The 576716-nt window shown below is 42.0% G+C and overlaps 1 pseudogene; it reads right to left on the bottom strand.

The window, feature by feature from the left end:
- Positions 1–242284: 242284 nt before the first annotated feature.
- On the bottom strand, positions 242285–242438 carry LOC118078280 (U1 spliceosomal RNA; annotated as a pseudogene).
- Positions 242439–576716: the final 334278 nt, after the last annotated feature.

Below are 576716 nucleotides of genomic sequence, written 5' to 3'. Positions count from 1 at the left end.
GGCCTTCTTAAATGAGCAATGCAAAGAAATAGAGGAAAACAATAGAATGGGGAAAACCAGAGATCTGTTCAAGAAAATTGTAGGTATGAAAGGAACATTTCGTAGAAAGATTACCATAATAAAGGACAAAAGTGGTAAGGACCTAACAGAAGCAGAAGACATCAAGAAGAGGTGACAAGAATACACAGAGGAATTATACCAGAAAGATATGCACTGCCGTACACCTGAAAAATGCATGCATTGCTTCTGGCTTGGGAAAGAGCTAGGTTGACTCATTATACATATGTGAAGAGAAGATTGACCAATATATCCATCTCTAGTGATGAGCATAAGTGCATAGGTGAGTTTTGTACTTATAGTGAGTTAGACTATTGGCAATGTATTACAATGGCTCTCTGTGGGTTGAAGGAAGGGTCTTTCCTAGCCCTATCTGCAGATTCAGCTTGAGACTTTCTGCATGCAGGGAAAGTGCTCTACAACCCCAATGTTGAAAAGAGTGATATATGCCAGGTGACTAAGTGGTTTTTGCATCAACATATCCTTCTGGACTTCAGGCAGATTCAAACTTGCACTTGGGACAAAGCTGAAATCAGTCTCCCCTCCTCCTCCTCAATGTGGGATCAGTCAAAATAGTTACATCCCTTTGTCTCAACAGGGTGACTGTGACAAAATCTGAGAACTCCTTCTCTACTTATACCTAGCTGTCTAAGCTGCCAATTAAGTGAAGGGTAAAATAAATGAAGGAGGGGAAAAAAAGAGTTGTAGATATTTCTGAAGTGTTGGCGAAACGGCTTTCATTTGTTTGAGTTCACCAGAGGGTGCTAAGCATGATTCAATACCTCAGCTCAAATGCCCTGTAAAATGGCCTCGTCATTTCCCTCCATTACAGACTGTGAAATGGAGTCCTAGATTTTCCTAAGCTACTCTTAAAATTGTTCCAATCTTCTTTAGGACATATGTCAAATAGCATATTCAACCTCTGCCCAGAGCAGTGGGAGATTGAACTCATTACATACAGTATTGCTATATCCTCTGATCCTTTTAAGGTATTCATAGCCAAATAGATCAAAAACTGAATGCACATTCTCTCTCTCCTGGTCTGATTTGATCCTTGACAGCAAACTGACTGCCAACTAACCAGGATTTCTGCTCTGTAGTCTAACCAGCTGAAATAAATATTGTAATATTGAGTTGTGTGATGCAATCAGAATGTTTAATCAGAATGAGAGCAGGGGGTTCCCTTTCCTTTAATGAGACAGGATTCGAAGGGGGAAAAAACACCTTAAGCAATATTATTGTTGTTTTAATCAAGAAAAACATGGCTGTTCAAAGAAAGAAGTTCTATTATTTCTGCTTGGATAGCTCAGTTGGTTAGAGCATGATGCTGATAATGCCAAAGTTGCAGGTTTGATCCTTGTATGGGACAGCTGCATATTCTTGCATTGCAGGGGATTGGACTAAATGATCCTCGAGGTCCCTTTCAACTCTACAATTTTCCCAGGGCCTTTTAACTGGAGTTGCTGGGGACTGAAGCTGGGACCTTCTGTTTGCTAAGCAGATGCTCTTTCACTGAGCTATGGCCCCTTCCATAACCATGCCCCAAATTATTATTTTTTCATTACATTTACACCCTACCATTCAAGGTGGCATGAAGTGGGTTTATTCCATTTTATTCTCCAAACAACTCTATGTGTTAGATTGATAATGTGTGACTGAACCCAAGTCACTTAATGAACACCATGACTGAGCATATTCTAATCACTGTTGTTCTGGTGATAGTCTGACATTCCAACACAGCACATTGAGATAAATATTTTGTGCTCAGGGAATGCTATAGGCTTCTGGGAAACAGGATAGGGACACACTGACAATTCTTGAGTTACAGATATCCTGTTCTCCACAAGACTGGACCAACAAATATGGGCAATGTTCGTGCTAACTGACACTATCCGAATCCCCAAAACAATGAAAAACTGGCCTTTGGAATTGCAGCTGCAATTTAAATACTTTCTTGTTTACACCCATCAAGTTGTGTTTTTTAAGTTTTATGATGGCAGTAACACTCTTTCATGAAGTATTTCAAACCCTCTATTCATGGGGTTAGGTCCATCTCTCATTTTGTAATGTGACGGTTGGGACACATTGTAAATAAAATGATTCTGATTTGTGTGATTTACACAGTATAATCTGGATTTTGCAAATTTGTCTTTCCCAGTGTCGATATGAATCATATCACAAGGTGAGTGTGTGTACATTTACAGCATTACTACATTAAACTCACTGATACTGCAAGAAGATTCAGATGAATGAATGTGTTTGTCCCTGAGACATTCTGCTGATCAACTACTTCAGTTTAAAGCTCTCTAGCTGTCGGATTTGCTTCCTTGGTTTTCTGAAATCAAAAGACACTCTGCAAATAAACTTAAGGGGAAATAAACATTTAGGAAGAAAGAAAACAGTGAGATTTGACTGCATTTAATTATATATATGGAAGCTGCCAGATTAATAGAAATGGCACCTTCTTGTTGTAGGGGAAGGGGGCATAGCTAAGGGGTACAACATCTACCTTGCATGCAGATGGTCTCTAGTCCAATCCCTGGCACCTCCATGAGTGGGTAGAACAGAGCCCCTTCTCAAATCCTGGAGAACTGATACCAGTTGGTATAGATTATACTGAGCTAGGCAGATCAGTTGGTTTGACCAGTTCTAAGGTAGTGTTGGCAAAAAACAGCACTACCGATATGGGCTGCCATATATCCACATTTCCCCAGACATATCTGAAATACTGCATTCTGCAGCAGTATTCGGACATATCAGACAAATGTCCGGGAAAATCTAGACGTATGGCAGCCTATATCGGTAGTGCCGGTTTTTTTGCCAATCTCTCCCCCCCCCCCAAATAGCGCACAAATGGCAAAGATTTCTTTTGCAAAATTTGCTAGAAAAGCTCAACAGCTTTGGGCAAAAATAAAAGCTCAACAACTTTTCTGTCCAAATTTTAACTGTTTGAAATATGGCAACCCTATCTAAGGCAGTTTCATATGAAGCCCATAGGTGACATCCAACGATGTCCCTTTGCAGCAGAATGGACTTCTACTTCCTCTTCTCAATCTGAAGCCCTCTGTTCAATGGTTTAGTTAGGAAGTCATGAAGAACTGATGGTTTGGTTGATTAGGATTTCATACTCCTTCCTCTCTCTTTTCTCACTCTTCCCCTTCCTTGTATGCTTGCAATAAGGATAGGTAGGGATGGAGGAGGAGTGTGTTTTAAATGGATTTATATATGGAATGTGAAAGTTCTGACCTAATCTAGTTTGACTGTATAGGACTACCTCTTCCATTGTGTGCCTACTTAAGTCCAAACTGCTCATGCACCACTTTTTAAAAATGTCCAATTTTATGCAAAATTATAAACAAAAATGCATTTTGTACATATAATAAGTATGAAAAGTCAACCCTGCTTTATTTCTGCAGCATAATATTATAAATTTTAATGCATAAGTATTTTTTACAGAGTTGTTGTATGCATTGCTCTCTGCATCTGTTTATGTGAGGGTTACTGTAGGAAATTTGTATCTGTGCACAATATTATATGTATAATAATGCATATCAGAGGCAAGAATTCTTCCTATTTTAAGCAGATCCAGTTTTTTTAAAAAAACTGAACTAGTGTTTTAAGGTTAAGAAGTGAAATGGAAACAAGGAAAAAAACAACCTGTGCTACAAGCTTAACATTGAGATTTTGAGCAAGTTCCTTCCCCAAGCGTAATATATTTTATCTTACTCAGGCAGACTATGCTTACTGCAAATCATAACTTGTCTCCAAACCTGAATTGGTAACCCAGCCCAAACTGTGTTTCAAGATTGCTTAAGACTGTATAGTTGTAAAATAATGACAATAGTATGGTATAAAATACTTGGGAGCAAGATTGGTCATGCTTAGTAGTCTTTGATTTCTCTATATTAAAATTTAAAGAGTCAGTTTGGTGTAGTGCTTAGGGTGTTGAACTATGACCTGAAAGACCAGGGTTCAAATCCCCACTCAGCCATGAAGCTCAGTGGTTGACCTAAGGCCGGTCACTCCCTCTCAGTCTAACCTACCTCTCAGACTGCTGTGAGGATAAAATGGAGAGGAAGAAAACTACATATGCCTTCTTCAGCTTCTTGAAGGAAAGGTGGGATACAAATGCAATAAATCAAATCAAATGAATGTGAACATGAAAATTCCTATATACAGAAGACAATTCTGTGCATCCCAAAAATATAAATACCAACAAGGAAAACAAAGAATCAAGGGGATGTAAGGGACCTTGCAAGAAATTCAGCACGGGAGCATTCGCAACAGATGGCTGTCCAAAGGGGAACCTCCATTGAGGGGTAGCCTCCCCCAAGTATTGTATTTCAAGGATACAAATATCTTAACTAAAAACCATCTCAACCTGTTAAGTTCACTTGTTCAGTACAAATGTTCAATTGGTGATCACATCGAAAATGTTATAATTACTTAAGAAATTAATTACTGTCGCTGCAGTGTTCAGGGACTTTGAGTATTCCCCAAACTAGGTAATGTGAATGCAAAAGGGAATCCAATCTAATTGCAAAGTCAAAACTGTTAAGATGTCAGGGCAACCATTCTATATGCATCTGTTAATTTCCTATCTGCATTGCAAACATCAATTAATTAACACCAACCTTTGCTAGCATGCTCCAATTTTTGGCTTCAGTACTCAAACCACTTCCACTGAAGTAGGTCCACCAATTTCAGAGAATTCCATCTACAGCCAAAGAGTGTTAAAGGTTCAGTGTAAAAGCGAGTTAAGGCAAATATCGAACACTTAAGGTTGTAGCCCAAATCCCAAACCCACTGTTCTGGGTGGGGTGGAAGTCTCCTTCCACCAAGCCCAAGAAGCTCTGCCAATTCCCACTTGTAGAATCATCACCCACCCAGGGAGGAGTTTCTTGTTTCACCCGCTGAAAGTGCAGATGGGTGGAAGTACCACCAAGGAGATTCCAAATGGCAGTATCCTATGGAAAGCCCCCAAATGAGACATTCCTTGGCAGGTGCTGAGCTAGCTCAGGTTCCATTGGATCCCAGGCCTGACCCATTGCCATAGCTTGGTGGCACTGATCCTCATAGGGCCCTGATCACTCTGTCAGCTCCAGTACGGAACAGGCTTTTGCCTCCCTCCCTCCCTCCCCTTTTACGCCAGCTGGCATGAGTGGCACGGGTTCAGATGCAGTATTTGCTATGCCACACCTGCTGCTGCCCGACTAAGGTTATGTTTTCTGTGTTAGTCTGGTTTTTCCCAAAAGACCTATTGAGCCTATTATACAGTACTTCATATCACCAACATTTTTTGCACCAAAATCTGCCAGTAATTTTTCCCCTTAATGGTGGGTTCAAGGTTCATTTAAGTTAGTGGGGAAGAAGTGAAATTCCTATAATTATTAAATAATTTAATTTTGCTTCCTCAATTTACTTCCTTCTCGATGACTTGATTGCTCAAATTATCTTGTTATGTTGGAGTTTGCTAGCAATACTAGGAACAGAATTAAAATTTGGATGGTGGAAAAAAAATGTTGCTTTTGGGGGGCAACCAAGTTAACTTAAAAGCATAACCAAATATGTGAAGTAATTTGTCAATGAAACAAGGGGCTGGGGGATGTTTCCTGCTTTGAAGTTCATTCTTCATAGGGCAAAATTGTCCCAGAAACTCTAGTGAAGGATTTGCTTTATCAACTCTGCAACTTTTGCAGATCAATGATCATTTTATTAGATATATAGACTGCTTTCTTATAGAGAAGAATACCCCATGATATATCCTTTGTTCTTAATTGATTCTTGCCACACTGCAACCAAAAGCTAAACAGATAACTTTTACTACATCCCTTGTCTGCAGGAGAGAGGTTGGGTATTAGAGGAACATTATCTACTTGGTGTCTCAACGCTGCAGGAACCGTGTCCTCAGCAGCAATAGTAGTTTATGTTCCAAAAATAAATAACTGGCACCAGCAATGGTGCATTTTGGGCCAGAATGACAGTTTTACCCTCCTGGTGGCAATGGCAAGATTCCAAGGGTTTCAGGCACTCACACAGGGTCCATATTTCCTTTTGGAAATGCGGCACAGTGGAGACTGTGGTGTCTTTATGATATATGGTTTATGTGCACATATATACAACCTGAGCATACGATGGAGGGGTTCACAGTATCAGCACTCCAAGAGGGTGTTGCTTCCCCCATAGGCACAGCCTAGGATTCAAGCAGAGATCCAACCTTTCTAACCTAAGTTTTGCTTTACATGTAGAGAGAGGGCCCACTCATTTGCCGCCTCACACGAAGTGCCTTTGTTGTCCTAATAGCCTATGTTGTCCTAATGGCCCATTACCCCAGGCTATGAAACTAGCCTGGTTTAATTAGCTGTTAACACATGCTGATTCCAGAGGATTTAGAAGTGTCTAGTCTACAGCTTAATACACAGGATCTAGCTGTCATTTCACAGTGTCAGGGACTGGACTGAGGAGGAATGGTGGGGGTTGCCCCCCCTTCCTGAACCTTCCCGAGAAGAGGGGGACTGTATAGATTTACAACAGTGATTTGCAGAAGGTCATAGTTCCAAGGCTGCAGAGGGGAGAAGCTGGGAAGAAGAAGCAGATAGAAGATGCAGCAGGGGAGAGACAGCTGACAGACTCAGTGTCTTTAGAAAGCATTCCTGACACCCCCTCTCCCAGGACCTGGCATGCATGAGAGTAGTAGAACAGAAAGCTCAGAGGCAGAATGACTGCTCCACACATCAAATGGGGGGGGCGACCTTTCCGTGGTTGCGTGCAGCCCCCTGATCCCATAAGGCAACCACACTGGTATTTCGGGGCTGGCACTGCCTTCCCAGGCAGGATGCCAGGGGTCTCCGCCTACCCCAGCCAATAGTCCAATCCTGCGTTGACCATACCAAGAGGTGTCATTGCTTCCCCTTTCTAGCAGCGGCGAACGGGGGGCAGGCTCTCTCTGGTTGAACATATGTTCTCCAGAGCCAACCCCAACCCCCATACATTTGGATAACCCCGAAGCCTCCCAGAACCCCGGCTGAGGATTGGGGAGGATAACACCCATAGCACGTTGTCTTGCGTCATTATTCTGTTCAGGGGGTTGCCTGGGGTTTGGGGGACTCTGCCTGTCCACACAATGACCGCTCCACACATCAAATGGGGGGCAACCTTTGCATGGTCGCGTACAGCCCCCTGATCCCATAAGGCTGGTAGTTCGGGGCTGGCACTGCCTTCCCAGGAAGGATGTCAGGGGTCTCCGCCTACTCCAGCCAATTGTCCAATCCTGCCTGGGGAGGTGTTGCCAGGGGACTGGCCAGGTATGGGGAGGGTCTTTCCAGCTTACACAATAGAAGTTTAATCTTACCTGCAAGCACCAGTTGGGGGACTCCGCCTGTCCACGCAAAGCACAGATCATCCAATGCAGGGATGAGGTACAGTGGTACCTCGGGTTACAAACGCTTCAGGTTACAAACTCCGCTAACCCAGAAATAGTACCTCAGGTTAAGAACTTTGTTTCAGGATGAGAATTGAAATTGTGGTCCGGCGGTACAGCGGCAGCAGGAGGCCCCATTAGCTAAAGTGGTGCTTCAGGTTAAGAACACTTTCAGGTTAAGAATGGACCTCCAAAATGAATTAAGTTCTTAACCAGAGGTACTACTGTATAATAGGAGAGACGGAGGGGGTGGGACTTTGAGCAATGCCATTATCTAAGAGAGATGACGTTTCTACATTCACTCTCTGTGAATATTGAATAAAAGGCTTGGTAAGAAATCTTCTTGTTTATCTGCTTCTTGGCTGACACCATGGGAGGGACCAGATTCCTTGAAGCCCGACACACAGGAGGCTAGGCTAGTTTAGCTTTTTGACACCTCAAGCCTTAATTAAATTATAGCACCTACTGGACCAGGAATTTAAAGGAGTCTAGCACATGCACACTCCTAACAGTAGTACCGTACTGATGTTAACATCAATGTTTGTAGCAGAAAACAAAATCTGAGTCAAGTTCATCATTCAGTGGGAGCCAGGACATTGAGATATGCTCATCCTACACCATAACAGGTTGGGCCTGGACTATGGCTGAGTGGTATAACACCTTATTTGTATGTAAAGGAGCCCCAGTTTCAATCTGTGAATTTTCCAGTCTGTTTATTATGTCCTGCATTTACAGTCTGCCTGTCAGGGTTAGTCCTCTCAAGGTGGCTCCCAACATACAAAACCAATTTATAACATTACAAATCATAAAATAATAAACATTTCATCAAAAACAAGACAATACATCTACAAATCAAAATAGCAGGAGCTGAAAACCATACCATTAGACAAAAACTGATAGGAGGCATAAAAGCGGGCATCTAAAATAGCACATCCACAGATCCACCAGCAGAAAAGCACAAGCAGAAAAGCCAATTAAAAACACTTTGGAATACTACCGAAAGTCATTAGCGGAAGGGCTGATGTAGGGGGTGGGGAGTTCCACAGGCACAGGGTGTCAGGGTAAGTGCCAGGAGCAGGCCAGCAATAACTCACAATGTGTCAGTGAAGGTACTGTAACTTTATTCAAAGAAACAAAACAGCTCAGGCCTGCTGAGCACAGCAGCTCCTTCCAGCAAATTTTGCCCCAATGAAGGACTTGTGAGGACTGAAGGTCCTTCTCTCCTAGGTTCTTCCCAAGTAATCTGAGACGGCCGGGGTGGGGTGGGGTGGAGAGCTGATCACAGCAGGAGGTGGAGACCACCTGGCTTCTTCAGCAGCTTGCCTCATCTCTGCCTCTTAGTCTCACTCTGCTTCTGCCTCTGCCTCAGACTGCTCTCTGCCTCAGTCTGCTCCTATTCACTAAACTATGTTACCACTTCTGACACCTCCTCTTCCCAGTCTTCTGACACCTCTTCTTCCCAGTCTTCTCCCTCCCTCCCATTGTCATCCCACCACCAATCCTCTGGCTCTCAACCTTCTACCCCTGCATTCAGCCAGTCCATGACAGATGCTCAGTAAGGTGTGGTGCAGTGGTTAGGGTGTTGGAAGAGAACCTCACTCACCCATGAAATGGTCTGGGAGAACTTGGGATAATAACTAGGGTTGTATTCAACAAACCTTTACTCAGAGTAGCCTCATTGACATTAATGGTCCTTAGTTAGTCATGGTCATTAATTTCAATAGGTCTGCTCTGAGTAAACATCAATTGTATACAACTCACTGCCTCTTTTAGCTTCATCTAGAGATAAAATGGGGAAGATGAGAATCCTGTACACTACCTTGAGTTCCTTATAGGAAAGTTGGGATATACAGTAAATGTATTAATATTGACAGCTGCTCCCACCATGGGGAAATTAAGAGTTAAAATATAACTTTCTGTTGGATTTTGCTCATAAATAAAGCAATATAATAAACTGAAGAACTGATAAGTCTGAAAAGAGGGACATCCAAAGAGAACCACCATTACAGTTGCATTTTTTTAAAATCCAGCTTAGGTAATTGAATCTATTTTTTTAATGAATTCCCAGTGGCTCCTTTTATTGATTCCCCTGTATGAATAACTGAATAATAACATTTTTTCTGGTGCTTAAATTGCTGTAGAATTTGAATCCTATGCAGACACACCTAAACAGCAATTCCAATAATCACTTTTTTTTGCCAATGATCATACAATTTTCATATTTATGCTGAGTTTTAATAAATCAGGAAGAAAACAATTGGCAATTAATGTATAGATGGCACAGGAGTTTGTTTTTTTAAGAACAACATTCTATTCATATTTTGACAAAACCACATCCAAATATATAGTTATCTTTGTCCAAGTCCCAAAATTCACAAAAAGCAAATGCATGGGGTGCATTAGTAATTTGAACTTTGCTGTAACTGTATAGCAATTTAAAGTATCATAACAGGGATCTAAAGTGTTAAGCAAGGATAGCCAATGCGAGCACTTGAGATGATGTTGGACTACAACTCCCAGCATCCCCAATCAGGGATGACGGGTGTTGTAGGACAGTAGCATCTGGAGGGCACTGCATTGGCTACCCCTGCCAAAAAGCACTCAGGATTTTGTTGTGGTGATTAAGGCTCCAGTGGTGGCTGATGATTACTGGGGCTGCTGGGGTGGACCAGCAACTGGAGACAAAGCCAACAACAAGCAGAGCAAATTAGTTCTTCTCTTGTCCCTATCCCTTCCCAGTTCTACAAAGGCAACTCAGAGACTAAGGATGAGGAAGATGACAGACAGTGGCAACCTCTGGACAGGTTGTAAGTAAGAAGGCAGACAGGTAGGGACAGGCTGAGGTTGTTGGGGAGACAACTGTCAATGTCTCTAGCAATAACTGGATGAAGTGTTATGATATTATAAACGGGTTCCTTCACATTAAGAGAGGAACTGAAGCCAGTGTTGCCAGAACTACTTATTACAGCCATTTTGGACTGTCTCATATACTAGAAACGTAAAACATTTTTGGCTAGGGAAATTACTTACTTAAGAAATACTATGGGGAAGATGAATTGGATGAATTGGTCAATATCTGGTCCATGCCACTTTCCCATGTGTACATTCATAAATTTGTTCTGTTCTGTTCTTTTCCAGCATCAATCTGATTTTAAATAAATGCATAATTTTTTTTAAAAAAATCTGCATCAAAAGCATTTACATACATATTTTGGAGTGGGTTCCCCCACCCTTTTAAGTATGTTTGGATACTTATTTATTTATTGTACTAAGAACTGTGCCACAAGATCTGGAGCCGTATAAAATCTGACAGATAGCTATGTTTCAATGCTCACATTAGCCTAGCAGGCAGCGGATCAGGTCAGTTCATATCACGATTCGCAAATACTGAATTCCTCAAGCTTCCCTACTAAGAATTACAGGCCAACAGCACTCTATGTATTGTTAGAAGTGACATTTTACTCTGACACGAGCCCACTGTTATAATTACGACCTATTGCTGAATGGCTTGTTTTGCCTTGGATATGTCAATATGAGAGCAAGGAATAAAAGGGAATAAGATGAGTACACATTTTTTTTGCAGGGCTGGGCTGACATTGGGAGTGGGAGCTCTAGGAACCAGACTTCTCACCTGTCTCCCTTTTTTTGCTGCTGTTACCTGCAGTGACATCAGTGCTCATTGTGGTGTGCAGAGCCTCCATTTCTGCCTCTAGAATAATAATCTGTACATTGGGAGTTGCTTTATGCCAGGTCAAACCATTGGTCACTTTTGGCTCAGTATTGTCTACATTGGCTAGCACTGGCTGTGCCACTGCCAGCTCAATGGTCCATCTAGTTCAGTACTGTCTACACTGACTGACAGCATCTCTCTAGGATTTCAGGCAGGGAGTGCCTCCCATCTCTAACTGGAGACCCCGGGGATTGAACCTTCTAAGCAAAAAGCAGGTGCTCTGCCACAGAATCATAGCCCATCTGAGAGCTGCAGTTTGTTAAAAGTGCAGAGAGTTTGTTAAAAGTGCAGAAAGTGCAGAGACCCCTTTTCCTGTCCCAGAGTTGCAATTCCCCGAGTTCCCTGAGAATATGGATTAATTAATAAACCACTCATGCTTAATGAATGACAGCTCCCAGGATTCATTGAGGAACATCAAGACTGTTTAAACTGGTAACATAGTGCTTTAAACATATGGTGTGAATGTGGCCCAGGTGGTGCTGGGCAGAGAGATATTTGGTAAGAGAGCCCCTGCTTCAGGTTACAAATGCTTCAGGTTACAAACTCCACTAACCCAGAAGTAGTACCTCGGGTTGAGAACTTTGCCCCAGGATGAGAATGGAAATCCCACGGTGGCAGCAGGAGACCCCATTAGTAAAAGCGCGCCTCAGGTTAAGAACAGTTTCGGGTTAAGAACAGACTTCAGGAATGAATTAAGTTCGTAACCCGAGGTACCACTGTATAAACAATGCTGAATTTAGGATCAGTATAGGACCAATGATCTGACTCAGTGTCATCTGACTCTTGTGTTCTTAAATGTGACATTGATGGATGCACTTGTTTATTCATGTGTCTATCCCATTCACATGTAATGCCTAGCCAAGAAAGAGGGCAATCTTCTTCCCTGCAGAAAAAGAGAAGGGTGATTGGAACTGAACCCTTCACTTCCTCTAAACATGTCTTTCATCCCAGATAGAGAAGGATAAAGCTGTGCATAAATTCCTTTTTTCCTATTCCTGGATTGATAATGTTTCTATTTTTCTAAAAACCAAGAAAAAACAAAAAACCTGCCCAAAAACATAGAATCTTTGAGTTGGAATGGACCCCAACGGTCGTCTAGTCCAACCCCCTGCAATGCAGGAATCTCAGCTAAAGCATCTATGACAGATGACCATCCAACCTCTGCTTAGAAACCTCCAAGGAAGGAGAGTCCACCACCTCCTGTGGGAGTATGTTCCACTGCTCTTCCTGTTCCGCTGTTCCACAACTCTTATTCTTAGAAAGTTTTTCCGTATGTTTAGTCGGAATCTCCTTTCTTGCAACTTGAAGTCTTTTGTTCAAGTCCTGCCCTCCAGAGCAGGAGAAAACAAGCATGCTTCCTCCTCTATGTGACAGCCCTTAAGATATTTGAAGAAGACCATCATATCTCCTCTCAATCTCTTCTTTTCCAGGTGAAACATACCCAGCTCCTTCAACCACTCCTCATAAGGCTTGGTGTCCAGATCCGTGAACATCTTGGTTGCCCTCCTCTGCACAGGGTAGTGAGGGCCTGTTCTTCCTTCCTTTGTACTGTGTCTTTCAGGTTCTAAGTCAAATATTGTCACACATCTCTAACTTGGGGTGTTTTTATACCGACCTTCATCTGAAGATGAAGTAGTTTCTTAGGAGAGCTCAGGCAACAGAGCTTGAGACTCTTAATTCCAGGGTTGTGGGTTTGAGCCCCATGTTAAGCAAAATATTCCTGTATTACAAGGGGTTGGACTGGATGACTCGTGGCCCTTCCAACTCTGTGGTTCTATGATCATAGGGTGGTTTAATAATAATAATAATAATAATAATAATAATAATAATAATAATAATAAAAAACAAAAGAAAATAACACCCCTCCCACAGGAATATCATGCTAGTGGTGTGGGTTCCACGCTGGCTGCCTATTAGCTGTTGTTGTTTAGTTGTTTAGTCGTGTCCGACTCTTCGTGACCCCATGGACCAGAGCACGCCAGGCACTCCTGTCTTCTACTGCCTCCCGCAGTTTGGTCAAACTCATGTTGGTGGCTTCGAGAACACTGTCCAACCATCTCGTCCTCTGTCGTCCCCTTCTCCTAGTGCCCTCAATCTTTCCCAACATCAGGGTCTTTTCCAGGGAGTCTTCTCTTCTCATGAGGTGGCCAAAGTATTGGAGCCTCAGCTTCAGGATCTGTCCTTCCAGTGAGCACTCAGGGCTGATTTCCTTAAGAATGGATAGGTTTGATCTTCTTGCAGTCCACGGGACTCTCAAGAGTCTCCTCCAGCACCATAATTCAAAAGCATCAATTCTTCGGCTTCGGAAAGCATCAGCCTTCTTTATGGTCCAGCTCTCACTTCCGTACATCACTACTGGCCTATTAACTACTGACCCAGTTTTAAGGTCCTGCTACTTACATAGAAAGCCCAAAATGACTCTTGAGCAGGTTACCTGAAAAGCTGTCTTCTGCTATCTGGTAAGGCTACTACAATCAGCTAATGGAACCTAATTAGTTTGGCCAAGGTCTTATCATTATCAGCTTGTGGTAACATTGAGAAGGGATCTTTCACTGATGGCAGCTAGTCTCCCTACTGGAAAATGAGAGGCCCTATCTAAGTCGGCATTTGGCTGGCTCCTATAGACCTGTTTAGGCAAGAATTCTCCTGGACTTCTGGTTTTATTGTTTTTAACCTTCCCCCCCTATTGTTTAATTCTCATGGCTTTTAACTATCTGTTTTAATTAAGGATGTTTTATATGATCTCAGTGCTATAAAAAAGGGTGTCGAAACTCATAATGAACCTTTCCCTTGATCTCTTAGAATGGCAATAGCACCCACCTGAGAGGTGCCAGAACTGAGTTCTGGCTGAAAAAAAGCCCTGATTGATCTTATAGTTGTAAACTGCTTAGGAGCCATTTTGGCAGGTAATCAATATTTGAGGAGGATGATATGTGCAGCCCACAGCTGGCATCAGTGATGGACCCTGAAGCAGCACTGTGGCATCAACAGAGGACAAGGGATGCTGTGTGCTGCTGCTGGTGTGACAAATCCCAGGAGACTGCTGCCCACCTCTGTTTCAGCCATTTAACAGAGAACTTCAAGAGGAAAACCATTTTGGTGCTCATTTAGGAATAAATGAATAGTGTGAATCTCATGAGTATGTTGGGGGACTGCCAAGTCTGAATGTTATTTTGATGCCTGATATGAAAACCACCAACTCAGCCTAGCTTTGCATGCTTGAGTTCTAACTGAGATAGTAACCAAGGTGTTCAATGCCTTCATCAAGGCAGGGAGAGGGGGAGAGGGAAGGATTTGAAATATGAGACTGGAGGAAGCAACAGATGCACATCTGTTTGCTTACCTGCTTTGTTATTAAGAAGATCGGATTTTATCAGAGAAGGGAAATGAATGAATTAATTAAATCAGCATAACTATTGACTTTTGATCTATCCTTATATTTGACTTTTGATCCTGCTTGTTTTATACAAGAAAATGTTTTAAAATAAAAGGCTAAAGTAAAGAGAACAGCCCCCATTCTTCTTTTCCTGGGCAATGCTATTTATTTCTATTCTATTCACTTGAGATTATAGCTTCCCAACTAGGGAAACTGGTAGCTGTTAAAGCTGCATACTCCCCAACTTCCATAGCTGCCAAGTTCTCCCTTTTTTTAAGGGAAATTCCATTATGCTGAATAGGCTTCCTCGTGAGAAAAGGGGAAACTTGGCAGCTATGCAACTTCTAGGAAAAGGTTGTCACTCAGGTAGGAGGTCTTGGCCTTTCACACTGGCCCTGTGGATGTACAAATATGGTTGCCTCCATCATGTGTCATTTGGCCTTAGATCAACACAACATGATTAGATTAAATCAAGGGATCCAATTTTAAAATTAAATGTTCACTAGCTCAGATGTTCATCAGAGTTTTATGTCTTTGGTCTATCATTCAGTCTGTATCTATGTAGTCCATGTTCCTGCTCTTAAGCAAGCTTAGTTTAAAAGGAAGAACATTTGAGTTCTTAGGCACAGTTAGTTAAGGAAATTTTATTTTCCCATCTCTCTGTATCTTGATTCCAGGTCCAGTCAGGTGAAGCGGCAGAAACCTTCCTTTCCATTCCAATACCCATGCCTAATCTCTCCTCAGCAGGAATTTTAATTTTAAATTTTGTATAAGAACTGGTTCAAGATTAGGGAAAACTGTATATTCACTTAGGCTGAATGTTTAAAGTAAAATGGAATTTACAATGTGGTCTTACTTTTCCCTTAAGCACAATTATGAGACCAATGAACCAGCATTTTCATAGAAGGCTTCAACTGTGGGCTTATTGATTTATTTCAAGGATGTATATGCCACATTTTAAAACAAATGTTTTTTCAAGGCCTTTTATAGTCAGTATCATAAAAACCCTTTAAAATATCTGTAAATATTCTCCACTAGCTGAGGACTGAAGTTCAGTGGTAGAGCTTTGTGTGCAGAAAATCCCAGGTTCAATCCCCAACAGCTCCAGGTAGGGCTAGGAGAGGCACCTGTCTGAAACACTGGAGTTTCTGGCAATCAATGTAGGCAGGACTGAGCTAAATGGACCAATGGTCTGATGTGGTATAAGGCAGCTTCCAATGTTCCTATGCAACCATCTTTAAAGGAGTAGATTTAATAAACATCTCATGCAGTATGCTTCCTTGCAAGTCTTGGATCTCTATTGCCTGATTAATCTCTATTGGCATAGTGTTCCACAATACTAGCCTAATGAAATTTAAGGCTTTATTTCTTGGTGTTATCAAATGAGTCTTGCCAACTTGGGTAATACCAGTGGTGCTTCTGCAGACAATCTCAGTGATCGAGCTGGGATATAAGGGTTGAGGCAATCTCTGAGCTACCGTGGACCTAAGTTGTACAAGGCTTTGTAATTAATACAAGGATGTTGAGCCTGACTCAGTGGTAGATGGGAAGCCATTGCATCTGTTTTAACCATGGTGTCACATGTTGTCAGCCAGTCTGGCCACTGCATTCTGCTGCATCTTCCATAGAGAATTGCTCTTTTTCAGACCATCTCTGCCCATTGCCTTTGTTGTTTGGGGGAATACACTTCCTTTACATCTATTTTCTTTTATTGCAATAGTTCTTTGTGCTTCCAATTCTTGCTGTTATCTCATGAGATGTTATTCCACCCAGTTTTCTGTCCTATGTAGTTGATTATTGCCCTTTCCTCCGTGCACCTTGCTCTTGGCTTGCACTTCAGTTTTCTCTATTTCTACCTTCTTTCCTCACATCTGGACATTCCTTTACATGGGTACTGCACAATGCAACTAATTGGTTTTGACAACCATACCTGTAAGGTGAACAGCTATTCTTACCATTTGACAGATGAGTAAAACTAAGGAACAAAGATTATGCATCTTAACAAGACCACTGAGGAATTTGCTGCTGGTACCCAAACACAGTAGTTCTTAACACATTAGAGTTCCTCACTGGTATACCTCCCTTCATTAGTGTGGCTTAGCAAAGGAAAGTAGGGCTAACAAAGAATGCCAAATGCACTGTGCTGCTCACAACAGCTTCCTCCAATTTTCCAATGCTCTGAGCTGTTTTGAGACAGCTAATTAGGTCCCACCAACACCACACCAAATGGACAAAACTGCACCTTGAGAACACTCCAGGAATTCAACATGGAAATCAACAAGGAAAAAAAATAGCTAACTGGAAACATTTGCTTATTATTTTGAGGCAGAAAAACTAGTAGAAAATGTAAATTGATCTTGTTGCTCATAGAGGTTAAAGCTCAGCAATGGAAAAACCAAAGTATAGTCTTAATGAATTTAAAAACTGGTTGCATAAGGTCCAGTTTGATCTGTAAATATTTTTGCACTTCTGTATGAGGCTTATATTTCCCAGGAAATCCAGACTCTATGAGGAGGGGTGGGAGTTTCTTAGCTTTCCATTTTTAGAGAAACAAATTAATTTGAGATCAGCAGTGGAACAGGATTGGGATATCATAAAGCAGGGGCTGGTGAACCTTTCTAGCCCAGCAGACCAAATTATTATCTCCCTCCTGCTAAGGGCCAACTTTGGCAGGTGGACAGAGCCACTCACCTGTCAATCACGTTTATATTTTTATTTATTTATTAAAAACACATTTATTCAAAAGTTACACTTCAGCTTTGTCCATGGTTTGTCCATTCTCAAAGTTACACAGATTTTAAAAGCTTTTACCTTTTTTTCTTTGAACTTTTTTCATGTTCACCCTTCCAAAACCTCTCAATGCTCCCCATTGCATTTTGTACATTGCTGAAAACCACCCTGGGATCATGTTGACATGATGAAGGACGGTCTACAAATTTGGTGGTTTTGTTGTCAAGTTTTAACATTTTACCCTCCAAGACCCTGAAGGACAGATTAAGGGCTCATTGACACATCCTCTTGTCCTGTGCCTGGAATATTATGTTCTGCACAACATTATGTGCTGCACAATTAGACTCCCTCATCTCATGTAAAAATGAGAGTTCATCATCAGCTGGCCTGCATAGCTCAGTATCTTTTGTTGAAAGCTGAAATTGGAATGGAATGAAATCTAGCTTCATGTATGTGAAGAAAAAGGAGGCTGTAAATTTTAAGAGAGTTCTTAGTCTCTGGAGAGCGAACTGGAATTAATTATTCTAGCGCACTAATTTTTATTAAAGTTAAGATCTTTTTCTGTACCTTCTTCAATTCTGGAGAAGTGAAGGGCCCCATATGATAAGCCCACAATTTTCTCAGGGGTGTAATGCTCAGTTGATCCTTATGCCCTCGTTTCCAAAGACCCATTAAAAGGCCATTCGAGAAAGGGGTGGTGGTGGAATCATTTTTGTCCAGAGTTTAATGGAATACATTTTCCTCTGTTGTGAACAAACTGCTCTCTGGCACAAGAACCTCAAAAATATTTGGCAACAGCCCTTCTGAAACCCATCTGTTTTTGAAATTAATTTCTTGGTAATGGATACATTATATTTACATATTTGGTTTTTATTTCTCAGTATCTAATTTAGGGAGGGAATAGTCTCTTAGGTAATTCATATAAAGCTCTCGACAGAGCCTTATTTTTTTAAAAAAACAGGGCAATCTAGAAGTCTAGCTAGTCTGTGCTAGACCTTTAGCACTAGAAATCTTTCAACTGAAGGTCAACATTCAACCAACCAACCAACCAACCAACCAACCAACCAACTTCTGTTATCAAACACTGCTGGAGATCCTGGAAAGCTGTCACTGTCATTAAAGCCCTGCCACCATTTCAACCCTTTTTCTTTCTTTTTTGTAGTAGTTTGGGGGTTATGTTCACCTAGCACCAAACTATTTGTACTATTTCAATGGTGGGGAATCTTTAGGTCCAGGTACCACATGCATCTTCAACTCTTGTGACTCCCCAAAGAGAACACCTCTTCCACAGGCCTCACCTGTCCTGCTCAACACCCTACCTTTGGCCTTATACTGACTGAAATGTATCCTTGAACTGTGATAATTCCTATTCTGTACCTTCTTACACCCCTAATTCCGAGTAATGGAAAAGCCCTCATCCAATCCAACCCCACCCCAGTAGGAAAGGCTGTGCTTGAGAAGGCAGCACAGTTGCACAAACAGAATACATTTCATTGCCTCTTGCAATATTAATGAAGGAAGCGCGCACACACACCCTGCCTTTGAAGAAGCATAAATGTTTAGGAAAGTGACAAACAGGTATTGCCACAGTATCCAGTAGAACAGAAAAATACAAAACTGAACAGCAGTTAAGATGTCACCCAGTGCTTTTAGTGGACAAGTGCAAGGCAGCAGTTCTGGCAAAAGGAAGAAAATGAATTTTGTGCTCTTGAATGCAGTGATAGGTCTTGATATTTAATTCATTTTCTGGATGCTTTAGAGAAAGGCTCACACATCATTATGGACAGCTCAATGCCAACATCTCAGTTTTTATACTGATGGTCAAGCAAATGGAATATTCTGTCATGTAGGCTTCATAAGGAGAATGGCAATGAGTAGATTGCTCAGCTATTTGTTTGTTTCTTTGAGGTGGCTTATTGCAGTAGATGTATCATAGCCATGATCCAAGATGTGGGAACTTATAAAGTTGCCTTCTACTGAGGCAGACCATTTGTCTATCCTGCTAAGCATTGTCTCTACATACTGTCTATCAGTGGCTCTCCATGGTTTCAGATAGTGGCTCTCTATGGTTTCATACAGGGGTCTTTCTCAGTCCTACCTGGAGATGAGAAGAATGCAAAGCAGACACTGTAATGCTGAGCTATGTCCCCCATTGCATCCTCTATTCATTTTCTGTCAGGGGCTGTCCCCTTCAAGGGAGCTTTCAGTTGCTGATTTCCTCCCACAAATGAAGTTCTGGGAGTGGGAAGCTTGTGCATACCTGATGGTGTACTGTATGGTATTTGTGCTTTAGTGTGAGTGTATTATCTCCCATGAGGAGATAAGAAGAGGGTCCTTCCTGGATCAGAACCTGAACCAAGGCTAAAGGATAATACAGCATTCTCAGCCCCATCACCCTTCCATGTGCAGCTGGCAGCTGGTTGGCAATTGAATATTCAATTCTGACAACAGGACAGCATCATCCAGTGCAGATGTGAGCAGCAGTCTAGTTTAGGGGGTGCATGACACACCTCTGAAACACATTATTCTCAACTCTGGCAAAGAGGAATGTGCTGGGAAATTAGGGAGGGGGCTGCCCCACCACCCAACCCCAGCATCATAGCCAGCCCTCAGAACATAAATCCACCTAGACCAAAATCCCCATTTCTCCAGGTGACTAAGGCATGCTTCATACATATTTGAGCTTTTAAATCTGTGATATGGATTTATTGTTGTTGTTATTATTATTATTATTATTATTCACATTTGCAGTGAAAAGACCAGAGATAACATTACATGGATAACAGAGTGGCCAGAAGCACAGGTTGCACACAATACTAGTACTACTCAGAGTAGACTCATCAATGGGTCTGAGTAAGACTTACTTGGACCCCCATGCTTTTGAAATCCCACTGAGCTCAACAGGGGGTTCTCTTCAGAAAATGTGCATATGATTGCAAACTTAATGGGCAATCCTATGCATGATTACTCAGAAGAAATACACATTGCATTCAGTGAAGTTTGCTCTCTAGAAAGTAAGGCATGCAGACTTACCTGGGAATAATCAACACTGAACATGGTAGGGCTTACTTCTGTGTAAACATGCACTGTCAAGCTGTCATTATCCATCTGTTAAGTTTGTTTTTAGCTTATATTCATAAGCTCTAGTTATAGCAGTGGTGTGTGTGTTTTGAGCACCTATGCAAATGAACCATATTTATCCCATCCCAGCTCTTCTCTATGCACTCACTCTAGCACATATAATAAGGATAATAAATACTTGAATATGTCTATTTCTGCATTATTCATTCTTGCTCACTACAGTATCATCAAGGTATCTATGCTTGCACTTTTATCTCCCAATGTGACTGACAGTAATTTGATTTCTTTTGTTTCTGCTGTCCCCCCCTCCCCCCCGAATATGCTTTTCTTTGCTGTTGTCAAATCCTTTTCATATCTACCACTTCACTCTTTCCTTCCCCTTTCTTTCTGTTATGTTAGCTTTAGTCCTTGGCTACAGTTAGACCATCACTAAGAAAAACTCATGAAGGAGAGGTATACCTGAAGAGGTGTCTCCACCCCCATCATTCAGCCCGGACACTGAGGTCCAGCTCCAAGGGCCTTCTGGCGGCTCCCTCACTGCAAGAAGTGAGGTTGCAGGGAACCAGGCAGGGGGCCTTCTCGGTGGTGGCACCCGCCCTGTGGAACACCCTCCCGTCAGATGTCAAGGAAATAAACAACTATCTGACTTTTAGAAGACATCTTCTTCTTGTTGTTGTTGTTGTATCAGTGATTCTCAATCATGAAACCTCCATGAGCTAAAGGAGTCTATCTCTGAATACCAGTTGCAGTGCAGAGGCAACAGGGGGTAAGGACTAGTGCCTTCACATCTTGCATATGTGCTTCTTGGAAGCATCTGATTGTTGACAGCTGGAAAGAGAGCATGTAACTTGATGGACCTTTTGATCTTATCCAGCACAGGCAACGACCAATTAATGTGCACCCAAAAGATACAAAATTGCACACATGCACACAGTGCAGAACCCAGACGTGACTGAAAACATCACAAAACAAGTCATTAAAAGGTGGCGGAATGGGAGCATGGCACACTTATATGCACTCCACCAATGTGCATGGGGGGCAGGAACAGAACTCTCGCACGAAATGAACATCGACTGCAGCACAAGGCCACTAACTGGCTTCCTTCAGGAGAGCTATTTGGAGAATGGTTAAGCATCCCCTTCCCCACTCCAATTCCCAAATTTGGAAGTTGCTTTTTCCTAGGAAATGGGCATGTCTGGCTCTTGAGTCTCTTAAGCCAATATTTTGAGTCCAACTATTTTTTTGAAATCCATGGGCAGAGGGGTGAAAGGAAATAAATCTTGACATCTGTAGAGGGATGGGGGGGACGGGGACATTCAGAGCATTTTACAAGATTGGATGAATGGCTTTTCTTTAGTTTATTGGATAAGGTGGCCTTTTTTGTGGGGGGGGGAGTCTAGCTTTAAGCCCCATCTATAGTATACATTTAAAGCAGTATCATACCACTTTAAACAGTCATGACTTTCTCCCAGAGAAGTTCTTAGCTGGACCCTATTCATCTCACAGATCTACAATCTGCAGAGTGGTTTAACACTAGAAGATCATCTGAACCCTTATATATTTAGCTGATCACTATTCTTTGCAGGAGGGGGCCTCTAGCAGATACCATCTCATCAGGACTTCCACTCCATATTATGTAGGAATCAGGCCTTTAGCATAGTGGTCCCTCCCCAGCACCAGAGTATGGTGCTGATAACACCAAGGTTGCAGGTTTGATCCTCATATAGGACAGCTGCATATTGTTGCAATCGTTTTTATATATGAAATCGTTGTTTCTATTGTGAAATTGCTTTGAGATATTTTAAGTTGATTTTTAATAAGCTCTATCCACCTTATGGATGGAAGGATGTTTCAAATACAGTAGATATACTGTATAAACATTCCTGTGTGCACACAGAGGTGCAAATGGGCAATATGTGGCACATAAATCATGAATCCTTATTCCATTAATGTATTATAGATGAAAAGAATGCAATATGAACTTCTGAAGTGCAGCTTTCTCTTGTATAAACCTGCTGATTCCTTAAGATCTTCATGTAAGGCAGAGTGAGAAACCTTTGGCCCTCCAGATGTTTCTAGACAATAATTCCCAAGCAAGCATTGCCAGTGACCAAGGATGAGGGCACTACCAGTTCAGCAACATTTGTTGTTGTTGTTTAGTCATTTAGTCGTGTCCGACTCTTCGTGACCCCATGGACCAGAGCACGTCAGGCACTCCTGTCTTCCACTGCCTCCCGCAGTTTGGTCAAACACATGTTCGTAGCTTCAAGAACACTGTCCAACCATCTCGTCCTCTGTCGTCCCCTTCTCCTAGTGCCCTCAATCTTTCCCAACATCAGGGTCTTTTCCAGGGAGTCTTCTCTTCTCATGAGGTGGCCAAAGTATTGGAGCCTCAGCTTCACGATCTGTCCTTCCAGTGAGCACTCAGGGCTGATTTCCCTCAGAATGGATAGGTTTGATCTTCTTGCAGTCCATGGGACTCTCAAGAGTCTCCTCCAGCACCATAATTCAAAAGCATCAATTCTTCGGCGATCAGCCTTCTTTATGGTCCAGCTCTCACTTCCATACATCACTACTGGGAAAACCATAGTTTTAACTATACGGACCTTTGTCGGCAAGGTGATGTCTCTGCTTTTTAAGATGCTGTCTAGGTTTGTCATTGCTTTTCTCCCAAGAAGCAGGAGTCTTTTAATTTTGTGACTGCTGTTACCATCTGCAGTGATCAAGGAGCCCAAGAAAGTAAAATCTCTCACTGTCTCCATTTCTTCACCTTCTATTTGCCATGAGGTGATAGGACCAGTGGCCATGATCTTGGTTTTTTTGATGTTGAGCTTCAGACCATATTTTGCGCTCTCCTCTTTCACCCTCATTCAAAGGTTCTTTAATTCCTCCTCACTTTCTGCCATCAAGGTTGTATCATCAGCATATCTGAGGTTGTTGATATTTCTTCTGGCAATCTTAATTCCGGCCTGGGATTCATCTAGTCCAGCCTTTCACATGATGAATTCTGCATATAAATTAAATAAGCAGGGAGACAATATACAACCTTGTCGTACTCCTTTCCCAATTTTGAACCAATCAGTTGTTCCATATCCAGTTCTAACTGTAGCTTTTTGTCCCACATAGAGATTTCTCAGGAGACAGATGAGGTGACATATGGCAGGCCAAAGGTTCCCCATCCAAGTTTTTAGTCTGGAGACCCTACTTTCAGGAAGCTAGGCAAGTGGCTACTTTTATTCACAATTACATCCTTACATCCTATTCAGCAGCAAGCCCCAGCGAGTTCCATGGGGTGTTCCCATTCCATGTATATGTGTGCGCAACTGCAATCTTTGGTACTACCTCAAAAGAATCTTGAGAATTCAATAGGTATTTCTTCCTCTTCTTCTTTTTCATTTTAGCATCTTGCTGCTGTTGCTATTTCTCTTCCAGGATTATGGTACTTGGATAGATTTTAGTTTGGTTTCATTTGTATAATATCATGAATTGTTTTATTTTGGGTTCCCAAGCTGCCTTGAGGGACGCAGGTGGCACTGTGGGTTAAACCACACAGCCTAGGGCTTGCCAGTCAGAAGGTTGGTGGTTTGAATCCCCACGACATGGTGAGCTCCCGTTGCTTGGTCCCTGCTCCTGCCAACCTAGCAGTTCGAAAGCACATCAAAGTGCAAGTAGATAAATAGGAACCGCTCTGGCAGGAAGGTAAACGACATTTCCTTGTACTGCTCTAGTTTGTCAGAAGCGGCTTTGTCATGCTGGCCACATGACCTGAAAGCTGTACACCAGCTCCCTCGGCCAATAGAGCGAGATGAGCACCGCAAACCCAGAGTTGGTCACGACTGGACCTAATGGTCAGGGGTCCCTTTACCTTTACCTAAGCTACCTTGAAGGCTCAATAGAGGAGAGGACCTTATCCATCTGTGCAACTTCCACACATATTCACTCATAGGTTTGCTCCATCCCATTTCCACGTTGTTGTTTTTTAAAAAAGAAAACCTTTCACATAAATTTGCATTTAAATAGGGTTTTTTAATTAAATAGTTATTTTTACCATTCATTTTCTCTCAAGATATTTTAAATTCATCATGCTACTTGGGAGTGGAGCTGAAACCCTTTGTTAAGGGCAGGGCTGAAGCTGCTTTGAGGTTTTATTTACCATATGAAATAAACAAAATAAAATAAACCTGAAAGAGAACATTCAGGAAGTATGGAAGAATGGATCACTAAGCATTGTCTCCCATGTCATTCCAGGCTACATGCACACTGCAACTTATTCTGCTTTCCTGAAGCTTCCCTATTATTTTGCACATTAAATTTGAGTTTTCATACAGCGTAAAAGCAACTAGTGGAATGTAATGAATTACCGTGCAAGCTCATTTGGTGGTATTTGATTCAAGGAAAAATACCTTGAACCAACTGAAGCTCTTCAGGTTCCTCCCCAGTTTGTGGAACCTCATTCCCTGCTCTTCCATTGTCTCCTCTCTTCAACAGGTGATCCTGCAGCCCATGAGAGATTCTGCAGCTGGTTTCCTTAAAGAAAGTTGCTTGTGGCATTCCCTCCCTCCCCCACATCATCCACTCCAAATAACTGTTTGAAGATTATCATCCCCATTGTCAAATCCATCACTCAACTGGTGGGTCAATCCTGCTGTCGGTGGTAATGCTCCACAGGCAGATTTCCTAAAGGAATGCTGTTTGTGGGGCATGCCCACACTGTCCTCAGGACTGTCTGAATGGTTAAGTGGTTGATGGGTTGTGGTGAAGGTGGTGATGCTCCACAAGCAGGTTTATTTTATTTTATTTTTAGGAAAGCTATTTGCAGAGACTCACTCAGAACCTGCAGGATCACAGCTGCTACTGGGAGTGGGAAATGTGGGAGGAGAGATTCTCCTCGATCTCTCTGCTTATCAGCTGTTCAGCAGAGACTGGATTCTGATATTTAATCTTTCTTTCACACTGCAGCACCTACTGGTGTGAATGAAATTTTGTGCAACATGGAGGTATACAGAAACTGCAGTGTAAGAAGAACATTAGAAAATGCAGTAAACTCAGAGTACGCCCACTGGAATAAATGCACATGCATGACTTACGGTATATTCATTAATTTCATTGGGGCTACTCTGTGTAGGACTTAGTTGATTCCAGCATTCCTCTGGAGGTGCAGGTCAGCACAGCCTGGCAATCTTTGTATCAATACCAGAACTGTCAATTTAAAAATAAATAAATAAATCCTTCCAGTAGCACCTTAGAAACCAACTAAGTTCCAGTAGCACCTTTTTAAAATTTTGTTTCGACCGTGTCAGACCAACATGGCTACCTACCTGTAACTAGAACTGTCAATTGTTCAGATTTGGGGTGTGTTGACCGCTTCAAATGAATACAATCTAATGTATCTAATGTGAACTTAAAGCAATAAAGCTATCTCTCAACAGGCAAAACAAATATTGCACAGAGATACAAACGCTGTCTTAAGTATTCATATGTGTCTTGCAAAATATTTTCTGTATTTCTAAAAGCAAACATTCTCACAATATTTTTTGGGGGTGGGTGGGTGGGAGTGTTCAAAAGTCCCCTTAAAAAAAACCTATCCCTCCATAAAAATTGGTAAAGTCTGTTTTGAAGAATTTGGTCTTTCTCCCATCTGACTCACCACACAGGCTTGAGGGACCATAGATTTAGTAGTAGTATTTGAAGAATCACAATGTATGAACTCACCCAGTGCCCAGAGGGATTTGTTTTTGAATGAACCAGATGCTCCCCTTCCTGTGCTATCAGATACTATGAGCTTTGCAGGCCACGGTGCACAAAACTACACCAGATTCTGAATTGCTTTTAATTTTAGGAGGGCAGCCCTTATGGTTTTTTATAATCTCATGCTCCAAGGAAATCTATTTTGCAAAGATGTGTGTGTGTGTAAGTATACATGTATTGTCTATTCCTGTAGTGGAATGCCCTGTGGAACGCCCTCCCATCAGATGTCAAGGAAATAAACAACTGACTTTTAGAAGACATCTGAAGGCAGCCCTGTTTCGGAAAGTTTTTAATGTTTGGTGTTTTACTGTGCCTTTTAATATTCTGTTAGGAGCCACCTGGAGTGGCTGGGGAAACCCAGCAAGATTGGTGGGGTATGAATAAATTATTATTAATATCATCATCATCATCATCATTAGGCATAATGCACAACTGCATCTTCAAATGTATTCAGTAATCAAGATATTACTGGACAACACATGTACTAAATTTTAGTTCTCTAAGTCATGGATGGGGAATCTCAGGCAAATGCAGCCCTCTAGATCCCTCTATCTGAACTCTCTCCAAGCCACACCCGTCACTGGTCCTGCTTTGCACCCTTAGTGTCTTGCTGGAAAGTGCATTTAAACTCTGATAATGCTTCTTGCTTGCCTGCATGGAGGATGGAGAGGGGTACATGAATGTTGCTCCATCCACTGCTGTGTACTACCCACTGACATGTGACCCTCATGGGCAATTTCCACTCCTGTTTTTGTCAAACATCTCAGACATCTTTAGTTCTTCACTTCCTGATTCTTGGCTGACCACACATGTGGAGGGAACTGAGACAGTCTGCGTGAGTGTAGCATAAAACTGGCAGCTTCAGCCACTTATTGCAGAGAATGGATTGACTACCCCAGATGCTGACATTGGCACTTATTTATGGTCTATTATCCTGAGATGACAAAAGAGCTGAGGACGCAGCTTCCAGTCACTGCCTTTTAACTCACATCAGTACTGGATTTATGTCCTTGATTGTGAAGCTAAATCAGATCTTGACATGAAGACTTCTCCCTCCCACCCCCAGGATATTAATGTCAAAAGGCTCTTATTGGGTCCATAACATAAGTGATGTTAATTTTCAAAGGCAAAGAGGTAAAGATGCAAAACTGTGAGGCTAGAACAGCAATCAGAAAAGGTAACTAGCGATGCTTGACGCTTTTGTGTCAAAGTTGGGGGATGGGATGAAGACCACCTTATCACGAGCAACTCCACTTCAATCTCTAATCTCTATAAAACATTGCTCCCTTTTCCTGATTTTTGTTGCTGCTCTTCTCCTGAGTTGCACAATAAACATTGTCATTGACCTACAATCAGGGATGTAAAATGTTTTTTTTTATTAAGTTTGCATTTAAAGGTGAACCCACCTAATTCTCACTTTCTGAAACAATATGCGAACCAAAACAACTATCCTTCAAAATTCACACTCCAAATTTTGCAGTGCCCTTCTCCAGCCAAGTCATGTGTACTAAAATGCATAAACTAGGGTGACAAAGGCATACAAATGCAAATATTAGGGAGAAGAACATAAAGAAAGGCATTGTGGGGAAAGCAGGATTGCAAAAATTTTGTATATTAGGCGAAATGCATACATTTGGAGAAAATTGTGCTAAAATGTGGAGAACTTAACATAAGATTGGTGTGCCTACCCCTCTCTGGGATGGGGTTATGGCTGCTGGAAACCTCATTGTTGCATGAAATTGCAGGGGAGTGGCAGCAGTATTGTGCCTTTCCTTCATCCCTGCCCATCAGACCTACCAAGTTGAGTTGACTGCAAAATCTGGGCCTATAACCACAGGGTTTCATATGTGTATGAACCACTGAAATCTTACATCCCTGAATGGACAGCTGATGATGTCGCAGATTGGGAAGGCATGTTGGGCAGATAGAGGGCAAGTGTACATCTCACTCCTACATGAGTGATTGGCAACACTCGTGACATAATCAGCTGTCTATGTGGATATGGCAAGATACCGTTCAATCTGGCTGAATGGCATTCTAGGTATAAGGGAGCGGTGGAAACAAAACATGTGTCTGCATGTGGTTACAGGCTCTCAGTGGTGATTGGTGCTGTTTCTGGGCACATGCAGACTTCCTTTTGTACTGCACTTTCCAGGCACAGGACCATGCTGTAAAGCTCTGTGTTCAAGCAATGCTTTTTTCTTTGTCTCAGTGGTTTCCTCAGGAAAACCTGTGTCTTACTGCTGAATCAGAGCAAATGGCAATCAGAGGTAAAATGTGGGTTTTCCCAGGGAAAGCACCAGGACAAAAAACAAACTCACAACCACTCAGACATGGAGGTTTAAATTGCAGACCTATGCCTGGAAACACAGCAAAAAAGAAGTCTATGAGCCCTAAGACAGGTGCGGCAGAAATCAGGGAGGCCAGTGGTAGGTGGAGCTAGAGTCAGTGCTATTTTTCTAGAAAAAGAGGTGCCGGAACTAACCATGAACACAGCAACAGTGCCCACCTAAGAGCTGCCCTGGCTGGAGTCAATGATAGCCAGAGGTGGAGCCAGTGACAGAGTTAACTATTTCTGGTTTTGTTTCCATCCTACTTCCTGCTGAGTTCTATAAGGGCTAAACTGAGACTTTAAGGAGCAGGAAGCTGAGAGCCAGGAACACACACTGGACTAGTGGTAAGTAAGAACGCAGGCAGGCAGGGGCCGTCTCAAGGCAGGGACGAAACTAGACTTTATTTCACCTGGGCCAAACACCCAGTTTGGCATGCACACACACAGGCTGGGAGCCTCAGTGGTGCTTCTCTGGAGACAGGGACGGGTTTAGGTTTGGCCCTAAGCTGCTGAAGGTAATGGGGCCCTTTATATATATAGCAGGCTTACTTACACCACAGGAGCCTACACAACACAAAACACTGTTGCTGTATGTAGGTTTTCTTTTATTTGTTTTTTACCTTATATTTTGGAAATGTACACCCAGTTGTTTTAAAGCTATGGTTTTCCCAGTAGTGATGTATGGAAGTGAGAGCTGGACCATAAAGAAGGCTGATCGCCGAAGAATTGATGCTTTTGAATTGTGGTGCTGGAGGAGACTCCTGAGAGTCCCATGGACTGCAAGAAGATCAAACCTATCCATTCTTAAGGAAATCAGCCCTGAGTGCTCCCTGGAAGGACAGATCGTGAAGCTGAGGCTCCAATACTTTGGTCACCTCATGAGAAGAGAAGAATCCTTGGAAAAGACCCTGATGTTGGGAAAGATGGAGGGCACTAGGAGAAGGGGACGACAGAGGACAAGATGGTTGGACAGTGTTCTCGAAGCTACGAACATGAGTTTGACCAAACTGCAGGAGGCAGTGCAAGACAGGAGTGCCTGGCGTGCTATGGTCCATGGGGTCACGAAGAGTCGGACACGACTAAACGACTAAACAACAACAACAACAACAACAACAACAACACACCCAGTTGTTGTTTTTTCCTTTAATTTTTTTGGGCCCCCCCAAGAGAGTGGGGCCCTAAGCTTTAGTTTGTTTAGCTAATATGTATATCCAGCACTGTCTGGAGGCTTCACCCAGGGCAAAAACCAACCCCCCCCCATCTCCTTAGCTACAGCACTGCTCAAGGAAAACTGAAATTGGTGGGGCAGTACCCCTAACTGAGCAGTCTCCACTGCACACGCAACCATTGAATAAAGAATATTCAAGGTGGTTAATAATAATAAAAAAACTCCCATCATGGAAAATAACTAGTTCTCACAATGTATTAAGCAAAAACATAATAAAAATCTGATAAGAGCTGATTATAAGGGGTTTTTTTAAGCAAGCTGTTAAAAACATAATTAAATTAAAATACAGATTAAAACACAGGGCAGAAGAAAAGAGCAGTAGGCTAAATACCTATGTAAATTAAAAAAAGAGGATGCCTGCTGACAACAGCCATGGACAAGGAGAGAAACCTCCTTTATGGAGAGTTCCAAAGCCGCCTTCAGCTTGCAGAGAATAAATAGGGAGATTTATGAAAGCTTTGGAGATGATGTTGATGATAATGATGACTTTGCAACTCAGCAATGAACCATGTAGTTCATGGACAGGGGAACTGTGATCCTGGACTGCAGCCCCATTATCCCTGACAATTGGCCATGCTAGCTAGGGCAGTTGGGAACCCCAGGGACCCCTAGGACTCCATGCCTGATACAGTACACCAGACCAACACAGCCCACCAATAAAAAACCTCATAATCTTACTACACAGGCTTCCATCTAAGATATTTCCTTCTTTGCACAACAAAAACATAGCATAAGTTCCTCATCTTTTCCCATTAGCTTTTAATACATCTTGCTGCAATGGCCTCTTTGTTCCCCTCCCTGTTGATTTCATTTGAATAGCAAGGCAAATGAAACACATTCCTATTTGGAGTGGCTTAGAATGATGCCTCCTTTTCTATAAATTCACGAAGAAAATGATTATCATTTGTTGCCTGATGGCTTGCAAATGAAAGAAAAATAATAACGCTTAGCAAAATCCATTAGAATACTTTCACCATGAGTCATACTGCCCTTGAAGGTGCAGCTTAAAAAAGCAGAGAAATAGATTTGACACCACTTGGACTTGAAGCTCGGACATGCTGCATTAAACTGTTCAAAATTAATTTAATCTGAGCATGGAGAATAATAGCCTCTCAGTTCAAGACTTCAGATAGCAGCAATTTGCACCCGAAAGTACTTCCAAAGGGAAAGAATAAATGAAGGACGACTCTCCAAAACCGAGTGAGCAATGTATTCAACTCAATAAAAGCCACTTGATCACCCTGTAAAAAGATCAGCCGCTGAAGCATCTTTGGAGGGTTGGGCGGCTGTGTGACGCTGCATGAGCTGGGAAATTTTCTCCTTCAAAGTCTGAATCATTCCTGAGGCACATATATAACAGATCATTCAGGGAGTTTCTTTGAACATACCCTTTCAAAACCAACCTTTCCAACAGGCAGAGTGAGAAGGCTCCCGTAACCACCTAATTTGGGGTTTCATAAAATGGAAGCAAAATCACTGCATTTTTACTGTCAGGCGAGGGAGAGGCATTTGTGGGCTTTTCTGGACTTGACCATCCTTGGGGTGCCATGCAGTTTGACTTGGGAGGATGATACTGTCTGTTGTGGCCAGCTCTTAACAACAGGCAGAGTGAGACAGCCATCTTAGGCAACTGATATGCAGTGTCAATAAAATTTAATGGTATGGCTGCCCTTTATCACATACATAGCCCAACAAGACAATGACAAAAATCCACCAACAGCATACAAATCAATATGGCTAACCTGATCCAAAACACCCACCCACCCCACTCACACACGAAACAAAGACCACCACAGCTAACCATAAATGAACAACCATACCCTGGGCCAACCCCAACATCTCTCACTACCAAAGGAACACAAGCGAACAGCAGAGAACTTACACAAGCGACGCTGACAATAAACCCCACATATATTAAGCAAAATAGAAACATCATCACCCGACCCCCACCCATCTCTCCCCCATCTACCCCTTTCCCCCCTTTTCTTCCCAATGTCTCAACAAATGAAACTTATTTGTAAAAATGTTATGAGAGACATTGCACATATCTTTGTAAACCAAGAAAACCTTTAATAAAAAAATAAAAAATAAAAATTTAATTTGTTGTTGTAATTTTACTTCCAGGGGAAATAATATTTCTGTTTCCTCACCACCACCCCATCTCAGGTGTCAGAACAACTTGTGTCAGAAGCCCACTGTACTATGTTGATAGACTTAGACAGGTGGGTAAAGGGTGGGATACCATTTGCTATTGCACCTCAGGGAGCAAAATGACTTTGGCTACCACTGCACACACAGAAGCAGGGATGATGTGGGGCCTGACTTAACTGTGAGACTAGCCACCGGCAAAGCTCCTATGGGGGGGAGAGAGGGCACTCCCCCAGGGCGATTAGTTATGGAAGGGCTTGCTCCTAGGGAAGTGGCTGGATCAACTGGGGTTGTGGTTGGGCATGTGAGTTAACTTGGCTTCCGAACGAGAGTTGGAATGCTGATAAGCTGCATCTGTGGTGAAAGCATGAGTGTGACTGGTGAGTATTTCATGATTTAGAAATTGGTACTTGAGTTTTGATTTTTTCCTCTTCCTTCCTTGTCCCCTTTGCCTTGTGTGCCATATTTTTTAGATTGTATGTCTTCAGGTAGGGACTGTCTTATTTTGATTGTTATATAAGCTGCTCTGGGAGCCTTTTTTGGCTGAAGAGGGGGTTACAAATGCTCCAGATAAATAAATATTTGCCCAGGCTTTTGAGTGATTGAATTGCCATGCTGCATTTAATTTCAGTTTAAAAAATTATTTATATTTTCATTAATTTTCAGTAAAACACTGTTACAAATAATTTCACTTCTCATGATTTAAATCTCTAGAACCTGATGAGCTGCACTCAAGGGTGCTAAAGGAGTTAGCGGGTGTAATCTCAGAGCCTGTGTCTATAATCTTTCAGAATTCTTGGAGAACAGGTGAGGTCCCTGCAAACTGAAGGTGGGAAATGGCCTCATCTTCAACAAGGGGAAAAAAAGCAGACCCAGGTGACCACTGACTAGTCTGCTTGACCTCGATACTAGGAAGGGCCCTGCATCAGATAATTAAACAGTCTGCAAGCACTTAGAAAAGGATGATGTGATTACTCAGACTCAGCATGGGTTTCTCAAAAACAAGTCTTGCCAGACTTTTTTCTTTTATAGAGTTACAAGCTTGGTGGATTAGGGGATTGCTGTGGATATAAAGTATCTTGATTTCTGTTAGGCTTTTGACAAAATCTCCCTTGATATTCTTTCAGAGAAGCTGATAAAGTGTGGGCTGGATGAGACAAGTGTTAGTTGGATTTGTAGCTGGGTTGACTGACTGAACCCAAAGAGTGCTCACTAATGGTTCCTCACATAGGTGCCAAGTTCCGGATTGAAAAATCCGGGATCAGCAGCGCCGCGGCACCGGAAGTTGCTTCTACGCACTTCCGGACATGTGTAGAAGCGACTTCCGATGCCTCTGTGCCCATTTCCAAAATGAGAGCGACTTCTGGCGCTGCGGACATTTTGGAAATGGGCACAGTGGCATCGGAAGTCGCTTCTACGCATGTCCGGAAGTGCATAGAAGCGACTTCCGGTGCCAGTGCGGCACCAGAAGAACATGGCTGCCGGCAGGAGCTCCGTAATCCGGGGTATTTTGCCATTCGGGACACCTGCGGGAAACAGTAAGAAAATACGGGGGGTTCCCGGGGAAAACTGGGTACTTGGCAGTTATGGTTCCTCATCGTCAGTGGGATGCCAAAGGGTTCTGTCCTGGGCCATTGTTGTTCAATGTCTTTATAAACAACTTGCATGAAGGAACTTTAGTGGATGTTCACCCAATTTGCAGATGGCACCAAACTGGGATGTATGCTGAGGAGGTTGACAAATATGACCAAGGGTGCATGGGGGAGGGGGTTACTCGGTGCACAGTTTTATGGAACCCACAGTATTTTTCTATAGAAAATAAAAAGAATAAGATTATGCAAATAAGTATTCACCAGTATCTTGATGAAATAGAATGATAAAAAGAGCAAACAGCAGTTCTTTCTCCCCCTTTTACCTTTTCAGTGTATATGCAGAATGTTGATATATAGTTTTGGTATATTAATTGTGAAGGCTTTTCTTCTGTTCAGAGATATTATGATTCTGTGCAAAAGCACAGCAGAAGTTCCATCAAGTGGCAAAGGGCACATATCATATCCACATTAAAGTTTCATTTCTAGTCCCTCACTTGCCTTTTCCTTTTTGCAAATTTGCAAGAAGGAAATGCAAAAGGTCTTTTAAATTCTCAAACACCACATAATTTCTTCCGAATTGCCTGCCACTTGCTGTTTGTTCTATAATAATTCAAAGAAGACTGGTTATGCCAAGAACCTAAGAAAAAGTGACTTTGGAACATATTAGAAAGTTAAAGGAAATTGAAAGCCTTCATGATGTTAAATTGCACAACACAGCTGGGGCTGAAGCACACTGTCAATTACAAGTACTTGTAAAAGTACAGAAAGATTTAAAAGAAGAAGAAGAAGTATGATTGTGGTATTTCCTGCTAGGTCCAATCTAGAAGCTATATCCCTAACTCTGCTGGTGTCTTATTGCTTATATCGTAGCCATTTTCATAAGGAAATATCAGGTTCACCAAAAGCATTTTTGGGGGGGGGGAGAGAGAGAGAGCAGCACCACACTTGTTGCGCCCCCCTCCCCACAACCTCCAAGTGCATAAATTCTGTATGTGCTCTTGGGGACCTTGGGAGGCATTCAGCTATGTTTTACTCAGAGCAGACCCTTAAAAATAATAATTAATGTGACTAAGACTGCATTCAGACATTTAGTTTAGTGTGTTACAGTGCTTTTCTTCTGGGGGGGGGGTACTCAAGGGTATGAAGGACCAGCACACAGAAGACAGTGCTTCTGCCCCAATGTCTTATTGTTCCTTTTACACAGCAATGCTTTATGGAACTGTGGAACACCAGGTCACACCAAATTTTAAATGGCAAGAAGAACCGTATGCTGGGATTCTGCCCCAAAATTGATCCATGTGAAATTACAATGCTAAACTCCCATGCTCTTCTCAGTTAAAACAGTTTCCCTGCCCCCGGCAGCAAACAGGATAGCATGACACGACAAGACAACATGACATGCAACAGGGCCATAAGGAAAGCAATGCCCTAGAGCAGGGGTCCCCAGACTACGGCCCCCGGGCCGGATGCGGCCCAATTGGCCTCCCAATCCGGCCTGCGACGACCCCCGCCGCCCGCTGCCGCCGTCTGCTCTTACAGCGAGCGGCGCGGCGGCGATCTTCAAAATCGGGAAAAAATCACTTGTGTGCATGCGTATGGGCCTCCCCCGACCCGGAAGTGCACCGGAAATGACCTCTTCTGGGTCGGGAGAGGCCCATACGCATGCGCACAAAGGATTTTCGGCGATTTTTTTCCGACCGTGTGCGTGTGCGCATGTACACGGGCACGCACTCCCCCGCCCTCCGGCCCGCTGCACGCGCACTCCCCTGCCCTCCGGCCCGCCGCGTGGTCGGCGCGGCGGACACCGGCCCGAAGCCCGGTAAGTCTGGGGACCCCTGCCCTAGAGACTATTACACCTGTCTCTACACCTTTGAACCAATGGGAGGGTGAATGACCCAGCAAATCCTACACCCAATCTCTGAACACCCAGAGGTGGGAGATATGCTAACTCAAGACATGGAAGAAGCACTGTGTAGTTTAAGCCATTATTCACATTACACCAACAATGTGGTGGTTGGGAGTGGGTGCAGTCAGTGAAGTCTGGCCATTAGGGTGGGTAGGGTGGGTACGTCACAGTATAAGCCTGCCAATTTTCCAGCCCCCAACCATCTTCCCTCTTATGCTGGTTCAATGGGCAGGTTCACCTCATTGATCACAGAATAGAATATGGGACATGTTCTTCACAGATGTCCCCCCCACCCCACTGCACTGTTGCACGGAAAAACAGGACTTTATGTTTTCCCATAGACATGAATGGTAATCATTCTCCATGGTGTTCACTGTGGTGAGGACTTTATCTACTTGATGTTCCTGGTGACACAAGAGTCCTCCATACACTGTTATTTCCATCCCAGTTGACATCTGCCCAATCTCCTATCTGCTCTTCCATCCTCAACAGCTTTGAATGTTTTTATTCATATAAATCATGTGGATAATTCATAACTCATGAATTAGTTCTAACATTCAGTACCACAATGCATAGAATCATATTTGTTTTTATTATTTATTTATTTATTACATTTCTATGCTGCACTTCATCCGAGGATCACAGAGCGGTTTGCAATATAAAAACATTTTAAAAATACATATCATAGTAACAAACGAAAACAATACCCCACCCCAGTTTAAAAGGCCATGGATTGTTTAATTAGCCAAAGGCCTGGGAGAAGAGGAATGTTTTGTCTAGCGCCTAAAGATGTGTAATGAAGGTGCCAGGTGAGCCCCCCTGGGGACAGCATTCCACAAGCATGGAGCCACTGCAGAAAAGGCCCATTCTCATTTTTCTGTCCTCCAGATGACGAGGAAACATTTAGTTGCATAATAACAGGACTGAGCTCCTGACAGAACCTGAGACTATACATTTAGGCCTGTATAAGGTACTAAACTCACACACTGAAGTCCTGCATGCACTTCAGCTGACATTAAGGAGGATTTAAGCATCCGAGCCATATGCACAATGAACAGCCAAAGGCTTTAAAATAAAAGCACTGTGCAGTTCTAAAATACTGCAGCATAACACTCCGTATTCTATTCTGAAACGTGAAATTAGGAGCTACTTTTTTATAGGTTTGGAAACATTCTTCAGTCTTGGCTCTACCTTAAGTATTTATAGTTTAGAGAGGTAAAAATAGGTATGTTCCCACTGCTGGTCGTAACACCTTAATTTTGTTATACCATAAAATTTGATAGCCCTTGTACATTTAGAAACTAAATGCTGTAACACCAGTTGTCAGGGATTAAATGCTTTAAAGGGGTTTAGTCTAAACATCATAGCTCAGCGTTAAAAAGATAAGTGGGTGCAATTAACCCATTCAGTGACCTATGGCTCTAACATCTAAAAAAGGAACTCCCTCGTGGCTTCACACAACCATCCCTCATTCTATTCAGGTTACAGTGGCTACATTAAAGCAGGCTGAGACCCAGAGTTCATCTAATGTATGGGTGCTCAAGTAGTTAATAATGCAGGTTGCTGTAGAGATTTATTTCTCTTTGTGGTAGCTGGTGGGGGATGGTGTGTTTGGGGGGGTGGGGGTGGAATTTGTACTCTCAGGGGTTTATTCTGCAAAATCACCACATTTATACTCTCTGAGGAACAAGATCTTTTAACAAGTTGTTCCATGGACAGGGCTATTTCAAAAGGTCTGGTGTCCATGCTGCGAGTACATTTCTTCCTGTGCGCAAATAGTGTCAACCACTGGACAGTTCAGTTTACAATTGTTTCTTAGGGACAGGATATTAACATGAATGCGCTCCAGCAATTTCTTGTTGGTTATAGTCTGAGGCATCACACCTCACCCTGTACCCTGCCAGCCCCTCAGGTTCCTTCCCAGCACCTTCTGCCTTGTGTGCTTTGGTTCAATGGTGGACCCATCTGCACTATGCATTTAAAGCACTATCATGCCACTTCAAACTGCATCCCTCAAGCAACCCTCAAAGAATCCTGGGAAGTGTAGTTTGTTCAGACTGCTGATTTGTTAAGGTACCCCTGTTCCTCTCCCAGAGCTACCATTGTGATATTTCCCTGGGAAGAGATACACACTGTTAAACCACTCTGTCCATAGCTCCGTGAGAAGAATATCCTAACAAAGCCCTTTTTTTTGTCTCATGCTTTCACTTCCCGCTCGGTTACAAGAAACTCTGATGTCTCACTGTCCACAGCTGCATCTCTCCCCAGCTGTTTCTTACCTGCCTTATCAGGCCTCACTGCATGGAGGAGAAATAACATGGTTTCTCTAGCTGCAGGCTTGTCCGTATGTTTGGACATACGATTTATTAAACGATTTATGACAGCAGTAACACAAAAAGCTGTATTTGTCTCTGGTGGTGATCAAGGAGGAGAGATTACTTACTTGGATAGCAGTTTAGGGCCAAGCTTCATGTTATGCAGCTTGCCCATACCTCGATATCTTAATATAATGGGTGGAATTCAACATCTTGCTAACCTGATCATTCTGCATGCCTATGTAATATATGGAGAGGCTGTCTAAACCCACTCCCTGGTGGCCCATGCCCTCTCGTTATTCGCTGATTAGGCTAGCAGGTGGGACCAATTACCGAGGCAACAAGCTCAGCCCAGACACTTCCTTTCCTTGGGAAACAGTCTGCAGGACTTCCCACGTCGGATTCCAGTGTGTGTGTGTGTGTGTGGGGGTGCCAGTCTGCATTGGTGCCCACCAGAGAGGGTGAGAGGACTTACCAGATGGGAAAAAACAACAACCTCCCCTCTCCTCCTGCTGTCTCTCCAGAATGAATTTAGGGGAGGTGGGAGCAGGAGACGGAGAAACCCCCATTATATTTATGGGATTGCTTCCACTAACACACCACATTAGTTGAATCTGGCCCATTACAGTGGTCCCTCGACTTACGAACTTCATCCGTTCCGAATGCACATTCGTAGGTCGAAAAGTCTGGAAGTCGAAACACGGCTTCCCATAGGGAAAAAAAATCGGAAAAATTCATAAGTCGAAAAAACAGCATTTAAAGCCGCCAACGGTTTCCGTTCGGATGTAGAAAAATTCGTAAGCGTGCAGCCATTTGTCCCGTTCGTAAGTCGAAACCTACGGATGTCGAGCAATTCATAAGTCGAGGGACCACTGCATTTCTCTTCCTAAAATCAGTTGAGAGCACAGGTGCCATCTTGCAGGTGCCCACAATAAAGGGCTCCAACTTTGCCCGCTGACTTTAAGGAGGCCCAGCCCCAACAAAGATATTATTGTGGGTGTTGAATCACCCACAACCCCCTGGGGTTGACTCCAGTGGCTGAGGGAGGGGAGGGGAATTTAGGATTGCCACTTTCATGCCTCAGAAACAATAACCAGAACAAAGTAGATTTGCATAAACCTTGCATATGCTGATTTACATGTATAGATATAAATGTAGAAAGATATACAATAATGCTTATGGAGATGCAATATATCTCACCACATTGGGGAGCACTGTGACCAAATATGTCTACTCAGTTTGCTGTCCAGAGGCTCACTGTTGACGGGCAACATCAAGGCCCCTGAGGGCTCCATTCTCATCATCCATCATTTTATCCAGATTTACACTGGGCAGCTCTTCAAATAGAGGATATCTTCAAATGATGGACAGTCCTCCAACCACTCTTCAAATAAAGGATTGTCCTCTGTGAACTAGGGATGGGAGAAAAATCCCATTTGGCTGGCATTTTAATATGAACCCATGTAAATCTCATTGCCCGAAATAATACACAAACTGAAATGCAGCTAGCCTTTGAAATTCACATGATGCCAGTTCACCAACTAAAAATGGGTATGTGAATTATGGGGGGGGGAAGCTCATAAAAATCTATACATCGATGAAAACAAGCTACATAAATGCATTCTATTAGGAAAAATTGCACAGAAAAAATATGAATATATTAGGATAAATGTACACCAAGATGCTGATGAGTTCTCATGAAAGAAATATTAACAAACAGATGCAGGGATATGGAAAACTGAATATAAGAATAAGAGAAACAGTAATTGACAGCTTTGTTCATCCTTACTGTAATCTATGACACATAGCCACCCTGATCTTACATTTTGGATCAGGGCTGCAGCGTGAAAGGAGGGGATTTATTCTTTCTGCAATGCAAATCTCTCCTTTCCCTGAATCTGCTTTGAGCCACAACAGGAAAATACAGAGGTACAGTAATGGGTACAGAAAAGCAGAGAACACATCAGTGAGGGTTGGGGTGTTTTGTTTTTGTTTTAGGGTGGAGGGAGCTTGTGTATCTTCGAAAGCTTCATTCACACGCTTAGAGCCAGTAGGCAGAACCAGTTCTTAGATGGGATGGCTTGGCAATTGAGAAATACATGCCAGAGTGAGCTATGCAGTAATAAAGCAAAGGAGGATTTGCTTGCAATTTCTGGGTCACACAATGCAACCTCACAGCCAGCTGGGAGAAGTAGACTGATCACGCTCATCTTCCATTACCCACTTCCTCTGTGAGTCTAGAGCATGAAAGCAATTGCCATTATACTTTGACTTCAAGGCCTAGAAGTTAAATATTGACTGTGTTGTTGTATACAACTGTAAAGGACAGGAGTCCATTTTGAATCAACTAGCCACTCATCCAGTATCAACATGGTCTCAGAAACCAAGTCTACAGCTTATCAGAGCCTTACGATGCAATGTGGCATGTAGGTCAACCCATGAAACAAGAGAACATCTGGATAAGACCAAAGGCTTCTCTAGTCCAGCACCCTCTTTTCACCAGACACCTATGGGAAGCCCAGGAATCAAGAAAAGAGCACAACAGCACACTCCCTACTGTGTTCTCCAGTGACTCGTATTCAGAGGTTTACCACCTCCAACACTAAAGGTATAATACAGCTACCCTAGCTAGAAGGCATTGATAGCCTTATCTTCCATTGATTTGTCTAAAACTCTAAAGTCATCTAAGGGCTTATCCACACTTCCACTTGCCCCATGCCTAGAATGCATGAGTCCAAGGGGTTTTCCGCTTGACCAACACTTTCCAGACATGGGTTTGAGTGGTTTTCGCTTTGTTCTGCTCCTTTCTAAGGGAAAACCCACTCTTCAATCTGGAGAAAACCCAATTGACCTTTGCTAAAGATTGGGTTTCCACAGGGGGAAGCAGTGGGGCAAACAGCCCTTGGTTGGTGGCCATCACTACATCTTGTGGAAGTAAATTCCATAGTTTAACTATGTAATATGGGAAGAAGTGCTTACTTTTGATTTTCCTGAATCTTCCATTACTGAGCTTCATTGGATGTCCCTGGGTTCTAATATTATGAGAGAAAAAGACCTCTCTAACCACTTTCTCCACACCAGGGATAAACGTCTACACCTTTAACAAGTACCTGCTTACCTTTAAGAAAGCCCCAAATGTTGTAACCTTTCCTCATCTAGGAATTGTTCCAGCCCCTTGAAAATTTTGGTTTCCCTTTTCTGAGCCCTTTCCAGCTCTACAATATCCATTTGGAAATGCAGCAAGCAGACCTGAACACAATAGTCAAATGCAATTGCTCCAGAGATTTGAATAACTATGTTTAATTTAAATTGGGTTAATTGGGATGCAGAACCAAATAAACAATGACTCCTTCCCAGTCCCCATATAACTACGAAATCTAAACATTACTTAATCTGCACAGTTTGGATCTGCACAGTTTGGCTTGTCATGACCCTGCGATCAGATTCCCCTTCTTCAGGAAATTGCATCAGAAGAAGAATTGCACACAGGGCCACACCCAGAAGAACATCCACAAGATGAGTCGATAATACCAGTGCCCCTCTGTCCTTGCCATCCTCCAACTCAGAAGCTCTACTACAACCTGGGTCTCATGCACTGTGCTGATTAGCTGATCAGTGGTGCCTCAACCCTCCTTTTGCTCAGGCATTTCTCTGCCTGCTCCACATGTGGCATCAGGTGTAGGGCAGGTGGGCATGACCTGGCACAAATGGCCTTATGTGAAAAATAAGGAAGTTCCCCACTCTTGCCTTGGCCAAAAGTGGTCAGGGGCCACATACCGATGGCAATGGACAGGGTCAAAGCAAAAAATATATGAATGGGACACTCCTTCTCTCCCCGCCTCCCCTTCATTAATCATCCATGCAATCTTTTGTCTCTTTCACACATACAAATCTACATTCATACCAAGTAGAGGGCCTTTTTGGTAGTTCTGCCTGCAGATGTCATGCAGATAAATGGCTATGTGATTTTGTTAGAGACATCTGAAGTTTTTGGTGTGTGATGTTGTACTGTGCTATTACTATTTTTTTGTTGGGAGCTGCCCAAAGTGGCTGGGGCAACCCAGTCAGATGGGAGGCATTTAAATCATCATCTTCATCATACACACTTATTCATTCATCCAAATGAACCACACAATCATCCTCTCTCTTCAATCATTTACCCATCACCTATTCATTCTTTCTCGGCTAGTGGCGAGGGTGAGGAGTGCACCAAAGGAAGTGGAGGGTTGTGCATTTTTACTTTATAGGCTCCTGGGATGATGAAAAGCAAGGTATACTTTTTAAATGACTACAACTCACTTTTTTATGGAGTTGTGTAACATAGGGTGCATCTGGGCGAGTGTTCCTGCACTGATAGCCACTGTTATAACATGGTGTGATGCTTGATGTTATCTCTGATAGGGAAAAATCACAATGTAAGGCAGGAGATATCCAATAAACACCACAACAAAAACAACAACTTGCTTCTTGCTTGCATTAAACCTAGTTGCTATTTTTGCTAGGTATTAATTGTTTTATGATGGCTTTTCAAACTGCTAAAGAGCTGAAATGATGGGCATACTCTGTCTCAGACAAGAGGCTTAATTGTAAAATTGCACAGTGTTTATTGATTCTCCCTGACCATGCCATGTAATTATTTGTCTGGCAAAAGCTCTTGTCCTAGTAGGCATCTGAAGAGCCAGATCTCCTTGAATATTAATATGAGGTCATCTTTTCAAAAATAAAAATAAAGAATCCCACAGCAATAAACCTGTTTATGCACTGCCTGCAGAGAGCAAATATAACCACAGCTTCTCATAGCTTCTTGCTCAAAGCCTTTGGTCACAAAATGAGACCCTCTTGTGGGGGGTCACATGCCCAGGAAGTATATTTAGTGTGATTCTATCCATTACTTTGGAATACACCCCCCTTGGAAATTCAGGTAGGACATCCCCCCCCCCAACCAGGATTTTTCAGGGCAGCATTGTTAGATATGGTTCCTATAAGCTTTGCAAATGGATTTAATAATTTTTGTTTTAGCTCTTTAATTATTTCAGTCCTGTTGTTGTTGTTGTTGTTGTTGTTGTTGTACACTGCTACAATATTTTCAAATGGTGGGCATAGAGGTGGATTTAGGGCAGTGTAACTACCCCCCCCCCCGGCACAGAGGCCAACTGGCCGCCTTCGTGCTTCCTTCCCAAAGCCTAGTTAGCACGTGCTCTGCTTTGGGAAGGAAATAGAAGGGCTCTAGAACCCTGCTGGAGCCTCACACCTCTAAAGCCCAGAGCCTCTCTTACAGGCATCAAATTTTGGCCTCTCACAGGGCACCTGGTGGGAATCTTATAAACACTTTAATGGAAGGAAGGAAGAAAAGGCAAGAAATTTGATATTGTGTTAGTATAGCAATTCTCAAAACACTGGGGATGAGCTTATTAGTTGCCTCATTCTTAGGACTTATTCTTAACACTAGAACCCGGGGTTATCCAATGAAGCTCAATTTTTGAATATAAGCTCTGGAATTTATCACTGCAGGGTGTTCTGAGGGTCTTCAACTTGAATGACTTGAAGAGGATTAGACAAATGTGTTGATTCATGTATGGATGAAGAAATATCTACTCAGAAATAAATCACACTGAGGGTGATTGGTCAGTCTTACTCTTGCATAAGTGGATAGAGGATTGCAGCCCAAATCTGCTAGAGTTCTAATTGGAAACCACTGCTGGCTTGCATGAAAAATAGGGGAAGGAATGCCTAATTAGTCCTAATTAGTGAGATATTTGCCTAAAAGTCTCTAATTGGAAGCTTTCTGCAACAAGTGGTATAGTTGTTTACTTCCATGAAATACTCAGCAATCAACTGACAGTATGAAGAATAAAGCAGGTTTTTTGTTGTTGTTTGTGCACAGTTCTATCCATCACAAAACCTATGAAAATATTTTCAGAAGGAGAATTAGATCGTGTTGTAATTTCAAGAATAGCAGGGACCTTCTTGAACTTTTCTTACAGTAATTGGGCATGCATAGCACAAATTGGGGTCTGCACTTTAATTCCTCATTGGGCTCTTTCTTTTTGTTGATAAAATGACCGAATAAATTGGCAAAAAAAAAAAAAGATTTAGCATTCATATAGAAGGCACGCTACAGCATCCTGACTATATAAAATAACAATAAACATAGTATGCAAATGTGTTTCAGAATATAATGCATAATGCATGGATAGAGAATATCTAGAAAGTGGTAATATTAAGATAAATAACTTTAAATATCTGCTTTTTAGAAAGCAAACCAAACCTGAGTGATATAGTGGCCTTGCATATCAATCAATTTCTCAAAAGCCTATCAAAGATGGTGTTCATGATCTATTTCTGATCCCTGATTTCCCATTCTATGATTTCAAGAGAAAATTCTATTTCACCAGAGAAGGCACCCCTCCCCCCACTTCCTCAAGGACCTTTAACGTTAGAGAAGTGTTTGCTCTTCTCTTTTTCCCTCCTAGGGAAAAGCTTTGATGCCCACGACACTTATAAATATTTGCAAGAGGCTTCAAAGAACAAATTCAACCCATAAAGTACTGCATGGAAGCCCTGGGTTTTAATGACTTCTTGGTCAAGATTACAACCAGTCTGCAACCGAAGCTCTCTTTTGAACTGTGCTGACACAAGGTGAATGCAAACTACAAATAACCAATTTTAAGACCTCTGCAGAGATACATTCCTTTGACAATTGACAGAAAGGCTGCAAAATTAGCATTGTGGTAAAACCTTTATTTGTATAAGATGCCTCTTTGCCAAGGAGAGTGTCTGTACAAAAGGATTAACCTATTGACAATGACTTTCAAAATCCAAACTCATTGAATAACAAGTACTGAATATGTTTACCTTTCTAACACCCACAATTCACAATGAAGCAAGCTTTCTCTAAAAGGTCAGCTTCCCTGAAGAGCTGAATCTCAATAGAAAAACACATACACATCCAAAAATTCACCGCCAGGGAAAGCATTTTAATTCAAGAGACCCAACAGTGGGACTAAATGAATTGTAACTCTCCAGACAGATGGAACATTTTCAAAATTGCAAGAAAATAAAACCCCAGACTTTTCCCTCTTTTTTTATGCAACTGTGCTGGCAACACATTAGAAGGAAACAAAGACAAACACTTAAATCACCGAGGTCCACATTCTTGGTGACCTGGAGGGCTTGATTTACATTTGCATAAACTGCACTTTTTATTTCCCCATCATAAAAGTCATTTGCATAATATGTGTATGAATGTAGTAGAGTGCAGGTCAGTAGATTTAGTGGAGACCCACGATTTTCAAGGTATGAAACTGGCTTCCCTAAGGAGTCCTAGGCAATTGCTAGGGGAAGCAAAAACAAACAACAAACATATGACACTTTCAAAGCTGATGCATACTCATGGCATGCATACCCAAATATTATATATACACACACACTCCCTTTGAGGAATATATACCTAGACAGTGGTATGCATTTCATCAATCAGATGTTTATTACAGTTGACCCTATCATTAAACTGTACTAAATATAAAGTACTGTATATATATATATTACTGTACTATAGTACTGTACTAAATATAAAGTAGTAGAGAAGCAAAGCTGCAGTAAAAGCCATTATTAATTATTAAGACTGATAAGTTTAAGCACTAATAACCATAGCAGGTCTGGGAGATATTGCAACATTCAGATATATTCAGTAATAGATTTATTAGACCACCTCAAGGAAGATTCTCCAAAGGCTCTTTAAGGAGGTATGAATCTCTTTTAAAAAAAGAAAAAAGAAAAGACAAACAGAAGTGATGGTATAATTTCTTGTTCTGCTATGTGCTATAAAGATTCTACTTTAGGTTTCAGGGTTGTACCCAACCCCAGGTACCCAATACCACCAAAGTCTTCTCCTTTTGCAGTGGGACTACCTCTCCTTCCACTCCCCTGAAATCTGTTATGGGGGTTCTACAAATACTACAATACAAATTGGTGGGGATGTTGGGGTGAACAGGGAGAGGAGAGGAAGTCCTTGGAATATTGGGAAAATTCTATTGGATTCAACCCTCTGGGTGGTACTCACCTAAGTCCTACTCAGAGTAAACAAATTGAAATTAATGAACTCAAGTTGGTCATGTTTATTAACTTCAATGGGACTATCCTGAGTAGGACTAGCATTGAATACCATCCTCTGTTTCTAACTATTCTGATTTTCATTTCTTTTTGGGCCCCAACACCTGGTATTCAGAGATATCTTCTTATGCATGCGGAACTTCAAATTGGTTATCATCACTAATACCAATTTTGGCTGGACCTGACCTCCAGGAAAAAGCCTAAACCTGCCATGTCCCATCACCATCCAGGTACCACCAGCCCAGAGCTGCTTAAGATCTCAAAAGAAGCTATTGCCACCCTAAAAGGAGACTATAAGTGAAGAGAGGCTTCATGCTTTTGTAATGTCCTCATATGTGTGTACACTTATTTCTGAGGAAAGAAATGAGCATTGGTCAGGGTGTAACCTGCGAGCATTATACTACACCAGTGATGCTCTCTGTTGCCTAAATACCGGTAAACTCTTTCTCCACACTTAAGACTGACAATAAGTGTCTGTACGTTTTCACACAGCACATAATTAAACTATGGGATTTGCAATATGTAATGATGGCCACCAACTTGGATTGTTTTAAAAAGAGGTTACATTAGACAAATTCATGGAGGTTAGGGCTCTCATTGGCTACTAGCCATAGATGTGTTCTACCTCCACGGCTGGAGGCAGTATGCCTCATCATTTGCAGGGAATCACACATGAGCAGAGTGCTTTTGTACCCAATTCATGCTTATGGGTTTCTCACAGTGTGGTGAGCCAGTGTGGTGTAGTGGTTAAGAGCGGTAGACTCGTAATCTGGGCAACCGGGTTCACTTCCCCGCTCCTCCACATGCAGCTACTGGGTGACCTTGGGCTAGTCACACTTCTCTGAAGTCCCTCAGCCCCACTCACCTCACAGAGTGTTTGTTGTGGGAGAGGAAGGGAAAGGAGAATGTTAGCCACTTTGAGGCTCCTTAGGGTAGTGATAAAGCGGAATATCAAATCCAAACTCTTCTTCTTCTTCTTCTTCTTCTTCTTCTTCTTCTTCTTCTTCTTCTTCTTCGACCTCTGCTTGCTAACTGTGAGAACAGAAAGTTGGACTAAATGTGCCTTTGGTCTGATCCAGCAGGGCTAGTACATTCTTACGATAGCTACCAACTTGTGTAGCTAGAAACTTCGTATACTCAACACCGGGAATGATTACAAAAGGGAATTGAATATCAAAATAACAAGTAACATGGTGCCATTATAAGAATCTATAGAGAAATCACTTACAAAATTGCAGAACTGGAAAGCAATTTGCTGTGATTTGTACATAATGTGTCCTAAGATAATATTTTATTATTTGTGAGCCATTAAAGGTCCTATTAATTGGTTCTACCACATTGCTTGAACCGTTTGCTTAACTTTATCTTATAATTCTGCCCCTCCCCCCATCACTTCTAGGATTATATATTGCTACAGCCTGTTGACTACACAATAATATCATGATCACGAAAACTGGGAAGGGTACAGGAAAGAGCAAGTTGAATGATGGAGTACTTTCTCAAGTGATATAAGAATCAGAGACCCAAGGTGTATATTTTTTGATTTTAATAATGTTTCAGTGTTTCACTTATAATTGCATTGAAACTTTTAGATAGAATGCACAAAGGGAGAGGTTTGATTTCTGTATGAGGTCCTAGGTTTCTTGGTTATGGTCTAGGGAGTAAAAGGTTGTAAAATGCAGGCCCACATGAACCTCAGGAAGAAAGGCATAAGTGTTTGTGGCATTCTAGTTTAGGAGGTGTTTTTTTTTTAAGCAGCATAAGTAGAGATAGTGGGATGAGCAGTCATACCAAGCATACTAAAGAGCATGGAACAAAATGACATAATGCAACGAAAGCCAGAGAGTGGCATTACCATGTGGTTTTATTCAAGTAGCCATTGTATTTCATGCAGTGTAAGCAAGTTGCAGTCAAGTTCTTTTTTAATTGCTTAGGGTTCTTTTTAATGAAGCATGTGGTGTTGATTAAAAACCCATACATGCCCCAATTTCAAAGGATGTGTGTGAATATTTATATACACACTAAATTTGGCATCTCCAATCTGCCTTTAATCTGATGTTCAAAAATAGCTGGTGAGGGGGAATAATGCACATTCTCAGATTTTAATGGAAAATACACATTTAAAGCACATTTAAATACTCATTTGAAGCATAAAATTCATAGCACCCTCAACAAACTGCACTCCACAGGGTGCTTTGCAGGAAACCATGTGCTTTGAATGTATGGTGTGGATCTCCCCTTTCATCCAAAAGAGCTAAAGATTAGAGGAATTACACATTTATGGCAATCGTGTGGGTTAAACCACAGAACCTAGGGCTTGCTGATCAGAAGGTCGGCAGTTCGAATCCCTGTGACGGGTTCCCTGCTCCTGCCAACCTACAACTCTAATGAAAATCCGTATTTAAATTGTACACATTTTTGCATGCACGTTTTATAAAGTACATATTAATCAATGTATTTTCCTATAAAGTATGCATTCTGAGCACCTTTTTTAAAAACCTCATAAAATGCATACTTATGTGCACACTTTTTTGCACCAAAAAGATTGAGAGAAGTGCATAATCTAACTGTGTTCTGACCCGCAAACAAATCTGAAGCTATTGAATCAGGTTAGTCCACTGTGAAAAGCAAACCTAGGTTTGAGGGTCTTGTCACTTTAGTCCATGCGGAATTCTTACTTTACTTTACTGTTGTTAGCACTTAAGCAGGAGATGTTGCATGGATAGGAGCACATGAATGGCGTCCCCCCTCCAATATGTGACACAGCACTCCCCCTCCAAAGAGGGTCACCTGGCACCAGTTTTTGTAGAAAATGAGGTGTCAATATTCCTTCAATGGCAAAAGTGGCAGGGGAGGCAGCAGAAAATGGCTGCCATGAGCAGCAAAAAAACCCCTGAGGTTCCAGTATTGTGTTCTGGTGAGTAGTGTCACAAAAATAGCCCTGATTATTATTAGATAGTTGAATGCTTTTCAGCAGTAACAAAATATAGCAACCTCTGCAAATCACATTTGAATGTCATATGGAATGTACCTAAAAATAATCAAATACAAAAATACACAATTGGTTGATTGCTATTTAGATTTAGATTTCCCTGCATTCTGAATACTCTTGAGGGTATCAAAGCCAAACCCAGCCAAATGGAATAATAGTTCATCTAACTCAGTGAACTGTCGGCACTGTTTCCTAAGTAACCTATTCCCAATTCTAATGCCAAACGCCAGCTTTTAAGGTCTTAACAAAGCTCCCAAAAGGTGCTCAGGCTTGAATCTGCACTCTCTCTCTCTCTCTCTCTCTCTCTCTCTCTCTCTCTCTCTCTGTGTGTGTGTGTGTGTGTGTGTGTGTGTGTGTGTTATGGGAAGGAGGAAGGATGCAAGCAATCCACTAAATATAAATCTTTGTCCCGCTTGCTGATTAAGCCCTAAAGTGTGGATGGTATCATTAAAGCAATTTTAAAATACACCAGCTGAGTACAAAAAAGGAGGGTGGGAAACCAGTTTCATTCTACTGCGTGAGGGAAAGCTATTTTACATAAAAAGGCTTTCACATGTCAGATGATGCAGATGCTCTCAGCATATTATCTCATCAGTAAGAGCTGGGTTCTCACAAGGAACCAATTTCTTTATTACCTAGAGGCCTGCAAGGAATCAAACCTTGGTCAAGAGAAAAAAAACTTTTCTTGGTAGGGGTGGCTTTCAAATGGGCTTTCAAACAGCTCCACACTATTCCTTGAAACTCTGGTTTCCAAAGGTTTGAGCAGCAGCATTGGGAAGCAGAAGTGGCTTCCAATAAATGGAAACTGCTTCCTGCTTCTGGAAACTGCTTCCCTCCCCCAGCTGATGGGTGGTGGAAACAACCTTGCTCCATCAAAGGGGCAACTGGGAGCTCACTTTTTGCCATCAATGCTGCCCTTGAAGCCTCTTCCTTACCTGCCCAACCCCTGGTGCCATCTTTAGGGGATGGGTGTGGCTTGCCCATATGGTACCATGAGCCAAATGAGGAGGTCTGGTGGGCCATGTTTGGCCTGTGGGTTGGAGGATCCGCAACTGTGCCACATAAAAAGCTGAGTTAGGGTTACCAATGGTCTGACTTGCTATAAAGCAGCCTCCTGTATCCCTGTGTCAGTAAGGCCACTTTGTCATAGCTCCATTGTAACGACAGTTCCCTAAGCAAAGTATTCCTCATTGACTTGGGGTCATAACCCATAAAAGAAGCCATTCATGGGCCATTTCTGCTGCTACCAGATGACATGGCGCACGTGTGTGTGTGTGTGTGTGTGTGTGTGTGTGTGTGTACACACACACATACACACCACACATTTTTAAGCAAACATACTTGGTGACATAACTAGTAATTAAAGCATTTCACAGCTTGGGAGGAATTTATTCCTTAACAGATGGCTGGATATTGTATTGAGACCCTCCCTCCCAAAAAGCAAACAGCCCTAAAGCAATAACTATATGTCTTTCAAAGCAATTAAAGTCAACACATATTTATTATTGAAATTAAGCAGCTGGGTTATATTTTATTATTAAAACAGATTTGGATATTATTTATCTTAATGGTTCTTCTACTTTGTGTTGTATTCTTTCATCCTTTGTGAAGCGTCATTTTACTAAATATTGGATGACAGGGTGAAATCTAAAGTCACCTCAATGTCAACATGCGTCAGTGAGAATGATTGATGAATCTTAACTATCCAGTGCAGTAGCTAGAACTTGTGCTATGCAAAACTTATTTTGTGATTCTCCCCCCCCCCCAAAAAAATCCCCCTCACAAACGTTTTCCGGCATTTAAGTTCATATTTCCCCTAATATACTTTTCCACAATGTTTTATGTGTATATGTGTATTAACTGAAGTAAGTGTTTTAATGCAAACTTTCCCATAACACACTTTTTATTTTAAGTTGGAGAACAGCATCTGCAAAAATCAGAGAAATCCAAATCTTGAAGGATAGAAAGCTGCATTCCTTGCTTTTGGAGGTGAAATGTGGGCTCATATTTAAAGGTGAAATCAAGTATCTCCCGTACCTCTACCTCTGATCAGTGACCAACCACTTGACATTAGTAGATGAGCCACCATTTTTATACTATAGATTAAAAAGTGCTCTAATATAGAATACCCCTTATACAGTGCTTTTTTCTGGGGGGGATGCAGGGGTACGCATACCCCTAAACATTTTGTGAATCTTTGTACTGTTGTCCATTTACTGTATTTATTTTCCCCGATTTGAACTATAAAATGGTGATTTTCTTGAGACAAAATGAGAGTATCCCTAAACATTTTTTAAGAAAAAAAAACCCCACTGTCCTTATGTATCATAATAGAATAATCCTTCCACAAGAACATATGCAGCACTATCCAGTACAATGTTTTATTCTCAGGCACCTTCCCTATACAGAGCAATATGGGCAATATGAAAGCTAGAGTTCTCACTCTAGCTATCATTGGCATATTCTTCTCCTTGTTGCTCTCCTATGCCCTAAAGTCAACTGAAGACAGTGTGAGAAGGAGTGATGGAAGTTTGTTCACACCTAGACAAAAGTGTGGTAGGTCCTTTTCCAAGAGATGTTGTTTGCAGACGACGCAGCCTTGACATCACACACTGAGGAAGCTCATCAGCTGTTTTGCCCAAACCTGCTTGGAGCAGCGACAGCAGTGGAACTTACCGGAAGAATAAGAACTCAAGGCAACAAACTGTTTCAAAAGGATTGGAAGTGGTTTATCGAGTATTTACAAACGAACTATAAACAGATTAAGTCATTGGCAGGATTATTGTAAAAACCTGCAGTTTCATAAGAGTAAATAATTAAAGTAGATGAATAAAAGAATAAGTTAATTTAGAACACACAGGAAATGATAAATTGGGTCCTCCTCTCAGAGGGCACGTGTTGGGTGAGATGGACTGACCTCATTGTTGTGGGTGGGAGCGATTGGACAGCCACAACAACCTGATTGGAGATCCCTCGGTGGCAGATCTGGCCAATGGGAATTTTGTGAATTAACCGAGGGATCTTTATATTCTGCTGCATGTTGTGTTGAGCTTCCTCTTTTTTGCTTCATGCACCAGTTCACCTGCCCACCCAACCCTGTATTTAAGGCATTGCTTTGACCTTGCTATGCCGTTGTAGGTCGTCTGCTGTTGGGGCAGGAGCCCGGTATGAATTTTCCCATTTGGCTGATTGGCAGGTGCTACTTTGGTTTCGCCTGCAGCATAGCAAATCATCACAACTTGTAAGGTTTGGCGGTTAGGCATTGGTTAAATGGTGGTTTGGAGGAGTGGTTTATGAACCTGTAACCCCTCCAATGGCAAGAGGTATTCCATTAAAGGAATCCAGGGACTCGCCGTGCTTGTCGGCCCCTTTTCGGGGGGGGGGGGTTGGACCATGCAAGAGTCCCTGGGAGCATTATTGGGGTGAGGTTGAGTCATGGAGCCGTACAAACACTCCCTCATTGTGTTTACCTGCACTGACGATATTGGGGGGGGCAGTCGTCAGTGCTGCGTCCTGCTGACGTCAGGCGCAGCCTATTTGAACCAATGCCTAAACAAACCACTCACTTTCTGTAATCAATAAAGTTGTGGCCAAAATTATGCCAATAACCTAAAACTAAATTCATTGTCATGTGTGAATTTATTTATTATTGGGGTAGTTCCTGGGGGTCTTCACAGGCAAATATAAATTTAAGGAACCGCTGTAAAAGTAGGAAGTAAGTCGAGTTTTGAATTGTTAAAATGACTATTGAAATGTATATAACTGAAAATCACAAATATCTTTTTTTAAAACTAAACATTTGCAGAGGAACTGCTCCCCAATGAAGCAGTGCTTTTTGATGAGAATCACACGATGGTTATGCATGCGTATATATATCTGAGTGAACTATTGAAGAAAACCCCATCCTTAATTACATCTTTATAGAAAAGAAGATCAAAAAGAAGGCTCAGGTTGCAAGCCACAAACAAGTCAAAACATGATGCGTGATCTTAAATAAGCATACTCTCATTGGGACTAACCTACTTTAAAAACAAACACATAAGAGGAGTCTTGCACTCACCCTGCTACACCTGTGGTTTTCTATCCCTGTGTGCTTTTTTTTAAAAAAACTCCTTTCAGGAAGGTTAGTCTGCAGCATATAGATAGAGCATCAAAACAGTAGTCATGGTTGTAAAAAGTCCTGTTTTCTTCAATGGTGTCTAAGAAACAACACAAAGATCACTCTCTTCCTATATACTCAGGAAACAACATACAATTCACATGATTACAGACCTGAACACTCTACTTTTTCAGAGATATGACTGTCACAGAAGAAACCACAAATAATGTATCTATATATCTGTGGGTATGTGTGCATGTGTGCATACTTTTTTTAAATAAAAAAATGGATCTCCCCCTCACAAGAACCCTGTGAGGTACGTTAGGCTGAGATAGAGTCTATAATCAATCCTGAAGATAGAGTAAAAATTTTGATAGTTGATGCTAACCCACGGATTACCCATGTGGTAGCGGGTTTTGTGATGAAGGCCATGAAAGCCAGGGAAAGATTTCTGGATGAGAAAGTAAAGACCCCTTCATCGTCTGTTTAACTCGTTGCTTTTTTCCCTTTTCTTCCTGTTTTGTGGGATGAAGGTTTTGTTGGAATAGTATGCAATGAATTTTAATATTTTTAATTATTGTCATGTTGATATTTGTCTAAAGGCATGGTCCTCACAATAAATGGATTTGTTGTTGTTAGGCTGAGATACAAAAACCAAGGAGCTTGTTAAGCAAGGCAGAGAGTTCAAAGCTCTTTTTGTGGCAGGAAGACCTGCTAGGTGTGCAGGATGAGGAAAATAAATAAATGGAGAGTGAGGAATGGCTCCATTTATTTATCCTCCCCCTCCCCAGTATAAGATAGTGATCATGTAAATAAAGTGAGCACAAGTTGTGAGCCCACTGTACTTAAGACTTTCAAAAAGCTTTTGGCGAATCAGGAGCTCATTAAGAAACAGAAAGCAGAAAGAACGAATAAATGAACAGATCTTCCAATGAAAGGTTGGAAGAGGTGGAGACCTCCAAAAATTCTACATTGGGGCATCAGAAAAGGAATTGAAAATAAATTTGTTACTATCTTAATGCCTTACAGTGGTACCTCGGTTTAAGTACACAATTGGTTCCGGAAGTCTGTACTTAAACTGAAACGTACTTAACCTGAAGCGAACTTTCCCTTTGAAAGTAATGTAAAGTCGATTAATCTGTTCCAGACGGTCCGCGGAATACTCATCCTGAAGCGACGCGTACTTAACCCGAAGTATGAGTGTAATTGGTTCTGGAAGCCCATACTTAACCTGAAGCGTACTTAACCTGAAGCTAACTTTCCCATTGAAAGTAATGGAAAGTGGATTAATCCGTTCCAGACGGGTCCACAGGGTACTTAAATTGAAAGTACCCAAACCAAAGTGTATGTATACACGACTTAAGTCCAAGCTATCTAAAATACCACATTCCCTCATACGACCTGCCCTGGTTTTGAGATCTTCAGGGAAGGCTCATCTCTTGGTCCCACCACCCTCATAGGCACATTTGGTGGGGTCACAGGAGTGGGCCTTCTTGGTGGCTGCCCCCCAACTTTGGAACTCCCTCCCTAGAGAAGCTAGACTGGCTCCCTCCTTGCTGTTCTTCTGCTGGCAGGTGAAGACTTTCCTGTTCCAACAGGAACTTTGGTAACTGACTTCTTTTAATGAAAGTGCCATGCTGTTTTTTATTGTAATAACTGGTATGTTTTAAAGAGATTTTATAGATGTATATAGCGTTAACTCTATCAATGTTTAATTGTATTTTAATGATTGGTTTTTCTGATTTTTAGTTCTTATTTTTATCTGTACGGGGAAAAGGTGGGGTGTAAATAAGTATATAAATAATATTCAAATCTATGGTATGATCACACTTGGAATTCTGCATGCATTTCTGATTCAGAAAACGGCAACCAAAATGATTGAGGAGTTGGAGCAACTCCTCTATGAAAAAAGATTACAGCATTTGAGGCTTTTTAGTTTACAGAAAAGGCAAGCAAGAGGTATAAAATTGTGCATGGTGTGAGAGAAAGTGAATAGAGAAAAGTCCTCCCCACCCCCCGAAGCCCCTAACTCTAGGCACTGGGGCAGCCAGTTAAGCTGAATGTTGGAAGATTCAGAACAGACAAAAAGGTCTTCAGATACCTCATAGTTATACTATGGAAGTTGTTGCTACAAGATGCAATGAAGACCACCACCTTTAAAAGAGGATTAGACAAATTCATGGAGGATAAGGCTATCAATGGCTACTAGCCATAATTGTCATATTGTATATCCACTGCTGTAAACAGTATGCCTCAGAAAACCAGTTGCGGGAAATCACAAGTGGAGCGAGCCAGTGAGTACTGCTGCACTCAGACCCACCTTGGTGTCTTCCCTTCAGCCACTGTGAGAAAAGGATGCTGGACCAGATGGGCCATTGTCCCGGTTCAGCAGGCTCTTCTTCTGTTCTGTTCTGTTGGGTTTCTTAGAGAAACAAAATGTTCCAAGTAAGCAATGTAAATAAATCAGCTTTTTGTTAAATTTCAGCAAAATCTCAAGAGACTCCACTGTAGAAATGCCTCCAGGTATCAATAAAGGTTTAACAAAATATGGGAATTACTTACATCGGCGAAAATATTGCCCAGTCATAATGTTTATATTGTGACATTTTTTAAATGTGTATTATCAATTAAGTTGATCCCTGGCAATTCTGAAGAGAAAATATGTAAGTGAAAACTGGCGTTTGCATTTTAAACAAATGCTTAGGTGTAGCCCGTGGCCCTTTAATAAACCCACTGAAAGCAATGAATCTAATTTAGTCATGTCCGTTAATTGCAATGGTTCTACTCTGAGTAGGCCTAACATTGGTTACAACCCATTGCTAGTTTGTTTCTTGAAAAAACATTACATTGTTTATACTGTAATAGAAACAAAAACGCTGCCTAACAGTATAGGGAAATGGAACAGCTCCACATTTTGTAAAATGTTCAAATATTGACAAGCATGAAGTTCCAGGAATACGCTTCTTTGATTGCCCATCTTCATTGAATGCACATCAATAAAGTTATAAAACCTCATTCACTTCTCAGTTTGCAGCGGTTAAAATGAGTAAGAGGCAGTGAGAGGGAGAAGAGAAACTCATTACAAGTGGGAAACTGTACCTAGCAATGGCAACAGGGATGGCTGGAGGGACAGGCGATAACATGAGCTGGTCGGGGCTTTCAATTGTCAGAGAAGAAAACTGCCTGCACTGAAACCTTTATGATAGTATTGGCAGTGCTTGCCATTTCCTAGGTGAGGGAAAAAAGAAGCTACGGTAATATTTGAGTGTTTGATATAGGTGAACAAAGTCAAGCAATGTTATTTCCTCTCTTTTTATGCAGGAAAGAATTTGAGCTTTCATTTTAGAGTTGCCTTGTCTTCTAAGCATAGCTGTCAAGTTCTCCCTTTTTTAAAGGGAAATTCCCTTATGCTGAATAGGCTTCCTCGCGAGAAAAGGGAAAACTTGGCAGCTATGCTTCTAAGTGCCATGTGCCAGTGGTGAGCAAGGCCAGAAGCAAAAGTGGTTGCAGCAATCAAGGGAAACATTACCTTTGTACAGCAGACAAGTTTCTACACACATTCAAACACTGCTTTCCATCCTCCATATAGGACACATTCTAGCCAGGAAAGGATGAAGTGAACCAAGACTGGTGAGGAATGCATGCTACTAGTGCAGTACCATTTTCTAAACTGCATTGGAATATGCATTCAAGGTTTGTACCTCTGGAAATATAAAAGACAGGCTGTAAAAGGGAAACAAAGTGTAAATCATATGATTGTTTTTGGATTGCTTTACAAAAATCTTCCATCCATATATTAGCTTTATTGGGGGTGGGGGAAGACATTTCCCTTTCATTGCCTTAACTAAATCTTAGCTTTATGCAAATAAACATCTGCTCTTTAAAACAATGCTGGATAAATAATCCAGATTTCCTTTGAAACAATGGAGCATCCAAGGGTACTGCTACGTGAGTTTGGTATTTAAATTATTTTCTCTGAGCGGCATCAAAGGTCTAATGATGATTAATTTTATTGCTGTTCTCCTGACAATAAACATATTTCTTCAAAGGGTGAGAACCGTAATTAGAGTAAATGCATACGAAGGGCATGCTATGAGCACTGCGCGGAATCTAAATGCAGCAGATCTAGTGAGAATGAAGGGAGACATAGTTCGCGTGCAAGAGCTCCTAAGTTTCGCCTCTGGCTTCTCCATGTAGTCCTCTGAAATCCATGTAGGCCTTAGATCTTGGAAACCTTCTGGTCAGAAAGAACAGATGGATGTGCCTATTTCTGGTTCATCTCAGTTTTGAGTGTGTTCACATCTTGTTTGTGCATCATTCTGGATCTTGCATAAAACAACAACAAAGAAACACACAAAACTGTTTCCTCTCAAAATGTATTTTGCACAAAATACTCTTCTTTGCACAATTTTTATCCTAAAATATGTACTTTCCCATGCAACTTCAAACATTCCAGCACATCTGTAGAAGTGCTGATAACTGTCGCAACCTGCATTAGTCTGGGAAGTGTGAACGAAGCTGGTTCACTTCAAAGTGTGGACCAGGGGTCACCAACCTTTCTGGGCCTGTTGGGCACATTTGCAAACCACAGAAACTGTTGTGGGTACCACATGTGCACCACAACTGTCCCCTCCCAAGCTGTATTCTGCCCCAAAGAATCACTCTAACGCCACACTTAGGCTTCCAAAAAGAAAAAGAAGCCATTTGCTTAAAAAGGACTTCTTTTGGTGGAGGGAGAGGCAAGAGAATGCAACCTTGTGGGCATGAGGAAATGCCTTTTAAGGGCACATGGGCATCCATGGCTGCCACAATGGTGACACATGTCCAGAATAGCCCTACTATTCTGTGTTAACAATACTGGAATAGATGGACCATTTGATGGATGCATTTGAAAAAAGAATACATCAAGAAAGGGCTTCTATATACAAAAAACACAGCTTGGCTGCCCTTAGTTCAAGCAGTAGTTTGGGTGGGGGAAGTAAAAAAGGGGAAATATGAAAGAGGATTATGAAATGATGCAGTTTGTGTTCTTCCTCAATTGCTGAGGTCTTCTGTTGTGCACATGTGCACATGTTTGGAGGACCCACATGCCCCTAAAGTCTGGCCAGCCTTTCCCCTGGGTCTGAGCGTTTAGAGTGACAGGCCCTGTCCTGTGGAACTCCTTGCCCACAGAGATTCTGTAGGCGTCATCTCTACTTTTATTATAGGTTTTCTTTTTTAAAAAAAACAAAAACCCACCTATTATTTAGACAGGGCTTTCAAACCAGAGATTTTTTTGTCTACCATCTTGTACTAATGTGGCTCTCCCCCCCCATTATAATAAAATTTTAATTGAAAGTTTTCTAAAAAAAAAAAATATTTTTATTAATTTTCCAATTAAAACCAATTATATCACATTCAATATTTCAAATTATACACATATATATATCAATCAAACCGAATGTTATGCCAAATCATCTAAAGAATTTTTTATTTGGGTTCCCATGCTTCAAGAAATTGGGAATTCCTCGCAACTGTCCACTGCCGTCTTTTTTCTAAAGTTCAAATCGTCCTCCAAGTTCATAATAATCCAGATCTTCCCCTTACAGTCACATAGATGTTTTCCACTTTCATCCGATTGTTTCCCAGCCGCTGAGATAAATATCAAACAACGTTTCACAGATGTTCTTTCTCCTGTGTGAGTTAATCAGTCCAGCCTCCCCATAAATCTTCTTAATGGAGCTCCTTGTTGCGTCGAAGCAGCCCGAAGCAGTGCCATCTCAAAAAGCTCAAATCACTTTCGCTTTCTCTCATAGTCATGAAGATTCACGATCATTATAGAATTTACAGCTTTTTCAGGCAGGAGACCCAAACATCAAACCATAAACTCTTGGTAAATTAATGGATCTCCTTGCCCTATAGCTGAACTTAGCTTCAGGTCGCTGCTCCAATTTAAAGTGCGTCACAACTCATAAATCCTCCGAGCGCGTCCAGAACTCCTTCCGCCCAACTAGGGGGAGGCTTTTCTCATCGGCAACTCCACATCTTTAAAAAAAATATGCTCAGTAACAATAGTTATAAAGTTCAACTCACACAGTCTTTTGCTTCTCTTTCACTCCAAACAAGCCAGGACATCGCGTCCGGGAAGGTACGAGGCAACAATATGAAGGAAAAAAAAAATAAAAACTCGCTTCCCTTATCGCTCCGTCCCCATCAATCCTTCTTCCAGATGCAGTACAATCTTTGACTCCTCTCCTTTCAGCAGCATAAATTTCTCAGCAGTAAACAGCGCTTCTTCCCCTCCTTCTGAAGTATGTCCATAGATTTAAGCCTAATTATCTTCTTTAACCATGGAAATCCCCGCCATGCAGATTAGCGTCCGGGAGTCCTGGCCCTCGTAAGTGCTCAGCCCAAGCTCCCCCCACTCCAAAAACAGTCGGAGTGAGTCTGGGGGCATCGCGGGCCAGCGGCCCCTCTCCGTAACCCCCGGAGAGGGTAGGGGGTTGCCATTTACTCCCCTAGCAACCGCCAAATTCCTTACGAAGGTCAGAGAGATGGAAAACAGGTCCGCCATTCCTGCAGGCGGAAACCGGAACCTCTTTTTCAACACAGAATACAATAAAAGCCAAACCAATCTAAATAAAAACAAATAAGAGAGAAAAGGTAGGAAAAGAAGAAGATAAAAAGCCCTCTATCGAGGTTGTATCTTAACCCTTATTTCACACAAAGAAGAGTCAGGTTTTTATTGGGAGCCGCCCAGAGTGGCTGGGGAAACCCAGCTAGATGGGTGGGGTATAAATAATAATAAATTATTATTATTATTATTATTATTATTATTATTATTATTATTTGATTGTTTCTTAAATTTGATTGTTTCTTAAATTTGTATACCATCCTTTATACAAAGATCCCAGAAAAATACAAAAGGCGATGGGTTTGATCATGTTCTTGTAATAGTGTGTTTTTAGTCTGTTTACTGCCTTGTGATATTTTATTGGTATTTGATTGGTATTTAAAATGGAGAGATTTAAAATAAAAAAATGATAGAGGAAAAATTGATGTTTTAGGTACTCCACAGTGCCTTTATAGGGAGGATTTGGTTAGTTCAGATAGATTATTGGCAATGTAACACTGAACATGAACACTGAAGCATGTGGCAAGGGCATGTCTTGTGATGGTGTCTTATTTCTGGTCAGAAAGTATTGTTTGCATTAACTTTGTCTTTGAGGAATCCTAGATATTTGTGGATGTCACACACTCTGAAATTATATCATTGCAGTGTGGGGACTAACAGATGGACAACAAAAGTGAATCCTGTGAGCCTCTGTGGTAGCTAAGAAACTTCTGTTGTAAAAGCTGGACAGATGAACACCCAACAGTGGTCTGCAGATGTCACTGCCCTTTCTGTTTTCGAGCACATGGCTTATAATCACCAATCTTGTTTACATGCCTATTTGGAACTGCTTCTATTAATCTACACATTTAAATAAGGATTGTTGGAAAGTTTGGGTTGTTAATGTAGGCTGACAATGTTTTTGTTTTGTTTTTATTTTGTTCTGTTGTTCTGTTGCATATGCATTTTTTTTTTTTTAAAAATGAAATTTAAAATAAAATTAAAAGAGAGTTAAGGATCTCTGGGCCTAAAAAACTACAAGTTCCTTCAAATCTTTACAAATATTTTTTCATTACATTTATTAATGTACATTTATTTACATTTCATTTATATTTATTACATTTATTAGCACAACACGTTCAATCACAGCGTTTTAATTATTTATTTTTTTAAAAAATGGGGCTTTGTTTTAAAGTTTTGTATGCTCAAGATTAGGCAAAGTTATAGAACTCTTCTTGGAAAAAAAAATCAATGAGGTATTTATTATCATTTATATTAATCTATTTGTGATATAATGAGGAGAACGACTGACCTCATTGCCCAGCAATGCAGGATGTGTGTGAAGTGACAGACTAATTTGACTACTGGAAGTTTCACTGTAAGCTAATTACATGTGGTAATTTAGTCTGGAGGAAGACCAACTTGAAAGCGAATCCAATTTAACGGTGGGGAGATTGTTATAAGAAACATCTCATTGTGAACTCAGAAGGCCCTTAAAGTGCTAATTTTTCACTTCAATAACCAGATTGCTGCAGCTAGGATTTGAAAATTGCTTAATATTCACAGTGTATTACTGGCACTAAGAGGAAACAGAAAGTAAGAGAGTGGGGACTTTTTAAATTCCAATTTTATGTGGGCTATTAAAATGGCTGAGAGGAATTAGTAATATGCATTTTAGAAATTTCGCAAGGCTTGCATACCAAACTTAGTAGGATTAATGGTAATAGTAAATAAATTATATATAACATGTCATGATGGGCAGACTCCATCTATCATGTATAAATCTGAAAGAGTCCCATTAAACTGGATTAATTTGGAGAATGTCCACTGGACATTTGAAATCAATTCAATTTTATATACCTGTTATTTCATCAGAGAGGCTTCCAGGCTTTGGGGGATACCCATACAGTCATACCTCGGTTTAAATATGCTTCGGTTTGAGAACTTTCAGTTTAAGTACTCTGCGGACCTGTCTGGAACGGATTAATCCCATTTTCAATGGGAAAGTTGACTTCAGGTTAAGTACGCTTCAGTTTAAGTACTCTGCGGACCTGTCTGGAATGGATTAATCAACTTTCCATTACTTTCAATGGAAAAGTTCGCTTCAGGTTAAGTACAGACTTCCGGAACCAATTGTGTACTTAAACTGAGGTACCACTGTACTTAAAACCAAACCATTCCAGATTGACTCAGAGATCAAGGAGGGGTGTGGGGTAGCTCCAAAATTGTTCTGGCAAATAGATGCATGAAATCTTGCATCAGATTGACCTTCATTCACTAACAGAAGAGAGATAAGTCCTTCCAAATGTTGATTTGTCTGTTTCATCAAAGAGCAAATACACCTGTGATAGAATCATCTTAGGATTTAGAGGTGTTTAGTTCAGGTGTGGGAAACCTGTGGCCCTCCAGATGCTGTAGAACTACAACTTTGATCATCCCAAGCAAGCATAGCCAATGATCAGGGACAATGGAAGTTGTAGTTCAGCAACAGCTGGAAGGACAAAGGTTCCCTACACCTGATCTAGTTAGTCACCCTTTTAGCTCAGTGACAGGGCTTATGTGGTGTTGAGATGCAAAAGAGAACAGGGCTCCTTCACCTTTAATAGCTAAACAGAACAGGGAATTATAGCAAACATAGCAAACATAGTGTGAGGGGGAAAGAGTACAGAGAGCCCCCACCCATCTTGAGGAGCAGCTCTTCCACCAGCAGTAGCATCAGCGGGGAGGGGGAAGAGTCCAGTGAGGAAGGAGGAAGAAGGGGACGGTGCTCTGGCAGCATAGGAGAGCCCCTGCTGCACGTGGGACAGGAAGAGAGAGAGGGGGAAGAGGGGGAGAAGGAAAACACGGAAAGAAGACCCCTTTTCCCTCCGGTGCCGGAATTACGCAGGAGGAAGCGGGGGAGGCGATTTGGGGTGCCCCGACTCTTATGTTGGAAGAAAATGCGGGAAGCGCCATTCCAGGGTTCTGGGTCAGACTAAGAGGATGTATCCTGTATAGCTCTAGCACTGTAAATAGCCTGCACTCAATAAAAGCATGAAAAGTCAAAGGTCTGGAGAGTCGTTACGCTAGAGTAGTCACAACGCATCCTCTGTGACACATAGCTTGTCATGAAAACTAGACCTGTTGAAATTCCCTCTTCTGCACATCTATTACAGATGCAGGAGCCCTATCTTCTTTTGCATCTGGCCCCCTTTGCATTGTACCCAGATGGTCTCAGTTACAATCCCTGGCATCTCTTGTTAAAATAATTAGGGAGCAGATGGAAAATATCTTTGTCTGCTTGAGATCTTGTGGAGCTGCTGCCAGTCAGAGTAGGGGAAACTGGACTATGTTTTTAGAAGTTCTATTACAGACGTGTGCACTGCATTGGGCTCATATATATATATATATATATATATATATATATATATATATATATAGTTTTTTTAAAAAAAACAAACAACAAAAACATACCAAAATACAAAACATAAAAACACAAAATACAAAAACAAAAGTTCTAACTTTTAACCCTTGTTTCTAATCTAATGACTTCCTCATTCCACCTCCTTCTGCGTTCCTTTATAGATCATCCTTAGTAAACTCTAAATCTTATATAAACTCTAAATTTTACTTAATATTACCTTATTTCTCTATCTTTTATATTTTACCCCTTTAAACTCTATCTAAATCTTTCCTTTTAATTCAATTATAACTGACTTCTAACAATACTTATCTCTCACCATTGTATTATCTACAACCTCTGTGTATCTCCCTCACTTCCATTGATTCTAATCTATTATACGCTTATTATTTAAATGAATTTTAAATTTCTTCCAATCTTCTTCCACTGCTACTTCACTCTGATCCCGGAGTCTGCCAGTCAACAGTTCCATAAATTCTATCAACTTCTTCTGCCATTCATCCACTGTTGGTAATTCTTCGTTCTTCCAATTCTTTGTAAGTAAGATTCTTGCAGCTGTTGTGGCATACAGAAAAAAAGTAACATCCTTCCTAGGTATTTCATCTCCCATTATCCCAAGTAAGAAGGCTTCTAGTTTCTTAACAAAAGTGTTTTTCAACACTTTTTTTCAATTCATTATAAATCTTTTCCCAGAAGTCTCTCACTTGGGGACACGTCCACCACATGTGGAAGAAAGTTCCTTCTTGATTTTTGCATTTCCAACATTTATTATCTTGGTTACAGGTTATCTTGTTTATGATAAATCTTAGCTAACTTTACCAGAGTCAGATACCATCTATACATCATTTTCATCAAATTCTCTTTTAACACTGTACACGCGGTAAATTAATGGATTAAAATTAATTTATTAATGGATTAAAAGCAATTTATTCTCACTGCATTGGGCTCTTTTGGGAGGAAAGGCAGGAAAATAAATAGATAAATTCAGAAGTCTCCCCACTTATTCAGGGGTTACATTCTGGGGTACCATGCGTATACATGAAATCAAATAGAGTATAGCGGGGAACACTATCTAAAAAGCCAATCTCTGCCAAAAATCCACCACAATCGCTCCCTCAAAACCTCCTTTCTCAAATCCCAATTCTCCACAGGCCTCAAAGGTTGGTGCAAAGGCTCATGGGGTGGCAGTTGCAAGGGCACCTAGAACTGCTAGCTGTTTCACCACTCTTTTCAGTCCGTTTTTGTCCTTTTTGCAGTTTTAATCTATTTATTTTATTATTTCCCAGGACTGCATGTCTATGCATTTGCACACGAGTCAAACGTGTGCAAGTGGCGAGACCCCTGTAAATTCTTTACAGATAACACTCCTCTATTTGAAGGGCTGTTCAGTCCAAGTATGGTATAAATATAACCCTAAGAAGTGAGAACAGACTGGGCTGGGGTCTTGAGGTTGCCCATCAACAGGTAGGAGACTGAGCAGGCTCACAGATCACCTGCTCATAATATTTCCCACTCTGGTGAGATGCGTTTCTATTTAAATTGCAATACACATAAAGCATATGCACATTTAATGACAAAACATTTTTTGTTCTCTCCAGTGCTTTTTCTTTCTTTCTGGGGGCACTCAAGGATACATACCGGTAGTACCGGCACACACAAACATACCCCACTAGAAGAAAAGCACTGGTTAAAAATGTGCCACTTACTGAAATAACTTCATGGTTGAGTGCTGGCACCATTTTTCTCCCCCAGAAGAAAAGCACTGGTTTTCTCTTTCCCTTTCCCTAGTGATGCTTCAATGGCTACCTACTCTATACTAGACTGAACCAACTGATTAAATTTAATTAAATGAATTAATTATTAAATGAATAAAAGTTCAACCTGGTACAAGGCATCTTCTTATTTTTCTTTCATTTTTTTAAAAACAAAGAAACAAACACGCAAACAAGCCTCACTTGCCCTGAATTTCTTTAGAGCAGTCATGGGCATAGGCAGGAGGGCAGGAGGGGGCAATTGCCCCCCCTAGAAGCATGGCCGCTGGCCAGCCTGCCCCGCTGCCCGCCCGGTGCCGTCTCCCTTCTCCCTGGCTGGCTGTGGAGCGGACGGAGGGAAAGCCAGGCAAACGCTTTGCGCGGCTCTGGGACTTTCCCTCCACCTGCCCCGGTGATTGCAGAGGGGGAGGAGGGGATCGGAGCAGCCCAATTTCGGGCTGATCCTGGCTCCCCCTCGCCCCTGCCGATCACGGAGGAGGAGAAGGGAGTCGGAGCAGCCCGATTTCGGACTGATCCTGGCTCCACCTCACCCCTGCCGATCGCGGAGGGGGTGGAGGGAGTCGGAGCAGCCCGAAATCGGGCTGATCCTGGCTCCCCCTCGCGCCTGCCAATCGCGGAGGGGGAGGAGGGAGTCGGAGCAGCCCGAAATCGGGCTGATCCTGGCTCCCCCTCGCGCCTGCCGATCGCGATGGGGGGGGGAGGGAGTCGGAGCAGCCCGAAATCGGGCTGATCCTGGCTCCCCCTCGCGCCTGCCGATCGCGGAGGGGGAGGAGGGAGTCGGAGCAGCCCAAAATCGGGCTGATCCTGGCCCCCCCTCGCGCCTGCTGATCGTGATGGGGGAGGAGGGGATCGGAGCATCGCCGGGGCGGGAGGAGGGAAAGCTGGCAAGGGAAAAGGGAGCTTTCCTTGCCCCGCTGTGGCCCCTCCCCCACCCCTTGGCCCCGCCCCTTGGCCCGCCCCCCTGATTTTCATCCTGGCTATGCCACTGAGAGCAGTGCTTTTTAATTTCTAAAAAAAGTTTAGGGGTACTCTCATTTTGGCTCTAGAAAACCACCATTTTATAGTTCAAATCGGGGAAAATAAATACAAAAATGGACAAAAGTACAAGGATTAACAAAATGTTTAAATGTACCTCTGCATACCCCCAGAAAAAAGCACTGCTTTAGACTGAGTGTCATTCTTTGAAAACTTAGCCCCAACAGAAAAGTAGCTAGAAATTAAAGTTTTAGAACAGCATACCAGGCTACAACATCATGTCAGTATGTTGAGGCCACTATGAATGCTGCTATAAGTATGCAAGTACCCTCTCTCAGTGGGCTATTGCAAACATTCATTTTTTTCCTCTTGAGCAAATTCTTACTTCTGTGTGTTCCGTCTTTAACTTTCGTTTATGATCTCCAAGACATATTAAATTAATTTTAATAGCACAATATTTTCATTTGTACTCCCAGGCAACGCAGATTAAACTAATTTATTTAAAAGATACAGTTTAGTGTTTTTGTTATTAGATGCTAGCACAGGACAAATACAAAGTCATTTGTTCACACATAATGTTTTATCTTGATCGCTCCAACAAAAGGGCTTTGTATGTCTTGGTGCACAAGCCTATAGAGCAATAGCCGTGGCTGCACAAAGAATTCCTCCGGGGGGGGGGGCGCACACTCACAGTTTCTTAATTATGAATGTATATGGCACCTACAGAGTTACACAGGCAGAAATTAAATGTCTCTGCTCTCAGGGAACCTGCAATCTGAAATAGTTAACTGGGGAAAGCAATGTTTGAGGACATATGGAGCACTGCTGCACCAAGCTCAGCCTGGTCTCAGAGAACCCCCATCTGTCGCTTCCTTCCTTTCATGGGACATTGCATGTGATATTGGTTGTCAGCCTCCTCATCCATCTGCCATTGGCTCTGCCTCCTGTTGGTCTCCCTGCCTTCACACTGGGCACCAGTCTCCACTGGTGGAGAGGGAGAGGCCAAGGGACTAAGGCGGGGGGGGGCATGGGTAAGTGCAGTTACAGGTGCTTAACAACTGCTTACAGTTTGAAATGAGGATTGAGAATTTTAGGCTATACAGTATGGGCCACATTCAGAAATTCCATTAAACGTGTATGTATGGGGCAGGGCTGGTTCAATACATTTTGCCACCTGAGGCAAACCACAAGATGGTGCCTCCCAACCAAGGGAGAAGGTGTGAGTGAAGTTTTCCATCATTTAACAGGGAGGAATAAAGATATACATCAGGAACAAGGGTGGGACTCTTGCCCAGCAGCACCTTCTATTCACGAAGAGGCTGCTGTAGGGAAAACCTTAGGCGGGAAGCAGATCTCGCCTCCAAGGAGTGTGCCGCAACTCCAAGGAGTGTGCCGCAACAGCAGCAGCAGCGGGTGATATATTCCCTGGCAGCTGGATCTGCTGCCCCTGTGGATCTTGCTGCCTGAGGCAGTCACCTCACCCTACCTCATTGGGTGGGCCAGCCCCTGGCAGCAGAATGAATACACTAACCCCACTCTCGAAGTTGCATGCCCCACTGACCCCATTCCAAATGCCCATGCATAGAACAGAGTGTCTGCAAAGCCAAGGGGAACCAGTGCACCTGTAGAGGTTCATACATTAGATTAAACTGGGTGCTTCTCCACCAACCTCATTCTGCCCACTTGTCTGGCTTCTTACAGCCACTGTTAGGGGTGGCTTATTTGTCCTTAGTCTCAGTGTTACAATTTGTAGAACTCAACAGGAAGGAGGAAGGGGACATACTAGGATTATAGGCAGGCAAGCATCGATTTACGCATGCCCAATTGCTGTGCAACTGCAACCACACACATTGTGGTGACCTGGAAGTGGCCGGAAAACTCTAAGTGGTATACAAATGGTATATCATTCAAACCTAAAAAAAAAAACCTAATAAAAAACAGTAAAACAGCTGTATAAAAAGTCAGTGTGCTATAGGGGCAGCCATTCTCAACCTTGGGTCCCGGAGGTTGTTGGACTACAACTCTCGTCATCCCTAGCTAGCAGGACCAGTGGTTAGCATGTCTGATCAAGACTTTGACAAATCTCCACTCAGCCGTGAACCTCACCGGGCACTGCCACTTAGCCTAACCGACCTCATAGGGTTGTTGCAAGGATAAGATGAGGATGGGAGGGTGGGGGATGACAACAACAATTTGCCACCTTGAGTTCATTAGAGAAAAAGGTGAGATATAAATGGAATAAACAAGAAAATAAATAAATAAATAAATAACATGGGGAAAACATATAAAAGCAAGTTAAACAGAAATTCAGAGGAGTCAAATACAGTGGTACCTCGGGTAAAGAACTTAATTCGTTCTGGAGGTCTGTTCTTAACCTAAATAAAAATAAAAAAATCCCTCCAGTAGCACCTTAGAGACCAACTAAGTATTTCATATGACAAACTTAGTTGGTCTCTAAGGTGCTACTGGAAGGATTTTTTTATTTTTATTTTGACTGTGTCAGACCAACACGGCTACCTACCTGTAACCCATTCTTAACCTGAAACTGTTCTTAACCTGAGGTACCACTTTAGCTAATGGGGCCTCTTGCCGGTGCCACATGATTTCTGTTCTCATCCTGAAGCAAAGTTCTTAAGCCGAGGTACTATTTCTGGGTTAGTGGAGTCTGTAACCCGAAACGGCTGTAACCTGAAGCGTCTGTAACCCGAGGTACTACATAAAAACAGGGCATGAACATATGGGTTGGGGAAAGTCTGGGCAAAATGTGCAAGATTTCTGAAGCAACTGCAATGTATATGGGAGAGGGAAGGGAATTTGACAGTGCAAAGGGGTAATGGCAGAACATGTTGATTCTTTGGTCCCTGTGAGATTCTGCCAGGTGTGGTACCAGGAGTATTATAAACTACTTTGAGTTTTTTTGACAATCATTATAGGGGCAGGTGGTCTTCAGCTAACCTGGTCCTGAGTTTTTTCAGGGCTTTATATGTTACCAACATGGCTCAGTAGCTGGTAGCCTATGCTGTTGACTCTGGCTGCTTTGTCAAGGTTTCTGACAGAGGCCTTTCCCACCACTTATGCTAGTGTCACTCCACAGGTGCTGGTTGGCAGAAGCCAGCAGGACAGTGAAGAGAGATACCTTCACCCAACCCTACAGCAGCCTGCCCTCCCCACTGCGCAGAGAGGGTTTGGATTGTGCTTCAGAAATTAAAACATTTCCTCCTCCTCCTCTAGTTGTTATAAACAGCACTCTCCATTGGCTCCCATGAGATCAACATAAATGATGATCTGGATAAAATGAATACAGCGATCAAAAGCTATTATCTAGAAACACAAGAGAGATCTGTCACGACCAGGAATTGCAACCTCCACCCCAGGACAACCAGGGCTACCAATTGAGCTAGACTCTGATTCTTTCTTGGGAGCAGGTGCTGCAAGCTAAGATGTCACTGAGGATTTTGTCATGGAATTCGAATGGATTGAACTCGAAACAGAAAAGGAACCAAATATACCATATCCTAGCAAAACAAAGACTGGATATAATATGCCTTCAGGAAACACATGTCACAAGAGCCCACCAAAGACTTTTGCAAAATAAAAAAATTGGGCGAAGAGTTCATCTCTTCAGATGAAGTTAAGAAGCGGGGAGTGGTGCTCTATGTCAAAGACAAATTAAATCCGAAATTAATATTTAAAGATGAGGAAGGAAGATATGTTGCAGTGGAAATAACATCGCAAGGCGAAAAAAAATTAATTCTGGGAATTTATGCACCAAATGAAGGAAAATCGGACTTTTTTAAGAAATTGCATGAGAAGCTCTTGGATTATTTGGATTACAAATTATGTCTGATGGGAGATTTGAATGGAGTGGTCTCCACATTAATGGACAGATCTCAAAGACAGACCTGTACTAATGAAGGAAGATTGCCGAAGTCTTTCTTCGAATTGACGGAAAATTTTGATCTGATTGATACTTGGAGATTGAAAAATCCATTGGAAAAAGACCAAACTTTTTTTTTCAAATTCCAAATAATCGTGGAGTCGTCTCGACTACATTTGGATTACAAGAGAGCTAGGACCAAGGATAAATGATGTTGAAATTTGTCCAAGAACTTGTTCCGACCACAATGCCGTATTATTGGATCTAAAGATATCTCTACAGGGAACTTACAGATGGAGAATGAATGATGCTTTAGTAAGAAATGAGAAAATAGTGGAAAAGGCCCAAAAACATTAAAAGACTATTTTGATATAAATCTGAGGACAACAATTGAGAGAAAAACTGTTTGGGATGCCAGCAAAGCAGTGATGAGAGGATTCCTGATTCAACAGAATGCAATAAGGAAAAAAGAAAGCAATGCGAATAAAGAGAGGATCCTAAACCAGATGAAAGAAAAGGAAAAGAAATTGAGAGGAAATCCTAAGAATCAACAGGTTCAGAAAGAAATCAAGGCATTGCAGACCCAATTTTCTCAATTGATGAATCAAGAAATCGAATCAAAAATCAAATGGATGAAACAAAAATCATTTGAATCAGCAAATAAATTTGGAAAACTATTGGCATGGCAATTGAAAAAGAGGCAGAAGTTGAATACTATTACAAATATGGTGCAAGAAGGAAAACATCTGGAGCGCCCGACAGAGATTCAAAAATGCTTTCAGAAATATTTTAAACAATTGTATAAACAAGAAAAACAAAATAAAGAAGAGGTGGAACAGTTCTTGGATAAATATGGACTGCATGAAATTCCAGAGGAAAAAAAATCCCTACTTTCTCAATTGATTTCAACACAGGAATTGGAATATGCGATACAACAAATGCAGTTGGGTAAGACCCCAGGACCGGGCGGGCTTACTGCTTCATACTATAAGACAATGAAGGACTGGCTAGTCCAACCATTGAAAGATTTGTGCAATGAAATTCTGAACGGAGGAGAGGCCCCCGAGTCTTGGAAAGAGGCTTATATCATGCTGATACCGAAACCAGATACGGATAGAACACAAGTCAAGAATTATCGCCCAATCTCCTTACTTAATGTGGATTACAAAATATTTGCTAACATTTTAGCCTCCAGATTGAAGAAGGTTCTGAAAGATTTTATTCACCACGACCAAGCTGGTTTCCTTCCGGGGAGACATATGAAGGATAATATCAGGAACGTAGTGGATATTTTGGAGATGTTGGAGCAGAAAATAAACAAAAAAGCCATCTTGATGTTTATAGATGCAGAGAAGGCATTTGATAATATTTCTTGGCTGTTTCTAAAAAGGAATTTAGAAAAATAGGGGATGGGCAATTTTTTTTGAATGGAGTAAATGCAATCTATTCCGAGCAAAAAGCTAAGATAATTGTAAATAATATGGTGTCAGAAGAAATTAGAATTGAAAAAGGCACAAGACAAGGGTGTTCCCTCTCCCCCTTACTTTTTATATCGGTCCTGGAAGTCTTACTTGATAGGATAAGAAAGGACAATGAAATAAAAGGTGTGACTGTAGGGAAGAAACAATATAAACTTAAAGCCTTTGCAGATGACCTTGTACTGACTTTGCAAGACCCAGAGTCCAGTGCCCAGAGGGCACTGGAAGTAATTCAAGAGTTTGGAAGGGTAGCAGGTTTCAAATTGAACAATTCAAAAACCAAAGTTTTAGATAAAAATTTAAATATTGAGGAGAGGAAAAAATTGCAAGAAGCAACTGGTTTAGCTTTTGTTAAGAAAGTGAAGTACCTTGGTGTTAACATGACTTCTAAGAATTTGAATCTGTTTAAAGATAATTATGTGAAATTATGGAATGAAGTTAAGAAAGACCTAGAAGTCTGGACCAAATTGAATTTGTCTCTGTTGGGCCGTATAGCTACTGTTAAGATGAATGTATTGCCAAAGATGCTGTATATGTTTCAAGCATTACCAATAATTGAAAAGCTGGATTGTTTTAAGGAATGGCAAAAGGTGCTACCGAAATTTATATGGCAAGGGAAGATGCCAAGAATAAAATGTAAGATATTGACAGATGATAAACAAAGAGGAGGCTTCTCCCTACCTGATCTTAAAATCTATTACGAAGCAGCTGCCTTTTGCTGGTTGAAAGATTGGTTTACATTGGAGAATGCAGATATTCTGGATTTAGAAGGTTATGATAATGTTTATGGATGGCATGCATATGTATGGTATGGCAAAGTAAAGGCCCACAGAGGCTTTAAAACTCATATAATTAGAAATTCATTGTACAAGGTTTGGTCCAGATATAAAGATTTATTAGAAAGGAAAACGCCTAAATGGATTTCACCTTTGGAGGCCAAGGCTCATAAAAGGTTAAACATGGAGACCGGTTGGCTGAAATATAGAGACCTATTGATTGAAGATGGAGACCAATTTAAGTTAAAAACTTATGAGGAGTTGAAAGGTAAATTAGACAATTGGCTCCAATACCACCAGTTAAATGAAGTGTTTAAAATGGACAGATTAGTTGGTTTTCAAACAGAGAAGTCAAAGGTTGAAACAGAATTGTTAGAACCCAAGACGAAAATACTTTCCAGAATGTATAAATTGTTGCTAGAGTGGCATACGAAAGATGAACAAACAAAAAATGCTATGATTTTGTGGGCAAAAGATGTGGGTCATAATATTATGATTGAGGAATGGGAGAAACTGTGGCATGAGAATATTAAGTTTACTGCGTGTAGTTTAATAAAGGAAAATATTATGAAGATGATGTATAGATGGTATCTTACACCAGTAAAATTAGCAAAGATATACCACAACCATGATAACAAATGTTGGAGATGTAAGAAAGAAGTAGGCTCATTTTATCATATGTGGTGGACATGTCCACTAGTGAATGACTTCTGGAATAAGATCTATAATGAACTCAAGAAAGTGTTGAAAAACACATTTGTTAAGAAACCAGAAGCATTCCTAGTGGGCATTGTAGGAAAGGAGATTCCTAAGAAGAAGGTATCTTTTTTATGTATGCCACCACAGCAGCGAGGCTTCTGATAGCTAAACACTGGAAGCAACAAACATTACCAATGATCGATGAGTGGCAGATGAAGATGATGGAATTTATGGAACTGGCCGAGATGACCGGACGAATCCGCAACCAGGGAGAAGAAGCGATGGAAGAAGAATGGAAAGATTTTAAATTTTATTTTAAAAAGTATGCTAAAGTAATAATCTAGATTAGAAATTAAGCTGTAAATAAAACTGTGGAATATGCGAAGATGTTATTTAGAAGGGAAAAAATAGGTTTTTAAAAGGTGATTACTTTGATATAGAATTTGCTATTTGGAAATGTATATAAGAGCCACAGGGACGGGAACCCTAGGAGGTCCCAATTTACATTGTGAGGGAGATAAGATATAAGGTTTTATATGTTTTTGTTCCTTGTCCTTTTCTTTTGTATTTTTATATTCTGTATTCTTGCATTTCTATTTTTTTTGTTATCTTGCTTTTTTCTTATTGTTTTAAATGTTTTGTTAATCTTTTTTGGAAAATTAATAAATTTTTTTTAAAAAAAGCTATTATCTAATGGGGAAAGAAGAAAGAAAAGCCAGCTAAGATACCAGGGAGGTAGCAGTGTTAGTTTGCTGCAACAAAAACAGAGTCCTTTGTGACACCTTAAAATACTAGTAACTTTTAATACGGCATAAGCTTTCATGGGCTAGACTCCATTTCATACCATAATAAAATTTGTTAGCCTTTAAGGTGCCACAAGCCTCTTGATTGTTTCTGTTGCAACAGAAATACATAACCTTAATCTCTGAGTGTGGATTTTCTTTTCTGTGATATTCACCCAGCAGCTCCTGTGACCATGCAGTTAAAGAGAGATACCCCTTGGTAGCCAATTCACATCACGTTGGGAAAGCCACTCGCAAGGCTCCAATTCATTGCTTTCTAGTCTCCAGATCTATGCAATTTACTTGTGAGCACTGAACTATAACCACCTATCATCCATCCTGATTGTGTTATTGTGAATTCAATCATTGTATCACTTATATTTATCTTAGGGAAATTGTCACCTTCGAAAGCAGAGTGACTGGCAAGATCTATTACATTACACAAAACATCACCTGAAACTCCAAGCAATGTAATATATGTTATAGACTGCAAGTGCCCTGGGAAAAACATCTGTGGACTCCTCCCCAGCTTATTGGTAGGGCACATGCTTGGCATGCAGAATGTTCAGCATCCAGTTCCTGGTATCTCCACCTATAACATTCTCCTCTTCAGAGCAGCTGCCAGCCAGGGTAGGCAATACTGCACTCAATGAAACAATTCAGTTTAATAAAGCCATTTCAGAAATCAGGTCAGCAACTAAAATGTAGACGGTATATTGCAAGTTACTTTAATTTAGATGACCACAACCTGTTAGGTTTGGGGTAACTGTCTAATCCTGAGTTATCAGAAGGAGGAGAAACATTTTGGCTCATCCTAAGACAGGGGTCCCCAGACTTACCGGGCTTCGGGCCGGTGCCCGCCGCGCCGACCGCGTGGTGGGCCGGAGGGCAGGGGAGTGCGCGTGCAGCGGGCCGGAGGGCGGGGGAGTGCGTGCCCGTGCGCATGCGCACACGGTCGGAAAAAAATCGCCGAAAATCCTTTGTGCGCATGCGTATGGGCCTCTCCCGACCCAGAAGAGGTCATTTCCGGTGCACTTCCGGGTCGGGGGAGGCCCATACGCATGCACCCAAGCGATTTTTTTCCGATTTTGAAGATCGCCGCCGCGCTGCGCGCCGTAAGAGCGGGCGGCGGCAGCGGGCGGCGGGGGTCGTCGCGGGCCGGATTGGGAGGCCAATTGGGCCGCATCCGGCCCGGGGGCCGTAGTCTGGGGACCCTGTCCTAAGATATCATGGCCTTAATTTTAAACGTACACCTATGATTTCAATTATCGGCAAGCAGAAATAATGAGTTGAGACACCCTATATGTGAGCAGGGCCACAATTTAAATATGTGCAGGGTTGATATTATTTGCAAACTAACTGGTTTATGAATTCCCAGAATTCTTTGGGGGAAGCCATGGGTGTTTAAAGTGGTATCATAATGCTTCACATGTATGTTGTGAATGGAGCCTAGGACATGCCTCCTCTTGCCTTTGCCTGCAAATTTACTCACCAGACACTATACAGTAGGTTGGAGAGTGTATTAATGTTAATGATAGCCTCTCCTTTTTCAAGAATGAATCATATTTTGCATTCTATGCTTGTCTCAACTGTCTCCAAGTCACCGAAATTATGCTCTCATTTTGCATATGATCTCATATTTATTATGAAGTATCTGGAAAGATTAAAACACAATAACTTGCAGGGAAACATAAAACTGTGCTGGCATTAACTCCTGCATATGATTACAGTGGTATACAAATTATTGTTTCCTTTGACAAAAGAATCAATGAAATGGATGTTTATGTAGTCTTATTTCTTCAGCATAACAATGTGATACTATCTATATTTTGCTTGGCTATTGTATTCCTTATTAAATTTTCAAACAGTAACACACACACCCCCGGCACGCTAAAAAATGTTTAAAATCTGCAGGCGGTTGTAAATACAAAATAGCTGTAAGATGGAAATTCAAAGGATCACTAAATTATGCATTACTTACTATGGGTTGTCCACCCCCCCTCCTTTTGACCGGACTATTCAGTGCAGACTGTTAAGTGCAGTGCCACCTATAAATAAGTAAACTTGATGGTCCCATTTTATTCTATTTTCACTAGGAAAATAAATTCACATGCTGGAATTTAAAAATAATATCCATTGGCTCTGAGAAGGGATGAGGAACACTTCTGGCACTCCAGATGTCATTGGATGGCCAGTGATCATGGATGATGGGAACTGTAGCCCAACAACAAAGAGGAAGGGCTATTACAATGATGACAATAGGAATGAGGAGGAAATTAAATTCATTTCACATTTTAAAGGTGAATTTACCTAATTCATACATTACGAAAACAATATGCAAACCAAAACACAGAATCTCACATCCCCAAATTTTGCAATGCCGTTCTCCAGCCAAGTACATGCACTGTACTATGTTAAAGTGTGCATTGAAATTCATGCATAAGTGAAAATTACATATGAAAATACATTATACCAGGGAAAATATGCTTTACAAAAACGTGTATATTAGAAGAACTTCACTTTTCATGTTTTTTTAAGAAAATTTACAAACTTAAGTTGAAAATTATTATTATTATTATTATTAGAATTTATATACCACCCTATACCCAGAGGTCTCAGGCCCTCAACTCACACCTGCCTTTTTGTAAAGCATTTGAGGCAGACCTGTGTGTGTGTGTGTGTGTGTGTCAACTGATTTTATTCTTGTTTCATCACCAAAGTGTCTTTTCTCGCTACATTAGCTTGCTTTAATGGCTTTCTAAAATCATTTTGTTAGTTGTCTCTCTATTTTTAAAGACAGAAAAGCAGGATGTAAAATTGTCACATCCTCTCCCCCCCCCCCCAGTAGAATGTTGGGAAAGTCCAGAAATCAGTATTAGTTGCATGTCAGTGGTGGCAAAATGGTAAGTGGCCAACAGAGGGAGACAGTTAGGGCTATAGAGCCAGTCAAGGTCACTGGGCCAGACACAGCTGTCCTTACAACAGATACACACATGTCAAATGGAGAGAAAATTTTAATGTGTGAACACTCAGTAATGTGAAGAACTGAACTTAGGACTGGAAAGTTGAGAAACTGAGAGAAACTGCAGTGGATTCATGTTTTCAGAATGGAGAAAAATGTTCACTTCATATGCAGCTCCAGAGAAGAAAGTAAATGATCCGAGGATCATGATCTGAGGATATCCCAGGACCCCAATCTGTGTTCCGAAGCTTTCAAAACAACATAGGCAAATGTACGTTGGCTTGAGATAGTTAAATTGGTTTGAGCTTGAGGCTCTTAAACTCAGGGTTGTGGGTTCAAGCCCCACTTTGGGTAAAATATTTCTGCATTGCAGGAGGTTGGACTAGATTATCCTTGCTGTCCCTTCCAACTCTATGGTTCTATGATTAGATTATGATCAGTATTATCCTGAGCTACAGGAATAAATGTTTCTGCAGTTCTGTATCATGATATGTCATCTACAATTCTATGATTCTACGTGGAAGCTCTTTGTGGCAAAAATCCTTCAACATGTCTTATTATAGCATTGCTGGAGGGAGGGGATGTGTAAGAGGATAGGGGCAAGAGAGCATGAAGCTTGCTAAATAATCAAGCCAAACACATAGCAGGCTGGAAGGCGGAATTAAGGTCAAAAGTCTAAGAGGAATGGAACCACTGGCTGAAATGAAGAGTTCATCAAGTGTATTGTACCATATTTAGGCCCCATGATAGGGGAGGAGGAAAGAACTTCGATACAGGGGTCATGTGAGGGACACTTCACAGAAATATTGCATTAAGGTTGGGAAGTGGAGAAATATGTTCCTTTTAATGCATCACCCGCAGTAATGGGCAACCTGTACTCCCCCCCCCCAGTTCTTTCAGAGTCTGCTTTTCAGAGTGTAATATAATGGAGACTAAAATACATTTCTTTTTTTGGTCTCACACATCAGGATAACTGTGGTACCTTTTTGCTTCCCAATTCTCCGCCCCCACCCAACAGACACTAAGAAAATCAGTGCACAGAACACTTTGGCCTTTATCCAATGCTAGTCCTACTCAAATTGGACTTGCTGAAGTTAATGTACACGATCCACTTAGATCCATTAATTTCAGTGGGTCTACTATGAGTAGAGCTTTGTTATGAAGTGAAACTTATTAAGAATAAAGCCCAACAATGCTGTGCAAAATGTTGCTTAAAAGGGTTGCGTATGATATAGGTATCAGAAGCCTCAGACAGTGTGAACGTCAATCAATTTTGACACAAGTCACCATTACATGAGGCTTGACTTGCCACTCTGAGAGGAAAACTATTTTAAAAATCCACCCCATATGGTTGCAGACCTTGACAATTCAACTAAGAGTGTGTAAAACCTCCCCAATTATTTTTGCAGATAGTGAGACCCCTGGGCTCTCACTTGCGTGTGGAGGTCCCCAAACCACCCTTAAATAAATCACAACGTAGACAGGATTAAGTTTAATGGTTTTTGGCATGAATTTGGCCACAACTTTATTAAATCCAAAACAATGTGAGTGGTTGCGTAGGCATTGGTTCCCAACTGTCACCTAAGGACAGAAATGATAATAAAATAATAACTTGCCTTGTCAACACAGGGAAATCCCCACAGGGAGAGACGGGGACCGGGTGTACAGAACTCTCCCCTCTCCCTTCAGGCTCCCAGAGGCATCAATATGCCATCCTGGCCCCTACCTAGGGGTTACGGACACAGCATAGAGCCACTGTATTCCTGACCAGGATTTCCCCACCACTCAGGCATAAACTTGGGGCCAACTAATCAATAAGACCCTTAATACAACCAAAATAACCAATGCCTAACCGCCAACCTTACAAGTTGTGACTATTTGCTATGCAGTAGGCGAAAACCCAAATGGCACCAGCCAATCAGCCAGATGGGAAAAAAATTCCTACCGGCCCCTGAATACAGGCGACCAAGAAAAGTCATAGCAATGTCAACACAGAGGCCTAAAAACAGGGAGGGAGGGTGGGGATCAGAAACGCAGCCAAAGAGAAGGAAAAAATCAAGCATTAAGTTTATATAGCCTTGGGGCTTGGCTTACTAAATTGCTACATACAAATATGCCCAACAACAGCCCATAACCAATCAAATAGTGGCCACTCATGCCCCCACCTTTGCCACAGGGTGGTTTTTCAGCCCCCACCGCAAATCGTGCTCTCTCTAATGGAGAACCCGGCTTGTGGGGTGCTTCAGGGTTCTGTCCTCTCCCCCATGCTTTTTAATATCTACATGCCGCCACTGGGAGAGATCATCAGGGGGGTTGGGCTGGGTGTTCATCAGTATGCGGATGATACCCAGCTCTACCTCTCTTTTAAATCGGAACCAGTGAAGGCGGTGAAGGCCCTGCCTGGAGGCAGATGGAGGATGGATGGCGGCTAACAGATTGAGGTTGAATCCTGACAAGACAGAAGTACTGTTTGTGGGGGACAGGAGGCGGGCAGGTGTGGAGGACTCCCTGGTCCTGAATGGGGTAACTGTGCCCCTGAAGGACCAGGTGTGCAGCCTGGGAGTCATTTTGGACTCACAGCTGTCCATGGAGGCACAGGTTAATTCTGTGTTCAGGGCAGCTGTCTATCAGCTCCATCTGGTACGCAGGCTGAGACTCTACCTGCCTGCAGACTGTCTCGCCAGAGTGGTGCATGCTCTGGTTATCTCCCGCTTGGACTACTGCAATGTGCTCTACGTGGGGCTACCTTTGAAGGTGACCCAGAAACTGCAACTAATCCAGAATACAGCAGCTAGACTGGTGACTGGGAGCACCCGCTGGGACCACATAACCCCAGTCCTGAGAGATCTACATTGGCTCCCAGTACGTTTCCGAGCACAATTCAAAGTGTTGGTGTTGACCTTTAAAGCCCTAAACGGCCTCGGTCCTGTATACCTGAAGGAGCGTCTCCACCCCCACCGTTCAGCCCGGACACTGAGGTCCAGCACTGAGGGCCTTCTAGCGGTTCCCTCATTGCGAGAAGTGAGGTTACAGGGAACCAGAAAGAGGGCCTTCTCAGTAGCAGCACCCGCCCTGTGGAACGCCCTTCCATCAGATGTCAAGGAAATAAGCAGGTATCCTAATTTTAAAAGACATCTGAAGGCAGCCCTGTTTAGGGACGCTTTTAATATTTAATGCTGTATTCTTTTAATATTCAATTGGGAGCCACCCAGAGTGGCTGGGGAGACTCAGCCAGATGGGCGGGATATAAATAATTTATTATTATTATTATTATTATTATTATTATTATTATTATTATTATATTTTCTCCTTGCCTCAAAATAGGCATCTGTTTGGGGATCTTACCAAACAGGATATGTAGTTTTCACAGAAATAAGCCCCCCCCCCAAAAAATTGGTTATGCACTGTGGTCTTTTGGTTTTTTTTAGTCAGAATGCAATAAATGGCTTGCCATTTCAATTAGTGCTGGGCTATTGCTCCTTACCATTTCACCTTCCAATATCTGACAATTCTCCTCACCGTGCAATAAAATCTTCCACAACCATTAGTGGGTGCATGTATCCAGACTAACAGCTGAGCACATTATTTTCTATGAAAGCCTGACTTATACATAATGAAATAGATAAATCTGTAGCTCTATTTAAGACACATCCCTAAAACTAGACATATATGACTTTCACCCCCCTCCGCCTCCCAAATATTTTCTTACATATCTGTCAATGGATTGTCCAAAGCACATCAGCTTTGCAAAGGGAAATACCCACAAACAGAAATCTTATAATAATTTACATTTGAAAAATAAACGTGAGAGTAGGCTGTAACTACACTCTTTTTAATTTCTTGTGAAAGGGACTTTCTGCATTTCTGTTTTATAGTGGTATCTGTGGAGGTTTGGGGGCATGTTAGGGGATGCTGCCATATAATGTTGCCATCTTTCAGCTATTATAGAATAATGTGCTCATAAAACCACTTTTTCTTACAACATTTGTGAAATATACAGTATGCATCCTCAATATTTTCCATATGTGTGGAACATGTTTGTGCACATAGTCCCACTTTCTGTGTGGAGGGGTTAGCGGGCATTGCCCTACGAATTTTAATGTGTCAGGCACGGCATTGCACTGAGAAACTACTCAGGCAGATACACTGGTATTGTTTCAACATATTACCCATGGCAGCAATCACTGGCTGAAAGTAAAATGTAATCGTGATAAACTTTTCATGTGCTTGTTGCAGTATTCTGAATTGAATTCTACTGCTTGGAGAATTCCTGGACCCTATGAGGAGAGTTTTTTGATCAGGCGGTTTATACACTTTCTAAACAAATAAGTAAGAACAGAAGTATTGCTGTTCTGAGACACATGGATCCCTTTCACAGCTCAGCTGAGTTGCTCACATGATGTCTGTGGTTGTACCTCCCAGACCCACTTGCCAAATTCTGATTCCAAAGCAGATTCACCAAATCAACACCTCCTGAATTAATGTGCGGGTCAGACTTGAGTGCTGCTTCACAATTCATAGCCCCAGATAATGTCTTAAAAAGTGATGCAAGGGAAGGGCTATTTCCTCCCTGTTTATTTTGCCTCACATTGTGAAAATGCCCACTGGAAGTCATAGGATAGGATGAAGTCCTGTTGTTGGCAAAGACTACCATGTCTCAATAAGGATACTGCCCTCAAGGGACAGCCATATATTTCCTCCCCATACAGTGTTCCTGTGAGATTGTTTCAGGATGCACATGTTTGAATTCCCAGAGTTTCACAACACCCTGCATCTCACTGCATTTTCTCATATGGATTATACTTAAGGAGAGAGTATACCATTAATTCACTGCACCTGGATGCAACACAAACTGAAAGATGAAAGTGTATCCGAAGAAGTGTGCATGCACACGAAAGCTTATACCCAGAACAAACTTAGTTGGTCTCTAAGGTGCTACTGGACCATAGCTGCCAAGTCTCCCATTTTTCGCGGGAAACCCCTGGATTTTAATTCGTTTCCCGCTGTTATCCCGAATAGAAAAAAAATCCCGGAAATCCCCCGGATTTCCTATCTGCCAGGGAGGCTCCATTTCGGGTGCCGCTCTGCCCATGCCATGCCTGGGCACCAGAAATCGGGCAGAGCGGCACCGGAAGTTGCTTCTACGCATGTCCAAACATGAGTAGAAGCGACTTCCGGTGCTGCTCTGCCCATGTCTGGGCACCGGAAATCAGGCAGTGCCGGCAGCGGAAGTTGCTCCTACGCATGTCCAGATATGCGTAGAAGTGACTTCCGGTGCCGCGCCACTGCTGATCCCGCATTTTTCAGCGGGAGACTTGGCACCTATGTACTGGACAATGTTTATTTTGACTGCGTCAGACCAACACGGCTACCTACCTGAATCTTGAAAGATGAGATGATATTTTGTTGTTGTTGTTTAGTCGTTTGGTTGTGTCCGACTCTTCGTGACCCCATGGACCAGAGCACGCCACGCCAGGCAATCCTGTCTTGCACTGCCTCCCGCAGTTTGGTCAAACTCATGTCCGTAGCTTCGAGAACACTGTCCAACCATCTCGTCCTCTGTCATCCCCTTCTCCTAGTGCCCTCAATCTTTCCCAACATCAGGGTCTTTTCCAAGGATTCTTCTCTTCTCATGAGGTGGCCAAAGTATTGGAGCCTCAGCTTCAGGATCTGTCCTTCCAGTGAGCACTCAGGGCTGATTTCCTTAAGAATGGATAGGTTTGATCTTCTTGCAGTCCTTAGGACTCTCAAGAGTCTCCTCCAGCACCATAATTCAAAAGCATCAATTCTTCGGCGATCAGCCTTCTGTATGGTCCAGCTCTCACTTCCATACATCACTACAGTGGTACCTCGGTTTATGAACACAATTGGTTCCGGAAGTCTGTTCATAAACTGAAGCGTTCATAAACTGAAGCGAACTTTCCCATTGAAAGTAATGGAAAGTGGATTAATCTGTTCCAGACGGTCCGCGGAGTACTTAAACTGAAGCATTCATAAACTGAAGCGAACTTTCCCATTGAAAGTAATGGAAAGTGGGTTAATCCGTTCCAGACGGGTCCGCAGAGTACTCAACCTGAAGCGTACTTAACCCGAAGCATGGGTGTAATTGGTTCCGGAAGTCTGTTCATAAACTGAAGCGTTCATAAACTGAAGCGAACTTTCCCATTGAAAGTAATGGAAAGTGGATTAATCTGTTCCAGACGGTCCGCGGAGTACTTAAACTGAAGCGTTCATAAACTGAAGCGAACTTTCCCATTGAAAGTAATGGAAAGTGAATTAATCCGTTCCAGATGGGTCCGTGGCGTTCGTAAACCGAAAATTCGTAAACCGAGGTGTTCATAAACCAAGGTTCCACTGTACTGGGAAAACCATAGCTTTAACTATACGGACCTTTGTAGGCAAGGTGATGTCTCTGCTTTTTAAGATGCTGTCTAGGTTTGTCATTGCTTTTCTCCCAAGAAGCAGGTGTCTTTTAATTTCGTGACTGCTGTTACCATCTGCAGTGATCAAGGAGCCCAAGAAAGTAAAATCTCTCACTGCCTCCATTTCTTCCCCTTCTATTTGCCAGGAGGTGATGGGACCAGTGGCCATGATCTTGGGTTTTTTTGATGTTGAGCTTCAGACCATATTTTGCGCTCTCCTCTTTCACCCTCATTAAAAGGTTCTTTAATTCCTCCTCACTTTCTGCCATCAAGGTTGTGTCATCTGCATATCTGAGGTTGTTGATATTTCTTCCGGCAATCTTAATTCCGGTTTGGGATTCATCTAGTCCAGCCTTTCGCATGATGAATTCTGCATATAAGTTAAATAAGCAGGGAGACAATATACAACCTTGTCGTACACCTTTCCCAATTTTGAACCAATCAGTTGTTCCATATCCAGTTCTAACTGTAGCTTCTTGTCCCACATAGAGATTTCTCAGGAGACAGATGAGGTGATCAGTCACTCCCATTTCTTTAAGAACTTGCCATAGTTTGCTGTGGTCGACATAGTCAAAGGCTTTTGCATAGTCAATGAAGCAGAAGTAGACGTTTTTCTGGAACTCTCTAGCTTTCTCCATAATCCAGCGCATGTTTGCTATTTGGTCTCTGGTTCCTCTGCCCCTTCGAAATCCAGCTTGCACTTCTGGGGTTTCTCGGTCCACATACTGCCTAAGCCTGCCTTGTAGAATTTTAAGCATAACCTTGCTAGCATAACCCCCTTCATGGATCAATGCCTTGTCGTGGCGAAGGGGCTTGGATAACTCAGAGAAGCTATGAGCTATGCCATGCAGGGCCACCCAAGATGGATAGGTCATAGTGGAGAGTTTTGACTAAACGTGATCCACCTGGAGAAGGAACTGGCAAGCCACTCCAGTATCCCTGCTAAGAAAACTCCATGGACAAAGATATGTTATTTATTGTGTACCAATAGAAGCTTCTGCCTAAATCCCTCCAAACTCTTGTAAATTAATAAATATTTCTAGTTTATCAAAGAAGTGTATTAGGGGTGTTCTGCTCTTGTCTCAACACAATATAAAATTTCAAGTTGCACAATCATTCAGGTAGTGTGTGTGTGTGTGTGAAAAGGCTAAGAAGGAGTAGCATCAGTGATGTTAAGTTAACTGTGTATCATCTCTCTCCTCTCTCTCTTGCCTTAATAGCAGATTCTCTTGGGATTATAAACATATTAGGCTATTAAATTCTCAGCAGTTTACTATAAATAGCTCACATTACAGTGGATTCAAGACCCATAAATCCATTTCTACTGGGATCCATAATACACAGCACTAAATTGGTGTGTTTTTACTTCTACTGCGCAGTCTAATAGAGTCACATGTGTACTGAGAAAGTAGAACAAAAATAGTGCTCTATTACTAAAATTGGAGAAAATGTTCAAATCACACAGGAATTCGAACCCTCACTTTTTCACTTTTCAAAATTGCAGAAGCTTAAAACGGGAGCTGTTGGATACAATTTCCAAAATGGTACACATTTTTCCCCCTGGCAACAGAACAACATTGTAAACTTGGCTGCTGGGAAAGATAATTCCCCAGCTGTTGATGTTTTGAAGCATTGTCAGCCATTTCAGTTCACATTACATGGGAGACCAGGCATTTATAAACACATATGTACTGTATAAGGAAATGTAGTACTGTATACACACCAGGGCTAAATCAAATCCAGTGACCTCCTAGGCTGAACGCTGTCTACTTGCCATGTATTCTATAGTAGCCTGTCTTTTGCTTTGTTTTCACAGTCCCCAGGAGGAACCAAACAGGCCGTTTATTGAACCACCAGTGCCCTAACATGGATTGAGCTTGCCTTCCTGGGTCACAGCTGTCACTTCCTGCAGATTTGTGAAGTAGAGGGGAGGGCCAAAGATGCAGGTGAAAACACAGAATAGTAAAAATAAGAACCAAACAGCAGCAGGAGACAAACACAGAGCAAACTTTCTTCCTGAAAGACAGGAAGGAAGAAAAGAAAAGAAAGTGCCCTTGAGCACATGCAGAGGTCATTTTCACATGACTCATCCGGGAGCACGCCTTGAAAGATGCACACCCCAGTTGGTCTGAAAAAGGTCTGAAAAGGTCTGAAAAAGTTGGATGGTATGCAATTCTGGCAGCCTTCTCCAAAGCTTTTAAAGTGTGTGTGGAGGGTGCCCCCCCAGTTAAAAGGGTTTTGGGCAAGGGTACAGGCCTGTTGTGGGTGAGGGCAGGGGTAAAAATGGGCAGAGATAAACAAATGTAAGGCTAGTTTCTACACAAACATTCTCTCTATATTCTCCACTTAGACAACCAAGATGCAATATTAGAATTCAAGGAACATTCCAGCCAGGCAAAAACATTCAGGAAATGAAGCAAAGCTAGTGACAGACATCCTAATGAAAAGAGGGACATTCTGGGATCAAATCAGAAACTGGCACAGCTGCTGTAAATCCAGGACTGTCCCTGGAAAATAGGGACACTTGGAGGGTCTGTTAATGTTTTATTATGTTTTTATATATGTTTTATATATGTTAGAAGCTGCCCAGAGTCTCGGGGCAACCCAGTCAGATGGGTGGGTATAAATAATAAAATTATTATAATTATTATTATGGAGTAGGACACCACTATTTTTTTGCTGGAGAAATGTTGGAGGGTATGCAGTAATGCCTCTTGCTTGTCTGGCTAGAGGATGGAAATATGTGTGAGCTGTTGTGTATGAAGAATCTTCTGGTTTTTGCGCAGCTGGAATGTAGCCTGCTGAACAAAGGCAAGAGTCACATCTATCGCTTCACTGATTCACTAGAATGTGATCCCCAGAAAGCTCCCCTATAAAGGAATGGAGCCCTCAAACTGAAAATTCTTCCTTACCCAGGAGCTAAGGTGTGTACATGTGACATCCTATTGAAAGATTCATTTCATTCCTAGGGGCAGGCCTTTCTCTCAGCCCCACCACCCTCACAGGAATGTTTGGCAGGGATGTGGGAGAAGGCCTTCTCAGTGGTTGGTCCCAAACTTTGCAACTTTATTTCTAGAGGTGCTAGCCTGTTTCCCTTCTTGCTTGCTTTATGCCAGCATTTGAAGACCATTTTATTACAGCAGGCTTTTGGGAAATCGGCTCCTCCCTTAAAGAGGGCACGTGTTGTGGTGAGACCTGGAAACCCAACCCTTGTGTTGTGGGTGGGTATGATTGGATAGCCACAACACCCAATTGGTAGGTCCCTTGGTGCAGGGTTCAATCAGGTCAATGGAACGCAGGCTAATCAGATCAAGGGACCTACATATACCCATGCATGTGACCCAGAGCTTCATCTTTCGGCATTTTGCATCGGAACACACCCTGTGAGGGGGTTGTGCCTGTGCCTGAGTCCAGGGGGACATCTGGGTGGTGGGCATAGGCTGTTCCCGGCTTTCCGCCTATCCGGGTGTTCACCCTAGGCTGACCTATGCTAGTGCCCTGGGTCAGCGCTACCTGCAACAGTGCAGGGAGCTAGTCAATACAGTTGTGGCCTAAATTCTGCCAAAAAGCAAACCAAAATTTGAGTCTTGTCTGAATTTATTTAAGGGGGAGGTTTAAAGGTCTTAACATGCAACTCACTGCTTTAAAGGAAAGGGCTTTTAATAGGGCTTTTACTCTATCATCTATAAATCTATCTATCTATCTATCTATCATCTATCTATATCATCTGTCTATCTATCACCTATCATCTCTCTCTCTCTCATCTATATATCTATCACCTATCATCATCTATTTATCTGTCTATTTCAGTTATAGTTTAATTACTTTTTATCTATTATCTTTTATATGTTTTAGCTATTTGTGTTCATCTGTGTTTGTTTTAATGTTTGTGAGGCACCTTGTTCTGGGGAAAAAGGAGGGATATAAATAAATTAAATAGAATCAATAAATCAATAAAAAAACCTACTTATCTGGAAGGGACATTGAAATCAACGGGACTTACTTCTGTGTAGACATGTAAACTGTTATAATACATTTTGTCCATTAAATATTTATGAGGGCCAGTGATTATTTTCATTGTCAAGCCATTTTTAAATTGCAAATGCCTCTTTCCAAATCCCATGCATGCAAGCAAATTCCATACACATAAATCAGATGCATAGTCTCATAATGTCTGTCTATCCACACCACATTGATTTCAGTGATATGTGCATTTGGATGCTTATCTGAGCACATTTTCCCATCCTGGTTCTGATGTGATTCAGGAGGCATACTCAAATGAGCATAGCACTGAAATCGATGCAGCATCTGAACTCAAATACACATTCTTATGCATGCTATTTACATGATGGAAAAACTAGAAACACTGCACACTGTCTTTTTCTGGGTCAAGGTAGTATGGTTTTAATTGGGACATATTTGTCATTTAATATGTTAATTTGAACATTTGGAAAAGTGGCCCCTTAATTAGGAGTCAGCAAACTTTTTCAGCAGAGGGCTGGTCCACTGTCCCTCAGACGTTGTGGGGGGCTGAACTATATTGGGGGGGGGGATGCTGCAAGAGCACAGCAAGCCCTGGTGGCTGCTTACCTGTGTCCTGCGAGCAGCAGGGGCTGGCGGTGGTGGTGAAGGGACGATGAGTGGTGTGCGAAAGGGCTCCGGAGAGGGGCTGCTTAAAATGGCAGAAGCTCAAGTGCTGCTGCTGCTGGCACCAACAAAGCCCAGCCCCCTTCCTCCTCTAGACAGGGTGGGGAGAAGCCAGGAGGAGGGAGGAAGGAGGCACCAGCGCCGAGGGAGGGAGAGAGAAAGCGATCCATAAGCAGGATCCAGAAGGCAATTGGGCCTGATCTGGCCTGCTGGCCTTAGTTTGCCTACCCATGCCTTAAGTTATATGTATAAATAAAATGCTATGTAAAGACTTGGACTACGTTTCTTTCAACAGAAGAGCTGAGGGCTCATCCACCCATGCTTTCTAGTCACAGGTCCCTGCTTTAAAGTGCTGTGTCTGTGTGATTTTTTGTTGTTGTTGCCCTGGTGCTTTCCCCATGAAAACTGCTCTTTAACGCTGCATCAGAACAAACAGCAATTTGGGTTTTCTGCGGATTGCTATTTGCTCCGAATCAGAGCTAAAGAGTGGACTTCCTCAGGGAAAGCGCTGGGGGGAAAACAAATGCTCTGATGCAGAGGTTTAAAGCCTAGACCTGTGCCTAGAAACGCAGCACAAAAGGAAGTCTGGATCAGTGCAGAATCTCAAGCTGACTAAAGTCACTGCCTCCTTCCTTTGCTGAGCAAATATGATAAATTGACAAAATTAATCAGATTTATTATGAGAAAAATAATAATAATGGTACAGAAAATGTTCTTTTGCATAGTCACAGCTATCAGGATATATAAAGCACCAGACACCAGTAGATGTGCTGAAATAGATATGAAGCGGGTTTATGATATTTTCCTTCATTTTTGCACATTGTACATCCACTTCTGCAGGGAAATGGGACTACAAATAGCAATGATGTTTAAATGGAAGTGTCATGGATGCTGCTGTTATAGATGCTGGCCTCTCTAAGCCCTATCTTTTGTTAGGGATGCTGCATTTAATGGCTCTGAATCTCAATGGGAGCTAGTGGTCAAGAAGCACAGAGATCATCCCATGAATGCAAGAGCTCTTTTGGGAAGGTGACTCATCCTCCCTGGAGTCCCAGTGATGGGTCTTAAGGGCTTTGTGTAAAAGAAGCAGCAGTTTGGAGAGAGAGAGAATGAGACAGGAGCTGAAGGGGAGATAAGAAGTGAAGGTAGCTGGGAAAGCTGAATGGTGGGAGATTCATGATGGACAAAAGGAAGTACTTTTTTCACACACTGCAGAGTTAAACTACTGAATTTACTCAAAAGGGATTAAACAAATTCATTGAGGAAAACATTATCAATGGCTATGAGTCATGATGGCTAGAATGTTGTTATGAATTTTTGGGGGATGGGGTGGGGTGGGGTGGGGTGGGGCAGACTCACCATAATCATAAATTTAGTAAAGGGGTAGAATTTAGCTGATTTTTTGAGTATGAAGGGAAAATGCCAGGCCAGTGAAAAATACAGGTTGAAGCAGTTCTCCTGTTCAGAAGATCACTGATAGCGATGCCATTAAGAACACAAGATGTCATGGACTAGTTGAATGCAGAGGAATGGTGGGAGGAACCACCTGGGAAACCACCAAGGGCAGAGGGCTCAGCACCCAGAGAGTGGTGATGGGACAATGAAGAGTGGTCAGAGGGAGAAGAAGTAGAAGACTGGGAAGAGGAGGTGTCAGAAGCTGAAGAGGTAACAGTGCTTAGCAAGCTGGGAGAGTGTGTGGCACAGAAAAGTCCAGAATCAGAGGCAGAAGTTGAAGCAGGAGAGGAGGGAGGCTAAGAGGCAAAGATGAGCCAAACTGAAGAAGAGTCACGGGTGCTTCCCCTTTCTGCTGTGATAAGCTCCCCTCCCGTCTTGTTTCCCAGAAGTATACGAGAGAGAGAGAGGTAGTAGAAAATGATATTATTTCTATAAATTATCTTCATTAGTACTGCAGTTTCTACAAGGCTCTTAAAAGGAAAAAATCGAGAATATCAGCTATCCCAAAGAAAATCAGTAAAGCGGACATGACAGAAAAAAATTAGTTTCAGTGAGAACCAAAATCCCATTAGAAATGAAATCCTTAGTGGAAAAAGAAAGGAAGAAAAGTCTTCACACTGACATTTCTGCATTAAAAACCGGGCACATTATATTCCATCTCACTCTTACATTATGAGATGTAGATGTTTCTGCAGCAATATTTAAAAGACAGAAGGAAAGGGTTCTCTTGGTACTTCTACCAGTGTCAGAAATGTAGGGAATTATGGCCTTGAAGGGGGCTTTCTTTGTTGCAGACCTTGAATTGTGAAACTCTCTCCCCACAGAGCTCTGTCTAGCATCCTCATTATACAGTTTCTGTCATATGTTGAAGATGGACCTCTGTACCCTAGCCCTTAGCAAATAAAGTATTTTTGTGGAACCCATATGTCTTATCTTAGCTATCTTCTCTTATCATCTTTACTGTGCTTTTTTGCTTGGAATTGTTTTACTTGCTTATATAATTGTGTATAAACTACTTGTATGGTTATATTGCTGTAATCTGCTCTGGGACGTTGCACTGAAGGGCTGGTGAGAAATCACACTTGTAAACAAATAAATGTTATCATAAATGCACCCTCTAAGTAGTGCCCTCAGAAGTGAATGCCTTTATCCAGTATTTTGAAATTCTGAGACTAAGCTCTCATGTAATTCCAAGCCATAGTTTGGTAAACACTCCCTCCTACCACTGAGTGCTAAATTCAACAAGTTATTTCTTGTTTAACACAAACCATAATTTTCTGCTTGCCCTCCAAGCCAGATTGGAAAACCATGAATCAATAAATAAAATTGATACAGTTAAAACTATAGGATTTGCTGCAAGTGGTAGTGATGGCCATCAACTTGAATGGCTTTAAAAGGGAACAAGACAAATTCATGGAAGATATCATTATCAGTGGCTACTAAGCATGATGCTTATGTTCTTCCACCACTGTTGGAGATAGTATGCATCTCATCACTAAGTGGGATGATTGTAGATCCACCTAAAAAGAAGTGGGCTGCAATCCCACCACACTTTGACCACTAGAACAAACAGATGCTACAGAGATAATAGGCTGTATCTAAGTTATAGTTATTAAAATTAACGGCCCTAAATTAGTTGTGTCTCTTAACTTAAGTAAGTCTACTCCAGGGGTCAGCAAACATTTTCAGCAGGGGGCTGGTCCATTGTCCCTCAGACCTTATGGGGGGCCGGACTATATTTTGAAAAAAAAATATGAACGAATTCCTATGCCCTACAAATGACCCAGAGATGCATTTCAAATAAAAGGACACATTCTACTCATATAAAAACAGCAGACAGGCCCCACAAATAACCCAGAGATGCATTTTAAATAAAAGGACACATTCTACTCATGTAAAAACATGCTGATTCCCGGACCATCCACGGGCCGGATTTAGAAGGTGATTGGGCTGCATCTGGCCCCCGGGCCTTAGTCTGGGGACCCCTGGTCTACTCTGAGCACAAAAGTACAAATTGCATTGGCAACCAGCCAACAGCTGCAGAAAAAGAACCAGTGAAAGGTTATGGTAAAAAAAAAAAGTATGTTGTGAAATCTTCCATAAGTCATCCACCACACTTCAAGTTTACACAGTCCTTTCATCAACAAATGTTCAATACAATCAAAGGCAGATATGTGTCCTTGTCTTTTCTCAAGTTCCAGAAAGCTTCAAGGCTTATGGAAGATTTCATTATAGACATTTTTAGACTACATAAAAGAGGCTTCTTGTTTTCAGGCTATGGTACTACAAACATTTCTTGAAAAAGCATTGTGAACTGGTTACAAACAATGCTTTAAAAATAGGGACAAAGAATCTATGTATCTTTTTTTATTGAAATCCTGACATTTTCAAACTTTGACTTTACCATCAAAGCAACAAAGCTTCAAATGAAACCAAGGCTGTCTTGCTCTTAGCAATAATATTTTTCAACAAATAGACTTTTACAGCATGGCTAAACTTTGAGGGTTGCAGTTTGATACTATTCATCAGTCTTAGCCATAGAAATGAACCTTTCATCATACTTATGAGAAAGTACTTCTTTAGGAGGACGAAGAGGTTCCCTATTTCCTATAGATTGCAGCCCCCTTGTTTCTTCTCAGTCCTTCTGCAAACATGCCTTAGGAAGCAGGTCTAAGTAGAGATTTATGCTACTGAGAAAACCAGTCAACTACCATAGACAGAATAGTTTATAAGAACTATAAGAGCCAGAAAGAGGTTGTGAATGCTCAGCAGTTTGGAAGTACAGTAAACATTATGCTGGGGGGGGGGGGGGATTGCCATTTTAATTCAATCCTAAATTGAGGCAGGCTAAATCTGTCCATATTTGCTTTGCTAAGTGGGGCCCATGACTTAACATTACAGCCTTAACACAGACTGGATCCAGGCACTCTTGGAGGAAACTGATTTTGTATACCTTTTTCAATCAGGGTTTAGGCCTAGTTTTAGCAAAGAAACTGCTTTGGTCGCCCTGTATGGCAACCCCTGTTGGGAAAGAGACATGGGAAATGCATCCCTGTTAGTTCTCCTTGGGCTCTCAGCAGCTTTTGATACCATTAAGCATGGTATCCTCCTGGAGCAGCTGTCTGAGTTAGGGGTAGGTGGAACCACTTTGCAATGGTTCTGGTCCTACTTAGATGGTCATTGGAGCCTTTAATGTGGGGTTCTAGATAGGAACCTCAAATTCTTTGTTCCACTAATTTCTTAAATTAGTTGATGGTAAAGATCTATAACAAGTAATTGCAGACTTTTTTTTAGCTTCAAAGGATTTGACCAGTTGTTCTAATATCTCTGGTGTCTCAGAACCTTTAAAAGCTGCAGTTGTTACCAAGTGTTGCAGCTGAAAAGATTGCCATTGGGCTACATCTGAAGTAATAGTACCTCTCTGTTCTGCCTTCGTCAGACTCTACCTGGAGTACTGTGTCCAGTTCTGGGCACCACATTTAAGAAGGGTAAAGACAAGCTGGAACATGTTCTGGAGGGTAGGACCCAAACCAATGGATTCAAGTTACAGAAAAGAAAATTCTGACTAAGCATCAGGAAGAACTGATGTTCAACAGTGAAACAGACTCCCTTGGAAGGATGTAGACTCTCATTCCTTGGACATGTTTAAACAGAGGTAAGATGGCCATCTATTATGGATGTTTTAGTTGACATTCCTGCATTGTCGGAGGTTGGAGTAGATGACCCTCAGGGTCCCTTCCAACTCTACAATTCTATGATTCTAAACAAAAGCCCAAATCCTCTGGTATTAAAACCTGATGATTACAACATTCCAACACTCTCAAAGAGGCTGACACACTCCTTTTTTCCCTTTTATGCGCCTTCCTTGTACCTTCCTTGTGAACCCACAGTTAATAATAAAACTGATATTTTTGAAAACATAAGATATCATCAAAGCTTCCGCACAAGTCCTGTCATAGTACATCCAGGCTTTGTGCAAAATCAAAGAACTTCTGAATCTCACTCATCCACTGTGATTTGTCAGAAACAGCATAGGATTTTTAAAAAGACAAGGAGAAAATGTCAAGACTCACTTGAAGATTTCAACTGAGGGCTGTGCTTCTTATTCAGCTCCTGCTTTTGGTCAAAGTAGATGATACTGACTAGATGCGGAAATAGTTCTGCAGGGGGAGGAGAGAGAAAGCAGTGGGGGAAATCCAGGGATGCTTTTTCTCTCTCCTCTACCCCCTAAATTTCCACATACCCTCCAACAATTCACCAATGAAAATAGGGACGTCCTATTCATCATGTGAAAGGCTGGACTGGATGAATCCCAAGCCGGAATTAAGATTGCTGGAAGAAATATCAACAACTTCAGATATGCTGATGACACAACCTTGATGGCAGAAAGTGAGGAGGAATTAAAGAAACTTTTAATGAGGGTGAAAGAGGAGAGCGCAAAATATGGTCTGAAGCTCAACATCAAAAAAAAACCAAGATCATGGCCACTGGTCCCATCACCTCCTGGCAAATAGAAGGGGAAGAAATGGAGGCAGTGAGAGATTTTACTTTCTTGGGCCCCTTGATAACTGCAGATGGTGACAGCAGTCACGAAATTAAAAGACGCCTGCTTCTTGGGAGAAAAGCAATGACAAACCTAGACAACATCTTAAAAAGCAGAGACATCACCTTGCCGACAAAGGGCCGTATAGTTAAAGCTATGGTTTTCCCAGTAGTGATGTATGGAAGTGAGAGCTGGACCAAAAAGAAGGCTGATTGCCAAAGAATTGATGCTTTTGAATTATGGTGTTGGAGGAGACTCTTGAGAGTCCCATGGACTGCAAGAAGATCAAACCTATCCATTCTGAAGGAAATCAGCCCTGAGTGCTCACTGGAAGGACAGATCCTGAAGCTTAGGCTCCAATACTTTGGCCACCACATGAGAAGAGAAGAATCCTTGGAAAAGACCCTGATGTTGGGAAAGATTGAGGGCACTAGGAGAAGGGGATGACAGAGGACGAGATGCTTGGACAGTGTTCTCGAAGCTACGAATACGAGTTTGACCAAATTGTGGGAGGCAGTGGAAGACAGGAGTGCCTGGCGTGCTCTGGTCCATGGGGTCACGAAGAGTCGGACACGACTAAACGACTAAACAACAAATTCCATCATCATCACCATCTATTATTTACGCCCCACCTATCTGACTGAGTTGGCCCAGCCCCTCTGGGTGGCTTCCAACACATTTAAAAGTATAATAAAACATCAAACATTAAAAGTTTTCCTATACATGCCTTCTGATGTCTTCTAAAGGTCATATAGTTACTTATCTCCTTGGTTCAGGGGTCACATAACTCCATACCCTCCAACATTTCGTCCTAAAGTCAGACATTCTGGGATCAAATCAGAAACTGGGACAGCTTCTGTAAATCTGGGACTGTCTCTGGAAAACAAGGAAACTTGGAGGGCCTGTTTCCTTCTTCATTTCACACACATACACACCCTGGGCGTCACCATGCCATTTGACTTCCCTGTTTCACAGTGTCATACTTAATATACAGTGGTACCTCTACTTACGAATAACTCTACTTACGAATGTTTCTACTTACGAATGGAGCTCCGTCCGCCATCTTGGATGCGGTTTAGATAGGATTTTTTCTACTTACAAATTTTTAGATAGGGTTGCTTCTACTTATGAATTTTTTCTCCCAATGCATTTCTATGGGATTCGACTTACAATTTTTTTCGACTTACAAATGTGCGTTCAGAACGCATTAAATTCGTAAGTAGAGGTACCACTGTATTTCCAGTGTTAGAAAAATATATTAGTTAAAATGCTTTGCAAAATGTGTATATTAGGGGAAATGGCATACAAACATGTGTAATAAGGATACATAAAATGCTAATGGATTTTCATAAGGACATAACATTTTCAAAAGCTACATACTGATGCAGAAATGAGAAGAACCAAACTTAAGAGTAGAGCAATGAGAAACTGAAAGAAATCCAAATAAAAATGTTTTCTCATCCCTAGCAGATAATTAAACTATGGGACTCACTCCCAAAAGATACTGTTCATGATGGCCACCAACCTGGATGGCAAATTCGTAGAGGATAAGATTATCCATGACTATAGATCATGATATCTATGCATTACCTGTGGTATCAGAGGCAATACTCCTATGAATGCCACTTGTTAGGAATTACCAGTGAGATCTTATTTATTTGAATGTCTATATATGCAGTCTCAGAAAAATATATATCACAGCAATTTACAACTATATGAAAACATAAAATCAAACAATAAAGTCATAAAAAGAAATAAAAAACAAATGTCAATAGACCCATGTGGGGGATGTGTTCTTCTTAATATCCCACATAGACCTGGCAAATAGAAAGGTTTTCATCAGGCATTTAAAAGTTGGCACCGAAGGCTCCATCTCTCATTGTTGTCCAATGAGCCTCACCAACTCAGGGAAAGACCAAAGATGCTCCTGCATATGCTCTCAGTGAGTGGTTGACTTGGGATATAAGGGTTCAGGATAACCCCAAGATGTTCAGGGCTTTGTCAATCAATACATGAACCTTGAACCTGGCTCAGCAGCAGATAAGACAGGCAGAGCTTGCAGGTTTCCCATAGGCATCTGGTTGGCCAATGTGAGAGCAGGGTGTTGGTCCTCTCCTGCAGGGCTCTTCTGGTGTCCTCAATTAATTGTTAAGAAGGAAGCATTCTCATATGCCTCCATTAAAACCTGATTACACAGGCCCAGGAAGTGTTGATATTTCTGCCAACAAAGAAAACATTTCTCTTGAATAAGATAAATTTGACTAACCTACTCAACTAAATGAAAAATCCTTTGAGTCAGTGCTAAGAAAGCCCACTGGAGTTAAGGAAATTGATTTTTGTTGTTGTTGTTGTTGTTCCAAAGGGTAAAAACTATGCCTCTTTATTATTGAACTAGAACCAAAGTAGCAAAGTAGCAGTATTGCAACATTCCTATTTTAAGCAAAAACTAAGCCCCACTGTGGACATTTAACCAACAAATGAAAAATATTTATTGGTTTCCATAAGTTAACTACAACTCTACAAATTGCCCAGCTGTGTAATTAAATATTTTGAGTCTGTGGAGGGATGCTGCAGTGATAAAGAAGGGGAGAAAATGCTTCCATCAGACACCACTAGCAGTAACTACTGTACATGCATCCTCAGGTGCAATGAGACTTCCATGGTTTCCTTCTTCTGTTGCAATCTTTTTAAGGGTAAGGGGGAAATGTGGAAATATGTATCTCATAAAAATAGCTCTTTTGTTATTTTGAAGACAGATTGTTTGAAACATCCTGATGGCACATTCATAGGGCTGATCCATGAAGTATTGGGATAATTAATACCTTTGCAGTTTCTGTGGTTTGTCCCCCTCCCCCAAAGAATCTTCTGTAACAAAAAAGTTGCACGTTTTATGCCAATTATTATTTCCCTTCTAAGACTCAAACTTTCTGCTCTTTTGACAATAAATATATATCTTCAGTTTCAGTCTAAAAATGAGTGTTTGAAAAGAACTTTGTCAATTTACCTAAATTGAATACCACTTTACAAAATGGGGTGAAAATAGGCCTTAACTAAAAGCTATGCTCAATAGCTTGTCTTTATTGCATTTAACATGGCTGGCTCTCACTGTTATTCTTAGAGCACACAAACTGGGATGTCTGTTCCTGCCTGTCAATAACTCCCCCTTTTTCCATTCTGAAAACTGTTAAATTGTAGGGATCTCAGTGTTTTGGTCGAAGATGATCAGGGGTTTCTGAGCTTTTCCTATGAGTAGTCACAGAAACCAGAGTTTTGGTGAGTGAGCTGGGGGCAGGAACTGCTCAGAGAACCCCAGGGTGTCCATTTAACTAAATGGAGAAACTTAATGTTTCTATTGATTTCAGATTGTAGGAACATAGGAAGCTGTTCAGCACCAAGCCGGGTGATTGGCTGATCTAGATTAGGAGTGGGGAAATGTTTTTAATACAAGAAGCACATTTCCTTCTGGGCAGCACTCTGGACAAAAGTGGGTGGAGCAACAAATATGAATTTTACCATTCTACACACACACTCACACACCCTTCTGTATACTTCATCCAGGCAGGTAAGAGGCACTATCAGAGATTCCAGCCAGGTAAAAGTGCCCATGGAGTGTATATCCTCCAAGTGTCCCTATTTTACAGGGACAGTCCTGGATTTACAGAAGCTGTCCTGGTTTCTGACTAGATCCTGGAATGTCCCGCTTTTCCTTAGGACATCCCTATTTTCATTGGAGAAATGTTGGAGGGTATAGAGTTATGTGACCTCCGAGACAAGGAGATAAGTATACAACCTTTCGAAAATATCGGAAGGCAGCTTTGTATAGGGAAGTTTATAATGTTTAATGTTTTATTATGTTTTTTTATATACTGGAAGCCACCTAGAGTGGCACCTCTCAGGTGGGTGCCATTGCCATTACAAGAGAACAAGGAAGGCATTCATGGTGAGTTCTGGCATTTCTTTTTCTAGAAAAACAGCATGAGTATGGCTAGGGAGGGGCAGTGGTGTGGGGAGAGTCTCAGGGGTAAGAAAGAAAGGCTTGCGGTCTCACTTGGGACCCATGCCTGAGGTTCCCCTCCCCTGATCTAGTTCAATTTTTTCCAATGCTAACTGGCAGCAGGTCTGCAGCATTACATTCCTTCCTAACTTTCCTTGGATATGTTGGCAATTGAACCTGGGGCCTTTAAGACACAAACCATACGCTCTGCCACTGAGTTATAACCTCTTCCCCCATTGTGATTTGTTTTGAATGGCTGGTGAGGAGAAAAAGGTGACACATCCCTGAGGACCTCTGGGCCAAGAAGGTCCCCAGGGATAGATTGCTGCTTGCCCCATGCCACAAGTTTTCAGAGCTGCAGGCTTTGTAACTAAAGATCAGGGTAAGGACATCAATGCCAGCAGCTACTATGTGGAGCTGCAACAATCAGCCACCACAGAACTGTCAAAGGTAGGGTTACCAGATGCCCCTGGTTCCCGGAGACAGTCCCCAGATTTGCAAATCTGTCCCCGGACAAATTCCGTCCCCAGAATGTCCCCAGATTTGCAAATCTGTCCCCAGGAAACGTGGCAGCTGCAGCCTCAGCAGCCCAGAGCCAGCCTGGTAGCACAGTTGGCTCTGGCTAGCTTCAGGAGCTGCTCGCTGCCGTGACGCCCACCATTTTTCCTTGCTGGAAGTTCCCATATGATGTGTCTTGTGTGCAACACATCATATGGGGACTTCCGGAGAGGAAAAACAGCGGGCGCCATGGCAGTGGGCAATGAGCAGCTCCTGTAGCCAGCCAGAGCCAACCAGGCTGGCTCCAGGCTGTTGCCGCTGCCACTGCTGAAGGGGAACCAGGGACGTCCGAGGGTACAGATCTCCTGCCCCCTTCCCCCTTTGTTTTGACTGATTGGAGAGGCTCGGGAGTCGCAGGTGGGCAGCCATTGCCCAGTTATTTAAAAACTGTGCATTTATGTTTCACAGGGGGTGAAAGAAGGACTTTGCTCCTTTATATGCATGTGTGCTTGGGCCCAGGGTCTTTTGCCTCACCACCCCCACTACTGACTCCCTGTTGCTACTCAGCTAAAAAAAAAAAGGGGGGGGAAAGGAAAAAAGGTGTCCTCGGAATTATTGAAAAAAAAAATCTGGTAACCATAGTCTAAGAAAGAGGAAAAGAGGAATGGGGTACAAAAGAAGAAGAAGTTGGGGGAGGCACTCAAGGTGAACCGTGCTTACTTTGATCAGGGTTGGCTCAAAATATTTTGCTGCCTGGTACAAAGGACAAGATGCACCACCATAACTCTGTACAGAAGACAGCTGAAACATGTTTGAATTATTTCTTCACGACTGGGAAACCTCAGGCCGGGGGGCGGGGGGGATATTGGATAGTAAATGGTTAAAAAGTTGGTGTACACCAGGGGTCCCCAGACTTACCGGGCTTTGGGCCGGTGCCTGCCGTGCCGACCGCGCGGTGGGCCGGAGGGCAGGGGAGTGCGCGCACAGCGGGCCAGAGGGCGGGGGAGTGCGCGCCCGTGCGCATGCGCACACGCACACGGTCGGAAAAAAATCGCCGACAATCGCTTGTGCGCATGCGTATGGGCCTCCCCCGACCTGGAAGTGCACCGGAAATGACCTCTTCTGGGTCGGGAGAGGCCCATACGCATGCGCACAAAGGATTTACGGCGATTTTTTTCCGATTTTGAAGATCGCCGCCGCGCTGCGCGCCGTAAGAGCAGGCGGCGGCAGCGGGCGGCGGGGGGTGTCGCGGGCCGGATTGGGAGGCCAATTGGGTCGCATCCGGCCCGGGGGCCGTAGTCTGGGGACCCCTGGTGTACACCCTGTCAGGGATTAATGTGTGACTGACATCACACCAATGCATAGCTGGTCGGAAGTGGCTACATGTGGCACTAGTAAGGGCAAAAGAAGCAGTATAACATTTGCTCTCAATGTGTGAATGACTTCACATTGTTTTACTCAATGGGGGGGGCGTGTCACCCAAAATGCCCATTTCCCACCTAACCCAACTTGCTTTTGTGTTTCCTAAAACTGCTTCAGTGGTTTTTTCTAGAAACACAAACCAGTGACCACTGTGATACATTTCATTAAATACACATCCACTTCCATCTGAATAAATTATTATATGTTAGCATAAAAATAACCTGCTGGATGGGTTTTGTATCTCAAGGCAAAAGAAAGGAAAAAAAAGAAAAAGCAAAAAAAGCCAAGGTCTGTTATCAGTGCAGCTTAACTGACTCAAGTTAGAAAATACATTTTTAACAGTCTTATCCTTGTTCCCTCCAGGAATTGCTGTACAAGAAAAGATAAGGCTATATGCTTTTTAGGGGCTGCTAGCAATATTGGAAAGTGGTCATCTTTGTCATTAAAGGAGCCAAGCTTACCAGTTTATAACCATAGTAGAGGTGTGTAGAGGCTTAAAGATTTGCCTTGCATCTCTGTGTGTACAAGGTAAAGGGACCCCTGACCATTAGGTCTAGTCGTGACAGACTTTGGGGTTGCGGCGCTCATCTCACGTTATTGGCCGAGGGAGCTGGTGTACAGCTTCCAGGTCATGTGGCCAGCATACAGTTACAGTAATTCTCTTGCAAAGACAGACTTTAATGGGGTCAATAGGTGGGGTCAATTATTCCTTTTATGTGAGAACTTCTTGTGGGTATATGGTTAAGGGTAAACACAACTGCATAACAAACACACATAACTCAAGCAAAAGATCCTATATCTCTTGAACTACCAAAAGTGTGTGAATAAATGTGAGTGGTGGGCATGCCTGTGGGACATTCATTGGAACAACTCCTTCCCTTGCTGTTGCTTGGATTATGTTAAATTTTCTATGCATGGAATGGGCAGGAAAGATTCCAATGCTGCAGGGCTGACTAACCAGATTTTGAAATAAGAGAAATAATACATACTGTCATCCAATGCAGGTGTGGGGCTCCTTTGACCCTCCAGCTGTTGCTGAACTGCAAGTGCATCAGCCCTAGCAAACTTGACCAATGGTATTTTGCTAGAAAAAGAGGTGCCAGCACTCACCATGAACACCTCCATTGTTCTCTTACAATGACAATGGTGCCAACCTGAGTGGTGCGGGAACCGAGTCCTGGCGAGTTCCAGCTGAAGAAAAGGCCTTGCTACCAGCCACAATGACTATGTTCCATACTATTGTTAAAGGTAGTATGCCTCTAGATACAGGCACATCCAACTCCCAAGAGACTGCAATCTACTCCCAGTATATATATAAAAAAACTGGCAGTGATCTACCCAATGTCATTGGAGGGAAGAGGAGTGTGGGGTGGTGGTGGAAGGGGAGGACAGACCAGAGTTGTTGAGCTTTTTTTGTGAAGGGTAGAAAAGAGTTGCTGAGCTATTATTATTATTATTATTATTTAACGCCATACATCACTCAATGAAAATCCACAACTAACAAATGCACACACCAAAACAGGCAATCATTGTATCCACAATCGATATCAACAAATGCCAAACGACCGCCCACATGGCGTGACAGAGGAACTGAGAGAGGGCGGAGGGGGGCAGAGACATTCAATCCCCCCCTTTTTAATCCCACGATCAATAACAATCCTGCAATCAACCATGATCACCCGGGGATCTACCTGTCGATCACGGTCGACCAGTTGAACATGTCTGGACTAGATGATCCTCACAATCACTTCCAACTCTACAATTCTATGATTCTATGATTCATATTTGAATGAGAAAGAAAATAGCAAGACGATCAATCCTTTCTATACCAGATCACAAATCATTGTAGACTTTTGAGTTGCTTGTGTTTTTTAAAGTTTCTTCACATGGTACTTACTGAATTATTCAAACAGGTCTTCATTTTGAACCCATTTTTGTTAAGATGCCCACTGAGCTTAAATCTGCCACGAGTTGCTTTTTATATTATGCTTGGTTAGCATTAGCTATTCCACATTGCTTAAAATAGCAAAGAGACAATGGTGAGAAAAGTCTGTACTGACATTCTGGAATGTTTGATTTACATAAGTTCCTCATCTAAAGCACCACATTGTTTCATTTGTATGTTAGTGTTGCCATATTGGCTACAAGGATAAGATCTGGTGACATTCAGAGAACCCAAGCTTGCTCTTTCCTTTGCAAAGCTTATCTAAAACACACTTTTATACATTTTCCTACTATATGCAATTTTGCATGCATTGTAATCTAAAATACTCATATTGGTGTGCATTACTGAGCTGAGCCTCAGAAATTTCAGAGCAATGTGAAAACCAAATAATAACTGCATTCCAACTCTACCAGCTATTTGGAAAGTGTGAATCAGTTCGCCTAAGTTAAAATGATGCAGAACCTTCAAATACTCCATCGTATGAAGGTACGGTACTTTCCTCAAACCACTGCTGTTGTTTAAAACCACAATTTTCTTCTCAGTTCCCTCTCTCATCCTTGTTTTACTGAAGCATCTGCCATTGTTTTAAACCATCGCTTTCTTTGGGGGGTTGGACTAGATGAACCTTGGGCCACATTCCAACTCTACAATTCTCACTCCTAAGCCATGGTGCAACCTGCCTTCTGTTTTACTCAGCTACTCTTCCCTGACTTCATGCAAATCCAGATTGTGATGAAGCATTACAAATCCTCCAATAGGGGCTGCATTATGGCAGCCATACACTCTTATGTGGACATGCATGTGCAAACACACACACCTGCAACTCAGGCTAACATTTCATGTGTCAGTAGAAATCAACAACTGTGCCATAATAAATGTGGTTTTCTTAAAAATAAAAATGTCACAAACCCTCTGTTGTCTATAGTACTCAAATGTCACATATGATTCTTTTTAAAAAGATACTGCGTATTGCATTTACATATATTTAGCTCATAAAAAAATCTTTATACATATTATTGTACTGTTATTATCTTTGTGGTGTAACTGCCCCATTATCAGTCACCAGCTGTGAAAGAAATAACTGTTTCTGTCTTGTATATTTCCATTTTGTTTGTTTCATACCAAAGAGAAAAAACTGGTTAAAGGGAGAAGGACAGAGGTTGTATTGCAATGCATGCAGCAGGCACTGCATCTCAGCTGGAAACTGGATTTGACAGTGAGTACCTGTGATTGTCTATTTCCTGCAGAGGATATCGTGAGGCAATGGGCTAGCATTCAAAGCAGCAGTTTCTCTAACGTATTTCTCTGGCTTCATTTATCTGTTCAGTGAATAGGAAATCTGCTTAAGCCGCTCTGCCAAGATATGCTATTCCTTTGGCCTCAAATACATTTTTCACTTTGCCATATAGGGATGAAAAAAGTGCTATAAACAACACGAATGTCTTTTATCACAAGGAATGCTTAATTCGTGCAGCAAAGTTTCTCTTCACAGCATTTTAAGGAAGAACTTGAATACATCAAGCTTTTGGTTCTGGCAAAGCAGTTTCTCTGAATTATGTGGATTGTGGCCTTGCTAAATAAATTTGGTATCCTGTGAACATGGAAATTATCATATGCAAACAGAGCCTTCATTTGCTAACAATGCATATGGCTTTCATGTACTCTCCATTCATTTCCCCCATAACTTTTTCTACACAGTGAAAAATGATTGAAGCATACAGAATTGAATCTCATTCCTTGTGCACATCTCTTTTTAGAACTGCCTACTCTTTCTAGAACACCACCCAGAAATTATTGGCTATGAGGTTACATTGAAATACCATAAAACACACACACACACACACACACACACACACACAACTGTAAAAATAACAGAAATTTGGGCTGTTAGTGTAAATTTGTCTCTTTTATAAACTCAGAGCCAAAGGATACTCCATAATACAAAGGGACATCCAATGCCAATGGTTGTCAGGTGTACGTAACCTATAAGATCAGGGCATCTAGATGCATAAAACCTGAGTTGCTATTGCGGACCCATGCGTAGGAAGCATGCAGCATGGGCAAGGCCACTGAAGGGCAAAAATAAGATGCAGGGCATTAGTGCTGGGTTGGCATAAAGGTAAAGGTACCCCTGACCGTTAGGTCCAGTCATGGACAACTCTGGGCACAACTATCATTGATTGCAAATGTAAGTAGGCTTTGGTGAAGGCATTGGGTATGTATCAGGTATCAGGTATCCATCCTGCTGGTTGATGGATCAACCCTAGATTGAGGATCATATATTAAATTGGAGTGACCTGTCAGGGCTACCACCCAGAAGGGCACTATGGCCCATTGGTACCAGATGAGAAATACTCCTTTGTGGATCCCTTTAATAGGGTATGCAATAGGCTAACAATCCACCGCAATGCCTTATCCGCCAAAAGCTGTGACGATTGCTATGAGGTAGATGAAAACCTTCAGACTGGCCAAATTCCTCCCTGGCCCCTAATTCAGAGACCAAGGTCCATACACAAACTGCCCCATTCAACTTTGGGGAGGACACTCAGAACAGGGCAAGTGGATGGGAAGTCTAACAAAGGTCTGAGCCGGGAGGCCCAGGCACAGCTTAGATTTATAGAAAACTCACAAGCCTGAGCGAAGTCAGGTCCACTGTTGTGTCACACCTCCCAGCTCCTCCCGGATTAGGCAATTCAGTTTGGTGCTTCCCACAAAAATCACACAGCTGTAGGGGGAGGCTCTGGTACCCCCACCCCAACCACCATGGCTGTGCTGAACACTGCATAGCTTGGGGACCAGACCATGGCCATAGAAACCACACTCTCCTGGAGAACCAGGCAAGTGGCAATCTATTGGTGTTTTTTAATTTTAAGTATTTTAAACTTTTTATTATTTTATTGTTCAGTTTTGATTTTATATTGTTGCAAACTGTTATATCTTTATGATCCAGGTGTATATAAATATTTTTAAATAACTAAAAAAAAAGTATATATTAACTAGTGTCTCCTCACATTTTACAGTTTTGATGAGAAACTGAGACAACACAGGGCGTTTGGCAATTGTTTTTAACATTTTCAACAAAGTTTGTTAGCGGTGTCACCACAATGATCAAGGCCCTCAACGGCAATTTTAGGTTATATTTTAGTGACCCAGTTTTAATTTACATATTCTAAATGCTGTAATATATACACGTGTACCATCCCTGCCATGTAAATTTTAATGCTACACCATTGAGTTTTATGATTTTTGATTCTATATGTGAGCTGGTCTGTGACCGTAAATAAAATTGAATTGAATTGAACAAAGTTTGTTTAAAAAGGGGGGGGGAGGATAGATATGTCCCCCACTTTGTAAGTAACATTATTTTTACATTTTCATGTATGTTTCTTCTTTTTCTGTTTGCTTTTATAGGGTTGCTGCGACGTTCACACGCCACTATCGCCAAATATGCGACGTACCTCCCTTCTCTATTACTAGCAGTGTACAATAGGAATTAAGTTATTGTTTAAACAACCCACTATTTCTTCTTTCTCCCAAATAAACTCCCTGTTTTTATATGGGTTTGCTAGTACATAGAGTACAGTTCCAGCTTTCCAAATCACGTGGCTCAGTATCCTAAATAACTCCAGGCAAATGTTACAGGAATTTTATTGTGCCCTCAGTAAGGTTTCCCTTTCACCTCAGGTTCACCTCAGCAGCTGTTTGCCTCAGCACTCTACCTACTTTGTGGCACCCTTTCCCCTTCACTTGCCCCACTGTGCGTGACTTTGAGATGTAAACTAATCACCTACTCCTCAGGCTTAGTTTTACCTCCCCTCTTCAGTCACCACCCTTTTGAGTTTAGATACATTGCTGGAATAAGGAGGAACATCCGATTTAAAACAACATTGAAGAAAGCTTTATTTAACTGGAGGACATGTATAATTCTTTATGGTTTCATTTGTATAACCTCTTAGTTCATCATCTTCTTTACTTATAACGCAGACTAGTTAATACAGATTCAGTAAACCTCTCTAACACTCTACTCTCCACTACCACCCACACGCTCCCGCTCCCAAAACCCTCCTCAAATGAATTAACGGCTACCCATCCCCTTTAAACCAGTGGCTGTCCCGCCCCCATGGAATGGAATGCGTCAATCAACTAAGAGGCTGGGTTTAACACTTAACACCCTGGAGTTCTACCCATGCCAGCCCAATCCGTCACAGTTGCCATATTTTGAAGAGCAAAAAAGAGGACACATTTGCCAACTTTTACTTTTAACTATGGATCGCTATGACAACTCTACCCATGAAAAAGAAGGTGTGTCCTGGAAACAAAGGACATATGGCTACCCCAATAGAATCTATGTCATCTTTGTGTCTGTCTCTTTGTCTATTGAGGGTGGGAGTAATGCAGTGTAAAAGAAGTGTTGTAATGCAGGATAGAACCACTAGCATTATAATCAGGACAAGTAACACAATAATACTCACGAAAATGCTGCCAGGGCTGGACTTTGGTCTTTCAAATTTCAGTGGCACCCTGTGCAAGACCAAAATTTGGTGGCCCCCAGACTGTCATCTTCCATTTTGCTCAATTCACTAAGTTATAAGCTGTAACACCCTGCAGCAACCCTAGATTCGGTGCCCAGTGTGACAGAACCGGTTGCACTGCCCTAAATCCATCTGATTGTGCATTCAGAAGTTGGAATATTCTGTTACCATTTACAATTATAATGCTAGGGTTTCTGTCCCAGTTTTGAATGTTCTTTTTACATTGCATTGTGTTGTGGAATGGTGGCTTTTTGTCCTATGTGCAGCCATGTCTCACTAAATTTCATTCAGGCTAATGGGTGTGGTATGGCACAACAACGACATGGTGGGACAACGTCACTACTCCTTCACCCTTTCTGCACATATGTGCTTCTGCTTCTCTATGATTCCCCCATGAAAAAAGTGGAACTGGAAGAGTCCCAAATTTTGTCACTTTACTCCCCAATTTTCAGGGTTAAGAGGGCTGCAAAAAGCCCCCCCCCCAAGAACAAAGTAACACAGAAATGAGAGCTAAACATGCACTATGATCCTTTAGTTTTCCAGAAGTTGGTGCTTTATCATGTGAAAGCTCGAATGGAATGTGGAAATTAACAGTTAGGAAAACAGCGGGGAAATGAAATAAACTGCTTGTGAATGCAGCCCGAGTGTACTTGATGTCAGTTCTGCAGATATTTTGTGTTCTCCACCACCAGTGAGTTACAATCTGGAGACTCACTACCTCCTGAAGATTTACGCTATAACCATGGGGTTTGGAGGTTCAGGCTAAAAGTTATAATGGTCTTTTTAAAAAATAAAATAAAATAAAGACAGACTTCTTTTTTCCTTTTTAATAAACAACTTCTGGGCAAACAGTATTTTATTATGGAAGATAATAGATTTCTCAGAGGTATTTACTGATAACCTCCAACGCATGATTTACACCTTTATTATAAATATTCTTGCTTAGGTCAATGATGTGATGGAGGTCAACTTGTTCCTCATTTTCAAAAATCATGGGTTTGCTTCTTTGTACCTGACTTCACATGGCTGCCTACATACAAAACAAGTGTTCAGTGCATTATGGGCTGGCATCATAGATCGTTTATGTATTTTGACTGAAAGGTGGGGGAAATGAAAGCCCCCCCCCAATTATCTTATTGTGTATTCTCTACAATTAGGAACTGTTAGAGAGAGTTACTGTGGTAGTCATAGCAAACACAAAATGTGTGTTTCATTACTCATGCCCTGCACAAATCACAAAAACTTTATTTTATGGCATTCCAAGCTCTGGAAAGCAAAATGGGGAATAAAACCATTTAGCAGCTTGAACTGAATGAAGCTCCTTTCAATATTTCTTCAGAGGAATTCGACTTTCCACACTCCTTTCTTTTCTTTTGATAGAGTGCTGTTCTGGTGCAACTACTGGAGAATGCAAGAGGGAGAAAAGTAGAAATGATTCAACCTCTTCAGACATTACAGAGCGTTTCAGACAAAATGGGGAACACAAAATCATTACTTGGACCTTCAGCAGTGAATAAGGTTAACCAATAACACAATTTTCACGGGAGGCTTGCAAGGGAGAACTTTTACTGTGGTGTGTACATTTGTTTTTCAGTGGCTGCAGTCTAAATCCTGGGATGCTTCTCTTTGGGCTGGCTCTCCCTTCCCAGCCAAAGTATACTCTTTCCTGATCCTCTCCCTGGCAGCCATGCTTCTAAGTTATGCTGCCAGCTACATGCTTAAGTTCATTTGCATGGATTAGCTCACTATAAACAGTTTGCTCTGCAGTTAGCAAAAATCAAGGTCCCACAGAAAATCAATGGCACTTGGAAATAACTTAACCTTGGCTGTGTTCTGCCCTTGATTTACAGATGGGGTCTCTTAGTATGTGCTAATATGTACATTAGAGTATGAAGGGTCATTTCTGTGGTTATTAGAATCAACAAGTTAACTGTGGACATATGGAACCAGCTGAGGAACGCCTTTCCAGCCCTCTGAACCAGGGAGCGGAAGCATCCAGCCATGTTAGCAACAGAGCCACCAAAAGGAAGATACTGTACAATGAGGTACTGATCCACAAGGTAACTACTCCTTTCCTCCAATGACCTCAATGTGTCATACATTGTTCTTCTTTTCTTTTATCCTCACAACCAGGGCCGTCTCGTCGTAGACCCCCGGTGGTGCAGGGCACCATGGCGCCGGCCCGCCAGGAGGGCGACGCGAGCTGCGCCCGCCCGCTAGCTGGCCGGTCCGCCGGTCTGCTGTGCAGCTGTGCGCGGCGCCCACCTGCCCACTGCGCTGGGAAACGGGGCGGGAGGGCGGCGGAGAGATCGCGCTGTGCCTGCCCACCCGCCCGCCGCGCAGCAGCGCCGCGCCCGCCCGCCCACCGCGCCGGGAAACGGGACGGAAGGGCGTCGGAGAGATCCGGCGCACCATGGCGACAGGGGCGCTTAAGACGGCGCTGCTCACAACAACCCTGTTAGGTAGGTTAGGCCAAGAAACAGTGTTTGACCCTTATTTCCTATCATGTTTCTGCCTGTGCCCTCTGCTCTTCCAGCTCTAGCATTCTTCCGTTATCCTGCCCAATCTCTCCTTCTTCACCTCTGGATGTAATTTCCTCCTTGAACACGTATGTGGTAGCACCCCTCCTCTTCTCTCTCTCTCTCTCTCTTTCTCCTTCCTTTCTTTGTCTCCATTCAAAAACTATTTTTACTACACAATCTTCAGCTTATCCCTCATAATTTTCAAAGGTCTTGCCGAAACAATCTTAGGAATTAGTGCTGCATTTGATAATTGTGCTATTATGCTAAAATGCAGAAAGCATCGTTTATGTATGTAAGTGCAGGGCGGAGAACTAAAATTTCTGATTAGACAGGTGGTCAAAACTTACTAATTAAATCAAATTGAGGAAAGGAAGATAAAAATAAAACAGTTTTTTTCACAGCTGGATATCATATATTGAACATATGAAAAACCAAAGCATTCTTCAGTAGATCTTGCATGTATATTTAGCAGCGGTGTGCACCAGATTCATTTTGTATCCTGCTTTGGAAAAGAACAGATTCAGTCCAAAGCACTTTAGATGTTTCTGATTCAACATGAAGTCAGAATTGGAATCCCGAGTGAGAAAAACATGAAGTTTTGTGCCTTTCCATTCACTAGTTTGAGGGATTTTTTTAAAAAAGAAAGCTGTAACTTTTTCATGTTAGCATATGTGAATGTGAATGAAATCTGAAGGGACAATAACTCCACCAGAGAATAAACAAAGCCTTCCAAATTACAGACAATGAGCACTCACACTTTACATTGTGGGTGCCCTTTGCGGGATCGCGAGCGATGCTACAGTTCCCAGGGAACTTAATGGCAAACAGGGGCTGGCCTACCTCTCAGTGTTATTATTTGGAGGTTCACGTCCAGCCTCAGTAGTCAAGTTATACTGCTGGGAAGTGGGGCAAGTTCCATTAATATATAGGGGGTGGAGCCAACAGTAGCCAGGCAGTCTGCTCAGGAGATTCATGCACCCTTTGTTTAATGTTCTTTGTTTACAGGTTAACTTTTTTCTTCCTTTTTAGTGGGTGCTGCTAAGGTCTTTTGACTGGCTGCTGTTGAAGGACCGGGAAGAAATTTTTCCTGCATTGGCAGGTTTTGTCTTCCCCATAGCAATTCGTCACAACTTGGGCAGTTTATGGCCTTGGGTGGAATCCTTTAGTCTTTTCTTCCCTATAATGGTGTGTGTGTGTGTGTGTGTGTGTGTGTGTGTGTGTGTGTGTGTGTGTGAAGTGGTGACTCACCCCCCTGCGGCAGCAATTCCATGGTTCCCTCTTAAAAGGGGTTATATATATGGGTGTCACTGGCCATACACCGAAAGGTTGTCAGTGAACAACCCTGTGTGCGGGGATATGGGCTGGGCCACCTGCGTACACATACGTCACACAGTGTACCCCCATATCCCATTTACCCTGATGTGCCCCAGTTGTTCCCCCAGCTGGGGGCTGGGAGGGGTACACGCCCAAGGCCTAAGCCAAGGTCTTCCTACATTCAGAAGTTTAATAAAGTTGTGGCCTAATTTAATTCCATAACACATTGTCAGAGTCTTTATTCCTTTCCTAAGATCCCTGGGGGCTGGGGCTGTCGTGGCCTGGTTGCGCAAATAGATCCAGTTTGTCCATGTGTGCCCTGGACACCTTTAAAAAGAAATCCTCTAAAAGTAGCCATCTATTTTTCATTATTATTTTGGCAGAATTGCATGGTGTTTGTAGGCATGGCAGACCCTTCTGAGGGCATGAAACCTGTCAAATTTCAGAGTGCTAGTCAAAAATAATTTGTGGTAGTCAAAAATAATTCACTTAATCTCCTTTATTCATTATGGGCAATTTGTATGAAAACGGCATACTTCAGATAAGTACACAGTACAGAGTAAACCTGCCCAATTGCAGACAAATAGCTACAGGGGTTATTTATGCTAGGAGCAGTTTTTTGTTCGTAAAAAACAAATATGACTGACATTGTTTTTATGTTACTTTTGCCTGGGAACTTTTCATTCTAAAAAAAGAAAACTCTGTTTGGACACTTAAATCTGCATCACAGGAAACAGTGGGTGGAAGTGAGGGGAAAGCATACCAACAGCAAAAAGGAGTAGACTACTTGGGATACTGCTTGCCCCAGGTGCTTTCTGTGAATTTTTTTTTGTTCCTCAAAGAAAAAACAGTAACTTCCAAATAGTTGACTTTTGCAGCAATGGGGTGAGGATCAATTACTGCTGTGCCATTAGCAACACGCTAGAAAGACTGCATGCAGAATTACTCCTGTGTAAATTCTGCCATGAAATTCTGCAACCAACAAATGCACAAAGGGGCTTGGATAGTTACATGGGCTCTAAATTCATCCTTGTGTGCGCTTGGTGCCATTTTAGCAACATAAAGAAAACTGTGTATCAGGAATACAGTAAAAGGACTCTTAGCAGTGAGGATTCAGAAATACATGTCTGTTTGACCGCCCTGTCTGTTCGACCCAAGTTTTTCTTTCCTCCCAGCCAGCCATTAGCTTTATGCTATGAATGGAGTCAGTATCCCCCACCCCGTCACTTGGTTACCTTTGCAACAACCAACCGGCTGGATCCCAATGAAATTAATCATTCACCTCACAATGGAATTAATGGTTACTGTAGTTTAGCACACTCTCATACAGTAGTAGGCGGGAGGCTTGCCCAAAGTATGGTAACCATCAGTTCACCCGAGTCTCTCTAAAAATGACCTAATGACACAAGTATCCATCCATCTGGTGGCGGCAAAACTCGAAGAATTGCGGGTTCTAATCCCAGCCTTCTTGTTTCAGAAAGAATTCGTTTTAGAGATGTTAAAGATGCTTCTAAAGGATTTATGTAATGGATACTGCATTTGGGTAACACAGGAGTGGACAGCATTTATTTTTCCTGTTGAGGGCCACATTCCATTAGGGATAATATATTGAGGACTTCATATTTTCTCTCTTTTATGCAAGGAAGTACTAATGTGGTGTAGTGGTTAAGAGCGGTAGACTCGTAATCTGGGGAACCAGGTTCGCGTCTCTGCTCCTCCACGTGCAGCTGCTGGGTGACCTTGGGCTAGTCACACTTCTCTGAAGTCTCTCAGCCCCACCCACCTCACAGGGTGTCTGTTGTGGGGGAGGAGGGGAAAGGAGATTGTTAGCCGCTTTGAGACTCTTTCGGGTAGTGATAAAGCGGGATATCAAATCCAAACTCTTCTCCTTGAATGCACCCTCTAGAAAGTCACTATGATTTTCCAATACATACTTATTAAAAGCAGCCACCACTCACCAATTAAGCCTACCTTAATTATGAGTGAAAAGCAGCATGCTAAAAATTATTCCTTTTATATTCTAGGACTACTCTAAAGTATGGATAATATTTAACCTTAGACAAGTGGATTTTCTCATTAATGTTCCTGTGTGCTTATAAGAAATGTCAATTTTATTTATTTATTTAACCCTTTTTCTTTTTGCACTGCTCTTCAGTGAAGAGGCTCCCAGGACATCTTACAAATCAATAAGAAAATGAGATAGTCACTGATCTCAGATATACAATCGAAAGTACATGATGCAAAAGAGAGAGAAAAGGCTGAAGAACAAGGGGGAGGGCAGGGAATAAACTCAACCACCAGCTGTTATAACCACAAAGTTCTCAATAAAGATGAGCTGGTATGGAAACAATGCTGGAATAAAAGGAATCGAATTGAGCTGGCTCTCAACAGAGCTGATTTCAGTTTGCAAAAAGACAACATCAAGACAATTAATTTTCTAACCTATGTCTTCTGTACCATCCAGTCTAGTTCACAGTATGCACTATAATTTGATGGAAACATCATTGACTTGACATGGCAATCATGAATGCCTTTTAAAAAAGAAAGACTTGCAGTAAAATAAAAGAAAGGGCAGTATAAACCAGGGATGAGGGACCTTTGACCTTTCTGATGGTCTGGATTACAATTGGGGCTGCCTGAGAATTCTGAAGAAAACAAAAATTGGAGCAGAAACTGGCAGTGCTTGCTTATTCATTCCATGTCTGAAATAGAAATCATTTCAGTGAATATGATCAGTATTCACTGTTGCTGTTGTTGCTTTCAGTACACAAATAACATGTAACTGATTACATTCGCCCTCATTTGCATTGTTTTTCCTTAGCACTGAAATGAATGGGATTGCATAATGTAACAACTGCATGATTTTTAAATATAATTTAGCTACTTAATTACGTAAATTACATAAACTACACAATTTCACCACAGCAGAAGTCAAACTGCAGTGGAATAGAAACAGTGCTTCAGGAGACGAATACAGGGCAGAATAGAAAGTGATGCCTTCTTACATTTTGATACCATTCTCATAATCTCTGACCAGTGGCAATTACAGTTGAGGCTGATAGGAGTTGGATTCCAACAACATCTAGAAGGTCTTTGGCAGCAGCTGAGCAGGTGGTGCAGGTGGCATTGGCAGAAGCAGGTATGGTGGCACTGGTGTAACAGCAGGGTAGTGCCTCTACCTGTTTCATCTCAAGCGCCAAAACAGGATGCACCACCCCTAAACTAAGTCATACTCCTAGTAGAACCACTGAAATGAATAGATCCCTGTTAGTTATATCTATTAAGGTCAGTGGGTCTACTCTGAATAGGACATTGGATACAGTCCATTGCCTTAATATGTATATCTAAACACCTACATAGTGTCACCACAGGCTAAGTACATGTTATACCCAGACTCAAGTCAGACTGGTAAACTCAATTTCCAAATGGAACTGTGGCAAGCTGCAACCAAATGGTGTCATGAAAGTCTTTTTTTGTTTTTGTTGTTTAAAAACAACAACAAACCTCTATCAATTTGCAGTAAAAGTGCTATAATGTGACATCAAGGACAATACATAGCATGATTCAGACAGGGATGTATTGAAAAAAAAAGAAAGGGATAGAGTTTTATTTGCATGATTTAGAAACATCTGACAGGCACTGTAATTATTTGAGGTACTTATGACAAAGTAGCCTAATTTGTCAGTATTGCAAACATCCCTGCAATTGTGGTAGTCAAAATAATTGTGATTAAGCCACTTCTCCATTAGTGTTTGGAAGAAGATGTAACGAGAAAGACAAGCACTCCAGAGGCTGACATTTGGAGCTCTTGGAAATACTTGTTCAAAAGCCCTCCGGGATAATTTGTATATGGGAAATGTTTTCCCATTCTGATATTGAAAAGTTCTTTTCATACAGACAGTGTCATAATCTTACAGCAAAACCACATAAAACCATTTCCTGAAAACTGACAAAGAGGAAAGCAAGATGATAGCATCTACCTGGGAAGCCATTTTGTGGATTATTGGACTAAAATGTATGTTTCTTGCCTTGTACAAATTAATGAACTGATTGTATATTTTATTATAAACTCACATACTCTAATCCTGGAATGGATTTTGGAATGAATCCTTGAGGAGTAGAATTTAAGGTAAACTGAACCCATATATAGAACACTTCCCAACCTGGTGGCCTGTATATGTCTTAGACTACAATTCACATCATCCTTGATCATTGACAATGCTGGCTGGAACTGATGGGAGCTGTAGGACCAGATTTGGGAAAGCTACCATAGTACCAGTACATAGGCCGTGATGGCTTTAAAAGAGGATTGGGCAAATTCATGGTGGACAGGGCTATAAATGACCCCTAGCCATAATGGTTATGCCACTTCTATGGTTCAAGGTGCTATGCTTATGTATACCAGTTATTATTATTATTTGTTATTTATACCCCGCCCATCTGGCTGGGTTTCCCCGGCCACTCTGGGCAGCTTCCAACAAATAACAAAACACATTAAAATATCACAGATTAAAAACTTCCCTAAACAGGGCTGCCTTTAGGTGTTTTTAAATGTCAGCTAGTTGTTTATGTCCTTGACCTCTGATGGGAGGGCGTTCCACAGGGCGGGCGCCACTACTGAGAAGGCCCTCTGCCTGGTTCCCTGTAGCTTTGCTTCTCGCAGTGAGGGAACCGCCAGAAGGCCCTCGGCACTGGATCTCAGTGTCCAGGCAGAACAATTGGGGTGGAGACGCTCCTTCTGGTATACAGGACCGAGGCCGTTGCTTGAAACTGCAGGAGGGAGAGTGCTCTAGGGTTCAGAAATGGTTTCCTAATCTAGGGATAAACAGATATTCCTGGCTTGTTCTTTCCTCTATGGCACATTTCCCCAACTTGGTGCTACATCAGCCCCAGCCAGCATGGCCAAGAGTCAGGGAAGACTGAAATTATAGTTTACGACATCTACAGGGCACTAGATGGATGAATGCTGTTCTATTTGTGGTTTCCATCTGCCTTGCATTCTACTCTTCATGAATTCGTCTAACAAGGACAATTCCTAAAATTCATTCCAGAATTAAAACAGGTGCAGAGCTTCCCTCTCTTTGTGTGCAACCATTGTGTGTGTGTGCACATGAATAAAACACATATCAAAAAAGGAAATAGCAGTTCTAATGTCATTGTACCCAGTAGCCCCATTCATACTTTGGGGCCAATGTAAGCAGGCTTAAAGTGGGGGGGGGCAATGCCACAGCCCCACCCTAATGTTTCAGCATGTGCTAGCTCCACTGCAGGCCACTGTTCCCAGTTGCAAGGAGGTGTCTAAGCGCAGTCAGTTGAATGTACGAGCGATCCCCTTTCAGGTCATTGTGCACAAAACATGGAGGGTGGAAATGGAGTTGGTACTTGAGTGTGGGGTTGCAAGGACAGAGCTTATGCACATGTGTGTCCTCTCCCTCTGCCCCCTTGAAGTCCTCACTCATACATTTATCTGAGCATCTGCTTGCTTTACCGGTGCTTGTCCGTTTTTTAAAGAAAAAATAATGGGGTTTGATCTGCTTTCTTTATTATTGTTGTTGTTGTTGCTGCTGCTGCTGTTGCTGCTGCTGTTGTTGTTTGAGTCTTTGCTCATGTGCTGGAAGATTGGCCACCTGTCTGCCATAAAAGTGTCTCATATATTTTGCCTCCTTGACACACAAAAATTTTTCTTCAGTATTTCAGAAAGTGCTATATCCTAAATTACATTATACCATTTTGGTGCATTTTGCTGACATTAATAGTTAATTAATTAAAAGATTACTTAACAACCCTTGTTTGTCTCCACTTAATATACCCAACAACACTATTTTGGGAGTTTTATTGTGGTTTTTATTTTAAAATATTTAGGTAATGGATTTGCAACTTCATTACAAAACCCCAACATCTAATAAATAACAAAAACAACAACAATCCACATTTTAGAGCCACACACAATAATTAGAAAAGAACCTCTTAGGATCCAATATAAGCTAAAACTACTAATATATTGAGATCATATTACCAATAGCAGATCAAAAATACAGAAATGCAGAAGACAGAAGCAGACTCACCAAATATGCAAGCATGTGTTTATAGGCAACAGCAGCACTCTCACTTCACCTTCCATCTTCCCACCTTAAGCTCACATTTCAAGTTGGGGCAAAAAAAAACACTCCCCACCCTGGAGCTTCCCTGTTATCATGAGGGAACCCCACAATCATGCCTATCCACCACCTGCAACATTACACATTTCTCAGTGTTATCAACTTCTAAGCCATCCTGGAAATACCGTATATTCCCGCTTATTCCGGCTTATAAAACGACTGGGCGTATAAGATGACCCCCCAACTTTTCCAGTTAAAATATAGAGTTTGGGATATATTCATCGTATAAGAAATACGACCCAGCGTATAAGGCAACCCCCGACTTTTGAGAAGATTTTCCTGGGTTAAAAAGTAGTCTTATATGCAGGAATATACAGTAAATGTTTTACACAGAAGAGCAGGTTATAACTTGAATTGATATATATATACAGTATATATTCAATCAATGGAATTTGATATATAAAATATTACGCAAAAAGAATTGTTATAAAATTCTTTTATCATCACATCAAGATTGCTTTCGTCATGATGTTGGATAGTGGAAAAATGCTGTTTGATCTGCAGTACAGCTGAACATTGTTAAGATACACAAATCTGTATTCCAAAGCAGCTCCTCTCTGAAATGCTAAGCCTTTATTCTTGCAGAAACACTTTTCGATCATTGTGAAGTATATGACCAGATCATCTGTCCAACATCCTTTCATTTGCTTAGAAGCTTCTCTGTATCGGTAAATTCTCCATAATTTCCTGGAAATGTTCTATGTGCTTGTCTCCCATTTGGATCTGAAACCACTACCTCCTCCTCCTCCTTTCTGGGTGTCTTTTTGTTTTGGAATGGATGAAGCTGGGTTGTCTTTTTAAACAGTTCCCCATCATGGCTAACAGTGGAAGCTAGGCGAGTGGGATGCTGTCCCAACAACTTCAGTCTGCCTTCATCCCACAAGCTGCTTGTCTTCTTACTTACAACCAAATTGTGGGTAGTAGCACTGCCTGACAGCTTCCTCTTTCTTGATCTCAATATTGCCATTGTAGAACTCTGCAGATATTATGGAGGCAAAACTAGAATTAGCTGCCTATACCTATCATTGCCTCTGGTTCAATTTACTGTCAACCTCTCTGCCTTCCACCCTACTAGTCTTAATGGGCACCAGTCACCAATGATTCCCAGGGGGCAGATGTACATGTGTAGGGCCATCAGTGATCATGCACCAACAGTCTTTGCCAGAAGACAAGTCTTAATAAGCAGGTAAGTGTTGCTATTTATTCTGATTACTCACAATTATTCCAATCAAGCTGAGGATAGTTTGCCTACTGCTGTTGATTTATGTTATCTTGCTTTTCAGCCAAAATGGCTGCCAGAGCATCTTGCAAATATAAGTAATAAGAAAGTCTCTGCTCCAAGTCCTATAACTGTCATGAAAGAAAAATGGATTGAGAGGGAAGAAGAAATGATTGACCTCTAGTACCACTACTCTAATAACCATCTGGAGTGGACACAATCCAAGCAGAGGACAAGCCAAAAGCTGTTGGTTCCTCAGTTGTGATGGTGAAGTAGCCCTGCATTTCATAGCTACCCTTCTCTCTGCTGTAGCCTGATGAAAAATTATTAAATTAGGGCAGGGATCTCTAAGAATTCTGATGAAAACAGAAACAAAAACAGAATTTGTTGAAGTTAACTTATTCAGACCATGTTTGAATGGAAATCCATCCAGCAAGTATAATTAATATTTGCTGCTGTTGTTGCTTTCGTTCCACAAATGATAAGAAATACGACCCGGCGTATTTACTTGTTTACGTTCCCCGCTATGTTTTCTTTCCACTGAAATGAAAGGGGGATGAATGTAATGCCAATTTGCACAATTAATTATGTAAATTGCATAAGTTACATAATTTTGCCACAGCAGACAGAAAGTCGAATAATGTAGTTTCTGGTAGAAGATAACTTGTAGCTGAATGGAAGCAGTACTTGCTGCATGTGACAAATACAAGGTGGAACAGAAAACGATGGCTTCTTACATCCACAAATAAGGGTATCTCCAAATGTGGTGTCTCCAGTTGCTGGTGAAGTACACTTGACTATTGACCATGGGGATAACTGGCATTGGAACCCAACAACATCTAGAGGGCCTGGCTTAGATTTTGCCATAGGCCAGATATGGGGTAGCTATGGCATTTCAGATGTTGGTGGATTCCAGCTCCCATCAGTCTGGGTCAGTATGGCCAATAGTAATGGATGATGGGAGTTGCAGTTCACCAGCATCTAGAGCACTCTGTGCTGGCTGTCCCTGGACCAACATTGTTTTGAACATGGAAGCATTGGGAAAGGGGGCAGAACTCACTAGTGCTTTCTCTCTTTTTACTTTATTTAGTCTGCAGTAGAGTTTTTAACGTTCATTGCTGCCTCTCATTGTGAATGTTGGTGCTTTTGTTGTATCTGTATCTCATAGGAATGGTCTGATCCATGCTCATTGTTCACAACACCATGGGATCCATTTAGAGGAAAAGCAATATTTAAAATAAATAAATAAAGTTATGTCAAGCGCATGATGTCGCTCTCAGTCTACCACTAAAAAAGCGAACAGAGGTGCCCTGGCACTCAGTTCATAACTATGGCCATTTTCATGTCGCTTACAATTGTGTTCAGAAGACTACAAAGAATTTTTTAAGCCAAAGGTTTCTTAATGCGCTTGAAACAAACAAACAACATGCACTTAAAGTTAAAAGGTGTGCTTTTTATTTATTTATAACTTAGCTGGAAATATGAGAGACAGGTGTTCATGGAAAAGATATTGGCTGGTGGTTCATTTTAGAAGGTCACGCCATCGTTTCAGCTCCATCTAAAGCATATATACAAATAGCCTGGTGGAAAGTGCATGCTACATTATCCAATTCCTAATGGAACTGCTGTGCTCACAAATCCTCAAATTCTAAGGAGAGCAGCAGAAGTCAGAAATGCATGTGCCATTTTAGGAACAGATATCTAGGCTCTTCAGCTCTAAATACCAGGCGGAGATACTATGAAGCTGTGTCAAAGGACTATGAGAGAGAGAGCGAGAGAGCGAGCGAGCTGTAATCACTCAGCTTTACACTAAGCTCAGACATCTTGGGTGCCTGCAATTTTTCAATAACTACATTGCCAGCACACTTTCAGAGCAGAATCATATTCAGAAAGAGATAATAACAAAACCCCGATAACAGATATAATGCTAGTTATTGAAATCCATCTGACATGATCCTTTCTGGCTCTGCCAAGAGCCTCTCACTAAACTTCCCATGTATATAGACATCATTAGCTATGTAATTTAACAGACATTGCTGAAACACATTTAAAAAAACACCAAAACAACACTTTGGTGTGTTTGTTTATTTTATTAAATATATTTGAACACCTACAGCAGAAATGGGGAACCTCTGGCCATGGGCAAATGTGGCCCTCCATGCTCCTGCATCTGGACCTCAGGACTTTCCTTAGGACCACCTCCATCAGTGGATTTGCTTTGCACCAGAAGTGTTTTTGCTTGACTGGGGTGTGTCCATGAGCTGGGATGTTTCCATTCAATGGAAACCACTTCTCTTTCCCAGGGCTACTCTTTGAAGCCATCCCACATGGCTCCTTTCCACCTCCAACATTGAAGGGGATCATGCAGAGGTCCCCTCTTTGCTTCCCTCCCCATTTCCTTTGTACCTCCAATATCAGGGAAGGGGGTAGGTAGCATTGGTAAGCAATGCAAACCAGTACACAGCTTCGAGTTGTTATATATTATCCTTGTCATGGGTACTTGGCTATACCCTGGAGAATGTGAGGACGGAGGACGAGGCCAAACTGAGTGTCCCCTTCTCATTTGCACTTCCCTTCCTGTGACCTTTCCGTTGTCACCAGGTGGAAGTCTTTATTTAGGTCCCATCCAGCTTCCTCCACCAAACAGCCTAAGTTCCCTGGGTCACCCTGAGGCAGGGCCATCTTAAGCATATCCCTTGGCATGGTGCAAAGATCCCTCCGGTGCCCCCCCCAGCAACTCCAAAACAAGGGAGGGGGTGGTGGAAAATGTCCTTTGCCTCCCCTGATCCCCAGTGTGGTGGCAGCAATCAAGCAGGAAAACATGCTGGTGGACATGCTCTCCTGCGTCGGGGCGCCCGAGAAGGCAGCCCGGGGAGGCTGCGTGCCGCCTTTCGCCAGGAAGCAGGAGGAGGACAATGACCCCATATTTAGCAGATGTAGAGGCTTGGGAGGGAAGCTGCGTGCAACTTCCATCCTAAGCCTCTGCGGGGATTGCTCTCCTCCTGCAGAGGCTTGGGAAGGAAGCTGCACACCAGCCAGCCATATAGTTGCTGGGTGCAGCTGGCGGGTGTGCAGGGAAAGGGGAGGCTGCCGTCAAAGCCGCACAGCTCCCCCACTTGCTAGGGCACCCCTGAGAGGCCGGCACCCTGGTGCAATGAACCACTAACACCAATGGGAAAGACGGCTCTGCCCTGAGGTACCCTTTTTGTAGTGTGGGCTCTTAAATGTGGGTGGGTAAAATCACAGACAAGGAGACCACAACGGATTGTGAACCAAATTTAAGTTCACTTAATAAATAAATAAAAACTTAAAGAAATGGTTTTAACTTCTGAATGGTTACACATCACAACAAAACAATCCCAAAAGAGAAAAGGGTAATGAAAATAGACCAGGATAAACCCATCCGGCTAATCCTACTGGCTAAAATTCTGCCAAGCCAAATTCATTCAGTGAGAATTTTTGGGAACTTGAAGTCAATTAGAAGCCCTTTCTTTCTCCTCTGTGCTCTTTAGTTCCTTCCAAGATCCTCAGTCCTTTGTCTCCACAAGTAGCCTTCTTCCTCTATATTCCATGGGTCACCATTTTTGTTATGTCCCAATCCACAAACAAACCAAACATCAAACAAGTACCCTTTTGTTACTTTCATGCTGTTAAATTTTGCTTTGCAATGGTCTGATGACTAGATGCAAAGAATCCTGATCTCTCACCTCCAGCACAGAACTAACTAGAGCAACATTTTGTAAGTATGCTCTTTTCTTATAAGGTGCAGGCCACATTATTATTCCTAAGCAAAAAGGCATGTGAATTGGTGGGTTAATAAAGTCAATCTGCCGCCTCCCACGTGGCAAGGCATTCTTGCTGCTGGTGATTTAACAAGCACAGTTCAAAAGTGTAGCATATATTATTCATATTCAAATTCCTAGTTTGCAATCTGAATGTTCTTACACAAAAGTGAAGGGTGATTTAGGAGTCTGTTTGCTATAAAGGATATTCTGTGTTTTCTCTAACAACATTGCGACAAATAATAAGGGGGGGGGGGGAATGATAGCTTCAATTCCTTTAGAACAGGGTTCATTGTGTTACCTGTGAGATTACATTGTCAGGACATAAATAGACCACTGTTGCTTTTGTCTTTGGTGTGTGTATTTTAAATTGAGAAAAGCAAAGACTTTAAGCTCTATTTGATGTGTTATAATCACTATGAATGGGTTGTTACACAACATCCTGAACAGCTGTGATAGCAGAGGCTATGAGAAGATAGACAACCTGCACCATGAATGGGAAGGAAGACAACTTAATCATCAGGACACACCTCTTTCTTGCTAATTTCACAGCTACCACCAAGTCAATATCTTTATTATTCTCTGGTTGCCTCCACTAAACAGCATAGCTGCCAAGTTTTCCCTTTTCTCACGAGGAAGCCTATTCAGCATAATGGAAAATCCCTGAAAAAAAGGGATAACTTGGCAGCTATGCTAAACAGCTCTTCAGACTTCTGAACTTTAACTGGCTCAACCTGTTGGAAGCTGCCCAGAGTGGCTGGGGAAACCCAGCCAGATGGGCAGGGTACAAATAATAAATTATTATTATTATTGTTATTAATGTTATTATTACCTATTCCTAATACTGGGTAATGTGGTATAGCAAGGCAGCAGACAAGTTTAAGAAATGAAAACAGGGACATTCTAGGCCTGGGAGAACCAGTATTCTGCCCTCCAGATATTATAACTATAATTCACATCATCCTTGACCATTCAGCATGCTGACTGAAGCACATAAGAGTTGTAGTTAAAAGATATTTAGAGGGTGCCATATTGCCTAAACCTATTCCAGACTGAGTTGTATTATCACATCAAGAACTGTTTGGCCATCTCCTTTTGCCCCATTTACACGTCTAGACTTGTCCCTGCCCAGGTGACATTATATTATGCTACTATTAAATAACTTGCCTTCACTGTACCCATTCTTGTTCAGACAAGCCTGCCCAGATGATTAGAAGTTGGGGTAATTTAATCTGTTTAAGTATTTTAACTTTTGTATGCTTCAAAGTATGCTTTGTATGCTTTGGCCACCTCATGAGAAGAGAAGAATCCTTGGAAAAGACCCTGATGTTGGGAAAGATTGAGGGCACTAGGAGAAGGGGACGACAGAGGATGAGATGGTTGGACAGTGTTCTCGAAGCTACGAACATGAGTTTGACCAAACTGCGGGAGGCAGTGCAAGACAGGAGTGCCTGGCGTGCTATGGTCCATGGGGTCACGAAGAGTCGGACACGACTAAACGACTAAACAACAACAACATGCTTCAAAGTATAGTTGTGGGTTATTTTATTTTAAAGTTTTAACTTTTGTCAACCACTTTGAGGTTTTACAATCAATTGGTGTGTAAATTTTATGAATCATAAATTGTAGAGTAGGAAGGGACCCTGAGGGTCTTCTAGTCCAACTCTCTGCAATGCAGGAATATGTAGATGGCCCATATAGGGATTGAACCCAAGACCTTGGGGATCCTTCATTTTTCTACAAGTGATCATGGATGTGCAGATAAACGTCCACAAACTACATTGGACCTTTGGTCCAGGCATAACTGACTCTTTGCAGAATTTACAGATGAAATTTCATCACTGGGATGTGTTTTCTGGTATCTGTCATTTGAAGTCATAAATCTCATACAATTCCAGGTTTTGCATATTGGATAACATTGTAGAAGCACATTTTTGTTCTTGTATGCATATTGCTGTGGGGAAAGGAGGAGGGAAGGTTTCCAGACTAGCAGTAAAACATGGATTTTCCCAGGGAAAGCACTGAATATGGAGCTTTAAAGTCCAGACTGGTACTCAGAAACATGACACAAAATAAAAGTCTTGATGAACTCATACTTTCTGAACCCAGCTGGGGGTAAGGGCCAAAGCACATTGGTAAAGAACTTGCTTTGAACTAAAAAAAAAAAAAAGCTCTATCCATGGTGTCCCTTGTTATCAATCTGGGGCCTGCCAAATGGATCAAAATAGATGACACTATCTGGGTCGTCAGAATAAGACTGATAGGGCTGGGAAAGACGCTTACCTGAAACCCTGGAGAGATGCTGTCCATTAATGTGGACAGTTCTGAGCTAGGTAGACTTCAGTAGAAGACAGCTTCCTGTGCCAGCACCCCTTGTTATGTTGTAACTGTTAAAGGAGCCTCAGTATGCAGAGTCATTTTGTAAAATTATAGCGGCCAACAGGTATTATAATTAAAAAGAGAGCGCGAGAGATACAAGATTGAAGTCAACCCACCTCCTGGGCTAAAGATTGAGGAAAATTTCCATAGCATATTTGCAGGCCACGTACTAATGAATGCTTACAATTTGATGCCTTCCTCTGCTGTTTTTATAACATGTTGTGGATTTATACTGCAATCACATTAACAAAAGGAGCCCATCACCATATTTGCTTATTACACTCCATTACAGTACCTGTGCTCCCTTGTTAAGGTAATCATTAACCTTTTCTGAGCTCAATAAGAAATCTGAACTAATGGAGGTGATAAACTGCATTCTGAAAATGAGAACAGTTGTCATGTATAGAAAGTTTAATACACTTACTAAATTGGCCTATTTTTTTAAAAAATGGAACAAGGTGCACCCCTTTTTAATCAGTGCTAGCTGTAGAAAACATAGATGTTTTCTGCTCATAAAGAACAATGAATATTTCTGAAGTTAAATGCCACAGAACATATTAAATCTTTCTAATGAAAGGTTTCTCATTTATTATTTTTATGTCTCATTGTTTCCCCCCACCACCACATGAATTCAAACTTGATTATTGCTGAGTTCTAAGTATGTATACTTAGAATTAACAACTACTGCAATAGATAATGTATATCCATCTAATAATATAAAAAGGTAAAGGGACCCCTGACCATTAGGTCCAGTTGCGGATGACTCTGGGGTTGCAGCGCTCATCTTGCTTTACTGGCAGAGGGAGCTGGTGTACAGCTTCCAGGTCATGTGGCCAGCATGACAAACCCGCTTCTGGCGAACCAGAGCAGCGCACGGAAACGCCGTTCACCTTCCCGCTGGAGTGGTACCTATTTATCTACTTGCACTTTGATGTGCTTTCGAACTGCTAGGTTGGCAGGAGCAGGGACCGAGCAACGGGAGCTCACCCCGTTGCAGGGATTTGAACCACCGACCTTCTGATCTGTAAGCCCTAGGCTCTGTAGTTTAGACCACTGCACCACCCACATCCCATCTAATAATATGGACATTGTCAAAGGAAAAGGGAAGAGAGGAAGGAGATAGATCTTGCAATCAGAGTATGAAATTTTGCCAACCATATATGACATCAAGTGTTGCGCCATGTAGAAACATGGCTGCTTCCATAGTAGAGAATTCACATACAGAGTCGGTCTCTGCAACTGATGGGCAGTGAGTTCAAGCCTACTTGATTTGGCTGTGTGAACCACCTCCCCAAGAGGTAGTAATGTATGCAGCTGATCACTGCAGAAACCAGCCTTGAACTCTCTGCCTACCTGCTGATGGGCAGAGCATTTAAGCCTGATGATCAGGAACTACAAAGAACTGTGCAGGGCTTCTTGCAAGCCTCGAGTGGTCTTGAAAGTGAAGTCACAATCTTCCGCGCACTTCCATGGACCACCTTTAAGAGGTAGGTAGTTTGTCTGATGTCAGATGATTGACATGTGGGTGGTCTCACCCATCTGTCTAAGTTGACCTATGAAGAGAGACAAGTATCTGGCCCACTGGGATAAAAATAGCACCCACCCTTAATGTAGGAGGTACCAGATTCAATCTCCAGGTAGGACTTGGAAAGCCTTCTATCTAAAACCCTGGAGAGCAACTGCCGGCCTTTATAGGCCAGGTATGAGGGACCTTGGACAAATGCAGCCATCCAGGCCTCTTTCCAACTATTACTTTCTCCATAGCCACCAGGATGCATCCTCCATGAACTCTGATAGTGCCCTTTGCTTACTTGTAATGGAGGGTATAGAAGGGTGTGTAAATGCATGTAGAAACTGGCCAACTGTACTAAGGTAATATTTGCATTTGTTGCTCCACCCACATTTGCTCAGTTCAGCAAGATTATAATTCAGACCTCTTTGTGACCCAGGAGAGGATTTGCATAGGAATCTTGTTAAATGAAAGGCTTTCTAATTTCCCAGATCTCCTGTTTGAACCTCCCATTCACCTGTCAAAATTGGTCTGCTAGGGGATATTTAAAAAACCTCCCCCCCCCCTGCCGAAAAGCTTCCCCACCTCTACTCTAGACTCATCTCTATGACACATTTTCATGCATATTCTCACCATTTAGTGTGCATCCCACTATTAATAAAACCTTGATGGATATGTGAGAGGCCTACAAGATAGCAACTGGTTAACCATTGCTAATTATTCAACAGATAATCTCACATACATAATTACAGGTTTTTGGTCCACTGATTCTATGTAAAATATTGGCCAATAAAAGCCCCAGTTAATCTGACCTTGCTGTAAAAGGTATTATGAAGTGTCTAAAGCTATTAGCGAGGACCAGGATATGAAAGACAAGAACTACTTCTACGTTAAAATACTCCGATTATTTGATGACAGTGCATATGAAAGCAAGGTCAATTACTGGTTCCTGTTGGCAAATTCATTTTGAAACTCAGCTCCGGTTGAAAGATGCAGCAGAATGAGGAAGCAAGGACCTGAGGTGGTACAATGGACAGTTCCACCTTAAAGTGCAGGTGGGGATTATTATTTTTCTACTATCTTCCGTGGTCAAAGTTACTGTAGTTTTAACAACATGCACCAGCTTGTAATACAACAGGTAGGTTCTTGTTTAAGGCATTTCAGCCTATTCCACTATTGTAGGGGGTACAGAAGCTCCTTCCCCCCCCCCACTCCGAAGACCACATTCCCTTCTGAACAAACTTTCCAGGGCCACATGTCAGAGGTTGGCAGGGCCAGAGGTAAAAGTGGGCAAAGCAACAGTAGGCTAGCTTCTACACACACTCACACAGCCCTCTCTGTCCTCCATCCAGGCAAATAAGAGGACACATTCAAGATAAGCAACAACACTCAAGGAGGATGCAAATTGCAGCCAGTGAAGGACATGGCTTGGGGCAGGGTGCATGACTGAGGTGTGGACTGAGGAGTGGGTCTGGTCTGGGGAGAGTTCTGAGGGCCAGATGGAAAGGTATAGAGGGCCACATTCAGGCCTACATATCCTCATTCCTACCCTATTGTCTCCTACACACACACACCCTCCCTCTCTACTCCTTTGCTCTTCAGTTTCCTGGCTACTTTCCCCTTCATGCATGCAAATTTCTCAAAACAAGCCCTGGCTTGCCACAGACTCTGTTTCCACAATTGACCTTCCTGGGTGTCTGTCCCAGCACTATATCTGGCTCTGATCCTAAACTCACTCTTTTGCTCTCATTGGTCATTAGGCAGCTTTTGTATGTATGCTGAAACTTCCTCTCCATAGGAAGGCATTATGAGCATTAGTATAGTCACAGAGAGTGGAGTTTAATTCCGCTGTTCCATCCTCCATCATTCTTAGAGGGGATAATGGCCATGGACACTTTTTATGTCTGAAAAGGAGCTCCATTAAAACTTAAAAGCTTGCATTTCCTTGCCAATGGCTGGTCCAACAAAGATATTGCCTTCTGTAGGATACTGAGCCCTCTCAAAACATCCTTCCCTGATTTCTGTCCAACCCATGGAAGGATATCAATTCCTCCCCCCTCCTCCACCATATGTCTCACTGTGAGCAATAACCCACTGTGTCCAAATTGGCAGTATCATCAGAAAGACGAGACCTTCTTCTCTCTTTCCAGTGTTTCCTATCTGTGGCCAAAAGCTCTGCCTTACCGAAATTGTCAATTCCATCTGCCAGTAGCCTCTCCGACTTGCATTGCCATCTGTCAGCTATTGACCTATTATTCCTCCTGGTTTTGATACCATTCTGCCTTGTATCCATGGCATTTCAAAACATTCCCTGCTGCCTAATTCTCCTCCCAAAAATAAAGGCTGACTGACAATGCCATGTTATACTCAAAAACTAAATCACAACAGTGCACTGTTGCCTCTTTTGTATATGCAAAGCTCCCCCATGTATTCCAAGAGTCTCATGCAGCTGGTTTAATGAAACATCCAAATTGCGGGCTTTCTTATGTATTCTATTTCAGAACTCCAAAGACCCACAGAGAAGAATACGTGAATCACATTCACCCATGGCTCTTTTCCCTCCTTGGTTTATGAAGTAGGTGAAGGTGCTCTTGGGACAATTAGAGTGGCTAAGCCACAGGCAAACTCAGCCCTCCAGATGTTTTGGGACTACAACTCCCATCATCCCTGACCACTGGTCCTGTTAGCTTTGGGTGATGGGAGTTCTAATCCCAAAACATCTGGAGGGCCAAGTTTGCCTATGCCTGGGCTAAGCCATTCAGGAGAGTTAGGTGATATTCAAAGTCAGATGTACTGATGCTGGTTTTGGTTGCATTAAAGCAGGGATCACCAATACAACACCCATAGGCACCAGTGTGACCACCAGTATGCTGCCCCTGAAGTTCTCTGTTTGCCTCATCAGTCAAGAAGCAAATAAAGGACAAATGCATACGGGGGATGTGCAAGAATATCAGTTTGTGCTCGGAACAATTAGTCATACCTTGGGTTACATTCGCTGCGGGTTGCGTATTTTCGGCTTAAGAATGTGGCAGACCCGGAAGTGTTTATTTCAGGGATTTGACGCGTGAGCATGCGCAGAAGCGCTCTATTGACACTTTGCGCATGTGCTAAAGCACCGCTCGGGTTAAGTACTTTTCGGGGTGCGAACGGCATCCTGGAATGGATTCTGTACTCAACCCGAGGTACCACTGTAATGATGGAGGCAGCATATTAAGAGGGGTCTTTTTCTTAATCGGAATGTGTTAAAGTAGAAGAAAAATATTAACCCTTTCCCCCAGCACCATTTTCCCTCCCTGAATTGCAATGGTGCAAACAGCAGCTCTTGAGGGAGTGTCTGGGAAATGGCAATCACACACTGTGTTCCCAACCTGCATCAAAGACCTATGCCATTGCTTTGTCTGGAAAAGAAAGAGAGGAAATGTTTGCTTCTGTTTTAACATACACCAGCAGACGTCACAGAAGTGATGGTAACAATACAAAGAAGGCCTAGTCCAGGGGTCAGCAACCTTTTTCAGTCGTGGGCCAGTCCACCGTCCCTCAGACCTTGTGGGGGCCCGGACTATATATTTTTTGGTGTGTGTGTGTGTGTAAATGAACGAATTCCTATGCCCCACAAATAACCCAGAGACCCATTTTAAATAAAAGCACACATTCTACTCATGTAAAAACACCAGGCAGGCCCCACAAATAACCCAGAGATGTATTTTAAATAAAAGGACACATTCTACTCATGTAAAAACACGCTGATTCCCAGACTGTGGGCCAGATTTAGAAGACAATTGGGCGGCATCCGGCCCACGGGCCTTAGGTTGCCTACCCCTGGCCTAGCCATAGGAGCTTTGTGGAGATCACAAGAAATATAAGGGTAACTCATTCAGTAATAGCCAAATGAATATTAAAAAACTGTGTAGGTACCACTGAATTAGGAAGTGAAAGGGCACTTGTGCTACTCCCAAATCCAAAAAAGCAGATAGATTTTTGAAGCTGTCTTGTAATGGTCTTGATAAGAAGCTCACAGGGCACAGCAGGACAATATACTTCTAAGTAAATAACCTGCTGCAATGAAGTCTAACTTGAGTGAAATCTTTTATGCTTCCAGGGCCCCATCACCCTTTCTGGGCTTCACTCTGTCCTTGAAGGCCTATTCACTCTGGAATTGAAGGCCTTAAAGGCATTTGAACTGGAGTCTATCACTCCTGCTTTCCCCCAGACAATCCCCTCTAGGTGGGCTGGAAGATGCTTTGCCCAGTTGACACAGAGGGATAGGTCCCTGGCATGGTGGTTAGGGTGGGGTCAGTTCCTTGGGGAGGATGGGAGGCACTGGCTCCAAGGATATGAACTACATGGATCTCAATTTAGGGACACCTGGATCAAAATCCTCTGACCCAAAGGGCTCAAGCTGTGCCTTGGGTCTGAACCTTACACTGGGGCCTGGGTATGCAAACTCAGAGCCCAGGCTAATGATTAGGGAAATGGCAGCTCATACAAGTAGCTATCTTAGCACGGACTCCCAACCCATCTTTCCTTCAATATTAGCATTTATAGTATTAGAGCATCACACTGCCTTTACCCTACCTTGTTCTGATGTACTTTCTTTTGCACATAATCTAAGTAACCATCAGAGCATTTCCACCTTTTAAAAGCGCCTTTCCTTTGAGGCCTATTTCTGCGCTCTAGCTGAAACAATTACTCCTCCTGTTGCCGAGATGAGTGTTCAAACGACTTTATTGTTGCCATTGATGAAGCATCCTCCAGATTTCATTAAAAATTAAATAAAGACCCAAGGGGACACAGGGAAATGGATTTTCCATTTTTCTCCCTTTTGCTCTTGAGAGTGATTTGTGAAGTACAAGTGCGTTCATAAACTGAGCTACTACACCCCAGAGAAAACAAACTAGGAATTATTCAGTTGTTAGTGGTTCAGGTTATGAAGTGGCCTCCACCAAAGCTGCATTGGGTGTTGAAACCATTTTTATCTGTCTAAGAATATTTCAGTCCCTAAGAAAGTGGGTGGTCAGGAGTACTCCAGTCATCATTTCAAGAACAAACTTCTGCAGACCAATTGAATTTATATATTCATTTTGAATTCCTATAGTGCAGTCATGTATGTCTGCTTAGAGAGCCAACTGAATTCAGTGGAACTTACACCCAGGTAAATGAGTTTAAATTTATACCCACTTATTTGTTACTGAGCCCAATTGATCTCAAAGGGAGTTATATCTGGATAGACATGTATAAACATTGCACAGAGCAGATATTGTGCTGTTACACTTGAATTTGTATCTCCTATATAGTTCTTTGTGCATAAAAGATGGTGCTTTCTCTCTCATTTTTATTTTTGTAAAAGTCATATTCCTTTTTCGGAAACCAAATATCTACCTTACCCAATAAAGATTCAGATGCACAGAAGTGGTGTAAGAAAATCTGTTGCATCCCCTACACCAAAAATGTTTTTTTTCTTAAGACCCCAGGAAAACATTTTCCAGCTTGAGGGACAAATTACTTCAATGGCAACCTTCTGTGGACCACATGTGGGTGCAGCCAGAGGCAAAGGTGCATGGAGCAACATGCATATGCAATAGGCAAAAGCCATAGGTTGCTGTTGTGGTGGGTTTTTTTTTTAACGTATTTCCCATATTACACACACATCTCTCCATCCTCATCAATTATAAATAATTCTTATTTAAGGACACATTCCAGTCAGGCAAAAACACCCAAGGACAATGTGAAGCATGGCCTGGACTTGAGAGGTGTAGCTTGGTAAAAGTCCCAAGGGCCAGACAGAGCAGCCTGAAGGATTACATTTGGCCCCCAGGGGCCCCCACTCCTGCCCTGTAATCCGCAAGACACTGATTTCCCTTCCTAGCTTGTTCTCAAATCCAAAACCTTTTAAAGTGTGGACCAGAAGTGGAATTTTACAGAAGGAAGTCCTCATGTGCAAAGTACGAGGAAGCTTTCTTCCAACATAATAAAATGTTAAAAGGGCTCAGCTGTTTGAGGCTCCATGTTTGCCATCAGCAGATATGCTAAGAATATGGATACAAGGTCCTCCAGAAAACAGCTAACTGCTGTGAAGAATAGTTATAGCATAATGAACAGCAAGAAAAAGGCTAGGAAGCCTACCATTTAGATCATTCCATTGATCCAGGTATTGACCATTTTATGAGAGAGTTCTGCATTTTAATACCCCCTACTGCAATCCAAGTGAAATCACATTACCAGTTTCTTTCTCCATTCGCATTACAAGCTATCCATCAACAGCTGCCATTTCTCACTCTCCTCCTACAGCATTATGGAGATCATTATGGACACACGGCATTCACAGTGTGTTTATGGACATATATATTCCTTTAACCTTAATAAATATAAAAAAGATAAGGAAACGGTGAGCCATCAGTGGCATATATCCCACTCCTAGTATGCTAGTAAGTTCTTTCCAGTTAATTTTTTAATGCACTGTTCCGTGTACTACACTTAAGACGTATGCTTAAGATGCTTAAAATGGTTGTTGTTAAAAAAAAAGCTGCAATTAAAGCTACCAAATATCAGATGTGGTGCCAATTTTCACTTCCCCTACCCCCCCACATACCCTAGTACCTTTAATAGAAGAGTGAAGGGCAAATACCTGTACCAGCCTGACCCCGGGGTCAGGGAGGCAATGCTGGATAGATACTGCTAGTGACTGTTAGTTACAGAGGCAAGCAATAATAAGAGATATTTTAATCAATCATTTTTTTGCCACTTTCCCCTTTATAAATCTCCAAGAGATTCCCAAAATACATAAAGCCATTAAAAAGAACAACTAGCAACCATTTAAAAATCCAAGTAGACACACAACAGCCAGAACCACCACTCCACCACAAAGAATTCAGTATCAACAGCCTGGAAACAGTGGGGAAGATGGACAGGATTTTAGTGGTCTGCAAAAGCAGCCCATTGTCAGTGGTTGCTGATCATTTCACAAAATGGGTGCCACAACAGATGAGGCCCTCCTTCAAACTCAGAAAACTGGACTTTTATGTTGTGGTAACTGTCAGGAGAGTCCACCATAGATTATAGCGGAAATTAGACCCGTCAGTTGTGAACTTAATGTAAGATGAGCTCTGCTGGATCAAACAAAGTGTCTATCTAGTCCAGCAATTTGTTTTTGTAGTGACCAACCAGATGCTCATCCTGGGAAGCCCACTATCAGAACATGAGTGCAAGAGCACTCATCCACCTGTGATCTCCAGACTTGCACGCAGTTCAATGAACTGGTATTCAATGAACTTGGGTGTGCTACCACAATAATTGATGATAGAGCAAAAGGGGGTGCCCCCCTTTCCATGTGTACCCCACCCTATCCCCAAAACTGCTCTGGAGGACTTGGGGAAACCCATATGCTTTACAGTGAAAGGCAGAAGAGAACATTCTGTTGCACAAGGATAAATTTTTGCACTGATGGCCTTAGCACTACTTTCAATGCTACCTACTACCTCTGATGCTGTGGGTAATATAGTCATTCTCAATAAATAATGACTGAGGGGGGTGCAGTGAAATCCCAAGGTCATGGTCAGTAACTGACACTACAGGGATGGTTAGATGTGATTCCTGCATTGCAGGGGGTTGGACTAGAGCAGGGGTGGGTAATTCCCAAGAATCTACTCACAGAGTTAAAAACTGACAGTGATCTAACTGCAGAGGGAAATGTTGAACTTTTTTTAGGGAAGCCAAAGTTGTTGAGCTTCTTTGGGGGGAGCCAGTGACCTACCACAGACGTCCAGTGATCTACCAGTAGATCACAATCTACCTGTTGGACCTGCTTGGATTAGAGGATACTTTGGGTGTCTTCCAACTCTACAAGGATTATTAGTCCCAGTAAACAGAAGCCTCCCATGGCCTGTCGTCACCACATAATCTAAAATGGCCCAGATAGGCAGCAATTCATGCATGTTTCTTTGCAATGCACTGATTATTAGCATTGATTGATAGATGCATCTGTGGATGGGATTGTGGTCTTGTTGTGAGCTGCTTGCAAGAAAGAAAAAGGTCAGCTTTTGTCCTCTCTTCATGTTGTAGTTTAAAGTTATTGGGAAATATTAGGTGTATTTGTCCCAAGCGCTCACTGTTTTGTTCTTTTCTTCCTTTCAGGATTGTGATGCACTTTAATAGACCATTTGGGTCTTCGAATTATTTTGTTCATTAGCTTCTCTGAGGAACACATGATGTATGAACAAAGGCCGCCACAATTCTGACATTAGCATTTCTTGCTAAATGCCTAGTGCACTAACACCCCCTTGATAGGCATGTAAGCAGCACCTACTCACTGGGGTAATGGGGAAAGTTTGTGATTATGTATACCAAAGTGATGGAAAGAACAACTGCTCTAATGGAGGGAGAAAGCTTGATTAACAGCAAGTGCCATGGAGAGAACTGATTGTTTTATGGGGCGAATGAATCACACAGAAGGAAGATAGCAATTCAATATGTCTCTGCCCATTGGCAAAAGATGTAGGGAAGGAGAGAAAGAGAGGAAATAAAATGAAGCTCTTCTGCAGCTACTAACTCAGAGATCTCAAAATATTAAGGTCCCATTGTAAATTATTGAGACCGGCCAAGGAAAATATTGAAAATCCTTGCTGGCTGAACAGATTACGGAGGCCAAAAAGATTAGGTGCGATTATTGTGCACTGTAATTTGTGCAGATCTTATACATTTTTATTTTATTTATTTATTATTTATTATTTATTATTAAATTTTATACTTCCCATCATTTGAAGGTGACCGGGTGGTTCACCACATAAAAATACAATATGAGATCTCAAACATACAACAAAAAAGCAGGTAAATATCTCCCCACAAACACATTTAAAAGGCCATAAATTGTTTAATTACCCAAAGTCCTGGGACAAGAGGAATGGTGAGCCTCCCTGAAGAGAGCATTCTACAAGTAGGGAGCCACCACAGCAAAGGTCAATTCTCAGGTTGCCACCCACTCATGGAGGGGACATATGAAAAAGAGCCTCAGATGATGATGATTCGTTTCATTTCTCTCAAAGTGGTTTAAACAGGGAACGGAACCCCAAGTAAAATGCTTGTCCCTTGTAGATAAATCAATCAATTTGGTAAAGTCTTCAGGGCTTTTCAGACTGAGGGCCAATTTTCCTCCACATACCTCTGTTAAGTGGGGATATATGTGAAAGTGGGCAGAGTTATAGATGTGAATGTCACCTTTGTACAGAAAAGTACTTTCCAACCATGCAATAGCTAAAAGTTTCCACACATGCATACCTCTCCTTTTCCCTTCCAAGCAAGCAAGAAGCACTTTCACAGTTTAATGATACATTTAAGTCAGGCAAAAACGCTCAAGGATAGTATATTATTATTATTATTATTAAACATTTCTATACCACTTTATATTTTTAAGAAAAAAAGTCTCAGTTTTACAACCTCTTAAATCATCAAAGAAAACAACTCAGAATAAAAGATTACTGAATAAAGTCAGGTATACATTCAAAGCAACATGATTAAGAGGAAACTAAAATATTATCTTTAAAATTTCAAAATAAAACATTTATTATTATTATTATTATTATTATTATTATTATTATTATTATTAATACCCCACCCATCCGGCTGGGTTTCCCCAGCCACTCTGGGTGGCTTATAGCATATACCGGTATAAAAATTGTAACACATTGATCAGACATTAAAAATTAATAAAGGAAGGTGAATATAAAATGTACATTTAAAACAATATAATTTGCAGGAGACTGAAAGCATAGGACATATCTGCAGTTGTTGCTGCTAATCCAGCCAGTTGTGGTTCATGGCAGGCAACGGCTGTGGAAACTCATGCTCCATGACCTAGGTCTGTAGTAAGAGATAGCCCAAATGGTCTCTGGCCATTTCAATAGGTTCAGCTTCTGTAACTGTTGTCAACCAGGGCCCTGCTCTCCCAGGCCAGGTGGGAAGAAAAGGCCTAACACGATGACTTCAGGCTCTGGGTCAGTTCATATGGAGAGAACTAGTCCTTGAGGTATTGCAGTCCTGAACCGTTAAAAATGTTATAGGTAAAAATCAGCACTTTGAATTAGGCCCTGAAACTGGTTGGCAGCCCATTGCAGTCAGGCCAGGATCAGTGTAATATGATCAAACCATCCGGTCCCAGTGAACGACCTGGCTATTGAATTCTGCACTAGCTGAAGTTTCTGAACTGTATTCAGAGGCAGCCCCATGTATAACCCCACAATCTACATACCTGCTCCTTCAAAGAACAAACCACTTCCCATCCATCCGATCTAGGGAGCCACCTCAGTTTTACCTGGATTGAGCTTCATTTTGTTGGCTCTCATCAAGTCCATTACTGAGGCAAGGAATGGAATAATAGATCTATTCCAAATTCATTTTAAATATACTAATGCTCACCCTAATATTTCAGATTAAAAAACAAAAGAGCATTTTTTCAAAGAGCCACACACAATTATAATTGCCTTGTCTAATATTTTTGAAAGTTACCATTCATTACCACTTTTTTAAAAAAAAGTTAGTTCCATTGTTTTTCAATACCAGTTAAGTAATTTGTTTTTGTAATTACTGTATATTCCTGCGTATAAGACTACTTTTTAACCCAGGAAAATAGTAAAATGAATTTATTTTCTCTTTGTCCATCTCTTTCTCTGCCTTTTCTAGTTTCCTTTTCTTTCTCCCTTCCTTAGAACCCTTCTGCAGTTAAACATTCCATTGACATCATACATTAAAGTAGGGGTTGAAACAGTCTGTAACTGAAGTGTTTAAAACAGAGTAGAATTATAAAGTCACAGTGTCATGTGCAATCCCATTGTGTTCAGCATAAATTGAGAGCATAGCTGCCAAGTCTCCCGTATTCCCCGGGAAATCCCTGTTTTTCCAGCTGTTCCTAGCTGAAACAACGGATTTTTTTTTGTTTTTTCCCGGTTTATTCTGGAGCGGCGGCCATTTTGGAACTGGGCGGAGCATGCTCAGAAGCGACTTTTGATGCTGTTCTGCCCAGTTCCAAAATGGCTGCAGTGCGACTTCTGGTGCGGTGGCCATTTTGGAACTGGACAAAGCAGCATCAAAAGTCACTTCTGAGCATGCTCCTCTCAGTTCCAAAATGGCGGCAGCGCTACTTCCGGTCTGCTACCTCTGCCCGGTCCCTTATTTCTCTGACAGCAACTTGGCAGGTATGATTGAGAGGGGACATTTCATGAAACTTTTTCTTCTTAAACTACTGGGTCAACCCCCCCCCTTTTACTTTAATCACGGTTTCTTGCTTGCTCTAACTCAAGTTAAACTTATGTTTTAGTTCCTCCAGTATTGAGTCTAACCTGATAGGCCATTCATCAGAGAATTTCACTGAGGATCAACAGCATTCCTTATAAGAATGTAACCCGTTTATGAATTCATGAACTGCACTCATGATTTCTCTTGTGTTTACTGTATTCTTCCAGGTATGCCTGCTGTTAATAACGTCAAGATAACATTGTAGACTGGGATCTGCCACATTAACACATAACCTCTAAAACATTTTGTCATTTTAAATGAATACCCAGTTGTTAGGAAACAAATGTACTTCAGCAAACAACAGGGCCATAGAATAGACATAATTATGGAACAGCCTAGTCCTTTGAATGACTGAAATCTGCACCTCTAATTTTATGCCCATTATTCCCATATAATACGGAAATTCTCTCTCTCTCTCTCTCTCTCTCTCTCTCTCTCTCTCTCTCTCTCTCTCACACACACACACACACACACACACACCATTTTAATATATAAAAAGGAGGAATAGGAGAAACCAAAATAAAATCAAAGTATTAAAAAGTTTGCTTCATTCACTCCTTTCAGAAATATTCAGTCACATAGGTTAGGTAGATAATGCTTGGCCTGTGATGCTCTATGCAATTGTGACCTCAAATCTCTGCTTACCCCTCTGCTGATAAATATCATTTCTAGGATATCTGCACCATTGCTTCCATCAGGATTTCATTCAAAGCCCATTAACTGGCTCACTGAGAGTGATTGTGGTGAGTGTGTTGGACTTACTAAATCACACTGAGAGTGGACCCACTCTTAAATGGGTGAGATTTGGATTTAAAACCCTGCTCAGCTACAAAGCTTACTTGGGCTAGTAACTAGTTACTTATCTGGGCTAGTACATATCGACCCAACCAATCCATTTCATAGAATCATAGAATAATAGAGTTGGAAGAGACCACAAGGGCCATCCAGTCCAACCCCCTGCCAAGCAGGAAACACCATCAAAGCATTCCTGACAGATGGCTGTCAAGCCTCTGCTTAAAGACCTCCAAAGAAGGAGACTCCACCACACTCCTTGGCAAGGGCGTACCCACCACGGGGCAAGTTAGGGCAGCTGCCCTACTCTAGAAGCAGGGCTGGTGGGCAGAGGCGGAGCACAGCCCGGCGGAGCGCGAGTTCGCAATTCCCGCCGCGCCGCGCCGCACCCTCCCTCCAGCTCCCCGGCGATCCCTCAGGCAAGGCCAAGTGCGGCGGGGAACCAGGGAGCGAGGCGCGGTGGGCGGGAACGCCAAACTCGCGCTCCGCTGGGCTGGGCTCCGCCTCCGCCCACCAGCCCTGCTTCTAGGGAGGGGCACAGCCCGGCGGAGCGCGAGTTCGCCGTTCCCGCCCGCCGCGCTGCGCCCTCCCTCCAGCTCCCCGTCGCGCCCTCTGGCAAGGCCAAGCGCGGCGGGGAACCAGAGAGCGCGGCGCGGTGGGCGGGAACGCTGAACTCGCGCTCCGCTGGGCTGGGTTCCGCCTCCGCCCACCAGCCCTGCTTCTAGGGAGGGGCACAGCCCGGCGGAGCGCGAGTTTGCCGTTCCCGCCCACTTTGTGGCCCCTCCCCTTCCATGCCTTGGCCCCTCCCCTTGCCCCCCCTAGTTTTGATCCTGGGTACGCCCATGCTCCTTGGCAGCAAATTCCACTGCCGAACAGCTCTAACTGTCAGGAAGTTCTTCCTAATGTTTAGGTGGAATTTTCTTTCTTGTAGTTTGAATCAGTTGCTCCGTGTCCGCTTCTCTGGAGCAGCAGAAAACATTTGCTCTCTGGGAGAGGGCTTCTGCAAATACCACTTCATCAGAAGGTCTGATCCGTAAGATATAGGAATTGGGCTTTAAGTGTGGTAGCACCTACACTTTGCAACTATCTCCTGGTACATATCAGACAGCTGCCATTCTGTTGTGTTACTGGTACCTACTGAAGACTTTCCTTTTTCAACAAGGATTTTAAGCAAGGATTTTTATCCCAGTCTATCTGTATTGGAGATAAAATTGTTTTTTTTAACTGCCTTTATAGATGATGTGTTTAATTGTTTTTAAACCATTGTCATAACTGCTTTTATATAATAAGTTGTGTAATTATTTTTACTGCTGGTTTTAAAAATTGTGAAATCGCTTCAGGATATTAGATGGGAAGCAATTCATACGTGGAAACAAACAAACATTGCAGTTTGACTTAGCTCACAGGGTTGTTGTGTGTAAAAGCATATACATATGCCACCTTGAGCTCTTGTTAGGAAAGTTGGGAAAATGAAATAAATGAATAAATTGGTAGGAAACTTACCTGATGAGTGTCAGGGAAGTCTTCAGAATGAACACTGGGCCCAGGACACCTGAAAGATCATGTCTCCTGCCTGGGTGCTAAGATCTCCAGGTGAACACCTTCTCTCAGTCTCATCAGCACCAGAAACCTGGTTGGTGGTGAAGTGAGAGAGAGCCTTTTCTGTGGCTGCTCCCATGTTGTCCAATTACCTCCCAGGAGAGGTTAGATTGTCTCCTTCTTTGTTGTCTTACTGTTGGCAGGCGTAGACCTTCCTCTTTAGATAGGCCTTGGGAAACTAGGGTAGAGACAATGCTGATCGTAAGGCTGCTGTCAAGGCAAACTCCAGAGCTTCAAGGCTCTGTCTCAATGTATTTTAAATACCGCATTTAACTAGCTTAATTTCATCACTTTGCATTTTATAATGATGTTTTTTAAATCTTGTAAGCCGCCTTTAACACCAGCTGTTTTAATTTGTTATTTGTACTCTGCCCATCTGGCTGGGTTTCCTCAGCCACTCTGGGTGGCTTCCAACAAAGATTAAAAATACGTTAAAATGTCACACATTAAAAACTTCCCTAAACAGGGCTGCCTTCAGATGTCTTCTAAATGTCAGGTAGTTGTTTTTCTCTTTGACATCTGATGGGAGGGTGTTCCACAGGGCGGGTGTCACTACCGAGAAGGCCCTCTGCGTGGTTCTTTGTAGCTTTACTTCTCACAGTAAGGGAACCGCCAGAAGGCCCTCAGCACTGGACCTCAGTGTCCGGGCAGAGCAATGGGGGTGGAGACGCTCCTTCAGGTATACAGGACCAAGGCCGTTTAGGGCCTTAAAGGTCAGCAACAACACTTTGAATTGTGCTCAGAAACGTACTGGGAGCCAATGTAGGTATTTCAGGACCGTGTTATGTGGTCTCGGCAGCTGCTCCCAGTCACCAGTCTAGCTGCAGCATTCTGGATTAGTTGTAGTTTCCGGGTCAGTTTCAAAGGTAACACCACATAGAGCGCATTGCAGTAGTCCAAGCAGGAGATAACTAGAGCATGCACCACTCTGGCGAGACAGTCCATGGGCAAGTAGGGTCTCAGCATGCGTACCAGATGGAGCTGATAGACAGCTGCCCTGGATACAGAATTGACCTGTGCCTCTATGGACAGGTGTGAGTCCAAAATGACTCCCAGGCTGTGCACTGTGTCCTTCAGGGGCACAGTTACTCAATCAGGACCAGGGAGTCCTCCACACCTGCCCGCCTCCTGTCCCCCCAAAACAGTACTTCTGTCTTGTCATGATTCAACCTCAATCCATTAGCCTCCATCCATCCTCCAACTGCCTCCAAGCACTCACACAGGACCTTCACTCCCTTTGCTGGTTCCAATTTAAAAGAAAGGTAGAGCTGGGTATCATCTGCATATTGATGGACACCCAGCCCAAACCCCCTGATGATCTCTCCCAGCAGCTTCATGTAGATGTTAAGCATGGGGGGGGGCATGGTTCTCCCTGAGGCAACCCATCAGTGAGGGCCCAGGGGTCTGAACACTCATTCCCCACCACCACTTTCTGGACACAGGCAGGAGGAACACATTATCAACCCCCTTCTCTATATAGTACCTTAGATAAAAAAATCTTCCTCACTAAGCGCAGGTTGCTTGAGATTTTCTAGGCTTTGAGCCAGCTCCTATAATCTATATATGTTGCACACACACACACACACAGAATTTCTTACACAGCTTTCCTGCTAGAATCAGAATACATGATCGTGGCTCCTAAAACATTAACCACAGTGTCACACTATACAAAATCAATCCAAGTGTTTTATTTGTTGCTTGACCTTTTTCTTTTATTCAATAACATAGTATTGATAAAGGTATCACATACTGAATGTGCATTTTTCTCCAAAATCTTCACATCTGGAGAGCCATTCTAATCCTCCAAGCATTAACAATAAGAGGATATTGACCCTGGATTTATTGAGATTTGTTGCTTCAGAAGAACCTGGTTACAGCAGGTCAATACTGGAGTATGATAGCTACCAAAATCTACAGCAAGAACAAAATAAAAATGGAACTTACATATTCTTATTGCTCTTTGTTTCTATACTGAATACATTTTGATATTTAGTCTATTCATTTTGTATGAATTCTATTTTTTATATATTGAAATTCTTCTTCTCTGGCGATCATTCATAGCCAAGTAAGATTGTCTTCCATAAACACAGTTTTAACAATGAGTCTGTAAGTGACTGTGGAGGCCAATTCTGGACCCACACATCCTTCCACGCTAGGGACATTGGTTCCCGGGCGGGAGTTGATCACGGTGTGGGTTTGCCAAGCATGCCTTCCTCTTAGCACATTTCTCCCTTGTGTTTTGAGTTTGAGTGTCTTCAAAGTCCATGGCACCTTTGGTAAAGGCTGTTCTCCAACTGAAAATTGAAATTATTCACCCTCTCTTTGGGAAAAGAAATAGCTGGGACCATTTCAATACATTTCTCCATGTGGAAGGAAAAATTATTGCCGTTGAAGCTCGCCATTACCAGAGGCAAAGAGCTGAGAATCCAAGTGACCATACCAGACTTAGTAAAGAGTGAGCTATAGATGTATTAGATTTCTTACCATACTCATTGGCTAATGAAGTATATGAAAATGAACTAGGCTTGCCAGACTTCCAGGTCTGACCTGAATTCTCCCAAGTTTGCACGGTCTCCTCCAGGTAACAGGTAGAAGGTTTGAACCTCCAGACGGGTGAGAGTGCTAAACCTACCCCAGAGGAGCATGTGTTTGCATTCCTGACATTTTTGCAAAGTGATTTTTGGTTGTGAGCATGTCACTTTTCCTCTTTGAAAGCTTGGTGAGTGGACTATCGAAACTGCTGGGGCAACTTCATTGCTTCTGTCCAGTTCCGAATCATTCCTGAACTCTTGAATTGTGATTCCTAAACCCCATGTCTGCTGCCAAGCCTGTGCTTTTATTTGCCATAATAAAGATTTCTTTATTATTACATGTAAGAGCTTCTGTCTTTGTGCATTGGGACTCAGCAGAGTAGGAAGTTTCCCATGTTCTTAAATAAAATTATGGCCCTAGTAGCCTCATCTGATGCCTCATCTCATTGTTCCAGAGCATAGAAACAAATTAAAAATTTGTAGTAGGTGAGGAGAGGAAACGAGTTAGGCTGCTCTGGAAAAAGTCCAGTACCTTCTCTCCTGCTGCAGCCCACCCCATTTATGCAACAGAAGATCAATCTTGCAGACTACAAAGCCTGCAAAGGGCCTGTAATGGACCAGCGAGGTCAGCTTTTGTTTGAACTTCTATCTGTTGGGTACGTTCATCTGGATGTGATGTCCTCAACTTCCTGTGGGTTATTCTAAGCCGGAATAAAGGCTTTGTAGACCCCTGCCTATGCCGTGCCAACCTCTTCTCACATATAAAATAGAACAGGATTCACCCCCTTTCCTGTGATTGTTTAAAATAGCAATAGCACTTTTAGCTAGAGGAATAAAAAAGAAGCCTACAAAGGAAAACAAATTGCAAATGGGAAATAAAAGGAGATCATATACTGATTCCAGCATATTATTAATATATGACCTGCTCTGAACTCGTTTTGTGTTATTAAAAAATAATGAACTACACTGTTAAGTGGATGATATACAAGTCTCAGATGAAAAATGGTAAATCAGTATTTTCATTTCTTTTTCATCCCCCCTCCCACATTTTAAGGTGGGGGGCTATATAAGGCTGATTTCACATTCCACTTGCTTTGCTGCTTGACCTTTTATCTAGTTTCAAAAGCAAGCTCTCTTAATGTAGAAAGTATTCTATGTACTAATATAGAGGGTGCTCTGTGTGGGCACCCTCTGATAAGCAGTTGGGAGATTCAGCTAGTGCAATAATTCTGGAGCCTGCTTTGCTGATATAATTACCCAAGTCTTTGTTTCTTGTGTACCATCTACATGGAGGAAGAGCCATAGCTCAATGGCAGCATCCTTGCTTTGCATGAAGACTGTCCCAGGTTCAACCCCCAGCACCTTCAGAACTGTGCTGTGAAAGATTCCCTGCCTGAAATCTCAGAGAGCCACTGCCAGTGAAATGTTGATGATGTTGAGCTAGATGGAACACAAGAAGAACCTGCTGGATCTGCCCAGTGACCCACCTAGTCCAGCATCCTGTTCTTACTGTGGCTAACCAGATGCCTGTGGAAAACTTGCAAGCAGGACCCGAGCACAACAGCACTCTCCCCTCCTGTGGTTTCCAGCTACTGGTATTTGAAAGCATGAAGTGCTCACTCCTTCCCAGTGGCATGGTGTTGACTCTGCAGCCATCCTCTGTCCTGTGCTATGGTCTTAGGCTCCGGTTGGGAGAGGCTATAGCCTCTCATGTTAGCAACAGGATTCAAATTTGCCCACCTGAGATTTTAGACCAATTGTGGGCAGGCTTGGGGGTGCAGCCATGAGGGGTAGACCTGGGTCAGACTCCTGCAGTCTTCACTCAGGTCCACTCCCTGAGGATTTAAAGTCAAGCTGGCCCCAGCCCGGGACCACAGCCAGCTTCAAATCTTTCTCCCATAATGCATAATATATACCGTATTGGCCTGAATATAAGATGCACCAGCACATAACCCACACCTTTAAAATTGAGGGGGAGGGAAGAAAAAGAAAATAACTGGGCTGCTTCCTGGGGGGGGGGGAGCCGCACCACTTTGCCGGCGGTCTTCCTCCTTCCTTAGGCGGCTCAGGAGAGGCGGGTGGGCATCACACCGTGTAAGGTCAAGAATATAAGCTGCACTTATATTGTGCATGGGCGGAATTTGGAAGAAACAGTGCTGCTTATATTTGGGCCAATATGGTACTCTTCTGCTCTGTAACTGTGTTGTTCCTAGATCAACCTTGCTATGGTTCTTATGGTCATTGTATTTGGGGCCAGAAATGGATTTCCCCCATTGGATGAATTGGGCCTGTCTGAGGGTTTTGCCTACCTCATAGTAATTGTCACAACTTTGGGTGGATAGGGCACTGAGTCAGTTTCTAGTTGTTGGCGGTCATTGTCCAAGCCTAAATCAGGCTTGAACCCCAGCATCCCTACAGCAGGTGGGCTGGAGGAGTTGTTGGCTACCCAGTGCCAAGCCAAAACTCACTTACAACTGTGATCAATAAAGTTGTAGTCTGATTTTTAATCCAATAATGTTTCATGTGTCCTTGTTTACTGATATGGCCAATGGGGCAAGGCTCACAGTGCTTGGGCACAGCATGGCTAATAGTCATCAATAGCCCTCTTCTCCCTGAAATATAATATGGAGAAAAGTTGAGATAATTCCAAATGTTGTTCTCTTGTATTGGATGAATCTAAGTTTATTACAAAAAAAAAGATGTGAGCTCATACTGGCTCAAACAATTTGAGAACAAAAAAAAACATATTTTAATGAAAAGTGACAAGGTTAATGATGCTTGCTCTCATTTCTTAGGGATGTCTAATTAAACATCATTACATTTTACAAGGCTAACTTACTGATGGTGTAATAAAGAAACAGAAATACTAAATTGCATATCAAAGCAGCTGGAAACATTCAGCATTAAGATATTGAGGCAGAGTTTCTGTTTAGTGCCAAAGTAAAAAATGAAAACAGAACAAATAAAAATGGGAAAGAAAAAAAAGGTGGGGGAATCTCACCAGACTTGTTAGCCAAGGGACAGCTAGATGGGGGGGGGGGCAGAGCACTTAAAAGACCTAGTTTGCTTGTAGTGCATGCTGTCTCCCTCCTTACCCTGCTGTGCTTCAGATAGAAATCTAAATAAATGTCCAGTAATTAAATTAAGAGCTTAATCAGGCTGCTTGTTGTGCTCTGGGAGACTTCAAAGTGAATGTGGTACTCAGGACTTAGGTAGCATTGTGTAACATTTTCTGCACAAACTGACCACACTTTGATATAATATTGTGGGAGGGGGAAAGAATATCTGGTACACTATTGGGGAGGGAGGAATCCCATCAGCCCTATATGACACCAAGTGGCAGGAAGTGCTCCTGCAAGCTCATGGGCTCAAATTGATCACCATAAAACAGCAAGCAAGCACTGAAAAATAAGAGAGGCAGAGGAAGGGAGTGAGAGAGGCAAGCAGAGAAGTATCAATACAACAAATGCTTGGGTGTTTTGTTGGTTTTAAGACACGTTTCAAGCAGTTGCTGAAATACATTAGATTTGAGGTGAGGCACAACTCCCTTGGAAGGGGTACTTTTAGAAGTAACTGGAGAATAAATTGTCACCAGTTCAATTGTTTTTCTCATTTCCTCAAAGTAATATAGCTAGCTTTGCTCAGGGTAAGCATGTTGTCAGACCTTTAGCTACCACACAACATGCTTGGATAGGTTCTGGAACCCAGGTGCATCCAACCCTCTCTTCCCTTCGCAGAAGCCCACCTGAAGGAAAGCATGATAACAACCTTACAATTTTATTATACAATAAGAAAGCATTGCTGCACATTGCTTCATCTGCCATCTGATGCAATCGCTTCACCATCCTTCAGGGTGGACTGGCCCTGCTGGGAGATGGTGACTGACTATGAGCCCCACCTCCCAACACCACTTTGAGAAAAACCATTGCATTCCCTATCAACTGAAACTTCTGGGCCATCTTCAGAGACATTCACTTATGGAACATATCAAGCCTAGAAATTACAGAAGCATGGATCTGCATAGCAAGATATGCTGAAAACTCACCTATTTTTCCTTACTTTTGACGCTTATGGTATTTTGTTTCATGGTACCCTCCTCTTTTTCTGAATTTATACTGTTGCCCACAAAAGATCAAAGAGATCTCAATAATTGTAGCGTTGGAGGGGACCACAAGGGTCATCTAGTCCAACCCCCTCCAATACAGGAATCACTTTGCCCAATGTGGGGCTCGAACCCATGACCTTGAGAGTAAGAATCTCATGCTCTACCAACTGAGCTAGAATCCTGGGAACTGTAATTTGTTAAGGGTGCTGGGAATTGTACCTTTGTTCTGGCTGGAATGGATTATCTATCTATCTATATATAAATGTAAAAATCTTGAAAGTGTCGGCCACACTTTTCTCCATAACCGCTTGACCGATTGTCCTGAAATTTTGACACAACGATCCAGGCCACTTCCTGAGGGTTGTTGGGGACAAAAAACCCTCAAATTTCGCATCTGGGCAGGTAGAAACCTGGTTTTCCACCAAGTCAAACAGCGCCCTCAAGTGGCGATATACCCTCCTCTGCCCCTTCCCTTCCTGTGAAATCTAAGCCACACCCACAAACCAAATGACATCATCAACCAAGCAACTGAAACCACCAAGGCGGCCATTATCAGACCCCCTAGGCCCCTGCCAGGCTGCTAGGCCCCCACCAGGCCAGGGGGGGAGAGGGCGAGCGCCCGGATCGCAGGTCGCAGCATGGCCTTTGTTTTATGTAGGCCCCTGCCAGGCCCCCACTAGGCCGGGGGGGGATAACCCACAGCAATGCACTTGGGGTCACAACAAGGGGTTTTTACTTTACAATTTAGCACCACTAACCCCCCCCAAATCCCCCACCAAATAACCACAAGACAAAAATAAATACCATCCTTCAAAACGTCATGAGATACGACAGTCACCGGTGTGTGTGTGTGTGGCAAACAGAATAGATCATGGATTGGGACATGTGGGGGCAGTCACAGGGATTAGCCACAAAAACGTGCCACACCCACAAACCCCGCCTCTGCCACAAGATCCTGTAAAACAGGGGGACTCTGAGGCTCAGGGGGATCTGAAGGGGGTCTATTACCCTCCATTTGACAGACTAATGCACAGCAACCCACAAACCCCGCCTCCACCACGAGATCTGCCACTCACATCCATCCATCCGGCAGAGGTGTTGAAGACCAAACCAACTGAAAACAGGTAGGTAGCCGTGTTGGTCTGACGTAGTCAAAACAAAATAAAAAAATTCCTTCCAGCAGCTCCTTAGTTGGTCTTTAAGGTGCTGCTGGAAGGAATATTTTTATTTTGTTTCAACTGAAAACAGGCCTTTTCCAGCAACAAGGCCCAACATTGCCAAGTGGAGGTAGAGGCCTGCCTGGGGGGAATGGGGGCCGAATAGGGAGCAGGGATACGTAATGGGTCAGAACAGGGGGGGGGAGACACAGGGATGAAACCTGCCCTCTCCACAGTATCTCGCCTCGACTCAGGGGGATCTGAAGGGGGGCTATTACCCTCCATTTCACATATACTATGACTGAATGCAACCCTGTGCGTCTTTTTAAAAAACAACAAGCATGCACTTTCTCTCCCCAGTTTAAGTCCTCAGATATTTGCAGTGCCCACCCCCCCTTTTGATTTACAACCCCCTACCTTCCACTTGCCACTTCCTGGTTTTTTTACGGAACTGAACAATTCGGGTGCTTCAGAACGCTCCTTCTGTTGCCAGGCCCTTGCACGGCCAGACAGAGGCCCGGGCCAGGTAGATAATGTGGCCCTGTTTTAAACCCCTTTGTTACTTTTTTTCATTTTACTGATTGTGAATATGCTGACCGATGTCCCCTTTGGATTCAGAGGCCCATGCCAAGTGGCCCAAATGACCCCCCTCCTTCTGTCTGGCCCTTCTGTTACTACGGGGCTGTGGGGCTTCGCTATTTGACCCCCCCATCCTGATTTTTAAAGTAGTTCTCTGGGTGCCAGGGCGCATCATCACCCCCGATCCTTAATCTAAATATATAGAAATGTTCACGATGCGTGCACAGGGGCCAATGTATGGAGATACAGGGGGGAGGGGACAACAGAGGGCTCAGACAAAAGTAAATACTGGGAAATGGAACCCAGAAACTGACAGTTCCTTCTCCAAGGGTGGGGGCCAATGTAGGAAGATACCGGGGGTAGGAGCCAACACTCTGCAGGGACAACAGAGGGCTCAGACAAAAGTGCATGCTGGGAAATAGAACCTAGAAGCTGACAGTTTCTTTTCGAAGGGTGAGGGCCAAGGTATGGAGATACAGAGGGGAGGCGCCAACACTCCCCAGGGACAACAGAGGGAAGGGTATCCTACCGAAACACAGGGATGAACCGGGGTGGAGGGAGGAGGGGCAGGATACATCATGGATCGGGACAGGGTGGGGTGGGGATCACAGGAAAGAACCACAGCAACGCGTGGCCGGCTCAGCTAGTATAATTATATAATCTATTGTAAAGTAAAATCTTCTTCTTCTGCTGCTGCTGCTGTTGTTGTTGTTGTTACTGCTACTATATGACCTATCTTAAGTGGAGGGAATTCTCTTGTCAGTCGCAGATGAGAATTTTGGGTTATTCTCAGAGTAGAGGGACTGAAATTAATGGACCTAAGTTAGTTATCTCCATTGATTTAAATATGGTCTCTGAGTAGGACTAATACAGTCCCCTGTTTTATACAAGAAATCTGATTTGCTTCCCTGGGAGCAGAACTGGGTCCATGAGCCACTGTTAGAATGATGAACTTTACTTGATTCTGGCATAGCAACAAACCACTTGATACTTTCAAAAGACTAAAATACACAATTCCCAATTCTGCTCCCGAAGGTTGAGAGGAGAGAGAGGGGCAGTTCTATTGTATGAGCAGAACTCATTTCACTTGGATACATGGTACTTTGCATTCATGGCACTTGAAGATCAAACAAAAAAGCAACTAAAAGTATTTTAGCAGCAAAATTCTCCAAGCTAAGAGAAATTACTCTGCTGACAGCAAAGGTGTTCCAGAATGAACCTGGCTCAAATTAATCGCAATATCAGAGTATTGTATTAATCTTTTCAAAGTAGTTAATTTTTTCCAAAATATGATTGGATAGTCAATTTGCTGATCAGCTGCAGCACATTGCTCCCCACAGAGGCTTTGATGAAGTGAGAAAAGATTTAAACAAAGAACTGCTTCTTATAATTAAATAGAAAGACTCCAATAACTTTGTTCTTTGGGATGAAGATGGGGATAATTTTCACTCATACAGAGCCCTGTAAGCAGGTCCCATGTTCAAAATTCTAATTAAAGCTTAAATTAATGTCACTTGATAGGATTTCAAAGCAGAACTCGCTTTTTTGACATTTAAGAACTTTCAAAACTATATTTCATCTAATTGCATTTCAGGGTTTCGATTTTAATTGATCCATATCTATGGTTTTAAATGGCTAAATATATTTCTGTATCTTCGTCGTTTTGTTGAAATAATAACCTCCCCACCTTCAAAAGATATATGTTACTATAATCTTCCATCTTCAAGCCACCATTATTACTACAAGCCTCTGTAATTACTACTGCTTCAAGCCAGGAATGCTATAGAAATTCTTACACTGCTTAGGGGACCTTTAAAGAAAGTTTCCTACGATGTAGGCAAGGAGTGCACGATGGACTGATGCAGAAGTCACCACCGCCTGCTCCTGTAGGACTACCCTCCCCGCCACAGGGCTGCCACCAAGTGCCTTGTGGGAAGGAGAGGAGAGGAGAAAGATGATGGGCAGGCAAAGAAGATATCAGGAGTCTGTTCTTGTCGCTGCTGGATTCCCTCAGCAGTTTACCTGGTGGGAAGGATCCTGGTGACTTGCTGTGTCTCTCTCTGTGTGTGTGTGTTGCTGTTACATATTGTTACTGTTGTTGCTTAACAACCACCACCCTGTGTTGATATTACTTGTAAGCCACATTGGAAAGATATGTATCATGAGAAAGTGAGAAATAAATAAATAAATTTTAGTCAGAGAATTTTGCTACTAGGTGTCTAGAGCAAATGGTGGGGTACCTCTGGCCTGCAGGTCTAAATAGGCTCTGCAAGGATACTAATTTGGCTTGTTCAGATGGTTTACACAACACGTGCCTCCTTTCACATCTGCAATGGAACAATCAGGCTCCCAATTGTTCCCCAGAAAGCTGGGCTTCTAAAGGGCACCTTTCAAATTTGATGAAAACTGTATGGCCAATCCCAGTAGTATCTGCAGTAATCATTGATGTGGGGCCAAATGGATACCCTTTGGCATGAAGTTCCAGGGAATAGACACTACCCCTGAGAATCCCCTTTTCTAAAATCCTCATCAATCTTTCTGTGCTAGGGCCCCATCATTAATGAGTATCTGTGGTCAGAAAGATACATGGGGTGGGGTGGGGAGATAAATACTCTCTCAAGTTCTTTCTCTGTGTGTGTCTCTATACTGGATAAAGTCAATGAAAGTTGTCATGAATGAGCCAGCCCCCACGGGAAGTTTGCAGCCAGCTCTCAGTGAAGGAAGCAGCCAGGGAGAGAGGGGGTTAAATGCAAGACAGGAGGATTATAGCTGAGAGTCAACTTCCCTGCCCTTAGGAATGCCAACTGATAGCAGAGTTGAGGAGAGTCAGCTGACTGCTTGCCAGTGTGCCAGGGAAGGACAAAATGCAGGGGCTAGAAACAAAAGCAGCTCAGAGAGTGGGAAGGGTCACAGAAGTACATTCTCAGAGAATGAGGAAGGGATGGGAGCTGACCCCCTAAGTCCACGGTCTAGGCGTATGGGGGGGGGAGAGTATTCAAGACAGAATACGTCACAAGAGGAATTTCGGCTATTCCTGATGTTGCCGGAAACACCCTCCTTAGAAGGGACATCTTTGATTTATGGACAAATGGCTGTGATCGCAGCTCCGATTAACTCTGTTTTTGCAGTGATTCCTCTTTTTAATTAACTACGCTCGTTTGTTATCAAGACTCCCTGACAGAAGTGCTACATCAGCCCTTCCTTATGAGCAGTGCTCCCCCCCCAAAAAAAACAATGTTTAGGGGTACTCTCATTTTCCTACTCATATTGAAATACTGCCCCTCAATGAGGCCAAACTTAGATTCACAAAATGTTTAGGGGTATGCATATCCCTGCGTCCCCCCAGGAAAAAGCACTTCTTATGAGTATCATGTGACACGTTCTGCAGGTTGGGGTTGTATGCAGGGCATGGGAAGCATTTCAGGATCTACTGCTGTGGATGTGGGCTTGAGACAGTATTGCTCTTTTGTAGCTTCACCCCACTACTCTAGTCATGTCCCTCATCCCTGAAACTAGGAGGACATAACCTGGTCCCTCCAGTGCTTTCTCAGAAGCATCGGGTCCAGCCTCAGACTTGGGCCAAGTACCTTGCTATCCCAACTACAGTGATCATTTGGACCGGGGTAGCAAATGTGATGCTCTCCATATGTTGTTGGACTATCTTTGACCCTTGGAGGCACTGGCAATGGGATTTGTAGTCCAACATCTGGAGGGCAGCACAGTGGCCACCCATGAGTTAGACACACCTTAAAAATCAAGCACACCCATCCACAGTTTCCCAGAAGCTTAGACACACCTCACCTGGCATTCTGTTTTAGAACTAATTGAAGGCAAGAATCATCTTTACTTAATGCTTCCTCCCCTCCCCTCCGCCCCCCCCGAAAATAAAATAAAATAAAATACAGTGATGAAAACTAGTCACTACTGCAAACAACATAAGCATCAACAACTCCACAGAAGATGACAGATAATTAGCAGTAGCAACACATTAGCTGCTCTTAATAAGAAATATGCCACTTCCGTGCTGGTAAACCTTACTTATGAATGATTCAAATCTATGAGAGTCACCAAGTGATTCATCTTTTCTTATCAACAAGATTAATTCTTTGCTTTATTTTTTTTTAAAAAAAAACTTTCTATGCTCTGACTAACCTTCTTCAACAATACTTTTCCTTAACCTTCAACTGAGCTTCTTTAGATTTTCAACAGAAAGAGCTTATGTATGTTTTCTTTTAAGAACAATTTTCTCTTCAACCTAACATTTGCCTACTCCCTAATTTCACCTCATATGAAACTGTAGGCTTAAAAAAAATGTTGGAAAGTTTAGCTTGTTTTGTCAGTCACAAAATTAATCTATGCCCAAGTTAGGCTCATGAATCTTCAATTCTACTATTACCACCACCCTCTCAATTTTCCACATCCCAAATGCAACTTTATGTGCAATTTCCTACATGTCCAGTGCAGTTCACTACACAAGAACAGCAGCAAACAAACAAACAAAACAAAATGAACCATATGAATGCATCATTACAAGAAACAGTAAAATACAAATTCATTTCAAAGTGCAATATACCCATCTCAATACAGAATTCATTTTGATTATATTGACATTATAGCATTTGAATTCATTATAGAGGATGCAATATCAATTCTTAAATCACACACCAATATTATTTATCAATTGTTAAAACATATAAATATGAAAACACCTCTCAGTTCAGTCAGGTATTACTCAATAATATAACCAGCAGTCATCTGTTTATTTATAGCCCACTTTTCTACTGGGATACCTCAAGATGGTTTACAACAGAAGCTATAAAAAACACAGCAGGTGTGGTGTAGGTATGTGTGAAGATATGTTGCAAATATATAGTATAACATTAAGGCTTAAAACCTCAATAAAAAACAGCAAGAAAAAGCTAGATCAGACTACTAAAATAGCAGATATAAACTCACAGAAAGAGAGAAGGAGGGAGGGAGGAGGGGGTGATATAATTATGGCAGGGGGGAGATACATGGACCTGTGGTTGTCAGGAGTGGATGCCAGAAGCAGGTCAGCAATAACGTACCGGTACACAGCTTCAGTGAAGCTAACTCTTTATTCAAAGAAACAAGACAGCTCGGGATGCCAGGCCAGGAGAGCACAGCAACATTACCTGCCCTATCAGGCAGTTGTGGGGACTGAAGGTCCCCACCTTCCCACAGCTGCCTAAGTCTCCCCTTCAGCTTCCGACACTTCCTCCCCCCAGCGTGCTACCTCTTCTCACTCTCATCATCTTCCTACTCATCATTGTCCCACCACCAATCCCCTGGCTCTGAGCCTTCTTCCCTTTGGGATTCCCCAGCTGGTGCCCCTACCACTCCTCTGAATCCAGCCAGTGGTTCTCCAGAGCTTGTTGCCTGGCCAATGGTCAGAGATGATGGGAATTTCAGTCCAACAACATCTGGAGTGCCATAGGTTTCCCAACCCTGGCTTAGTATGATTCAAACGAGCTTTAGTTGAGATTTCTGCATTGCAGGGAGTTCCACAGGGGTCCCTTCTAACTCTAAAATTCTAGGATTCTATGATCTCCAGTCAAATATCTAATATGTTAACCACTTTTTTTCTGTTAGCAGCTGTTTGTTTGACCATGTCACATGGCTGAAAGGAGTCCTCAGTTTTTTATTTAACAATTTGGTTCAATAAAGCAATGTTTATCCTTATTTCTGGGGGAAGAATAACTCATAAATTAAGGGTATCTCGGGGTGCAGCTAAACCTATGGATTTTCCCTCCATTTGACAACTAATTGTTATTATTTATAACAAGTAAATCACAGGGATGGCAAATCTTGATGAAATATGGCATTGTTTGGTATTCATAACATTTTTATCAGGGCCAGCCCACGAATGAGGCAGGGTGAGGCAACCGCCTCAGGTGGCAGGATCCACAGGGGCAGCAGATCCTGATGTGAATATTTATTTCCATCCTTGTTGTTGATGTAGATTTTCACTTGCCCCTTCTTCCCTGGCAGTGAGGGGGCACCATTTTGGCATTTGCTTCAGAAGCCAAAATGTTTTGGGCTGGCCATTTTGTATTCTCTTTGTCCCAGGTTAGTTTTGTTGTAACATATGATTTATTGTGCTGTCTCTCAGGAATGTACTTCATTTAAGTGGTAACAGCTGTGAGCTCAAGTTTGTTTGTTTTTTGGTACTGTTTTTCATTTTTTTCTCCTTTTGTTATTTTATTTAAAGTTATATTTCTTGCTAGACTGTTATTTCAACTTCATAATGAAGCTTTGTTTTTGTTTTTAAATTTTTCTTGTGACCTCTCCCCCTCCAAATACTTTATGAAAACTTATATTCCTGTACATACATACATACACCACAGCTAATAACAGTAGACATCTGTAAATAATTTTCTTATTAAGGGATCCACAATAACTAGTCTTTGGTTTCCTGAAGAATTTGTAAAGGAAACAATGGTCCACCATTCTGCCACAAATATATCTTTGTTTTGCTTTTCCTGCCAGTCTTAATTTGTGAGTCAGTTTTTTTCTATAAGGGCAATACACCATGCTCTCTTGTACCAGACATTCAGGTTCACACCTTACAATATGTGACTATAGCCACATGTGCAGCCACTAAGAGAAGTCCAATTACTAGTTTATCCACCAAGTCCCAATTCTCATTTAAATACAAATTCAGTAACACAAACCCTGATAGTTGCATTCTGAACCGATCGAAGCCTTCATGTGGTCTTCAATTATTCCCCTTTTACTAAGACCTTTAGGTGATTCTACACCTTGTCCCTTCAAGACATGTTTTTATCATGGGTCTGGCCAGCATAATCACCCCCAAAGAACTTCAGGTGTTTTGTCCTTTGCTTCCAGCAATGTGCAATGTTGTCCCATCACTGAGGAAGCCCAGACCATGTAAAGAGGCAGCTGCTATGAAATAAAACTGTGGCTATAGTTCATAAGATTTAGAGGCCGCAGCTGAATTATGCAACCAACAATGGCAAATTGAAGAGCCAGCAAACAATGCATACTCCCCCCCACCACTCCAAAGAGCTTCTTCAAAACTCTTTTCAAACCTTAATTTGTGTAGGAACATGCTCAAGGACTGAAAGCATCTGTGCCAAAGAACAAATGATTCACTTAGCACTACAGATTACCCTCACCCAGAATCAGCCTTGGCTTTTTTTGTACCCTCTCTGACTTCCAGAGTATTTGATTCTACATAAAAGTAAACAAAACCCAGCAGATGCTTGGATCACTGTGGCAAACTCCAGTTTGTAAAAATTAGGATGCACCACATGAATACATTTAGCACCCAAGAACTAAAGTCTGAATGTCACTGATCTTGAATTATTATTATTATTATTATTATTATTATTATTATTATTATTATTATTATTCTGAAGCTACTCCCAGCTCTTTTGACAGATATGTTATGCTGCATTTCACTACTTTCTGTCCTTACCTTGATCTTCTTTTGTTTCAGATAAATGATGATGCTTTCAGGAAAGATTAAGCACTGGCAGGCAATAAAGCAATGGTCCAAACACAGCTTTAATTGGAACTTCAGATCCTGCAGGAAAAACCAGAAATTAAACCATTAATAATATTATTTTTACCGGCTGACACAATACTTCCACAGATCTGGAATTTTAAGCAAGGTTTTGTTTCTGTTTTGTTTTTTGCTTCTTGATCTCAAATGCTGGTTACCACTTTGTGCTCAACATTATCAAATCACACTGAAATCCTCACCAATAAGTCATGTCCATTGCTCTGGAATGGCTCAGTTGGGTGGGACTAAAGCTGCCTCCCCACCCTCTAACATCTGCTGCCTGAAGCAGCCATACCACCCTGCCCAACGATAGGACTGTCTTTGTCCTGCATACCAAAATGGTGTTTACTGCTGTTAGCATGGTAAGAATAACTCATGCACATCAGTGCCAAATGCTACCACCGTTAGCTACCATCTTTGTCCCTCTCAATTACATATTGCTTCTCCCACCCAACCTCACCCAGCCCCAAGTGGTGATGACTGCAAAGCTGAAGCTCTAAATGCACCAAGGCGTTCTGTTTTGTAATAAAACGTGGGATACCCAGTGAATTAGGCATCTTCTTTTGATTTTGGGGTGTGTTGCTTCCATGGAGTCACTTTGGATGCACCTGCAGAAATATAGGCAGGCATTTTTGAATGGCACATAGGAGCTATTCAGGGAGTGTTGGGGAAGGGCCTTAACTGTGATAGCTCATATGCTTAGCACGCAGAAAAACCAAGGTTCAATCCTGAGCATCTCCAAGCAGGGCTGGAGAGTGGAATAGGGAAATATTCCTGCCTAAACCCCAGGAATGCTGCTGCCAGTCGGTGTCAATGTTACTGAACCGGGGGGGATAAATGATATGACTTTCTTACATTGGCATACAGAACCTTTTCTGAACAAGACAACACTACATTAAAACATACAAAAGTTAAATTACTAAAACAGATTAAAATCCCTTCAACTTTCCAAGCATATTTATTTCTTTATTAATAAATAATAATTTTAGAAATAATAAATCAAGATACACCAGGATGAGTGAATTGAAAAATAGGAAGACCTTGGACTGTCAGGGATCAGCTGGGACTATGGTGGCATAATTCCTTCAATTTGGATCAGCTGGGGCTATGCTGCTTTGGCCAGCAGAACTTAAACTGGTGGAGATTATTGTATTTATTACAATTATATCCCATCTTTCCAAGGAGCTCAAGGTTGTGGCAGGAGTGGACCCTCAAGCTTAAACTGTTGTGGGGACCCCTTCACAAACAGCAGCAAGGTCTGGGTAACCACTGTTATCTTCCTCAGCAGGGTTGTTCCATGACAGACACCACAACTGTTTGGGTTTTCCAGTATCCTCTTAAGTAAGGGCCATGGCAGGTGAAGGGAGGGCCACAAGAATGACCCAGGAGACTGGTATTGGGTTGAAATAGGCCACAACTTTATTGATTACAGGAAAGAGTAGCTTTGGCAAAGGCATCGGGCATGCATCCGGCATCAGGCACCCTGCATGCTACCTGATAGGAACCTGGTGGGGTCGAACTTGTGCTAGGGAGTCGCCCCCAACATGGATTGGAACCCACAACCCCACACAGACCACCATTGGGAGAGGTGTATAGGCCCATGATCAGCCAAAAGGGCGGCCGACACCTGGCTACCCCATTAAATAGGCTAGGGTGAGCTGCACACATCCCCAAGCTCCAGCTACTGACTCACAAACTTTGGGATTGTTGAAATATATACTGTATATACAACAACAACAACAGCAACAACAAAATAATCAATTTGAGATCTGTGAATCAAATTTGGTCTAGTAAACCCAAAATTTTAAAGCAATGTGGTCAAAAGTCGCTTTTGGGGCCACACTGTGACTAGGAGCCCCAAAGCTTAAGTTTCATTAGTTTCATAGTAGATCCACCCCTGGGTGGCACACATACTTCTCCCCCCCCCTTCTACTTCTTGATTCCTGCATTGCAGGGGTTGGGTGACCCTTGGGGTTCCTTCCAACTCTACAATTCTGTGACTCTAACCCTGTGAGGATGATTAGGCTCAAAGTGAGTGATATGGTCACCAAGGTCACCCAGTGAGCTTCATGGCTGAGTGGGGATTTGAACCTTGGTCTCTGAGGTCCTAGTCAAGCACTGCAACCACTACACAACACCTCCTCTCAAACATAATCCTCAAAACTGCTGAGGGTGGGATGGGGCAAGGAAAGACACTTATTCCAAATCTGTTTCAGCTCAACAAAGCCCGGCGAGAACAACACCAGCGAAAAGGATGGTGTAAGTCAAATGCTATTTTAAAGGTTTGTTTCCACTCTGCCAGCTCAGCTAGCAATACCCCCCCCCCACTTCTGAGCACAGCTTGGAACTGATGCTGGCTTCATAGCTGCCAAGTTTTCCCTTTTCTCACGAGGAAGCCTATTCAGCATAAGGGAAAATCCCTGTAAAAAGGGGATAACTTGGCAGCTATGGCTGGCTTTCTGTACATATGATTGCTCTGTTAATATCAGACAGTAAATTTGCAGTCAACCTGAGCTTCTTCCCTGGGCATATTGTGGCCTGTTTATTTATCCCATCCTATCTCCCTGCTGGGCTAAACCAAGAGCTCTCAGGACTGTCTTATAAAAATATAGGTTAGCACACCCCCCCACCCCTCCCTTCCCCTGACCCAAGGAAGAATTTAATCAGTCTCCTGAGGGGGAGATTTCATTGTCTGAGTCATTGCTGTTCCTGCTGTCAGCATGCTTAATTGAGTTCTTTCATAGTTGCTACACGTGTCCACTGGCACTAATTATATAGTGATCAATTCCTCTCACTAACAGTATTTGATCCATAGCCACTCCTTGACGAACTGAGAGTGAGTATTGGACTACACTGTTGTGTCAGTCACCTTGATTGAAATGTAAAGATTGTTTTGAAAGGAATAACAAAAACAATTGCATCACCTGTTGCACATTGATTGGAATGGGGGAAATGTTAAATGACCATTTGTCTGGGTGTTTCAGAGAATGGGTTTGCCACTCTCCATGGCTCTGGACAACAATGAAGTAGGCTTGTAATGTGACTGTTGAAGGGAGGACAAACTATCCTTTTCAAGAAAAATCTACAGGTGACTACCAAAAAGGGGAGGGGAGGAGGCAAGGCAAGACAAGGCAAGGCAGAGCTCCTGGAGATCTGCAAAATATGAATTGTTACAGTGGAATCTACAGCTGTTACATTGCATGTAATGACTTTTCTTGATTGATTGATTGATTGATTGATTGATTTGTTTGCACATAGGAGCTATTCAGGGAGTGTTGGGGAAGGGCCTTAACTCTGTGATATATCATATGCTTAGCATGCAGAAAATCCAAGGTGCCAAGGAAGGTTTCTTAAGGAGTGGTTTTACTCCTTCAAACAAGCAGGGACCACCCCCTCTCATAAAGAGGCATTGCCAGCTGTTACCTCCCTGATGCAAGTACTGTAGTCACCCTGACCAATCTCAGCACCTTGTCCACATCCTCAAGCCTTACCAACTGAAACTCATCCAACACAACAGGACTATACTGTGCTCTGGAAACCCCATAGGATTCATCTGTTATAACAGCAGAGTCAAGGTCTTGGTGGATGCAGGCGATTTTATCCTCAAAATGCTTTGCAAACAAGTCACAACGAGCTACCATTGGTTCCACCACCTCCTTTGGGCCAGCCTGTAAAAGGCCCTGTACAATCCAGGAAAGCTCTACCAGACAACAAAATGAGGGTGCAATGGAGGCAGAAAAGTATGCCTTCTTTGCTGCCTTCACTGCCGCTAGGTGGGCTCGATAATGAGCCGTTACTAGTGTTCGGTTGGATTCATTCGGATCTTTCCTCCCACATGCGTTCAAGCTGTCTCCCAGGTTGTTTCCTCGCCCTAAGCTCTGGAGTATATCAGGGGTATAAACAAATGGGCTCCATGAAGTAGGAGAAGGGAACTCCGGGGCGATCGTGTCACTGTTTGCCCTCAAAATTGCTTTCTGCAGAAATGGTCAGCTCATGTCCTGATTGCAGATTCACTGCAGGCATCTGGCTGGCCACTGTGGGATCAGGATGCCGGACTTCATGGGCCATTGGCCTGATCCAGCAGGGCTCTTCTTATATTATTTAAGATTCTTTTGAGCTGCCAGGAGCTAAAAATGGACATGCAACACATAATCTGAACCACTAAGCTATGGCCTACTTCAGGCAGGATCTACCCACTCATGCACCATCCTGGGTCCTGCAGCTTACTGCAAGAAGAATCAGCTAGAATAAGTGGTGTCTCAACAGACAACTACAGCTCTGTTGCTTTTTCCAGCAGCTGAAGATTGACACTACACTCAGTATATGACCATCACCATCTAGATCAGGCACCCCCAAACTGCGGCCCTCCAGATGTTTTGGCCTACAACTCCCATGATCCCTAGCTAACAGCTAATTGAAGTACAAAACATCTGGAGGGCCGAAGTTTGGGATTGCCTGATCTAGATCATCCACTTTTCACAGCAAGTATAAGTAATGCACCTGTTGGGCAACACTACACACAATCAGAAAGTGAGAAAGTGTTCCAGGACCAGCTCAGGTCTGAAAGATCTAGAGATAACAAATTCAACAATGGAAGGTCTTGAACAATCCCAGCTTAATCGATGCCTCTTTTTCAACCTTCTTCCCCACTCTATTTTAATGTAGATCAGGAGTGAGGAAACTTTTTTCAGCCTGAAGACCACATTCCCTTCTGTGCAGCCTTCCAATGGCCACATGGTAGAGGCGAGCAGGACCAGAGGCAAAATGTGGCTGGGAGGGGGGGCAAATTTCCTCTTTGTGCAGTATACTAGTGTCTCTCACACTTCTCCTTATCTTCAATCCACACAAACAAGAGGCATGGTCAGAGTTCAAATACAAAAAGCATCTCTGAAGGGTCACGAGTAGAGGTGTCAGAGAATTGCATCAGAAACAGAAATGGGGAGTGGAAATATCTGCCATTTGCATTTTCATCCAAGGTGAGGAATGGAAATCACACACAGCATTTTTTTTTTTTGCCCGCAAATGCTATGTGAATAATTATATTACTTTCTATAAAGTTTTTGACATTTCCCTTCCATTGGAATGCAATTACATTAATTACATACATTTTGCAAGTAGTGAGATGAATGATATAGGTTTTGTCAGATGACCAACTGTATAGCTGAACAGAAACAGCACTGATTGTGATCAACAGTGGATGGAACAGAAATGGCTGCCTCCTTATGTCCCTAGTCAAAGGGCACTGCTAAATAATGTTTGATGAGGGTTGCTGGGGGAGAATGGATTTACCCAAAATCAGCATTGGACCATTGCACCCTAACAGAAGGATTGTTTCCTAGCCCATCCTTCACCTGAAGACCACTGCTCCATGACATTTTTTGTTACTCACAGCAGGCTATGGTAGGAAGGAGGAGACAGGAAACATTCCTTCTGTTAAACTTTCATGGGTTATCTTAGAATCAAGCCCTGGTGAATAAAATACATTTTTTGAACTAAATAAACCACCTACTTTGTAAAAACAAGCACCATGCATTTAAATAATCTGCTTCACTTCTTCTTGTGGTGGTGGTGGGTAAGACATCTGTCCCTTCATTGTTAATTAGCTGAAGATGCCTGAATCTTATAATAAATCAACATATAGACATTACATCTGTCCTATACAATTTTGTTCAAAAATCTGTAAGAGAGAGAGAGAGAGAGATCTACTATTTAAAAATGGTGTGCATCTCACAGTTTCTCCTTGCAACACATGAACAGTCCTCCTCAGCTTGAAGCGAGACCATCACACTCATCAATATTATGATCCATATATTTTAGTGTATTTGCAATGCAAACTCCTTTCATAAAAAAAACAAATCCTGGCTGTGATCATATTTGTTCTACCACAGACTTTGACTTATAAGCTTTTAGTTTAATTCTAGAAAGCCAAATATTGGAATAATAAACTCCTTTTGATGATCATGAATAAATATAATCTACAGAAATAGAATTAATGCTCTATCAAGGAGAGACTATCACCTTCTCCAGGCATTATAATTCCTTGTACTAGTGTCATCATGTGGGGGAGAATGGAGATGAATCCAAAAGTTCCACCCTACTCCATTGCAGCCTACAAGTTGGGGGTCTTTAGGTTGCTAACTCTAAATGGGGCTCAATGATTGCCAGTTGGAAGCTGAGATCAAACTTCTTTTGCAAACTAACCAATTTACCTAGAACAGGAATGGATAACCTGTGACCCTGAAGATGTTGTTGAATTACAATTCCCATTAGCGACAGCTAGCATAGTCAATTGTCAGGAATGATGGGTGTTATGGTCCAACAACAGCTTGAAGATAGATAGATAGATAGATAGACAGATGATAGATAGACAGACAGATGATAGATAGATAGATACTTTATTGTCATTGTATCATAGTACAACGAGATTGAATGTCATCCCATAAAAACAAAAACAAAACACAATTACAGCTACACATACACATACACATACATCGCAACTCCCCAAGATCATATTATTTAGTTACAGCATTTAAGATGGCTATAACTCTTGGCTAAAAACTGCTTCTTAATCTATTTGTTCTTGATTTAATTGTTCTGTATTTCTTGCCCGAAGGCAATGGTCCAAAAAGACTGTATCCAGGATGAGATGAATCCTGCAAAATATTATTTGCTTTATTAAGGCAATGGGAACTGTATAGTTCTTCCAGAGATGGGAGGGGATGACTGGTAATCTTTTGGGCTGTGGTTATGACCTTCTGGAGCACTTTCCCATCCATGACTGTGCAGCTGGAAAACCACGCACAGATACAGTATGTAAGAATGCTCTCTATGGAGCCTCGGTCGAAGGACACCAACAGTCTCTCATTCAGCTTGTTCTTTTTTAAAAGTCTGAGGAAATAAAGTCTCTGCTGGGCCCTCTTTACCAGAGCAATAGTATTGGCGCACCAGGTCATACCCTGCTCTATGGTAACTCCCAAGAACTTGAATACAGCCAACCTCTCCACCCGGTCCCCTCCAATATACAGGGGCTGAATGTCTGCCTTTTTCTTCCTGTAGTCCACCACCAGTTCCATGGTCTTGGCAATATTAAGGACCAGATTATTCTCTCCACACCAAACACAGGTCCCCCATTCCTGGTCTTCTGTTGTTGTTGTTGTTGTTTAGTTGTTTAGTCGTGTCCGACTCTTCGTGACCCTATGGACATTCCATAATCTCTGAGTGCTGACCTTGCTTTCTGGAGATGACAGCAGCTTTAGTACAACATGTGGAGTGTGACATATTCCCCACCCCTCACTTTGGTGATGAGGAAAGGCAATGTAACCTGTTAAGTAAGACTTGTGACATTGGTGGAGGGGATGGCCTTCCCATTATATCCCAGAGCTCCATAGATTCTGGGTATAGTGCTCCAATTAAGGAAGTTTTTGGATTAAAGGGGTCCAGGAGACAGAGATTTTAGAAAACTGTAAAAAGAAATTGTCAGAAATCTTAAAACCCATTAATAAATAAATGCAGAAGAAAGAACATTTAAATAGATCTTGTTAATTGTGTTTATCTCAGTGTGATGCCATGTCAAAGAGCCTGCAGCTAATGTAGTTTGTTAAAATCCCGATTTGCACAGCAGGAAGTGAACATTAGAAAGGAAACTCTTGTCATTACTGGCAGAAGCTGAAGAGGCTACTAACACTTGATTAAATCATTAATATATCTTTTAAAATTTGAAACACTGAATTAGAGATCTATTTGCATAGAACATCATTTTATAAAACTGCTTTCATCTTGCATTTGCTCCTCTGGTATAGCTCCATAAGCCTATGCAGCCTATGCAGAAGGAGCTCAATATGGCCCTTTTGAGGTTTATGACTTGTATTGTTGATTACTTCTTATTTAGTTGGGGAAACTCATGACTGACTGCAGCTTAGAGCTCCAATATTTTTTTTAAAGCAAAAAAGCCCCCCCCCCAAAGCAGAGGTTTCTATTTTGTCTGTCAATTTTTAGTATTATTAGGCTGCATTCCTACCCACCCACCATGTTGATAGCTGAGTGGTGGTGGTAGTGGTGGTAGGGTACAGTACAGCCACCTCTCCATTGGACTGGTAAAGAGGAGTGGCACTGGTGGAGATGGCTCCACTCTAGGCATGCTAACAGTGGTTGTCCTCCCACTGATGGTAGCCTGCAGAAAGTCCTAAAATAGGGAATTTGGGGTGGGTGCAAGTCACCATACTTGTGTCTCTCAGGGGTACCAGCCAGGAGCTGACAGAGCACTTTCCACCTGTAACAGTCCATAGGGTGTCCCATGCCTCTTAGGACCCTTCTTAGGAAGGCTCTGTTATTAAATCATGTGGCAGAAAATGAAGACATTTGTTTAAAAGGTTTTTCTCAGTTGCTTGTAGCTATTTCTAGAAAGAGGAGGAGAATGGGAATTAAGAAATCATGCAGAAACATTCAATGCATAGGAGGTGTGTAAGAAGGGAGCTGCCAGTTTACCTGCTCACATATATAGGAACAACCAAGTTGCCACAGAGAACCTGCTTGTTGGTTGTTCCAGAGTTCAGAACATCAGCACTGGACATACATTTCTCTACGTGTCAGAGTTTCTTTCTTTCTATTTTCAAAATTAGCAAGCCTGCTCGTAATTTCTGCAAAGCAGACTGGGTTGTACCCAGTTCTGAATCATCCACCATGGGGTTTAGTCCTGTCCAGTCATTCACCTCCACAGAATCCACAGGACTCAATTTTGAGTAGACATGGTTAAGATCACACCAGAATGTAGCACAGCTCTTTGGATTCCAGCCAAGTTACAGCAGGGATGGCATTACTGTTTGTATGCAAAACTATGCATCTAATATAATTTTATCTTTTTAGCTGGCAGTACAAAATGCTTGACATTGATCTAAGATTTTCTAGGCCTGAAATAATTCAGCAAAATTGTCTGCTTACTGGAAAAGCAGCTCAGAGCTGTTTCCAGGAAGCAATCTCTTTAACCTCCTTAGCAATAACAAAGCTCAAGGCTCATCACTGAAAATGTATTAGTTTGTACATTAGCCCTCTTCACAAGAATATGCCACTCTTGGGGGCATGGAGAGCTGGTCCTCATGAATGTTTGCACATTACATCAGAAGACTTCTTTCCCTCAGGTTTATCTTTCTGTTTTCAGGAAGCTTGGTATGCAGTGATGGTACGCCATCAGTCTGAGTATTTTTCCAGCATTCAAATCCCAGCAGTGAGGGGTTTAACAACACAGCCCCTTCTAACCTGAACTTGTGGCAATCAGTGCTGTTTCTGTTCTGCTGTGGTTCAGTTTCTACAACATATGTACTTTGTCTCACTGTCTTGCTTTTTAATGTAAGTTACATGACTATATACATAACTTCCATTCATTTCATTGTAAAGGAAACATCAAAACAAATGTTTAAAAAGTATTTAATTTCATTGCAGACTTCAGAATATCAGTGATGTGAATGAATACCAGTTATATTCACTTGACTGATTTCCATTCCTGACTGCAGACAAACATGCAAACAGCAGCTATTTTCACTTCCCTTTCCATTTTTGGCAGAATCATCTGACATCCCTAACAGCATCATCTCCAATCATGCAGGAATGCTCTCTAGTTCTCTTCATTCATTCAACTTCCCACTAATTGTATTAGGGGAATGATTAGCTCATTTGCCCTGCCTAGTCCTATAGACCTCCACAGCTGGATTTGCCACCTTCCATGTGTTTGGAAGGGAACTTCTGCTGTAGTTGTACAGATTCCCCATGCAACTCAGAACCATGATCTTCCAGAACACTGCCTGCTGCAGAATTTCCATTTATAATGTGTGGGAAGCAATGCAGCTGGTGACAGGAATGTGGCAGAAGAGGTAGGGTCCATTTGGTTCATACCTGCTCTCCATCTCATTGCATGGAGCTTGAAAGAGGGCTAATTTCTAGAGCAGGTTTAGACAACATGATGTCTACTGGATGTTGCTGGGATAAAGCCATCACACTTGACATTTCAGTATGCTGGCTGGGGCTGATAAGAGTTGTATTCCAATGATATATGGAAGAGATCACATTAGGCACCCTTCTCTAGAGGTTTGGAATGGAGACAGCAGATGTGATCCCATTCTCAGCCCATCTGTTAATGACATACATATTCCTAAGTTCTTGTAAAGGGTTCTTGGACCTTCTGGGGGGTGTTTCTTCAAGGCAAGGACATGGCCTTTTGAGCTGCAGTGCCCAAGATCTGGAAAAGTATCCCCTCCACTGCTTGAGTTAAGACAGGAAGCAAGAGACAATCTTATCTCTATGGGCTTTGATTGTTTACCATTCTTAAGTTGTTCAATGCCCCTGCTGCTTTTTTCATACTGTATTTTAAAGGTTGTCACTGGTTTTATTGCTATTTTATTTTTTATATTGTATATGCTTTTTACTAAATAACAGGTTAGTGTTATTATTAAAACTACTCTGACAGACAAGAAAAAAGCCACTCACAATTACAATATTAACTAGTCCAAAAAGTAATATTTGGTGTTTTTACAGACCTCTCCCCCCCCAGTAGCATTACAACATGCCGTCCCATTGCTTCAGAAAGTTTCCCAAATGGAAGACGTATATCTATTTGTTGTTTGCTTAGGCATCATTAGGGGAAATGCAAGTTGTGTGTGTGTGTGTCCTGAGCATACCCAGCCCAAGGAGGACACATGGCTGGTAGTTTAATTCTTTATTGACAAAGCACACACAGTAGCTCCTAAGGCACACAGTACACACATACACACTTCTGGCAACTAAATACCTTGCCTCCACTTTGCAGGCTTGTGCTTGGAGCTGGACTGTTGGAGCAACAGCATCACCCTGCCTCCACCCAAACTTAAGTACCCCCATCTGACAGCATGCATGCAAGCAATCTGCAACTTCTCCTACATGAAAGTTGCTCTGTGTCTGTTGCTTCAAGCTTCTCCTGGTGCTAGGTGACAGCAGAGGAGGGTATTCTTCTGACCTCCACCCCAGACACCATCTCTTCCTCTGCTCCTGATGTGTCCTTTCCTTCTTCCAACCCTGGCTCCTGCCCCATGTCCTACACCCCCTTCCCCATCTCCTTCTGCTCAGACTCTTCCCCTCAATCCAGATCTGCCTCCTGCCTAGTGGGAGGCACAAAACTCCATAAATTGCTGCCCCATTCCTTCAGGTCCCGTGGCTTCTGCCACCCACTCCTCAGCACCCTTCCAGTCCTTCGGATTATAACCTAGAACCAAGTATTCAAAAAATTTATTAAATATATTTTAGTAAGGAAAGCAAGCTCGGACAAGTAAGAAGAAGAAAAAGGGAGAGATTTCTACGCATATTAAACATGTCAGTCAAGAGAGAAAGTGCTAAAAGTAGAATTTAGATATTTTAACAAATGGCCTAATAAGGCTCTGCTTCAATAGTCTCTGAAATGCAATCTATCTCAGTTCAATAACTACAGATCATGACCAGTTAACAGTCTATATTACCAGACTTAGTTTTAAAAGGTCATGCATTAATTAGCAGGCGGCAGTTCAGTAGCTGCTCTTGATATATCCCACGAGCTTTAGATCGTTGCTTGCATTTGTGCCTGGATTAATTACGCACCTTTAAATACTGATTTTCAGTATTATCACCTGAATGACCAAGTGTCCCCAAGAGATACATTTCAACCATTTCTTTTCTTTTCCTTTTTTTTTAAAAAAGGGTTGATGTTTTTGCAGTGGTGCCTTACACTTTCCTTTAACCTCCCCCCCCCCACTTACATTGTAAGCCCTGAGCACATGTTACTCACTTGTAAGGCCTTTGAGAGAATAGAGTCCCATATTTATGCCCACATCCAATGTTGCGTCTCCTTTTTTAAAAAAGAACAACAGCCTTATATTGCTTCTCCACATCTGTAGGGGACCATGGTATCAGAACACCTGCTTTTTGACGGGGGTGGGGGCCTGATCCTATGGAACCCCTACAAGTGAGGAGGAGCTCATATGTTGATTTTGGTCTATGCAGACAACTATGCACAACAGACAATTGTTTAAAAAAGGGAGACCCTGTGATAGGCATGGGGCTAAAAGCACGGTCCCACTCTGCTCTGTACATGCCCTTGTGTGTTTTGCAAGAAAATGTTAAGTATGTGGAGGACTGTGGTGGAGGCAAAGGTAGAATCCCCTGCACTGATTCTACCTTTGCCCCCACAACTCATATTTATCATAACAAGCATGTGCTAATGACATAAACAATGTTTTACCTAGTTTGGCCTCAGATTTGCTGGCCACACAGATGACTTTCTTACCTCCAAAACTTGATTTTTTGTCATGATTGCTCACACAGCAAATTAACCTTATGTTGGTTAACTCTTTTCTCCTGACATATTGGTTTTACCTTTGCATCCTGCTGACAAACTCAATAACGAATTATGAACTTAACAAAATAGGCTGAAATAGATTGTCATATCTTGTAGCAGTGACCAGCTGCCTGAAAACATTGTTCAGATGTTTGTGGTCCTGGCTCCCGGTTATTTTCCTTGGCTTCTATCATTTAAATTTTATATCATAATGTGATGATGCATGAAAACTTAAACAGTAAGACCACCTAATTGCATCACACATAAAACATGAACCCCTTTCCAGTCTTCCAGACCATTAGCAAACTGAAAATAGATATACATTAGACTGTACCGGTAGCCAAAGTTTTATATCTGAAGCTGTGCTAGCCCAGCCACATCCTACTGGCACATGTTGAATTTTAATAGACTTTATTATGGACCTTCAAATTAAAAGCTGTCAGGAGAGATAAAAGGTTGGGGATTTGGATATAAAAGTACTTTGATTAGACGTAAAGGTCAGCCCGAGTGGCAAAAAGTCAACGCATCCAAATTAAGTGTAACCCTTTGTAAGGAAATATGCTAATCTCTCGTGTAAAGTACTTGCATGGTTAATAGTTAGACTATTTTCTGTGATGAAATTTTAACAAGAAGATAATCCACATGTAATTTGCCTGTCAAGAATGTCTCATTTCTTGGGCTTCAGTTTATCTAACATGGTCCAAAAGTTCTACCAAATCCATTCTCAAACAGATTTGGCTCCTGTCCTGAAAACAAATCTACTTTTTAAAAACGACAACACCACCACAACTACAGGATCCTAGGTATTTGTAAAGGTTAAGTATAAATTACCCTTTTATTAAATTGCTGATGAAATTGCTGAGAGTTACAATATCACTTAGTATTTCTGGGAGTGATATTAAGATTCTGCAGTACTGCTGAAGAAGAAGAAAACTTATTAAAGACTTAAAAGGGTGGCAGGATGAAAAGGGGTTTACATTTGTAGAATATCCTGTAAAATTATGGAAAGTGACAGATTCTGTTTTTTGATCTCTGAGTCAGGGCTGCATGCTTAAACCATTGTGGCACTTCAGCTGAATCCGGCATAGCCGAGAACTAATACAAAATTAATAGAGTATAATAAAGGTCTATTGGATTCCAGACTAACTTTGCAGCTTTGAAGTGAAAGAACAGAAGGCGTAATTTCAATCTTTGTTTAGTGCCTTGGACAGCCAGCTCGCTGGCATTAAAGTATGGTCAGGATTAAAAATCTGATGGATAGTAGCACAGCCCCTTCTTGACAGCTTTTCTGTTCAAATACAAATTACTGTCAGAGCTCCAGAATGTTTGAAGGCACATTCAGAGATGAAATATCATGACTGAAACAAGCGCTGTGTGAAGCTATTATGTTTTGAAAGGAGAAATAATTACATACTGTACATCTCCTAGGCACAGATCTGAATTAATAATGCATAATAATAAGTACAATGAAAAGTATACTAATGAAATGCTAGTGAACGTAACAATTTTGAAAACCATGGGATTATCAGCCTGCCATGGAAAATGTCAGTGCATGTATTTTTTTATTTTAGATTTTGTTATTTTCCCCACCTTCTAAATAGATAAAGCAAATAAATGCTGCATTGACCTTATGATATATTATGAGGTATTTAAGCTTCTGCAGCATTTCATCGGGTATTTGTTTGTGTGGTGGTTGCTGCTGTTTTTTTTAATATGGGATATATTTCTGAAATTTCTATTCATATGTTTGTCCTGTAGACAGTGTACCCCCCCCACCCCAAAAAAGTATGTGTCTGTTAATCTAAAAATTGCATTGCTTGCTACAAACACAGTGCATGGGTTGTAGAAATGACCTGAAGTTGGAATGTTTTGATTATTGGTACAAGGGGAAAAATATAGGCCACATTTTATAGATCTGGCTTCAAAATGCCTCTCACGAAAGGGGCTGAGAAGTGTAATGGAATTACAAAAATTGAAGAGCTAATATACAGAGCACTGTATTCCCCATTGTGGTTGGTCTTTAATGGAAGAGAGGGCCATTTCCTTTTTCCATTAAATTATGTTTTCAATCTTCTTGTATAAAAATCCAGCTGGTAAGCTCTGAATCAGAGCTCACACATTGTTCCCTTCGAAACGGCTTCAGTTTGATTAGGAAGAATTTCCCAACACTTCCTTCTTGTACAAAAGCATCTGTATATAGAATAATGGTTTCAGCTGAACTTCAAAACACAGATGTCTCATCCTTTTGGGACTTACACACTTTTAACATAAATAAATACAATAAAATGCTAAAATAGTAATCTGAGAGGCACTCCCATCAAACTGCTAAATCTATTATTTTTACTATTCAGATTAAAACTATAATAAAAATTTAAACTCAAAATCATGAGGCTGAATACTTTGCAAAGATCTTTGGAGAAGCTGCATGGCAAAATTATAATTTTGTCACAGATTTCCCTTTTTGCCACATGTATTCAGGATTCCTACCATAGAGAATTTGGTAAGATTTTCGTGGTACATGGAGTTGTATCCAGTGTGAGTCATACTGAGAGTAGACCCATTGAAAATAATGGATATGACCTACTTTGATCCATTAATTTCAATGGATATGTTCTGAGTAGGACTTAATTAGATACAACCCATTTTACCGATTTCAGTTAAGGACACAATTCTAGGCCCACTAACTTGGGACCAAACTAAAATGAATTCATGAGTTTTAAGTTAATAACAATGTAACCTGAAACAAGTCTACTCAAAGCTGATGGTTTGATAGTCAATGTAAAGCTGCTAAGAAAGTTATGGCTAAAACAATTAGGAATTCTCATAAGAATCCAATTGAGGAATCTATGGAAAATTTTATCAAATGTAGTTTGGAATACAAGAATAGGTTCAAAAACAAGAAACTGGGAACTGTTGTCCTGGGATTTATATAAAATGAGATCAGCACAGGTGGCCTAAACTCCTGTCTCTGATAGGGTTAAATATTTATCAAATATATTTGTGCGTGTAGATCCTTTAACAACCCCCCAAATAAATTCAGACAATATTCAATTTTTTGGTTTGGTTTTTGGCAGAATTTAGGCCACAACTTTATTGATTACAATCAAGTGAATGGTTGCATAGGCTCTGGTTCGACTAGTTCCTTGCACCCTTGCAGGCAGTGCCGACCCAGAGCACACCATAGGTCACCCTTGGGTGAACACCTGGCATAGTGGAAGGCAGGGTCAAGCCAGTCCACCAGCCAGATGCCCCCCTGGACTCTGACTCCGGGCACAACCCCTCTCAGGGTTGACCAACCAAGAGTCCCAGGATTCCTTTAACAGAATACCCATCACATAGGGATGGCCAGACCGCTCTGCCACCCCTATGACCTGAACTAGAGCCTATCCGCAACCTTACAAGTTGTGACAATTTGCCACCTGGCAGGCGAAACCCAAATGGCACTAACCAGCCAAGTGGCAAAAATTCCTGCCGTGCCCCTGTCCCAATGACAGGCAACAGACAACGGCATAGCAAGGTCATGTGTGCAAGCCCTAAATATAGGGAGAGGTGGGCGGGTGTTCCGATGCACTGGCCCAAAAAAGGAAGCTCAGGGACATGTGCATGGGCTTATATAGAGGTCCCTCGATACAATTTCGCTGGCGTCCCATTGATCTAATTGCACCCAGCATCAAAGGACCTTCAATAGGGTGTTGTGGCCATCCAAATGTTCCCACCCACAACACAGGGTCTGGTTGACAGGTCATACCGCAACACATGCCCTTTTGTCAGGGAGGACCTGATTTGGTGGTCAGTCTGGGCAAACACATGTACCAGCAGTGTGTAAGGATTTTTTTGAACCTACCTGAATGGCAATCCAATCTCCCATAATGAGAGGCCCTTGTTGTTCAACTTTTAGCTTTTAAAAAACTAAAAACCCTACTGACCACTTGTTATATTATGCCTTATTTATATGCCACATATGGGTCAAAAGCCCCCCCCCCCAATAAAAAACAGTGAACAGTTTCTTTTTTATAAAAGAAATGAAATAAAACTACAATATATATAAAATCACTCAAAACAGTATAAAAACAAAAATGAAATCGCAAAGTACCCATTAATCACACTGGATATAGTCATTAGGAATTGTCATTAACCCTGCAATGTGGAAACAGAAAAACCATCAGTCAAGTCACCTTATATCTCAGCTAGAGTGTACATACTCTCGCCCAATATGTTCTCACCCTATGTCACAAACTATTGCAGCCAGTCAGCAAGCCAGCAGACAACACTTAATGTTGTGTTGTCTACAAAGGTTGCATCACTCTCCATTAGGTATGGAGAGAAATTTGATCCAATTAACATTTAAAAGTGGACCTACCTAATTCACACTTTCAATTCAAACCAAAACACAGCAGTTCTTCAGCTAAGTAGTGTGTTCAAAAATGCATATACAAAGTTAAAATATGCCTATAAATGCATATATTGGTGAAAATAACATGCAGGAATGCATTATATGAGTGTTTCCCATACTTGGGTCTCCAGTTGTTTTGGGACTACATCTCCTATCATCCCTAGCTAGCAGGACCAGTGGTCAGGGATGATGGGATGATGGTCCAAAAACTTGTAGAGACAAGTTTGGGAAATACTACATCATATTAAGAAAATACGTTTCCAAAAACCAGTATGGCAAAATTGTAAGCCGTACAACCCCCTGCAATGCAGGAATCACAGCTAACCATCCCTGCAGTGTTAGCGCACAATATTAGGTGAAATTTGCATGAAAATGCAAAATAAATTCTATTGTAACTTTTAAAACAAACAAATAAACAAACAAAACGGAGGATATGAGAATCCAAGACAAATTGACATATCAATCTGTCCCTACCTCCCATGGGTATGCACACTGTTTTGGACAAGAAGTGAGAGACTGTGCATATCTTCAAAGCAGCACAGTGAAAGAGTCACATGATGCATCATAAAGAGAGCATCTGAGCTGTGTAGAACTAGATGGATAAGCCTGGCACATGGCTATTGCAGACATACCCCTCCCTCCCACTTTAGAAAGCTGCAGCTGCAGACCCCAATGAGCAACAGCAGCAAACATTTGTCTTTCTTTTATATACTCCTGTTGTTCATCTCCCTCACACTTCCCTTCTCATATTCGTTATATTTGGAGGTTGCTTTGTTAAATAAGCATAATTTCTTCCAGTGCTTCAGCTGTTTGCAAACTGCATCAGAAGCTTCCAGAAAACTGTTCCTCCTAGGCAGACGTTCATAATGTTTCGGTGTTATTTTCTGGCACTGCAGTATAATGTGTGCCGGGTAGAGGTGCTCCATGTCAGAGTCAATAAAACCTGATTTATTAATAAAATATAAATATTAAAAAAGAGAAAACCTGCTTTCTTTTGGAAGCAGCTACCAGACCATCTTCACAGTCTCTATGCTATATAGAGATGCTTCATGCACTACAGGTTTTCTGAACCCCCCCCCCCAAATTTGCATAGGAGTTCTACTTGTCCCCTATCCACTCATCACACACATCTTCACTGACCTGGCCAGCTAAATTCATGGGGCAAGGTGAGAGGCACAGGGTGGGGGGAGGGAGTGGACACTCACTTAGGCTCTGAATATTACATGCATGCATGTTGCCCTGCCTTACTTGTATTTAAGGCAAGGGTAGCCAGTCTGTACCCTTGCAGACTTCTCTGCCTTCCACTTGGATCTTTCTTAGGGCCACCCCCCCCCCTTCCACAACCCAAGGCTGTGCCACTCATCAGTCCTGCTCCATAGCCTCTCATGTGCTTTTGCTCACTGGGATGTGCCCTTGAATAATACTTCTTGCTTGCCTGGATGCAGAAATATAGATTTGGGTGGTGGCGTCATCCCACTCCTTGCTCCACTTACCACCCACTTCTGCTCCTTCTACTCTTCTCCCTCTGCTCCCTCTTCCTCCCTCCACGTAACTCAGCAATAAGGAACCTTTTGTGCCCCATGGCATCAGTGGGGTATAGAAAAGCATGACACTTATACAGTATAGAGGTCTTATATTTGTAGCAGATTTTCTGGCTGTAACACTTGCAAGGCAAAGGATGAGCCCAGAAGTCTATTCTGGCATAGGATTTTAAAACCACAAGGTGATGTGGGAAGCATACAAATACCTCCTAAGTTTCTGAATTACTCTTTGTACTGCCTCTATAAGGCCCCCCCTGAACTGAGGGGGCAGGTAAAAATTGGGTTTATTTGAACCCTGTAGAGATCTGTCTGTACTCAAGTGCTGTGCCTCTATCATACTGAATGAGTCATTTAAGGGTTTTCTCACAGGTTCCCATGACCAGCAATAGGCTGAAATCCTGTGAACAGCTTGTGTTCTTTTAGATTAGGGAAAGGACATGCCAAGCCTAAATCTAATATGGTTTAGGAGAGAACTTCACAGTTCTGGATACAACATGACATAAAGAAAACAACAACAACACCCTGAACCAGTTATAATTGCCAACTCCTTAGGGAGATATTATCATTTCAGTTAATTACATCAAAATGTCAATGAATACAAAGGAAATTGAACTTTTCCTGTTAGATTTTCCAGGGTCTGAAGGGGATTCTTTAAGTAAAAAAAAGAAAAAAGAAAAGAAAAAAGAAAGCAATCACCTGTGTAAAGTATAATGTGCAAGATAGAAGATTAATTATACAAACCGCTTAGTGTCATGTAATACACACTCACTCACTCTTTCTTCTTCTTCTTCTTCTTCTTCTTCTTCTTCTTCTTCTTCTTCTTCTTCTTCTTCTTCTTCTTCTTCTTCTATCACTCGTATCCAAGTTTGTCTTCCATAAACACGGTTTTAACAATGGGTCCGTAAGTGACTGTGGAGGCCAATTCTGGATCCGCACATCCTTCCACAGTGGGGACATTGGTTTCCGGGCGGGAGTTGATCACGGTGTGGATTTGCTAAGCGTGCCTTCCTCTTAGCACGTTTCTCCCTTGCGTCCTGAGGTCGAGTGTCTTCAAAGTCCATGACACCTGGACCGCTCTCAGGCCAGGGTTTCCCAGTTGTCAATGTTTATACCACATTTTTAAATATTTGCCTTGAGACAGTCTTTAAAACTCTTTTGTTGACCACCAGCATTACACTTTCCATTTTTAAGTTCGGAATAGTTGCTTTGGAAGATGATCATCAGGAATCCACACAACATGACCAGTCCAACGAAGTTGATGTTGAAGAATCATTGCTTCAGCAATGGTGATCTTTGCTTCTTCCAGTATACTGATATTAGTTCGCCTGTCTTCCCAAGTGATGTGTAAAAATTTTTGGAGACACCATTGATGGAATCTTTTGAGGAGTTGGAGATGGCGTTTATAAGTGGTCCATGTTTCACAAGCATATAGTAAGGTTGGTAGTACAATAGCTTTGTAAATAAGCATTTTGGTTTCCCTGTGAATGTCCCGGTCCTCAAACACTCTGCACTTCAATCGGTAGAAAGCCGCACTCACAGAGCTCAGGCGATGCTGGATTTCGGCATCAATGTTGGCCCTTGTGGAAAGGTAACTGCCTAGGTAGGAGAAGTGATGCTACAGTTTGTCGATCGGAAACACCCCACCGGAGTAGAAATCATATATCGAACAGATGGAAAGCTCTTCAATCTGAGCAGGCTGAAAGCAAAAAGTAAGGTTACCATAACTTCTGTCATAGAGCTTCAGTACACTGATGACAATGTAGTGTGCGCACGCTCAGAGGATGACCTCCAAACCATCCTAAATATCTTTGCTGAAGCTTATGAAAAGCTTGGCCTATCACTCAACATCCAAAAAACCAAAGTGCTGCACCAACAAGTACAAAACAACCCCTCTGCACTGCCACAAATCCAACTCAGTGGTGTAACGTTGGAAAATACACACACACAAAAAAAAACCCCTACAAACACACACACACTATATATATATGTGTGTGTGTGTGTGTGTGTGTGTGTGTGTGTGTGTGTGTGCAATTGCTTATGAACAATTTTAAAATATCCTCTTTTCCTCTTTGTACACCAACTTGGACTGAATTGAGAAAATCTGCTGTGATCACAATATATTACCAGAGAATGTAATACAGTGAGCCCGCAACTTATGTGCGGGTTACTGTCTGGGGATCACACCTGAAGCTCAAATTGCATATAGCCAAAACACAGTGGGTACAAAGGCAGGTAGGATTGCCAAAGCCCCTTTCCCACCCTCTTTCTAATTTGTTTTTCTTTTTTTGCCACCTGCTTAAAGCTGAATGCACACAAGTTAAATGTGTGTAAGTTTCAGGCTTAATGTATTACCATTATTCTACTCTGTTTCCTTTCATTCTTATAAATGTAAACTCTCACGTTAGATTAAGATTCAGCTGTGTCCAATGCTACATTAATGGAGTAGTCCTATACTCGGATATAAAATATGGGAGCATAGGAAACTGCCTTTAACCCAATCAAAGCTTTTATCAGTCTGGCTCATTATTGTATACCCTGACTGGCAGTAGCTCTCTAGAGTTTCAGGTGGGGGACATTCCTAGCCCCAACCTAAAGATCCCAGGGAATGAAGCTGACACATTCTCCATGCAAAGCAGATGGTCTACTGAGTAACATTTCTCTGCTCTGTTTTAAAGGTTACAAGATATGATTGAAGCCCTTCTACATCAAAGATACACAGAATATGCTTTGGACATGACAGTTATACGCTGGTGAACACTCCATGGAGACAGCTGTTCCGCTATTGAAGATACACATGTGGAGTTGCTATAACATTGTATAGCTGTTAATAGCAGGGGCAGGACAGTGGAGGACCACACTTACGTTGCATCCAGAGGTGGAAAACATGTGGCCCTAATCAGATGTTCCTGGATTAGAACTCCTTTAATCCCTGACCATTGGCCAAGCACAGAATTTGATGGGACACAGGTTCCCCATCTGCAAAATCACAGCCACATCCCCAACAATGATGGAACTCTACATGGGCCCTGGAACTGAAGCAAATAACTTCCCTCCCATTGACCTCAGTGGGAAAGCCAAAAAGCTGCCCTCTATGATGCTGACCACCCCACTAAAACAAAATGGGGGCTGTCGAAAGTCACCATCATATCATAGCACACAACTAATGGTACGTAACACACAGGAACACTGTTACACAGATCATTAAGGACACAACATGGAGCAACCTCTCTTTTCCCTTAGACTGCACACACTTCAGGCCAGTCAGAGCTCAGAAACGGGAAGCCTGGTGGGGGGATGAAAAGGTGCTTTGCACAAAAGAGAGCACATTGCTAACGCTTCTCTGCCACAGGCATTCCAGACACAAAACAGCCAACAAGAACTCTCACTCTACTCCAACAGCAAAGGGAGCTGGAACTGAGCACCCCACCAGCAAGAGAAAGGGGCAAAGGCTTTTAACTCTGTTTATGCCCAGGGAGGGAGGAACTGTATTTGCTGAACCCATCCTAAATCTCCACAAGTTCATCTGAAGCTGTGAATAGAGACTATGTATATAGTCCACACCAGTCTTCCTCATCCTGTTGCCTTCTGGATGTTTTAGAGTAGACAATAACTCCCATAAACCCTGACCTTTTGCCACACCGGTTGGGGGTGATGGGAGTTGTAGTCCAACAGACAGAGGGTTCTGGGTTCTGGAAAGCTGATCTATGCACACTTTATCCAACATTCTTCTTTATGTCTCTGTTCACTGATGCTGTCTCTTGGTGGATGGTCTTTAGATTGAATGAAAACAGTACATTCTCACACAAATCCTGTTATTCTGCGCAAATTAGTCTTGACACCAGACTCTCCCTCCCACCCCGACCTCTTGTAGCCAAACTGCGTTAAAAGTAACCTGGCTGGTTTTGATAACCACCTGCACCTAAAGCTGCACGTGTAATCCTTTTTAATCAGCCACATGCAATATTGGATAGTTCGTTCTGGCTCCCATTTGAGGATGGTCTAATACTTTAATTAGCTATTTACACATAGTTAAAAATTACAGGCATAATTAAGGATATTCAGATTAATTAAAAGCATTAGGCAGTATTAAATGCAAAAGAACAGATTTTAATTAAATCTTTAGAGTGTTTTCCCCCCATAATCTCTTGGTGTTCAGGAATAAATGAACACTGAACAATCATATCTGAATCAGATATGCCACCCGAGCAGGGCTTCAGTTAAACAAAGGCCTGCTGGCTTGTTTTTTTTTTTAAGTCTTTACTGTTATTGATTTAAATTTTTTGCCTCTGTGTATGTGTATGCATTTTTAAATCTTCACTGGTCTTGAAATGTGAAAGCAAACAGACTGCAGGCCAGGTTAAAAGATTTCTAGGTTGGGTTTCATCTCTGTTTACACTTTTCTGAAAACTGATTCTTGAAAAATGGATTTGCTTCCCAAGATTCTCCTCTAAAAATAACCTTTAAAAATGATTATGTCTCTGGATACTCAAATATTTTATGTGATACCTCTGTTTGCAGCTTAATGATGTTTGTTTACAGTAATTGACATCTGATGGTTTTTAATGTGCAATAGTATTTAATTGATAACCAATATTTAATGGTGTATCACAGCAATTTTCACAAAGATTGTTCCAATATATTTTTTGGGCTCGTCACAAGGGAAAAGTGAAAAGAAATCCTCCTGAGAATGATCTTCATAAGTCTCTTATTTGTTGCTATAACAATAATTGAAGAACTTTAACCACTATGTAACTAAGCTATGCTTTACTACCTGTGCATCTTTAATAACTAATGTGTGGGAAAGCACATGAATCTGATTTTTACAAAGTTTGTAAGTAAACAATTTTTAACTTACAAAACATGTGGTCTTTTCCTATGCTGGGGGGGAAAGGGAAACTCTGGAACTCACTTTAAAGGGCATATCTTTAAAGGGCATAACTTAAACATGTTGTAGCCTATACTTCCATACTTTAGTGCCTGTTTTGTGATTTTAAATCTCCACCACGGTTGTCTCACCAAAGAGTACATGCCCCAAACTAGCATCTTGGCATCCAAGAAAATTCTCCTTTTATATTTTATTGAACCAATGCTTAGCTCAAACTCTTCCCTAGGTGACTGAACTTACAATATTTTTCTCTTATTATAGTGCAATTCAAATCTCAGCTGGGCAGCAGTAGAGCATGATGGAAAACAGAGACATTGCCTCATTAGCAGCACTGTCACCCATGAGTAACCATCAGGCCAGGGCAGTGAACTCTCATAAGCCAGTGGACCCTGTCCCAAGTCAGGTCCTCCCCCTTCTCTTCCAGTGTAGCATATTTGTGATCTTTCCCCAAATATCTGAGTCTAGACCCACATCTGTAACACACATTTGAAGCAATAGACAACTCTAAATAGCCTCCCAATGAATTCTGGGAACTGTAGCTTGTTAAGGGTGCAGAGACTTGTTAGGGCATCTATATTCTTCTCGCAGATCTACAATCCCCAAAGTGGTTTAACTACCAATCCTTCTTCCTTGAGAAAAGACAAAGAGGTCTCCAAATATCAAGGTGATGGTAGTGGGGGGGACAAGTAAAAAAAATAAAAATTATTAGCTTAAATGGATTTTTTCAAGCTACAACTAAGAGAATGCCAGCAAGCTTATGTGGAACACTGGAAATATACATTAATTTACAACGTTTACACATACAAATGCTGCTACAAAGCAATTTCTAGAGGACCCTAACCCACTTCACACTTCCCCAAAGACCTTTATCCACCTCAAAACAGCCTCAAGCATTCAGAAGTTTAACATTACAGCAGACAGAACACTGTGAGTAAGTAGATGGATTCCCTCCAGCTTTTGTTTTCTTTTGTTCTCCCAGTTACCACGTGATGGGAATTGAGCAGCACTGATGTCTGAAGGGGTCTTAGTGAACAACAGGCTCCACAGACAGCATTCGTCTGAAAAGCTTCAGGCAACTTAGCTGCCCTCAATTCCCAACAAAGAACAACTGCAAAAGCGAGTGGCCATTGGGAAATAAATGGTTGTCTGAATTTACCCTGTAAGGACCAGCTGATATGCCCTCATTCATCATGAGATAATTGCAAGTGTCAAGTGATAGGTAGAATAAAAAGAGCTTTCTTGGACAGAGTTTTATCATCATGGGAGAACAGAAACTGTGAACAAAGTTAAGCTCATGAAGTGATATGCTGCTTACCATTTCCTCAACGGCTACCTCAAATAATCCTATGAAATGCCCTTGAGTGAGATGGGTAGTGGGGATAGAGGAGATGTTTTGTTAAGCCTACATACAGATCTCTGGAATCCATGTCCATGATATGTAAATTGTATTTTTCTCAGTTGCTGCTGCAACTTTCTGTAACTAATGGGGTTCCAATTGCACCAGAGGTTTTTTAATAGTTTGTATCCAATTCCAATCCTACTCAGAGTAGACCCATTGACATTACTAACAGGTTCATTAATTTCTATGAGTCTACTCTGAATGGAAGGAAGTAAATAGGGTGCAACCCAGTGAGGCCCCCCCCCTTTAAAATGAGAAGTTCAAATGCAAATCTTGGGCGTGAAATTTTCAACTAAGAATATTGCATGCTGTCCCCCCTAATTCTACCCCACTGACCCTCAACCTACCTCTTTTGTCTTCCTTGGCTCTGTTATTATATTGCAAGTCCATTGGGGCAGAGAACAATTACCGGTATGCATATACATGGATAATTTACTCATTATTCTGTCCTCCTCTAGTACTTCCACTAGTTCTACATATCTGTGTGTCAGATTTGGGTATCCCAGTCTGAAGAGGAATCAGAGCTGTTGCTTAGAACACCCTGGCTGGCCAAGACATATGCTCAGGACTGGCCCAGCCATCCAAGTTGGCCATCGAAGCCTCTTGAACAAGAAAGACTATAAAGGGCTTGTCTGATTCACTGCTTGCAGTCCGCTGAACTAAGTCCCCACCCGACTCCTATTTTGCAGCTCAGTCCTCAGGCCGCATCCACATAATGTATTTAAAGCACTATTATACCATTTTGACACTCATGAAGAATCCCAGGAACTGTAGTTTGCTAAGGGCAATGGGAATTTTAGTTCTCTGAGGGACACACTCCCTAACAAACTAGGTTTCTCTGTGTTCCCCATGAAAGTTAAAATGGTATAATGAGGCTTTGAATATAAGGCGTGAATGAGACATCAATGTAACACTGTGAAATACGAAAATTAAACAACATTTAAACATTTACTGATTAAAACAGTAAATTTATGCAAACCAAATTTTATGCAAACCAACTTTCTACTCAGGAAGCCCCTGCCAAAGGAAGATACTATCTTCCAACCTGTTATCAGCTGGCCTGAGAACGGAAGGACACTCTTGCAATCTGTAACAGCCGTTACTAATCTAGAGGCCTCAGGGTGTGTTGGACTATATAGCTTCAGCTAGCATGGCCATGTTGGCTGGGGTTGATAGATGTTGTAGTCAAAAAACATCTGGAGAGCACCAGATAGGTAAAGCCTAATCTTATTATCCCAGCAATATGAGAGTTAATATTTCCTTTGCAACTTTCTTGGCAGGAATACACATAATTTATTTTCAGATCAATTCCTGTTTTATTGCTTAAGATGGCCTAATCAATTGCTAATGTATTTTTAAACATGTTCATCATTATCGATTACATGCTGATTTATGCTTCCAGCATAATGTTTTTCCTAATTATGAAAATGTGTACAAAAAAATAAACTACACACTATAGTCATAATACAGTTCAATAAGGTGTTGAAACAAGCAATCATTTTCAAATTCACAAATCAACCTTGGCACTTCAAATGCTTTGATTAACATTAACTTTCACCTAATTTGAAAAAGATAAAAGACCTTTCAGTGCCTCTCATTAACTCTACCTTCAAACATTCACATGCATATCCATTTTCCCCTCCAGGAATACTAGGGCTACCTACACATTACTAATTTCTTAACTCTGGTTAGTAATATTCACAGGACTACATGCACTGAAAGTGTCCTGGAAAAAACGGACATCCTGTTTTATTGCGAGAGAACACAGTGGCCATTTAGGGTGCCATGATGTCACATTATTTTGTGCCGAGATCTCGTTTCTTAGAAAAAAAGCACTTTCCTTTGGAAAAAGCACTTTTCAGGGTCATGATTTCATGTGATGCCCCAAAATGTGTGTTTTTGGGTGCTGTGCATGCACAGCCCACAGGCGCCCCAAATGTATTTTGGGCTCTGTGATCTCATGCAGGCCATGTGACTTGCACTGGCAGCAAGATCCGCATCTCGGTTTTGGGACTCAAGACGTTGGAGGGTATGAGACTAGTTACAGTCAGCAATGTGACAGTTTACAGCAGTTACAACTAATATAATTAATCTACATGGGAGATTCAAGAATGCTGTATGGAGGTCATGAGGTTTCGCCATTATTTTGGAAAACTTTTGACTCATAAGGCAATTATTTCCAATGATACCACATCACCTACGGTACATGAGCATGTCATTCATAGGTGTGAGGAACTTTTGACCCTCCAGATGGTGCTGAACTTCTGTCCGCCCCAGCCAAAGGCCAAAGAGGGTTAGAGTTCAGAAACACCTGGAGGCCGAAAGATCCCCACACACCTGGTCAAAACCCGTAGTAGGGAAACTATTGATTACTACATATTTTTACCATGTGTTTAATTCAATGACAAATATAGTTCAGTCAGTAGAGCATGAGACTCTATATCTCACGGTCATTGATTCCAGCCCCACATTGGATTACTGCATTGCAGGGAGTTGGACTAGATTACCCTGGGGATCCCTTCCAACTCTACCATTCTATGAATCTACGATTGCAGTTTTTAACACAGGAAAGGCCACGTTCCATCACGGACAGCCTTCCAGGGACAACATGCCAGTAGTGGATAGGATCAGGAGCAAAAGTGACTCCTCTTACCTTTATACAACCAGCCACATTTTAGCCTGGGGGTGTACAGGGCCTGGTATAGGGGTACAGAGAACAATATTAGCCCCGGGGTTGAAGTTCCTCACCTTGGTCTACAGAGTCAAAACAGTGGAGTCATTTCTGTGTTAAAATTGGGCTATAAGCCCTTGAACTTAATATATGGTAAATATCTGAAGGAACAAAGCAGGTTTGCTTTCAAGACCTGAATATTTCCTAACAGTTGAAGCTAAGATGTGCAGGAGTCGTCAGCTAAAATATAAATTAGCCCATTAAAATGATTCAGGCTGTAAAAATGTGAATGAGGCTTTGCAGCTGCATAGAAATATGTTTGAAAACCCAGGATTTCTATTTCTCAAAATGCAGGAGGATGTGAAAAAGTAAGGTCTGAAGCAGGGAGGAGGAGGAGGAAGACAGCTGCAATGTATTGTTGGAAAGGAAAAAGTGACTGATGATGAAAAATTGGAGGGACAGATGGCTCTGTACACTGTAAAAAAGAGAGAGAGAAACAAGTTTTCATGAAAATCAACAACTTCCAATGTTCAAGACCTGTGGAATGGCAAAGTTAATTAGCTATTTTCTAATGTACATGTGAGCACACGCATATAGGCCCAGACTCTAAGTCAAGGGTGGAGACCCTGTGGTCCTTCACATGTTGGTGGACTGCAACTCCCACCATCCATTGTTCATGAGAGTTGTAGTCCAACAACATATGGGGGCGGGGGCGCGACAGGATCCCGGCTTTTAACTGTATCAAAAGATGCTCAGAGATTGGGGTGTGGGTAACAAGACTTCCCATGTGTATGGTATGCTTCAGGTTTTCAAGGCACTTCATACATAATATACTGTTGTAATCCTGACAACAGACACGGCAATTCCAGAGACAGCAGCAATTTTTAAAATGTAAACTTTTAAATGCACAATAAATTAGCAGCATAATCGAGGCGGATAAAATCACAAATAACAATGTGTTAATTTTCCTGGTTATATTGTTAGTGATTCTGTCCAAGTTTCTAGCATTCCTTTCCCACTGCACTACCTGTTGTGTCACGAAACTGTGCCTTTTGGCTGATATATTGCCAAATCACCCTACATTTTATTCACACCAGTAGTCATGGTAGGACACAACAGTGGATGACATTGGACATACAGTGGTACCTTAGAAGTCAAACGGAATCTGTTCCAAAGTCTGTTCGACTTCCAAAATGTTCAGAAACCAAAGCACGGCTTCTGATTGGCTGCAGGAAGCTCCTGCAGCCAGTCAGAAGCTGCAGAAGCCCTATCGGATTTTCAGCCTCCAAAAATAGTTCGCAAACCGGAACAATCACTTCTGGGTTTGCAATGTTCAGGAGCCAAAACGTTTGGGAACTAAGCTGTTCAAAACCAAGGTATGACTGTAGTTCCATCCTTTATATAAAAAAAAATTCTTCTGTTCTCTTCTCCCATGAGTCAGCCATGAAAACAATGGTAAAGAACTGTGCACCAGGATGACATCCCGAATTTTGTTACATGGCATGACCCATGAAAGCAGCAGGAAAATTCCAGTGCAATATTTCTACAATTTCCTGGGTTAACAGGGTTGCAAATGGATTTATTTTTTTTCTGGAAGCAATGAACACGAACACTAAACTTCTGCTAGATTTCCAGAAGTGGCTTAATGTCATATGAAAGACCCCCCCAAACCCAGAAATTATCAGGTTAGGAAATTTTCGGGAAATGCAATAAAGTGCTGGTTGAATGCCAGCTTTCAGGGTTTATTTATTAACTGAATCTACAAAGGCAAGTTCAGCCTTCAAGCCCATCTGCTTCAACTGGCATAGTATTGAGCCGGAGCACTTGTATACTTGAGCTGTTAAGGATACTTCAGGTGGATAAAACACAGCATGATTATTATTATGACAGGTATAACAGAAAACAATAGCAACAAATGACCTTTCCATTTTTATCAAGTGGGTGCTTCAAAGAGACAAACTACGCACAAAGATATGTAACAAAAGCAGGATTTGTTTCGCATGAAAAGCAGGCTTTGAAAGTTCTGAGAATGATTGGAGGACCATGGAGGGCCATTAATACCTCCAATTTTTATTCCTGTTCTTCCTCTCTCCCACCCTCAATCACTTTCCAGAGCAATTAGGCAAAAGCAGAGATAGTGGCTTTTGGTTAGAAAAAAATGGCTTTGGGTAGAAAAAAACCTGCATGTAGTGTCAGGATTACATTGGTCAGAGGGTGGTCTGGGATAGTAAACTGGGTCCTTAACCCCGTGCCTATCCCCTTCTCACATATCTTCCCAGACCTTTCAAGATGCAATTAGTACAGGGGTCAGCAAACTTTTTCAGTAGGGGGCTGGTCCACTGTCCCTCAGACCTTGTGGGGGGCCAGACTAAATTTTGAAAAAAATATATGAACGAATTCCTATGCCCCACAAATAACCCAGAGATGCATTTTAAATAAAAGCACACATTCTGCTCATGTAAAAACATGCTGATTCCCAGACCGTCCGTGGGCCGGATTGAAAAGGCGATTGGGCCGCATCTGGCCCCCGGGCCTTAGTTTGGGGACCCCTGAATTAGTATAATGGCTCACAGCTGAGGTGTCACAGAGTAATCTCCTGACTGAGGGAGAAGTCCACCCCCTGAGTCCTGTCTCTGGTGTGCAAAAAAAGGGGTACAAAACCTTATTTACTTCATGTTTGATGCTTTCCTCACACACACACCTGTCTTTCTGCTATCCATCTTGATTTGTCTACTTTTACAACAAACCAACTTTTTGCCTTGGGGCAGGATTCAGGATGGTGAGCGAGTTTCTGGTAAGGCTAGCTAAGACAGTTCTCTCTTTTATTTTTATGTGTTATTTTTTTATACTCCAAATGCTCTTAAACTGTTGATTTATATTATTTGTAATCAAGTTGGCACCCTTGACAATGGTGACTGGTCATAGGAAGAAGAGACAGCAGACTGGGAGGAGGAGGCATTGGAAGCTGAAGAGGTAACAGGGTTTAGTGAGCAGAAAGAGTTTGTGGCAGAGAGCAGCCCAGTTGCTGTGATCTCTAACTTCGGCCTTCTGAGCTGTCTTGTTTCTTTGAATAAAGAGTTAACTTCACAGAAATATTCTCTCCAGTATTTTTTTTCCACCAATATAATACATTTTTATGTTATTATTTTCACCAATATGTGAATTTTTAATGTGCAGGTTACTTTAGTATATGGGAGGACATATTTTTTGGCTGGAGAACCGCATTGAAAAATTTGGAGAAGTGCACATCTTGAAGGGCTGCTGTGTTTCAGTAAGTGCAAATTTAGTAGGTGTGCCTTTACGTCCAAACTGAAGCAAATTTCCTCCCCCATGTTGCCAGTGGAACAGACATCTAAGTGACTAAGATTGGATACACCCCAATCTTTCTACATGAACATGAATTAGGTGGCAAAGCTTACATTTTCCCAACGTATGATAGAAATCAAGAAGAAATGTAGTAATCAAATACTTGGTTGGCAATGGGATTCTCTAAGAAAACATCATTTTTTCATGCTTTCCCAAATAGTTCTACTAAGTTTTATGAATTACTGGCAAATGTAAACTTTAGCCAGGTTTTCCAAGCTATAGAGCAAGACTATAGTAGCAGTTTTGCCTCTAAAAAAAGTACTTAACACCCCCTCAATACATTATCTTTTAAGGTCTTATTAAAAAACAAAAAAGCCACCATTTAACTATCTATGTGGCATGATAATCACCATACAGAATGATTGAAATTTGACAGGTTTCAGAAATGTCAATATTGATCAACAAGGGTGGTTGGGAAGCGGCAGGCTTCACAGTAGCAACCTATCAGTTTAATCCCCTTTACTCCATTGGCACTCACCATCTGATAAGATTTGACACTGCCAAGTCAGCTGCAAAGCACTGTTATGTCTTCCTGGAGGCCAATCACTTTATAATGAGTTTAGTGGAAAGTACCTATGCAATACATCATAGCTGACAGCAGCTCAAGGGAGAATCTAAGTCTTCAAAATTAGCAACCAAAGGATGTTCCATCTCATCCTTTTGATGAGAGAAAACAGATTTCCTTCTATAATACAAGTCATTTAAAATACACATAACTCAGAGCCAGGCAAAGAAAAAAACATTGTTGCCACAAGCTTGTGTGTCAGTTTTGGACCTCCTTCCCTGTGAGGCAGACAATATATAGGCACTAGGGGATTCAAAATACAGGAGAATTATGCTGCATAATGATGGATCATTGCTTGAAATGCCTCCGGCACACAAGTTTAAAGAATCGTTCAGTAGCAAAGGCTCTTATATGGTGACTACCAAGAGAGATGAAAATTGAAACTGAGTTCATTGGTGTGTGGAGCAGCTTTTAAAACCAGTCTTGTTCCTGCACCGAAATCCTGAACTCAGACCAGCTTCTCATGGTCTTCTTTAAGGTGTGGAGGCCCCTTAAGGAAGGATCCTTACTGAAAGTGGGGAGTAGGGATGGATGAATCTGATAAGTTTCTAATTTTTTCCAGTCATCAGTTCAGTTCTTCATATTTCTCCAGCAGTTTAAGATTGTCATTTTTTATTTTTTATTCAGTCCTCATGAAAATTAATCAGCATACCAATTTCTTTGTTAAGGCAATCAATGCATCACAAAGTTTGAAAGTGTGCGGATTTTGAAGTATGTATGTGTTTTGATTTGCATATACTCTTGGAAAGTTTAAATTAGGTAGGTTTGCATTAAAATCCTAACTGAACTCCTAGAAAACAATTGCTGTGTCTACAAGCTGAAAGTTGTTGTAGTCAGGTGGCACACACACACACACACAGAGAGAGAGAGAGAGAGAGAGAGAGAGAGAGAGAGAGAGAGAGAGAACACAAATACTGTAGAAGCAGATTCCCAACATTCATGGAACCACCAGTCTCAGAGCAGCTCTGGAATGACTGGAAGTCACCATTTTAATTTCCCACAGTGCTTCCAAGGTAGTGATACTCCAAGGCATTGTCAGGAATTAAAATGGCAGCCCCTGGTGAAAACTAGGATAATTGCACGGTGGAATAGAGGAAGTTGCTTTATGCTGACTCAAGACGATTGCCTCCACTGACTGATAGGGTCTCTCTAGGATTTCAGATAGGGAGTCTCCCCTCCCTCCCTAGAGTTGCCTGGGATTGAAGACATTTTGTGTTCAAAGTAGGTGCTCTACTCCATAGCTGCCAAGTACCCCGTTTCCCACGGGAAACCCCGTTTTTTCTTACATTTTTCTGGCGGTCCCCCATATCACTTCGTCTCCCGTTATTCTCCCTTATATTCTCCTGCTGGTGGCCTCCCCCTCCCCCTGATTTGCCCATCTATGGGCACCGAAAATGGCCGGCGCCAGCTTCGAAAGTCGCGTCTACGCATGTCCGGAAGTGCATAGACGCGACTTCTGGTGTCGGCGGTGGCCATTTTTGGTGCCCATAGATGGGCAGAGCAACACTGGAAGTTGCGTCTACACACTTCCGGACATGCGTAGATGCGACTTTCGAAGCTGGTGGCGGCCATTTTTGGTGCCCATAGATGGGCAAAGTGACACCGGAAGTTGCATCTACGCAACTTCCGCTGTCACGCGGCTGCTGGTCCCGGATTCTGCAGTCCGGGACTTGGCAGGTATGCTCTACTCTACCACATTTTATAGCATGGTGGACAGCATACAAGGACTTGGTAACAATGGTTACATGAAAGAAGAAATGGAAATTACAAGGGGTACCTCCAGACTATCAATATTTTGTGGCATTCACATGGAAACAGGAATGTCATGTTTCCTCATTGAAGCTGCATTCACATGGGAGTTTATTCCATTTCCCCATGTTTCCCTGTTAATTTTCACATTATATTTGAGCTTTCAGACAGTGTAAAGGCCTCGTCAAAGAAAACCTATCAAATACAGTGCATGTTTAACATTCATCTCCATGTTATCTGAGACCAGAAAAAGCTCTTTGCAGCCCACTTAACCATGAAAATCACAAGAGTCAAATGAGGAAATTTGGGGTGGTATACTGGCATGTGGGAATTATGGGGAATAGAAGAAAGCATGTGTGAATGTGTGAAAGGCATGGGAGTGTTGAATGAAAATTAGGGTGATTTGCCAGTATATTGGTCAAAAATCCACAATTCCTTAAAAAAAAAGACCTCCAGACACTTTAAAAATATGTTTTGACATTCTTTTTATGGCATATACAGAGGATCCATAATTTTCAAGACAACCCTCGTCACAAGCCTGGAAAATCTGGAACTATAGTTAATAACCTCATAGTCTTTACTTAAACCAGTGTTTTCCAAACTTGGGTCTCCTGGTGTTTTTGGACTACAGTTCCCATTATCCCTGATTACTTGTCCTGCTAGCTAGGGATGATGGGAGTTGCAGTCCCAAAACAGTTAGAGGCCCAAGTTTGGGAAACACTAACTATTTTAACCCATGTGTTGTTTTTTCATATTTTAATTTTCATCTGTTGTTTGAATTCTTCTCTCTCTCTTATAAACATCATAGAGCAAAATAAAAGAAATTTACCAAAAGAAATGAAACACCACAGTTCCATAACATAGCAGGTACTGTGGTGTGAAAGGAACATTAGAAAATTAGACAGAAGCACTAGAAATATAACCAGGAAAATGAACACAATATTCCCCACATCTGAATGCACCATTTTAGTGGATTAAAGCACTCTATTGCTATGGTGCTTTGTGAACTTTTTACAGTTTGGGTTGTGACAAGGAAATGCAATGCGTGCCGAGGTACCAAGACATCCTCCCAATAACTCACACTTCACACAATATTTTAAATTTAAGGTTTTTGGCATTAATTTGGCCACAACTTTATTTAAACACAACTGAATGTAAGTGGTTGCATAGGCATTGGTTCTTGCCATCTGTCCCCCGCCTGGGACAGATCTGACTCTCACTAGCCTAGTAGGGGAGCCAGTAGGTAAGCATCCTCTGGGAGAGATCGGGGCAGGGGCCCATGCCCTTCACCTCATCCTCAGATGCTCCCCAAGGCTCATGCGCGACCCTGGCCCCTAATGGGGATAAACGGACAAACATGTAGAGCCCCAGGATTCCTTTAAAGGAATACCTCTAAAGGCAGAAGCAACCATGAGGGGTAGGCCCAACCAAAATCTGTACCCCTCCACCATCCAATTTGAACCAATGCCTAACAGCCAACCTTACAAGTTGTGACTTATTGCAGCGTAGTAGGCAAAGGCCACCTGGCATCAGCCAAGTGGCAAAATTCCTACCAGGCCCCTGATCCAAAACAGGCGACCCCATGAGAGGCACAGCAAGGTCAATGCAAGAACGCCTAAAATTAGAGTAGGGCGGGAGGGACATTCACTGCGAGCAGCAAAAGTGGAACTGAAAGCTGCTCGCTAAGCATATATAGGGTTAAGGCTGTCAATCAATCATTTGCTACATGCAAATTTCCCCAGCAACAGCACACCCACCAATCACAGATGTGGCCATCCAAACTGACCTGCCTCTCCAGCCCTGGGATGTCTTGTTAACCCTTCCGCGACCCATGTTCTCCTCTAGGGGAGAACTTGCTTTGCAAAGCGGGATGGACAACTGCTTAATAGATGATTTATAACCACCTGGGCTGGACACAGACCCACTCCAATCCAATTTAAGGCTCTGATTTGTAAATATAGATCAGGCCTGACCTGGTCCACATCTGAATCTGGATTTTACAAATCTTTAAAAGTCCCATTGACTGAGATTGTGAAAGGAAAGTAGCCACAATTTTCTTGTTTTTTTTTACACAGAGAGGTGGAATTTGGGGGTAACCCCTGCCAAATTCCAGATAAGAAGCATCAATGATTTAATTCTAGATACCTTTACATTTTTGCTTTTTTTGCTTTTTTTCTAAAAAAGAGAGTAAATGATAAAAAAGGCTGTGAGTGCTAAGTCACATCAATTCTCCTGCTTTTGTGTTTGCCTAATAATAATAATAAATTTTATTTATACCCCCGCCCTCCCCACCAAGGCTGGGCTCAGGACAGCTAACACTAGATATAAAACAGCTGATTAAAAACAACTTAAGAACAAGACTAAATACATTAAAATTAAAATTAAAAATTAAAATATTGAATTCAGAAGGCTATACTTTGGCTGGCTGGCTAAAAATTAATAAAATAAAATTATGTAACCCCATTAGGCTACAAAACTCCAATTGGGTCCCTCTTGTGTTTTGTGGTTAGCTATTGTAAATAATAATAATGAAAGCAACAATAATAATTCTGAGCAATGGTAGATACAGCTCCATATTTTTTGAAAAAAATTAACCAGAAGTTCTGTTTAACCTCTTTGCTAACATCCGTTAGGTATCTCTAGTGCTATGCAAGGAAAAAAGCATCAGACAAATCAGTTATTCTGGTTGGGTACTTAAATTTTCTGCTGCATTTTGATACAGGATTCTATCTGTCCCACTAGATAAAACAAAAACATCCAAGTCTCCCAGGGTTAAATATAATGAAAACACCCTGTCCATAAAATCAGTAATACAAAACTACCCTGCACTTTGCCTTACTGCTAAAGAGCCCATCATCATCCAACTGAACAATCAGTTCAGTTTAGATTAAATGAGTCACAGCAGGACTACTGGAAAGCTAACGTATGATTTAACAGCAATTCCGGTGCTATTTGGACAGCTAGACAGCTGCATCATGTTTGAATGTGAATTTTTGGGATTTTTAGGAATTATCATAAAGCTTGGCGGTAGCCTCATAGTCCAGTTACATCTGTGTCAATCTTGACAAATCCCTTTAGCTTTTTGTTGTTGTTGTTGTTGTTGTTGTTGTTGTTGTTAAAGTGGTGTGTGTTCACAGCTCTTGTAGCCCTCTCTTCAGCCTCGCCCCCCAACACCCCTCACTAAACTACGTGCAGTCTCTGCCTGCAATCTCATCTACAATTTAAAATTTCAAGGCTCACAACTTCCATCATCTCCAGGCAGCTGATTGGACTACAGGTTAGGAAAGCCTAGGTTACAATTTGTATTTCTTTCAAGTAACCCAAGGGGATTCAATGTACTTCTCTGAAGGACATTTATCCTTATTTATCCCACCCACTGGAGCTGCCTAGGTTTATATCTCATCTTTCCACAGACAGGTGTTGTTGCCGTCTTGGCTGCAGGCATCAGCCAAGAGTTAGTTTCACACTAATAGCATTTTCCCCTCCACAGTTTTTTTCTTGGTTTAAACATGAAACTGGCCCATAGTTTCATCCAGCCTAGACATCTGCCTCTTTATTCAGCTCTCAAATGGCAACTGGTATTCACTCTTGCCACTGATTTCAGTTCACCAGCAGTATGTAATTGATTGCATTTTCCCCACTTTACATTGTGTTTCCTTTGCATTGACATGATGGGGGTGGAACAATATAATTCATGAAATTAATTTAGTAAGTTATGTGATTTCACCACCGTGGACATCAATATGAATAATGTAGTTCTTGGTGAAAAGTGAACTGAAGCAGAACGGAAACAGCAGTTCATGTGACAAACAAAGGATGCTATGGAAACAGATGCCTTCTTGTATTCCTACCCTTTCCTTTCTATCACCAAATGCCCTGGGGCAGGCATCCCCAAACTGTGGCCCTCCAGATGTTTTGGCCTACAACTCCCATGATCCCTAGGTAACAGGACCAGTGGTCGCGGAAGATGGGAATTGTAGTCCGAAACATCTGGAGGGCCACAGTTTGGGGATGCCTGCCCTGGGGGAAGGATTCTAATAGATTGTTATATTTTAACATTACTGTACAATTATGTTAATTAATCTTAACATTGTATGTTGTAAGTCACCTTGAAAGGATCTTGGAAGGTGGTATATAAGGCATGGTACGCTATGTAATTCACCCTCACAGAGATGGGGTGTGTGAAAGTGAGACAGTGGTGGCTACCAACCAGGATGGCTTTAACCTGGATTAGACAAATTAATGGAGGATGAGGCTATCAATGACTCCTAGGCACTATGGCTATGTTCCATCTGCACTGTCTGAATATCAATTGCAGGGAATTGCAGGTTGCACTCAGGGCTGTTTCTGAGTGCCTCATCTTCTTGGCCATTGTGAAAACAGGACGCTGGACTAGATGGGTCATTTACCTGAACCAGCAAGGTCAATTTATATTCTTATGTAAATAAACATTATTTCTTCTCCTTCTCCTTCTCCTTCTCCTTCTCCTTCTCCTTCTCCTTCTCCTTCTCCTTCTCCTTCTCCTCCTCCTCCTCCTCCTCCTTCTCCTTCCAATACTAAGCAGGTTTAAAAATCACAGGGGGTTGGGGTCTCTGAGGAAATGAAGGCCTTTCTTCCAAACATTCTAGTTATGGTAGGTATGAATTTTACATCCTAGCAAATCTGTCGAAGATTCTGCATACATTTGAGATGTCAAATGTACTGCAAGAAGGGGTCAGGGTCGGCAAATAGCTCGGGAGAAATGCCAAACAGCATTCATGTCCATAGTCAGTTCTCTCTGAAAGTTTAAGTCAAGCCCTTGAAATTGACTTAGTGTGGAGTGATTCCCCCCTTTTGATTTTTGTATCTGAGAGCCCAGGCAAAATTATTCAGCCTTCTTAATATTTCCTTGAATAAAACATTGTATAATGTTTGAAAAATCACCCATTACAAATTGCAGTGCAGAAAGTCAGTGTAGCAATGGATACAATTTCTGCTATTGCCTTTCATTTTCTGACTAAGGAAATCACAATATTCTGACACCAAGGTGTGTTAGAAGGCAGGTTCAAAAACTCTTTGAGGATCTATTTAGGCTTCAGAAAAGTGAATTTGTTAAAGTAGTTACACAGTATCCTTAAAAAGTGCAAGATTTGCTATGTAAAAAAAGAATATTCTGTGTTCTGATTTTTATGCACAAACTCCTATTTATTTATTTTTTAATGTGAGCAAATGAAGAAAACATAATGCTGGAGAAGTCAAATAACGAGCAGTTATCAGCTCTATCTTTGTTTACAGGTGGAAATAGATTATTTGAGCAATATCACATCTTTGTCAGAGATAACAGGCTGATTGATGAGGTAATATATGGAATGCGCTATCAAAGACTGGGAAAAACCTATTTGGCATTTTCTTATTTTCTGTTGCTATGCTACTAAAACAAATAAGCTTAAATAAAGAGAGGGATAGGAAGACGAAACTGTGACAATTATAATCCAAAGATAATAAAACACACATACTTGCTTCATGAATGAACACACACACACACACACACACACACACAACATATATATATATATATATATATATATATATATATATATATATATATATATGAGAGAAAATCTTCCCTTTTTACAGGCCACACATGCAGCAGTTCCCAGTGGGAACATAATCACAAGGAAGAAACAAGATTGTGCAGCCTCAGCAAAAATGGGGAAGTTTATGTACCACAAATCAGTTAGTTACACAGTCTCATTTCTTTTTTACTGGCAAGCAACGAACAAGCAGGTCAATGCATTTTGGCACCTCAACATCTCCCTCAGGACCAGATGTGGAAGATACTTGCTACGGTTCAGTCAGTTTTTGCCACAGAACACTAAGTTGCTTGTGCCTCTAAATATTGCATACATTTCCATGTCAAGAGGTCAAGAGAAGACCTTTCCTTCAAGTGATGCTGACTCAGCACAGTACCAGAGTCTCCTCAGCTTCTTGAAGGTTGTAGAAGAATAAAATTTAAATAGTAGAGAGAAAGCAAACATTTGAATGCATGCATTTGGCACAGATATTTGGTCACACATAGGGATGGGAGTTAAATTTGAATCAGTTTGTATTTAAAGGTGAACCTGTGGGTTAAACCACAGAGCCTAGGACTTGCTGATCAGAAGGTCGGCGGTTCGAATCCCTGCAATGGGGTGAGCTCCCATTGCTTGGTCCCAGCTCCTGCCAACCTAGCAGTTCGAAAGCACGTTAAAGTGCAAGTAGATAAATAGGTACTGCTCTGGCAGGAAGGTAAACAGCGTGTCCGTGTGCTGCTTTGGTTCGCCAGAAGCGGCTTAGTCATGCTGGCCACATGACCTGGAAGCTGTACGCCGGCTCCCTCGGCCAATAACGCGAGATGAGCGGCACAACCCCAGAGTCGGTCATGACTGGACCTAATGGTTAGGGGTCCCTTTACCTTTACCTTTACCAGATCTGCACTTTACAAAACAATGTGATAATCGATGCAAAGACATCCTCTGAAATTTGCACTTCTCCTAATTTTGCAATGCCAAGACAATTTAAATATATGATAAAATCAAAGTACAGTAAGCCTAATCGGATAATATAAATAAAATAAAAATCACAATACTTTGTAAAGCATCCCATAATTTAAAATAGCAATTCAGCAATTGGGCAGGATATTAGGAGATGTTTGAAGGTATAGGGTTGATACCAAGCAGGGGACAATATTGTTGTGAATTTGCAAAGTGGGGAGGAGAACCGTGTATGCCTGAGTCCTTTCTAATTCCTAGATCCAACAAGGATTCAATTGTCGGACTAGCCAGGTAAGTTTCTTTGTAATGGTCCCCTTAAGTATGTAGCCTGGTAGTTAGAAAGACAAAGCCCAAGAAATCAGTCTTTTAATATCCCCATGCGAATGCAGTCCCTGGGGACAGCCAGCCAGGTGTATCAACAGCAGTGTGTCATCTGCAAGGAATTCCCACACTAAAAGTCATTTCTTGCAAATATGGAACAAGCATAATGTGGCAACTGTTAAGAGAGTTTGGAAAATCAGAGAGGTCAAGTGGGAATATGTGGGGCTTTCTTTTTCCAGCCAGAGCTCACTGGAGCTCAGTTCCGGCACCTCTCAGATGGGTGCCATTGCCATTCTTTTTTTAAAAAAAATATTTTTTATTAAAACAAATTTACCAAAACAATTTAATAATCAATGTACCCAATCACATTCCCCCCTTTTATTCTCTCCCACCCTCCATATACGTCCCTCATCTCCCCTCTCTGGTTTGTTTATACATATTGTTCTCTGCATATTGTAAATTTGTACATATCAAAACTAATTGCTCACTTAGCTTTTTATAATATTTTGCCGTTAGCCCACCTGGTCCCGGAGACTTGCCACTTTATGTCCAATTTATTGCCTCTAATACTTCTTGAGCTGTTCTTTGGGTATTTATGGGGACCCCAGGAAACCCCATTTAAGTTTTAACCAGAACCATACCTACTTAGCTTCAGCAAGGTCGATACATTACGGTATGTGCCTTTTCAGATATTATTCTGAGCCAGCTGGTCACTATATTCAATTATTTCATGCACAAGCATTTGTACTGGCTTGTTAAAAAGATGCTTTTGTAAATGATGCCCCCCTTTCATGTACCCTTTTCATTGTAGTAATATAACATTAATTAATTTTTTTAAAAAAATGCTTATGAAAACAGTGTACTGAAAAACAGAAAGAAATCAACAGATTTCACCCCTAAGATTCCTCCTCCCCTGCTGCAGAGATCAGATTTCAAACCTTCTTCTGACTATACCTACATGGGGGGGGATGTATAATATGGACATCATTGCTTGCTATAACACGAAAAATGTTTAAAGATATTAGATTTGCATCCTCATCAGAATTAAATGTTTCATCCTATTGAAATATTTATCACCAGAATCATCATGCAGAAGAGTAAGTGTGAGAGCAGGAGTCAGACATCATAAACCTGACCTTTGGGTCTTCTGTGGAATAGAAAATAATGCTGAAAGGCACTGAAGTATATTACAGCCATTCACATACTCTGTTGGACATCAATACTGCAATATGTTAAGTCTCCAGGAAAAGCAAAAAGACAGAAAATGGAACAGCATGATCCTGTTTCCTAGAGAAGAATGTCTAAGCATAAGCAACAACAAAAAGAAGAATCATGGTTGGGTATTGTCCTGTTGAGATTTTTCTCCCCTGCACTGTTTCAAAGAGTTCAGCAAAAGTGGAAGTCTCTTGTACAGTTCCCAAATGCTAACAGGTTTAAGTCATCCAATGAAGAACAAAGAGGCATTGCTGGATCACACCAATGGTCTGTCCACACCAGCATCATGCTTCTCAGAAGGAGCCAATCAAATGCATTTGGGAATATAAGAAAGGCATGAAGGAAATAGCTCTTCATTCATTCTCTCCCCTTCGGAACAACATTTAGTAACACACTGCCTCTGTGACTAAAAGTCATTTGTGTGTGTCTGTGTGTGTGTGTCTGTGTCTGTGTGTGTAATCCCTTCTTAAACTTCAACTGAGACAATTTTTTTAAAAAAAAATCAGAATACATTTTCTGAGATTTTCCACCCCCAAACTCCTGGGGTGAAATACAAGTGAAGATAGGAAAAGCCCACCTGGATCAGAGTAATGGCCTATCTAATCCAGCTGAAGGGATCCGTCGCACCACGGCGCCAGGGGCGCTTAAGACGGCCCTGAACATACATAACCCTATAAACCTTTATCATGCTCCCCATTGCTCGCCTTTTTTCTAAACAAAAATTCACCGAATGGTGCAGCCCTCTGATAATTTTGGTTGCCCTTTTTCTGAACCTTTTCCAGGTCTGCAATGTTTCCAGGTCAGCAGCTAGAATTCTCCACAACATTCCAAATGTGGCTGCACCAGAAATATCTATAATGGCACTATGATACTGCTAGATTGATTGTATTCAATTTCTTTCTCTTTTTTTTTGACAAAATAATCCTAAATACTATAAATATGAATAAAAACGCGCACCCCACCACTGAAACCATTCCATTATAACTATCCAACCTCCCAATATTTCAACACCTCTTGTGATGGTTTGACCCCTTTCCGTTTTAACAGTTCAAATTCTACAAACACCCTCCAGATCTCCTCAAAATCATTTCTCCTGCATATTCCCCATTTTACCTTAATGGCACATGTTAATTTATTATTAACAGCGATTTCTTTCCTAATGGAATTCACCTTTTTCCAAAGCTAGGGAAGCTAGACTAGGCTAATCATAGAAAAGGGCAATGTTTTCTCCTCTCCACCTTCATTATTTGGGTGAGAGGGAAGCAGTTACTATTAATGCTCCCAGAATGGCCCTAGACCTGGGACATCATGGAGACTGCAAAATGATGGCCAGGTTAACAGTACACTCCTCCCACCATCCCCTTGCAGCTACAGAATAACAGGAACCACCTTTAGAAAAGCAGAAGGAGACTATTGCCACTAATGGCTCCTTGTTAGAGCTTCACCCTCCTGCCTCTCTTTGCCAAGTCAGACGTGTAACTATGGACTGAGCCTGTTCAATGCTGTGCTGCTGCTGGAACTGTGCAACTTTAAAGGTAAAGGGACCTCTGACCATTAGGTCCAGTCGTGACCGACTCTGGGGTTGTGGCGCTCATCTCGCTTTATTGGCCGAGGGAGCCGGCGTACAGCTTCCAGGTCATGTGGCCAGCATGACAAAGCCGCTTCTGGCGAACCAGGGCAGCAGACGGAAACGCCGTTTACCTTCCCGCTGTAGCGGTACCTAGGTAGGTATTCCTGCCACTCCACTTGGAAAGGAGCTCCCTTGAAATGCTCCCTTTGTGTTCAATTGTGCGTATGGGATGTGCTCAAGCCCTGCAGGTGATAACATATAGGAGTTCAAAAGGCCCCTGGTGCTGATAAAGGAATTCATTTCCTACGTTTGTACGAAGCAATGCTAAAGCCCGTTAAAATAATTTTCTTATTGTACGGTTTTTTCTTCTTAAAAAAAAGAATAGAAAAGACAAATCTTCTCCCTGCTCCGTAGGGTGGTTAACTTGTACCAGCTGTTGAGGATCACTGCAGGTGGTAAACCCCCTTAAAAGTCTGATTAGATGAGAATTCTTGAAAATGGAGGGATTAGCATGGTACTTAACTCGCTCCATGGTGCTCAAGCCTTAATAAGAAGGAAGAGGCTGAGCAGTGTTCTTACATTCCAGATGCATGCCAGCAGCATTTCAATATTTCAAAAACAACAAGGAGTCCTGTGGTAGCAAAATAAACTGGCAAGCCTACTGTGATATACAGAAGGCTTTGTGATCTAGAGCCCAGTTGGGCACATCTTCAGTTGGGGTACTTGTGTGCGTGTGTCCATGTGTGCAGAGTATCTCTCCCCACCCCCACCCGGCATTATATGACTATTGCTAGAATTGTGTTTATGGCTGTTCTGATGTTATTACACTCTTTTATGGGATTTTTGTGCTTCCAAAAGAATGAGGAGTCAGACCAATTTGTCTATGTAGCTCGCTACTGTCTACACCAGAGGTCGATCACTGGTGTTATTTTGATCATGAAGGTTTTCCTTGATGCCCCTGGGCAGGGCACCCAGACACTACGCTCTCTCTCTCTCTCTCTCTCTCTCTCTCTCGCACGCTCTCTCTCTCCCAGACTCCAGCCCCTCTCTATAAAGTCAGTTATGAAGCAAAACATGCAAGTACTCATCTAAGTGATTTCTGAGAAATGAGCTGGCCTGCCTGCTCCTCCCTCTTAGTGTTTTTAGACCGTTAGTGAAGTCAGAACTCTAACTGATAATGAGTTGTTTGAATAGCCATCCATAGGAATACCTGGGGTCTTCCCCCCTCTCTTTTTGTACATCTCCCCTTTATTACGAACCTTTATTATTTATTGGACATCCAATGAAGCTGATTGTTGAAAGGGTCCGGACAGATAATAGAAAGTATTCCTTCACAATGCGCACCATTAAACTATGGAATTGGCTCTCACAAGAGGCAATGGTGGTTACCAACTTGAATTAGTCAGATTCATGAAAGGTGAGGCTATCAGTGGCTACTAAACCTGATGGCTATGTTCAGCTTCCACTGGTGGTGGCAATATGCTCCTGAATACCAGTTCCTGAAAACTGCAGGAGAGGGAGTCCTCCTTGCAGGCTTCCTTTAGGCAACTGGTTGGCCACTGTGAGAACAGGATGCTGAAGTAGATAGGCTACTGGCCTGATCCACCAGGCTCTTCTTATTTTCTTTTTGACTGAAGAGTGGGATAAGAATGCTATAGATAAAGAAAGTTTTCATTGGAAATTTGTTATTATTACATCAAACTAATATGGCTACTCTATTGGAATACTGATAAAAATAATAAAGTTGAATGAACTCTAGTTATGTGGTTGACAGTGACTTTTTTCATTTTCTCCCTTTCCTCTTGGAACAAACCCTCCTGCTGATGAGCCTTCTGCTCAATCTCCATTTCTTGTGGCCACAAAGTGTGGAATGAAAATAGTGATAATAAGCTAAGGCTATTATTACTTGTCAACTATCACTGACAAAACAATAAATTAGGTAATTATGCTAATGTGATCATATTCACAGTACATAAACCAAGGAATTATTATGTAAATCAAGCCATGAATAAAGAATAAGGAATGGAATAAGTAAGTAAGTAAGTAAGTAAATAAATAAATAAATAAATAAATAGCTAGCAGGCTCACCACAGCATAAAGACAAGCAATATTTGGAGATGGGGGTCATTTTTTAAAATCTAAATTTTACTGAGAATGTTTAAGAACAAAGATGCATAAGAAATAAAATGTTGTCTATTAAATGAAGGCCATTACAATGCTTGCTTTGTTTCAGATACAGAGTAGGCCTGTTCAGCAAACAGGAGTAACAAAATAATAACACAGAGAGTAACACGACAACAAAGCACCCAAATTTTCAACACAAAATGTTCAGGTCAAACCACTGTGTCTTACATACATAGGAGGAGAGATACATAGGAGTGGAACATGGGAGGGTGGCTAGCGGGTTAGGATCAACTCCAAGGGGCCCAGACACCTTCATGCCCCCAAAATACGGGTAGTGGCCGTCCCACATGGACCATGCCAAGCTGCCCCAGCCTCCTGCTCTGCCACCACCACGTGAGAGCACAGGTAAAGCACATAATCACCCACCCACCTCCCTCTCTCTTGGGGAGTCCTCACTCCTCTTCCCTCTGGCAGCCTCAGCCTGGACCCAGCACCCCATGAACTTCATGCCAGGGAGAGGACTTGGCTGTCACCTACGGGCATATAGGTACCTGGGCTAGGCCTGCTGTCATCTGGGAAGCCCCCCCCCCCCAGCTCAGCCTCCCACACCTGGAGCCCAGCTGCCCAGGCCTCTGTAGCAATAGGGAAGAGAGGAAGGCAATACAGCCTCTGCTGAGTGAGGGAGGGTTCACTCTGGGCTGCGCTCACTTGGCTCCGGCCTCCCTTCCTCCATCCTTCCTGCAACCTTTTGATGCGGGGTGGCAGGCCCCCCAATATTTCATTAAAGTTGGTGCCACTGATTCTGTGAATCTCTCTAGTGACAGGCTTGAGAGGGCACCTCTGAGGCCAATCTTAAGGCCCAGACAGGTTCATATGGGTGTTAGCCCTTCAAATGTACTTTAGCTAAATAATGACATTATATATGCGTGGGGGCTTAAACATACTTTTCACACTCCCACACATGATGCCTAGGTATTATATTAGTATAAGTCATACACCCGAGGATGGAATGACGCATTATTAAGTCTGAATCAATATCAATCTTTCATGAAAGGAAATTCTGAAAAGATTTAGAACTTCTTTAATGTAGCTCCTAATGAGGAGGAGGGGATTGTGATATGATGGAAGCTTCTCTCATTAAGCTGTCAATTTTGCACCTTTAAAAAAAATATGAAAAGGAATACATCTACTGATGATCTTGTGAATTTCAAAAGCTTCAAGTCAATCACACCAACATGCCAGCAGACAATTACAGCAGGTGCATTTGGCCTAGCCCATTTGAATGAAACTGGGTGTTAACACAAGAGGAAAGCAAATAAGAAACCCAACACATATCTTTATGGAATAGATGCAGGGGGAGATTGAGGCAACCACCAACCACCTAGGAATGTAAAAAGGCAGTGATTTCCTTCCCAACCTATATTTCTCACAACCTGCATCCATTTTGTTCTGCTGCAGTACTTTTTCCTGCCATATTCTACATTCATTTTGCTGCCCAATATTTTATGAAAGTTATTCTCTGAATGTAAAAGGAAAGCCAAAGCAATGCAAAAACCCTCATAATTAAAAATGTATCATTAGCAGAATTTAAAAACAACAACAATATGAATACCAATCACTACTGCTGGGCTAATTTCCATTCCTGTCTGTTGGTGAACATGGAAACTCTAGCCATTTCCACTTCGTTTTCCATTTTCGTTGGAATTCTCTGACATCCTTAACTTCTGTGCACTTATCTGAATGCCTCAGTAGAGATAATGCTTGAACAAGCTCTGTGTATGCAAACATGCCCCAGACAATCAAGAATCCTGCAAAAAGTACCGGTAGTCCCATTTAGAGATAAAGAGATGACATACCGTACATATATTTGCAAAGGCTCTGTTCAGAACTTCTTAAGACCATGTGGAAGTTGGGAGCTGGATAAAGCCAAATCCTAGCAACACAGGGACATGATATGCAAGCTGGAAGCTAGGGCTGAACAGGTTTTTTTCTCTTCTATACAGTCCTCTGGCAGTATTCTATACACACAGAATGTGTACATACATAGAAATACAAGTGTACAAAAGCTAAGGTACCAGGCTGTGTGCCGTTACACACACAGTGAAGCTGCTGAGGTTTATGTAGAACAGTATTGTCAAATAGTTGTGTTTTCTTAGTATATATTTGAAAGAAAAGTAGGGGTGTTTCAGATGCATTTAAAGCACTTGTGAGGGGGTTGAGTTTCTCCAAGTGCAGACGTATTCTGAATGACCCAGGATCCCATCTCACATGGAAGAGCTCTACATGTACACACATTAGTTTAGACCAGGAGTCAGCAACCTCTTTCATCCGTGGGCCGGTCTACCGTCTCTCAGACCTTGTTGAGGGCCAGACTCTATTTTGGAGGGGGGGGGGAGAACGAATTCCTGAGTTAGACCTTCACTATACATGCAGGGGAGAGGGCAGAAAACTTCAGACAGTGGGTTTAATCTTATGAAAATGGGGGAAAGCTATTTTCATCTGTGGAAATATCAGAGGGTATGCAGAACTTGGAACTTTAGGAAGATTTTGAACTTCAGCAAGTCTCAAACGGGAGAGGCATCTATCTGTGTGGGAAGCAAGGCAATCTCTGGAAATGTGACAGTGGAAGACAAATGGTTACGTTGAGTGGATGTGAGCTGAACAAGAAGTCAAGGTTTCCATATTCTGTGGCAGCTGAAATGCCAAGGTAGCTGCTTGTAGCTATGGGGGATATTATTATGTTGCTGGATCCCTGGGCCATAGCTCCATGCTGGAACCTCTCCTTTGCATGCAAAATATCCCAGGTTCAATCCCTGGCATCTTCAAGTAGTGCTTGGAATGTCCCCTGTCTGAAACCCTGAAAGGCAACTGCCAGTCCCTGTTGGTGGCAAATGTCGGGACAAGGGGCACCAAATACCTTTCTTTCTGGCCTTTGAGACTTTCAAGTCCTCAGACTCCTCGCAAAACTGTAATAAAAGCTGCTTCCCAGATTGGAAAAATGTATATGCAGATTTCTGACTGTTGAGTTTCTGGCCTGTAGCCTACTGTCTGCATCTATTGTCCCACCAGCACGTGCCCCCCAAAATCAGAGACACATTTAGGGTAGCACAATTGGTTCCACTGCACTGGGTGCAAAGCCTAGTGGGCATTGCAGGGCATTGTGACTATGAGGTAATTGAATGGAGCAGAATGGAAGCTGAGAGGTGGGGGGCATCAAATGTTGGTCTTGCACAGGCACAGCTGAAATTAGAAAGACCAAAGTCTACCACTGCAGAAGTTCACCACATGTGGCCCCCAGGCTGTATTGTTTTTAACATTCAATTGGGAGCCGCTCAGAGTGGCTGGGGAAACTCAACCAGATGGGTGGGGTTTTTCCACCCGGGTGTAGACACTACTGAGATACATAGACCAAAGATCTGGCTCTATATAAAGGGAGCTTGCTATCTTCCTAATAAAGGGAAGGATATTTTCTTGCCATGTTACATTTGAATAAAACATAGTTGAGGTGGGGCGGTGTGTGTGTGTGTGTGTGTGTGTGTGTGTGTGTGTGTGTGTGTGTGTGTGTGTTGATGATACCCCTTTCTCATAAAACAGCAGAATTAGTACACAAAAGTTATAGAGAAATCTCCTATCAATGAGAACCTGATTTATGAAACACATCTTGTTAAATTTTATGGAGAACCTTTCCAGTTATAGCTAGGTTTGCTTCTTTTTGTTTTTGTAATAGACCTCTTCTTATTTGAGATACCTCCATTGTAATAAAACCTTGATTTTGTTTGTCTACCTGGCGATAACAAGATTGTCTGAAGGATGAAATGTGTTTTACGGTTAGCATCTTCATTAGGTGAAAAATGAGATTCCTGTTACGATGAGAAAGGCATTTTTTTAATGGGGCGTCCCTTTTTGTGCAACAATTGTATCAAATCACTATGTCAGGTGGATTTTTACTGGCTGGATGCAAGTAATTTTGGACCAGGTTACTGCCTGCCAAATCATTGCCATGACTGCATCAATTTCAATCCTGTTTCATTATTCAACACAAATGTAAAAGATTTAATGAGAAGTCCTGGGGTAGAGTGCGGGAAAGACTCATACTGCGTAACATATCCAGATTGAAACAAAAGTTTGATCTTGATACATTTCCCTGGTTTGATAAATAAGCATATGCAGACACACATTTTAAATTTTTTGTTTTGTTTTAAATAACACTGTTTCATCTTTTTCTATGAGACAGGCTAGATGTTGTGATAAAGCCAACACGTCGCTATTAACATCTAATGTAAATACCCTGATAACATATATATATCATGACTAATGTGATTCCACTATGAAAGGAAGCAGTGTGGTAAATGGTAAATACCCAACACCCAGTGGGGAACCTCTGGTTCATGGGTCTAATTCAGCCAGCCATTCCTCCCCATATGGCCTATAAGACAGTTTTGGTCAATCCATGTCCACCTGTCTACATCTGGAATTACATATATCAGGTGCACAGCAGGTAAAAGATGCAGCTGGGACAAAATTACATTTACAGTCAGGGACTCCTGGTGGTTGGGCTTCCAAAGTGGGTCTTTGCAAGCATTGGTGACCAGCTGGTCATTGGCACTTGTGAAATCCCATGCAGAGGGCTGACTTCATAAGTCAGCAGCTTATGAAGCTTGTGCTTTTGACCTCACTGTTTCATTCCAAACCATAGAGGTAAACAAAGTCACCTGGCACCAGGTGATTGAAGGGTGGATGGACACATTCATCTGTCACACATGGCCTACAGGAATGGCTGAGCTAAGGATCCAGTTTCCCATCTCTGCTAAATGCAAATGCTGGATTTGTCCACAGTAACTGCATGGTTGTGGCAGGACCGCTAAGCTATGAACATTGCACAGGCTGTACATACAAATGGAAGCCCTGCATAAAGCAGGATTTTAAATCACACACACACAAGTATGGATCTCTGAGGATTTCTTTGTGAATTCCAGTGCCAACTGACCTGATCCACACCTCCTAAACCAACGTCTGGACTAGAATGTAGTTATCCACTGGTCTTGCTTTTTATATTTGTTATTACATAATGTAGTATCATCTAGCAGAAGCTATAGAAAGTTGTGGTCCTACTACTATAATGTTCACTCACAACGGTGGCCTATTCAGCAAAGGTCCCCTGAAACATTAATTAACAGTTTCCTCCTGGCAGGTTTTGCCTGCCTGTTGAGCACAGCTGGATAATTCATGATGAATTACACCTTCATTACTCTGCTTCTGTTCCCTATAGGTGATGATGGACTTTAATTACTGGTTTCCTTAGTACCGTTTTGCTGTAAAGTGGGGGGAAATCAAGGACACCAGTAATTAAAGTTTTGTCCCCTCTTGGATGGGAAACAGAAGCGAACTTATTAAGGGCATTTCATAACTAACACTCCCGACATGTTCCATAGGAACAAAAAAAAACCAGGCTAAACCAGCAAGTTTTGATTTAAAATAACAACAACAACAACAACAACAACAACAACAACAGTAGTTTGTTTAAAATAGTTTAAAGGCCAATTCTTAAGTTTATGCTTCACAAGGAGGTTTGGAAGTTATCACACCAAGTAATCACAATTTTAAAACCCGGCAAGACTATATAATATTCATTTTAAACAGGCATTTCTAAAACCAGCACAATATAAACAAATCCCCAACACACCATATATAATAATAGAGTAACGGCATGGTAGCCCTTAAAGGCTTCAGCAGTGCATTACCAATTCCAGAAGCAGCTCAACAGCGCATAGTGAAACTATGGAACTTGCCCTCCCAGAAAGCAGAGATGGCCACCAACTTGGATGGCTTTAAAAGAGGATTAGATAAGTAGAGGGCTATCAATAGCTAATAGCCTTGGTGGCTGTGCTCTGCCTCCACAGTCAAGAGGCAGCAATGCTTCTCAATACCAGTTGCTGGAAAGCAAAGGAAGGGAGTGTCCTCTTGTGATCATGTTCTGCTTTCTGGTTTCCCATAGGCATCTGTTTCATCACTGTGGGGAGAGGATGCTGAACTAGATAGGCTGCTGGCGTGATGCTGCAGGCTATTCTTCTGTTCTTAGGGGCGCAGCAGCTTTTATAGCTTCCCACCAGGCTGGTCACTGTTGCTTACTAGCAGGGGGAGGAATGGAGAGATCAGCCCTGGATCCTGCCAGTGCTTTTGCACCACACTGACCTCCCAATTCCTCTGCCTGCTGGTAAGCAATGGTGACTCGTCTGCCAGGAAGCTAGAAATGAGAATAAGCACTGAGTACTGGACCTCCAAGCTCTGGAATCATCACCACTTACTGGAAGCGAGAGGCAGCAGGGAAGTTGCACTGGACAGGCTGGTGCTGCAATGAGGCATGCATTGCAGTATCTGCAAATTCCAATATAAACTTTCCTAATTCACCACCTCCCAGTCTAATATTCAAATCAGAACACAATTTCCTTTGTAATTTTGCCCTTCTCTGAATTTTGCAATATAGTACTCAGATAAAATAATAATCAAGATGTATATTTAAATGAAGTTTCAGATGCACACACACACACACACACACACACACACACACCATCAGAAAAGAGCCACCCAACTTTCCTGTTGGGTGCTCAAATCTTCAGCATGATTCATTAGACATTCATCAGGTTGTGAAGTTTACAGCATTAGACTTCATTATAGTACATTATAGTGTTTGCAGGCACATCAAGGTGTAAACTAAAACTCGATGAGTACCATTTACATGAGATGACGATTCAGCAGACAGCAAATACCTTTCTTTTAAGATGGTGTTAATTGCAGTTGTTATTTTGTTTTTCTTTTGCTGCATTTATAGATTTTACTTTTTTAGACAATGTTTATTTTGCTGCTTTAGGATTTTTGTAAACACATTTTAATGTTTTGATAGTTTAATAAAAAGTATGTTGTCTTTCTTGCGCCCTATTTTTGGCAGCCATGAAAGGCATACCCATCTTTTAAAATTTAATTTATAAAACAAAGGTATGAATAATCTAGCAACAATATTATTTGTGAAGTTTTCCTTCTCCCTGACCCACAAATGCATCACTGAAGCCAAAACACAGTAAAGGGTCAGGAATAAGGAAGCTTCAGAAGTAATCAAAGCTAACCATGAGATAAAACTATTGAGCAAGTAAACCTTTTCTGCAGGAAGCAGTATTATTTTATGCCTTGTTTCAATATAATGTCCAAGTTTACTTTATTTGCTTTTAATTTCTACATAATTAAAACTCTCCAATCCTTTTACAATCCAGCTAACTTTTCCACAGCCATTCAACATAGGAATTAATTAGTTAAACCTTTAATTGACTATTGTAATTGAACATTGCACAGCTTAGAATGCAGCCCTGCACAAAGTCAAACTGCTCATTCAGCTGTTGACTTTAAGGGCTGGAAAATAATTTTGTGAATTTCAGCCTCCTGTTTATAAAGTAACATTTGCAAACTTGCTGATAAAGTTGAGTTGAAATTTTTGACTCAGCTTTTCTTTTGTTCCCAAGAAAGAGGAACGAGAAATGCAGTGCTGGGAGCGGTGACTTTTGGGGGGTGGGTGGGAGGGGATCTTTAAAAATTTTAACCCAGAGCTTTGGGAGTAAAAATCACTTCTTTCTTCAACCGTTTGCCAAGGATTCACTAGCATATTCACATGACACGTCTCATTTTATTCAAGTCATAGACATAGCTGCCAAGTCTCCCGTATTCCCCTTCCGGTGCGGTGGCCATTTTGGAACTGGGCAGAGCAGCATCGAAAGTCACTTCTGAGCATGCTCCGCCCAGTTCCAAAATGGCGGCAGCACTACTTCCGGTCTGCCAATCCCTTATTTTTCTGGCAGGAACTTGGCAGGTATGGTCATAGACATATCTGCCAAGTCTCCCATATTCCCCAGGAAACCCCCGTTTTTCCAGCCGTTCCCAGCTGGAAAAATGGATTTTTTTTGTTTTTTCCCAGTTTACTTATCGGCCAGGGGAGGCTCCTTCTGCGCATGTCTGGAGTCTCTGGACCTGCGCAGAAGTTATTTCTGGCACAGCGGCCATTTTGGAACTGGGCGGAGCATGCTCAGAAGCGACTTTCGATGCTGCTCTACCCAGTTCCAAAATGGCCACAGTGCGACTTCTGGCGCGACGACCATTTTGGAACTGGGCAGAGCATGCTCAGAAGCGACTTTTGGTGCTGCTCTACCCAGTTCCAAAATGGCGGCAGCGCTACTTCCGGTCTGCCGATCCCTTATTTTTCCGGCAGGAACTTGGCAGGTATGGTCATAGAGGAGACCAAAGTCACTGACACTATGGTTCTAGCTGCTCTGTATGTAGCCTCACTATATACCAACATTCCTTTAGATGAGGCACATTCAATTATCAGTCGCCTTCTGTGATCCCGCACAGATCCTTCATCCCCAATCCCTGATTTCCTCCTTGATATATTGGATATTATATTTGAAAAAAATTCAATTCAATACTTCCGTTTCATGGACCATTTTTTTTTTCAATTGCAGGGAGTGGCTATGAGATCTCCCATAGCCCCTTCGGTAGCCAATATCTTCTTAAATGAATTTGAAAAATCTCACATTTTACACAACAATCCTTTTTCTTCTGCTTTATTACTTTATTACAGATACATTGATGATTTTTTTTTTCCTTTTCAGTAATGAAAAGTAGTAGTTTTTACAGTTTTCCACATTGCTTAACTCCTTCCACCCATCTTTATCTTTTTCAGGTCATCATAGCTCCGTTTCTTGTATTTTTTTGGACGTTGAGGTTATAAAACATAATGGCTTCCTTGCTGTTAAACCTCATAAAAAACCCACTGATTGTAATTCTCTATTACACTATTCTTCTTTTCACCCCAGATGATTGAGGGACAACTTACATTATGGACCATTTTTACGCCTTAAATGAAATTCCTCTTTTGACCATGATTTCCGTAGCAGTGCGAAAATTCTAGCTCACTCTCTTCATTCCAGGGGATATCCTTCCACCATTGTCAATAGGTCCAAATATAAATCTCTTACGAAGGACCGGACGTTGCTTCTTAGTCTCGCAACAACCTCACGGTCTCAAAATCACATTATGGGCTCATTAGAATACACTACTCATGCAGGTAGAATTTTTAGAATTATATGCAAAATTGGCATGTACTCTGGAATGTACCCGGTTGTGATGAATTTCCTTTGATTGGTCTGAGGTGGGTCAAATCAATTAAATATATGTTAGTACACACAGATATGAATTCCAAAAGAATTATAACTCGTACCATTAACATTTCTGGGCCCACTGGTCAGCATAAATGTGGCAGATGTTCATCTTGCCCATTTTCTTTACAGACTAAATAAATTTATGATGAGAAAACCAATTTCAAATTTGTTATTTGTCGATTTAGTGCATGTCAGACCAGAGATGTGGTCTACCTTATTTGATGTCATTGTAATCTATTGTATATAGGCTCTACCACTTGAGCAGTTGGGGAACATCGCTCACACATGCGTAATGCCAATATGGAGGCACCTCTGGTAGAACATTTTGTTTCTCACAATCATTTAGACACAGGTTTATTATTTACAGTTTAATGGGTGAATCAGAAGACAATTAGTATCAGAAAAGATTATGAGTGACAGTTACGGCAGCAAGAAACCCATTTTATTTTTATGTTTAAAACTATTCATCCAGGGGGACTTAACTCTGAATTAGACCTCAATTGTTTTATTTGATTATCTGTATCTTTGCTGTTACTTTGTACTGTGTCTTCAAACTTGGTCTCATTGTCATTAGTATCACCTGGGGTTAGCTATATATATTTTCCAAAAAATGTTGTTAGTAACCATGACTACATAATCGCATAAGCACTGTTACAGAGTATTTTTCATTCACATGTATATTATATCTATTCGAAAAAAGATTGGGTATGTAACTTCTTTATGTTACAGTTTATAATTTCTACACTATTTGAAGTTGTTGTTATGCATGTGGGTCATCGTTTGAATTCCCCCCCCCCAGTTAATGAAGAAATTACATATCTTTCTGCTTATGAGTGTTGAACTAATTGGCTGATGAAGAATTCAATGAAACAGTAGTTGTTATCCAGAAACATTGTTCAGCAGAGTTCAGAGTTGGACATCAGAATTGGACATTGCCGATTACAAAGCTTCACAGCTTGTTCTCCGCTGGGTAAAGTCTGGCACCGTGATTCATTTAAGGACTTTCAGAGACTTCAGTTTGTTAGTTTTGATGTTTTGAATCATTCCATAAAGTTTTTCACATTGTGATTGTTTCTGGCCATCGTGTTGCTTTTGATATTGCTGACTCATATTGTGCAACACAGGGGTTTGCTTGTTTACTCTTGCATGAGCAGCAGGGACCTTGGGGTTCCTTTCTGAGGCTCCCTTCACCTTCACTTTTGTGGGTGAGGGTGAGCTACCTTGCCAGCTTGCCACCCACTCCCAAAGATTGATCAGGCGGTGGTAGCCAAGCACACCGAGCCTGTCAAGTGGCAAGTTGGGATTCCATAAAACTGCTTGGTTGAGGCAAGGGCAGTAGCACACTCCTCTGCCAAGCAGTTTAAAGCAGTTTAAAGAAGATCAGGCTCTTTTGTCCCTTCTACGGTATCTAGCTCAGTGCTGTCTACTCTAACTGGCAACAGGCTCTCCAGATATCTCAGAAAGAGTCTTCCTCAGCCCTGCTGCCTGAAATCTGTTTCACTATGCCAGCAATTAAATATGGGTCCTTTGAGGTGCAGATCATAAGCTCTACATCTTTAATTAACAATAACAACAAATAAATCCTGCTTGATTGGAACAAAACATAGGAATGGTCAAATAAGTCTCCAAAAGACTGAATTCCTCAAGCATTCATAGTTCTGTTCATGGGCTACAGACCCTTCCTTCAAAGCCAGAGGCTGTGTTCTGTAGCTGGGGTTGTTCTATTTTTGGGTTCTGGAATCCTACACTGTGGAGCTGTGCATTGCTGTGTAGGGGCTTATGGTGCTGAGACTTTTTAAGCAGGCTTTGCAGACCGAGTCACAGCTGTCCTGTAATTACCAGGAACATCACCAGGGAAGTGAAACTTTGGTGAGAGATCTGGCGTAGTTAAAGCAAATACTAAGCAGAATAGACAAAGGCTGGAGCTTTTCAAATAAGAAAATAGTTAAGATGAAATAAGTGTTACTAAATAAAATGCTTGGAAAGGCTCTCCTAGTTCTCTCTTGTAATGTCTTTTCCTTGGAGAAGTCATCACAAAAAGTCATGCTGACTGATCAATAGCATTTTTGAAGCACATAGTCATCTCTTTGTTCTCCTTCTCATTGTACCTAACTTTCAAGGACTTGCTCTCTTCAGATAGCTTCTAATTGCTATGGCGGTAACTTGGGACTGAAAGACAAGGTCAGGTGGCTCTTCGACTTCCAACTCTGCTTCAAAGTCCGCCCAACCTCCCTTTGCTTTTGTGCACCTTACCCCTTAAAAATGTCATCCTAAATAAAAGGACACTTAGGTTCTAAATGAGAAATGAAAGAATGTATGAAAGGAATAAGTGAATAATTGGGTTGCTATCTATCATGCCACAGAGCATTGCGACAGAATAACCTGACACATTAGGCCTCACTTTAACTGGGCATTATCTTATCTGTGTAAAACAAGGATAGGAACCTGCAGCCCCCCCATGTTGTACAACTACAATGCCAATCACAGGCTGTGTTGCCCCCAGTTCTCTTGCAGAAGTCCCTTCTGTTCCCACCCTTGGTTCTGTGGCTGGGGCAACTGCTTCACCTGCAAAAGGTTCTGGCCTCCCCAGTTTGAAGGATGGCAGTAGAGCAAAACGCCTGCTCAAGATCCTATAAAGTTGCTGCCAATAAGAGAAGATGTTATTGAGCTGGATGGACTCAGTATAAGGCAGCTACATATGAACATAGAAAGGTTGGGTGTGCTGACCTCCCCGCTGCTGTCACTGCTGCCCTCTCTCTGGGCACAGCCCATAGTTATGAACTGAGGAAAAGGCAAATAGCTGGTCCCTGATGTTGCCCCCCCATCAGCTAATCCAGCTGCCCCCCAACTCTGAATGGAGCTGCCAACAGATGTAATGTAGAGAGCAGTAACTGACAGAGGCAATAGAGTCTTAAGCTCTAGTCCACACAACTGTCCCTTCAAACTCTCAACTCTTTAGGAACGGGACAAACCCTGGAAGGGGCAGTAGTCCAAGGGTCTCCATACTGCTCCAGATCTCATTAGAGCATATTGCAACCTTGGAGATATTCATGGTGCTGGAACTTCAGCCTAACTGAAGCCTCTGGACTTCAACTGGTGAGTTGGGTCATGACCTGATCCAAGGTGAATCGCAACAGGAGCACCGTCACCATGCAAATATATGGTAAAAGATTGTCATGAGAAAGATTAAGAAATGAGTCCCCCGGTGCATGTTTGGGTTAAAAGTGGGTCCTGGGTCTGAAAAGGTTGAAGATACCTGAACTAAGTCTTGTGTCAGACACTACTTGCACAACTTATATGACTTGTCAGTTCAGACTAGAGAAGAGACCAAAGCTTTGTGTGCGTGTTTTTTTATGTTGGCTCAGAAATAGGAGGATTCATGGTTATTAACACTTTGCTACAAGATTTACACCCCTCCTCCATTATTCTCTGGCATGAATTGTTATTTTCAAGATAATTGTGTGCCTGGAATCCTGCTGCACAACTTATCAAGCTCAAGCAACCATCAGAAATGCATCCCACACACCCCAAGGACTGATGCGATGGCAGTAACCATCTTTGGGAAAACTATACTTCCCAAAGGATTATTGTGCTTGGCACAAACTCTCAGGAATAACTTATGATAATACCCAATTATATTTTGGTTGTTTTGTTAGCTTTTTGCCTCTTTACCTCTTCCTTGCTTTTGTTTTTCATGTCATTTTCCCATATCCTTTCTTCCTTTGTTGAAATAATAGAATAGAATAGAATAGATTCCTGGGTACACACCCTAAGGAATGTGTTGTGCATGCTTATGATGTGAACATTTTCAGAGGGTCATAATCATATAAGTACTTGATGTGCAGTCTACAGAAACCCAGATGCCCTAAATGATTCAATGCCTAGCACTTATCCCTCAACAACTGCAAGGTTGGCAAACATTTGGAGCCATTTATGCAAAAGACCAAACACGATTTAGTGCTATGTGAAACCCAATGCTCACACACTACCCTACTCTTCACTCTCCTTGCACACTTCCTCATTGGATCAAGTTTGATCATGCTTCAGTCAAACCATAGCTTACTGTTACATCCAAATCAGAACATTTTATTTAGTGCTCTCTGCCATCCTCACACCCCAAAAAAATCATAAATGTGCTTGCTCTGCAATGTGGGTTGAAATGTTATTTTTGTTATTTAAGGCATTTATGTACCTCTGAATAATTTCCCTTTCCAAGTGATGAAAATCTTGGTTTTGAGGCTAGCACAAACCATGGTTACACATTTGTCATTATTGGCAAACAGTGATTTGATCAAACCAAGATGTAACTAATTGCAGAGTATAAGAGGAGGAAGAAACACGAGCATGCACAACACATTCACACAGAAACAAAGCACTTTATGTTTGAACAGAGTCTTTGCGTCATCACAGAGTCATGAACATTGGCTGAAGTGAGACAGACAATAAGCAGCAGATTCAGGTCTGCTTCTTTTTGGAGTACAAGATAAAAAAAGTGTTATTGTTTCTTAAACAAAAGAATATGGCCTTTCTACTCTGCATTATGCTGTGCTTAATGCTTACCTCACTTTCATCAGCAACTCATCAGCATCTCCTGGAGCTCAGAGAGTGAGTGAATCACAGGCATTTTGGAGCCTGCTTTTCAGAACTTGCTGCTTTTGGCACACACTCCCAACATGAATTAAAACAGTACAGTGTTACCTCTAGTTATGAACTTAATTCGTTCCGGAGGTCCATTCTTAACCTGAAACTGTTCTTAACTAGAGACGTGCTTTCACTAATGGGGCCTCTTGCTGCTGCTGCTGCACCGCTGGCACACGATTTCCGTTCTCATCCTGGGAAAAAGTTCTCAACTCAAGGTAACTCTTCCAGGTTAGCTGAGTTTGTAACCTGAAGTGTTTGTAACCTGAGGCGTTTGTAACTCGAGGTACCACTGTATTGAGCTCCCTGCCCAGAGGAAGACAATAATATATATATTTTTAAAGAAACACATATTATTTTTAGGACACCATTGTCTGAATGTCTGGTATGTTCCCCCACCCACTAATCAATTATTAATATTTCAATTTTTCCCTTAGAATTAAATAGTAAATAAAACGAGCACATCCAGTGGACATTGTAGTAGAGATATAGAAAAATTACTTGGCAGCATCTCTGCAAGGAAGGAGAATTAAAGTGAATTTTAAAGTAGCAGCAGACCTACTTAAAGGATGCAATCTAGTTTGCAAGATGCACAAAGTATGTCATGTCAGAGAGCCACCTGCCAGTTGTTCATGAAAGGCAAGCGAGCAGACAAGAAGTCTGAACAGTTGGATGTTTCATCTTAATCCTTCTGCTCAATGAGGATCCTTGAAATCTAAACTGTTCAAGCAGGCACTTCATTAATTGAGAAAGTAGTGTCTTGGCTGTGGCAGTTCTACTATAATGCCCAGGTGTCCATGCACATCAAATCTTATTTTAGCTACTTTTTTTTTGCAAAAAAATTATTGCTGCCGTCTGCCTGAACATTTGCAACCCACTTATACAACTCCAAGAAAAGGATAACCCTGGCAGGCACGTGGTGCCTAATGTCTCCCTTACTTTGGTCATGGGACAAGCAGCTGGGATGACATAGAATGTTTGGCCATCTCACACTGACAAAGTCTGATAAACCTACTTTAAAATGCCTTCCAGATATTGGAACTGAAATGTGCCCAAGTGGTTTGTGCATCTAAACTTGTGCTGTGTTGAACATTTTGACTGCTCCCCTACCAAACCAATCTTCATCAAAAAAAGGGGGGGGGAGAGAAATGCATTGGGGAATTATCAAAGAAGTGAGAAAATGTCCATGCCATTCTCATGGGTTGGGTGCAAGGTTGTTGGTCCACTTTGTGGTAGCCTTGGAGGTGTTTGTGAGTGTCCTTTATTCATTTGACAAGTAGTCTCTCCAGTGATCTGCACTCTGCAGCCTTTTCAGGTGCCTGAAATAGCTGAAATCCACTTGTTGTCCTCAGCTGGACTGCCCTATAAAAACAGGAATTTGGGAGGGCTGCACTATTTTATTGTTCTAAGGATTGTCTGTTTACTTTCAAGGGAATCAAACCTGTTCTATAAGGCATGATCCATCCCTCTCTCATAGCTCAACAGAATAGGTATAGAGCCCACTCTGGAAATTCCACTAGTCGCACTAGAAACTATAGTTTCACCAGCCTACTTTATTTTTTAACAAATCTCCAGCATATGACTAACCAAGTCATGCAAGGCATAGAACCTAGTACCAAGCATTATCGCAAAACTTGCTCTATATTTGACATTTTCCCTATGGAGCAGTATGTTTTCCAAGTTAAGGCACAATATTGCATCTAAGGACGAGGGAGAAATTTGGTTCAGTTTGCCTTTTAATACCAACCTAATTCTCACTTCCCAGAGTACACAACTGAAGCACAGCTATCCTTTGAAGTATACTATTCCTCGAATTCTGGGATGAAATTTTTCCATCAAAATGTAGGCACAAAAATATATGCCTTCGGGGAAAGTATGCACATACACACATACAAATGCATCAGGGGAAAATGCCTATACCAACTAATTCTGGTATATACAACTTCCCCACAGCACCTTCCTTTCACCCCATGACTCCACCTCACAGTTTCGTCCCACCAGCTCCTTTCCCCCTCTACCAGCTCCCCCCCAACAGCACCTTCAACTCCCTCAATAGCACCTTCAACCCTGTCAACTCATTGAACACCCCCCCCCCGCTTCTTCTGTTCACCATCACCATCACCCCACACATGTCTCCTATGTCAGGAGTCCAAGTCCCAGCTTGATAACACAGTAAGCGTAGGTAATTAAAAGGAGGATTTATTGCAAAAAGCAAACAAACAGATAGCTCTGGACAGCTCTGACAAAGCCTCTAGCATCATTACTCGTCAACCCTTCTGAAGACTCCTTCCAGCATCAACAGAAGATACTGAACTGCAATATGTCTCTTGTTTTACTTCCTATCTAGCAGCCCTCCCATTCGCTGACTCTTCAGACTTAGTGAATCAGCTCCAGCCTCTTCCTGTTCGGAGAGGCTTTCTCTGAGTCTATTCACGTCTATTTGTGCTTCCTGCGAGCTTTGGCTGTGTTCTAGCCTGCTCTCAGCTACTGCCTTGTCAAGGTCAGGAAGAACTGAAGTCTGCAGCTGCCTCTTTCCCCTGCCTGACTAACATCTAAGCCTCTCTGTTCCTGACTGCTTTCTGCAGTTGGCTGCAAACCTTCGCTTGGAGCTGGCTCATTCCTGGCATCCTGCAATTTCCCCATAACACTCCTTGAACTCCCCCTATACCCAGAGCTCCACTGCTGCCCCATCCACTCCCTACCATTAATGAAGATGTGATCTCAAAAAGTCTTTATCCAACCTGGTTTCCCTGCAGATATGTTTGGATTACAACTCCCATCAGCCTCAGCCAGAATGACCAATAGCCAGGTATAATGGGAGTTGTAGTCTGAAAACATCTGGAGGACAGGAAGTAGTGGAAGGGTGTCCTAAAACAATACTCAAGTAGGCATCTCTTTAAAGAGTTTTTCAAAGCTCTCATTGGAGAAATTGAACATTTCTTAATTAATGAAATGAGATGTCCAGTATAAATGTTTATAAGACTAATCTTATAAGATACTGCACTTACACATGAACAAAATAAAGAGAGATGTTTTCAAAGCAACAACTTTCAATCAGCCATGAGTTCCTTTGCATTTTTTCCAGCAGTATAAATTCAATTAAAAAGATCTATTAAGATGAGATTTCCAGGGGATATTATCCGATAGCTGCTCATTTAAAAAGAAAAAGAGACTTTAGACTCCCTAGGCTGAATGTTTTTGTAAAATTAATGTCTTAAATAAAAAAAGAGTAGAAGTAATAAACCCAGGAGATTAGCTGTACAGCATCTGCTAAGTAGTATATTTTTTATGCTAGCATAAAATCAGACAAGGAGGTCAGCCAGAGTAAGTGTGAGTCACAAGTTGCAAAACACAGATTTCAATACATTGTAAAATATTTATCATAATGTGGACTGTTGCCAGTATTAAATAATTCCATCAAAGTCAAATGATATAAATCCGACTCTCTGCTCATTAGAGTTACAGGGGAAAGAGTATCCATCTCCTGAAAATCCATACATTTAAGCTTCTTTGGGGGAGGGGGGGAGAGGAAAAGAAAAAAGACCTGCAATGTATCTTTCAAATTAGTGCTTCCATAAAACTTTGTAACAATTTGAAGATCTCTTTTTGTAAATTTAAGTTTGTATAACTGAGCTAAAACTGCATCACTTTACAGCTGGGACCAAGGCAGGGAAATCGCAATTTGCCCAGTGTCATTTAATTCTTTCATGGCTAAGCCATGATTTGAAGCTAGGTCTTCCAGACCCATCTGTAGCAGCTCATTCTGTTTTACACGGATATTGGATGCTCCAGATCTCCACGAAATCTACCCTAACAAGGCAGACTAAAATGCAGTGTTAAATTATTTATTTCAACTCTGTGACTCTCATTCCAAATGTCAGTTTATTTTTCTGGCATGTGATGACATAGCTTGCATATTAACGTGGCGGCATCTACCCCTTTGGAACTCCCTCCTGTTACATATCAGAAGGTGCCAACTCAATTTGTCTTTTATTTATTTATTATTTAAATTTTATATGCTGCTTTTCCATATAAATATGCTCAAAGTGGCTCATAACTGAGCAACAAAATTGCTAATCAATACACCACGACAATAAAATGCTAAATAAATTCAAAACATAAACATGACAATCCAACATATAACTCAATTTGATGTTATGAGCATTACAACATTAAGATTATTCTCAGTCCTTACTGAAGATCATTCTTTTCAACAAGGCTGTTGAGTGGGGATTTTTGCCTATACACCCATAGAGAAGACTCAAGAGACATAGCATTGGCTAGAAATGGTTCTATCTTTTAACATAACAAATAGAAGATCTGCAACCAATTAAACCAAATTACTGAAGTGTGGGAAAGTGGAATCTGGATAATTATTGCAGGGACACGGTGTTCCAATTCCCTGGGCATGTTCACAACAACAGTCTCTAGCTCCAAAGTGTTGGAAGCATAGCAAAATGGCTTAAATGGAATGGCTTAAAACAAAATGGCTTAAAAGCACTCACCTGCATGCACTAAATGCCAATCCAGGAAAACAACAGTTGCATGCACTAAATGCCAATCCAGGAAAACAACAGTGGTAAATGAACCACTCATTTACAGAAAGGCAATTAAAATTCCAGGCAGTGTGGATTAGGTGAAAAGGGGGGAGTCCAAATGGTCAATCTAAGATGCCCCTCCCCAATTCCTACTCAGTCCTCTGTAGGATGAGTAGGAAAGTGGACACTAGAATAGAAGGGGGTAATGACCAAATTTAGAGGTACATAGCCAGATACTGGCCACTTATCTCTAGGGCCCTCCATGTCTAGCTCAAATGACCTATGAGGTCCTGTTCCACCCCTCCCTTTGAGAAGAGGTGTCTTGCAACTTTCTCTCACTTGGGATAGGGCTGCCTCATCCTGCTTTTGAGAAAGACTGGCAACATCCCAGACTGTATTAATTTTAATTATTTAACTACTGTATCTATAAACCACACTTTCATAGAAAATATCACATTATATATAAACTAAAACCACAGTATTGTAGTAAAACAAACACATCACGTAAGAACTTGTTGTTACCAATCATTAAGTTTCTGCACACTGAGCTTGAAATTGTTTCATTGTTAAATTGCTTGAGGGTCTTTTACAGGAAATGTTTCATAAAATAAATCAGAGGACACCAACCTTTAAGGAGCGGTCGTGGATACACACACACACACACACACACACACACACACACACACACAAATCAAACAATTTAACAGACAAAAACTGGCAATGCCCTTCACACCCCCCAAAAGAAAAACCCAAGCAAGACCCCAACATCATATAACAGAAACAAAACTCCCCCAGAAAGAGTTATGGAAGCTGTTCTCCACCCTGTAGTTTATAGTTACAATTGCTCCTAAGAAAATGTTTCCCATACAAACTGTTGTGAGTCTGAGGAGGGCTAAGCCTGAACCCCCTTCTAATGACTGGATTCAGCATGAGTTCAATTCCTGGAACAGCCAGGTTAGCTTCCTGGTGAGGTAATGGCCAATACAGGTCATTAAGGTAGCAGAGGTAGTAGATCAGTGCCAAAGGGGAAATGGCGAGGGATACCCTCAGCTGTATGGTAGTTAGAAAGACAAAAGGCAAGGTCAGAGTTGAGTTGGTGTTAGAAGCTAGAGGCTAGAAGCAGGCTGGGCATCTGAGAGACAAAGCCATGCTTGATCTCTGTTTGAATACAAGGCTATGGGAGAACCAATGCACTCTTGGGTTGTTAATGCTTTGAGCCCCTCCACTGAAGGCTTGGGTTGCATATACAGTGGTACCTTGACTTACGAACGATTCAACAACCAAATTTTTTGACTTACAAATGGGACAAATGGCCGCACGCGTATGAATTTCTCGACATCCAAATGGAAACCGCGGCGGTTTTAGATAGGGTTTTTTTTCAACTTATGAATTTTTAGATGGGGTTGCTTCAACTTATGAATTTTTCCATTTCCAATGCATTCCTATGGGAAATCACGTTTCCAATGGCGCTTTTCGACTTACGAATTCTTCGACCTACGAAGGTGTCTTCGGAACGGATTAAATTTGTAAGTCGAGGCACCACTGTATGTGTCAATAAACGATATACATGATATAGACAGCACTCTCCATCCTGAGTAAGCCCCTGGAACCCCTGGAAGCTCACAGGGATTGTGGTGGACAAAAAAACCCAAAAAACAATTCTTTTCCACTTAACTTTGTATGGGTGGCGCTGGTGGTGTCCTCATAAAAATTCACCAGCGTTTTGGTGCTACTTTGGGCCAGTATACATATTTTTGTATGAACTTTGCCTAATGCACACATTTTTGCAAATCAACCCCCCCCCAAGATATAATGCATTTTTGTACAGTAATTCATAACTGCCAAGTGCCCTGGGGGAAAAATGGGACATCCCATTTTTCCACACAAGATTGCAGCAGCCATTTTGGGTGCCATGCTCTTGTGTGCTCTCATGCTGCGCTCTCACCCTGAAAAAAGGCCTTTTGGAGAGGCCCTTTCTTTCACCGAAAAAATGTACTTTTTCGGGCCTGGAAGCACCCCAGAAGATGTACATCCTGGTTTTGGGGTCTGAAAAATTTGGACGGTATGTAATTAATGAATTTTTTGTGTACACATTACCCTTGTATTTCCTTTTTTTTTTTTTTTACTTAGCTGGAGAACGCTTCACAAAATTTGGAGAAGTCCAATTTTGAAGTCATTGAAGTCATGCGTCATTGTTTCAGTACACATATTGTTTTGGAAAGGGCAAATCAGGGAGATTTTCCTTTAAATGCAGACTGAACAGAATTTCTCCGCAATCCAAGATTCCACCCCACCCTAAAGGAAAATAGTTACGCATTCTATCATAAAATTGGCATGGATGATAAGATGACATGTGTGGTTTCATTTTGGCTTCTTTGATGGAATCAAAGAGAAACATTTGAAAACTGCGCTCATGTCCCTTTCCCCATAGTGAATATTACCCTCAGCCCCCTCCCTATATGATTCCTTGCTATTTGAAAAAGAGAAAAACGAAGGAAAAATGCTCAAATTCAACAAAACTCTTTTTTTTCTCTTTGCTACAGTCCGATGGAGGGAGGGACATATATTACCAGTCAGTGCACAACCATTATTATTTGAGGGCCATTCAATTTGCTGCAAAATACAAGTTCCATAACCCTTCATGATGCCTTTCATTAGAACATAAAGGAAATGCTGGCCAGATATTTGTGGGGACCCTAATCTGAATGTATGAATAGGAAGTAGATGCTCAAATATGAACCTTATTATAAATGCTTGGCTTCAGATGCTCGACTTGTACAGATTTCACACAGCTTCAATAACAGTGCTATGTAAGGGGACTTTCATTTAAATTATGCATCTGAGATAATACAGCTGAACCAGACTTTACAAGCAGCTGAATGTTTTAGCAGAATCTAATATTTAAAATAGTGATTTGTAAATCAAAAGGTCATGATTTCTATTATCAGCTTTGCAGATGAGGCACTCACACTGGTTAAATAATAGGCAAGCAATCATGAAGATTGGAATGCAACTTGAATGGCAGAGGAACTGAACGCCAAAGCACCGGTACCATGTAACAATGCAGCTCCCCCACCCAATAGCTTCTTCAACGATTCCATTTAAGCCACTGATGAAATGCACAACACCATTCCTTAAAGAGTCAGAAATCTGAAGGTGTTAGAAATCACAGAATAGTGTTAATCTCATCCACAGGATGTGAAATGAGAGCCCCTGCTGCAAATTTCACAACAAATGCAATGACTTTTCTGGAAAAGACATAAGAACCTAAGAAGAGCCTGCTGGATCAGGCCAGCAGCCCATCTAATCCAACCTGTGGGAAGCCCACAAGCAGCATCTGAGTACAAGAGCAGTCTCCCCTCCAGCAAATGGCATTGCTGCCTCCAGTAGTGGAGGCCAAACATAGCCATTGGGGCTAGTAGCCATCAGAAGCCCTCTCTTCAATGAATTTCTTCCATCATCTTTTTAAGTCATGTAAGTTGGTGGACATCATTGACTCTATAGTTTAGCTATGAGCTGTGCATAGAAGTACTTTCTTTTATCTGCCCTGAATATTCCAACTTCAGCTTCATTGGATGTCCACAATTTCTAGTGTTCTGAGAAAGGGAGAAGAAACTCTTCTCTATCCACTTTCTCCACACGATTCATACTTGTAACCTATTATTATTTAGACATATTAAAACCAGCTGCAGATTCGAGGGGCTCTCTGGTGACCACCGATCTACCTTGGTGGGCCCCTAGCTGCAGGCTTCCCTGGTGGTAGCAGTGGCATTAGGCCACTTTAATATGCTACAGTGCCATGGACTGCCCAGTGCAGGGTTGATCTGGGACATTATGGGATATTTATACTGTTACCCAGCCTTATGTGGCATTTTAATGTCCCACAAGGTCCCAGAATAAGGCTACAACAGGACATTGTGGCTGCCCACTGTTGCTGTCACCCAAGTAGACTGAGGCCAACAAGGCTGGAGGTCCAATTACAAGAAATCATGTGGTTGGCCCTCTTATTTCCTGGATTTAAGAAGCAACAAAAAAACCTATGCTTTTTTCTAACATTCCAAGTAGTAAGGGAGTGAGCCTTGTAGATTTCATCAACCCCTCCCTAGGTTTCTCCCATAATTTGCAAACTGGTGAGACTTTATCATTCTACTCACAATTTTACCATTCAGTTGTCTATAAAACGAGGGGGGCTATTTTTCCTTCTTCACAACGTGATCACAATAGACAACGAGCACCAAAAATGAGTTATTAAAAACAATCCATTAAAAAATAAAATTAAAGCAACAGTATGAAAACAATAAAATCAGAATGGTTCCTTATTTACTCCAAATGTCCTGGAGAATAAGATTTGTTGTACTTGACAGCAAAAGACCATCAACATCACAGCCATCCAAACTTCCAGTAGAAAAGCATTCCAGAGCAGAATCACAAATAAAATCATAGAATTGTAGAGTTGGAAGGAACCCCGAGGATCATTGAGCCAACCCTGTGTGATGCATCTGTGACAGATGGCCATCCAACCTCTTCTTAGAAACCTCCAAGGAAGAAGAGTCCACCACCTTCGGAGGAAGTCTGTTCCACTATCAAACAGCTCTTACTGTCACAAGTTCTTCCTGAGATTTAGTCAGAATCTCCTTTCTTGAAACTTAAATCCATTGGTTTGGGTCCTACTCTCCAGTGCAGGAGAAAACAAGCTTGCATCATCTTCCACGTGACAGCCATTTAGATATTTAAATATGTCCTCTTCTTCAGTTTAAAGGTAAAGGTAAAGGGACCCCTGACCATTAGGTCCAGTCGTGACCGACTCTGGGGTTGCGCGCTCATCTCGCATTATTGGCCGAGGGAGCCGGCGTATAGCTTCCAGGTCATGTGGCCAGCATGACAAAGCCGCTTCTGGCAAACCAGAGCAGCACATGGAAACGCCGTTTACCTTCCCGCTGTAGCGGTTCCTATTTATCTACTTGCATTTTGACGTGCTTTCGAACTTCTAGGTTGGCAGGAGCTGGGACCAAGCAACGGGAGCTCACCCCGTCACAGGGATTCGAACCGCCGACCTTCTGATCAGCAAGCCCTAGGCTCAGTGGTTTAACCACAGCGCCACCTGGGTCCCTCTTCTTCAGTTTAAACCTACCCAATTCCTACAACCATTTCTCATAAGGCTTGGTTTGCAGACCCTTGATCACTTTAGTCACCCTCCTCTGCACACATTCCACCGTGTCCATATCCTTCTAAAACTGTGGTGCCCAAAACTGGACACAGTACTCCAGGTGGGGTCTGACCATTGTTCATTCTGCTATCACCAGTTTGGGCTCTGCAGAGGCAGAGTAGCTGTTGAGCCAATAGCATTTCTCCAGCTTCTCCATGCAGCGGACCTACTACTTGCTCATTATAAATAATAACTATTTACATAAAATCAAAGAAGCAGCCATCGGAAATGACAAAGGAGGAGAGCCAGTCTCAAAGTTGCTGAAGAGTAATGCATGTTTTCTTAATATCCAATGTGTTTTGGCCTTCTTCAAGGGCTTTATGAACACACCCACACCTACACACCAACACCCCACACACAGAAAGGACAGTTAATAAACCCAACTTTAAATTATATATTTTTTTAAAAAATAATTGAAGCACAGCCTCAAAAGTCACATACAGTATCTGTAAAATCCTCATTATTATCATTCCCACAGAAAACACTCAATGCTAAAAAAAAAAAATCATTTTCTCATTTTCAGGCATAGCAACTTCATGATTCCCTGTAAACAGCTCAAAAACATCTATTTTGAATTTAGTGCAAGGCAAGACTCCCAAGGAACACACAGAAAAATATACAAGAATATATACCTTAGGCAAACAATACTGTACTCAGGAGTCAACGTTTTATAGTTAAAAATGTTCAGGAATCATCATTAAATTGCAATATTTTTAGCGTGGAGAATGCAGCAATATGGGGAGCTCTTCTCCTTTGTCATTTACATCTTTAAAGTAGTTCCTACCCCCCTTTCTCAGCCATCCAGATTATGACTGTTCTCTAACTAGAGGGATAAAAAGGTAAAGGTAAAGTTACCCCTGTCTGTTAGGTCCAGTCGCGGACAACTCTGGGGATTGTGGCGCTCATCTTGTTTTATTGGCTGAGGGAGCCGGTGTACAGCTTCCGGGTCATGTGGTCAGCATGTCTAAGCCACTTCTGGCGAACCAAAGCATTGCACAGAAATGTCGTTCACCTTCCCACTGGAGCGGTACCTATTTATCTACTTGCACTTTGACAGGCTTTCGAACTGCTAGGTGGGCAGGAGCTTGGACCGAACAACAGGAGCTCACCCTGTTGTGGGGATTCGAACTGTCGATCTTCCGATCGGCAAGCCCTAGGCTCCGTGGTTTAGACCACAGCGCCACCCGCATCCCTAACTAGAGGGATACCAATCACCTTATTTCTATTTTCCCCCACCTAAGGTTAATTGTATGTTTATTTGATTTTTATTATTTGTTCTTGTTTAAAATACATCGCTTAGAATATTCAGTAATTAAGTGGTGTATAAACAACTAAAATAAATAAATAATTTATGTTGCAATCCTTTTCTCCTTTTTAGCATTTTGCATGTTTTACCAACATAAAATTTCTTACAGACGCATTGGACAATATATAATAGTGATGATACTATATGTAGTAAATGCTCTTAAATAAATAGTACCACTTGTTACGATGATTCCTGAAACTTGTCATTTTACATCTGCAATAGTCATGTGCAGTGCTTTTTTTCTTTTTTAAAAAAATGTTTAGTAGTACTCTCATTTTCCTACTCACCTTGAAATACTGACCCTCAACGAGGCAAGGCTTAGATTCACAAAATGTTTAGGGGTACATGTAGCCCTGCATCCCCCACCAGAAAAAAAAGCACTGGCCACGTGGATTATGAACCTTTGGGATCGTAGTTCAAGGTAAAAACCTGTTGGTGCATAAACTCCTTTCGCTTAAGCTCTTGGTTAACAAGGATCTGTCTTGTATTTGTAGTGCTTTTGAGCAAAATTAGTGCCCCCTCCCCCTGCTTGATAACCTACCATAGTATTCCTTTTAAAAGAACGATATCTTTGGCAGTTCCTTTGCAAAATACTGGTTATGTAATTTGCCTAAGGTATATATTCCCATATTTTTATGTGAGTTCCTTGAGAGTTTTGTCTTGCAGTAGTTCCAAAACAGAAACACTGTTTTTGAGGTGGTACATGTTACAAGGAAACACGTAAGCTGTTTTAAGAATAAAAGATGATGTTAAATGAGTTCTGTCTAGCCCAGCACCGTGTTCTCACAGTGGCCAGCCTGCAAGCAGGAGCTGAATGTAACATTACTCTTCTGAACTGTGATTGCTAGCAACTGGTGATATTTAGAGGCGTACTGCCCATAGCTGCCAAGTTTTCCCTTTTCTCTCGAGGAAGCCTATTCAGCATAAGGGAAAATCCCTTTAAAAAAGGGATAACTTGGCAGCTATGGTACTGCCTCCAGCCCTGGAAGTAGAACATAGTCATTTTGGCAAATAGTGATTGTTACCTTTATCCTCCATAAATTTGGCTATAAGAACATTATGTCTGTATATGTAAAAAGATATTGTTTAGTGTTAGTAATAAGTCATTTCTATAAGAATGACGATAAAAGTATGAGGACAATGAGGGTTTACGAAATGTGACTTCTGAGACTATTTCCAATTTTTTAAAGTATCTGTTAAGCGTGGTTTAATATTTTTTTTGTAGGAAAGCCTTAAGGCGAGTTTGTATGATCCAAAATGCACTGGACATGAATCAAAAGTGCATGTTTGTTTTTATATTATGGTAAACTGCTGTGATGCACTTTTGTGATAGAATTGTATATAAATATTTTTATAAATAAATTACTCTTCAGCATTTTTGAGATTGGTTCTCCTTTTTTTGTTCTTTAAATAAGGAGCCACTATTATTTATTTATTTTTAAAGGAAATTATTAGAAATGCTGAATGCCATATACTGTATGGTAACTTCTAGCAAAAACACAACCTTATATACCAGTATTTGCTTGCCTATTTTAATCATTCATTTCCCCCGACTCTCCTGGAGTCTATAAATACAAAAGAGCATTGTCAAGAATTTTCCAATTGCTTTACAGTGGAACCTCGGTTTATGAACACCTCGGTTTATGAATTTTCGGTTTATGAACACCGCAGACCCATCTGGAACGGATTAATTCATTTTCCATTACTTTCAATGGGAAAGTTCGCTTCAGTTTATGAACGCTTCAGTTTATGAACAGACCTCCGGAACCAATTACACCCATGCTTCAGTTTATGAACGCTTCAGTTTAAGTACTCCGCGGACCCATCTGGAACGGATTAATTCACTTTCCATTATTTTCAATGGGAAAGTTCGCTTCAGTTTATGAACGCTTCAGTTTAAGTACCCCGCGGACCGTCTGGAACAGATTAATCCATTTCCCATTACTTTCAATGGGAAAGTTCGCTTCAGTTTATGAACGCTTCAGTTTATGAACAGACTTCTGGAACCAATTGTGTTCATAAACCGAGGTACCACTGTATTAAATTCATTTCCATGAGGATGGATCTGGTAAGTCCTGTGTTCAAATAAGAGCCTGGGTTGAATCTGCATGGATCAGTTATTGTGCTTGATCAGCATCCTGGCCATTTGCTCGAGTGTACATGATAAACAGTAAAAGCAATTTATGCAGTCATAATAACTAATGTATTTCAGTGTGTATTACCAAGCGTAGATGGAATACTGAAGCCATTAAACCCATTAAAATAAAGCTTTATGCTTCGAACTGAGAAACATAAGTATAACATAAAAAAAACCCCACTCTTATTCTTCTTGCCTAATGAGCTTTTTTAAATGTACTCATTTTATTTTCATGAATGTGTCTAACTTTAACTTTCTGTGTTCTCATTAAAGTGGCAAGGACTATTTTCAATCTTATCTCTCCTCTACCCCCATCAGAGCAAATGGCAGTGACTGAAACAGGTAGGGCAATATGCATTCATTAGAGACAGGAAAGCATTTTCAAATCCTGCCTGCACCTATTTCCCATAGCTTTTAATTTCATCTCTTCACACTTTGCAAAATTGCCCTTTCATCTGCACCCTCATAAAAGGTTTTGTTGATTATCAAGGCAAGGAAATAAGGGCTGTATCATCCAGTCTTGTTTTGCTCTGCTCTGCTCAGTCTGTGTTTAGAACAGGTGGCAGTAGTGAAAATGGCTGCAAATCAGTTTGCTACAGAATCCTAAGAAAAATCTTAATTGACATCTGATATATTATTTACTTGCCTTGCATGGATATATTTTGGCTTCATAAACAAAACAGTACCTTTCCCCCTAATTTCATGTCATGCAAGACCTGCTCTACATATGCAGCAAGATGAGCTGGTGAAATTCAATGCCAGATAGAATCAACTAATTCTCATTGTTTCCCTACCCTCCTTCCAGCTTAGTTCTACAGGACAACACCAAGGCCATGTATGCATTAGCAGCTTATGATTTAATAAGGCACTTTCTCCCGCAGCACATTAACTAGAAGCTCAAGAGAAGGAAATGTATTTGCACACTGCTGTACTCACCAGAGAAGAAGGTATGTCTGTGTTAGGAGAGCTTGCATCCAGTTTCAGTTTAACTAAATACAGTTTCCTCAAGAGAAATCGCTTTGAATTCAAAGCAGAATGTTGATGCCAGTTACACAGTGCATCCCAAGCCTGTTTGGCATGTTGCAATTCTCTGATGTGTACAGGCAACTCTCCACTTGTGCACTATCTACTTGCATGCGACCACGCATACATGGAGTGCCAGGAATCCCAAAGTGGAACCTGGAAGTGGGGCGCACCCTGGAGAGTCCTTGTGGCTCACAAGGAGGCCCTCCCCAGAGAACAAAGAGGTCGTCTCCTAACAAGCCAGAAGCACAGTGGAGCTTTGTTGGGGCTGTTCAGCTGATGTGCGGGGAAATGGCTGCTGATGCTCTACTCTGCACATCACTTGTTAGGCGGGGAAGCTGAGCAGTCTCAACAAAGCCCCACTGCCCCTCTGGTTCGTGGGAAGACGCTCCACAGAGCCCAAAGAGGATATATACATTCCAGCCATTGTTCTCTATCTCTCTATAAAGTCCTTTTCTCAGTAATACAACTGTCTTATGATTTTGCAGAATCCTTCCTTTGTTCCCTGCAGCCTGGTCTTTCTTTTTAGCCAACTCCAACTTTTCCCCTTTACCACTTCTACTGTTTGCTTCTACAGTGGTGCCTCGCTTAACGAATGCCCTGCTTAACTAATTTTTCGCTTAACGAAAGGATTTTTCGAGCGGAGTTTACCTCGCTAGACGAATTCGTTTTATGAAAAATTCATCTAGCGAATCGCGGTTTCCCATAGGAATGCATTGAAATTCAATTAATGCATTCCTATGGGCAAAAAACTAAATTAAAAAATTCAATGCATTCCTATGGGATTCGCTAGACGAATTTTTCGTTATAAGAAAAGACCCGTGGAACGAATTAAATTCGTCTAGCGAGGCACCACTGTATTGAAATCCACTCTCCTCTTTGTGGGCTTTCTCACTGGAAGGCTTTAGGGAGATAAATTCTGATTGGGGTTCCAAATCAATGACTGGGCCCATAACCTGTTAGAAGACCTTGCAGCTTACCGGATGAGTAGAGATGACGTACAGAAAAAAGCAGTGTGGCTCTCTATGCTCTATTGAAGACATATTGTTTTTGTGAAGTATTAAGCAAGACAAAACCAGGCCCTTGTGTAGTTTAAAGTAACACATGCATTAACTATTAGCTCAAGAGAAGGAAATATATTTGCTTTTCTCCAGATGTCTTCACCTGATTCGTATTACCCAATTGTTTTCCCTGCCTCTGCCATTTCCCTCAGCTCCTATTCATGAAACTGGCATCTGTGCATGTGCAATTGCTGTCTCAAATGCACACACCTCAGTTTAATTGTGACTTAAATATCCCTTTTGGATGGAAGCTGGTTTGAGGGGAAACACATCAAACAGCAGTATTTCTCAAGAAACTATGGGATAGCTCTGCATCCTAGGTGGGGCTGCCATACGTCTTGACACGTCTGGGAACTGGACTGTCAAAATGGCATCCAGGCAACTAAAGTGATTTTTAAAAAGACCCCCCCCCCAACTTTGACCCTCCTCCAAAAACAAACAAACCGGTGAACAACTTTGTCCAGATTTTCACTTTGGGGAATATGACAACCCTAATTATAGGTAATGTTGTGTGTACATGAATTTCAAATCCAGCAGTGTTAGTGTGCTGAAGCCAAAGTAAATAGCAATGTATAAAGAGTAACAAGGAAGCAGAAACTGGCAAGCAGTGCCACTCCTGGAATAGTTGTAAGAAGGCAGGCAGGTGGGTAGTTGGGGCCTGACTGAGGGCACAATGAGGTTGGTGGGGCAGTGGCCCATTCACCTAGATGGAGTAGCCGCCACTCACTTCAGGAGGAAACAATCAAACCCTACAGATTACAAATAAATCTGTTAGCCCAACCACTTGTTAGTTGTGCTTTTTTTAAAAAAGTGAGAAATTTAATTTTATTAGCATAAATGAGTCTTTATAAATATGATCTTTCACTTGCAGTTGGACACTGGTATGGCCCATCCAATTGCTTAATTCTGCTACACTGTTAAAAAGCCTAATATTTTATTACAGTTGTTAACAGTTTATTGGAATTATCACATTTTAAAAAAATACATATTTCAGTCTCCTTTTCTGTGAACCCCCTAGCCTCTTTTTACAGTAATAATTTTCTTTTCTGTAATTCAGTGATCTATCTATTAACAGGATGATTGTGTGTGGGAACTGGGCCTATAATTAAGAAAGATCAAAGCATAAATGTAGCAGCCTTGTGTCATGCTGTTGGTGAAGTAAACAATGCATGTGTAAGGTTTCTGTTTCCATATTGCGCTTCATGCTTCACATGGCATTCATTACTTGGGCTGTATTCAAATGGCAGTTTTCCATTTTAACTATTTCCCACTGTTAATTTCTGCAATATAATTGAGCTTTCAAACAATGTGAAAGGCACTTTGGAACTATACTGGAATATAATGGAACAATAGTGAAATGTATCTTCATCTGGTGACTAAATGATCATGTGATCCTTTTTCCCCAAACAAAAATGTGTCTACCTTTAAAATAATGGAGAATGGTGCAAACACCTCAAATATCTCCTCAACCTGTGTAGTTATCCTGCAAAGTGTGTCTGGTCACAGACATTTAAAAGAGGTAAATACAAACAACTGGAATCATTACAAATTATTATTTAATGAAATGCAATAGATTCTCCTGTAGAAGATGGCCACATAATTAATTGTATCACATATAATAATGAACAATGCAAGCAGAATTTCCATAAAACTACCTATGGGAATCTTGAACATAATAACTTAGGATGTAAACCTCATTTATCTCAGAACATTCTCATTAACACATATTACCATCATCTTCAAGAGATGAATAATCTAGGTTTTGCTGAAATATTGAGCCCCGATAATTGCTTTTCAATATAAAGTCCTTAGCATTGGTTGTAAAGAAGAATTCTACTTCACCCACTATTCAGAGACATTGTAAGGTTTATTAATTTTTGTGTGATGACAAGAACCTATTATTAACAATGATAGTTTTGGAACAATGAGAGGTGGTGGAACTTCTACACCTTCATTTCTGCACATAGACAGTTCTAGTTTTTAACACCCTAATCTATCATTCTTGAAATGAAAAATAGAAAGTTCTTAGTTAAAGGAACTGACCTCTTATCTGCTGAAACCTTTTCAGAATTTTCAGGTCCCAAATGATATAGCTTGGGTGACCTGAGATTAGTGATCAGTGAACAAAAGGCTACATATCAATTCTTCCTCCATTTAGGAGCAATTTGGGAAGGGGGAAAGGGGGAGAAGGTCTTTAATAGAATTTCAGGCAGGAGTGACAAAGTTCCCACCATTTGAAAATGCATCTTGAAGAATATCTGTCCTATGCAGAGTGAAAATTGAGGTTTTGCTATTCTAACTTCCTCCCAGTTTTTCCACATTTGTCTTTCTTTGGTATTAATAACAGCATTTGATCACTCATTTACTTCTGAGAATCCAGATGATTCCCCTGAACTATTGCATTCTCAGTTTTTCCTGTTTATCAAGAACTGCAAGAACTTAATAAGAACTGGATGAGGCCAAAGGTCAATCTAGCCCAACATCCTTTTGTCACAGTGGCCAATCAAATACCTATGTGAAGCCCACAAGCAGGACCTGAGTATAATCACAATTTCCCTATTTGAGGTTCTAAGTTACTGGTATTCAGCTACTGATGTTCACGGGCATAATGGTTTTCACAGTACACAACCACCATGATTTGTAGCCACTGATCTCCTCCACAAGTATCTTCCATTAATTCTAGTCTAATGCCACCTAAGTTGGTGACCAGTTCTATCTTTGGTGGGAGCAAATTCCAAAGTTTAAGTATGCACTGTGCGAAGAACTACTCCCTTTTTGTCTTCACTGTGTTATCTCACACTCTAGTGTTGTTATGACAGAGGGGATTAAAAATGATGCCCTGTTTTCTTTCTCTGCACCATGCACATAATATATACTTATATATAGGTGTTTAGCAAACAAGGGAAAATGCCCATGTTTACAGCCCTTACTGCCTCCACTTCCATGTGCTTGACATGAAGGTATGAAGGAAGCTGCTAAGCTTAGAACCCTCCTCATGACTTGACAAGTGGTAAACCTGCATGTTGAAGTTCCTGATTGTGAGGGAGCTTCAGCTGGACACACATCAAAATCTCCAGACTTTCCTACTCATTACAAGGTGGTACACACAGGGGCTTTGGGTGAAGGGTCACCACTTTGCACCATTTCTCCCTGCACATTTTTATGTTCTTTTGATCAAGTTGAATCCCTAAAGAGAGATAGACATAGACACACCCACCTACCCCACCTGTACTTGACTGGAATTTTTATCAAAAGCTTGAATGGTTTCATAGGAACCAACTCCTAGGAGCCAATGACCCTTCAACCCCCCCCCCTAAAATATTTGAGGGACCAGGATACCCCCCAAAATTGATGGACATTGCTGTGCATGCACCACTTCATGTAATTGTTTATGTGGGGTGGGGCTTCCCTGCCCCCCATATTTTATTCTTGTTGGCACCCCTGAATAGCTTCCATGTAGTGGAGGAAAGGAAACTACAGTTTTATCATATCTTTTTCAAATAGGTACAGTCCCTTCCATGTTGCACTTGTACATAAGTTTGTATATAATAGTATGCCAAATTTTATCAATCCACTGTTGTTTAGATGGCTATCTTGGAGACTTGCAGGAGTTTGTGGCTGTATACAATTGCTTAGGCAGGCCCTTTGAAAGGAACTCAAGCTGGTGTCCATTGCCAACTTTGTTTAGAACCTGATACAATCTCAGTGTTCTTCTACTGATATCTAGTTATCAGCCCACCTCCCCATGTATAAAAATTGATGGAAAGCAAATCAGCTTTCCACACCTCAAGTTACTTCTGAAGAGACAAGTCCTGAGTAACCAAATAAGATACCGTCAGTTCGCATTAGCATGAGTCCAGAATGTCAATAACACAAATGTCAGGTCTAAATCTATATAATGATTAATTTTGTTAATAAACTGAAATCTCTAATCCACTATAGAGGAATTAAACCCATCTAAAGGTCAGGCTGAATAGATCAAAACAACTGCTTTGTATTGTTTATTTGTGTGTGTTTCTGTCATGGTACAATTAATATATTATCCTTGAGACTGCCCCCCCCCCCATGGATGGAACATTATCAACATTCCAGATAAAGAATGAAAAATCCTACTGCATATAGTTCAACACATGTCTTAGTATGTGTACCTGGGATTGTATGCTTAAAATGGAATAAAGCAAATAGGAAACATGCACTATTTAAATCCTTTCAGAAAAGTACTATCTGCAGTCAGAGGGGGCCAGATAAGAACTGGTGGTGAACCATAATACTTCAGTGTCATTTACAAATAAGTGCCCAGCCTGGAGTCACACCCCTGGGAGTATCATCACACCATTATCTGGGATTTTGTTTTAACATGTGTTTCATTACTGATGTCACTGCATTTCACAAAACCCTCAATCTTAAAAGGTTGAATCCTATGCCTGCACTAATACCTACCAAGGGTATTGTCAGGCTGAGCTTTGAGACATAAGCAGCTTCTAAGAACTGAAAAATTAGATCACTTTCAATAATAGGAGTCCCCTGAGTTGCACTTTAAAAAAAACCAAAAAAAAACCAAACCCTGGATTTCTAATCATCTCTTGTTCTTCCCACCACAGTCTACAAATAAGATATAAATTATAGGAAGTAAGTAGGGCAACCTGTCTTTGTTTGCAGTGTAGACAATGGAAATAATCTGGGCAAAGGATAGCAGACAGTGGCTCAGTGATATTGATTTCCTTTCTCCGTTGTGTGCAAGAAATGTTTTGAAAATAAATTGCACACACTGACTGTGGGAATGAAGGCTACTAGTGAACATTCATGATTTGTAATTTGGCTTTTAGCAAATTATACCACTGGTAACAACCGACAACAGCTACAGCTACCATTTGTACAGCTCTTTCTAACTTGAAAAGAGTTTCAGACTAATTATTGTGTTTGCTCTTATCACAATTCCAGGAGGTAGTTGACTTACAAACCTGCCCACATCCTAAGAACCTCATTTCGTGCCCTGTTTTGAGTGCTTCAGAATAGGATGAATGGAGCAGATAATTTTGTTTCATTCACATTGGCTCTCAATCATACGAAAGTTCTATCTCATTTTGCACCATTGTACATATTGTGTGTGCACTTTTTATATAAAATACACATTTTTCAAGGCATTCAGCAGTAAAAGACACATTTTGTACACACTTTTTATGTAAAATATATATTCTAGTGCATTGTTTTTATGCAATGATGAGGCATTTCAAAATTCAGAGAAGTGCACAATTTGGCTGGTAGTTGCAAACAGATTCATGGGCCTCAGTTTGGTAGCAAAATGCATCCTGCCATTCCTTTGTCAGAGAAATGACCTATGGGAAGGACTGTAGCACAGTGGGAGGTGATGGGGGAGCCCAGACACTAGCAGGCAGATATTGATTTCATTAGCCACATACCATTATGTTTTCTGGGGTGCATTTGAAACAAAATGCCAATTACTGTATATAAAGAAGCTTTGTTTACAAGGATAAGAAACAAATCTCACAGCAATCATTGCATTCTGATTCATTTCCTGACCAGTTCAGTGCTCTCTTTCTTAGGGGGGGAATAAATACTCCAAACAGTGCTTCCCCCTGCCAAAGAAAACAACCTATAACATTCAGTTTGATATTATTCTAATATGTTTACTTCACTCTATTGCAGTGGTTCCCAATTAGCTAAGTACTGCTGACCCCCTGCCTTTCAAAACCCACTACTTTTGAAATTTTTGATATCTCTATGGTAGTTTTTGCTATGTGAATGTTGCCATGGACTGCCTGGGTGGGTTTTGCAGACCCGCTGGAGTCCACAGACCACCAGTTTGAACCACTGCTCTAATGCATAATAGTATCCATCATGGATAGGGGACACAGGTGGCGCTGTGGTCTAAACCACAGAGCCTAGAACTTGCTGATCAGAAGGTCGGCGGTTCGAATCCCCATAATGGGGTGAGCTCCCGTTGCTTGGTCCCTGCTCCTGCCAACCTAGCAGTTCAAAAACATGTCAAAGTGCAAGTAGATAAATAGTTACTGCTCTGGCGGGAAGGTAAACGGTGTTTCTGTGCACTGCTCTGGTTTCGCCAGAAGTGGCTTAGTCATGCTGGCCACATGACCCAGAATCTGTACGCCGGCTCCCTCAGCCAGTAAAGTGAGATGAGCGCTGCAACCCCAGAGTCATTCACGACTGGACCTAACGGTCAGGGGTCCCTTTTCCTTTACCTTTATCCATGATGGATACTATTTTGAATGGCTGGTTGTATTTTTCTTTTTTGGCCATCTACAGGTACAGGTCCTAATGCTTTTACTATTGACCCTTGCCCACACTAGCTTTTAAGATACAGTCACATGAGATTAGCTAGGTGCATGGGGTGATAAATGCCACCTTTCAGAAAATGATGGTATCAATGGCCCTGAAAAAGGCATTGATGCATCCCCCTTTCTTAAGAAAGCTCTGCTTGACACTGGGGCATTGAATAGCTTCCATCCATTGGCTAATGCCGCTCTTTTGGTGATGGAAAGTATATGGTGGCTGAGGTATGCTCAGATGAAACTGATCACCTAGACCCATTTCAACCCGGCTTCACGTTGGATTTAAATTGGTAATGTTTGATTTAATTCTCACTGATTAGTGAGTCTACTCTATAGATGGTTAAATCTGGATTCAACCCAATGTTGCCTGTGTATTGTCCAGTATGGTGGGAGGGAAGCAACAGTGGTTTGTATGAAGTGTGGAAATAGTAGGAGAGAGAAAGATAGTGCTATGGTGAAGATAAAGACTAAATTTATGAGATCAAAGGAGGGGTGATAGTCATGTGACATTTTTATCACTGGGCGGAGCAAGGCAAGGCCTTGAGGGGAAGGATAGAAGGGTCAAGACAGAGTGACAAACCTTACTAGACCATCAAAGTAGAAAAGACGTGTCAAAGATTGGGACCAGGTGGGTGGTGTAGTTATATTGCTTGTACAAAGACATAGAAAGGAGGTAGGGGAGAATAAAGAGAATGTCAGGTTCCTGCTAAAGATGTGTACTTCAAATTCCCACTGATCCTATGGAAATCACATGCTTACCTTTTTTATTTATTTCATGAATTTAACATGAAAAATAGCATAAAAACAAGCCAGATCTTTTGTTTTCCTGCACAGGTGCTTAGCTGTATGACAATCCAAATGAACATATCTGTCACGGTGGCCGGAGTGGACTACTTCAGAGTAACGACGCCACGCAGCTCTGCATTTTATTCTTTTATTGGTGCTGCGTATTTACAGTGCTCAAGTCATTGCTATTTACACGGAGTGATGTGGTCAGTCGGTTTCAGAACCTCCTAATGGCTTTTGGCGCGTCTTTCTCCAACACAAAAGCTTTGGCAGACCCATCCTCTTGCCCCTCCTCTTCCTGCGTAATTCTGGAGTTGGGGGGATGGGTCTTCCCCCCTTGCTTGCCCCTTCCTGTCCCACCTGGGACCCTGGCTCCTCTACCTTGCCTGAGCCTCGGACACGACTTCCTGCTTCCCCACTGGAATCGGAACTCTCCCTGCTTTCCCCTTTGCTCGGGGACGGGCTTGAACTCAGGAGGGGAGGGACTTCGCGATATCCCCTGTCCCTCACATCCACCCCCCTCCCAAGCTCTCCTTCACCCCTCCCCAGGCCCCCCCCATGTGTCGGTGACGACTGGAAGCCTAAGAACTCAGTGCTCTCCGAGCCCGTTGGTGTGAATACCTCCCCCCAGTCCTGCGAGCCCCCCCCTTCCGCCTGGGCGGACGGGAATCCCAAAAAGTCCGTGGCGTCAGAGCTGGTGGGGGTAAAAACGTTCTGCCAATCTGCTCCTTCCTCTGACTGGGTGGATCTCGGTGACACCCATACCTCATCCTCTGGTTCCTCAAACTCCGCTTCCCAGCGCCATGGTGAGCTGCTCTCCCGTGCCTCCTCCTCCTCCCCCTCCCTTTCCATGTGCCAGGGCTTGGGTCTGTGGGGAAAGAGGGCGTGAAATTCTTCCACCAAGAATTCCTCCTGTATCTGAGTGGCTGGGACCCATTCATTCTGGGACGGTGGAGCATCCTCCCATGCCATGAGGTACTCCAGTCCCCCCACCCCCCACCTTGAATCCAGGATGGCCGTGGCCTCATTGAGTTGCTTCCTGCCTTCCCTCTCCCCCCCTCCCTCGGGGGTTTGTTCGCTGTCTCGGAGCCTGCTGCTTTCCCTGTACGGCGACAGCAGCGATCTATGAAACACTGGATGCACCCTCATGTCCTCTGGCAGTGCCAGCCTGTATGCCACCGGGTTGACCTGTTGCGTGACCGTGAAGGGGCCCAGCCTTTTGGGTGCCAGCTTTTTGCACCTCCCTCTGGTGGGAAGGCCCTCCGAGGACAACCACACCTTGTCCCCCACCCTGATGACCTCCCCTAGTCGCCTGTGGCGATCTGCCCCCTTTTTGTACGCTTCCTTGGCCCTCTCCAAGTGTTCTCTGAGCTGCTGGTGCACCGTCTCCAGTTCCTCTGCCCAATCCTCAGCCTGTGGGCCCTCCTCCTCCTCCTCCCCCTCCCTCTCTGGGAAAGATCTGAGGTCGCGCCCGTAATTGGCCTTAAAGGGCGACACCCCTGTGGAGACGTGCACTGCATTGTTGTAGGCAAATTCTGCTAGTGGCAGGCGATCCACCCAGTCCGTTTGCCTCTGGCTGACGTAGCATCTCAGGTACTGCTGCAGAATGGCGTTGACCCTCTCCGCTTGTCCGTTGGTCTGCGGGTGTCTAGCCGTCGACAAGCTGACCTCCACCTGCAGGAGGTTCATGAGCCGCCGCCAGAACCTGGAAACAAATTGGCGGCCACGATCCGAAATAACCCTTAAAGGTAATCCATGCAGTCTGAAAACGTGATCAACAAACAGTTTGGCTGTCTCTTCTGCAGAGACTGCCCTGGCACACGGTATAAAGTGGCACATTTTGGACATGAGGTCCACCACCACCAACACTGCGGTCTTACCCCGGGAAGAAGGCAGATCTGTGATGAAGTCCATGGACAGCACTTCCCACGGCCTGTGTGGCGTGGCTAAGGGCTCCAGCAACCCTGGTGGCGCTGCTCTGACCACCTTTGCCCGCTGGCAGGTGTCACAGCCCCGTACATAGTCTCGAACATCTTCCCTCACCCCTGGCCACCAGAAGTGTCTCCTGACTAGGTGAGTGGTCTTGTCCCTTCCAAAATGCCCCGCCGTTGGGTTGTCGTGCATCTGTTTGAGGACCGTACGTCTGAGCTGGGTGGTGGGCAGGTACAGTGCCCCCTTGTAGAAAAGCAGCCCTCTGCGTTCTGCAAAGTCTTTTGCCTGCTCCCTCCCCCCTCTCAGTTCTCTGAAGATGCGGTTGGCAAAGTCATCCGCTGCCGTCAGTGCTGTGAGTTCTGCCTCGCTCACCACTGCTGCTCCGCAGGACCATGCCGACGGGGGGAAAATGTGCCTTGGGGCTGGTGGCTCCTCCTCCTCCATGTACTCTGGCTTGCGGGAGAGGGCATCCGCCCTGACGTTCTGCTCTCCCGGGATGTAGTGTATGGAGAAGTTGAAGTACGAGAAGAACTCTGCCCACCGTATCTGCCGCTGGTTGAGCACCCTGGCAGTTCTCCAGAACTCCAGGTTCTTGTGGTCTGTGCACACCTGGATGGGGTGCTTGGCGCCCACCAGGAAGTGTCTCCAATGTTTGAACGCAGCGTGGATCGCAAGAAGTTCTTTGTCAAACACGGTGTAGTTGCGCTCGGGCTGTGTCAACTTCCTGGAGAAGAAGGCACAGGGTCTCCACTCCCTGTTGGTGTCCAGTTGCAACAAAATGGCGCCCACAGCTTTCTCAGAAGCATCTGTCTCAATGCGTAGGGGCGCGTCCTGGACCACGTGGAACAGGTTCTGGTCCGAGGCGAACACCCTCTTGAGGCTTTCGAACGCTGCTTGCGCCTCTGGTGTCCACCTGAACTTCTGCTTGCCTCTCAGGCAGTCAGTGATGGGAGCCGTAACGCGAGAGAAGTTCTTGATGAACTTCCTGTAGAAGTTGGCGAAGCCTAGTAGGCGTTGGGCATCTTTGCGCGTCCTGGGGCTGTGCCAGTCCAGGATGGCCTGCACCTTGTCCTTGTCCATCGCCAGCCCCTTGTCTGACAGCTTGTAGCCCAGGAAGTCCACCTCCTTGGTGTGAAACTTGCACTTCTCCAGCTTCACATACAGGTGGTTCTCCTTCAGGCGCTGCAACACTTCCCTGACATCTTTCACATGCTGCACTGGGTCATTGGAATAGATAAGGATGTCATCCAGAAAGACCAGGCAGTTCTTGAAGAGGAGGGACCCCAGGACGTGGTGCATGAAGGCCTGGAAGCAGGCTGAGCCCCCTTGCAACCCGAAGGGCATCACCAGATATTCAAAAGAGCCCAGAGGCGTGAACATCGTGGTCTTCCATTCATCGCCTTCCCGGATCCTGATCAAGTTGTACGCCCCCCTCAGGTCTAGCTTGGTGAAAATCTTGCCCCTGCGTGCTGCTGTCAGGAGATCATCCACTCTGGGCATGGGGAAAGCCACTGGCTCTGTCACCGAATTCAGCCGTCTAAAATCCACCACCAGGCGGCGCTGTTGCGTGTCTTTCTTGTCCACCCAGAAGACCGGGCTGCCCCCTGCTGCCTTGCTTTCTCTGATGAACCCCCGCTTGAGGTTCTTGTCGATGAAAGCGCGCAGATCCTCCAGTTCCTGGTCTGACATGGCGTACAGCTTGGCTGGGGGTATAGTTGCCCCTGGCACCAGGTTGATCTGGCAGTCAAAAGGCCTGTGTGGGGGTAGGTGGTCGGACTCCGCTTCGCTGAAGACCTCCTGCAGGTCCCAGTACGGCTTGGGTATCGCCTCACCCCCTTTGACGTGCATGGTGGCCACCGTGGCTATCGGAGGCCCCTCCCCTGGTTGGTGCTGCATGCAATGTTCCAGGCAAAAGTCCGATCCAAAAGTGATGCATCTCTGGTGCCAACTGATGGAGGGGTCGTGGCGCGCCAGCCAGCTCATGCCCAAGACGATGGGGGGGTCTGAGATGGTGGTGACGTTGAATGCCAGTGTCTCTGAGTGCCTTCCCACCGTCATTCTCATGGGGGGGGTTTGATGAGTGATGGCCCCCCCCAGCAGCTCTCTGCCGTCAATGGTTGCCACGTGAAGGGGAAAATCCAGCTGCAGAAGCTGGATCTGGTGCTCTTCTGCAAAGTTTCTCGAGAAGAAGTTCGCTGAGGCACCACTGTCAATTAAGGCAAGGACTGTCAGGGGATAGCCATTTGGGAGCGTTAGCGTGACTTCTAGAACCACTCCTGCTCTGGGAGGGGTGGGCTGGCTCTGCTCCTCTCTGTGCGGGTGGGTGGGCTGGGGCTGTTGTCTGCTGACTGTGCCTGGCTGCTGCCCCTTGTCTCCTGCAGCCAGGCTTTCCCGTTTCCCTGCTGTGGTGCTGCGTCAGTGGGGGAGGGCACCACCGTTCCCGCCCTTCCTTGCCACTCCCTGCGATGTGGGCAGTCTCTGACGAGATGCTGGGGGGAGTTGCAGAGAAAGCAATTCCCGCCCTTTCCCTCCTTGCGTCTTGGCGCCGCTGGGGTTTGAAAAGCCCGCGCGCGCGCGCTATCAATCTGCATGGGTTCCTGGTCCTGGCTGGCCCCAGGCGTGGCTTGAAAGGGTTGTTGGGGGAGTGGTTTCTCCTGCGACCGTGGGAACCAAGCCCGCTTTGCGCGCGTTGCTTGTTTGTCGCTCCACCGGGATTCCTGTCTCACCCCCACCGCCAGAGCCGCTTTGCTCAGCTGATCCATATCACTGGGCTTTGGACCTCTCGAGAGCTCATCCTTCACCTCCTCATGCAACCCCAAGTAGAACGCCGCTTGCATTGGGGGGGACCCCAGTTCCCACCCCAATCTGTGCACCAGCATGGTGAATTTCGCCCAATACGCGCGAACTGTCATATTTCCTTGGCGTAAATTATGAAGTTCCTCCTTAGTCTGGTCCATATGACTATCGGACGAATACATCGTTTTCAAACCTTCTAGAAATAGTTTGACATTCTTCATGCAAGGATTCCTTGTTGCAATTAACGGTCTTAGCCACTCCCTGGCTGCCCCGGTAAGGTGCTCCACAATAAACGCTACTCTGTGCTCATCATCAGGGAACTCATCGTGGTGCAGCTCAAGAGCATACACAATCTCAGTCTCAAAGCCTTGAAATTCCTTCGGGTCTCCATTGAACTTGCTAACTAGGGTCCCAGCTCTCCTTCCTGGCAGCACTTGGACTTGGGGTGCCCCTCCCGCCTTGTTTTTCTCTGCATCCAGCTTGTTTTGGAGGTCTACCGCCACCGCCCTTAATTGCTGCTCTTTTTCCTGAAGCTCTCTCACCTGTTCCGCAAGTTGTAGCCGGTCGTCCTGGACCTTCTTAGTCTCCTCTTTAGCTGCCTTCAATTCTCCCTGCGCCTGCAGCGACAGCTGCTGCAGTTCTAGCTGGGCTTGCTCCGCGATCTGCCGCCACTTCTCCGCCTCTGACACGCTCATCCCGGCAACTCCAAAGTAGCCCAAAAATGATTAGGAGGTTGCTGTCACGGTGGCCGGAGTGGACTACTTCAGAGTAACGACGCCACGCAGCTCTGCATTTTATTCTTTTATTGGTGCTGCGTATTTACAGTGCTCAAGTCATTGCTATTTACACGGAGTGATGTGGTCAGTCGGTTTCAGAACCTCCTAATGGCTTTTGGCGCGTCTTTCTCCAACACAAAAGCTTTGGCAGACCCATCCTCTTGCCCCTCCTCTTCCTGCGTAATTCTGGAGTTGGGGGGATGGGTCTTCCCCCCTTGCTTGCCCCTTCCTGTCCCACCTGGGACCCTGGCTCCTCTACCTTGCCTGAGCCTCGGACACGACTTCCTGCTTCCCCACTGGAATCGGAACTCTCCCTGCTTTCCCCTTTGCTCGGGGACGGGCTTGAACTCAGGAGGGGAGGGACTTCGCGATATCCCCTGTCCCTCACAATATCCAATCCAAATGAACATATCAACTAGAGGCAAGAAAGCCAGAGCTCAAGGTTGAGCAGGTGAGTGGGGTAGCAAAGCAAACAAAAGAAGAAGCTGAGAATAGGGAAGTGTTGAAAACAGATGTTTCGGAGAAGGCAGAAATGACAGAGGAGATATCAGAAGGGTGCAGTGCTTATGAGAAAGTCATAATATCAGTAGACTACAAGCAGAGTAGGAAGAAGTCAGGGAACACACAATTTTAACAAGATTGGTGGCCAAAAGTTACAAGTCTCCAGTCTCTGCAGCCACAGCAGGAGCTGTGATTCTTTGGCAGTTTGACTTCACCTCTGGAGGAGCATTCCATAATCTCTAAAGACAGACAGATGCCAAAGAGGTTAGAATTCATTTGGAGATAATCTAGAAGGAAGCAAGTAGGTTTGGGTAGACGGGGTATTTAATACCTTTTGTCTTGGGCTGAAATACTTGGCCATATTTTTTTCCTCCATTTTAGGGAGTGGAGTGGTGCACATCGCCCTCCTCCCCAATTAATCTGATATTTTCATTAGAATAAAGAATAAACAAAGGTGGGACAGAGAGTTTCTTAAAATACCCCCTCCTCTAAATTTGCAGAGCAGAAAAATCCAGTCTCCAGGCTTTCCCAGACTCATACGATTGGACTCTGACTGTTGTAAATGATCTACTAGCTTTTATATTGCTTTTATATTGTTTTATTGGTTTTAGGTCATTTTTTAAATGGATATTGTTATTATATTGTACATTGTGCACACTGCTTAAAGATTTTTAAAATATTAAGTCGTTCAATAATGCTTTTAACCTTCATCCAATTTTGTGGTGTAAGACTCTCACCCCAAGTTCACTTTTCATTGTGCAATTTACACACAAGTAGAAAGGCTGGTAGTCCTCTTAGACCATTGTCAAATATTGTGAACTGCCAATGTCCCCATATTAGAGCCAGCAACTACTTACCATTTTCCTCCTGGAAACAAGCAAACCAAAAACTATCTGTGGCATGGAATGTTCCACAAATGCATTAACTCAGCCAATATGAGTGGATTGGGGCAGTAAAACATCCCATCATTTGTTCATAGACAAATGGTTAGGGAACTGCGTTATTTGGTTGACACAAACCAAATAATGAAGTTTGGGGGAGATAACATTCTTACTGTAAAAGGGTAGTTTTTGTAGTAATTGCTTGTAATTGAAAAGGAATATAATAGCTTATTACAGGAGCAGAAATGGTGTTGTTTACTCAATATGCAGGTGCAGGGGCAAACATTTAATACACAGAGAAGATCTACTTCCTCTGAATTAAGTATTTTCTGGCTGTGGACACCATTAAGCACACTACATCTGACACCACAGGCTCACATATTGTTTGGTGGGGTCTAGGTTCTACCTTATTACACAATGGAAATCCACATTGATGCAGAAAATGCATCCCTAAAACCATTATGCAGTTGAGTTTTCCACGTTAGGGGAAATCGCAGGGGTCGGCACACCCGAAGTGCAATGGATGAGCCTCACCCTGGGAAAACCTCCTTCACGATCAAGGTGTTTCCCCTGCAAGGTAAGTAATTAGCATGACTGATTCCCCCATCCAGAGAATGGATTAAGGTTAGATAAAGAAATAAAATGCAGAGATTTGCCAAAAAGGAATACAAAAAAGTGACTCTCTAGAGGGGACAGGGGTCTTCCAGACTTCAGGTATTTTGTGGAAGGAAATCAAGCGCACACTGGAACTTTAGGTTTATGGCTTCACTTTAATTCACTTTAAAGGACTTAGTCACTCTAGTGGATCTTGGCAGCCACGGAGAAAGGGGCTTCGGTACCCAGGGTGGGGAGGCACGTCGCACTTGCAAGCATCCCAAGGGGGAGGTGCCCGCCCAAGCGAGCATCCTAAGGGGGCAGTGCCCACCTGAGCGATCATCCCAAGAGGGCACCGCCTGCCTGAGCAAGCGTCCCAAGGGGGGCGGCACCCACCCGAGCAAGTGTCCCAAGGGGGAGGCACCCGCCCAGGCAAGCATCCCAAGGCGGAAGCGCCTGCCCGCGGCAATGTCACCCCTCTTGGCTGGCACCCGGGGCAGCCTACCCCCCCTTCCTCTACCACTGGATCCTGGGAGAAAGATGGAAGAGAAAGTGCTGGTGGGTGCATAGAAAAGTGTGGTATGGACAAATGGGTAACAGGAAAACGTGAACACCTTGCAGGTGGAACAGGATGAATTCAGAATGAATGCCCATTGTAAAATAACTGGCCTACAAACAAATCAGAACAAATGATGCTTTTGCTAATCTAACCTCTGTGTAAGTTTTCTGCGACCAATTCTCAATACACAGAGTTGCCTAGAGGAGCCCCTAGTTGGAACAGCTGCTACAATATCATTTCCTTTGCTTTTTCAGTATCTAAATTGCATACTTTGGAAACATGCACCATTTTACAGTTTTTCTTAAAGTGGATTACCTCCCCACACTCTCTCCTTTGGAAGACAGTAGCTGCAATGTGACAAGTGGCAATCCTCACTCCATGCTGCTGGCTGCCAGTCATGCATTATCTTATTCCTTTTGGCAATCTGAGCAACAGAACAGAAGAGCAGGCAAGCAAAGAGGCCTCAGATAGCGGGGGGGGGGGTAGAGCGATAACATCACAGAGAGTGACTGCAGTGGCTCTTCTGCTCTGACTGCTTTATTTAGCATTCAGAACTCCTGTGTCACATCTCCACAGGCATACATCAGTGAGACAGTGGGAAGGCCAAATTAAAAACCGCACTCCTTCCTGCAGGCAAATTTTAATGTGCTCACTGAATCATTTGAAATATTTTCAGCTTCTGATTGTTCACTTAGAGGAAATTGTGACTAAACAAACTGAGCTGGAAAAGTCCAAGCTGTGTCTCAACGGAAGAGTCAAGTGTCAAATGGCTTCAGTCCTGCCATCTATACAACTATGGACAGATAAATCCATCAGATTTGTTTACTCTCACTTTCTTATCTTCCCAGTCTAAATTCACTTTGCCCCACTTCTGCACCTGTTTGCAATTTTACACACACAGAGGTTTGTGCACATTTTGCGTATGTGGCGTTAACAAGAGCTATGGGTTTTTAATGTTTTATTATTGCAGACAACAGAGTGACAGAGCACTCTGAATTTGTGAGAGCTCTGATTCAACTTGTGGTGATGGGTTATTGACATCATCTGGCTTTGCGCGACCTGGTTGCCTTGCTGGCGGCACTCGTGATGGTTGTGGCGGGGCAGGCACAGAAGCAGCAGAAGTCACCAAAGCCAGTGCTATGAGCCCCAGGTAGTATGAGGATGGGAGGGAGGGAAGCTTTGAGGAATTGCAAACTTGGAAGGTACTCTAAGGGTTATCTAGTCGAACTTCATGCAATGCGGCTGTGAAGGTTGGTACCATGGCCAACACAAAAACAAGCCCTTACTTTAATAACTTCATAGTGAGTAATAGCACCTCCCCCCCCTTAGAAAAAAAGCACTGGCCAAAAGTAAAAAAAAAATGAATTTCAAGAGGGACAAATGGCAGGTCCTACACTTAGCCAGGAAAAACCAGCTGCACAAATATAAGAACGGGGACATCTGGCTTGCCAGTAGTACAAGTGAAAAGGATCTAGGGGTCTTAGAATACCACAAGCTTAACATGAGTAACAGTATGATGCAGCACTAGTTAATTGAGCAGAGTGGACTCCTTTTCATTGAGGTTTATAAGCAGAGGTTGGATGGCCATCTGTCATGGATGCTTCAGTTGAGATTCCTGCATCACAGGGGGTTGGACCAGATAAGCCACAGGGACCCTTCCAACTCTACAGTTCTATGATTTTATGATACTATGATTCTGTGTCATGCAAAAAGAGAGGCAGGGTGGAATAATAAATAATTCAGTTCAAAAAGCTAAATACTAAAGCTATGTAATATGGGTGAGTCATGGAACAAGCAGCCTCTACTTGTTGTTGTTTGCTTTTATCTTTAAAAAACTTTTAAAAATGATTGCTTTAAAGAAAGTCTACTGTTTGAATTGCTGGGCAGATTGATGACTTTTCAGCGGCTTTGCGACAATATACACAATATTCTTCAAATAACAGAGGGCTTAAAGTAAGGAGGATGAATCAGAAGATGATTAATACTTGCTTTTCAACATCTGCAATTGGAAATGTACTTGAATGATTGGCTAAAAATAATTTCCAAGAAAGCATCCATTGTCTCACTGCTTTGTGATTCTTAGTTTACTGAGACAAGGGAGCCTTATTAAATCTGAAACAGTTGCTTGATATATGATAGCTTATCAGCCCCTGCCATATCATAACTTTTTTTCTGAGAGAGAGCTTCCTCTGGCATTAACAATGTGGTGTATACTGGTTATAGTGACAGAATAGGACTTGAGAGACCATGGTTCAAATCCCCACTCGGCCAGCAAGCTCATTAGATAACCACGGGCCAGTCACTGCCTTTCAGCCTGACCTACTTCACAGGGTTGTTGTGAGGATAAAATGGGAAGCAGGGGAACATGTACACCACCTTAAAATGCATGGAGAAAAAAGGTTGGAAATCAATGCAATAAATAAATGTCCTGATACACATTCTGTACATCATTCTGTGAAATATAAAAACAATCCCTCTGTGGGATATGTTATTTTGTTTTGCAATGGTAACCCTGCAGCTTGTCAGCAAATGATTGCCCTCTTTACTGACCAAACTACCAGGAAAGTCAGTTCAAGTTTATGTTAAATGCTTGCTGGGAGAAAAAATCCAGTGGGCCTCAGTAGTAGTGAAATTTTGATCAGTGGTTGTGAGGAAAAGGAGGCAATTAACCATCTGAAATTGGAGGGGTCACTTTGGGGGAGCTATTCAGGTCATTTCTTGCCTTGTAAATACATCTACTTCAGCCAGTGGCATTGCTAGTTACGCCGTGTATTGCATTCCAATCTGTACTTATGACTTTGCTGCATAGTATGTTGTTGTTGTTTTGGACTTACTTCTCATAAATTGGCAATGATGATGAAAAACAGGAATCCTGCTAAAGTGAGCCCTGATCAAAACGTGACTTGGGGAGGCAAGAGCTGAAAAGTGTGTAGCATTGAATGTCCTTAGCATTTCATTTAAGTATGTTCCACAGGACCAAGCTGAATGCTATACCATTAATTAATTTGATGTATGTATATGCCACCTTTTAGGAAAACTTTTCTTACTATGCTAGTTACAAAAACAAATTACAGCTGGCCCCTTTATTTTGTTTGTTTGATTGTTTAACAAAGCAGTCTGAATTAGTAGTACAGTGGTACGTCAACTCACGAACGACTCGACAACCGGATTTTTCGACTTATGAATGGGGCAAATGGCCACACGCTTATGAATTTCTCGACATCCGAACGGAAACCGCGGCGGTTTTAGATAGGGTTTTTGCGACTTATGAATTTTTAGATGGGGTTGCTTCAACTTACGAATTTTTCCGTTTCCAATGCATTCCTATGGGAAATCACGTTTCCAATGGCGCTTTTCGACTCACGAATTTTTCAACCTACGAAGGTGCCTTCAGAACGGATTAAATTCATAAGTCGAGGCACCACTGTAGTAGTAGTAGTAGCAGTGTGCCCTGCCCATCTGACTGGGTGTTTTATTAGGACCTAGGAGACATGAGTTCAAATTGCCACACAGCCATGAAGTTCACTGGCTGACCATAGCCTACCTCACAAGGCATCCTTATTGGGGTACTACTACTGTACAAATGATTCCAGAAATATTAACATGCATAATTTTGGGATGTTAATTTCACATGGGCAAAGTTGGGGAAGAAACATGACAGATCAGCAATCATCAGTTCTGAGCCTTCAGAAGATTCTGTTATTGTTAACCAGAGTAGACATTTTCTAAAGTGGCAATAGCTATCAAGTGAAGCACATTGTTTAACCAATGGTTTCTTTCAATAATTTGTTTAAAGAGTATTCTGAGAAATGTATCTTACAATTCAATTGCCCTATACACAATCTTTTTATCTTCCTAAAAAACAAACACACAAAAAACTATTTTATATTGCAGCACTCTTGTTTTGATTTACAAACATAGACACTCTCCCAAGGTTCTTTTGGGAAAATCAGTTTTGGAAATAAGAGCACATATAGAGTATTGCAATTTGAGAAGAACCTACAACTGCTTGAGCCATTTAACTGGCTATGGAGAAATGAGATACGGTAATTCAAGGGCCATTTTAAATGGTGGCCCAAGCCTTGAATTTTACTGGTTATATTGAGATGCCAGAAAGAGCATGCCACCTCAATATTCCCATAACCTCTCTTGTGAGCTTGATGCTCTGGTTTACACGTCCTAATCAATCAGGCTGATTTTAATTAATCCTAATTGTCCTATTAGGCTTCCTAGCTAACAATACTACAGGAGAGAGGAGTCCCCAAGCAGCCTAATTGACTTAATCAGCTGCTTAATCAGCTTCCTCAGGTTTTGAAACTGTGCTTGCCTATAGTTCATTTTAATAAGTCTAAAAGAGGTGGAGTTTCATGTCAACAGCTTCCTCACTTGTGGAAATCTGTTCTCTCTCTCTCTCTCTCTCTCTTCAACATCTACCTCACCCTACCCTCCAAAGCCATGGAGTGTTCAGCAGATGATAGAAATGCCAGGATGATCCATAAAAATGATAGTAGTTTCATTTGAAGACTCCTCTCTGACTTTTTGGAAGGGGAACCACTACCAGCACTACAACCATTGACTACAATCTGATAAGACAGAAGTGCCCCATCTGGATGTCCTATCAGCAATGGTAACTGTGCAACATTGCATGTCTTAGTTACGAACACAGCATGGGGTCACACTTGAAGAGCCATACCTATTAAGATGCTAGAATACCTAGGTGCGCCTTGCATCCCTTTCCCCTCCAGAAAGAGTTATGTGAGGTTGCTGTTTGTGGACTTTAGCTCTGCTTTTAACACTATCCTCCCCCATAGACTGATGTCCAAACGAGAGGCGCTTGGACTTTCTAACTCCATTTGTCTCTGGGTTTTGAATTTTCTGTCAGACTGCTCCCAGAGGGTTAGAATAGGGTCATATATGTCCACAGCCCTTAGCCTTAACACCGGCTTCCCACAGGGTTGTGTGTTGAGTCCCCTGCTCTATACCCTCTACATGTATGACTGTACAGCTAACCACTCTAGCAACAAAATAATCAAGTTTGCTGATGACACCACTGTGGTGGGGCTCATTTCTTGGGGGGGGGGATGAGTCCGCCTATCGGGATGAGATGGAGCAGCTCTATGGTTGGTGTGAAGATAATAATCTGGTCCTTAATACTGTCAAGACCAAGGAACTGGTGGTGGACTACTTGAAGAAAAAGGCAGACATTCAGCCCCTGTATATTGGCGGGGACCGGGTGGAGAGGGTGGCTGTGTTTAAGTTCTTAGGTGTTACCATCGAGCAGGGTATGGCCTGGAGCGCCAGTACCACTGCTCTGGTGAAGAAGGCCCATCAGAGAATATATTTCCTCATACTTTTAAAAAAGAACAAGCTGAGTGAGAGACTGCTGGTGTCCTTCTACTGAGGCTCCATAGAGAGCATTCTTACATACTGTATCTGTGCTTGGTTTTCCAGCTGCACAGTCATGGATAGGAAAGTGCTCCAGAAGGTCATAACCACAGCCCAAAAGATTATCGGTCATCCCCTCCCATCTCTGGAAGAACTATACAACTCCCGTTGCCTTAAAAAAGCAAATAATATTTTACAGGATCCATCTCATCCTGGATATAGTCTTTTTACACTGTTGCCTTCGGGCAAGAGATACAGAACAATTAGATCAAGAACGAATAGATTAAAAAACAGTTTCTATCCAAGAGCTATACCCATCTTAAATGCTGTAACTAAATAATATGAACCCTGTGTGTGTGTGTGTGTGTGTGTGTGTGTGTGTGTGTGTGTGTGGCTGTGGCTGTAATTGTGTTTTTATTTTGTTTTTTATGGGATGGCATTCAATTTCGTTGTACTATGTACAATGACAATAAAGTTTCTGTTCTATTCTATTCTATTCTATGCAATAGTTGGTTGCTGAACAGTTTCACTTTTTTCTTCTTCCAAATTTGCTTATTTTTAAATTGGAAAAGAAAAGATGGAGAGAAATGAAAATAGTCCCAAGTGGCAAAAAGGAACCATCACATCATTATGTATATGTTCTCAAGTACTTGCTCTGAATTACACACATTTCAAAAAATAACAATGTGACAGATATTTAAAAGATTGTGTCAACCCCTTATTACAAGTGGCGACCACTTTGCAGAGTGGGTGGGTGTGTTCATTCACGGCCCCTGCATGCTTTGGCAGAGCACACCTAAGTGCTCCCATTCCACCCTCTTCCGGGTCCAAAACATCCTGTGGGTCAGTGATCATGTCAGTGATCGCACATCAATTGGACGTGGCTAAAATAGTTGCCGCCTGTATACCTAACAAATCATTGCACTCTGTAAGAAGGGGCATCCTGCAAATACCATCCTATCCAGAGGCTGACTCCATGTGGTATAAGAAGTGGGCTTTTAGCATGGCAGTGCCTGCCATTAGGAACTCCCTCCTGTTACATATCAGGAGAGTGCCATCCATCTATTTTGTCTTTTCAGCACCTATTGGAGATACTCTGTTTTCAAAAAGCCTTTTAAGTCTATTGGATCTTTTAAAAATTAAATATGTGGAATTGTTTTGAATTGTTAGTATATATGAGGGGTTTTGGGTTTTTTTGTTTTGTTTTGTTTGGAAGTGTTTTGAATTGTTTTCATTGTTGATGACTTTATAGGGAAATCCCTTTGAGATTTTTATGGGGAGTGATTCATATTGGGAGTCAAATAAATCAGGCTAATGTTAGGATGCTCTTACACTTACAGTATTAAGAAGAATTGTTTGACATTAAGGTCATATTCAAGCCATACATTTAAAGCGCATGGCTTCCACACCCCACCACTGCAAAAAAAAAAAAAAAACTAGAAAAGGCTAAGGAGTAAATCCTACATAAACCCAGCAGTTGGATGGTGCTTTGTACACCTCCTTCCAGCAACTCCTGCAGCCAAGTTGGCACCAAACATAATAATAATAATAATAATAATAATAATAATAATAATAATAATAATAATAATTTATTATTTATACCCGGCCCATCTGGCTGGGTTTCCCCAGCCACTCTGGGCAGCTTCCAACAGAAAAATGAAATAAAAGAATCTATTAAACATTAAAAGCCTCCTAAACAGGGCTGCCTTCAGATGTCTTCTAAAAATCTGGTAGCTGTTTTTGTGTAGCAATTTCCCTCTTTCCCCGTGAAAAATAAGACACAAGACACAAATGAACAGATTTTAAGTGGGCGAAAAGGCCACAACTTTATTGGTTACGGATGTTGAGTGGTATCGGCTTAGGCATTGGAACCTAACCGACTATATCTGACTGCAACCCGTGTGTTGGAGTCTGGGAGAAGTTAACCACCAGTAAGGAGCCCAATGATGTACATCTACTGGAACTCCTCCTGTAGCCACCGTTAGGGGCGTGCCTTACGGCCCTGGCCTCACCAGGCTCTGGACCAAGCCCCACCCCCGGAAACCTTTAATGGAATACTTCTCCATTTCTTGGGCAGTTGATGACACAACCTGCCCCCATCATCTTATTATGCAAATTTTCAATGCCTAACCGCCAAACCAAAAGTTGTGACGAATTGCTACGAGGTAGGCAAAAAACCCATCTTGGCTAGCCCAAGTGGGAAAAGTCCTACCAGGCCCCTGGCCAACCAGGCAACCAACCAAAGTCCATAGCAGCGTCAGCCTAGCCTAAAGGGCGGGTGGACGGCGAACCAATTGCGCTGGCGAGCGAGGAGGCAAAAGGCAGAGTTCCTGCCTCTGGGATGTTTAAAGACTGCAAGTCCCGCCCCCAGCCGACCTCATTGGTCGGCCCTGGAATGACGGAGGCAGGAACAGTCAATCGCGAAGGGGCTGAGCTCTCAGCCCCATCGCGAGAGTTCAGTCGTGATGCCCACCTCTGTCGCAGGCGCGGAAGTGGTTTTCTCTTTGACATCTGATGGGAGGGCGTTCGCAACGAGGGAACCGCCAGAAGGCCCTCAGCACTGGACCTCAGTGTCCGGGCAGAAAGATGGGGGTGGAGACGCTCCTTCAGGTATACTGGACCGAGGCCATTTAGGGCTTTAAAGGTCAGCACCAACACTTTGAACTGTGCTTGGAAACATAATGGGAGCCAATGTAGATCTTTCAAGACTGGTGTTATGTGGTCTCTGCTTTCCTTTGGACCACATCAGTGATGCCGAGAGGGGCATCTTGTCTTCTGGGAAGCCCAGGACCTCTGTATACACTGCCTAGGCTTGCACCCTGGGGAGGTCACTTCAGTGCTGCAAATGCAGCAGTTTGACTTCACCCCCAGTGCTACACTCCACCGTCTCTTGAGACAATCGAAAGCCAACCACAAGGATTAGGAATGGAATAAAGTATCAGAAGACAGAATGAATGAATGGCTGGAACAGGAAAGAATATGGGGTCCCATTTATAGTTTGCTTAACAATGAGTCTTTTGCAGCTCATAATTCCAAAAATGTTGCAGCTGAATGCCTATTAGATGGAAATGGACTCTTCAAACCTCAAATGGATTTTAATGTAGTCACTTTATATGAATAACATGCGAAATCAGTATGAAATTGTGGCCGAGATGGAAGTATTGGAACTGTACTGGCATTCTGCCAAATAGAAAAGGTCAAATGGCTAGATGACTGTCATTAGCTATAGTCCTATGATCACTTAAAGGTTATGAAAATATAAAGTGAGAGAAAATCAACCATTAGAAAGCAGCATCTGCCCCTTGTCCTTATAAATATTTTGCAATATTATTATCCCATATTGTTCTTTGACTGATACAATAATAATCATGTGATGTGTGACAGCCCACAGAGCAAGCTAGTTTTTCATGATTTTGAAACTTTCTTATTGCCGCTTTACTGCCTGTACTGCCATTTATTGAAGGCCCAGCAAGCAAAGAAAAAAGAAAGAAAGAAAAGTGAATCTGTGTTTAAAAATAGCAGTGATCCAGCCTCTAAAAATGATGCCTCTAGTCATTTATCCAGGCTCTTAAAAAAGTATGGCTTTCATTATTAGGTTACAATAGATCGAGATTTATGTTCACACTAATATTGCCCTCATTTCCATTTATATTAAACTGGTATTTGTTTTTTTAAAAGCGGCACACGGATGAACAGAAACTTGCCCAATCTCTGTTTGTTCAGCCTGTAACATGCACAATAGCAAATTCAATCTTGTTTAAGAGGCTTATTGGCCCATTGTGAAACTTTCTTGAAATGCAAGGAAGTTTGCATCTGCAAAGGGTTAGGCCTTTCATTGTGAGAGAAAATCAGGTTAAGCAGCAGGAGTTTTGCTTTGCTCTAATAAATTGCTCACGACTGCTTGGTTTCAAATCTCCTCTGCCCATTCCATTACTGAACGGGAACATATTCCTTCATCATGACAAAAGCAAATGCCAGCTCCTTTGACAAGCACTTCATGAATATCAATGAATTTGAACCTCTCTTGTATGTAACAAGGGCAATTTGTCAGCCAAATGGTCACACAGACCAAGGATGAGAGACATAAATTGTTAGCAAAAGCCCTCAAATGGTACAATTCATGTAACTACCACAATTGGAATAATGTGGTATGGTGGTGATGTTTGCAAGTTTCAGGATAGGTTTGGCTAGGGATGAGTGGCTATCTTCACTTCCATTCCATAGTTGCATCAGAGGGTTTGCTGCATCCCTCATCCATATTGTTTCAAATTCTGGTTTAACTATGGAAAATAGTATGCATATTAGGAGATATGTCTGCAAAGTCACTGATGAATTCTTGTGATGACTTTAAAGAAGTTGCCCACCAGCGTCAAAGTGTGACAAACGAAATTTACATTTGGAAAAATGAGGAACCGAGAGAAACCCAAACTGACAGATGTGTTCATCCCTACTTAAGTTTATTTAGTCATGCATAGGCACTGAAAATATAAATTAGCGCATATTCAATCTCATTTTTTAAATATGCAGGAATTGCTGATACATTTGGGAATTATTAACTTATTTCACTTGACTTATGAACAGAGTAATTTCTGGTTTTACAACAGAAACATGAAGAAATGCTAAATTTTCAGTGATAGGATTTTTACTGCAATTACGGTACTGCCTTATGTATTATCCGAATAGGAAAGTGAATAACAACTTAGTAAATTTAGTAACTACATTTTTAAAAGAAATGATCTGACAATTAACAGCATAGTTTATCTAAGATTGTGTCACTGAAAAATATTCGGAAATACCAGTCCCCTGTAGAGATGCTATCTAATTTCTTAATATGGTGAAAATGTTCTTTAGATGAAAAATGTGCTTTCAAAAAAGCAATTTTAATAAATAATAGCACTGACCGAGCACTTAAAGAGTGTTCAGTAGTTTCTCATGGATTATCTTGTACTCTTTACACCAACCCTATAAAGTAGGGCAGAATTCTGATTACCTGGGAGCAAGAGTTTCTTCAGGTACATGAACCCCATTCCATATAGCGCCATACCCTCCAACATTTCTCCAATGAAAATAGGGACATCACATCCCATAATGATAATTTACTATTTATACCCCACACATCTTACTGGGTTGCCCCAGCCACTCTGGGCAGCTTCCAACATATATAAAAACATAATAAAACATTAAACTTTAAAAAAAAAAACCCTTCCCTATACAGGATTGCCTTCAGGCGGTTCAGGGGTCAGATAACTCCATACCCTCCAACATTTCTCCAATGAAAATATGGATGCCCTAAGGAAAAGTGGGACATTCCAGGATCAAATCAGAAACTAGGATGGCTTCTCAGGGAAATCCCTTGAAAATGGGACACTTGGAGGGTCTGTAGTGCTTTAATGGTAAGTGCTATAATATTCAGTTAGACCAGAAATTGTGACTCTCCACATGTTGGAGAACAGCTTCCATCCCCCCCCAACCATTGGTGCAAAAATTCTCTAAAATTACGACATAACTATGCATTTTGATACATTTAAACTAAGGCTCAGCAGATTCTCCTACTCCTTTTTCATGGGGCCTTGCGTCCACTGCAAAGGTAGTGCAATATAATGTTAACTTTTGAGTGGGAAATACTTACAATTTTATGAGGCACGGGTAAGTGGTTCATCTTGTACTTTCATTCCCCGGGCACTGTGTCTAGCTGCAAACAACAGTCAAATTGCAACTTGGAGTGTCTTAGGGTTATACTTTTTTAAAGTTTAAAATTGAAACCAACCTTACTACCTATAGAACCCCCAAGACACACCACAATCAGATCTGGAGGGAGGTTTTTTCACTTCCATTCCAAATGTGGTGGAAAACATTTGGCTGAAGACTTCGATCCAGTACTTATTTTAACTTGTTTTGAAACAGCAGAATAAGAGCAACATCTGGAGAATAGTTAAGTTTTTATTTAATTATTTTTACTTAGGAATATATATGTAGGCATTGCCATAGCTGCCAAGTTATCCCTTTTTTAAAGGGATTTTCCCTTATGCTGAATAGGCTTCCTCACGAGAAAAGGGAAAACTTGGCAGCTATGGGCATTGCACGCGCGGAGGTCACAGCCTTTCTCCATAACTGCTGAACCGTAAAGTAACAAATTTGGCCACAACGTTCCATGCCCATCAGAGATCTGGCATAATTTCCCCCCCCCAAAACCCCACACCTTTCACACCTAAAATAATGATTAAACACAAAAAAGTGGCACCCAAATTAGACGTCACCACCAGAAACTCTGAAGACTCCAGTAGCATCCAATAGAAAGGCAGATCGCACGCTGCCGCCTCCAAAGCTGCGCTGCCAGATGACACCACAAAATTCCACAGCAACCAACTGAAAACAAGGCCCAGCTTTTTCAATAGGCCGCAGCATTGCCAAGCAGGGAAAAACAAACAGAATAGGGCCTTTCACAATGGGGGGGCACAGGGATGAGGCACAACAAAGGGAGGGGGAAAACACATAGCCATGGGGGGGGAGGACCCTGAGTCAGCCAAAGCAGTGGGGGGTGGGGTGGGTTGGAACAGGGAAAACTGAGTAGGCCGCAGCATTGCCCAGCAGGGAAAAAAGAGTAGGCCTCACCATTGCCCAGTAGGCCACAGGAAAAAAAAACAGAATATGGGGCTTTCACAACGGGGGGGGGGGTGTCACAGGGATGAGGCACAACAAAGGGAAGAGGGGAAACACATAGCCATGGGGGGACAGCCAAAGCAGTGGGGGGTGGGTTGGGACAGGGAAAACTGAGTAGGCCACAACATTGCCCAGTAGGCCACAGGCAAAAACAAACAGAATATGGGCCTTTCACACAGGGATGAGGCACAAGAAAGGGAGGGGGGAACACATAGCCTGGGGGGGAGGTAGGACCCTGAGTTAGCCAAAGCAGGGGTGGGCGGGGACATTTTCAGGAACACGCATGGGTGCGGGAGTCTTATTTTTGAAGCTTACAGTAGGGGAGTCTGGGTTGGGACAAGGCAGGTGAGGGGACTCTAAAGGGAGACTCTGAAAGTCCATTTAACAGGGAAAGATCCATTTAACACAAAAACCCACAGCAATGTGTGGCCGGGCCAGCTAGTATATATATACATGTATACACTGCTCAATAAAAATATTCTAGGAGGTGCACACAATTCAATATAAAGCAATTATCAATACACAGATTGAATCAGCAAATATTAAAATGAAATACACATAACTTATTATACAACTAAATTACATGCCTGCATAAGCTTACTGAAATAAGAACAAGTTTTTTAGCAGCTGTTTAAAATGTAGTAGGTAGTGTGCCTAATTAATATTAATAGCAAAGAAATTCCAATGCATAGATACTGCCACACAGATTGACTCCTAAAAGATGCAGAACAAACATACTGTATTGAACTTGGAGATAGCTAAGGGTGCAATCCAAACTCCCTTTTCAGGGGTGGGCTTTGGTCTTTCCTATTTAGGCAGCGCTCTGTGCAGGCCCAAAATTCCGCACCCCCTGCCTCTCATTCTGTGCATGCACTATGTCAGCTTGGTGCCCATTGTGGCCCTAAATCCACTTCTGCCCTTTGTGATGGACTGAGAAGCTTCATTGGGCAGATGGATGTCCAGCCCTGTCAACCCCCACTTGCAGAATTGCATAAGAAGCAGCAGCTGTAGTGCAACAAGCTCCTGCTAGCACAACTGTTACATTGTATCCTTTGTTGCACTATCTTTAACCTCTGCTACTGGACAGAGATTGTTGGATACAGCCCAACCTGGAGTAAGATTAACATTGAATATACAGTAGTGGTACCTTGGTTTACAACTATAATCCGTTCAGGAGGTTTGTTTGTAAACCAAAACAGGTTGTAACCCAAGGCACGCTTTCGCCAATGGGGCCTCCCCCCAAAAATGGGTTGTAATAATAAAAAAGGGGGTTGTAATCCCAAAAAAAGGTTACAAACTGGGGGACGCACTTCCGGGTTTGATGTGTTTGTAATCCAAAATGTATGCAAACCAGTATGTCAGAATTTCATTTGCAGATTGAGACAAGATGTTAGTTCTTTCCCATTACTTAAGTAGAAAATACTTTTGCAGCTTGCTTTGAGAAAATTAAAGATGGGGCATAAAAGCAAAGCAGATTCACATTTAAAGTGCTTTCTTTAAAAAGCCTAAGAAGCATAAAGCATGCAAGAGTCTTCAGTAAAAGTCAGTCATGTATGTCACCTATGTTACATCATGCAAGTCACTTCTAAAAGTTTTTAATCTTCTGTATTATCACCTACATCACCAGTTGTAGCAGTTTCCTTTCAATCACAAATATTATCATGGGCTAATATAAAATTCTTCCATTAAAAATCAAGTTTCACAAAAAAAATATGGCAAAGTTCTCAAGTGAGCTTCTTGCTGTGAAAAACCATTCTAAGCTAGTGATGGGTGAAACTCCTGTTGGTTTCCGCCAGAACTGGGAACAGCGAACAAAGCTGTTTTACGACCCCACCCCACCCTCTTTCCCCCATTTTTTCCCAATGTCTCAACAAATGAAACTGATTTGTAAAAATGTTATGAGAGACATTGCACAAATCTTTGTAAACCAAAAAAACCTTTAATAAATAAAATAAAATAAAATAAAATAACCAGATCTGTTTTACAAACTGGAATATAAAACACAGCCCAATTCTGACATGTAAACTCTATTGGCATTATGATCCGAGCCAAAGAATCATAGAATCATAGAGTTGGAAGAGACCACAAGGGCCATCCAGTCCATCCCCCTGCCAAGCAGGAAACACCATCAAAGCATTGTTGACATATGCCTGTCAAGCCTCTGCTTAAAGACCTCCAAAGAAGGAGACTCCACCACACTCCTTGGTAGCAAATTCCACTGCCAAACAGCTCTTACTGTCAGGAAGTTCTTCCTAATGTTTAGGTGGAATCTTCTTTCTTGTAGTTTGAATCCATTGCTCCGTGTCTGCTTCTCTGGAGCAGCAGAAAACAACCTTTCACCCTCCTCTATATGACATCCTTTTATATATTTGAACATGGCTATCATATCACCCCTTAACCTTCTCTTCTCCAGTCTAAACATACCCAGCTCCCTAAGCCGTTCCTCATAAGGCATTGTTTCCAAGCCTTTGACCATTTTGGTTGTCCTCTTCTGGACACATTCCAGCTTGTCAGTATCCTTCTTGAACTGTGGTGCCCAGAACTGGACACAGTACTCCAGGTGAGGTCTGACCAGAGCAGAATAGAATTTTCAGAAGATGCTTGAGGAATTTTGATAATGTGGGGATCAGAATTATGCCAGAAACCACCTTGGCGGTAGGTCCTGGAAGATCTGCTCCCTTGCAGGCCTTTGCACCTCTGGCCTGGGAGGGTGGGGCTACAAAAACAGCTGTTGAACAGACTCTTTGGCTTAGGGAGTTTTGTTTGGGGAGGTTGTTGCCAGGGCCGTGCAAAGCTTGTAATAGACTCAGGTCATATGGGGAATGTAGGCCCCATTTCAATAATCTTTACCAAAGGGTCCCCTTTGCCTCTTCTAGAGTAGGCACCCTGAAAATTGTGGCCCATGCTGATTGGCCCACCGGGCCCTGCCCGTTCTGGCCTGGTTGATATTGATGTTACTCTTTTTGCATCTTTGTTTCAGATCTTATTATGATTCATGTGGAAAATGTTTGATTTGGTTGCGTACTTTTTGATGTTTCATTTATTGTTTATCAGTACTCTTGTTAAGTTTGTAATTATGTATTTTTTTCATGTCATAAGCCACCTTGAGCATGCTTTTTGGCTGTGGAATGGCAGCATACAAATAAAATGATGGACATATATAGGATAAATCCTAAATGGAGCCAGGACAGAAATAGTGGCAGTAGCTAAAAAGCTACAGCTTTCAACTACACAGAAAGAACCATGTGTTTGGTTAAAATAAAGAAAATAATTGGTGACATTAGAAGCAAACCAGGTGGAATCCAAAGAAAATTAAACACACTGTAATGCTGTTTAAATCAACACACTTAAATTATATTGGTTTCTTTCAGTGGAACTTAAAGGCATGGTTAACTTTCGATAAATGGTACTCAGTGTCTAAATGGCAAGAAATCTAAGGTGGTCTGCATGGGCACTCCAGTTTGCATGTGTGTTTCAGACCAAATGAATCCCTTGAGAAACATGGCAAACATAGGAACCTAATACTGAGTCACACCACTGATGCATCTTGCTCAATATAGTCTACACTGACCGGCAGTGGCTGTCCAGGGTTTCAAACTGTGATTTCTCTGAGCCCTACCTAGAGATGCAGGGTTGCTCAATTGACAAGCTAATCCATACAGAAATCCATTTCTTCACCTCCTAAAATCCTGTAGCAAGGAAGGTTGTCAGATAGTACAACGCAAACCCTGGCTTTCCTAGGTTAAAGATTTATATGCAAAAGTCCGGAGCAACTTACCTGGGCAGAGCCAGCGGGGAGTGAGGTTGGTGCAGCAAGAGTGCCAGACAGACTCCTCCTGTGTGTCTGCATTCTGCTGACCTCTCCACACCCTTGCTCTTCTTCTTAGATTTGCCCCAGGTTTTACAGGTTTGCCCCAGTTGGTGTAATACTTTTGGGAAAATGTCCTTAGCCTCTTAATATTTCCTCAGACTTTTAATATTTTCAAGAACTATCATGCATATTAAAGTCTGGCCTTACAAAGGAGCATGCATGGCAAGCTTCCCTTTCATTCACATAATTCTACATGCTCTGATTTCACTGTGAACATTCAGCATTGCCAAAACAGGGAAATTAACATGAGGGGGGAAATGCCTAAAAGCAAAGAAAGCAAAGCACTCAATAATCCAGAAAAGCCTCTTAATTTCTTGCAAATCATATTGGTTGCTGCTTGTAGCAATAATAGCTTTCAAAAAATTAAGTAAATAAAGTAGATATATTCCAGGGAATTGTAGTAGGAAAACCATACCACATTGGAAGATTTTGCTATGAATACACTGCTGTGAGTTTGTGGGGGCGAGGGGGAAGACTACATGATGACCAAGTTCCTTCTAATTCCTGGATTCACCTGGGTTGACATCTAATGGTGAATGCCAGACAAGGGCCATATTTGCTATCTAAGTATAGTCCTTAGTCCAACAAAGGAAACAGCGCTGTGCCAGAAGAAAAATGGCTGCCCCTCCTCCCACACCTGACTGATAGCAAGAAAGACAAATGCCAGGGTTGTGTGTGAGGGAGCTGAGCTAGAAGCAAGAAGCAGGCAAAAGCTAGAGAATGAGACCCATGCTTGATTTCTGCTTGAATCCTAGGCTGTGACTATGGGAGAAGCATGATCTTTTGTGGTGTTAATGTTGTGAACTCCATCGTAGGCTCAGGTTGTATATATGATTCAATAAACCATATATAATTAAGACAATATAGTCTCTGCTGTTCTTCATTCCAAGGAAACAAAATCCTTGTTATTCCTCAGCTCCCTCCCCAGGCTGTATAGAACAGCATTTCTCAATCTTTGGTCCCCAGATAAGACCTACTGACTCTTAGGGAGAAATCACTACTGATACAGGGTGTAAGCTTGCCACTTTTGCCTCCCTCCATATACACACCCTGCCATTTTTCAGCTACTAGTTTTGGGCAGAGCCACCATTCCAAGATGGTGGCTGTTGTGTATGTGATCCACATAGCTGAAACAGCGCAACACCCTATGCTGGTTCATGTCACCATTGCAATTGTGCAATGTGATTCAATAGCATGTTAATATGGGGACCATTTCTTGAAGTTTTATTCTGAGGATTTCTTTCCTGAAATGGAAACAATGCCTCAAACTTTAGGATGGCTCTAACTCCTCAAGCTAAAAAAAAAAAAAAGGAAAGGAGAAACACATAGTGGTTCAATATATAAATTGGTAATCCAGACCATGGTTTAGTGCAAAAGGGCACTTTTAAGTAGTTCTGAAACCCATATTTATGAATGTTTCATCCTGAATATTTTATCAGAGTCTTTAAAATGATTCTTTTATTGTGGATGATTCATTGTAATCCATTACTTAGTACCAATTATTCATGTTTAGTACATATTATTCGTGCCTAAGTTACCTTGTTTAGGGAAAGGACATTTATATTTCTATGGCACTGTCTTGTGATAGCATGTTTTATTTCCATGCACGTTTTTTTAATTAAAAAAATTAGCCTGACAAATTTGTTGCTTAGAGACAAACAAGGCAACTGTCTCTCACACAAAGAACAATAACATGATATACTCAACCATAGCTGCCGAGTCTCCCGTATTCCCCGGGAAACCCCCATTATTCCAGCCGTTTCCTGCTGGCAGCCTGGATTTTTAAAAAACCCGTAAATCCCCCGGATTCTTACCGGCCCGGGGAGGCTCCTTCTGAACATGTCTGGAGTCTCTGGACATGTGCAGAAGTGATTTCTGGCGCTGTGGCCATGTTGGAAATGGGCAGAGCATGTGTAGAATCGACTTCCGGTGCTGCTCTGCCCAGTTCCAAAATGGCCGCAGCGTGACTTCCGGCGCTGTGGCCATTTTGGAAATGGGCAGAGCATGCGTAGAAGCAACTTCCAGTGCCACTCTGCCCAGTTCGAAAATGGCCGCAGCGCGACTTCCGGTGCCACGCCACACTGATCCCGGATTTTTCAATCTGGGAGTTGGCACCTATGTACTCAACATATATTCAAAATTTCAAAATCCTTTACTCTTACTAGGGTTAAAGGTAAAGGTAATTGACTCCTGGATGGTTAAGTCTAGTTGAATTTGACTATGGGGTGTGACGCTTATTTCTGCTTTTAGGCCGAGGGAACTGGTGCTTGTCCACAGACAGCTGCTTATCTGGGCCATGTGGCCAGCATGACTAAACTGCTTCTGACACACAGAACATTGTGATGAGAGCCAGAGTACACTTAAAATGTTGTTTACCTTTCCACTGCAGTGGTGCCTATTTATCTACTCATGCTGGCATGCTTACAAAGCACTCAGCTCCTGGACAGGCACTGCACACAGCAAGCACAAGAAAAGACAGAATGGTGCCTGCCTGCCTCAAGCACTTGTCCCAACAACAAAGGCTGGCTGGCTGGGCTCCTGTACCCACTTGCTTTCTTAGTCCAGGGCCACCTCAGCTCCTGGCAACCAGTGCCCCCTGGCCAGCCCCAGAGGCACCATTTGCCTGGGAAACTTGTATCCAGGACCACTGCAACAATGAGCCATGCAAGTCTTTGGGAGGCAGAGATGCAAGAGAGCATCAGAGGAGGGAGGGAAAGAAAGGGGCGGAGGCCTGTGTTACCCATGGCACACTGATTGAAAACCACTGCTCTTATAGGGTTGGTGGAGTAGAATCAGGGTGGTGGTGGTATCATTGCTGTCATGGCCTCTGTCTTACTGCCGCAGTGTTGACCTAATGATGACTCTTCTATGTATGAAGCACCGGTCATCCCAGTCAAAGGAACTTTCAGCAGCACACTCTTCTACACTGACCTGGCCTGAGGATGTGGCTCTTCCATCATTGTTGATGATAACCTTGCTGCATCCCCTACTCCACCATGAGACTGCAGAATAGGCCCTTTAAATATTGCAGGCATCTTGACTCGAAGGGTGGTATTCAATTAAGTTTTTCCCACAGTAGATTCCTTGAAATTAATGGGCATACGTTAGGTCCATTAATTTCAATAGGTCTGCTCTGAGCAAAACATAGTTGAACACCACATTACCCAAACCATTTGCTAAAGCAACATGTTCCCAAACTCAGCATGCAGGGCCCTGCCCTGGGAGCTGTCCTGGGTCTTGATTTGTCTTGCCTTGGCTAGTCAAAGTTCTGGTTTGTTACCACTTTCCATCCAGGCCCCCCAAACCCTGGCAGAACAGAATACCTACTTAAACTACACAAACACTGGGAAGCTTTGCAAAAGCAACTCAAAGGGAGACAATCACCTGTGATGATCTAGAATTGCACAGCCATTAATCAGCATCCATTCGCTTGAAATGGGTATTTACTAATTTAGTCCCCCAGCTTGCAAGATAATAGTCTCTGCCACTATTTTTCATGGATGTCCAGGGCTTTAAAATATTAATTTGGTGTGAGTACAAAGTAAACACTGCAGAAGAATCATATGTCAGGTAGTCAAAAGGAAAAAAGGGGGGGGGAGCTTCTTTTCCTAAGCTGTCCTGAGGCTATAGCATAATCAAGCTGCTTTAAAAGGAAGAATCTGCCAATGTGACATTGCTTGATCTCTATGTCAGTCACTGAGATAACTGAAAAATACTTCCACCCCATGAAAAGAGATTGCTGAAAAATCTGGCACAAACATATGTCATGAGCGGTGTTAAAAAAAAAAACAGGTGTAAAACTATATATATATCTCAAGCATTTTGATAACATGAGACATCACACCCTCTTACAATTGTTGGATGTATCTGCCCCCCCCCCCAAGAAATAATACTGAAGTGTTAATCCACGTTAATCCGTAGCAATCATGTCACTATTGTTGATCACTGAGGATAACCTGGGGCAGGTTATGGAAATATTATGCTCTATGCCATAGATCTGCAAAAGAAAAAAGAAAAGAAAAGTTTCCATTTCTTTGGCCAATACAAATTAGAATGTTTCCTAGCTAAAAATTTGAAATCAAACTCAAAATTAGTTAAACATCTCTCTATGTGTACTAAAATAAATAAATATAACTTGAGAGCAGAGTTACAGGTAGGTAGCCGTGTTGGTCTGACGTAGTCAAAACAAAAATAAAAAAATCCTTCCAGTAGCACCTTAGAGACCAACTAAGTTTGTCATAGGTATGAGCTTTCGTGTGCATGCACACTTCTTCAGATACCTGAAGAAGTTCCTATCTGAAGAAGTGTGCATGCACACGAAAGCTCATACCTATGACAAACTTAGTTGGTCTCTAAGGTGCTACTGGAAGGATTTTTTTTATTTTTGTTTTGAGAGCAGAGTCTGCTTCTACAATTTCATTCCCTCCTCTGTCCCTTAAATGAGTGACAGAAGCTGAAGTAGTGAATAGGGGCTGAACTTCATTGAAGTAGTGAAGTTAAATGAGGACAGTACGTAGCTAAGTGGCTTTGGAAGAAGAAGGTACAAGTTTAAACCCCTGGCACCTGCAGGTAGTGGGAGGACTGGGCTAAGCTGCTCATGGTCTGATGTGGTATAAGGCAGTTTGAGACTGACTCTTAATCTAAGGGTTGTGGGTTCAAGCCCCATGTTGGGCAAAGCATTCATGCATTGCAGGAGGTTAGATTAGAGGAGTCTAGTGCTCAGAAGGTCGACGGTTCAAATCCCCGGGATGGGGTGAGCTCCCGTTGCTCAGTCCCTGCTCCTGCCAACCTCGCAGTTCAAAAGCACATCAATGTGTAAGTAGATAAATAGGTACTGCTCCAGCGGGAAGGTAAACGGCGTTTCTGTGTGCTTCTCTAGTTCGCCAGAAGCGGCTTAGTCATCTGGCCACATGACCTGGAAGCTGTATGCCGGCTCCCTCGGCCAATAACGTGAGATGAGTGCCGCAACCCCAAAGTCGGTCATGACTGGACCCAATGGTCAGGGGTCCCTTTACTTTGACCTTTAGTGGTCTCTTCACCTCTACAATTCTATGCGCTGGCGCCAGTGAGTGGTATCAGAGTATTCTCACTCCTTTCTGGAAGGATGCATCCAGATACTGTATGTAGCAGTGGAGGCGTAGCTGGCTCTGCTGTTAAGAATTCATGGATTGGGGAAGCTGAGGGATTCCACCCCCCCATGTTGCTTGTGAGTTGTGTGAGTGTTGTGCTTGAGTGTTGCAGTGAGTTGTGCTGGGATGCATCTTTGCCACCAGAGGTTCATTGCCTCCCTGCATGTATGGACAACATATGGATATTGCCACCAGTAAAGTCTCTGATTGATTGGTTGGTTTGGTGGGGTTTCCAGGAACAATGAGGCCATATCTGCCATTTTGCACATAGGAAGACTCTTTTCAAAATAGAAAGGTGCCTTTCAGAGAACTTTCACGCCACATACCACCATTTCTGAAGCAAAACAAAAGCAGGCTGCATACCTAGATCATAATATTGGATGTTGATTGACCCACTGGTCTGGGTTTGACTTTGATTTTAAATAGAGCTGGTTCTAATTTCTGAGTTTTGAGGGAGATGTGTCCCCCCCCCAAAAAAAAATTATTTTGAGGGTATTTCCCCTAAACTGCTTGGGAATTACAAACACACAAAATATATGTGGCAAAATTTTACACATATGTCCCAATTTCACTGCATATAAATAGGGTAGAGAATTTCATGTGCAATTTTGGATCCAATTTTAATATTGTTTGATATTATTTAAATATGGTTCAATGGACTTGACCCTACTTTTTCTAGTCCTCTTTTCTTAGTCCATTGCTTCCTTTGTCCATGGTATGAAACAACAGTACAGGGTTATGAGAAATTTTCTCAGGACCTTCTTTTTCATTTCCCGCCTGGAGTATATTTGTCAAATGTCCCCACTCATTTTGCTATCTGCAGATAAAAATGGGAGAATTTGGGGACATGGTTTTAAACTTGCATCACAATAATTTATCTGCCATTTAATTCAGATTAGGCACTTCATACTATCCATTAATTATCCGACTTTCCTCATAACTAGAGTGTTAAAGTGTGATTAAAATATTGATTCACCTCCTCCTCCCAAACACACACATGCAGACTTCCAAAATGCATTTCTAAATGTTGCAGAGAAAGTAGCATCAAGCAACTGCTGAATGATGCAGCTGAATACATTAATTCAGAAAGGGGTTAACACAGGAAATCTCCCTAAAGACACAGTTGAAAAGCAGGACATACTTGTTCATTTGCCATGATTTCAAACATGGTATGTGTGTGTGTGTGTGTGTGTGTGTGTGTGTGTGTGTGTGACTCTTATGGACCTTCCACTGATCCCAAAATTTCACGATCACTCCCTTTAATAGCAATCTCAGTATTCCCGTACTGAAAGAGGAAACAGAGCAGAAACAGAGGGGGGGAAAGGGGGGGCTCACTGAGAATCAAGAGGGAGGGATCAGCATATTCACAGAACTTCAAGATTTCCAGAAGTGCAAAAAAAAACCTCTTAAAACATACAGGACCCCCCCCCCCTCAAAAGGACACTCCAAAAAGATATCACTGTGTTTCATGGGTACCAAGGAAAGTTGGATGTCAGTTAGAAAAGGTTTAAAAAAATTAGAAGTGAGTAAATTGGCTTGCTAGAGTCCTTAACATCTGGGCATGACTGGGTGAGAGATGATTTGAACTCTTAACAAGAGCCCTCACATTAAGGGTGTCAACTCTGCATTCTGCCCCATTTGTTATGATTACTGGCAAATCCCTAATCATGTGTTGCTGTCATGTGTCAGTCTTCATGACATTGACTCAGATCCCCCAGATTTGAGACACCCCGCCCCCGCTTCCTTTGTTAACATTGCTAATGCTTTCTTTTCATTCTTGGAAGCTGTCTGTGAAACCTATCCCATTTCCTATCCTTCCAAGCTTATGACCCAAAACTCTTCAATAGATGCAGGGTGATGGTGCTTTCAGAGGACAACTGATTGGCACATTAAGCTCCTGTGCGACTTTTATCTGGAGCAGACAGAATTCTTTATAAGGAACTCTTAAGGGGGCCCACCTGCAATGAAAAGTATTAATTCAAAGTCTTTTCTACCTGTCAGTACTAGGCAGCTCTTACTGGTGGCCAAATAGCTTCCCTCAAACTTTCTTTCCAACCTGCAACCCTTATTTAAGCAAACAAAATGTAAGCTACTAGAGAGCATAGCTGCCAAGTTTTCCCTTTTCTCGCGAGGAAGCCTATTCAGCATAAGGGAAAATCCCTTAAAAAAGGGGATAACTTGGCAGCTATGCTAGAGAGTTTCACTTCATACACAACAGACATCATTTTAAAGAGACATATTTCAGTGGTTCTTTTTTTAGACAAGAAACCCAAACCCTTCTGTTAAATACTGTAAATAAAAATATAAAAATCCTAGTTTTAAAAACAACAAAACAAGTAGAATTTCAATCATAATGTTCTTCACATAAGGTAGCTAATAACTGATGGAGGATGGCAGGGGAGAACAGAAACGCTAATATCCTCCTTAGAATTTCAAACAACTGGGATTTAATTAGACAACAACAACAAAAACCCTACAAATAGAAAACTGTACAGGTGTCTCAGAAGCAGTAAATAACTGCAGTTCCCTGGAGGAAAGTGGTAAATGCATTACCGACACTCCCTAATGAGTCATTTTTTTCAAATCCTTTTATGGCACTTACGCACAGAAGCAAATTTTTGGATTGCAGTCATTGCAAAGGTTAAATCCCTGGTGTCTTCAGATAGGGCTGGGGGAGACCCCTGTCTGAATCCTGAAGAGCCACTGTCAGTCAGTGTAGGCAATATTGAGCTAGATGAACCAATGGCGTGATGGAGGTTAAGGCAGCTTCTTATGTTCCTATGTTAGGTAAGCCAGGGTACATATCTCTGAATCCTGCTCCACAGTAAATCGGAGCCAGTCATTTAATGTGGCTGCTCTTGTGGAATGGCATTCCTGAAGTTTCCAGAAACAACTGATGACCTTTTTGTTATGACAGGCTTTGGATAAATGGGTCTTTGCATGAGTATCTATTTTCTTTCATTTTTGTTTAAATGTATCAGCTTATTTTGTTTCTGTGTGTCTGGGTGTGCTGTGTTGTTGTTGTTGTTTATTGCATTTATTGCAATTAATAAATTATCAAAATGCATTAAGTTGCAAAATGCAATAAATTATATAAAATGCATTGAGATATAATCTGTTTTTAAATAAGTTTTTGTACAGTTTATTAAAATACATACATACACCACAGATTCATTTGAAAATGGGATGGAAGTGAATGTATGTGAAACGGAACCAGAGAAGAAAAAGGGTGATCTATATACCCCTATGTCTATACTCAGGGATATGTAGTTGCAAGAAAATAGATATGAACTGAGAAATCTGTCCGATCAACAGAATACATTGTGTAACAGATCAATAAAGCATTAATCTCTCTCAAACAACACCGGCTGCCCCTGCGGACTCCTCAACTTATGAATAAAGTTACACAGACTTAACTCATCAATAAAGATTTATATTGCCTCAGTGGGTAGATTTTTTCTTTGCCTTCCAGGGATTTCAATTGTGATATTCAACCCAGCCAAACATACAAAGGAGTTCAGGCATAGGGGAACCATTACAAAGGCTCAGGATGGTATATGTGTGCACCAGGGCCGTCTTAAACGCCCCTGCCACTGTGGTGCGCCGGATCTCTCTGGCGCCCTCCCGCCCTGTTTCCCAGCACAGTGGGCGGGTGGGTGCAGCGCGCAGCGCGGCTCCCACAGGCACAGCTGCGCGGCGGACCGGCCGGCCAGCGGGCGGGCGCAGCTCGCGGCGCCTTTCTGGCGGGCCGGCGCCATGGTGCCCTGCGCCACTGGGGTTCTACCTAGAGCCGGGCCTGGTGTGCACATTGGAGTGAATATTTCTTACAGGTTTTCATGATGTGGAAAGTCCTTTCACTTTAAAATCTAAGCCACAACTTCAAGTATCTGAAAGATAGGAAGCAACCCTGGTTAGCCAGGTGCCATTTTGAAAATGGAGCATTATCATACATGATCACTTTGTGTCATCCCCTTTCCACTTTCAGCTCCATTTTCAAAATGGCAGCCATGCTACCAATCTCTCAGCACTGCCTGGAGCATAGCTGCCAAGTTTTCCCTTTTCTTGCGAGGAAGCCTATTCAGCACAAGGGAATTTCCCTTAAAAAAGGGATAACTTGGCAGCTATGGCCTGGAGCCACATACTGGATTTTAAAGTGTGGGTGAAGAGGTGGGGAAAATGTACCTTGTGAGAACCTGTAAGTAGCTATAACTCCCTCTCGCCAATATTTGTACCTGTATCCTCTTCTGATCCTTGTGGCAAGGTTCCCTTGCCAGGTCTTGTAAACCCATTAGCAGTTAAATCTCCCCAGCTGGAAGCCAAGTGATTTGAGTAACTCCTAAAAATTGACAATACCCCTCCACGTTCACAAAGTAGAGAAGGTTAGGAAAAGTGTGTTTGTAGGTCTTCAACCAGTCCTGATGAAAGGCTTCACTCACATGGTGGAAAATATGTCCCATAATGAATGAGGGTGGGTAACCAGTACATATGTGGAACTTTGCTTGCATGCCATAGCTGATCCCACTCCCAGTTTCACTTGATGTGTTCCATTCATTATTGGCATCTGTACTATTTTACTTTCAATATAATATCTGGATCTTTTGTATGACTGTCCAAATTGATACCCCTCTGGTAAAGAGAGGGGCATCATGATTCTAATCAACAGCAAAAAAAAAGCATAGTCTTTGATATTAAGATGAGAAGAAAATAAATAATTTCATTTTCCCCTTTGTGTTGTGGACATTTTTGACTCTTCTCCAGTTTTCATTTTATAGCAAAAGCTTAAAAGCAACTGTAAAATGATTAGTTACAGGTAGGTAGCTGTGTTGGTCTGCCGTAGTCGAAATAAAATCTATAAATTCCTTCCAGTAGTACTTTAGAGACCAACTAAGTTTGTTATTGGTATGAGCTTTCGTGTGCATGCACATTTCTTCAGATTGTGCATGCACATGAAAGCTCATATCAATAACAAACTTAGTTGGTCTCTAAGGTGCTACTGGAATGAATTTGTAAAATTATTCTAACAGTGCAGCCCTCTGAATGTCTATTCCAAAATAAGTTCAATGGAGTACATTGGTACTTACTCCCAGGTAATTATTGTGTGGCCTAAAGCAGTTCATTTTCAGATTCTTTGACAAACTATCACTCTCACAGTTCTAGTTACAGGTAGGTAGCCGTGTTGGTCTGAGTCGAAGCAAAATAAAAAAATTCCTTCAGTAGCACCTTAAAGACCAACTAAGTTTATATTTTGGTATGAGCTTTCGTGTGCATGCACACTTCTTCAGATACACTGTTGTCATGCTCACAGTTGGCATGCTTGGAAATCCCTTGATTTATTTTTGACTAGGTTAACTGGCCTAGCTATCAATTTCTGCTTTGAATCAGGGATCTGAAAGCATGGTATCAGTAATTTAATTTCTCTCTCTCTCTCTCTCTCTCTCTCTCTCTCACACACACACACACACACACTACTTTGCTAAGTTTCTTTTTATTTGTTTCATTTATTGGTTACAGGTAGGTAGCCGTGTTGGTCTGGATCGAAGTAAAATAAAAAAAATTCCTTCAGTAGCACCTTAAAGACCAAACTAAGTTTTTATTTTGGTATGAGCTTTCGTGTGCATGCACGAAAGAAGAAGTGTGAAGAAGTGAAGAAGAAGTGTGCATGCACTTATCTGAAGAAGTGTGCATGGACTTATCTGAAGAAGTGTGCATGCACACGAAAGCTCATACCAAAATAAAAACTTAGTTGGTCTTTAAGGTGCTACTGAAGGAATTTTTTTTATTTTGTTTCATTTATGTCATTTTGATGATTTCCTGCTGTTCATCTAGCTGTTGCAATGGGTCATTGCACAGCTATGAAACTGATCAATATTTGAATTGCTGCCATCATGCTCATTTGCATCATTTCTGTTCTTCATAGGCAACAGGAGACATTATCGGTGGTGAGGGATGCAGCTGAGCGGTAGAACACCCGCTTTGCATGCAGAATGCATGCAGATGCTGGCAGGTTTTGGCTTAGGCATTGGGGATGTATCCTGGATCAGCCTTCTCCCTGAAGGCTAATGTTGAAGAGGGTCATGACTGGCTTCAGAGTCACTTCAAGGCACTGGTCAACTAAGATGCCACCCAGGCTGCCACGGGATGTTCTATGGCCTGTCTGCATGCTATTTGGGCTTCTGTACAGAATCCTCCACCCCTTTACTGGGGTACTCTGAGATATTGTACCTGCTCAAGGGGAGTGATGCACCATCTCACCCTGTGTGCCCAGGAACAAAGGATCCAACCTAATGCCTTATCCACTAAAAGTTGTGATAATTGATATAAGGAAGGCAAAAAAACCAATGGTCTCTATTTGTTTGCAGGCAAATTCATTCACAACCCCAAATACAGTGGCCAATTATTTTCACAGCAAGTTCTTCCAAAAACAGTGCCCACTGACCTTGAGGGCAATGCCTGTGTATAGGGTGGGCGGGCAGATTGATATTTGAAGGCTCCAACCTTCTTGGCCCTTAATTTCCTCTGGCATCCAGTTCAGAGTAGGCTGACAATGTGTCTGGCAATGCCAATATATGGACACACAAAGAATTTCAGCATGGCCCTGAAGCAACAGGAATACACCTGTGCTGCAACTGAAGGTCAGCTTTGTGTGCATGTGTGCATGCTGGAAATCCAAGGTCCTTCCTGGTGCTGGTGTTCACATACCACACTGGTAGGGGTGAAGAAATCTGTCAATTTAAGTTACTCTGAGACTCCCCCCCCCGGCCTTTTTAAAGTACTTAAGGTCATTTCAAAATCAGTTTCCATTTTTGTTTTTAGGTCTTCATGGAAATTCACTAGCATTTTGGTGCAGTTTTCTTCTAATGTGCACATTTTTTGTATGCAATTTTGCCCAATATGCACATTTTTGCAAAGAAACATTTCCCTAATGTAATGCATTTTTGTATGATATTTAACACTTTATCCCAGTATATGCATTCTTGCACACATTATAGCTGTCTGGAGAACTGCATTTCAGAATTCAGAGAGTGCGAGCTTCAAAGGATGACTGTGTTTTGGAAATTTCAGGTAGGTTCACCTTTAAATGTGAACTCAATCAAATTTCTCCTACATCCCTACATACTGGTTCAACACCTCTCCTTCACTAGGTCTGACTACAAAGGACACACATCAGCCACTGAGTTGTGCAGGTAAAGGGAGTGGCAATTTACGGATGCCACATGTGCTGACCTCTATCTGGGGCCACCTGCAACATTACCCTCCTGAGTACTCTTAGTCAGGTGAATGAAGCACATTCCTACTATATAGTAGGATCATATATTATTTGTATCTTCTGAGACTTTAACCATATCCAAAATCCTTTTCATTGCTGTTTTGCTGCTTTATAGGCATGTTATCTATATTTTCATCTGTGAGTCCAATATCTTTTATTACTCCTTTTCTTTTAATGTGTTTCATTGTGTTTTTATTTTGCATTTGTGGGTGTGTTTTTTAAAAAAGCTTTATTGAATAAGTTACTCTGAGGCTGTTCAGTAATTTAAAACAAACAAACAAACAAACACACACACACACACCCTGGCTAAATAACAACAAATTAATAAAATTGCACCAGTAGTTCATAGGCATAGCATTTGATGATTATGTCATCACTATGCATGGGCTATAAGAGCCCAGTGTAAACTGAATGAATTTTTTATGCACTCTTATTAGATGGGAAAGTTAATTTAAGAATAATAAATAGGGGGAGCACAGTATACTTCCTTAAGTGTTTCTATGAGATTCTGCATACTATAAGGAAGGCTAAAATATTGTTTCCAATGTTCCAAATTGTTATCCTGTCTCTGCCCTAGATATCCCCAAGTTCTGAAAATAAAACAGAGCAGGGGCAGCTAATATGTGTCTCTTCAGATGTTCTTAGATTCTAATTGCCACCAGTTCCAGTCATTGCGATGATCCCAAGGTCCAGCTGTCATTAAAGCTCAGGGGCTACAGAACAGGTGGGCTCTTTTTCATTGGAGGTTTTTATGCAAAGGATGAATGGCCATCTTCTAGGCATTGCAAGGGGTTGGCCTAATGATCCTTGGGGCCCTTCCAATTCTATTATTCTATGAGTTGCCCACTAAGAAGCTAGACCAGATGCAGGGCTCCAAGTCTGCTGCTGGAGACCAGAAGACAAATGAGCCTGAACTGAGGTACATGAAATAACCTCCCATAACGGTAATGCCAGAGTCAGGACTCTCATGAGCACCTGAAGAACCCATTGCCTCCCACTGCAGTTCAATGGTCCAGAGGTGCAGAGGGTGAACCAGGAGGGAGGCTATGTAACAAGGAAGCACCCAGCTCCAGGCCAGAGGGTTGGTCCTTCACAACCTTGGAGTTCTCTACAAGGGGTGGCAGTGCCTGGGAGAGTTAGTGTGGGGTAAAGGCTTAAAATGGCTCAGTCTGCTCTCAATCTTTGTCAGAGTAGGTTGCTCATTTGGAGCCTGCATTCTCCATGAGCTCTGACATTGGAGCATAACATAGCAAGTCATACTCAATTGTCAGGGCAGTGGGTGTTGTAGTTTAGCAGCATTTACAGGGTTAGTCAATGCTTTGCCATCAGCAGCTATGGAAGGTTGATTTACCAGGTTGCCTTGGCACTTGAGTTTGTCCTTCGAAAAACAGCTCAGCTGAAATGTTAGCCCCTGTTCTTCCTTGTTATTATTTTTATACATATATCAGCTACCAATTCATGTCCTCAGTATTATTTCTTCACTTCAGGAACTCAGATGAAATTTATTTCATAGAATCATAGAGTTGGAAGAGACCACAAGGGCCATCCAGTCCAACCCCCTGCCAAGCAGGAAACACCATCAAAGCATTCCTGACAGGTGGCTGTCAAGCCTCCGCTTAAAGACCTCCAAAGAAGGAGACTCCACCACACTCCATGGAAGCAAGTTCCACTGTCGAACAGCTCTTACTGTCAGGAAGTTCTTCCTAATGTTTAGGTGGAATTTTCTTTCTTGTAGTTTGAATCCATTGCTCCATGTCCGCTTCTCTGGAGCAGCAGAAAACAACCTTTCACCCTCCTTTATATGACATCCTTTTATATATTTGAACATGGCTATCATATCACCCCTTAACCTTCTCTTCTCCAAGCTAAACATACCCAGCTCCCTAAGCCATTCCTCATAAGGCATCGTTTCCAGGCCTTTGACCATTTTGGTTTATTTATTTATTTAATATACTGCCTTTCATCACAAGATCTCAGGGTGGTTCACAGAATAAAATACAAGATAAAAACCCAAGTAAATAATTAAAAACCACAAAACGATAACCATGCCCTTTCTACAGATATTTTCAAAAGGCTGTAGAATATTAATCAGCCTTGTTGAAGAGGAACACTTTTGCCTGGCACTATATATCTCTATATCTATCTATCTATCTATCTATCTATCTATCTATCTATCTATCTATCTATCTATTGAAGGCACCAGGTGAACCTCCCTGGGCAGTGCATTCTACAATGGGGAGCCACTACAGAAAAGGCCCGTTCTCATGTTGCCACCCTCTGGACCTCACATGGAGGAAGCACATGAAGAAGGGCCTCACATGATGAACACAGAGTCCAGCATGGTTAATATGGGGAGAGGCAGTCCTTGAGGTATTGTGGTCCTGAGTTGTTTAAGGCTTAATAGATCAAAACCAGCACTTTGAATTGGGCCCAGATGCTAATTGGCAGCCAGTACACTATATTTTAATGGCAGACTCCAACTCTAAGATTGCAGAAAATATAGCTATTATAAGTTCTTTTCTGTATACAGGTAGGTAGCTGTGTTGGTCTGACGTAATCAAAACAGACAAACAAAAATTCCTTCCAATAGCACCTTAGAGACCAACTAAGTTTGTCATTCGTATGAGCTTTTGTGTGCATGCACACTTCTTCAGATACACACGAAAGCTCATACCAATGACAAACTTAGTTGGTCTCTAAGGTGCTACTGGAAGGAATTTTTTTTATTTTATTTTCTGTAGTCACTGAAATTTGGTCAGAAGTGAAGATGAGTGCCTAGTCAAAATTATCTATATTTTTAACTGTTAATGGATTTTTGTTATATACACACCTCAGACAGAGTCTCAGGAAGGATATAACCCTGTTTACTCACTTAACTGGGAGTAAATCTCATTGAACTTAAATGCTACTTACTTCTGAGTAGTTATTCATTAGATAGCACAGTTAAAGATTGTAAAACCCTCTTGGTTTATGAGGCTGATGGATTCATGCCAATGTGTCTGTTGTACACAGCCACACACAAAAACAATTTGCCACACATCAAGCTCTGATTTTTGCAGTTGCATTTTGCAACAACACCCCACAGCCAAAACAACATCTCCCAAGACTCTCAGCAAGACTTCCTTCGATCATATTTTCTGCCTTTGCCTACTGCCTTCTCTCCACAAGATGTTAAAAATAATGAGTTGTCTTGAAATAAAGGCACACAGTATCTATAAATCTATAATTATTCAGCTTGGGTTTTTTGAAGGAAGACTTTCCTCCTTTTAAAGTTTTAAAATACGCTATCATTGCAGACAAAGAATCAAATGTGGAGCAGGAATGGGTTTTCAGAAAGCAAAGGATAAGTGGGATCCTAGAACCATCTTTCTTTGTACAGTAATAAAAGTCACAGTTAATCTCTTTTCCATTTTCTGTCTGTCAATCAAGTACCCCCCCCCCCCGGAATTTATAGAAAAAGTGCTGCATGAAATTTGCAATTATTCTCAATTTTTAGGGATTAGTGATTAACAGTGGAAGCTCAGAAACACCATCTCCAAGGAGAGGTAATCACTCTGTTTTAATGTAGCTGCGAGGAGAATCACAAACAAAATAGCTTATTTTCACATAAGGAGTAATATTTAAATAAAAATGTTAAGCAACTTTGCCTTTATGCCTCACATAAAATCATGTTAACACTTGAATTCTTCATGGACTAACAGTTTTATTGACTTAGGTAGCTCCCCAAACTCTTGTGCTTTATAAGGCTTACTTTCTTTGACATCAGTATATGGCAGGGTTCACTCAATGTTATTTGCATTTTAATTGGAAAAATATATATAATTCTTTTCACTGGGGGATGTATTGAAGCAGACAGATACACGATACACTGTGCTTCTTGTGAAAAGGCAAGAGATTTGCATGGGAAAGATTACTTGCCATGCTTATTTATTTTTTCTTCCCCTGATGTGATCGGGATATGAAGGTTTGACTTGCAACATTACAGCTTGAGGCAACATTACCTACGGTTCAGAAATGTGAAATCTAGGAAGAGCATGAAATATCTACGTATAATCTATCCTTAAAAGGGGACTACAAGAAGCTGGTGAAACCAGATAAAATGTTTCTACACTTGCATCTATTCAAAATGCACACAAAGGACTGGGCTCATTTGGAGCATAGCCTGATGTGATGGGGACATCCATGTGGCATGAGTACAAAGAGACTTGCACCAGCAACCAGAACTTCCAGGTGGCTGGGGAAGAGGACATGCCTTCACCGCCCTCCCAAGCATTTCACTTTTGCTGATGTTAGCCTCCTCTGAAGGAGTGGTGAGGGGGCAAGCTGTGTATCACTTAGCTCAGTGTTTCCTAAACTTGCCTCTCCAGCTGTTGTTGGTCTACAACTCCCATCACCCCCTTAACTAGCAGGACCAGTGGACAGGGATGATGGGAACTGCAGTCCAAAAACAGCTAAAGGCCCAAGGATGAGAAACACTGATCTTCTAGCCTAATGAGAAGACTACTACTGTACCCTTCTGAAATGGATCCAAACCAAGTTCCTGAGTCTCCTTGAAGTCCCAATAAGACATGCAACAGCATCTAGAACTTTATTGTCCATCAACTTTATGTTTGCTTTGTACTTACGTACTTAAGATTAATTGTTTAGTTTGTAATATTGAATTTATTGTATGCTAGCTAAATTGTTGATTTTTTACTTTTTTGAGTGCATTTATATATTTTATAAATGGCTTCCTCACCCAACCTTCACCCAATGTTTTACATTCAATATTTTTTTTTTTTTACATTCACCTTGCACTGAAGAACAGAAGGGCTATCATTGTGATATCCCACATTGTGATATCCCACAAATTGAGAGTGGAGGGGGAGGGAGGGAGAGAGGAGGGAGAGATGGAATCTCTGATATGATTGGAAGGTAGCAAGCAGCATCAGGACTCAGGCTGAGCCTGGAGAGGGAGAGAGATTTGCAGATATCCTGGAAGAATCACTGACTGCAGAAGAGAGAGAAGGAGGGCCCCTACAGAACCCCTGAGCAATTATTACAGCACACAGGTTGAAAACCTTTGCACTCGGAATATTTAGGGGACTAGCCTAGCCTGCCTAGTCCACTGACTGCACACCACAACGCCAAAGAGTCTTATTCCATGGCCACAAAACAATATTTGTTGCTCATGTGTTTTCTACTTTTCATGTTTATGCAGAGGATGTGCCATAGCTCAGTGACAGAGCACTTGTTTCTACTTACAAAAGGTTCGGTCCATGGCAGGATAGGGCTAGAAAATGCTCCTGTCTCAGATCTCAGAAGGTGGCTTCCTTTTAGCAGAGACAATGCTAAGCTAGATGAATCAATGGCCTGACACAGTATATGGCTGCATCTTATGTTCCTGTGCCATTCAAGAAAATGGATTTTAACATCAAAGTGGATAATGCTCAGAGGGCTGAACCTTTTCCCAGGAAACTTTTCTTGCAGAATAATTCACATTGCTATTATAACTGAGATCAGAATATGGATGGTTGAATTTCCTTTGCACAACTCACTCACCAAAATTCTAGTTTTGACTCTCTCTCTCTCTCTCTCTCTCTCTCTCTCTCTCTCTCTCTCTCTCTCTCTCTCTCTCTCTCTCTCTCTCTTTTAGTCATATCTACTAAGCTAGAAGTTCAAAACTGAACAATAGAAGAGATAATCTTGAATGGATATTAATGGTTATACACTCAATCCGAGCCATATCTCCAATCATTCATCACTTAAAGTATCATTTTATTCTTCCAGAGTATAGTATCTGATTGGATGCTGTTCTGACCCAATCCTCAAGCACGGCAGTTGCTAACAGGCATGGCCTAATTCTTGTTTCAAGAGCAAAACCTCACTCTATATTTATCTCAATGGCACCTGGCTTTGTATGCAGAAGGTTCTTTTAAAATGAGCATAGCAACAGAAGTATATTTAGTCTCTAACAAAGCTTTTGTGAACAGTCATTATTTTGTGATGGGGAAAAAAATTACCTGACAAAATCAGGCCCTGCAGTGAGCTTTAGATTTCCCTTAGATGTTTACACAGTAATGCTGCAATCCAAATTCTGCCTGGGGAGTGGCAGGGCTAAATGAATGGAAAGGATCACAGCTCTCCTCCTCAAGCTGGAAGTTGGGAGAGGGTAAAGAAAAAGTGCAACAGCAGCAGGTGCTTGGAGCTAGCACTTGACTGGGTGCAATTTGAACCTGATGCCATCATGTGAAGTGGTATGCTGGTTCAAGATCTGAAAGCTCCCAGGCCAGTTCAGACATTTCTTCTTCCCTTCCCCTCCCCACCCACAGAGAACCCTGGGTTGTTACTTCTTTTGTAAGGTGTCTGTTGGCTACAGTCAGGGAAGATCCGACTAGCAGCACTTCTGCTCAGATGTCTGTTCAGTGGTAAGCATGTTGAGCACTGCACCACCAAAATCATGCCAGCATCACTCTGTGGGCAGGAGCACAGGGCTGGATGAGAGACAGCTCCACACACACACAGAGCCCAGCACAAAGAGGATTTGGATTGTGTTTTAAGCAGAGAATAGAAGCACTTTACATTTTAGATTAGTACCAAATCCCTGAATTGTTGTTGTTGTTGCTGTTGCTGTTGCTGTTGTTGTTGTATTTAATATACTACCCTTCATCCAAAGGGCGCTTTACTGTATAAAACACAAAAAAATACATAACATAATAACAAACACAACAATGGCACACACATACCCACACAGTTGAAAAGGCCATAGATCAGGCCATAGATCACCCCCTTCAGATATTTTGGCCTACAACTCCCATGATCCCTAGCTAACAGGACCAGTGGTTAGGGATGATGGGAATTGTAGTCCAAAACATCTGTAGGGCCAAAGTTTGGGAATGCCTGCCATAGATGGTTTAATTAGCCAAAAGTCTGGGAAAAGAGGAATGTTTTTGCCTGGTGCTTAAAGGTAAAGTTAAACTTAATGAATAATATGCATCCTAGTGTCTAAGAGTATAAACTCTTTTGATAGTATAAATTATATTTCAAAATGTGTTTTTACATAAGTAAAAGCTGAAATGTGGAGTGATCCTGTTCCCTTTTCCAGCATCTCCATTCCATTATGTTGCCCTATCCAATTCCCCATATCCCTCCACTGGCATAGTGGCCATAACACTCACAGTCTTGCACCATGCCCTTTTAGGGATTTCTTTTGTATTCCAAAAGGCGGTGTATGTGTGTTCTGCAAATCCTCCCACCCTAACTAAAACTATGAATTACATTGGAGCTCCCTCACCCCACAAATATGTGCATTCCTAAATACTGTTCCATCACTATCCAGACCACCCATAATTATTATTTTATTTAAATCTAATCAAACAAACCCCTCCATTTGATGCATCCAGAAAACCTGCAGAAAGAATTCCATTCTTTTTCTTTCAACCTGTTTTTACTTGAATAAAATATGGGGTGGGCAGGTAAGCTCCACCCTGCAGAATAGATCACATGACATGGCACATGTACACCATTTGAATGGCAATGCCCATCAATATTGCTTGGGGGGGGGCTCAAGTATTTTATTAGGGATGCTGAAGGAACCCTAGGAGTTGGCTCCTATGTCTTGCATATAATGGTGAAAAGCCATAATAGTGCAAATAATTGTGAAAAAACAAAATGCTAAGTTGTATGACTAGGAAATAAATTAACTGAAAACAGCGGCTTCATAAGAGGTTTTGCATCAGAATTCAGAAGTGGCAAACACAATATTCAACCTAAATTATGGTTGTGGTGGTTGTTAAAATTAAATTCTGGCAATAAGCCTATCTCAATCAATCATTCAAACAATCTCTTATTTAGAGGTATTCATGGCAAGACATAATAATGAAAGCAAGGACATGCATTGGTTTGAACTGATGAAGCATTTTAAAAACTTTAGTCTAATCCCCACCTTACCCTACCGCCAATGTTGGCAATGAATGATTTAAGGAATATTGCCTGTTTGGAGAGCCATCTCATTATCTCTGTGTCTTTCTAGACATTAAGTTAATTCATTTGATACAAGGATTTCAAATGTGTTTCCCCAAGACTGCCTGTTTCCCAAGTACTCAAATGGCAATATAGTTCCCTTAGGAAAGTGATAAATGTTCAATCCACCCATCCCTTCAGCTAGAGCATCTATTGTGAAAGAGGAAGAATGTTGTTTTACAAATTCACAGGCTATCAGTGAATGGTGTAAACTTTGCAGACAACATATAGAGATGAATGGAAATGGGCTCTCTGCAGTGACTTACGCCGGCTATGGCTACAGTGTGGCATCAGTCTCTTCTAGTTAGAGATGAATGAATCAGTCTATACCCAGTCCATAGCATTTTCATAACATACTTTTTTAAAAACAAACAAACAAACAAACAAACAAACGAGTCTCAACCACGCTTTCACTTGTTCCACCACCACCACTACCCAGGAAAACCTGCTGTTTACCACTGAACTGGACCAAATGTCTGTCAGGTTTTCTGTGAATTGATGTTTGCTCTGATTCAGCAGTAAAGAGCAGGTTTTCCTGGGGGAAGTGGCAGGGCAAACGGAAAACCCCTCAGCCCCATGCCTAGAAAGCGTGAGACAAAAGCAGGAAACATCTCAGACCAGTGTTTTCTAGGCACAGAAGAAGTGGAAGTATGGATGAGTCCTTTTTATGCTAGCAATTTTTTGTCCGTAGGCATCTGTACTAGTCCTATGTTTTGTAATGGCCATTGCACCACCCACAAATAAATTCGATCTCTCCATTTTTATTTGGGGTGAGATCTGTACCCCAAAATTTGAAGAGCTGCTAAAATCTGAAGGATATCTATGTTCTAATCTCCACATTAGTCTGGGAGGTCAAGAACAGGTCAGTTTACATAAGATTTCACAACAATAAAATTCCTCAGGCATTCAACTTCCTCATCCCATGGAATATCTCCACACCAGCAGTGAACTAGCATTGGATTGGGAGTGGCTCCAGAAGCTGAAGAACCAAAGGTGGGAATTGGTGCTGTAAGTTAAAGGGCATAATGGAGATAACTACAACAATATGGATCTCTGCTCCCCGCCCAATTTGAAGAAACTTAATAAACAAACAAATATGAATTCAGTGGTGTGCCCTTTGGATGACTTTTTGGACTCATTCATAGTGTGGCATGGCTTATTTCTTTTTTCAAACCTTGATTCATGTTTACGGTGTCATAATAATACATAGTGCTGTTTGTAAATACTTAGTAATTAGGAATAATAATCTTGGAAAAAATGCAATGGGTGCCTGCAAAAAATGGCTGCCATGGATGAACGTTGTCATGCAAAAATGATATCTGTTGCCCTCCTTTGTTTTCCAAACCATCCATTTGGATCCAAACCAACCATTTCCTTATATTGTAAGCCCTCTGGGACATATGAGGGAGAAGATACATGCTAGAAACATAATTGAGTCAATGGGACACTGGGGCACACACATTTTTCTTTTTAAGCCAGAATTTTGATCAGAAATAATAAAAAGGGAACAGTCACAATTCAAAGCTGTACAGGCAAGCAGAACATGTAACAGTTTAGGAAGCAGAACAGACGTGCAAGTCAAAATAGGTTGGAGTAGTAAAGTGTTAGGCTGATAAACAGTGGCGACCAGGAAAGACTGAAGCTAGAAGCGCTTGCAGAGATGAAGGGCAGGGGATATCTGTTCCGTGTGCAAGTACTAAATAGCGTCCGGAAGCATTTGTAAGGCATCCCAGGTCACCAAAAGCCAGTAGGCATAGCTGGGAGGGGAAAACCTCTATATAAAGATAGAATAACCTTTCGTACAAGTTATGCAAGTACTTGTGGGCACACAGTGGAAATAATGAGAAAAGACACAGTTGTAGGAGTGAACTAGGTCACAATTTATGAACAATTTACAACAGGGTCTGCAAGTAAAGTTGTGCTGGCTTGGATATTAATTTGCAGATAGAGAGTGCCATTCCAGTCCCAGGGCTCGGGAATTCTGTCACTGCCCATTAAGAGACAACTTCCTGAGCTACCCCCCCCCCCCAGGGCCACAGCTCTGGATAGGTTACCCAGTCAGCCTCAAACAGAACCCTTATCATGCATTCTGGGTCCCACAGACTTGAAAGGCAGTTCTCTAGAGTCTACCTTCACCTTAAAGGTGTCTGAGAATGCTCACCAAATCTCTAATTTTTGCTGCCTTTCCCTATACAACCCTGCCAATTTTTGAATATCTAATGGTAGCCCCCCCCCCAGCACTAAGGTATTATATTTGTTATTTTCACCAGCATTTTATTTTTCATGCACACTTTCCCCTGATATATGCATTTTTGTAAATATAGCTTGATTGGAAAACTGAATACTGAGACTCAGTTAAGTGCATTTAAAAAAGTTGGGTTTCAGCATGTCTGATAGTCTTGATTTTAAGTGTGAAATGAATCTGATTTATTCCCATCCCCAGGAAAGGAGGATAACTTTTCTTTGGTTCACATTTAAAAAGTTGAGCCTACCTAAACCACACTTTCTAAACCCAAATGCAGCTATCATTCAAAATTCACATCTCTCTGAATTTTCTAATGCAGCTTTCTAGCCAAGCAAAGTGCACAATGCAACATACAAAAACACATTCTAGTGGGGGAAATGGGTTTGCAGAAAATTGTATATTAGAGGAAATTGCATCAGGTATATTATGAAAAAATTGCACCAAAATGGTTTTAAAAAGAAAGAAGCAAACTAATGTGGAGAATGAACATAAGTTTGGAAATACAGTATATGAAACTGAGATACAGTAAACCAAAACTGACAGATTCCTTATTAGGTCCTATGTAAATACATTCATATGTGCGTAGCTGCCCACCCCACCCCACCCCACCCCACCCCACCCCGCACCATATTATTAGCTTTCTTTTAAGGGCTGCCTTCCTTAGGGTGGCTCTCAACATGTTAAAAATGATCTATGCAATTATAACCAACATAATAAATAAATAAATAAATAAATAAATAACATCATCTAATCCATTAAAACACATCCAAAAGGCATCATGGCAGCAGAGGAAAACAGTATCAGCAGACTAAAATAATACAAGTGTAAAAGCAGACAGCAGAAATAGAAAATTCAACAAGCAGCAGCAGAAAAAGTGCCAACATAAATAAGATTTAAAAGCAGCAACGGTTGTGGGGGGCAGACGGGGTGGAGATAGAATATGGAGCCCTTTAAATGTCATCAACAGAAGAGCATATATGTCTTCCATTCCAGAGAGGGAGAGATGCTGACCAGGCATTGTATGGGTGGTGGGTGGGAATGCCTTGAACACAATACTTGGCATCAATGAGGTGAAGTATAAAAGTCATTAAGGGAACCTAACTGTGTAGAAATGATTAATAGAAGAAGCAGGCTGAGAGGAAGGGAAAGAGATTGTTTTGAGCTCTAGAAAGCACCTTTTAGGGATGGCTCTCTCTGGTTCCAGTGGGTTTTCTCAACTCACACACTGGAACTCAGAGCCATTCAATGAAGCTTAATGTTAGAAGATTCAGGACAGACAAAACAACATTCCCCCCCCCCCTTACACAGTGTATAACACTATGGAATCCCACCCCCTCACACGAGGTAGTAATAGGCATAAAAGAGGATTTGACAAATACCATAGGATAATGTTTTTAGTGGCTACTAGCCATGGTGACATAATGGCAGCATGCCTCTGAATGGCCATTGCTGGGACCCACAAGTGTGAGAATGCACTCAAGTCCTGCTTGAAGTCTTACCAAAGGTTGGCAACTGTGAGGTCCCATCTCACTATAAAGCAGCATCACACCACTTAAAATCGTCATAGCTTCCCCCAAAATCCTGAGAACTGTAATACGTTAAGGGTGCTGAGAGTTACTATTCCCTTGACAGAGATACAGTCCATAGTCCCCTATTAACTGTTAAATCACTCTGAGAATTATAGCTCTGTGGGGGGAATACTCCAAATAACTCCCAGCACTCTTAACAAACTACACTACCAAGATTATTTTTGGGGAGCCATTACTGCTTAAAATGACACGATCCTGCAATACATGTAGAGTGCAGCTGGTACCTGAGGATAGGGTGCTGGAGACTGGATGCAGGCCCATGAGGCAAGGTGAGGCAACCGCCTCAGGTAGCAGGTTCCACGGGGGCAGCAGATCCCGATGTGCATCTTTATTCCCACCTTGTTCCTGATATAGATCTTCACCCACCCCTTCTTCCCTGGTGGGAAGAGGGCAGCATTTTGTCATTCGCATCAGGTGCCAAAATGTCTTGGGCCAGGCCTGACTAGATGGAACTTTGGACTGATTGAACAGTGTTCCTTCTATGTTCTTATTTCCTGCTTGAAAACTATGTTCCTGGCCTTCATCTATGCTCTGTATTCAAAAATAAACTTCAGTATCACAGAAACACCTTATATCTCCAGTGACTACTCCTTAGAAAGAAACTAAAGCTGGGTAAGTAGTGCTCCTGGAACTTTTAACCCCTCAGGAAAAAACGATCTGATAGCTGGTTGTGGACTTCTGTGTCTTGTTTGTTTTTGCTGTTCATTCAACGTATGTTAGAAATGTGCTTCTGAGGATTGGTATCCTCTCTCTGCTTTTCTTCTATTCTTTTCGCTCTCCCCAAGCATGCAAGACAATTGAGATGAAAGCATTCTTAATTTCCCAAGAAAGGATGGAATGAGGCTAAATATAGTCAGCCTGATTTTTCTGTCACTCACACTTAGGGAACCTAGTCCCGAGATGTGAAGGGAGCCATATCAATGCAAATGAGGCTTAAGTGAGAGGGGCTTTTCTTTTATCGCTTTTCAATCCCAAAATGGACAGGGGAGGAGGTTAGGGGTCAATACTGCAGTGGTGGTGATTGCCTTGTTATTTCTAGGAAAATCATTTTGTTATTTCCCTGCAGGAAACTCAAATATGTGTACTAGAGGGACATGCAGACTGCAAACCAGCATTCACATTGCTGAATCATCTGGGGCCGATGTGCATAAATTGTTGGGATTGAAAAGAGTTTCTTTTCAACAGAGCCTACGTGAAGCCCCTCTGTAGAGTGGATGCAGTCAACTGATAGGCTTGCATATGGTTTAAGAAATCTAGTACAGTAAATGTATTGCGGCTTCAATCATCCCTATTGTTGAGGGCTGTGGGGGAGCACTGTAAGCTAAGGACAGAACATTAAATGCATCAGAGCTAGGCAAATCTTTGGCCCTTCAGATGTTGCTGAATTACATTTCCTATCGGTCTCAGCAAGCAAGGCCAATGGACAGGGCTGATGGAAGTTTTAGTTCAGTGACATCTGGATAGCTAAAGGTTCCTCGTGACTGGAATGCACCTCTGCTCTTAAGGACAGGGCGGGTGATGTTCAACATTGGTGGTGGTTGCAAATGATGACAAAACTGAGCCGCAAGCAAACATGGAAGCTTTCCCTATACTGCAGGTCATAGCTGCACACCCCTGTACAAAAATGGAAATACTTTCTGTGCTAAGTGGTCCAGCAAGCTTTCTGTAAGTGTTGAGCAAGGAACAGGGAAGAAGATGTGTGAACTGAGTCACATAATGTAGGAACCTGCTCTATACTGAGTCAGACCATTGGTCCATTTAGCTCAGTATTGTCTTCACTGATCCACCCACAGCTGATATGTGACATGCCCCCCCCCAAAGATAGTCCAGTATATATACCAACAGTATATATACCAACTGTGACAAAACATCAACACTACAAGAATACTGAGGCTAAACCATTTATTTATAATCCTTACCCCATTCCAAAGGCTTCAGCTTTTGTTACGGTAGGCCAGCAAAATGCAACAGATCCAAATAAATTTATCATTAAATAGCTGGGTTTTTAAGTTGGGGCTCAATGGAAAGGATTTTAATTCCCCCCCAATATATATATATATATATATATATATATATATATATATATATATATATATATATACACATACATACATACATATATATGGAAGGTAATGAAAGTAATAAAGTAATAAAGTAATATTTTGCTTCTTGGAATTAGTGTAGCATAATGAATTATTTTTCCTTTTTGCAAACCATGTTGCCAATAGTTGGAAAGCTTGCATTAGTGTTAGAGAGTAACTTGCCCCATAAAACATTTTAGCTTCTTTCCACCTTACTCCTGTCCCTAGAATTCCTACAATAATCAGATTGAGAGCTTCCTAAATGTCTTAAGCAGAAATCCTTCCTTTAGGCAAGCTTCTCTCTCTCTACCATTAATGCAAACTAATCCTTAGCATATTAGCATCTAATTGCATTTAATTATTTTATATTAAAATTACTGTGAATGGCACAATGATTTTAAAAAGTGTATTGTGTAATGGTGAAATATATTATTACAGTGGTTTACTGGAGCACTATTGGTCCTTGACTAAAATGAATGAACATCTTTCCTCTCTCTACTGGGGTTATAAGTGAAAGAGGATATTGCACAAGAAGCAGAGCTTGTAAACCTTAAAAAAAATTAATTCCCAAGGCTCTATGTTGTTGAGTTTTTGTTCTGCAGAGCTTGGACTAAAAAAAACCAAACACTGATCAATCATCAATGGCAAAGGAAAATCTATGTCCTTTTCCAGACACAATTTGCCATAGCGGCTGGTTAAATCCCTGAGGGCTTCAGCAAGGTAAATACCACTGTGGGGTGGCTTATCCTTTTAAGAAGCAAAAATGCTCAGAAATCAATGAGGCAATGTTGTTACTTAGTTATTGCCCTACTCCTACTCTAATGTAGATAGAATGTTCATCATTCACAACTGCATCTGAGGGACAGATGAGAGTGAAGGCCCTTCCATCAACTTCCATTCATGTCCTCCCTTCTCCGAGCTGTAACCATTCCCAGCCAGTCTGTCAGACTGAAGCAGGAGATGGTTATGGTACCCCACTCAAGGGTGGGTTGTTCTTGTTGGTTTTAGTATTCAGTTAGACACAAAGGGCATTCAATGCAAAATAAAATATTTCTTCCAAATAATCCAGGGAAATATAGTTTTCCTCTCAGGGACCTAAAATTCCCAGTACTTTCCCATGATTCTTTATGTTATTTAGTCATGTGATTTAGATGCTGCTGAACTACAGCTCATTTCATCTCTGGTCATTGGCCATGCTTGCTGGGGTTGATGGGAGTTGTAGTTCAGCAATATCTGGAAGGTCAAAGGTTCTCCATCCCTGGTTTTATCTAATTTGCTTTTCATTTTCAGTCACAACTGGGGTTTAAAGTTTTGTTTTATCTCTTTAATTTGGGCACCACTTGGAGAACTGTTTTTGCTCAAGGTGTCTATAAATATTCTAAATAAATTAAATATAGGTTTGCCGCTCATGAAGGGGCAGCTACCGAAGAAGCAGAAGGCTAAATCCCCTGTGGACATACAGAATTACTGGCTCAGTTCTTTGCATCCCTGCCATGTATTATAAATAAAAGGAAAATAGTATAGTAATATAGTGGATCTATGTCAAGTATACATTTCCTTCCTTTGCTCTATTGCTGAATTTTATACATATTGACATATTTAAATTCCCTGAATATTATCTCAGTGCTAATAAAACTGTTAATTTTTGGCATTGTTCCAAATTGTCCTTCTATCGGTTGATTTGTTTACACATTTCTAAAAGATTAGTATCTGCAAGGGGGGGAGCAGACTACCAAAGCACCTTTGACACTGTTTAATTTGTTTTTGATTGCTTTCTTAGCTCTTTGTAATCTGAAGAAGGGCCATGCTGGCAAACTTGATTTTCTCTTCTGTCATAATACAGTATACCAAGACAAAACAGTGTTGCTGAACAGCCCCTGCCTCTGGCGGCAAGCATGTGTAAACACATTTCAGCATGCTAAGTAATACAGCAGAAAGACTAAAATGCACACAGCATTACCAGGCCGAAATTCAAGGCAATTGCAACAGCACAATGATTGATGGTCAAACGTCATGGTGCATTATTTGTCTTCAATCTTGCTTATAAATAATTTGATGTATTTTCATATGCATTGTGTTGCCAAGCTCTTTTCTTGGTTGCTGTCCTGAGGCATGGTGACATGTAGCATTGTTGACTACCTTTTAAAGAGCCTGTTACATTATGCATACACAATTCCATAAGCAAGGAATGGGGAGAGTGCCTTATACTGTATTTTAGAGGCATGCTGCCACAAAATAAATGGGCTATTTTTCAAATACCAAAGCCGCAGGTCATGCAGAAGCCAGGCTGGTTCACTAATGCTGAAGAACTGGGCAACCAATTATGTTGCCTGCTAAGGATTAACCAACTATTTCTCTTGCCACTAAACAACATCCTTACAGCTGAGACACTTTCTTCTTTGGTAGGGCTGCTCCTCATAATTCCTGAGGTCTCTGAGGGGAAAACAAACCATTCAAAGTCTAGCAGTCTAATGTCCCATTGATTTCAGTTGGAGAAAATTAAGCACCTCTTTTTCTTCAGTTCATATCTTATAGCTATGTGGAGGAAGGCACACTGTCTTGCCCTTGTGATTGATGGGGCCAGGGTTGTGTGGCGTGCTCACATCATGTGAGCATGCTGCAAGCACACCACATGCATGCCACATGATGCTATGGGGTATTGACGGGACCCAGCCCATTCCTTAAAAGATTTGGGGAGGGGCAGGGTCCCTTGCCCCGCCCCAGCTGATGTCTCTGTCCCTGTGTAGAGCTATAGCTTATGTTTGCAGAGGGAGCCTGGCACCAAACAGCAGATGCTGGAGGGCATTAGCCAGGTGGTGCTATTGCCTTCATGCTGGGGTCGTTGACTTTTTGAAGTAACTTGGTCAGCTACTGTGGGGAACAGGATGTAGGACTAGAAGGATCTTCTTTGTGAACCATGAGGGCTTGTCATATGTCTTATTTAAATCAGTGGAACTTGAAGTGCATAATTTGAAGTGCTTCGCCTGAGCTGGCTTGTTATTATGTAATCAACTCGACAGCATCTTGCATTATGTTGTAAATACACTCCTGATTTATTTATTATTATTTATTTCATTAGATTTATACATCTCTTGATTGTAAAAAAACAAACAAACCCTCAAAGTGGTTTACAACAAAGATAAAACAATACAATGAAGAATTAATAATGATAATTTCAGACTTTCAGGAGGTTAAAATAACAGTGAACTAAATCTAAATATAATAAGAAAAGATAAAAGCACACATCAACTTTCTAAATTAAAGGGTAAGCTTGTCTAAACAACAATGTTTAAATCTTCTCTATTCTTTCTCCTTAGACCTTGTTGGCAGCTGAATTTGTGAAGTGTAGCCATTTGGCCAATTGATTGTCTTCCTTTGTTACTTATGTAAATGTAGTTCTCCAAGCCCACTCAGTTACAGGACATACCTTTCAGAGGTATATCAATATTAACTATCATCTGTAGATTTCATCAATATCATGTGGCTGCAATTTTTTCTAGCTATGAATTTCATTGCACCCTTGGCAAATGGGGGGGGGAGAATCAACAGCTGGGACATTGGTCTCAATGCAAAAATATTGCCAGGATACTGTTTGCAAAAATTGTACAGTAGGCATATGTTGACAGTCACAGTTTGGGATTCGTGTCCTGGAGCAGATCACTTGGGTGATCAATCCTTTTTTGTTGTTGTTTAGTCGTTTAGTCGTGTCTGACTCTTCGTGACCCCATGGACCATAGCACGCCAGGCACTCCTGTCTTGCACTGCCTCCCGCAGTTTGGTCAAACTCATGTTCGTAGCTTCGAGAACACTGTCCAACCATCTTGTCCTCTGTCGTCCCCTTCTCCTAGTGCCCTCAATCTTTCCCAACATCTTGGGATCAATCCTTTACCCATCTGCTATAATTTTGATATACAGTACTACCTGATTGTGATGTCTGTGGGGCTCTCTGCTCTAGGATTTCCTGCCAGCTGATCTGCCCTTATTATTTTGTAATTTATATGCAAGTTATCTAAATAATAGTAAAAGAGAGTCTTTGGATACATCTCAGCAACCTGTTATCCTTTTTAGTAGCATCACAACATGAGATTAGTTACAAACATTATTTATAAATATTTATAAACCCTTCAGTACAATACCTAATATACACAAACCATGCAATATAATGATAAAACAGTAAAAACAACAACAACATATTTGAATAGAGATACTGTAACTAAAAACAAAACAGTGGGTCAAACAATAAAACCCTTAAAATGCTCAAGCAAACAAATAAGTCTTGAACTTTTGCCAAGATGATAAGAACATTGAAGCCAGTTGCACTGGTAAGTGGAGGGCATTCTGCAAATAGTAGAAACTCTAATGAGTGAACACAAAGCAGTGACCCAGCAAAAGCCGACGGCCCAATCTCCCACACAAACAAAAGAAAGCCAAAAGAAAGGCCAAAGTAAAAGAGCCACGGTACTGATCACAGCTAACAACGCAGAAGCTCCGTTCAGATCTGACAAAAGGGGTGAGAGAAAGGTTCCCTCAGTTGTGCCGCGCTTAAATTTCCTGCAGCCACACCCACCACCAGCACTGATTAACCAGCGGGACCACAGCACTGGTGACGCAGCCGGGATGGCGCGTGAGGGAGGAGTCAATTCTCTGCCCCCACGCCAGATCACTGTCAAATCTAGGATGCCTGGCCGCAACACCACCCACCAGAAAAGGTGAGCGGACGGACACACACACACACACACAGAGGATCTCCAGGTAATGGGTAGGCTGGTGCAGGGATAAATATTTGGCTCCCAATTCACTTAGGGCTTTAAATGCAAATTGAACTGGGCTCAAAAGTGGGTTTTAAAGGATGGGTTTCTACTGAAACTAGTGGGTTTATCGCTTAACACCCTTAACTGTCTCCAAACACAGAAATAGCAAATGTTTGAGTGAAATTTTATTCTAGTTATAGTGTGTGAAAGTTCTTTAAAATGTATTTCACTCCTAATTGCTTCATAGAACACAATGACATCTTCCTGGCAGTTCTTATTTTGCCTCCTCCAAAGATAAACTCCACTGGCTGTGACTGCCTTGCTCCCTCTGCTTTTTCTCCCTTGCTGAGCAACACTAATTCAGCATGCACTCAGTTAATGCAGTCATGATGATCTGATCTCATGAACATCTGTGTCATAAAAATAATATCTTGGAGCTATGGCTGTGGAGGGAATACATCTACCAATAAAACATGCAATGTGTAGAAGGCAGGGACTCTTCACTTTGCTACAACTCTCCCACCCACCCCTGAGATGGTTCAGGTGCCTATGTTATCTCTCTGTGTGTTTCTTTCTTCAAACAAACACACATTGCAGAGTTTTGTTCATGTACTGCAAACAAAAATTGGAACCATCACAGAAGAGAAAGTGCTATGGTACCATAGCTTAGATGAAAGATTCCAACTGTGGTTTCCCCCCCAACACACTTAATAATTCTGCTTGGTAGCTCTTCATACAATCTAGAATAAGCAATAGAAGATGCTTGCAGAGTGGAGTGGAGCCAGTATACTAGTTTCTAATCAGGTGGGGTTTTATTTACCAGGACAGAGAGGGGGAAGGGAGAAGTACTCACCTCTTAGTTGGAGCCATTCTGGCACTCCTACTGCAACAACATCCTCCCTGCCACCTTGACTCCTCTCCCACCATTGGTGGATATAACATTCTGGAGATCCCGAGTCATAAGATGGCTAGATTGGCCTCTACTAGAGCCAGGGCCTTTTCAGTACTGGCCCCAACCTGGTGGAACGCTCTTTCCCAGGAGACCAGGGCCCTGCGGGATTTGTCTTCTTTCCGCAGGGCCTGTAAGACAGAGCTGTTCCGCCTGGCCTTTGGGTTAGACTCAGCCTGACCCCTGTGTTTTTCTCCTTCATGGCTTGGATTTATGGCCTACTTGAAATGAGGCTGCACTTTAATTTTAATACTGTATTTTAATTAATTGTTTTTATGTTTTATTGTAACTCTGTTGGTGTCAGCCGCCCTGAGCCCGGTTTTTGACTGGGGAGGGTGGGGTATAAATAAAAATTTATTATTATTATTATTATTATTATTATTATTATTATTATTATGTCATGAGAGTTTAAATGGGCAAATCTTACGTATACGGTCATAATAGTGTTTGAGTTTGGGGTGTTAAGCTGGTGGCCAGACCCTCTGATCGCTGGATCCCACAAGGGTTAGAATTTAGTCAAGGTTTCTAATTCTTGGAATCACCAGACTTAGAGCAGTCAGGTGAAGTGATAGCCTAGGTGGTGAGCCATTATGGGGGATTAAGCGGCTTAGTACGAGATGGCAAATGGGTGGTGCCCCCTCCCTCATCTGAAAAAGCCAGAGTTTGGAATTGAAGGTGGCAGTATTGTGACCTAAAATTGAAGCAGCAAGCAGGAGAGAGAGCCATTCTGGATCTCTGCTGTGGTGATGGGAGAAACAAGACCATTTGGGGTGTTAATGCTGTGAACCCCTCCATCGTAGGCTTAAGTTGTCTATACGTGTCAATAAATCATATATCATAAAGACACCACAGGCTCCAATGTGCTCCATTCCAAGGAAACTAAACCCTGAGTAAGCTCCTAAAACTCCAGGAATCTCACACTACTCAGAGAGACTGGGGTGGCACAAAACAGTATATTCCTTTCAGTGCTAGCTGTATTATCATTAAATTATATGGTTAATTCCAGTAAATAAGAGGAACATTTCCTTGTGCCAAAACATAAATAGCTTTGAAAGTCACGAAAGGATCTTAAGGGAAAGATGCAAATACTTGAATAAAACAGCTGCCTCTGTGCTGTTTTAGAAGATTGCTTTCTTGAATATTTAATATTATAGGGCCAGTGTACCTGCTGACCATTTCAGAGAAAAGGCATTTTCTCCCTCTGGGCCCCGAAAAGCTATTTCTGAAGTGCACCAAAAGCACTAAAAGCTTTCATATCCCAGTGGCAAAAATAATTCTCCAGCTTTGTCTCTAGATGGATTAACATTATATTTGTGAAGCAAATTTGCCTTTTGAACTTTTCCCACAATTTGCAAATGTATTTAAATCAATAGGCAACATTCTTCATGGCAGGCTCTGTATATGTTACAATGGCTCCTTTTAATATTGCCCTTTCCTTCTCCTAGTCCTCTGTAGAAGACAGGGGCATGGAGAAGATTAGATTGTAAGCCTGTAGGCCTGGAATTGGTAGCCCTACAAATGGTCTTGGATTCCAACCCCCAAGAATTACAGCAAGCGTGGCCAATGGCCAGTAGGGAGGGGAGATTCAGCTTGCATTTAAAAGCAAAATTATCAAATCCACACTTTTTAAAACACTATGAAACAAATATCTGAATTTTGCAATGCAACTCTTCAACAGATCAGTGCATTAGAATGCACTTACTGTAGCAATGTGTGCATATCAATGCATATATTAATAAAAATGATATACAAACATGCATTATATTGGGGAAATTGCTTTGTAAAAATGTGTGCATTAGGGGAAAGATACGCAAAATATGTATACTGTATTAGGAGGCATTAACATTAAATTGCTGATGAACTTTCACGAGAACTGTAATAATAATAATAATAATAATAATAATAATAATAATAATAATAATACCCTGCCCATCTGACTGGGTTTCCCCAGCAACTCTGGGTGGCTTACAACATGTCTAAAAACATAACAAAAACATAATTCCTTTAAAACTTCCCTAAACAGAGATGCCTTCAGATGTCTTCTAAAAGTCAGATAGTTGTTGTTTCCTTGACATCTGAAGGGAGGGCGTTCCACAGGGAGGGTGCCACTACTGAGACGGCCCTCTGCCTTCAATGGTCAATTATGTTGGGAATTGTTGTCTAACAACATCTGGAGGTCAATGGGCACCAGGAGTGCCTTCTCACCCTCAGGATTGTGGGCGCCTGCCACCACAGTGCAGAAGTTGCGGCAGAGCCAGTGACTCCTCTTCTCTGCAGCCAGCAAGGCACCCTTTTAAACAGGGAGGGGCTCAGACTCAGAGAGACTCTGCCTCCGTGCCCAAGCCCCCTCCCGCCAGAAAAGGGTGCCTCACTGGCTGGCTGCAGAGGGTAGAGTTGAACTGCTTCTCTCTCGGAGGCAGCGCCACTGCTGCCTGCTGGCTTTTCTCATTGACTTTGTGGGTGCCCAGCCCCCACAATTATATTATTGTGGGTGCTCAAGCATCCGCAGCCCCCTGGCGTGGGCTCCTATGAAGGGCCCCACATCTCTTCTGGCAGTGGGTAGCCTCCAGCCTGCAGGCTGAATTCAGCTAGTCAGGACTCTCTCCATTCCACATTCCCTTCTCCTACTCCTTATTCTCTTACTTTGTACTTATTCCCCTCTGCCCCAGCATTTCTTGCTGCTTGTGTGGGTTGGAAGGGCCAGTGGAATGGTGGACAAGCAAGCATGGTGATCCTAGAGATTGGAGCAGAGCAGACTGTGGCTTCAGTGCTGACCCCTTTCTGGGACATTTTGGACACAGTGAAGATATTTCCTCCATCTCTTTCAGTCTGGGCTAAGCCCTTTATGTTGCTTCACCATACTGTGGTACCTCGGGTTACAGACACTTCAGGTTACAGACACTTCAGGTTACAGACACTTCAGGTTACAGATGCCGCTAACCCAGAAATAGTACCTCGGGTTAAGAACTTTGCTTCAGGATGAGAACAGAAATCGTGCTCTGGCAGTGTGGCGGCAGCGCGGCGGCCCCATTAACTAAAGTGGTATCTCAGGTTAAGAACAGTTTCAGGTTAAGAACGGACCTCCAAAACAAATTAAGTTTTTAACTCAAGGTACCACTGTACTTGGTCAAGAGGGCAAACATGTGCAAAAAAGCAGTGAGTCTGTTGTGATTATGGGGAGCATGGGAAGTAACTATGAAATTATATATTTGCTTATGTGCTATATATTTGATTATTCACATTACAGGACCATTACGAACTGTCCTGAAGCAATGGAATTCTTTTTTTAAAGTACATTTTTCCTGGTTTTATTGAAGGAAGTGCAGCAATAAGGAATTAGTTGGTGTCATTTCTTGCGGGGAGAGAAAGAACCTTTATGAACTTATAGAAGTTATAAAATGTCTTTTGTGTCCATTTTGATTGATGGACATATCAGGCTGTGTGGGACTGTTTGTTGGGATGGATGGACAGAAAAGATGGAAATAAGAAGAGAATTATTTTTGAGTTTGGGGATTTTCCCACAATATATGTATGGGTCTTGGTATCATCCAGCAGATATGATCACCTTCTTAACAAACTCTTTTTTTGTGGGGGGAGGGAGCTACCTACTTGGCCCCTCCCACTATTTTGCCCCTCCCACTACTGGATTGTAATCTACACAAGTTCTGACCACCAGCCACATGCTCTTTTCAATGTAAGCCCTCACTGTGTGTTCTTTATTTGTATCTGTGATAGTGGAGAACTCACAGCCCCTGCTCCCTCCTCAACCCCCAATTTTCTCATAGCCATTGGGAAGGTACGGAAGAAGGTCATAGGGGTGTTTCACTGTCTGAACTTACAAACCTAGGTCTGGTTTGGAAGCTCCAGCTAGTACAGAACATGGCGGCCAGATTGTTGATGGGGGCATCTGACCGAGAACATTTGGCACCATTGTTAAAGCATCTGCACTGGCTGCCCATATACTACTGAGACAGGTTCAAGGTCCTTGTATTAATTTACAAAGGCCTGAGTAACTTAGGTCCAGGGTACCACAGGGACCAACTGAACCCTTGTATCCCAGATTGATCACTGAGTGTCATCTGCAGGAGCATTACTGGTTGTTCCAAAGACTCATTTAACAACAGCAAGAAAATGAGCCTTTAGTGTCAACAGTCCAGTCTTGTGAAATACTCTGCCAATAGAGATTCAGCAGCTGCCTTCTGTTCCAACTTCTAAATGCCTGTTGAAAACATTTCTATCCCATCAGGCTTGTACAGGCAATTAAGAATACATCTTTCCATAATAGTTAGTTGACTTCTGATTTTAACATTTAGATAGATAGATAGATAGATAGATGATAGATAGATAGAGGGAGGGAGGGTTGATATAGATCAGACGTGGCCAACTCCAGAGCCACTGCGATCTACAGTAGTACCTCGGTTTATGAACACAATTGGTTCCGGAAGTCTGTTCATAAACTGAAGCGTTCATAAACTGAAGAAGCGAACTTTCCCATTGAAAGTAATGGAAAGTGGATTAATCTGTTCCAGACGGTCCACGGAGTACTCAACCTGAAGCATACTGAAGTGAACTTTCCCATTGAAAGTAATGGAAAGTGAATTAATCCGTTCCAGATGGGTCCGCGGCGTTCATAAACCGAAAATTCATAAACCGAGGTGTTCATAAACCGAGGTGAGGTTCCACTGTACTTTCAAATTTAAAATCTGGCAGTGATCTACCCCCGTTTTTTTGGGTTCAGCTCAAAGTTGTTGAGCTTTTTTTAGGGAGGGGGAAAGCACACTATTGAGGGAAGGAACAGAGGCAGCTACTAACTTTCTGATAAAAGCCTCTGTTTCAAAACTCAGGCTTTCCCCTCAGGCTTCCCTTCTGCAACAATAAAGGCCAGCACAGGGAGAGGGGGAGGGGCCGGAAGGGGACCGGCAATCGCCCACAATCTACCAAAGCCTCACAGGGATCGACCAGTAGATTGCGATTGATTTGTTGGACATCCCTGATATAGATAGATAGATGATAGATGATAGATAGATAGATAGATAGATAGATAGATAGATAGATAGATAGATGATATAGATGATAGATAGATGGATTATATTTAGATAGATAGATGATTAGATAGATAGATAGATAGATAGATAGATAGATAGATGATAGATAGATAGACAGATGACAGATGATAGACATTGATAGGTTTTATGTACATTTGTTTAAAAAATCTCTCACTCTTTTTATGAATAGTTGGGACTTTTTTTTAGCCAGAACTCACTGGAATTCAGTTCCAGCACCTCTCAAGTAGGTGCCTTTACCATTCTAGGAAAATCAGGAAGGTCTTCATTGTGAGGTCCAGCACCTCTTTTTCTGGAAAAATAGCACTGTGAATAGCAGTATATAAATATCTTTTGTAAATGAATAAATATAAACAAAACAACAATCCCATGAACAGGAACTTCAATTTTAGATAGTTTGCAGTTCTGGGGGGATTTTAAGCATATGCACAACTGAATAGGCTTAAAATTCCTTTCAAACCTCCCCAGTCAATGCAGGTCATAGTGAAGAGGGCAGAGGCAGCCTCCACCTATCCTTCCTCTCTGTGTTTACCTGGGAGTCTGGTAGACCCAAGAAACCATCAGTTTCAACAAACTTCAGCTAACAGTACAGCAGCCATGATGGACTGAAATGGAGGGTGAGGACTGAAAATCCATTTCTGTGCCTTTTTCTGCAGGGTGTTTGGAACTTTTTGCTGACTCTCAGTGACAGTCATGTGACATCTTGGCATCATAGAAAACATCATAACAGCAGCATAATGATAATAAGATGCTAAAGAACACAAAGAAGTAAACAACAGCAGCGCCTCAGCAAATGTGGAACCATAACATTATTGAAAATGAAATGTGCTGGAATGTGTCAAAGTGACAATAACTTTAATAAAGAAGTGTTGGAAAAACAGTAGTTGCAAATATACTTCCTCTCAGATAGATTATGGATACCCAGTCTATATCTTTTGTGGATTTCCCTATGTAGGTAATGAAATTGGCATATGAGATGAGAAATTTCATCTTCCTGGCCTACTTACTGATAATATAAAAGGTGTCTAGAAAATAATTTTCTCTCGCACCTTTTCATGAGCTTCCTCTGAGGTCTGGCTGGGTATCTTTGAACTTGAACTTGAACTGGGATGTTGTTTGGGTTTTTTTGTTTGGTGCCGGGTGGGGGATTTCTTGTTGCTATTGCTTCTTTGTATCTTTGTTTTAAATTTTGCTTTGATTTAAGTGGAAATTGTTCAGTTTGGTTATGTATTTCAAAATGTGTTATTTATTGTTTATGACCACATTTGCTATGTTGTAACTATGTATTCTTTTCATGTTGTAATCCACCTTGAGCATGGTTTGAACCGTGGAAAGGTAGCATACAAAATTATGTATGTATGTATGTATGTATGTATGTATGTATGTATGTATATTATTCCATAATGCTAGACATGCTAGGAAAAGCCCGCTTACTGATTCTAGTGAGTAGTGATGTTGCAGAACAGCACGGCCATGGTGCCCTGGAGAGATTACCCAGAATTTTCATGCCATAGGACGATCCTAAAACCCAGGATCAACCCTGGAGGAACAATCACACAGGAGATGGGTTGGGTGATTCAGGATACACACCCAACGCCTATGACAAAGACTTCTGACACCTGTTGTGGTCATTTGATCCCATGCTTTTTGTCTTGCCATTGTTTTTCCTGTACACACCCTGTTCCCTAATGGCCCATGCTCACCGTGCTTGGTCCCACAACTTATAGTATAGGCTTAAACATGTCTGCTCTATTAGTGTCTGCTCTTAAACATGTAAAGGGTGTTAGGATTGAAATCATCTGCTTTGTTCCATGAGGGAGAGGTTCAGAGAAAGTATTAGTAAGTGGCTGGTATTAACAAAGTATATAAAAGAGGGAATTGGGAATTTGGGGGCAGGGAATTTATTATTGAATAATTTATTTAATTTGTATACTGCCCTTCATTTGTAGATCTCAGAGTGGTTCACAACATAAAATTACAGTATAAAAAAACACAAGTACATAGTAAAAAATAAGAACAAAATAAAACCAATAATCCCCCCTCCCACAACCCATTTATAAGGACATCAAATTATATGTACTTAAAATAAAATGATATACCCAGAAAACAGTGGGAATATTAAAATTTAACAGAGAAGAAGCAAGATACCATTTGAAGTATTTATTATTGTTATCAAGCATTGTGTTTATAGTTATTTGTGATATTTATTCTAATGAAGTAACAATATGATGTATTTAATAATTTCATACTAGGTGCCTTTTGAGAATTAATCTTTTCATGTTGTTCTTGTAGATGATCATGATTATGTAAATTGTGCATCATTTCTATGTTTTTAATAATTAATGAAGCTCAAAATGTGGTGATAACAATAATCATTAAAAAAGAAATTGGAATATGCTGTGGGATTTAGAAATTCTGATACACATATGGATGGGCTGAAAGAAGTTAGAAGGGTACTGAATCTTTAGTTGGGATGAAAAACAACAAGCACTGGTAAATTTTTGTACCTTGATTCTCATACACCTTGGTTCTTAAACGTCGAAAACCCAAAAGTGTTCCGGTTTTCAAACATTTTTTGGAAGCCAAACGTCCGATGCAGCTTTCAGCTATTGTTTCCAGGGCACCTGCACCAATCAGAAGCTGTGCCTTGGTTTTTGAACGTTTTGCAAGTCAAATGGATTTCTGGAATGGATTAAGTTTGGCAATTTTGTTTTTGCTATTTATTTTGTGTTTTTGTTTTTGAGGCTTTTTCAGTTAATTTGTTTTTGTGACTGTATGGAACCCAGTTCAGCTACTGATTGATAGATTGTGTGCCTGCAGAAATGGATAAAAGCTCCCCATCCAAACAATCACTATCATCAGTGCAGATAAGAAAAAAATAATTTTTATTTTTATCATCTACAATACTGTCTTATTTATTTTATAGTACAGTACATTGATTATTGCTTTCATTTTATGGATCAATGGTCTCGTTAGATAGTAAAATTCATATTAAATTTTAGGGGTGGTTTTTAAAGGTCTGGAATGGATTAATCCGTTTTGCATTACTTTCTATGGGAAAGTGTGCCTTGGTTTTGGAACGCTTTGGTTTTGGAACGGACTTCCAGAATGGATTAAGTTTGAGAACCAAGGTACCTCTGTACTATATTGCTGTATTACATTCTTTTGCTTTACTGGATAATATATTTGAATATAACAATATGCCTTAATTGAAGCATTATATACCAATAAACCAGTTGATTCATTTCTGTTATAGTCTTGAATCCGTGCTCTTTTATCACAAGGCTTTTAAAAATCCCTATCTCACTAGGTTGCTAATGAGCAAATTGGACCCCTGATTAGAGGACCAAATTAACGCTCTCCACAGACACAAATTAAGAATGCCTGAAGAGGGCTTTCATGTGCATTTCAAACTGGGACCCCTAGAAGCTTTTTGTCCTGCACCACTAACACTCTGTTTTAGGGATGGGTTGAGCAACAATTTTGCTCCATTTTAGCTTCACAGGTGCTCAGTAATATGCCCATACTGACCCATTTGTATTTGTGTTTTAATTTAAAGAATGCACAAAAGTTGAGGGCGCCTGCAGACTGGCGTGTGTGTGTGGGGGGGGGTTTAACATGCTATTACACAACATTACTGCAATAGAGGTGGATTGACAGTGAACCATGCACACATTCCACTTTATTAATGTTACTGCAATTCTTTCCCAATGTTATTGCATTATTGCTATTTGGCGGGGCACTCTTGTGCTATAGCACAACAAAACAAAACAAGAACCTGGATATTTGTGGTGTAAAGTTACAGGATTTCAGCTGGAAGTTCAGGACATACATTGACTGGAAATGAAGTTGTATGATCAACCTGAAATTTTTTGCAGGTACAAGGCGTATTGCAGGCAAGACTGTGTATAACTGTTCCAATATCATCATGTGCACAAATCAGATGTCTGGAGGGGCCCTGAATTTAAGTTGTATGTACTCTGCACACACTTTCTAGGTAAAATATACATTTTCCATCGCATTCACCCATGTGTTTAGTACACTCATTTTAAGTAGAATGAAACCATTTTAAGCACAATAGCGGGAGAATTGAATAATCTGACCAGGAGTTGCAAAAGCAAGTTGAGGTGTATTAGAATGGAATGGGTTGATTTGAAAAGTGGATAATTTTTAATTGGGGATATGTACCCTCAGTCCAAAAGCACTGCCATGAAGTATGTTTCATTGTCTGTGGCAGTGACTGACTCTTGGCTGCTGTCATGAGTTATTGACCCCCATGTAAATCAAGCACTAACCACTGCTTAATATATGGCACAATGGTAACATTGCAAGCCCAATAACATACATATTAGAAATACAGTCTGCATCTGTATTGGATTTTTTTTTAATGTTCTGTTATTTTTTAAAAAAACCTTTGTGTGTGTATCACCCTGGGTTCCTTTGGGAGCAAGGGTGGGCTATTAATCAATTAAATGTGTGCCAGTACAAATATAATTTGGGCTAAAGTTTAATTCATGCAAGCATCTTAGTGTTTTGTTACACTTTCAGTGACATCATCTGCAATTCAGTGTCACCCCATTTTAGAGGTATAATGGTTCCTTAATACTGTAGGCAATTTTATTACAAAATTTAGCTAATGTCAGAGGATCCAGCATTAGCTGTTTTGTTTCAAACCTGCTCTGCATTGCAGGTGAGATCAAGCAATGACTTTGTTCCAGGCACAAAGTGGGATGACAACATTCTTTCCTCCTAGTACCTGGGATGACAAAAAACAAAAACAAAACTAATGAATTATCCCTCCCTCATTAGTTCCTCACATCCCATGGGTATCCTACCCTATAGCTACTTTCCCTGGAAGGATATTTCCATCTCCTAAAACAACTACAGGGGAAGCTAACCCTATTGCAGATCTTGGCTTCCATCTGTTTCTACTGCTTGTTCTGACTGTGCTCCATCTCTCCTCTGTTATACACCAAGCGCCAGAGCACCTGCTTCAGCATCTGTTCCTTCTTGGCTGTGCAACCAGATTTAGGGCATATTTTAGAAACAGGATATATTATAAGAGCATAAGAAGCTACCTTATAATGAGTCAGACCATTGGTCCATGTAACTTTGTTACAACTTTGGGAACCAGTGTGGTGTAGTGGTTAAGAGCAATAGACTCGTAATCTGGGGAACCGGGTTCGTGTCTCCGCTCCTCCACATGCAGCTGCTGGGTGACCTTGGGCTCGTCACACTTCTTTGAAGTCTCTCAGCCCCACTCACCTCACTGAGTGTTTGTTGTGGGGGAGGAGGGAAAAAGGAGATTGTTAGCCGCTTTGAGACTCCTTCGGGTAGTGATAAAGCGGGATATCAAATCCAAACTCTTCTCTTCTTTGTATATTATATGCACTGATTTTCAGTGACTTACCAGGATTTCAGACTGGGAGTCTCTCCCACCTTACATGGAGGTACAGTCATACCTTGGTTTTCGAATGGCTTAGCTGATGAACAAATTGGCTCCTGAATGCCAAAAACCCAGAATAAGTGTTCCAGTATTCCAACATTTTCGGAAGTTGGATGTCTGACGCGGATTGAAGCTGGGACCTTCTGCAGGTGAAGTATTTGTTCTACTACTGAGCTACAGCCCTTCCCCAACATACACCCAGTACCCTAAGTTCCTATAGTCTACAGCTTGTGATTCTGATAAGTGAAATGTCTTGTTCTTACTTAATTATGAGCTCATTAATGTTAGTATAATATTGATCTAATTGGTGTTGGATATTGTTAACTGATCTATCAATAACCTATCCTGTGACCCTCTTTAAGAACAATTGCTTTAGGGGTCCATTTATACATTGAATCTTATCATTCCACCCCCAGGGAGCTGTGCTGACATTTGACTACTCCTTACACTGAACATACATTTATGTATGAGTCATTTTTTTAAAAGCCTGAATATTTGGGATCATGAAAAGGTACCCTTGACCGTTAGGTCCAGTCGCGGACAACTCTGGGGTTGCACGCTCATCTCGCTCTATAGGCCGAGGGAGCTGACAGCTTCCGGGTCATGTGGCCAGCATGACTAAGCCGCTTCATAACCCTCCCCAAAAGCATATTGTGCAAATAAAATATATAAGAGAGTCAAGTCCCATGCAGTACTACACTTCTGCAGCATAACTTTAAAAATAATATTCTATATGTATTTTAAAACATTGTTGTATGCATTTGCTCATTATTTTAGGAAAGCTGGAGTAACTCTTTTTACAATGATCTCTGTTGGTCTGCACTGCTAAGCCATCATTCAATAATGAAAGCATTGATCAGAAAAACTCTATTTACTAGGGTTAGGGGAGAGCCCATCTAATTTGCACTTCCCAAACTAATAAAGAAATTGAAACACTTATATCCTGCAAAAACAGAGGTGTGCACACATCTCAAGATTTACCTTTCAGTTGTATATGTGCATTATGATCTCTCCTGAGCCTCTCTGTTTCTGGGTACTCTCCAGTTTGACCTGTGTTTTGGATTCCAGTCAGCTCTGTATAAAATACAGTTCTGAGTTTCCCCATTCACTATAATGGATAATATATAGTAAATGATTTTAATGTTTTCCTCTTGGGCCAAGTGGGTTGAATTTGCAGGCACAGGAGCTTCTCCAGAATTGAGTGAACCTGCCAAATTGCAAGACCAGCTGCTTTTGTAGGGGTACATTCTCTTGTAATCCACATTAAGGCAATAACCTTTATTAGGCCATGTAAAACCCCAAAACTGAAATTGAGAGCAAAAACAGCTATGCTGGCCACTTGACTACTATTTATAGCTACTTTATTGCCACAGTGCCCCAAATATAGTATCATTCTATGACATTGCTGTGTGTGCATGCTACCAAATAATAAAGGGGAGAATTCTGCAATTTTGACTCTGCTTTCTAGAAGGGCTGAACTCTAGTCATTTCTGATTTTGCCACGTAAACATATTTGGCTGGAGCCACTGCTGAGTCGTGGGTTGCATTCATTTTTTATGCATAAATGTCGTTGCAATTGCAGCTTTTAAGTGCCACATCTCAATGCTAAAATAGTAAAAGCCAAGCCAATCACCAAATTTAATGTTTTGGTATTCTGCAATCATTTGCAAAGTTTTCTGCTGTTGACAGCTTGCCAGTGCAGCAGTTGTCAACTGAGCTCACATATTAAGCAAAACTTCACGATATGCCACTGACACCAAAAGAAAACACCTATTTAGATCTATCTAGAGTTTATGCACAACAAATTCAGAAGAGTTAGATATTCAAAGCAGCTTCTGATAATGAAGCTTTGACAATACAAATGCCACTGCAAACATAGTATGCTTAATGAAGACAGGCCACCTGACTTGTCTTCGGGCTACTCATTTCCAAGTTATTTGTGCCTCATTTGTGCCTTATTTCCTAGCAGCTCTAATATTCTTGTCTCCTGTGAACACTTTGATCAAATAGGACACATCATGCAGAGAGTTCAGCCACTTGGCAAGCTACTTTTGTGGCATGCGAAGAAATTGTGAATAATCCTTCAGCTGGGAATTCTATGTGACCAGTAATATGTAACTGATTACTTTTCAGATCCAGTAACCCGTCAATTACAATACCATACATATTCCCTCCAAGCAAATTTGCAGAGCCTTACACCATTTGTTATAGTATTATTTGTAAGAGGGGCAATAGTTAATTTACAAGCTTGCAGTAAACTACGGCCAGCTGCATCTTACTTAAAACCGAATTTCTCACCTTGGATGGAGATAACACTAGGAAACCAAGGACATGAATAAAGGGTGGTTCCCACCCATTTAAATTAGTAACTGGACTTCCGTTTATTTATTTAGATTTTACACTCATTGATCTGAATGTGCTTAATATTTCAGACACCCTGTGCAAAGTATGAATGCACATGAAAGGAAGACAGAATCTCAGATCAGGCACTCTTGGAGGAAACTGATTCTTTATAACTATTTCAATCAGAGTTTAGGCACAGAAAATGCTTTGGTGCCCTGTTTGGTTATCTTTGTCTGGAGAGAAACAGGGGAAGCATGTCCCTGTTATTAATTCTCCTCAACCTCATAGTAGCTTTTGATATGGTATCCTTCTGGAGAAGCTGTCCGAGTTAGAGATGGGTGACACTGCTTTGTGGAAGTTCCATTTCCAAAGAGTGCTGATTGAGGAGTGCTCTTTGGCCCTATGCAGTCTTCAAGGTGGGATTCCTCAGGGTTCAATATTATACCCTATGCTGTTTAATATCTACATGAAACCACTGAGGGGTTTTCTGGAGTTTTAGGGTATGTTGTAAGCAATATGTTGATGACACAAAGCTCTACTCCTTTACATCTGCAGTTGTGGCAGTAGATGTGCTGGACCATTGTCTTGCCTCAGTGATAGAGCCAATAAACTGAAGCTCAATCCAGATAAGACTGAGGCACTCTTAGTGGGTGGTTCCCTAGACAGGGTGGATGGGAGATTGCCTGCTCTTGATGGGGTTACACTCTCTCTGAAGAAGCGATTACATAGCTTAGAGGTACTTCTGGATCCAATGTCAAAGACAACAATCATGCCTTACTCATAGAATTGTAAGAATTGTCAATTCTTAGGTTTTGACACACACCCCTCTCCACACACACACACACACACACACACACACACACACACACTGAACATAATAGTCTGATGTTACTTTATTACTTTCAAAAGGTGAAAATAAAGATGTCAGTAAAGTAACATTTTCTCCTCCTGGATTTTGAATTGGGAGGAGAAAGTCTTGAAAAACTTTCTTCTCCTTTGAAGATCTAAACGGTCCCCCCCCCAGTCTGGTATTTGTAGCCCCTGCTACCAATTTCAAGCCTATGAACTTTCTCCGAACTACATCTTGCATATGAAGTAGGAAGTGGCCAACATGGATGAGGCACACACATCCTGCTGGAATAGCAACTACTGCCCCAGCAATGGGCAGTGGGTACGTGGAAGTAGATGGAACAAGGGTAGCTCTCCATTTGTTGCTTGTCTTCAGTTCTCACCAGACCTATCCAGTATTCCCAGTGATTGGGGAGCTCAACAACACCTGGAGGGCAGTGCATTGGCTACCCTGAAGTAGAATGCAATAGCAATTGGTGGGTGGGGCAGGGCTGCTTACCTGCCTTCAGAACACCAAGCACCACTGATTGTTCATGAGAGGTGGAGCAGCAAGATGTTGTGTGAGTGTAACAGCAGAGTGAACCCAACACTCCTGCCACTGCTGTCCTGTTGCTCACTATGCCCTGTTCCTCTACCTAACTAGCAGATATGCTCAGTGTTTGGAAGGCAGGTGAGCAATGCCACTCCAGCTGCATAGATCCATTGACTACCTACTAGGAGAATGATCAAACAGGTCCTGAGAAGGTTTACCAACCTAAACCCTCACCTCCAACATATGTACACACCCATGTGGGATGTTTAATTTTTCCTCTTTAATTAAAATGATCCTTCCAGGGTTGGAAGCTCTGCCAACACCTGAGATCATGTAAAAGTCAATCAACTGAAATCAGAACTAATACTGACCCAGTAGATGATGTGAACATCCAGGCCCATAAATGTTGCAAAAAGCTCCCCTGTATGCATTCTAGTGTGATTTAAAGGGTTTTTTTTTCCTTCAGGTTGTTTATATATATATATATATATATATATATATATATATATATATATATACGTTCTACCTCAATAAAGCCACAGTGGTTCTTTTAGTGGCATAATCTTCTGTTGCATTCATCCATATTAGAAAGTCAGATGGCAAAATCATATTGTTTTACACTTGGATGCATTTTTTAAAAAGTACTTTTTTTAAAAAAAGAACTATAAAAGCCAGTCTTTAACTGATAATGGTAATCAGCTTATAGCTGCCCATCTGTCTTAGTTTTAATCTATGCCAGTCTGTGAACCTCAAAGTGATTTTCCCAGCGTAAACCCCATTTGTTTCAATGGGACCTATGTTGAAAAATTGTGCTTTGAGGATTGGAGCTGTCAAAGTGTTTTCAGCTGGTAGCAATGCCTGAGGCAAACTTATATCATCCTGACACAAAGCAACAGAAAACCTTACCTCTGAGATTCCACTTGCTTGAAAGCTACGGCATTTCTTTCGAAGCGCCAAGGTGTGATAATTAAAAATATATCAATTGGCTGAATTGTCACGAAAGACAAAACATTGCTCCTTTCCTCTCTCATTTGTCTCCTCCTCTGCTTCCCAGCTGCCCCAAAGGCCTCTTATTGTTCATGCACATTTATTCATTTTACCTAAGAATTAATATGCAGCTTTCATTCCAGGGTTGGCAATCATATCAATGGCTCAATGCTGGAGTGGGGCGGGGGAAGGGAGGAGTAGCTATCCAAAGAATATGAATATTTTGCTAACACCAACTTTCTATGCTCACATTCCATATACATTTCAAAAGAAGTCAATTAACATGCAGATTTTGGACCACAAACTGAATGAGATGAATGCAATCAGTCTTGGCTTCCCAGAAATGCTAATTTTACTTTTAATAACAGACCAGAAATTGAAATTTTAATTAAACAATGCTTCTTTTTCAACAGAGCCTAGGTTGTTTTTAGTTTTTGTGTGTGCACGTTTGCAGGGGTGTATATCTACAAATGTGAAATATAATTAGGACCATTGTAATTAAAGAAATAATTAGACACCACAGGCACATATTTTTTGTAATTGTTTAGAGTAATTTAGGTCTTTTATTGCCACACCATATTAGCCAATTTTCTCCTGCATGCAAACTTCAGTAAACAAAATTGTCCATTCCTTTGGTATTGTAAATGAATATGGCATTTTTTTAAAAAACAACAGGAAAACAAACATGTTTTTTATTGTGTAGGGAAAGAAAAGAAAATATTCCTTTACATAAATAAAGCCCAAGAATCAGTTCCACTTGGTGGAATTTACACTTTCATCCTCTGCAAATAATTGTGTTGTTAATCTCACTACATTGCTTTCAATTGAAAGAAATGGGGGAGGACTGGTCAATTTTAGTCAATTGCCTTAAGGGAACAAGAGTTCTTTTTCACAGGTTTACCTAATGGATAAAGCATAAAGTGAGACAATTGCAAGCTGTGTCCCAGAGGCTGCCAAGTTTGCAACAGTTTATCTAGAAACTTCCTTTAAATCCTTATTGGTACAGTGGTACCTCGGTTTACAAACACAATTGGTTCCGGAAGTCTGTACTTGACCTGAAGCGTACTTAACCTGAAGCGAACTTTCCCATTGAAAGTAATGAAAAGTAGAATAATCCGTTCCAGATGGGTCCCCAGAGTACTTAAACTGAAAATACTCAAACCGAGGCGTACTTAAACCGAGGTATGACTGTATTAACCTTTTATCCATATCTTGTTCAGTGCCCAGACTGGAAAACTGCCACAGTCCATATTCAATTAATTCTAATAACATACCTGAACACCCAATTCTACCAAAATAGCCATGAAGACTTTCACAACAGGAAACCAATGCAGGTGGTTCCACAATAAGCAATGGTTTGCTCTTGAGTGTTTTCAGGCTAAAACCTGTATGAGGAGTGGCTGGGCAGATTTGGTTGGACCAGCAGCACAATCAGGCCAATGTTTTTAAAAGCAACCTGGGCTCTAACATTGTGATTAGGTCTGAGATAAACCCTTAGCTAATTGGATCAGCAGCCTAAACCTAAAGGACCACTTAAGTGGAACTTCCACAGTGCATCCCCTCAGAGGTCTAAATCACCCAGATTCACACAATTAGCATTGGGTCAGGTCAGGGGGCAGTGACATCCTCTTGGTGACAGCACCTCAGGATGGGAATGAATCAGGCACTGAGGTTGGAGGAGGGCCAGGTTGTTATTCGTACCATAGGTGTATGCACACCTCTGGTAGTCACCCAAGAGACTGCTCTAACCTCACCATTGTCTCTTCCCCATTCTGACTAGTGCAACACAAAGTGGGAGGAATGCCACCGCCTCTCCCTTGCCACTCATGAGCCATTCTACAACCAGTCTATGCCAGAAACCCACTCCTATGCTGGTCCACCAATGTCAGAAATAAGCCTGGAGGGGATCTAAACAGAGGCGGAGGAGTGCTAGTCTCCCTTAAAGGCCTTCCAGTTTTCCATGAAGGGGCAGCATTCGAGAGGGATGATTTGGATCTCAGTCCAGTTCCAGTTAATTCTCAGACATGGCTGGAACAAGTTGCCCTCTGTGGTTCTGCATCAATTGCCTTGCCTTGCTCCATGAGTATCCAGTCAAGACATAGTCAGAGCAGTTTTATGTCCCCATGCTGAATTCCAAGACTAAAAGCCTACATCATCTGGAGCCAAAATTATGGTTCAAATTCGCACATAATGCAAAACTTTTACTGAAGCTAAGCCAACCCTCATTCTAGTCACCCCCAAACCCTACATACACCACCCTAAGTTCCACAGAAGTAATGCAGGATTTAAGCGTAATTATACAATTTGGTACTTGGTTGACCAAGACCAGTACCAGAAATTAACTTGAGGGGGAGGGATTGCCTTTGGATTTTTTCTTTGACTCAGCTGTACTTCAGAACTCCAAAACTGTGAAGCATTTCAGAAACCTTCCTTGCCGCACAGTTCCATGAAGGTTTGAGAATGAAGCACTTAACTACAGAAAAGAGTAACAAAGAGCTGTTTTGTGAAGGTCAGGCCCACATAAGACCCTTTCTGGATAGACACCAGCAGTAATCAAGCACCAAGAGAAGCGATTCCATCTGCTAATTTTCTGATTGGATTCAAGCCCTTTGGCAATATAGAATCAAGGAACATGCCAACACCACCTCATCACATTTCTCCAACTCTCACTCATTTTTAGCTTTTATTTATTTAGTGTCTTTTTTTTCTCGAAGGAAAAAAAAAATCTTTTCTGCCCCTGTGCATATTTTTCTTACTTCTCTGTGATGGTACACATCTGCTGCCATCAATATGCGAATTAGCACATCAATGTTTGAGATGGAAATAAAAAATGTCACAGCAATAAGAGTGTGTTTTGAAAGCAAGCCAGTTAGTCGGTAAATTACAAGCTTCATTAACATAAAACTCTAACAAATAGGACCCACAACTCATTAACGGAAGGCACAATATGACTGTAGAAAAATTCATCTCCCAAAAGAGCACTTATCTATGGGGGGAAATAGATAAAAGTTTTGCTGAGAGCTGCCACTAATGACAACATTAACTTTATTTATTAACCAATGCTGCAAATATTTGAAAATATACCTCCCCATCCTCACCATGCACTTTATATTAAGCACATTGCCATATTTTTATATGGTAGCTACGTCAGCTTTAAATTCCCTACATTATAACAATATATTTAACAACTGCAAGAAGGCGACAGTTTTCTGGGGCTTATAATTCTTCCAAACTTTTTTTTTCACGGGGAGGTGTCCGGTGATGTATTCCCCCACCCCTCTCTTCCCCCTTCCCTCTCTCCCTTGCAAAAGAAATAGCAACTAATCTGAAATGATACTGTACTATTTATCAGCATCAGTTAAACCAATCTTAAATTACATTTATAATCTTAAAAATTGCAGGGGTGCTGGCTCCACGTCTTCCCCAAATCACAAATGACTTGGGAGTTGGGTTGTGCATCCCAATTCAGATTAGAGACTCCATTATTATTATTATTATTATTATTATTATTATTATTATTAGGTATACTTTCTGTTTTACTTTTGTTAATATTTGAAATAATCCTCCACCTCCTATCTCTGTTATATCTACTCTTTTTTATTTCTAAGGTGATTAATTTTAAAACATGGTATATGCTTTATTAAGTTTAAGTGGTATTGTTGGGTAAGATTCAGAAGGAAGGGGGGGTGGTTTGAAGCAAGGGGGATGTTGGTAAATTTTCCCACAGAGCAGTGGCCTTGACAAGCAGGGAGAAGGCCAAAATAGCCTGTTTATGTTATACAGTACTGGTGGGAAACTCTACTTGTTTAGGGTTAGTCAAGTTGTCAGCAAAAGGGGAAAGAGAAAGGGAAACAATTTTGCTTGGAAGATGTTTTAGCTTCCCTTTTCTGGTAGTATTGTTACTTTACTCAAACCCAGAAGGACATGGCAGGCAAAAAAACAAACAAAAAATAAACCAACCCCGATCCAAGGCAGGAAACAATCACTGTGGGATGATGCCAGGTCGGAACTAAGTGAATTTCTGGTCGATTTTAGAAAAGAGATTGGTAATTAAATGAAAGAAATTAAAGAGAGTATAAATAGCCATTGATACACAGTTAGATAAAAACACAGCAACAATTCTGGATGTGAAGGATGTTAAAGTCTTGGGTGATAGAACTACTGAAGTAGAGGCCACAGTTAAAGGGACAGAGGAATAAGAAAAACCCAAGAAGTGGAATAAAACAGATTAGGGACTCCCGAAGCTTCCAAGTAGCTCTGTAGTTTTGGCTATACAAATCACCCCCACCCAGGGGCTGTTCCCCCTGGGAAATAAAACCAAGCTTACTAGCGAGGTCAGTAGGCCTCCCGGAAAAGCAAATATACGACCTGCTCCTGTTAGGTAAAGACCAGAAGATAACTAGGACGGTCGCCAGATTCTGTGCCCAGATATGCAGAAATAGACTCTCCCCTGAGAAGAACCAGCCCGTCTGAATGTCCCAAAACACGGTTCCCTGAGCGACCCAGGCTCAGTTTTTAAGTTTTAAGTTGTTTTAAGCACTCTTATCCCCATTGCTTTTTATAAATATCAATTTTATTGTTGTATATAGCGTCACATGTATGATATTTTCTTTGGAATTGTTCTTTCAAAGGAATTTTTATAAGAGCTGGTTTTTTACCATAATAAAGTATTCAATCATTCATTCATTCAACCAAGTTTACTAGGGAAATTGCCAGAGTTCAAGAGGGGAGGTGGGGAGTTCTTTACTTTTGGTGAAGGATTCAAACCTGGGTTTGCCACATATACCTATGCCTTCCCCTAGGCAAGTCAATGGAGAGATCTCCATTTGACCCCTCCAAATTCATGTGGGGAACAATGCCCTCACCAGTGACACTTGCTATTACAGATGCTCAGAGGAAGACACTTCGCCTTTGAGACTGTAGAAGAGACTGTATCCCCCTAAATTTTGTGGGGAATCTGCCAATCAACTGTTGATGTAACAGAATCCTTGCTGGGAAGGTGACCATTTCCCCATTTCAGTCTTTCCTGCGGATCCATATTCTTTTGTCCACCTCTATTTTTGGTTTTGCACAGCTCCCAAAATGGTAAAGTCTACTATCATGAGAGAACTTCACCACCTCAAATGATGTGAAATCAGTTATAGATCCCTTTGTTGTTGTTTTTTTTGTTTTTAAAAGCATACTTTAAAGTTGGCCTACATGAAATCCCTGGATGTATTTGCCTGTAGTTCAGTAGGCTTAATCCACTATGAAGGGATATTATGCCTGTAAATTCCACCTACTGTAAATATATTTTTAAGTTCTACTTGTTTTTAGACTCCTCCTGCCCCATTATAGTGATTTGGGACAAGGGGAATAAAACTGTTTTGGTCCCAAATAATGAACCAAAGTGGGAAAACACAGAACAGCTCCAAAACAGATTGGAATGCTTCTGAAAGCTGTAAATATACCTAGCCTACTCTACTATTTTGTAATCCAGCACTGCCCAAGTAATATGGCAGAAGGACTGAGTAGTTCACTGCATCTCTTTTATTCATATCTAGGATGTGTGTTCCATGGGGGTGGCAAAAGTGGGCAGAGCAATTAATGTAAATTTCATGTTTCTACAGTAGGATGGCTTCTGCACACCCATCCCTCTCTCTAACCTCCGTCCAAGCAAGCAAGAGCCATTTCCACTCTGGACACATTCCAGTCAGCAAAATGACTCAAGGAAGGGTGAGAAACAGGGCTGGGGTGGAGTGTGGCTGGGGAGAGCTCCAAGGACCAGACAGAGAGGATTGGAGGGCTGCCCTTGCTCTCAGCCCCCCCCCCCAACCTCAACATACTCCCTCCTAAACCAACCAATTCCCCACCAAAGAAAAAACTTCACTCTTTGTGCTGCTTTCTAATAATTCTTTTCTTTCTCTCTCTCTTTAGTAATACATGTAGTGGGTAGTGATAGGTAGCAGAAAAAAAACAAAACATTTTCCTGCATTCCTGTTCTGGTTCTCCCCCCCACCCCCGTTTTCCATCTCTGGATTCTGCAAATCACACTGCTGGCTGCTTTTATGTTTATTTTAACCTTTGGCTCTGAATTTCCCCTCACTGCTGGCAGAGCCCAGGATTTCATGCTAACGGTAATGGCTGCTAAAATATTTATTGATTTCCCTTTCTATTGCAATGACAGTAAAAATCATTTCCTCACTTAACTAAGTTAGCCCCTGCCTCTCCCTGGAATTGCACAGCTTTTTAGACTTGCTCACCTGGCTGAGCGATGGGTTGGCTGGAGATCTTGTTCGCTATCTGCCCTGTTGTTAAACAACTGACTTCTCCTCTTCCTTCAGTCACCTAAGGTGGGGCTGCCAGAGGGACTGTGCTGAGATGGGTTTCTGATAGCACTGATGGAGACCATAATTCCTTATTTTTGATGTTGTTGCTGTTATGAGAATCTGTATTTTACTATATAATTCTTAGTATTATAATTGTGTTTAAAAGGTAAAGGGACCCCTGACCGTTAGGTCCAGTCGCGGATGACTCTGGGGTTGCGGCACTCATCTCGCTTTACTGGCCAAGGGAGCCGGCGTACAGCTTCCGGGTCATGTGGCCAGCATGACTAAGCCGCTTCTGGCGAACCAGAGCAGCGCACAGATATTGTGCTTATGTCACTGATGTATATTGTATAGATAGTATGTTCTGCTGTGACATTTCTATTACATGTTGCAAACCGCCTTGTGGTCTTCTGGCAAGGGGCAGTATATAAATTTAATAAATAATAATAAAATAATAATAATTCCTCTACACTGCTTTGAGTGGGACTAGCATTGGAAACAACCCTAGGTGGGCTCTTGTCACTGCACATTGATGTGTTCAGGATTGCAGGCGAATGTGTTTCTGCAAGCCAAACTGCTCTCTTCTATATCATTCAAAGTTACGTCCAATGGTGTAAGGATAAGGTTGCCATACACCCAGAATTTCCTGGAGAAAGCCAGAATATGGCAAGCATGGAAGCAGCGTCTGGATGGAAACTGCTGAAATGTCCAGGAAAATCTGGACGTATGGCAACCCATGTCGGAAGTCTAGAAAGCTCAACAACTTTGACATATGTAAGGAGCACAACTGCCAGAAATCCTATAAAAGATTTCGCGTGGGACTTGAACTCTGCTATGCTATGTTTCCTTTAGAAATGAATTTTAAATCGCTGTAAGCAACTTCTACTGGGAACTTAAATTGAATTCAAAGGAATTTGCAAAGCAGCACTCGGTAGCCCACAGGAATTAACCCTCTACCCACCAGTGGAGTGCTGTTTCTCAAGAACATTCCCTGTTGGGAATATGCTTCAGAGAAGATCCTTGCAGCCTCCCCACCCCATCCCCTGCCTGCTAACAAACTCAAGTTGCTCAGAGACCAGGACAACCCAAGACTATCTCAGCCTGACTCAATTGAAGCCTGGATCCCCCTGACTCAGTCCAAGTTGATTTGAGATTCCAAATTGGCTGCACAGTCGGTATTTGTAAGTTGGTTTATTTTTTAAAAATTCTTGTTGCTGTGACCGTACTCTGAACATTTTTTTCAAAGAAGCTTGCTTGGCATTGGTTTTTTTTTTTTTAAAAAAAATCTTCAAGCATTTTATGGTGCTGTGCTTGTCATTAGAAATCTTGATAGCATTTTATGCACAGCCTCCAGGTTGAGCAAACAGACAGTGTTTTATAATGAATAACAAGCACTTATATTGGCACTTGCAAACTTCGCTGAGACTCAGCAAAGCACATAACTAGGCTGAGTAAATAATTGATTTTCATCCATAAAGTTATTGTTTGTTTAAATGCCGTAATCCACATGGTAAATTTGATGGCAAACGCTAAATATTTCAAAGCCATTTTATCAAAGCTACCTAACACTAGAGAGTTTCTCTCTTCCAACACTTATTCTTCATTAGCACTTAATTAGAATTTGCTGCCCCTCCCCCCTGCTGCATCCTTCAGCTTGGCAAATTAAAAAGCTAATGTTTCAGGAGAAACAAAGTTGGACTGGGGAACCTTTTCTGATCCTGCAGAAGAAACATTAATTTTCTCATGCATACTCATTAGCTTAATATCCAGGTGTGGACACACTGATGCAGAAGGCTTGAAGAACATCAAGCCATATGTCAGAGCTGGACTTGGCAGCTGGTGCAAACATTTCAGATTTAAGATGATCCATGTTTTCTAACAGGGATGGATGGAACAGTCTATTAGCATCCCCTATCAATAATTATGCATGCATATATTTATTCATATGTTCTGTTGTACCTAATTTCCATATTAATCTACATTTTCCTAAAAATGTATTTAAATGCAGATTAAAATAATACTTAAATATGTCCTAAATCACAAAAATATTTATGTATGATATGCAAGCATTTCTAAACATATTTCCCCCCCAATATACACATTTTTTTAATGTACTGTGGTGCTTCTTTTGAACCAAAAACTGAATCACAAAATCAAGACAAGTGTGAAATCCAAAGGATAATTATGTTCCAATCCATGTAGTATTCTGGGAGGTGTGAATTAGGTCAATTCGATTAAAAATGTAAGCCGAACAAAATTGTCTTCCATCCCTATTTTTCTAATCTCACTATCCCATAGGTGGAAACCACTGAATATGCTTCTGTCTTGGTGTTAAATATCTGACGGTTATCTGAGATAGGCCTGGAGATAAGGTTTGCTTATACTGTATGTATTTGAACTAATCTTGGCTGTGTATAGTATGGATACATTTGACATAGTTTGCTTGTGTTCTAAGGATGACCAAGGACTACTGACACTGGAAAAGTATGGTCAACCCAAATTAAAGAGCTCTGGAACCAACTGGTGCTTGGAGGTAAGATTCAAATTCTCTTGTGTGAGCCGGACAGCCCCTCCCCTTACCTGGCCATCCCCGGCAACACCTCCCCAGGCAGGATTGCATGCTGGGTTTGGGTAGGCGGAGACCCCTGGCATCCTACCTGGGAAGGTGATGCCAGCCCCGAACTACCAGGGAGTCACCCATTGATGTGTGGAGCGGTCATTTCCAACAACCCTGCCTGGGCCACCACCACCACCACTGGGCTGCTCAGCCCCATACAACAGAGATAGCCAAGCAAGGGGAGGGCCCCAGAAAACATGGGAACAGCACCTGCTCCTAAAGTGCCTGAGAGAATGGGCAACCCAGTACCCCACTAGCTGTGAAACCCCAGGCCAGCGGGAGAGGAGCCATTCCATCTCCAAACAAGACGGGGTCAGGGAGCGGAGAAGAAAGGGGGATGGAGGGAGAGACTGCAAGTATCTGAGCTGATTGGGAAGGTTGAGGGCAACAAGAGTGGCTGGATCAAAACAGGAAGGGGAGGGAGGAGGAAATCAAAGAAAGTGAACTACAGGCAGTCCCCCACCCCGTTTACGTGGGGGTTACATTCCGAGGCGCTGCATGTATTGGTGAAATCACATATAGTTGAAACACATGGGAAAAGCCTGCAAACACCGCATTCTGCCCCCACTCAACCCCCGTTATGTCCTTTTAGTGACATTTCCATGGTGTCTTTATGATATTTCTGGGTCACTTCTGGGTTCAGTGTGATGTCATGCACACATTGACCCCCAGTGAGGTGCACCAGACAGTGGCTCTGAATGAGGGAAGGTGCATTGAGCAGTAGCCATGAGGACAGGCTCGGGACAGGCTGGACAGTGGCCACAAGCAACTTCCAGGCAGCAGCCCCAAGTGAGGAAAGCCCCGGTGGTGCATGTGAGTGTCTTTCTTTCTCTCTCCTCCCTGTGTGCCCTCCCTATTAAAGTGGTGTGCTCCCTACTGTACACAATTTCACTTATGCATGCAGGGGCCTGGAAAGTAATCTGTACGTAAATGCAGGGACATCTGTATTGATAGAAGTAGAAAAATTGGGGGGACTATTTTCCTTCATCTAGTTCCAGTTTGTTTATTTACAAGTTGATTCCAGCCAAAGAAAATCAACCACAGATCTACAGTACATACGGAGCTCCCTAAATATAAGTAGATCAGGTACTGCCAATTAGCTCTGTTCCACCAACCATGGAAACCCCTTAGTGAAAGAAATGCATGCAGAGAATATGGGAACACTTCAACTGGATGGACTAAAATGGTCACTGCTGCATTTGTGTGAATCTGGTATAAGGATGGGAGTAGAGAAAGGACCTGGATTTTTGCCCTGGTGCTGTAATATGAGATTGTGCAGCCATAGATAAGAGGCTTCATCTTCCACATATTTTAGAAGGAACACGTGCATACAAAGGCACTGAGATGTTTATGCCACACACCCCATGCGGCAACTTTGACAGGTGGTTGGGACCACCCATTTGCCCATCTCCTAATGTCACAGTGACATTGGGTGAGACTGCGAAGGCTTGCAGCATTTCCCCCCCTGGTGCTGTTGGGTCCGTCCTCACTAAAATATAGTGCACTCACCTCATATAACAAAAATTCCATGAATTCCTACAAACTACCTCTGATTATCTTGTGGGGGACTTGTGTGAGGGAAAACTTAATAATTTGGAGTCCCAGGCAGGATTTGAACAAATAAACAATAAAGATTTTATTAAACAAAGGAAGTTTATGACACAAGTTCCTGGCCTATTACTCTCACAGGACACCACACACTGTCCTTCACACTAAGCTCAGAGACTCCTTTCCCTAGCTTGTGATATATTCCTCAAAGTGGATGTTTCTACCCAGAACCAACTCTCTCTCCTCTCTCTCCCTCCCCATCTTCCTACCTACCTACCTACCTCCCTACCTATTCTCCCAACCTCTATCTCAAACTAAAAACTGTCTCTCCAAATCCTTTCCTTTTCAACTCCCCCTCCTGGAACCCTGACCAATCATAAATTGCTGTTCATTAGCCGTTTGCTGGCAGAAAAGAAAGAAAGAAAGCACTTGACCCAACCTGCTCAGCAAAAAACAAGCTTTTCCGTGACAGAGACATTTCATTTTACCCTTGTGGCTGATCTCTGGTGTCTGCAAAGACAGCTTTTAGCAGGGGGCTGAATCTTTACCTCCCCAGGCCTGGCTCTAGGGGTAGTCTCGGTGGCATGGGGCGCTGGGCCGGCAGAAGGGCACTGCGTGGCGAAGCCGCACAGAAGCCATGCTGCATGCTGCGCCCACCCACCAGGGCGGGGGGGGGGGATGGAGCGATCTCCGCGTCACGGCGCCCAGGCGCCCGACTGGCTTGAGACAGCCCTGTACCTCCCTCACACTTGATGTCATTTATGATGCATCTGGCATCTGGGTGGCCATTGTGAGAACTGAACGTTGTACTAGATGGACCTTTGGTCCAATGCACCAGGCTTTTCTTGTGTTCTTTTGTAGGTGTGAGGAAGGTGGTTGTGGTTTGAACAAAATCATTCCATGAGCCAATTAGTGAGGCCTGGTGGGCCTAATTGGCCTATAGAGCAGGTGTTCCACACCACTGTTTTATGCAGACAGATATGCCACCTGGAAGAAGTGCATGTCTCTGATGTGTGTGTGTTTGTAACACTAATATCTAATACTGGCTTGTATTGCCTGGAATGACTATGGGGGTGGGGGGAGTTTACAAGAAAAACACATCACAAGTTCAATATTAGATTGGGCAGCAGCACACTGTGAAAGCTGTACAATCTGAAACCTATATTGCCTTTCCTGATGAGTACCAGGCAGCCCCCCCCCCCCGAGATGTGGGAGCCGACATTAAAATTTTCCACAAAGTTCCAGACATGGTATTGCAAGAAGCTGAACCATGGGTCAGCTCCCAGATTCAAACTCAGGGGTGCCTAGCATTAATTATAGTACTGTTACTCAGCACTTGTGACTTCAGGTAAGCCTGCCAGGAGAACCCACTGATTTAGGATCAAGACAACCACCAGGTGCTTTGCCAAAGGACACTCAAAGAGCAGGAATCAGCCCTGTACTGTGCTAACTGACCTAGCTTAACTTTTAATTTAGTTTCTTCATAGGAATCTCTGCTACTGGCAAATGAAACTGCATGCATTTTTTCTGTTCTCACCAAGCTCTCCTATTCTCATCTCAGAACTACCAGCACGTTGTTGTTGTTGTTTAGTCGTTTAGTTGTATCCGACTCTTCGTGACCCCATGGACCAGAGCATGCCAGGCACTCCTGTCTTCCACTGCCTCCCTCAGTTTGGTCAGACTCATGTTCGTAGGTTTAAGAACACTGTCCAACCATCTCATCCTCTGTCGTCCCCTTCTCCTTGTGCCCTCCATCTTTCCCAACATCAGGGTCTTTTCCAGGGAGTCTGCTCTAAAAGCTGCAGTGTGGAAGAGGGCATAGAGGCTGAATGTGGCACACATTTTCTCTTTCCCTCCCTGCCTAACAGGAGATTTCTGCTGTCAAAGTGAGCAGTGATTATTATGAACAGGAATACTAACTGTACCCTCCGGGTGCTAGATGCAACTTGAGCTCTTGAGAGCGTAGACTTGTGTACTGAAGCCTACGGAATGCTAGAGTTGCTGGGGCAGAGATGAAGATATCCTGCAAATATAAATTTAAGGGCAACAATTTACATAAATAATTGATTACCCTTCTCTCCATCTAGTGAGCCTAGGACCTTAACCAAGGACTTGCTCCTATTTCCTGTCCTCCCAGTCACCATCTTGATTTGCAAGCACCCCCTTTATACAATCAGTAGTTAATATATCCAGATTTCCTTTTCTGCCATCTTCCACAGGCTCGATATCTTGAATTCCATTTATTTTCCAAGGAAGCCTATGGAGTAGGACACACTGAAAATTGTTTTGCCAACTGAATTTCACAGCTGGACAATGATTTGAACCAGGCTCTCTTCTGTGTAAGTTTGATATTAAGCCACAATGCCCCGCCCCTGCTCCAGAAATGCTGACCCCTGAGATAATACCTCATATGCCAGATAAGAAGACTACTCCTAAATCCAAGGATATGCCTGGGGGGGGGGGGTTGGTTGGTTGCAAAGACGCAGACAATTATAACCAGCCAACCTGACAGCAGCAAGGCAGTAATGCTACATAATTTAACAAGGAGTTAGAAATGTTCCTTCTGGGAGGATTTTATTATTATTTTAATTTTGAATCTCATCAGCACATTTCCCACCCCCCTCACACCCTGAATTATAGTCAGCCCATAAAAGTTGTAACTTGCAAGATGTTTATTTGGACACAGTGAAGGAACAAATTATTAGCAAAATTCTTTAATGCGACAAATCACCCAGCCAATCAATCAGAGAAGCATCGTCAGTAGGAAAAGAACAGCAATTTTTTCATCCCACAGATCTTCAGGAACTTTTTTTTTACAGTTGTGTCTACTGCAAAACTCAAAACGTACACCCAACTAAACTAGTATATGAATGATGAAATACTGATTACACTTCAGTGATCAGAAAAGGGTGGAACATTATTAATGGGTGTTTCTAAGGTCACAAAATGTTATCTGAAATAAAATGTACTTTAGTGTACAATTAGTCTAAATGTAAAAGTGAGGAAGGGGCCAATGTCATGTAACATGAGCATAATTGTTGGTCCTGATGCATATATTCTCATCAATCACATCCCAACATGCAAAATTGCTCACCCAGACAGGATTGAGATGAGTGTTAATAGGGATGGAACATAATGGATTTGCAAAATAATTTGCTTCCTGTAAAAAGCCCCTGCTTCCATTTTGGTATGCTTCTGAGGGCACCTGAGCACGTAGTTGAAAATGTGTCCATAATGCGGCATGATCATTTTCCTAGCAAACTAGAGAAAATTACTTTGCACATTATGCTGAAGATTTGTCTCCTCTAAAGGAACTGCCTCATGTGGTGTCCTCTAGAATCTGTTAGACTACAAGTCCCACCAACCTCAACTATTGCATATGCTAATAGACTGCTGGAAGTTGGAGTGGATACGAAGGCACTGAGATGTTTTATGTCACACACCCCATGCAGCAACAGCCAAATTCCCCAGCCCCCAAACTCACAACACTGTTATACTGCAATTATACTATATCTAGTTCTGTTCCATTTCAAACTGTCCTGCTAACTGCAACACAGCACAGACTGTGTTAACTTTTCTTCCTCATTAAGTCCTTCCAGGTCAGGGACCTCATCCTTTTAGCAAGTTACGATCCATGAGCATCTATGATACTCAGTAAATTATTAAAGGCGATGAATAAATCATGAGAAGCTAATGAGCCTCATTAGCGATTCTAAGTGATGCAAGGAGCTATTTGTCCTCCTTGCAAGTTATCTACCACTGGATTTAATGACAACATTCCCATCAATGACCCTTGTGATTCTGTATCACCGTGTGTATCCTTCTTTGATGTTAACCTTCAAATGTTGTTACAGGAATGAAACTATGAATAAAAGCATAACAGAGACGCACTTTCAAAATAACAGTCTGTGATTCAGTAAATAAATGTTGGGTATTATTTTGATCTTCAAAAAAAGGAGGATAAACCCGATAGAAACAAAAGAATGAACACTTCCCAGACACTGGAGTGGTTTCACTCACTCCAACTGGCTATTAGCTCTCCTCAAAAGCGAGGCTCAGCCTTGGACAAAGACAGGCTTTCCTGTTCTCATATTGGTCCATGTTTCTGTCTCAGCTTCTTCATTGACTTGATGAACAGAGTCAGAGTCCTTGCTTTGACCCTCTTTGGCAAGTGTGGGTAAATTGCAGTCCTCAGATGTTGCCAGAGCACAACTCCATAAGCCCTGGTCATTGGATATGCTGGTTCAGTCCAATGGGAGTTAGATTCCAGCAGTATCTGAAAAGGCCCAACCCTTGCCTTGCTCCTGGTTGCAGCAAGGCATTCCCAAGTTATTTCCCTGCCGCTGCATATAACTCCAGGTATTATCCTTTCATAGTCCCTACCAGCAACAACTGTGGAACAGGGTCCTGATTCTGCATCCTAGGTTTGCTACCTATTTGGATGCAGGATCAGGTCCCTGGAAGTGTTCCCCCTTAAGCACTTGTGAAGGACTGCTAGGGAATGTGGCCCTCAGAGTCTGGAAAGGTTTATTTACCTCTACCCACAAGCAAGGATAGAATTGGTGTTGCTCCTATCCTGTTGATATCACTAATCCAGCAACAGTTCCAGATGTGGTATCTTCACTGCAAGTGTCTAACTCATTGAGGTTGACATCATTTCAATAGCTGCTGCCAGAATCTGAACTGGCTGCAACCCTGTTCTCTTGGGCAATATCTTAATCAAGTTCAGTCTGGGCAATTATCTGCTTTGAGGAGGACATATGATCAAGCCTTAACTAGCATATCACCAGCCACATGTGAAAATTGTGGATGGAATGGCTGTCATGCAGGTTATCAAGATTGTGAGTTCTTTGTCTCTAGGTGAGTTATTTGTCTCTAGGTTTAAAGTGGCTAGCATTCATAGCCAATCAAGGCTTACATTTAAGGGTTTACACTTCTGTACAGTGGTACCTCGGTTTACAAACACAATTGGTTCCGGAAGTCTGTACTTAACCTGAAGCGTACTTAACCTGAAGCGAACTTTCCCATTGAAAGTAATGGAAAGTGGATTAATTCGTTCCAGACGGTCCATGGAGTACTTAAACTGAAGCATACTTAACCTGAAACAAACTTTCCCATTGAAAGCAATGGAAAGTGGATTAATCTGTTCCAGACGGGTCCGCAGAGTACTCAACCTGAAGCGTACTTAACCCGAGGTATGAGTGTAATTTGTTCCGGAAGTCCATACTTAACCTGAAGCGTACTTAACCTGAAGCAAACTTTCTCATTGAAAGTAATGGAAAGTGGATCAATCTGTTCCAGACGGGTCCGTGGTGAACTTAAACTGAAAATACTCAAACCGAAGGTATGACTGTACTTTTGGATACTTAAACCAAGGTATGACTGTACTTTTGGATAATCATTTGCTGCCAGCCAACCATAATACTCCCTCCTACCCTCAGGATGAATAGGTTGTCATATTTTCTGTACTTAACAACTGGTGTTTAGGATACCTCAGGGATCACCTGATCACTTATATCCCCACCTGATCACAGAGGTCTTTGAGGGAGTCACTGTTAGTGCTTCACCATGACTTGAGTGCAAAGTTTGTCTCCATCAGGCACAAGGTATCCACTGTCATGGGCCCAAATTTATGGAACTCCCTTCCAGGTGAGGTCAGACAGGTCCCCATCCTGTTGTACTTCCAGGGCTTACCAAAGACTTTGTTTTTGTATTCCAGCAGGCTTTTAAATTGAATTCTGATGTTCTTGTTTTCACTCTTTCTTTTTAGTTTCATTACACTCAGTCTCCTATACACCACTTAGCAACAACTGTGATTAGGTGGTGTAAAAATTGTTGCAATAAATAAAAAAAGTAGATATTTTAAGACCCACATACCAAATAAAAGAGTAAGGCTGGAAACTGAGAATAGGAATATACTAAAGGACACATGTGAAATGTAACTGGAATAATTACTTGAATGCCTTGTTTTACTGTCTGTATGCTGGCTATTATGCAAGCCCAGCCTTACTGAAATATTTTGACATTATCTACACAACCTGTGAATAGATGCTGGATCCAGAGAAGATCAGATATAGTTTAACTCTTTAGAAGAGGACAATATTATTTAAAATGGAGCATAGGGATGTATTATTTTTCTGAATTTTGTTTTGTGGGTGTGGCCAAGATTTGGCCAATTAACAGTGGTTATTGTCTAAAAGCATGTGGGCAAAACAAGGTTGCACTAAGGTAGTGTTTTACTTCAAGAACGCACAAACTTGGGGAAATTGCCCATAATTGTTCAGCTTTTTAAAGGAAAGTAATTGAACTTTTGGGGGGAAAGTCTCGAAGACTCAGACAGTTTGCCGATTTCCCAAAATTCCCCCCAAATGCTAATTCCGTCATTAGAACTTGTCGAGGAAAACCCGGATGTATGCCAACTCTAACTAAGACACCAGCATAAACTATATTATGTGTTGGATCACAATGCAAAATGACAATGTTTAAGTTGTCTCTGCATGAATGCTCTTCCTCATGGCTGGGCTGAGGCATCTGAGAGATCAACATCAACCTACTTCTCCAGAAATGTCACCCGCTTTAGTTCTAATCACAGAATTTATGTAACTAATTTAGAACTAATCCCATGAGGTTAATTTATTTAAAGCCTTTTTCATGTTAGGATTCTATAAGACATAGAGGATCTGAGCTTATTCCAAAGTTGCATTCCAATATTTCAAATGAGGCCACTAAATGATGTTGCTGATTATTTGCTTCCCCACTCCCACTCAGTTACTATTCTTATCTACCACCCCTGCCCCCAAGAAAATAATGGATAGAGTCAGGGCCCCAAGCCATTACCACAGCAACTGGCTCATTGGATCTTACACCTGTGATTACCTCGCCCTTGGAGTGATATAATACTTATAAGTGTAATGTTGTTGGCAAATCTATAATATGTAATCTCCTTCACTCATCAAGCTCCACAGCGTGCCTCTTGTGTTTGATTCTTTGAATAGCATGAACAAATCCCTCATCTTTTATAGTTGAGCAAGAATGGATTAAGGATTTATTCCCTTAGCAAAGTTACAGTCATCATCATGGGAACAGATTCATGTTGTGCTGTTTATTATTTATAGTTCTCATTATATTCTTTGTCAGAAGACCGTGGCATCAGAATCTTAATGTGTCATATATTCCATGAAGATAACAGTAAACTCTAATACTTTGACCTTTTCAGTGTCCCATACTTTGATTCATTAGCCATCCCCTTTCATCCCTGTTTAACAGCCTCAGTAACCTGGGAAGAAGGGGTGTAAGAAGCAACCAATCAAAATGCAGAATATTGAAAAGGTTAAAGTCCACATTTATAAATCTGCTTTGAGTTTATAGTCTTTCCCTAGCTAGTTTAGTATTAAAACCATGTTTTACTCTTACTGGCAAAGACTGCAACATGAATATCAAAGTAATGCAAACAAATACAACCATCATATACCCATCTCATTATAATTTTAAGGGTGGGCTGTCATTTTAAAGGCAGCTGGGCCAGACCTGCAGGGTGCATTTTACATTAAATTTTGTGTAAAACTAATGTTCATCATCAGCCTGCTTTTCAGATGCACCTCTATGAAGGCTCACATACACATAATAATTTCATGAAAGAAACCCATTTTATTTCAAGAACAGCTTTAACCAGGTTTTACAAGTAATTGCCTGAAATAATGATAAGCAGTCTAGGAAGAGTAAGTTGAAGCTGGTTCCAGGAACTTCTAGAAACTTCCAATTTGCACGCTATTCTAAAATCTGATGGAGGGTGGTGTATCTATTCAAAAAAGTGATGAATCCTTCCTTACAAATATAATAAACAATGTTGTAACAAAAAAGGCCTTTGCATTTGTCCATCTGATCCTACAAACACTTTTGAGAGATGAGGAAATCAATGTTCCTCATTTATTCTGTTAGTAGAGTTAGTTCTGGAAGGTTTTTGCCAGATAATGTTGATGCTTTTTCTTCTGCAATATACTTCAATAAATCTAGCCAAATAGTTGAAGTTTTCCAGACAGTAAAATAATTGTTTTAAGGCTTTAATCCTAAGCAGCAAACCACACCTTGTGGAGAGCAAACTGCACATTTTACTCTAACAGTGCCATGCAAAAAATGTCTACCAATTGCTGTGTATAGGATTACAGCTGTTTTATAATGCATAAATACTTCCTTATTACACATGGTACAAAAATACTGGCACATCTTTATTCAGTATTCCCATAAGGATATCTGATTATTTGGCAAAACTGGTTTCTCTCCAATCAAAGGGATGCAACCGGGGCGGGGAGCATAAATATTTTGTAGCTGTTCTATATATAGAAGTCTGACTGAAAACCAACACAAAAACAACCCTGACTTTTAACTGTATAAGGCAAGATTGCCATGTCTGTGGTTCCTGGGCATGTCCACTTTTCAATGGCCAACATGTCCATCTAGGTGGATTTTTACAATTTATATGAAATGCCCATTTTTTTTTGTTTGAGCACACACACACTCAGGAGGAGCACACACACCCTCTTTTTTGCTCTTCCAAATATGTCAACCCTACTACAATAGCAAAATGGACAAGAAACCTAGTGCATTGCAGCTTTGAGAAGAAACTCCACCCCCTTCAAATTCTAGTCAAAGCAGAAAATGGAAATGGAAGACTGAACAAAAAAAGGAAAGTGGGCAGGGGGAGGGAAGAGAGGGTAAGGCTAGGACAGTGTCGTCTAGAAGCAAAGTTTTCACAGAAGCAAGATGAAAAACTTCAGGGTTTTTTTTGTAACCCACTGCTACAGTTACAAAAAATGCTACAACTAAAGCAAGTTTTGAACACTCACACACCCAAATTAAACAGTTTTAAATTCATGCTTTGGAAGAGGTTTGCATACTTTTGGTTACTTTACCTGCTTTTCTGGCCATTAAGGGTTATGAAGAATCACTGATCAAGCTAACACCAAAGCTGGAAGCTTTGGTACCTTCAACAGCTGGTCTGGTGCTTAAGCTGCAAAGACTGCATTGAATGGGATCTGTTTTGACCTGGAGAATCCCCAGATGTTGCGGTTGGAGTATGCTAAGGCCAACACCAAAATTGCAAAAAGCAAGCTGATGGCCATACAAATCCCACCAGCCTCCATCCTGCCCCAGGAGCACATTTCATTACATGTAACCTCTATGACCTGACTGGAGCAGCCCTGATCCTAGCATCTGCAGAGGCATATGCTCCCTACTGATTGCACACCACGGAGGTAACCACTGCCATCCCACATGCTGCTCTCACATACCCAGCTGCCGCCTTTCATGATCAGGTACACTGGTATCCTTCCTCTGAAGTTACCCAGCAAGGATGGAAGTCTCATCAGTTCTGTTAGTTTTAAGTTGCCTCTTGGTTCATGTTTTTCCTCTTTGTCTCTCTCCATGGAACAACGTGCCAGGGATAAAGCAGTCTGGATTGCTGGAAACCCTCCCTCTAAACCCTCCCTGTGGACACCAGCAAGGTCTCCAACTGCAGTGAATGAGGCTGTGGGCTTCCCCATCCATGACTGCCAGAATAAACGGCCACCCCACATCCCCCCCCCGTGCTGTTTTTTGTGCCACTGCTTTCATTTCTCCCAGACACACTTTCTGTAGTATCCTAAAGTAAAGCAAAAAAAAGCATCCAATCAGTTCCATGTTATGCAGTCTTCATCAAGCAAGCCAATAAACATTGTTTATTGTCCTTTACACAACATGCATTATCACCTTCCTACAAAACCAAAAGCCATATATTCTAAATCCTTATAGCCACTCAATAGCTAATCACTATTGTATCATCCCATAAATGTGCTGAAGACAATGCATAATGTCACAGTCTGAATGTTGATTATCCTTTAAATTAAAAAAAGAAGCAGAAGCAGTAGAGCATCATCTATTAGGAAAGGGTCACCCAATCAGTACAGCAAGCAATACTAGTCATAAAGTGTTTATAAGAACCAGGCATATATTTACACACTAGTCTTTCTGTAAAGCTTGTCCTTTTAATGTACAACATTTACACTGAAGCTCCAGAATGAAAACATCCTTACACATTAGTGACTCTTTCCCTTGTGCCATCAAAATATTCAATCGTAAATTACTTTGGGATACCTCGTGGGAAGTGATTCATAAATGAAATCAACAACAGTCCTTTTGTGGCTGGAATTCGTGCTTCTGCTTAAATTTTGCATGCAATAAAATCTATTTATAAAATGAAACAACTGCCTATCAGCTAAAAAAAATTAAAATAAAAATGCAGTAAAGCTATGTGCCCATCAGTAAAGATAACCCTTTAAAAATATTTTTTTCTCTGCATTAATACAGAAGAATTTCAGTGAACATGTGGGCAGTGAAATAAGCAGGAAGGCCACTTAAGGAAAAAAGCAAGCATACATACTATATAAGAAGAGGCCAAGGATGAGTAGCAATTTGCATATGCTAATAACTATGCATATATGGAAAATTAAAATAATTACTAGAATTTAAATTGCACAGAAGGCAAGCCAATTGATTTCCATACTGGGCACAATATCCATTGGAAACTAGATACGATCTTGAAATACCAAGGAGTCCTGGTGTAGTGGCCTGCCCAGACCCTTTAGGAAGCTGCTTTTAAGAAGAAAAAACATTGTGGTGCCACCATAGAGAATTTCACAAACTGTCATTTCATGTAGAGCATGAACTTAGAGCAACGCCTCATTGGAAAATAATGAAGAATGGGATTTGCACACCCCCACTGGAAGAAGACTCAAAAGACAAAAGACTCAAAAGACAACATATTCAATGACTCCGAGGGAAGCAGTTATGCAGTTCTCCTGATTTTGCAAAGCATTCTTTGAGTGCAAAAACATGCCCCAAAATATGTTCTTTATGGAAGTGTGTACAAAAAAATGTGTATTTCAGTGCTGACTACATGGACAAGTGCATATTTTTTACCACTGCACTTGAGAATTCGGGACACAATAGGTATGGTGAAAACAGGGGATATTTAATGAAACATAACAAATTAGATATCTGCAAATTCAATTAACCAGATTAGCCAAATCAAAGTAGTCCAGGCAGGAAAATTCTCCAATACATAGAGGAATCTGATCCCTCTCATCTCCTGGACATTCTAACAACTGCATCCTGTGGCCATGCAGACAAGTTCTTTCTCCTTGCTACATGGACCTTGGATATGGCCCCACTGGTCAGCATTCGCCCTGTGTGCCTGCCAAGCCTAAAGGGCTTCCCCAAGGACCCCCAAAGGCAATGGAGGGTGACAAAAGAGTGCTTTTAACCCAATAATGCCACAGGTATTTAATGAACCATTTATATGGTTATTTCACCTGCCCAGACTAAATGCTAATTGAGCCAAATTTAAAATATGCCTATCCAGTCACACAAAAGTAACACCCCACAGTGTGAAGTAAGCAAAAATGAAGAGTCTCAAAGGTCAGTCAGGGATTCCCACCAAATATCCTACCCAGACACCTAAAAGGGCTGAAGAACAAATCCCACACTATAAAGCAATGGGTCATGGACACTGCAACGAGGAAGGCGAAAGTATGTGTGTCACAGCTAGCTTTAAAAACCTGGACACTACTTCTTCCTGATTGCACCAGACAGCACGCGTGCCTGTCACTGGTTCCTCCCCTGGGACAAACCACTCAAATATTCCTTGCAGGGGTGGCAAATGTTGTAAATTCATCCAGCAGAATGGAACAGAATCAAATGACTTGCAAAAGGGGCAGAATAGAGGAAATAATTTCATCCATTCACAAATTCTTTAAAGCTGTGGTGTCACTAACAATTCAGAAGGAGGCTGATGGGAAATCCATTTAAATAGCAATAATAAACCCTACCAAACTAAGTAGCCAAATAACACATTGCATTGTGCCATTTCAAAGCCAAAAACATTCTTTCCACATGGGGACCAGATTGCGCATCCATAATAACTAGTCAACACTATGCAAAAGTGTTGGTTTCTGAATCATAGGACAATTATGTAGGGGTTAAAAAAAAGAGTGCTTCTGAAATGATTTTTCTAAAGGCCACATAAAAATGGTTTTAAAGCAATACTTAAACACACATTTGTTTAAAAACAATTTGTGTTAAAAGAATTTGAGGGTCACCCCTATATTTGAATGTCATGGAGTTTAACAATGACCTATTGTTCCTGCCTGCATCAGGAATATATCCATGCATACAAATAAATGTTAATGGAACTCAACAGCAATAATGGAATAATATGTGAATTTAATTGATCTGAATGCACTTTGCTTTAAGGAAGGAGCCTCTATTTCAATAATGTGTGAAATTGCATTTGTACACTGCTTATTTTGAAGGACAAAAGCTGCATGCACAAATCTACATTAGTTAAAAGCAATCCTCTCAGTAATGAAAACTAAGCACCCTTTAATAGCCTTCCATCTTCCAAATGCCAACTGAATCCTCCTACTTCTTCAGATGGCAGCGTTGAAGTCCAAATTCCAGGACTGTATCCAAATGTTAGTACTATTCAGAATAGACCCTTTGAACTGGATATGGCTAACTTAGATCCATTAGTTTCAATTGACTAACACTGAATAAAACTCTTACAGTCTAGTACAGGCATCCCCAAACTGTGGCCCTCCAGATGTTTTGGCCTACAACTCCCATGACCCCTAGCTAAGAGGACCAGTGGTCAGGGATGATGGGAATTGTAGGCCAAAACATCTGGAGGGCCGAAGTTTGGGGATGCCTGGTCTAGTATTCCCAAGCTACAACAAACCTGTGTCTGGATGATGACACTTCCAACTATATGCAGGATTTTCATATGAAATCCTCACCCATAAAAATATCCTTTAACACAGAACGCTAGTATGTTAGAGAGGTTAGACTACACCCTTTGTTCTTTGCATGCTATAATCCACTAACCTAGGCTGCTGAAAGTTGCTGGATCTCTCTTACAGGGAAGTAAAGCATAATACTCACTTATCAACACTGAACTCTTTTTGACAGCAGGTGAATACAAGCCTCTTTGTCCAGGCCTTTGGAGAAGGGTGAGGTGTACTGGGCTCTCAGTTCGCATGGTTGCTACCTTATTTCTTATTTTTATTCTGGTTTTATGGATGTTTATGATGCCGAACTTAGTAAGGACACCTGATTGGCATGGCCCACAGCAGGCCCGAACACCTGAGCTCAAGTGATCTGCTAGCCTCAGGCTCCAGCAGTATCTGGATTACTGGCATTCATCATTGCGCCTTACCTCCTGTGGGAGATTTCCCCACATTATTTATATTATTGTTTGTTTTGTTTTTATACTGCACAATCAGCAGCGTTTAATGCATATATAGTTTCCATTGTAAGATCTTTGGGTGAAGGACAGGTTACACATTTTTATATAAACTTGCGCGCGCGCGCACACACACACACGTTACTGTAAAGCCAGCCATACCAGCAAACTCTTTCCTCCTTGATTTGCATTAGAAAGAAGTGTTAATACAGAAAGCAATACCACGGCCATATTCAGCTGATTATATCTTGACTTAATAAGCTGAGATATGATTAATGCTGCTCTGACTTGGAGGGTGGGGTGTCACTATAAAAAAAAAAATCTATTAGTGCTTATCAGGCGTCTCATTCCCTACCTCTCAATACCCTGGGACATTTACTAATCACTATTGATCTAATTACTGACGAGAATAAAATAAACTTATCATGTGCTGTGTGTGCCCACCACCACCCAAAGAAGGAGATATGACGGACAAGTCCTAAAATGTAAATCCACTGAGCAATTCTGATCTGTTCATATCTCCAGTGAACGAGCTTATTTAACAGTTTCTTAGAAAATGTCTCTTGGGTTTAGCTCCAGGCAGGAAGTTGTGCATAATTAGCACTTTTATGTAGCATTAACAAACAATCTTGTTAGTTCATTACTTTTTAATATTTGCATCATTCTCCAGAAAGCAGATTAAGACCAACTGCAATTTTCAAATGTGAGGCTCAGTGAATATAAACCTCAAAGAATGTTCGTTTTAATCAAAACCACTATAACGTTTTCAATTATATTTTCTTTAATTTTTTTTCCAATGTAGTGGTAGGCATATGAAGTACTAATATGAATCACATAGGAATTTGGTTCTGATCTCAGAAGTCAGTGAAACTCATATCTAGTTATATTCAAGCATGAGCTCTGATATATTAGTTGAACTGAATTGGAGCATGACTTGTGCTGTATATTGCCCACAGTGAGGAATGGGGAGTGGGGAATCTCTGCCCCACAGGCCTGATTAGGCCTAGCAGTGGCCTAGTTTGGCCCATGGAGCAAATTTTCCCAAACCATGCCCACTCGTCCCATTCCTGATGTTATACTGTATGTCATGTCAGCGGTGAGGCAAGTAAAGGAATGTCTAACCTCACTTTCTATTTGAAAGCAATTTGTATTGAAACAATTCAAGTAGTCACTCAAGGTCACAATGATGCCAGTTGATTGACAGGTGGACAACCCCAGCCACTTGTCAAAGTTGGACCATGGGGTGGGAGGAATGGCCCAGCCCGCAGCCCGATCCAGTTCCTATTCCCCCGCCATAGAAAGTTCATGCACACTCATTCTGAGCCAAATAATACAATTTGAAGATCGGAACTGGATTCGGGGGGGGGGCACAGTTAAGTGTAACCAATTCTAAAAGCCAGGAACAGACAGGTGACATTCACATTAGATGATCTGTACAGACTAGAGTGCTCCATTTGCACAGTTTGGTTTATGGACTAGCAGAGACAATTACGCCTAAAGACATACAGAAAACCAGCAACTGTAGAACATGCATTAATTCCATGTGTGAAGGACCATATGAACAAAAAGGTGTGGGTGAGGTACCCCCAGGGGATAAATTCAACAAACACTGCCCCCCTGGTCTGCCAACAGATATGGTGTATAATTTCCACAGGCGATTAAGGCACAGCTTAAAAATTATCTGACAACTCCAGAGAAAAAAGAGTTACATTTTTCTGTTCAGGCATTTTCAGCATGGTGGTGAAAAAACCAGTGAAGTGGTTTATAGAATTCCCTTCTCTTGAGCTGAGAGCTAATTCACATAATTTGAAAGACTGCATTTGCTGATGGGAATGCGTGTTATAAGCAGGTCTTCATCGAGGAAAGATCTGCAATAACAAGAAGTGTGATAATCATGCAAAAACATTTATTAACATATCATTTGCACTTACATGAATCCAAGATAGAATTGCCACCCCCCTCCACATCTGTGCCTCTGGGACCAAAATGAAAACTGTGTGTCTCGGCTGTTTAGAGCACCTCAATTTTCACACTGATTAAAAACATCTCACATTGCCTCTCTGTCATTCTAGCTTTGTTGACTACCTACGTAAGTTGAGTTGCATGGTTTTCTGAAAGATGGAATAAGGAAGAAAGGGAATATAGAAAGAAAACCTTCAGGGCAGTCTCGAGCAGGTTTGCACGCCCTGGTGCTGAGGGGCGGAGATCGCTCCAGCGCCCCTGCTCTCGCAGGGTGCAGCATGGTTTCCGCACGGCTTTGCCGCGCGGCGCCCTACCTACCAGCACTCGCCACCGGGGGGCTACCTAGAGCCGGCCCTGAAAACCTTGTAAAGCAGCACACAAAATTAAAGCACTACAGGAGTAGAATCCTAGCCATGCCTAGGCAGAAGTTAGTCCCAATGAATTTAACAGGGCTTATTCTCAGGGATGTGGAGTTAGGATTACAACATAATAAATGCTGCAACTGGACTTCCTTCTACAGTCATACCTCGGTTTAAGTACACTTTGGTTTGAGTACTTTCAGTTTAAGTACTCCGCGGACCCATCTGGAACGGATTAATCCACTTTCCATTACTTTCAATGGGAAAATTCGCTTCAGGTTAAGTATGCTTCAGGTTAAGTACGGACTTCCAGAACCAATTACACTCATATTTCGGGTTAAGTACGCTTCAGGTTGACTACTCCGCGGACCCGTCTGGAATGGATTCATCCACTTTGCATTACTTTCAATGGGAAAGTTCGCTTCAGGTTAAGTATGCTTCAGTTAAATTACTCCACAGACTGTTTGGAACGGATTAATCCACTTTCCATTACTTTCAATGGGAAAGTTCGCTTCAGGTTAAGTACGCTTCAGGTTAAGTACAGACTTCCAGAACCAATTGTGTATTTAAACCAAGGTACCACTGTATCTACTGCTGACCAACCACTCTCATCTTCCCTCGAGTACAAAAGAAGAAGAGGAATTTGGATTTGATATCCCACTTCATCACTACCCTAAGGAGTCTCAAGGGATGCAGGTGGCACTGTGGTCTAAACCACAGAGCCTAGGGCTTGCTGATCAGAAGGTTGGAGGTTCGAATCCCCGCAACAGAGTGAGCTCCCATTGTTTGGTCCCAGCTCCTGCCCACCTAGCAGTTTGAAAGCACGTCAAGTGCAAGTAGATAAATAGGTACCGCTCCAGCGGGAAGGTAAACGGCATTTCCGTGCACTACTCTGGTTCTCTAGAAGCAGCTTAGTCATGCTGGCCACATGATCAGGAAGCTGTCTGTGGACAAACGCCAGCTCCCTCGGCCAGTAAAGCAAGATGAGCACCGCAACCTCAGAGCCATCTGCGACTGGAGCTAATGGTCAGGGGTATCTTTAGCTTTACCTTTAAGGAGTCTCAAAGCAGCTAACATTCTCCTTTCCCTTCCTCACCCACAACAAACACTCTCTGAGGTGAGTGAGGCTGAGAGACTTCAGAGAAGTGTGACTAGCCCAAGGTCACCCAGCAGCTGCATGTGTAGGAGCGGGGACGCGAACCCAGTTCCCCAGATTACGAGTCTACCGCTCTTAACCACTACACCACACTGGCTACTACCACAAAAGGGCAGGGTAGCCAGAGGAAGGGCTCCTGGAGTCTGCACTTTACTGTTCATGGGGAACATGGGTTTGGTCAGCCTCTTAGAAATAGGGAAGTGATAGGAGAACAAGTGATGACTGACTAGAGCAGTGTTTCTCAACCTTTTTTGGGCAAAGGCACACTTGTTTCATGAAAAAAATCACGAGGCACACCACCATTAGAAAATGTTTAAAAAATTAACTCTGTTCCTATATTGACTATATATAAAGTAATTCTCCCACGGCACACCAGGCAACATCTCACGGCACACTAGTGTGCCACGGAACAGTGGTTGAGAAACACTGGACTAGAGGACACCTTGGTTTCCTGATGTTGTGTTATTTGGGTAATGTCTGCACAGGGTAGTTTCAGTCTACTCTTTGATGTTGCAAGCTGCACTGAGGTGCTGATCTATAGTTACAGTATACTTTAAAATATTTTTTATTATTCTTTGTGTGTGTGTCTGTGCATGATAACCAACAAAGAATTTGAAGACAGTTAACATTTCATGTCTTTTTACTGTTTGATTGGATTGCAGTGGAATTTTAACGTTTTACACTTCTTTGCTTTTTAACCTGTTCTAGCCTTTAAGCTATGGACATTTCAATGGTTAACACACACACACACACACACACACACACACAGAGAGAGAGAGAGAGAGAGAGAGAGAAGACAACTTGATATCTTTCAGCAGGGCTGTGTAATGGTTAGGAGATATCCATTAGTTTGCTAAATGTCTTGGTGTTACTTAAAACTTCCACCATTTGAAATTTAAACAGATCCATATATTACACACTTCCTAAATGGCACAACATTCTACTCCTGGAAGGTATAAAAGGAAGAGCTTCTTGGCTGCTTGTGCCAGGCTTATATTATCAGTTTGAAAACATTACACTCTCCAGTTGGCATGATGTGCTTAATTGACCTATCAAGTGACATGAATCTCCAATGAAGAATGGCAAATGAACCCTGCTCAGAATCTCAAGGAGAACTTGAATTTCTCAAGGACCCTGAGATGGAATTTCTGTTCAGAGGAAGTGGCTTCAAGCCAAACAATATGCAGCACTCAGATCTTCCTTAAAAAAAAAACACCCACTTCCCTTTAAAGGTGGATAGGGGCAGGGCTCAGAGCATCACAGACCACTGAGGTGGGAGAGCTGTCTAACCCTCAATCCCTAACCTAATTTCTGCGATCTAAATCATCCCCATAGAGCTGGGGAGGCAATTATTTATTACAAGATGTACCCAATTATCTCTTGCATTAGTGGATGAGTGAGTTTTGAAGCTTTGCAACAGAGGAATTCAACACAACAGTTGTGCTAGGGGAAACTCATTGTGAAGCAGATTGTGAAATCTATTGTATAACAAAATTACAAGCAACTTGCTTATGGATTCTGTTTCACATTCAAATCCAGCAGCTCTTTTATTCTTTTGTCCAAATCACTTATGAACATGTTCAACAATAATGGTCAGATCAGAACACTGCAGTTCCCCAATTTTCACTATTCTCCAGGTTGACCAAGAGTCATTTGTGAGCACTCTTAAGGTATGGCAGTCCATCAACCACTGCGAAGGCACTTAACAGCAGCATCATTTACCCCACGTTTAAGGAGTGTGTCAATAAGAATATAATGAGGGACCTTGATATTTAGAGCCTTGGTTAATTCAATACAGTGGTACCTTGGTTTAAGAACAGCTTAGTTTATGAACAACTTGGACTAAGAATGCTGCAAACCCAGAAGTAGGTGTTTTGGTTTGTGAACTTTGCCTTGGAATAAGAACATGTGTGTTCCATTTGTAAACTGAGTCCCCCGCTGCTATGGGAAAGCACACCTTGGTTTAAGAACGCTTTGGTTTAAGAACGGATTAAGTTCATAAACCAAGGTACCACTGTATTTCTTATGGTCGCAACACTGGAACATATGGAGAGCCCTGCTGGATGAGCCCAAAGACACATCCAGGCCAATATCCTGATCTCACAGTGGCTAGTGAGATGCAACTGTGCTCTCCCCAGTTGTAATTCTCAGCAACTGGTATTCAGAAGCACCTTTGACAGTGGAGGTAGAACACACATAGTGCCTAATAGTCACTGATGGTCTTATCCTCCATGAATGTGTCCAATCCCCTGTCAAAGTCATCCCAAATGGCAGCTATTTTGTAGGCATGAATTCTATATTCTTAACCATGTGCTGTATAAATAAGTACTTGTGTTCCTCAGCAACATGGAGATTAGGTTGCTGCACTGAACTGCAATTATTTCTTGCCTTGCACTTCAAATCTTTATTATGAAACTGAACTCCTAGTGGAAGCCCTTGAGGCTTGAATTATCATCTGCATTATTATCTGTAGCTGCAACCCACATGGAACAGAATGCCCACCTCTGTGCTTTCCAAAGATCAATGGAAGCCGCTTAGAATGAGTCAGCAACTCCTCTTATCACCCCACTCATTTACCTGGGTCCTTTTAGCCATACAGGAGAATGGGGGCCTAATGCGGGAGAACAACAAAGAAAATGAGGGCTCGGCTTGTTAGTTACTATAGGTATGAATATATACAGATAAAAGAGTATTGTTGAAATACCTGAAAGACTATACTCCTTTCCATGGGTGACTGATTAAAGTATTATTATTATTATTATTATGTTTTTTATTATTCTTTTACAAACTTGTATATACATAAACCGTTACTGACAAAAGAACAGTTTGGGGGGAATAAACTACTAAACATATTATTTTACTGTACATAATAATGCGGTATTACAGTAAACTGAACTGACTAAAGTATTAATTGCCATGTCTGATTTCCAAGAGACTCCTTCTTTTCTGTAGAGAAAGGTACAATTTGTTTTATCAAAGCTTCTGAAATTGCTCCAAGAATGTTGACTTTATTAAATGATTCATACACTAATTCCTTGGCCTTTTCAGCTTTTGTTCCTTTATGAAGTTCATTCTGACATCTAGTTAGGAATTCAAGGAAGGTACTACCTCACGATTTAAAGTGTATTTACAACCCAAAGGGGCCCACTCATAGGCTGAGTGATATATACCATTTACTTGGCCTATTCATTGGGCCTGTTAAATAGTGACTGTCTTCAGTTCCTCCGTGGAGCCCTGTGAAAAATGATCCCATTGCTATGTAGGCCAATTGTGAGGAGATAGGACATATATTTCACTAATGTGCAAGAGAGAAAGTATTCTGAAGCTTAAAAACAAAGTTAAAGCTGGTTTAGTGCTCTCGTTTTGCAGAGGAAATTCTCAAAACAACAACAAAACAGACATGCTTTAAGGGTTCTTTTTACGTACTTGTAGCCTAATGAAGAGAAGAGCGCAAAATATGGTCTGAAGCTCAACATCAAAAAAACTAAGATCATGGCTGCTGGTCCCATCACCTCCTGGCAAGTAGAAGGGGAAGAAATGAAGGCAGTGAGAGATTTTACTTTTTTGGGCTCCATGATCACTGCAGATGGTGACAGCAGTCACGAAATTAAAAGACGCCTGCTTCTTGGGAAAAAAGCAATGACAAATCTAGACAGCATCTTAAAAAGCAGAGACATCACCTTGCCGACAAAGGTCCGTATAGCTAAAGCTATGGTTTTCCCAGTAGTGATGTATGGAAGTGAGAGCTGGACCATAAAGAAGGCTGATCGCCGAAGAATTGATGCTTTTGAACTATGGTGCTGGAGGAGACTCTTGAGAGTCCCGTGGACTGCAAGAAGATCAAACCTATTCAAACCCCCTCCCCAGCAGTTTCCAGCAGCTGGAATTCAAAAGCATACTAACTCCAACTCCCTGCCCTCCTTATCCTGTAGCCAATCTGGTCCAGCATCCTATTCTCATAGTGGCAATGCTTGTGCCCATAGGCAGTCTGTAACAAGCCCTGAACACAGCAGCACTCCCCCCCCCCATGGTTTCCAGAAACTGGTATTCAAAAGCACTACTGCATCCAAATTGTGTAGGCAGATCTTATCTGCATGAATATTATTCTCATCCCTCCCCACGGTATACTCTGCCTCAAGACTGGAGGTTCCTACACCAGCTGCCTGGAATGCTGACTTGTTCTCAGATACTCCCCATCTCCCCCATGGCTACAGGAGTAAAGAAGCCAGGAATCCAGCACTAAAACGTCCAACTAGCTATATATGAGGAGATGGAATTGCATGGAAACACTTGCTCAGATAAACACCTGACTGAAAGCCAGGGAGAGGTGGCTCTCATATGCTGCCACACCAATATGAGCTGCTTCGCTGCTGAAGCAGCATCGCTCAGGTCAGCCCCAGACTCCAGCCTTGCTGACCTGGAGAAATAGACATGAAATATGATCCTTTTAGTAGCATGAACACTGAAAATTGGATACAGTCATACCTCATTGTGGCAATCAGCCTCAAGTTAGGCCGGGTTACTAAGGGTTAACAAAATAGAACTGTTAGAACCCAAGGGGGTGGGCTCTGGCTGAGTATAAAATCCCCACCCCTGGAGTCAGTTGGAGGTAGTCGGTTGGTCAGGGAGTCAGTTGGAGGTAGCCGGTTGGTCGGGGGAGTAGATTGGAGAGGAGAGTTAGTTGAGAGTTGGTTGTTAGTAGAGAGAGAGCTGGTTTAAATACTGAGGTGAGGCAGAGATGGTGTGGGTTATTAATCAGTCAGGATAGAGAGTTTGAGTGCTTATTTACAAAAACAATTAGTTTTCTTTAGCGGTAATAGGCCGGTAATACTTATAATTAGAGGTAATAGGCTGGTATAGGAAACATCTGTTATTTGGAACATTATTAAGACTAATACTGAAACCATTACGCTTATGTACCAACAATAAAACAACATATTTTTACTTCCACACTAACCTGGTTAATAAGTGACAGCAGATATTTATTTTATCGTTGGCGCAGTCATCAATAGACTGTAAAACGTCCGGGGGTGCTGCGCAGGTCAGGGTGACCGTGACACTCAGGTTACGTCCGCTGCGGGTTACATCTTTCCAGGTTGCGCTCTGTGCTGAACCCAGAAGTACCAGAACGGATTACTTCCAGGTTCGGCACGCTCACATGCGCAGAAGCGCCAGATCACAACCCGCACATGCACAGACAGGCAGACACAGGTTGCGAACACTGCGGGTTACGAACGCGCATCCCGCACGGATCACGTTCACAACCCGAGCGTCCACTGTACAGTATATGGTTTCTGTGATACTACTACTGCCTTCTAGGTCTACAGCAGGCACAGGCAACCTCTGGCCCTCCAGATGTTTTGAGACTACAATACCCATCATCCCTGACCACTGGTCCTGTTAGCTAGGGATGATAGGAATTGTAGTTCCAAAACATCTGGAGGGCCGGAGTTTTCCTATGCCTGGACTACAGAGTGCCCAAGCAGACAGTCCCAGCTCTCTCTCCAATACCATTCAGGTGGAACATGCATACATATTTTCAGAAGCAAGCTAATGAGACAATCTGCAGCAAAACATGTTTGGTCCCATTTGGCTGATATTTCTCTGCTGGTGTCATTTACCCTACACTGTTAATTAAATGAAAACAAGTGACAATTATTTGCTGCATCATAATAGGAGCTGAAATAAAGCAGAATAACTGATCTGCCATGAATTGTTTTGCCTGTTTTTAACCTAGCTGCTTGACTATCAGGTAGCTGATCATTTTGCAATGCTAGTTAGGAAACAAAAACAGGACAAGTTACTGGTATGTTGCTCCATCTTCCGCTTGCTTTCTGGAGCTCTTTAAATCTGCTGAATGCAGCATCCCAGTTTTCTACAGTGGTGAGCTAGAAGCCCATTTCAAGGTGCTGGGTTGAACCTTTAAAGTTCTGAATGACTTATTAATAGAGTAATTTTATTTATTTACATCATTTGTACAAAGCCCAATTAACAATCCAACACGGCTACCTACCTGTAGCAAAAATGAAAGCCATAAAAAGCAACTACAGATGTTCCCCCCCCCCCCATTTACATGCATCCCACTCGTGTGAGACTGCGTGTATGTGGGTCACCATGGAATAAATGAATAAACAGATTGGACTTCTCTCGCTTGGGGCTGCTGTCCAGAAGTCGCTCAATGATGACATTGAAGAAAGGAGTTGGGTGCTGGAAGGGCAAGGTCTCAAAGCAAGATGTCCCCTCCTCCAGATTCTTTGTTGTAAGTGGAGGAGGGCCCAGGCATTAGATATTTGTTGTCAAGGTTAAAGACAATAGGGAGGACAGAGAGTAAGAAGCTTCTCAAATCAAAGAAAATGAATACTAAACAGGCTTTGATTGACAGTGCAGCAATTAGTGCAGCAATGATGGATGCAATGGAAGCTTCATCTAGCATTGCATATCCTCTTCTGCAGATAGTTTCCATAGCAGGAGGCGCAAAAGGTTAGGTGGGACCTACAGTTCTCACAGAGACTACATCAGATGGAGATACTTTAATATATCGTATTTTTATCTTGTTTTTTATTATTTTCTTCTTTTCTTGTAAACAGCTTCGAGGGTTTTTTATTCAACTAAGTGTAAATTTTATGAAATAAAAATAATAGATGACCCATATGTTATGAAGAGTTGCGCTTTTACTCTGATGCAACACCGTGGAGAAAACCATAGTGCTTCTATTAGATGACGGATATTGTAATATCTTCCTGTTTGGGGGTATTAGCTTTCCTGTTTCTTTTTCTTTTCCCCTTGATTTTGAGTTGCTCAGTAACACACTTGTTACAATGCTATTGTCCCACTCAACAGGAAATAAAACATGTTACATGTTTTAACCTACATTGTGACTTATTAAGGCATCATGAGTAGTTGGTAATTTTTGTCTTGTTTTAATTATGCTGCTATTTTTGTCATTAGATTCAATTAATTAAAACCCTTTTTAAGAACAGAGTCTAAGTTCAGAGTCCAAGCTATCTCTTGAAGGGTTATGTGCAGGGTTTATACATATATATATATATATATATATATATATATATATATATATATATAATAAAAACGGGAAACATGACTATCAATTAGAAATATGAGCAGGCAGAATATATGGTTCTTACAGAACAATATGTGGGAACAGCGAACAAACTAGATACGTGGGGATTCACATTTTCACACCTTTGTTTGCTTCAGCAGACAAAACTGTTTTGGAAAATGTTTATTTTCAGCTGGGGTGTGGATGCGCCCCCCTTTTTTTGCAACTGATGTTGTTCCTTCTGGCTCTGATCCATGAAATGCTGTTCATTTTATAGCTTCCCTTGAGGCTACCTAGCTCAAAGATACAGACACAGGCCATTGAGAGCCACAGGCCATTTCCACAACTGTGGAAAGACACAGCAGGAAAGCCGTGAGCGGCTGCTACTTGACAGCAAGTTCCTTTTATCCCCAGAGAGATGGGAACAACATCCAAAAAAAGAGAGGAAAGAATCGGAAATAGTATATTTCCTCAAATGAGAAAATAGGTAAGGTTACATCCCATAAGGCAGTCCTATCCGCCGGGAATCTACACTAGTTATAGACTTAACGGCCCAATGGATGCAATCTCTGCTTCATATACATGAAGCTGATAGAGCGCTTATCTGAAAAGTATTCTAAAAGGAGGAGTAGCAGAGGAGTGACATTTGCAGAGAGTTCACTACATCCTGTTACTGCTTTCAAAACTGAATATGCAGAATTGAATGAATTTTCATCGCCATGAACTGACAGGAACTTATGGTGGGGAGTTGATTAATCATTTTTTAATAAAATACCAGAGCTGAAACTTAAAGGGATATTCTAAGAGCATATTCTCCTTCACAATTTAATTGTTTTAAAATGATGTGTGCGCGCACATCCACACCTTTACTGCTATGCTAGAATTTAGAATTGTTACATTGTGTGTGTGTGTGTGTGTCTTTGTGTGTGTGTGTGTGTAATCCTGAAGAAGGTTCTAACATGTAGACCCCATTAAAAACAATGGCCCTTACAAGACTGAAATTGTGCATGGCATTTTGCTCTTTCTCTGCATACAAGGTTAGAAAGTGCCACAAACCTAAAAATGAAGGAGAAATATGTTCTGACTGCATTTTAAAGTGAACCTACTTAATTCACCTGCAAGCATGTTGCCTTGCCCCCACAATTGAAAGGGCTGGGGCCATGCACTGTCAGCACACGGCACATACATGCCACAAGGTGTGCTGACATCACTCATGCACACCACTCGCGCATGCTTGGGGTATGCTGATGTCATGTTATGCAGTGTGCTGGTGTCAACCGACCGTGGCCCCTCAATCGTGGGGTTAATATAATTTAATTATTATATAACTTAATCCCTACTGTGGAACATTTATCAGTTTATCTACACTTCCTCTTGTCCCGCTGCTTTCCCTGCAGGGAAAATTGCTCTTTAGTGCTCATCCGGAGCAAACAACAATTTGGGTTTCTCCCCAATTGTTAAAGAGCAGGTTTATCCTTGGGAAGGAGTGGGGCGAAGGGAATACCACTAGGACTCAAGCCTGGAAAGCACGTCACAAGAGAAAGTGTAGATGAGCCCTATATTACCAACACAGAGCTTTCTGGATGGATCACAATGCTTGAAAACATTATAGTTATTGCATTTTACTGAAGCAAAGCATGTGAATACTATCACTTACCACAAAATAGCACAATTAAATTGTGTCACCACTGCAGATAACTGTTTGGAAAACTTCCAAAGAACTGAAAATATGTGGGCGTGTTATTTTACAGCATGGTAGTAAATAAAAGTAAGGCGGATCACCTGGCCTTAAAAATGTATGCTTCCCCCCCCCTTATTTCATTGTCTGCATCCCTTACTAATAGCTGGAAGCACTAGGGTAAGATTTCATCCATAGATACAATCCAGCATAATAACAAAACCTTTACAGAAGAAACAGTCAGCCCCCAGCTTCCTCCCCAGTTTTATCTCTCCACTGCCAGCCTGCCACCTCCCAGTACAACCAACTTTCATGCTCATTATACACAGATGGAAATTATTCATTTACAAGAACAGCATCAAAATGAATATGGCAAGTCTATCCCCCTAAGATTTTTGTTTTAAGGAGCAGCAGGAGGGATGGACAGAGCCATTGCTGACAAAATGTCTCCATGCTCCCATTTAACCTGACGAAATATGAACACAGTTTGTCCTTCTCCACTCCCAGTGGCCTTATTGAAGCACAGCAACAGATGTTTGGTCACATGCCCCCCCCCCCCAGTTTATTGGTGGGACGTGCACACATATTTTCAGAAATAAGCTAATGAGATGATCCGCTGAAAAGCTACGGATCTGAAAAGAAAAAGGAGGAAGTAAAAGCCCGGCTGTTGAGATGATGTATGGTTTTCGCCAACCACAAGCCTTTAGGGGACATAGCTGAGGCATGTCCAATGGCCCTTTCAGGTGTTATTGACAACTCACAGTGCTTTAAATTGGAGGGAAAAGATTCATGGTATCATTGCACCCATGTCAAGAAATCAACACCTTTGTCTGGCACAGTTCCTACCCCACTGGTGGTGGAAATCGAGACACCTTGTAGGAGCACTGCTGAGTGACTGAACAGGTAAAAGAAGTAGATGACTCTGGATCAGGGTGAGAAGCAAATGTAGAGTTTGAAAAGCCATAGGTAGTCTGCATAAGGCTACTATGAAGCAGAAGACTGTACTATGAGCCCCAAGAGGTCACTAAAGGAAGATAGGAAATGGACTTAGTATGGTCTTTTATACTGGAGTTGAAATACTGTTTATTTTAATCATATTATGTTGTATAGAGAAGGATAGGATATAGAAATATGTTATCTTTTACCTTAATTGGTCTGTTACACTGGCCAGTGCCCCTCAGTTAGGCAGAATGGGAAAGGAATAGTTATCCCAGGCTTGGAATGAAACCAGCTGTTGGATATGTGTGTATATATCTATATGAGTTCCTTGAACCAGAGGCTGGAGGATGGAACAGTCAAAATATTAAACCCAGTGTCCCCATTGCAAAGTAAATTCTGAAAAATATTTAATAGGCCAGTGGTGGTGGGAACTTCCATTTTTCAAAATCTGATCCATCAGGATCAAAATGGATTCGTATAAAATTAGTGAGTATCTTTTTCATTAAGGCAGTGAGTTCCAAATTATGTTGCACTGCGTTGCAAACTATGTTGCATACTTTCAGCATGCAAATGAATGCTTCTTTAAAAGGCTGTGTGCATATGTCTACTGAGCACTAATAGGGTCTTGCAATGGGACCTAAAAAAAGCAGCTATAAAATATCTCCTGGGTTATTGCCTTCAATTCTTCACTACTTATATTTTGATAGTTGTCAGGCTTTTGCTTCTACTTGCGCCAACAGAAGGGAGCATATGCCCTAATTAATGCAATTTGGTATACAAAAGAATGCAAATTGCCGCAGTGCAACCAAAAAATGGTGGGTTGTGGGCCATAAACATTGGGATAGCTGAGAGCTATTTTATCCTTTTGCCAAATGCAGCTAAATTAATAAGGATTAATAAAAAGTATTTTGGAAAGAAGACAAAAAAGAAGAAGAATGAAAATATGCATACAAGTCTGTTCAAGAGTAAAAAAAACCCACCAACAACCCTGAGTTTGTAATGAATAATAAGACATGCAAAAAGCATGATGGGTAATTAACCCATTTTAATCTTAATATAAAAGTCAATTTCATATCCAATTCAGGTTGCACAACTGCAGATCCCATCCTTTCAGAGACTTCCTCCTGAAGGGAAGAGATAGTGTGCACTCCTTTGGGCCAGTGGGCCAAGCAGCTCAGGGCTGGCCCTTTGCCTTATAAGGCTGGTGCTGCCCTGGTCACTCCTTTTTCAGACTTTGCAGTGTCCCATGTGCCAACCATTAGGGAGTGCAGACATTACTGGTACAAATGAGTGGGTGTCCCACAACTGGTGTTTGCTGCACCTTTTTATGTACTACATGTTTTCCCTTATGTGACTGAATTACAGTGGTTTGGACTTGTTTATCTGGCTGTTTCATTTTTATTCCAGTTGGCATTCAACAAGGGCAAGTTGATTGCAGTAGGATGACAATCAGTGGTAAGCACCCTGAGGCACTCTGGCATGAAGGGAACTTCTCCAATCACCCCCCAATGCCAACTGGCTTGGGAGGTTGCTGGATCCAATGTCTTGTGGCCTGGTGTGTTTCCCCTGGTGAGTGCTGGATAGCAGGTGCAGGGTGTGCCCCACACCTACTGCTTTGCTATATAGGGAGGTTTAAAGATTTGCCCCATTGTTGCATGTGATGGAGATTCACAGGGGTGGTTTTGCCAAGGGTAGAAAGCATAAGGTCTTCCCTTCTCTGCCTACCCAGTTCCTACTGTCCATACTTAAAGAACTTGTTTTAGTTTGTTGTGGATTCTCTCCCCATGTTCCACAGGGTAGTCTTCATCATGTGGAAGGAAAGGTTCCAACACACAGTACATAAGGTTCGCAGCCACTTTCTTTTAAAAAGTTGAAAGGTAGTGCTGGTGTTCCTGAGGATGAGCAGGATGCCCACATTAGGAAAGGGCTGGTTCTGTGGAAGGACATTTCACTTAGGGTTTGCTGAGAGGTCAAGGTGTCTGCCTTTGAAATAACACTGCTGCCCAGGAAAGCTTGGGAGTGGGAGCTTAACTGGCTGGGAACCACTGGCCCCAACACTAGGGGAGTCTGGGTTCCCCGGCACCCACACTGCTAGGCTCTGTCTCATCTTTCCTTTCATACAGTGGCAGAATGTTCTCTATTTGCATGGCCAGGCACCTCAAGGACCGAATGCAAACATGGACAGCATTATGAGGGTTCCAGTTTTTATCTGCAAAAAGGTGAGGGTTGTCTACATGTGCCCTGCTTGGGGGGGGGGCAAGGTTCTGAACATTGCTTCCTCCAAGCTGCCCATTCAGCAGGAGAGGGTTTCCTGGCAACAAATATTTGCCAGGAGCCATGAGTCCCGTGAAGCAGATTCCCATGTCATTTCTCCTTGTTTTCTGTCCAGCAGCAACAAAGGATCACTCCTTTTCCAGCCAGGCCAGTCTGAGAAATATGGCAAATGGAAAAAGTGTGGTGAACTTTCAGTTTTGGCTTTGCAAGAAAGGGTATGGTGCTTTGGGTGTGTTCTCGTATTGGGGGGGGGGGGGCAATGGTGTTTCCAGAATTCCTCTCTGCAGCCAGGCTCTTTGAGCACAGGCCTCATATGTAGGCAGTGTGATATGTGCCATGTTTCCGTTTGTAAAATAAAACTTTACAGTGCTCTTTTTTGTACTGCTTATGTGTGGTTTGTGTGTGTGAGAGAGAGGGGGGGGGGGGCTTGGTACTTGCTCCAGGCTGCACCTTTTCAGGAGACAGTGCTTCAGGAGGAAAACGGGGGGGGGGGGGTGTGAGTCACATTCTGCAGCTTTTTATGTCATTTCTCTTTCTTTCTGTCTCGTGGCAGCTGCATGATCAACCTCTCCCCAGCATGGACCCTCCAGGCAACAACGTAGACTGCATGGTGGGTATTCCCTTGCAGATGTGTGTGAAGTGTGGGTGTGCTCTGGATGTGTTCTGCTTGTGAGGAGGGAGGTTGCAGCCAAGATTGCTCCTATCTGCCCATTTTGTGGCTGGGGTGGGGGGAGAGGGGCAAATGAGGACCAGAAGCATCTCATGCTTCAGATTCTCATGTGGTTTCTCTGACTTCTTCTTCCACAGTGGTCAACCGCCAGGCCAAGCCATGGCAGAGCAGGAAGGTGTATGTGGTTGTGAATTTTAACTTTTTGAAGTCAAGGGTGCACTGTCTGTGTTCTTCTTATGGGGTGCCAGTCCAGGTTATATCCAGGGCTCACTCCTGACTGCCCCAATAATAAAGTGTGCATAGTCAGAGCACCTTTTCCTGCAAGTTCTTAAAGAAATGGGAGTGCCTGATCACCTCATCTGTCTCCTGAGAAATCTCTATGTGGGACAAGAAGCTACAGTTAGAACTGGATATAGAACAACTGATTGGTTCAAAATCGGGAAAGGAGTACGACAAGGCTGTAAATTGTATCCCTGCTTATTTAACTTATATGCAGAATTCATCATGCGAAAGGCTGGACTAGATGAGTCCCAAGCCGGAATTAAGATTGCCGGAAGAAATATCAACAACCTCAGATATGCAGATGACATAACTTTGATGGCAGAAAGTGAGGAGGAATTAAAGAACCTTTTAATGAGGGTGAAAGAGGAAAGCGCAAAATATGGTCTGAAGCTCAACATCAAAAAAACCAAGATCATGGCCACTGGTCCCATCACCTCCTGGCAAATAGAAGGGGACGAAATGGAGGCAGTGAGAGATTTTACTTTCTTGGGCTCCTTGATCACTGCAGATGGTGACAGCAGTCACGAAATTAAAAGACTGCTTCTGGGGAGAAAAGCAATGACAAACCTAGACAACATCTTAAAAAGCAGAGACATCACCTTGCCAACAAAGGTCCGTATAGTTAAAGCTATGGTTTTCCCAGTAGTGATGTATGGAAGTGAGAGCTGGACCATAAAGAAAGCTGATCGCCGAAGAATTGATGCTTTTGAATTCTGGTGCTGGAGGAGACTCTTGGGAGTCCCATGGACTGCAAGAAGATCAAACTTATCCATTCTGAAGGAAATCAGCCCCAAGTGCTCACAGGAAGGACAGATCCTGAAGATGAGGCTCCAATATTTTGGCCACCCCATGAGAAGAGAAGAAGGGGACGACAGAGGATGAGATGGCTGGACAGTGCTCTTGAAGCTATGAACATGAGTTTGACCAAACTGTAGGAGGCAGTGGAAGACAGGAGTGCCTGGCATGCTCTGGTCCATGGGTTCACGAAGAGTCGGACACGACTAAACGACTAAACAACAGCAAGGTTCAAAGTAAACACAACTTTAATTGCATGGAAGCAATTAAGTGCATGCTTTTGTTATGTAAAAGCCTGAAAAGTCTTGGGACTGTGGAGTGGAGGAGTTGAATTTTTTTTCTTGCAACAGTCTTGGCAAAAAATCTTATCTAGAAAGGTGCCACTTTTAATTCAAGGGAAGCATTCACTGCCATAAATAGACAATGGCAGAATGTGGCCCAGCTGGCCCTAAAGCTACTCACGCTTCCAAGGGTTTCCATTTGTATAATAAAACCAAACATTAATTGCAGTCATGCATTTTGTCAGGATGTGTGTGTGTGCCCCCAAGTCAATCAAAAGTCTGCTCTAAAGGTAAACTGACACCACCTGCTGAGATTAAAGGACCAACAGGAGTCCAACCTTGGGAAATCAACCACAACATGTTCCTAAAATTCACCACAGGAAAAGGAAAGGGGAGGAACTCTGAAAACCATGAACCATGAGATCTGAAACACTGGAATTACAATCAAGGTAGTTTCTCATCAAATTCTACAGCAGCAGCTCTTATTTAAGATAGTAAAAGAGCAACAATACAAGATTCTGTTACCCAATGTAGAGATTTAGAAATAAAATATGCCAAAGGAGAATTTCAGGAATATCTGAAAAACAGAGCAGACATCCCCACCCTAAGAAATCAAGAAAGAGCTAGACTAGGAATGAGTACTTCTTTCCACCACCATCTTCACCCCCCCCCCAGTTCTAAATTCTGGGAAATGGATATTTGCCCCACGGCGCCAGATGTGCTTAAGACAGCCCTGCTCAAACATTCCCAAGTTTTCCCCAAATGCCCAATTGTAAATGTCTGGGCACTGAAAGAAAATAGCTTCTGCACATGTCTAGACGACTTTCGATGCCGGTTGCCCATGTCTGCATGTCTGGGCACCGAAAATCGCTTCTGTCTAGATATGTGCAGAATCAATTTTCTTTCAGTGCCCAGACATGGGCAGAGCCGCGCGGCACCAGAAATCGGTTCTGTGCATGCAGGGATCTAGGGAGAGATCCACTTCTGCCGCTGGATTGGTTGGTGGGGAGGGCCCGCTCTTTCTCTTCTTGCTCTTGCAAAGTGGCCTTGGAGAGGGGGGTATTTCTCTTTTGCCACCTCCTCCCCCACACTTTTTGCCCAACGGATTTAAAGGCATTCCCCTTTTTAGATTTGAAAAGCTAACCTGCAGTTTGAAATTGATCAGGCTGAAGGTGAATTTCACGTTTCCGCATTAGCGTGCTCAAAAAGAGAAAAAAACTTATTTTGGCCAAGTTTTTTTGTGGGGGTGGGAGGCAGGGGAAGAGAGCAATGCAAGGGGGGTAGATTTTAATAAAACACAGGTGTCGTGTGGTATTTGTTTGTTTTTTGTTTTTTAAAAACACTACTACAAAAATAAAAGTGCCCAGAGGTAGTGCGTCTCCAAGTGGGAGATAACCAGAGCATGCACCACTCTGGCGAGACAGTCTGCGGGCAGGTAGGGTCTCAGCCTGCATACCAGATGGAGCTGGTAGACAGCCGCCCTGGACACAGAGTTGACCTGCACCTCCATGGACAGCTGTGAGTCCAAAATGACTCCCAGGCTGCGCACCTGGTTCTTCAGGGACACAGTTACCCCATTCAGGACCAGGGAGTCCTCCACACCTGCCTGCCTCCTGTCCCCCCAAAACAGTACTTCTGTCTCATCAGGATTCGACCTCAATCTGTTAGCCGTCATCCATCCTCCAACCACCTCCAGGCACTCACACAGGACCTTCACCACCTTCACTGGTTCTGATTTAAAGGAGAGGTAGAGCTGGGTGTCAACTGAGTGGCAAGCGAAATGCAGTATGCCGGGAGAGGGGGAAACCAGGTATGCGCAGAGGGCAGCAGGGAAGGAGAGGAGCTGCTTCCTTGGAAATCTGGTAAATTTACGGGGTATTTAACAATCCGGGGTCGCGGCAGGAAACGGATTTAAATTCGGGGGTTTCCTGCCAAAAATGGGAGACTTGGCAGCTCTCTCTCTCTCTCTCTCTCTCTCTCTCTCTGCAAATCAGCTGGGCTGCAGAGCTCTATGAGGGGATGCTTCTCCCCGCCTCCCCAATCTGTGTGCACAGTCACAAAAACAAATTAACTGAAAAAGCCTCAAAAACAAAAATGCAGAATAAATAGTAAAAACAAAAGTGCCAAATATAAGCTACAAATATCACCTCAGAACACTGCAATTACAATGGGGGGCGGGGGCAGAAATTAGCACCGCAACAGTAAAGACAGAAGCTCAGGACTCAAAACGGATCACGTTCGGCTTCCAAGGCAAAGTTTGCAAAGCGGAACACCTACTTCTGGGTTTCTAGCGTTTGAATTCCAAGTTGTTTGTGAACAAAGCTGTTTGAAAACTGAGGTACCACTGTACTGGTTCTCCTTTTGAAACAAAGTCAGACAATTCGACTCTAGAGATCAATTTAATCGGAGAGAATTTTGGAAACATTTCAGCCTTGATTTTAGAAAATTAAGTGCCAAGACTGAGAGAACCATAAAACAATGACTTATACCAAGTCAGATCATTGGTCCATCTGGATCACTCTACAGTTTTCCCAGATGGCTCTCCTAGATTTCAGATAAGGCTTTCTCCTGCCTCTACCTGGAGATTCCAGGGTTTGAAACAATGGCCTTCAGCATGCAAGGCAGGTGGCTCTACTGCTGAGGTATGGCCCTCTGCTAAGAGCATTTGATGAATTTCCAGCATTCTTCTGTCTCTCACAGGGGAGACAGCAGAAAAATCAATAATCATTACACTGATTTGAAACTTGTCTGAATGTGTGTATTTTCCTTTAGAAAATAGTTGTGGAAACTTAGAAGTCCATTATATAACAAAGATGCCTGGCATTGTGACCAATAGTTTGTTTTCCCAATAAAAAATCCACTTGCTCATAAACTTGACTGTCAGGTTTGCAATTCTCAAAAGAATGGAGGACTGTCACTTCTTAAATTATGGCTACTTCCAGATAAAAGCAACAGTACTTAAGGTGCAGGTTACATTTGCCCTCTGGCAGTCTTACTGCACTTCCAAGTCATACAGAATTTTCTAAATAAAAACATACATAAACCATGTCCTCCAAAGATTTGTGTTACCCTGGTTAATAATATACAGTGTATGCAACAGTCAGAATGGTGATATATGCCATTTTGCAATGTCATTGTCATATGTTTTCATGATGGGTGTTGCTTTGGAAAATCATATGAAATGCTGCTATTCGATATACATATATATTTTCCAAGTAATGTGATTCTTCAAGAAACACAAGGTTAAAATAAAAAAAAATGTTTCTATGTACATCATCCCCAAAGTCTTTTGAATTAAAATATTTAACTTTAACTGGTGCAGCTGGCTAATGATCATAGCAATATAATTCACATTCTTGTAAAAGGTTTTCAACTGGAACTTTATTGTGCTGTCTGGCAGTGCCTGAAATAATGAAAACGTAATGCATATTTCAAAGCAGGAGAATTAAATAAATATAAGTAGGTACAGATGAAATGGACAAAGGACACAACTGGAAGATTCTATTACTAACCTAGTCCAAACTGAATCAACTGTGCAAATAAATAATAATCCCCTACATTTTTTCAATCCTTATCCATTAATTAATGAGCAGAAAAATTGTATGCAAAAATTATCAAAGGAGGGGAGGAGAACATTTCAGTGAAATTCTGAAATGGAATAGTGTGTAATGGTAGGAGAAGACAGAAATAGCATTCTCCTTAGCGCTACATTGAATTCCTCTCTATATTTGCAACCATAAGGACTATAAACTTGCTTGGTCTTTAGAGTTTCTTAAGAAGCCGAATTGTGCACCCTGTACCATTTACTTTTGAAGTGGCCTGGGGTGTTAATGAGTCTCCTTAATTTCATTCTAATTGGTTTGCACACTGCAGCCTCCCCAGGTGCCTAAACTTCTTGATATTCTCAAGTAGGCTGTCCTATAAGAGTTGGGAGGTGGACAACTTGCCTACTGTAAATCTGAGAGCTGATTGTTGTTGCTTTCAGTCTTTATAAGGTTATAATCAACACATTGTGGCTGGTTTTTAAACTGATTTGGAACTGCTATTGCTATTTGGAACTATGTATTGCTTTGTGTTGTTGGTGTTTAGTCATTTAGTTGTGTCCGACTCTTTGTGACCCCATGGACCAGAGCACGCCAGGCAATCCTGTCTTCCACTGCGTCCCACAGTTTGGTCAGACTCATGTTCGTAGCTTCGAGAACAGTGTCCAACCACCTCGTTCTCTGTCGTCCCCTTCTCCTTATGCCCTCAATCTTTCCCAACATCAGGGTCTTTTCCAGGAAGTCTTATCTTCTCATGAGGTGGCCAAAGTATTGGAGCCTCAGCCTACCATACTCCATCTACTGCTTAATGGATGTTTGTTTGGATGCTTTATATGTCAGAGTTCATAACTTTAAAAAATGTTAGCAGCTATCTGAAACTTGGTGAGTGACAGAGGAGCTAAAAGCTGTTGCTAATCTGGCATTACTGAATCAGTAGCTCATGTGCTTCTAACTTGGACTCTTTATAAAGATTTGAGGGGTGAGGTTATTACCCCTCTACTACTATTAGCCTTTGCCCTGCGAACTCCAAGGCCAAACTTGCCAGTTGTTCCTTTTATCTCTTGACTCCCTACTTTAGCATTCCAATCCCCTATAATGAGAAGAACATCCTTCTTTGGTGTCATTTCTAAAAGGTGTTGTAAGTCTCATAGAATTGGTCAATTTCAGTTTCTGCAGCACCAGTAGTTGGATTAAAGGTAAAGGTAAAGGGACCCCTGACCATTAAGTCCAGTCGTGACCGACTCTGGGGTTGCGGCGCTCATCTCGCATTATTGGCTGAGGGAGCTGGCGTACAGCTTCCTGGTCATGTGGCCAGCATGACAAAGCCACTTCTGGCAAACCAGAGCAGCACACGGAAATGCCATTTACCTTCCCGCTGTAGCGGTACCTATTTATCTACTTGCACTTTGACATGCTTTCAAACTGCTAGGTTGGCAGGAGCTGGGACTGAGCAACGGGAGCTCACCCCGTCACAGGGATTCGAACCTGGATTACTGTGATGTTAAAAGGTCTTCCTTGGATTAATATTGAGATCATTCTGTCATTTTTGAGATTGCATCCCAGTACAGCTTTCACCACTCTTTAGTTGACTATGAGGGCCACTCCATTTCTTTTACAGGATTCTTGCCCACAGTAGTAGATATGCTGGTCATCCAAACTGAATTCACCCATTCCCGTCCATTTTAGTTCACTGATGCCCAGGATGTCAGTATTTATTCTTGCCATCTCATTTTTGACCACATCCAGCTTACCATGGTTCATGGTTCTTACATTCCAGTTTCCTATGCAATATTTTTCTTTACAGCATTGGACTTTCCTTTCGCTTCCAGGCAAATCTGCAACTGAGCGACCTTTCGGCTTTGGCCCATCAGCTCTGAATCTACTTATACCTGTCCTCTGCTCTTCCTCAGTAGCATGTTGGACGCCTTCCGACCTGAGGGGCTCATCTTCCAGAGTCATAACTTTATATGCCTGTTGTCTTTGCCCATGGAGTTTTCTTGGCAGGGATACTGGAGTGTGTTGCCAGTTCCTGCTCCAGGTGGATCACGTTTAGTCAAAACTCTCCACTATGACCTGTCCATCTTGGGTGGCCCTGCACAACATAGCTCATAGCTTCTCTGAGTTATTCAAGCCCCTTTGCCACGACAAGGCAGTGATCCATGGAGAATATCCATGAATTGCTTTGTGTTATGTTCACTGTTTTATTGAAATTGCATTTAGCCATATTACTGCATTTGTAATTAACATTTTAAAAGGTTGTCTTTTTCATTTTTAAAAGACAGTGTGGAAATATTGTTCTAAAAGGCTAAAGAAAGGATTTTAAAAAACAAAACAAAACACAAAGTCAGCAAGCACACCATTCTCAGGTGCTGAGTAGCGTGCCATGCTTCAGCTAAAACTCAAGGTAACTTGCTCCCATAGGGTGTTATCACATCAGGAAACACAAGTAGCAGAATCAGATTGAATAGTAGTGGTTTTTCAAGTGGTCTTTCCTAACCTGTAGCTGGATGTGCTTAGGGTTAAACTTTTTGCATCCAAGGCAAATGCTCTATCCACCAAATTACAGGGAACGAACATTTTGTGCACAACCAAGACGCACACGACCAACAACACATGTGCTGTTTTTGGCCCTTGATACAGGGGTGGAATGGGCGCAACTGCTGACATGCACCTGCAATGCAACCCCCATGCAAATGGAGAGTTACCTTTACTGCCCGTCCCCAATGTGCTTCATTTGCTGCAACCCCAATAAAGCCACAGAGCAAAACTCCATTAGCGCTTTTCTTTTTGCAGAAAAAGATGGGCCATCTTTTTGTTACCGAGTATCCCATGTTAGACTGCTCATGTTGGTTGCTGAGCTTGCTCTTTAAACTGGCCACCTCACATACTCCTCATTGACTATTCAACAAACTGGCCCTGAAAGTGCAAATACTTTTTTCAGCTGTGCAATGGAACTTCTCCTCCCTCTCCTCTCCCCAAGTGCTCCCCCATATGACCCCTAAATTTGTTGTGGGCATTCATCCAAACCCTACAGGGCACATTTTGGGATGAAGCAAAGTGCAAGTGGGGGCGGGGGTGGTTTCCATTGCCCAAGTGGAAATCTTTGAGCTAATGGAACAAGTGCATTGGACAAAGCTCCCCCTCAATGCTCTTCCCATGGAGTTAAGCACTATTGGGACACAGTGGAAATTATTGCTGAGTAAATATGTGCAGGATTGTGCTGTTTGTTTTTCATCAAAGCTATTTTAAAAACACAATGCTATATTTTTATAACTGCAAATTCAAAAAATGACATAGAAGATCTGAGCACTTAAGAACACTTAAGAAGCAAGATAGGGAAAATCCCTTGTTTTAATTACAAATCTTACTTACCATAAATTTGATGCTAAAATAACCAGTTATTTTAATTTAAACCTGCTTGTACTTCCATGTGCATAATGAACAAGTAAAAAATGACCCTCTAAAGAGCAATGCTGGACCACAAATCATTACTTGATTTTATTATCAAGTGCAGGATGCCATTCTCCAAAAGATATTACTGAGCTATAACTCCTTAGTTATTTTCAAGTGATGGGCTCTTAGGGTGCGCTAGATACACACACACACACACACACACACACACACACACTTACTTTTTGTACCATAGGTAAAGTTATTAAAGCTCTCTGCTCCCATTTCACCTCTTCTTAGAAAGATATGACAAAGAAGATGAGAGAAGTATCTTTGAATCTGTAAAGTGGGTGGGGTAAGGAGATTGGAAAAGGTAGGAGAGAAGTGGTGTATACATGGGGGTGGGAGGTGAATGAGCCTTTAATGAGATTCATCTATCTGTGGCAATAGTAGAGGGTAGCAACACGAGAGTAGGCTTTTTCAGAGCTGGCTTCCCACCTGTTGAATGCTCTTCTTAGGGAGTCATACCTGGCTCCATCTTGATCTACTTTTAAGCTCCAGGCAAATACTTTTCTTTCTACCTGGGCTTTTGCCCCTTAGTTTTAAGGGTGGTACTGTGACCTCTTTTAGTGGGGCAGGATTAGTAAATCTTAATCTGTTTTAACTTTTTTAGCTGTGGTTTTTTTAATATTTTTATTGGATGCTCTTAAATCCTTCTAACGCCCAAACTCCACACACCCATCCAGACTCTTCAGAAGAAGCACAGAATTGGAGACAGGTGTAGCAGGGATGAGTGAATATGTCAATTTCAGCTTGGCTGAATTTCTCATCTTTCCAAACTCTAGTTCTGTTCTCCACGTTTGCATATGGGCTTGTGATCGTTGTTATTTAAAAAAAAGAAAAGAAGAAAATGCCCCCGTGGAAATCCATCAGCATTTCAATATGAATTTCTCCTAATATACAAATGCTTGTATGGGATTATGCCTCTTATAAGCAGTTTTGCAAAGCAATTTCCCCTAACATAATGCATTTTTAATGTTACTTGCATAAATACAGGCAGTTTTATGCACAGTTTACCATCACATATGCATTTTGTAGACATTGCTTGGCTGGAGAACTACATTGGAAAATTTGGACAAGTGAAAATTTCAAAGGATGGTTTTGCTTTGGTTCTTAGTTTCAAAGAGTGAATTAAATGCAAACTGAACTGATATTATTTCCCATCCCTACATGGGAGGCGGTGGGCACAATTCCAAACCCCTTTCCCTCACATTTCATGCATTAGCTGTCCACAGAGATGTCTTCTGAGAGACCAGTGGCCTGCATTTGTTTATATTCTTATATAGTTGAGCTATCTGATTCTCTGGAAATTTCAGCACAAAATATCCAGAAGGCCAGTTAAACACATAGAGATCAGAGGAGGAATCAGTAGGCATAATTCTGAACCTCCTTCTTGTATTAATTGGTCACAGATACATAATCTGCTTCTAATCAGGGAACCAGCATTTAATTATATTCTGACGGAGTTCAGATATCTGATCATCTAGATGTTTCAGCATGACTTTTGGGAGTCCCTTGTTTTATAGGTCTCATCCCTGCCACTCCCCATCAAAAGCACTGGTCCTCAGGCTAGATTTTGCTATTGCTATTTTGCCAATCACAAGCATTTTGAATGAAGAATAAAAGCATATGCAGCAATGCACTGCCTAGCCTACCTGCAGAGAATGAAACAAGAAGTCTCAAATTACCAGAGGCAATGGAACCAGGGCTTGGAGTAAACAGACACACAAACAACATGTCAGCCATGATAAAGAGAGTAAATTTGAACAGCTGTCACTTCCACAGGAGCAGAAGGCAGCTTAAACAGAATTGGCTTTGGATAAGTTCCAAGGAAGAGGAAGAAAATATGAATCATTAGCCCTGGGCACCCACAGAAAATGTTGTCTAGAACCTCTCTCCCCCTTCCCCCTGTATTAGCTACAGTATGTTGCCAAGGAAAGGGTATGGGGAAAGGACAAGAGTAGAAAATAAATATACTGTTCTTAACCACATTTCCATGATTTATTCTTGTTTCTTTGAATCATGATGCAAACTAGTTGCAATGGTGGCTGGTGACCTTTCGGACTGGTAGGACAAAAGGCAGGAATTTGCAGGCGTAGTGTCATGCACTGGGCTCACCAGCATGCCGCATCAACCACCTGAGTGACAAGGTTCATATTCCCTGGCTGGGCCTCATCCCCTGGGTGACATTGCGGATCGCTGCTGCCAGACCTTCAGCTGCTCTAATCATCCAGCTTGGTGAGAATGACCTCGGCAATAGAAAGGGAATTAACCTCAGCCTCACAGCTACTATGAATTTGAATGCTCTGCATGCAGAACATCCTCAAATGACCATCATTTGGTCTGAACTTCTGAAATGTCAAGGCTGGAGGGGACCAATGGAGCCTGCCCAGGTTGAAAGGACCTGGAAGAAAGTTAACAGGGTGTGTAGCACAACATGCACGCCACAATGACACCCTTAGGAGCTTAACCGCACTTCTGCTTGACCTGTGCTTTCTAGGCAGGGGTGTGAGCAGTTTCCCCCTTGCCCTACTCCTTTCCCAGAGAAAGCCCACTCTTTAGCTCTAAATCAGAACAAATGGCAATCTGTGGAAAACCTGGTTGCTGTTTGTTCCGATGGGATGCTAAAGAGCAGTTTTCGCTGGGGGAAAGCAGCAGGACAACAGAAAACGTGGATATGCCCTAAGATGGGACTCTGCACAGAACAGGTGGAGTATACTTTTCTTCAACAGGCAACTACAAGTAGTTGTCAGATATTAATATTGGCTTTCAAGATTTCAGGTTCATCAACTCGAATCACAGATGAGAAACTGGGATGAATCCTTAGAGGACACAGGTGAGGATGGGGCCCTGCTTTAATGTGTAATCAATGATGTTGTAGATTAATTTGAACCAAATGCATGTCTCATGTGATTATTTCACTGCACCTAGGTCAGCTTGACGTTGATATCAGGAAAGGTCCTCAAAGGGATAATTAAATGGTTGGTTGGTGAGAACTTAGGAAAGGATGCTATGATTACTAAGACCCAGCATAAATTTCTCAAAAATAGGTTGTGCCAGGCGAATCTCATTTCTTTTTCTTTCTTTTTCTTCTTTCTTCTCTTCTCTTTCTTTCTTTCTTTTTTGATAGAGTTACAAGTTTGGTGAATTAGGGGAATAGTATGGATGTAGTGGATCTTGATTTCAGTGAGGCTTTTGCCAAATTCCCCATTAAATTCTTGTGGAGAAGCTGGTAAAATGTGGGCCGGGCAAGATAATTGTTAGGTGGATTTGTAACTGGTTGACTAACCAAAGACAAAGCATGCTCATGGTTGCTCATCATCCTGGAAAAAAGGGACAAGTGGGGTGTCTGTCCTGGGTTCTGTCCTAGGCCCATTGTTGTTCAATGTCTTTATAAATGACTTGGATGAAGGAATTGAGGGGATGCTTGTCAAATTTGCAGATGATACCTAACTGGGAGGGCCAGCTAATGCAATAAAAGAGAGAATCGGGATTTAATATGGCCTTAACCGATTGGTGAACTGGGCCAAAACTAACAAAATAAATTTCCACAAGGACAAATGTAAGGTTCTATTCTTAGGCGGGAAGAACCAGCTGCACAGGGTGGAGGACATCAACTTGCCAGTAGTACATATGAAAAGGACTTAGGGGTCTTAGTAGACTACAAACTCAACTGTGTGATGCAACAGCAAAAAAGCTACTGCTATTCTAGGCTGCATCAACAGAAGTATGGATGCACCACGTGAGTGGCGCTGTGGTCTAAACCACAGAGCCTATGGCTTGCCAATCAGAAGGTCAGCAGTTTGAATCCCGCAATGGGGTGAGCTCCCATTGTTTGATCCCAGCTCTTGCCCACCTAGCAGTTTGAAAGAATGTCAAAAGTGCAAGTAGATAAATAGGTACCGCTCCAGTGGGAAGGTAAACGGCATTTCTGTGCGCTGCTCTGGTTCGCAGAAGCGGCTTAGTCATGCTGGCCACATTAACTGGAAGCTGTCTGCGGACAAACGCTGGCTTCAGCCTATAGAGCGAGATGAGCGCCGCAACCCCAGAGTCATCTGTGTCTCAACCTAACGGTCAGGGGTACCTTTACCTTTACCTATTCTGCTTTGGTTAGATTATACCTGGAGTATTGTTTCCAGTTCTGGGGCAGTATTTACCCCACTAGTGTGGTGGGGCATCCCCTTCCGAGTCTGAGGAGGAGCGACTGGCCTAGTAACCACCAGAACCTTCTTTGGAAGCATTTAGCTTGTTACTGGGTCTTCCACATATACATTTCCACAGATTTTGCATGTGCAAGGCTATAATCAGGAACATCCACAAACCTCCCTCACATTTCTGAGAACCATAATTCGGTCTATGGAGCAGAATTTTTGACACAGCAGTTCAAAATGGAAGGCCTAAGCTGCCCAAATGACCCTGCCCTCACTGTACTGTTCCTTATAATAAGTATACATACCAGTGCTGTTTGTTTACTATCATGTAACAAGGACTAATTATTTTACCTAGGCTACATGACAGTAGACAGAAGGCTTTGTTGTTGTTGCTAAATAGAGAGAACACAGAGGGAATGAGAATTTTCAGTGTCAATGGAGTTTTATCCAGGTGTATGACTGAAACAGAATTTAAGCTGTCCACCCCATCCAAATCCATGCTCTATTACACTCAGTGATCTATTTACATTTCCTCAGACCATTCCATCTGGTCTGTTACAGCATGATTATTTTTATCCTTCCAAGACAGTAGTATCCATTTATCTTGTACAATCAATCAATCTCTGACTATTTGTGCATACCACCAACTTAGCACCCCCCTCGGCTAACCACACCGGTGCTTTCTGAACTTGTCTCTTAAACCAAGATGAACAGCTACTTGATTGGCCCTGGGCAGCAGCTCCAGAAGAAGTGGAGTGGATTCCCAAGGTCCAGTTACGGAGCAATTGTGTGTCTATCAAGAAGGGTGAAGTTTTATTCTTCATCAAATCAGCCAGTGAACAGCTAACCTGCACAAAATGCCTGTTTTGCTTTGCAGACATCATCAGTGTCGGGACACAGTAATCCCTGAATAGCTGATCTACAGAGAGGGCTGCATTGGAGGGCAATTTGCTCTCTGTGAAATAGAAGGCATTGTCTTTTGTTAGGTAGACACACAAAAGCCCAAGATGCAGGTAAAACTGGAAGTGTCTGCAACTAGACAAGCTGCTGAATATAGAGTTGTTACATACTCTACAACCTCCAGTGCTGGTACATGCCAAACAGAATCCACACACACACACACACACACACACACACACACACACACACACACAATCTTATATATATTTAAATGTAAAAATGGTGAAAGTGTGGGCTCCACTTTTCTCCGTAACCGCTTGACCAATCGTCCTGAAATTTGGACACAATGATCCATGCCACTCCCCGAGTGTTTGCAGAAAAAAACCCTCAAATCTCACACCCGTGCAGGTAGAAACCTGCTTTTCCACCAAGTAAAACAACGTCCTCAAGTGGAATTCCTCCCACAGTACACCCCTCCCTTCCTGTGAAATCTGCACCACACCCACAAACCAAATAATGACATCATCAACCAAGCAACTGAAACCTCCAAGGCGACTGTGTGGGATAAGAGGTACCGGCAGCCCCCTCCCATCCTGAATACCAGCTCCTCCCCCAGTGGGGAGGGAGAGACTTCGAGTGGCGATTCAGGAAGTGGAAACAGGAGCTCGAGTACCTTAGCGGAGCACAGGCACCACCGGGGAAAGGAACAGGGAAGCAGGGAGACGGTGGGAAGGAGGCCGATCCCAGCTGCTCCGGAATTGCGTAAAAAGCGCAGGGGGCGGAGATTCAGTATGCCAAGATTACTTTGCTGGGGGGAAACACGCGAATCGCCATTCGGAGGTACTGTGGAAGACTGACAACATGTACCACTATCTGTAAATAACACTGCTTTCAGCACTGTAAATACACAGCACCAATAAAAGGATAAAATGCAGAGCTGTGTGGAGTCGTTACTCTGAAGTAGCCCACCCAGGCCACTGTGACAGCGGCCATTACCAGACCCCTAGGCCCTGCCAGGCTGCTAGGCCCCCACTAGGCCTGGGGGGGGAGAGGGCGAGCGCCCGGATCGCAGGTTGCAGCACGGCCTTTGTTTTATGTAGGCTCCTGCCAGGCTGCCAGGCCCCCACTAGGCCCAGGGGGGGAGAGGGGGAGTGCCCGGGTCGCAGGCCGCAGCACGGCCTTTGTTTTATGTAGCCCCTTGCCAGGCTGCCAGGCCCCCACTAGGCCCGGGGGGGGGGAGGGCGAATGCCCGGGTCGCAGGCCGCAGCATGGCCTTTGTTTTATGTAGGCCCCTGCCAGGCCCCCAGGCCTCCACCAGGCCTGGGGGGGGGATAACCCACAGCTACACACTTGGGGGCATGACAAGGGGTTTTAACTTTACAATTTAGCGGGTGTTGTGTCACATGCGAGGCTCCGGCGGCCATTTTAAGTAAGGGCACTCATGCCCCTTTTAACCTACACTTTATACTATGACTGATTGCAAGCCTCTGCGTCTTTTTAAAAAAACAACCATGCACTTTCACTCCCCAGTTAAAGTCCTCAGATATTTGCAGTGGCCAACCCCCCCCCCCCCCCCGGCCACACACCACTTACAATCTCCTACCTTCCCCTTGCCACTTCCTGGGTTTTTTATGGAACCAAAATAAATACCATCCTTCAAAATGTCATGAGATACGCCAGTCACGGAGAGGGGGGGGGCAAACAGAATAGATCATGGATCGGGACACGGTGGGGGCAGTCACAGGGATTAGCCACAACAATGCACCACACCCACAAACCCCGCCTCCGCCACGAGATTCTGTAAAACAGGGGGACTCTGAGGCTCAGGGGGATCTGAAGGGGGGCTATTACCCTCCATTTGACAGACTAACGCACAGCAACGCGTGCAGGACCAGCTAGTGTGTGTGTGTGTGTGTGTGTGTGTGTGTGTGTGTGTGTATACACACACACACACTGCTTATTAAATGCCCACATTTATATACTGCTTAATAAATGCTGAAATAGGCTTCTAAACTGTTTGCAACATATAAAGCCCTGCTACACAAGCATTAAGAAGCATCCATCATTAAAATGCACAATAAAACAATTCCATTAAAACATTACTATATAAGCAATCCTCCTCAAAGTACACAATAAATATACTGCTTAATGCTAAAACAGGCCTCTAAGTGGTTTACAAAGTATAAGACCCTTTCACTTTGTTATTGAGCTCAAGTGAATAATTCTATAAACAGCTACACCTTCAAAAACTGACGGAATGCAAAAACTGGCCAGTGCAGATGGGGCTTCTCGTATTTCCACATGGAGGGGCCTGGACAAACATTGCTATGGCATTTCAAAGTTAGGCAAGTTTCCTTTTCCAAAGTCTTCTATCCCTGCAAAAGAAGCTGCCATTGTTATAAATGTTGTTCTTAGTACATTTTCAAATCCACAGCTGGCTGGAAGGCTTGTCTAAAGAGCTGGTTTGGGGTCCTAAATTTATCTCCCAATAAATACATTAGTCAACACTTAAAAACACTTGTTGCTAATTCTAGGTTGCTTCTGTACAATATGTTGCTTCCAGACCAGTGATTCCCAATTAGCTAAGTACAGCAGACACACTGTTTTTTCAAAAGTGAAACTAGGGCTCCCTACATAGCTGCCAAGTTATCCCTTTTTTAAAGGGATTTTCCCTTATGCTGAATAGGCTTCCTCGCGAGAAAAGGGAAAACTTGGCAGCTATGGCTCCCTACATTGGAAAATTGATATCTCTATGGTCATTTTTGTTGTGTGAATAGTGCTATGGACCTCCTTGAATCTGTTGACCACCAATAGGGAGCCACTGATCCAGACAAAAAGTATGGTTGGTTTTTACTTGTAGAACAAACACATCACAATGTCTTCTATGGCATCCAGGACAATTTTTTTTTAAGCTGCCATATGGATAGGCTTTAGCAGACTGCTTGGGCTTGTGATATCCACAGAAACTGTTCTGCTCTTTGTTAAGAGAAGAAGAAAAATATTGGTTTTCAGTAACATAAAAGAAGCCACAGATGTGTGTTTATATGCTTTAAAATATCTGTAAATGATCAGGCCCATTCCTTCAAAAGCTGCTCATCATTTGATGCATATTTTGCAAAACAGTTCAGAATTTACATAATTTTTTTGCCAGTACAAAAGATGGCATTTTGGGAAACTGAAGTTTTACTCACTGAAGATATTTTCTGCCACTTTGATGTAAGTTTAAAAGGAAATTACACAATAAGCCAGAGAAGTGTTGCCTGTCTATTTCTGTTGCCTTGGAAGCCCCTTCTTTCAGTTATTGGCTCACTTGCTATGGTGTTATGGTATGTTCATGAACACTCTTATTTTTTTATCACTGTGTACAAATTATTGCTCATTAAAAACCCAACAAGTTTGGTTGTAAAAGAAGGGGTGCGATGGACAGTTCTACTTCTTTTCCAGGTCCACTGGCCTAGTCTTCTTTTTTACAGATTTGCTGAAGACACTGAATTTTTCAGGGTTGTAAAACAAAAAAGGGATTATGAGGAGCTCCAAAAAGGATCTTCCCAAGCTTAGCGACTGGGCAGGAAAATGGGAAATGCAATTCAGTATAAGCAAGTGTACAGTCATGGCATGTGGGAGCAAAAAAATAATACGTTCACATATATTCTCATGGGGTCTGAACCGGCAGCTGCTGACAAAAGAATGAGTTGTTGGAGTTATAGTGGGTTGAAGACTGTGAATTCCATGTTAGGGTTCATTAGGTAAAGGAAGGGAAACTGCCAATATCATAATGCCATTCTAAAAATCTGTCAGGAGCACACATACAGAATACTGTGTACTGTTCTGGTCAACACATCTCAAAAAAGGACAATGTGTAACTGAATATGGTCCAGAAAAGAGCATCTAAAATATTAACAGGGCAGAGCAACTCTACATTGATAAAAGTTTGCATTTGGGCCTTTTTAGTTTAGGGGGGGAAAGGCAGGAGGCACATGAGAGAGGTGCTTTACAGGTAAAGGTAAAGGGGCCATCAGGTCCAGTCGTGTCCGACTCTGGGGTTGCGGCGCTCATCTCGCTCTATAGGCTGAGGGAGCCGGCATTTGTCCGCAGACAGCTTCTGGGTCATGTGGCCAGCATGACAAAGCGGCTTCTGGTGAACCAGAGCAGCGCACGGAAACGCTGTTTACCTTCCCGCCGGAGCGGTCCCTAATTATCTACTTGCACTTTGATGTGCTTTCGAACTGCTAGGTGGGCAGGAGCTGGGACCGAGCAACGGGAGCTCACCCCATTGCAGGGATTTGAACCGCCGACCTTCTGATCAGCAAGCCCTAGGCTCTGTGGTTAAACCCACAGCGCCACCTGGGTCCCACCTGCTTTACAGTTATCATGGTGCAAAGAAAGTCGATCAGGGCAAGATTTTCTTTGTCTCATTATACTAGAACCCAGGACCATTTAATAAAACTGAATGTTTGAAGACTCAGGACAGATAAAAGCATACAAGTCACACAATTAATAGGATTTTTAACCAGTAGAGCTACCATACTGGACTGCTCTTTAAAATGATTAGACAAATTCATGAAGGATAAGGCCAACAGTGGCTTCTCACCACAATGGCTATGTTCTGCTTCCATTGTCTGAGGCATCATGCCTCTGAATGCTAGTTGTGGCAATCATTAAGTAGGAAGAGTGCTGCTGAGCTCAGGTCCTGCTTGTGGGTGTTGTTATTGAAGAGTGCTGATTTTCTAGGCTCAAGGAAGCAGTCTTAATGTGAATCAGTGCCCCCCCCCCCGAGGTATTGAACTGTATGCAGCAGCAGCACCTTTTGTTCTTTTTCTTTTTCTTTTTTTATAACGAAAGCACTGATAATAACAGAGCTGATGGGAAGAACGAATCACAACTAGCAACCCTTGCTTAAATGAAAATGGCCAGCTGGCAGAAGGCAAACAAACCAATGTGGTGCTCCTGCTGTGTGGGAGGCATCAATGCTTCCTCGCCCTCAGCTCCACCTCTGCAAAGAGCCACTGCCAGAGAGAGGCAGCTCTGAGGCAGCTCTGCCAACGGCCTCCCAGCCTCCTCTCTTCAGCTGGATGGAGTGCCCCTTTTATTTCTCTCCTTCTGCATTGGCCCTATCATTTCAGCGACCTATATTGTACACAGGTAAACTGGCGTGGGGGTGGGGGTGGTAATCCCAGCCGAGTTCAGTCCAAGGCTGGTGCTGTGGCAGCCATGGTGGCTGTGAAGAGCGGCTGCCTCTGAGGGGCATGAAGGACAGCCCAGCTTCCTCAAGGAGAGGAAAGACAAAGGCTACAAGAAGGGGCTTTTGCTTTTTAATGGTCACAAATCTTACTTTTTGGAGAAAAGCCCTTGAGCGCAGCAAGGACTGTGTGCACTGTACGCTTAAAGCAATGATACCCCACAGAAATAATCATGAGAACTGTAGTTTACCCCTCATGGAGCTATGGTTCCCAGTGTCCCTTTGCAGTATTGCCACCTTTTTCCTAGGGAAAAAAAAGCACTGATGAGAACAATACTGGTCCCAACCTTTTTCAAGCATTTCCCTCTCTCTCTCTCTCTCTCTCTCTCTCTCTCTCTCTCTCTCTCTCTCTCTCTCTCTCTCTTTATACACACACACACACACACACACACACACACACACACACAATTTCTTTTTAGTTCAGAAGGAGGTGTTAACACACAGTAACTTTGCTCTATAAATGCAGACATTTCTGGAAGCAGACCATAACCTTCCCGGAAGAAGATGGTCCTCAGTTGTGGTTCTGATTACTGCTGGGAATATTTCTGCTTGCTGGATCCCATATTGTACAGTACTCAACACAGTGTGCTATTAAATAAAGAAAGCTAAATCACTGCTTGTTCCAAGTCTGCTGAACTGAATGCTAACAAAATCAGTACTTCATGAAATCACACTCTCTCTTGAAATTGGAAGGGCATTTCACCCCCAATGAAGTGTGTGTGTGTGTGTGTGTGTGTGTGTGTGTGTGTGGAGATGATTGGGTCATTTCAGGAGTGGGTCACTGGCAACTTCTTCTTTACTCTTCTCCCCCCTAACACTTAGTATCAGTCCAGAAAGCTATTCTCCAATGGGGTAGGTAGCAGCCAGAGCTCATTAAAAAAAAAAAAACACCTGGAAGGGGGGAGAAAAGAGTTGCTGCTACACCAGCAGTTAAAGGAAAAATAAAAGAAATGAAAAAGGGAGACACAATCACTGGAGGGTTTCCTCTCTGAAATGCCTCTCTTCAAAATAATCCAAATGGTCACTTCCAAACTCATCAAAAGTGTGGTGAATTATGAGGTGGCCATTTTAATTCAGTGCTGTGCTATGGCAATCATTCCACCAGCTCAAGCATTTCAGCTTGCCAGACACAATGATTCTGCCTTTCCTTGTCCCATGCACTATTTTGGAAGTTCTCCTAACCACCACCCCCCAAGCAATTTTTTGGGGTGCAGGGACCACGCAGGAGGAATTGCTTCCAGTGGGATCACTGGAAGAGCAACAACAGTGTACGGCTCATATGGATTTGTTTATCTCTCTGCTGGATGAATCATTCTATATTAGTTCTTTCCAACACAGAAGAGGCCACAACCTCAGGAGGAGAGCCTAAGATGCTGTATTTCTCCTGGGCAAAAATAGTGACTTGCGATCAATAATGCATTGTCTTTGAGACTTGAATCTGTAACAAAAAGCAAAATGCCCCATGAGAAGGTGCATGGAGGGAAGCAGATCTAGAGAACACCAACACCTGCAGAGAATTGAAGCCTAGGGCAGCAAAGCCATTTTGAGCTCAGTCGTGGATAGGATTGTGCAGTGTTAAATATAGCTTGTTTGTTCCATACTTTGGTCTCCTGAGGCATCATTTTATAAAGTTTGCAACAGCAAATATTACACAGCCTGTGTAGTGGAGCAGCAAAGTATCGCCCACCAGATCATGATCTGATGTGAATTCAATAGCGACATTTCTGGGGACTAGTATTTGAATCTGAAACCCTTTTTCTGCTTCATTAATTACCTTCATATGATTTTATTTTTTTTAAAAAAAGAAAACATCCAAGACATATAATACCTGAATACCTTAGCCTCACTCACAAGAGCAGTCTCAGCTGATGCCATTAACAAAGTGGAAGGTCTGCATCCCTAGTGCTAAACATGTCCTATTTCTTCAAGTGGTGAGAGTTTCAAGGGGCACAACTTATCCAGAAGAAGGTCATAGCACTTGCATTACTTTACAAATATACAGGTTGAGCATAGAGTGAGGATCACAATTTATACACCCCAACAGACAATCGTCTGTTCCCATGTCAGATGTTTGAGAGAGGTGTGGTCTGAGTGGTACTATTACTTCCCTTGATCTGCAATAATAGTGCTGTGTCCATTTCTGGGCATCAAAATTTAAGGATATTGAAAAGCTAGAATGTGTGCAGAGGAGAGTGACCAATATGGCCAGCGGCCTGGAAACCAAGTCCTTTTGAAGGGTGTTGGGTATGTTTAGCCTGGATAAGAGGAGAATGAAAGGAGATGTGATAACAATCTTCACATATCTAAAGGGCTGTCACATGGAAGGTGAAGCAAGCTTGCTTTCTCCTGTTCTGGAGGGTAGGACTCAAACCGATGCATTAAGGTTACAAGAAATGAGTTTCTGGCTAAACATCAGGAATAACTTTTTGACAGTAAGTGCTGTTTGACATTGGAATGGACTCCCTCAGAAGGTGGTAGACTCTCCTTCCTCAGAGGGTTTTTAAGCAGAGGTTGGATGACAGTTTTTCATGGATGCTTTAGTTGAGATTCTTTCACTGCAGGGGTTTGAACTCGATGACCCTCGGGGTCCCTTCCAACTCTACAATTCTAGGAACATGCACTTAAAGCAGGAGAAAGATAAATCTAAGTTGCAGAGCTAAAGAGCTGAAAGCTTAGATAACCTTTAGATACGTAATATACATTTTGGTTAGCAGAACCTTTACAAATAGATATATTTGTTTCCATGACAGTTTGGGCTGACAACTGAGATGTTGTATACTCAATGGTATAAAAGCTTGCTTCTAAATGCAATCAGGGTTTAGCTTCTGATCTATGCTGTGCCTTCTTCCCTGGGTTTCAAATAAAACCTCCACGCTCATGTTGCTGTCAGGTAAGAGTGTGCTTGGCAGGGCAACAGACCACTGGTTTTTCCCCACAACAGTGGTCCTTAGGAATAATGCTAATTCAATGGTTGTTGTGGGATTCCCAGATGCTATGCATCTAGTGAAAATCTTGCTTAGGCACCTGACAAATCAGGATCCAAGGCTTGTTTAGGCTGGAAAGGTGATGGCCTAGTCAGTGCTTAGTGAGGCGGAATAAAAGGCACTTGGGCCTACTTTAGGATCAACACCCTCCCCTCAGGGAGGCATATGTTCTTTGGGGAGGACGAAACAGAGGGTCACCTGGACTTTAGGGAGTGATATTGAGTAGGGATTGCTGCTCTACTTCCAAAACGTTCAAAAACCAAAACATTCAAAACGACTTCCAAAAAGTTCGAAAACCAAAACACGGACTCCGATTGGCTGCAGGAAGTTGAAAGAGGAGCTAAGAGAGATAGTAAAAAGCAAGGTCTAATGAAATAGTAACTAAAGAAAGTCAGATCCAGACTAGATGGCGTTTATAATTAGGTAAGTGTATGGTGTGCAGGCTTATGTTGCAGTGTATTGTTGTTAGCTGAAAGCTTTATGTTTGAGACATGGATAAAAACTTTTTGCTCTGTCAAGGGGGGGGGGTGAGGGCACCTTTGGCCGCATGACAGCACCCATGTGGTGCAGCCCACCAGGCAAGTGGCATAGTGTGCCATTTCTGAGCCCCTGCCCAACATTGATGTGGTCAATGGAGTTGGCCTAAGCTGCCCGCCAATGTTCCACCCATGTCATAGCATTCCTCCTCCCATGACACACATTTTTCACCTTGGCACTTCTGTTTCTTCCCTCGCTATCTTTTGCTCCACACACAGTGCATAAATCTCCCCTCTTGGCATCTCTGTTGCTGTACCTGAGGGGTCAGCGCATGTGCTAAGTGCAACAGAGCTGAGCAAAATGCGTAATGCTTTGGTTAGACTATAGAGCGCCTCCTCCTCCCTTAGGGCTTAATTAGAGATTGTTGGGGCTCAGAGTTCTGAAGTAATTAGGGTGCAGTTGGAGATTCTGAAATAAAATGGAGTTAGGCAGGTGTGGAGAGAGGGAAGTTTGTGAGAAAAAAGTGAGGGGGAAAGTGTGAGACTTTGTGGTGGGGCTGAGGTAAAAAGTGGAGTGGAAAGCATGAAATATAAATACAAAGGTCACCCAGTGAACTTCGTGGCCAAGTAGGAATCTGAACCCTGGTCTCCCAAGTCTGACCTAGTCCAACACTCTCACTGCTACAGAATACTGGTACATAAGGTCAGGTGCATTGTTTTCAGCTTGAATGAGTGTTAGCAATGAAAAAAGGTTCTTGGTATCTTGAATTATTGCATACTTTCTTTAAAATCTGTTCTTGATTATGTTGTGCTTTGTCTTCTAAGGAAATTTATATTGCACTTACTGTTTGTTTATTTAATTATATATATTTAATGTAATATATTAACTGTGCATATTAAATAATATCAGCTATATTGCAAACACTTTAGTTTAGGATATGGAAATTTAATTCAGCGTGTGGCCCATGGGTTCTGTGTCGAACCACTCATGGTCTGAGAGGTTGGATCAACCTCATAATGCAACAAATCTGGGACATAGCTCTTCAGTCCAGGCTTAGACCACACACTACCCGCTGTTCCTGCTCCTTATCTTTATGCTCTTGAAACTCAGAAATATTGTAGAGCTTTTACTTTAGCCCACTTTAATGCCTTGCCACTCGCTTTATTGGACGGAAGATACATTACTTATAACCAACGTGTCTGGCCTTGCCAATCAGGCACTGAAACAGCTGAGCATGTATTACTCTACATTTGTTCCTTACATATCACACCTATTTAAAATAAATTTCCAGGCAGATCTGATAATTTCATAGCTCCCTTTCTTATCCAACTCCACTAGTGAAATTACTCTTAAAGTGGCAAAATCATGTACATCAGCAGGTACTAGGAACCAGATGGCTGTGATATGAAAATATAAAGGTTGAGGTTCAAGAGACTAACTTTAACACCCAGGACCAGAAACAAAGAAACAAATAGCTTTGCATTAAGACTCTTTTAAGACAGACATTCCTTCCTGCTTGGTGAAAAGCTTAAAGGACTTTTTTCTTGGTGCCACTTTCCACCTTTCACATTCACACCTCACCCCAGGGGGGGGAAATAGCTGCTATTTTCCAAGGGGTCAAACTCACATACTAAGGCACAGGGGGCTCAGAACTTTGTTTAAATACCTTGCAGGATGGCAAGCGAAATCTATGTGGAACTTTGACACTTCAATCCTCCTCTAGAGTGTCTTCATATCCGGGATATAGACAAGTCCCTAACACAGCAGGGGTTTAAGACCTATTGGCTACCCTCACTTGCTTTAGCCAACCAGTCAAAACAGTTTTTGAGGTAGGAAAGCTGTCACATGCAGGGCAGCTTTTAAAAGCCACAGATGAGAGTTGAGTGCAGGGTAGGTGTTGAATAGTGGGAAAGATGAATGAAGGACACAGCTCTGTTAGATTCACAGCTCTTTATTACAGCAGTTAGAACTGCTCATTGAGTCTGACTGACTGCAGCCTAGCTGGCTGCTTATATAATACTAAGTAACTTGTAACAGTAACAACTTCTAATTAACTAACAAATCAGTGAACGACAGTTCTCAATCCTTCATTTGCATACTGTAACTAACCAATCAGTGAGCGACAGCTCTCAATCCTTCATTTGCATACTGGTGGCCCTGAGTGAGAACTGCAGCCTATCTTAATACCTAACACCAGGGACCAATGGTGGACAAACCACCCAGAAGGAGCAAGATATGTCCCCACCAGAAGTACTGCCCCTCCCCTAATACCCCTTACACTCATCAGAGCATGTCAAAACCAACTGCTAACCTGAACTACATGGAGAGTCTCTCTGCAAATCACTTCACAGTTCCAGGAGAAGACACCTCCTCCCCTCTGGTTGCAGTAGTCTACTTGGGGTCTCCACAGAACTTTTATTTCTAGTGGCTTCCACAGCCTAGAAACAGACACTTTGTCCAGGTGGGGCCTGCAGCTCTGTTCCCTGGGACCCAGGATCCAGCCCGACTGATGGGTGAGGAAACCAGCCACAAGTTTTGTTCCCCTAATACCTCCACGGATGGTCTTTGGGTATGATTTAGTGCTTCTGCCTGGGGCCCAACTGAATCTGGTACACCACTTCATTTATCTTTCTGAGTACAGCATATGGTCCTTCCCAAGGCTTGTCCATTTTAAGACCCCTGCTCTCTCTTTTCTCCTTTTCAGGTTATAAAACCACACAAGGTCAACCTTCAGAAAGCTTTCTCCATAGGACCACACAACATAAAGCTGCTTCATCTTGTCTGAGGCAATCTTTAGATTTTTCCATTGCAAACTGGTGCATCCTCCCCAATTTACATTGTAACTCCTCCAAATAATCTAAGAAACTCTTTCTTGCGATGGCAGCGCTTATTGATTTCTATCCTGCCCAAGGTCCAGATCAGGGAATTATGCTCACAGCAACTCAAACACCCTTACATTGCATTTTATTCAGCTTTTACTCTTTTGCTTCCCTTGCACACATCCCTTGAAAGTTTGCCTTTTGAAAATAAAAATATCACAGGTTGAGGCTTAGTATTTGAATCTCAACAGGCACACCTGTGACATTTAGATAAACAGAAAGATTGAAAAAGAGGTAATACAAACAGGGGGAAATTGTTGTTTCTTCCCCCTTTTCTTCTCCTTGAACAAAAGATAAGACCCTTCTTGAAGTGAATGAGTCAAAGTATTTTAATTAAAACAACAACAACCTAGAGACGTATTTGCATTTGCAGAACAGAGTGACAACTGAAATTATTTTGCATTGTTTTAAAAATGCTTTCCTTCCTCAAAGCATTTTTTGCTTGCTTTCTGCAAAAAAAAAGAGGGGGAAAAATCTAGGCAGTTTTTGTGCACAGAGATTGATTTTCAAGCTTTTACAGCAAGATTGCAAGGATGAAACTTAAGGTAGCAATTCTTTTAAAACAAATACAGTACTAAAGAGTAGATCTCATTGAATGCAATACTAGTTACTTTTGAGGCAACATGCCTAAAATTACACTATAGAGTTTCTGTTCTGAAAGCTAACTATTGTTAAGGATAATAACTAAGCTTGTCTCTTAACATTTTAAAGCCATTTCCCCTAAATATAATGCTTATTTTCACAAATATGATACATCTCTTTTTCCTAACATATTAGAAGACAGTGTTTTTATAAGCCCTTTTGGCATAGCTGCCAAGTTATCCCTTTTTTAAAGGGATTTTCCCTTATGCTGAATAGGCTTCCTCGCGAGAAAAGGGAAAACTTGGCAGCTATGCCTTTTGGGCTGCTGAAAAAAAGGCAGGTGCAGGTGTCTGTGCTCAGGTCAGGTCTGGCTGGTCCCACTAGGAATTCCGCCAGGGTCTCTTGCAGAGGCAAACAGGTGCAAGTAGTAGATGCAAAAGTGCACATTCTCCACTTGAGTAGGAGAAATTCACACTGAAATGCTGATGAGGTAGATTTTTTAAAAAAGGAAAATGGTGTGGAAATGTGGAGAACTGAAATTAAGATTTGGAAAATGGGGGAAACTAAAATATCAAAATTGACAGATTCACTCATCCCAACTCAGAGCTTTCTGGAGCTGAATTTGCACAGCATCTGGCTGAATTTACACAGCATTTGGGAACAGATAACTGAGGACCTAGGATTGGTTCATTGGGGTGTGGGGCACAGAGGTAGTGTCCTGAACCAATTTTTCTGGTTCAAATAAACTTCAGATTTCTCTCAAGAGTATACTGAAATCCATAAATGATTAGCCTTATAGATAAAATGCTGCTCAACCACTGATGCTCCGAATAACTTTTTAAGGGGGTTTGTAAAGGCAGATATGTTGACAGTTTAACAACAAGAACAAAGCTTCCTTCTTGCCCAAACTCCCATCCTGGGACTTAGAACTGCACGCAATAATCTACCCTAGGTTTATCTGTTATTTTTCTCCAAATGGAAAATATTGTTCCAAGAGGACCTCTCTGCTGGTTGGGAGAATCTGTAAGAAATGCCCTGAGGCAAATCGGAAGTACAGCAATCAATAAGTGAGTCTTATGCTGAGATTGGAGGCAAATATAAGCAAAAAAGAAAAAAGAAAAAAAGGCATTTTGATCCATTCTCTCTCTCTCTCTCTCTCTCTCTCTCTCTCTCTCTCTCTCTCTCTCTCTCTGAATTACAATAGGAGATAAAGGGCTTACATTCCCCCCCCCTCTCCACTTATTGAGATTCTCATAAGTCCACTCACCCTTTCAGTGCGGCGGTGATGCAGGACGGTGGATGCCCCTCTAAGGCCCCAATGTGGGAATCTCAGGCTCGGCCTCCTCTCCGGGTAGGTGGCAGATCCTAACTTGCATCCAGGATTGGTAAATGTGGGTGCAGGCTTGGATGCAGGCTGGGCTGGGGGGGGGGGTTCAAGATGCTGGTCAATGACCTTGCTGTGGTTACGGTGGTCGTCATATTTTGGGGCTGGGTAGGAATTTGTCCACCAGGCAAATGGGCTCCAGCCTGATGGTTTTGCCTACCTCATAGCAATTGACACAACTGGCTTTGGGCATTGGGACAGTCTTTGTCTTGAATGGAGGGGAGACTGTAGTCTCTGCCTGCCCCTCCAAGCTAGAATATCCCATAAAAGAGACCCTGAGGAAGTTGCTATGTCCTCATGCCCCACCAGGGACTAGGGCCACTGACATTCCCCTAGAAAGTGGTCCCTGCTGGGGTCACCCTATTTTATGTAAGTGTTAGGCACGCCTTTTTGGATTGACTTATGTGTCACCTCCAGCAGGTGGACCAGAAGTATTTTGATTGCTCCATGCCCAAGCCAAACCCCTTTTATCTATATTCAATAATGTTGTGGCTGTTTTGATCCAAACCAGTCTCGGTTGTCATTTAATAATCTGTTGAGGAGGGAAGGGGACTGAGGGTCACAATGCCTGGGCCTGTAATTATCACTCTCTCTCTCAAATGATAAAAACCCTTTAATGTTTTTGGCTCTCAGTGTCAGGAATTAAAGAAAGTACAGTATGCAAAGGCATTGCCTTCCACACTATTTTTTGTTCACAAAATGCTAAGCTGACAATTATGTACCAGGTCAAATCTCTTTGGGTGGATTGGCACCTCTGGGAGAGGGGGAAGAAATATCCAGAAAGGAAGGACATAAGTAAAATTGCATAAATAATACTCATGGGATTTATTCAGGAGAGATAATAGTGTTTTAAGGCATTTTGAAGACATTCATGAAAAGGGGAGTTAGAAAGAACGAACATTCCTATGAATTATAAAGCAAGCAATGTGTATTTAACAACTTGGTTCAGGACAGGATCAATAACTGCACACCAGAAATAAGGTTATCCAGAAATGTAACTCAAACAGATAAAAATGGATGGCTCAGATAAGAGAGTCAGTCAATTGGTGCTATATAGAAAGTGTCAGCAGAAAGTGGTGTTCCTGAGCATTTCATAGTATACATCCAATTTTAATTACATTTATATCCAACCCTTCCTCCAAATAGCTCTTTCCTATTATTATTATTATTATTATTATTATTATTAGCATCAGCATCACCATCCCGTCGTTTCAACCTGACATGGCCTCAAGGAGGCCAATATGCTTTCTTGAGTAAGAATGCAAATACAGTCATACCTCATGTTTCGTCTGCTGCAGGTTGTGTTTTTGCGTGATATGAGCATGGCAGACCCAGAAGTGTTTGTTTCTGGGTGGGTTTTGCCACACACACATGCACAGAAGCGTTCTATTGCGCTTTTGCGCATGCTTTTTGGGTGGCATGCTTTTTTGGGTGCAAACGGCACCCTGGAATGGATCAGGTCCACAACCCGAGGCACCACTGTACCTATTTCAGCAGATTTAAAAAATCACCATCCCTGCACAGCTTATCTTTAGAAGCTTTGCAGTCAAGGTTCTTTAACCTAGAATAATTACGATATCTAAGGGTACTGTACTTAGGTAGAGTAGGATCATCTCCCTTTATGCTTCCCACTTAACAAAGAAATCATTCCCAAGTTGTTTAAGTAAGCAAGAAAATATAAGGTTTACTCACATTAAAAGACATGCCAAGATTCAAACAGATACAATGAGGAAAATCAGACAGGAAATAATCCTTCAAAGTTATAAAGATCTATAAAGGTAAAGATAAATGTAAAGGACCCCTGACAGTTAAGTCCAGTCGTGAATGATTCTGGGGTTGCGGCACTCATCTCGCTTTACTGGCTGAGGGAGTCAACGTTTGTCCGCCAACAGTTTTTCCAGGTCATGTGGCCAGCATGATTAAGCCACAACAGAACACCAAAACCAGAGCACCCATCCACCACAGGTCTGGATAGTCGGCCACAGCATTGTTCACTGGGCCCGCACGCGAGTGATTGGTGTAGTCTCGACCTCCCAGGAAAAGTCAGAGTGTCCTGGATTGCAAGAAGGAGAATGCGTTGGGATGAGTTCCTGCCAGCTATAAAAGCCAGGGCCGCCTTAAGGGGTCCACCTGGTGCTTTGGTCATACAGCTCGGTGAAAATGACTTATCATACCGTAATTCCGTTGATCTGAAGTGGAATCTTTTTTTTTTTTTTGCAGACTTTAATGAACTCCTGGCTGCTTACCCAAGTTTGACGCTTTTATGGTCTTCACTGCTTCAGAGGTGCATGTGGCACAATGGGAGATGTCCCAATGCCTTAAATAAAGCAAGGAGACTACTGGACTCTGCAGTAGCGTGTAGGGTGATAACGCTGAATGGTCAGGTTATCCAGCACCCCTGTTTAAATATCTGCGAAGCATCCCTTTACCATGATGACGGAGAGTGCACCTTTCAGTAGCGGGAAATGATATTTGGTTGGCAGATATATTTATGGGTATCAGGCATTGGTTGCAGGTGTGAAGGTATTGGCGGTGAGCCCTTTAGGCTTGATTGGCAGTTAGGCATTGGAAATTGTGTTAAAGCTAAGGAGAGTGCCATCACCTGCCGTGCAAATGGGGGGGGTATTCCATTAAAGGATTCTGGGAGGGGACCTGGTTCAAAGCCTGGGGAGGTTAAGGCACGCCCCTAACGGTGATCACAGGGGGAGTTCCGGTTGATGTGCATCACTGGGCTCCTTACTGGTTAACTCTTCCTGGACGTCCAACACACGGGTTGGAGTCAGCTATAGACGGTTAGGGTCCAATGCCTAATCCAATACCGCTCAACATCCATAACCAATAAAGTTGTGGCCTTTTCGCCCATTAAAATCTATCTGATGTGTCGGGTGTCTTTATTCTCACGGGGAGGGAGGGGCATTGCCACACAGTACCTAATTATCTACTTGCACTTTTGGGTGTGCTTTCAAACTGCTAGGTTGGCAGGAGCTGGGACCAAGCAACAGGACCTCACCCCATCATGGGGATTTGAACCACCGATCTTCTGATCGGCAAGCCCTAGACCCAGTGGTTTAGACCACAGCGCCACCTGCGACCCTTATTGTCCCAATTCAAAATGGTGTGTGCTTCTTTGAAGGTAAGAAGAAGAGTGTATAGTGACAACAAGAAGAAGATTAAGTTTTCTATTGTTCCCCTTGCTGTCACATATGTTTACAGGATGTGACATCATACATTCTCCTTTTTGCGATGCTGTAGCAATCATGAACTTCTGATTTTGGCTGCAGATTCTCCCCCAAGTTTGGGCCCAGTTCTACAATCTAGAATCCTGATTCTGTCTTCCGTGGCATTAGCTACCCCTCCCAGTTTGGTGTCACCTGTGAATTGGAGGAGCACCTCCTCAATTCCATTCCATTCAATCTATATCATAGTCAAAGACCAGGCAACGGAAATAACAATAGTAACAGATATAACTACATCAGCACCAAAGGGCAGAAGCAGTGCACAACATCCAAAATTTCATATATAACTTATTTACATTAAAAGTAACACTCCTGCAGCTAAAGTGTGTGATCCAGAGTCTAAAATCAGTATTCGTCCACCATGGGCGGTATACAAAATTTGAAGTCATTTCCACATTTAGCACTCTGTTTTGTATAAGACACACTATATATTTTTGCATGTCACAAAATTTTGCTGTATTTTGATGCTTTTGATACTATAACAAGATTGTTCTTGTTATACTTAAAATATGGAGTTATTATTATTAACAATAGTAGGTAGTAGTAGAAGAAGCAGCAACATTGTCTGGTCTTGAATGTAGAATTTGTATTGTATTTCTTATATTGATTCCTTTTTGGTTGGGATCTGTTAACTCCTTAGGGAGTTCTATTGAAATATGAAGGATATAAATCAAATCAATAAATAACTTTTTAAAATACTCTTTCCATTGTGAGGAGAGCACTGCTGTTGCACCTAGGTGTTGCTTCTGGGCTTTCCAGTGGCATCTGGTTGGCTACTGTGAGAACAGGATGCTGGACTAGATGGGCCACTGGCCAGATCTAGTAGCATTCTTCTTCTTCTTCTTCTTCTTCTTCTTCTTCTTCTTCTTCTTCTTCTTCTTCTTCTTCTTCTTCTTCTTCTTCTTCTTCTTCTTCTTCTTCTTCTTCTTCTTCTTCTTCCAGTTTTCCAGGCTGTGCTACTTCTTCTGAATGCAATGTGCTGCCATAACATTTCCACCCAGTTCTCCAATATTAGAAAATTCAAAGCCAGCAAGTGCCAACATAACAGTCATACAATCAGCTAAATGAAGCCACTCCAGTTGGCTTAAAAGGAAACTTCCAAACAGACAAAACAAGGGCAACTAGGTTTTAATGGTCTAAAACCTCCAAAGTGGATCATAATGCAAAATGGATTTCCCATCAGCTGGCTTTGGAAGCAGAGTGTGTCATATGCTTTCACTTACATTTGAGTTGCTTTTCTTTAATGCTAAGCCCTAATGCATCACATGTCCTGTAATTCTGTCATGTCAATCTTTTTTTGAAGAAGGGGGGGCAGAAGGTGGAGAGAATTCAAGAAAACAAGTCAACATTGGTTTCGAAAGCCACAAGTCAAAGCAGATGCCTGCAAACCGAGGGCAGCTGAGGGCTGTGGAGTTGTAAATTGCAATTGGTCATGCATGAATTAGATGGCTCTCTCAGCATGTAATTCACAAATTAAGTATTGACAGACTTTTGCCAGTGTGTGCTCAAATATTCTGCTCCCTTAAAAACAAAACGGAGATATGAAACTTGACGCTTGTAGAGCAACAGGATAAGAAGAATCTTTATTTGCATCAGCCATTAGTCATAGTAATAAAATAAAATAAAATGTATTGAAGACAGAGGTAAAAATGTAACTATACAAAATACATTCTGGAGGTTTACATCAATAATCAGATAATATATCTTATTCTAATTACCCTTGCTAAAAACAATTCAGTTTTTGCTGTCACCTGATTATATTGATCTGCTAGAAGAACGGACACAGTAGCAATAGTTGAGAGACCCAGGATTGGTAAATGTGGGTATATAACTCTTGACTCCCTCGGCCAATAATGCAAGATGAGCGCCGCAACCCCAGAGTCGGTCACGACTGGACTTAATGGTCAGGGGTCCCTTTACCTTTACCTTTAATCCAAGTTTATGCACCAACTACTGGTGCTGCAGAAACTAAAATTCTATGAGACATACAACACCTTTTAGAAATGACACCAAAGAAGGATGTTCTTCTCATTATAGGGGATTGGAATGCTAAAGTAGGGAGTCAAGAGATAAAAGGAACAACTGGCAAGTTTGGCCTTGGAGTTCGCAGGGCAAAGTAGTAGTAGTAGGGGTAATAACCTCACCCCTCAAATCTTTATAAAGAGTCCAAGTTAGAAGCACATGAGCTACTGATTCAGTAATGCCAGATTAGCAACAGCTTTTAGCTCCTCTGTCACTCACCAAGTTTCAGATAGCTGCTAACATTTTTTAAAGTTATGAACTCTGACATATAAAGCATCCAAACAAACATCAATTAAGCAGTAGATGGAGTATGGTAGGCTGAGGCTCCAATACTTTGGCCACCTCAAGAGAAGAGAGAAATCCCTGGAAAAGACCCTGATGTTGGAAAAGATGGAGGGCACAAGGAGAAGGGGACGACAGAGGATGAGATGGTTGGACAGTGTTCTCGAAGCTACTAAGAAGAGTTTGACCAAACTGCAGGAGACAGTGAAAGACAGGAGTGCCTGGTGTGCTCTGGTCTATAGGGTCACAAAGAGCTGGACATGACTAAACGACTAAACAACAACAACAACAACAAGTGGGGCAGTGGAGGAAGAACCAGGGGCATTGTTACTGCTAAAATTTGCAGTTCAAACTTTGTAAAAATGGTGCCACCAGAAACAAACTTTATTTAACACGGTACATCTCACATTACAATGGATCTCAAAATGGCTTTGATTCTCCATTATCATTACATTTTTAAGGCCCAGTTAACAAGCCTCATCTACCCCTCATTTCCCTCTACAGCACATGCAGAAACTGCCTTCTTGACCATTAGACCTACAATTGGGTTTGAGATGATGGCAGCGTGGGGACAAAACATGGATGAAAAGGAGCATGATGTGTCCCTTAAACAGAGGGCACTGCCCCTCCCTTAATACCCCATACACTGATTGCATTATTGCATTGTGTATTGTATTAATGTTGGAAACAGGTTTTTTTTTGTTTTGTTATTAGCCTCCATGAGTAAATGTTACTAATAAAGGTGGTCTAGAAATATTTTAAATAAATACATTAAAATTATTCAAAGTTCAGAAGCAGACAAATCAATTCAAAGAGGCATGGTATCAGCAGAATTTACACCCATCTCACCCCAGGGTGTACTGATGAGATGAGGATTCAATCCTGTGGACTGCTGTTTTGCAAGCACTTTCCATAAGCAGAAGGCACATGTGAAGGAGCACCCTGCAGCCAGTAGGATTGAATCTTCTGCTCACCAGCTTTTATGAGGTTGACACCAATACTGGAAAGAGAAAAATTCTACACACAATTAGGAACCCAGCTTTTCAAGATTTCTGGTCCTGTGCAAGTCCCTACATGCATACAATTGAATACAGATGAGGTAGTCTCACACCATAAAATTAGCTTGCATTGGCTGGAAGGCTGATCCCATCTCCTACCACAATTCTGCTCCTTCAGTCCATGCATTCATTTATCCCATTTGTCATGTAAAAAAGGACTAGAGTTTATAGAATATAACATGTGCTATAATTTGTTATCGTTTTAATAAATCATGGTCGTCCTTTGCTGCAAAACCAGGGATAAGATGATAAAAATGAAGGGGGGGAGCATATCCAAAAAGCAAGAAACTCTGCAAGTTTAGAAATCACAATGGATATCAACTTCCTCACAGAAAAACCACAGAATTCATGATACCATAATGTTTTGTGTGTGCAGACCTTTTAACCCCCCCCCCCAAATAAATTCAGACAAGACTCAAATTTGGGTTTGGTTTTTGGGTAAAATTTAGGCCACAACTTTATTGATTACAATCAAGTGAGTGATTGCATAGGCTCTGGTTCGACTGGCTCCCTGCACACTTTCAGGCAGTGCTGACCCAGGGCACCACCATAGGTCAGCCTCGGGTGAACACCCGGCACAGTGGAAAGCGGAGTCAAGCCAGTCCACCAGGCAGATGCCCCCTGGACTCCGGCTCAGGGCACAACCCCTCTCAAGGTTGGCCAATCAAAGAGTCCCTGGATTCCTTACCGGAATACCCATCACATAGGGATGGCCAGACCGTTCTGCCACCCCTATCACCTGAACCAGAGCCTGTCCACAAACTTACAAGTTGTGATGATTTGCTATGCGGCAGGCGAAACCCAAATGGCACCAGCCAATCCTCCAAGTGGGGAAAATTCCTGCCATCCCCCTATCCCAACAGCAGACAACACATGATGACAGATTCCTGCATTGAGTGCCAACAAGTCTACTTGTTGTCCGTACAGAATGAAATTCCCCAGAGCTTGAACTAAGCTGGCAAGATAACACTGTGATTTAGGGTGCATTCTGTTAAATATAATAATAATAATAATAATAATAATAATAATAATAATAATAATTTATACATATTATATATATATTATTCTCCAGCCACTCTGGGCGGCTTCCAACAGAAAAAATAAAATACAATAATCTATTAAACATTAAAAGCCTCCCTAAATAGGGCTGCCTTCAGATGTCTTCCAAAATGTCTTCTAAATGAAACATGTACATGACTAAAAATAAAAAATAGAGGAATCGCCTCAAATTTTAAAACTTTTTGGTTAACTTAAACTCTTTATTGCTTTCTGTGCATATAGCAGTTGGTGATAAGAAAAATAAATAAATAAAACAAATAAACAAATAACCCTGTTTGGTTTTAGTTGAAAATTAGTTGGTGAATTAAATTACTGGATGGGGAGAATGGATTTATGTAGACTAGCAAACCAGATTTGTGGAGATAAGGATAAAGAATAGAATCCTAATATTGGGGAGTCTGATACCTATTGAGAATTTGGATAGTGCACAAAGTGGTTTTATTTTAGGGAAAGGGTTAAATTCCCTCCTGGACAACCTTTCAAGGGCTACATGCCAGTGGTAGGAAGGGCCAGAGGCAAAAAAATGTGCAAAACAACAAGTGCAAATTTTACCTTTGGGCAGTAGACTGGTTTTACACATGCTCACACTTCTTTCTTGGTCCTCCAGCCTGACATGCAAAAGGCATTATCAGAGTTCAAAGGAACATTCCAGGCAGGCAAAAACATCAAGCAGTGTGAGGGGTGTGGCTGGGAAACTGGGGTGCATCTGAGGAGGTTGTGTTGTCCCAATGGCCAGGCAGAGAGCCCTGGCGGGCCACATCTGGCCTCAGAGCCTGAAGTTTCCCTTTCCTATTACAGAGCAATGCTAGGTTGTTTCACAGGATAATGTGTTACTGGGCTCTGTAGGGTCTGTATTGAATTTCAGAACCAGTGAAAAAGTCAACATCCAAAGCCAGGAAAAAGCTATCAAAACTTTTTGTGGAAAGGTATAGAATAATATAGAGTAGAGGCCTGAAAATAGGCATCTTGTGAAGACTCATCTTTTCCCTCAGGCTTTCCCTGACCCTCTTTTATGTGTTTGAATATTCTGAATTTCTGTTATATTCACTTTTATTTGCTTGAATGTGTTTTTATATTGTTTGTTTTACTGATATTAGGTTGCGTTTTTGTTTCAGTGTTTGAATGTTATGTTGTTTGCTAGACTATACACTGCTCGGGCTTTGTGAAATATCATGTGGTATATAAATGCTTTTCAAAACAAACAAACAAATGCCCACAGAAATTACCAGCCTGAACAGGAAGACACAAAGCCAGGGCTACCTAAAGACACAAATGGTGCCCTTCCCCACATAAAAAAAGCTGACCAGATTTCAATACCAGCAATGGGACAGCATCTTCCAGTCTATCTGAGGGCAAGAGGTGAACTTAATGGGTGCAAGGTGGACTGCATGGCACTTAGCTGTCTTCTAGTTAATTACCGTCTCTCCTCCTCCCCACATCTGTTGCCTGAGGTGGCCACTTCATTCCACTTAATGGTAGAGCTGCACTGTTTATAGTTCTTCTCCTTTGCAAGGACCTACTACAAACTTTTGGCCCAGTTCTCTCTTCACCTCCAGACCTCTACCACAACGCCACTACCACACAGTATGTGCTGCCTCTGTCTATTCTCTCTCTCTCTCATTAGCTTCATTTAGCCATCCTGACTCTTCCATCCCTGCTTAACATTTGCTTCTTATCTCTTCCCCACCATCCTAAGTACAGCTGATTTTCTTATTGCTTTAGGCTTTCTGGGATATTTTATCCCCAGAACCACGACTATTCATTTGCCATGCCTACAAATAGCATGGGCAATTTTGAGAAGCCAGGTGCACACAGCTCTAATTCGAACAGTAATACTGAGTATTCTCCACAGATCTGTCAAAGCAACAGAGCCAAAGGGCACCCTCACATATACAGCCTGAGGAAGGAAGGAAGGAAGGAAGGAAGGAAGGAAGGAAGGAAGGAAGGAAGGAAGGAAGGAAGGAAGGAAGTTGCACATATGCCCTGCTTGCAGGTTTCCTGTAGATATCTAGTTGGCCACTGTGAGAGCAGGGGTGCTGGAGTAGAAGGACCCTTGACCTGATCCCTTAGGGTTCTTAATATGGTCTTGTGAAGCATGCATGTACAAATGCAAAATTTAAAAGATCTAGACAAATGGTAAGTTAATGAAACAGATATTTAATGTTACAGGGAGCTGATGGGGGTAGAATAATAAAACTGTAGAGTTGGAAGGGATCACAAGGGTCATCTAGTCCAACCCTCTGCAATGCAGGAATATTTTGCCCAATGTGGGGTGGGGTTTGAACCCAAGACCCTTAAATTAAGCGTCTCAGGCTTTACCGACTGAACTATCCCAGCAGATTAACACTGCATCCATATCCAGATATATTCATTTTAGATTACCCTGGGATTAAGCGAAAGATATTTAGAATATTCTGCTTTTCTGCGGAGAGTCTATGCATGGGCAGACAAAACAGCAAGAGCAACACACATAATGGGGAGGCATCGGTGCATTCAGCGGACCCTGAGTATTGCAGAAGTACACAAAATATTTAGGAAAAATAACGGGTGGGGTGGGGTGGTGGGATACTGAGCATGATCAGTAGACCCTGAATGCTGACTGAATGTTGGGGCAGGAGACAGAATACTGTGTGAGAGTGGGCATAGAATGGAGCGTGGAAAAGGCACATAGATATAAAAATGTTACTGACAAGCATTCCAGTATCTGGACAGGCCATTTCCTGGTTCACACGAACAAACCACTTTTAAAAGTTCACTTGAATGGAAGTAGGAACTATCCATAGGAAAGCCAGATTTGGGCACCAGTGCATCCATTCCACACCTAAACCCCACCCCAAAGCTTTTGCGGAAAGCATAAAGAAGAGCTCTCTCTCTTTCAAAATCAGATTTTATTTAATGTGAAATACATACATACGAGTGCATGCACATTCCAAAGCAAATTTATCTGTCTGCATTGCAGGTTGGAAAGTACTGTGACTAGAGGAGAGTTGCTTACAGTGGCCGTGCAGTGCTGTTCACGTTGAAGATAGCAGAACAGATTCTGAGTGGTTTATAAACAATGCTGATATCCAGGCAGGATTTGGTGGCAAAAGGCTAAGTAGAATGAGCAAAGGACGTCTGAATTCAGCAGGACTGGCATACGACATTTCAAAGAGATGGATAATTATACATTGAATACAAAGTTATCTAGGGTATGTGGTTGAAGGCTCAGAGTCTGGATGGCAACGGCACGTAGCTTCAGCTCCAGAAGCAGATGCGGAAACTTGCAAATTTACAAGGCACTGCAGAACCATGAGAATAGGGGGCAGCCCTTGGTTGCAGCCTAACAACTACTGTGATTTCCAACTGGATGTTCCGAATTATATTACTGCTTCAGATTTTGCATGATGTGGTATATTGAATGTTATGGAAATATGCCATTTTCCTATATATTGCACTTAATACCAGAACAAAGATGTTTTATTTAAGTGATCCTACACTGAGAATAATAACACAGTCACTATGACTTGAAAGAAAACATTCTAAAAATGCTAAACAGATGGCACCTGACACCACTAAAATTGTCAAAAATTTATCCAGAGGTCAGCAATTTATGCTGGAGGTACAACAAGGAAATTGGCTCATTTATCCATATTTGGTGGAACTGCAGCATAATTAAGGGGTTTTGGGAAATGTTATACAAAGAATTAAAAAAATATTGAAATATTCTATTAAGAAAAGTCCAGAAATGTTCCTTTTGGGAATGTTGCCGGAGGATGTCAAACCAAAGGATAGGTGCATAATAAGGTATGCAGTAGCAGCCGCTAGGCTGCTAGTTGCAAAAAATTGGAAAACCTCAGTAATTCCCAGCAGAGAGGAGTGGCAAATCAAGGTATTACAATATTATAGATTAGCGACAAGATATGAAGAACTCAAAGGAACAGATTCAGAAACAACCATAGAAATCTGGAAACCATTCATTAATTATATGAAAGATAAACTGGAAAACCCAAATCTGATCTCAGACACTTAAAGGTTCTATCATATGTATAAGTATAATTGCAAATATTTTACACTTATATGCCATTGATAGTTTTGTGTAACATGATTGGTAGTGTGTAATATTTTATATGGAACTTAGGGAGGAGCCCAGTACAGGATGGGAAGTCTTGAGGGAGGAGGGGTAGGGAGGGGGGGAGAGATGGGAGGGCTGGGGAGGGGAAAAGAATAACCACATGACAATGTATTATTGCTGTATATTCTCTTTTAATCATTTGTATATTTTCGAAACCAATAAAGATTTGAAAAAAAGAAAAAGAATGTTATGGAAATATGTCATTTTCATATATATTGCACTTAATACCAGAACAAAGATGTTTTATTTAAGTGATCCTACACTGAGAATAATAACACAGTCAATCTGTCCTCTCAACTTAATTTTAATTCTCTCTCTCAAAATAATCTATGAACTAATTCATTGTAATTAAAGCTGGATTAGATTTTTACTCCAAACCTTCCCATAACTCCTACTGAGTGATGAAGATTCATTTGAATCAGCTTTTGCCCTGACTTAAGGTAAATGCCAGACATTTGTAATAAAAACTCACAGGTAGGTCTACCTCTGCAACTTGTAAAATCTGACATTTAATGAAGGAAGTATCTTTTTGAAGAAGAAGAGGAAGAGGAAGGGGAAGAGGAAGAGGAAGAAGAGGAAGAGGAAGAAGAAGAAGAAGAAGAAGAAGAAGAAGAAGAAGAAGAAGAAGAAGAAGAAGAAGAAGAAGACCACTTCAATTTCAATGTAATTGTTCCCTATTTCCAATTAAGTTGACGATTTATTAGTTTTGGTAAGCACGTGGGAGTATCGTAGGATATGAACATGCAAAATATCCACTCAATCTGCCAGAGCCCATCAACTACCCTCACCTGTTTTAGCTGGTCAGTCGAAGCCGATGTGGCCACTGTTGCAATGTTGTCGGCTTCTTAGAGCCGCAAGTGAGAGCTGAGTGCAGCGTGAGGACCAAAGCTGGACAGACTACTCCAGAAGGAGCATGATGTGTCCCCCACCAGAGGTACTACCCTCCCCTAACACCCCATTCTGAGGAGCATCCTGCTCTCGTTGGAAGTGAGAGAGAACACAGACTAGCCTAGACAGCTGTCCATTATCAACCTACTGGTGTTCCAGCTGAGGTGACCTCACCCTCCCTCAATTGCCAGGGTGACAGGAGAACCTTAAAGATGGGTTCATTATTTCTCATTCCAAATTCACTAAGAAAGCATCCAAAGTTGACGATTTCGGGTTAATGTTAACAGGTTTCAGAGACAGCTTGTTACTTATTTCTCTGGTTTTTGGGGAAAGCAACTAATTGCCTTGCATTTAAACTGTTCAGTAACCCATCTGATAAAAAGGAGGATTATTACTATATCCACTAAGAATGCTTCCTCAGCTTCACATTCACTTAAAATATGTTGTGATGGGGAGAACAGCAGTCATTAGCTAAATATAGCAGTGTCAGTCTACAGATCCAGGTGGTAAAAATCAGTCCCGTCTGCTGTCACAGGGTCTGTGATGGCACCAGCAGGTAAATTAAACTCCTTTTCAGAAATGTGAATGCATGATACTGCCTTATATTGCGTCAAATTACTGATCCAGGTATCATCTATCATTTACACCAGGCATCCCCAAACTTCGGCCCTCCAAATGTTTTGGACTTCAATTCCCATCATCCCTGACCACTGGGCCTCTTAGCTAGGGATCATGGGAGTTGTATGCCAAAACATCTGGAGGGCCGCAGTTTGGGGATGCCTGATCTATACCATACATAGGGTCCCTATAACCCTCCATATGTTGTTCAACTCCAGGTTTCAACAGCCCCATTGCCCCAGGGGTTAGGAATGATGAACAACAATTCCTTGGCCTACAGCCATGTATGAGATGGAGATCTTCCTCCACTCTCAGTGGGGCAGCACAGGAACTAAAAGACCTGAAAGTTGTTGCAAACTGTCCATTCTCAATTCCAGAATTTATTGGAGGTTCCTTATCCAAGCAAATCAAGAGGAGTGGGTTAGGCAAGTGAGACAGTTACACTTTCCCCCTCTGATATTAATATCAGCAGATGGAACCTGGAATGCATCTACACTCATTGTTTATAATGTTAAAAATGTGTTATTAAAATACAACACCAGATGGTGCTGCAAAGCAGTGAGCCACCAGCAAAGGGAAACTGCCATTAAATGTTATACATTATATTTTATAAAGGTTTAGAAGATCAATGTAGATCCAGACCTGATGTTTATTGGCTTGTGGTAACACATAGATGGGCTTTTTCACTGGCAGCACCAGTGCTGTAGAATGCTCTCCCAACTAAAATATTTTGGGCTCTATTGGCATTTCACCAGCTCTTGGAAGAGACATCCATTTAGACAACCATTCCCTGATCTGCTGGCTTGAACCTCATGCTTTCATTTTTGTTTTAATTGTTTTAAATTGCTATGCTGTTCTAATTGGCTTATTTATTGTACCTTTTAATTACAGTATGGACTTTTAATGCTTTAATGAAATTGTTTTATTGTGCATTTTAATTGTGTGTGCCTATATTTGTTACAATTAGTTTTATACTTGTTAAATGGGTTAGAAGCCTTTCAGGCAAGTTAAAGAAATTAAATTAAATAATCATAATCATAGTATCAGCTGAATACAAGAAAATTGTCATGTATTAGAGGGGGAGCAATGAGATGATTTTACTCCTTCTTGAGTCTAATAATGATGTCAACAAAGCACCCAAATCAGAACATGGCACCCACAAAACTTCATGTCAATTTGCTGCTTTTTTGTTGTTTTGCTTTTGTCTTTTCTGTCACTATAGGTCTATTTTTTCTCTTTGTCTTTATGTTTTCCTTCTCAGCCCATGGACTTTAGAATAATTTTATTTGTCTAAATGCTGTCTGTGAAGCACTGAAGAACTTTGGATTGTTGTTGTTATTGTTGTTTACTTTTATTTTAAAGCAGAAGAGCAGATAATTTTTTAAAAAACTGAAAGCTTCATCTATTTTTTTTAAAATATCATATACTGCTCTGCTTGGTGGGGGGAGGGAGCTCTTAAACAGTTCTTCAGTAGGATTAAAGACAAAATAGTCACTTTACTTCACACACAAATTCCTCAGGATTTGCAATTTTGCAGGCTTAATCCACTCTGGAGGGACTATTATACGTGAAAATTTCATCTCTTTCTGCCAAATGGTGTGTGTGTGTGTGTGTGTGTGTGTGTGTGTATACACACACACACACATATATATATACACACACACACACACACACATATACACACACACACACATACATATATATATATGTATGTAAATACATACATACATATACATACATACATATATATATATAGAGTCATTTAGAGATTCCTTATGAGAATGAAGGTGATCCCACAGTTTTGTTTCCTACTGAGTGGCTCGGACCCAAAATCATAGATCAAAGTGGACAAAGTCACTCAGAAACAGATTGGATTTTTCTTTTAATAATTAAAAAAGGTAGATAACTCATACAAGGCAAATTCTGTGGCCCATGCATTCCCATAGCATATGCCACTAAACATATGTATGCAAAGTCCATGCTGGCTAGAATGTATTCCCCCATTAAAATTGTTTTCTTTCCCACTTTATGCCTTGTGTTAAGACCATTGCAGGTGCATTTGCTCCATACTTCCTGCACATGGTGAACTTTTTATGCTGCACCTGTTCTTTTATCTGTTTTTAATCAGCTGCTTTAGTATGTTTCATTCCCCTGCTCTGTCTGTTGCTGAATTGAATGTTTTATCTGTTGTTCTACCATTTTATGCTGCAATTCTATATACATGAACAGTGAGTATGTCTCACTGATCTCAAAAGGACTAATTTCTGAGTAAGCATGCTTAGGATTGCATTGTTATTTTTTATACTTTATTTTTGGCTTTACTATTTTCAACTCTCATTTTTATTATTGGGAGCCATTTTGAGAGCTGTTTTGACTATATAGCAGGATATTCAATGCCAGCACTCCACACATCAGCACTGGTGACCACATGCTGGAGGAGATGGTAGACAATTTTATCTACCTGGGTTCCACCATAACCATCAATCTCTCTATCAGTGCTGAGCCAGACAAGCATATTGGCAAGGCAGCTACGACAAGGACTGGCTTCTCCAGAATCCATAGCTGCCAAGTTTTCCCTTTTCTCGCGAGGAAGCCTATTCAGCATAAGGGAAAATCCCTGTAAAAAAGGGATAACTTGGCAGCTATGCCAGAATCACATGAGAGAATGTGATGCTAACATCCAATATCAAGAGGAAGGTCTACCAGGCTTGCTTGTTGAGCATGTTGCTTTAAGGAAGTGAGTCATGGGCAACTGACAACTGTCATGAGCAATGCCTCAAAACCTTCCACATGCACTGTGTCAGGATGGCTTTGGGTATCACATGGCAGGACAGAATACCAAACAAATATGTGATCTCCCAAGCCTATGTTCTCAGTATGTTTGCACTTCTGTCTCACAATATCTACTCTAGCTTTGTCATGTCCACAGAATGGAAGATGGCAGGATCCCCAAGGACATGCTCTATGGGGAGCTGGTTTTAGGAACCAGGCCTTTTGGAAGATCAACTTTGCAGACATGACATGAAGGCTGGCAACATTAACTCCTGCCATGTGGGAATCTCTTGCAGATGACCTCAGTGCCTGGAGACAGGCAGTCAAGTCGTGTATCCATAGTAGTAATCAGAGGAGAAATGAGCACTTAGGAGGAGCACAAAGAGAAGAAACACCATGATACATCTACAGCAGCACAACTGGATACCTTCATCTGCCCCAGCTGCAACAAAATGTGTCTCTCACATATTGGTCTCTACAATCACAGCAGGCACTGTAACATTCCAACGGTTTGACATTACCCCCGAAGGCGTACACTTCCATTGTCTCCTGAGATAGACAGATGTCAGCAACAACATTGTGATTTATAAACTTATAAATGTGATTTATAAACAATCAATAGCTGGCCACAGAATTTTATAAACATGCGGGAGTGTTATGCCCATATATGGGCTTTCAGAGGTTCAGGGCAGACAAGCTGAGCAGGGGAATAGGAAAGATGTACTTCCTTGTCCATAGGGAACTCTGGCGAAACCATAAACAGATGGTAGCTGCAGGATCAAAGTTAAATGACAAGTTTATATGCAGCCCTAAAATCTGCTACTAGTCGATTTTTAAAAAAAAGTTGCTTCAACTCTAGTTTCTTTAGGCAATACACATTACTTTACACATCTCATTCAAAGTTTATCTCAGAAAGCTTTAAGCTTTGCCTGTGTGCTGTTTCCACCCACTTATCCCCTTGCACATACTTCCCTTTTGGATCCTAGCCATAGTATTTAGCAACATCTTGAGTAACACAGAGGGGAAAATGGCATCTGCAGTTTGATTGTTGCTTTGACCTTCAAGCTGTTTATTTGAAGAATGTGCAAAGATTTTGAAGATGTAGCTACCCACTAAGAAAATTCTGTAGTTAGGACACATATTTTCCACTTGTAAGATTAATCTCGTCCCTTTGCAGGCATTTATTTGTTTCATTAAGTTTCCATTAGCATGTTTTACATGCATCAAATGTGTATTTTTGTTCATTTCTTTAAAAAAAGAAACTCAATTTCATCACATGGTTATAACTATACTCTGTCCTAATTCTTATGATGCAATTCATTCAAATGATCATATGACAAGGGAAAGTTCAGTGTAGGGGCTAGTGTACCATTTACTTACATATATTCAAGGAATCAGATTCTTTGACATCAAAGTCGTTCCTACTTTTACCTGCTTTTTTTGACTTATCATCTATTTGCTCTGATGATAAAATCCAGTATCCCATATAATAGCAGTTCACTATCTCAGAGGTGGAAATAGGCGTGGGACTGGGAATGTTTGCTCCTCCAGATGTTACAATACACCTCCCCTGACCATTGGCCTTGACTAAAACTCCCCTGACCATTGGCCATACTGGATGGGGTGATGAGGTAAGGGCCACAAGTTTAGGGTTGCCATGTGTCCTCTTTTTCCAGAACACGCTCTCTTTTTAGGGGTAAACTTTCTGTCCGAGTGGATTTTTTAAATTTGCCAAAATGTCTCTGGCCCTACTTTCTGGATGAGACATAAACATAAACGGTGGTTGAAGGCTTGCTTTCCTCTTCTCTTCTCCTGTGCCCCTCAGGAACATATCACAGCTTCTATAACCTACATATAGTAGTGGTATTTAAAATGAGAGTCGACATAGCGTCTTTTTTCTTTTCTTTTGCTCTTCAAAATATGGCAACCCTACACAGGTTCCCTATCTCTGCTGTAGACAGTCATTTATTTTCTGTGGTTCCTTGCTCGTGGAGTGCTGTCCCCAGGGACAGGTAACGGTAAAGGGTAAAGGTAAAGGGACCCCTCCTGACCATTAAATCCAGTCACTGACGACTCTGGGGTTGTGGCGCTCATCTCACTTTACTGGCCGAGGGAGCTGGCGTACAGCTTCCGGGTCATGTGGCCAGCATGACAAAGCCGCTTCTGGCGAAACCAGAGCAGCGCACAAAAATGCTGTTTACCTTCCCGCCAGAGCGGTACCTATCTATCTACTTGCACTTTGATGTGCTTTCAAACTGTTAGGTTGGCAGAGGCAGGGACCGAACAACGGGAGCTCACGCCGTTGCAGGGATTCAAACCGCTGACCTTCCAATCAGCAAGCCCTAGGTTCTGTGGTTTAGACCACAGAGCCACCCGCTTCCCATGGAATGCTGTCCCAAGGGAGACTCGCCTGTAGCAGTCTCTAAATCCTAGCCCAGGAACAGTGCAACATAGTGATGGCTTTGGGTGTGGTGGTGGATCCATCACTATGCTGCACTGTTCCTGGGCTAGGGTTTAGACTGCTACATGTCAAAGGTGCAAATCACTATGACACAGATTCAGGGCTGTGTCTGCTATTAATTTAGTAGAATATTATGCCAGGAAAGGATAAAAGACAGAAATGTACAGAGATTTGTCATTTCCTAATCCTTTTCTAATTTTTCATTGACTACAAAGCATGCCTGGTGCTTTCACAGTTATTATCTTGTTCTGCCACCCAATACCCACCCACATCAAGTCCCTCTGCATTATTGCATCCTTGCCCCAATTAAATACTTGGTGTTGTAGTTAACTAAGTTATACTCAGAACAGACCCATTAAAAATAGCAGACCTAAATTAGTCATGCTCCTTAATTTCAAAGGATCTGCTTTTAGTAGGACCAATATTGGATGCAGCTTGTGGTATGCAAACATTCACATGTTCAGTGTTTGATTTCTGAATATTGTTTGGGATCATGTAGCAAAGGGACAAGGAAAGACCTCAAGCAGGTGCTGAAGCAGCAGACTATGTAGTCAGCAAAAAAAGGCATAAAAATGTGAAAAACATAAATATTGTTAGGAGTTCGGGCCAATTTTAAACATTTGTTGACTGAGAGCTGAAACTTTCATGTGTAAGAGCAAAAATTCAGTACAACACAAGTTTTACATTACATACTTCCTTTTTAAGGTTTTCATCTGGGAGGGGAAAAATCTTTCCTGAAGCTTGAAGTGTCCTTGATTATCCATTACATTTATTTACACTTTCTGTTGGATGCATACTTCTCCTGAGCTCTGCTGAGTAGAGAAGACAACAGACTCTCTTAATGTGAATGGGGGGTCCAATATCCTGCCCTAAAAGGCAAAATCTAAAGTACATCTAAGCCCCTTTGAAATAAACGAGGCTTGAGAATATTCACTTTAATCAGGACTTCACGCAATATCTGCAGAAATAATATTTGATTCTAAATCTAATCAGCCCCAGCCAGCATGGCCAATTGTACAAAAGATGGGATTTGTAGTACAACATCGGGAGGGCCGCACATTAGCCACTCATGGTTTACACTGACTGGAAATGGCTCTACAGAGTTTCAGACAGGAGACTTTTCCAACTCCGTCTGGAAATGCTGGGAACTCAACCTGGGACCTTCTTCATGAAAATCGTGTCCTCTACTACAGTATTGAGCTGCAGCTCCAGCTTTAAGGCCTTGCAGGTATTAAGGCCTTGCAGTGCACTTACTGAGCATGAATAACTCTCTTAAGCGTACCTTTCACCTGACTGATTTTAATCAAAGTCATTCATAGAATGTATGGAGCAAAATGGGATTTATGGAAGGGAAGAATTATTTAAAATAGCCACAACTCTTTCGTACTATGGATTTTGAACATGGGTAGGTGACTGCCACCCATGCCTGACTTCAAAACGTAGCATTTCTTTTTATAGATCAATATATTTGTACTGGAAATGTCAGCCCAAAATGGCATGAATTCATTTTATCTGCTATGAAATTTGGTTAATGTCTCATGCAGACTCCGCTGATATCCAAAAGCTCTGTGCATTTGGATAGTCAACAACCTGTGAAATTCTGAATTTGCTTGTTAATTGTTTGTGATATTTTGCATTAGAGATGCTGTTGTTGTTTGTTTTTCAGTGGATGGGGGCTCTCTGCTTGATAGTATCATCCCGTTAGGACATAGTGAGCCAGTTTCAAAACTACACACTTATATTCCCCAACCCAGCATATATTCAGACTGAATTGGCTAACAAAATTACCTTGCACAGTCCAGCTTATAAAACAGAAACCCTGGGAATATTTTCCTTGCTGATTACAGCAGCATTTCTCATAGAAAACCCTATTTAAAGGACCTTCCTGTGAAAACTGAATCCCATAGTGCTTATTCTGAGTTATACATACTTGAGAATAATTTCTGAAATATGCCAGATAAAAATATACTTTTATCTCCCAAAGCATTCAAGGGAAGGAGCACAATATACAAAATGAGAATGGTTGCCAGCATTCACATTATTACCATCCCTACCCCAATTTTCAGTGAAGGGGTTGGGTCCCCTCAATATACTGCAGCCCCACAATGGAAAGAGGCCTGATGGGGGCTGCTGCAGCTGCTACACACTCCACCAGGCCCTCCCACTGCAGTGGCGCACTCCACTGGGCAGCCTCAGCCTGTCGTGTGACATCACACACTTGCACCGGGCACCCACAATGTTGGGCAGAACCCAGAGTGCCTGAAGGGAACATAGGTCCATGCTTGCTGACCTCACCCTACTCAGTGCTTTCATTATTCATGTATTCTGTTGAGATGGTATAAACTGTGGAATCTAATGTATTCGCATAGGATTCCCTGGCAATTTAAATCTCTGACCATGTAGCATTCCTAATCCCACAGGGAGCCTATGTGCTAATAGCAGTTTTCCTGTTTCAGACCTTCTGCCACAACAAATTTATTATTATTGGTGCGTCCTGCAAGGATCATGATGGTGAGGGTGGGTCCAGGAAACACAATCCCACTGTCTCATCACTTGACCATAATGAAATGATCAAAAGGGTTTATATCACAACACATTCCTATGTATATCTCACCTTGTTCAATGGGGCTTTCTCCCAGGTCAGAATGTGCATGCTGGAAGTCATTTTGGCCCACCACAGCAAGGAGAGAAGAAGAAGAAGAAGAAGAAGAAGAAGAAGAAGAAGAAGAAGAAGAAGAAGAAGAAGAAGAAGAAGAAGAAGAAGAGTTTGGATTTGATATCCCGCGTTATCACTACCCGAAGGAGTCTCAAAGCGGCTAACATTCTCCTTTCCCTTCCTCCCCCATAACAAACACTCTGTGAGGTGAGTGGGGCTGAGAGACTTCAGAGAAGTATGACTAGCCCAAGGTCACCCAGCAGCTGCATGTGGAGGAATGGAGACTTGAACCCGGTTCACCAGATTACAAGTCTACTGCTCTTAACCACTACACCACACTGGCTTTCCCCACTCTTGTGCCCTTCAGGTGGATCACAACTCCATCAGCCCAGCTTGCACAGCCATCCTAGCTGGGGCTAATGGAAGTTACATTCCAAGTGGTACACAAAGGACTATAACAACAAAACCTTGGCATGAAGCAGTAGAATAAATTATCAAGATGTTCTAAAACTTCAAAAAGGAGAGATAATTACTAGCCTGCCACTCCATTTACATAATTTCTTTGTTTATAATATAAATTTTATATTATTGATTTATTCTTGTAGTTTAGAAATCGCTTTTCAGCAAAGCCCCAATTAATTATTAGTTATAATTACTTATTTTTCCCCTTTTTAAGCCCTGGGGGATAATAGATAACAAGCAACTCTTTTGGATTTGCTACTTAATTATTGTCTTCAAGTAACTTGTTTATGAGTGATATTTTTTAAAAATGTAGTTTTAGAGTCAGAACTCAGGTTTATTAAAGTTACAATGAAGATTGTATTAATATGACTGCTGTAGAGGGACTTCTATTTGTATTGTTTTTGTTGGCTTTTATGCGATGTATTTTTTCATGAAGTGATCTGAATTTATGACCAATATCCTCCGCATTTTTGTGAGAGCTGCAGATTTCCCCAGAATTTCTCAGAATAATTCTGCCTTCTGCTACACTCTTAAAGATTGCAGACAGTGTTGTATCATTTTTCTGATACAGAGTCTAAATAAGCTTTTTGCACTTTTTCCTTTGAAATCAACACTGATAAAATAATAAGTTCTGCAATAAAAACTAGGTTTTTATTCCCTATTTTACACATACTACAGTGTATGGGAAATGGTGCCAGGACCATGTTGCAGGACCATGCATAGTGCCATATAATTTTCTTGAATTTGACCACCCTGACTCCAAATTTTTAATCAGCTCTGTTGGATGGCTCCTTACTGATGCAATGGAGACAGGAAAAAGAAGAGATATTTTTGCTGCCTGCACTGCCACAGAATAGTTCTTCAAATAGGCTCTAGTCTGTGTTTGGTTGTACTCATTCCAAGTTTTCTGCCAATACTATACTAGTCACCATCTCACGTGTTTCATTACCATCAGCTCCCTAGAAAACCAAGCAGCTGGTTTGACTCCACTGTGGGGATGCTCAGGAACAATTGTGCCCACCACAATTCTCCATTCAGGAGATCCACTTTGACAGAATCACTTGCTGTGGCAACAGGAAACTCCCCAAAAGCCATCAGGAAACCACCCAAATCCAACAACCTCCTGGGGCAGGCCATCTTAATAGGATTGTATTGCTATGGCTGTAAATGAAACCATCAAATAATCATACCCTTTAAAAAACACTTTACTTTCTTACACACTTTCTTATGCAAGGATCCTGCAGAATATTTCTGCAGACAATGGAAGCTCTCTCTCTTTTTGTCAGAAAATGCTAATAATATTCACATGTGTTGCTAACCTTTGACTGTGCATTGAGATAAGTCAAAAAGTTCTAGTACTGAGTGCAAGACCTGCTATTTCGCTTGGACTATTCTCAGGGTGGGTATAACAAGTAAAAGGTGTTAATGCTCTCATCCATTAGTCATGACTTGATCAAGAAGGATGAATATGTCACCACACCTAAAATAGAAAGGTTGTCAGCAGGAACTTGATTAGCCTGCATCAGGAACTTGTTCGATTTGTAAGCTTATGAGACATCTTGTCAGAGTTTGCTAAGATTAAAGACAGATGCTCCATTGGAGTACACAGGCAAAGATAATGTACACATAAATGTACCATCAATCCAGCTGGAGTCATATTTTTTTCCAAAGAGTGTAATCTAATTCAATGGTGCACAAATGGCATGCTGCCTCCAGTGAAATAATCTGTGCTCTGATTATTACCCACTTAGAGGATATGTCTGCTACATTTCCAAGTAACAGACTGCTTCAAAATACAAAATTTTACCTTTTCCCAGTTCAGATACAACAGGAAATGCAAGGCTGTCGGATGTGATGAATAGACTTTAAGACCTCCCAGTGTGGCAGAGGTTTGTTTGCAAAGGTGGCAGCAGCAAAAAGAGATAGCCATAAAGTAGACTGTTGTGTGTTTGTATTCTCTTGCTCTCATTTCAAGCACGGCACAGTAAGTAAACAAGAGCTGTTATGGGCTGGCCCTCAATCTTCTTTCTGACCTTCACCAAACCATGGAAAGTCACTGCTGTGGCCATTCATGCCTCAAACAAAGTACATCCCACTCCTTTGTTCTCAGTGAGCAGGAGGCCACATGCAAAGGTGACAGAAGGAAATGCATATCCATTAAGTCTAAGGCAAAGTTATGATTTATCTTCCAGGAAACGACAGGGAAGCATAGGTTAAGAGATAGCTGCAGCAATGTATTTGCTAAGAGCATGGATGGAGATTTCGATTCAAGCCTTACCTAGTGGCAAACTCAGCTATGTTTTCTTTTCCACCACTACACTATACTCAGCTATTTGCATGCAATTATAGAGTTGTGGAGTATAATTCTATTTCAATTTAAAGGATCATTATCAAAGGTTTGGGGGCAGAGTATTCAAATCAAAGCTATATCAAAGTTTCTTGGGATACATTTTTCTGAGATGCTCCTTTTTCTTTCACATGCTTTAAAAACGTTGCTTTGAATAACTTTCTCTTAATACTTTTGACTCTCCTCTTCTCCTTCTCCTTCTCCTTCTCCTTCTCTTCCTCCTCATCCTCCTCCTTCTTCCTAGACAATTCCCTGAAATGAAGATCATCCCAGGGCATTGTAGTCCCTGACTAGTAGTGACTCCCAACCCATCTTGGAGATGCCAGGGATTAAATCAGTGACCATTTGCATATAAAACATTTGCTCTACCACTGAACAACAGCCTTTCATTCAAGTATCTGAAGAAGTGTGCATACACATGAAAGCTCATACCAATAACAAACTTAGTTGGTCTCTAAGGTGCTACTGGAAGGATTATTTATTTCATTCAAGTGTCAGCTTTCCCGCAAAACCCTTAGCAGAAGTATTCTATGTACCAAGGTGGGGGCCTGGAGATAGCAACTACCACTGTCCACCTTGGGCAAATAATGGCACCCTGGCTCCAAGAACTGGAAAAGTTGGGCAAATGTTCCTTACCTATGTACTTGAAATTATACCATAGCACCCTTAACTCCCTGCTTGCCACAGGTAGGTAGCCGTGTTGGTCTGAGTCGAAGCAAAATAAAAAAAATCCTTCAGTAGCACCTGAAGTAGACCAACTAAGTTTTTATTTTGGTATGAGCTTTCGTGTGCATGCACACTTCGTCAAATACACTGAAACAGAATCCACCAGACCCTTATGTATATTCAGAGGGTGGGGGTGATGGGAATGGGTGATGGGCTGATGGGAGTGGTAAACCTGTAGATGGCTGTTAACGACTGTTGATGACTGCAATTGGTCCTGGGGGAAAAAAGCAAGGGCTGAGGCGCTAAAGAAAGCTTGATCATGCATAATGAGATAATAAACCAATAAACTATGGCATAGTCGGACCAATAGTATGATGAGAGGGTATCAAGCTGGGGAAGGCTACATGACGGAAAGATAAAACCAACAATTTCTTGTTCTATTGTGGTTCATTATTAGAGCAATATAAGTTCCTATCAACACGATTTTGAAGGAAACTTCTGAACTTTTCATTGTGGTTCCTGAAGTGGAACAGATTGATTATTGTTGACATTTATATAAAACTTGGATTGGGTTTTCTTGGTGCCTTTTCTGCTGCTGACTATATAGAGAAAATTTTCCCCATCCATTTTGCCTGAGGCCCTGGATAGGAGAGGCTAGTAATATCCGTGAGATATGACTTTAATTCCATGCAGGAGAGTAACAGTTTGAAAACTACAGAACACTATGGGACATTTCAGTGTTCTCATAAAGTCACAAGAATGTTCAATGAGAAATCTGAAAACCTAAATTATGTTTTACTTTTCAGCATAGGGCAATGGTTCTTGGTTTCACTGTTGATTTGACTGGAAGACTAAGCAAAAAAATCATTGCTTCATCATTTTAACTCAAATTTTGAGGAGGAGGAGGAGGAGGGAGAGAGGTGATTTAAGAAAAACAGTTTTAGCCCCATTGAAACCACCAACTTCTTCACTATAATAATAATAATAATAATAATAATAATAATAATAATAATAACAACATTTATATTATATATAATATATTTATTGCTGTGGACTCTCCTTCCTTGGAGGTTTTTAGCAGAGGTTGGATGGCCATCTGTCATGGATGCTTTAGTTGAGATTCATGCATTGCAGAGAGCTGGACTAGATGACTCTTGGGCCCCCTTCCAACTCTACAGTTCTATGATTCTATGATATCTTAGCTCATAGACAGAAATGGAGCTGTCATGCTATCTCTCATATTATTAGAATGTCCACACCTTAACACCTGTGAGTCATGTTTGACAATCTGTTTATAAAGAAGATGTACCTGGATAAAAGTCATTCCCAACTCAGCTAGACTGCAGCTCATTTGTTATTACCACTGATATGGATATTGAAAGCTTCAGAAGAGAATGTGGGGTTTTTTAATTTAAAAAAATAGATAATAAATTCAAAATAAAATAAAAACACACATTTTAGAGCCTTATAAAATAATGACAAAATACATTTCAATGGAACAAATGACCCAGCTGCAAATTTATTTATTGCACCGGTTGTGAGCTTCATGGCTGACACAGCTCGAGTCAATAGATCACTCCCCTTTCAATGACCAAGAAGAAATGTCCATTAAAGTCAATGGGAGGGAAATGGCTGGTGTAAAACTGTACCACCAACAGGATTGAAAGGGTATAAACGTGGTCATCGTCTGTGTCACCTGCTTCCTGCCCATGACTGTTTCAACTGTCCTGTTTCAGCCGTTCAAGCAGCATATCGTTGCTAATCTTGTGCTTCCCGGGCATCTCTGACGTGGTGTCATGGACTGGCTGGACGCAGAGGAGTGGTGGTGGGGCACCAGCTGTGGAACTCCCAAGGGAACCCACAGGGGAAGAAGGCTCAGAGCCTACTGGCTGGTAGTTTGAAAAAGACAAAGACAAGGGTTGAGAGTTTGCAGTAATGTGAGTGAGAAGGAAAGCAGAAAGCTGCAGCGGGGACGGGGGGGTGGAGAGAGAGTGATGTTTGATTTCTGTTTGAATCTTAAGCTGGAGCTATGGGGAAAGCGAGAAACATTTGGAGGTTAATGCTGTGAACCCCTCCATTGCAGACTAGGGTAGTATATATGTGTAAATAAGCCCCATATCATAAAGATACCACAGTCTCCGCTCTTCCTCATTCTGAAGGAAACATGAACCCTGGGTAAGCACCTGGAACCCCTGGAATCTCACACCACTCAGAAACTGGCGTAGGGGCAGGGGGCATGCAGCAGTATTAATCAGAGCAGGGATGCAGTACAGTCTCTTTCTTCTCTTTAACTAGGTATGGGCAACGTAAAATATTTACATTCTTATGTCATCCCAATGTTTCAAAAAGCGAGTTGGGTTGCTGTTGTTGATTACAATAATTTTTTATTCAATAAGAAGACAATGGGCTTTTTAGATCAGCTGCCTACCTTGTCTTGTCTAGCATTTGTTGGTGGGGGCAGGGAGAGAGGGAGAGAGTGTTCCCTGAGATTTCCCTTTAACAGCCAGATAATGTTAAATTTACATCAGCAGTGAGGAAAATAACCAGAATTCTAGACAATGATAAATGTCATCTGAAGGACTGATGTGAAGTGCTTTTCAGACCAGTGAAACTCAAACACTCTGGAGACCATGCTACATTTTAAAATATTGCTATTCTTACAAAAATAAATATTTAGAGAAAATGAACCGGTCAAACTTCCAGAAATGGCAGGCAGGCAGAAAGAAATAAAAGAGGAGAGAATCTAAATAGCAAGAGGCCACTACTTAACATTGCCAGAATGGGGAGCATGGATCTGTGCCATGCTGTGTTGGCAGCATTTTAAATACAGGGAGCATATTATGGGTGGATCGAAATATGAGCCCCAAATTCACTGCCCTGTTAGCAGTCAAACTGGGATTGAAATGGTTTCTAGGAGAGAAGGCTTACAGTGGCAGTGGGGGAGGCTTCTTCCTGTTGAAAGGAGGGGGTTTACTATAGCTTGGGAAAGCTTCTCACCCTTTCTTGGTTATTCTTTTTTTGGGGGGGGGAATTATCATCCCTTTCAGCTTCAGATACATAGCACTACCACATGCTAATGTATCCACTCTAAAAAAAAAATTCCTTCAGTAGCACCTTAAAGACCAACTAAGTTTATATTTTGGTATGAGCTTTCGTGTGCATGCACACTTCTTCAGATACCTGAAGAAGGTATCTGAAGAATATCTGAAGAAGGTATCTGAAGAATATCTTCAGATATCTGAAGAAGTGTGCATGCACACGAAAGCTCATACCAAAATATAAACTTAGTTGGTCTTTAAGGTGCTACTGAAGGAATTTTTTTATTTTGCTTCGACTCAGACCAACACGGCTACCTACCTGTATCCACTCTAGTAAAACTAACATCATTCCCAGAGGCATTCTGAGAAGAAACAGATGGTGACAGTCAGGGTGAAGCTGGAAGCTTTAAAAACTTATCAAAACAGGTGAGGAAGTAATACTCCCACTGCCACCTTTGTAAGTATGGGTTTGCACTGACCATAACAGGCCATTCAGATATTAGTTTGGAGCTTCAGAAAACACCCTGCCTTTGTAGTCTGCTTTGTTTCTCCCACCTACCACTGGGACTTTAAAAACAACAACCTGTATTTTGCCTTTTGACAGGTGTTTATAAAAATTTGCAGACAGAGTAGCTCCTCCAAAGTAGATAAAGCATGCCAAATTACAGACAAATAGGTCCAGGGACTTGTGTGCTGGAAATCTTTATATTTGTTTGTTTATTTAAAGGAAATACCTAGAACCATCTGAGGGAATTAATTTTGCAAAATTCCAGAGGATGCAAGGATTTTCCCCACAAGAGCAACATAGGGTTGCCATACATCTGGATTTTCTCAGCAGATGCCTGTTTACTGTATTTTGTAATGTCTAGATCACCAAGGCATCACGAGGCACTTTCAGGGTCCCTGCTTCAACTTGTGCCACCTTGTAGAGTTCTTGCTTCACCTTTGACAAGCCAAGAATCCCTCTGAGGCACCTGGCCACCTCAGAATTTAGAATTTATTTAAATTCAATGTACAGCTCTAATTTTATGTCACCTTGCTTCCTTCCCCCCTAGTTTTTTGCTTACTTATTTTCACTATTTATGTATGACTTTTAAGGTGGGCCTCACAAAGAGGTGCACATAAAACCATTACTGTACAACCGTAAGCATTGCTTTAAAAAGTACAAGTTACAATAGAATGGATATGGCAACTTGTTGGTTTAGAAACAGTTGCTACTATTTTTTCCCTCCCTGCAAGGCAAGATGGACCTTCAAATACCCCTGTGATGGCAGTTGGGAAGAAGAGGCCACAATGAGATGGTAACAGTTCCTTTAAAAAAAGGAAAGTCTGCCAATGTAAAAATAAATTTAAAAAACCTCCCAAAACGACACAAATCTATGTATGTCAGCCCCTTCTCTCCATGTTTGGATGGTCTAAATCTCTCCCCTGCCCCTGCAATAAACAAACAAACAAACAAACAAACAGAATCCCCAAACATGAGCACTATCAGTATCATGGGTGTTGACAATAAATGACTGCCATGGACAGCAAAAAGAGAAAGAAAAACAGACATATAGAAAGAGGTGGTGCTACTCTGTAACAATGAGTGCTATCACAAAAGCCTCTGCTTTTAGGGATGTTGCAAGCATTCTGCTTAGGGGTTCTGGAGGCAAGTGTCCTTGTTCAATTGCTCACAGGGAGACAGACTCTGATATCAGTTCATTAGGATGTTTCTCCCCACGTTTAGCTGAAATCTGCTTCCTTGCAATTTATAGCCATCAGATCTATTCTTGGCCCCCAGAGCAACAGAGAACAGATCTGCTTCATCATCTGCATGACAGCCCTTCAGATATTTGAAGACAGCTATCATGTCTCCCTTTAATCTTCATGTCAAGGCACAAAAAGGAAAAGGAAGAAGCCAAGGCAGAGATGTTCACACCTTGCTTTTACAACTGAATGGAGGTGCCTTGCCCTCTCGCTTTGACACGCTCGCTTTCCAAAATGTAGTCATTGTTGCTAGCTTTTTATTCATATACCTTCTTGCTGAGTTTTTCCACGAGGAAATTAGTATATCAGAATGTTTTTTAAACAACAACAACAACAACAACAACAACAACAAATAGCAATGCCTTTAAACTATCCCTACAGCTTCATTAAATCCAAATCTTTTTTAAAAAGGGGGGGGGGGTGAGTTAATGCTTTTCTTTGCAGCACATTTTTTTAAAAGTAATGTTCTCAGCTATTATAGCACATGGACAGCAATTTGTAATATCCCCGCCAGGAATAATTATTCTTGCTATTTTTTTATTTTTATTTTTGCTATTCATTCAGGTCTCTTATGGCCACTCAGTTTTTAAAGCGCTACCGTGTAATATAGTATCTGAAGAAAAGCAATGCCTGTTCTGGGTTTACAGCTTTTATTCAACACCCAGTACAATCTATGTTGATTCCCCTAAGCTGCTTTGAATGTAGAAGAGGGAAAAAATGGTTACATAAATCTTTGTAATCTTGAGGGAAGGATAGCGTATAAGGAGTTTACCGGTGCTAGGATTAAGTCTAGTACATTACAGTGCAGTCTTTAATCTGTTGAAATCTATCTCAGTGTTCCAAGCTGTTTTATCAGATCCAGATTTGTAATGAGGCCACAGCTGGCAGCAGCAAGAGAGAAAAACATGGGGATGGGGTGAGAGAAATAATAAGGGAAACTGCTAATGAACTGATTTGACACAGTGCCTCACATTCTGGGTTCGCTATGCACATGCTGATGATCAAATTTTAGGAGGGATTGTTGACAATGAAACCAAATACTAAACAATCAGGGCAGCCCACCCATGAGGCGAGGAGAGGAAACTGCCTCTGGTGGCACGATTCATAGGGGCAGCAGATCCAGCTTTCCAGGAATGCATCGCCCACTGCTGCTGCCACAGCCACATTGACAGCTACAGCACACTCCTTGGAGGCCGGATCTGTACCTCCTCAGCAGCCCCCCACCCCAACCATGCCACCTCTACAGTGATTTCTTTGCAAATAGGAGGAACTGCTAAGTCTCCTCCCACCCTATTTCCCAACGTAGTTCTTGTTCCTAATGTAGTTCTTTATTCCTCCCTTGTTCCTGATGTATAGAAGGAAAAGCAGTGGCACACATTCATTTCAAAGAGAGAAAATAATGAAAAACAAAACTAATGGATCAATCCCAATTTGGTTCATCTGCTTTTCCATTAAAATAAATGAGATTTTGAATTAATTTAGTTAGCCACTCTTCCTTGATTGGTACTACATCTTCTTCCCATCTCTGGGCTAAAACCACTCTAGCTGCAGTTATAGCATACATAAACATTTTTATTTTATTTTTGGTCTTTTGGAATCTCAGTACCTACTGTCCCTAAACACTTCTGGTTCATTATCAATTCATTATAAATCATTTCCCAGAAAGCTTTTACTCTCTTACAAGACCACCACATATGGTAAAAAGTACCTTCTTTTCCTATACATTTCCAGCATGTGTTTGATTTTGATTTATACATATATATTTTGCCATAAATACCATCTATGCATCATTTTCATGTAGTTCTATTTCAGTGTATAACATGTTGTAAACTTAAAATATACATTCCACAATTTTTCCCATGCGGCCATTTCAATATTATGGCCGAAGGGGTGTGTGCGCGATTATTATGCGGTGACAACCATAACATAGTGAAATACGGTATTCTCCTATGGTTAGTTACATAATGAATACAATCCAATGACTGAGTCATTCTTTTAAGCCTATGAGAACTTTAAGGATTTGGGTAATCCTTTCAATACTTCCAAAAGGCTTAAAGGATTTCCACCTACAGTATTCCTTTGTGTAAATATGGTCCAAAATTGCATTTTGGCTATTGATAATGTGAATAAGTCTGTCATTTGAAGGTAATTTGAGTCAGCCTTCGCTAATTATGGCAAATAAACTTTACCTTCATATAACACTTTGATGCTATAGCACTTTATATAAATATTTATTCCTATACGATATTACATAAAAATGCCTGGTATTTAAAACTTCGTGAATACTGAGGTTAGAAATCACTTTGAGCCATGACTCTTATAAACAGTTCCTTGCACAAATGTAACATATACCTAAGAGAAAGTGAACTTGGATAACACCTAAGTTCAGTAAGAGACTTCTCAGGAATGACAGCTAAGAAGTAAATGAAGTGCAAGCTAATGAATGGAAAAGATTTAAAGATATGCTGTCCTATGGAGAACACACTCTGAATGCCAGGTCAGCAATGCTTAGAAGCCTGACTTTGGATGAAACCATAAAAACTTCTGCACAGTAAGAGAAAACTTTTAATTTGCCCCCATTTTTACGTTTGAATTTCAGGAACAGATGCTAACTCCCAAGGTGTCTTCCATTTAAAGCAATAGCTGCAATGGTAACTTATTCCTTAGGTTAAGAATATTAAATTAATGCCAACAAACTAAAAAGAAGAAGTTAAGTTATAGAACAGTGTTTTCTTTTTGTTTAGTAACATAGCCTTTTGCAGAGTGGGACCATGGGTTCATCTACAGTAGCTCAGTATTGTCTATGCCAGAGGTAGTCAACATAGTGCTCTCCATATGTTGTTGGACTCCAAAGCCAGCAAAACCAGTTTTGAGGGATGACACAATTTTAGTTCATCTGGATAACACCTTTGCAATTGGGCTGAAAAGCTCAATGAGTCTTTCTATAGATCCTTCCCTGGGAGAAATCACTCAAGCCTTCTTAGTAAACAGGCATAGGAAATTTGTCCACACTGAAGAGTGGGAGTGGCGTTCTCTGGGCAACTTCCAATTAGAATTGGAGGTGAGTTCCATTTTTGTCTGGATATTTACCTAAGCCAACTGACCTAATTCACACCTAATGTCAAATTAACTTGGATCATATGTCTTTCCAATTTTGCATTTCTCCAAATTTTGCATTAAAGAAGTACTAAAATGTGTTTAGAATGTCTACTTCTGGATAAAATACATTTAGAAATATATCCATTTACCCAGAGCATATAATTAGCATTTTGTGATGTAATACACATTTAGGTGCTTGTTTAAATAGATTTTTTTTGTACTGACTTTACAAAGAAATCCAAAGCTTAATGCAGAAACAGGACAGAATCATCTTTTGAATCCACGTGAAATGGACAGGACCTGAAAACAGACTGATCCATCCACCCCTAGATGCAAAATAAAAATAAAATATAAATCAAAACTGTAAACCCAAAATACAAAATGTACCATAAAGGCTGCATTTTTTTAAATCTGGCATTTTTATATAGTACTGTATATGAAAATGCTTGTATGAATTGGTAAGGTGTATATGTTAGAAATTAAAACTAAGGAGGAAATTAAATATGTAGCAAAGTATGCATTTGCCAGTTCTATAATTAGTTTAAGGAATTCAGAGGGGAATGCTGGGTCAAAGCAAACCCTCAGAAACACTAGCAGGTGGAACCAGAGAAATCTGTCCCTCTCTTCTTAAAATCTCCCAAGCAACAGCTTTGTACAACTCATCTGCTAATCTTCTCATGCTTTCCTCCTTATATGGTTGCTGGTTTGCACCTCATAAATCCAGCCTGCCCCACAGAACTACAGAGCTTTGTCATTGCCACTGAATACTACTGCTGTAGTATGGCTTCTTATTCCACAGGCGTTAATGCTACATCAGTGTCCTTTGTAGATACTGCAGTAAACAAGCAAAAATGCAACTGTGATTACGCTGCATTTGAAAAGCCCATTTGGGCGGAGGCAGGGGCTGTGCATAGCCAGCACACCGCCTTAAGTAATCAGAGAGAGAATATGAGAGAGAGAGAGAGAGAGATAGCTTCTCATATTGATCAGACAAAGAACAAGCCACAATAGCTATTAAAAGCATAATAACATGTGGTGGATATATACTAACTACAGAAAACTTGGTTTCCAATTCTGTTTCTTTTACCTGGTTGTAACCATCCCTGGAAAAAGTTTCATATTACTGAATTCACTTACTGTCGGCATCCGTCTGTGTGCACCTACGGACAGGTTAAATCTCCCTTCAAAAGGCGGAGATTACAAAACTAGCCATACTTCGATTCTTCCATACAAAGGGCGGCAAGTATGTACCAGCAGCTCTAAAAGTATTCAATGCAAAAACTGTCCCCCAAATCCTGTACGCAGCAAACGTCTGGCAGAATGGGGACCTGCCTAAGCTAGATGGCTTCCAAGCACAATTTATTCAATCCTTGCTTCAGGTGCCCAATTGTGTTCGAAATTCCATACTCCTGCTAGAAACAGGTGAATGCCCAATTTCAACAAAGGCATGGTGGGCTGCACTAAAACATTGGCTCAAGATTGCAGTATTTGAACTTGGGGGGGGGGCTGTATAAATACCTGAACAATGAGGAATACATCAGCCAATGGCAGAAAACCATGGCGAGAAAAGCCACTGCTTTAGGTCTGTCACCCACCCAACTCTATTGCCTGGGATATGAAGGTGCCCTAAAGACCTTAAAGCAAAGACTTTGGGATAATTCACAGAGTGATCTACGACATCAATCACTTGCGATCTGCAGTCCATTGGCAGTAGGAGTACAATATGGGCATGTCTTTAAGCCAGCAGCCTATATTCAAAACTTGACAGTGCCAAACTACCGAAGGCTGTTCACAAAAGCAAGACTGAATGTTTTCCCCTCTGCAGTGCTGGAGGGCAGGATGAGAGGAGTACCCTACCAGGAAAGACTGTGCTCGTGCACCCATGATGTAGATTCTATAAAACACATTGTGCTGCACTGTGGGAAGTTTGAGCAAGCTAGGGCTGAAGTGATTTCACCCCTGCTAGCCTTGCTCCCAGGAAAATCAGAGGATTTCTATATCAGGTTCCTATTGGAAGACCGGTCAAATGCCAGAACACTAGCAGTGGCAAAGTTTTTATCGGTGGTCACAAGAACTAATGTTTCCTATTCCGAATTTGAGTAAGATGTCTGAGTGGTTTGAGGGCGGGGTGTCCCAGCTGTGTATCGCTTAGTAACGAATTGATGGGTCTATGGACCGTAATAAAGATTGTTGTTGTTGTTAAAGTCAAACCATGGTGTTTGCAGCACCTAAGTGATCTCCCCAGGGCACAAGCCTGGGCAGTCTGTATGGAGGTCCTGGTGTGCCTAGACAACAAGACTCACTGATCAGCCTCACTGATGTGCTCCAAAGAAAAGCAGAGCAATGCGTCTGGCACCAGCTTGGCTGAAGAAGTTGCCCTGAGGAGGTGTACAAGCACCATTCAACCACCCATTCACCTGCCCTCTCCAAGGGTGTCATCAGAGGTAAGAGCAAGCAGAAGCAGCCTTCACATGCTTCTCCCTCACTGCTGCATATTGGACCCTGAGAGCAACTGCAGCAACAGTAAGAAGGAAGTGAGGCTACACATGCATTTTTTTCAAGACTCTCCTACCCGCGCAAAAAATTCCAGAACAAAATCTTGAAGCTGAAACTGCCTGGCATTTTAGTCCCTTTGTTTTAACACTTGTTTCTGCTGTTAATAGAGAAATTAACTTCTAACACAAAAGAATGCCATACTTCATACTCGATGCACATACTCTGAATGCCAACCACATGTTAACTCTTTTCCTCTTCCAGTATAGTTATTGTGCAATATGGTGGCTAGTAAATGGTGCTTTGCAGTTGTTGTTTTTTGTATGCTCATGTTGCTTTTCCTCTTAAATAGGGATGGGAGAACTGTGACCCTAGATATACTGTTGAACTTCAAGCCCCATCATTCCTCACCATGCTGGCTAGGGCTGATGGGGACTGAGTCTGACAACACTTGTCTTAAAATTACTCTCTGCCCTAATATTATTTTCTGTCTTAAATTTACTCAACTTTTGTTTAAACAAAGATTTATTTTGCTCTTGCAGTTCAGAATCTGCAGCCTAAAAAGGGTACTGTTACTGATCAACATTATGTTACTACGATGATAACTCATTTCTAGAGTTATCATCGTAGAAATCAGTTATCACTGATACCAGTTATCACTGGTACCAGAGCCTGCAATAAACCCAGATGCCAACTTTGCTGCCACATACACCCGGACAACATCATTACTGGCCCCAACAACATCCAACATACCATCTCAGGACTATTTAATTGCTCATCTTCTAACATTGTGTATGCCATCAAATGCCAACAGTACCCTTCAGCTCTCTATATTGGACAAACAGGCCAAACCCTACGCCAAAGGATAAATGGACATAAATCTGACATCAGGAACCAGAAGACAGAAAAACCAGTAGGAGAACACTTCAATCTCCCAGGACATTCTATACAAGATCTCAAAGTAGCTGTCTTACTACAAAAGAATTTCAGAAATAGACTGGAAAGAGAAGTTGCTGAATTACAACTTATCACCAAGCTCAAAACCATGGAGGGACCTGGTTTGAACAGAGATATCGGATTCTTATCTCATTATACATGATAAGCGATCTTCAGCCATCTCAACCCTTGCTTTTTCATGCAAAACCATTTGCAGTCGTTTTCGGTCATCAACAGCTATCAGTCAGTCAATCACCCACTTCCACCACCCTTCTGAGTGATCCCCCCTCCCCTCCCCATCCCCACCCCTCCCCACCCCTTCTCTACATAAGTGCCTGGGGACTTCTATTTCACTGTATCTGAAGAAGTGTGCATGCACACGAAAGCTCATACCAAAATAAAAACTTAGTTGGTCTTTAAGGTGCTACTGAAGGAATTTTTTTTATTTCATTTCTAGAGTGACTGGAATAAAGCTGACGTAAGTCCTTTATTTTCCTTTCCCATATGAAGTTACCAAGGGGGATACCAACCAGGTGTTAAAACGTTAGTGTTTGTGAGCTGGTCCATCTGGACTCTCCTCTCTCCCATCCTTAGAGATGATGTCAGCTGTCCCTGGTGCAGTGTGCCCGTCTGACAGTGACAAAAGCCCAGCTGTTAAGAATATCTGAACACAGTTACTGTCCAGGCAGAGTGCCAGTGCCATGCTGCTGAGGAAGAGAGCTGAGACAAGGGAATGGCTGATTTGTAACAGTTAGGCTTCCTTTCAAGTATGAGTGGTTGTTCAAAGGAGAAGGAGCTTCCAGAGGATGTAGAATTCCAAAAGCACATTGGAATCTTAAAAAGAATGATGTTGTTAGATTGTAATTGGGAGTGCATAAGAGAAAATAATGACCTCCCCCTACACACGCATACAGTTACATAATTGACAAGAGATGATAAACTTTCAGGGCTGGTCCAAAGCAATGTGGGGTCTAATGCAAAGCAAAGATGATGGCATACCCTCCCCATTTCCTGGGTCTGGAATGGTAGTGGAATCTTCAACATTATCCTTTGCTATTGACAGCTGCTTAGGAAATGCAGGATGCTTGGCACATACAAGCATCTCACTATCTACCACTCACTGTCCCACAGCATCTGCTGCTTGAGGCAACTGCCTCACTCTGCCTATTGGTAGAACCTGCTTTTCCAAGGCTTGCTGTGCTGGAAAATCTGCCCTTAGCAAGCCTTTGTGCCCATAAAGTGCAACAACATGGTTACATTTTCTTACCCCTGCAGCTCTGAATTCTGAATGTTTTGAGTTGGTTGTGCAAAAACAGGGAAACTGCAATGTTGAGTACTACCCAAGAATACAAAAGTGTACATTTTATCTTGAAACATGCATTTATATGTGCGATTTCTCTCTCTCTCTCTCTCTCTCTCTCTCTCTCTCTCTCTCTCTCTCTCTCTCTCTCTCTCTCTCTTAAAAATGATTTTATTAGATTTTTCATCTTTAACAAAATAGCATCTTATAATATAATCACAAAATAAATCCCCCCCTGACTTGCCCTAACTTCCCTTTCTGGTTTATAACATATTAACTTGTCCTGCTTATTACCTATCCCTAAGTATTATAATCTTTAAATTAACCATTATTATATTCTTATCATTTTAAACTCATCTTTATATTTTCTATAGTTGTTTTGTTGGTTGTAAATGTTTTTTAGTCAAACCCTGCAAGTGAGTCCATTTCCTTACATTGTTTCTGTAAGTACAACATAAAAGTTTCCCAGTCTTTTTTTAACGTCTCTATTTCAGCATGTTACATCAGTTTTTCTTGCCATTGTTCCTTTGTTGGTATTTCATCAGTTTTCCATCTTTGGGCTAGTAAAATCCTAGCTGCTGTTGTGGCATGTTGTTGTTGTTGTTTAGTCGTTTAGTCGTGTCCGACTCTTCGTGACCCCATGGATCATAGCATGCCAGGCGCTCCTGTCTTGCACTGCCTCCCGCAGTTTGGTCAAACTCATGTCCGTAGCTTCGAGAACACTGTCCAACCATCTCGTCCTCTGTCGTCCCCTTCTCCTTGTGCCCTCCATCTTTCCCAACATCAAGGTCTTTTCCAGGGAGTCTTCTCTTCTCATGAGGCGGCCGAAGTATTGGAGCCCCAGCTTCACAATCTGTTGTGGCATACATAAATATAAATATTTATACATGTGTGCTTTCTCTCAACATATTTTTAGATTAATATTTTGACACATTGCATCACTTCATTGGGAGAAAGGTAAAATTTGTTGTATAACTAAGTCTACACCCATACCTTAGCCCAGGCAGTATGGACTAGTTCACACAGACAACTTGTACGTAATTGTCATCCACAGTATTTTCTCCCTAAAGCAACTATTAAAGTCAAAATTTCTCAGAAGGCTTTTCTGAAAAATGTCTGAGGTTCCCCTGCCCCCCCCCTTGCCACCCATCCTAGTAAAAGAAAGCCACTTGGCAGAATTTTTTTTCTGTAAATAATATACTGATTTTTATGTCAGTCACCATCTCTCTCTCTCTCTCTCTCTCTCTCTCTCTCTCTCTCTCACACACACACACACACACACACACACACACACACACACACACACTGCTCTGGAACAATGCTATATCTGTGGAATTATGGAGGATGCAACATGGTAGCACAGCTGCCATTCAAAATCCCCACAACACCCCAAGGAAAAAAGCCCTATACTACTGCCACGGTCATTGGTGAACCCTACCCCTGAGAATCTGTTGAATAATTTCTCCTCCCATTTGACAACTCTAGTGAACTGTGAACCTGATCTGCTAATTCCTAAGCCCTGTTTTGCCCACATTGACTACAATGGTGATATATCTATCTATCTATCTATCTATTTATCTATCTATCTATCTATCATCTATCTATAAATGTTCCAACTGCGTGCGCGGATGAGACAGCCTTTCACCGTAACCGCTGAACCAAATTGCATCAAATTAGGACAAAGCGTACCTTGCCCACCAGGGAGGAATCTTGCATAGTTCCCCCCCCCAAAGCACACCTTTCATACCTAAAATAATGATTAAACACAAAAAGTGGCACCCAAATTAGACATCACCAGCAGAAGCTCTGAAGACTCCAGCAGCATCCGATAGAAAGGCAGATCACGCGCTGTAACCAGCAAAACCTCTGAAGGGCGGCGCCAAATAATGATGTCATCACCCGAGCAACTGAAACCACACTAACAAAAAACAAGTTATGCAACCATTACCATTCAAAACACAAATGACATCAATACTCCCCCACCCCCAAAAAACCCCACAGCAACGCGTGGCCGGGTCAGCTAGTATTATATATAATTATAATTATTACATTATAATTGAGTTGAATTATATATCAAATTGTTAGCATAAAAACTGCAATAACAAATACAAAGTAGAATTAAACTATCAAAATTAGGTTGTTTTAAGTTGTTTTTAACATTGTGTAGTACTGTGTTTTAATTGTTGTAATTCACCCTGGGGCCTCACAGTGGGGTAATAAACTGTACTACTACTACTACTAATAATAATAATAATAATAATAATATACAGTACCAGTGTTTAAGGAGGCAGGCGTAGGTAGTAATTAACCACTTCCATGTGAGTGAAAATTATTTTAAATGCTGAAGTGTTCTTCTTTTTTCTTTAACTAGAGGAGGATGATATCCATCAATTGCAGTAGCCATCTGAGCCCCTCCACCCACCATGCATATTCCACACCATTCTAAACAGTTACCCTACCCATGGGGACAGTTTTTCAGGAGGCACAGAAAGCCAGGTGGGACTGGGTGGGACAAGAATACCCCATTCTCATTAACATGAATTCTGTTCCATCAATGGAAGAATAGTTAACAAAAAAAATGAAAGCTTGAATGTTTGAGTATAGCTAAGAGTGGGGCTTGTGAACTTGACTGTAATTTGTCTCCCCCCACTAACGTCTTTTTGATATCTGCATCTGAAATAGTTCCACTGCTGTACACTAGAACATGTTGCAGAACCCTGTGGCACCCAACTTGTCACTTTTATCCAGGATGATGAGAAACCATTAGGGAGCATTCTTTGGGGATGATAGGTCAACCAGCTACAAATCCACCTAACAGTTATCTCATCCATTCCACATTTTACCAGTTTCTCTGCAAGAATATCATGGAGGACTTGGTTAAAAGCCATACTGAAATCAAGATACATTACATCCACAGCATTCCCCTGATCCACCAAGCTTATAAATGAGATTTGTCTTGTATGACTTGTTTTTGAGAAACCTCTCTCCCCTTTTATCTTCCCAAAGCCTTAAGTCTGAGGCTGCAAATGACCCAAGGTAGCCCAATGCACTTCATGGTCTTGTAGTCTGAGACATGAAAGGGGCTCTCTGCTGATGTTGTGCAAGGTCTTGTACATATAGCACATAGTACATATCTCTGCTAGGAAATGGTATAGGGCAAAATAGTAAATAAGAATGGGCAAGGTGTCGGCAGCTGGGATAGCAAGGGAAGCTTTGTATTTGTCTGTCCTGTGGCAAACTTGACTATCGATTCTTGTCAGCATTCTGTTAGCTCTTTTCCAAATTAGTTCAGTGGCTTGACCTTGAAAAGATCTTAACAGGATGCCTGCAGATTCATTCTAATTGCTGCTTTTCCTTATGGACTCCACCACACTAACCTGCCAATCATCAAGTCCATTTGTCTGGGAACTGACTTAATTAAACATCTCAAATCCAATTGACTTGATCCTTCCCACTATATACATTTTTAAAAAGAAAAGAAAAGAGTCCATCATGTGGAGTTGCTGAAGAGAAAGGTTGCTTACAGCACATGTTGGCATTGCGGTCTTGTTGCGACCCACCCCCCTTCCCCAAATGTAAATATAACACCATGAAATTATTTTGGATGGAAGGAATAGTGATTCTTTTAACTATTTTTTCAGAATACAGGGAAATGTGTGTGTATAAATGGGGTTTTCTTGGGTTAATCAGGATACAGAAATCTGATGCAGGCATTCCTTGAATTCAGAACGCCATTAGCTGTTATCTCCTTTTTCAATTAAACAGATAATTATATTAGATATTGATAGAAGAAGACTTGCATTTTTCGTATGGCGCTTGGATTGTTGTTTTTGCAAGTGCACAGGTGATGGAAATAGCACTTTCTTATCAAAAGCTGGTCCAATTAAAATAGCATTTCCCGGGCAAAACATTTGTGAATACACTCACAACAGTATTTGCCTATGCTTGAGAAAATGAAAATATGAGTGGGATAGATTTTTGTGTACCCAGCTGGGACAGAGCAATGGGATAGCTGCACTTAGTGATGGGTAGATTTCCAGTCCATGTCAGGTTTCTATGTGGTCATTTATGGAATAATAATATTTATTTATTTATTTATTTATTTATTATTATTATTATTATTATTAATTATTATTATTATTATTATTATTTTTACCCCACCCATCTGGCTGTGTTTCCCCAGCCACTCTGGGCAGCTTCCAACAAAGATTAAAAATACATTAAAATGTCACACATTAAAAACTTCCCTGAACAGTGCTGCCTTCAGATGTCTTCTAAATGTCAGGTAGTTGTTTATTTCTTTCACATCTGATGGGAGGGAGTTCCACAGTGCGGGCACCACTACCGAGAAGGCCCTCTGCCTGGTTCCCTGTAGCTTTACTTCTTGCAGTGAGGGAACCGCTAGAAGGCCCTTGGCGCTGGACCTCAGTGTCCGGGCAGAATGATGGGGGTGGAGACGCTCCTTCAGGTATATTGGGCCGAGGCTGTTTAGGGCTTTAAAGGTCAGCACCAACACTTTGAATTCTGCTTGGAAACGTACTGGGAGCCAATGTAGGTATTTCAGGACTGGTGTTATATGGTGTCGGCGGCCACCCCCAGTCACCAGTCTAGCTGCCGCATTCTGGATTAGTTGTAGGTTCCGGGTCACCTTCAAAGGTAGCCCCACGTAGAGCACATTCAGTAATCCAAGTGGGAGATAACTAGAGCATGCACCACTCTGGCGAGACAGTCCATGGGCAGATAGGGACTCAGCCTGTGTACCAGATGGAGCTGGTAGACAGCCGCCCTGGACACAGAATTGACCTGCGCCTACATGGACAACTGTGAGTCCAAAATGACTTCCAGGCTGCGCATCTGTTCCATTTCTGAATTAATTTGTGATGAAAATTCATATTGAGTATGTATTCTATCACAAAACACATCAAGAACGGGGAACCTTTTTCACCTCAAGGGTCTCATTTCCTTCTGGGCAACCTTCCAGGGGTCACATGTCAGTGCTGGACAGGGCTAGAGAGAAAAATTTATCTTGGTACAGTTGCCTAGTTCCAATACATGCTCTTACTTCTCTTACTGGAGAAGTAAGAAATCAAAAGGATAATTACATCCGGATCTGTGCATTTACCCAGGAGATGTGAATTAGTCTGACTTTTACCACCTGTGTTTAGAAAGGCATAAGGCTTTGGGTGAAAGTTTTTTTTTTTCAATTATTTTTTATTGCAGTGTGGCCTGTTTCTAGTGATGGGAACTCAGGTGAACTGCCCCCATCACTTATTGAGCAGTTATACTACTGTCACTGAGTAGATCACCTGTTCTCTGATTAGTTAGATCTTGGAAACAACCACTCCAATTATATGCTTGTTTACTTGGAAATAAGTCACATGAACTTCTAGAGTTCTTGTGGTTTTTTCAAAGAGCCTGCTAGTGTGTAACAACAATATCATCTGCCTCAAAATGTGATTTTATCATTACCTATGACAATTGTATACAAATATTTTAAATAAACCTAAAATAACGGTCAGAGTAGCATAAATTATCTAATTTTTATCAGAAAATTAGAAACCAATGAGGGCCAAAAGCACTATTGGGATTGGGGAGATCTGGGAAGGATCATGTTAGGGTTTTTGTATATTCGTGGATGCACATACATGCCAATCTTCCCACTGGTGTACACAAATGCAGTTTTCTCACTCACACATGAATATAAGCAAATATATCTGCCAGATCAGTAAAAAGGCCCATCTACTTCTGCCTATACCCTGAGATAAATTAGACATTGCATGTAATTTTCTCAGCAGGTTGCGATTTTTTGTGGTTTATATCCTGTTTCCCACAGTGGCTAATCAGATGCCTATGGGAAGCCCAGAAAGTGGGATGCAAAAGCTTTCTCCTGTGGATTTTTTCCCCTGGTGATTGGCATTCAGAAGCATGATGCATCAAATTCTAGAGGTCTCATATAGCTAGCCTGTCTTGTAGCCACCAATGTCTTAATCCTCCATTAATTTGTCCAATCCCTTTTAAAGGAAATCTAAGTTGAGAATTGTCTCCAAGTCTTGTAGCCATGAATTTCAAGGTGCAATTCTGCTCTGTTGCTCATTTGTCAGATGATAGATAGCAGTTGCTCATGGTGTGTGTGCATGTTCTCAGAAGGGCTTTAAGCATCTTTTTTTTTTTTTAAATCTAAATGTTCTCAGGGCAACAGACCTCTTAAGACCATGTGAATCAAACAGAAGCAAAGACATAGTCATATAGGAGAGTTTAAATGCAATTTAATTTTAAACAAGTGTAGTTAGCTCACCAAAAACTTAAGGTTAACTTATGATTACCCCCTTTTTATATAACAGTTTGCCTGCACACAAACATTTGTCTACCAACAATGATGGAAATTGCATTGAATGTTAACATCCACAGAACATTCATTTACAAAGATCTCAAAAAGCATCATTCTTCCTTTGTTAGGAAAGATATTCAGTGTCTCCAGACGATGAAGTATTTTATAAGAAAGCACGAATGTTTCTTAACAATGCAGAAGAACCTTTTCTCGCTGAGCATAAAAAGCTCAAGGTCTGCCATGTAAAATAAAAATAAAAAATACAATTCGCAGGATTGTTGCATGCAAGGTTACAGCAGTTACTGATTAAATGCCAGAATTTCATTGCCCTATGAATATGCAGTGCCAACAACTCCTCCTTTGCTTAGCAACTTTGCTGTAGTGGCACTCCAACCTTCACCTCTTGGCTGCTGTTTCTCCTCTGACCCAGACCTGAAGAGAATTGCAGTTATGTTCTTTGAGGCACACACTGTGCTACAGAGAGAGGGCTCCAGAGGCAAATTTAGCAAGCCAGAAGAACCACCAGCATTCTGGAAAAAGGAGTGAGGTTGCAATCACTGCATCTCAGTTACCCTAGTTTGTACCTCCTAAAACAGGCATCCCCAAACTTCGGCCCTCCAGATGTTTTGGACTACAATTCCCATCATCCCTGACCACTTGTCCTGTTAGCTAGGGATCATGGGAGTTGTAGGCCAAAACATCTGGAGGGCCACAGTTTGGGGATGCCTGTCATAAAACTACCATTGGCACACCTCACTGCAGATCTCCATAGCAAAGGAATGAGGAGCACATGGCCCTCCAGATGTTTTTGGACAACAAATCCCATTGGCCCTGACTGTTAGATTAGTGCAATGCAATCTGCATGAGGCTGCCATTGAAGATGACACAGAAACTAAAAGTGGTGGAAAATGGAGCAACCAGATTTCTGTTGGGGGTTCTATTTAGATATTATATAATTCATTTGTTTAATTTAGTTATTTAGTTAGTAAATGCCCGTGCTGCCCTTCAAACAAGGATTACAGGTTGGTTTAGAATATAAAAACACAAAAATACATTGCATAGTAACAGACAAAAACAATATTCTCCTGGTTTAAAAAACCATTGATTGCTTAATTAGCCAAAGGCCTGGGAGAAGAGGAATGTTTTGCCTGGTACCTAAAGATATGCAATAAAGGTGCCAGGCAAGCTTTCCTGAGGAGAGCATTCCACAAATGGGGAACCACCACAGAAAAGGGCCATTCTCATGTTGCCAGACCTCTCATGGAGGAGGCATCGGGGGCGTAGCCAGGATCAAAATTAGGGGGGGAAGGGGCGGGGGCAAGGGGCGGGAGGGGAGGGGCCACAGCGGAAATGTGGACGGGGCCACGTGGCCTGCGCCTCCCAGGTCTTCCGAGGAGGCGGACCCAGGCTCCCACTCCCGGCGCGAAGCTATAGAGTCACGCAGGGAACGCGGGCCTGTGGCTGCGTCCTCCGCGCCTCCCAGGTCTTCGGAGGAGGCGGCCCCAGGCTCCCGCTCCCGGCGCGACGCTCCAGAGTCGCGCCGGGAACGCGAGCCTGTGGCTGCGTCCTCCGCGCCTCCCAGGTCTTCGGAGGAGGCGGCCCCAGGCTCGCGTTGGGAGCGGGAGCCTGGGGCCGCCTCCTCTGAAGACCTGGGAGGCGCGGAGGACACAGCCACAGGCTCGCGTTCCCGGCGCGACTCTGGAGCTTCGCGCCAGGAGTGGGAGCCTGGGGCTGCCACACTGCTGCGCCCCTCAGCCTTTGCTTCTGGGGGGGCAATTGCCCCCTCCTGCCCCCCTGCCTACGCCCATGGGAGGCATATGAAAAAGGGCCTCAGATGATGATCACAGGGTCCAGGTCAGTTCATATGGCGAGAGGCTATATTTGAGGTGTTGAGATCCTGAGCCATTTTAACCTTTATAAATCAAAACCAGCAATTTGAATTGGGCCCAGAAACTAATTTGCAGCCAGTGCAGTCAGGCCAGGATTGGTGTTACATTCTTAAACCATCTTCTTTTGGTGAGCAACCTGGCCACTGAATTCTGTACTGTCTTCAGAGAAGGTTGCATGGAGGATAAAATCGAACTCTGAGGAACCCCATGTTGAAGGCTCAACACAGCTGAAAGCATTCCCTCAAGCATCACTCTCTAGAAATGAATATCCAAGTAGGAGTGGAAACACCATAAAGCAGTGCCACCCAATCCAAACCTAGAAAGATGTCCTGCCATTTCATCCTATCGGAAGTTGTCATACAGGGTGACCAATGCCGTTTCAGTGCCGAAACGGCCTAAACCCTGATTGAAAATCACCTAGAAAATCAGTTTCCTCCAAGAGAAATCTGGATCTGGTCTGGCTTGTTTTAAAACAGCTGCACTGGTTGCCAGTTAATATTTGCTCCCAAATCAAGGTGCTCATATTAGTGTTTAAAGCCCTGAATAACCAAGTCCCCAAATATCTGAAAGACTGCCCCCTAAACCTGTAGATCCTTTTGGGTGCTAGGATTGGCAGAGTGATCTCTTCGTAATTCCTCCCCCGTCACATGCTTGGGGGTGAAAGCATCCCAGGAGAGGGCATTCTCTGCAGCAGCCCCTAAGTTGTGGAACTCCTTCTCCATAGAGGTACTACCTGGCACCTTCATTATGTAGTTTCCAGTGAATGTTGAAGACACCTTTTTACATTGGCCTTTGACTCTTAAGGTGTATATTTTCATACCCTCCAACATTTCTCTGATGAAAATGGGGATGTCCCATTCCATAATGATAATTTTACATCTTACCAGGTTGCCCCAGCCACTCTGGGCAGCTTTCATTATATATAAAAACATAATAAAACATTAAACTTTTTTAAAAAAGAAACCTTCCCTATGCAGGATTGTCTTCATACAGCTCTGGGGTTGGATAACTCCCTACCCTCCTAACTCCATACCCTCCAACAATTCTCCAATGAAAATAGGGACACCTTAAGGAAAAGTGGGACATTCCAGGATCAAATCAGAAAGCGGGATGGCTTCTCTAAATCAGGGACGCCCCCAGCAAATAGGGACACTGGGAGGGTCTGTATTTTTAGAATCCACCTTATTTTTTGTGATTGTAAGCTTCTCCAAACTTTTCTTAATACTGTAATTTAATAGGGCAACCTACCCTGGGACCTTAGGTGAAGGGTGGGCAATTAATTAATCAATTGATTAATAATATTATTAATAATAATAATGCTGGCTGTGGGTAATGGAAGTTGGAATCCAATGGTTCCCCCATGGGCTCAATGCCATTTTTAAAACTTTCTACTCTCTTCTTACATAATGCAAACATTATTTTGTACAATGTTTCTTTTCGTAATAAGGAGTGAATACAGATGTCAATACTAATGTCTCAACAAATGAAATTGATCTGTAGAAAATGTAACTTGAAAAAAAGAGACATTGCACATACTTTTGTAAACCAAGAAATCTTTAATAAAAAAATATGTGGTTTTTTTCCATTAAAAAAATACAGTGGCATCCATACCATGTCACGCCAATTGGTTTATCCAGTTTAGTACTGTCTGCAGTGGCCTGGCAATGGATATCCAGGGTATCAGAAAGGGGACATTCCCAATCAGACACAAAGATGTTGGGGATTGAATCTTGGACCTCATGCTTGCAGATGATCTACCACAGAGCTGTGGACCTTCCACTTGAGAACCCATTGAGAAACCGCAATTAAAATTTCAAATAATTGGTAAATTGTCAGATCACCTCTATGTGAGGATTTCAGTAACCCTAGGATGTAGCATTTTCATTCCATTCTGTTGTTCCCTGGCTGGTTTTTTTTAAATGTTCCTTGTGCCGATATACCTTGGCAATATGTACTATCTCCTTGCTCCAATTTTTCAATGCTTCAATCCAATTTCTTTTTCCTTCCCCAGCATGCTCCAAATTATGTAAACTTCCAAATACACCACAAAGCAGATTTATTAAACTAGCACTATTTATACTTACAAAGTTAATATTGATAGTTCAATGTGACATGTTGTTGTGGAAAGACAATTAGATTATGCCAAATATATTCTGGCACTTTTTGCTGACAATATTGTTTTATCAGAACTGGTTAATGCTGGGAGGTTTCTGAGTATAGAATGGGATACCTTAAAAAAAAGTAACTGGACTTAAGCTAGATTTTCAAAAATTGGAAGTAATAAATAAATAAATAAAATGATTGGCCTTCTTTTGCTTGGGGCTGCTGCCTGGCTTTACATATTAGGACATAATAGGAATAATTTGTTCCTTAGCAGTTCTTAAAATTAGGTAAATACAACCTCAGATGAACAACAACACATGACATATTACACCGTGTCATTATTTACTTAACAGAAATAAAGCCAAGATGGAGAAATCATGTGTGAAAAACTAAGTACACCCTTACTGCTTCCATCGGAATTAAGAGGCTAAGTAGCAGGCAGGGGCTGCTAATCAAATGTTCCTGCTTAATTGATCATCAGCAAGTGTGCCCACCTCTATAAAAGCCAAAGTTTTAGCAGTTTGCTGGTCCGGAGCATTCAGGTATGTTTTAACATAACGTCAAGGAGGAAAGACCACACAATGCTCTTAGAGTAGCAAGTGCCCATGAAACTGGGAAGGATTATAAAGTCATCTCCAACCAACGTAAAGTCTATCATTCTACTGTGAGAAAGATTATTTAAAAGTTGAAAACACTCAAGACAGATGCCAATCTTCTCAGGAGTGGACATCCCAACAAATTCTGAGTGTTTATTGTTGTTTGTTGTTTATAATTTTAATTTTATGTAATTGTGGCTAATATGCAATAGTGTAAACAAAGATGTATCTCATTGCAACCAAGTTGAACAGTTTAAAAACAACAGTGAATAAAAACCATGTTACTAAAAAGCAGCAACTCACAGAACTGCATGGAATTGCACAGTGATATTTTCAACTTGGGATGACAAAATTATCATTTGGCACTAGGAGACATATTCCTCCCCCCTCCACCCCTGAAACCAAGGACTTCGTTAGTACAATGAAAAATTAATTTACTATTAATGAGATACGGTGTTAATTTATCAAAGCAAAGCAAAAATACCAGCAGGATATCAGTATTACCACCAGCTGATTTTTAGAGACCCTCTGCCATTTGAATTAGTATTGATGATAAATTATTTCTCCAGGGGTATTAATCATATTCACCTGGAAATTAAAATGTCATAATATGATGAAGTGTTAAAGAAACAGGATCTCTTATCTCTACCTGCATATGCTGCATTAAATCACAGAATCAGTTTTTCCCCCCATTACTGCCTGTAGCATGAGAAAACAATGTTTTATGTAACTGGTATTGACTAACAGAATGTCCTCCCCTCATCATCCTAGCAGGATCCCAGTAACTTAAAGAGTTGCTTTGTTTGATATGGTTTGAAGGCATAACTTGCTGGAATTAAGAATGTCTGAAAATGCACAGTCTTCTGGAAGGCAGAATGCCACCTTGAGTTCTACTGAAGAAAATGGGATGTAAGGTAGTATTCAATTAAGTTTCGCTTCAAGATCTTTTAAATTTAATAGAGCTAATATGGGGAGACTCTTCAAATCATCATCAAATCATCATCATCATCATCATTGTTCCTTTGCTAACAAAAGAATGTTTGAAAAGCTTTCTTCTTTTCTAGGCACTTAGTTGTTTTGCTGCGTGTTGCCTCTTGTTCTGCTGAAGATTACAGCTACCCTGTTTCTCATATTTTAAGACATACCCATAAAATAAGCCATAGCAGGATTTTTAAGCATTCAAGGAATATAAGCCATACCCCGAAAATAAGACATAGTGATAGGCGCAGCAGCAATGCCGGCCACGGCAAGGAGGAGGAGGAAAAAAATAATACATCCCTTGAAAATAAGCCATAGTGTGTTTTTTTGAGGAAAAAATAAATATAAGACATGTCTTATAATATGAGAAACACGGTAGTCAATAAAAGATAACTGAATGCAGGACTTATTTTGAATTATGACAGCCAGCCATACATGCACATATATAGAAAGAAATAAAAAGACAGGGCTGGCAGGGAAATATTCTCCCTGCTCCACACACACACACACACACACACACACACAATCTTTACAGAATAAAGGAAAACACACAGAAAATATATTTAAAACCTTACCCAAGTAATAGTTGAAAAATATTGGCTCAGGCTAGTGTGATGTTTGAGGCTGAATGTCATCCGCAAGCTTATGAAAATTAGGGGTGCACAATGAGATGATAATAATAATGTTTCTGCCTCTGCATGGCACTCTTCCCTTCCCAGAAAACTATCCAGAACCTCCCTTTTGTTGACCAGGTAGGGGTGGGAGTAGATAGTGATGATGCCTTTGAAATGTGTCCCCACCCCCCAAAAAACTTTGGAACTATAAGGAAAAATGTGATACTAACAATGATGATAATGCCTCTGCTCTATCCCCGCTGAGCAATTTGGAACCAAGCAGGGGGAAAGTGGTAATAATAATGATATCTCTGCACTAGGTCCTCTCCCTCTCCCCACCAAACCTAGCTGCCAAGTTTTCCCTTTTCTCGCGAGGAAGCCTATTCAGCATAAGGGGAAATCCCTTTAAAAAAGGGATAACTTGGCAGCTATGCCACCAAACAAACAAAAGTTTGGGAGCAACCAAGAAAAAAACCTGATCATTATTATTGCCATAATCATTATGATGCCTCTGCCCTGAGTCTCTGGAACAATTAATGCTGTAGGACATCCAGCAGAAACAACTAAGGTGACCCCCATGGCATATTCAACTTGAGGCCTGTCTCAAATAGCAGGCTGATCCACATGCCAGCAGGAACAAACACAGCAACAATGGGAGGATTCCTGCGTTTCTTACCCCAGCCCGACCTTTTCAAAATGTTTCTCAAGTATCTGTCTGCCAACTGTGACATGTGGCCTGCGGGCAGCAAAACGTGTTCCTTCCACCACCTAACCTCACACATATCTCAATAAAAGCTTTCTGAAGTAGCTACCTGCCAGTTGCACCATGGGTATGGTTAACAGCAAAATAAAATCAGAGCAGCAAGCAAGTGGATCCAAGGACTGGGAAATAAGAAAGAAGCAGGAAAATGAGAGGGAGAAAGCAGCTACAGTGGTACCTCAGTTTATGAACACAATTGGTTTCGGAAGTCTGTTCATAAACTGAAGCGTTCATAAACTGAAGCGAACTTTCCCATTGAAAGTAATGGAAAGCGAATTAATCCGTTCCAAGACGGTCCACAGAGTACTTAAACTGAAGTGAACTTTCCCATTGAAAGTAATGGAAAGTGGATTAATCCATTGCAGACGGGTCCGCGGAGTACTCAACCTGAAACGTACTTAACCCGAAGCATGGGTGTAATTGGTTCCGGAAGTCTGTTCATAAACTGAAGCGTTCATAAACTGAAGCGAACTTTCCCATTGAAAGTAATGGAAAGTGAATTAATCCGTTCCAGATGGGTCCGCAGTGTTCATAAACTGAAAATTCATAAACCAATGTGCTCATAAACCGAGGTTCCACTGTATTTAGAATCCCAGCCGCTCAGTATCAAAACAATTCGCTTATCCATGACAGATCTGACTTCACTCAATGGTTAAAACCATTGGAATGCCTGGAACATTTCAGAGGTACCTGCACATTTTGCGCCATAGCTCTCTTTCTAGGTGGGCTAGAGACTTTCTAAACAAAAGTTGAAGCTCAGAGTCTAGGGTCCCTGCAAGGGGTACCAATGAAGTACAGACAAAGACCTTTTTGCACAGGAGTTCCATTCCCAACTCTGCCCCACTCCCCAATGCATGTAAGTGAAACGTGCATAAGCTTGCAGACTCTCCAGGACGTCCGATTTAGAAAAGCCATCTCAGTTTCTGATTTTATCTTGGAATGTCTCACTTTTCCTTAAAAAGGTAAAGGACCCCTGACAGTTAATTCCCATTACATATGACTCTGGGTTTGCAGCACTCATCTTGCTTTACAGGCCAAGGGAACCAGCGTTTGTCCGGGTCATGTGGCCAGCATGACTAAGCTGCTTCTGGCGAAACCAGAGCAGCATACTGTACAGAAATGCCATTTGCCTTCCTGCCGGAGCAGTACCTATTTGTCTACTTGCACTTTTTGGCGTGCTTTCGAATTGCTAGGTTGGCAGGAGCTCGGACCGAGCAACGCAAGCTCACCCCATCATGGGGATTCAAATTGCCAACCTTCTGATCGGCAAGCCCAAGAGGCTCAGTGGTTTGGACCACAGTACCACCCACGTCCCACCACTTTTCCTTAAGACACCCTATTTTCATTGAAGAAATGTTGGGGAGTATGGAGTTATCTGACCCCTGAGCTGTCTAAAGGCAATCCTGTAGAGGGAAGGATTTTTGTTTTGTTTTGTTTTGTTTAAAAAAGTTTTATGTTTTATTATGTTTTATATGTGTTGGAAGCTGCCCAGAGTGGCTGGGGCAACATAGTAAGATATGTAGGGTATAAATAGTAAAATTATCATTATGGAATGTGATGTCCCTATTTTCATGAAAGAAATGTTGGAGGGTATGGACTTGCCCCTCCCTTTTATTCCCCATTTCCCTCCATCCCTGTCCCCTCCCCCTGCCTTCTTCTGGGGTCCAAAAGGACCCGCACGTCAGTGGTTGCATGTTCGAAATGGTTGCCTCCTATACTTCACAGATACCATAGAGGCCACTGTAGCTGGGTATGTGACCCCTGTATTAGTGCAATGATTTATGTTTGTGCAATAGGATTTTGTCCTTTGCCCCCATGCACCCCTTCAATCTGTTCTAGAGGTTTCCCCAACCTTCTGGAAGAGATTTGGCACCTCTGTGGGGATAGATGATGAAAAAGAAACTCTTGCACTGATGGGACAGGTTAACTGGATACTGCCTCAACTAAATATGTATTTGTCATTTTGTTCCTAGACCAAACACATTTGTTCTTCCCCTCAAAATAGACAATTAAATATTCTTCAAGTATTCTCCCATTATATGACTCACTGGAGAATATTCTCCAAACTTCTGCTCATCATTGCCAGCATTTGACATTCAAAGATTTTATCAGAGCTGTAAATCTAACAGTATCTGACATGCAGCGGTGACAGTATTTGGCAGCTGATACTCAGCAGTGACCAACATTTGACAATATCTGATAGCAAATATGTAGTACTTTGACAATTGACTTGAGCTATAATTTCGTAAATTGCTCATTTATTTAGCCAAGCAGGTAAGCACAGATGTACAAATTTGAAGGTAAGTTTTTTAAAACCATGGGTAGGCAGGTGGAGGAAGGGTGGCTCACTCCTAACTTTTGTACCACCCCACTTATTTGAAGAGATATTGAGGAAAGCCTCCTCCTCAATGACCGGCCTGAAAATATAGCAGAAGGTTGGAAGGGGGGGGTAGAGAAATTTCTCCCTACCAACTCACTTGTCAATAGTCAGCTGTTCTCACGAGCTGCTGACAAGCAGTCCAGATTGCTGCAATATAAACACACAATCCAGTCCAGCTGGAAGCAAGCACAGTGGACCTGGAGCTGGAATCAGGTAGCAACAAGTGGGGTTGGTGAGAGCCTGTGCTTCTTATACTAGCATATAATGAGACAGGTAGACGGGAACAGCAGTGTTTGTTCCAGGCAGAATGATGACAGAATAAGCCGTGCTGGAGACAGCAAGGAGGGGATCAGATAATAGGTGAAGCTTTGAGGAATGAAATTGCAGTGCTGTACAGAAGGACTTAATTGGTTGGAGGAGGTGAAGAGTTTAACCTTGGGTATATTGTCTGTGTTTGCCAGGGGTTTTGAGGATGACAAGGGTTCCAGACTTCCTTCGTAAGGGAACTAACCAAATTAAATATGGGTAGATGTGCGACTCTGAAGGAATCCTACAGTGCTACTTCTTCTCTCTCCTTTCCCATTTTTGGACTTATTTAAATAAGAAAATGGCCTGCTCAGAATAAAAACACAAGCTACTACCCTCTGAGCAGGCAGGTAAATATTTTCAGCATAGCAATTTTTTCTGAGCTTGTTTACAAGGTTGATACAGAATAATTTGAGGTCACCCCTGCCATCCCATATAAAATATCTAATCAGAATTAAAAATTGGACTTAAAATAAGAAAAGGAATCTTGACACTTCAGGTTCAGAGTGTCACTTCCAGGATATACATATATATTTCTAGCTCTGTCTGCCTGTGTGAAAGTAGGGGAACATATTTTTTATGGAGGTTTTACAAAAATCATAGATCAGCAGGGAGCAGAAATTAATTGGCTTACTCTCCTAGGTTTCGTCAGGGAAGCAGCAATTAGGAGCAAAATGTGACGCGATTTCGCCTTTGGTCAGTAGAGATTCCTCTGTCAGGCATTCCAAACTCAATAAAGTAAAATTAAAGCAGCCCACAGACCCATGTATTCCAGCATTCTTTTCTCACAGTGGCCAACAATAGGCCTATAGGAATTCCACATGCAGCGTGCAATAGACCCTACAAGCAGAGAGGCATAGTGGAAACCTCTTACATAGTTTATCCGCTTCAATTGCAAAATAGTACAATTCAGAATGCACACTAACATGACATTCACTCATAATGACTCCTTTGTCAAGCCTCCTTAATCAAAGAAAGGTTTGGAAAGACTGGAACCATTGGGTGATGGAAAATTGTGGGCACAGAGGCTCCATTAACCAGTAGGTCACAAGCTAATGACATTGAATCATACTGATTTCTGAAAGCAATGTGTCAGGCTTACATGCAAGTTCAAACAAGTGGACATTAACTCAGCCCCTTATTCACTCCTCACTGTGGTGCATGATAGAGCCCCTTCGTCACAATTTACCAGTGAGATTTCTAGGCTGATTCCATGTAGATGAAGGGTGAGGGATATTTTTGTCACCACAGGCCAAATCCTTATCAGAATTGGCCTCGTGGGCTGAACTGGACAGATGAAGTCAGGACATCAAACCAACCTGTAAAAGCAAAATCAACGTTTCCCTCTCCACTTTAGCAGGGGATTCCATGCAAAAGTCCTTCTTTGAATCACTGAATCTTGCTGAAGGGAGCAGGATTTAACCCCCACTCATCAGCTGATGAATGGCATTAAATCCTTCTCCTTTGGCTGTGCTAGGGAACAGGAGTGTGCAGTCAATTCAGGATTGACTTCCTGCCCAGCAGTTGATGTCAGAAGTGATGTCAGCTGATGGGCAGGTGGCATTGGTTTTGGGGAAATGGTCTTGCAGGTCAACTTGTGATCCCCTAATGGGTTAGAAGTAGCCCATGGGCTGGAAATTCCCTTCTGCAGTAAATAATAGCCATTTAGGCACAACAGTTCTTGCTGTTGTCAGGCGTTAGTACATCAAACTAACATGACCACTCTTCTGTAATTTGTCCAATATGAAATTTCAAACCTTGATTTAATCAGGAAAGCATGCTCAATGGTATGGCATTAATTATGCATCCTCAAAGCCAATGTTGCTGAAAGTTTTAGAAAATTTATTTGAGGATGAGATAATCTTGGATTCAGCTGGAAGATGCTAATTTCTCATGCAATCTACTCATCCCTGCTGTCATACTACTTTACAGCTCATGCTGTAGAATCATGTTTGGGCAACCATGTGTCCAAAAATAAATACATGCTTCAGTTATTTGCATAACAGCTTTGAATGCAAATATGGTATCACTGAAATGCCCACTGCTTTCATAGAATAGAATAGAATAGAATAGAATAGAATAGAATAGAATAGAATAGAATAGGAAGGCACACCATGGTTCTTCTAGTCCAACCCCCTGCAATGCAGGAATCAGAGACAGATGGCCATCCAACATCTGTTAAAAAAAACTTGAATGAAGTAGAATCCACCACCTTCCAAGATAGTCCAATTCGCTGTGAAATAGCTCTTCCAGTCAGAAAGTTCTTCCTAATGTTTAGTCAGAATCTTCTTTCCTGCTTTGCTTTGCAACATGTTGTATTGTTTTTGGAAGACTCAGATAATCTAGGTGCAGTAGGAATACAACATCTTGGATTATTTCCATTATGACTAAGAATGATGGGAACTGGAGTCCAAATATATACAGAGGGCATCATGTTGACTATCCATGATCTATTTCATATCAGAATAGAAGAGCCTTCTTGGGCCAGATCAAAGGCCCTTCAGATATTGTATTCTCACAGTAGCCAACCAAATGTCTCTAGAAAGCCCAAAAGAAAGGCCTATATGCAAGAACACTCTCTTATTCATGATCCCCAGCAGCTGGTATTTATGAGGCATTCTCCCTATAATACTGGTACAACATGCTGTTCGATTTTTTATTCCCCACAAGAAGTTTCAGATATAGGCATTGTTAGTATACAGGGCCTGGGATGTTTCAATCACATTAATCTCTCTTCTTCTTCTTCTTCTTCTTCTTCTTCTTCTTCTTCTTCTTCTTCTTCTTCTTCTGTTATGATTTATTTGTATATTGCTTTGGGGACCAAAAAGCATGAACAGCATATTAATGCAAAAGAAAGATACAGTAGAAGTACAATAAATGAATCAAAACAATATAAATATAAATAGTAAAACCACCAAATATTCACAAGTCACACTGGGTATGTTTTCGTAAGCTGCATTCACGTTTACGATACAGTTTCCCGGCATTTCACTGCTGACTTGGAAGCCTGGCTAATTCATGTTTCCATTCCTATGTTGCTCCAGTCTCATCTCGGAGCAAAGCCACCCGCCACCAATCACTCACAGGGATTGCCCTAGTCCACCCTGAAGGAGCAACCCAATGAGGTTTCCTGCTTTTGGTGTCATCCCCTTTGAGGCCATCCCACTGAAGCTGGCTCATCATCACTGACCCATTGATAATGTTGTCCTCCAAACAAATAAGCTTCCATCCTGTAAAACAGCTACAGATGTGGTCCTTCATGAGCACAGATAGCTTTCTGGTTTCTTCAACAGGCTGTTGTTTTTCATGTGCAACAGAAAAGGGCTGGGGAGGATAAAGTTGGTACCTATCTCGCGGTCCACCACACCTTGCTTCTACTACTTGCTTTTTGTTTTGCCCATAAAATACTGTTATAAGGTTATTTGCTTATGCAACATGCCTTTGGGTACAGTGCTCATTTTGAAGCAGGGTGCATTTATATAAACATACTTTGATCAACATGCAGTAACTAACTTTGCAGGAGATTTCATTAGGATCATGTTGATAGACTGTTGTCATGGCATCCTTCTAAATACTGAAATTGCATGACTCCATAAATGAGGAAAGTAGCGGACAAAATTCAAGCAGATGGAGGTTTATATACACTGAAAACAGTGATGGAGAAAAAGCGGAGGGGGGGGGAGTAGAATTGTGTACCTAATCAATAATAAGGGAGGAAAGGGAGAATGGAAGAAGCACACCTGCAAATGGAATTGGTCAACATTTACAATCTCTCTCTAGACACTCAGTGCATTACACAGTAACGGAACGAGAGAGGGGAAGAGGGAGGAAAAAGCACAACAAAGAAGGATGAGCTGTCAGAGAAAATGGATAAACTGGAGAGAGACAGTCTGCAATTTTATCAAAAGTTAAGAGATTTTGTTGAATGCAGCCTGGAGTCTATTATTCCGTCAGTCCTTCAAGAAGTTACAGAGGTGATGGCCATTAGTACTAATTGAAATTACTTGCAGTGGCTCCACTTTCCCATGTATCAATGATGAGATAGACTCTCCACTTCTTATTCTCTCTCTCTCTCTCTTTAAGCTGGAAAGTTAGATCTGACTGAAAATGAAAGGTTTAGGTTTTGTTTCTGTTGTTTTCTCTTTTGATGCCAGCAGAAGATGGGAAATTTAGTAATCTGAAATATTGCAGAGCATCATCAGGAGCAATGAGGCATGGTTCTGCAGATGCCGAGTTCATGTGGAACAGCAGGGTGCTATGGCTCCCCATGTCTCCAGGCACACTATTATTTCTTATTTATTGAAATTATCTGTATTCTGAGTATATATAAACCCAAGGTGGCTGGCAAAATCATAATCAAAAGAGCCAAAACAATGATTTGTTTTTAAAAGGCCGCAATAAATATTAAATGTCATTCAAGCGCACTTCACAATACAAGACAACACAACACACACACAAACAAATCAAATAAGTTTTAAAATGCATGAAGATCAGCAGAAAAATAAACAGCAAGACAGAATGGGTGGGATGGGATGGGTGTCATTCTGCTAAGAGAAGACATCCATCAGCAGAACAGGAAAGCTATTAAGTTTTAGAAGAGAGAGAAAATTAACATGAGGATATTGAAGTTTAAAAGTAGATATTTGTCAACTAAATTTGGGCCATCAAAAGTAAACAAATTATGAAATGCCTAACATTACATATTTATAATAAAGTTGATATTTTACACATCAACTAAAACCCTAGTATATAATGCATTAATAAATAATGCAGCTTGGGAAAAGTTACAAGCCTGTCATCGTAAAAAAAAAGCAGAAAAAATTACAATATATAAAAATAGATATAAATATTGATATACAGTATACACAGAGAGAGCTTTACATATAATCCCATAACTCAGTGCCAATCATAGGATCATGGATTTGTACAGTTGGAAGGGGCACCAAGAGTCAACTAGTCCAACCCCTTGCAATGCAGGAATCCTGCCCGAAGCCATCTCTGGATGGTATTCGAACCACCAGCCTTCTGGTTAACTGCCAGAGGAACTGACCCACTGTGCCACTTTAATCATTGGTAAATTGTTAGCATATGAAAATTATAACCACCTTTGTGTGTATTCTATGCATCCGTTCTCAAAATTAGAATTTGCTTCTAGGGATGGCTTTGAGCATTCTGTGAATTTCAATTTTCCTTTTTGTGTGCAGGAGTGTGCTGTATTTTCTATTATTGTGGTAGTAGCCCAAAGGGCCATAATGAATGTGATAATGTGAACCCCTATAAATCCTTGAATATGTTTCTAATAGAGCATTTATGGTAACCTGTTGCTTTAAGAAACTGATGATTTGGCAAGATGCCGTCCCCCACTGGGACAGAAGGACAGCTAATACCTCAGTCACAAAGATACAGCTCATAAACTAGAACATAAGTTGATACAGGGTAGAAATGGCTACACGTAACACAGGTTCCCAGCAATGTAACAGATCACAGTGAGAATCAAAGTTTAGTTAGCAATGCTTATTGTGCATGCGTATTAAAGATGAAATGAAGTAATGATGTACATGATTGGTTAAAATTGAAATCCTTTGTTTGAAATGTTATAAATACCCCTGCCTGGACCCTTGGGCGGGGTTGCAGTTTTGCGAAAAGTTTCAACTGTAACCTATTGCTTTCAATAAACAACAGTGGACTCCTAACTCCTCTTGTCTCTGAGTTTTATTGGCATAACTCAGAAGATAAGCCATTTTTGGCTTACAACATTATGACTGACTTTTCAAACTCTTATGCACAAGCCTTTCTCTGCACTGCTATGTGAAAGACCTTTGGCAGAGGTTTTACATGTCCAAAGAAAATGATCTAGGAATGGTCCCTTGCTGTATTATCCCTTGATAAATCTCAGAAGACTATAAATGCAGTCCAGACTGGGGACAAGGGACAGGGAATCCTGATAACACTTAACTGAGCAAAACTAAACAAACAAGGTGCAATTTGAAGAGAAATACACAGAGAAGTTTTGCCTTTTACATAGCAGGGGGTAAAACCAAAATGCAGAGGAGAACTCCCTCAGAACAACACAGCCAATCATGGCACGTGATACATTAAGAAACTTTATGGTTGCTAAGCAAAACCTCCACCTGCCCCATCTTGGCTAGCTGACTTGAAAATTAACAAGATTAACCCTTAAATTGAACATGGAACAATCTCTGCACTTCCAACAAAAACTTCACAGTTCTTAATATCTTCTTGACCTTCCCCTACAGCAATCAAAATGAGGACTTTAGCCAATATATGCATATTTCATAAAAGACTTTATGGTTCTCCTTTGCATTTAAATTGGACAAAACAGACATGTAACCTTTGCTTAATATATTCCCCAACATGGATCTTAATAGTTTAGAGAAGAACTTGTTGCCAATTCTGGTAAACTTACATAATTAAAAATTCTAGGAGCCTCTTGGGTCATTTTTTTCCATCACAAGATTGTCGGTGTGCAGCTAGGTGTAACGTCCTAGAAATGACCATCCCCAAAATGTGATGTGTTGTTGAAGGAAGAATTCTTTCAGATCTGCAAGGCAAACAGAAGCTTCACTTTAGAAATCTCCCAGCAGCTTACAAATAACCAGCATTCCAAAACAGAAATGATAGAAGCTATGAAGCTATAGCTAATATAGAGAATAAAAACAAAATTATATGAGTTGTATATCCATCACCTCCAATGCACTAAATATGATTAATCATGTCGTCCATGAGATCACCTAACTGCCTCCTTGTTGCTGGGGTGGGATCGTTTGGATAGCCTCAACACTCCATTGGTTGCCCCTTGGTTGCTAGGGTGAATTTGGCTGTTTCAGGACTCTGAACCAAGGGGCTATTTAAGCTGCTGCACGTCACGTGGAGCTTTCACCCGCCCTCCTTCCCTATTTTTAGGGCTGTTCTTATGACCTTCCTATGCCTGTCTAGGGGTTGTCTGTTTTTGGAGCAGGGGGCCAGTAGGAATTTTGCCATTTGGCTGATTGGCTGGTGCCACTTGGTTTTTGCCTACCGTGTAGCAAATCATCACAACTTTGCAAGGTTGGCGGTTAGGCATTGGTTCAATGTTTTGCGGAGGAGAAGTGGTTGGCTGTTCCTGCCCCTCCATTGCTGCTGCTAGGGAATTCCGTTAAAGGAATCCAGAGGCTTGCCTTCCTTTTGTCTGAACACTGTCAGGGGGCTAGGGCCATGCCAGACTCCCTGGGAGCATCTGGGGTGAGCTGTGAGACTGAAGCCAGCTTTGTGCTCCCCCAGAATGCTTTCCCTTACTGACTTCTGGTAGTGCCCAGCTCCTGTTCCTGCCAATGTGCAGGTTCAGGTAGTCTGGAACCATGCCTAAGCAACCACTCACATGCTATAATCAATAAAGTTGTTGCGCAAATTATTGCAAAAAATGTTAAACTAAAATTATGTGTCTTTTGTGTTTTATTTTTTGGGGGTGGTTTTTTGGGGGGGGTCTTCAAAAGTACTTGTTTATTTCAAACTGTGTGTCAACAGACTTCAATAGTGCCATTATGTAAGCAAAACTCTCTTGGGACTTGACAATTCTCTGCACCCCCCCCCCCCCCCGGCCACAGTTTATCATTTTATTTTTAAAAGGTATCCGTTGATAAATGCTCCAATCAAATATTCTCAGTGCAGGCCATTGCTCACCACAGAAAAACAAAAACAAAAACCAGAAGTAGTGACCCTGTGTTGTCATAAGAGATTCTCAAGGTCATCTCTGGTCTACCCACAGTAAACACTGAGGACACAGTAAAAATGTAGGGCAGGGATGGGGAAATTTAGGCCTTGGGCTGGGCCTCCAGGCCTCTCTAGTTGGTGCTCAGGACCATGCACTATCTTAGGGCTACACGCTTCACCAAACAGTTCAACACTTAGGTTATACACATTTGCCTGGCTGGAATGTGTCACATGATCTCCCTTCAGGTACATGGACATTAACTCAGAAGCCTTTCTTTCCTCCGGGAAATAATCCAACAAGGCAGATGCTTGTGTATATGTTCAGATCACATATAGTAAAGTCTGCAAATGAATCAAGGCTGGAAAAAGGTGGGGGAAGAATTAAGTTTCTAATGTGAACACTGAACAGTGTGTGTGTGTGTGTGTGTTTCAACACTTAGGAGACTAGGGTTTCCCCCCAGCCCCTGTAAAATACAGGGTTGGGGGGGGGGGCTTAACAGGGCATGAGTGATGTCAGCAAGGTGAGATGAAGAAGCTATTCTTCAAGGAATCACAAACTTACTGTCGCTGTCAAGCATATGGAGCATTGTTTCTGCTTTCATCTATGATTACAGACATCTCAGTGGGATGAGAAAAGCAGAACAAAAAGCAAAAGATCCCAAGATGCTTCCTTTTATTTCTGTAATGACTTTTTTTCTAGGGTAGCTTGATGAGAAGATGGCATCACTTGCTCAGTCAAGCCAAATTTCACACTGTAAAGGGTGGAGGGGAATGGAACAGATGAGGAAATCCAGTTCTATGCAAGTCACTAAGAATCTATTCCATTTCCCCCCTTTTTAAAATAAATAAATAAATAATAAATGCATTTTATTAGGGTTTATAAAGAGAAATACAAAGCTTAATATTATTATTTTTTAGCCAACATTAATCTGTTGTAGTTATCTATAATCTTCCGAAAGGGGAACTGTGTGTATTTTCCATGAGTGCTCCCTGTGTAATTTGACACCTTGAATTTCCAGGGTTCTAAAATATAAGGCGGGGGGCATCTCTGAGTATGAAAAGCACCTATAAGCTGGAAGGCGATATAAATGGCAGCAGGGACAGAGGTATGGCACACTCACCTGCTGTGCACCTTCCTTGGGCTTTAATGTAAATACTTCCAAAATGCCTGAAGAGGGCAAAAGTGAGTGTACTTGTGAAGCAGCTCATCCTTCCAGTTAGGTAGGATATTTCTCAGTGCACTCTAGTATATGTATATGCATAAGCATAAGGCTTCGAGGGTATGGTGTCCAAACTGCTCAGCACCTGTGGAGTAAACTTTGCTCTTTGCTCTCCAACTTTCTCAGGGGCGCCACATCACATGGGAGTAAATGCCTCATGTATCACATTCACAATGTGACTGTAAAGAGAAATTACTAGCTTACAGTGCAATTAAACTACCGTATATTCCCAGTACGTAGTCTCTATATGTCAATTTGATGTGGGCAACAAATAGGAGACAGAACAGAAAGTGAAGCTAGTAATCTCTCCTTACAATTGACCTTTTCCTCCTCTATTTTTTTTTCATTGTTCCCTTTAATCACACAGCCTTGGTTATTCTCATCACACTGCTCTCTAGGTATTTTACAGTTTTTCCTGAGACCTTTAAGTCAAATTATTTTGAAATGTAGGCTGATGTTCAGTTCTGTAAAAAATACCAAGCCTATCTTCAGGCGTAGTAATTGACTTGAAACAGCAATGTCGCTGTCGAGCAGCCGTTCTGAGTGTGGCTTAGAGACTTTCTGATTCTTCAGCTACTGTTGCTTGGATTCCTACACAGAGCAAGGCAGTACCAATTTCATGCACGGAGGAGTTTTTCTCCATCTCTCATATACTGGAACTTGAGACCATTCGGTGAAGCTGAATGTTGGAAGATTCAGGACATGCAGAGTAATGTGGTACTATAGAATTTGCTCCCACAAGAGATAGGTAAAGGTAAAGGAACCCCTGACCATTAGGTCCAGTCGCGGACGACTCTGGGGTTGCAGCGCTCATCTCGCTTTACTGACCGAGGAAGCCGGCATACAGCTTCCGGGTCATGTGGCCAGCATGACTAAGCCACTTCTGGCAAACCAGAGCAGCATTGGGGCAGGGCTGCCAAGGTGGCAGCAGATATGGCCTCCAAAGAGCACACCACAGCTGCCGCTGTCACTGTGGCAGTGAGGTGGTCACCTCAACTTGCCTCATGGATGGGCTGGCCCTGTATGTCAATGAAAAGTACACATTTGTAAAAATGTTACGAGAGATATTGCACATACTTTTGTAAATCAAGAAAATCTTTAATAAAAAAGAAAAAAGAAAAGTCCACACTAGTTTATGGGCTGGTCCTGGGCTTTGAACCAGGGAAAAGAGACAAAGGGAATTGTATTGCACCCTTACTATACCTTCGAAGTGGAGGCCCACAGCAAATATTTACTTAATACTCCAAATACTGAGCTATGAAATAGATAATAAAGTTGTGACCTTTTATGCCATATTTCTGTCTCCACCTGTCTTCACCCTGAGATGTGTGAGCAATCACTACTTACTAACATAGCAAAGAACCCTGAATCCTCCATTCCTGCCATTCACCTCAGTAAACTCTTCCAAAACAAAGCAAAATAAAATGAGTTGTGGAAAGCCTTGGCTGTCTTTGTTTGTGTAGCCTATAAATGGAAACCATCTATCAATGAAATAATCTCATTTCACTGTTCCACCCAGACCTTAACTATGATGTGGTAGCCACTCTGATGATGTTAACTCCCATGATGTAATTTGTAAGACCTGCGATGTAAAACCTATTTGAGATTTCCAGCTCCATTTGTACTGCTGCAAGAGATGGGCAAATACGTCAATCTCAGCTTCTTTCAGTTTCTCATTTTTCTGACCCTAAGTTCTTCACATTTCCACATCAGTTTTGCTATTATTATAAATATTATTATTATTAATTATCCTAATGAAAATTCAATTCATCAGCATTTGTGTGTGAATTTCTCCTAATAAACTAATTGTATGCTGGTCTATGACCACAAGAAAGTGTTGTTGTTGTTGTTGTTGTTGTTGTTGTTGTTGTTGTTGTTGTAATAACCTAATTGTTTATATGCAATTTTGTTTCCTTGCACATTTTTGCAAGGAAATTTCCCCCTAATAAAAATGCAGTTTTTTGTGTTATTTTCACTAAGGAAATTTCCCCTCCATGAATTTAATGTAATCTAAGCTAGTAGGCACTACAATACATTGGGGCCGCCAGTTCCTTAAATTAAGTTTGCTTGATGTCAAAAAATACTTCCTTTTGTATGTCCACAGTTTATTATAATGCAAGAAGTTTGATATAATGCAGCATATGTCTGTCTCATATTCTTTGTCTATCTCACTCAAGTTGTGATCTTTTTCTTTTCTCTTTTTAGTGGGATATAAAATTGTAAACATGCACACTTGGGAAGATGAAGCAATTCATAGGGTGCAGTGGGATGAAATCTTACAAGCAGCAGGAACAGGTTGGCACCTGTTTGGGGATGAAGCAAAATCTAAAATGGGAGATTTGAAAAACAGCAATACACAGAGAGAGCCAAAGGCTAATATGGCTTACCAGCAATCACTTATTATATTAGAACAGAATGAGTGGGTGAAGTTTTCAGTGAATTTGCAGCTGGATCACACACAAGCAACCATCACAGGGTACAGAGAAAGGAATGCAGTGTGTCTTTCAAAAATATCACAGTGTTGCTTCTTTTCTACCTAAACCAAAATTAGCATAATACCATAACTGCCAAGTTATCCCTTTTTTAAAGGGATTTTCCCTTATGCTGAATAGGCTTCCTCGCGAGAAAAGGGAAAACTTGGCAGCTATGATAATACACAGGAACAAAAGGATGTGCCTTTTTTTGATAGCACACCTATAATGTCTATGACAATCCCACAGAACCAGCCCTATCACAAACATGTGTAGAGCAGGGAAGATAGGCATACAGGAGAACATTATTAAACAATAGGTAGGATTCCTTGGGAGCATTTCTCTATGTGTTCTCCCTGCCACTTCTAGGTTCATCTCTTTTCTTCCTTAGTTCTAGTTACATGTAGGTAGCTGTGTTGGTTTGCCATAGTCAAAACAAAATAAAAAAAATTCCTTCCAATGGCACCATACCAATAACAAACTTAGTTGGTCTCTAAGGTGCTACTGGAAGGATTTTCTTCTTCTTTTCTTCCTGTTGTTCTTTTCTCATGTCTCTTGCACTCTGGGCTCTGACTGAGTTCCTGCTTCTAGTCTTTTCCTTCCCTGATTTAGAACGTTCCTCTTGTATCGTTTAAGAACATACTCTGTCTTGGATAAACCCAGTGTGCCATCATCATACTATTCTCACTGTGTCCAACTATATGCCAATGGGAAGCCCGCAAGCAGGACCTGGGTGGAACAGCCCTCTCCCCACTTGTGATTTCCAACAACTGGCTTTCAGTGATACTGGAAGCCACCAATTTTGATGGGTGCCCTGGAGCACCAGGCATAATGTATTATTTATTTATCTATGAATAACTTTTTACACATGTCTAGGAAAATAGTCAGGCTGTGTATCCATAGCAGTGATCAGAGAAGGAATAACTGCTGGGAGGAGTACAGGGGAAAGAAATGCCATGGTATGTCTGTAGCAGCACAACCAGACACCTTTATCTTTCACCAGCTGCAACAAAACATGTCTCTCCTGTAATCTCTACAAATCTCTACAACCACAGCAAGTGCTGTAACACTCCAACTGTTTTGACTTTACCCCTGAAGATGCACTCTTCTATTGTCTCCCGACAATGCCAACAACAACAATGTTGGTGAATGCCAACAACAACAAGGTGGTTTATAAACAGCTTCAAATTGTTTTCAAACCAAACCAAAAAGTAACTAAAGATACATTTAGAAACAATACAGAATGAACATCTGAAGCACATACCTTTTCATCCATCTTAAAAGGCTTTTCAAAACAATGTCTGTGATTGTTTCTGGAAAGTACAGATAGCGAGCACCCTCATATCTCAAAAGCAGTGTTATTCCACAGAACATGGGCAGATGTCAAGGAATATTGTGGAATTTAAGTGATGGGTGAATTTCCATTCTCAGCCAATGTGAAGATATAAGCCCATGACGGTGAATGGGAAGTGGGTAGGGGGCATGCCACAAGACAAGACACTTTGTTTTAGGCTCTTTATAACATTGATCTGACCTTACTCTATTTCAAAAAATGTGAGGGCCTTACTACATTATAGCTGGAACTAGTACTGTGCTAAAGCCCACATACTGCTTTCACATAAGTCTCCACTCTCTGCAAAAGAATCTTTGTTTTTCCTGCCTCTTGAAGAAAGAACAGATTTGGAGACCTTTTGGTGGGGTGCTTGAACTTCACATATTGAGCATATGAGTCCCAGTTTAAATTCCATATTTTAAAAATGTGTGTCACATGTTCAGATGGTATGTTTTGAAAGAAGAGTCCCACACTGCAAGATGAGGGTTTTTTAAAAAAACAAAACAAAAAAAACAAAAAAACCAGGTCACTTGACTGCCTACGTATGAAGCAGTGTCGTCTATGTGAAGACATCCTCTGTCTGAAGAGCTGACTGTTCCAAATCCAGTCCAAAGATAAAGAGCCATAAAAAAGGAGAGCAAGACCTTTGAAGCTGCCCATCAGCAGTGAGCACCTGGCAGCCAACTGAGCAGGCACAAAGTTCACTTGGTCACAGTCATTCCTACTACAGTGAGATGTATAATATTTTTGTATAAATTTTAATTATTTGCATGTGTGTGTATTAGGGCTGTGCACAGGGTTAGGCTGAAACCTGAACTGAATTAGGCCAATTCAGGGGACAAGTCAGGTTAAGACAGCCCCATATTACCCCAGGTCGATTTGGACTGCCCAGAGCAATCTGGGGCTATTGTGGGATATGACATTGAGTAGAAAAGCTGCAGACTCCTGATGGGTGCTCCTTTGCGAGTGTCTTCCCTGCAGGGATGGTGTTTGAAAAGCAGCACCCTATGTGATTGATTCAGTAGGCGAATGGAGTACAGTATTCAGTTGTGCTGGCTACAGCTTGCCCCTTCAGAAGCACCTTCCCTGTGTGACCTTGGATCGGGAGCAGGGAGGCCTTTGCACAGATTAATTGTGAAAAAATGCTATCTTTTGCCCTCTTTTTTGTGATGTGGAATTCATTCCCCCTTCTCCTCAACAGTGACCTGTGGTAATGCAACAAACCCATAAAATAAAATAAATAAAAAATAAAAAAATAAAAGAACCAATTCTTCATTTGCATCAAATTGGCAGAAGTGTCAAAGAGCACAATGCACAATTTAGGATGTTGTCCAAGGAAATCCCTAAAAGAAAGATACAAATCAATATGATGTCTCTGTTACCATTTAATATGAATATTGCAAATCCAGAGTGTGCAAGTTACTCCCACACTGGAGTTTAAAGAGGTTGTGTTGCGGAACACTATAGTATCACAGCTAAAGAAATGTGTGGATGCTGAAATATATCCTGCCTACGTATACAGTAAGTATGGTAAATGATTCATCTGTGAGTAAAAGCAACCTTTCCCATTAATTCTGACAAATACTCTAGAATACATGCATGATAGATCATCTTTAAGCACTTGAAGAGTGCAAGCATTTAAAATGTCAATTCTGCAGACACATAGCATAACATACCATTACTCAGATGAAACCAAATTTTAAATAGGCAGTAATTAAATAGGCAGTAGTTGTGAATGCTTGAAAAGTTCTGAAGTTTGGGCAGAATAAAGCTTAGCTCCTGCTTTGAAGTGGAAACCAAACTCGGGTTATATCTGCACAAATTCTTCATGTTCATCTTATTTTAATTCATCCTGGCTATTCCTAGAAATGGTGCTTCATATATTTTATTCATTATCCCTCCTAGCAATGGGAACTGTTTTTTGGATTGAATTTTCTTTCTGAAAACATGTACTCAAATTCTGGGTGGCACTGCATTGGTCCAGTAGGAAAAAGTTTGAAAGTAACAGTCAGGCGATACTGCTAATAGGATCAACTAAACAATCACCAAGCAGCAAGTAAGCTTTTGTGTTTCACAAGACTCTTCACCAGAGTGGAGCAGGTGTTATAAAGACATGCATTCTGACTCTGCACATGTTTACTTCATTGCAGAAGTGGTGAGGCGGAGCTGCTATGCTAGCTTCTCAGCAGGTAGGGTATTGTTGCTTACCAGGAGGGGAAGGTCAAGGCAATGGGGAAATTAGTGTACTCTGATATAGGCAAAATCTGCCCTTATTCCCTTATTGGGTTCTCCATTGGTTGGAGAATATAACAGAGGCCAACCAGAGAAGTTTGAGAAGCAAAGCCTTTATTTTCACTGTTGCAACAGGGTCCTTCCCCTCACGCAGGAGAACAAGGAAGGAACCCCAAACAAAGGTGTCCTGCCCTTAAATAGAAATTTGAAATTGGTTTCAGCCCACCCCCCAGAAGCATCACCCATATGTCACAGAAGTGGTGTAGCCCAAGACCACCCTCCCTAGATTCATCATAGGTACATCATGAAAGGGGAGGTCTGGTGGCAGTAATCTGAGCATCCTGGACCCTGCCCCCTGCCCCCAAAACCTAATCAACAAAAAATAGGGATATTTACATTTCCCTGTTTCCCAGCCAAGTTAATCACACCCGTTTGTCTGGCACTCAGGTATCAGGATGCCAGGGATTATCACTTTAATTCCTGAGACAATGAGAAGGTTCCCCCCACCCCCCCTTCTTCCTTGCAGAGGAACACCTGGTCAGAGAGAGAGAGAGTCAAAATGGTGTCAGTCAGGCCTGTCTTCCTGTGCTGCTTCAGACATGTTTCTGTACATTCATGTACATGTTTTATGAACAATTATTATATATATATATATGACCTCAAAATTCTTATAACAACAGGAAATTCACTAAAAAAAGCCAGGGCTGGCTTAACAATGAGGCAAGGTTTGGCGACTGCCTCAGGTGGCAGGATCTACAGGGCCAGCAAATCCAGACTCCAAGGAATACAATACTCACTTCTTGGGCATCTTGGGTGAACAGGAGACTTTGCTGGCCTCCTTCCACCACCAGAAATGAAATGGTGGGGGTTGCCCTCTCAGGTATCCTGGGTCTGAACCCACCCACTGTGATTCAGAGTGGGGCTCTTCTCCCTCTGCAATGGCATTTTATTTCCAGTTCAACTGTTGGGTAAGGTTTATTTGATTCCTACTCCCCCTTTTGTGGTTTGCTTTAGGTGCCAAAATGTATTGGGTCAGCCCTGAGCAGAGCTAATCCAACGCTACTGACTGTTCATTTGTACTATGTTAACCCTGCATCACCTTGTCCAGTAGTCCCCAAACTAAGGCCCAGGGGCCGGATGCGGCCCGATCACCTTCTAAATCCGGCCCGCAGACGGTCTGGGAATCAACATTTTTTACATGAGTAGAATGTGTCCTTTTATTTAAAATGCATCTCTGGGTTATTTGTGGGGCCTGCCTGGTGTTTTTACATGAGTAGAATGTGTCCTTTTATTTAAAATGCATCTCTGGGTAATTTGTGGGGCATAGGAATTCTTTCATATTTTTTCCCCAAAATATAGTCCGGCCCTCCACAAGGTCTGAGGGACAGTGGACCGGCCCCCTGCTGAAAAGGTTTGCTGATCCCTGACCTTGTCACTCCCTCTTCTTGATCATCAGCATTATCCCACATGCTGAGATACTTGTTTAGCAGCTATGACCCACCCACTGAGCCCCTTCATTGTGTTAAATGGTGCTTATGTCCAACTTTCCTTTTTTTTATTTATAAAAAGGAACTTCTACTTTGAAAGATGCCTCATTAAAATTTGATTAGTGCTAATTGCTAGCATTTTTCAGCCTAACTGAGATAGTCAATGCTATTTCCTGCTTCCAACCACAGATTGTGTATTGTAGAGCATCTACTTGGCACTCTACCTGGTGGACTTTAAGGTATTTTCTTTCTTCCTTTCTCTCTTCCAAGAGCAGATGCCAGGGACTTCTAGAAAATTCTCTGGAAGTTGTTCTCAGAGCAACCAACCACACAATGTGTTAAAGATTTTAGAGAATAGTTGCTTCTGCTTCTCTTGATTTGCCAAGAAATTCTACTGAGCATAGTGCTAATTCATCTCCAAACAAGGAATGCAATTATTATTATTTTTTCTAAAGAGACAAGCCAAAAGCTACTGAAAATACCTAATGAGAAATAATTTTGGAGATATGACCAAGTAAAAAGTAGTGATTTTACATGGAAGACACAAAGCAAGTTCATAATGAATTCTGAGCACCCTATAATAACTTAATTACTGTAATATATTGTGTGGTATGGATAATTTTGATATACAGAGAAAGAATGCTGAATTTGAACTTTATTGATCAGGAATAGAATTTCTTCTCCATTCCTAGCTACAGCTTATGGGTAGCAAGAAGGTAGGTTAACAAAAAAAACATGGGTTCACACTAGGGACTTATTCATACCTACTGGTAGCTTTTGCCCTGCTCTTTCCAGGCAAATGGCAATATGCAGAAAACCTTAATTATTGCCGTATTTCTGTTGGAGTCAGGCCACACTTAGAAGCGTCAGTTGAATCATAAAACTGGTTATGTTTTTAACTTTAAGATGTGGGATAACCAGCCTCATGTAACCAACATGCTTTCATCTAATTAATGCATGAAGAAGTTAACACCATAGAGTAAGCTGTCCTGCAAGGCTTAGCTATGCACGCCCCCTTATCTTGGAAGGAAAAAGGTAATTCAGACTATTTTTCTTCTCCAGTCTCATTCCTATCCCTTCCTTACATCCACATTAACAGCCTGCCCGCGGGCCGATTCCCGTTCTCGGCAAATGAAGGAGACAGCGGTGCAGTACGATATGGAGGACATCGAGGGCAGTGTCAAGGAATGGGGGAAGGGCAGGCTGTTAATGTGGATGTAAGGAAGGGATAGGAATGAGTAGCTCAATGTGTGAGAAAGTCTGATCTCAGAAACCAGGGCTCTAACATGCCCATCATTTAGGAACTTTCACTACTGTAACTAAGTCAAGTTTTACTGCCTATGCAACTTTTTCTGAATGCTATATGGAAAAGCAGATGAATCTGATATTTGGTGTGTAAGCCTTTCTTACCAAACGTGTGGACTTTTTCTATGCCAGATGAAGAAGGAAACTTTGGAAGGAGCTTGGAAAGGGATATTTTAAGTGTAACAGACTATATTTCCATGCTTTGCTTTGTTGCATATTTTGTGATTTGAAATCTCTGCTGGGCCAATGAGTACTTGCCCCAAACCTGGAACCTGGCATCCAGGGAATTCTTCTTTTATGTCTACTTTATCCCTGCACTGACATAAGATTCTCAAATGCACTGCTAACACGCCAAGTCCATTGTGTACTTTTACATAACAAAAACCTGTGATCAGATAAATTGGGAATAAATATTCCACAAAGTTCACCAAGCCCCCAATTTTTTTACAGTCCCTCTTTATCTGCTGGTGGCAGCATGCTAGTGCTTGCTTGGATCCTTCTGTGATAAACATACACACCTCACTCAGCAAACTTTTACCCTAGGAAGGTTCTTTCCTTTGGCAACGAGATCAGGGCTTTTCTGTGGTGGCTCCTTGTTTGTGGAATGCTTTCCTCATGGGAGGGTTATTGGTTTTTGTTTTATTACATTTTATTACGTATTTTGTATTCTCATTTTGTATTTTTTTGTTGTGAACCACCCTGGAATCTTTGGATGAAAGGCAGTATACAAATTTAATAAATCAATAATGTTTGCTTTTAAGTTCGTGAATTTGAGGAGCTTGGTTGGTTGGTTAGCCAGTACAGTGAGCAGCATATTTGTAAAGCCTCAAGCATTTATCTCATCATGGTGACACAGGCAACTGAGCACTTTTTTATATATAGCAACACTGAGAAGGCCTGCATGCTTAATTTTGGAAGCAGCATGCTGCATATATTCTCTTTCAAGGTACCCCCCAGCAATTAGAGTGGACTTTAGCAGGAGGAACCATATGCACTTATTGCAAATTCAATGCTTACTCTTTCAACTCATTTTCCTTCCTGTGGGGCTATAATTGCACTAGAACTAAAAAGCCAAATCAAGCAGATGATGGCCAATAAACGACTGTGGAGTTCTCCTGATGGAGAAATTGACTTGCCAACAAAGAGACCCATAGAACAAATGCTTGGGCATCAGGTTTCCCTTTGTAGAGCAGTGTTGGAATATGCCCTGAGGTTCAGCATCTGCATCCTTTATTTCTTATTGCTGCTTATTAGGTAGATTAATTTCAATGCATTCAAGTGTGTCTAGATTAGCCTCACTCTGTGTCGCCCCCTGCGCTCATCTCTCACCATCTCCCAAATCTCACTTGAATTAAACACTGTTCTTCACAGAATGAAAAGTGAGCTTCCAGTGCAAGAAAAGATCACTCTGTTCCTGATGTAGCAGCTCACTTTGTGCTTCTCAGCTAGTTGAATGGAAGATGTGCTTGAATGGGGGGGGAGGGCAGGTTGTTAATGTGGATGTAAGGAAGGGATAGGAATGAGAGATGGATGGACAGTTGTGATTTATTTATAAGATGTATACACCACTTGATTGTAAAAACAAAAAAAAAACCACCTCAAGTGATTTACAAAAAACAACGAATCAATAAAATTATTGATTTATGCACAGTTAAAAACAATTAACATTCAGAAATGATTAAAAAGATATACTTAAAACAGATTTTAAAAACACACACTCCAACATCCTGCGCAACTGTACTTGAACGTGCTTTGAGTATGTGCATAGAGAAAGAGAAAATGACTAGATAAAGGAAGGGGATTCTGGGCTTCAGTCCCATATCCACTGCTACCCTGTTTCTCCGAAAATAAGACATAGCCATAAAATAAGCCATAGCAGGATTTTTAAGCATTCAAGGAATATAAGCCATGCCCCGAAAATAAGCCATAGTGATAGGCAGTTTAACCTTGTAGGTTAAACTGTACCATACTTAATATATATATAAAAATAAGACATCCCCTGAAAATAAGCCATGGTGGTTTTTTTTAGGAAAAATAAATATAAAACGGTGTCTTATTTTCGGAGAAACATGATTAGTATGTGGCCCCAGATCACTTTCCCTTGAAGGCATGTGTGCTCATCCACAAAAACCTTATGAGAAACAGTTGTGGGAATTAGGTCTGTTTAGCCTGGATAAGAGGAGACTGAGAGGAGATATGATAGCCATTTTCAAAGATCTCAAGGGCTGTCACATGGAAGATGGTGCAAGCTTGTTTGCTCCTGTTCCAGAGGGTAGGTCCCCAAACAATGGATTCCAATTACAAGAAAGGAGATTCCAAGTAAGCATCCAGAGGAACTTTCTGACAGTAAGATCTCTGTAGGGAGGTCGTGGATGGATCCTCATTCATTGGAGGTTTTTAAGCAGAGGTTGAATGGTCATCTGTCATGGATGCTTTAGTGGAGATTCCTGCATTGCAGAGGTGTACCAAGGAGTTGGCTAGGTTGGCCCTGCCAAGGGTGCAGGCTTGGGGGGAGGGGCATGCAAAAATCATACTTCTCTACCCTGAGACAGATGGGCCAATAAAAGAAGAAGACGGGGGAGGTATAGCAGAGCAGACACAACCCGGATGGCCCCCAAAGGAAATTGCTGGTGGAGCATGAAAGGCAATGCAAAGCAAAATTTGTGAGTTTCTGGTCCATGTTCTCTTGGCTTTGGAGGAGTTAATATATCTCCTTACCAAGGGTGCAAGGGACAGTGGAGGGGCACTGATACATCTCCCTCCCAAGAGTGAAGGGGAGCCTAGGTACACCTCTGACTAGATGACCCTCATAATCCCTCCCTTCCAACTCTACAATTCTATGAGTCTTTGAAAACATTACATATCCCTGGTACCATCTCTTATTTAAAAAGTGGGTTGCATCATAAATGAAAGTCTCTCTCATTATTCCAGGGTAGTGTCCTAGAGAAATTTATGTTTACCTCTCTGTTAGAAGGGTGGCTTATGAATCTGGATGGTAATGAGAACCTTGAGGCATTTATTACAGGTTGAAGGGATTCCTTAGATCATTTGCTCAGCCCTATTGAGTTCAACAAAATCTAGGGATTTACAAATCTGTCACTTCCAGTCCTCTCAATGTGTCCCACCTTTTCATTCCAGAGTCCAAGAACAATCATAGATATGAACAAAAAGAATACATAATGTTTGTCCGTAGAGGTGAATATTTCCAGAGGGTGGTCAGGTCTGTTTTCCTGGACAACAATAATTTCTCTGAAGCAGCACTCAGAGAGCGAAAATAATTGGCTCCCATGGATTATTGTCCCACTTTTGCTGGCTTATTTCTAGTTCTCAGACATATGCTTCAAACCACAGTTATATCTCTGATCTATGAATGCACACACAGGAGCACTTTTCAGCACTTTCTGGTTTTTGTTTTTGTTTTTTTTAAAAAAAACACCTGACAAACTATGATTAGTTTGGCACTTAAAAATATAGAACATTGGATAAAGCACTTTCCTCCCAATGCAAATAGCACCATCAGTTGGAGATTTCTATTAACGTCACAGCGGTTAATGTGTCACTTCATGGTTGCAATCCCGACCAGGGCCCTACACTTGCTATTGCACCAGAAGCATTTATTTTTTCCCATTTTTCACCAAGGCAGGATCTTAGATATGTTCACTCAGAATTTTCCCTAACAGATAGCAAAGAGTGCTCTCTGACTTGGCTATGTTTGCAATCTGTGGTGCAGTTTTTCTGGAACCTTATGTTCTGAATTACCTCCTTGTATTGTGAATAAAGCAGGTAAAAGATTGGCTACTTTGATGGTTCCTGATTTGGCTATCTTGAACCTGAACCAAAGATGCATAAAAAATTCAAAGCAAAAAACAAAACAAAAAAGCACTATATTAGAGAATCTGAGCAGCCCTATTTGTTTCAGCCCTACTTGCAGCTCTTCCTCTTTGAGATAAAAACATGTCAGTGCGTTGAAATATCAATTTCCAAGTTTTAATTCACTTTGCTTTTTATTATGCCTTAAAGAAGATAAAGTGGAACCATTTATCCTGTTAATTGTGGCACTATGTTAAAAAAAACTGATAGCAAAATTGTCACTTTAGTTGAATATTTATCCCTTTTAATTAATTGGATGAGTTTACAACTCAAAATATTTCTAGCTACTGCAAGAAACTTTTCAGTACTACCTTGCATTAAAATAAAACCTACATGCATTCAGCCTAGGGATAAGAGGGTTTCCTGAGTTCTGTTCCTCGGTTATTTCTTTGGTGTGCTGTGATGCCCCTCCCCCAAGTTCTTCCAAATTGTGGTTTAAGAAGCATTACTACTTACATTAATTATGAGCATGCAGGAATGGCTGGTGGGGAGCAGTGGATTTCATGCAACCTGGCATGACAGCAAGGTAGCAGCAAATTTGAGGAGATTCAGGTGAACTGGATTGGCGGCACAGGTGCACCTGAACCTCTCTGACCTCACTGCTTCCCTGCCCTGATGTCACATTGACCCAGTCTACAGCAGTGACACTGCTGCCAGGAGGCTAGGTCTGCACACCACCTCTCCTTGCAAGTCATTCCTGAACCATGCCTAGTTTGCTGTGATTTTCTTCACTTTTGCATCTCTCCTCCTCCTCCTCCCCATATCCCCTATGCATTCCCACATATTGAAAAAGCACTGCACATAAAATAAAACAAACCATGCTCTAATAGTCATACATACAACTGCATCAAGATTCCTTTGTTTTCATTGTTTTGTTTTGTTTTGTTTTGTTTTAAATCGGATGTTTCTGTACAGTTTATTAAAACACCACATGAAGGAAGGCATTGTAGTTTAGTGTAAAAATTCTGCCTTTCCCTTTCTCAAAGGTTTTCTTCTTCCTGTGCAAAAGAGGCTTCCGTTTCGTCAGACTCATTCCCATGGTACCTGAGAAATTATTTAGAATTTTGGTTGTGGCAGAGTTCTGAGCTTCTTTCAAAGGTGGCCAAGGGTGGTGCTGGTGTGTGTGTTTCATTCCAAACAAACATTTGTCCAGCACTCTGTGGCCTTGCTACCAGCTCACACATCCTGATCTGTCAAAGCCCCATGGGAGAAGTTGTCACATGCTTGGGCTTTAATTGAAGTGCATGTGCCTGGGAAAGCTATAGGGTGCAAGCCACTGGTGAGATGATTTGTAGAATGAAGGAAAACACCCCATGGCCACTTAAAACATAAGGTAAGGGCAACAAAAATTCCTCATCCAACCCATGAGGATTTTAGGTACATTTTCTCTCCTCTTTGATAATTTTTAATCCAATTTCTTCTCTTTTTAATTGGAAAATCATTTAAGGAGGATATTTTTTTGTCACAGCATTAATCTGATGCAATCATCCATACGTTATGGATGCTCATGGAACTTCATTGATCCTTATTGTGTGTCGAGGCTTCCCAGAAAATTACCTTAAATAACTCACAACTGACAACAGAATTATGGTTTGGTTTTTGGCAAATAATTTAGGGCCACAACTTTATTAAATACACAATTTTAATCCGAGTGTTGGCTTAGGCTTTTGGTTATTCACTCGTCCTTCCTAAAGAAGGACTATCCCCATCTGTCCATCCAGGACAGGACTCAATCAGCTGTCCCCTTAGGACAGGACTCACCTCATCTGCCCCACGTGGCAGGACTCACATCAGCTGTCACCATTGGACAGGACTCACCTCATCTGCCCACGTGGCAGGACTCACATCAGCTGTCACCATAGGACAGGACTCACCACTGTCCGCTTGGACAGTTCCTGCTCCGACTTCCGCATGGAAGTCAAGTAAACATACCTGGGAGTGAGGAGGTGGCTGCGCCCAGTCATTCCCTCCTCACCTTCACCAAGAATGTTCCTCAAGGCTCTTGCTCTTAAAATTGGGCCCACCATTCCCGCCAATGGCGGGATGGTAAGGACAAGAGTGTAAGCCCCGAGATTCCTTTAACGGAATACTTCTATATGGAGCAAACGGAGGTGAGGGTAGGCATCCGTGTGCCACCCCCTCTACCAACCGATTAACCAACCAAAAGCCTAACCGCCAACCTAACAAGTTGTGACAATTTGCTAGCGCAGTAGGCGAAAACCAAGAGGCACAGCCAATCAGCCAATTGGAAAAATTCCTACTGACCCCTGAATACAGGCGGCCCCGAAGGCAATAGCAATGTCGTGCTAACCTGCAAGAAAGAAAGGGCGGGTGGGAGGGGTTCAAACGCCAGGCAAAAATGTGACCAGAAAATGGTGGACGCAGCTTTAAGAGGGGCCCCAACAACCAATCAGATCCAAGGAATTTGCATACACACGCCCCCCATTACTCAGCATGAGCTGTGGCCTTACACAAACCAAACCCTAAGCTAAATTTCTTAACAGCCCTACCACAATCCGCTTTATATTATATGATATAAAGCGCTTTCTGAACTGACCTGACCTGTTCGTCCTCTCGTGACCTACTGTACAGATAGGAACATAACCATACTTTCCTTTTCTCACTTTGTCATGCAGTCTTCCAAAACTGGGTCAACCTAGTGTTTTTCCTGTCTTGTTTTACAGGTTATAGCTGCTCCAGTGACCAGAACACTTGACTGCCAATGGGGCTGCCACAGAAACAATGAAGCAATGTGGCTTTTCCATACATGGCACATGATCACACTCCATCACTCCCAAGGACGTTTGCAACCCATTTTGAGCATGGTCATTAAGAGCATCACTGAGTTTTCTAGGTGGCTGGAATGCTATTACATGAAAACAAGATGATGGTTTTTTTGTTTTTGTTTTTTTTAAAGGCACTTTCCCAATCATCTCTTTACATTGTGAATATGAGAATGTGTTTAACTGTTTCAATAATCCGCAATTATTGCAAATAATAATTCTGTATTGTACTGCAACTGATAAATTGTAACCAACCCTCAGTGTGTTGGGAATTCCCTTGCATGCAAAAACAGGTTCCAGCAGATTGAGTGGATGAGAACAATAGTAGGTCCAATGGTCAAAAGGGCTGTTTCTGCACCTGCTGCAGAGGGAAATGAGGAGTAGATGGGGTTCGCCCACCTGGGAAGGTAGTCCATCTGGGAGACGAAAAACTCTGATCCTAAACCTCCATTGCCTTGCAGCTATTGTGAGAAATGCTTTGGGAGCAAATTCCAAGGAAAAGATCCATACCCACTGCCTTGCAGGACATCTTCAGGAGAAGAAAAGGCTAAGGAGAAGTCAAACCACTGTGTTAGCAGCCCTGAAGTGACATCCCGAGGATGCAAGCCATGGCAGTGTGTATGGAGTTCCTGGACTGCCCAGACATCAAGACGCCCTTCTGGCCTTGCTAATGTGGTCCAAAGGAAAGCAGCGCAATGCATTTGACACCAGCTTGGCTGCAAGTGTTGCCGGAAGGAGGCATATAAGGCAGCATCCAACAATCTTAGGGACTCCAGATTTGTATAGGGTTTATGCCTTAGCAGTCTGTGATGAGAACAGAAATCTTAGCTTTACAGATAGTTGACAAAAAGAAGCCTTGTGGCACACCCAAAAGTATGCTTTTTTAAAAAGAAAAACCAATCTGGGGAAACCACTGATACATTGGAGACTACTACTGTCTCTTCTGTGTATCTGCCTTCTCTCTCTCCCCCTCCCCCCGCCTCCAACTTCTTTGTCAACAGATTTTACAAAATGCACCAGGTATCTTCAGTGCTTTCCCCAACAAAGAAACTAAGCCTGGGGAAGAAGAAGAAAACCTCATGAAACTTCCAAGTCATCAAGGAAATGGCAAGTACAAAACAGTATAAGACAGTAATGGTGTCCCAAATCATCAAAAAGCCATCACCTGAGAATGAATGCCACAGATGTGATGCTTCATTATTGTCCCATTCCACAGTAAATTTTCCCTGCAGTGTGTGATACTGGTTATTGAACTAGATGGGTCATTTCTTTTCCTGATTAACAAAGGCTATTATTAAGAGTAAGAAACATATAATGTTGAAAGGATGGATGAGTTCCAAATCAGAGAGGAGAGAGATAGTTTAGCAAATCTCTCTCTCACACACACACACTCAAATCTGCTTCAAAAATATCAAATCTTCCTGACACAAAATCCCCTTCTGGCACACACAGCATTACTTTTTCAAGCATGGACAATGACCAACATCTATTTAATTATGAAAACATAGGATTGACTTTCTAGAATATTCAGAAATGAATAGAGGAATACTGTATATTCCCAGGTGAGTTGTAAGAAGGGCAATATGGGACAATATAGTCCACAATGCATTCAATCTGGTTTGATCCACGTATGCAAAGATGGCCTTTTGTGGTCTCTTCCAACTCTATGATTCTATGATTTTAAGTGGCTGCATCCGGAGATGGAGCAGCAAGGCACAAATGAGAAATGGAAATAGAATAAAGGAGATGAACCTGGATCCAAAACCTGGACAGCAGCATAGAAGTGAAGCCAGGGGAGATTCATGTTATCTCTCAGTAGATGTTTAAGCTAAGCTAAGGGTGTAATTTGAAACCTGCCTGTTGTTCTCAGTGTGCCATATGGCCAGGCTTCCAAATATTAGTCCATGTTCCAAATTTCAAAACTGCATACTAAAAAACCATTAGATCCTGGGCCAATAGAGCTGCCAAACTCAGATTCTGATAGACTATTTGTAGCTGCAGAAGAGGGAAACAAGACACAAAATAGTGGCAGTGCCTTGCGGCTGGGTGCATTGATGAAAAACTCATGCTGTGCATCATGGGTAGGCAAACTAAGGCTCAGGGGCCAGATCCGGCCCAATTGCCTTCTAAATCCAGCCCGCGGACTATCTGGGAATCAGTGTTTTTTTTTACAGTTTTTACATGAGTAGAATGTGTCCTTTTATTTAAAATGCATCTTGGGGTTATTTGTTGGGCATAGAAATTCATTTATTCCCCCCCCCCAAAAAAATATAGTCCAGCCGCCCACAAGGTCTGAGGGACAGTGGACCGGCCCCAGCTGAAATAGTTTGTTGACCCCTGTCTTCATGATACAGCAAGTGGGATCACAGGGTTGCTGCGTTTGCTCACTGGGGTGAAAGTTACTTCTTCTGCCCATCCAGAACTCTTGACAATTATATTTCATCTTAGCTCTTACTTCAGAACTAAGCTGTCTTTAAAGGAAAGAGAAGCAGCAGCAACCCTATACATCCGGTGTGTGTGTGTGTGACTGCTGTCAGTGTTCAGGCAACATTTCAGGGCACATAAGCTGTTGGTGGGGGAGGCCAGAGAAAAAAGTGGAGAAAGCAATGAATGTGAATTTTACCTTCCTATAATAGGCTGGTTTCTTCACACACCCTTTCACACACATACCACTTGAACAGCCATGACTTCCCCAAAACAATCTTGGGAACTGGAGCTTGATAAAAGATCTGAGGGTTGGTAGGAGTCTGCTTAGATAGTTTGCAGCACTCTTAACAAGCTACAATTCCTAGGATTCTTTGGGAGAAGCCACAATTGTTAAAGTGGTATAAACGGGCCCCTGACCATCAGGTCCAGTCGTGTCCGACTCTGGGGTTACGGCGCTCATCTCACTCTATAGGCCGAGGGAGCCGGCGTTTGTCCGCAGACAGCTTCTGGGTCATGTGGCCAGCATGACAAAGCTGCTTCTGGCGAACCAGAGCAGTGCACAGAAACGCCGTTTACCTTCCTGCCGGAGCAGTCCCTATTTATCTACTTGCACTTTGATGTGCTTTCGAACTGCTAGGTGGGCAGGAGCTGGGACCGAGCAACAGGAGCTCACCCCGTTGCAGGGATTCGAACCGCCGACCTTCTGATCAACAAGCCCTAGACTCTGTGGTTTAAGAGTGGTTTAAATATATGGTGTGGGTGTGACCATCCCAATGCATCAGGCTGGTAAACAAAAACTTACCCAAATTCACCTCTCACCAGCCAATTGGCTAGAGGGGTTCTGGGGTAAAGTATGATGACCTCCTTGGCTCTAGTGCTCACTAAGTAGTGGCTGAAGATCCTATTAAGGTCCTGTACATCTTTAAGGTGTATGAGCAATGAAGAGCAAAAACCAATGTCATTAATGATGCAGGGTTTTGGAGGGTTCAACCTCACAGTCTTTACAGGTGGGGAAATATTGTATGCACTGCAGCTTTCAGCTGGGAGAAGTTGGCTGAACTGCTTGCTATGTTGCAGATCAGACATGAAGTAGAATAATGTTGTGGCCCATAGTTAAACCCAATTACTGTATCCCGTAGCTTTATGCCAGGAGTGTAGGCAAAATCAATAATTCATATGTTCTCTATGATTCCAGTAAGAAAAGCCAATCATATATCAATCCCTTTTAACGAAAATACGCACACAATGCATATGGGCATTTGAGGCATGAATGTCTATTGAAATTAATGTTCTAAGCAAAGCTTCAGTTTCAAAGAATGACAGAAGATAAGCCCAGTAAAAAAAATGAAATAAAAATAAAATGGCTTGCCTGGGAAACTGGAATTGCACAAGTGCAATAAGTGTCCACATCGGCACTCTGATACCATTTCCAAAAGCATCTGATAAAAATCAGCCATCAGCTTGAAAAGGAAAAGTGTTTCTGCTTCATTACAGTCTTATCTTTCAAGGTCGTCAGTTTTGTTCGAGCACGTTTTGCTTACAATGAGAAAGAAGAGGCCTTTCCCTTGTGTTGTTCCTTCAACACAGCCCTTAATGCATTGTGGTGTGTGCATCATGTCCATGTTCCATCTACACACAGATTTATGCCCTTCCTGGAGTGCTGGTGCATATGTAGAGCGGGAACCAGAAAACAACAAAATATTATTTGAAAAATGTTGTATTTACATTCAGCATGCTTAATACAGAACAGTAATTCCTACCCCTTCACAAGCCATACCACTTTCTCATCCATCTAAGACAGGAATAGATAACATAGTGCTCTCCAAATGTTGTTGGAATACAACTCCCACAATCCCTGACTGCTGACCATGCTGACTAGGTTTCATGGGAATTGTAGTCCAAGGCTACCACCGTGGCTGCCCCAGTCTATGGACAATTTCACATAAACAGTATTCATGCAGGAAAAAATCACTAATAAATTTCGACTCTCTCAGTATTCAAAACTAAAACAGCCGCATGAAAGTGCCCCACTGTGTTCAGAACTGAAAGTTACTGTGACCTTTTTTTTACTAGGCTCCTGAATTTGTACAAAGCATATAAAAAAGACACAAAGGTTATCAGGTTTATAAAAGAAAAAAAGGAAGTTAATATAAAATATAATAGTTTCTTTTATGTGGCATTATCAATGGGTAGATTTCGCTTGTTCTGTTCCTTTTTTGCTCTGCAGCTTCACTCTTCTTCCCTTACTTAGGGAAAAGGCCAGAGCTCAATCAAAGAGCAATGGAATATCCAAGTCGGGTTGGAGATGCCTCACTTTCTGAAATATTGTAGTGCCACTGCCAGTTAATGCTCACTGAGCTAAATGGTCCAATGGTCTGACTCAGTCTAAGGAAGCTTCAAAAATTCCCTGCACCGTTCCTAAATACTGGGTTTACTTGTGTCAGAGACTGGGCTGAGGAGGAATGCTGGAGACTGCCTCCCTAGCCTGACCCTTCCAAAGAAGAGGAAGACAGTTCAGTATTACAACAGGGGTTTGAGCGAGGTCACAGCTCAGAAGCAGATGAGGGGAGAAGTTGGGAAATAATGGGAGAGGAGGAGGAAGAAGAAGCACCAGGGGGTTGACAGCTGACAGACACAGTGTCTTTAGAAAGCATTCCAGATCCCTCCTCTCCCAGAACATGGTGAACCTTGAAAGTAGGAGAGCAAAGAGCTCAAAGGCAGAGGGCACTTGTCAGTACCCATAATGATGATGCATGAGGATGCGGGAGACGGTGGGGGTGGAGAGTCACTCAGGACAATGACATTATCCAAGAGACTGGGTTCCAAATCCTCTCTCTGTAAATACTGAATAAAAAGCAGATGGTAAGAAACATTCCTTGTCTTTGTGCTTTCCTGGGCAACTAGCCATTTAAAAAATAAATAAATCCATAATTAGAGTGTGCATTGTTTTCAGAATGTTTCAATTCCTGCATTCATTTGCATTGCTTTACTGTTATCAAAGTGTGTATTGATAAAACACTACACACACACACACACACACACACACACACACACACACACAAACATTAATGTATATAGTTGCACACCACTTCCATCTCTGAGTGGTGCAAGATTTCAGGAGTTCTAGGTGCACTTACCCAGGGTCCATGTTTCCTTTTGAGAAAGATGCACAGAAGAAACTGTGGTGTCTTTGTGATATATATTGTATTTACACATCTATACAACCAGTATACCTGAAGGAGCGTCTCCACCCCCATCGTTCTGCTCGGACACTGAGGTCCAGCACCGAGGGCCTTCTGGTGGTTCCCTCGCTACGAGAAGCCAAGTTACAGGGAACCAGGCAGAGGGCCTTCTCGGTAGTGGCGCCCACCCTGTGGAATGCCCTCCCACCAGAGGTCAAAGAGAATAACAATTACCAGACCTTTAGAAGGCATCTTAAGGCAGCCCTGTTTAGGGAAGCTTTTAATGTTTGATGGATTTCTGTATTTTAATGTTTTGTTGGAAGCCACCCAGAGGGGCTGGGGGAACCTGGCCAGATGGGTGGGGTATAAATAATAAATTATTATTATTATTATTATTATTATTATTATTATTATTATTATTATTACCTGAACCTATGGTGGAGGAGTTCACAGCAACAACACCCCAAGAGGCTCTTGCTTCTCCCATAGGCATAGCTTTGGGTTCGAACAGACATCAGCCATGGCTCTCACACTCTCTCTACCTTGCCACCTTTACCAGGCTGCAACCTTTCCCCTCCAAGTCACATTCCGGTCAACTCTTATCTCTGGCTTTTGTTCTACCTAACTGTGAGCAGAAGGGATCCCCTCTGTTTTGGCTTTCCTAATGGCTCATGACCTTCCTTTTGTCTTCCAAATAGCTATGACCTGAGGGTGTTTTCTGCTCAGGAAAATGGCCTAGCTTATATTTTAAAACTTGCCTCGATTAATTTCTAACACTTACTGGACCCAGGAATTTATGGTGTCTAGCACCCACACCCACAATGTTTTACTGATATGGGTATGCCCTCCTGAATGTCAGTGGAGGCTGCAAAAATTAACTTGATAGTGGTGTGACATACAAGGAAACTGAATTATCTTTTTCTGCAGTCATTTAGCAGTGTCCTATAAACGTTCATGCACACATCAGCAATGCAGAAGGTGAAAAAGACACATATGACCTGAATGGCACTGAATATCTGGGAATATTAACCAAAGGCACATGATATAGTAATCTTAGGCTATGTTCTGGACTCTATTCATATACTTTTCAGCTTCTTGAAATTACTACTATACTCTGAGTAAGGATGCTGCAAGCATTTCTGGGAATCATTTTATTTACTTCTTTATTTATCTTGCATACCACTATACAGTCTACAGAAGTCTCTATATCCCAACATCAACAAAATAACAAATAAAAACACACAATACAAATTACACATTCCATACTAATCAATACTACTAGAACTGTTCATTGCTACTACTGCTAGGACTACTAACCATCATCAATCCACATCTTAAGTAATGCAAGCAATAGTAAATATCTCAGCACAATGTGTAAGTAAAATAAATAAGAATTAGAAATGCAAACTATGTATAAAACATCAAATCTAGCATCAAAATGTTACATAGTGAAATTATTACATATTAAACTTATCAGTCACTTTTCTTGCAAAAGCAACTCAAACCAACTTACAATAAATAACTAGGAAATCTTAGGGTTGCACACATTTCTCCCACCACTGCCCCCAAACGCACGCAAATATATAATACCACAAGCACCAAAATAATTCAAAGACAAATTATAGGTCAGAGAGCTAGGCAGTAGACATGAGATACGAAGTTACACCAGTTCAGAATTTTTCATCTTTTCTAGGAACAATTCAAGGTGTTGGTGAAAGTATGTGATGCACTTCACAGCTCTTCAGGCATTTTATCTCTGAGAGGGTCTTCCACACATGAATGTTAATCCAGCCTTGATGTAGAACTGGTAAAGATTTAAGTTGGGGCTGTCTTCAGGGTGGCACCCATTCTGATAAAACCATCTCCAGGAAGGGCCACCTGACTTTCTTCTTGCAACTGGAAACATTTCTGATTAGTTTGGTGTTTTGCATGCACACTGACCTGTTTAGTTTTTGGCTCTGATGCATTTTTATAACTGCTCTTTTTTAGGCTTGGCAAAAACACCCTTGCAGCTGAGCTAGCTTTCCAAAATGTCTATGTCTAGGTTGTGTTACATGACAATGCCTTTTATGTGGTACAAAAGGGAGAAAAGGAAGCACAGGCTGAGCTTGGCAGGGGATGATGATGCTGGAACACTGCTGAACATTTCTGATACTGAAGCCTATTCATCTGCAGAAAAGCCCACAAACAATGAAAAGCGAACTCACTGCCAGCACAGAGTCAAAAATATAAACAAGACTTGAGGCTGTTTTACCCAAAGAAGTTCATCACTAATTGACTGTAAGTTGCAAGTGCAAAAACAGAAGGTCACCACACAGAGATTTTTCACATCACTTCAAGTCATCTCAAAACACAATATGGAGAGAGTTCACATGCTCATTTCATAATCATTTAGTGATGAACAATGAAATGGGGATGTCTGAATGAAGCTTGAGAAGAGCATGTCAATCAAAGAACATATTGACCTATCACCATCTCTGCAGCAAGCAGCAGCAAGAGGATTGGCTTGTGAGCTGAAGACTAATTCAGATGATACCAAAGAGAATTAAAAGCATGTGAGAGTTTCATGTTAGAGTACCCCCCCAAAAAAAGAAGCCCAAATAAAAGAATGAAGTCACAAGGTCTTTTGTCCAACACTTCTCCTGGCAGTATGTTGGGGTTCCAACACCCTAATTAAACATTAATTAGCTCCGCTCCTGAACATGTTCAGTATAGGATTCTAGGAAAGATGATGGTCATCAAATAGACCAGGGGTGTCAAACTCAAATTCATCGGGGGCCGCATCAGCAGTTTGGTCACCCTCAAAGGGCCGGTTGTATCTGTAGGACTATGTGTCCACTCTTTATTATCATAAATTATTGTCACTGCATTCAATTATTACTGTTTTTTGTAATAATGTAAGTAATAACTAGCTCTGAAAGCAGAAACATAGTCAGAATAATGGCAAGTAGATATTCAAATGTACAATTATTGTACAATTTATTGAAAAATGATTTTTGGTAACTGCACTGGGTGGTGGAGGCTCGCTAGGGTTTCATGCAGGACCTTTGCAGAGCTACTAGTACCTGGAGATGCTGGGGTCCTTCTGCATGCAGGACAGATGTTCTGCCAGTGAGCCACCACCCTTCACCAAAGGGACTGGCTGAGGTTGACTCACTGGAGCTGCTCTCCTGGTTCCAGGGTTTAAGGGCCAGAAATATAAAGCAGCATCCTATGTTTCTGAGGAGGGGGAGGGGAGGGAGGGAGGGAGGGAGGGAGGGAGGGAGGGAGGAAGGAAGGAAGGAAGGAAGGAAGGAAGGAAGGAAGGAAGGAAGGAAGAAAAGAGGGAGTGGGAGGGAGAGAGGAACGAAGGAAAGAGGGGAGAGAAAGAAGAGTAGGAAATAAGGAAGGGAATAAAGAAGGAAAGAAAAAGAAAGAGGGAGAGAAGGCGGAAAGGGAGAAAGAAGGAAGGAAGTAGAGGGAAAGAAAGAATAAGAATGAGGGAGAGGAAGAAAGATGGGAAGGACAGAAGGAAGAAAGGAAGGAAGGAAGGAAGGAAGGAAGGAAGGAAGGAAGGAAGGAAAGAAAGAAAGAAAGAAAGAAAGAAAGAAAGAAAGAAAGAAAGAAAGAAAAGAGGGAGCAGGAGGGAGAGAGGAAGGAAAGAGGTGAGAGAAAGAAGAGTAGGAAAGAAGGAATAAAGAAGGAAAGAAAAAGAAAGAGGGAGAGAAGACAGAGATAAAGAAGGAAGGAAGGAGAGGGAAAGAAAGAATAAGAATGAGAGAGAGGAAGAAAGAAAGGGAGGGGGGGGTCGCCGCCTTGATTCAGCGCCAGAAAAGAGCACGAAGGGACCCAGGGGCAAAAAGCATTTCCCGTGCAGCGTGAGGCAGCGGGTGTCCGTTTTAGGAGAAGTGCGTAAAGCCTCAGAGTTGCACGTTCGTGAGGCTGAGCTGCTGCTGAGCTCACGTTCATGAGGCTGAGCCGCGGCAGGAGGAGGAGGAGGTGAGGCAGGAGGAGGAGGAGGCTTGTCGGGTCGGTGCCCGGCAGCGCCGTGCGGAGAGTCCCGAGCCTCTGGGACGCAGCAGTGCTCTGTAGCACTTTGAATCCTCCTCCTCCACGGGGCGCTGCTGGGTGCTTTGTCTGTGCTTCAGCAGCAGCAGCAGCAGCCGTTTCCAGGCGCCGAGCCGTGGCAGGAGAAGGAGGATTCAAAGTGCTACAGAGCACTTCTGCGCCGCAGAGGCTCGGGACTCTCCGTGTGGCGCTGCTCCGGCCGCCTTTCTACCCCCCCCCCCGGCCCCAGCTGTTTGTCGGCGCTTTGTCGGCGTGGCGCTTCAGCAGCAAGGTCCCGCTGCTGGGTCCCGCTGCCTGAGGTGCTCGGCGGGCCACATGACGAGGTCTGGCGGGCCGGATTTGGCCCCCGGGCCTTGTGTTTGACACCCGTGAAATAGACATAGGGTAGATCAACTTGATCTCCCCTAGATTTGAGCCATCATGGGTAGATTGCAGGCAAAGTGTACAATTCTAGTTGAGATTAAGGAGCAAGGCAAGAATTTCAAAAAAGAAAATCCCACCCTGGTGATTGGACCCTGACTCCGAGCACCAGGGCAGTCTGCTCACTGTTTCGTGCATGTCCTTGCCTGTTCATGCCATTGCTGCTGGACAGCTGTAGATAGAGCAATATTAACTGGCTTTCCACAATCCCTCTTGCTGGTTGGTTTTAAGGAACTCGCCCCCACTTCCTGTCCTAATGCTAAGCTCCTGCATCCCACAATAGTACATAACCCCCCTCTCTCTCTGACAGAAAGAAAAAAGGTTTCCCGCCCACCTCCCATCTTGCTTTCTTCAAAACTGACCAAAACAAATCAGGTAGTGTACCTTGGCCCAACACTAACATACTCTAGATGTGCCATTTAAATCACAAAAATGCTGCTTTACACTTCACACCAAAGCACTGTGTGAGAAAAGTGAAACCAAATCCAAAGATTTGCATGTACCTCTTCTACATGCAAACTGTGTAAAACTGTGATTGAGGCTACCCATTATCATACTGTGTTGCTGCCTGCTTCACTTCTGTTCATAATTATATAGGATCCAGCTCGGCAGCTTGTATCTAAAGCACTTTATCTCTAGAAGCACCATCAAAAGCTGGGAAAGACTCTCTTTAAAGGCAAACTAGGGCTTTGATTTTAGCTGCAGAATGTGGGCTAAAGCAGTTTAGAAAAACAAGCTATTTCTGCAAGAACTACACTTGCTAGTCTGCCTCTCTTAATGGGATTAATTTAAGAGTCTTATTGTGAAATATTCTTGAAGCCATGAAGAAATTACATCTCTGCAGCAGAAACATAAATGCCTTAAATGAATTACAGCTCTTTAAAGAAAGCAGAAGTTGATACTGTCATGAGCACCACTGATGTTCAGTCTAAAAGAGTGCATTAGGTTATATTAAAATTCAAGATGGCCTGGAATTCCTCTCTGCCATTTGGGCTTTCACTGTAGGAATAACAATAATTACAACACTGCAATGAAAGCTGAGAAACAGTCTTCTGTGTGTGATTTTAACTCCTGCATCAGTAACATAAGAATCCTGATACCACGTAGCAATCCTTTGTATTTGTGGATGTTCATGCACCCCTAAATCATATTCCTGTGGATCGGGGACTAACAGATGGACAACAGTGGCAGATTCTGAGCTCTCTTATGATGGGTAAGAGACTTAGACTATGTACACATTACTGCTTACTCCATCTCCAGCATGCTCCCACCTCTGGTACAGTATTTGATGCAGGTGGCGCTGTGGGTTAAACCACAGAGCCTAGGGCTTTCCGATCAGAAGGTCGGCGGTTCGAATCCACACGACGGGGTGAGCGCCCGTTGCTCGGTCCCAGCTCCTGCCAACCTAGCAGTTTGAAAGCACGTCAAAGTGCAAGTAGATAAATAGGTACTGCTATAGCGGGAAGGTAAACAGCATTTCCACGTGCTGCTCCGGTTCGCCAGAAGCAGCTTAGTCATGCTGGCCACATGACCTGGAAGCTGTACGCCGGTTCCCTCGGCCAATAACACAAGATGAGTGTCACAACCCCAGAGTCGGTCACAACTGGACCTAATGGTCAGGGGTCCCTTTACCTTTACCTTTACATATTACATTAGCTTTAAAGGTCAAAAACAGCTCTTTGTATTGGGCCTGGAAGCAAATTTGCAGCCACTGCAGTTGGTCCAGAACTGGTGTTATATATTCATACCTTCTTGTTCTAGTTAACACTCTAGCTGCCACATGCACCCTATGCATAACACATTGCAGTAGTCTAACCTAGAGATTAACAAGAGCATGGGCAACCAAATCAGGTTGTTTAGCACTTCAGAGCCACCTACCCCTTGCATAGTTCCCCCCCTCATATCTGTTCATTTATTGCTTTTATCATTTATTGATAAACATATTTACTGTGGTATCATAAAAATATGCCAAAGCAGTTTACAACTACATAAAAATATAAAACCAAACAATAAAATCCTAAAAAGTTACAAACAGTTTTAATAAAAAAGAATGTTAATATATATTTATCAGTAGATCGTTGTGGGGGATATACTCTTAATTGCACACATAGGTGTGGCAAAATAGAAGAGTTTTCAGTAGGCGTTGAAAAGTTGGCACAGAAGACACCTACTGAATCTCTATTAGGAGCATGTTCCACAGGACTGAGCTGATGCCACTAAAGACTCAATTACTTGTTGCCAAATGAGCATCACCAACTCAGGGAATAAACAAAAACACTTCTGCAGATGACCTCAGCGATCAAGCTGGAATATAAGGGTTCAGGCGATCCCTGAGGTATCTGAGACCCAAGGTATTCACGGCTTTGCAAATCAAGAAGCTTGAACCTGGTTCAGTAGCACCTGGGAAACCAGTGCAGCTGTTTTAACAACGGTGTCACATGTTTTCAACAGCAATCCGGCTCCCAGAAGCAATCTGGCAGCAACATTCTGCTGCAGCTGGAGCTTCCGAAGCAGACCCAAGGGCAGCCCCATGTAGAGCGCATTACAGTAATCTAGCCCTGAGGTTACCAATGCATGGATTGCAGTGGTCAAGCTATCCCTGTCCAGAAATGACTGTAGTTGACAAACTGGATGAATCTGGTAAAAGGCACTCCTAGCCACAGAGGATACTAGTGACAAAGTTGTATCAAGGAGTACCCCCAAACTACACACTTGCTTCTTCACATGGACTCATTGGGAAATTCATGTGCCAGGAAAAAAAAACTTTCCTTCTACTTCTGATGTGACTGGCTTCATTTTGTAATAGTAACAATGCACAAGGGGATAAAAGCTAATCATAACTTGAAACTTCAGTGTTAGTCTGACATTGGCTGCCTGCCTGACAAAGCTCCTAGAGTGAATTATCAACTGCAACAATTATTCCCGGTTGTGTCCTGTTGGTTAATGAGTGTTCTCAGGTTAATTACAAGCCTTAAGAGTGTTGATGTGCACAGTGCTTTTGTTATTCACCCCCTCCCACAAAGAAAGGGGTGGGGGAAGAATTAGAATCCCTTTGGATAATGCAGGGCTGAAAGCCTGCTTGTCCTGAAGACTTGTGTAATTCTCTGGAAAGAAAGAAAAATCCACATTTACGGAAGAGAAAGGGAGATCAAAAAGCAAAAGGATCAAGCTCAGGGGTAATGTACTGAAAGAATGAGGGAAAGACAGTTCAGACAGAGCTGAAACTGCAAATAAATCTTCTAGGAAGTAAAATCAGAGTTATTCTGCAGTCCTATGCCTAGTTATTTGTGAGTTAGCCCCACAGAATTTAACAGAGGTTTCATCTGAGTGGATATACAGTACAAGTACATGTGTTTCCAATTCCTTAAGGCACAAGACAGGAATAGGGAAACTATGGCTTTGCAGATGATGCTGGAACCCAACTCCCAGCCTGGCCAATGGAACCTGGGAAGCTACCCTACACCAAGTCAAACTGTAGATCCATCTAGCTCAGTACCGCTTGCACTGACTAGTAGCAGCGCTCCAGACATGGGGCATATCCAGACCTACCTAGAGATACTGGTGATAATGCTTGGCCCTTCTGCATGCAACAGAGATTCTCTACTGTGGCACTAATCAAGGATGATGGACACTGGAGTCCAGTATCATCTGGGGAAGTACAGATTTCCCATCCCTTGCATGCAGGGAAACAACAACAACAACAACAACAACAACAACAATATTTTTGCTACTGTTTTGTTATAGTTTTATTGTAAGCATGTTATTTTTATTCCACAATTGCTTTCATTTTCTGTTTTAGTTAAGCTGCTCGTGCTCCAGTATGCAGGACAAGAATGGTAAAACAATATATGTGAAACAAACAAATAAAATTTATCTGATAATTTTTTTTGCCACAGAATAAGAAGCCTGTCATTGATCCTAAAGCTTAAAACTCTTTTTTAAAAATCATCATCAACAGTGAGCTATATCCACAGATGAAGATTTTCAGGATTTTGGTATTAGCAGGATAGTGATCCATCATCTGAAGAAGTGTGCTTGCACACGAAAGCTCATACCGATGACAAACTTAGTTGGTCTCTAAGGTGCTACTGGAAGGATTTTTTATTTTATCCTGATACTGTTTGCAGAAGCCATGGAAGTGGAAACCTATCTCTTGACAGCAGCACATATGATGATTTTCTTTATTTTATTTGTTTTTAAAGTTAAGAGCTTGGGACACAGCATAAGTGATCAAGTTAATGAATTTAGTAAATTAGGGGAAGGCAGATGCCAAGTTAATAAAGACACAGCCTTTTTGGAGTGATAAAATACAAGACACAATGGATCCTTGTGCATTTTTAGGAGTGATTTAAATATTAGTTGTAATACAGCTCTCATATTTTTTGGTGAACATAATCAGGAAAGAAAAGTTTTTAGCAGATATTAGCAGATCTGCATTAATTTTCCACCTTTAATAATTCTTTCCAAGTTACAGTATTATCACCAACACACACACACACACACACACACAGAGAGAGAGAGAGAGAGAGAGAGAGAGAGAGAGAGAGAGAGAGAGAGAGATGGTCCAAAGTCCAGTCTGCTCAGAAATGATTCAGCCACAAAAAAATCCGTTTTGAAAACAGATTGAGGGAGCAAGTATATTATTCTACTGGACCGTCCCTAAATGTTAATAACATCAGCCCACAGTGCAGCAATGGAAACTGGGCACTTCACACATCTGTCAGAATGATTCACACAAAGTTTACAGGAAAGTTTAACAGCCAGACTGTATATACAGCCTGCCCATTCTTGAGGGCAGAAAAGAAGGTTCATAAAACCCATCTGGAAAATAAAGAGTTTTACAAGGCAATAATTTTAAGTCTACTGATGGATGCTCATCCAAGGCCCTCACATTGCTGTAGTCTGATGACCTTTCAGATGGTCTAATTCAGCTTAGTGACATGAATGAAGAATTTGTTCAATGGAGTGTGCTCAGAATGCAATATACACAATTGTTGTTGATGGAAGTCACATTTGTAATTCCCTATCCATTTCTGACAAAACTGTAGAAGGAATGCATCTATGGCAATTTGTTTTAAGACATCACCTGTACTTAAAAATGATATTCGCTCCCCAAAAACCAAAATACTGCAATAGTCTTTTATGGTGCATTTCAAAGCAAAAATAAAATAAAATAAATAACTGCGTCATTATTACCTCCAAAGTCTTACTGAAATCCTGAGAGGTAGGCTAATATTCATAACCCCAGGTTGAAAACGGAAGGCTGAGAGACTGTCATTTGCTATGAGACAGCAACTACGGTATGTATTACATTGGAGTTGGCTAGCCTCACATTCTGGGTCTCCAATATACCATAGTCCGCAATTTGTAGCTGTGGCAAAAGGATTCTAAAAGCAAAACAACCCTCCAGCCAATTAATTAATTAAAAATAAAATCAGACAAATCAGTGTGCCCTATTGGGGATACAAATTGTCTCCTCCCCCTTCCCGTTCATCAGCAGGATCATTTGATCAACATAGAAGGGATGATAAGCTCACTTCTAGGGACCGAGGAGAAATTAAATTCAGTTTGTATTTAAAACTAACTTACCTAATTTGCACTTTGCAAGACAAATGCAAACCAAAATGCAACCATCCTTCCTAATTCACACTTCTCTGAATTGTGCAGTGCAGTTCTCCTGCCATGTAGTGTGTGCAAAAAAAAAATGCATATAAGGGGGCATATTGAAAATAGCATTAAAAATGCCGTATACTAGGGGAAATTTCCCCTAACACTCCTAGGTGTAGTCTAAAATTTTGGGATTATATTTAGATCTTGTTTAAATCAAATATTGCTCCATTCACTAGCCTTCAAGCAGGCCTGGATTATGTCCCCTCATTCACGTAATTAATAATAGTTTAGTGATCAAAGTTAATCACTGTGAGGGATGCAACATAAATATGGATGACTTAATGAATATTGATGAACTCATTCCGACATGCTCATCCAGATGTTTTGTATTAATGTCCACCCAGGCACTTGTTTGAGAAATATAATTTCTCTTCATAACTTTATTTATTTTATTTTTTTGGCAAAAGTACATGTGGTCAATAAACCTATCCCACAGATTATTCTTTTAATAAAAGTGTTAGCAGAAAACATTCTCACTGGACAAATAGTTCCCAGATGAGCTTCTCTGAAACATAATTAAATCATAGAAGCCAAGTCAGAAATGGTTCCTAAAATGCACAGAGGCTTTATAACGTGCCTGTTTCCTGTTTGAAAGTCATTGACTTGTTTGGCCGTGCAATGATTTATGAACAGTTTCGTACCTATCCATATTTACATCTTGTACCTAGGTCTTTCCCCCCATGGCGGTAGAAAAGCAGTAAGGACAATTTGCAAGAAAATCTATTGAAGGGGGAAATATAATGGGTTGTATCCAGTATTAGTTCTATTCAGAGTAAACTCATTAATGTAGGTCCATTAATTTCTGTGTTAGTTCTACTCTGTGTAGAACTAACATTGAATACAAGCCTAAGAAGCTTCTCCCCACCAAGAAAATGCACCAGACTTCAGCTCCATATGCACTATAAAATATAAAACCACTTTAAACAGTCAAGGCTTTCCCCAAATAATCATGTGAATTCTAGTTAGTTAAGGGTGTTGAGAGTTGTTGGGAGACCTGTTGTAACAGAGTTACAATTTAGAGAGTTCCTTTGGAAGAAGGATAAACTCTTAATCCACACAGAATTGTAGCTGTGTGATGGGAATAGGAGTACAGTAGCCTAAGAATAGGAGTATCCTACATACTACTCCGCATCCCACATAATTTGACCTTGAATACCTATATTCTTTGTGGAGGTGTTCAGGGCCGTCTCAAGCAGGTTAGGCACCCTGGCGCCCCGCCCTTGCAGCACGCAGCACGGCTTCCGTGCGGCTTCACCACGCAGCATCCCCCCCTGCCGGCCCGGCGCCCCGGCGCCCCACGCCACCGGGACTGCACCTAGAGCCGGGCCTGGAGGTGTTGTTATTGTTATTTGTATGGAGAACTGTAGAGATGGGTGGATTACTTTTGCAAACATCTTTCATCTTAAAACTTGCATTTTCAAGCACAATTTTGAGCCAAGGACTGCACAGCAGAATTTGAAAAAGTGCAACATTCCAAGCACAGCTACATGCCAATCTATACTTCTGTTCTGAAGGTGCCCATCAAGTCAGTTTATATCAGAATTTGCGGAGATCAAATCCCCCAAGCATTCCTGGGACAGCATTTAATCAGTTGCACTCTGAAGCATACAGCCCAGACATCAATTTACCACCTCAATGAGAACTAGGCCCATATCATCACTTACCACTGGTAAAAGTAGGGAGAAATGGAGAAAGTGGTTATGAATTGACAGCTGCAGAGATTAATATCAGCAGAGGTTTTTCTATTCACATTTGTTATTAAGCTTGGAGTAGCCATACAACATTAATAGAACTCAAGAAAATCATGTAATCTACTCTCAGCCAGGATTGAGCTGCCTGTATTACATAGACCTGCAATTTATTTGTGCTGTAAGATACTGAACATGTTTCCAACTATTCTCCTTGACAGTTGCCTGCAGTTCTGAAGATTTGTGCAGACTCTTGCATAATTGGGATTTCTGCAAGATGCACTACTTATTCTGTAACATGAACCACCTCCTTTGAGATTCACCCTACCCAACTCTCTTATGTCTTCAGAAATGCAACTAGAAAAGGCATATTTAACAGTGTTCTATAAGTATAAAAATAATGTATGTTGCTTCTGACTGTTGACAATGCTATTGACACACCAACACAGCTAATTTTGCATTGAGTAAAGCACAGCAGTGAGTTTTGCATTCATTGTGTGTCATATTATTAGTTGGATCAAACACATTCCCTTTACTTTCCATTGGACATCAGAGAGGCATGGTTAGCCAAGTTTCATGATTTCATGATATCATGCCCCACTTATACAATAGAAGTAGTCCAACAAAGTAAATTAATACAGTGATGGTTGATAACCACTGGAGTTGGCAGGGCAGCTAATGGGAGGAAGAGCCAAGGTTCACTGGAGCAGAGTCAACCTATTCGGGTTTTCTCCCCATCCTCCTCCCTCACACTTTAAGCAATTCTCAGACATTAAGCATCAAATATTTAAGATTGGACACCTAGAAATTTTACATTTCTAAGAATCAACAACAAATACCTAGATATACATGTGATTTTACAATTCTGATTATGCAAAGAGAGGTGTACAGAAAAGACTCCAGTGGGTTCCATAATGATAGGAAAATTCTGAATATGGCTCTGGGGGAACACATTAGTGTTGGGCTGTAGCTTTGGATATTGGCTCTGCCCCTAGTGACCAGCTTCTCCTGTATTACCGTGTTTCTCATATTATAAGACATGTCTTATATTTATTTTTTCCTCAAAAAAAACACACTATGACTTATTTTCAAGGGGTGTCTTATTTTTTTCCTCCTCCTCCTGCCGCGGCCGGCATTGCTGCTACGCCTATCATTATGTCTTATTTTCGGGGTATGGCTTATATTCCTTGAATGCTTAAAAATCCTGCTATGGCTTATTTTATGGGTATGTCTTAAAATATGAGAAACAGGGTAAGATGGCCATTACCTCACAAGAACCTAAGAACTACCTCAATGGATCAGAGCAAGTGCCTATCCTAGGGTTGCCGTATTGAAAATCCAGACACAAAACCCATTGAGCTTTTTTGGCCAAAGTTGTTGAGCCATTTCAGCAAATTCTGCCCAGACACTGTTTCTGGCTATGTCTGGGGTATTCCAGATGTATGGCAACCCTAACCAGTCCACAATTATGTTACCCACAGCAGTCAACAAGATGCCCATATGCAGGAAATGAGCACATCTGCCAAAGGGCATTCTTCTGCAACTGATACTCTGGTACTCTCACCCACAACTGATATTCCGGGTCATACTGCCTCTTACCTGGAGGTAACAAGTAGTCATCAGTAAACCTATCCTTTCCACAGATTTATCTAAATCCCCTTTAAAGCCATCTAAGCTAGTGCCCACCAACACAGTTTTTGACCACTCCTTTTTAAATTCTTTTTCTTTTGGCTTGTTAGAGAAGATGTTTCCATGGTTATCCAAGACCTTCAGAGACACTACAAGCTGTTGGAATGTGGTGACAGGTGCTAATCATTCTTTAGGGGACATTATGGAAGGTTCACTTCAAAAAATAAACTCTAAAGTTCTAGATCAGGGGTGGGAAATTTGTCCCAAATATTGTTGGACTCAAACTTCCTTCAGCCCCAGCTAGCATGGCCAATGGTCAGGGATAGTGGGAGTTGTAGTTCAACAACATCTGGGGTAGCACAGCTTCCTCATCTCTGTTCTAGAACATCACTATCAATAATGCAACGTACAGTAGTGTGAAACTGCCTGTTTTAAGTATACACACACCATAGATGGCTAGGCATGCAGCTGAAAATGTAAAGTGTGAATCTGACCAGCAGGCATTTGAAACTAAATGTAACACAGATGGGAATATCCACAGCTCCCTGTTGTGTATATCTTTTGTTGATGTATAATCTGTGAAATGCCCCTAAAGCTGGCACATTTGTTTAAAATGCGATAATTATCATATGAAGGGCTCAGTTTTAATATATGTAAAAACCACCCTATGTTTCTAAACATGAGAATGATGAAAAGCAGAATATGTAAAAGGAAGTGGCTGTAGCTGAGAGTTCATTCAGAATTCTACTTGTTCTGTTCCTGGAAAACTCAGGTTTGAGTGTTCCCCAATTGTCCAATGCTTTCCAGGCATGGGTCTGAGCGGTGTTGTGTTTGCCTTGCAGCTTTCCTCTGGAAAACCTACTCTTTACCAATGAATCTCACATCAGATTCTTCTCCTTCTAATTCTGGCATTTCTTCCTCTGATTCAGCCGCAGAGCAGATATTTTGCATGCAGGTTCAACCCCCAGGCATCTCCAAATTAGGCTGATACAGGGTTCATCCACACTCCCATTTGTCCCACCACTTTCCCTTGGGAAAGCCTGCTTTTTTCCTCTGATTTGGAGCAACCTCAATTGGTTTTTCTGTAGATTCTGATTCAGCAGTAAAGGGTTTTCCCAGGGAAAGTGGTAGGGTAAACGGAAAGTCTCCCAGGCCCATCCCTAGATAGCATGGGCCCAGGGCCAGATTTAGGTTTGAAGGTAATGGGGTCCTTTATATGTCCAGTTGTCCTTTGTCAACAACAAATTTTCGCTGTTTTTTATTTTTTATCTATTGTGTTGAATATATGCTATACGGTAATTTATGGACATAATAGGTATCTAAATCCATTTGCACATAACAAAATATGTATTTTATCAAAGTAATTGTTGAACTGAAAAACAATTAAGAAGAAGTATATTAATAGTGATGGGGGGGGCAAGAGAGTGGGGCCCTAAGCTATAGTTTGTTTAGCTTATACGTAAATCCAGCACTGCACGGGCCAAGCGAAAAACCTTTTGGACCTTTGCTTTCTAGGCATGGGACAAGCAGAAGTGTGGGCAGGCATGAAGACTCCCATCTGAAGGCCCTGGAGAGATGTTTCCAGCCAGTGTAAACCACAGGTAGTCTTATCCTGGCAGCTCCCATCATCCCCAATCATTGCCCACACTGGCTGGGCGTGATGGGAGTTGGAAAGCTACAGGTTCCCCACCCTGCTGAGCTAAACAGAGTAATTGTCTGATTTGGTATTTGACAGCTGCCTATGACCCTATTCTGCCCACCCCCATAAAGCTGCATTCAGCACAGAACAGCTGACACTGGAGATTCCCCCCCCCCACACACACACTTGACAGAATTTCACAGACTGTCATAAATGGTTAAGACTAAAGCCTTTAAAAATGTGCCTTATTGTACTGGGAAGTCTCTAAAGACTTCTTTGCCAAGGCCGGTTTACAGTCTGTATAGCTTGTGAAAAAGCTTTTAGAGATGCCATGGCTGATTGGATCAGGGCAGCTATTGTCGAAAGTGTGCAGAAAAGTCTACATGAAAGGCCTGATGAAACTTTAATGCAAAACAAGTAAAAAGACACATGCACAGCAGCCAGTTCATAAAGCAATCCTGGAAAAGCCCCAGGTACATCCAGCCAACTAAAGGCCAGTGGAATAATACCAGTTTGCCAAATGCCAAACTGCCATGCTCCAAGTAGCAGCATATGATGATGCTGGGCCAGGATCTGCGGGGAAGAAAGCTTTGTTCCTATCCTTATGCTGGAATAGGGATGAAGAAGCCAGTCTATTCGTGGTCTGTGCCCATTTCCCCTGCGTTCTGTCCCATTTTTTCTGCCCATCAATTTTTTATTAACCCCGACCCTCCACACTGAAAATATGCCCATTTGGTATTCATTTGTCTATGACTGTGTGGATAGGCCCAGACCCAGGCTGACCTGGGAAACAGCTAACCTGGATCCAGCCCTAGAGTTTTTAAACCCTAAACATATGGTTGAGTGGAGGTTGCACTGGTCTGGCGAAGTAGCACCCTGTATGAAGCAGATGCGAACATGAATCTATTGATACCTGGTTCCACCAGAATCAGCCCAAATATGGTGGACATCCTTACTTTTTGCCCTATAATATACTGGGGTGGGTGGTATTAATTGTGGTCTTTCTTTTTTCTGATTTTCTTTTAGTGTTGCCAAATCTGTTTGTGTGTGTGTGTGTGTGTGTGTGTGTGTGTGTGTGTGTGTGTAATGTTCTAGAGCAAGCCTTCTTTCTTTGAGGGGGGAGCAGAGGCGGGACTTGCAAACTCAGAGCTTGTATCAACAAGCTCTGGAAAGTGTCTGCACCTGCTCCGGAGTAGAAGCAAAAGCTTTATTACAGACTAAGCTAGTTATCCCCCTAACCTGTGCTTTTTTTCTGGGGGTATGCAGGGGTACACATACCCCTAAAAAATTGTGAATCTAAATTTGTCCTCATTGAAGGGCAGTATTTCAATATGAGTAGGAAAATGAGTTTACCCCTAAACATTTTTTAAGAAAAAAAAAAGCACTGCCCCTAACCAATATTTATTTGACCTGCACATGCAGTAAAAATTTCTGAAACAAAATAAAAAAGTATTTCTATCTGATTCCTTATTCTCCCAAGCTTCTCAAGAGCTTGGCAATACAAACTCTGGGGCTATAGCTCCTTCACTTTTTCCTCACCCCAAGAGTCGAAAGCACCTCGGGTGCCAATAGTCTTCTGGGAGCTAGCAGGTGACATTTAGTTCCATCTGACATCCAGGATTTGCACTAAAAAATAAACTCATGAAAAAAAATCTTTCTTTACATGTGCAGAAACTGAAGTAGAAGAACTTGGGAGTAAAATTTTCAGATTTCTTTTTGCTTTAGGCATTATGAACAAGGCAAATCTATATTCTTGACCCACAGAATTAAGAATGTCAGCAGAATCCATAGTCATAATACGGAAAATCTGGCTACAGGAGACATCTACCCCCTCCCCAATTGAGTAGTGATTAACCCAAAGGGGGAAATTTACAATTACCCCCTCCCCGTACCTGCTCAAAAAGAAGCTTGGCAGAGGAAGACGAAATTTGAGTCAAGAAAATGAACATAAGAAGAGCCTGCTGGATCAGGCCAGTGGCCCCTCTAGTCCACTCTTCCCTTCTGTAGCTTCCAGCAACTGATACATCGAAGCAAATACTCTCCAACATTTCTCCGATGAAAATAGGGGTGCCTCATTCCATAATGATAATTTTACTATTTATACCCCACACATCTTACTGGGTTGCCCCAGCCACTCTGGGCAGCTTCCAACATATATACAAAACATAATAAAACATTAAACATTATTTTTTTAAAACAACAACAACACTTCCCTATACAGGATTGCCTTCAGACAGCTTGGGGATAGTGCCATACCCTTCAACATTTCTCCAATGAAAATAGGAAAAGAGGGACATTCTGGGATCAAATCAGAAACTGGGACGGCTTCTCTAAATCTGAGAATGTCCCTGGAAAATAGGTACACTTGGGGTGGGGGTGGGCCCAAGCTCTTTCCTGCTTGTCCCTTGCTTTGTAGGCACGGCTCCAAGTGGTTTTGCCTTTGCCCAACCCATTTCCCCCCCAAAAAACTGCTCTTTAGTGCTAAATCATAACAAATGGCAAGCCAAGGAAAACCTAGTTGCCATTTGTTCTGATTCAGAACTAAAGACCAGGTTTTCCCGGGAGAAAGCAGTGGGGCAAACAGAGGTGTGGATATGCCTTCCTTCTCCCTCTCCTCTTCCAGACTGCCAAAGGGTGGGACACATTACATGTGCCAGAAGGCCTGAAATATATTTTTATGAGAGCTTTTGAAGTTAACCTGAGGGTTACAGGTTGCTCACCTTTGCCTTCGGAGAACACACAGTGACCATCCTGGTCCACCAGGCTGCTGTCCTCTCTGTTGTACTTTTAAAAAATTAAAACTTCAGACAAAGTTTTCCGAAACATTAGCCATGCAAATTAAAAGTGTGCAAGATGCTGCAGGGAACTCTTTCCCTCTAAGTGTTAGCTATCTTCAACTTACCATGATCTATTTTAGGGATGTTAATCTTGAAATGTTTGTCTTAAAAACAAAACATTAATTAAGAAATTAAGGAGATGTTTCACTTGAGTTAGTTTTTCCTGAAGAAACCCAGAGTGCATAAAACAATGTATGCATTGTTTTAATGAATGCCAACTAATACTTGGCATTAGTTTTGCTTCAGTAAATGGCAATTTCTTATTGCCAATAAGATTTGGTGTTGCAGACAAGATCTGCCATACCTGTATGTATGTATGTATGTATGTATGTATGTATGTATTAATTATAGAGTTGATCTCCATTTCAAGAAACAAACCACTATAAACTTCTCCCCTTTCATCCATGTGTTCTCTTCCTCTGCTGGTTGGAAGGTTTGTGTGCTTTCCCAGTGGATCTTGGAAGATCAATATTGTTTTAATGGGGTATATGCTGATATTTGTGTGTGCATATGGCATCGTGATGCTTTCTTGGGAAAAGGTGGTATATGAAAAAAGGGTTGCAATGAAATTTTAGGTACATAAGAATGTTTCAATAGCAGTTAATATATCTAACCATGCACAAAATTTGCATCCCTTTTCTCTTTAAAATAAAATTTGTATATCATTCCACATTATTATAAAGTATAAAAAAGATGGTGGGTTTTTATTTATTTTTAAGTAATGAAATACAAACCATGTTATGGCAAAGTGAATTATATTGCACCACTCCCCCCACCCCTTCGCAATTTAATATGTTCCTAAAACTGCCTTGGAGCAAAATTATCACTTCTAACTTTTGTTTTTTCTTCCAGTGTGACATTTCTTAACACCTCTTTTCTCTGTGGCTGCCTATATTTTCATATAGTGCTAATTATAATTTTAGATTAATTTTGCAGCTTAGCTTAATTGCTTCTTCACTTCGTTTGAAGAAATGAAGTTAGTGTCTTCTACATTTCCCCCTTCCTTTCTGAGATAATAATAATAATAATAATAATAGCTGTCCAAAATCTAAATCGAGCAAAGTGCACACCTATATTACACTTTGAGGGTAGGGGTGATTGAATTTTTAGGCTGTCCTTGTTTTTCCTGACAGTTAAAAATACATTGACTTGCTAAACAAGGCTAGGCAATCTGTGATGCAAAGGCTGCCGCATGTGGCCCTTGACCCAGTATCATACAGAGAGCAAGGAGTAGGAAATGGAGAAAAATGAAGTGAAAGCAAGCAAGCAAGAAAAGGATTACCCTCATCTATTTTTGGTTCTGGCCCCACCCACTGCCATATTTAGTCCCTGCCATCATAAAACCCCAGGGACAATGGGCCTTGCTAGAAAATAGATTCAACCACACTGTTTTACTAGATGCTCCAACACAGAGAAAGAGAGCAGAGTGCCATGCTCTCCTATGCAGTTGTACACATATGTTCTAAAAAACGGAGAGCTGCAAAATATCCCCAGGCTAGGCTTTCAGTTAGCACAGGAAACTGTGACCTAGGGTTTCATAACCAAGAGGAAACTAGTGACTGCTGAACTCTCCTTGGCTTGAATCAGAACTGGCTTGGTAATTATAAAGTTTCTTGGCCAGCATTTGAAAAGCTCCTATGATTCCTGAGCGTTCTGTCCTGGCTTGTAATGTTGAATTATTCTATGGATTGGATTAAATCAGAGCCAGCAAGAAACAAAAATTATGGGTCTATAATGCATGCCTTGCATTTGAGGCAAGTAGCATGAACCCCTGAGATTTGTATTTCCAACATCTCTGTCTGATTGCTACCTGCTTCTCTCCTGGGAGAAGGGGAGTGATCCTTTATCCATGCAATTTGCATTTGCATTAGCACATAGTTAAGCTATGGCACTTGCTCCCATAGGAGGCAACAGTGGCCACCAACTTTGATGAGTTTAAAAGAAGATTAGACAAAATCATGGAGGAAGAGGCCCAGTTGGTTATGCTCTGCCTCCACAGTTGGAGGGAGTAATGCTTCAAGAGACCCTCCAAGTGTCCCTATTTTCCAGGGACATCCCTGATTTAGAAAAGCCATCCCTATTTTCATTGGAGAAATGTTGGAGGGTATGAAGTTATCTGACCCCCTAAGCCGTCTGAAGGCAAACCTATATATCCTGTTTTAGTATGTTTTTATATATGTTGGAAGCTGCCCAGAGTGCTGGGGCAACCGAGTAAGATGTGGGGGGGGATAAATAGTAAAATTATCATCATGGAATGGGACGTGACTATTTTCATCGGTGAAATGTTGGAGGGTATTTGCTTCCAAGTATCAGTTGCTGGAAGCTATAGAAGGGTAAGAGTGGTCTTGAGCTTAGAGAGTTCCCCACAGGCATCTGATTGGCCACTGTGAGAACAGGATGCTGGATCAAGGGATTATTGGTCTGGTCCAGCAGGCTCTTCTTATGTTCTTATGTAGTTGGGGCAACCTTGTCAGGTGGGTGGGATATAAATAGTAAAATTATTATTATGGAATAGTACGTCCCTATTTTCATTGGAGAAATGTTGGAGGGCATGGACTAGGCCCAGGAGTAGCAGAAGTGTGGATGAGCCTAGAGAGAGAAGGGAAAGCATATCACAAGCGTGTGAATGTTCCCTCAAAGTTCTGCACAGATGTGAATGTTTCATATTTACATAACAATTGACACAGGATTGCTGGTGGACTGTGGCACCGAGGGGCATTCTTCCATCCTTGGGCACAGAAGCCAACTCCTAGGGGCTGATAGTCATTCCACCCTCCCCTCCTAAAGTATTTTGGGGGGACTGACATCCCAAAAAAGTTGATGGGCATTGCCATTCAAATGGTGTTTGTGCGCTGCATCTTGTGACCGTTTATTTTATTCAAGTTGACACCCTTGCCCTTGGCTTTAATTATTCTGCTCCCAAGTATATCAAGAAATATCTAAAATAATGACATTGCCTTCTCAGGTTTCCCCACAGCTGCCATTACTGAATATGTAGATGACCAGCATAAAAGCTTGTTGCTTTAAAGAGCATTTGACATGGATGTTAGCTGCAGCCAGGATTCCAGTAATCTAGCAGTGGAAAACGTTGTACAATCTATGGTACATTGTCATTGTGGTATAAGAATCTATGTACTTTGGCTATTGTGGAAAAAACTCATAGAATCATAGAACTGCGGAGTTGGAAGGGAAAGCTAACACAACCCCCTGCAGTGCAGGAATCTTGGTTAAAGTGTCCATGACAGATTTAAGTAGAGGTTACTCTGCTTCAAAACCTCCAAGGAAGGAGAGTCCACCACCTTCTGAGACTTTATTCCGTTTTTATTGTTCTTGCCTCACCATCGGTTCTCACCATTTGCCAGACACAGGGATAGACAATGGAGATAGTCTTCTCCCCATCATATGGGGAGCAGAGGTTTCATGCCTGTGGTTCTGTTTTTTAACTGTTCTTATTAATGTAATGTTTTATTTTGGAATGTTTTATCTGAAGTTTCAATGAACGTTGTAAACCACTTTGAGTTTTTTTCTCCCTTTAAAAACACATAGTAGTATAGATATGAAATGAATAAGTGCCCTTTCTGAGGTAAAGTTTAGAACTGGGCACTGCTTGCTTTTCACTTGACCTCAAGATAACTCAAGCTAAAGTTATAATATGTTTTAAAGTTTTGTATAGCGGTCTTCTTGAAATAAAATAAAAAGACACCCAAAATGTAAATTCTTCTCAAAAGTTTTTGCATTTCAATTGGTTTTTTCAAAAAGGGATTATTTCCTGAAAAGATTTATCTTTCAGAACTATTCTTAGTGACATCTAAAAGGGTGTCATAAAAAATGGAGAGACCAGAACAGGATGGTATGACATTCATTTACATACAAATGAGCTCATTACTATTGAATTTTCTCAGCTATTGATTCAAAATTCAAAGAGTTTTATGAATCCACTTAAAACAATATTAGGAGTTAGCCATTCTATTGCCAATTTCCTTCCCTAATTAATCAACTGCAGCTCACATCACTACCTGTTACTCTGTGTGTGCAGAATTTGACCAAAGTCTCCAACCTCTATCTCTGATTGTAACGGAAGACTGTGATAAAGCAAAAAGATGTTGCATTTTAAGACTACTGAAAAGCAGTTTGATGAGCAGATATCAGAAGGTGATAACTAATTCTGTCTTTGCCAAGGAAGACTTTGTCTGCTGATTTTTGCAGAGAATGGAGCTGTTCACATGCTATACATTTAAAAACATGGCTTCCCCCAAAGACTCCTGGGAACTATAGTTTACCTCTCACTCCCAACCCTATCTGAGATTGAATCTGTTTGTTTACTTTTAAACAGCCACTGAGGATGGGATCCAGGTTTGATCAAAGCCACAATGCCAGGAGAAGAAAGCATACACTTCTAGGGGAAAGTACATGGCAGGTGCACCATATCCAGAGAACCAAGGTGTCTTAACAGCCCCCTCAATTATTTGTTGGGAAGGGGCCAATGTTGAGGAGGCCTGGTGCACGATGCACATGTGTGACATCACACACATTGCAGCTTCACAGGCTGGCTCCTCTATTGTTGCGCATGTCATACGAGTGATGTCACACATGCACAATGCCGATGACACACACAATGTGTGGTGCACATGTGATGTCACACATACAGTACGTGCCAGGTCTCCTCAATCTTGAGGACAACCTGGCACATCTGGTACATGTAATCTTCCTAGTGGAAACAGCATTTGGGGACAAGGGGGAGTGATTTAGGCAAATGGGTGGAGAAAAAGGGCTGAATGCCCCTTATCCCAGCACTGTTCCTTCGGTCAAATTTGGAGCATTCTGCAGCTCCTTTTTTGTCTTTTGGATTATTATTTGGGGGGGGGGGGATGTTCTCGCATGAGAGCAGAGAGTTCCAAAGGCAGAGGCATGTGCAATTTCTGGTTAGTGAGCTGAAGTTGGAGAGACAGCAGCAGGTGCAGGATAGGGCAACCTGCAGATTCCATTTCAACAGGAGATCTATTCCACACAATGTCAGAAATGGGCCTTTATTGTGGTGCTGCTACCACCAAACATCAGACAGCTACCAGTCTTGTTGCCTTTTTGCCACCTGTTGAATACTTTCCTCTTTCAACTAGACTTCTAAGTGTACTTCGTTTTTTAACAGCAGTATCTGATTTTATTTGAAATTGTTTTTATGGATGTAGTTGTTTTTATATAATTGTTTGCATTGTTTTTATAAGGGAAAATTTCTTGCATATGGTTTTGTTGCATTGTGAAATCACTTCAAAGCTCTTATTAGAAAGTGATTCACAGATCAAATAATGATCACAGCTGCTAGTTGTTTATGCATGATTGCATATTTGGTAAGTAGGGGGAAGGCTTGTTGTATTTCTGCTTTTTTGGACCCCTTGGTAATTATGATAACCAAAATTAGTTATTCCAGTATATATTTAAGTTGGGAGGTCTGATCATAGCTTTCATCCCTCTTGTGTAAGTTCAGCCCAGGCTCACAATGCTGTGTAGCAGAAAGACAAAGGAAAAGGCGAATATCTGAAAGACCAACTCCTTCCTTACAGAACCTCTTGGGTGTTAAGATCAGCATGTTAATCCTCTTTTGTAGCTGAACCATGTTCAGACGCTCAGTGTCTCTGTAAGTGTTACCTGGGAGAGGGCAGGCTCTTGTGGCATCCCCTAGGTTATGTTAGGACCCATGCTATTCTAATGATTTTAACTTCTTTTAAACTATTTTCAATATTTGCATTTTTAAATTGCTATAACCTTCCCGGGGACCTTATGGTGAAGGGCAGGTAAAATATCAAACAAATAAACTCTAATAATAATAAGCTTCTCCTTTATTAGGCCATAAGATTTTATAGGCAATAACCTACTTTATCAACTGTACGATCTGTGCTAAAATCCAATATTTAACTTATCAGTTATGATAACTATCCATCTCCACCCTGCTCCAATGAATCAACTACACATGACTGGAACAAGATGAGGAGGTGTTGATCCAGTTACTTCAGCAAATTGAATTTTTCTATCTTCCCCATAGCACCTGACCTTTTCTCTCCTACTTACATTAATAGTTTTTACCTTTTCCCAAAGGTGTATGGAAGATAGTCAAAAGGAGCAGATAATCTAAAGATTGGGGGATGGGAGGGAAGAAATGAACTAATTTTGAAATGTATATCCCACCCTTCCTCCCTAAGGAGCACAGAATGATAAACACATAAGTTATGAAACAATTAGAACATCTAAAAAAATTCCAATACAGACGCAGACTGGGAAAGAGCTCTACTTAAAAGGGTTGACAGAAGAGGAAGGTACTTTGTAACTTCTGAAAACAAAACAAATGGCAGCTGTCTAATACAGTATTTAATGGGAGAAAATTCCAAATGGTACATGACATGACAGTAATAGCCCAGCTCCTATCAATGTGTGGAATAGACCTCTTAAGTATGGTACCTGCACTAGAAAATGAAATAATTATTCATTAATAATAAATAAATGTTTGTTTATTATTTCAATTACTTCAGTGGTTTATGCTCCCAGGGTATATAAAAAATAAATAAACTGTAAACCTTAGAAACGTGGTTCAAACACAAAATTATGCATCAAGTAAAAATCCAGAACAAAAATTGAAAAACAAATTAAGAGGACAACCCACTAATCTCTAGCTGGCCTCAACTGACACCTAGAGCTGGGTGATATATTAATAAATTGTCCGAAACCGGCATGGCATTCAGATTGTGATACCAGTTTCAGACAATTTGAGCTGCCAACACATTGCACCAACTCAAATTGCCTGCAGAGGGCAAAGGTGCAGGCAGGCAGGCAGGCAGGCAGGCTGATGGAGCCTAAGAAGGTTCTGGTCCAGCCACCCCTCTGGTTTGTGTGAGCCGGAGGGGTATCAGGGTTCACTCAGCTGGGGGCGGGAAGCTGAACAGTTCAGCAAAGCCTCAATGCCCCTCCAGCTTTAGTGAGCCAGAGTGGTATGGGAGCTTAGTAAGCCTGGGTGATGTATCTCAGCTGCTGCTTCCTCCCCTAAGGTGGGAAGGAAGAAGCAGCCAAGATACATTCTGGACATCGTGATATATCAGCATATCACGATGTTTAACTGCTGATAACGCACAATGTTGAAAACCAGGTATCGCCCAACCCTGCAACAGTTTCCCATTGTTAAGGCCTAGGCTAAAAAGTAAGTCTTCAACTGGCACTAGAATGGCAGCAGAATTGGTCCCTGTTGAACCTCAGATGGGACGGTATTCCATATCCAGGGTGTCACCACAGAGAAGGCACTATACTGGGCCACCACACAATGGGCCCTGCTCAGTGATGACACAATGAGAAGGACCTTGTTATTGGAAATATTTTGCCTTAGTGCAATACTCACCCTAACCTCTGGGGTAAGGCCTGCAGGGATGTGCTCCAAGGTCACTGCTTTGCCACGAGCTCTGGATGCTCACCTTCCTTTCCTGTTTCTAGTGCCTCAGCAGAAAGTCAAGTCAAGGTGAACTTGTGGCCATCCATATGTTGTTAAGCTGCTTCTGGCGACTTGAGCTGGTGGGAGCTGGAATACCTGGAAGGCCACAGATTCCCCATATATGTCATAGAGCATTAAAATGAGCATTTATGGTTAGATAGGGGAAAGAAATTCAATTCAGCTTTCATTTAAAGGTGGATCTCTGAAATAATATGCAAACCAAAGCATAGCCATCCTTCGGAGTTCACTGTTTTCGAAATTTTGCAGTGGCATACTCCAGCCAAATAATGTGTATAAGATTGCATATGCCGGGGCAAAGTTTGCATGCAAAAATGCATCTTATTTGGAAAAATTGCATAGAAAATGTGTATATGAGAAGAAATTATCATGCTTTTTTTTAAAAAAAAAACACTAGCTGATGTGGACATGTAGAGAACTGGACAGGAAAATAAGAAACAGAGAGAAACTGAAATAGACCAATTCACCCCTCCCTAGTCATGATGTGACTCACTGGAGGCAGGTGCAGTGGAAAGACAGGAGGAGAACTACAAGATAATAGAGTAGGATATGATCTATTGCCCTGTGTCAATGAGATTTCAGCAGCTCTTCAAATAGCTGCCTGCAATCCCCAGAGAGTGGGTATCCTTGTGTTGGTCAAACAATAATCCCTTCAACCATTCCTAATTGGACATCACATCATAATTTTGGTCATGTCTAAAGCTTCTTTCTTTCTTTCTTTTAAAAACTAATTAAGATAGATGATAAATTTTATGATTTATTATATGTGATTAAGTGTTGTGTAGGTTCTCAAAGAGAAGTCCCATTGAACTCAGAGAAAACTACTTCTGAGTAAACAGAATTACTTTAGCATGTAAAAAAGAGAGAGTTTAGAATGTCCTCTTTACACTGAATTGCGCCTCAATATTTTCCTACAAAACATAATGCTATCTGATATTCTCATGATATTACCCCCCCCCATTTGTTTATGAGTATGTGTGTTTTTGTCTGTGTAAAAAAACAACTTGCTGGTTCTCATATGTTGATAGAAGTGCCATGAGTGGCAGCACAGAATGGCTTCCAGAGGCAGCAAAAAAGAAGTGCTGGTACTCTATGTGAGTACCTCCTCTCTTTCACACACAAAATGTAGATAATGCAATTAACAAATACTATAAAGCTTGAGGATATTGAGTCCTCCCTAACAAGAGGGCACGTGTTGCGGTGTGACCTGGCAACCAGACCCTGTGTTGTGGGTGGGAACATTGGGATGGCCACAACACCCTATTGGAGGTCCCTCAATGCTGGGTACAATTAGACCAATGGGACGCCAGCAAAATTGTACTGAGGGACCTCTATATAAGCCCATGCACATGTCCCTGAGCTTCCTCTTTTGAGCCAGTGCATCAGAACACCCGCCCACCTCTCACTATATTTAGGGCTTGCACGTATGACCTTGCTATGCCATTGTGTGTCGTCTGTTGGGACAGGGGCATGGCAGGAATTTCCCCCACTTGGCTGATTGGCTGGTGCCATTTGGGTTTCGCCTGCTGTGTAGCAAATTGTCACACCTTGTAAGGTTGCGGATAGGCTCTGGTTCAGGTGGATAGGGGTGGCAGAGCGGTCTGGCCATCCCTATGTGATGGGTATTCCGTTAAAGGAATCCTGAGACTCTTGGTTGGTCAACTCTGAGAGGGGTTGTTTCCTGAGCCAGAGTCCGGGGGGGCATCTGGCTGGTGGTGTGCCCTGGGTCAGCACTGCCTGCAAGGGTGCAGGGAGCTAGTCGAACCAGAGCCTATGCAACCACTCACTTGATTGTAATCAATAAAAACCAAACCAAAAAATTGAGTCTTGTCTGAATTTATTTGGGGATGGTTAAAGGGTCTACACATGCAAATACATGAAGTTGGGAAATTTATGCCACTGGCATTATGGAACATGGTATAACACCTCATGTATAAAGGGATATTTCAGAAGGAAACACTTAAGGCATAAATTGATGGCCACAGCAGCTATTATATGGTAAGCTTTAATGGAATTGCTGCTTTCCTCCTTAAAAAAGAAACTAATTTTAAAACAAATGGCACTATAAAAAATGTACCCTCCTCTCTAAAGCTTTTACACTATATGGATATTATAGCTATGGCAGCATTGTTCCTGTCATATTCTTTATTTCACAACATTGTTATAAGTTTCTTTGCAACAGCAGTCTAAGTCTCTTCTGGAACACTTTCTGTATTATTAACCAATACAGCAATCTCTGGGCTTTTGAAAACTAGTGTACAGAGACCTTAAAGAATGATGCTCACACAGGTTTTATATCAGGCATTTCCATAGCAGGGATGGCTTACTGAGAGGGGAATTGTGAGAGACAGCCTAGAGAGTGATTAAAATAAAATGAAAGATAGATTAATGGGGAATATATTGGATACATGGAATGCTCTCATGGCAACTAAAGCCATGTTCCTACCAGGATCATGATGACCCAAGTTGTAGCCTGACACAAGATAGACTTTGTGGTCCCATCTTATCAAGAGCCTCAAGGTTTTAAAGTTTATTTTAAAGTCACACAATCATCACAAAATCATTACACACACACCAAAATAATGCACAACAGTACTGGGATGAAATATTCACAAAGACTCCTCTTTCTCAATGAGATTATTCAACAACATACACTGCATCCTTCCAATTTGCCAAGACTTCAAGGATGTCTTCATGCCATTGCTTCCCTCTTGGTATTTGAGATTCTTGCTTATCTGCAAGCAACACATAATTCCATAAAGCAGAAGCACCCAAAAGACACAGGGCAGATATCTTCCAGTTCCACAGAGACCATGAAACATGCTAAGCTTCACAGAGTCAAACCTAGCAAGCAGCACTCAAATGACAGCTCCATAATGAAGCCTCAATAGACTTGCTATATGCTGCTAGGCTGAAAACATGGTGGTAGTTTCCGACTCAGAAACTTTCACGGGGGGTGGGGGTGGAATGGGGTGGCTGCGTCAATTCCCTGAGTCAAACCAACGATCTGCTGTAGAAATCTAAATTGCTACAAAAGTCTGCATGTGGCTTGATGCTTATTGTTCCCTGCCTCCCTCGCCCCATGCTTATGGCTCAACATTCATTTATAGGAATGCTTCAGAATTCTCCCCGTTAGAATTTATTCCAAGTTTTGGGGGTTCTGGATTACTTGATATTGCTCCTGTATAAGTACTACTGCATAGTAAGGGTATGCATCCATACTGTGGGCGTGGGGGGTGGGAGAATAATAAAAGGGAGATTTGGAGTTCTTCCCACCCATTCCTAAATCCAAGCATGATATCCGTAAATTAGATCTCCAGAGGCAACATTCTGAAGAGCCACATGTTGTAAGGCCTAGCATTGGAAAGGCTGGTCTGTAGCTGCAAAGTTTTTAAAGATGTACAAGCAACAGTACACACCACTCAGTCACCTTTTAATTATTCCAAGATTAGGCAGAGCAAGATACAAACACCCCCTTCTCCATCTTCAAACGTATGAATCTAATATTATGTATGGAGTAAAATTAATCCCTTTTGCTTTTCCCACAAAAATCCCATGGGTTATCTAGCAGCTTCAATACACTCTGAAAAGCCACCAGACCTGTAAATTTCATCCACACAAAGAGGCTCAGGCTGTGTACACATGACATTTTATTCAAGAACCACTGGAGAGTTGGGTTTGTTTGTTTGTTTTTACTTAGTCCACACACTGAGTCCCCCACCCAAAAAGTGAGTCTTAAGAAGCTAGTTTTATTCCAAAATTAAAAGCTCATTGCGGACAAATTATGCATTATTCTGCAGCATGTCCACTGGAAAATATATGTATATGGTAGGACTTTGTACCTAATTTGTCCAAGTCCTGAACCAAACTGAGCCTATTCAGAGAAACTTGGGTGTTGGATGAATCAGGTTCAGACAGCCACAGATTGCTGTGCAGGTTGAGTTGTATGGGCTAGCTACCTATAGCTATTAGGGGGCAGGGTATGGGGTAAGAAAGAGAGTCAGGGAGGTCAAGAAAACCCAGTGAAACCTCTGATAATTGGCTGCATCTTCCAAGAAAAGGTAGGTCCAACTTCCTGTCTGATATCTTCCCCTCCCCAGATCAACAGCTGTTGAAAGAAATGAGTGACCTTGCTTTTCATAGATTATGCTCCCAAAATGGGTAGGTTCACTCCCAAGTATAGAGAGACTGGACTCTCCTGACATTTCCAATTTCCACATTAACCTGCATTTTTTATTTTTAAAAAACATACCTCTCAATATGTATCTAAACCTTCATTTTCTCTCAAAAGAGGTATCCAAAAGGTGTATTTTGAGACATTTAACTGCTGAGAATTACATTTGAAAAACGAGCGAAAACCAGCGGAGAGCTAAGTTCTGATAACACATATTAACCTGAGAGATGTGGATAAGGCCATTCCATATAGTAATTTGGAAATATCAGATTTCTCCTGCGTCCCTACATAAAGTAAGCAGTACCTGTCCAGTATGCAAGGCCTCCCCAGGAGGAAAAAAGTGAGAAAGATAAGAGGTTAAAGGATAACCTTGTACAACTCCAACTCCCCCCCCCCAAGGCTGCACTTTTGGAGCAATGTGAGGGCTTATTCATCAGACATGCTTTGATTTATGTGACATTATTTCATAATATTTAGCAATAGATCTTGCCACATGAAATAATAAATCAACAATTGCGCTCCTCACTATCAGGAGGCAGTTTTCATTTCTGCTCCAAACAGGAATGTTTTACAGGGTATGTGATTCATCCCTTAAAGAACAGGCGCAGGTGCAACAGGCTCACATGGGAAATTATGACGGAAACTGTTTTTTGATACTAACATTTTCAACTAATTGCCTCGATTGGCAGAAAGCAACATGAGAGCAACATACCCTTGCAGGCTTTCCACTGTTTTCTATGACCAACTCTGATCAATTGCAGCATCACTCTCTGGCCCTGATTTGCACCCTACCTGAGTGGTTTTACCTAGCTGGAATGCGTCCTTGAACTCTGACTATGACTCTTGCCTGCCTGGATGGAGGACACTATATAAAATTTGCATTTTTGCTCCACCTTTCTGATCTAATTTCATCCCTACACCTCAATAAAATTCAGATGGGACCTAACAGGACTTCTGTTCCTTAATCACAATCTGGACCCTAAACTGTTGAATAACTGGGCATTTCCACCAAATGTGTTTCATGTCTTCCTTATGATTATTATTATTATTTTTTACATTAGCAACATCCCCCCCCCCAATAAATTCGTTTCAACTTCCATTGGGTCATGTATCATCTGGCTATTACGTTCCATAAATTGTCCAATAATTTTATATATAGAAGCAAACACTTATTCTCATCCTATACAGTGGTACCTTGGGTTACAAACTTAATTCATTCCAGAGGTCCGTTCTTAACCTGAAACCATTCTTAACCTGAGGCGGCTTTCCCTAATGGGGACTCCTGCTGCCGCCGTGCCGCTGGCACGCGATTTCTGCTCTTATCCTGAGGTAAAGTTCTTAGCCTGAGGTACTACTTCCGGGTTAGCAGAGTTTGTAACCCGAGGTATTTGTAAACTGAGGTACCACTTTATGTATATTTATTTAGATCTGTACAGGTGGTCCTCCAGATGTCACAAACTCCAAATTCCAACAACCACAACCATTTCTCATGGTGGCTGCTGCTGATGGCATTTGGAGTCCAACAGCAATTGTGGGCCACTGATTCTACCCCCCCCCCCAAAAAAAAACTGTATACAATGCCAATGGTAAGGGTTATGGCTAGAAAACGATCAAAATAAATTGAGTGAATCTAACCAAAGAGACTGGCAGATTTGTTGAGGAAGCCAATATGCATGGGTTATTAGACAGGTCTAGATTCTCTAAGAGTTATTTAAAGTATTCAGAGGTTTGGAAACCATTTTCTATTGTATCTAATCTCTTGCACTTTGTATTGCATCTAATCCATTATGTCAGCACTTTCTGGTCTAAAAGACACAGAGAAGTATCAAACATTGATGGGTGTAAGTGAACATGAGGCAGTACAACCTTTCACACCAGTACAAGTAAATGTGATCAGACAGAACCTTCAGTCTGAACAAGGAAACAGATATAAAAAACTTTCTCTTTCCTGGTCTTCTTTTGGAATACCTGATAGACAGTTGAAAAGAGAAAATCAAACACTTATTGCTGCCCCCAAAGGCTCCTGCATTTTCTGTGCAGGAATTGCAAAAATAAAGAACAGAGAGTCCTTGTGGCATACCATCCTTTTTTCTATCTGCCTGCTTCCATTGTGTCCCAAAATCTCTTTGCTTGCAATTCAATACTTCCCCAGATTTTATTTTGAGAAAATCACAAGGTTGAATGTCACACTATCTTACTGTAGTCTACCCTCTACCCTCTATCCCGTGTGGAAGGAAAATAAGTGGTATTAGGATATACAGGAAAAGTTGTTCTTGGAGTGTCTCAGAGCAGTCCCTTCTATATAAAAAGAGACAATCCATTTTTCTCACTCATCCATTTTTCAATAAAGTGAAAGATGGAGTTTCTTTGGTGTTGCATAGACAGGAAATATATCAAGTGTTTTGAGCAGATATTTTTCAAAAGTTTGACATTACTCCCCCCTCCTTCATTTCAACTGTTTAAGTTTGTAAGGCATCTGTTGTATGAAAACATTGATAGGGACAGAATTCTAAAGGAAGGGGCGAAACATAATACTTCAAAGTTTTCACAAAAGGATGCAGAATCATGCATGGATCAACCACAAAAAAACCAGGTACAAAAGATATTGTGTGCCTTATTTGAAATGAGCTGTAGAGCTTTTTCAGTTTAGTGTCCAACTTTGCCACTTTCAACTTTAATTTGGAAGCATCTTTGACACACCCAAGACTCCCTCTGGGGAATCCGGGTAGTATAGCCGAGGGAAGGAGTTCTCTATGACCAAAAGGTCCAGGAGGGCCAATTGAGGGAGGGGAAACAGCCAGGCTTTAAATAGCTGGCTCCTCCCCAAACACTCCACTAATCCCTGGCTAGTGCCCTTCCTTGCAATGCAGTGTGAGCTTTAGCTAGTACTGTAGTTCCTTTGTGGGGGCTGAGTAGGAGTTTTTTGGGTCCTGATTGGCCTTGAGACTATCCTTGTTTGCCTACTTCATACTGCTAGGAGTCACTTTGTTTGGAGTGGTGTTTTCTTGATTGGTTGAACTAGGTTTTTTTTAAAAAAAAATCTGGCATGAAAAAGAATTTCAAGCTATGGTAGGGTATTATCTCTGGCATTATTGGGAGGGGTGCTTAAATATTGCTTTCTTCATAGATGATGAAGCAATCGCCTTGATTGCTTTTGGTTGCATTTTTCTGAACCTTTTCCAGCCGAGTAATATCATTTTTAGGTGAAACAGCAGGAACTCTTGCACAGTGTTATAGAAATGTGCAGTATTTCTGCATATGTATGTTATGTATGTTGAGAGTCCCATGGACTGCTAGAAGATCAAACCTATCCATTCTTAAGGAAATCAGCCCTGAGTGCTCCCTGGAAGGACAGATCGTGAAGCTGAGGCTCCAATACTTTGGCCACCTCATGAGAAGAGAAGAATCCTTGGAAAAGACCCTGATGTTGGGAAAGATTGAAGGCACTAGGAGAAGGGGACGACAGAGGACAAGATGGTTGGACAGTGTTCTCGAAGCTACGAACATGAGTTTGACCAAACTGCGGGAGGCAGTGCAAGACAGGAGTGCCTGGCGTGCTATGGTCCATGGGGTCACGAAGAGTCGGACACGACTAAACGACTAAACAACAACAACAAATGTTATGTTATAATTTATTTACATACCATTTTTTGGCCCAGTCGCCTCTACCTCTGTGGTGAACATTCTGACTATATAAGGATACAATAAAAGCACAATAAATATGATCGGCCAATCAATCAGCATAATATAAAATTGCAAAATCACAAAAACTCAAGTATCACACTGCACATACATTTCTGAGCTCAATTCATGTGACCAACACAGACATGCAACCCACAATCCCCTTCAGATGCCCCCCAGAAAAGTAGGCTCACCCCCAGGAAACTAGTTAAAGTTATGACAAAGTTCTTGCTCTTCATAGGCAGAGCTATCTGACTAAACTTTCTGCTTCCTACACTAGGGTGATGTTCTTCAGGCAGATCTCAAGGCAGAAAATAAATGGAGTGGCTAAGATTGGTAAGGTCTTCTGGCTAGGAATAGTCCTGCTACGACTATTTGCCTTCTCTCTGAGCCAATGGCAGCCTCCAGGTGAATAGGCTTCTCCTGATCATCAATGGTTATAGAACACATAGGGACTCTACATGAATAGAGCAGGTTCATTGCCACACACATTTGCCTTCCAATTTGTGGTGTGCAAAGAGGATAGCAACAAGGACAGATCTAGTGTACTTGTCCCCACTGGACCTCAGGAAATTCTAAGCATTTGGAAGATTAAATCACCTGAATGGGGATTAAGCCAGGAAGATATGCCTGTGATATTAGCTACTGTGCCTCTTTTCTTTTTTCCTCTGCAGGGTTGACAGCAGCACTAAACCTCATTCCCCAGTGATGCTTCCCTGATCAAATTTGGGGCCTCTTACTGCTGCATTAAAGTAATACCGAAATCCAATCCAATCATGCATTTCCTGCATAATGTGCAGTTTGGCCCTGAAGTCACCTTAATGGTTTTCTTTGGGAAAGGCGCCTAAATAGTTAAAACCAAAGACTCGCACCCATAAGTGAATTATTTTTATATCGATTTTTTTTTATTGCTGCATCTCACATTTTACCTTATTATTTATTGGATAGTGTAATGAACTTCCACACTTTTATTGCATTATTTGGTAAACAGTGTTTCAGATCTGAAAACCAGAGCAATAAAATTAAGGTGATTTAGCAATAAGGCTGGATTTTAATTAAGTTATGGAAAGTTATATCCCAAACCCTCTACAGAAGTGGTAGGAAGTGACGGCGGCGGCAGCAAAGTAATGGGTAGATTGAAAAATACTTTTGTGAGGGGAGGAGGAAGTCTAGCAGATGCATCTATAAAATCTAGCCATTTCCATTCATTTACAACAAAAATAACAATGTAGGGGGGAAAGGGAGAAAGCAAGAAACCAGAATTAAGCCTTCTAAACAGTGATTTGAGCTTATGTTGTTCCCAAAAGCAGAAGAAGAACATGGATGGGTCAAGACAAAAGGACTGTCTAGTGCAACCTTTTGTATAGCTCAGTTGGTTAGAGCATGGTGCTGATAATGCCAAGGTTGCAGGTTTGATCCCTTTAGGGGACAGCTGCATATTGCCAGAGTTGGGACTAGATGGTCAGCAGGACCTCTTCCAACTCTGGAATTATATGATTCTATGATTCCCAGAGTGGCCAGGCAGGTGCCTATGAGAAGCTATCCAGCAGGACAAGAGTACAATAGCACTCTCTCACCTGTGCTTTTGAGCAATGCTATTCATAGCAAAGCTGCCTGATGCTGGAGGTTAGTAACGGGAGAGAAATGATACTCAGTTCACATGCAGAGGCAAACCTACCTATTTTGCTTTTTCTGAAGCAATACCATCCTTCAAAATTCGCCCTCATATGAATTTCGTGATGTGGTTCTCCAACCAACTTTTATTTTTTAAAAATGTATATATTAGGGGGAAATACTGTATGCTTTTAAAATGCATACCTTAGTGAAGATAGCATATAAAATGTGTTGTATTAGCAGAAACTGTTTGCAAAAGTGTGTACATTAGTCCAAATATGTTTATTAGAAGAGATTTCCATGATCTACCCCTCCAACCTCCACCCCCCCCCCCAAAAAAGAATCACAAATTACTGTAGAAAAGTGGATAAGTGAATTTAAGTTTGGAGGAACGAGAAACTGAGACTACAAAAATTGGCCATCCCCACTGGAGTAAATCACCTCTGATAGCCTTATCTTGCATGAAAGTGTCTGATTCCATTCTAAAGCCATCCAAGTTGATGGCCATCCTCACTACATCATGTAGCAGCAACATCACTCCCCATCATTCCAAAAGGAGTCTGGGCAGGTGCATGTTTGTGAGGGGGTTGGGGGTGAAGAGGAAGCGGGGCAAAAAGCCACTTCTGGCTGACCTTGCTGGCACTTGCCAGCAGAGAGGAGGAGCGGACAAGTTCTGCTAAGGGCTTTCCCACCATCTCTTCCTCCTCCTCCTCCAGGACAGCATGCAGCTTGCCCTCCCTGAATGCAGTGTCACATGAGCTGCTCATCATAGTTGGGGCCAATCAGAAATATTTTGTATTCTGTGATTAGCTGACAGGTTGTTGTTGTTGCCTAATCCATACAGTATTACAGGCATAGAGCAATTAGCAGTGGGAGCTGAAGGACTGGGTTCATTTGTTTCATTGGCTTTTGGACTGTTAGCAAGTGTCTGCAGGAAAGGGAAGAGGGCAACAGAAATAGTGAATACCCTAGATTAGTGATTCCAGAGACTTACTTGCACATAGGATTTTGTCGCCCACGGGGCAGGGTACATCTAATGTTTGAGGTGAGCTCAGTTATGTGACTTGAAGGGGTCATGAATCCTCACCTTAAGAGAAAGGCAGGGAGAAAAGAGCTGTGATTAAGGCCAGTTTGACTCCCTGCAGGGTAGGCTCACCCAGGAACAGCAGACTGAGAGAGAACTGGGATGTTCTTTGAACACAGTAAAAAATCTTCCTTATGCATTTGAGAACTCTTATAAGTTTTAATGTTCTTAGGTTGTAGTTAATAACATGGTCCCAAGTTTACCACATAGTTTGTGTCTTTGCTCTTTATTTCCAATCTCCTAATGCAATAAAATAAAATAAAAATCTATCATTTAGTGCCTGTGTGAAGACGAGCTTCCTTTCCTGCCAGAGAATCCCAAGAAACTATATTTAAATATTCCTTGTATGAATTTTAATCTTCAACATTTGTTTTACGCACAACTGGCCTTCTTCAAAAAGGAACCAACAGAGAACTTATAGGTCCTTCCCCCTCCCTCTCGTCCCAGTATTCCATAGATAAAAAAGAGACACAACTGTAGGACCCATATTCTCATACTAAGAATGATTGCCTGAGGCTACCCATTGCACATTGCCAGACTTTACACTGCCCTGTTGATGCTCTGTATTCATTCACTATGCAATAGATAGCTGGTCCTGCAGTTTTAAAATTCAAGAAGCATTTGATTTTCACATTAAAAATGTGATAAAGTGTGCTTGTGGGGGGTATTATATATATCATATTATGTTCTACAACATTGTGCTTTAATTTTTGTGTGCATGTGTTAGCTGCATATTGGGGTGTAAAAGTAAAGGTAAAGGGACCCCTGACCATTAGGTCCAGTCGTGACCGACTCTGGGGTTGCGCGCTCATCTCGCATTATTGGCCGAGGGAGCCAGCATATAGCTTCCAGGTCATGTGGCCAGCATGACAAAGCCGCTTCTGGCAAACCAGAGCAGCACATGGAAACGCCGTTTACCTTCCCGCTATAGCGGTTCCTATTTATCTACTTGCATTTTTATGTGCTTTCGAAATGCTAGGTTGGCAGGAGCTGGGACCAAGCAACGGGAGCTCACCCCATCACAGGGATTCGAACCGCCGACCTTCTGATCAGCAAGCCCTAGGCTCAGTGGTTTAGCCCACAGCGCCACCTGGGTCCCCACATTTTAATTTTTGGTCTGTACCACATTTACTCAAGAACATTCTGCAGTTTTTTTCCAAATTCATCAGTGATGAATTTTATTTATTAACTAGCTGGCCCTGCCACGCGTTGCTGTGGAATTTTTTTATGCCAGATCACTCACTGTTGGGTATGGAACGTTGTGACCAAATTTGTTACATTACAGTTCAATGGTTACGGAGAAAGATTGTTACATCTGTGCGCGCAATGCCTACATTTTTAAATATATAGATTATTTATGAAAGGCCTGCATGAAAATGCACATATAAATATATATTTGCATACATATTTCTGAATAATTTTCAAAGCCTATTTTGACACTTAAAAACAAACAAAACAGAACTAGGAACTGAATCGAAAAGTGAGGAATCAAAATTCCATTCCACATATTAGTCTGGGATGCACAGATTAGGTCAGTTCGTTATAAAATTCATAGATAAAATGAATCAAGCTTCCACAGTGTTTACATGATGCATGTGCTTTAAAGTGAGAGGGAGAATTGATTATTGACTTTACAGCTTAATACTGTGGTACCTTGGGTTATAAATGCTTCAGGTTACAGACTCCGCTAACCCAGAATTAAGAACTTTGCTTCAGGATGAGAACAGAAATCGTGCGGCAGCGGCGCAGTGGCAGCAGGAGCCCCCATTAGCTAAAGTGGTGTCTCAGGTTAAGAACAGTTTCAGGTTAAGAACGGACTTCCGGAACGAATTAAGTTCTTAACCAGAGGTACCACTGTATATTAAAAGTACATTTTAAGAAGTGTTCAAAAAACAGAAACAACAGCAGACGACTTAGGGTTTCAGACTATAATTGAACATTAGGACTGGTGCCCAAATAGATTTGGTAAGCCCTGGATAAGCCAGGGTTGGATCGGGGTCAATCTAGAGTGCTGGATTGGGTCCTGGATCACATGGGGGAGTGTCGTTTCCGCCCACCCTTCTCTCTGTAAAAATGCATGTCTAATTTACATGCCTAGGTGGACCTGCTTATTTTTAAAAAATCAAAATCCCCACAGTGCATGCCTTCCTAACAGCAATGGGCAGGTAATGTCAAAAGATAGGTGCTGTCACATTGACAGATTGATTCCTTGCAAGTGCAGAGCTGTGTGGTATTTGTAAAAATGCCATTTTTGCATTACTGGGATGGTTTTGAACCTCTCAATCTCTAGTAAACAGTATGAAGTTGGGGCCATGGGGAGGGCCTATCCTTCCTGGGAAAGATGCTGGACTTAATGACTCCTTTTCTTGCCCTGTATTAGGTCCAGGGGCTTTGAAAAGTCACCCAAACGGGGTTGATAACCCAAATAAGAATGGAATCTCTGTGTGCTATGTACATGTCGTGTAGCAGCCCATGCAAAATCTGGAACTTCGAAGTGTAACAATTGCAGATTTACAAGGCGTTGGTGCTGATCTGCAAACAACACCAGAAAATTCTGTATCTGAACTCCCAAATCCAGGGGAAAATTGAGAGAGGTAGAAATGCATACACAGTATTTTGACACAGTTCCCATTGATTTCTTCTACATGCATTCAAAAGCTTTCTGGAAAATTATAGTAATGGAGCTTAAAGAGAAACCAAAGGAATAACTTCTTTTCATGATTTGTTAGGTTTCTCTGCTTGTACTCTACATACACACAGAGAGAGATTATTTACAAATGATATTGTTAAACTAAAAAAGGTGATATGCTGTTCCTGCATACACAGTAAGCAGCCAGTGTGACAGACATGCATACTGTGCAGAAAGCTAGAGATTGGATCATAGATTTTTGTCGTTGTTGTTGTTAAGTACATTCCCAGTTTGGAAGAGGGCAACATTCACTTTGCAGCACTCCCTCTCTACAATCTAGCGTGTCCTGTATTTCTGATGAGTCCACATGAAGGTAAAGAAATACAGAAATACAGCAACCTTGCAAAGAGAAGAAGCAGAGTAGCAGTGGTGGCTGATATGACAAATGACAGCATGCATATTATTAAAGTGCTAGTTGTCATTCAATCAATGTCCAACCTTCCTGACCACAAAGAAAGACGAGGCAATCTTCCAATGCTGCACTTTGCAGAAGAGATGAACCACTAGGCCAAATGTTTCCACTCCCAAAGAATCCAGCTGAGATCCTGACAAGGCTAGGCATGAAGGAAGGATGCATGCCTCTCAAAGCAAGAAATTTGCAGAGCTTCTGATTGCATTTTAAAGAGAAACTACCTAATTGACACTTCTTGAAGTGATACATGAACTGAAACACAATTAATTATCTTTAAAAATTTGCAATCCTCCAAATTTTAAAATACAGTTCTCCAATAAAATAATGAGTGCAAAATGCAGATGTGGGGGGGAAATGCAGGTATTAGAAGACCTGGTGCACAAAATGCAGATGTGGAAAAATATTCAGAAAATCGTTATATCAGAGGAAATTGCTTGCAGAAATTGTATGTTACTGAAACTTGCAAGCAAATATGGGTATAGTGGGATAAATTCACACTAAAATGCTGGTGGATTTTCATGAAGACTGGAAAAAGGAAACCTGAACTTGACAATTTTGTCCATTTCATATGTTTAGCATATGGCTGAAATGACTCGTATGAAACATGCAGTTTGCCATGGTGGGTCTGGAAACTTCAGATCCTTCAGAGCAGAAGTAGCCTATTCGGCAACCAAGCCTCCCATCTCCCTTGTCAGTATGGGGTTAGCAGGGCACTCATTTGGTGGCTGAGCAAAGCTTTCTTTAGCTGATTGCACAACTGCCATTTGGAATAATCCTGCTCCACACTGCAGGCCTAGCCCACATATGGTGGCATAATTTGGTTTTGAGTGTTAACTGGTTTGTGGTCAGAATGGGGCGAGTACTGTAAGCTCTGTCAAAAAGGGCCAGCCCACCCGTGAGACAGGTGAGGCAACCACCTTGGATGGTAGGATCAACAAGGGCTAGCTTGTCAATATCCTTATTAAATTCTAGTGCCCAAAACTGAACACAGGGAGAATAGAGTGGTTCTATAAGTTCCCTTGATCTGGACACTATACTTATGTTGATGCCGCCTAGGATAGCATTAGCCTTTTTTGTTGCTGCATCACACTTTTGACTTAAGTTAAGCTTGTCGTCCACTAAGGCCCCTAAGTCCCTTTCACATGTAAGTCAAGTGTCCCCCATCTTATATTTGTGTAACTGGCTAGTCCTTGGTGGAATATGAATGTCTTATTCTTACATTATGTCTTTGGGAAGTAATTGCATATAGAGTTGTGTGAGTTGTGCTCTTTTATTTCTCTGTATTCCTTTGTGTTGTATAAGTGCAGAATCTGACATTTGATGCCATTAAAATTCATTTTGTTAGTTTTGACCCCGTTCTCCAAACTGTTATATTCATCTTGAGGACCACCTTTACAAGATTATCAGCATTCCATGTGCTAACCCCAAAGATGGGAGAAAGGAGTGAAGGAGTAAGAATATGACTGAACCACATCATAGTTACATGTTCTTATCACAAAGGAAGCTACCTCACACTGTGAGGTCCATCAAGCTTAGCACTGCCTGCTCTGACTAGCAAGAGCCTCAGGGGTTTCAGATAAAGGGCATTTCTGGCCTTACTTGGAGATACCAGGGAGTGAACCTATTATCTTCTGCATGCAAAGCAGATGCTCTGCCACTGACCTGCAGCCCTTCCTCAAAATCTTCTGCCCAAATCTCTCTTAGGAACTTAGGAGAAGTATTGTGTCATGTCTCCCTCATAATCACTATCTCTTGTCTCCTTGTTACATAACCTTACCTTATGCTTTCAGTATATTTGTTAGCTAATAATTGGCTCTGGACACAACTATTTTATCCACAGTGGTACCTCGCCAGATGAATGCCCTGCAAGACGAATTCTTTGCAAGACGAATGCGTCTTGCGATCTGATGGCGACTTCCAAGATGAATTTGTTTTGCGAAAAATTCATCTTGGGAATCGCGGTTTCCCATAGGAATGGATTGGAATTTAATTAATGTGTTCCTATGGGCAAAAAAAGAAATTTCAATGAATTTCTATGGGAAACCGCGATTCGCAAGATAAATTTTTCGCAAAACAAATTGACTCGCGGAACGAATTAAATTCGTCTTGCGAGGCACCACCGTACAGTTAAATACATTAATTTCCCTTGGCATGAGCAATAAACAGTTTTAAAAGGAAGATAATTGAGGGAAGTGGGGAATAAACAGCCTTCTGAATGTATGGAGTGGTCTTGTTACAGGTAGGTATCCGTGTTGGTCTGCCGTCGAAACAAAATAAAAATAAAATAGAAAAATTCCTTCCAGTAGCACCTTAGAGACCAACTAAGTTTGTCATTGGTATGAGCTTTTGTGTGCATGCACACTTCTTCAGATACACTGAAAGAGAAGTCACCAGATCCTTATATATAGTGCTCTTGTTGTTGTTGGCATCTGTCTGTCTCGAGAGACAGTGGAAGAGTGGGCCATTGGGAGTAAAGTCAAACCGTTGGAGAGTTCACTGAATTCTGCCAGAATTCTTCCTGCTGGGACTTATAGATATACAGTTCAAAAAGAACTATGGAACTTTGCTTCAATATATGATTACGGTGGTGCGACTTTCATATGCAGAAAGCTGAAAGGACTCATCCCTGCCAACAAATGGAAGAATGGCTGTTAAAATTAACAGACTTAACTGAGATGGCAAAACTGACCTGTTTAATCAGAGAAAAATCTTTGTTAACATTTATTGAAGATTGGAAACAGGGGCGTAGCCAGGATCAAAACTAGGGGGGGGGGGGCAAGCCATGGTCGTTCAGGGGCAGGGCCAAGGTACAGGAGGGGAGGGGCCACGAAGTGGGAATGTGGGCGGGGATACAGGGCCAGCGGGCCCGATGATATCGTGGCGGCGGCGGCGGCAGCGGCCACCTTGTGCTTCTGGGGCTGGCAGCGTTGGCGGCTGCCCTGCTTGGCTGGGGAGGACGGGAGGGTCGGGCAGGTGAGAGGGGGTGGCAGGGCGGGCGAGGGCGAGGCAAGACACGGCCGCAGCCACGACGGCTCCGAGGCGTTGCTGCATATCAGCATAATATTTCAACCATGTCGTGGGTTCAAGCCCCACCTTAGGAAAAAATTCTTGCATTGCAGGGGGTTGGACTAGATGACCCTTGTGGTCCCTTCCGACTACAATTCTATGATTCTATTGATATATTGCCATAGCATATGCATCATTCTGCTTTCTTGAATAGTCCTACTCCTAGGCATAGCAGCCAACTCCTAGAGGCCTAGGTGCCTCCCCCCCCCATTTACTGGTAAATACCGTATTTGAAAGAGTCATCCGCCCCATGTTGATGGGCTTTCTATGTGGGACTTATCTGCCCCCCCCAGTATGTTATTAAGGATGGAAGAGGGAGGGAAGGAAGGAAGAAATAGAGAGGGATAACTCATATTTGTGGGTGCTTCTGGGTGACGCTGTGATGCTGGAACTCTGCAGCAAGAGGAAGATACCAGTACCCCTGTACAGAAGCCTTGTAAGCAGATTTCTCTCTGCTTGATTTACAGCAGGCACGTCCAACAGGTAGATTGTGATCTACCAGTAGATCACTGGATATCTGTGGTAGATCACTGGTAGGTCACTGGCACCCCTAAAAAAACTCACCCAAAATTTTCCTCCTCCCTAAAAAAAGTTGAACTATGACCTGAAGCCCTAAACAAAAATGGGCCTCCTTCCCTCCTAAAAGAGCTCAACAAGTTTGACCTAAACCCCCCAAAACAGGGTTTCCCTTCCTTAAAAAAACTCAACAGCTTTGACCTGAACCCCCCAAAAGGGGGTAGATCACTCCCAGTTTTAAACTCTGTGAGAAGATCAGAGTCTCTTGGGAGGTGGCCACCCCTGATTTACAGTATACAGATGCAGGAGGAGGGGCAGACTGGAACACCACTGCTTTTTATAAACATCACTGTGTCTGTCAAAGCTACAGCCCCCCTTTCTTATTCACTTCCTTTTAGCCTTGCAGAGCCACCTTAGTCAAATTGAATCCTTTGCACCCTCATTAAACCGCCAATAGAACTCTTAATGCGATTCCTGAATGCTCATTAACAACTCCCACTGAAGAACAATAGGGTGAAGTGGTCAGCTATCGAATCTTGCCTGGGTATATCTGCTCCATTGTCTTAACTGCTTAACTACTGGTAGCCACTTTGCTTTATTTATTTGATGTGTTTTTGTTACAGCTGTGTGTTCTCCCCCCCCCCCCAAGCAAGCGGAGACGTAGCTGCTCTTGCTAAAGCATAGCCCTTTCCACTTCAGTTTTTGGAGGGGAAAAGTGCTGGTTATGGTCTGTAAAATACATTAATTTTTTGCTTCTAGGGGGGCAGCTGCCCCCTCCTGCCCCCCTGCCTATGCCCATGATTGGAAACCTTACTTTTTGTGTGAAAAATAAAAATAAATAATGACATTTGGCTTTCAGGATGGAAGATAATGTTTGCTTATAGAAAGTGGCTTTGTAGGGAGTGGCTGAAGTGAATACTGTTTATATACAGTGGTCAGATGATGAATCAGAAGTTCTTTAATTTCTGAACTTTTTTTGCTCTTTTTTACTCTGTTGTCTATTTCTTCTTTATTTATTTTCTCTCTCTCTCTTTCTATTTTTCCTGCTTTTCTTCCTCTCTCTTTTTTCTTATGTTTTTATTGTGTCTAGATCAATGTTTTAGTTTTATAGAAAAAATATATTTGATATTAAGCTTTGTATTTCTCTTTATACAAGAGAGAGTGTGTGTGTGTTCACAGAATTCCCACTATTGGTCCCTCTAGCAGTGATACTCTGAGGTTGAAAGCAGAGAGAAGCCTTTCTGAGCCCAGTTCCTTCTGCTCCAGTCATTAGAAATGCCAAGCACTGACTTGGAACCTTCTGCATGCTAAACATGTGCTCTGCTACTGAGCTATTGACCAGCACAAAATCAACACACAGCAGCAGTTGTCTTACTGATCCAAACAACTGAAATATTTGCTTACTTGCTTGCATGTGTGCTTGTTTTACTTGGAAAGCTTAGATAGCTTGGACAAATTATGATTCTGGAATTCCAGAGTGTACATCTTTAAAATATTAAGCCAAATAAATATTTCTGATGCTCAGAGGATTAGGGGTTTTTTTTTGTCAAGTTTCCATGCAGAATTCCTTGCAGTGCATCAATAGAAAACCTATTCATTCGAAAGCAATCAATTTGGATGGAGCTACAACAGCTTTAATGGCCTGCTAATAATCATCAACCATTAAAGAGAATGGAGCTTAGCCAGACATATCCTCCCACTCTCTACTTCAGATATTTAAAGCTAGCAGAAGTGTTCGTGGAAAAAATAATTAACCAATCCTGTTAAATTAGTCTTTAAAAAGATTCCATGACAATGTGCTTTGAGGGAAAAGGAAGCTCCAGTAGAGTGTGAGGCAGAAGTGTACCCCTGGCTGGGTCATGGGGCTCTGTGACCCCCTCAAAGTCTTGATAGTCCTCACCCATAAGCATGCCTTTTTGCCTTTGAATTCATAAAGAGCAGTGGCCCTTGCCAAAACTCTCTTCTGCAACAGAGAAACTACAGTATGCTGGTCCCATTCCTGGCCCAGGTAGAATGGGACACTAGAATTCCATAGGGTTGGGGCTGTCAGCACCACTAGCACCTTCTCATGGCCCTAGGGTAAGTTGTCCAGGTCAAGGTATGGAGAGGGACATGGTGGCAGCTTGAGTTTTTGTGGTCACTCAATGAGGGGACTCAAAACTGATTTTGGGGGGGTTGAACGTTGAGATACCCTTGCATTGCTACAGAAGTCAAATTCCACGCTTACTTCCTAAAATGACTCACAGCTGCCATTATATTATATATTATTATGCCATTTTTTGTTTTGTTTTGTTTTCTTTATTCTGATCTGCAGTATCTTCAAGCAGTCCCCCCCCCCCTTTGTTTGTCTGCCATGTAGTTCATGTCTCTGCTCTGGTACAGAAATGCCAGTCGTAACACTTATCTCAAGCTAGATATATTCTAGTGAACTTGAAGCTAATTTCTTGTTTGTATTCACTTGTTCTGTTCAAGACTGCTAGTCTTACCAGAATACATACCTTATTTGACTGTAACTCACGAGTAGGATTTATTCCTAACATTGAAATTTATGGCCAGAGTTCTTGTACAGAAATAGGCATGCCTCAAACCCTGAGAAAACTGGTGCTCACACAGCACGGAAAATAATTGCATCTCTTCAAAGGTTACAAATTTCCATCTGGGAGAAGCATGCAAATGGTAGGTTGGTGTGCCCGCACGCACATATGGAAAGAAGAGCAGCATTTTTCTGCTTAGGCAGTGAGATAGAAGCATGTGCATGTTATTGTTACACAAACTGACTACATGCCACTTGCATGATTTTTCATCTAAATGGAAGACCAAGTAGGAAATATGTCACTTTTGAAGTGGCCTTTAGTCACAGAGTTGTCATATCATTAGTTGACACCCAGCATTTGATGATGTTCAAAATCCCACAGGGGGACATAGACATCTTCTCAAATCTGCTTACATACATTATTCATAACATTAATACCCAATTTCACAGATTCCTGACAAGTATAGCTTCAGGACATGGTGCTACTAAATCATCCTCCTAAAGAGAAATTGAATAGCTCACCATAAAATGTAATTTTAAAAAAATACGTTGAAGGATCATTGCACAACTCTGTAAGAATCTACAATTTCAAGGATATATGATACTAGACTGAATGTTAGGCACCTGGGAAATAATGCTGATTTAATTAATACATGAGGATTTGTGTAAACACATCTTACCATTTTCAGATTCTATTAAAGTGTGGTTTATTGCGTGTTTTTGTGTGTGTGCAAAAAAAAAAAACAACCAAAAAAACACACCCTGAAAACATTCTCCATCAGACAGGCTGCAATACTGATACCATAGTACAATCTGAAAAGCCCACCCTCCTTTTATTTACAGCCACGGGGTGGTAATTCCTTTGCTATAAGCATTTGAAGAAATACATGAATAAAAGTGTATGATGATTAAAGACGTGTGCTGAAATATAGGGTAAGAAAATAAATACCGTAGTACCACCCTGGAATAAGATGTTTTGTATTCTGTCTCAGATGGGAATCACAGCAGGGTTTGAGCCCAAGCGGGGATTCCTCAGACAGAATGAAGAGTTCAGAGCCTTGAGCCACTCTGAGGGGAGCCCAGCTTAGAGCTTCACATATGGGTTGGACAGACTTGAATGCTGCTTCAGTGAGGCCTGGGATAATCTGAAGTTCAGTCTAGTTATTAGATCTGTTCCTCTGGTGATGACACCCTCAATTTAAAGGGGTACTAACCAATATATAGCTAGTGATGGCTGGTCAGGCACTTTGGACCTGTTGTAGCATTTTCAGCTTTCAGATTGTTGGGGCATGGGTATTGAAACCTCTTTAAAAGACAAGGTGGTTCCTAGGGTTTATTATATGTTGAGGCTGCTTCTGGGAGGAGTGGGGTCTGTGCCGAGGAGAATTCCCTCTCACATTATGCCTCCCCCTTGAAATCCATGACTTCACCCTCCAAACGTGAATTGTTCAACGCTGGGGCCATATCAGGTGACTAGACATAAGATTTCCGATATTAAAAGATATTAAAACTCTATACAGGTGTTTATTCCATGCAGAAATGAGCATGTGGATGGGGCTTTGGGGGTCATGCCTACTGATCCCTGACATTGCTCTCCAAATGTTCACAACATATGTGGATGCTTTTATTAAGCAAGTGGCTTGCTTCTTAGGCACTCAGCCTGAACCTGGACCACTCAAGGCTAGCACAGCCATGAGGCTGGGTGAAGCTGCTACCTCAGGAAGTGGAAGTATACAAAAGCGGTGCTGGCGTTGGTACTGATTTTCAGCAAGATTGCACCAATTTCTGGTGAGGTCTAACCAAAATCAAGTGAGATCCCACAGAGAGCTGAGATTTTGTGGAAATCAGTGTGATTTCACCCAAAATCTGTAACAGCAGCAGGGCAGAGGTTCCCATTTTGCCTCAAGTAGTGAAACAGGATGTGCCCTGGGACGACTGTATCTTCCCAGCCCTTAAAAGTCATGTCTGCACGCACATAGCTGGGCCCTCACACCTTGCTCTTGCATAGGTGGGGAATATATGTAAACTGGGCCATATGCTGCACAGGCCAACACAAGATTTAACCACACAGGTCACAAGCCAGAGGCCATAAGTGACATCTGTTGTCATTTGGCCATGCTCCTCTGCCTCTTCTGCTGCCAGCCCAAATGTCCCTGGTCTTACTAGCCACAGCTTGCTCATTGCTCTACTGCTTTAGTGCCCCCTTCAGCAATGAGACAAGCCACAAAAGAGGCTTAATAGTTTGTTTGTGTTCTTCTGCCTCCTCACCACTTTTTCCATTATGGGGCCATGTCTTCTAGGTTGTAGTTCTGAAGTCTTGTTTAGTTTATCATAAGTGAGCCACCTGGAACCCAGGAAACTGTCTTATACTTAGTTTGTCCATCAGCTCATCTAGCTCAGTATCATCTACACTGATTGGCAGTGGCTTTCCAGGATTTCAGGGAAAGGAAACTCTGAATTGTACCTGGAGGTGCCAGGAATTGAACTGAATCAACCACTGAATTACAGCCCTTTCTCTTATTTGGATGAAAAGCAAAACAGTTTTAAATAAATCATAACATTTTTTAATATTAAAAAAACCAAGATAAAGAAATTCTAATTTTCACATCCCACTAAACTTGAGGGGGTTTTGGGGGAAGAAGATTTTTCTATTTGTGTCCGTTCTCCAAAGTCATGTTTGGTTTCAAGCAATCATCAAATGAAATTGTGTTTTATTTTCCTTCTTGGAACAAAACAACAAGTGGATCACAGAGAAGCTTTGAAGAAATAAAGACATGGATCAGTGAGAGAGGCTGTAGCCCCCCCCCCAATGAAACCAAACAAAACTATTGACACAATGTCATGGAGCTGTTGAGAAGATGGGGGGGGGGAGAGAGAGAATAAAGAAAAAGAATGAAATTGTTCCCCTCGTTTGATCAGTCGGTGGACAGGAGGTATTCAAATTCTAGGCATCTTCCATATGACATTTCTAGTGGAACAAAGGCAGCAAACAGAGCACACTGCTTAGGAGAAAATAGATTGCTGGCTCCCAACAATAAAATGGATAAAGAATGGATTAGATTATGAGAGCAAAATGGATACTGAGCATACTGATATAGCTACAGTAATGAAAAAAGACCCACATAACTCATATGTTTGGCACCTTAGGTATAGATTTTAACTGGAGAGAAGGAAACATAATAGTCACCCTTTGGGTGAAATGTCCTTCAGTTAATCAATAGCCAGTTTGTGAAAAGGGAAGAGAATGGAATAACCTTTAAGTACCGATATTTCCTAGCGTCTACTGAGCTCTGCTTTGCTTTGGCTGATATGTTTTGTGTATTTACACTGTGAAACCCAGACAAGCGGTGAAATGCTCTCTGGATATTTGGAAGCTAGTGGGAGAATTGAGCCATCTAATTCCATCCCATTTCAGCTTTGCCTGTACTCTATCATAGGTCCACCCCATCCTATTTTGTACCATTTTTTATTTTAATGAGCAGAAGAACATCTAGATTTAAATATCATGCATTTGGGGCACATTTCTGTGCAAAGGATGCATTTCACTCCTCTCTTGCACACAGGTTTTACTATTTTGGCTACAGAGTTGCATGGGCACTAGGAATGGGGAAATCTATCAATCCCCCCCCCTTCAAAACTTGAATTCAGTTCTCCACATTTCCATATCAGTTTGCCTTAAACACACACACACACACACACAGAGAGAGAGAGAGAGAGAGAGAGAGAGAGAGAGAGAGAGAGAGAGAGAGAGATCTAGGCTGCAATTATTTCCATTAACTTGAATGTAAAATTGAGGGTGAAAGAATAAGTACATTGCTTGAGGCAACCAAGTAAGTACACGAGGAACAAGGATTTAAAGCCAAGTTCTCCCAGATCTGAATGAAATGCAGTATCTGTTAGAACACATATGCCAGGAGAGTCTAAAAAAGCCAGTCCCTGGGGATGATGCAGAACTTGTCAATCCTGATATCTAGAGGCAAATTTAGTATCACTCCAGGGCCTTTCATTCTTCTCAAACACTAAGGGATTTAAAAACTGGGGGTGGGAGGTGGGGGTGGGGAAAGCTTATTTTTTCACTTTCAACTGACTTGGCAGGAGGGGGGAATGGCGCTCCAAGCCTTATAAACACCCAGAAACAGCCTAACACACCAGAAGCAAAAGAAATGCCTCTTTCTCTATCTTCTCACTCATTCCTTCTTTGTTGGGAAGGAGAAAACATGATAGTTACAAATAAAGACACATCAACTCCTACTTTCACAGGAACATTCACACCTCACCCCACACCCCGGTACAGGGGGGGGCTGTTTTCTTGTATTTATACCCCACTTTTCTTTCTTCCATCATAGAACTGAAGGCAGCATACACCACCCTGGCACTAGAGTTGGACAAATTTCATGTTCTCATTCGATCGACCTTAAGCTCACCCTTTCTCATGTCCACATCAGGGGTGTGTGGGGGTTTTGAAATAAAAAAAATGTCTTCATGAAAATTCATCAGCTGTTACACACACACACACACACACACACACACCTGTGTAAAGTTTGTGCAATTTTGCCTAACAGATACATTTTGGCATTACAGTATATTAGGGGAATTTGCTTGCAAAAATGTTGTTTATGCATACATCCCCTGCAATATACAACGTTCTGCACACTTTTTTTGGTAGGAGGTGTGACGACCCGTGTCCCACTCTCTCTTACTATCACTGCGACACAGGAATCCAGAGGGGAAAACACCCACCCTCTTCTCCTGCCGCCTCAAAAATAAACCCCTTTTCCTAATGGGTTTCTAAGTAAGGAGAGCCTTCCAGCTTACGTGGCCTGGTACCTTAAGAAACTCTAGGCTGTCCCCCCAGGAATAACCTCTTGCCTCCAGTACAGGGTTTCCCTCAGTCAGATTCCCCCACTGTAGAAGTTTGCCCTATGCACTCTGGCAACTTCTTGGCACCTCCGGTTACCCTCCTAAGCCTCCTCCGTGTAACTTCAGGACACAAACCACCACCTCCCTGCCTGAGGTGAGTTTTGCCCTCTCTTGAGTCACCACGGCTGTGAGTCCTGGTACCTCGCTGGAAAAATACAGACGGACCTCTTGTTGGCAAAAACAGAGATGAAGTTTTATTGTGTTAACAACATAAGTGATTCTTTAACGTGTCATTTATTAATTATCTTTGTTCCAGTTGTACAAAATAAACTCAGTCAAACATTTAACTTTAAGTTTTCCTAGCCTCTTAACTGTCTTCATACAAGCCACCACATAACATCACACCACACCTTCCTCCCTCTCCCTCCTAACTGACCAAACCGACTCTACCTCCTTTTTTAAAACCGGGCACAGTCCCGCCCCCATCAGAGTTCTATGCCAGTCAGGCTGGAGGTGGGTTAACTCTTTGCCAGCCGGGCAGGAATAAACATTTTAAAAGTGCTTCAATTTGTCACATATCTCCCCCACCACAAAGACATTGCGTCGGCTTGCTCTTAATTAACTAGAGCAATGCCAAAGCAATGGGCTTGGGGTCCAAAATACTTCAATGCATTCTATAACATTCATATTACAAAGTCAACTAAATTAACATCTCATAAACTTGTACACAGATAAACCATGTTTGGCATGTGTCAGATTATAACGCCTAAGCACAAATGTTCTGCTAGGGTTATCACCGTTTCATATAATCATTTGCACCATTCTATACCTCTCAAAAATACCTGGATAAAGCGTCCGCTATGATGTTTTCCTTCCCACTTATGTGCTTGAGATCAAAGGTGTAATCCTGTAACTGCATGCTCCAGCTGATTAACTTGCTGTTGTTACCCTTCATTTGGTTTAGCCATTTCAGCGGTGAGTGATCGGTATATAGGGTAAACTTTCGGCCCCACAGGTAAGGCTTCAGTTTACCTACGGACCACAAAATCGCTAGGCATTCGAGTTCTATGGTGGAGAGGTGCTTTTCCCTCTCCAATAGCTTCCGGCTGATATATAATACTGGGTGTAAAAACCCTCCTTCTCCCTCCTGTGCCAGCACTGCACCTAAACCAACACCTGAAGCGTCCGTCATTAAATTAAAAGGGCAAAAGAAATCAGGTGCTTTTAAAATGGGCTCTGTCATCAGAGCAGCCTTTAAAAGTTCAAAAGCTTGTTGACACTGTGATGTCCAGATAATCTTGTCCGGGCGGCTTTTCTTCGTACAGTCACTCAACACAGCCGCGTGAGTGCTGAACTGGGGGATAAAACGCCTATAATAACCTATAGCTCCTATAAAGGCACGCACCTGCTTCTTAGTTTTGGGAGCCGGCCAGCTTCTGATGGCTTCCACTTTGTTAGTATCTGGCCTGATCACTCCCCCTCCGAGAACATGGCCTAAGTATTTAACCTGTCTTTTCCCCATCTGACACTTAGCCGCTTTTACTGTTAAACCAGCCGCTTTTATCCTCTGGAAAACCACACTTAGGTGTTGTAAGTGATCTCTCCACGATGGGCTAAATACCGCTATGTCGTCAATGTAAGCAAGGGCGAACGTATTCAGACCCCTTAGCATCCTATCGATGAGTCGCTGGAACGTGGCTGCCGCGTTCTTTAATCCAAAAGGCAACACTTTAAATTCAAACAACCCATCTCTAGTGATGAAAGCGGTTTTGGGCTTGTCTAAGGGATCCATTTCCACTTGCCAGTACCCTTTTGTTAAGTCAAGTGTAGATATATAATTCGCTTTTCCTATGGTCTCAACCAAGTCGTCCACCCGTGGCATGGGGTAAACGTCCGGCACGGTCACCTGGTTCAACTTTCTGAAGTCTACACAGGGACGAAAGGTATTGTCTGGCTTCCTGACCAAGAGCAGGGGCGATGACCAGGGGCTGTAAGAGGGCTCAATCAATCCCAGTGCAAGCATCTCCCTGATCTCTGAAGAGACCAAGTCGGCGTGCTCCCCCGTCACTCTGTAAGGAGGGGTAGCTATGGGTCTTGCTTCCCCCGTATCTATTTTATGAGATGCTAGGTTGGTCCTCCCTGGGATGTTTGAGAAGATCTGAGCAAACTGAGCAAGGACTATTTTTAACTGCTCCTTTTGCTCTGGGGTCAGACCTTCGTCGAATGACACCTCTGCTAGAGTTGTGCCCTTACTTAGCTCTCCCCACCCAGTTAAATGAATCCCTTGGGTCACCTTCCCCTTTACTTGTAACACCAACTTATTTCTGTCAAAATAAGGCTTAAGTAAATTTACATGAAAGTTTTTACATCGGTTCCCTTCCCCATCTAACTCTACCAAATAGTTCACCGCAGATATCCTCTCGACCACTTTGAAGGGACCGTCCCACGACATCTCCAACTTCTTTCGACGTCTTGTTCTTAACACGAGCACACTGTCACCAGGCTGGAAAGTTCTGTCTCTTGCGTGTGCATCATACCACTGCTTCTGTCGACGCTGTGCCTGCTGCAAGTTGTGAGCAGCTTGCTCCCGTAGCTCTTGAAGGTCGCTCTGCAGCTCCTGTAGATACGTCACAACATCAGGGCTGTCGATCTGCTCCTCCCCTGACCACGCTGCTTTCATCAAGTCTAGGGGTCCTCGTGGCTGTCGTCCAAATAGGAGTTCAAAAGGACTGAACCCTGTGCTCTCCTGCGGCACTTCGCGATAACCGAATAGGAAGTGTTGCAGCCTCTCATCCCAGTCGTTAGGATGATTGATGGAATAGGTCTTTAGCATCCGGCTCAGGGTCGAATTAAATTTCTCCGTCAAGCCATTCGACTGCGGATGGTAAGCCGTAGTTTTAACATGCTTAATCCCACAAAGGGTTAAAAGCTCTTCCATGGTCTTGGACGTGAAGGATGTCCCTAAATCTGTTATAATTTCTTTGGGGAATCCCAGCCTTAGGAACACCGACATGAGGGCTTTTGCTACAGTCTTTGAGTCAATGTCCTTTAGAGGTATTGCTTCTGGATAGCGCGTAGCATAATCCACGAGGCATAAAATAAACTTATTCCCCCTTTTTGTAACTCTGGAGATAGGCCCGAGGATGTCCACTCCTACTCTGGAAAAGGGCTCAGTAATTACGGGAATAGACTGTAACAAGCCTCGCGTTTTGTCCGCTCTTTTGCCTGCTTTTTGGCAGATCACACAGGACTTGCAATACTCTTTGATGTCTTTGCCCATCCCAGGCCAGTAAAATCTTGCTTGGATTCTATCACTAGTCTTTCTAATGCCTAGATGCGCTGCTGAGGGTGCGTCGTGTGCCATTTGTAGCACTTGCAACCGGTAAGCTCTTGGCAACACTAACTGTTTCTTCCTTTCCCAAACAGCAGCAGTTTTCCTCCTCCTAGAAATTCTATACAGTCTTCCCTCAATGGTGGTAAATAAGCAGGGGTTCTCCACAGTTACTTCGGCATTAGGACTTTGTGCTTTACCCCACAGCTCTTTTATAGTTTCATCCTCTTTTTGATCACTCAAGAATTGGGCACCGTGCTCCTGGACCACTGGCACGCTAATCAGCCCTTCGTCCTCACTAGGATCTATGGGTGACTCTATAACTGCAGGAGGATTACTCTCAGTGACTTGAGACTGTGACCTAGTTATCACTTGAATACGGTGCTTCTGACTAGCTAGGTCATTCCCTATTAAAAAGGGTACCTCCAACTCATTTAGGATTCCTACTCTCCACTTGCCACAAAATCCTTTGTAGGTAATATTAACTTCAGCTAATGGTACTTCAAAATGTGGGCCCCATATGCCTTTTAAACTATAGGACTGACCCTTGAGGTACTGCTCCTTTGGAACAAATTGGGATTTAACAAGTGAGACTTCTGCTCCTGTGTCCCTCAAACCTAAAAAAGACTGACCATTTAATTCAATTGGCTCCATGTAATCTTGGTTGCACTCCTGCTCAGCCCTCCAGACCTGTAAGACCTTAGAAGTAGTCTCAGCTGAACTGTCTGCTTTCTCTGAGTCTTCTGTCTGAGGCGAGCTATTTTCCTGTGACTGCATTACCAGTTTTACTTGTTTAGCTGCAGTAGGTGTAGTTTGCGACTTAACCAGCAGGGGGCACCTGGCACGTACATGGCCCTCACGATTACAGAAAAAACAAGTGATTTTCTTAGACCCTGTCTTGTCAGAAACTGATTCCCTGACAGGAAAATTTTCTTGCCTGTCTTTAATTTCTCTGTTTCTCCATGGATTACCCTTCTGTGAGTGTTTTGGGAATGCTATTTCATTGAAATCACCTTGTAGTTCGTCTAAGACCTCGGCAACCTGTGCCACAGTTTTCAGTTTTTTATCCCTCAAGAACCAACGTAAATTGCTAGGGATTTGCTTAAAAAATTGTTCTAAACAAATTAATTGTTTTAACTCATCAAAGTCCTTCACTCCACTCCCTTGAATCCATCTGTCAAGTAATTTATCTAAGCGGCTAGCTAGTTGGGCATAAGTCTCTTTATGTTCCTTTTTTGCCTCACGAAAAGCCTTTCTGCTTTGTTCAGCCGTGAGTCCACATCGAACCCTGACCCTTTGCTTAAATACTTGGTAACTTGACAGCTCTTCTTCCCTCAGGTCAGCATAAATTTCACTTAGTATCCCACAAATTTGAGGTCTTAAATAAAGCATCCAGTTCTCCTCAGGTATTTGAAATTCCACACAAACGCGTTCGAAGGTAAATAGAAACGATTCGACATTATCGTCTTTTCCAAATTTGGGGAACCTTTTTAAATTAATTGCAGTACTATCATTATTAACTGGACTCTGAGTTAATTCTGATCGCAAACGTATCTCTTCAAGCCTCATTCTGTCCTGTTCTAATTGTGCCCTTATCCTCTCTGACTGCATTCTCTCCTCAGATGCCATCTTTTCCCTCTCAGCTTCAATTCTAGCTTTTTCCCTCTCACTTTCAGATGCTATCTTTTCCCTCTCAGCTTCAATTCGGGCCATCTCAATTCGTAGTTTCATCAGTTCTACCTCAGAACCTGGGCTTCCCTCAGCCCCTTCCGTTCTTTCATCTCCTTTTGCCTCTCTGGGTTTTCTTACGTGAGTCATTTTCCTCACAGGAAAATCCTGACAGACTCAAACCAAACTAGGCGCGTGAGCTTTGAATTTCGATCACGACGCTGCCACCAAAAATGTGACGACCCGTGTCCCACTCTCTCTTACTATCACTGCGACACAGGAATCCAGAGGGGAAAACACCCACCCTCTTCTCCTGCCGCCTCAAAAATAAACCCCTTTTCCTAATGGGTTTCTAAGTAAGGAGAGCCTTCCAGCTTACGTGGCCTGGTACCTTAAGAAACTCTAGGCTGTCCCCCCAGGAATAACCTCTTGCCTCCAGTACAGGGTTTCCCTCAGTCGGATTCCCCCACTGTAGAAGTTTGCCCTATGCACTCTGGCAACTTCTTGGCACCTCCGGTTACCCTCCTAAGCCTCCTCCGTGTAACTTCAGGACACAAACCACCACCTCCCTGCCTGAGGTGAGTTTTGCCCTCTCTTGAGTCACCACGGCTGTGAGTCCTGGTACCTCGCTGGAAAAATACAGACGGACCTCTTGTTGGCAAAAACAGAGATGAAGTTTTATTGTGTTAACAACATAAGTGATTCTTTAACGTGTCATTTATTAATTATCTTTGTTCCAGTTGTACAAAATAAACTCAGTCAAACATTTAACTTTAAGTTTTCCTAGCCTCTTAACTGTCTTCATACAAGCCACCACATAACATCACACCACACCTTCCTCCCTCTCCCTCCTAACTGACCAAACCGACTCTACCTCCTTTTTTAAAACCGGGCACAGTCCCGCCCCCATCAGAGTTCTATGCCAGTCAGGCTGGAGGTGGGTTAACTCTTTGCCAGCCGGGCAGGAATAAACATTTTAAAAGTGCTTCAATTTGTCACAGAGGGTTTGAGAACTACACTGCAACATCTGGAGAACTGTGAAACCAGAAGGATGGGTGCATTTCTGTTGGGGCATTATTCTGGGAAGTTTGAATTATGCATGTTCCATTCAGATGTGAACCAAACTGAATTTATCTCCGATCTCTACATGGCACTGGCCAGACTCATGCCCACACTTCTGCTTTTCCTATGCCTAGAAAGCATGGGCCTGAGCAGTTTCCTACTTGTCCCATGCTTTCTAGGGTTTTGTCTTTGCCCCACTGCTTTCCCCTGGAAAACCCGCTCCTTAGTGCTAAATCAGAATAGACAGCAATATGTGGAAATCCTGGTTGCAATTAGTTCGGATCCAGTGCCTGGTGGAGCAAATGAAAGTGTGGTTGAATCCTCAGACCTGCTAGGTTTTAGTTGCATGTGCTGACAGACCACACCCAATTTCTAAACACCTTTCATGGCTGGGATTTAACTTACTCAAAAAATAAATATGAGGCACCAAAGGTATTCCCTTACCCCTCTGTTTTTCTTTTCTTTCTTATCTGAAAAAGGTCAGGGCACCACATTAATCACCAGTTATTCAATTCCTCAACAGAATGGCCCATGATAAGCTATTTGCCATAGCACTGTCATTCTCATGGGTCAGGAGCTGGGAACATTTATTAATTCAAGGGCCACATTCTTTCATGGGCAGTCTTCTGGGGGCCACATACCAGTTGTGGATGGGGCCAGATGCAAACATGGGCCAAGCAATGGATGGGATTCTTACCTGTGTTCGGTAGTCCATGTTCAAGTCAATCAGAGGTTTCCAAACTCTCATTCCATCCAGGGTACCAAGAAGTGTTGCCCCCTTCAAGGGCACATTCCAGAAAGGCAAAAGCACTCAAGGAAGGAAGGAAGCAGAGGCAGTAAGGGAAGGGACATTGCTTGGGAAGAGCCTTTCCCAAGAGAGAGGGCTGCATTTAGCTCATGGGCCTGTGGCTCCCTACCCCAGTGTTTCTCAACCTTTTTTGGGCCAAGGCACACTTGTTCCATGAAAAAAATCACGAGGCACACCACCATTAAAAAAGTTTAAAAAATTAACTCTGTGCCGCCCTATATTGACTATATAATTATGACTGTAAGAAACACTTGCCAATTGCTGTGTTGGTTGCAATCTCCTGTAATAAGGCTTCACAAGCCGCTGATTTCTCTGCCAGCACAATCCTTTGCTCAGCAAGTTTCAGGTTGAGCTCATCCAGCCAGCTTCTTTAAGTTTGTCTAAAACCACCCTCCCGTGGTGGTGGCTGTTGAGAGCTGCGCTCGCCCCGCGTCGTGACCCGGCCGGCTTCCTTTCCGGCGGGTGAGTGTTGTTTATTGGCGGCCGCCAGGCACGTGACAATGCAAATCGCCCTTCTCGTCGCCGCACGTCGCGGCACACCAGCCAGCGTCTCGCGGCACACTAGTGTGCCGCGGAACAGCGGTTGAGAAACGCTGCCCTACCCAAAATGTGGGGTATTCTGTTGAAGATATGGACACTCTTAAGCTGCTCTACAATTGCAACTAAACTTTTTTTCCTCATCGAAAAAGAAGGAAAGAAAATACTGGCTCTCAGCTGCTTCAGGTTGTTTAACAAAATGAGCGCTTGCAGTGGCCTGCTGAGAGATGAATACTTCACAAGCTGTTGGAGGCATGAGAAAGACAGCCTATGATTCAACAGGGGCAACACTTTTCAGAGGTGACAAAATGCCATGCAAAGAGTTACAACACATTAAGATCAATAATGTCATTGGCAAAGTCAACCTGATTCCTAAGCATGGCACCTTGCCATTCATTTCTTGCAAACTTTTGTTCACACAAGCAAGCAGGTACACCTTAGCAGAAAATACATATTTTGTTACGTGCAAATGGATTTAGATACCTATTAGGTCCATAAATTACCATATAGCATATATTCAACACAAAAACCAGTGACAACTTGTAGTTGACAAAAGACAAATGGACATATAAAGGGCCCCATTACCTTCAGTAGCTTAGGGCTTCATCAAACCTAAATCTGGCACTGGCTGCAAAAACAAAAGGCTTTAGATAGAATCGCTATAAATTGTTGTGATTCAGAGGTTAAATCTGAAATCAAACTACAGTTAAGCTTGTTGATGCCCCTGTTATCTGCTGTCTCTTACATCATGGATGTTGGCTTATATTATGGAAAACCACTGCATCTTCCCTACTGAAATTTAGCCCTCAGGGTCTCTACCATGCCTGAGAATTTCAATAAACCCTGTCAAATATATACAGAAGGTTCCAGGTAAAATATCCACCTGGTAGGAAACTTAACTGTTTGAAACCCAGGAGAGACATTCCAAGTCAGTGGAGATAATATTGAGCTCTGTGGACCAATGGTCTAAAGCAGCTTCTTATATTGCTTGGCAGCACACAACCCTGATAGCAGTTCCCACCCCATGCTTTTGAAATAAAACAAACCAAAACTATCTGACCACCCCACCCATTCATACATTTTTTTAAACAGTCTGAATTACAAACTAATCCAGTTTGCAGGAAAAACAAAACCACCTATATGAAAACAAAATTACTATGCATCTCACTGCTCCCAAGCCAACTAAAGAAATGGAGAACATTATATATATATATATATATAGAACTGTTCACATTTTTATTGTAGCTGAAGCAAGCATTTAATTCTTATTTTCATAAGTTGCTGCCCTGCCCTGAAATAAACAGAAATAGCAACTCAAAAATGCTTGCGTGTGCACTTTAGTCAGCTCTGCATGTGCACTGCATTCTTCAGCATACTGTTCCAGAAAATGGGACAAAATAGTAGGAGGATCTGCAACAAAAACAAACAAAAACTTCACACACTGTTGTTGTTGTTTTAGAAAAGAGGGAACAAGAGAATTTTATTTCCTTTTCCTTTCAGTCATCTGATTGGCTATTATACAATCTTAAAGCAATGGGCTATTATAATGCATCTAAACAGTGACTTGTTTGTGTATGAAGTTGTGGATATATTTATCAATATTTTCTCTGTCTACTATATCCTCCAGCTTTAGTGTTATGGTAGGACTCTCTCCCTCTCCGTTTCCCTCCCCACTGTCTCATTTGCTTCTCAAACATTCTTACCCATACAATGGCTAGAAGCCTGGGTGGATGATAGCTATCTCACACACTTTATGTTAATATGACATTTTCTCTGCTAGTGAAGGAGGGGGGTCTCAGTGGGAGATTGTGCCCAAGAATACACACACACACACACACACACACACAGAGAGAGAGAGAGAGAGAGAGAGAGAGAGAGAGAGAGAGAGAGAGAGAACCCTGCACTATCTCTGATTGCTGTAATAAACTGGGTAGACTTCACCTACAGCAGGGATGGGAAGCGGGTGGCGATGTGGTCTAAGCTATCGATCCTCTTGGGCTTGCTGATCAGAAGGTCAGCGGTTCGAATCCCCGTGACGGGGTGAGCTCCCGTTGCTCTGTCCCAGCTCCTGCCAACCTACCAGTTCAAAAGCATGCCCATGCAATTAAATAGGTACCGCTGTGGTGGAAAGGTAAACAGCATTTCCATGCGCTGTGGTTTCCGTCACAGTGTGCTGTTGCGCCAGAAGAGGTTTAGTCATGCTGGCCACATGACCCAGACAGCTGTCTGTGGCCAAACACCAGCTCCTTCAGCCTGAAAACGAGATGAGTCACCTTTGACTGGACCTAACCATCCAGGAGTCCTTTACCTTTTATCTTTACAGCAGGGATCTCATGAGAGAATAAAACCCTGAGGTACCCTAGAACACACTGAGAACCCTCCACACTCACTGTGTCTTTCAGGGGCATTTGATGCCCAGACTTCAGCTTCCATATGTCCCAGGGGCAGTGATCTAGAAAGCAAGGCTGTTTGCACAGGACCTTTAAAAATAGGTTTCCCAGCTATGACCACTGCAGAAGACTAGTCATAGCAAGAAATTGGGAATAGGTTAAACCAGCTGACACCTTGGAATATTTTTTAAATATGTGGAATACCTGTATTGCTTTAAAAAAAACCAAAAAAACAAAATATACATATTCTAAAATGGATATTGATGGGGGGGGGATAAGGAGCTGACCTGCTTGCTGGGCTCAGTTCCCCACTCCTGAGTAAGACTGAAACTGAGGTGTAAGCTCCATTGAACAATGTGTGCCAAGTTGGGTTGTATACCTAGATAAGTATGTTGTAAGTCAGTGCAGCTGGAAGCATGAGAAAAAATTATACAGAAAAGAATATGGGTATCCCTCCATTCCACGATCAAGCAACAAAGCATACTGCTACTTCATTTTCTACATGGTCTTAGCTTCCAGTCTGTACCATCCACGGATGATAACTGGTCCCCACAGGTCAATTTTACAGATTCAAGACCAATGTGCCAATGCCATGAGCAAAAAAAAAAAAAAGGCACCACATAAAGGAGCATGTAGGGCAGATAGGTTTGCCACTGTAATAACAAGTTGTTGTGCTAGACGGACCTTAGGTCAGATCTAGCACAGCTCTTCTTATGTCCTTAGTCAAGTCACATTTATATGTACTCTATGGTAGTATATTGGTAGGGAATTAAGGACGTGAATGGCATATTAGGCATCCTGGTGACTTTCTGCAATTTGTGGACGGAGACTTGGGCTGGATCTACACTGATGTGTTTAACGTTATTAGAACGATATTAGATATGTCATTCTAAAATGTCACAGGGTGTACTTGTAAATTAAAATTTTCTTACATTTGTTTTGTTTGTCTGTTGTTTTTGTTTTTTGTCAATACACTGTCATTGCCGGTTGCTTTGCACTGCCCTCTGATGTCACATTTTAATAATGCATTATGAATGTTAAAAGTAGACCATCATGTGTCCATCTACGTTTTCAAAACCCTTCCTTAACATTAAAAACCAAGAGTGTAGATCCGCCCTATGATTCTGGTTGCTGTTTTGATCTTTGAGGTTTTAATGTTACATTATTTTGTTGCTATTTCAAATGGGAAGCTGCTTAGCAAATTTTTGCAGACTAGAAGCAGAAGCAGGCCCTCTGCGAGAGTGGGAAAACTGTGGCCATCCAGAAGTTATTGGATTCCCATCAGCTTCAGCCAGCATGGCCAATAATCAAGGACAATGGAGTTTGTAGTACAGCAACATCTGAAGCTTCCCCCTCCGCTGTACAACCTCAGCCCAGTTTTTCATTTTACTAAGAGTTGGAGTCAGGTTTTGTTTTTGTTTTAAATGGTTTTGTAACTTTGAGTTTTGTCAAGCAGGGAGCTTCTGATGAGACAATATGTGCACAAATGCTGACTATGGCTGAATTTAATCCTGCGGTTTATTGCTTTGTCTCTGATCAAGTGAATTGCAATCAATGTGAAGTATTACAAAAGAGCCAAGGGATAATTTGGCAGGGGAAAAATAAATGCAAAATTTGGGGTAGCCAGAAAAAAATTACAGGCAAATGCATTGATTTTGTAAGGAACTGTAAATTATATAGCAATATGGTGGTGCTGTGGGTTAAACCACAGAGCCAAGGGCTTGCTGATCAGAAGGTCGGCAGTTCGAATCCCCGTGACTGAGTGAGTTCCCGTTGCTTGGTCCCAGCTCCTGCCAACCAGCAGTTCGAAAGCATGTCAAAGTGCAAGTAGATAAATAGATACCCCTCCAAGTGGGAAGGTAAACGGTGTGTCCGTGCGCTGCTCTGGTTCACCAGAATCGGCTTTGTCATGCTGGCCACATGACCTGGAAGCTGTACGCTGGCTCCCTCGGCCAATAATGCGAGATGAGCACCACAACCCCAGAGTTGGTCATGACTGGACCTAATGGTCAGGGGTCCCTTTACCTTTATAATCCAGTTTTGGGCACATATCTTGTGCTTTAATAGGTTACTATCCAGTTCTTAGAATAAAGCAGTCCCATACATAGAGAGTATACTGTATTTATCTATGCAGCCAGCCCAGGCCTGTAGCAGAACATTTTATGGTAAGTGTGTTGTTGTTGTTGTTTTTAAAATTGATTTAGATACCACCCTTACTCCTGAAGTAGACCTAAGGGGGTGACCAACATATTAGCCCACTACAGTTTGAGTTATTTAATACTATCACTTCTTAGTGAGCAATGTTGTAGAATAATGCTTGCAGACGTAGTCATGGCTGTAAAAGAGGATTAGATAAATTCATTGAGGGACTTGCCTCTTTGCTTTTACTCTGTAAAGTGTCTTGTTTGATAGTCATACTACATACAGATGCAGAAATACATAAAATACTTAATAGTGTTATAGGGGTGGTGAGTGCATTGCAGACTGGAACATCAGTTTCAAAGAAAGTGCTCATATCTACATTCCTTGCACATCCACACACTGTCATCTCATCTGTTAAATGTACAGTCATCATTAGTGAAGAGGAATCCATTCGCAATGGTTATAAAGTTAGAGGGATCTGAAACACACCTTAATTGCAAAACTAAACTCATCTTCCAAAGAAAAACATTTTTCCCCATGCACTTAAGCTATGCCTGTACCTATTAATAAAGTTTCATCCTTATGACTCTGGTCATTTGAAAGCTAAAAGTATGTAATTGAACAATTATTAGCGTCATGCTGCCAGAGGGCATTACTCAACAAGAGATTTATATGATGGGCAATTACAGCCACTCAACCTTGAAGGATAGATAATTTTATCTTTAGATGAGAACAAATTACCTTGCAGTTAATATCTTTTTGAAAAAGAAAAGACAAATCAGAACTTTATTTGGAATATGCAGAAAATAAACTAAAAAGAAAAACAACCTAAGAAAGCTGATACCTTAGAAAACTGAATTTACTGTCCCCTGCCTTCCTGATATTAACTGCTTTTACTATTGTGCAATTTTCAAAATATTGCATTGCTGGTTTTTGATCTTGGTTACCTAGCCAGGGGAAAGGAAGACACAATGTAATGGAATATTTCTGTAATGTATTTATTAAAGAATTATAGCATAGAAGGTTCAAATGAGGAATGGTAATGAAAACACACACACACACTTAAAAGAAAATTCAAAACAAAAATAATTAAGGTTGAGGTGTAATGAAGATTCCTGATTTTTTATTTTTGGGCAGGGTGTGTGTGTGGGTAGGCACTTCACATTCAAATAGTAAAGGATGAAGCTGTCAATTTCAGTTTCTCAACCACTGAGTTATGGGCCTTCCCAAATTAGAGGAATTATGGCAGTTTCACAGACAGAAAAGCATGCACAAGATGCAGGTCTCAGGGCACCAAGAGGGATGTCTGGAACTGCCTAGATCCTGTCACTGCTATCTTCTCTCCTTCCCACCTGTGCAGATTCTTCCACTTCTACCCACTCCTCTTCCTTTCAGTCACTCATTGGGAGGCAGTTTCGGATGAAAAAAACAAACCCCAGTAGCATCCAGAATTGGACACAGTACTCCAATTAGGGGGTGATCAAGGCAGAATAAAATTGTACTGTTGCTTCTCTTGATCAGGACACTATACTTCTGTTGATGTAATTGAGAATAGCTGTAGCTTTTTTGCTGCTGCATCATACTATTGACCCATGTTAAGCTTGTGGTCTATGGTACTAAGTCCTCTAGATCCTTTTCACATGAATTACTGGCAAGCCAGGTGTCTCCCATCTTATATTTGTGTAGCTGGATTTTCCTGCCTAAGTGTAGAGCCTTACATTTGCCCCTATTGAAATTCCTTTTGTTTGTTTTACCCCAGTTTTCTAATCTTTTCATGTTGTCTTGAATCCCAATTCTGTCTCCTGCAGCATTGGTTACCCCTCCAGTTTGGTGTCATCTGCAAATTGGATGAGCTTCCCCAATTCCTTTGTCCAAATTGTTTATAAAGACATTGAGCAACAACGGGCCCAGGACAGAACCCTGCGGCACTCCACTTGTTCCTTTGTTTCAGTTAGAAATCCACACACACACATGGTTTAAAGCACACCAATAATGACAATAAAAACACCACAGCTGACCAGCCCTTTAATTAAAAGCAGCCAATTCCCAAACGCTTGTTGGAACAAGAAAGTCTTCACCTGCCAGCGAAGGACAACTACGGTAACTTACTATGAACATCTGTATATAAATCCTGTTAACATAAATAAGAATATACTCAAGGATGGCTATTGCAAGGCTGCAGCTGATATCAGGACCTCTTAGCAAGCCGTTTAAAATGCATACTTCATAAAGGAATCTTCTACAGCACTGTGACTGCACATTGCATAATCAGATGTCAGCCATAGAGCTGTCAGATTATAGCTATCCTGCACTAAACCTGATGCAATTCAGCCAGTTAAGTTGTGTTTACATTACAGAGCAGCAGGGGGCCTAGACACCACACATTTCATAGAAATCGTGTCGTCCCTCAAAGAGGGCATGTATTGCGCTGAGACCTGAAAACCGAACCCTGTGTTGTGGATGGGTACAATTGGATAGCCACAACACCCGATTGGTAGGTCCCTTGGTGGTGGGTTGAATCAGGCCAATGGGATGCTAGCCAAACCGATCAAGGGACCTATATATGCCTAGGCACGTGACTCAGAGCTTCCTCTTTCGGTCAGTGCATCAGAACACCCGCCCACCTCTCCCTATTTTTAGGGCCTGCACGCTTGACCTTGCTATGCTGTCGTGTGTCATCTGTCGTTGGGACAGGAATTTTCCCTACTTGGCTGATTGGCTGGTGCCATTTGGGTTTCGCCTGCTGCATAGCAAATCGTCACAACTTGTAAGGTTGCGGATAGGCTTTGGTTCAGGTGATAGGGATGGGGGAGCGCTCTCGCCATCCCTATGTGAAGGCTATTCCGTTAAAGGAATCCAGGGACTCTACGGTTTGGTCAACCCTGTGAGGGGTTGTGCCCGTACTTTAGTGCAGGGGGACATCTGGGTGGTGGACATAGTATGTCCCCGGCTTTCTGCCATTCCAGCTGTCCACCCTAGGCTGGCCTATGATGGAGCTCTGGGTCAGCACTACCTGCCATGGTGCAGGGAGCTAGTCGAACCAGAGCCTATGCAACCACTCACTTTCTGTAATCAATAAAATTGTGGCCTAAATTCTGCCAAAAACCAAACCAAAATTTGAATCTTGCCTGAATTTATTTAAGGAGGAGGTTTATAGGTCTAAACATGCAACAGAATGTAAATAAAAATGCAAAGAATAAGAGCATAGGTTGTTCCTATCATGTTATTGTTAGGATTCCCAAATACAATCTAAACATGTGCTTCAGAATGACAGCTTTGTGACCCTGAGCCTACACCTTTTTGCACTCCATTTCCCAGAGTGGAAAAAAATTCCAGCAGCAGCCTTTTCCAGGGTTGCTACCCTTGTCAGGAGAATATTGGGGATTTGTGGTGAGGTGTTTTGTTTTGTTGTAATATTAGATGGTGTATGGTATGAGGAAGCTGGACAGGGATATGAATTTCTCCCTCTCTTATAATAATAGAACTTGGTGGCATCTGGTGAAGCTGAAAGAAGACAAAATAAAGCATTTCTTCATGCAGCAAAACATGCTATTAGCTCATGTCCTGCCTTTGAAAACTAATCTCAGTTTCATCATGGCGAGTGGGTGTGACCTGCACTGTGACTATCCAACTGGCCTTTAAATAAGAACTTACAGCTTTCAAGCATAATGGCTCTCAATATCATTGGCTATGGGCCATGCTTGCTGGGGTTCGTAGATTCCAATAACACCTAGGGATATTGTAGAATTGCAATGAAAATGGAAAAGGAAGTAGAAATGGCTGCAGTTTGTATGTTCATTCTTGGTCAGGAATGGAAATCAGTCACGCTAATACTCAATATTCATTTACACTGTTGTTGTTTAAGACAAAATGCAATTAATGCCTTTTTTACACTTATTTGATGTTCCCTTTATGTTAAAAGGAATGAAAATTACAAAATTTTGCAAACAGTTACCTAAGTTACACAACTTACATTAAATAGCAGATGGGGAAAACTGCTTGGACCCATGGTTTCTAGGCATGACACAAGCCAAAGTGTGCACAAGCCAAGAATTGAAATTGCATGCCTATTATGAACTGGTGACTGCAAAAATTTGGTGAAGGAAGACCTAAAGCAGTAGGGCAGCTTTGGGAGGATCCTTGGTGTATTCATTCCAAATAAATCTTCTCCTCTGTGAGGTCAAATGTTGATGGAAATGACCGTTCCCCAAATAAAAGGGGTGCGCATTTTGCGCGGTCGTGCGCAGCCCCCTGGGATCCCCAGGACAGCACTCAGCAGTTCGGAGGCTGGCACCACCTTCCCGGGCTGGATACCTGTGGTCTCCGCCCACATAGCCAGCTGTCCAATCCAGCTGGGGGAGGTGTTGCCGGGGGGATTGGCCGGGTAGGAGGGGATAACCATACAGTGCACACAGTAGAAGGCAAGGCATACCTGGGAAGCAGCCGAAGGCTCCAGAGCTTTCCCACCCTCCACTCCCAAAATTAATGCTTACGTTACAGGTTAACCTTTTTCTTCCACAGGCGAACACGCATGCAGGTGCTGCTATGACAAGGCCGCTGTTGAAGGGCTGGAAAGGAATTTCCCTGCATTGGCAGGTTTCGCCTTTCCCATAGCAATTTGTCACAACTTTGGTGGTTGCAGGCCTTGGGCGGAATCCTTTAGTCATTTACCAAAATGGGAGGAGCGTGGGGGAGGTGACCCCCCTCCCCCATTGCGGCGGCGATACCAGGGTTCCTGTAAAGGGGTCTAGGGTTCCCGTAAAGGGGTCGTCATTGCCCTCCCCCTCCAGCGGCGGTGAAAAAGGGGGGCAGGCTATCTGCTTGAACATATGTTCTCAAGAGCTAGCCCAACCCCCACATATGCTGGATAACCCTGAAATTACCCAGAACCCCGGCTGGGGCTGGGAAGGGAAAACGGCCAATGCGTGAGCCAAGGTCTCCCTACATCTTAATAAAGTTGTGTCCAATTTCAATCCCATAGAATGTTGTCTGGTGTTGTTATTCTGCTCGGGGGCTGCCTGGGGGTTCTTGGGGGACTCTGCCTGACCGCGCAAACACATACACTCATATACACATAACTTTGAAGCAGAATCTGTCTGACAGCACTGATTGGCTTATTCCCTGTGATGTTACCAATAAATACTTGTACCTCTTCCCATCCTTGGAGCATTTATACACTTTAAACAGTATTTTTAAATTAGTTTTTTTAAAGAAAAACTCCTGTGTTCTGAACAAAGGGCTCTACAAGAGGGTAAGATCAGAGAACCACACATAATGCAAAACCATTTAAAATGTAATAATAATATAAATCAATTAAGCATCAGTGACCAAACACCCACACCCACATCAAAAAGGAAGGAAGGAAGGAAGGAAGGAAGGAAGGAAGGAAGGAAGGAAGGAAGGAAGGAAGGAAGGAAGGAAGGAAGGAAACGCAGCAGCAACTAGGAAGGATGATCCATTCACATTCAGAGGCCCCTGAATTCCCTCAAAAATAACAAGTCTTCACCTGACTGTTCTGATGCCAGGTCTGGTTATTGCAAAGTGTGGCTCAAATGTCTGTTAATGGAGTTTCCTCTTCTCAAGCTTCAACAAATCATCTCCTGAGCTGTCTGCCTCCCACTAATTAAAACCCCTCTTACTAATACCGTGCTTATACAGAAAAACTCTCTAGAGAAATAACCATCTCTAGTTTTTGTAGCAATCACAATTAACGCTGTCAATACAGACTAACAGCTGAAGTATAGGGAAATGAATGCCAGAGGCTCCTGAAGCAATTTTATTAGAGCTCAACTGATTTGTTTTGGCCTGGATATTTCTGACAATATGCAGGGTGGTGGTGGTGGTGGTGAATGTTTGGGGTGCATTGCTATAGCCATGGGCGCTTCTGAAATGCTCTCTTTAATTTTGCATTCTGAATTACCTGGTTTCATCTCCAAAGTGGAGCCAATGGACCCAAGTGGAATGAAGGCACTAACAGCTGCCATGTCTTTGAATTCATCCATTTATTTCCCCATCCCCAGTAATGGGGACCTGTTAACCCTCCAGATGTTGCTGGACTACAACACCCATCACCCCTTACCTTTGGCTATGCTTGCTGGAGATTATGGGAGTTGGAATCCAACAATGTATGGAGGGCCAAAGGCCCCCCCCGTCTTACCCTACCCCAAAACATTGATGTGATCACATGAATAATTGAATCAATGTTAGTTTGATGTAGTTTTGTCAAACTTTTCATTGCTTCATCCCTTTTACTGGAAGGATTAGTCCACAGAAAACACAGCCCTGATGTTGGGCATTAGTCAACAAGATGGCTTGAGTTCTATTCTGCTGTACAGTTGGCCCCTCACTCACCTTAGGGTAGGGTAGGTCATGTATGACTTCATGGGGCTTGCGGACCTATGCAGACAGCCATTCCCTCACCTCCTACAAGTACTTGGGAGAATAGCACACCATCACATCACTCCCAAAGCATGGTTGCAACCCCATTCTGAATGTATGAACAATGGCATTTTGCTGGCTAATGTTACTGGGGATGGGAGATGGGGGATGACCTCTAAATTTTAAAACAAAACATTCCCAAGCCCATCAATGATGGGAGTTACAGTCCAGCCACATCTGAATGTCTGCACATTCCCCACCTCCTTCTTTAAAGGCAACCCTCTTGTCCTACTTCATGAAAAAGTTTTTTGACATTTCGTACAGGGCTGTTGTTGTTTTTAAGTGAGAGGGAAATGGGACAGAATGGACGAAGAAAGAAACAAAGGCAAAAGTGGCACAGACCAGAAATGTGACAGATTCCTACTGAATGTTTCCTCCAAACCAGACTTTTGAGGAATGAACTATTAGGAAGTAAGGAAAGCCATGTTGCCAAAGAAGCAGAAAGTGGCAACAGATCTACCTCTTAGCATTATCTCATCCTACTAACAGAGCTTAAGAGGAATGGTTACATATCAAAGGTTTGAATGAGGTGGTTGGAAGGGCCATAGTGCAACGGTAAAGCATCTCCCTTGGGGGACAAAGGTCCGAGGTTCAGTCCTCAGGATCTACAGGACAGGCTGGGAGAGACCCCAGGTGAAAACCCTGGAGAGACATTGCCAGTCAGTGTAGACCAGGGGTGAAGAACCTTTTCCAACCCAAGGGTCACTTTCCCTTCTGAGCAGCCTTCCAGGGGCCAAACACCAGCGCTGAGCAAGATCAGATGCAGGGTAGAGCAATGAATGTGATGCTTATCGTTGTTGTTGTTGTTGTTGTTTAGTCATTTAGTCATGTTCGACTCTTCGTGACCCCATGGACCAGAGCACACCGGGCACTCCTGTCTTCCACTGCCTCCCGCAGTTTGGTCAGACTAACGTGGTAGCTTCGAGAACACTGTCCAACCATCTCGTCCCCCTCTCCTTTGGCCCTCCATCTTTCCCAACATCAGGGTCTTTTCCAGGGAGTCTTCTCTTCTCATGAAGTGGCCAAAGTATTGGAGCCTCAGCTTCATGATCTGTTCTTCCAGTGAGCACTCAGGGCTGATTTCCTTCAGAATGGATAGGTCTTACAGTATCTTCTTGCAGTCCATGGGGCTCTCAAGCGTCTCCTCCAGCACCATAATTCAAAAGCATCAATTCTTCGGCGATCAGCCTTCTTTATGGTCCAGCTCTCACTTCCATACATCACTACTGGGGAAACCATAGCTTTAACTATACAGTGGTACCTCGGTTTATGAACACAATTGGTTCCGGAAGTCTGTTCATAAACTGAAGCGTTCATAAACTGAAGCGAACTTTCCCATTGAAAGTAATGGAAAGTGAATTAATCCGTTCCAGACGGTCCGCGGAGTAAGCGTTCATAAACTGAAGCAAACTTTCCCATTGAAAGTAATGGAAAGTGGATTAATCCGTTCCAGATGGGTCCGCGGAGTACTTAAACTGAAGCGTTCATAAACTGAAGCATGGGTGTAATTGGTTCCGGAAGTCTGTTCATAAACTGAAGCAAACATTCCCATTGAAAGTAATGGAAAATGAATTAATCCGTTCCAGATGGGTCCGCGGCGTTCATAAACCGAAAATTCGTAAACCGAGGTGTTCATAAACCGAGGTTCCACTGTACGGAGCTTTGTCAGCAAGATAATGTCTCTGCTTTTTAAGATGCTGTCTTGGTTTGTCATTGCTTTTCTCCCAAGAAGCAGGCGTCTTTTAATTTCATGACTGCTGTCACCATCTGCAGTGATCATGGAACCCAAGAAAGTAAAATTCTCACTGCCTCCATTTCTTCTCCTTCTATTTGCCAGGAGGTGACGGGACCAGTGGCCATGATCTTGGTTTTTTTGATGTTGAGCTTCAGACCATATTTTGCGCTCTCCTCTTTCACCCTCATTAAAAGGTTCTTTAATTCCTCCTCACTTTCTGCCATTGAGGTTGTGTCATCAGCATATCAGAGGTTGTTGATATTTCTTCCGGCAATCTTAATTCTGGTTTGGGATTCATCCAGTCCAGCCTTTCTCATGATGAATTCTGCATATAAGTTAAATAAGCAGGGAGACAATATACAGCCTTGTCATAATCCTTTCCCAATTTTGAACCAATCAGTTATTCCATATCCAGTTCTAACTTTAGCTTCTTGTCCCAATCTTTGTAGAATATGCCATATTACAGGAATGCAAAAGCCATAGGCTTCTACACACAAATATTTCTATCAATGCAAGCAAGGAGCATCATCCTAGTTTGAGAATACACTGACTAAAGCCACACAAAAGCATTTGAAGAAGGTGGGTGTGGCCTGAAGAGGAGGCATATCCTGGAGAGAGTCTCAAGGGCCTGAAAGAAAGGTTTGGAGGGTCACATTCAGCTTTCCCCCCCCCCCAACCTGTGGTTCCCTACTCCTGTTATAGACAATACTAAGCTAGGTGTTCCAGTAGGAGGCACTTTCATAGCTCTCCAATAGGACTTGATCAGCAGGGATGGCAGGAGAGCAGATAAGGGTGGTCCATCCTGGATGGGCAGCAATAAGACACATCAAGGCAGGATGTTGGACTGGCAGCTACTTTTGGCAAGATAAAAACTAGAATTAAAAGATAATGAAACGCCCATGCTGTGGTGTGAATTAATGCTTGGAATCAGGAACTTAATAGAACTTGCCTTAGCTCAATGTTGCATAATGCATTTCCTTGTTAAGGAAGCAGCAGGCAGAAGATCAGAAATAGAGCAAGTTAGAATTATGCAAACAAACAAATTAAATGACTGCAGTGTTAATTACAGTGTCACAATAATGACTTTCCAACCCAGAACAAAGATGCTCTAGGAGATAGATTGCCAGTAGTGAGAAAACAATCAAAGATCGATTTGGCATGTTGATCAGCATTTTATTGGCCAAATGAAGGAGATACAATGAAGATGAAAAGGAATTAATGAAGTTTTAAAAACAGAAGCAAGTTGAGCCCAGACAGCTCTGAAGTGTAAGAGTTCCAAAGGCGCAGTGTATGTATCTGACTTCATGGCAAAAATGATTATGTAAAGCAGAGGGGCTCTAACCTTCTTAGGACTCTGGGCACATTTGGATTTTGGGGCAAGGGCTGTGGGGGTCCCAATGCTTCTGGTCACTTCTGTTCCCCTCTCCTGGAACATGAACACACATACACTTCACTTTTTCAAGGGATATGGGTAATAGTTGAAGGCAGTAGAAGGAATCTGAGGCATGGAAAGTACATAAGATTTAATTAAGACATGGAAAAGAGAATTACTGTTCCATGGAGCTGGCCTTGAAAATATTTTGGAAGGTGCAATTAGTACAAAGTGAGATGGCCTTGGGGGCTGAGGACACATCACTCTCATTTTGCAACAGCTGCATTGGTTCTGAACCCAATTTAAAAAAGACACTTTTGTGTGTCTAAAGTCCAGAATGGCCTTAGAGAAACCACTTACTCTCATCTGCTTTGAAATCTACAGTTGGGAGCCTTCTGGTGCCCTTTTGTAGGAACCCTGAGAAGAGCCTTTTTGGTGGTGGATCTCCTTCTAAGGCACATCTGGACTCCTCATTGCACTCTTTTAGAAAACTAGTCAAGGTACATCACTTTTAGCAGACTTTGAGAGGTGGGGTGAAGGCCTATTTGTTTTTATGGTTGGCTCTCTCTCTTTTTTAATTGTAGTTCTGTGAAAAGAGGGATCTTTTACAACTCTCAGCATCCTTTAAGAAACTACAGTTCCCAGGATTTTGGAAGGAAGCCATGACTGCTAAAGTAGAATAATAGTGCATGGTACAGATGTGGCCAAAGTAATCATACATTAAACATGAGCATTGGGACAAAGTGAAGACTGTCTCACAGCTAAACCCTGATGCAAAACACAAGAAGTAATGTGCACATTTCTTCCTACCTAGAGATCCCAGAGCAGGAAAAGAAAACATCTGATAGAAAGCAGCCCTAAGAGAATCTTAGCTCTAAGGGCCAAATATGGTTGTGCTGACTGGTACTGGTGGGAGTGGTTATCCAAAACATCTACAGGTTGGTGAGGGCTACTTTAGTGTGCCATCTGTACCAGGGTACCCAATGTGGCACCTTGCAGAGGTTGTAGAGTACAACTCCCATCAGTCGCAGCCAGCATGACCATTGCTCAGGAATGCTAAGAGTTGTAGCCAAAGCATCTGGAGGGCACTACATTGGCTACACTTGATCTACACAATAAACCAATAGTCTTCACCCTAGTGAGTCCTGAACTACCAACTGAAGAGCAATATACTTAACCATCTTTCACTGTTCCATTCCAGATGTTTTGGACTATCACTCCCATCAGTTCAAGTACTATACCAGTCTTGATGGCTAAGAAGACATTAGGGGATCAGAAGACATCCATAGTTCATAAGTGCCTCACCAGGTGTGTCAGATCTGCTTCATTAGATTCCCATCAGGTGGGTTGCTGTTGCTTATTGGGAAGGAGAGGGGTGATGAGGTAGTGCAAGTGCAGCAGCAGGAGCACTGGATTGGCTCTGCTGGTGGATTTGCCCCACACCAACCTCCCTGCCTCCTTGACTGTTCCTCTCAACAGTAATGTGGTACAAAACAGCACAAAACTTTTGCAAAAGTTTGGCACCGGTTTGGTGTAAATATGCCAGTACTGGGGTTTGGGGGGAATAAATGAGTATCAATTACTTAGTTTGGGAGGGGGGGGTACAAAAATGCCATGTTTGCAGTATGAATGCCACAAAATGAGCACAAAACTTTGGCATCAGTTTGGAGGGTATTCAAAATGTTGGGGTTGCACGTTAATCAAGCTCTACAAGGTAATTGGTGCAGTGGCAACACCCTGCCTGATGAACCATGTGGCATCTACTGAGCCAAGGAGAGGAAATGGAAGCCAAGCAAAAAGTTGGCAAACGATGACAAGATAACTAAGTCATCATTTAGTTATTCATTTTAAACATTTTATTTTTAAACTGATGGTTAACATGCCAGTGTGGGCTAGAGAAGGAAAGGTCCCTGTTGTCAGTGGTATTTTGGGCAATTTGTGCTCAGTAACTGCTGAATAAATTATATCATTTATCATTCAAGAGAGGCAGACTAAATTCTAAATTAGTTTTCTATTTTACTGTCAGATGAGACTGACCTTTATATTAAATTTTCTGGTGCAGATCCACCATTAATATTAAATATGGAGGGGGGGAAGAGAAAGGAAAGGTGTAACTTAAGTCAGCTCTTCTCCATGGCCACCTTAAGACTTCCTTATGACCTTGATTATTTTTTATGTCCCAATTATTTATTTAACCCACATCAAGAAAGATACCCAGTCCAGGATCATTAACCGGCCTACCAATTTCAAAACTGCTTGAAACGTAAATTACTTTAAGCATGACAGAACTCTGATATGCAGGAAGGACAACCTCATTCATTTCTTGTCATTATCTCACATAATTTCATGCCTTTTTATCTGCTAATTATGTAATGGGTTTCTTTCTTGAAAAGATAGAACTTTTCTAGATATTGCAAAAGAAGGAAGAGAAGGGGAGTTGGGGCTTCTCTCCACACCCCCCACTAAAGAACTATTATTGTAAATAAATAAATAAATATTTATTTATTTATTTATTTATTTATTTATTTATTTATATATAAGCTACTTTGGGGGCCAACATCTCCAGAAAGCGGATCCCATAAAAATAAAATACAAGTCAGCTACAAACGCCATAGAAACAACAATATTCAGCAATAAGAATCAACCAGCGTTTAACACCAGCTAAGCCATAAAACCAGTGAAACATCATTTAGATGCCCTTAAGACCATTTAAATACCAGCAAAAAAATTAATTGGATCACAGCACTTATTTAGAAAATGTGACCTGAAATATGTTAAATCTTTACTGCCTGCCTGAAGACCTATAAAGTAAGGGACAGACACCAACCAGGACAGAATTTCTAGAGGTGTGTAAAACAGACATGCATCCTGTTTTATCTATGATAAGCACAATGCTACAGCTTCATCACAGTAAGATGATCCATAATGCAATAGTGGTTAGTGGGGCAATGAATTTCAGGTGGTTTGTGCAGCTGACTTCCAAATGATAGGCACCACTGCCACTTATCAGGAGGACATAGAGAAGGAGAAATGAAGTGCAGGGTGCTCAATTTTGCACAAGTGTAGTGCCATAACCAATCTGTTGCTCCTGCCACCATGCCACAGTCATGCTCATGCAGCATTGAACTCTCAGCACCTCTCTCTTGGTAAGCAGCTGTTGTGCTTCATGTTTGAAAGCTCAGCACACAATGTTGCCCCACATTTACTGCTCCACCAAATGGAAGCCATAATGTAGGCAGGATGGGAACAGCAGGTTTATTTTGGACTGCCTTTATAGATACACAAATGCCTTCTCTGAAAAGGATAGTTAAAAAGAGAAACTAGATTGGCAGATTTGTCCATCCCTATCTGTAAATGAACATCTTTGTGGAATAAGTGGCTTTTAATCCGCAAGAATCAATGAATGAAATGAGAGAGAAAGGCTGCTTCAGGTATGGGGATCAGAATGAAAGAAACAGGTGTAGAAGAAGACAAAAACTATGGGAACCAACAGTAAGAACTGTGGTCTGATTTTATAAGGGTGGATGAATCATTCTACCTCCAGATTGTCGGTTTCATATATGTTCATTTATAAGTCTGCTCCATCCCATTCCCACATTAACCATTATTTTCCATTTTTATTTATTTATTATTGAAACATCATAAACCGGCCTTCATTTTACAAATACCCGCACACATGGTTCAAAATATACTTTGTCCCAAAATATGTGTTTTAAACACATATTAGTCCCCCCTTTTTTGAGCTGAGAATTGTATTGCAAAAATTGGAAAAGAGAAGTGCAAAATCTAAAGAATGATTACATCCCAACCCATGCATTGGTCTTGGCGGTGTAGCCCAGCCGAATTGGAATCAGAATTGTCAGGGATCAATTTCCTTAAGTAGCCCCAAGTTTTTCATTATTGCAAAGGTGTTTTATGGAAAGAATAACATCCAAATATCTTCTCAGTTAGCTTTCTTCTGGGCACACTCCACAAAGAGTGACTTTGCGGTTGGGGTGTCTGCCTGGCTGGAACCGTCACCCAGATCACAGAGTAGGATTTAACACTGGGACTTGGTGCTTCCTAACCGTCAATGGATTCCATTCCACCAACAAGGGTTGAGTCAAAAGATGAACTGATCCTTGCCCTGCTGCCATGCCAACCCTTCCTTGCCTGCTGCAGTCAATAAAGATTTGGCCTGTTTTTTCACCAATCAACCAGTGTAACAACCGATGGCGCCTTATTGAAGCCTTATTGGAATAAATTTATAAATCCAAACAAAACCAAAAAAAAAAACCCTCTGGTGACCCTGCTCCCAGCCGGCTTAGCTCTCTGAGGCCTGGGGCAAGTGTACTCAACTGCACCCCACCTGCCTACACGTCATGTTCCTGCCATTTTGCTGCTCTCTTGTGTTACAGAATGGACCTGCTGAAGCAATCATTGATCCTGATGCAAACACCAGGGTAAATATAAAATATGCTGCTCCCACGCTCAATTGAGGGCAAACTTGCCACACACCCAACTTCTATGGGAAGAGGAGTCAAAATGGTTTTGCCCTTTGGGGCATAGCTGCCAAGTTTCAGATTTGAAAATAAGGGATCAGCACCCTCCGCCCCCAGTCATTCTCAGACTCCTATTGGCTAGCGACGCAGCTGAGGAGCCTCCCTGGACGGCAGGAGCTGCTTCCTTATAATAGCAATTTAAAAATTAACAATGTGGGGTGACCCCCTCCCATTGAATTACCAGTTCTGAATATGTGGACCGAAAGAACTTGACCCGCAGAGAGGAGACGATGCAGATCCGATGTGGTGCAGCAGCAGAAAGAGGGTTTGAAATGCTGCCGCGCCGGCCTAAATGTAGTCAAATCCTTCCCCCAGCCAGCTCTATTGGCCAGCCAAGAGGCTCGGTATGGCAGCAGGGAAGGTTGGCTGGAGCAGGGGGCTGAAACACACACACACACACACCGCTTAGCGCGGGAAACGGATCCCATTCACAAAGTCTCCCCTCTCAAAAGAGGAGAGATCTTCCTTATAAATCGGGAGAATTGCGGGATATTTTGCCATTCAGAATAACAGCGGAAAACAGATTTAAAAATGGGGGTTTCACACAAAAAATGGGAGACTTGACAGCTATGCTTTTGGGGGGGGGGTAGGGAAAGGTCAGATGGGCCACTAGGCCAATTTGGATAGAGAAGAAGCCAGGCTTTATAAGCTGGCTCCATCCTAAACACCTTTGCAGCTCTTTGCAGCTCCTTCCCTATACAGTAAGGGCTTTGCTAGCTGCTTGTTTGGGGACTTAGTTGGATTTCTGGGGGGCAGCCCCTGATTAGTCTCCCCCTCTTTTGCCTACTTATATTGGAGTATGGATCCCTTTTGTTGGGGTGACATTTTTTATTGGTTTAACTGTCTTTCAGCCTGATCAGGAAATGCAAGTTTAGATTTGGTGTGTGATATACGTGAGACACTCTTTGTTACCCTACATTGTCCTTTGGCATGCCAATTAGGCTTGACAGGCACACTGGGGTGAATGTTGACCTAGTGGAGCCACCGTGTGTTTGTCAGGCTCACATACCCTGGGCTCTCATAAAAAAAGAGGAAGAATCCCTTTCAATCCTTTGCTGCGGGGTCACAGATGCAACATGTTATCATGGCCAGGATGGAGAGGGGCCCTGCCTTAGGGAATGTCTGTGCCCAGGCTATATGTTGATTTGGTTAATTACGTTTTTTGGTTGTTTCCTCTAAAGTTATGATATTTGAATAAATATAACCTTTCCCACCACTGTTTTGATTTCTCGAGTTATCTTTAAGGATGTACTGGCAAATGCCTATCCCAAGACCTTTGCACACACCTCCCAATGCACCTATATTTTGTTTTGAAGCCTTCAAATGTGTTGAGCCATAAGGGTAATGAGGCATTTTAGAAACATCATTATGCTGTGTTTTAGAAGAAGAATGTGGCCTTCCAGGAATGAAATGTAATTATCCCTTTGCATTCTCTGTTTTATTTTTAAGCAATCCAAGGCACAGAATTATTCACAAGATTCCCTGGAAGCCAAATCATTGTTTGACATTATAACTCAGACTTTAGCTAAGCAAATGAATTTCATAACAAATCTTACACCAATTGATTTTCTCTCTCTCTCTTCTCCCTACCTAAGAAATTGTCAAAGCATGTATTTTTAATAGTGTCCAATACCTTGGGCATTGAATCGGGATTAGAGAATCAACTGAGCATCAAAATGTTCACAGCACCGTGAGTCATTTGCCTCTCTCTGCTTTTGATTCTCAGGCAGTTATTACCTTTGACAAAGAATTACAGAGAAATATTCCTCCAGGTATTTGAGAGTAAAGGAGGCATTCATTATTAACAGGATTTTTTTATTTTATTTTTTAACCTCGGCAGGACTTCTTGTGTCAGAAAGTACCATTTGTAGGGGTGGATGAAAAAGGGTTGAAAGCAGGGATCTTAGGCTGTGTTGTCTCAGCAATTTTAAAGATCAGCCAGCTTTATTTTTTTTAAATTCATTATTCATATGATTTTTTAAAAAATTGCAGTGGCCGCTGTTGAACTCCACAAGCATTCATAGCACACTGAGAGAGAGAAAAAGGAAAGGAAAAAAAATTCATATAAAGCAAGCCAGAGGCTTAGCAAGAGCAGAGATAGCTGGTGCTTAGCTTCTGAAATACACATACTATAGTTTTTGGCCCCTTATGTCGAAATCTGTCTTCCCAGTTTTCTCATGTATCATTTATTTTATTGTAAGTTTCAGGGTTCAAAATAAGTTGCAATACTTTTCTCACTTTTCCTCACAACAAGCTTATAGGAACATAGGAAGCTGACTTATATGGAGTAAGAAAATTGTTGATCCTAACTCAGTGCTACCACAGACTCACACTAACTCTCCACAGTTTCAGGCAGAGGGGAATTCTCTGCTCTACCCAGAGATACTATGAATTGAATCTGGGACCTTCTGCATTTTTATCTTATTTTTTTATTGATTTATTTATATTCCATGTTTCATCCAAGGAGCTCAAGGTGGCATACATACATCTCTCCCTCCCCTGTTTTATCCTCACAACACCCCTGTGAGGTAGGTTAGGCTGAGAGGCATTGACTGGCTCAAGATCACCCAGTGACCTTCATGGCCAAGTGAGGATTTGAACCCTGGTCTCCCAGGTTACAGTTCAGCTGGTATACACTATGCTGGTATACAAAACACCTGTTCTTCAACTAAGTGGCAGTTGTTCCCCAAGTACTGTGGGGGCAGGGGTGGAATAATAATAATAATAATAATAATAATAATAATAATAATAATAATAATTTGTATCCCACCCTTCCCGGCCAAAGCCAGGCTCAGAGCAGCTAACAACAGGTAAAGATAGCACAGTGTACATAAAATCGCACAGTCAATTAATTAAAATACATTCTAGAATCAATTCAGAAATAATAATAAATACTGATTTATTTTGGTTTTTAACCCACAGCTGACAAATATTTGAACCTGAGGAACTGACCAGATCTGCAGCTGCCAGACTAATTTGCAGTTTGGAACATAATTATCCTTCTGAATTCATGATTATCTGAATTTTGTTATGCAATTCTCAGCTCAAAAACAATACCAAAACCAGTATCAAATTTAGTATATTTCAATATATATTTTGCATTTTAAACAAATATTTAAATGTGCATATTTGTGCAGATCACTTCTTTGTTAAAAAGAAAAATGAAGATTGATGCAGGGATGGAACAGACCATGTCTATGCATGAACATGTGCAAGACCAGCACAGACTAGAAAGAGGGGCTTTCATCTGCCCATGCCTGAACACAATGTACAGTGGTACCTCGGGTTACAAACGCTTCAGGTTACAGACTCCACTAACCCAGAAATAGTACCTCGGGTTAAGAACTTTGCTTTAGGATGAGAACAGAAATTGTGTGTCGACAGTGGGAGGCTCCATTAGCTAAAGTGGTGCTTCAGGTTAAGAACAGTTTCAGGTTAAGAACGGACCTCCTGAACGAATTAAATTCTTAACCCGAGGTACCACTGTACAGGGTTAACTCCAGACCTCAAAGCTTGTTTTATTTTCATCCTTCTTAATACTGCTCAACTCACTTTCTGGCTATGCACCTGTTGAGTACATAAGCACATAGTCATCACAAGACCTATTTTGAATGCCAGAGTTCAGCACCGAGTACAGATGTTGACAAGGTTCTCCTGGACTGGGCTTGGGGAAGAACTTTGAAATCTACATTTAAATTCTTCCTGAATTCAGTTTAAAATCACCTTCTGCCTATGCCTTTGCACAGGGTGGGAGCATCAGCAGCAGTGAACAAGGAGAAGGGAAGAGGAAGAATCTTCCTCTCTTTCTCTGTGTCCCAAGAGCGGCTCACCTGGTGGGGCAGAGGAGCCTCAGCTTTCCAGTGGAAGAGTGGTTGATGTTCAACAGGAGAGAAAGGGTGAAGATGATGGTGAGGTCAAGGCTGCGCATGTGCACCAGTGTGAGTGCCAGATTGTATCCATAGGTGCATCCACACAGCCCTGGCATTGCCTTCACCTTGCCCCTTCGCATTCCACTAAATTGCAGAAGCTCTGCACACACTGGGTAAGCACTTCCTGGTGTTGTCCTTCCCAGGTGCAATGTCTGAAGGGACCAGGAGAGATGTTGATTGTCCAAGAACTAGTGCAATTGCCATCACTTACCCAGTACATAAATTAAACATGCTCAGAGAGACACCAGATTGCTTGAAATGAAGAGGCTGCAGGCAACAGAGCAGAAGCTAGAAGGAAAAGAGTAAAAGTTGCTATGAATTCCTGGGGGTGGGGAGAATGCATTCATTCAGTTGGTCGACGTGGAAGGCTATAAAAGCATCGTTGTTGGACAAGAGAGACTGTGAATGTAACACTGATTGGCATAGAATAAAAATGGGTGGGAGCTTTATGGTCAGTGAGTAACACGCATGGAAGAATGCAGAAGTGCCAATCAACAGCTTGCTTTTTTTCTTCTTCTCCTTTGGGGTTAGAAAAATTGCATCAAAACAACAATCTACAGGCTCTCTCTTCTGAAGTATAAGCCAAAAGATGCAGAAAGGCCAAAGTGTGTGCATGGGATAGAAGCACTGTACTGTCATTGATGTCAGAAGGCTTACATGGATCATGAACTGTGAATATGGGGACTACAAGCTTATGGGAGCAGATGCTTTGTTTACAAAAGCTTTGTCTGGTTGTGGGACAGGATGAAAGGAGAAGGAACAAAGTCCCATCTCAAATCATCTGCAAGAGTGACCCCACCTTCAGTCTTGTTCATCTTTACAGAGAAAGTCTCCTTATATTTTACCAATGGCATTTTTATTTTGCTACAGAAAATTCAGACAGGTGTCAGATGCTTGATGTTCCAGATCAAAATATGAAGTACAGTATACCAGTGTTTCCCAACCAGTGTGCCTCCAGATGTTTTGGGACTACAACTCCCATCATCCCTAGCTAGCAAGACCAGTGGTCAGGAATGATGGGAGTTGTGGTCCCAAAACATCTGGAGGCACACTGGTTGGGAAACACTGCAGTATACACTTGCAAATATATTTCTGATGTGGTATTTACACACAGAGAGAGAGGGGGGGAGGGAGGGAGAGAGAGAGAGAGCTTTTTCCTATATGCCATAAGCATAAGGTATAAGCTGGCAACCCCCATCCTATCAGTTGGTCTTGAAATTGAGCTGGATACAACCCTACAGCAGTGTTTCCCAACCAGTGTGCCTCCAGATGTTTTGGGACTACAACTCCCATCATCCCTAGCTAGCAAGACCAGTGGTCAGGAATGATGGGAGTTGTAGTCCCAAAACATCTGGAGACACACTGGTTGGGAAACACTGCCCTACAGCATATTGTACACACTTTTCATGGAAAGGGGTGCTTTTCAATGTATTTACTCTGTTACAGAAACTATTTACAGTACCGGAAAATATAGAAACATAAACAAAAATATAATGCAGTGGATGTTAATTCCTTATTGTATTATCTGAACTATTATTTACTTAACTAATACCTAATACAGGGAACCAGGCAGAGGGCCTTCTTGGTAGTGGCACCCACCCTGTGGAATGCCCTCCCACCAGAGGTCAAAGAGAACAACAATTACCAGACCTTTAGAAGGCATCTTAAGGCAGCCCTGTTTAGGGAAGCTTTTAATGTTTGATGGATTTCTGTATTTAATGTTTTGTTGGAAGCCGCCCAGAGTGGCTGGGGGAACCCAGCCAGATGGGTGGGGTATAAATAAATTATTATTATTATTATTATTATTATTATTATTATTATTATTACCTAAAGACAAAGCATATGTAAAATTTCAAATCCTAATATCTCTAATATGATGGTGGGCTTTTCTCCCCCACATAACAGATATTTGGGGGTTCAGATTTCTCTCCATGGATTTGCATATGGGAAGAGGTGGTGATGGGGGGGATGGAGGGGAAGACTGTGGACCCACCCACAACCATACACCATCAAGGATCCTGTTAACCCAAGAGTCATTAAAAACAAGCACAGTTTTACCTATTTACTTCAACATTCTTCATTCAAATCACTGTATGTGGAATACGCAGGAGAAATAAATTCACTGCAATTAAAACCTGGACCTGACAGTAGGGATGAGGGAGAAATTTGATTCAGTTTACAATTATATGTGAACCTACCAAATTCGCACTCTCCAAAACTACACAAGAACTGAAGCACAGCTATCTTATGAAATTTACACTTCTCTGAATTTTGCACTGCAGTTCTCCAGCCAAATTATGTGTACAGAATTGCATATACTGGGATGAAGTGTGTGCAGATATGAATAAATTACTGAAATTAGCATGCAAAAATGAATTATATTATGAAAGACTGCTTTGTAAAAAATGTGTATGTTAGGCAAAACTGGCATTAAATGCTGTTGAATTCTCATGAGAACATATATGCAGGGTGGCCTAAAAGTAGAATCCATTTTCTTTGTTCTCGACCCATGTTCACCGTCTTCATTCACTATATCTGTAAAGAAAAACAATCCTTTCATCTCACTCCACTATTCTGTCCAATGGCCAGCCTGAAATTTAACTGCCACTTTTTTTGATTCAACTGTATCCCTATTTTTGAGCCACCCTGTATGTATGTATGTATGTATGTGCGTGTGCACGTACATGTGTGTGTCACACTGGTGTGGTTGACAGTCAAAATGAAGTCTCCTCTATCTTTTTACTGCATCCCTGCTTGAGATCAGGGCATTTTCCTAGCCAGCTGGGATTCACTTTTTTAAAAAATGCCCATTTAAAAATACAGCATTTAGGGGAGGATTGAGACTGCCAAGTGACTTGGAATTTTAGGAAGACCCTGACCTGATATGAAATGCCTTGCTAACAGCTAAAGCTAACTCTGACATGTGGATAACCCAGGACCGTCTTAAGCATATCTGGCGCCGTGGTGCAATGACCCCTCCGGCGCCCCGCCTTTCCCAGAGTTATCAACCTTTTTTAAGGGAGCTGACACCATGCTTACACATTATCTCTGCTTGGGGGGAAAACAGGAAACATAATTTTTTTTATTAACAATGCTCGTTTTTATTAACAAGCTCATTTATTAACAATGCACTTATATACATGACACCACCACATTGACCGGCTTCCCCCGTGGACTGAAGGGCGTGTTGTGGCGACACCACTGCCTCCCCCGGGGGCCGTGGAAGGACCCTGCACCCGGCGTCCCCTGCCCCGCACCCAGCGCCCTCCCATTCACCCCGCTGACTCTGCCCCAGAGGCCTGTTGATGGAGCGGCCAGTGACCTTCCCTCCCTGCCCCTGCCCCCATCTCTGTCTGCCTGTCTCCCTCACTCTGTCCCTCCACGGGCGCGGCGAGCAGGGGGAGACTGAGCCCTGCTCACCTTGGCAGCGGCGCTCCACTCCGCCCAGCCGAGCAGCTGCTTCGCCAGTGCCACTGCCTGGGCACCCATCATGGACGCAGCCATGATCCACCTCCTCCTTCAGGCCTGTCCTTGCCGGCAGTGCGCTTGCACAGCGGGGGGCGCAGATGCACTGGATCCGGTGGGCCGCTTCTCTCCCCGCTGCAGCCCAGCCCAGGCGGGCAGGAGGAACGCAGCTGACAATGTTCGGTGCCCCTTCTGCACCCCTGCTGAGTGACCTGAGTGCAGCAGCACCCTCCCTTCTTGTAGTTTCCAGCAACTAGCTTTCAGAAGCATGCTGCCTCCAACTGTGAAGGAAGAACATGTCCATCATGCCTAGCAGTCATTGATAGCCTTATCCTCCAAGGATTTGTCTAATTCTCATTTAAAGCCACCCACCTTGATGGTTATCACTGCCACTTGTGTGAAAGAATACCCTACTTTAACAATGCACTGTTAAATACTTTCCTTTGCCTCTCCTGAATCTTTAGACATTCAGTTGGAAGGATATAACCTGGAGATACCAGGGATTGAATTCAGTGCTTTCTGCACCTAAAACATGCAGATTGGCAGGACATGATTGCAGCCACCCTCTCCCCACGTCTGCTCACCAGTGCTACTCAAACGCACAGCCTTATCCCCTACGACTCTGTCTAAACCCTTTTAAAAGCCATCTAAGTGGGTGGCCATTACTACATATTCTGGTAGTAAATTCCATAGTTTAAATTAGCTATATCTATGTGAAGTAGTACCTCCTTTTGTCTGTTCTGAATCTTCCCTCACACCAACTCCCCTCCTTTTCTTTTGTACGTTTCTTCTTACTTAACAACCTCAGTATACCTAAAAGCTTCATTTATCTTTTGTGCAACAGTATTGGAATATATTTGTTATCTTCTGTGACCTGCTGAGGCTCTAGGTAGCTTGCAAAGGTGCTTGGCTCTAGGTGCTTGCAAAGGCTCTAGGTAGCAGAAATGAGAAGAGCATAATACTGTGATAGTGCAATAATATACCAACTTGCAAATTTAAAGCTGATAATGATTATATTTTACACTGTCCTCCAAAGTATCTGCAACACTTCGATTTACATGACAACCTACGGTTCAGTGAAGTAGAAGAATATTGATTTATGCCAATTCACCTCAATTGGTTTCAGGAAGTTGTTTCATTTGTAAGGACAGAAGTGCTTGAATTTTCTTAGCATGATCATATATTCATGTTCTCTTGTCAAGTATCTGCATAACCAGTACATGCAGTTACAATCTGTTGAGGAAAAAAAACTATTGCAATACCCCAGAAAATTCCATTTATTCATTTCCTCCTTCAGAAGAGTTCAGGGCACACAGATAGTCAATATTAGGAAAACCCTGCAAGGACTGTCAGGGCAGCAGCTGTGAGATGAGCCAAACTGCACAAGAAACACACCAAAACACAGAAGATCTTGTCCCCTGCTCAAAGAAGAAGCTTTTTATAGCTCTTCAGAAGGGTCAAATGGCCAGCTTGGATGGGTTGAGATAGTCTATCTAGAGCAGGCATCCCAACTGCGGCCCTCCAGATGTTTTGGCCTACAACTCCCATGATCTCTAGCTAAGAGGTCCAGTGGTCAGGGATGATGGAAATTGTAGTCCAAAACATCTGGAGGGCCGAAGTTTGGGGATGCCTGATCTAGAGCCTATTTTACTGCTGGGAAGTTGCCCCAAGCTGCAGATCTGATAGTTTACCACACAGGGCAGCTGCACTTGGAATCAAAAGATTCCTCCTTCTATCCCAGCCTTTACCAACCTAGTGCCCTCCAAAACTTTTGAACTAGATCAGCCTAAATCAGCATAACTGTGCTACCTGGCGCCAATGGGAGTTGCAATCCAAAACATACAGCAAGCACCAGGTTGGAGAAAGCCTTACTAGCCTTAGCTCCAGGAAGGTAGCAATTTATCCAGTGAGCTTCTTCATAGAGTGGGCACTTTGTTGTGATTTCAACCCATTCAGTTAGTTAACTTGCTAAGTGTTTACATTATATTCACGCAGATGATATTTTGGTGAATTTTTGAGGAAATCTAAGGGCTCAAATATGGTAGTGCATGCACTTCACTGGACAAGCAGCCATGGTGTTACTGTCAGTGCTTCTTTAAGAATGATGTTGGCATTGGGTTGTCACACAGCTTGTTATTCATCAAACATGTACAGTCTTTCATGAGACATTCATTGCCAGAACAGCCTCCACAGTCCTGCTTTTCCTCAGCTGATATTTTTCTGCCAAGTTGCCTGTCAAAGCCCTGTCTGCTGCAGGGCTTCTGTACACACAAACCTCTATTCTTTTGATCTATAGGAATTCATGCTACCAGGCATGCCAGGCTAGGTTATATCAGCATTTCATCAATATAGTACGTTTGATCAGTCTTCTACTTTGAGCAAAAGAGTCCAAGAGTCTCTATCCTCTATGATGCGGCTATTGTTCTTTCTCTCACACATGCAACCACTAATTTGCCTCTCCCACTACCTAAGTCTAAGAGGATTTCTGAACTTCCTTTAAACAACCCCCCCCCAAGCATTTCAAAGGCCACTTTGATCTGTCCTGCCATCTTAATCAACTTATGTTAGGAAGACAACTGTATCACAGTCTGCATGTTAATTGCTCTTATCTAAAGCTGCCTGAGAAGTGTGCTCATTCTCATTAACATGATCTTATTTTCCTCTTTTGTCTTGGTTATATTGGTACCAGAATGTCTACCCTTAAATAAGATGCTGAGATGACTTTCTTAAAACATTACAAGAATACATGAAAGATAAGCCTATTAGCTGCAACTACCAATGAAAGCCAAAAAGATCCCTCTGAGTACATTAACAAGAGAAAGTTATTGCTGTGGATTAGCAAGGAAAAGTTCTTGCTGTCATGCTGTCCCAAGGAACATTATTTCTCACTTCCTTCCTAGAGAGATCAGCATGAAGGCAAGAACTCAGGATCAGGATACCTGAAAGAGCACTTGCCCTTGCATGGTAAAATCACTCAGATTATCTACAGAAAATTTAACATAAGAACAGCCCTGCTGGATTAAGCCAAGGGCCCAAAGGCATCATGTTCTTACAGTGGCCAATTAGATGCCTATGGGAAGCCCACAAGCAAGACCTGAGAGCAATGGCAACTCAGCCCATTTGTGATTCCCAGTCACTGATATTCAGAGTCATGACGGCTCTGACAGTGGAGGTAGACTATAACTGCCATGGCTAGTAGCCATTGATTGCCTTATCTTTCATGATGCACCAGTTATTTCAAATGTCTTCTAAATAAATCTATTTTCCACAAGGCTTTCCCTGACCCATGAGTTTGAATCCTGTGATTACCCCCTGTTTTATGACACTGTTTTATCATTTTTATATTGTGCTTTTCTACACCACTTAGAGCACTGGTTGGGAACACAGGGGCCACATGCAGCATTCCAATCTCTTCAAGCAGCACCGCTCCCCAGTCACATCCTCTCTCCTCAAGTCACACCCCTCACTTGTCTTGTTTTAGACATTCCTTGAGAGCATTTGGCCAGCTGAAATCTGCCCTTGAACACTAATAAGACTTCTTGCTGCCTGGATGGGTGAATGTGTGCAAAAGCTACCCTACTGTAAAAAGGGGGGAAATGCATTAACTTTTCTACCCACTTTTGCCCACCCTGACATGTGTACTGTACCCTGGAAGATTGCCCAATCGCCTTCCCAATCCGGCCCACGGACGTTCTGGGAATCAGCATGTTTTTACATGAGTAGAATGGGTCCTTTTATTTAAAATGCATCTCTGGGTTATTTGTGGGGCATAGGAATTCCTTCATTTATAGATAGATAGATTAGATTAGATAGATAGAAGATTAGATAGATAGATAGATAGATAGATAGATAGATAGATAGATAGATAGTCTGGCCCACCACATGGTCTGAGGGAGGGTGGACCAGGCCATGGCTGCAGTGGCGGAGTAAGCCGCTTGCACCCAGGGCAGCAAATTGACGTGCTCGGGGGGCGGGGCGTCGCTACATAACAAAGCTGTGCATGCATACAACTTAGAGGGGGATCACCCCCCCCCCCGCGACTTCAAAACAAAGCCTAAACAGAGCCTCCAACCTCCTGGTAGAAACATGCATGCTACGTAGACTTCAAAACAGAGCCTAAACGGAGTGTCCAGCCTCCAGGTAGAAAGCCCGCTGGCGCGGTGTGCCCGTCGTGCCAGCGGGCTTTCTACCTGGAGGCTGGATGCTGTGTTTAGGCTCTGTTTTGAAGTCATGGGAGGGTGATCCCCTCTACGTTGTATGCATGCACAGTGGGATGCTGCACATGCATACAGCATAGAGGGGGATCACACACACACACACACACACACACACACACGTGACTTCAAAATGGAGCATAAATGGAGCCTCCAGCCTAGAAAGTCTTGCTCGGCGCAGTGGGCGGGTGCCACCCTGGAGCTGGAGGGGGGTGACAGCTGGCGCCCCCTGACTCCTGAGCCTCCAGCCTCCTGGTAAAAAGCCCGCTCGGTGCAGTACAGCGCACCGAGCAGGCTTTTTGCCGGGACGATGGAGGGGCTCTCCTTGGGAGTCGCTGGGTGGGGCGCTGACTGTCACCCCCCCCAAGTAGAACCCAGGGTGGACCGCCCGTATCGCCCCCCCTTGCTACACTACTGCACGGCTGAAAAAGGTTGCTGACTCTGAGCTAGAGGACCTTCCTTCCTTCTGGACAACCTTGTGAGAATCACATGTCAGTTGTGGGCAGGGCCAGAGGCAAAAGTGGATGGGGCACCCCATGTACTTTTTACCATTGTATAGCTGGCTAGCTTCTCTGTTCTCCATCCAAACCAATCCCATTGGAGAAATGAGATGTGGACGGGGGGGGGGGGGTAGTTCCAGGGGTCAGATAGAGAGGCCTGGAGGGCACCCTGGTTCTGTAGGGTGGCAAAAAGAGTATATTCCTAATCTCCAGGGGACATAATCAGACACTGTGGTTTTTTTCTCTCTTTTTAGGTCTATCATCCTTGACTAAAACTATAGTTGGTAGCAGACAGTAAAAGAAAGGGTGGACCTCATTTGAATAGGCAAGTGAAGCTTTCTATCAGAGTTTCCAGTCTACAGCTTGCTGGTTGAATAATACATACTTTCCCTTCTTCAGCCTGCTTACAATATAATTTCTGAAGAGAGCAAGTTTCTGCTCAGGTTGCTACTAAAAGTTAATAGACATAGCATAAAGGACAAAGGGAGACAGACACAGGCTAAAAGGTTACTGCACTTTAGCAAATTGGCTAGAATGGATAGAATAATAATGCTTGCTGGGTGTTCAGAGCTCTTCATATTGGTTATTTCCACAATACTAACAACAACCCTGAGAGGTATGTCATCATTATTTCCTTACTCTTAAGTGGGAGCTAGGCTGAAGTTGAGATATGACAGCTTGTCTAAAACCATCAAGTTGGTTTATATGTCCCTGAAAAGACATGCCCATAAAAGAGCTTGGGAGGGGTATTTTGCTTGCTGCTCAGACACTCACTGCTGGTAGATAAGCCAATATATGCTATCCTTCAAAATTTGCAGGTATCTAAATTTTGCAGTGCAGTTTTCCAGCTGAATGATGTGCATATATTAGAAACAGAAACAGAAATACTTTATTGTCACTGGTTACAGGTAGGTAGCCGTGTTGGTCTGGATCGAAGTAAAATAAAAAAAATTCCTTCAGTAGCACCTTAAAGACCAACTAAGTTTTTATTTTGGTATGAGCTTTCGTGTGCATGCACACTTCTTCAGAAGTGTGCATGCACACGAAAGCTCATACCAAAATAAAAACTTAGTTGGTCTTTAAGGTGCTACTGAAGGAATTTTTTTTATTTTATTGTCACTGTACCACTTGTTTACCGTGAGATTAAACTAGCCCCCCCCATCTCTCAATCATTGTTACACTCTGTGTGCTGTCATACGACCACAAACCCCGAACGTCAGCTGCAATGTTGCTGTCTTCCATTCAGCAGCCTCACGGCCCATGGGTAGAAACTGTTCTTTAACCTGTTGATGCGATTTATCATGCTTCTATACCTCCTGCCTGAGGGCAGGAGATTAAAAAGGTGCTGGCCAGGGTGTGAGTCATCCCTGAGAATGTTCCTTGCTCTTCTGAGGCAACGGTCTCCCGCGATAACATCTAGCGGACTCAGCGGACAGCCCACAATATCATGTGCTGCCTTCACCACCCTCTATACGGACTCTCTGTCCATGGCTGTCAAACCAGCATACCACACCATAATGCAGTATGAGAGAACACTTTCTATCGTGGACCGATAGAAGGAAATCATCAGTTGCTGTCCAACCTTGTTCTTTCGCAAGACCCTATGGAAATGAAGTCTCTGTTGGGCCTTCCTAACCACCTGGGCTGTATTTACCTTCCAAGTTAGGTATTCACCAAGATGGACTCCCAGGTATTTAAAGGAAAAGACTCTCTCCACACAGCCCTCCTGATATACAATGGGGCTAGCTCCCCTCTCTTTCTCCTTTGTCTTGCCAATGTTTAGGTGCAGATTGTTCTCTGAGCACCATGTTGATACCTTTAGAAGAAAGTGTAAATAAAAATGAAGATAATGGTGAAAATGCATTATATTTGGGGCAACTGCTAGCAAAATTGTGTTTATTAGGAGAGATTCACAATAAAATGCTGATGATTTTCAAGAGGATTTTTTAATGGTGTGAAATATGGAGAACTAAATTTATGAGTGGAAATATGAGAAACTTAGAGACTTGAAATCAACAGATCCTTTTTAAGGACTGAGCTTTTAGTGTGGCAGGTCCTACCTGGAAAGGGATGGCAGGAGTATTCTCAAAATTGTAGTGTTGAGGCAGGACTTTGCAATATGATCCTTTTTTCTTTTTAGCCAACCACCACTGCTTTTAAAGTATTCTTAAAGTGATGCTTTTACTGATGTCATTGCATGTTGTATGCTGCCTTGTTATACTTTTATTTATTTTTCTTCCTACGATATGCTTTTATGAGAATGCCGATTATAATGAAATAATAAATAAATAAATAAATGGAATAACAAAGTATCATGTAAGTTTAAATCTGACCTTGTTATGTGGATATCATTCCTGCTGCTTGGCAGTGAGGCAGTAGAATGTTTTAAGACCTGTAGTGCTTGTTGAAGTTTAATCTCTTTAAGAAACTGATACTGACAAGACCCCCCTAATTCTTTCTCCACTATTCATCAAGGGATTTGTTAGAATAAGGTAAAGGATTTCATTATGTTTCCTTCTGGAGTTAAACTTGTCCCATCAGAGAAACGTTACTGGGTTTGTCACTCCTCTCCCTTACATCTCACACTCCCTCCAAAGGGACCTTGTGGCTGAAGTGAGAACTGATAACAGGTTGGTCTAGAAAGCTGGCTTGCACACAAAATCAATATCGCTTATAAAGATTAAGTTCAAGTTTTATTATCAGAGGAACATTTGCCTTTCACAGCTCTTTCTTTCATTGGCAAACCTGCCAAGAACTGGCAACTCTGCCAGATGAAAATCAAATACGGAATCCAGACATCTGCATTGGGATGTATTGAGACTTATTCACAACCAAATCCAGCTGGCGAAGGAAAGCAATAAACAACTGAGAAGGCAGGTCATATTAAGCTGAGTCAGAAGTAGAGATTGACAATTCTTTTCATCGATTTTTTTTCATCCCTACAGATGTCAGTGTTTTGCATTATGCCACTCCCACCCTTAAGTGGGAGTGAATTTGTCACACCCTTTACTTGAGAAACCTTGCATGGTTTCTTCCAGGGAGAAGTTGTTTTGGGACACCTGGGACTTTCTAGTGCAATTAGGATGAGATGCGTATCGACACTTTTAAAACCAGCTCTTCCTTTTCTTTTCACTGCCCTCCTTTTATAGTGTAAGCTTTGCTAGCTGCCTTTTGGGGGCTGAATAGGAAGTTTTGGGGGAGTTGCTGATTGACCCTTGGAACACCTCTTTTTTGCCTACTAGTATACATAAGCATTTGTTTATTTGGCATCTAGTCCAGGCAGGTGAGGGAATTCTTACGAACTGGTCGGTTAGACACCTGAGGCATTACTGAGTTAAATACATTGAGTCATCTTCCATTGCCATTGGCTTGAGGGGTCCTTTAGGCTTGACATGTACCCTTTGGTACACAATGGTGAGAATGGCCTGGGTGCACATGTCAGGTCCACATACCCAAGGCTCACATAACGAGGAGGGAGAATTTACTTCCAATCCTTTGTTGTGTGGCCACAGTTTGCATGGATTCTGGTTAATTAGTTTCGCAGTTTGGTGTATTTAAGAAATATAATGAGAAGCAGCTTTGGCTTCCAGTGTGGCAAAGACAGATCAAGAAGCAATCCGAAGCTGAGATGGTCTATTGTAGGAATCTCTGAAGAGAAAGAGATTGAAGTTCTCACTGAAAGGTGCCAATGAGTATTGAGGGGGATTAGCAGGCTGCTGCCCCAGTGTATTTTTGCAATTCCCTGAGAAACTGCTTCTTCTTCTGATTCTTTTGGAAGAAACATGCTCCTGATTGGCTAGGATGACCCATCTGGCCAGTCCAGGAAGCAACCACTCTATTTTCACTATGGGCAACGAGATGCCTGATTTTGAGCATAAGAGCACTCTGCTTACCTGTCATTTCCAGGAACTGGTATTAAGAAACATTACTGCTTCCAATTGGGAAGGCAGAAAATATCCATCATGACCAGTAGCCTTTGATAGTCTTATCCTCCCTGAATTTGTCCAATCCTCTTTTAAAGCCATGTACGTTAGTTTAACTATGTGCTCCATGAATAAATCCTTTCTTTTAACTGTCCTGAATCTTCCAACATTCAGCCGCATCAGATGTCCATGAGTTCTAGTCGTATGAGAGAGGGAGAAAAACATTTCTCTAGCCACTTTCTCCAGGCCATGCATAATTTTATAAACTTCTATCATGTCACCTCTAATGCACCTTTTCTCTAAACTAAAAAGCATCAACTGTTGCAACCTTTATTCAGAGGGGGGGTCACTCTATCCCATTAGTCATTTTGGAGAACCTTTTCTGAACTTCTTCCAGCTCTACAACATCCTTATTGAAGTGAGGCAACCAAGGGAAGAAATGTCATGGAGACTGCAGCAGCGAGAGGACAAACATGGTTGCAAACATGAGTATTTATTGGTGTGTTTTTATACTGCAAACTGCTGTGATCCTCAGATAAAGGTGGTGTATAAATTTAATAAATAAATAAAACAAAACTGAAGATACAAACAAGGGCCATTTGACGACTCTCTTGACATCTGCAAGAGAGCATCTTTTGCCCCAGATATTTAAAGGCAAACATCTCTAAGCACCAAATATTACCTCCAGGGGTGGGCAAACATTTTATCATGTTTTAACAAGTTTTCCATTGTGCTGATTATTGAGTAACATGTAGGTGGATCAAGAGCCAAATCTTTTGAAGTGTATGAGAGCTTGACAAGGAGCTGGTGCTTTAGGCATCAAGAGCTGGATTGGATGATCTGTAATATGGCACCATTCTGTTACAATTTCAAAACTTCTGCTCAGTTCCCAAAGGATCCCAGCCCCATATAGCAACAACTACTCTTAAAAAGACCGTTCAGAAAAGATGTAAGACCTTTGATGCTCTAAAACAGTCACAACATTCCAAAGAGCTCCCTGAGGACAGCATTTGTCAGATGTGAGGTTGGGTTTGCCATCCTTAGTGGCAAACAATTCTCCAATGAATGCTCACTTGCACAAACTAACCTAAAAATGATAGCAAAGCCTGCTGACTTCTTCTAGATCCTAAGAGACAGAGAGATATCAAGAATGCTTTAGAGTTCTTTCACCAGCCCAGCAGTGTCTCTTTCTTGTCACTTCCAGCTCTGATACACAATAGCCCTTCTGAAATAGCCCTATGCAATTCAAGAGCCCTATGCAGGCAGTTTTAGAACTCCCATTATTACCGAACTTTGGCCATGAGGACTGTGAGTGATAGGAGTTGGATCAACGACAACCAAAGGGCCACAGCGTCCTCATCCCTGGCCTACACTCCTCCTTCAGCTATTGCTCTTTTTGCAGGCTGAGGAGAAAGGTAGTGGCAATTCAACAATTCCATGAACTAAACAAGGCAGGATTCTTCCTTTTGAAAAATGATATGCCTGGGAGCTAGTTACACATTAGCCCAGTAATGTTCTTACTACTTCTTTTTGAGTATCCCTGGGTATAAAAAAATGAATAAATCCTGCAAAAATATATATATTACAGCACTAATTTAAGACTGCAGCTGCTGCTATTGAAATATTAACAGTACCGTACTGTGATAGGAGCCCATTTCAGTAATCAACCAGCAATAAGCTGCAATTGCAATCATACTTTAAACCATGCAGCATGCCAAAGTGATAAAAATAAAGCTAGAAATGTTAGGTAAAGGACCCCTGGACAGTTAAGTCCAGTCAAAGGCAAGTATGGGGTGTGGTGCTCATCTCGCTTCAGACCGAGGAAGCTGGTGTTTGTCCACAGACAGCTTTCCAGGTCATGTCTGGCGCAGAACACTGTGACGGAAACCAGAGCACATGGAAATTCTGTTTACCTTCCCACCACAGCGGTACCTATTTATCTACTTGCACTGGTATGCTTTCAAATTGCTAAGCTGGCAGACGCTGGGACAGAGCAACAGGAGCTTACCCCATCCCATGGATTTGAACTGCCTCTGATCAGCAAGCCCAAAAGTGATATATAAATAAACACATTATTGTTAAATTTGGTTCACATGTTAAGTAATAAAATAACACACGAAACAATGGCTTCATTGAATGCAATGTGTAAAATATTATTTAATCATTTCTAGATTTGTATTCAAGACATATAAATTAACATATACAGATACTATTCAAATCTCTGCCCACTTTTATCTTATTGGTGATGCATTTCCTCTTTTTGGGCAATGTGTAACCTTTCATATTTCAACAGTATGGACCTACTGGTGTATTTGCAGCTTTTGGAAAACCAGTTGTAGAAATCATAAATTGATGCTGGCGACATTGCTTTTTGATCCAACCAATTCTTCTTTTATGGAGAAAATTATTCTGTGAATTTTCTCATGCTTTCCTACTACTAGACAAATGGGAGAGGCAACTTGGATATTTTTGAGAGGTTGAACCTCCAGACATCACAGATTATTCCTAATGGAAATAAAGTGACCAAGAGAGACTCCAGCTGCAGAAACAGCCTAACTCCAGGAACTCTCAGAGGCATTAAGGAGGAAAAGCCTGGCTTATTCGAGGAATAATTACAATTCCACTCCATAGACAGCTAACATGATGAGTAAGCAGATGGCTAATGGGCCTTTTGCCCTCTTATTCCTAGTTTGGCAACAGTGCAAAAAAGGGGGGCACTTTTAACAAGCCCAGCAAGCTACCAACCAATTTTTAAATCTCATGAAGCCATTGGATGGTTCCTTCAAAAAACCAAAGTGTTGCACCAACAAGTACAAAACAACCGCTCTGCAGCGCCACAAATCCAACTCAGTGGTGTAACGTTGGAAAATGTTGATCACTTCCCCTACCTAGGCAGTTACCTTTCCACAAGGGCCAAAATTGATGCCAAAATCTAGACTCATGTTGGTGGCTTCGAGAACACTGTCCAACCATCTCATCCTCTGTTGTCCCCTTCTCCTTGTGCCCTCCATCTTTCCCAACATCAGGGTCTTTTCCAGGGAATATTCTCTTCTCATGAGGTGGCCAAAGTATTGGAGCCTCAGCTTCAGGATCTGTCCTTCCAGTAAGCAGTCAGGGCTGATTTCCTTAAGAATGGATAGGTTTGATCTTCTTGCAGTCCATGGGACTCTCAAGAATCTCCTCCAGCACCATAATTCAAAAGCACCAATTCCTCGGCAATCAGCCTTCTTTATGGTCCAGCTGTCACTGGACCATAAAGAAGCAATGGAAATAAAGGAGGGCAAAAATCCACATTAAAATCATGCACAGTTTTTAATCTCTCCCCAAATTACTCTGATTGGAGTGCCCTGGAAAAAAACCATTCACTGTGATTAAAAACTAGAGCTGTCCATCAGAATGAAAGTTCTGCCCTCTTCACTCTTTTCCCTCTTGAGCCCTGAGTGTTTCCCTAATCAGCTTCATTTAGTTTCTCAGAAAAGTGGGGTAATCTATTTTTTTTTCAAGGCAACAAAGAACATTTTTTTGGGGGGGTACCCTGCTCTAACTCAAGATGACTTGTTAATGGCTCAATGTGACTCAGAAATGAAGACTTTTCCTGAATTACCTTGATTCAGCTTGTAATTCAGGTCCCCACAAAATGAGGCACATCTCCATCCCTTGTTTCCTCATGTGTGTGTATCTGACATTGTGTAAGTGCTCTTGGAGAAAACAAGAAGATGGAACACCTACTTGCAACCCTGAGCATAAGGCTTACAGATTTAATATCATTGCATCTGATGAAGGAAGAAATATCCATTTATGAGAATGTTATGCATGGAGGAACAAGAAAGAGGCTTTCTGCTTTTTAAAAAGACTATCTCTCCTTCAACCTCTGGACCATTTCTATTCCATTCCTCCTTTTTCTATTTTTTATGCCGAACTGCACTTTCCTTTCTTGTCCTGTATGTCAGTCTTCCTGAAAATGATCAGCAATGTCACACAGAAAAGTTTGTGCTCTTTCTCTCCGACACACACACACACACACACACACACACACCACATTTCTCTGTAACTTCATAGCAGGACCAGCTGGGTGCTATTTATATTAGATTTTTCCCATCTTGGTCAGTGATGAATAATACAGTACAAAAATGAAAGAGGTGCTGCAGGCTCAGAAAGAGCCAGCTATTGAGGTCCTTGTTAGCATTCAATTGACTTGGGATCTTCTGAAGAAAAGGCTGGGCACGGACTAATTTGAAGTGAGGCAAATATGAGTTGACAAGGAAGCAGGGATTGGGGCTGAGGGAAGACTTGGGAGATAAATAAATATGGTAAAGAAAGTGCTTTGTCATGTTCTACTTCCTCAAAGGAAAAAGGCAGAGAGGTAGAAGCAGTTCATCCAAGCGGAATACACTGGAGTAGTATCCAGCAGGACTGAACATCTGGATTGGGGCCCAGATTGGATCAGTAACACATGCATGCCTTTAAGAGGAAGCTACCGTATACTGAATACATCTAGATTGGTATAAGCTATACCATTGGTCCATATAGCTCAATATTGTTTACACTGACTGACAGTGCTTCTCTAGGCTTTCAGGCAGGAATCTCTCCTAGCTCTACATATAGATGGTGTGAACTGAATTTGAGACCATATGCACGGAAATACTTCGTCAACAAAGCTAAAGCAACAGCCTTGGTAAATTTGATTTTTTTTAAAAAAACAAGCTAGAGTTCATTTTGGAGGCAACTCGGCAGCAATGCCAAGGTCAATGAAATCTGTCACCACTGTGTCTACTCAGAGTTGGCTCAAAGAGGTGTCTGAAATACTTTAATATTTTTCTATATGTTCCCTAAGCACTGATGCCACTTTAAAACCATCTCCAGTACTCTCCTGATAATATTATACAGTACTTGTTTGTTTTATTGTATTGATACGTCTTAATTCACTGTTGTGTTGTAATCCACTCTGGGATTTCTTTTAATAAAATGAAAAGTGCTCTAAATAAATAATAAACTTGAGTTGTTAGCTGCCTTGGACTCAACGAGGAAAGGCACGGTATAAATGGATAGCACAACTGCTTTGGAACAGGTTTATTTGCTCATCAAAATAAGCCCCCAACAAACAGCAATTGCCTTATTTCTTCTCCTCCTGACTCCCAAGGAATCAACCTAAATTTAACTTGGGCTGAATCTGTCTACAGTTGCCTTACCTTTCAATTCACAGTCTCACTAGTTATAATTTATATTATGCAAAATGAGATTCAGATAGGAGTAATGTCTTTCCTGTTCCATTGTGGACATATTGACAGATAATTATAAACTTCACTGGGAAATGTCTAGTCCTCTCCTCAAAGTCATCTTGTGTTCTTCATTTATTGAAATTATGCTAATACACCACCATGTGTCAATATCGCTCTCTTTGAAGATTTCAGAAATTGAGTCTTTGCCTCTATATAGGCTAATTCATATGAAGTCCCAGGGGTCCTGCTGCCATGAGAGTTGACTTATTCAGGCTAGATTTTCAGAACTAGTGAGTGAGAATACCATACAGCTGCCCCCAGTCCATGCTCATCTTTTATTTTAGCACTTGAAATGCTCCCCAGAGTTGACTAGTAAAAAAAAAGCTTTACATTATTATTTTTTTCCAAAAACAGGAACTTGGAGCAATAGGCATGGCCATTTCTCTGCTATGGTTGCTGGTGCTCTAGTCAAGAATATCTCACCCATTAGGATAGAGATGCAGCAATAGCTTCCCAGCAGCAGTGCTTCTGCCATTTACTGGAGGAGAACCATTGATGGATTATTTTTAAAGCACTTCCTTGAATGATTGTGAAGATAAGTCTAAAAGGGGAGTAAGCCATAGCTTTTCCCACTGCACATTATCCAACACACTTCCAAGGTACGTCTCCCAAATGGATTTATAAAAAGGGAGGAGAGTAAACTGAAGGTCTAACAACAAAAGGTATAAAAGAGACAAGCCCTCTGCACATTCCGCATCAAACCAAAGCCTTGAATGAACTCAAATTACTGGTGCCTCCCTCCCTCCTGCACCTCACACATACTTAGAAAAGAGGGTAGTGGTTGAACATGTAACCAATTTAGGTTCAGGTCTTTTAAAGTAGCCATCAGGAAGACCCTCCAAGTGTCACTATTTTCCAGGGACATCCCTGATTTAGAGAAGCCGTCCTGGTTTCTGATTTGATCCCGGAATATCCCACTTCTCCTTAGAATGTCCCTATTTTCATTGGATAAATGTTGGAGGGTATTGAGTTATCTGAAGGCATTCCTATATAGGGAGTTCTTTAATGTTTAATGTTTTATTACATTTTTATATATGTTGGAAGTTGCCCAGATTGGCTGGGGCAACCCAGTCAGATGGGTGGGGTAGAAATAGTAAAATTATCATTGTGGAGTGGGACATCCCTATTTTCATCAGAGAAATGTTGGAGGGTATAATCAGGCAGTGTTCTGATAGAGGGGTTCTTTCTGTTATCAGGTCATTATTTTTTTGGTGTAATATCTCATTTAACATGTAGTCTCTTGAAAATGTGCTTTATTTTTTGGAGTAATAACTGTGAACCCTGTATCTTTTGTACAGCCCCCCCCTTCTTTTTTACTGGATTGTTATTTCAACTTCACAATAAAGTTTGATGGTTATGATTATTATTTTGAAAAAAGAATGTAAGCATTGCCCAGAAAGTTTGCAAAGCATCCAGCACCTTCCCAGTCCACTCCCACAATAGAGAATGAAGGTGATATAGGGAGGGAGAGATTAAATTATGTCAGGCCTGGAGCTGGTGTAGTTTATTTCTTTCTCATTGTTTCCATTACAGATGTATGTTATCTTTATAATTAAGCATTTAATTTACAAAGATATGAGCACAGCATGACTGCACTTGCACAGATACTACTGCAAAAGGCACAGCTGCTTTAAAGAATACTAACATTACCTTGCTTTCTTGACCCAATTGGCAGGTACCAACAAATGTCAATATCAATTAATATATAGCTTATTTACACAAAATGGCGTACAATGTATAAAATGCTTTTGCACCTTAAAGCACCAATAAATACATGAATATAAAATAGCAAGGTGATCCAGTGTTATACCTGGGCTAACCAGACATATGTTACTTGGACCAAAAGCTGAAATATTTTGTATTATAGAGATGGAGAAGAAATGGGTTCTAGGAAATTACAGTAAGCAAAATTGCTGGGGAGGCAAATGACATAGGTTTGAACTAACGTAAAGGTTTCAGAGAGAGTGAGATTAGGTGAATGGAAAAAGGAGACCTAGGAAGGAGGAGCAATATTCTAATAAGTAAAAAGAAGTAGTTTCCTGGGATTTGCCATGACTTGTGAGTGCGCAGTCATGGCTGAGTACAGGGTTTCTGATGCAAACTGAGCACAGGTTTTATGGGGCAGGGGGGGATTAGTGTTATTGACAGCAAGGATGTGAACTATCAATGAACATCCAGATAAAACATTTAATTTCTTGGCTCAAATGATGTTGGGGTGGCTGAAGGTGTGTGTGTTCCTGTTCCATAATAAAAGCGAGCCGGGAAGGGCTGGGCGATGGGCTCCGCGGGGTGGTAAATGCTTCCCTCTATGAGGGAGTATTCCCAGACCCGCTGAAAGAGGCGGTCATTAAACCGCTTCTTAAAAAAACATATTTAGATGCAACTAATATGGCCAACTATCGCCCAGTCTCAAATCCTCCATTCTTGGGCAAGGTGATTGAGCGAGTGGTTGCTGAACAACTTCAGGCACGCCTGGAAGAAGCGGACCATTTGGATCCCTTCCAGTCGGGATTCAGGCCTCATCATGGGACTGAAACTGCCCTGGTCGCACTGGTTGATGATCTCTGGCGGGCTAGGGACAAAGGTGAGAGTTGTTTCCTAGTCCTGCTGGATCTCTCAGCGGCTTTTGACACCATCGACCATAATATCCTTCTGGACTGTCTAGAGGGGTTGGGAGCTGGGGGCACTGTTATATAGTGGTTCCGTTCCTTCCTCCTGGGCCGTGTTCAGAAAGTGGTGGTGGGGGATGAGTGTTCAGACCCCTGGGCTCTCACTTGTGGGGTGCCTCAGGGTTCTGTCCTCTCCCCCATGCTTTTTAACATCTACATGCAGCCGTTGGGAGAGATCATCAGGGGGTTTGGGCTGGTTGTTCATCAGTATGCGGATGACCCAGCTCTACCTCTCTTTCAAATCAGAACCAGTGAAGGCAGTGAAGGTCCTGTGTGAGTACCTGGAGGCGGTTGGAGGATGGATGGCGGCTAACAGATTGAGGTTGAATCCTGACAAGACAGAAGTACTGTTTGTGGGGGACAGGAGGCGGGCAGGTGTGGAGGATTCCCTGGTTCTGAATGGGGTAACTGTGCCCCTGAAGGACCAGGTGCGCAGCCTGGGAGTCATTTTGGACTCACAGCTGTCCATGGAGGTGCAGGTCAATTCTGTGTCCAGGGCAGCTGTCTATCAGCTCCATCTGGTACGCAGGCTGAGACCCTACCGGCTGCAGACTGTCTAGCCAGAGTGGTGCATGCTCTAGTTATCTCCCGCTTGGACTACTGCAATGCGCTCTACGTGGGGCTACCTTTGAAGGTGACTTGTAAACTACAACTAATCCAGAATGTGGCAGCTAGACTGGTGACTGGGAGCGGCCACTGAGACCATATAACACCGGTCTTGAAAGATCTACATTGGCTCCCAGTACGTTTCCGAGCACAATTCAAAGTGTTGGTGTTGAGCTTTAAAGCCCTAAATGGCCTCGGTCCAGTATACCTGAAGGAGCCTCTCCACCTCCATCATTCTGCCCGGACACTGAGGTCCAGCACCGAGGGCCTTCTGGCGGTTCCCTCATTGCGAGAAGCCAAGTTGCAGGGAACTAGGCAGAGGGCCTTCTCAGTGGTGGCTGGAAGGGTATTTAGATATTGGCCAGCGTTCAGCATGACTGCATGCATGTTTTCTCAGAAGATTTTCAATTGGACTTGCTCTCAAGTATGAAATTCATAGTGCCACATGCCAGGATTCTGTCAATGTGTCATGTATGAAGTGCTAATCACAAATGAATACCTGGGATAAATGTGTGTATAATGTTTGTTTTATTTGTGAACTCCACTATCTTTTGCACAAATCCCAGAGAGGGTTCCCTCACCCAAGAGCAGTCTACATTTCATTGAATGAAAAATTGAAAATAATACATTCCATTGTACTTCCAACACGACTCATAGAAGTGAATACTTCACTGATGAAATGGCACTCTTAAATGGCTGCTCCTACTTTTCAGCACCTAATCCCAATATTATTTACACAGAAATTAAATGTCCTGCTGTTTGTGCTGCATTGAAATATATTCTAAGAAATAATCACATTGACTGATATCACTAGAGTTTATTGTGATCATATTTCAGATAATAGCCCCTGCTATGCATACAAATATTATTGTTCCAGTTGAACTATATAAAACCCTGAAGCAGAGATTGAATCAAAGTCACAAAGGAGTGATTCTGAGACAGAACAATGTATTAAAATTAACTATTTCCTCTGTAGCTTAAAATCACATCTGCAGCATTCATTATCTCAGCAGTGACATCCTTGTTGCTCGCTGGAATTAAAATGTATGACAACCTTTCCTCCCCTATGAACCCATGGATATTTCTGTTCTCACTGATGTGAACAGCAAAGCCAACAAATTACAATAGAAACTGGATTAGATCAACTGAACAGCCACAACAGGGATAATAATGGAGGGAAATTACTGTGAAATTCTGTTCTATTGTGCAAATTTGCATTATTAGACTCTAGGCAGTTAACAATGATGACTATCCAGAAAGAAATGGAAACATCATTCTAGAAACCATAGGCTGGCTGAAATATCACTGCAGGTATTTCCCTGCATATATATACTGAGTGAATGTCTTCAGGCCCACAATAGTATTCAGTTAGTCTACAATTGCTCATCCCTGGCTCCATAGAAGCTGGAGAAGGACTGGAGATCCATTGTCCATGCCTCAAACTCCAGGCAGTAGCATTCTAAAAACATCAACACCTCTTCTCCTTCATCTGTAATTGTTTAGGGTGATCACTGGCTATGATTGCTTTGAAGTAATAAGGCAAATGGACAGATTTTGAAGAATATAACTGTTTCAGCTGTCCAGGGCAATTATGGGTGAGGTGGATTCTCTCCATTCTTTTATTGTTCCTCAGATGTGTTGTGCATTGCTTATCTCTCCTAAATTTCTAAAGTTCATTCCAGAATTGGAGAATGGATAGTTTGCCACAGATTCTGTTTCTTCATTTCTTGTGCATCTTTCCCTGCTCTCCAGAACAGCATTTTGTGCATTGATAAAGCACCTCATAAAAGGAATCTCTATGTGATGATTGTACATGCATTTGCACATGTGCAACTGCTTAATCATAAAACACAAAATAATAATATTGATGCAATCATGTGTAGTCATATCAAGATAGCCTGAATGTTCAGGTGTGATATAATGTGGGAGTGGAGGGAACACAAATCTAATGGAGGAGCTGAAAGAAAAAGGCAATTGGGCATGCACTTTATGGAAATTAAAATTAATATGGAATTTAAAAACAAAAGTGGAGCAAATGAAACTTCCTAATGCATCAGGTCCACTTCAGAAACAAGCCCAGGAAATTCTAAATTGCTAAATCTGGGGAATCGGTTCACATGAGGAGAATTCTTGGAAGCATCCCAAATAGTCTCAGTGATGAATGACCTCAGTGATGGATGGGAAGGGATACGTAGATGAAGAACTCTCCATCACCTGTGCAACAGCATGCCATTCATCAGGAGTTAGTGCCATTGCAACAGCCTCCTGAGAGCTGGCTGTGCTACTCTGTCACTAGTTAGCACACCTAGGTAATGGGAAAGCCTACTTATCAACCAGACATGTCTAGTTTTAGCTTTCAGAACCAGCTTGATGCAGGCTCAGTGTTAGGTTTAAAGTGTTGCCAAGTTGTAGGCAATATGTCAATCTAAATTAAAAATCCAGCTCTGTTAAGTTTTCTAAGACTAGAATGGAAGTCTAGAAATGTTCACATGCCTGCTCCTCCACCCCTGCACCGCCACCCTGTTTGTGGCAGAACAAAGTTGGGAGTGCCTGAGAAGATGAGCAAGGCCTCTTGATGCAATGTGCAGATACATGCTATGGCAGCATGCAGCAGAGTCTGATCTGGGCTGTTCAATACCAGCCTGCCCTCCAGGCCAGCCTTTCTAGTTCTCCCTCCATTGGTAAGTAGTTTAGATTTGCTGGTCACTTGGGGACTAAGTAGGATTTTATTTTATTTTTGCTCCCTAGTAAAACTGGCTTATGCCTGGTGTGTGTGTGTGTGTGTGTGTGTGTGTGTGTGTGTGTGTGTGTGTGTGTGTGTGCATGTTTGGTACCTATTCTACACTTCACCTCTTGGGGGCAACTTTAACTTTATCATTTTAACTACCTTGATTCATCATACTTTGTCATTGGGGGTGGGGGGGAGGAAGTGAATCAGGTGTAGGGATTTGGGAAGAACTCCAAGGTAACTTTAAGGTGAAGAAGGATCCAATATACTTGTCCTCCAGGGCTATAGGACATAGGAGCCAGGTTATGGGGACAACTTGTTTCACTTACCCAGAGCTGTGGGGCCTAGATGGTGGGAGGAGTGGCTCAGGAATGTTTATGTCAGCACCTGTTAAGGTGGGGACAGTCACCACTTCTACTTCCCCAGGGTCTGGGTTGTTCCACCCTACCCATGGGAATGAAGATCTACCTTACTGTAGTACTGTAAGAAAAATTGCTTAATTTAGATTTAATAAATGGACCCAGTGGGGGGGTCCATTTGTTTTTTTATTATTTTTGCTTTTTTGTTTTTGTGTTGAAATGTTTGAAAATCAATAAATATTATCAGGGGTCAGCAAACGTTTTCAGCAGGGGGCCGGTCCACTGTCCCTCAGACCTTGTGGGGGGCTGGACTAATTTTGAAAAAAAAATGTACGAATTCCTATGCCCCACAAATAACCCAGAGATGCATTTTAAATAAAAGGACACATTCTACTCATATAATACAGGGGACCCTGTATTATTTGAAAGAAAGAAAAAGTTTTAAAAGAAGCCACAGGTATCCTGGATCTTCAGATTATATTACAGGACCATCTTCAATTCCAATCCAATAACCAGAGGTTGAGTTTGCCATTTCTTGACAATGAAATAATATTCTGAGGCCATGGATTCATTCAGTTTGTCAGCACCAAGTGTTATATGCCTACAATAGATGCAATACAAAATTGATAAAGCACCTCTTTGGGTGCATTGTACTTCTGTGGACCTTTGCAAGAAGGACTACTGACCTTCCATAAAGTGCCTTATTCTATGGACCTCTTGAGGACAAACACAAGGCACATAAAAAAATGACTATAAACATTAATATCTAGGTTTTATGCCCTCCGCCCTTCTCTTTTTCTGAAACAGCTGGGACAAAAGTCACTTTCATTGTTCTTTGGGGATACGCTATTTTGTTACGTTACATCTGCTCACAAAAGCCACAAACCTGTGAAGCAACCAAAGGATATAAATCTTTGTCGGGAAGACACTCAAGGTTTCAGGGACAACAATGATCTTTGCCTGGCGGGTTAACAGCACTCATAATTGCCATCTTGATGAGTCCTCGTCTCACCCAGTCAGCTCCAAAAAGAGAGTCAATTCTTCCAAAATATTCTTTAAAAAAAAAAAAAAGACTAGCCATGATAAATTTTCAATCGCTATGAAAATTGTCACTCTGCCAGATTGATAAATTGTAGCTCCAAATGGCAGAGTTGGTTGCCTTGCGGTAAGCATAAGATGACAGATCTTTGCTGAATACAAACTATCTGCCTGCACCTTTCACAGCTGGTTTAGCTTGTGAACGCAGCAAAAACAAAGACTTTAATAAAAACTGAAGGTTATGCCACCCCCTCCTCAATTGAAAAGCAATTGCAGAATTGAACACTTTTCTCAGTTGCAAAGCACACATTTCATGCATGGAAACTGTCTTTGGGAGGGAAATCCCGAAAGGCTTGCATGGAAGTTTGTGCTGCAATTTGTACACTACAGAGGCCACGTCCACATTACTGAAGTATTGTGCTATGATACTACTTTGAACAGCCATGACTTTCTCCAAAGAATCCTTGGACCTGTAGTCTGTTAAGGTTGCTATGAATTGTTAGGAGACTCCTATTCCCTTCCTAGAGTAGTTTAACAATCAATTCCTCTTCCCGTACAAAGGGAAAGGCAGCTTGGCCCTAACCATCATTCAGAGCAGAGGCAGAAACTTGCTTCCTGCAATTACCAAAAAAAAAAAAAAAGACAGTTCCAAATGCCAGTTCCCTTGGGGCAACAGAAGTGATGGCAAACATGTTCTGCTATTGGACAAGGATCTAGAGTGACCCCCCACCTCAAGGGAAGAGCAGCATGTCAAGGGAAAGGCCAGCTTGGTCCCATCAGTTGGCTAAGGAAAAGGTAGTGCTCCAATGCATGCTTCTCTCTTCCTTCCCCATTCATTGTTTCTCTTTTGCTTTGTGGGCAATATTCTTATTTTTCAACATGTGTGCAGGATCTAGTAGTAGTAGTAGTAGTAGTAGCAGCAGCAGCAGCAGCAGCAGCAGCAGCAGCAGCAGCAGCAGCAGCAGTGGTAGTAGTAATTCCTTTAGCTTTTTATGCTAGGGAAGGAAAGGAAAAGAAAATCACCATAGTCTGATCTTGAAGGGGTGCAGGTTGTGTCCCAGCACTGAAACACTGAGAACTATTGTGTGTCGAGGTCACAAGACACACACACCCCCAATAATTCACACCGCACACAGCAATTTAAGTTTAAGGTTTTTGGCATTATTTTGGCCACAACTTTGTTTAAAATACAACCGAATGTGAGTGGTTGCTTAGGCATTGGTTCCTCCATCTGTCCCCCGCCCAGGGAGAGATCTGCACTGACTTCCGCTAGCCATCTAGGGAAGTCAGTAGGCAAACAGCCAATGAAAAAGGACAAAGCTGTGAGTCAGGCCTTTCCACCTCTCCCCGTAATGTTCCCTGAGGCTCTTGCTCTTGTAAGGCCCTAGCCCCTTGCGGGGGTACAGATGAGACCCTGTCGAGCCCTAGGATTCCTTTAATGGAATACCTCTACAAGCAGCAGCAATTCTGAGGGGTAGGCCCAGCCTTTCCATATCCCTCCACCAACCAAATTTTTAACCAATGCCTAACCGCCAACCTTACAAGTTGTGACGATTTGCTACGCAGTAGGCAAAAAACAAATGGCACCAGCCAATCAGCCAAATGGACAAAATTCCTACCGGGCCCCTGCCCAAAAGCAGGGGACCCCATGACAGGCATAGCAATGTCAATAGCAAAGACCCTTAAAGAGGGTGGGTGGGCGCAAGATCCGTTGCACTTAGCAAAAGTGAAACCAGAAGCTGCACACAAGGGTTTATAACGGCTAAGACCTGTCAGTCAAAACTTGCAACATGCTTTTTATTCTAGCAACAAAAATGCCCAATCACCAAAGACCATCTAGAGTAATCTGCTCAACAACCCAAGGGATGTTTCATTAATCCTTACGCAACTCGTGCTCTCCATGATTGGAGAACCTGTTTTTTCCAACCAAGTGGAAATAGAAGCAGAAAATGCTTATTCTTTGTCCACTGTCTAGAAACTAGATCAGAAATAAAATTGCTCTTCCCTTTTCTTGTTGTTTTCTGTCCACGATTGATTCATATGAAACTTCATCCCCAGTACCCCACTATCTTCAACCTGGGTTTCCTTTTCACTGAAAAGAATGAGGTGGAATCAGTGTGCCCCCCCCGGGTACTCAAGGACACACATACTGGCACCTCTTTTTCATTGTTAAAAAGTGTGGCACTTACTGTAACAACTTCATGATGAGTACCAGAACCTATTTTCTAGGGGGAAAGCACTGGATGACAGCACAATTTATGCAATTTAAGAAAGAATTTATGTATGTTGTGTAAGTTGTGTAACTTTGCCAAAATGGACAAGATGAATAGTGTAGTTTTTGGTTGAAGATGAACTGCAGTGGAATAGAAACAGAGCCACATGAGGGCAGAATGAAAAACAATGCCCTCTTACACCCCTACTGAGAACAACAAAGCATAGGAGGCCAGGATTCAAAAATTAATCCTATGTCAGCATCTAGGTTACTACTCATGTTTGAATTTACACGGGCATTGAAAAATCCCTATGTGTTTGAATTGCAGGACCGGCTACAATCCATCTGGATGTTCCTTGCATTGCTCCCCATGGCACCATTAATTTGCAGTGTAATTTTATCCACTCTTTTGCAAGGCTCATGAGGCTCTTAATCTGTCTGCCCAAGGGCACAGAGCAGTTCCCCCAGTGAATAGTTAGAACTCTGGATGTCTCTGAACATATAATGATAGCCACCTATATTTGTAATTACCTGGTTCAGAAGACAAATTTATCCATCTTGTAATGCTAGAGTCGTTTCCCCAAAATCTTCTTTTCTAGTTTAGCATGCAAAAGAATATTATGAAAAATTTAGCAGGACAGGTGTCCAAAGCCAGCTGCTTTGTAGGCACATCTGGAAATACTAAATAGGTTAACCACCCAATACTGTTGCAACTCTCATTGATTGCTGTTAACATTCAATCTTTTCCTTGGCAAATGCATTCTCTGTTTAAGTCAGTGTTCTTGATTTATTAGATTAAGTATAGACATACTGCTTTTTCAGTAAAACAAAAACAAAAACAACGTTCTGCTACTCATATCTTGATAAAATTTATGTGGGTGCCAGCACAAAATGGCTGCTATGGGCAGAAAAAGAGAGAGGTGATGATCACAAAAGAGCACCATAGAATTGTAGGGTTGGGACCATGGGGATCATCTAGTCCAACTCTCTGCAATGCAAGAATCTTTTGCCCAACCTAGGGCTTGAACCCACAACCCTGAGTTAAAGAGTCTCATACTCTACCAACTGAGCTATCAGGTATTTCTGACTGTACCACAACAATAAGACTCAGTCAACTTAGGTTACCTAAGACTTTGATATCATGGAGATAGAGACTGTTTACAACAGATGTGCTTCAAATATTTTGGAATACACTGGTGTGATACATGGTATCTGCTCCTCAGGGTTGCGAAGTCAGAAAAAAGTTGGTTATTATTGCACACTTTATAGGCCACAGGCCATATACTTATTCAGAGAACAGCAATTCACAATTCCGATGTGCTACTGCTTCTGTTTCACAACAAATAGAAGAGATAGCACACCTGAATTTTGAATTCTTTCACTTCTCTGTTCCATGAATTTCCCTTAAGAAGGACCAGATGGGTTTTAGGGTTCCCATTTTTGTTGATCTTCCTAAGTAAAAGCAAAATGAGAGTGGAGAGACCACAGAGGAGTGTGCAGAGCTCTCCCTCCCATTCCTGTCCCTTCTACTCTCCATGGGTCTGAGGACTAATGTCTAAAATTGAGAGCCTCCTGGATTTATTGAGGATACCCACACTATTCAAAGTGGAAACTGACCTTCCAGAGATCAATGGGAACAGTGACTCAAGCTAAGCAAACTAGTCCCCACTCTCTCAGCTTACATGTGTTTATATTTAGAGGTTTGGGGTTTTTTTCCCCTTTCTTTTTAAATGGTACGTAATAAAATTACATGTTCTTAACAGGGATAAGAAAAACAAAAACCAATACAACGAAGGTGCCTGCCTAATAGAAATATGCAGGGTCTCAAGAAAATAGGTGTTGCCACACTAAAGATTGATTTATCACAAACGGTGGATGAACTTTATGTAGTACTTGTCTGCAGATTGCAAATGTGCAGGCAAATTTGGGGTACAGAGATCCTTCAAGTAACCTAACCATAGAAGTGAGTGTTATGGGGTTATGGGTGGCAATTGGCATGCCTGAAAAAGGGCTTCTTGCCTCTTGGTTAACTGCAGTTCAACTATTTATCAAGCTTCCAGCTGCCAGCTCCATCTCTACAGTTTACAGTTTGAAATTACAGGGCTTGGATTAGTGAGTGCAATTGCTTCAATTCACAAGCAGGGTGTAACTATTGAAAAGAGCTTGACTCTTGACAGCTTCCTTGTACACCTTCATGTCACTACCAAGATCCACTGTTTGTTGAGCAGTGCTCCCAGATGGTCTTCCAGGACCAGGGCTGAATTCTGAAGGCTGCCTTTACATCCTGCCAACAAATACTATTCCCTGGCATCAAATCTGGTTCAGCAGTTTAAAGCGATGTCTTCTGTAAATGAGTACACTTAAATGTTCAGCTGCATTTCTTCAGGGACCATCACTTCATTTAATACAATCAATTGGCTTGAGAGGGATGTATTTCACCCTGAATGACAAAAGGCAAGATGAAATCATTTTTATTTTTATTTTTGCAACAAGTAGGAGCAGAATCTGGTAGGCATCCAAGCATTTCTGCCCACTGCAATATTACTGTTTTCTTGATAAAGAAAAGAACTGATGTAAAACTAGGCACTTTATTCCTTATCTTGAAGACAGGTGGGAATATCCAGGCATTTCTTTTAAGTGTAGCTTGCAATATAGCATGCTGAGGTAGTAATGACAAAAAACCCTTTCACACAAAAAACAAATGCTATAGCTCTCTGAAGCATAAAATGTTTTTTCAGATAGTTACCCCTCTTTATCCAACATTCATATGTCATCTCTTACTGACAAAGAACCTTCTGTTGAAGTCTGGTGAATTATGGTGGGGGGGGGAGCAGAAGCAACAATATTAATAATGGATGAGCCATGCAAATTGTTCTTAATTCAGTCTAAAGCTGAACAAAGATGCTGCCAGGTTTAATAAGTACTGGACCAAGTATCTTCCATCCCTCACAGCCACTCTCCTCTCTCCTGATCTCCCACCACTCCAATCTTACCTTAAATACATGAGCTATGGGGATAGATGGACCTATTCAAGTCCACTCCATCCCTGCCTTACATGGAGACAGGACTATATCAGTTGTACCCTGTTTTCATGCATATTCCATAACTCCTCTGAGAGTTATGGAACACCATCAAGTCATGTTTCTCCCAGAGTAATTCAAAGTGTGTGGTGGCAAGAAGCCCCATGCAACAGCTAGGAGGGGAGGGGAAATTCTATTCAGTTTGCATTTAAAAGCAAGCTTACTTAATTAGCACTGTCCAAAAGTGTAGGCAAACCAAACCATAGCCAATCTCCGAATCTTGCAATGCTCTTCTACAGCCAAGTAATGTATGCAAAAATGTGTCTATTAAAGGGAACTGAGCAAACAAATGCACATGTTAGTGAAAATCAACATACAAAGTGCATTGCATTGTTGAAAATTGGCTTGTAAAAATGTGATAATATGAAAAAATTTCACTAAAATGCTGGCAAGTTTTCATGAGGACTTTACATGGACACTGGTGTGGAAGTGTGGAGAACTGAACTTAAATTTGGCAAAATGAAAAACTAAAATTGACAGATTTGCCCATCCCTAGTAATCGCTGCTCCAGGGTGTGGGTGGTTGGATGACCTAATATGGAGCTTTTTAAAAGGGAAAAGACAATTATTAAAAGGACATAGGCAGTACCACAGGATCTGCAGGACTCATGGTTTGATCTGGGTCACAAGTCACCCAGCTTGAATCAGGTAAGTCCCCTTTTGAATCCAAGTTCTACAGATTCCTTCCCCATAGTTAACAAAGTGACCAAAGGTTGTTGTTTTTTTTAAAAAAAAAACTTTGAAAGACGAGGGAATCACATTGGTCATATTCCTTTATGCCCATTCCCTCCACCATGACTCCTAGAATTCCACAGAGCAAAATGATATAATATGACATCACATCACATTGTAGAAAATAGAGTTAGCTGCTTCCCCCTTGCCATTTTTTCCCCTGTAGTGGCTTCCAAACATCACAATGGAGTGATGAATCTGCCTGGCTGACAATGGATGAGCATCCCTCCTACTGTGCACTAAAAACAGGGATGTGGGTGGTGCTGTAGTCTAAACCACTGAGCCTTTTGGGCTTGCCGATTGAACGGTTCAAATCTGCATGACAGGGTGAGCTCCTGTTTCTCTGACCCAGCTTTTGCCAACCTAGCAGTTCAAAAGCATACCAGCGCAAATAGATAAATAGGTACCGCTGCAGTGGAAAAGTAAACAGTGTTTCCGTGCACTCTGGCACTTGTCACATTCCTCTGTGCACCAGTAGTGGTTTAGTCATGCTGGCCACGTGACCTGGAAAACTGTCTGTGAACAAACGCCGGCTCCCTCGGCCTGAAGCGAGATGAGCGCCACACCCTATGATCAAATTTGACTGGACTTAACTGTCCAGGGTTCCTTTAGCTTTCCCTTCTTTACACTAAAAACAGCGTGCAAAATTTTGAGTTGTGGTTGTTCCTTTCCATTCTCATTAAACTAGCAATTTTCAGATGGCTCTGCAACTTGCTGCCTTCTAAAGTGAAAGACCCTTTCTGTTGGGTGGCCCAAAGACTATCATGGAGAACAGAAACTTTGAAAAATCGAGAAGCAGAGTCACATGGCACGTTTGTGTACTCTGCCTTTAGATGGGACCATATGGAGAACGCAGCTGCACAACCATGCCATCTCTGATTTGGAACCATCAAAGTGAATCATCTATATTTAATGTCCACATTACAAATAAGAGGGTTGATGAAGTTCCAAAAATCTTCCTTCTTTGACAGTTTTTTATCTGCCTCTTCTGTAGAAACTTCTGTAGGGATGTGCACAGGTCCCAAGATTTATTTTGTAACTTCATTTGCGGGTTTTTAAAAAATGGCAACTGCTCAGTGTTCCCCATTCACTATAACAGAGAATCTAAAAATGACTATAACTTTGGTCAAAGTAGGTGACATTTACAGGCACAGGAATCCCTCTAGACAGCCTCCCAAATAACAGACAAATAGGTTCAGGAGCTTTTCCCAGGGGAGCTTTCCTCCATAATTTACACTAGGGCAATACCTTTATGAGGGCAACTAAAATGCCAAAATCATTTTCTATTTTGAGGGGGAGGCAAGGTTGTCTTTCTGATACTAAAATAATTAAGAGATGGCTGAGGAGTGTGTATTCTTGCTTATATATTTTAAAAAATATTTCTGGTGGTTAGTTGTATCGTCCTGGATAAACCTTACAAACCTCTGATAGGACTTAGAATGTGTGCCTGCTTGCAGATTCTGGAGAGCATTGGTTTTCTTTTCTTGGCTTAAATGAACTTAAATGAAGCTTTTAACTTTAAAAAAAAATCCTCTGCTGCTGTCATTTAACAGGAAAACACACACCGAAGCCCCAGTTCTTTGAAGAGGACATTTTGGACAGCCACTTTTCTTGTGGAACCCATGGACCTTCAAAACCAATAGATATTGTTATGAGTTTGGGGTGTTAAGGTGGGTGCCAAACCCCTCTAATCTCTGGATCCAGGAAGTGTGTGAAGGATTGCAGCTTTAGTGTCCCCCCAAAAAAACCAGTTAATCCAAACAATGAATAGAATAAACATTGCACAGCCCCAATGAAACAAATAACAATGTCTGCTATGTGCTGTACAATGGGAATCATCTAGTGTTCATTATACAAGCCATTTCACTGCAAAAACATTCTGGATTTCCAGCACACCTGTTTAGAAAGGGGATTTGCTATCATCATCTCAGGGGGAGGAAACGACAGCTTTCCAAAGTCTGTAACCAATTTTGTCATGTTTGGCTTCTTCCCTAGTCATTATAATAGCCATGTGTGGTGGTGGCTCATTGGCATGCTGTGCTCATCCAGGGAAAGGAGAAAAAACACCTTTTCTAAATTATTTCTAGCATGGCTGTCCTCCCTTCATTCAAAGGAAGACACAATCACTTCCAAAGGCAAGTGGAGAGAAGTGCAACATTTAAGAACCACCAAACAATGTCTAAAAAGAAATAAAACGAGACCAAATAAGTGTGAAATGATCAGGCATTAAAAAGGTTGCAGCACGATGGGTCAGCTGAAGGATTGTAGCAGAGTAACAGTGCAATCTGATATGTGTTTGGCGAGCAGTCAGTCCTAGTTTGTTCAATAGTGTTTACAGTAATAAAACAGCAACCCTATGCCACTTCCCTGGAAGTAAGACCCATTGGACTCAATGGAACTTGCTGCTGAGAAAGATTACAGTGAAATATTTTGTATATCTACTCAGAGGTAAGCCCCATTGAGTTCAATGGGCCTTACTCACAGGGAAGTGGCATAGGATTGCTGTCTCACTACATATGCAGTGATATTGAAAAAAACCTACAGAAATGCATTTTATTATGGGAGGTTGTTGTGCAAAACTATGTAAATTTGGGGAAAATTCACACTAAAATGCTGGTGTAAGTTCATGAGAACTTTTCGAAAAATTAAAACTGGGGTGAAAGAAGTGCTAAATTGTGTTTTGTGCATGTGCAGAAGCGACAAACCGCAACCCACGCGTGCGCAGACATGGTGGTACGGGTTGCGAATGCTGCGGGTTGCGAACGTGCCTTCCGCACGGATCACATTCGCAACCCAAGCGTCCACTGTACATACACTGCTTCCCTTCCATCCCACTATCCTACCAGTAAATGTGACTGTTACAACAGATGTTGTGAATAACAACAAAACCCCTTTCTGGGGCATGAGGGCCAACAGTTAAAACACTTCACATACCTTATCTCGTAATTCTTACCAAAGCTTCATGCACAGGCCAGAACTTGTATCCCCATATCACTGACGAGGACATGAGCCCGAGTAACAGTGGCATATTTAAGGAAACTCACTGAAGTCTAGGCAAAGGAAGGGCCACAGTTCAGTGAGAGAAGACATGCTTTGCCTGCAAACGGTCTCAGGTTCAATCCCAGCATCTCAAGTAGGGTTGGGAAGGGCATGAGCTTGAAACCCTGGAGAACCATTGCCAGCCAATGTTGATAATATTGGGCTAGATAAACTAATGTTCTGTCTCAGTAAATAGTATGGGTGGATGAATCTGTTTTTAGTTCTTTGCATTTCCACATTGTGATTATTTTTTTTAAAGAAAAAAATCCTAATTAAAATTCATCAGTATTTTTTAGTGTGGTTTTCTCCCAATATACAAATTTTTGTGTGCCATTTATCCTAATATATACATTTTTTTTGCAAAGCAATTTTCCCTAATGGGCATCTTTGTATGTTATTTTCACTAATATATGCATTTTAATGCATAATTTACCCTAGTATATACATTCATGCACATGTTACTTGGCTGGAGAAACATTGCAAACGTGGAAAAGTGCAAATGTCAAAGTACCCATGTTTCTCCAAGAATAAGACGTCTTATATATTTTTCCTCAAAAAACACACACTATGGCTTATTTTCAGGGGATGTCTTATTTTTTTCCTCCTTTCTCCTGCCGCGGCCGGCATTGCTGCTGCGCCTATTACTATATCTTATTTTCGGGGTATGGTTTATATTCCTTGAATGCTTAAAAATCCTGCTACGGCTTATTTTATGGCTACGTCTTATTTTCGGAGAAACAGGGTACTTCTGTGTTTCAGTTTGTATCTTGTTTCAGAAGTTTCTTCATATTTTAATGCAAACTGGCTTGATTTCCAACCCCCAATGTGAAAGCAACTTCTTATGTTCATGTTTGAACTGAAGGTGCCATTGTTTACCAATCATTCCCTTGTTTGTAATGCTAATTTGCAACATCTTCCTTTGGTATGGAGACTGAGTGGGACCTATGTGCTCTCCCTTGCATTTCCCAATGATTCAATGTTTCAAAAAAGGGACACACTCCAGATATTAAACAACTGCACATAAACAATATTGACTCAGCCCTTTAAAATGTTGTGATAAAAATGCATTTCTAGTCACTCTCCCAAACAAAACACAATTGTGTTATTTTATTTGCTTTAAGACAGGTAAATAAATAAGGAGCTCCTTGGTCAGCAAGTCATTAACTAGTTCACTGAGCATCTCAAGGTCAAAGACTTACTCTTGAGTAATGAGTGGGAAATCATTAGAAAAAAGGCCCAGTGGTCTCTTCATTCATAGCCTTTTGGAATGAAGTAGCTGCTGAGAGCCTGAGCTTATGGAGACAGGAAAAATGCTTTTAAATGTTCTTTTCACTTTTGACATTGGGGTGTTATGGCATAATAAAAAGGAATTAAATGAATCAATGCTACCTGTGGCTGTTGGCACTTTCTATAAAATGTCTCAGCGTCAGGTGGCACATATTCCAGGACTTTGATAATTTGGTTGACACCTTACTATGGTCCTCCTTACTGGAGAGGCGCTCATGGCGGGACGGACGTTGCCCAAATGCATTGAACAAAACGAGAAGGCTCTTGAATTCCTGGGTGGCCCGCAGAGTGGTGGCACTGAATGGTCAGGTAATCCCGCATCCGGCTTTAAAACGCAGTGAAGCAGCCCTTTATCGTTATGACGGCGTACACCTCTCACCGATAGGGAATAACATTTGGCTAGATGACATAATCAAGGGGATTAGACATTGGTTATGGGTGTGAGCGGATTGGCGGCGAGCCCGGGGGGGGGGGGCTCGAGTGGCGGTTAGGTGCTGGAAATTAGCATAACAATCAGTGGAAGGCGGGGCAGGTTGCGTCATCACTGCCCAAATTGGAGAAGTAATCCACTAAAGGATTCCGGGGGCGGGGCTTGGTCCAGAGCCAGGAGACGCCAGGGCCGTAAGGCACGCCCCTACGGTGGCCATAGGAGGAGTTCCGGTAGATGTACATCACTGGACTCATTACAGGTGGTTAACTTCTCACAGGCTCCAACACACGGGTTGGAGTCGGATATAGTCGATAGGTTCCAACGCCTAAGCCAATACAGCTCATCATTCATAATCAATAAAGTTGTGGCCTTAACCACCCACTTATAACTTAAATTCTTGTGTCTCGTGTCTTTATTTCCCGGGGAAGGGGGGACATTGCCACACAATGGGTGGGAAATCATTAGAAAAAAGGCCCAGTGGTCTCTTCATTCATAGCCTTTTGGAGTGAAGTAGCTGCTGAGAGCCTGAGCTTATGGAGACAAGAAAAATGCTTTTAAATGTTCTTTTCACTTTTGACATTGGGGTGTTATGGCATAATAAAAAGGAATTAAATGAATCAATGCTACCTGTGGCTGTTGGCACTTTCTATAAAATGTCTCAGCGTCAGGTGCTGTCAGAACGATTAATATAATGCTTACGGACAAAGGTCTTTCCCTATGAGAATTATTTCTAATGTTTATTTTTCAGAGGTGCAGAGGCACATCTGAAGCCAAAATATTTTTGTCTCCTAGCCAAGTTGCCATATCACCTTTACAGCTTATACCAATTCACTCATAATTAGGGATGGGTTTTTAAAAAATAAAACATAAAAAAAATCTCAGTGACAAGGACAAGTTAAACTACCTGTTCGTAATTCTCATCTTGCTCCCTGAAGGTTTAAACAAAACAAAACAAAAACTATTCTACTAAATATACAAACAATCCTTGCATCTTACACAAAATATATGCTGATGACAAAACCTTGATGGCAGAAAGTGAGGAGGAATTAAAGAACCTTTTAATGAGGGTGAAAGAGGAGAGTGCAAAATATGGTCTGAAGCTCAACATCAAAAAAACCAAGATCATGGCCACTGGTCCCGTCACCTCCTGGCAAATAGAAGGGGAAGAAATGGATGTAGTGAGAGATTTTACTTTCTTGGGTTCCATGATCACTGCAGATGGTGACAGCAGTCATGAAATTAAAAGACGCCTGCTTCTTGGGAGAAAAGCATTGACAAACCTAGAGAGCAACTTAAAAAGCAGAGACATCACCTTGCCGACAAAGGTCTGTATAGTTAAAGCTATGGTTTTCCCAGTAGTGATGTATGGAAGTGAGAGCTGGACCATCAAGATGGCTGATCGCCGAATTGATGCTTTTCAATTATGGTGCTGGAGGAGACTCTTGAGAGTCCCATGGACTGCAAGAAGATCAAACCTATCCATTCTTAAGGAAATCAGCCCTGACTGCTCACTGGAAGGACAGATCCTGAAGCTGAGGCTCCAATACTTTGGCCACCTCATGAGAAGAGAAGACTCCCTGCAAAAGACCCTGATGTTGGGAAAGATGGAGGACCGAAGGAGAAGGGGACGACAGAGGATGAGATGGTTGGACAGTGTTCTCGAAGTCACCAACATGAGTCTGACCAAACTGTGGGAGGCAGTGGAAGACAGGAGTGCCTGGCATGCTCTGGTCCATGGGGTCACGAAGAGTCGGACACGACTAAACGACTAAACAACAACAACTGGCATATAAACAGGTACATACTGTACAGCTAGAGATGGGAGAGAAATTCAGCTCACGTTTAATTTGCATTTTCCAAAACAATTAGAGAACTGAAACACATGTATCCTTTGAAAATCATCTTTATTGGAATATTGCAATGAAGTTCTCCAGCCTTGTAATGTGCACAAAAATGCATGTATTTGTGAAAAAGATTCAAAATGCATTATAATAGTGGAGATATAGATATGGTGAAAAATATAATTTGCATAAATGATAGGTAAAGGTAAAGGGACCCCTGACCATTAGGTCCAGTCGTGACCAACTCTGGGGTTGCACGCTCATCTCGCATTATTGGCGTACAGTTTCCAGGTCATGTGGCCAGCATGACAAAGCTGCTTCTGGCAAACCAGAGCAGCACATGGAAACACCGTTTACCTTCCCGCTGTAGCAGTTCCTATTTATCTATTTGCATTTTGATGTGCTTTCGAACTGCTAGGTTGGCAGGAGCTGGGGCCAAGCAACGGGAGCTCACCCCGTCACAGGGATTCGAACCGCTGACCTTCTGATCAGCAAGCCCTAGGCTCAGTGGTTTAACCACAGCGCCACCTAATATTAGGCAAAATTCTCACTAAAATACCAAACAATTTCCACACATTAGAAGGCATTAGAGGGCATTAGAAAATCACATACTTATGTGGCAGTATAGAGAACTGCAGTATGATGGTCAACTGAGTTTTACTCAAAATGGACCCACCGAAATAAATTGACGCAACTTAGTCATGTTAATCAATTTTAGTGCATCTAAAACTGTTGACTACCACCCTTCAAACTGGAAAAACAATTATGGAGAGAAACTGGAGCTGGAAGATCCACCCATCCCTTAATAAAACAATGCATATAACTGAATAAAAATACTTACATACTAATAAATTTATAAAATGAAGAGATGTAGTACTACATGGGACTTGGATTTACGTATAAGCTAAACAAGCTATAGCTTAGGGCCCCATTCTCTTGGGGGCCCCAAAAAACGTAAAGGGAAAAAAACCTGGATGTACATTTCCAAAATATAAGATAAAAAACCTACATACAGCAATAGTGTTTTGTGTTGTATAGGCTCCTATGATGTAAGTAATGGGCCCCGCTTGCTAACCTGCTCCCTAAAATATCACTGGTTAGATACCTATTAGGTCCATAAATGACCATATAGCATATATTCAACACAAAAAACTGCGACAATTTGTTGTTGACAAAGGACAGCTGGACATATAAAGGCCCCATTGCCTTTAGTAGCTTAGGGTCTCATCAAACCTAAATCCGGCCCTGGCTTGTTTGCCTTTGATTGACACTAGTGAGATTTGTTTGCAAGTGTGGAAGGAGGGGTATGGATTATTGGGTCAAGTTATAATAGCCATTTTTGAATAATTTTGCATATAACTGGTTGGACTTTTAAAAAGAATAGGAAAAAAGGCAAAGCAGAAGTGGCCATGTATGTGATGCAAAAAGCAGTCTGATGCAGACAAAGTTCAACTAGGCCAGAGCCACCAAATTTCATGCAGAAATCCATTTAAAATATATATTTCCTTCATCCCTACCCCATACCATTCAAGGGACCACTGAGCTTTCTCTCCAGCTTTCAGGTGCCTCCAGTTCATGGATCGTCTTGGGAGAGAGTGATGTTGCATCATGCTGTTTCGAGGGTATTCTAGGAAGTGCAACTGGCAGGAACCAGCTCAATGTTTTTCCATAAAAACAGAAAAGAAATGGGATAAATCTCAGCTATCTCAGTTAAGTCAAGTTGCAAAATTCCACCCCAAGTTCTCCTTCATGCAGGAGGGGGAGATATTGTTAGAAAATTGGAGGAGGAACTCATGCTAGCTCTGTGTGTGTGTGTGTGTGTGTGTGTGTGTGTGTGTGTGTGTGTATCTATAAAAATGTAGAAGAATGTAGAATGTCCATGTTTGTTAAAGTTCACTTTTCTTGGAAACTGCTTGACCAATTGTGTTCAAATTTGGCCACAACATCACATGCGAATATGTGAGTGTTTGCATGCAGTTAGACTGGGCAGATCTCACACCTGTGACAGGTAAAAACCTGAATTTGTCTAAAAAGAGAGAGTGCCCTCTAGTGGACATCTGTAGCAATAGGGCCATAATCCCCCCTCCTCCTCCTAACTCACCTCCCCACCCACCAAGATCCAGGCTGCCCCAGGACCAGCCCACCCTGGAGGCCACGCAACACATCGAGATCCAGGCCACCCACTGAGATCCGCAGCCCAATGGGATCCAGGCCACCCACCGAAATCCAGGCCACCCCAGGACCAGCCCGACTCGGAGGCCCCACAGCCCACCAAGATCCAGGCCGCCCCAGGACCAGCCCGCCTCGGAGCCCCGCAGACCACCGAGATCCAGGCCGCCGCGGGAGCCAGGCCGCCCCGGAGGCCGCGCCGCCAACAGAGCCAGCCCACCCTGGAGACCGCGCAGCCCAGGGAGCGAGCCCTCTCCGGAGGCCGCGCCAATGGACGGATCACACTGAGCTGAGTGGAGGTCAAGGCTCACCTGGGTGGGGGGGGGAGGACTGGGTTGGGATGGATCACATGGGTCGGGACGGGGTGGGGGAGTCACAGGGATTAGCTACAGCAACATGTGGCTGGGTACAGCTAGTAGTGAATATAATGGGTGGTCCAGCCTTTTGCTCAGTCTGTGTACCTTGACTTCACAGTATGCCTTGTCCAGCACTCATCCACCCATGAGACAAGGTGAAGCAAGTGCTTTGGGTGGCAGGATCCATATAAGTAGCAGATCCAGCCTCCAAAGGAATGCAACGCATGCTTTTGCCATGGTAGTAGCAATGACTGCAGCAGACTCCTTGGAGGCTAGATCTGCCACCACCTTGGCAGCCCAACCCCAGTACCACCTCTACAGCAGCCTCTTGGTGAATAGGAGGCACTGCTGGTCTTTTCTCACCCTTGTTTTCAATGTAGATCTTTATTCCCAACTCCAGTTCCTTATGTGGATCTTCACTCAACCCTTTTTCCCTGGCAGGGAGGCCACTATTCTCTGGTTTGCTTCAGGTGCCAAAGACCTTGGGCTGGCCCTGCTGTTGCCCCTTCATTTTCTATTCTACTACCTCATCCCTCCGGCAGACTGCTGTTCCACTTCACTTTCCGAACGTGGACTGTTACAAGTGTTCCAGTGATAACAAGTTCACTCCCAGAATTCATT

The sequence above is a fragment of the Zootoca vivipara genome, chromosome Z, assembly GCF_963506605.1.
Source record: "Zootoca vivipara chromosome Z, rZooViv1.1, whole genome shotgun sequence".
In the NCBI taxonomy this organism is placed as follows: Eukaryota; Metazoa; Chordata; class Lepidosauria; order Squamata; family Lacertidae; genus Zootoca; species Zootoca vivipara.
This window is presented reverse-complemented; position numbering and strand designations above follow the sequence as displayed.